This window comes from Dasypus novemcinctus, chromosome 11 (genome assembly GCF_030445035.2).
Source record: "Dasypus novemcinctus isolate mDasNov1 chromosome 11, mDasNov1.1.hap2, whole genome shotgun sequence".
In the NCBI taxonomy this organism is placed as follows: domain Eukaryota; kingdom Metazoa; phylum Chordata; class Mammalia; order Cingulata; family Dasypodidae; genus Dasypus; species Dasypus novemcinctus.
Genome location: NC_080683.1, coordinates 115,475,282 through 115,937,025, shown reverse-complemented (window position 1 = coordinate 115,937,025; position 461,744 = coordinate 115,475,282). Strand labels below are relative to the sequence as shown.

At 42.0% G+C, this 461,744-nt stretch overlaps 3 protein-coding genes, 1 non-coding gene and 1 pseudogene across 34 annotated transcripts; 4 read left to right on the top strand and 1 right to left on the bottom strand.

Annotated features, from left to right (window-relative positions):
- Positions 1-19,950: 19,950 nt before the first annotated feature.
- On the top strand, positions 19,951-49,503 carry BCLAF1 (BCL2 associated transcription factor 1). 29 transcript variants are annotated; one of them, XR_011650152.1, is made up of 14 exons: positions 20,475-20,606; positions 24,821-24,881; positions 27,992-28,105; positions 29,047-29,949; positions 31,246-31,908; positions 32,042-32,211; positions 34,610-34,715; positions 36,193-36,277; positions 38,682-38,857; positions 38,991-39,153; positions 39,963-40,143; positions 41,162-41,308; positions 46,539-46,751; positions 46,906-49,503. XR_011650152.1 is itself a non-coding variant. In XM_058307532.2 (13 exons), the coding sequence occupies exons 3-13, from the start codon at positions 28,002-28,004 to the stop codon at positions 46,909-46,911; spliced, it is 2,244 nt and encodes a 747-aa protein (XP_058163515.1). In that variant the 5' UTR covers positions 19,951-20,606; positions 24,821-24,881; positions 27,992-28,001; the 3' UTR covers positions 46,912-49,503. The 29 variants fall into 29 exon arrangements, 21 of the variants coding, with proteins under 21 accessions (XP_058163515.1, XP_058163509.1, XP_071074773.1 ...); XR_011650153.1 differs by having other exon boundaries at positions 29,047-29,961; XR_011650154.1 differs by having other exon boundaries at positions 29,041-29,949; positions 31,762-31,908.
- An 8,098-nt stretch (positions 49,504-57,601) lies between these two features.
- Positions 57,602-85,786, top strand: MTFR2 (mitochondrial fission regulator 2). Of its 2 annotated transcripts, XM_004468535.4 has the most exons (8): positions 57,602-57,887; positions 58,171-58,287; positions 61,535-61,639; positions 62,090-62,202; positions 65,793-66,025; positions 68,053-68,413; positions 80,332-80,506; positions 84,508-85,786. In XM_004468535.4, the coding sequence occupies exons 2-8, from the start codon at positions 58,225-58,227 to the stop codon at positions 84,604-84,606; spliced, it is 1,149 nt and encodes a 382-aa protein (XP_004468592.2). In that variant the 5' UTR covers positions 57,602-57,887; positions 58,171-58,224; the 3' UTR covers positions 84,607-85,786. The 2 variants fall into 2 exon arrangements, with proteins under 2 accessions (XP_004468592.2, XP_058163505.1); XM_058307522.2 differs by lacking the exon at positions 57,602-57,887 and having other exon boundaries at positions 58,076-58,287.
- LOC101445109 (serine/threonine-protein kinase Sgk1 pseudogene) lies at positions 70,630-72,023 on the top strand (annotated as a pseudogene).
- Positions 85,787-115,913: 30,127 nt separating the features above from the next.
- Positions 115,914-428,157, bottom strand: PDE7B (phosphodiesterase 7B). Of its 2 annotated transcripts, XM_004468533.5 has the most exons (13): positions 427,687-428,157; positions 331,390-331,450; positions 203,452-203,535; positions 167,992-168,143; positions 166,044-166,107; positions 164,159-164,254; positions 160,710-160,810; positions 158,411-158,542; positions 143,702-143,793; positions 138,210-138,354; positions 136,394-136,490; positions 123,200-123,280; positions 115,914-119,526 (listed from the first exon to the last, which is right to left on the bottom strand). In XM_004468533.5, the coding sequence occupies exons 1-13, from the start codon at positions 427,705-427,707 to the stop codon at positions 119,303-119,305; spliced, it is 1,350 nt and encodes a 449-aa protein (XP_004468590.2). In that variant the 5' UTR covers positions 427,708-428,157; the 3' UTR covers positions 115,914-119,302. The 2 variants fall into 2 exon arrangements, with proteins under 2 accessions (XP_004468590.2, XP_004468591.2); XM_004468534.5 differs by lacking the exons at positions 331,390-331,450; positions 427,687-428,157 and adding an exon at positions 261,984-263,326.
- LOC111766571 (U6 spliceosomal RNA) lies at positions 162,817-162,923 on the top strand. Its single transcript, XR_002798593.2, has one exon. It is a non-coding gene; the product is annotated as a U6 spliceosomal RNA (small nuclear RNA).
- Positions 428,158-461,744: the final 33,587 nt, after the last annotated feature.

The following is a 461,744-nucleotide window of genomic DNA, read 5'->3' as shown; positions in this document are numbered from 1 at the left end:
GATAGAAAATAAGCCAAATGTGGCAAAGTGTTAAAATTGATAGATCTGGGTATCTGGAGAATAAGAGTATATTGGAATTCTCTGTATGGGGCTTGTGTTATTTCTCTAACTGTCCTATAAATATGAAAGCAGTTAAAAATAAAAATTTAAAAAATAAATGGTTAAGACCATGTAAGAACATTCATATCCAAAGGTAAAGCCTATTGATAAGGATAAAAAGAATCAAACTCAATGCCTTGAAAAAAAGAAAGGAAAAAAAAATTAGGACAACCTCATTCCTGCCTCCATTTTTCTTTTTCTAAAATTTGTCCTCATGAGCCTACAAAGACGTTTATGAATTTTCCATTGAGGTTCCTGCTCCTTCTTTGCCTTGCCAATATAATTCTTTGCCCTTAAAATTGGAGAGGAAAAGAAAGTCAAAGTTTAGTCCTCACCTCGAATGGAAATGTCTCATTGAATGGAAAATACGGCATCATCGAGCTTCCCATGCTGAGTGTTTCTGGGCCCACACAAGCCAAGCCCCTCGCCTGCGTTTCTCGTTGATTTCTCACAACATTCTTGTAAGACAGGCATTCGTGTAGTCATTGACCATCACACAGAGGAAGACATCCAGGCTCAGAAAAAATGAAAGAACGTACACTAGTCACAGGGTCGGTAAGAGCCGGAGCTGGGATTGGAGGCCGGGCGTGCCTCCCTCTAAGGGTTACTTTTTCCGTACTACCCCATGCTGCCACTCATCATTCTACTTAGGCACCCAAAATATAAGAAAGATGGTGATTAAAGGTGTTTCTTCTAAACCCTAAAGCCAGGTGTGTTTATAGGGAATACGGGGAACAGATGCGGCTCAAGAAGTTAGGTGCCAAACTCTCACATGGGAGGTCCCAGGTTCGGTTTCCAATGCCTCCTAAAGAAGATGAGCAGATACAATGGGCTGATGTAATGAGCTAACACAATAAGCTGACGAACAAGCAGACACAATGAGCAGACACAACAAGCAGGAAGCAGATGTGGCTCAAATGGTTGGGCACCCGCCTTCTACATGGGAGGTCCCAGGTTCTGTTCCTGGTGCCTCCTAAAAAAGATGAGTGGACACAACGAGCAGACACAACAAAAAGAGACAATGAGCAGACAGAGCGAGCAGACGAGGGAGCCATCTCGGGTGGGGGAGAGAGCTTTAAAAATAAATAAATAAATACATAAACAAATAAATAAATAAATAAATGGAATAGGTTTAGAAGATTTTCTAATATCATGAAGTGCCTGGCACAAAATCAGAAAGAAACAGAATTTATCTTCCTTTTCCTTGGGGAAGGTAACTTTAATTGTACTAGAAAGTTCCATTGACATAATGCCATTTTAACATTGCAGCTCCATGGGCGTGAAGTTCTCCTCACTAGACTGACAGAATGATTCTGTGGAAAATTTCGTCACACACGCTCCCCTGGCTGGCTTTCCCCTCCGTCTGATTGCACCTTCTGCCCCTCCGCTCAAGCTCTGATCCTATTCAAGGCCACAGAAAATGGGATTAGAGGAAACACAGCCGCAAAGTAATCCTTTCTAACCTTCATTTTCACACTGGGCATTTTCTGAACACAGCGTCTAATCATAGCTAAGTACTGGATGCCCTTGTCAGGGCTCCTTCTATGCTGGGATTTATCCTCTCAGGAAATGGATGACAAAGGGCAGAGTGGGAAAGAGAGAAAATAAGTGGACCAAATGAGTTATCCAAGCTCTCAGCCTAAGTGAGAAACAGCCAGGCCTTCACAATTGCATCAGGTAATACGGGCTCTTTCAGATCACGTGCCATGCAAATGCATGTGGTTTTCAGAGGCCCCATAAGACTTTTCATTAAGCGCAGTTCTGGCCTGGTCACAGGACACAAGCCTGCTGGCCCAACACGGGTGCCGGGCGGTGAGGCAGCCCCAGCTCGAGTGCGTTGCTCTCTGACGGTTATTTCAAATGGAAAGTCTGTGTCCTTCCTTAATTCCCACAACCAATTCTTCTCCTTCTCCCTCTCTCTCCTTCTCTTCATCTTCCTTCTCCTCTTTCATCTTCTTCCTCAGATGTTATTTAGCTCTTTTACCCCATGCAGTTCATATTTCTCCATTGCAGCCGGTGGTTTTGAGCCATGTACACACTCTTTAGTCCTCCATTTTTATAACTCTCCACAAATGAACAACTTAAAACTTCCTGCGGATTAACTAGAAACATCATTTTTAATTAATGTAAATGGTCGATTGTATTTCAGACAGCAAAAGGTCAGCTCCAGGCCACCCGGCTCCCCTCTCAACACATTCAAAATTCAGATAGTACCTTGCTGCAAAAGCAAATTCAAAAAGAAAGCGAGCACCCTTACAGAGTGATTAGCATATACTACTTTCCCCTCAAAAGACAATCCAAAAAATAAATAAATAGTAAAGCCAAGATTAAAAAAAAAAAAGCCAATCCAAACTGTTGTTCACGAAGGACCCAAACTCTGAGGTTTAAAGTTTTCTTCTCTGCTCGTCAGGGAAGGAGCGTGTGAGGACATGAGAAGCCTTTTGCTTTTGGTCCTCACTGGCGGCTGTCACTGTCTCGGGCCAGAGAGACCAGGTGCCCACGTCCGAATGGGCGAAGGAAGCGGCCCAGCCCCACAGCCTCGCCTCACGGCCTTCTCCCTCCTTAGCCCAGGCTCACACGGGCAGGGATGTGCCTCCCGTAGGATGTCAGGGGCCCTGGGAGGAGGGCGAATGGTACAAGGTCATGTTTAAGAGAGTAACAGCTGGAGTTCCGACCTTGAGTTTGAATTCTGGCTGCACTGCCTACTAGCTGAGTGCCAGCCTCTGTCCCTGTATGCCCCTTTGTAAAACAGATATAATAATAAAACCTCCTTCCTAGGTTAACAAGGATGAAATAAGATGCAGAAAGCAATAGCGTCTGGCACTTGGGAAATGCCCGATGGTGCCATATACATTAGGTACACTTATTCTTGCTGTTACTGTCACTATTAAAACAGCAAGAGCAGAGTGAAGGTGTTGGAACAGAACTGGAGTCTGAATCTCCAGTTTGTTTGTTTTTGTTTGCTTGTTTGTTTCTGGAAGCTGGGAGAAAGTGCACATGCCCTGATTGTTTTGCCTAGGACTTTAAAATATATTTTGAGCCTTGGTCGTTGTGAAATACAACACACATGCAGAAAGATAGGCAAAATATAAATTATTTTAAAGAACCAACACCCATGTAAATATCAGAGAGGACATGACCCGAGCCCCAGAAAACCCCTTTCTGCCGTTTCCCGTCACAAACTTCATCTTCCCCCAAAGTAGCCAGTATCCTTACTTTAATATCATCACTCTTTTGTTCTCTTTATGCTTTTAACCTAAGTATGCATCCCTTAAACACTATACTGTGGTTTGCTGTCTTTGTAATTTACATAAATGGAATTGCATAGTTGTGTGTTCTTTGTTCCAGGTGTTTTTTGATTGACATTAAATTTTTAAGATTCCACATCTTATTGCATGTAACTGCAGTTCTTTTATTTTTGGTGCTATATATATATATATATATATTTGGTGCTATATATATATATTCCACTGTATGAATCTGCAACAATTTGCATGCCACTTCTTAATGGGCATTGGGTTGCTTGGTGACAGGAATGCAAATATTCCAAGTTAGTTGGCCATGCCAAGATATTTCCTAAAGTGAACGCACCAGTTTACATTCCAGCTAACAGTGATGAGCGCTCCTGCGGCTGCACATTCTCACCCCAGGTTAGTCTTGCTAACCTTTTTTATTTTCTCCATTCCTGCGGATGTAAAGTGGTATCTCATTGCATTTCCTTGGTTCCTAACGAGGCTGAACACTTTTTCCAAACTTTTATTGACCACTTGGATATTCAGGTCTCTTGCCCATTTTTCTTTTGGGCTTTGTCATTTTCTCACTGACGGATAAGTGTTCTTAATCTGGGCTGGCATGGGCCTTTGTTGGTTATGTGTGTTGTAAGTGTCTTCTCCCAATCTGGAGTTGACGATTTCACTCTCTTAATGACGTTTTTTAATAAACAAAATTTCTTAACTTTAATGTAGTGCAAGTTATCAATTTATTCCTTTATGGTTGGTAAGTTTTGTGTCCTACATAAGAAATCTTTCTCAGCCATGGGGTCATAAAGATATTCTCCTATATTGTTGTTGTTTATTTAATCTTTATTGTTTTGTCTTTCTTACATAGGTCTTAGAACCCACTGGAGATTTTATTTTTGGCAGCCATCTAATTTAATATCTTTCCTTCTGGATAACCAGTTGCCCAGCACCATATGTTGAAAAGCTGTCCTTTCCCAACACCTCTGTAATGCTAACTTTTGTCATAAATCTAATGTCCATTTATCCCTTGTCTGTTTCTTAGTTTTCTTTGTGTCTCATAGTCTCATTGTCTATCCTTGAGTCAAAACTCATGGTTTTGACATTCAGGTAGGGTAATCCTGGCTTATTCTTCATCAAGTGGATTTTGACCCTTTGTATTTCTAAAGAATCTTGAGAATTTGTTTCATTTAAAAAAAAATCTATGGGAATTTTACTTGGATTTGCATTGAACCCAGAGATAAATATGGGGAGAGTATTCTTCATATATATTTATATACATTTTTATATTTATAAAATATTTTAATTTTATTCTTTATATTTATTTATTCTATATGTGTATATATGTATTTGATACCTCTTAATGTTATAAATGTTATCTTTAAGATTTCATTTTCTAATCATTAGTTGCTGGTAAATAGAAATACAATTGATTTTTTAAAAATTTACTTTGAACCAGCCATCTTGCTAAGTTCTCTTACTAGTTCTAATAATTAAGTTGTAACTTAAAAAAAAAGTGTTCCATGTTTACAATCTCTGGAAAAGACAGTTTTATTTATTCCTTCCCAATACTTATACCCTTTGTCCTTTTTCTCACCATGTGCTTTGGCTGGGGCCTCCATGCAATGCAACATACCAGATATGTTCCTGGCCTCAGAGAAAGTTTTCAACGTTTCACAATTAAGAATGATGTTGCTGTAGGTTTCTGGGAACATCCTTTATCAGATAAAGGAAGTTGCCTTCTAGGACCAATCTACTTCGAGTGTTTATCATGATCTTCATGAATGTACGATGGGCTATTTAAAAGGTGTCCGGAATACAAGGGCTCATACCCATCAAACTATAAAAGCTCAACAGAGTCTCATGTAAGTAGGAGAAAGAAGGCACCTTTTGACTTGGTACTTAATTAAAAATGGATTAGATTCCTGATTACAAGAATGCCCCTTCTAACCTGGATAAATTGTGTGAGCTAACAGTTCAGGCAGCCTGGTATCTCTTTGCCTGGATATAAGAAAAAATTATGGCATGAGAAAGAATGTGGTACTTTTAAAGCCTTCAAGCTAAAGAGCTTTACATAATAGGATTTTGGTGGTTTTTATCCTGATATCTATTTTCAGTAATGAGAGTGGTGGTAAGGAATTAATGAGGGAAAAAAAAAACCTAACCAACAGCACCCATTAAGTATTCTCCAAAACTTCCAGGAGGTGGCGGCAGCGAGCCGTCTTTGGCACTAAGAGGCCTTCAGGCTGAAGAATTCTCTGCCTGTCTCGGGCCTTGTACCAATTTGTGTTGCGTAGAGAGGTTGGCCTGCCTAGCTATTCTATCCTCACGGAATTCTTTACCTTGTAGTACCCCCTGGCTCAGGCAGAAATACTCCTCATGAGAGCAGCATTACGTAAGGTGTGCAGCCTCCCAGCTTTTGATCTCCTAGAGCTCCAGAATCTGGGCTACGAGCCTTAGGACGGGGTTCTCTCAATCCCAGTGGATATAAAACTACGTGCAGGAGCGCTTTAGCTCTGGGCTCAGTGACAAGAGGATTCCTTTGAAATGACTGAACTCAAATCCTAGAGTGAGTAAACAGACGTAAAGGTATTGCTGTACAATTAGCCACGTAGGATGTATAGGAAAGAGCTGGTAAAAGTTCTTTGTCCTAATGAAGAGAATTGGCACGGTTCTGACCAAGTCTTCTCTCTTCTCTTCACTGAGCCTCTTCTGAGCCTGTTTCTACCCTATGGCAATTGCCCCTACACGGGGGGTCTCCGATACCAGACTCAGTGCTCAGAGCAGAAACTTTTCTTCCTTTCATCCACTATCAGGTGTCACTTTAAAATTGCTAATCATACTGAGGCTAAGTGGGTTTACTTATTCCTCCAAACTCTGCAAAAATCAAAGCCACTGCCTTTTCTTAATGTTGGGATTAGAAGCTGGCTGCTGCTTTCGCTATGATTTATCTTGGGTGTTTTGGTTTGTTTGTTTTTTCCTTTAAGTCTTTCATTGGACCTCAAAGGCCACATAAGCATAACCCTTGGTCAGGACTCAGTCTTACCATCGGCCCACAGTCCAATGCTTGGTCCATCAATGGATCACTTCACCAGCCAACCCGCCATCTGCGTGAGATAAAGTTCCACGAACCTGGCACTCATTACAACAGCTAGGACTTTGACAATAACCTTCACTTACCTGTGTGCTCTTTCCTTATCCTTTTTCCTCCCTCCCTCCACCTCTGGTACCACCATCCAGGATCAGTGGTTCATCATTCAGTTGCTTTCTTTTAATATAATTTTATCTCCCACCTATATGTATTCTGAAAAGTGTATTTTTAATTTAGTTGTTTTTACTTTTATAAAGAGGACAGTATGTTATAGGCAGTATGTTAAGACATTTTTCCACTTTCCATGGGAAGCTGAGAGTGGCTTTCAATTCAGTTTTGAGTTACTTAAGGGCACACAGAACTGCCATACTTGGTATTAATATTTTTCCATTGTCCAGATTCACCATACTCCTCCTAGTAACTTGACTTGGATCTGTTCTGTGAAATAATAGCCCAGCCTATTGTGATCAGGGGCATTAAGAGTCATCTGACCGATGGGAAGTAGTTCTCTCACTTGAGTGCACAGTGGAATCCCTGGACAGTTTGTTAAACCATGAACCGCTGGGCCCCACCCCTGCGATCAGAGATCACCTTCTGATTTCGTAGGTCTGGGTCAGAACCCAGGATTCACCTGGGATGAATTAGAAGCCACACTGGTAATGAGTTGTGCTTAAAATACTGCACATCTGAATGCCATCCCCAGTGTGTTGTTTCTAACTGTTGGCTGAAGGGAGGGCGTGGATCCCCTGGCACAGAGGCCAGCATTAGCATCTCCCCCAAGGGTTAATCAGATCCTTTCCAAGGTGCGCTCTTGGAAAGTGGATGTTTCTTTAGTAGACCAGGGGTGATCATTTACTCATTCCCTGATTTTTTCTGATATACGAGTTGACAAAGAGTGATGTTTCAATGAAATATAGATTTTACAAGCTACTCGAGGTGCCCCTTTCTTGGTTTCAAGGAAACAATTCACTTCCCATTATTAACCTGTCATAAATGTTCAATATTCATTTCTTCCAAGGCATCCAAGGAACAAACAATCAGTAAGTATGTGTTGAATGAGGAATGATTATTCATCATTACAAAATGGAACATGGTCTTTGTGTAAGCCTGTTGAACAGGCATGGTGCTGGAACCCCGGAGTCGCTGAGGGCCAGGCAACAAAGTGACAGGTGTTCAGGATGGCGGCAGGGGGGACGGGTGCTTTTTGCCCAGGAGCTTCTGGAAGGGACTCTGCTGACCATGGACGGCTATGTGGATTATTGTCTGCACAAGAATGTGCAGCGCCAGGGGCAATCGGGGCTGTGAGCAAGCTGTGCTCCTGGGCCTGGGGCACCAAGGCGGGGAAACGTGAGTTTCCCCAGTTTTCTTGAAATGGCGTAAGAAAAATTCTACTGGGTGCCTTGTCATCTTGCCTGGTCTAGTCACAAGTTTCTCTTTTGAGCAACCGGCCCAGGGAATCCTGCCCTAGGCATAATTGCAACTCGCAAGGCAGGCACATCCTACGGTCCGGCTGGTCAGAGCTGCCCCGCACCCTCCAAAGGCCCCTGCCTCTTCCGCGCTCCCCACCGCATAGCTGAAAGCTGCCAGACCCCAGTATCCACTCTACCCTTTGGGTCACAATGAGGTCAAGAGCCCAGGATCCAACCCTGTACTGACACCTCCCCCTCCCCCACCCCTCTCCCGGCGACACCTGACTTTCGGGAGTATTCACCCGTCAACAATTTTTTCATGCATGTCACCAAAATAGCAGCCATCAGCTACAAGGAAACATCAAAGCAATTGCCGGTGCTCCTGTGTCCACCTCCTTTTTGTGTAATTAGATCGGGTGGGGAATGGGAGCTCTGGTGGCTGGACTTCTGCTTTAAGGCTGCTGTAACTGACGGGCAGTCACCCTTCACGGTGGCGGCTTTAAGAACCAGCTAACTGGGTCAGGGAGGAAGCGGGTGGAAAAGAGTTTGGGCCCCAGACTCTCACCTTGACCCAGAGGGGAGGAAAGGGGCGACGTGGCATCATTTTTCGAGACGGCTGTGGCCTTAGTAGTTGAGCTAAAGGTCCCGGCCACGCTGGAAGGTAGTGAGGCTCCGGGAGGAAGTCTACACAGTATCAGCGGTGTCGCAGATGTTATTAATAATGTGCATCTGCGTTGCATCTTTCCTAAGTTGGGTTGGACTTTCTCTGAGTTGTTGATGTCCATGCAGCAGGTCATGCAGGTCATAGCACAGACCCCTGCGCCCCCCTCCCTAGCCAGCAGGTGCTCCAGGGCTAGTCTACGGCCAAAGACCATTTGAGCTGAGGCGCTCTGCTCTTGTTGCCTGAAGCCCAGTGTATGAGTCAGCCAAAGGGGTGCTGAGGCAAAACACCAGAAATGGGTTGGTTTTTATAAAGGGTATTTATCTGGGGTAGGAGCTTACGGATACCAGGCCACAAAGCATAAGTTACTTCCTTCACCAAAGTCTATTTTCATGTGTTGGAACGAGATGGCTCCCGACGTCTGCCAGGGTTCAGGCCTCCTGGTTCCTCTGGGCTCAGCTCCTCTGTTTTCTCCACAGGGTCAGCTGTAGACTATCAGGTGATATAACAACGTGCAGCAGAAGATGCACGTTATTAATAACGTCTGCGACACCGCTGATACTGTGTAGACTTCCTCCCGGAGCCTCGCTACCTTCCAGCGCGGCCGGGACCCTTTCTCATGGCTGAGCCCCTGTCTGGGGAGAACGGCTCCACCAGGCCTTCCGATCACTAGTCGTAAGACCAGTTCTATTTATGACTATGGTGCCCTTATTTAGCCTGACCATTCCGGCCCTAAGGAACAGCTTATTAATGTCCTTAAACAGATAAGCAGACACAGAAGAACACGCAGCGGATGGACACAGAGAGCAGAAAGCAAGCAAGCAGCAAGGGTGGGGGGACATAAATAAATAAATAAAATCTTTAAAAATATATATATTGCCAATTAAAAAAAAAAAATTAATGTCCTTAAATATCTCAACCACACAGGCCTTCTTGAAAAATGATGCCACCTCACCCCATTCCTCCCCTCTGGGTGAGAGCCTGGGGCCCAAACGCTTTTCCACCCCTTCCTCCACTGCCCTCACGGGACGAGGTCAGGTAAGCCCTGGCCTGCCCAGCACGCCCCTCCCCACTCTCCCTGCAGGTCCTTCGATTGCATAAAGTTGTCCTTTTACGCATTCTCGGCTGTCTGTCTGTCTGTCTGTATCTCATCACCTGAAGAACTGCCCCATAACATCCCCAGTGCTTCTGAGAGGCAGCTGAGGGGCTGTTAGCGGCCTGGTTTCCTTGTGTCCTGACTTCTCTCTCAGTCGTTTCTCCCTATTATTCATCAGCTAGTTTGAGAACTTTGGAGGGAGCGTGGATAACGGGTTTCCCACAGGACTCTGCATCGATGGGGCACCTGGTACCCGTCAGCAGAGGACCACAGTCTTTTCTGGAAGCTTTCTGTGAATACTGAGGGACAGCTTGACCTTGTGAATTCAGAGATCCTGGGAAGGCCCAACGAATGTGCCTCATAGGAATCCTACCCTACTTAACACCAGAGCCTGACATTCTAATTTAATTTCATCTTTTTAGCCCAAGGCTTGTTGAAATTAAAAAACAAGAAAAGGAATTGTGAGGGAGTAGCTGTAGCTCAAGTGGTTGAGCACCTGCTTCCCATGTACAAGGTTGCAGGTTTGATCCCTGGTACCTCCTAAAAACAAACAAACAAAAAACCCAGCTCTCATTGGGGAGTGGATGTAGCTCAGTGGTTGAGCACTTGCTTCCCATATACTAGGTCCTGGATTCAATCCCTGGTGCCTCCTAAAAAAAAAAAGCAATTGTGAATTTATTATTATTATTTTTTTGCTATTAGCGTGCTACTTTTTTCGTCCTGGGTTATGTGTGTCACAGTATCTAGCAGAAAACATTGTACGGTTTTACCCAGCTGAGTTGTTTCCCTCATCATAAGTTCTTTGGGAATCGGGGTCATGTTTTATTTTTGGTAGTCTCATTTGCCCTGGTATTTACTGGAGTCCCTATTACATTATAGGTCCTCAGAAAATGTTTTCTGACTGACTAGATAGACATCAGTGATCCTCTCCCATTCTTCATTCAGTTACTTTAGAAAACTTGAGAGTCCGCGTGGGCAACCTCACAAGATTAGTCTTAAGGAAGGCTAAAGAAGAATTGGATGTCCAATCCAGGTGCTGGAACCAAATTAGTTCTCCACATTTTCAGTTCTACAGATGTCTTATCACTAAGAACGAAAATCACTTCATAGAACTGTTTACATCATTACCATCTGCTTCTTTCATTTTTTGTTTTGCCAGCTTTACTACCCAGGAATCTCTTTCTTAAAGACCTGGGAGCGTCTCTGAAATGTAAACATCAAGAAGGTTTAGCAATGTTACCTTCCTGTCTCCATGGGAGTTTATTTATTTTTATTTTTTATTTTTTAAAGATTTATTTTATTTATTCCTCTCCTCTTCCCCCCCTGTTGTCTCCTGTATCCATTTGCTGTGTATTCTTCTGCATCCACTTGCACTATCCTGCAGCACTAGGAAAGCGTGTCTCTTTTTGTTGCATCATCTTGCTGCATAAGCTCTCTGTGTGTGCGGCGCCACTCCTGGGTGGGCTGTGCTTTTTTCACACAGGGCAGCTCTCCTTGTGGGGCGCACTCCTTGCATGTGGGGCACCCCTATGAGGGGGACACCCCTGTGTGGCACGGCACTCCTTGCACGCAGCCACACTGCACATGGGCCAGCTCATCACATGGGTCAGGAGGCCCTGGGGATCGAACCCTGGACTCTCCATATTGTAGATGGGTGCTCTATCAGTTGAGCCACATCTGCTTCCCAGGAGTTTAGTTTAGATGCTGTCTCCAAGTTGAAATTATCTACCTGTCATAGAGATCTGAGAAGTTTTATTATTCCTTTGGAGAAAGGCAATTAGCAAACACAAAGACCACCCCAATTCCCTGGTGAATTTAAAATGGATTATCTTTGACAAATGGTGCTAGCAAGTCCTTTTACTCGAGGACTGGTTACTACTTATCTCAAATAACATCTATGGCATGGCTTATATCTGCTTTGCCCTGTATGGGTGAGATTTCTTTCTTTGCAATTTCATTAGTGGGCGGCTATGATGCATCACACTCTGGTTTATTGCTTATTCCATAATTAAATTGTGTTTCTTACTCTTCTACATTTGTGGAGAAGTTTTCTGGTTTGAGAGAAGACTTTGCTTTCCATTGTATTTCCCCAACAATATCCACTGAAATATATCCCCCTTCTGTAGACCACTGGTCAGGAGATGGCTCTTCATGTAGGATCTGCATTTCCCAGCCTCCATTGCAAGAAATGTGGCCATGTGACTGCCAATAGAATGTGAGCAGGGGATGTGTGCTACTTTGGGGCATGGATTGGAGAAGCAGATATGCCTCTCCAATGTTCTTTTCCCCTTTTACCAGCTAGCACAGGGCAACAGTGAGGCTGTAGTAGGGTTAATCTTTTTTATACTATGTATTCCTTTTTTATTTTTTTAAAGATTTATTTATTTATTTATTTATTTATTTATTTATTTATTTATTTATTTCTCCCCCTCCCTCCATTTTCTACTCTCTGGGTCCATTTGCTGTGTGTTCTTCTGTGTCTGCTTCTATTCTCATTAGGTGGCTCTGGGAACTGACCATGGGATCTTCCGGCATGGGAGAGAGGCAATCATTCTCTTGCGCCACCTCACTCCCTAGTCTATTGTGGCGCTTATTGTCTCTCCTCTGTGTCTCTTTTTGTTGCATCTCCTTGCTGTGTCGACTCTCTGCATGGGCCAGAACTCCTGTGCAGGACAGCACTCCTACATGGGGCAGTGCTCCGCGTGGGCCAGCTCGCCACACAGGCCAGTCTGCCTTCACCAGGAGGCCCTGGGTATTGCACCCTGGACCTTCTATATGGTAGATGGGAGCCCAATTGCCTGAGCCACATTCATTTTCCCTGTATTCCTTTTTAACCTCGAAGATGTCTCTGGATTCCTTCTCAGAATGATGTTTTAAATGTGAAATAAAGTACTAGAATTATAAAGGAAGCCCATTATATTGAATACTGTGATTAAAATATTTGGAAAATTAGTGACATAATACATCTCTGTGTCAGTTATCCATTGCTATACAACAAATTGCCCCCAAAACTTAACAGCTTAAAGCCACAGTTTCTCACCATTTCTGTGGGACAGGAGCCTGGGAGCAGCTTCACTGGGTGGTTCTGGCTCAGAGTTGCTCTCAAGGCCCCAGCCAAGATGTCAGACAGGACTGCAATCCTGGCCAACGTGATTGGGGAAGACTCGCTCTGGGAAGGTTCTGCTTCCAAGCTTTCTCAAATGTTTCTTGGAAGATCTTAATTTCTTGGCATATGGGTCTTCTCCACAGAGCTGCCTCATGACTTGGTAGCTGACTTGTCCCAGAGCAAGTAGACCGAGAGAGAGCACAGAATCCACCGAATTCCTGCACTCTAACTTCAGAAGCGACAGCCCGTTATTTCAGACACATTCTATTAAGAGAAGTGGATCAGCACGTCCAGCCCATTCTCAAGAGAAGAGGATTTTAAGAGAATAAAAACTGGGATTACTGGGGGCAACCCTAAAGTAATTTTCCCTGTTATTTTTAAAGGATATTAAACATCAATATCTAGAGGCAGGTCTAAAAACTACCGTAATTCTGAAAGCAGATGGTATAGAAATGATTCTTCAAGAGACCTGCATCAACATTAATCTGATTTAAAAAATCTACAATTTCTATTTGTTACCAAGTTGGGAATATTGCTAAATACTTCTGTGGCTTTGCCTAAATTCATAATTAAAGGAAATCGTAAGTTTTGGTTTGAAGTTAACAGTGATGTAATTTTTCCCATGTAAGATACTGAGAGGCTTGAATTCTGTCCATGGACCTTAGGCCATGAGGGAGACACAAGCTGAAAGTAGCTTGGGCCTTTGAATCAGGGCATGAAGCAAATATTCATCAACCTAATATAATTGCCTTGGACTGCAGAGAGAGAAAAAAACTTCCATTAATGTGAGCCATACTTAATTTTGGAGTCTGTTACCATAGTTCAGCCTCTACTACCCAGTACATTTGCCAATTGCTCATAACACTTCTACTATCTTCACTTTGTCCTTCAACACTCTTGAATAAATTTTCAGCTTGCCTTTCTCTTTTTTAACAACCATCCCCTCTATTTATTTTCAATTTTTTTATTACCCTAAACAGAAACTCTGCACCCATTAAGCAATAACTCCCCCTCCCTCTAGCCCCTGCTAATCTATTTTCTGTCTCTAAGAATTTGCCTATTCTAGGTATTTCATGTAGGTGAAATCATACAATATTTGTTCTTTTGGGTCTGGTTTATTTTACTTAGCATAATGTTTTTAAAGTTTATTCCTTATTATAACCTGTATCAGAATTTATCCCTTGTTATGGCTGAATAATATTTCAATATATGGATATATTGCATTTTGTTTATCTTTTCTATCTATTGATGGACGCTTGGATTATTTCCACCTTTTGGCCATTGTGGTTAATGCTTGGTATACAAGAATCTATTTGAATCTCTGTTTTCAATTCTTTGGGGCACTCAACTTTGTCTTAAATTCCATATATAAACATTAATGTGTCTCAAAGATGTATGGAGAATAAATTAAAATTTTCTAGTGCCATTTTAATCTTTTTTTTTTAAACCAGTTTTATGTACCAGATGGTTGCCAGCTAGATCCCTAGGAATAAAAATGACCAATAATGATAAATATTTGCATGATTCCTACTCCTAAAGGATTTTTAAGCTTGCATCTCTTTGGAAATGAAAGAGCTCATGTGAGCATTTCATTGTGTGGCCAACAGATCATCTCATATGCCTTTGCTGGAACTGTCTCCCTAGAAATGTACAGAGAATGAATGCTTCTAGGCAAAGCAAATGCATGCGTTTGTGCTGGTAGATAGGAACCTAGCTACAGGACAAAGTTTAGTTTTTTTTCAATCACAATAAAAAGAATAGTGGAACAACACTGTATAAACAAAGGCAGGCCCATCATTTTACAACCCTTTCTAAAGTTGAGTCAAAAAATGAGCCAGCGATGCTCTTTTAACCTAACTAGCCAGACCCCAATAAGAAAAATTGAGTTTTGAAAATGACTGTCTTGCAAATGATGAAGCCATTTTTAGGCAAGTCCATCATGCTCAGTCGGAACTCATTATACTGGTCCTTTCAACTGCAAGTAAATAATTTAACACATTGTTCTCTCTGTGAACTAGAGTGTTCTCCTTCATTGCTCAAGAGAAGGTGGATGCAGCAAAAAGAATGATAGGGCACACTAGGAAAAAAGAAAACTAACAAACCAGAACATTCTCTCTGGAAGCTAATATTCCCCTAGCAGAAATTTACAATTAGGCTTTTCAAGAATATGATTTAGTAATGGAAATTTTATTCTTTGTCAAGTGGACAGTTTTGACCCTATTTTTAAGAAATACATACCAAAAAATTTAAGGTCATCTCTTCTTAATTATTAGCTCTTCATTATTGTATTAGTCTCCTATAGCTGCAGTAACAAATTACCGTAGACTTGGTGGCTTAAAACAACAGAAATGTATTTCTTCACTGTTCTGGAGACCAGAGGTCTGAAATCAGTGCAGAGCCACGCTCCCTCTGAAACCTGCAGTGGAGGAGCCTTCCTTGCGCCCTCCAGCTTCTGGAGGTTGGTGGCAATCTTTGCCATTCCATGGCTTGGAGACATCATACTAGTCTCTGCCTTCCGCCTACCAGGCCTTCTCTCCTGTGGGTTTCTGTGTCTGCGACTCTTCCCTCTGCTCCCAAGGACACCTGTCAGATTGGATTAAGTGTCCACCCTCCTCTAGAGTGACCTCATCTTAACTAATTCCATCTGCAATGATCTTGTTTTCAAGTGAGGTCACATTCTGAGTTCCTGTGGGGTAGGACTTCAGCATGTTTTTGCAGGACACAATTCAATCCAGGATAATTTTCTTTCAAAGTTCCAATAAAATTAAAATGGTCTCAATTCTCATTTTCTATTATAGAAGTTATGGTTACTATAGAAATTGTAGAAAATACAGAAAAGCAACGGAGTAAATTTTAAAAATTCACCTCTAATATGACCACCCAAATATGAACATGGTAATGTTTGGGAGATTATTCTTCTTGTCTTGCTTCTATGCATATATACAGATTTCGTTTTTAAATGAGATAAATGTCCTTAATTTTAGTAACCTTTTTTTGGATTAAATGATAAACTAAAAGAGACAACCTTGCCTTCATAAATTTTTCAAAAAATATTTGTTACTATTGCATTTTCTTTCTTTTATTTTTTAAAAAGATTTATTTTTTATTTATTTCTCTCCCCTCCCCCCTAACCCCCCCATCTTGTTCTCTGCTCTCTGTGTCCATTTGCTGTGTGTTCTTCTGTGTCCGCTTGTATTCTTGTCAGTGGCACGGGAATCTGTGTTTCTTTTTGTTGCGTCATCTTGTTGTGTCAGCTCTCCGTGTGTGCAGCGCCATTCCTGGGCAGGCTGCACTTTCTTTTGCGCGGGGTGGCTCTCCTTACAGGGCATACTCTTTGTGCGTGGGGCTCCCCTACGCGGGGGACACCCCTGCGTGGCAGGGCACTGCTTGCACGAATCAGCACTGCGCATGGGCCAGCTCCATATGGGTCAAGGAGGCCCAGGGTTTGAACCGCAGACCTCCCATGTGGTAGGTCGACGCCCTAACCACTGGGCCAAGTCCGCTTCCCTGCATTTTATTTCTTTGAGGTTTTCATGGGGACTATATTATTTTTACTCTAAAGATGTTTGTTTTTTGAAAAGTTAGTGACTAAACAGCCATAAATCTTTGTCTTCTGAGGACCAGGCTCATACTTTTCTTTAGTCTTTTACATCATTCACACAGGATGTTGACGAGGACAAGGAGTGAAATAAACATGATGAAAACCCCAATCCACAACCCACGAATACAATGCTGGCCTTCAAATATGGACCATTTTCAAACATACCCCTAAGTGAACCAATGTTCTTCAGCTCCAAGGGGAAAATCCAGGCCTTTTGGGCTCAACCACCATCCTTCAAAACTACTCAGCTAGCTCTTTCCATGCCGACGTTGTGGAGGTAGAGGCTGGGTGCTTTCAAGATTCAGCTCCACCTGTGACCCACTGCCCTGGGCAAGGAAGGTGTAGTTGCTGAAGGTGCCTGGACATTAACACTGCTTTACAAGAGGTGCTGAAGACCGCGGGGTCCACGATGGCCTAGGCCTAGCACGGAGAACCCGTGGAGCTGCCAGCGTCTTAGCAAGTGCAAGCCAACTGCGATGAACCCATATATGTCGAGCTGGTGGAGGTCCTTTGTGCTGAGCACCAAATCAAGCTAACTAAGGTTGAAGACAACAAGAAACTAGGGGAGGGAAGTGGATTTGGCCCAACGGATAGGGCGTCCACTGTCCACCTACTACATGGAGGTGAGAGTTCAAACTCATGGCCTACTGACCCGTGTGATGAGCTGGCCTACGTGCAGTGCTGATGCATGCAGGGAGTGCTGTGCCATGCAGGGGTGTCCCCCAAGTAGAGGAGCCCCATGTGCAGGCATAAGGAGAGCCGCCCTGCACGAAAAAAGTGCAGTCCCCCCGGGAGTGGTACTGCACACAGGGAAAGCTGATGCAGCAAGATGACGCAACAAAAAGAAGACACAGATTCCTGTTGCCGCTGACAAGAATACAAGTGGACACAGTGAATGGACACAGAGAGCAGACAACTGGGGGGGGGGTGAGGTGGGGAAGGGAAGAGAAAGAAATAAAAGATGGAAAACAAATGACCAGTGACACACAGGAACCCCCCCCCCCCCACCTTTGCTTCTCTGGACATTTGGCCACAAGCTGCCTATGATAAAGGCCCAAATATTCTCTCATGAAATTAAAGGGGCATAAGGAGCAAAAGTGGGGAAGGGGAGTAATTTTTACTTTAGTTTTAAAGTTAGTGGGAATCTTGACATAAATCCAGGTTGCGATCAATATTCTAGCCATCTTTGCAAACAGCTTGTTCTTTCCAGTGTAAGTTATATGAACTTATATATAGGGTCAAATTAATTTTACCTTGAACTGCTCATTAGATGTGTACAATTATTATTAGAGACCCACAGTTTGATTCTGCATCCTGCAACCCTCTTAGAGAACTTTCATTCATTCAAACTTCAACCATCATTTAGGGAGCACCTCAAAGTGCCAAGGTACTATTTTAGGCACTGGGGAATGCAATGAATAACAACAACGAAAAATCCTTGCCTTCATGAAGCTTATGTTTTAGTCAGGGAAGCAGACAAATCAAGAAAGATTTCTGTTAACTACTCTCAGTTCTCCATAATTGGTTAACCATCATGTCTATAGATGTTGTGCTGTTGTTTTTCTTGTCCTTATATGAGATTAGAAGTTTATCCTGTTAACTGAATCTCTGGAGAAAGCGGGTATGACTTAATGGGTTCAAACTGCCATCCTTAGTCAGCTGTATGCTCAGGGTCTTGTTTGCAAGCAACAGAAACCAACTCTGGTGAACACACCCAGAAAAGAAACTTATTGGAAGGATATTATCTAACTCAAGATTCAATGCAAAGTTTGGGTAAGGTTAGGAAGAGTGGAAGGCTTGGCAGTTGCAGGCCAGCGGCCACAGCATCCTATTCCGACGAGCACAACTGTGAGCTCTCAGACCCTGAGCAGGAGGCCTGGACCATCATGCTCCTGGAGCTCGTGAGGTCACTTTTCAACAGGATGGACTTCAAGGACTGGGGGTTATTGGTGGATTGGGACCACCACCTGCCCTGCCAGCTGCCAAGACTGTGGTGGAGGCTGCAGTCAACATCCTGCCTGAGCAAGTCTAGTTGGGGAAGCCCTGAAGGCCCCATTTCCTCAGTTGCTTCCCCTCACTACCACTGTAGGGCTCTCAGTGCCACTATTACCGAGGGCTGGGAAGGAAGAGACCCCAAAACTCCTCAATTTGTTTCCCCAAAAAAGGAAAATAGTTTTGATGTTGCCTAAAACAAACAAAACCAAACCAATTGAATAGTGGTCCAGCCTCCCAGCTCCATCGTCATTCCCATGTCCTTGTCCTTTTCAGGTATCCAGTCTTCTGTTTCCTTTCAATTATCTTGAACAAACAAAACAAACAAAAACCAAACCATCTCTCAGCAAAGTTTTATAAACATATTCTCAGAAAATTGTCAATGACCCTAAAAATTAAAATTAGTTTACTAATTTCTTGGGTGGAAAATACTATCTCAGCATTGCTTTGTGTGTACTTATCTTTTTAGAAGGTTGATCATTTGTCCACCATTTCTATTTCTTTTGGGAGATAATTTTCTATTTTCATCCATTGCCTGTTTGTTAAGTAGGCTCTTGATTTTTTTTTCCTATGCTGTTTTCAATATTATTTGCATTTTAATAGGAAACAAGAGTTTCCTTATAAGGAATGAAGCTATAATGGTGGTTGTGAAAACAAAACAACAATGCATTGAATGTAAAAATGTAAAATGATATAAACCTAATGACCTCTGATTTTGGAGTCAGTCAAGGCACATATTATATACTGAATGGGCCTAGTTCAAGAAAAGTTTGGATGGTTGTTCCATAAAGAATCATTAAAGGGCTTGATTTAACATGTTTCCCTTGTTAAGGAGCTCAGGCTATTTCATATCACAATCAGCTACGCATCGTCAGATGACTTCATTTTCAGTACATTTGCAATAGAATTGCACAGGAATACTTAAGATGATCTCCTAGCCTGAAAAGCATCCGGTCAGACTTTGACATATTTTGAATAAATGGATAAGGGCTGTTAGCAATGAGGGTCCCTCTTCCTTATACATGTGGAATTAGCGGCATTGCATTGTGCTGTCAATGATTAGTGTTTATTTTAAAAAAAATAAATACATTCATTCAACTAATATTTACTGAGCACCCACTTAAGTTGCTTAAGGACACATCTGTGAACAAAACAGAAAAAGATTCCCGTTTCTAAATTCTGAAGGTACTGGTGGGATGAGGGAGAAGACTGTACAGTAAAAGAAAAGCGAGGGTTCATGCCATGAAAATACAATGAGGTACTTCTAGCTGAGATGTTAAATTGGATTGAGAGAAAGCACTAAGCAGCTTGTTAAATACACAACCGGGGCCCAAGAGTGGATTTAACTGATTGACAAAGGACTGGTTGCTAATTACAACTTTGAAATCCTTTGAAAGCTTTAAAGGTCGTTCACGTCCCTAAACATCAAAGTAATAACGGTATCAGGTCCTAAGGAAGAAAAGTACATGTCAGAGAAGTAGTAACAGGAAATGTGCCACTGGTACTTGAAGTTCTATGCCTATCCAAGGTGGTTTGCTTTTTTTATAATCTGATTTATAATTCTGGCAATACAAATTGCACATCGGCCGGCACAAATGGTCATTACTGGCGGAAAGCTCGACGGCTTGGCGCTCTTTAATGCCTGAGCCCACGCCCTACAATCACTAAGGGAACGCTTTAACAAGGTCGCAGGGAAAAAAGCATCCTACGACGCCAAACACCGAGCCAGCCTGAATTGCTTTGACTCCCCCAGGAGAGGGACTGATATCGTGGCCATTTTTCCTGTATCGAAGAACGGATGGCGCATTATACATTAAAGCAAAGGCTGCACTTCCTCATCTCCAGTGAGCGCCTCCGGCCTTTCCACGAGGGGCTGCGTTGGGCCTGGCTTGAGCGGGTCCCACAAAAGTGTGAGACACGACCCGATCAACGCAGCAGAAACTAAGACCACAGCGAGGCCCGGAAGGTGTCTCTAAAGGGAAGGCGGGACCGCCTACCAACCGCCGACCCCCATCTCCCAGCCTCCGCCGTTGGGTGGTGCCTTCGGGTCTTCGCGCGAGACTAGTCGCGTGATTTCCCAGAAAGCCTCCGGCAACATCATCCCAGCAGCTGGGGTGCCGATCAGGGGCGGGCCGGTGGGCGGGGCCCGCCAGACATTTAGCCGCATCGGAGGCCACGCCCCCAAGCGGAAGTGACGGACCGAGCTAGAGCGTCGAAGGTTCCTCTATGGTTTTTCTCCCGTTCTTGAGTCGGGAAATGGCCGCTGTGTAGTTACAACGGCGCTAAGGCCCCGGAACCGCCCCTCGGCGTATCAGGTAGGCCTTGTGCGGTATCCAGATCACTCAAGTTGCAGTGAATAACGAGGACGGGTGAATATTGTTGACTCTTGTGTGGATGGTGACGGGCTGGCGGCGATACGCCAAGTCGGGAGACGTCGCGCCCTTGTTTATGTGTTTTTCTGTCGGTTTCCCTCAGGTTTTCGAGGCGCAATGCGAGAGGGGGGTGTTTGGGGGGTGAGCCGTGCGAAGGGTGCGTACGGTCGCGAACCTGGCCCGAGACCCCGAGCCCGCGCGGCCTGACCGTGCGCGTGCGCAAGTCTCCCCCTTTCGGCCCTTCCCCCATTGCCTCGGTCTGGATCCCCGCGCACGCGCGCCCGCCCTTCTCGCGCGCTCGCCTCAACGCCGCCCGCTGCGCACGCGCGCCCACCTCCCCCTTCCCCCCCCGCGCACGCGCGCTCGTCTGCCCCGCCCGCCCCCGTGTATGCGCGCCCTTGTGCCCCGCACGTTTCGTTTGTGGCTCCTGCGCCCGCTAGAGGTGCAACTTGTGTCGGTCTCTCATTGGCTGCGTTCAGGACCGTTTTTCGGGTCCTACGCCTTGGATGGGGCCTGCCTCGGTCTTTGGAGTAGCAAAAGCCAGCCATTTTTCGGGTTTCAGGCCGCCGTTTGTTTACGCTGCTTTTTTGTCATTCTCCTTGGTTTTAGGATCCGGTCCTTCTGTTCCCCCTCACTGACGCCCTGATCTGCCTCGGGCCGTCGGTGCTGCGGGAAAGTTTTCTCCGATGTTGATCGTCTTGGGTCCCTCTGGCAACCCACTCGCTGTTTTGAAGCGAACGTGCCCTCTAGACTCCAGGGGTTGGTGCCTAGTTATTGTTTCTTAGCGTCAGACTGGGTCTTAGCTGATGGTTCCAGGGGTGGCCTGCCACGCCCCGACCGAAAGGCAGCCCTAGTACAACTAGGCACGTCCTCTCGGCGAGCGATTCAGACAATTACGTGGTGTCAGATGTGTTGCATCCAATACATCTGTAATAATATTCTTAGTAGGGTAAATGGGAGTTGAGGTTAGGAACTTTACCCTCATTTTAAATATATAAATTGACTTCATTTACTTTTAAGATTATTTTTTCAGAATCAAGCAGCAATATCGGCCACTATTTTCAACCCGAAACTTTTATTTTAGAGTTCTAGAATTGAAAAATTTAGACTAAAGTTGAAAGCAGATGTGACTAAACCTCTTGGGGGCAGGTATTGAAAAAGAGAAAAAGTTCCATGTCTCTTATGCTAATTCTCATTCTAACTGGACTCTAATTGTAACGATTGGGGTACTGTTTGGACAATAAAGAACCTTTTATATAGGACAAACAGCTACAAGATTGTTTTCATTTTTGTATGATCCTAGCCAATTAAGGATAAATATGTTGGAAGAGATCAAAATGGCCTAAAGCCTGCCTACTGATGGCTTGTAGCATTTTGTTTTGAGGATATTCCACTTTCACCCTTACATTGTGGTAGACACTGGAATCTGATGATTAAGAAAATCGTGGCAAAGGAGAGGATTAGCTAGATCCCTTTCTTGACTTGGAAGAACAGTTATTCCCTATCTTTGTTTACAAATAGAATCTGTTAGTAAGTGATCTTGGTAGTACTAAAGGGAAGATTATTTGGCATTTTGAATTCAGTATTTGAGTTGTGGCATTATCAGGCACCTGTTAAGGTGTTGTAGTGAGTACAGGAGTTGAAGTGAGAACACAGTCAAATTCTGGTTTAAACATTTTTCCCCTGTGACCACGAATGGCTCAAACATTCATATTCTTCCCCAAATTCTCCCTTTCCCCAGACTTCACCAACTCTGTCGCGTTGATCATTATGCAGCCAAATGCCCGAACTCAAAACTTAGAAGCCACCCTTAATTTTTCCTTTTATCCTCACTCCTGTTCACATCTCCCAACGATATATGAGCAAGTCCTGTTAAATGTACTACCAAATCAGATCCTGAATTTGCCCCTTTTTTCTACTTTTGTTGCTACCATCTTCTCCAGGCAACCGTTTCACCCTTCTAATTTGATTCCCTGCTTTCCTCTGTTTTGCATGTTGTCCATCCTCAACATAGCATTCTTCTTAAAATGTAAACTAAACCCTATAGGGGCTTCCCATTTATATTTACAGTGAAGTTCAGACTCTGGCCTACTAGATGTTATCTGATTGGGTCCATTCCTGCCCTTCCACCTTGCCTCCTACCATCAACTCTTTGGTCACAATACCTCTACTTTACTGGTCTTTTGGCCCTGAATTTGTATCCTCTGCCTAGAATGCCCCCCCCCCCCCAATCCCCGGCCGTTGCAAGGATCCTTGTGGTGAGCTTAAATGTAAACCACCTTTAAAAAGTCCCATCATGGTACTTGTCACTATTTGATGTTTTGTTTTTCCTCCCCATTAGTAGAATATAAACTCCATGATAGTGAGGAGCTTATATAAATGCTGTAGTCCCAACACTAGAATTATAGTGTAATAGGCACTTAGTAAACGAATATGTATTCTGAACATTTTATTTGAAGATGGGTTAATAGGTAAATCATGAGAAGACTCTGAACCGGTTTTTGGCATATGATTGATCTTTAGATGTTTATATGACTTGTTGCTGATCTTTGTTCCCCTATAATTTGTTTCTGAAGAGCAGGAACGTTTTCCATAGTCTTGCCTCCCAAAACACATGACCCAGTACTTTTTGTACATAGACTTTCAATTTTTCTTTTTTAATTAGCTGAGCTGATCACAGTCTTTGATAATGAAAGTTGCATGTCACTTCACATATGATCATTTGCAGTTCTTGGTGAGGACACCTGAATATATTTATAAGTTGTGAACAAGAATGTATATTCACTAGTCTAACAATTTAAATCCCCTCCTCTGTCAGTTAGCTATCTCTAGTAAATATTTTCTTGGAACTTCAAAAATAATCTTGAATTTTGGAACAAATGGGAACTTGGTAATTGGTTCTTTTCTGGATATACAGAAATTTAAATGCTCTTTTTGAAATAGGGGAAATGTTAGCCAAAGTGAGCCTGTATGTACCTATCCCTTCAGCAGTAAGTCAGTTGTAGGTCAGAGAGGAGTTTATAACACAGCAGTTAGAGTGCTTCTCTGCCCATTTGGGGATTTTCGATATTTTTAAAAACAGGTATGTGCTTTAGAATTCGTTTGGTTTTTGTACTCAAATCTATCTTGCCCTTTTGTGTTTTTTTCCCTAATTTTTGTTATAGTATGCTTACCTTAATTACAAGGTCCTATTCCTCTTCTCTGTCCTGAATCTCAAATCTCTTACTTAAATCGCCCAATGTTTACAGGCTTACTGCATCTTTTTTTATTGGATTGATTATAAGAGTCAGAGATTTTCATATTAATATATATTTTTCATTTAAGTGGCTTATAAATTCCTTGAGTACATGTATATATCAATCTTGAATTTTAGTTTCTGCTTCCTTATTTTGACCCTGCTTTACCTGTAATTGATAATTACTGAATCTTATTCATAATGTTAACCTTTCAGTATTGATAACTTTTTAATATTGTGCAAAATTGAAATTTTCTCAATAATGGTAAATTAGTTTTGGTTGAGTATTGACTTCTCATAAATCTTTCATTTGCTATTTTATTTGAATGCATGTGTAGCAGAGTGGTTTAGATACAGTTTATAGAGTTACTGTGATGGCTGTTTTCTGAATTTAAAAAATGGGTTTCGGATGAAATGAAACTTATGAAGGAGAATGCCAAAAGTATAAGGAGCAGAGTGTTAAACTCATTTTTGATATTATAAATTATAGCATTATGAGCACTAACTGCAAATTGTATGGTTACGTTTTGATATATTGAGTTGGCATGTTAGCCATTTCAGATTTTTCTGATAAGGCGACAGCATATTTTTTGGTTTTCTAAAGTCCAAGTTGTTAAAATTAAATTCAGCTTTTAAATAAAAGTTAAGGTGCCCTCAGTTTCATGGTGGCACAGTAGCAGTGATTTAAAAAACAAAACAAACACAAAGACTGAGTTCCTTAGGGTTTTTGGTTAAAAGTTTACTCTTTGCTCATTCATCTTCCCCTTCCTGTAAATTGTAAGTGCCTTTATAAGAGTTTATTGCAGTGCCTGATACGCTGCTTTGTAAACAGTGGATATTTAAATTACCATAAATCAAACTTATACAAATCTTTGCTAGGAATTTGAATTTAGAGTTTAATTTTTCTGAACATTGTCTCCAGGAAGAATTTTGCAGTATCTCAAAGACTTCACTTGATTGCTTGATTCTGCATAAAGCCCAAGGTAAATAGCATTCATTTTTCTTGTTTTCATTTTTTGCCAGTTTGAGAATATGTGATTACTGAAGTGGTGATTCAAATTGAATGACTAAAAATGATGTGGTCTGAATGCTGTTTGGTTTTGTTTTGGTGGTCTGTGAAGTAAGCCAGGTTTTTTTTTTTTTTTTTAAATTTATTGAAATATATCACTCATACTAAACAATAAGTGTATAATAGTTGTGAACTTACAAAACAAACATATATAACATCAAGCATATATAACATCTCACCCTACCACCAATAACTTGCATTTTTTAAACTAAAGATTAAAGAGCATTGTGAAAATATTACTACTAAACAAAGTAGTTTTCCCCTAACCAATCTGATTATCTTTATATCATTTATATATGAACATATATAAACAAGTGTATAATAGAAGTTGTGAATTTACAAAGCAAACATGCGTAACATCATACAGGGGTCCCATACATCAACCCTCCACCAACACTTTGCATTGTCATGAGAGGTTTGAGTAAGCCAGATATTAAAAGTTAGTTGTAGGAGTCTCTTCATTTCTCTTGCTTCTTGGTTTTGTGTCTCCTGTTTCTGCTTTTAAGAATACATCTATTAAAAGACTTACAATATACTTGCTGCTGATAAAAAAGAAATCCAGTTTCTGGGGAAATGAATTTTTTTTTTTCATTAACAAGGAGATTTTGGTCATGTCGTTTAACCAATCTCATTTATCTTTGAGAATACTGGAGAAACAACTGCTTGTGTTTAGGATTAAATAAGATAAATGTGCCTGTGCAGGTTTTTTTATTTTTGTTTTTTTTAGGAGATACTAGGGATCAAACCCGGGACCTGGTACATGGGAAGCAGGGGCTCATCCACTTCAGATACATCTCCTGCCCTGTACAGGATTTTTTAAAAAAGTGATGCCTTTGTGTGTTATTTTATTTCTTGAAATTGAAGTAAAGTTTTTTTAAAATAAGGAGGCACTGTCCTTATCTTTACCAAGTTTTCAGTCAGATGAATGGTTTGTAGTTCCTAAAACCCTGTGAAACTTCTCTGGCAATGTCAAGTACCTGATTGGGTGGCATGCAATCTTTAAGAGGGAAGTTTGTTATCCTACCCCCAAATCTTAAAATCTTTATTTTTTATTCCTTCCTGCCCAAGCTACTGTGGCCTAGAAAAACCTAGAAAATTCCCAAATTGCTTACCAAGAATTACCATTAAAAAAAAAAAAATCAAGACCTAAGATAACAGATTTTAGCCATACAGATATATGTATAGCCTAGCCTCTCTTGACTCTTCACTTGCAAGTGTTACTTTTACTTGTTAATTAACAGTGAAAATGAGTTTTGCCGTTGTTCTGGATCTCCAAAATCGTTTGCTGCCCTGGTTTTTATTTCTTACAGTGTATATCTCAGAGTTGGAAAAAATCACGTTCTTGAAATAAATTGAATTATAGTGAGTGGAAAGTACATGTGTATGTTTTATAAAGAGTGTGGGAGGGACAGTATTTTGAAATCAAGAAGTACTTAAAGTATCACAATTCCCTGTGGTCCAGATTTCCTGTTTTACAGACTGGAAATGTGATGTTTACCAATTTCATTGTGTTGTCAAAATAAAACTGTGGAGTTTGCTAAGCCAAGTTTGTCTGTGTTCTGCAAGATACCACATCTCCCTGTATTGCTGCTAAATTCCTATGTTCTGTGGAATTCTTATTCTACAGTTTTTTTTTTTTTAACTTTGAACCTATATTTTACTTCTGTCTTTATGTATTTCTTGCTTGGGATTGAGAAGGGGAGTAGAAAACAAAGGTAACAGTCTATTAGAGGATATATTTTTTTGAAATAAAACATCTGCAACCTCTTGAATTGCTCATTTATGTTTTTGAGGAGGAAGTATGTAGACATTTTCATTACTTTTCCTATAACTTAGTACCTCGCAAGTACTATTTCATAATATTGAGCAAAGTCTAGGTGTGTAAAATAAGTGCCTTCAAAAATACTTGATAATAGGGGAAATGGTTTAAATACATGAGACTTGCAGGCTGTTAGAAATTTAGTAAGATGATTTTTAGGGAAACTAATTTTGAGTAGTAAAGTTAGTGGAAACTTGGAAATAGTTAACATGTAGCAAAAATAAATTTGGAAGGTTAAGACTGTATAGTCTAGTGAATCATTGAAAAGTTCTGAGAATATATTTGGAATATTTTTTAACTGTGTAAAAAGTGGTTCTTATAAATAAATTAGTCCTAATTTACTGATTTCTGTACCCAGTAAGGTCTAATTACGGATGACATTAGATACAAGGGAGTGCTTAACAGAGTTAAGATACTGGTGCCCAGGTTTTCTTTTTCTTATAGTTTTTATGTCTCTTGCAGTAATCTCTTCAACTTCTTTACCTTTTATCCCTTCCATCTTCTAACCAGACAGCTACAGGCTGAACCAGGCACTGTCACATGAGTCCGTTTTTATTCTGCAAGTCACTTCTACTAAGGGCAGAGCCACGTTCCTATATAAGAGCATTGGGCTCCAACTCTTCAGAGTAGTTAACTTTTATTCTCCCAGGAGATTATCTAGCACACTCCAGGCAGAATTGTATCCATGGAATGGTCACTTTAGTACCATTTCAAGGCCATAAAGCACTTATCATAGCAGTCTGGTAGGTTTATTTTTCTTTAGCATTATGCCACTTGTGTTTTCTTTGTTTCGGGTTCCTTATTTAATACTCTGATATTATTTATCTTTTTACAGGAGAGGTAGGCATTTGTATTGGGCATGGAATAACATCTACGGTATTACTGCAGTCTGTTATCAGTTGCTCTCTCTGGCTTCTGCAGCTGCTGCCTTTTTGGATTGAGGCACTTAGGTGGGGCAGTCCATAGAAAGAAACCTTTTGTGCATTCAATTTAAATACCTGTTATGCAGGTGAAAATACAGTTTTAGTCAGGGATAATTGGCTGTCTTCTAAATAATCCGTTTGAAAAGAATGATAACGATGAGTAACATCCTTTGAGAAAGAAACTTTTGTAAAATTCAGTTTTTATCTGAAAGTCTGTTAAATCATATGAAACTACTTTGGTTGTACTGTGATTAACCATTTTTTACTCCTCCATTTGACCAGGAATAAAGAAATGGGTCGCTCCAATTCTAGATCACATTCTTCAAGATCAAAGTCGAGATCACAGTCTAGTTCTCGATCAAGATCAAGATCACACTCAAGAAAGAAGAGATACAGGTGACTTAATGTCCTTTTAATTCTTTTAAAATTGAGTGCCTATTATATATATAGACACAGTGTTCAAACCATTAATGTATTATTATTTTATTCTCAAAGAACCCTATGAATGGATCATTTCTTCTCCTTATTCTAGAATTGAAGAAATTGAGAATTGTCCAGGTAGCAAGCTAGTAAATGGCAGAGCTTAGATTTGAATCCATTTAGTCTAATTCCAGCTATCACATTATTATATACATTATTATTAAGGATGAATTGGATGACCTAAGAATTTTTGGGCAGTAAATAGTACCTGCATTTTGTTTCATAGTGTTTCATTCTTGATTTCTGACTTGGGGGCTCAAAAATTTTATTCTTTTTTTGGTGTATGTGTAAAAATGATTAATTTGAGTTGTTTTACTTGAAGTAGTTATATACATAGCATAGAAAATAAAATGACATGATTCCATTAAAAATTAACAGTGGTTTATGCTTTTTCTGTATTCCTTTTCTAGGCCTACTTCACATTATATGTGTATTTAACTTAATGGTATTTTCCTGTACATAGTGTTTTGTAATCTTGTTTCCCCATTTGATAAAACATGATGAATATTCCTTCATGCCGTTAAATGCTCTTTTACACTATCACTTTAAGTGCCTGCATAAAGATGTACTATAATTTATAAATGTATCCTTTTATTGGATATGTTCATTTATTTTCCTGTTCTCTCTGCCTTCATTTCGAAGGTCTTTAATTTATATTCTTTATGTTTACCTTAGAAATTAAGTTTTTTTAATTGGAAACTATAATCTTGCCTTTCATTTAAGTGAGGGGTTTTTAAATGTATGTTTTTAGCTTTGACAGTTTGTTTATACATTTTATTCAGCCAGGAGTGTTTAGTATAGTAAAATTGAATAGCTTATTTTTCTTGCATTGATATTTATTTCATTTTTAGTTCTAGGTCTCGTTCCAGGACATATTCAAGATCTCGTAGTAGAGATCGTATTTATTCTAGAGATTATCGTCGAGATTACAGAAATAATAGAGGAATGAGACGCCCTTATGGGTACAGAGGAAGGGGCAGAGGGTATTATCAAGGAGGAGGAGGTAGATATCATCGAGGTGGTTATAGACCTGTCTGGAATAGAAGACACTCTAGGAGTCCTAGACGAGGTCGTTCACGCTCCAGGAGTCCAAAAAGAAGATCTGTTTCTTCTCAGAGATCCCGAAGCAGATCTCGGCGCTCATATAGATCTTCTAGGTCTCCAAGATCCTCCTCTTCTCGTTCGTCGTCCCCATATAGCAAATCACCTGTCTCTAAAAGACGTGGGTCTCAGGAAAAACAGACCAAAAAAGCTGAAGGGGAACCCCAAGAAGAGAGTCCTTTGAAAAATAAATCACAGGAGGAACCAAAAGATACATTTGAACATGACCCATCTGAATCTATTGATGAGTTTAATAAGTCGGCCACATCTGGCGATATTTGGCCTGGCCTTTCAGCTTATGATAATAGTCCCCGGTCACCCCATAGTCCTTCACCTATTGCTACACCACCTAGTCAGAGCTCATCTTGTTCTGATGCCCCCATGCTTAGTACAGTCCACTCTGCAAAAAACACCCCCTCCCAGCATTCACATTCCATTCAACATAGTCCCGAGAGGTCTGGGTCTGGTTCTGTAGGAAATGGGTCTAGTCGATATAGTCCTTCTCAGAATAGTCCAATTCATCACATCCCATCGCGAAGAAGTCCTGCAAAGACAATCACCCCACAGAATGCTCCAAGAGATGAGACTAGGGGGCGTTCCTCATTTTATCCTGATGGTGGAGATCAGGAAACTGCAAAGACTGGAAAGTTTTTAAAAAGGTAAGAACTGAAGTAGAGAATTTAGATTAAAACATCAACTTTAGAATTTAGAATCTTTAAATTCTCTTTGGATTTATAAAACTTTAAATTGTATTGTGTGATATATTTTAGTAGTGGTTTTTACTCATGATTTCCTTTTTAATAAGATAATTCCAATTTGTTTTTTATTTACATCTGGCAGACTTTGGAAGTAAGTGTTTTAAAATTCATATTCCTCCTTTTAATTTTAACTGTTTTTAGTCTAGAATTAAAAGCATAAATGAGAAATTGAGACATACAGTTTAGCACAACCAATGGTTAATGTGTTAAAAACTATAAATACTCTTTGAGATTTTGTGCTGAGCATTAAAATCTTATTCTCTCTTCACCACTAGATGTGAATTACCTAAATAATGACAGCTATATATTACACGATCTTATTTATGTGGAGTTACAAACCATCTAGCTGTCAATTTGTAAATTCTGCCTGATTGAAAAGATAATGGGTATTTCTCATGTGACTTTCATCATGGCATTTTAAACATACTTCATTTGAATTCTGATTTCAAGCATTGCTGCTTAATGAGAATTGATTCCTAATATAAGGGAGTGTAGAGAAAGCATGTTATTTATGGTATAATATTGAACAACCTGAAATTAATTGTGTTATGAACCAGTATTTAGCTTTTACTTAATATTGCCAGAAATTATCATTTTCCAGAGTGAAGTGTAAGTCCTAAACTGTTGTGTGAGACAGAGTATTAAATACCTAATATTATTACCTGCACTGAAGTCTACTTTTGTCATCTTTTGTATGTATATATTAATATATAAGTGGAATAGTCTGAAATTTTGAGTATAATTATAAGAAAAATTCTGATAGATATGTATATTTCCTGTTAGTGGTTTTAGCCTCAAAAATGAAACTAGGCTGTGCTTTGACTTGTAGGACTTCGTAAAAATTTGGATTTGTTGGTGCAGACTTTTGGACTGTGACTAAATAGGAAAGGTTTTTTTTTCACTTATTTAAAAAAAAATTCTTTGTTTTTCATCTTGATTAGGAAAGGTTTTTGAGGATAGTTTTTCTTTATAAATTTCAGGAAGCTTTCATAGGTAAATTTATTTTTAATGTCAGTACATAAATGTGCTACATGTGTGCTTTTAATGATTTTAAAAGTAGAGTCTTAGAAAGCTCTTTTCAGTAGGAGTTTTTCTTTTATTGCTGGCCCTGTGGTATTGAGCTACACATTTAAGTATACAAGTGATCTACAATGAATGCAATCCAGAGTTACCGTCCTCTTCTTTGCTTATTCACAGGTTCACAGATGAAGAGTCTAGAGTATTCCTGCTTGATAGGGGTAATACCAGGGATAAAGAGGCCCCAAAGGAGAAAGGATCAGAAAAAGGGAGGACAGAGGGTGAATGGGAAGATCAGGAAGTTCTAGATTACTTCAGTGATAAAGAGTCTGGAAAACAAAAGTTTGATTCAGAAGGGGATGACACAGAGGAGACAGAGGATTATAGACAGTTCAGGAAGTCAGTGCTTGCAGATCAGGGTAAAAATTTTGCTACTACATCTCACCGGAATGCTGAGGAGGAAGGACCCAAGTACAAGTCTAAAGTTTCATTGAAAGGCAATAGAGAAAGTGATGGATTTAGAGAAGAAAAAAATTATAAACTTAAAGAGACTGGATACGTAGTAGAAAGGCCTAGCACTACAAAAGATAAGCACAAGGAAGACGACAAAAGTTCTGAGAGAATAACAGTAAAGAAAGAAACTCAGTCACCTGAGCAGGTAAAGTCTGAAAAGCTCAAAGACCTCTTTGATTACAGTCCCCCTCTACACAAGAATCTGGAGGCACGAGAAAAGTCTACCTTCAGAGAGGAGAGCCCACTTAGGATCAAAATGATAGCCAGTGATTCTCATCGTCCTGAAGTCAAACTCAAAATGGCACCTGTTCCTCTTGATGATTCCAACAGGTAATTCTGCCTTGTTGCTTGGTAGATAATTTAGTGGGTAGTTAGTAAATTATCTTCTTTTCTGAACATACTTAAACCATTTTGGTATTCAAACCTTTGGTATATTTTGTTTGTTTTTATCAATGTCTTCCAGACCTGCTTCCTTGACTAAAGACAGGCTACTAGCTAGTACACTAGTCCATTCTGTCAAGAAGGAGCAAGAATTCCGATCCATCTTTGACCACATTAAGTTGCCACAGGCCAGCAAAAGCACTTCAGAGTCATTTATTCAACACATTGTGTCCTTGGTTCATCATGTTAAAGGTATGTTTAGTGTGTATAGTATTGTCCATTAAATTTCTCCTGCAAATAAAAAAAATACTGGCTTGATAAAAACTAATAGCTGTGCTTCATAATTCATGTGTCCCAGGACTATTATGTATACATTAATACCATTAAAATTTTAGAAAAATAGTTTCATGACAGAGAAATCAGCCTTTCTTAGCATTGAGACTCCTGAAGGTATTTAATAAAAAGTGATTGAAATGTTAGAACATACTCTAAAAATTTGTACCGTGATTAAATGTGATGTAGATTAGTTCAGTGCTGAAGATATTTTTGTAGTGTTCTTGTCAGCTATATCCAACCTATTCTGCATCTGAAGTACAGAATATTGTAGATTACCTTTACTGCATGCTTATGACCTGTGATAATGTACTTTTTGCATAGATTAATAACAAAGCGAGGCAGTATTATTACTCTTATTTTCAAGAATTTTTCAACTTTTAAAGAAACCCGAAGCCAGTGGAAAACAGAATTAATCTTCCATTTTATTTCTGTGCTACTTAATTTATTATAATACTTAGCTTTTTAAAATGAAGATAGAAGAACCAGGATTTTCATACTTATATCTGTATAAATTTACCAGGACTATAAAAAGAGGAAAAATTGCAAGACATATAATTAGTGATTAGGTGATAGTGAGTAATTAGTTTACTTAATTATGTTTACTAATGATGAAATTCTTAGATCCTTAAAGATAAGGATAGTCATTTCAATTAAAGTAATGATTTTCTATTGTCATGAATATATAATTCTAGTTTTAAAGTTACAAATTATTTTCAAAGGTTTTAGGGTATGACTTTTTGGGCAATTAGTTCAAGTTTTGTTTTTTGTTACTTTGCTTTTGTGTTTGAAAGGCAGTTTACTGTGAAATAGGTTCTTTGCCTGGAACCTCCGTGGCTGTTGGTTTTAAGAACGATTTTTTTTTTCAAGTTTGTCTTAACATGTGAATAACTTATTTATGATAGCTGAACCTTGTCACTAGCAATTTTTTATGCACTTGATATTTCCAAGACAGTGTGCAGTTAATGAATTTCTCTTTGTAATTATTTAAACATGGTAATGTAAGAGAGTTTTGCTATTTGGCTAATAACTAGATATGAGAACCAGTTTATGACCATCCTATTACTGTGGTACATAAAACATGAAACATTAACATTTTTTCTTTTTTCACCTTTTTTTGACCTGTCTCCATATTTTACAATTTATTGCTGAATTTTGAGATCAGGTTTTGATGAAATTTTTCCTTTTTCCTTTTCTTTTTTCCTTTTTTTAAAAAGAACTGTAGTTATGTTTCATTATTGGTATTGTGCAACCGATCTGAACAGCTCTTACTTTATATAGAGCTGAAAATGCCCAGTGATGTTTTCTTTTTCATTGTAACTAGGTCCTGGAATATGTTTTGAAATGGCAAAATCCATGTTTCAAAGTAAAATAGCTGTTGAAAGATACAGGCAAAGTTGAATCTTCTGTCTTCCTGGCAAAAATGGCATAAAAACTGAGTTGCTAGCTCAAATTCCTGGGTTTCATGGAATTATGATTGAGGCACTACCCTTGTAGTGGCCGTTTCAAGTTTTAATGATTGGTTATGAGACATGTGCTGGATATTGGGCGGTAAGTTGACACAGATGTATGTTGACCTGTTAAGCAGATAGCTTCCTTCATGATGTAACATTTCATAGCTCATGACTTTACACGTCTTTCTTTACATTTACAGCGTATCTCTTAAACTGGTTTAAAAACTAATCAGTAGTAAAATTACTAATTTTTAAATTGTTTAAAGAAAGGCAAGACGACAATATAAAATGTGCTGTCAGGTTTGCCAAGATGCCAGATGTTTTGTAATTAATGTTACTTGATTTTAATATAATATTTTCCCAATTGAAATGGCAGTATTCAATTTTTTCTTAAATCCATTATCTGTTGATTGTCACCATAATTCTTGATGAAATAATTGTGTTTACTCAAAGCAGCTTCATAATTCAGTATTTTTTTGTTTTCTGCAAATGATGAAGTACCCTCATTAAACAAGGTTTAAGGACATCCACATATTCTGTTTTTTTTTCTGTTTGAGGAGGTGTAGTGCATTAGTGAAATGGGATTAGAGACTCTTGATTGAATCTATTTGTTGTACTTGGATTATATATAGTATCACAGGAACTTGTAAGGAACTTTGTTGTGTTCTGTTAGTACTACCTGATGAGGTACAAGAAGTTAAAAGGGAATGGGTAAGGGTTCTTCATAACACTTGATTCTCTTCTGCTAGGTTTCTTGAGTATTTTTGTTTTCTTTTTACCTGCTACATGCCCTTCTATCACAAGTGAAAATCCATTTTAAAATAGAGATAGCTAATTGGGCAGTATTTCTCCTAAATCAACAGAGCAATACTTCAAATCGGCTGGAATGACCCTAAACGAGAGGTTCACTTCGTATCAGAAAGCCACCGAGGAGCACAGTGCCCGGCAAAAGAGCCCTGAGATCCACAGGTAATGTGCGCCTTTGCTGCCTCGGCAGGTCAGTGTTGTACTGGGAGGATGCTGCCAAATCATGATGCACTGGAACTTGGTTTCTGTTCCTGGTTTAGACCTTGAATAATACATACCCAGTTCGCAGATTTGTAACACGCTGTTTCTTAATTTTCAGTTAACTTCATTTAAAATGTTTGTTAGAACTGAACTCACCACTCTACAGTGTACAATTAAAATAGTTATCTGTTCATTTTGGGGTAAAGGAACCCTTGAATTTTCTTCCAGAAAGTTTATTTATACGATAATGCTTAAAAACAGGAGGTACTGTTTTTTTATGAAAAGAGCATGAATTTTGAAATTGGATAATTGTGTTCATATGTTGGCTCTGCCACTTCATTGTGGTGTGAAGAGCAAGTTATTTAATCTCTGCACATCAGTTTTTTTAAATCTGCAAAATCAGGCTAATGCCCACTTTGCATGGTGGTTTTGATGATTCGTAATGTTGTTTATAAAGCATCTAACCCAAAGCTTGGTACATAATGGGTGCTTTGTAAATTGTAGCTATTTCTTTTTTTTTTTTTAAAGATTTATTTATTTATTTAATTCCCCCCCCCCTCCCCTGGTTGTCTGTTCTTGGTGTCTATTTGCTGCGTCTTGTTTCTTTGTCCGCTTCTGTTGTCATCAGCGGCACGGGAAGTGTGGGCGGCGCCATTCCTGGGCAGGCTGCTCTTTCTTTTCACGCTGGGCGGCTTTCCTCACGGGCGCACTCCTTGCGCGTGGGGCTCCCCTACGTGGGGGACAACCCTGCGTGGCGTGGCACTCCTTGCGCGCATCAGCGCTGCGCATGGCCAGCTCTACACGGTCAAGGAGGCCCGGGGTTTGAACCCCGGACCTCCCATGTGGTAGACGGACGCCCTAACCACTGGGCCAAAGTCCGTTCCCCAATTGTAGCTATTTCTGACCTCACACACAGCAGGTGAAAATATTGGACACAGTGAGAGGTGGTTTTGGTGGTGAAACCCTGGGAAATTACAACTGGTAATGGCTTAAAGAGGCAAGGGAAGGAACAGGAAAAAGAACAAAGATCCACTGAATATAAAATGTTTGAAGTCTACTGAGGCGTGGATAGTTCTGTGCATTTGTGCTCATTGAGATTGTGGGTGTATTATGATTGCATGATGATTGGTACTTAAAAATCATAGTGTTCAATTTCATCAAAACATATTCTATTTTAGATGAAAAGTTACATATTTTAAAAGGTCAGGCTTTGTTTATGCATGCAAATCATCTGGTTGAAGCGTTTTAATTCGTTCTTAATGTATATACTTTTGTTTTCCTAATTGTCTGTTAGGAATTAGGTTAGTAGTCTGTGCTACATTATTAGTCTATTGGGAGAGAAATACTTGCTTAGTATAGGTACAAAATTGGCAGTACTATGAATTTTTTGGAACCACGAAGTTACTGTGATCACAGGTATATTTTATTTTACATTTAGGAGAATTGACATCTCTCCCAGTACCCTGAGGAAGCACACCCGTTTAGCAGGAGAAGAGAGAGTTTTTAAAGAAGAGAACCAAAAGGTATGTTTTTGAAAGGACTTTTTTTTCCACTTTTTTAAGTTCAGCTTAATGATGTGATAAATAAAATTTGTCAAGTTGAAGTGTTACATCTTCTATTTTTGACTTGTAAATTCAGTGCATATATATGTGGCAGTGTACAATTAGAATTACTTCTTAGAAGAGCTCAAACACTCTACTAAGATAAACTAAGAGTACTTTTAGAAAATGTTAGTGAAAGGAAGAAATGAGTATTAAGAAAAGGTTAAAGATTCAGTGGATAGATACAAGAAAGTGGCATGGTAATAGCAAAGATATAATTATACTGGGGTTTCTAAAAAGTTTTGAGATGACATAGAATGAGCCTGAGAAAATGTTACTTGATTTATGTGTGCCTAGTATATCTATATTTTTCACAGAGAACATATAGTAATCCTGACGATACTGGGCATGTTAGGTCTGGACTGAGAAGAAAGCATTCTGAGTTCTAAGAACTGATTTATAAATGAACATCGGAACAGAAGCTATTTGTCACTACTGGAATACATGTGGCTTTGGGGGTGGGGCAAGAAGGCCCTTAAGCTTGAAGGATTAGGGGAGGGAATGATTGGAGAGAATGGAATTCAGGGGTTTAAGGGGGACTCTGATAACACTCTTTTAAGTAGATGTTTTCTAGGTGGACTAGTTAGTCATTTAGAATAGGAAATAAAGAGACTATAAATGTAGAAATGTGGGGGAAAGGTAGAAAGAGAGCAACTGTCTGTCGTATTTAAAAAAACTAGAGGACCTGGAAGTATTGCTGGCTTCCGGTTGCCGCTGTCACCAAGTACTGTCTAAATGATATTTGGAAGATAATAGGCTTCTTGAACCGTGGCTTTCTAATCAGAAGAATGAGAACAGAAATAATCTGTTACGTAGTTGTTGAATATGGGCTATTATGTAAAACACTTGGCATTTTTATTACTAAAATCCGTTATTAACAGTAATAGTGTATGTTATTTAATAAGGCATTTTATTAACCTATTTGGTATGGAATCAAGCTTACAAAGATCCTGAGAAGTGAACACATGTTTTGGCTATTACTTTAAATACCTTGGGTCAAATGTTGGTTACTTTTGTTTTTCCAAAAATTTCTTCTGTCCCTTTGCTCTGACAGTGAGTGTCTTGTACCTCTCCTCATTATTCTGACCAGATTTTGATCTGGAAGGAGAGGGGGGAGTGTTAACTGTTGGGAGGATGGACAGGAGAATTAACCAACTCCTTTTTATCCTTCATCTTTCTATCTGAATGAAAAATTAACGTTCATTTGTTAATATTTAATTAACGTCTATAATAGTTTGCAGTTTACAAAGTACTTTCCCTTGTATTGCATTGCTTGTGGGCTTGGTGATACCTGTTTGAATGGGAAGCTTTTTGCTCATGATTAGCTTTTTTCTTTGTTACCTTGGGAGCAAATAGATGAGTAGTTGGTATCATTTGGAGATAAATACAGTTTTATGGACGCTTATGAATATTATAGAGCTCCCAAAGTAAATACTTCTTATTGTTGAATACTAGCAAGGATGTCCACATTGCTTAGCATCTTACTGATGTATGATTTTTCTTCATTCCTAGATGCCTCTTTCCATCTTCCTAAATTATATAGTATTTGAAAAAGCAATGGAACAAGAAGGAGGTGAATTGTGACCCAGTTAAACTAATGTCCGTTGCAATACCTGAATTGAAAAAGGGCAGTATATAGCCCAAATACTGAGTACAGGATTGGGAATAATATCTTTCTGGCTTTGTTTCTACCCCTGTTCAACCTCAGTTGGTTTCATTAATTATATATTCCACTTGCATGTTATGGAAATTGCAGAATACTTTGGAAGTGTGTTTTATTGGGTTGATCTATTTATTTGGGAAGTGCTTGTTGATAATGAGGCTTAAGTAATGAGAGGCATTACTTTAGGGCTTCTTAACTTTGTGAGTAGAAAGGCTGTACCACAACTATAGACTATATATAGTCTCTATCATTGTCCAGCTGTTTAAAGTTTTAAAGAAAATAAAATAAGCCAATTGTGGAAGGACTAGGGATCCTAATTAGTGAGAACATACTGAGTGGTAAAATAATTTTATTATATGACTGTACAGAAGTTTATTATGCATTGTTGTGAACAGAAACTTACATGATTCTCAAGATAGTTAGCTTTTGATAATTTCTCCAGGCTCACCGCACTTGAATACACAAATGTTTAGTAAAAACACATCAAGTACATTTTTTAACAAAGGTGGAGCTATAGAAGTAGTATATTATGCTCTATTTTCTGATACTAAAATGCCAATTTTGAAACTGGCGTAAAATTTGACTATATATATATACACATATATATATTTTCCCCCTTTATTTCTCCCCTGAAATCTGTATTTTACATCTGTCTTTTTATAGGGAGATAAAAAACTAAGGTGTGATTCTGCTGATCTTCGACATGACATTGATCGCCGTAGGAAAGAAAGAAGTAAAGAACGGGGGGATTCCAAGGGCTCCAGGGAATCCAGTGGATCAAGAAAGCAGGAAAAAACTCCAAAAGATTACAAGGAATACAAATCTTACAAAGATGACAGGTAATTGTTAAAACTGTCTGACTTAGGTTTTAGCTTCTAATTAGCCTTTAATAATTGTCAGCTTAATTGCTTTCAATTTTGACTATGTAATCGAATGTTTAAATTTAAACAATTAAAATTATTTGTTTTACAGCAAAAATGTATTTGTCTTTTACACGGCTTATGGTGGATGAGGACAAAAACTTTGGAATAGCAAGCTAACACTGAAAAAAAAAATGACAAATTAATGTGTCCTATTATCCAGGCTACATCAGGAGGTTGGACTTCAATGCAGTGCATTTCTAGAAACAGTTTGTGTAAGAACTTTGGTTCGTTATGCTTGATTCCGCACTTTTTCAACTCATAACACCCAGAGTACAAGAATTTAAAAACTGATATCTAGTGGTTTAACATGGGAGAGATGGGGGGGAGGAAGGACTAATTTTTATGAAATGTGCATTAGACTTTCAAAGTAATGTTTCCATGGATACTGTTAGCAGTGGTAAGAGTTACCGCAGGTATGGCCTTTTCGGGTGTTGTGTTAGAATCATCATAGAGCCAAATAAAAAAATAGGAATATAAAGTATTATTATAGATAATTGTTCTTCTTGCTGTTCATTAGGTAAATGGTGAATTTTACTTGTGTTTCTTTATGACTGGTATTTGTAATGTCAAATGCTTTTTATTTTTATAATGGTGTTATGGCCCAGACCATACCATCTGTTCTCACCCAGGGTGTACAGACTGCAGTCATTTTGAAACTTGGCCTTGAGCACGTTCTTTCTTTTTCTGACTCTTCTTTTTCTTTCCTTTAAATAACAAAAAATTAAATGAAAAGTTTTATTTTAAATCTATTGAAGAACTGCACCTTTTTCTTGAAGTTTACAGACTGCTAGTTCTAACTGGCTGGCCATAACATGTTTTTCAGTAGCAATGTAAATCATATATTGAAGGAGAATGGAAACAGATTGTGTCAAAGTTTAATACCCAATTATTTTACTTATGTAACAGTTTTAATAGGGGTAGTTTTTTTTATGTGGAAAATGTTCTTTTTATTATAAGATTCAACAGGGTCTTCATCTTTTAAAAAATAGCACATAGTTTTTTTGTTTTCTTTATTTTTCAGTAAACATAAAAGTAGAGAGCAGGATCATTCTCGATCTTCATCCTCTTCAGCATCACCTTCTTCTCCGAGTTCTCGAGAAGAAAAGGAAAGTAAGAAGGAGAGAGAAGAAGAATTTAAAACTCACCATGAACTGAAAGAATATTCAGGCTTTGCAGGTGTTAGCCGACCGCGAGGAACCTTTGTAAGTTATAAAATTGTCTTTGGTCAACTTGCTAGTACTTTAGAGTGCTGTACATAAGGAAAGGAGCTAGTCAAATCTATGAATAAGTTGAGGTTGTCTGTTACGTGAGTCATCACTCCCAAAGTCAGAACCAATTTTGAAAAAGGAAATGGTGTTTGAAGTATCATCTTCATTAAAAATGCCATTTTGAGACTGAGAAGCATTTTGTAAACTAGGTATTACTGTTCTTGACTTTGGAATTAATAACTATGCATTGTCCTTAAAACCCTCTGTTGAAGAGTTGAGGAAGTTATTTTCAACTGATTGGGAACCATTTCTTTAATCAGTTTTTGAAAAGAGATCTTAAAACATTTTTTAAAAAGTACTTGTCTTTGTATTACAACTGTTTTCATTTTTGCTTTTCAAGTTCTTGTTTGTATATGTGTGTGTGTATATATATATATCATAGAATTCATATATTTCTTCTCCTAGAACACACACACTATTTTTATGTTTCCATAAAGTTGTTACATTTATTAATTTAATGCCTTCATAATTTTGCATCTTCTTGCCTCTTTAATTTCTAGATTCAGATTCCTACCTAAAGTGAGGAACCAGTTGGGGATCAATAGGGTTCTTTAGATCATTGGGGAAAGAGAAGGTCTTTGCTAATATAGTGACAGGTGTGCAGAACACTTGGGTCTCCTATTACAATTTGAAGGAATTAGGCAACTCTTTAGGCTAGTAAAAGAAGACAAAACATCGTTGTTATTATTCTTTAAAATATTAGCCCAGGGCATGAAAGTGCGGTATTCTAACAGGTTGAGCGCATTTCTTCTTAACTTATTGAGCCTTTAGTAGGCAGAATTTTTTTTTCCTGTCATGTAAAATAGCTATTGTTTTCCATCCTTGGTCACTATGAAATGAGGCTTAGGAAGAATTGGGATATGTTTTTTGTTACTGCAGTAAGAGTATAGTTTGCATGTAACTGAGTATACTTTTGATTGCATTACTAAACAACTTTGTTAATGTTAATCAGTTTCGAATTAGAGGCAGAGGAAGAGCCAGAGGAGTTTTTGCTGGGACAAATACTGGTCCAAACAACTCAAATACTACTTTTCAAAAGAGACCGAAGGAAGAGGAATGGGATCCAGAATATACCCCAAAGAGCAAGAAGTACTTCTTGGTGGGTGTTAGAAATCTGTGTTTATTTGGTTTGCATTAATTTTGAAAGCATACTGGGTAAATACATTTGAGTACAGATATATCCACCACTATGCAAAGATTTCACTAGAATGTGGGGAACCTTTTTCAAAATTAATTACCCATATGATGTGAAGTTTTGAAAATGTGTGTCCCTTTAGCCCTGTTTATATTCTAACATTACATCACATGTAGACTGACCAGGGTATGTTAAAAGTCACATTTAGGGAACAACATTATATTGTGTTTTATTTATGTTTCATATCTGTCTATAAGACCAGTAACAGGAGTAGAAACTTCTGATAAACATTTATCTTCCATAATCACAGTTATTTTTTTGAATGAATGACAATGAGGAGAAAATTCTTTCACAGTAATTGTAATTAAGGATCTCAGGGAAGCTGCCAAACTGATTGGAGTAAAAAGTACATAAAAATTTAGTTGCTAGATGTGCTGATTTGATGCTTCCTTTCGGTGGAGGTGCTTTACCCTGTAAAGTAGTTTTTCCAAGGGATAGAGCTAGAGGTGGTAGGTTCTGAAGGATTCTCTATGTAAGGATTGAAATTTTCTGCAGTTTGACTTGGGGAAAAGAGTCCTGCATTCTAGAAACTGACTTAAGGAAATACCACACTATTATCAGAAGCATTCATTTTTGTCATAGCTTTTCAAGAAAGTCATATTTCAGGCACAGTTTTCTGATTAAATGGAAACAGGGAGGAAAATAATACTGGTTTTACAGAACTGTGTCTTTCAGCTTTTTATGAATATGATTGAATAAACTGAATGCCCATGGTATAACTGCTAAGGTAAATAGAAGGTAGAGCTGTTTCTGAAGTAGGTCTCTCTCGTTTGGAAAATGGGCAGTATACTTGTTTCAAAAATTAATTTTGAGTCCCCTCTTTTTTTATACATTAATGACCAAGAAGTCTGAAAAAATTAGGATGTCTTACGCATAATGTTTATTTACTCAGTATATGCTTCTTTGAGGAGAAATTAATACTTGTTTGAGTCACTTGAGTTGGCATCCTGGAGAGTGAAAGGTTGGTACGTTTGACGCTGTGATAGAAAAGGTTTAAAAGATTGACCTACCTTTGATGTAAGAATTTATGTATTGAGAGACTACTATTTATGTGAGGTACTAACAATGAAAAAATAAAAATGACATGATTACAGTTCTTGGCTTACAGACTAGTAATGTCTTAAAGAAACATTTCTGAATACAAATGGTGGATTCCCAAAGGAGGAAATGGTGCTTTGTTGCAAAGAAGAGAGTGATTAGGAGAGACTTCATAAAGATAATTAGTTTGAATCTTGAGCTTGAAAGATGGACTTCTACAGGTAGCAGAAGGAGTGAAATAGCCTGGGATAGAGAACTATGTTCTCTGAGATGGCTAGATGTTGGTATAAGTTTGGGAAGATTTAGAAAAGGCTTTAAAAAGGTGGGGAGGGACTGGCTTGTGGAAGGCCTTAATCTTTATTAGTTAAATGGGTTTTAAGCAGGGTTTAGAACAATAATGGTTTTGAGAATACCTGGAAGGTTAGAGGTTATTGATTGCCTGAAATAAATAAAGGGCTGGGTTTGAGAGAAGTAAAGAAAGTAATATTTGTTAGCCATTTATTCAGGTTCTAACTAGTTGGGTGTCGGGAATGTGAAGGAGGAGTCTCTAAGATACGGAAGCTGGTTGGAGGGAAAAGATTAAAGTTCTGTTTTGGACAGGCTGAATTTGAAGTGTCTGGGGGAAATTAGGTAAAGATGACCAATGGATAGTTGCTAATGCAAGTCTAGAGACAGAAAGAATCTAGAGGGTGGCATCTTAGAGGTCACACACTTTTAAAGCTATAATAGGACACCTAGTCGGATGAGTAGTGATTGAACAGCCAACATTTTAAAGGTGCGTTGAAAAGGCAAGGATAGTAAAAAATGCCAGACAAGTAGACCAAGTGCGAAACGTCACAAAGTTGAGAGGCATGAGAGGTGAAAAAGTAGACAGTAATCAGTTGTTCACCACTTTTAAGATTCTACAAATATTTAATTCAGGCCAGACCTTCATTTTTCTATGGCATTCTTTTAAGAATCTGGAGTTGTAGCTTTTAACATTAGTGCTCCTTTTATGTTAGCTTTTAATTTGGACAGTGGTTTTATTAATCAAGAACAGTGTTATTTTAGGAATTTTGTTGCTTCGCAGTTAGCAGTACCATTTTTCAATGTTGCTTTTATAGCCTGTATTTTAAAAATCTTGCTTTAAAACATAAACATGCATGTCAAAGACTGATGTTGACTAGAAGTAAAATAAATGTTAATTATTTTATTCTCAAAATTAATGATTGTGTTCTTAATCTTGAATGATCAAAATTGCAATCATTTTGTTTTTTGCTATTTGAATTTAAAAGATTTTGTATTTTTGCAAAGAATCCTTTACAAAAATAGTGATGAGACTAGAAATATAAACAAAAATATGTTTCAGAGTAAATGGGTTCAAAACTATACATTCCTTAGGTTCTTTTAGAACAATAGACCAAGGAAAATTTGCCTATGTCAAAGAACGGTTAATACTTAGTAATAATTAACATTTATTAAACAATTTCTATGCAAGGCACGATTTTAAGTGTTTTATATTTATTCACTTATTTAATACTTATAAAATCTTTTGAGTAGGACTAGTCTGCTTTTACAATGGAAAACTGAGGTACAGAGAATTGAGTAGGTTGGTCAAAGTTAATACGACTAGTGGGAGTGTGTCCAGGAATTGAGCCCACGTGTTAGGCTTCCAGGACCACTATTCTTAAGCCAGTGTACTGTTCTTTCTCCTGTACTGAAGAGCAGTAATATTTACTGCATTCATTACTTAAATTTTTCATCTCTAAAGTTATATTTATGCAAAGGTGTCATAATGCTTTCAGTACTACCAGGAACATACTAGTGTTCTTTAAAACCTGACATTTTATGATGTGGGGTGAGTATGAAGAGTCTGGAATAAATGGGACAGTACTGAAGTTGGCATGTTCTCAGTTCTGAGTTGATACATTGTCCTCTGAAGAAGAGAAAAATCTGTGCTAGGTAAAAGGGTTCAGGATTGCAGTTTCAAACTGATTCTTTGAAACCTGATCGTTATATAGAGAAGGAGATAAGATTCAGAAGCTTGTTCCAATGTGGACTCCTTTATTAATATATTCTTGGCTGTGTATAAGTACTTCCATCTGTGAAATTAAAACTTTAAAAAATTGTAATGAGACTCAAATCTTGTGTAAGAACTTGAGAATTAAGAGTTGGCATATTTAACGTACAGAATCTCACTGTTGCCAGAATACATGCTGACAAACATTGCTTAATCGCCTGGCTGCTGTTTCCTTTACCCAGTAGTTTAACTCTAGTCTCAGTAGGTGCCACTGCTTTTCTGTTTCTGCTCTCAGCTGCCTGGTGTGGTGGTAGTTTTCTTCCTCCAAGATATCTGGAAAACATTCTTGGGTGATGGTCAGAGTGTACTTGGAAGGATGCTTTGTGGTCTTGGGCAAGTTACTGAATTTCTCTGTACCTGAATTTCTTTATGAAATGGGAATTTCGTAGGATTAAATATATTAAGTGCATGTAAAGCATTCAGAATGATGCTTTACCCATAGTGAATATGCAATTTAAGTTTCGTTACTACTCTTATCACTACCAGCATTTATTGAGTGGTTGCTTGGCGGATACTGATTGGACCGGACACTTAACTGATTTTTTTTTTTTAATGTTCCTACATGGCGCTCTCCCTTTTTAAAAATGAGGAACTAAATTCTCAGTGAGGTGGTCCAGTATCATACAGTTGCTATAAGAGGTAGCGTTAAGATTTAAAAACTCATGCCTCTGACTCTAGAACCTGTTTGCCTCTTCCCACAAATCTGTGGCATACAGTATAAATTCCAGAAACAAAAAACCACAAATTTTAAATAGAGTTGGGTTTGCTAATGCCATAAGGGAGCCTAAAATTATCATATAATTGCATGGGTATCATTTTGAGTAGCAGGCTATTTTAAAATAGCTTATTTAGGGTTTACATTTAAACTCTGATATATTGAAGTTTATACTTTAGATAGTTCATAAATTCTTTCTTCGACCTATTATGGAGTCAGATGTACTTAGTGATCTTTAATTTGTTTGGTAAAAATAGATTTTTAGAAATTTGTAAGTGCTTTTTCATGTAGTCTGGTGTAGTCTATAATTGAGGTCTTTGAATTAAGGCAGGAGGCCATCTGTATGAAATGAATGTTCATAAGGGCATATTCTGTGTATTGAAAACAATACTTAGAAAGTTTTAGTAACTCTTGTGCAGATGGTGAATAGGCTATGCAACACTTCTGCATTATGCATTATGCCAGTTGTCTTGTAGTGGTGTATCATTTTGCCTTATTTTCCATTTTTTGAGTGATAAACTTAAGAGATTAAGTTTGAAATGGGCAGCAATTATTAGAAACAGAAAACCTTTGGCTTTTAGTTTAGTATTTTGGAATATAATGCTCTTCTTCCCTACTCATCCATCAAGTCAAGTACTTTTCAGTTTTGCAGATTGTTTTCTTTGCTGGAACAGTTTGTAATGTGGGAAACATCTGTATTTGGATAAGTTAATGAAAAATTAAGGTTGGATTGTAATAGTGCAGTACCTCAGGTTGGTGAAGAAGAAAGTTAAGGTGTTACCCTAGGGACTAGTCATCGTGATTTGGCGTGTGAGAATCTCTCACCCAGAAGATTGATGTGTAATACGTATTGATAATAGAGATGTAGATTTAAATCTCTCCAGTAATGTTTTTCAAATCTCTACATGTAAAGTATAATTCAGGTACCACTAGTTTATTTTAGCACGTTATTGGTAATATTGTAATAATATTTTTGAAGACTTGTTGTCACATCTTTATGATTAAGGTAATTTTGTAGGGAAAAACAATCGGTCCTTTTATCTCATTGCAAATAGCATACCAGGTAGACTTATATAAGAACAAAAAGGCCAGAACTCTGAAAACCGGTAATCTAGCAGTCGAGGTTCAATGAAGCCTCTTTTCATTGAAATACTGTTTTGTTGGAAAGTCTAGTTTTTATTGATTTTGTCTTATTGTATTGAAAGATTATCAGTCTTACAGTACCCAATCTTTAGATTAATAGATAATTTAGAGTTGGGAAAATAATCATCTTCTATCCAGGAAAGCCATTTCATTGAAACTTATTTTTTACCTTTCTGTAGCATGATGACAGAGATGATGGTGTGGATTATTGGGCCAAAAGAGGAAGAGGTCGTGGTACTTTTCAACGTGGCAGAGGGCGCTTTAACTTCAAAAAATCAGGTAGCAGTCCAAAATGGACTCATGACAAATACCAAGGGGATGGGATTGTTGAAGATGAAGAAGAGCCCATGGAAAATAATGAAGAAAAGAAGGACAGACGCAAAGAAGAAAAGGTAGAAACTTTCAACTTGTTAGTGACTTGAAGAACAGATTTCCTTCAGTATGGGTTTGGAGGGTGAATTAGTGATTGAGTTTTTAAGAGTAGTCATTATCATGGTTCATTCCATGTTTATTAATCTTTCTGTATTTTCTTTGTTTTTTTTTTAGGAATAGTAAATCTGAAGTAAGGTTGCAACAGAGAGCAGAACTTGCACCCACCGTTTTTTTTTTTGGTTTGTTTTTTTACCTGATTTTTGTTTTCAGATAAGAATGTAAGCATTTTACTTAAATTTTACTGTTTGCAAGTAGTCTGTAGAAATTTTGTTTTAAGTCGTTAAATACCTTGAAAAATAGTAGACTGTATGTTGAAAATTGTACTGAAATAAAGTAGAAAATTGTTGCGTACCATATTTGTAACTATCAATTAAAAAAAAAACTTTTCCTCTTTTTTGTTATACACCATTGTAATTCTGCTTTGTCTCTAAGATATGGTCAGCTAAGCTCTGTGAAAGTTCTGATTCTCTTCCCTCCCTGTTTGTCAATGTTTTATTCTGAAGTAAACTTTAGCTCTACAAATATCTGAACAGAAATTGTTTATAGAGACCACACTAATTATTTTAACTGTATACAGCTGTTTAACATTTTCTTAATTCAAACACACTACACCACAGGGTGACTAATTTTTGAGGTACCACAGAACAAGTTGTTACTTTGTTAAACCAGTTCAACACTTCAACAAGTGTTTCAGAATTAAAAAAACAAACACCAACGCTTTGCCAATAGTGAAGAAGTACAAGCTATTAAAAGTTAGATTGGAAAGTTTAAGACTTCTTAAAAAAATATAATGAAAGCAAGAAGTGAAGTGACCTATAAACATTTGTTGGGGGCTTTCCTATTTGGATTAAAAAAAAATCCATTATTTTCTCTCCATTCTTATTTGAAAGTTTGGGTCATGGTCTAGACATAGCTGTTTTTTGAGGGAGAAAACTGGTATGTTTTGCAAATAAAACCCCATCCCTACCAAACATCTTAGTATTAAAAAACCAAAACAGAACAAAACCTGTAAATGTTGTGGGTGTGGAGTTGGAATAGCCTGCAGAATAATTTGATACATTAAAAAGATATCAGATTTCATAACTTGTTCGGGCTTTTTGACAGTTAAAACATTTAATTTGTAGTCCAACCATGAGAAAAATTAGGCTTCTGTTCATTAGTAGTATTTTAAATAATTCGTTTTTTGAATGTCATTAAAAACTTTTGGCAGGAAGTTTGTTGGAAGTGTTGCAGCATTGATCTAACTTGGCTTTTTATTTTTCCCCCATTTCAGTTGCAGTTTGTAAAATGGTTTTTCTTTTCACAAGGGTTCTATTAGGTAGATAATCTTTCAAATGTCAGTTTGTGCTTTGACAATTTTTTGTGCTTATGTTGATAGGTTTTAAAGAAATGAAAGTCTGATATAGTAAATTTCAGTGTTAAATCTTTGTGCTTTATGAGCATATATAAAACTATTTAAATTTCATGTTAATCCAGCAACTGAATTAGTTGCATGTTTACATTAAAAGGAGATATTTATTCTTTTAATGTAAACTTTGAAAGATCTTCAATGTATAACTCTTTCATCCTGCTTTTCTACATTTACAGTGCTTCTAACACCGTGATTTCAGCAGGAGCATATGCTAACAGCTATTGAACAAAAACCAAAACTCAGTATATGTGATAGTTAGCCCCCTAAGTTCCTTATAGTGTTGTTGCATGATCGCCCCTATTTTGTCATTCTTAAATTGTTAAAGCAGAGGAAATAACCTGTCAAAGAAGGAGGAGTTGCATTATTTAGAACATAACAGTCTCCGATTCAGAACAATACTTAAACACGCTAAAGCAACCTTTTATGGCTTCGATAAATACCCACTAAAGAGGAAGCTTCTCATGAACATTTTTATTTTATTCGAATAAATTTAGCTTTTATTTTGACAGTATTTGGTTAGATACTAAATCTTTGTGCACAACTGTAAATTTACAGTTTGATGTTTCCACTTAAGACAATAAGAAAAATAAATTTGATGAAACATTATTTTGTAGGGAGTGGGAACAAAGCTTCTAAAGTCCTACAGGCAGGTCATATTTTAAATGCAAAAGTATTGTTTTAACCTAAATGTATACATGATTTGCTCACTTTCATTCTCTTAAACAAAATTAAGGAGTATCGTACCAAAATGTAGTAGTAGGACAGAGTGATTGTAAGAACTCTGCAACTGAATGCCATTGTAGGTGTAGCTTTTTCAGAGGTAAGGTTATATTTTCAAATCAGTTTAACTCCACACCTAATAACATGCTAGAAAAGCTGAATGGATCCTCTTGTTGAGGATATACCTGTTTACAAGTGCCAGAAATACTAACTCTTTGATACCTGCATTGACAGACTTCCTTTTGCCTAGATAAGGGAAATAAAAATGAACCAAAGGATATTTCCAGAAAGGATTAAGAAAGCTGTTGAAGGCCATGGCTCAGTTCTTAGGTGTGTATACCATCCAACGTCTTAGAATTTTAATATAAAAAGCAGAATGTTTTTCCAATTGCTGTCTACTTCAAGAATTGCTATTCCCTTTGGTCACAGTTAAAATCAACGTTGGGAATGAAATTATAAATTGAGAAAAATATTACCCAGTAAAAATGAATGTAGATGGTAAAACAACTCTTAGTGTGATGTATAATGCAACAGGGACCCTTGTAAATTGTCATATGCCAATAAAATGTCATAAGTGGTAATAGCTGTTTGTTTGTTTACATAATTTTGAGACTATTCCTGTGTCCTATACAACTAATTTCTGTGTCCTATTTTTAATTTTACATCATCACCCTATTTGTTGAGAAACTTACTGGTGTGGTGTGGCTTTTTGGGGTTAATAAATGCTTTATAAAATTCCTCAATCCCCTATATTTACTCTTGTTTCCCCTGGGAAACTCCTTTTACTTTGGTGAGTTAATGCCATTATTAAGGATTACAGGAATTCCAGATTTCTACACTAACTTGTGTTCCTTGTTAGCCATTTGTAGTGATGGAGAATCTACATTATTCCTGTCCTTTCCTTTTGAAAAATGTAATAGCCAGTTAATAATTAAAAAGAGTCTTTTTCAGTTTGTGTAAGATTTGGCGTAATTCTTACCATGCCCCTCTTATCAATTGTTTCAGATATAAAGTGGGCCATTACCTTAAACAAAACACTTCCACAGAAATTTCTGTGCTGACAAATTGAAACATTTTTTCATGCAAATGACATATCCCTTTAGTTAAAATTAACTTCATTAGAGAAATCAAAACTCAGAGTATATAAACTATCATATAAAATCATTGGTACCTTAAATATAGTGGGTCATTTTAATATGCAAATTTTCTACATAAAAGTATGCCACTTATTTCTTACTAGGGACATTTATTTAACTTTTTTTGGGTGGGGGAGTGGTTTATATAGTTGCCTTTCTTCCCCCGTCCCCCACTTCAGGTTTACCTTTGAAAGGTTGCCATTGGAATCCCTTTCAAATATACCCTAAAGTTTTCAGTATAGAATGGTATCCCTTCACATTCAGAAAGAGAAATAGAGAATTTGTGAAGCTGCTAAATGGGGAGGCAAATTGTCATGGGTTTGTATTTGGCAAGACTCACTCTAGTAGATTTGATTCATGCTTAAGTAAATTATAGGATAGCTGTTAAAAATGTTGAGTACTCTCAAACATTTGAAACAGCTATTATAAAATGTATATGTGAGGGATCTAAGATTTCATTTTATTGAGGTCGACATTAAGGAAGTTCATTTTATGAACTTTTAAATGAACGTCATTAAAAAATTGCTCATTTCTTAGGATCCAGGAATATATGGAAAACTGTCTTATTGCATTATCTGATGCAAAATTTAAGGATTGTGTTGATTTATGAGCTGGACTCCTTTTGTCTCAAACATTCATACTGATTATTTAGCACGCATCCGTGAAGCAGTGAGGCCCATACTTGTCCATTTTAATTAAGGGTGCCAGGTCTCTGTATTATGAAGTTAACCACATTGAGCCTTAGCCCGTAAAAATAGTACTTGTTGGTTGAAAAAAGAAAAAATAACAGGATGACACTTCACCACCTTACCCAAATAATGTGTTTTAATTAGTAATGATTTAGGAAAAATGACATACTATGAACATTTTAAGTCTTTACTTTTTACAATAGTGAACTGATTTGCAGCACTTTTAAAATGCAGAAGATAATCCTTATTCGTGCAAGTAGAAAAAGTTTGGGCAGGTGGGCTTCAATGTTATTTGTACCCAAGAATTGGAGTCAGATTTTTCATAGTAATTATCTGGGGTTGCCCAATTTCTTGGCTCACTAAAAACGAGCATTCCCTTTAAGAAAAGTAGATGATAATAAGTGTACTTCACGGTGAGAAGACTTGAAAGGACTTAACATTCCTATTCCACAGGTGCTACTGTGAAGTTTGGATTCATCAGCCTCCTTGGGAACTCTAATTGACAATACAAACTTGGTACTGTCCTAGTAATTGGTTAATTTTATGGGATGCAGAAAGCCACAGTAAATAATATGGCTTTCACCCTCTAGGACGTTGACTTAACCAGTTTATCTGGGCCTTGACATTGGAAGATAAGTTTTTCCCCCATTTTATTTGTAGTAGAAAGGAAAAACTAAACCTTTTGTTAAAACTTGCAGAGTACCTGTAAAGCTCCCATTAAAGGAATGTTAAATGCACTTTGAATTTTTTTTTTATTTGAAAGAAATTGAATAGCATTAAACTTACCCATAACTAACTGGTTAATGCCAGTGTTGAGTTAACAAAATGAACTACAGAAATAGGCTTGTGGAATAATAATACTGCTTTACACTTAGGTGCTAAGTTTTTAAGTACTCTTAAGGAAATTCAAATACTGCAGTGAGGGAATTTCCCAGCTGTTAGGAAATGACCATTTATCTTCTAAAATTTAATTGGAACATAGGATAAAGGGGTCATGAAAGTGTTGTTTTAATAGGACTTGGAATGAAAGAATGATGGCTTTTGATTAAAGGGAAAAAATTCAAGCCATGAGTCACTGGAAAACTCAAGTACAAAGAAAACTTGCTAGTTGTAAAAGTATACTTTTTCTTGATATACTTATAGTCTTCCACATTTATAAATGTGAAACGGTATTTGTTCTTTACAAAGGGTGAGGCTTCAGTTAACAGAATAACTAAATTCTGTGACTAAAATGGTTCTGGAATCTAGGTTTAGCTGTAAACCTCCAGTAGGAGTGTCGGGTTGTCAGGTACTAAGAAAAAGGCTTGTGCCTTTTAGTGTAATTACAGATTGAGCTTTCTGTTCCACTCAGGAGCAGTGTCACATTTCTTGACTCTTTGCTGTATTTTTGACTCAGACAACGGTCGGTTTATAAAGTATATATGTGGCTAAATAGTCCAACTCAACAAGAAAAAAATAGAGCTTGAAATGAATTACAGCCAAATCCAGGGAAATACATGATTCTCTTTGTCTTAAATGAAAAGAAACCTTTTGTTATGGGAAGCATAACTTCTGTTACCAAAACTCAAAAGATACTTTGTCCATGGGTTTTCATGAGGGTGTCTTGATTCATTGATTCCTGGAATTAGAGGGAATGTTTCATATGGCTGTTTTTTGTAACTTTTTTTTTTTTAATGTATAGTCTGCAAGCAAACCCCTCATAAATAGAATTTTAAGTTGTATGCCTTGTTACATTAGACTGGTGTGTCAGCCACAAGCTAGGCACCTGGGCAGTGTACAAGACTATTTTTCTCACTGATTTTTATTCTTTATAAATGTATATATATCTGTAGGTCTCATCCTTTTTTGAATGAATTATGCTAGAAATTATCAGGGGTTACTATTACTCAAAACAGGACTTCTTTAGTAACTGACACTTTTAAAGAGCTCTCTTTCCTTTGCCTAACCTCTGGTTGGGATGAACTATTGGAATTCTTACGAGATGTTTTTTTTTCTCCATTTTGTCTTGTGTCGCTTCTTGTTCACTTGGCTATTTAAAAAATCTGACACTGAGACATTACAAATCACTCTTTTGGCCTCCCGGCCCCACTGCGGGCCTGGTGGACCCCTCCTTGGCGGAGGGGAGCTCTGCCTATGTGCAACTGCAGTCGACACACTCGGTGGGCTATGCGCAGAGGGGCAGCGACTGGGGGGGTCCGGTACCCCAAGGCACCCTTGAGGATCGCTAGAGAAGGCCTTCCTACCGAGGGCAGGCCACCCCCGCCAAGCGCCCCCACGGGGCTCCACCGCAAGGTGCTCGGAGACACCTGCCAAGGAAAAGGAGGGGTCTGTGCCAGTAGCATGCTCTTCTAGGCTAGCCACTCATTCCATTTATGTGTCATTTTCTTTGCCAGAATGTAATTTTAGCACCTAGCTTTATGCAGGCATAAAGACTATACGTAAGCACTTGAATGTGTAAATGAAAGTGATAGCTGCTTACCTATAAACGTTTGATTTGGCATATGCCAGTTTATGGCTGCTAAACCTTAATGCAGCCTAGGCTTAATGGGACAAGAGTTCAGATTATGATGAACAGACAATTCAGATTGTCAAGTGTATTTATACATTGCTCATGTCACCCTTTGTGTGTTGCTTTGAGGTACCATGTTTTCAGAATGAACCTTTTAATATATTTAAAGGAAGGGGAAAACAGAAGTTTGATGTTTGAAATAGTGTCATGTGAATATTGGAAAAGGTATGTTTACTGTAGGAAAATGGGACTTACATGAGTCCTTGATAGTGGTCTTCAAATACTTAAGGGCTTTTCCAGAGAAGGGGAAATTGAGCCAAATTCTAATCGTATGGGACAGTGCATTTGATAAAAACTCATCCAACTGTATCATTTTTAAAAAATGTTCCATAAAGGACAGACCAGAAAAGTAGATAAAAATGATAACAAAGATTTTTATTAGCTCAATATAATCAGGTAATATTTGACAGCTAGGTATTTAAAAATTAAGTTCCTGTATCATTTTTAAACTAGCAATATAGCATTTAAAAAAATATATTTAAAAAAAAATTTATTCCCCCCCCCATTGTTTGTGGTCACTGTCTGCTCATCTTCTCTTTAGGAGGCACTGGGAACCGAACCATGTGGGAGAGAGGAATGCTTAAATCACTTGAGTTACCTCCATTTCCCTATTTGTTGTCCCCCTCATTGTTTCCTTGTGGCATCATCTTGTTGTGTCATTAGCTTGTGCCAGTCCGCCAAGCCAGCTTGCTGTTTTGCTCGTCTTCTCCAGGAGGCACTGGGAACCAAACCTGGGACTTCCCATGTGGTAGGCAGGAGCTCAATCGCTTGAGCTGCATCCACTTGCCACAGCATTTATTTTTAAGGCTTTTAAGGCCTTATGCATTTCCTTTGTACTATACGCTTGGAAAACAAAAATTTGCTATTAGCTGTAAGGGAATTAAAATAAGTTATTTAGAACTTTTTAAAAAAATTATTTTTGCTAGTTAATGACTTAAAAATTACTTGGATTCATTATTGCTAAAAATATGAAGAATTAAACGGGAACATGAAGAGTTTATACGTAACTGGACTGTCTGGATGATCCAGAAGCAGAATAAGACTCAGTGGGAGACCCTTTATCTCTGTTCTTTAGATTTGAACCAATTCTTTCAAGTGTGTCACAAGAGTCAAGACATCCTTACTTGTGAATGTATGAATGTGTCAGGAAACATAGACTTTGTCAGTCATAGGGAATCTTATAAAAGTGAGTATATGCTAAGCAAAGGAATCAGAATGATCAAGCAGAAATTGATCTTTATGCTTTTATGTAGATTTTGCTATAGCAGAGAATTTTTGTTCAAAATAAGTGTGACTAATTGGAAAACATGTAAACACTATTATTTTTGAAGCAGAACATTTAAGCATAACCTAGTCTTTTATATAAATTCATCTTTTAAGGGTCAAAGTCCTGCTTTCAGAATGCTATAAACATTAACTTTGATTTTGTAATTTTAAGATAGCACTACCATGTAAATAACAATTTATAAATATACTGGTGGTAGGTCTCTCAACTCTGGTTTTTATTATATAATCTTTTTATTGTCAATACAAAAAAAATTTTTTTCAGGAAAATTTAATTTGAAGCATGATTTTAGAATCAAGCTATAAAGCACCTGTAATGTTTTAAATAGCACTGGTGGCTTAAGTACTCCAAAACTGGTGCCCCAGAGAGGCCTCCAGCATTAGGCAACACAGAAAGGATAAAGGAGTCATTGTTCTTAAAAAATGTAAACCCTAAGAAAATGAGCTTTACGGGCACCTGCTCTCCAGTCTGGAGAGCACCCTTTGCTAGTGTTACGGTTATCTAAGGTTGGAGCAGCTATTGCCTACTTTCTTTGGTGCAAGTGGAATGTTATAGTGAATTCTGACACATTCCTTAAGGTAATTATAGCCATTCGAGTTCTCCTATAACATAGTCCTGGGCCACAAGGTTAAAGGGTTCCACTGGGCGCTTGGCAAGATTGCATAGACATCTTTGTAGTCTGTCCGTACCAGCTATCAGTCTCTCCATTCATTCATTCATTCATGGAAAACCATGTAGTAAGCCTTTATACTGGGCATAGGGTATGCAAAGATGAATAAAGTAGAATTCTTGGTCTTGGGTAACTCAGAACATAGTATAATTTGCCATAATAAGGTTGACTGTGGAAAGATGTCAGTAAGCATGGCATTTGCAGTGAAACGGTGACAGGCTAATTCTATGAACCCCAAAATATTGGGTAGGGACATGCCACCAACTTACCTGCTGTTGGTTTTTGTGCAAGTATGAATTAAAATTGAGGCAGCATCTGACAGACTGAAAAATGGGAGAATCCCAAATTAGTCATAATTTGGCATTTGCGGAAAACTGCTGGATTCCGGAAGGGGTTTGTCCTCTCCAAAGGTGAGTGCAAAGTACCCACGGTAGGATCTGACTAGGCTGGAACAGTTCACCTGTGCGAACGCTCAGAATTGATGTGCAATTTTCCTTTCTAGGGAGAGGTTTCCACAATGAAAAATGCTGGCAGTGGAATCAGAGCAGTATAGAAGTAAGGAGAGGGCCATCAAGCTGGAGAGGACAACACTGTCAGGAAACAGGAGAAGCCACCATACTTGTGAACATTTCAAAAAAACAGAAAAAGTAGCTCTGTGAAGTCAGAAGCTTTCCTGAACTCTGCCTCGTTCTAAAAGTTCAGGAAGTAATTTCACATAAAATTGAGCAATGGAAAACGATCAGTGTGAAATTGTATAAAGGGTTATAGTCAAAATGTGAATGCTTTAGTCACCATATCAACGGGAGGAAGATCTCTGAAGGAGTAATCTCTGAAGGAGTAGTTTCAAGGCACTTGGGGAGGGTGTACCATTTCACCTGGGCTTACTTTGCTACCTGTCTACATCACTAGGAATGTTAAACTCTGCCAATCGTGCTTCCTGAGAGAAGCTTCACTCTCAGGTGAAGTAGCTGCTTCATGTTCTCATGTTCTCAAGGGTTGTTTCCTTCTGGCCCTGTTAATTTTGTGCTGCGCTTGATGCAAAGGCAGTAGTCTATAAAGTCATTTATTCTCTTAATAGGGCCAGAGAAGAACAAGAAGCTTGAGAGTATTGTGATTAATGTGAATGGATTACTGATCCATTGCCCTCTACTTTGCATTGTCCAGCACCTTCTCTTCTCCACTTTCATGCTTATCCCTCATTGGACAGGGCCAATCACTATAATCACCACTGTTCTGCCCAGTTGCCTAGTCCCCAAACCAAGGAGTCATTCTTTATTATCTGTTTTCTCTCATTCTGTATTCAGTTATTTAATTTGACAACCCTCAGTGAATACCTGGTCTATACCAGGCACTCTTAAGCACCCTGGGTACAGCTTGGAGCTTTGAAAAGAAAGTTCTAGTTTGGCAGTGTAGGAGCATAAACGTTTATACAATATGGTGACAGGTGCTAGAAAGAAAAAAAATCAGGGAAAATGGGGAGGTTTGCTGTTTATACATGTGATCAGAGGATGCCTGAGATCTACACTAGAAGGTAAGCCTGCAGGCCAGGAACCTTACCTGTCTTGCCCCTTACTGCATTTCCCGGGCTTAGAAAGGTGCCTATATATCGACCTTTAGTATTGGTTGAATGAATGGATAAATGATGTGAACGGTAGAGAAATTTTCAAAACCCAACATTGTTAATACGGACGTCAGCAGCAGGCACATTTGATCTTGTCACCCCCACGCATCTCGCTTAAAGACCGGAAGAGAAGCCATTGTCTCTCAGGAAGCCAGGAAGTGACCTCATACCAGCATTGCACCTTAGGACATCAGCAGGCATGACTTCCCAGGGCAGGGTCCGGCCCACATTTGGTAGCTCGGGTACGGGGGGCACTTGGTGTGCGAATACTCTCAAGTGCTCAGCGGCAGCCCCAAGCGGGCGGTTTCAGCCTCTGCTTGACCCAGGCGGTTGAAGATGTTCGCTGAGCGATCGGACGAATGGTTTTTGTGGTGCGGCAAGATTGGGAAGTGGCCCGCTTTGGCCGCCGGTGAAGGGGCCGCGTGCGTGGCTCGGCGAACTCTGACCACACGCCCGCTGGCCAAGTCGGTGTCGCCGGCCGCCCCGCCCCTCGGCCAGCCAACTCCACCCTCTGCCGGCCTCACGCCCCGCCCCCCTCCACGTACCGCCGGCCTCACTAGCCTCGCCTACCACCGGTTGCTTGCTGGCTTCTATTGGCTGTCTCGTGGAGAACCCGCCCCCGCGCGGGAAAAGGACAAATCAGCAACTTCGCAGGTCTGTCAACCGTAATAGCGTGCCGACATCTCGGGACCAATCCTAAGCGGCGGCCTTGAGCCTTGTCCAATGAGGCTGGTTCCGGTTCCCGGCCCGCGGAGTTTGATTTTCGCCCCGGCGGGCTCAGAATTCCGACTGCCGAGCAGCGGGCGTGTCCCGGGGGCTAGCTGCCGAGTGAGGGACCCCGCGGAGTCCCCGCCGACCGAGCGCCGGGGCGGTGCCGCTCCCGCCGGTGGCTGGAGGCCGAAGCCCGGCGCCCACGGGGTGGACGAGCAGGACTAGCGCTCCGGCCGCGATGGGACCCCGGCTATAGCCCGTGAGGCTGTGAGCACCAGAGGCAGGTGAGCCCCGGGCACCCTCCCTCCCCCCTCCCCCCTCCCCCTTCCCTCGCTTCCCTACCTTCCCTGCCACCCGTCCTCCGCCTCCCTTCCCCCTCTCCCCGCCTCCGCGCATCTCTCCCCTCCCTCTCCCCTTCCGACTTCCTTCCTACTAACTCTGGCCTGGAGAGATAGTCGATGGTGTGATGTGCCCTGAAAGGACCCTTCCAGGATATTTAATACAATTTATGTGACAGTTTATTAACTTGTCTTCCCGAATAATATTTTCCAAAATTTTTTCCCGAAGGCATCAAGAAACCGATAATGCTTCCTTGAATTTGCTTCTGGATTTGCTTCATCAATGTCTCTCATAGTGAAAATCCTAAGAGAATTGCTGGAATATTTTGGTGTGCCCATAGACCAGGTTAGTGTCTTTTCATGGACTTGAATGAACCTGTTATTTGTTCTTGGGTCTAATTTGAATATGATTTAAGGCAAAAGTGTTACTAATCTTTAGGTGATGTACGGGCATGTTTGCAATAGTATAGCTTTGATAATTTGAATTAAAGAAGATAATTGGAAATAAAGATATTGTTAAGTAACTATTTGCCTAACACTATAGGTAAAAATTGCCAAGAAGATTCAAAAGAAGGAAAATAAATACCTGGTCTTCATAGAATTACATTTATCACATAGATAAAATATATTCATGATTGTTAGTTTTCTCTAAGGTAATTTAAAAACAGTTTGATATTTGGGTGCACAATAGCAATGTAAAGCTCAACAAATTCAGAAAAACACTGAAGGAGAGAGGATAAAGCCTGAAAATTGTAAGCAAATCTAACTTGTCTCCTTCTTGAACATCTACTGTATCTAAGACAACAATGGTTCTGCAGGCAACACAGGAGTAATACATGGTTCTTTTCCTCACTTAAAACATAAGTATATATGAGGACTAAAAAGCATAAAAATAACTATAATGCAAGACCAAATATAAGAGACTAATAAAGTAGTACGAGGGATTACAGTGTGTGCCATTCATTTCCATTTGGGAGGAATCAGAAGAGAGTTGTCAAGGATGATGCCAAGAATTTGATCACAGAAAGTTCAAGAATGAGTGTGTGGTTTATGTAACACGTAAATTAGTGCAAGGAACTGGGTTGAGTAGAGAGATAAGAGGAGCCACAGGTGCAGCTGGAATATCGTGCAGATAGTTGGACATATGTAGAAATTCTGATGGTTGACATTGCTTTGCTAAGTGAAGCCATAGAAATTGGTGGTATCATGGATGATAAAACCTTGAATGTCATTGCAGCATTTTGAATATCAGGCTAGTAAGACTGAAGACAACGAGACTGAGTGGCATTGGAAGATTTGCTTCTCATTGTTTAGGTTCCTGGTGCCCTTTAATAGTTTCTAGAGGTGGAGGTGGGGCCCAGATTGTAGTAGTTTGAAGAATGACTGGGAGGAAAGCAAGTGGCACCTGCAACCCTCTTTGAGAAAGTTTCCTAATGAAAAGAAATTGGGGGACACCATTGCCTTGAAGGAGCAGCAGGACTGAAATATTTTCTTTTCAAAGATAGAGATAATTTAAGCATGTTTCTAAGCATCAGGGAAGATGTTCATAGACAGGAAGAAATTTAAGGTAAAATGAGAGCAAGCGAGAGAGAGTGAGCAGTGCCCTGGAGGATGCAGTTAGGCAGGTCTCTAAGTAAGTCTTTGAGCTGTACTACCTTAGAGATGGGAGCCAAGTCCAGTGAGAGGTGGGAGAGGGGTCACCAGGGACGAGAAGTGGTCAGAAGAGGGACAGTCCTACCTTAGAGATGGGAGCCTAGCGAGAAGCTGGGGAATGGGGTCTCAAGGGGTGAGTGGTGAAGCTGAGGTATGTCAAATTGAGTTCTTGATTTTCTCAATAAAGGCAGAGCCAAGGCCACTTGCAGGTAATGGAAGAGGTAGCATTGGGCTTTAGGAGAATGGAGGGTGCATTGGGGGATATAGTGGAAAACACAAGCTGATAAAGGGATTGCTGCATCTGTTATGGCCCAGCTGAAGTCAGCATGGATTTACTGAATTTCTAAATATTGCTGATTTAGGATTTTTTCCTCTCTAGCTAAGAGTAGTTAATCTGTTAGTGATAAGGGAATGCTAATGTCGAAAGGAGGAACCATTTCTGAGTGGCAGTGAGGGTATCTCTGAGGTCATGAACTGAAGAACCTCTGCTTGGCAGGGAAGTCAGTAAAGGCAGAAGCAGGGTGCTGGACCAGGAATAGAGGAGGGGCAGTGAAACGAAAGGGCAGTGAAGATGGGCAGTGGGATGATTGGTGAGAGGATTTTAAGGATCTCTAAGTGGAGAGTCAGGTGTGGCAAGGAGGTGACCTCGGAGATGTATGAAAGCAAAGGTGATTAGTCCTCTTAGGTCCTAGAACAGAGAGGGGCAGCTGACCTCGCAGCGTTGCACAGGAAGAATGTCAGGAGTGTCCACTCAGCCAAGCAGGTGGCCCTGGGGGCTGTGCCTTCGTGGTGTTCTAGAGGTGGGCACGGAGCGGTTGGTAAAGCAAGAGTGGGGATTGGTGGGTTTGCATTTGGCTTTTGCAGGGGGCGGGACCAGGTAGGATGCAGGAGGGGACGGAGAACCTGGTTTTCTCGGGTAAGCTGGGGTCAGGAAAGGTCACTGAGGGACCGAACTGTAGTGTCGGGTATGCTGAGGCAGCATGACAGTGCAAAGCCTTTGTTACTAAGGCCGAGATCAGGTCGGGGACGCCAAGGCAGCGTGACAGTGCAAAGCCCCCATCTGATTTTTTGTTGTTGTTGCTCGTTGTCTGCCCTCTGTGCGTTCGCTGCGTGTTCTCCTGTGTCTGTATTTATTTTTATTTATTTCCCGCCCCCCCGCCTTGCGGCTTGCTTGTTGTCTGCTCTGTCTGTCCATTTGCTGCCTGCTCTTCTGCGTTTTTGCTTGTCTCCCTTTTTGTTGTGTCACCTTGCTGGGCTGGCTCTCCGTGGTGCTTGTGGGCCAGCGGCACTCCATAGCATGCGGGCGAGCCCGCCTTCACAAGGAGGCCCCGGGACGGGAACTCAGGGCCTCCCATGTGGTGGACGGGAGCCCAACTGCTTGAGCCACAGCTGCGTCTCCCCTCTCTGATTTTAATTCCCTGCAACGTTACAAGGACAGGCCGCTTGTCAGGAAGGAGACTGCAGAGCAAGACACAGGTACCTCTCACGATAACCAGCGCTGTGTGACTACGGCCTGCTGAGCAGGGCAGCAGCCTCTCTGTGCTTCTCTGCAGGCCACATTTGCATGGTCTGTGGAGATTGTCACATCCAGGTGCTGGGGGTCAAGAAGTCTGGGCCCCTGACTCCAGGGCCCCACTGTCCATGTGGTAACCTCTGGCCACATGTGGCTTTGAGCACTTGAGATGTCTGATGTGAGTGATGTGGTAGGTATGAAATACACACTGAATTTCAAAGATTTTGTGAGAAAAAAATGTCAAATAATCTCATTAACTCAAAAAAATACCGGTTTGTTGAAATGATATTGTATACATACTGAGTTAAATGAAATATATTAACATTTCATCTGTCTCTTTCTACTTTTCCGCAATGTGACTTTTCTCATATGAAATATAAACATGCTTAATCAGAGTACATTTTAAACGATGTTTATGTTTAAGTAGATTTTGCCAATTTGGGAAAATAAAGAATATGGATCAACTCGAAGTATTGTTCGATTTATTGGGAAAATTCTTCCTTTAGAACCTTGTCCGAGGCCTAATTTTGAGGTAAGCCTGCCAGCATGCGTTGTGCAAGTGCCGTGCTCACCGTGGTCCTTGGGGTGCAGGGTGGAACCCATGGAGAAAAATCTTTTAGTTTACTCCTGAAAACAAGTACTTCCCTTATGTTTTTGTACTCTTTTATTTCTTTAAATATGCATATTAATTCATTTAAATAATTGCATTAGAAGATAGGCAGGGTACTTTTCTAGTTTGTGTTTTGTGATAGATGAGGTAAAGAAAACTGGAGAAGAGAATATTGCTATGTATTTGGACTCTGGAATAACATTTCCCCCCATAGTATTTCTTGCTAATTGGTGAATGTTTTTCTATTGACTGTCCTTTTTCCTTTTCACTTTTGGATGTTAACATTTCTTTTCCACCAGGCATGTGTCCCTGCCTCCCACCCCTCTCCTCCATTGTCTGCAAAAGTATGACTTTTTTTCCTTTTTCCTTTAGTTGATCCCAATCTTGAACTCTGTAGACTCTGAGAACTGTGGATCTGCAGTTCCCTCTTTTGCTGATATTTTATGCGTGGCAAATGATGAAGAAGCCCGTTATCTCAGATTTCGGTAATTTGGGAAATTGGGGTGGAGGCTGTAAGCTGAATTCTTGCTTGTGTGTAAATTTGTTCTTGCTGGTTTAGCTCCTGCATTTTATCTCTCCCTGTGCAGTATCCTATTAATATCTTTGGTTTTTTAGCCATTTTAGCCACATTTCAACCTAAGTAGGAATATCAAACCTAGAAAGGCAGGGTATTAAAGGGGTTTTAGAATAATTATGTTTATTTTTGGGAGAAAGCGGTTTCATATACTAGATACTTGTTTTATTTTATTTTGTTTGTTCTGTTTTTAGGAGGTGCTGGAGTTTGAACCAGGTACCTCTACATGGGAAGCAGTTGCTCAATCACTTGAGCTACATTTGCTCTCTATATTTTATTTGATATATTTAGCCAAAGCTTATGTTGCACTTACTGTGTGTAGCAGTTTGATATAGTTATGAATTCCAAAAATAGATATTGGATTATGTTTGTAAACTGGTCTGTACCTGGGCATGATTAAGTTATGATTAGGGCTTTCCTTGGGCCACGTCAGTAGGGTGTTGAGTCCCCGCCACTTGGTGGGTGGGGACTCACAGAAAAAAGGCATGGCAGAGAACAGAGTTGGAGCTTTTTTGATGCTGAAAGGTTTTTAATGTTGAAGTTTTGATGCTGGAATTTGATGCTGAAGTCTTAAGCTGGAGCCCCAGGATAAGCACACAGAGGAAAGAGAAGCAAGCTCCAGGAAGAGAGGAACCCTGAGCCCAGAGAAAAGCAAGCCCTGGGAAGAGAGGAACCCTCAGCCCAGAGAGAAGCAAGACCCAGGAAGAGAGGAACCCAGGAAGCCTGAACCCTGGCAGACATCGGCAGCCATCTTGCTCCAACACGTGGCAATAGACTTTGGTGAGGGAAGTAACTTATGTTTTATGGCTTGGTATCTGTAAGCTCCTTTTATAAAAGGGTATTTTATAAATACTCTTTATAAAAGCCAGCAGAGTTCTGGTATTTTGCATCAGCATCCTTTGGCTGAGTAATACAGAATTTGGTACCAGGAGTGGGGTGGTGCTTTTGCAATTACCAAGATGCTAGAATGGTTTTATAAATAGGTAAGAGGTATTTTTTGGAAGAATTGTGAGATGCTTGATGGAAAAGGCCTAGATTGCTTTGAAGAGACTGTTGATAACAATATGAATGTTAAAGAGACTCTTTATGATTCCTTAGAAGTAAATGATGAAAATATTATTGGAAACTGGAGGAAAGGCGATCTGTGTTTTAAAGTTGCAGAGACCTTAGCAAGATTAACTCCTGGTGTTTTATGGAAGGCAGAATTTGAATATGGTGAGCCTGGGCATTTAGCTGGAGAAATTTCCAAAGTAAACCTGGAGAAAGCAGCTTAGCTTCTGCTTGCAGCTTATAGCAAAATGCTAGATGAGAGAGATATACTGAGAACTGAACCATCAGACACAAAGAAAACAAACTGATTCTAGAAATTCCAAGCCCCTGGAAATCAAGCTCCCAGATGAAAATGCCCCATTGGAGGACTTAACTAAACTTGGAACTTATAAATCAGGATTGAAGATGCAGTTATGTCGGAAGACTTGTGGAAATTCTCACTGTCTGATGGCTTGAACCCCTGCTTTCTGCACACTAAACCAACAAAGTTTTTGAGAGAGTTGTATGAACAAAACCACTGTCAGTTTGGACTAAAAGGGACATGGAAAGGAGAAATTAAAGGAGAAACAGCTTTAAGAGCAAAACCATTGAAATTGAGATCTGGAATTAAGACATTGCCTTGGGCCAAGAGAGGGACCCCACCCATATGTAGAGAAGGGGTGAGTTTGCCCCAGCAGTTGAAGAGGGTGGATGTTCCCATCCCATGTCCCGGGAGAGTTTGCCACCCTAGGGTACAGAGAGGGTGGAGCACATTCCTCAAGTGGGAGGTTAAGGTCAGAACCCCATAGGTCTGAGAGGGGTAGACCTGCCCGCCATGGATTAGGGAAGGCCTTGCTCTGAGAGGGTTGAGCTTGATACGCCAAAGGTTAGGGGGAATGTTTTCTTCACGTCACTGTACTAGGGAGGTTAAGACTCCAACCCAAAGATTGGGTAAGGTGTGGCAATCACTGCAACACTCTTTGAAGGTGACGTCTGGAAAGGGTGGGTTTCTATAAGGCACCAAGAAGAAACTGTGGTCTTAAGAATGACTCTCAGACTTTGACATCTAATGAAGCATGTCCTGCAGGTTTCCTGAAATGTAGAGGACCCGCGACTCATATTTTTCTCCCAATTACTCCTCACTGTAATGAATTTTTATTTATCCTTTTTCTGTCCATTTGTGTATTAGAAGCAGATAAATTGTTTTGTACTTTTAGAAGTCTACATCCAGGAGGGACTTTGCCCAAAGACAAACTGTATTTCTTTAATTTGATTGTGATGTGTACTTGGATTATCACTGATTTAAGGTTTGTTTTAATATTGTAATGTGTTTTTGGAATTCTGAAGGTGGAGTGTAACAGTTTGATATAAATAGTTATGAGTTCTAAAAATAGATATTGGGTTATGTTTGTAAACTTGTCTGTACCTGGGCATGGTTAAATTATGGTTAGGGCTTTGATTGGGCCAAGTCAGTAGGGTATTGAGTCCTTGCCCCTGGATGGGTGGGTGTCCATGGCACAACTGATGCTGAAGGGTTTTTGATGTTGGAGTTTGATGCTGAAGGCTTAAGCTGGAGCCCCAGGAAGTAAGGGGAAAGAGAAGCAAGCCCCGGGAAGAAAGGAAAACTAAACCTGGAGTGAAGGAAGCCCTGGGAAGAGAGGAACCCTGAGTCTGAAGAGAAGCAAGACTCGGGAAGAGAGGAACGCAGGAAGCCTGAACCCTGGCAGGCATTGGCAGCCATCTTGCTCCAACATGTGGCAGGAGACTTTGGTGAGGGAAGTAACGTATGCTTTATGGCCTAGTATCTGTAAGCTCCTAACCAAATAAATACACTCTATAAAAGCCAGCAGATTTCTGGTATTTTGCATCAGCACCCCTGTGGCTGACTAATACACTGTGTAAACAGGCAATGATGTTCAATATGTTTCACAATTTGAATTTGTTACTCCTAGGGGTAATAACATGTGATTGTACATACAGATATAGGCTGCAAGCATAGTAAGTATTATTATCTGGCATGGCCAGAAAATGAACTGTGCCAATTATTCAAATAGTCTGCCCAAATTAATAAACATGGTTTATCAATTTTCAAAAACTTTGATACTGAATGTAAGGCCTTTCAGCACCTTTGGTGGAGTTTCTAAATAAATCAACTTGAACTGTGCTTAAGATGAATAGGGTAAAATTATTTTTGTTTAGCCACCTATAAACAAGGTTGGCTTGTTCCCACCCCAGTGATTGGCCACCTGCTAGGGCTACATTCTATTCCAGACCTGGGGACTTTAAAGGTATATGAGATGTGCTGGTCCCTAGGGGTTGCAGAGGCAACATGGGGGACGAGAGCTGCTCAGGTTTTGCTTTGGTGTCTTTTGCTTTCCATGAGAGAATTTACTTCTCTTTTGACTGAAAATTTCTTTTCTTTCCTCCTTCCTTTCTTCCCTTTCTCTGTTTCTTTTTTCCTTCCACCCACAGAAAAAATATATGGAAAAATGAAGATGAGGAGGAAGATGACTTTTTCCATCCTTTGCACCTAGTTTGGGGTTCCCCCCCTGCTCTAAGACACGACAAAGGATTGAAAAATGATCCTCCTGTAAGTGAAGCCGCAATCAAAAAAATTGCTGCCCTTGAAGATGAGCTCACTTTTCTTCGTTCCCAGATTGCTGCGATTGTGGAAAAGCAGGAACTGAGAAGCAGTACAAATGCTGGCAAGTGACCTGTGGGGGTTTTGTTGCAATTAGATGCTACTCTTCTAGTATTTAAATCAGTAAAGCTCTTAATAAGAACACTTGATAGTAATATATCTTGTGAACTACAATAAATTTATCACAAAAGAAGGTTAATATATAAAGTTATGAGGGATGGCTTTGGTTTAAAGAAGAGCTAGCTATACTGCTGAAGATTGTAATTTTGTGTTGAAAAACCTTGTCTTCTATACACTTTTCTAACTCTTCAAAAAAGCATTGGAAATTAAAGAGGAAGGATACATTTGTTTCAAAGAAGAGTACAGGGTTCATATATCTGTAGTTTAAAGTTATGAAGTTCAGGTGAACGAGGATGTCCAGATGATCTTTTTGTAAATTTTTGGAGATGTAAGTTGCTTTAAATATATATATATATATATGTATGTAAGTGTATGCATACATATATGTGTATGTATAAAATATAAAGTGAGATAGGTTCTGAGCACTTTTCACAATCGAATTGCTCCTGAAAGGACCGTGTGTAAATGCAATTACTTAAAAACTAAATTACATAATGTGTGTGTGTGGAGTGTGTGTGAGGGTAATAGATATACACATACATATATATTCATATCTATGCAGGCAAACCTGTAAGTTATATAGTATGTACAATACTTATATACAATTTACAATTTTTATATATTTTTAATATGTAATTTATATATCAGTATATTATGTAATATAAATACAGTGATATACATATATACACATATATACATGAACATACAGATACTTAATTTTTCAATCATATTTGCACGCAATGCTTTTGGAGCATATCTATTATGAATACTCATCTCGGTACTCATCTTAGGCTTTTCCCTAGAAAATAAATGCTTGGGTGTTATACAATGTCACTATCAAGTGGATATACCGGTTTGAGTGTATCTAACTATAAGTTGTTGGTTGTATTTTACCTTTTTTTAAATAGAGTATGAAATTCAGATTTTATGTATATTACTGAAAACACATCCCCCCCCCTTTTTCTTTTAATTTTAATAGTATTTATTTAAATATGTAGGCATAAAATCTTGTCAAATAGGGTAAAACAAGTGAGCTGATTTGAAGAAAACCACTTGAAAATAATAGAAATGATATGTGGCTGCAATTCATTGATGTTCCAGAAGCACTGGTACAGTGGCTAAGAGTAGGGCTCTGGAGTCAGAGAAACAGGACTTGTCCTTGTTAAAAGAAAAAAAACAATGTACAATATAGATTGAGAGAGAGACTGTTTGCGAGCCCGGGGATCTCAAGCTGAGTGGAGTGAGTCTTGGGAACCATCCGGTCACAGCTGCTTATAAAAGCATTTAGAGGATTTGCAAATGGGAATTACAATATTTGGCTGACAGTTAAGTTCTTCATTACCTACCTACGAGGGTCTTACAAAGCAGGGAACAGATATGCATTAGTTAGTTGGTATACTCGTCCGTTTCTAATATTCTATCCTTATGGGACTGAGACCGGTTTATCACTACATGTCACTCAAATTGCACCTTTATAGGGAATGTTCTGCTCTCTCTGAAAGTCCCATCCTTGTGGTCAGTTTTAATTGTCTGTAAAGTCCCTGCCATTTCTCGGAAAGGGCTGCCTCTAGCAATACCAGTGAAGCAACAATCTTATTTTATTTAATCCACTTAACTTTGGGCAAGACTTTTTAACTTCTGAGGTGGGTTGTGGTGAAGATTAAATAATAACATGCATACAGCTGCTGAACATAGTGCTCGGTACTTTTTCCCTCTTTAAAATGCACACACACACCCCTTGTTTTAAGGTCCCATGTTGAACTTTCCTAAAGGAATTAAAAGTCAGTTTACTATTTGGCTTGACTTAACAGAAATTATTAAACAGAAGGGAATTTGCTTTTCCTTCTTGGTCACCCATTTCATTATTTTAATAGTAGTGTAGAAGTTGTTCCTGTTTTGATTCTAGTCCTATATATGTGTTATGTTGGAGAGAATTTTACATGATTTTTCAGCAAACTGCTTTGTTTTTAGGCTCCTTTGACTTCAACGACAGGCCTAGTGGTTTGGGCCAAATACCGTCCTCGGGGACTACTCAACTGAAAGATGAACCAGATCAGTTTCCACGTTCAATATGTTCTGCCCCTCCTCCTCCTCCTCCTCCACTACTTCATCTTCAGCTCCCTTTCCAGCCTCCATGTGCTCCTTCCTCCATACAAGAGGGAGCTAATATTTATGACTCAGATAATTCAGCAACTGAAATGAAAAAACAGCACCCGGCTGCCAGGAACACTAGTTATATCCATCATTCAAAAAACCAGAGAAACAAAGATGTACCAAACATGTTGGATGTTCTAAAGGATATGAATAAGGTGAAGCTTCGTGCTATTGAACGGTATGTTGTCATAATTTGAGATATGAACTGAAATTTTATCAATGATGCTTTAAAAGAAAATTAATGTATTTATCAAAGTTATATATATATATATATATATATGTCTTTTAGGAAAAAAATCATATAGTAATACATGACTTCTCTCTTATTTCTCATCATCCCAGAGATAATCCCTTCTAACTTCTGGTGTCTCACCTACATATTTTTAGAATGACACACTTCTGCTGCTATTTCTTGATGTTTTAATTATATTTACTTCCCATAGTAGAAGATTAGGAATATGTTCTCTGAGACACTCCAGCCCCCTAATACACATATGTTCCCAATGGAGTTAAATCATAATCTTGAGTTAAGTCAGTATTCAGAATTTCCATCCTTATTATAATGGTAAGCCATTTTGTATGCTATGATTTCCTTTTGCTTCTTGAATAATTTTATTTTTCACTGGAGTTAATAATTGCTTCTACAAGTTCTACTTTTTTTCCTTCTTGGGAATTGCCCCCCAGTAACCTTCTGTCCTCCTCCGACCTCACTTGCTGCTCTTGAGGCTGCTGCATTGCTGACATCCTAAGTTTCCCTTCAGTGTTGCCAGGCGCATTCTCTTCCTCTTTCTCCTGTTTTGTGTGTCACCTGCTTTCTGGATGTCTTCTTCCTGTAGCTTCTTGAGAAATGGTGCCTATCATGTAGATTGCTTTGAAGACCTTGCATGTCTCAAATGTTACTATTTTATTCTCACACTTGATTGCTAGTTTGGCTGGGTATATAATAGGCAGAAAATAATTTTTCTTCAGAAGGAAGACATTGTTTCATTGATCTCTAGCCTCTAGGTCCATGTTGAAAAGTTGATGTCATTCTGTTTCTGGTTCTTTGTATGAAAACTTTCTTTATTTTTGAAACATTTAAGATCTTTCCTTTAGTTCCAGTGTTCTAAAATTGAAGTGCCATGGAGAGTGCTTTTTTGTTTCTCATGCCAAACTCTTGTGGGCTTAATCAATCTAGAGTTTCATGTCCTTTATTTTTGGAAATCTTTAAAAAAAGTTTCATAATTTTCTCCCTTCTTTTCCCTTTGTTCTCTCTTTCTGGAACTCTGATTAGACGTTTGAATGCCAGAATTATTCCTCTGATTTTCATATCTTTCCTTTACACTTTCTTTCTCTTTGCCTTTTTATTGTACTTTTTGAGAAAATTTTTTTATCTACCTTCCAGCTGTTCTATTGCATTTTTTCCCTGCCATTGTATTTTTAATTTTTAGGAGCCATTTCTTTTTTCTCTGAATGCTCCTTTTTCATAACTTCTTGCTTTTTTTTTTTTTTTTTTGAGGATAGTATCTATAGTTCCATTTTCAGTTTTTTCTGCTCCTGAGCTATCTCTTTCCGCCACATTTCTTTTTTCTTCTTGTTGATTTTAGTCACTGTCTTTCATCTTGGGAGACTTTACTTACGTAATTGTTAATTGGCTGCACATTCTATTCAGAAGGAAGGCAAGCAACAGTAAGTTCTTTGAGGTGGGCTTTATCCTGCTTACCTCCCTTCCAACATTTTGTTGCATTTCTTATCTTCTGTTCCTCTTGGAATCTCTCTATCCTTCTGCGTATACATCTTTTTCTTTTCTTTACTCTTATTTTAATAAGGTTTCACAAGGGATCTGTGTGTTTATATGGAAAACCCTCACTGAAGTTTTTGGTGAGTCTAAATATATTTCCTATATGATAGTGTTAAGGTAGATGAGTCATTTCATTATTTATTATTATTATTAAAATAAGAGACAAAAGACAGCCTAACAAATTTTGGAAGTGTTACTCTAATATATTCTGTCCAGGCACATTTATTTTATTTAATCCTAAACACAAACCTAATTTTTGTTTCTCCAGTGTTCAGAAAGATAAATAAATGAACACAGTTAAATGATATGACCAAGGTCTCCTTGTTAATGAAGAAAATAAAGGAAAAAAAGTTTAATCATAGTCATATCTCATAAACTAGACCCTAAATTCTCTTTTTTTTTTTAACTTTAGCATGGATATAGTACTTTCTTTTGTCTTTGTTACAAAATTTAACAATATTACAATTTAACGTGGGACCTCCCATGTGGTAGGTGAGCGCCCAATTGCTTGAGCCACCTCTGCTTCCCAGAAATTACAAATTTTAAAATAGAGTGCAAGAGTGTTCCCCCAGCCGCTCCTGTTGCCAACGACTCCCTGTGCAACTTCTGTGGTGATGACGGTGAAAACCGAGGCTGCCAAGGGCACTCTTACTTACTCCTGGATGAGGGGGATGGTAGCCATCTTCACCACTTTCATGAAACAGAGAAGAGTGGGCCTGAATGACTTCATTCAGAAGATCGCCAATAACTCCTATGCATGCAAACACCCTGAAGTTCAATCAGTTTTGAAGATCTCCCAACCTCAGGAGCTGGAGCTTATGAAGGCCAACCCTTCTCTTCCACCTAGTTCTTCTCAGCAAATCAACGTTGGTCCATCATCCAGTCCTCATGCTAAACCACCAGACTTTGACTTTTTGAAAGTGATTGGGAAAGGTAGTTTTGGAAAGGTTCTTCTAGCAAGACACAAGGTGGAAGAAGCTTTCTGTGCTGTCAAAGTGTTACAGAAGAAAGCGATCCTGAAAAAGGAGGAGGAGAAGCATACTATGTCCAAACGGAATGTCCTGAAGAATGTGAAGCACCCTTTCTTGGTGGGCCTTCACTTCTCTTTCCAGACCGCTGACAAATTGCACTTTGTCCTAGACTTTGTAGTGGGGGCGAGTTGTTCTACGACCTCCAGCGGGAATGGTGCTTCCTGGACCGTGGGCTTGTTCCTATGCTGCTGAGATAGCCAGCGCCTTGGGGTACCCGCACTCTCTGAATATTGTTTACAAGGACTTAAAACCAGAGAACATTTTGCTAGATTCACAGGGACATATTGTCCTCACCGACTTGGGACTCTACAAAGAGAACATCGAGCACAATGGCACAACGTCCACCGGTGGCACCCTGGAGTACCTGGCCCCGGAGGTGCTTCATAAGCAGCCTTATGACAGGACTGTGACTGGTGGTGCCTGGGCGCCAGCTTGTATGAGATGCTCTATGGCTTGCCTCCGTTCTACAGCCGAAACACCGCCGAGATGTACGACAACATCCTGAACAAGCCCCTCCAGCTGAAGCCAAACATCACCAATTCTGCCCGACACCTCCTGGAGAACCTCCTGCAGAAGGACAGGACCAGGAGGCTCGGCGCCAAGGATGACTTCATGGAGATTAAGAGTCACATCTTCTTCTCCCTCATCAGCTGGGATGACCTCATTCATAAGAGGATTACGCCCCCTTTCAACCCAAATGTGAGTGGCCCGAGTGACCTGCAGCAGTTCGACCTCGAGTTCACCAAAGAGCTGGTCCCCAACTCCATCGGCAGGTCCCCGGACAGCATCCTCATCACGGCCAGTGTCAAGGAGGCCGCCGAGGCCTTCCTGGGCTTCTCCTACGCACCCCCCATGGACTCGTTCCTCTGAGCAGACCGAGGGCCGGGTTGGAAGGATTTCGCGTGTTTCCCGAGGTTTCTGTTAGCCTTTCGGCAGAGATGCCTGCCGACGGGACATCTTTAAAGAGAATTTGCACATCTCTGGGAGCTGGGCAGTCCTCATTGCACAGTTTGCTGGAAGCTTCTTGAAGAACACAGCCTCCTTTCCGGGAGCTCTTCCTTCCACCGTGGTGCTATCCCTGAAATGAGCATCTGAGCGCTGCCTTAGACAGGTGCAATCTTTCTGTCAAGAAGGAAGACACTGTTCTAGGGAAGATCTGGTGAAGGTCTGCCTGGGCTCTGATGTGGCTGTTGTGAAATGTGCCTTTCCCATAAGGTGTTCGCTCCAAAGGTTTTCCTCTTGCAGAGTGTTCTCGTCCTTTCTTTTTCCTCGTGGGTTTACTGTGCAAGCAGTGGTGTGAGTGTGGTGTGTGTGATCACAGGTGGGTTTAGCGATGAGCATCAGTGTGACACTCGCAGTTGTGGCACATTGTTCACTTCTTCCATATTAGGAAGATAAATTTATGTGTAGACATTTTGTTTTGTAAGATATAGTTAACTAAAATTTATTGAAATGGTCTTGCAATGATGTCGGAGTCGCAGACCTGAAGGGTATCAGGAATGAAAGATAAAGAGAGATTGGGATGAGGGGATCTGAGAGCATTGAAGCCTCAAGCTCATCAGACAAATTTATTAGTTTCAGGGTCTTGCTTATATACCCCAATAGGTTGTGAGAAGCAGAAACTATTCTAGATAACTATTACCATTACCTCATTCTTACTAACACAGTGAATTAGATAGTTACCAAAGCTCATAATGTTCTATTATATTATTGAAACAAATATACTCATTAATCTTGTTGCTCAGGTCGTTCCGTTCTAGCAAGTCCTTGTTCCACCAAAATGTTATATTTCCCTGATAGATTTATGACCTGCACCTATATCTCCAAGGACAGCATGACTCTGGTTAAGGAGGTAACTTGCTATTATGGAAACAACATGCCTTTGTTTTCCACACAATGACATAGCCAGATGCTTAATGAAAGCATTGCTGCTACAAATACTTCTGTTTTTAAAAAGGGTTTTTATGGACCAATGCCCCAGTTATCAGTCAAAGCCATTGGTGTTTTCATTGTTTAAAATGTCACCTATAAAACGTGCATTATTTATGTTTGTTTTTTTATTTCATTCCTGATAATTATATGTATTATATAAAGAAAAGCCTGTACATTGGTTTATATTGTTAGCATATTTAAACTTATAGGCTTAGTTGTAATGTAAACCACCATTTTAATGTACTGTAATTAACCTGGTTATAATTCGTACAACTCTTCTCTCCTCCTCACCACACAACTTTTTTTGTGTGTGATAAACCACAATAGGTTTGCTATAAAACCTTGAAAAAAATAAAATAGAGCACAAGGCTAGGTTAGATTTAATATAAAATCAACTATAAAAAATAGATAGTATAGCCCATTTATAAATGTAGATAATAATTCAAGGATAATAGAAATTAATTATAATTCTAATTTTTATATTACAACTCTAACTATTGGACATAATCTCTAAGAATGAAATAAGTTATTTGTTTAGTTATTTGATTTCCATTTAGGCCATAGTTCTTTCTAGATAATCAAATTCCTATTTAGGAATTCTTCACATCTTATTGGAATGAATTACAGCAGATAACAATTTGCCAATTCATAATTTTATTAGTCAGAAAAACTCAAAATACTGTTCAAAATTAGTCATGCTAAATCACTGATCTGAATAGATTATTTAATTTAAGAGTATGAATAAGAAAGGGTTAAAGAAAAATGAGGGGAAGCGGATTTGGCCCAATGGATAGGGCATCCCCCTGCCACATGGGAGGTCCACGGTTCAAACCCTGGGCCTCCTTGACCCATGTGCAGCTGGCCCATGCGCAGTGCTAATGTGTGCAAGGAGTGCCATGCCATGCAGGGGTGTCCCCCGTGTAGGGGAGCTCCACGTGCAAGAAGTGCACCTTGTAAGGAAAGCCACCCAGTCCGAAAGAAAGTATAGCCTGCCCAAGAATGGCACCGCACACACGGAGAGCTGACACAACAAGATGATGCAACAAAAAGAAACACAGATTCCTGGTGCCGCTGATAAGAATAGAAGTGGTCACAGAAGAACACACAGCAAGTGGACACAGAGAGCAGACAACTGGGGGCAGGGAGAAATAAATAAAAAGAATAAATAAATAAATAAAGGAAAATGAAGTATCCAAAAATATACTCTTGTCCAGCCCTCTGCAATTAAAAGCAAGTGTTTATTTTGTATGAAAAAAATTACAGAATACCGTTCACAGGAACAATTTGCCAGTTGCACTGATTATTGTTCATATACTTTATCTGGTCTACTCCAGCTCTTTTTTGGTTATTATTTGTATGGAATACTTTTTTCTAACCTTTCACTCCTAACCTGGTTGTATCCTTACATCTGAGGTCTGTCTCTTGTAGATAACATATTGAGGGCTCATATTTTTTTTATCCATTCTATCAGTCTGTGTCTTTTGATTGGAGAATTCAGTCCATTAACATTCAATGTTATTACTGTAAGGGCATTACTTCATCCATTTTGCTCTTCTGCTCTCTGTTGTCATATTCTATTGTCTGTTTTCTTATCCTATAGTTTACCCTTCCTAGTAATCTTCATTTCTACACTCTTCTCCAACTCTCTTGCCCTTGTTTTTTCCTTTCATGCTGTAGCACCTCCTTTAGTATCTCTTGCAAAGCTGGTCTTTTGGTAACATATTCTGTCAGTTTTTGTTTGTCTGTAAAGACTTCGAACTCACCCTCATTTTTGAAGGACAGTTTTACTGGATACAGAATTCTTGCCTGGCAGTTTTTCTCTCTCAATACCTTAAATACATCATAGCACTTTCTTCTCTCTCCCATGGTTTCTGATGAGAGGTTGGCTCTTAATCTTAGCAAGTTGCCCTTGTTTGTGATACTTTGTTTTTCTCTTGCTGCTTTCAGAATCCTCTCTTTATCTCTGATATTTGTCATTCTGAATCGTAGGTGTCTTGGGGTAGGTCTATTCAGATTTATTCTGTTTGGGTTGCATCGTCCTTCTTGGATATTACTATTTATGTCTTTTATAAGGGTTGGGAAGTTTTCAGTCATTATTTCCTCAAATATTCTTTCTGCCCCTTTTCCATTCTCTTCTTCTGGGGCACCAATAATGCAAATGTTTGTGTGTTTAGTGTTGTCATTCAATTCTCTGAGACTCCTTTCCATTTTTTTCCATTCTTTTCTCTTTATGTTCTGTCTTTTCCAATTCAGATGTTCTGTCTTTGAAATCACTAATTTTGTCTTCAAGCAGTTCAGAGTTGCTCTTATGTGCCTCTAATGCATTTTTAATTTCATCCATCATGTCTTTCATTCCCATAAGGTCTGTTACTTTTCTTTGCAGGCTTTCAAATTTTTCTTTATTCACTCCCAGTGTCTTCTGAATATCTTTTATCTCTTTAGTAATATTTTCTTTAAATTTTTGAAGTGATTTAGGAGAGTTGTGTGATTATCACTGATTTATTATATTAAATTCTTTATGTCTTCAGGATATTTGGTTTGTTCTTTTGGCTCTTCCTATTTCCTAGTATGGCTTATAATTTTTTGATGATATCTAGTTATCTGAATATGTTGGTGAATTTACTCTGATGGCTAATTTCTCTCTCTTGCCTATTGCTTTATTTTCCCACAAATCTTTGATTTTTGGTTCAACTTATTCTCAGTTTTTAATTTAAAAATTTTTAAAACTGGGCCAGGGACTCACTAGGTGGGCACAGATTTTCTCCCAGGAATTGAATACAGAGGGTGTAGTTTTTGTCCATGCATTTTCCAGACTGGTCAGCAGATGGCGCTAGTCACCACACCTTTCCATGGAGGTGTTTCACTCTTGGCTTTCCTGTGTTCCTGTAGTGAATCTCCAGATCAGAGATTCAGAGCTGGCTCTGCTGACTGAATTCACCGAAGAAAAGTACCCCAGCCTTCCCTCTCATTTCCCTTGAAACAGCTGACAGGAAGGAAGATGTCTGTTCCCCCTCAGTAGGCTACAGGGAGCCAGGGGTTTTACCTCAGCTTAGTATCTTGGGTGTGGGGGCGGGGAGCCCTTTCTGGCCCCACAGGGCTTGGTAACTCGTGTTTGTCATTTGGCTTCTTCGTCTCTGTCGATCACCCTCCTGGGAATTGTGTACATTGTTCTGGTCTGGTGACCCCCCAAACAGGACCCTCAGACAGCTTTTGGCTCTTTTCCATTTTTTAAAAAAGATTTATTTATTTCTCCTCCCCCCACTCTGTTGTCTGCTCTCTGTGTCCATTCGCTGTGTGATCTGTGTCCGCCTGTGTTCTCATAAGCCGGCACTGGGATCTGTGTCTCTTTATGTTGCGTTATCTTATCTTGCTGCGTCAGCTCCCTGTGTGTGTGGCACCACTCCTGGGTGGGCTGTGGTTTTTGTGCGGGGCGGCTCTCCTACTGCAGGGGCCAATCCTTGCTCAGGGGGCACCCTTACTTGGGGACATCCCCGTGGGGCCTGGCACTCCTTGCGTGCAGCAGCACTGTGCATGGGCCAGCTCACCACACGAGCCAGGAGGCCCTGGATATCGAACCCTTGGACCTGTATGGTAGGTGGATGCTCTGTCTGTTGAGCTACATTTGCTTCCCTTTCCACTGTTTTTGAGAGAGCACTGCACTCTGCCTGTTAGTCTGTCGCCATCTTCCCGCAGTCCTCTCTCTTTGAAGTTTTGATCTACATTTCCCTAATAGCTAGTGATGCTGAGCATCTTTACATGTGCTTTTTGGCCATTTGTATTTCCTCTTTGGAAAAACGTCTATTCAGTTCTTTTGCCCAATTTTTAAATTGGGTTGCTTGTCTTTCTTGTTGAGTTGTGTGATCCGTTTATATAACTTGGAAACTAAACCCTTCTTGGGGTTTAGTGGTTTCTGAAGATTTTCTCCCATTGAGTAGGCTGCCTTTTCACCTTCTCAAAACTAATCACTTAAAATGTTCCCTTCTCTAGTCTGCATAATAAAGTAAAAAAGCAATTTTTGCTTTTCAACTTTATTACTCTTCTCACACCTGAGCATTTCCCATCTTCAAAACATATATACTCTCAGAGATTGCTGTTTCTCCTCCCCTGCCTGATGTAAATTCTCACAGCTGGTCAGAGCATGTTTCCATTTCTCACTGCCTTCTTCCCACTGTATCTTGATTTCTGTCCCTATCACTCCATTAAAACTATTCTTGTCAAGGTTGTCGGGGACCTCTGTGTTGCTAAATTCAATGCTAATTCTTTTTTTTTTTTTTTAAGATTTATTTATTTATTTAATTTCCCCCCCTCCCCTGGTTGTCTGTTCTTGGTGTCTATTTGCTGCGTCTTGTTTCTTTGTCCGCTTCTGTTGTCGTCAGCGGCACAGGAAGTGTGGGCGGCGCCATTCCTGGGCAGGCTGCACTTTCTTTTCATGCTGGGCGGCTTTCCTCACGGGCGCACTCCCTGCGCGTGGGGCTCCCGCACGCGGGGGACACCCTTGCATGGCACGGCACTCCTTGCGCGCATCAGCACTGCGCATGGGCCAGCTCCACACGGGTCAAGGAGGCCCGGGGTTTGAACCGCAGACCTCCCATATGGTAGACGGACGCCCTAACCACTGGGCCAAAGTCCGTTTCCCTCAATGCTAATTCTTATCTCTCATTTTACTCAACCTTTCAGCAGCCTCTAGGCAGCCTGTGATATGGTTTGTGACTCCTGTTCAGAACACTTCTCCACTTGCCTTCTGGGAACCACACTCTGGGGTAATCATCTCACCTCACTGGCCACTCCTTAGGCCTCTGCTGGCTCCTTCTCCTGGGTCTGCTCACTCAGTCCTGGTGATCCTGGGCTCAGGCCTCAGTGCTGTGGCTCTCCTTTGTCCACAGTATTTCCTGTGATGAGCTTGTATTAGCCAAAAGGATGCTGATGCAAAATACCAGAAATACGTTGGTTTTTATAAACGTATTTATTTATAAGTTACTTCCCTTACCCAAGTCTGTTGCCACATGTTGGAGCAAGATGGCTGCTGACATCTGCTAGGGTTCAGCCTCCCTCTTCCTCTTAAGGCTGTATGGTCCCAGCTTCTTCCAGTCTCAGCCACAGGCTGGGACAAGTCTTGTCTCTCTCCTGGGACTCAACTGCTCTGCTCTCTCTACAAGGGCAGCTGTGAGCTATCAGGCGAACAACTTGCCTCTCTTCCTGGGGCCTCTGCCGTGTCTAATGGAGCCTTCTCTCTTTGCTCACATATTTGCTTCTCTGTGCGCTTACTTCCCGGGCTTCAGGATCAAAACTCTGAACTCTCTTCTCTGCAGTTTTCTCTGTGAGTCCTGCCCACAAAGGGGGTCAGAGCTCAAGGTCCTTCTGACATGGCCCAATCAAAACCTTAATCATTATTATTATTTTTTAACGACTTATTTATTTACTCCCCCCCTTGCAGCTTGTTCCTTTTCTTTTGCTGTCTCTTCTGTGTCCATTCACTGCGTATTTTTTCTGTATCTGCTTGTCTCCCTTTCGTTGCATCATCTAGCTGTGCCAGCTCTCCGTGGTGCATGGGCCTTCAGCTCTCCACAGCACACGGGCCAGCTTTTGCCTTCACAAGGAGGCCCTGGGATGCGAACCCAGGGCCTCCCATATGGTAGATGGGAGCCCAACTGATGGGGCCACAGTCGCTTCCCCTTAATCATTATTTAATCAAGTAAAAGTGAAACCTCTGAATCCAATATAATCTAATGTATGCAGAGACCAGTTTACAAACATAATCCAGTATCTATTTTTGGAATTCATAAATAATATCGAACTGCTACAGAGCTTATCTAGTCCTGTGGCTTTCAGTTCCGGCCATACCCTAATGACTCCCACCTTGATTTCCGAGGCCCGGCCTCTTCTCTGAACCCAGGCACATGTATCTGCTGGCATCTTCACTTCCCTCCTCCTGGGCCCTCAGGTTCACACACCCACCAGGAACTCTTCCTTCCCACAGTGGCTTTCCTCCACCTTGGAAAAATTGTTCTTCCCCAAACCTTTCTTATCACAGCAAATGGCAGTGCAGGTGACCCTACACGCCTAGGAACCTTCCTTGGTTTTTCTCTTCCTTCACCCCACATCCTTTCCGTCAGCAGGTGACTCAAACCTGCCTGCCCTCGCGATCGCCACCTCCCTGTCCAGGTTGGATTTCTGCAGGAGCCTCCTGATGGCTGTTGCTTTATTCATTCCTGCCTCTTATCTGTTCCCCATAGAGTAGCCAGGGGGATCCTTTGAGAGCTCAAGGCAGCTCGCTCCTTGCGGTCCCCTGCTTAAGGTCCGTCATTGTTTCCCTCTGCCCTTAAAGTAAAGCCCTAAGTCCCTCCACGAGGCAGCCTTCGCTTCTTGCTCTGACCACCTGTCATTCTGCTTATCATTTTGCTGTCTGCACTCCAGCTGTACTTTGTTTTTCTTTTTTCTTTTCTCACACATGCCACCTCCTTCCTGGGGCATCCATCAGCTGTTTGCTGTAAACTGAGTCCTTGTCATTCAGGTTCCATTCAGGTGCCATCTTAAAGAGACTTTTCCCATCATCTCACCAAAAGTGCTTTTGTCCATAGTCCCTGTCACGTCTCCTGATTTTATTCTATTTTTATTGTTTTAGGAGAGATGAGGGATTGAATTTAGGACCTTATACATGGAAAGCAGGTGCTCAACCACTGAGCTACATGTGCTCCCCAAGGAGAGTTGTTTTTTTCGTTTTTTTTAGTAGGTACCGGGGATCTAACCCTGGACCTCATATATGGGAAGTAGGCTCAACTACTTGAGCTACATCTGCATCCCTCCCACCCCTGATTTTATTTTATTTCCAGTACTTATCACTATACAAAATTATTTTGCTTACTTGTCTGTTAATGATCTGCCACCAGAATGCTCTACAGGAGCAGGACACTGCTATGTCCCCAGTAGGTAGAATGGAGCCTGATACATTAGTAGGCACTCACCGAAGGTTGAGTAAATGAATGACCAAATGAGGAAACAGTTTTTCCCAATGGTTTTCTTTTCACGAATTCTGTAGTCTTTGAAAGCTCTTAAATATTTCTGTAAATTATACTGCCCACTGTAAAATTAGAAAATTAAAAATAAAAATCTTCAGCCCTTGACAGTTGACCAATCCCAGATTATCACAAGGTTGTGGGGTAACCGCCTCCCCCCCCCCAGGATTTCTTGGTTTTCTGATCATAATTTGTGTCCTCCAGATTTCTTACTCCATGGAAAAATTGCAACCTTTTTGCAGACTAATTAGTTTGTAATATGCTTGTTTCCCTGCTATATTTATCACCAAGGAGCTATTTATATCAATGTTTTAATTTATTCAACTTAAAAAAACAACAGGTCACCTGGAGGCAGACCCATTCATAAGAAGAGAAGGCACAGCTCACACTGGGATCCTGTGTCTTTAATATCCCATGCCCTGAAACAGAAATTTGCCTTCCAAGAAGATGATTCCTTTGAGAAAGAAAATAGGTCTTGGGAGTCTTCCCCGTTTTCTAGTCCAGAAACTTCAAAGGTGAGCTATTATAAAGTAAAATTTACCTTTCACTTTTCCCTGAGTGTATTGTTCATGATAGGTCTTGCCTTCAGGTTCTCTTGAAGTAATTATGCTGAATGGGTTATACATCTGCTTCTTGATACTACTAGTGTTTGTGTTGTTTTGTTAACTTGCATCCCCATTTTAGCTTTTAGCTTATTGTGAGGTCTTTTGAAATTTAACACTTGATCTGAAAAAGAATTGTGCATAAGTTCATAACCATTTGTTCTAGACGGGTGCTGTTTTAGTTTCCTAGGATGCTAAAAGCAGATATCAAGAAATGGGTTGGCTTAAACAATGAGACTTTATTAGCTTACAGCTTGATGCTGAGAAAATGTCTAAATTAAGGCATCATTGAGGTGATGCTTTCTTCCCAAAGACCAGATGCTGGTGAGCCTTGGCTGCTCGGCCACATGGCAAGGCACATGGCAGCATCTGCTGCTCTTTCCCTTCTCTTCTGGCTTTCAGTGATTTCAGCTTCTTGCTTCCCTGACTTTCTTTTTTTTTTAAAGATTTAGTTTTTGTTTATTTCTCTCCCCTTCCCTGCCCCACCCACAGCTGTCTGCTCTCTGTGTCCATTCACTGTGTGTTCTTCTGTGTCCGCTGGTATTCTTGTCAGCAGCACCCGGAATCTGTGTATCGTTTTGTTGTGTCATCTTGCTGTGTCAGCTCTCCGTGTGGGTGGCGCCATTCCTGGGCAGGCTGCACTTTCTTTCGCGCTGGGTGACTCTCCTTACAGGGTGCACTCCTTGCGTGTGGGGCTCCCCTACACGGGGGACACCCCTGCGTGGCACGGCACTCCTTGTGCGCATCAGCACTGTGCATGGGCCAGCTGTACACGGGTCAAGGAGGCCCAGGGTTTGAACCTTGGACCTCCGATGTGGTAGACGGATGCCTATCTGTTGGGCCAAATCAGCTTCCCTTGCCTGAGTTTCTTGTTCTCTCTCTGTATTCATTCCATTTATAAAGAACTCCAGTAATGGGATTAAACCCATCCTGAATGAGGAGGGTCAACCGTAACTGAAGTAGCCTCATCAAAAGGTCCTACTTGCGATGGGCTTACACCTACAGGAATAGATTAAAGCACATGTTTACATACCACCTCAAACCACCACAGTTAAACCTCTGGACCCCAAAAAGACATGCTCTTTCTACATGCCCACCACAATATCCCAAAAGCCGTAAGTCATTTCAGAACCAATGCTTAGTACAAGGTGTCATCAAAATCATTTATGGGTGTGGTCTGTCCTGGGGACATGTGAAACCTAGAGAACAAGTTCTCTGCTTCCAGTGCACAAAGGAGGGGCAGGCATAGGCTAAGCATTCCCATTCCCATAAGGAGAAATTGGAAGGGAAACAGGGGTCATGAGTCCCAGACAGTTCTGAAACCCTGCAGGGCCTCCTCCATTAGATTTCAAAGTCTGAGAGACATCCTTGGAAGGTGTTTTGTCCTCCAAACATCTTCCATAGAAGATGGGCTGATGGAGTGGCAACCTCACCTCTTCCAAGTGCTTGCCTGTGGCGTGCTTTCTCCCAACAATGAGGTGAAGGTGCCACCCCTGCAACAATGCTGAAGGCCCACCCTCTCCCAACTCTGGGGCAGACACATCCTTTTCACACACATGGGTGGGCTCTCTTCTGGGTTTTAAAGACCTGAGAAGATGTCTTTGTCCCAAACATCAGCTTCCATGGTTTTGTCTTTTTTTTTTTTTTTTAAGACTTACTTAATTCTCCCTACCCCCTTGCCGTTTGCACTGACTACTCATCTGCTCTCTGTGTCTGCTCATCTTTCTTTCAGGAGGCACTGGAACTGAACCTGGGACCTCCCATGTAGGAGGGAGGCACCCAGTCACTTGAGCCACTTCTGCTTCCTGCTTGTTGTGTCTCTTCATTGCATCACTTCTTTGCGTCATCTTATTGCATCAGCTTGCTGTCTTGCTCATCTTCTTTAGGGGGCACCTGGAACTGAATCCGGGACCTCCCATGTGGTAGATGGACATCCAACTGCTTGAGCCACATCCACTTCTCCCATGGTTTGTTCTTTGAGGTGATTTTTCCTTCAACCTATTCCTTTTCTGTCCCTTTTAGTCCAGGCTGGCAGTGGTTCCATTCATACAGATCTTGCAGGAGACTTGTCCATTTTGCACATAGCACACAGGGGTCCAGACCACCAGACAGGAGGACTTTCCGCAGTTCCCTCCTGGATAACAGCCCTCCCATCCCGACTTACACTAAACTGACTGGTTCCATGTTCAGTTAAACCCTCACATGGGGCACTATTCTCTAGGGACTCACTTTCTGGAAGCTCAGGATTTTCCAAACCACCAATTTCTGATTTCCTTGTGCCCAGGAGTTCAGTTCTCGGCTTATCCCTTTCCTCTCACATTTCATGATAAGCTGCAAGGAGAAACCAGGCCACACTTTCCACGTTTAGTTTGGAAATCTCCTCAGGTAAATAGCCAAGCTTATGACTTTCAAATTCTGCCTTCCATCTGACATCAGAACTCAATTTTGCCAAGTTCTCTGCCACTTTAAAACAAGGATCACCTTTCCTTCAGTTTGCATAACATGTTTGTCGTTTTCTTCTAAGGCCTCATGAGAAGTACTTCCAGCATCCACATTTCTATTAGGTCTGTTCAAAGCAGTCTAGCCTTTTTAAGCACCACACAGTTCTTCAGTCAATCCCAAAGCCATTCCCACATTTTTGGTATTTGCAATAGCAGCAGCCCCCTCTCCTGGTACCAAAATCTGTTTTAGTTTTCTAGGCAGCTGAAAGCAGATACCATAAAATGGGTTAGCTTAAACAATGGGAACTTTTTAGCCTACAAGTTTACAGTTTGAGGCTGAGAAAATATTCAAATCAAGGTGTCATCAAGGAAGTGCTTTCTTCCTAAAGACTGGCTGCTGGCAATCTGGCTCCTCTGCTGTATGGCAAGGCACGTGGCAGCACCTGCTGGCCTCTCCCTTTTCTTCTGGGTTTCGTTGCTTTCAGCTTCTGGCTTCCATGTCTTTCTCGCTCGCTCGCTCTTCATTCTATTTACAAAGGACTCCAGTATTATGATTAAGACCCATCCTGAATGAGGTGGGCCATACCTTAACGGAAGAAGCCTCATCAAAAGGTCCTACGTACAGTGGAAGGGGTGGTTTAGATTTAAGAACAGATTTTTCTGGAGGTGCATACAGGTTCCAACTGCCACAGGCGCTTACTTGGTGTTGCCACCTGTATATGGACTGAGTGTCCGAAGCGGTGGTGAACCAGGGGAGAACGGCACAGTAGCTAACCCCATCTGTGTTAAATGCAAATCCTCCAGTATTTTTCTCAGGCAGATGTAAAGACGTTGAATTATTTTATTAATTGCAATGTTAACTGTGCTTTTAAAAAAGCAAATGAGATCATGCTTGTCTTCAATAACAATCCTTATTGCTTTCAAGAGCATTCCTATTTCAACACTTGATCATTAAGATCGTCCCCTTCCTTGAAGGCTGTTTAACTTAGACGTAATTCTAATTTGGGGGAAGGGTGTGGTTTTCCCATTCTCAGAACAGCTGCGGTAATGAGTGAGCACAGCCTCAGGAGAGGAGCGTGGAAGGGGGCCAGGGAGCAGGCGGGAGGGCATCTGCAGTCAGACAGCTGCGGCAGGACAGACGTCAGCAAGCGAGGAGGGGGGAGGCTGGCCTGCAGGTCCCCGCGGAGCTTCCCGGGGGAAGTGGCCTTAGCAGCCGCGGAGGCTCCCGCGGTGTGTGTGCACCACGTGTGTGTGGGAGTCTACAGACCCTCGTAGAGGGCAAACCTGGTGTTTATGGTGTTGACTCAGAAAATGTTCTTTTTATTCTACTTTTAAAAAGGCAAAAAAGTGTGTAGTTTATTTTAGAACTATTCCTATAAAAATTGCAGATATATCTAAAAGAAATGTTTAGCATAAGTAAAAAAAATTTTAACTCACAGTGTATGTTTTACTCATCTCCTTTGATCTTCACAGCAATATCCTAAAGAAAAACAAGCAAATATCACCTGTTTCACCCATGAGGAAAGCGAGCCTCACGGTGCAGGGGTCATCTGCCCACAGCCCCACAGCTAAGCAGAGAGCAGAGAGCCAGCGTGGCTTCCTGGGGCTCTAGGTGTTTGAAAGCGTTCCCTTACCCAGACGTCACTCAGACGTCAGACCTTCCAGCGGTGGGCTTGGGCTGATCACCGTCAGTGCCACTTAGCGTCTTCTCTGCAGCCTACGTGAGCGAACCCCTGGGAGAAAGGGACGTTTCCTGGGCATCTGCTGCGGCACCTCGCTCGGGCTGCACGCCTGGGGCCGCAGGCTCAGCCCTCGCAGGGAGCAGACGCAGATAACCTGGCTAGGGTCATCTGGTGCTTGTCCTGCAACGCTCTCTTCCACTAGGCTGACTTCTGTGTGGAGCATCTGCTTTATTTTAAGTCTGGACATCACGTTTCACCGTCAGGACAGTGAACTAAAGAACTGACAGACCCCCAAGGCGCCGCGTCCACACTGTGCGAGCATGCGGTCGTGCCGGCCTGGAGGCACCACCTTTCAAGGGCCAGCCCTGAACACTCAGGCGAACTCTACACCTGGGATCTGTCGTGCCGCGGTCCAAGAGTCTTTTAATGAATTTTAAGAATTGTCGCCTCAGGTTTGGGAAGCCCCAACAGCTGACAGGCTACTGGATTCCCCCTTGTATGTTAACGTTATTGAAAGCTGAATGCACAGTTCGAATGATTTTCCCAACAGCTCAATGTTAAACGACTTAACGTTTCTCATTAGGGAATGGTAGGGTCTCACCACGAAGTAATGGAAACCGCTTCAGTGGAGGAAGGAACTAACGTCAGCTGCGTCTGTATTGCTCGCTTCAGCAAGTGGTGTGATGTGTGGCTCTTTAATACTTTTTAAAGCAGTTATGATTTCTGAAGAGGCTTTCCATCTTTTCAAAATCCGTTGAGATCTGGTTCACTTGGCTCCCAGCAACTTTTCAAATAACATAAAATTATAGTTTCTTCATTAAAATAGACCTAGTTTGAAGCATATAGGTTGAGCCACCTAAAAATTCCTTCTGAGATAAATGCTCTTATTCTTAGAAACTGATTTTGACTGTTAAATTCTACAAGTAGAAGGATTGAAAGGATCTTCCTGACCAGTTTTTCCTCCACTTGCCATGTAAATATGTAGGCCTATCATCATTTTGTGTCCTTTGTTTCTTACTACATCTATCCTCTCCTTTGTAAATGGAGTATGAAATAAATGAGCATTTTGAGCTTTGTTGTGTTTTTTGCAATTGAAATTCAAGTTTGCTCCCTACTACTTGTTTCATAAAGTCTGCACTTTTTTTGTTTTAGAGAAAGTTCTGTAGATAGAGTTTCTTGGGACCTGCAAATGAAACCCACAGAAGTTTGAGTAGGTATTTTGCTCTCCTGGTCCATTTCCTAAAATCAGGAAATCGGCACATCCCCTTAAGCCCTTGGCCTTGGCAGAGGCCTGGGAAGCTCAGGACATTTCAGTGGACTCAGCACCCACCCTCTTAGTCGAGCCCGTCCCTGTCCCGCTTGCGCAGCTTTGTTGCTGTGGCAGAGGGTTGGTTGTTTGACCCCACCTGCCAGTTAGGGGGGCCGAACAGGAGCCGTCCTGTGACCGGGAGGGGAAGGCCTCAAGTCACCCCAAGAGTGAGCCCTGACGTCGCAGGGCTGCAGGACCAGTGGGGGCTTCTACCCATCCCAGGCCTGTCTGAGGGAAATCCCTTCTGGCTTCTCTTTTCTTGCAGCCCCCAAATATAATGCAAATTATATTCGTAGTGGTAGTGACCTATGGCAGCCAGCCACCCTCCTGCAGTGGTGGTTTTCTGATACTTCTCGTGTTCTTGGTAGTTTGTTAGTTTTTGTGGTTTTGATTTATTGTTCCTGCCCCCGTATATGCCCCTTACTGGGCCCTTCCCTGTCTCTTGTCTTGTAATAAGAGTTCTTTTCCCCCAAAATAACTGCTTTTTCATCCCCAAGGTGGTCTTGCATTTTCGTTTTATAATTTCCTTATTCAAAAGCATGTCCTGGGAAGCAGATGTTGTTCAAGCAGTTGGGTGCCTGCCTACCACATGGGAGGTCCTGGGTTCTGGTGCCTCCTAAAGAAGATGAGCAGATGCCACAAGCCAGCAGACGCCGTAACCCGTGGGGTGCAGATGTGGCGGGGGCTGTTGGGCACTCTCCTTCCATGTGGGAGGCCCTGGGTTCGGATCTTGATGCCTCCTGGAGAAGGCAAGCAAACAATGAGCAGAGGGAGCAGAGAACCACCTGGGGGAGGGGGGATAAAGAAAAAAAAGCGTGTGCTGGAGCTGGGAGGCCTGAAGCCTTCGAGGAGACCCCCCTGTGGCCCGGGTGGGCCCTGCGGGCGTCTCGCTGCTGCCCCCTGTGGGGTGGCCTCGGCTTGGGCTTTCAGCACCAGCCTGAGTATGAAGGCCCCGAGGTTTGATTGCTGATGTCATGAATGCCAATCACTTCCCTTTCTTGCAAGTTAAAAAAAAAGGTTACTTATTTTTCTGATTGTAAAACACGAATTCTCTCCCTGACCTTAGGAAGATCCCTTCCCTCTTCTCCCTCTTTCTTAGTTGCAGAAACCAGGTTGCCTTCTGCTGAACTGGCTGCTAGTCAGTCCCCACAAGCTAATCACTGTGTGAGCAACAGCATTTGCCTGTTTGTAAGCATTCGAATACTGCTTTATATTTGGAAAATGCAAAAAGTAGTTTTGCTCTTCAGACTGCGAGAGTCAGTGCTGCTGAGCGTGTGGCTTGGTGGAGACGAGCCGATGGAACCAGGGGTTTGCAGGCAGGCGTGGCTTTCTTGAGTGTGTCCCCTTGGAGGGGCCCCCAAGTGGAGAGCAGGGGTCTCTTCCGGTGGCATGGGACTGCTACGGGGTGGTGGTATCGGACCATGAGAATGTGTTTGTACTTAAATTGTGAAATTTAAATAAAAAATTAGGTTGGGGGAGAAGCTGCTATCTGCATGGAGGATCATTTAGATGGTAGTAATGGCGAAAGAGGATTTCAAGTGGGCTTGGCTGGCTATTAACGTGGACTTTCCTCTGACTGGAGAGGTGAGTATACTATTGGATTTGTCTTTGGTTATTGAAAAATCAAGCGGGTTGGGGGTGGGGAGTGAGGCGTGAGGTTTTTATACCAGGAAGCGGCTGTTGCTGGGGGCTTCCCTGGGCAGGGGGCAGAGATGGCAGTAGGGGCAGGGAAGGGCCGGCTGAGAGGACTCGCCAGGGGCCTCGGCACACCCCTGAGGGGGCCGGGGGCCGCCTTCCCACTCCCTCGTTGCCGGCATCGGGGAGGCTGCCCTCTTCAGTCGAGGCCCTTCCCAGGAGGCGGCGGGCCTAAGCAGGGCCCTGGCCAGGGACCCGGCGCCCTCAGGTACCAAGGCTGCCTTTCACTGCGCTTAGCTCGAGCGGTTCCCGTTGTCCTGAATTCCCAGCACCCTCTGCTGCTTTTCATCCTTCATCCAGACTGGCTGCTGTACTTACCTTCTTGAAAATGTTTGCACTTTTAAACTCTGGGTGGGCGAGCAGTAGGAAATGTCACCGTCTCCCTGGGTCTGTTCACTTTAGGTTCTGTGCCTGGAGCTGGCTTGGGGTCCCCAACCCAGGAGCTCCTGCAGCAGCCGGAAATGGGCTGGGAACCTCTGGTTGGCGGGTCACAGCTCTATCCATTTATCTTCATAGACATGTCTTGTTTACGAAGACTGAGCATTACGCGTACATTGTGCGGCTGTGGGGACAGGCAGTGCAAGAAGAGCTGGAAACGTGCTAGGAGGATGGAGCCTTCACTCGCACGGCTCGCCTGGGCCTCCAGCTTCCCACTGGTGAAACGAGGGGCCAAACCACTGCGGGGTCCAGCCTGCGAAGTGGACCTTCCTCCCACGGCTGACCCTGGGAAAGGAGACACAATCATAGCTTGACTCTCGCTGACAATTCCAGTTTCTGTACTTAGTGCTAAAATTCTTACCGGGGTGACGAGGTCTTGGGCTGGACCCAGTGGAAAAGTGTCTGTGGGTCCCTGAGGACTTGGAGTGGCGGCAACTCTTCAGGGCTAGTGGTAGGTGACAGCAAGGCCAGTTTTAGTAGCTCTTGTCAGGTGCCTGCTGCTCTTAGTGCTTGCCATATATCGGCTCATTTACTTCTCTTAACAGAAGCAGGTGCTATTGCTATCCCATTTTACAGATGAGGAATGAGGCATGGAGCGTTTCCTGAGCTAACCCTTGTCCTCACAACTGGCAATTGGCAGAGCTGGGGTTTGACCCCAGGCAGATGGGTTTTTAACCTTTAGCCCTTCTTATAAATCTGTATACCTTTTTTTGGATGTTACCTTATTCCAGAAAGTATTTAAGGCAACTTACACAGCAAAATAACCAGAAATTGAAAGCGAAGAAAACCTTCAGGCTGCAGTTTTCCAACCCACCACAGGAGGGCGGTGTGATACAGGCGAGCTCCTAGGCTGACCGTGATGCCACCCTGGGATCACGCCTGGCTGTCAAAATTTAAGTCGTGTTGCAAGTAGTATTGCGCCTTTTATGCTGGATTTCAGATCGGGTTCATGAAGGATAGCCATGCTTTTGATAGATCTGAGGCAACTTGTCATCAGGCTAATTTAACTCTGCTTTGAACAGGCCCACCGGGTCTGTCTTGAACTGGGTTTCCGCCTGGTGCCCTCCCTGTCCCCTCCGGGTGTCAGCGTCGCCGAGCAGCAGGTGGCCGGGGGCCTGTGCCCTCCTGCCCTGGAGAGCAGATCACGCGCCTGCCCGGGGCGCTGCCTGCAGCCTGGGCCGGCCCCTCAGGGTTGACCCCACCCAAGTGGGTGCGGGCACACAGGCCCTGCAGACGCCTCGCGGGGGAGCCTCTGTTAAATCCCCACTTCCGCCGCCAGGTGGCCGAGCCCATCCCTCCTCACAGACGAGGAAACTGAGGAAGAGAGGCGTTAAAGACCCTGCCCCCGGTCCTACCCCTGGTGGCACAGTCCTGGGGCTGCTGTAACCACGTGCCACCAGCTGGGGGCCTTAGACCACAGAAAGGTATTAGCCCCAGGGCCCCGAAGTCCAAATAAGGTGTCTGCAGGCCCTTCCCCCTTGGAAGGCCCCGGGGGGCTCCTTCCCGGCCTCCCCCAGCTTCCGGGAGCACCCCTCCAATCTCTGCCCCTTCTTCCCCCTTTTCTTCTAAGGACACCAGGCCGACTGGACTAGGCCCCACCCTGCTCCAGTAGCCCCTCAGCCCCCCTGGATGACCTTGGCAAAGGCCCTCTTTCCACCAAGGTCCCACTTGCAGCACAGGGGGAGGATTGGCTGTGGCTTTTGGGGTGCCCAGTTTAACCTTGACTGCGGGTGACCTGCTAAGCCAGGACTCCAGCCGGGACAGGCCGGTTCTAGAGTGTGGGTTCTCTACTGATACCTCCCCCCCAGAGCCCCCCACCACCTCCCCCGGTTTCACAAGTCGACTCCCACGCTCCACACCACGTGCGTCCTCTGGCTCCCGAAGACGCGCTGCAGGCCTAGCTGCTTTCTGGTGGGACTCGCGCCTCCTACCACACGGGCTTCGGGACACGGTTTCAGGAGCAGAAGCCTTTCCAGACCCTCCCTCTCTGCCCCAGCGAACCTGGTTTTTCTGCACTTGGTTTCCCTGGACCCCGGCCCTTCTCTGCGCTGTTGAACTTGTTACAACTATTCCTCCTTCCGGTCTGTCTCTTCCCAAGTTCACTGAGCTCTTTTGAGCACTTGAGGGTGGAGACTGTCTTTTCACCTCATTTCCTCCAAATGAGATGAAAAAATTCAGTGTGTCGGGAAGGGTGCTAAGTATATAGGTTATTTCACTTGATCATGACAATTCAGAGAAGGTCTTATTCCCGCTTTACAGATGAGGGAACTGGAGAGGAGAGAGCTCAAGGTACTTGAGTGAGCCAGGTGCTGCCACGTGCAAGGAAGAGCAGAGACTTGAACCCAGGGCTGTCTAACCTTGCCAATAAACGTGGTGGAAAATAGACTTATAAATGCATTTAGTTGAAACTGCCTCTATTAGGAACAGACTCCGAGCACATAAAGAATAATGCAAGTTAATTGCTCATATGCACACAGCTGGAAGGTTCCAGAGCTGGATTTGAGCCCAGAACTGCCTGAGGCCAGGACACCTGCGCTCGGTCCTTCACTGACTCCAAACTCTTGTTTGGAGCGAATGACCCCCGAAGGCCCTGCCTCTTCTGCCATATCTGTCAGCCCCCAGCCGCAGAGCACCGGGAGCCTCTGCAGCATGGGCCGCCTTCCTCCCCGACCAGACCACCTGGAGAGCCTGGGGAGGGGGCTCTGCCTGGCTCAGGCCCCCCCACCTTCAGCAGTGTCACAGCACGAGCCTGCCCTGGACGGGCTCCAAGTCTGGAAAAGGACTTCTGGGAGAATAAACATTGCCCCTTGGAGAATGAGTGTGGGTTTTGGAAATAGACAAATGCCAGACCTGAGGAAGGCGTGGGTGCGCAGGCGGGCAAGCTCACGAGCCTTCAGGTCGTTGAGGGAGTCTCTCGCGAGGGCTGTAATCTGGCTCGAAGGCATTTCCTAAAGACTAGTTACCCAAGTATTTTGAGCAGCGGCTACATCGAATGTGTTACCCAGGACAACTTTTGGGAGGTCAGTGCTCATTTTAAATACAGGGCTCCTGGCAGAAGTGTCTGAAAATCAGCCACAGGGCTTTAAGATCATCAGTATGTTTCGCGATGGATGTTGCCTAAGTGTTTTCATCCTTATTTCTCCTGTATCGTCGACTCACAAATGACTAAGCAGATGGACTCTTGTGGCTAAGATCATCCAAGTGTTAAAATGATAGATTTTAGCAGATGCCAGAGTTAAGATTTTGGATGGAGATGAAAACATACTTTGACTATTGAGGTCTAAGCAGGCTGGTTTTGACTGCATCATTGCATCATAAATACCTCTGTTTTCCTGTATTCCTGAAAGTGTACCCAGGACTTTTATACCCATCTGTTATTTTCTACTCGAACTGACCATTATGACCAAATTTAGTCACTAAAAGAAGAGATGGGAGGTAAAGCCGCACGTTGATTTCCCTTACTTGAACCAGATACGTTTGCTGCCAGGAACCCCTAATCTCATAAATGACTGACATTGTGATATCCATTGGAAGTGAAGGAAAACATTGTTTTGTTGAATTCCACCAGTTCTGGAACATTTAATCTACTCTATGCTGTGCCACGTGTTAGTTTCGTAGTTTTTAGTGTGAGTCTTCTTTTTTAAATATTTCAGATTTCGCCCCTTTCAACCTGGTTTCAGATACCGAGTTTTAGGAAGTCATGATAAAGGTTTTCATCTCTTTTTGCTCTTTCCAGAAGTCACAGGGAAAGGTGGTGGTGAATAGAAAAAGACATTGGGCAGCTGGAGCCTCTAATTTAGTATTTAATATTAGCCAAGTTTTTGAATGTCTTTTGGCTGCAATTTCCTGACTTCCTTTTTGTGTGTGTGTGTGAAATGGAACTCTGGGAAAAATCCTATAACTAAATCTTTAGAGACTACAAAATGTGTGTATGTTTTAAGGCCATAATTACGCAACTTTTCTCCCTTATTGTAGATGCACAAGTGACTAAGCAGCTTGACTCTTGTTGCCAAGATGACATTTCCATTCTACAATTTATTTTATCTGATGGCCTGAAATGTTTCCTCTTGCCCACTTAACTCCTAGAACATCAACGAGGCACTGCACCACGAAAAATTTCTATTTCATAGTTATGGCTTTAAGATCAGATTTACAATGGATTGTTCTTTTTGATGGAAAATGAGGGGGGATTTCTGAATTCTTGCTTTTATTAATTCAACGGTAGACAAATACCACCAGCATATACACATGCTCAGGGTGTGCGCACAGATGGACTCACGCTGTGCCGTCTGTCAAATGCCTCCCAGGGGCCAGCCTGCCTGCTTCCTCCGGGAGATTCCCCAGGGCACTGTCAAATTCACTCCAAACTCGATTTCCTGTTAGCCTGGTTTATGATTATCAGAAATTTAGCTAAACAGTTTTCTCAATTAAGATAAATCCTGTTGGAACAGAACCCAGTCAATCTATTGCCCCATGAGGTTCCCATCCCAGACACTTAGCCAAAGTATTTTATTTTATTCATTTATTTATTTTTTCTTTCTTTCTTTCTTTTTTAATGATACATTAAAAAAATATGAGGTCCCCATATACCCCCCACCCCCCTCACCCCACTCCTCCCACAACAACAATCTCCTCCAACATCATGGGACCCTCATTGTACTCGGTGAATACATCTCTGAGCACTGCTGCACCACGTGGTCAATGGTCCACATTATAGTTTACACTCTCCCCCAGTCTACCCAGTGGGCCATGGGAGGACACACAATGTCCAGTAACTGTCCCCACAGTATCCCCAGGACAACTCCAAGTCCTGAAAATGCTCCCGCATCACATCTCTTCTTCCCGCTCCCCACCCCCAGCAGCCATCATGGCCACTTTCTCCTCCTCAACGCCACATTTACTTCCATCACTAATCACACCAATTCCAGAATAGAGCATCAGCAAGTCCACTCCAATCCATACTCCACTGCTCCATCCTGTGGACCCTGGGATGGCTATGTCCACTCCACCTCTGTATCAAGAGGGGGCTTAGATTCCACTTGGATGATGGATGCAGTTCTCTTGTTTGCAGTTGCAGGCACTCTTGGCTGCCTGGTGTGGTGGTTGACCTTCTTCACCTCCCTGTTAGCTTAGCCAAAGTATTTTAAATCATCTTGGCTTGCCTGTATAGATAGTTTTTAGACGTCTCCTGGTCTTGGTAAAGATTTGTCGTTTACTCCTCGGAAATCCTTTCTAGTAAGACGCATGGAAGGCCCAGGCTCGTGGGTGGGGGAGAAAGGAAACCGAGGGAGCCCAGCAGCAGGAGGGGTGCGGCGGAGGGCAGGGTGCTCCCCGCCCCTGGGTCCTCGCGGGTCCCGCTCAGCAGGGACATGCCAGACCTGCGCTTGGGGGTCAGAGCGACGGGGAGCATGGTCCTCGGAGGCAGGTGGCGCCCTGGCTGCGGCCTGATGGCACATTCCCTTGGAACTGGTTGACAGGTTTATTCACGGGAACAGTAAGGACACGGCAGTTTGTCACTTGATATCATGAATGCACTATATTCCACATAATGAGCAAGAAAGGTAAATGGAGAAAGAGCGATTTTACCTAGAACTACCAGTTAGGGCACAAGGGGATAATGAGCTCATTCACCTGCACGGAGTGTCTAATTTTCAGTGCAGTCTGCAGCCTGTAGCGTCGCCACATTTTGAAAAGTGCCTTCGAGCACGTGACATCACCCTCCCCTTTGACCACCCTCTCTTCCCAAAGCCTTTTATTTTGTTTTTTTACTTTTTAAGGAGCCTTAAAATAACAGAGGGTTGAAGTTAGCCTGCCTTCCGTTAAGCTAGATTCTCTTAATAAGGACATAGAGGAGGAAGATAAAGATCGGAAGACAATTTCTAATTATTTTTGTTTATTTACAACACTCAACTTGCTCAAGCAATAAAATTACGTGCTATCCAAAATTGTGTCTTTCGGTCACCTACGTTTTATCCAGGTGGATTGTTCTGTGTTTTCTGATACTGCATAAGCATTACAAACTGGACACAACAGCAATATACAATACTTTAAAATCACCAGGGTCCTTTCGCATCCATTAGCTCATTAAATGCTCAAAAATCACACGGAAGGGTAGGTACCGTTACCGCTCCCATTTTATAGATGGGGACTCAGGCTCAGAGGGTGGAAGCAGTGAGGGGGTCACGAAATGCTCTTTAGCAGGTTTGGATCTCCACTGTCGATGGTGAATCCCATGGGCTCGAGGCTGAGTGAATACCTGATGTCAAAGAATGAAAAGTAGGGTTTGTAAAATACCATCAGCTCCTAGTTATCCATCTACTTCAATCTAAGCCGTGACCATAGAATAACGAGCCCAATAACCCGGTCCTCCTCCGTCCTTCCTCCCTCTCTCCCTTCCTCTCCCTTCCCCCCCAATAATCCGGTCTTCCTTCCTCTCTTTCTCCCTTCCTCTTTCCCCCCCACGCCCCCCTCCCCTGCCAGTTGTCTGCTCTCTGTGTCCATTCGCTGTGTGTTCTTCTGTGTCTGCTTTTATTCTTGTCAGCGGCACGGGAATCTGTGTCTCCTTTTGTTGCATCATCTTGCTGCGTCAGCTCTCTGTGTGTGTCGCCACTCCTGGGCAGGCTGCACTTTTTTCACAGGGGTGACTCTCCTTATGGGGCGCGCTCCTTGTGCGTGAGGCTCCCCTACGCAGGGGGCACCCCTGTGTGGCACGGCACTCCTTGTGTGCATCAGCACTGCGCGTGGGCCGCTCACCACACAGGTCAGGAGGCTCTGGGTTTGAACCCTGGACCTCCCATGTGGTAGGCGGATACTCTAGCCGCTGAGCCAAATCCACTTCCCAATAATCTGGTCTTACAGGTGTCTTCGGGACAACTAGAACCTGGAAAGAGCTGTTGTTTGCACCATATCAAGCCTTATTTTCTCTATCGGCACCTGTTACCTATTGGAGATGCATTCCTAGGCGAAGGTGTCTTCCGAAGATGAGTGACCCTAACAGCTGTTTCTGCTTCTTAGTTGCTCTATTCTCCTCCTGCTCTCTAACCTCCTATGACCCCACCTCACAGGCCCTTACCCCTTTAACCTGACCTGGGGAGTCAGTGACTTGAACCTAATGCCCTTTGGCTGGGGCAGAATTGTCTCACTGAGTCTTCATGCTACCTCTAAATGTTGATTTAAAAACCAATTATAATGGTAATAAAATCACATCACCAAAATTAGAAAAGAGGGAAAATTATGGGAACCTCTTGTCAATGTGACTAGCAATTTACCAAGTTGATTTCAGCCCATGTTCCCTTTTGTACATCATGGGATAACCCTACCTTCCTAGGCAGACTTTGTGGAAAGAATCCACTGCTCTGGGAATTGCAGCCCATTTTCCTGGGGATTTGGGGCTTACCAAAAAGTATTTGCAGCTAGAGCAGGCCCCCTCCCCTGCCCCAACTTTAGCAGAAACTCTCCCCCAGCTGCTCTGAAAAGTGGATTCTCTTCTTGTCCTGTGGTGCACTTGCATTGCTCAGGGAGTTTGGTGTTTTGCTCTTTCAGTAACATTATGGCCTAAATAGCTCCCATCTCCCACTTTTAATTTTGATACAACATTTTACTGAAGATACATAGGATCCTCCTGTATACTTACCCATTCCCCAAATTTTTGGACATTTAGTTGTTTTTTTTTCTCCAAAAACCATTTTCTAATCTTTTGTGACTGATTGATAAACCAATATTTTATTTTCATTCATTTATTTAAAACATTTAACTTTAAATTTAAAAAAGTTTAAGGCATGCTGGGATCACAGGTAAATGGTAACAGATGCAGACGCAACAAAAGACTTACAAGAAAACAGCACTGCCCCCAGTTTCCTGTTCCCCTTCTCAGAGGCAACTAAGAACACCAGGCCCCCCGGGGGCCCTGCTTTAGTTTCCTAGGTTGCCGAAAGCAAGTACCATGAAATGGTTTGGCTTAAACGGTGGGAATTTATTCGCTCATGGTTAGGCTCCAGAAAAATGTCCAAAGCAAGGCATCATCAGGTGATGCTTTCTTCCTCAAGACCTGCTGCCGGGGGTCCTTGGCTCCCCTGCCACATGGCCAGGCACCCGAGGCGTCTGCTGGTCTCTCCCTTCTCTTCCGGGTTTTGTTGATTTCGTCTTCTCGCTTCTGTGGCTTCTTTTCTCTGTCTGAATTGCATTCTCTTATAAAGGACTCCAGTAAAAGGGTTAATTCCCATCCTGACTGGAAGGGAGCCACACCTTAACTGAAGGAGCCTCCTTCAAACATCCTATTGACAATGGGTTCCCACCCACAGGAATAGGCTAAGTTTACGGACATGGTTTCCTGGGGTACACACAGGCCCTCTGAGTGGTCTGGACAGGTCCACATGGGTCCCTCTGAGATGCTCAGACAGGCCGTGTGGAGGTCTGTGCACCTCACTCTTTTTCGCCTCTACTTGGTGCTTCCCTGTGAGGCTACTGAGCCTCTGCGTACAGCGTTTGGTTTGTGTAAGTACCTGCCCCAGGACTGCTCCCACTTGGAGGAAAGGGTGCGGCTGCCTTCCTACCCACTGTGCTCTCCATCTGCTAAGCTGCGTGCCTGTGGGTGCACCTGCCCAGGGAGGCACTGCCCAGGGGAGCCAGCTCTGCAGACCAGGCCCTTGTGGACCTGCTGTCATTTATTAACCAGTTATCTATGATGGGAATTTGGGTTCTTTCTTGTACAATGAATACCTGTCTACATGTGAGCTTGTGTAATAAATTCCTGGAAGTGGGCTCATTAATTCAAAGGGTGTCTTAGCTTCCCAGGGCTTTCAAAACATGACCACAAACTGGGTGGCTCCAAACAACAGAAATGTACTTTCTTCCAGCCTGGAGGCCAGACGTCTGAATTCAAGATGGCGGCAGGACCCCGCTCCCTCTGAACCTGCAGGGGAGGAGACTTCCTGCCTCTTCCGGCCCCAGTGTTGCCATCTTGGGCGTCCCTGGGCTCGTAGTGGCAGCATTCTAATCCCTGCCTCTGCTGTCCACGGCCTCCTTCTCTCAATGTCCAAACTCCCTTCCTCTCATAAGGACACCGGTCATGTTGGATTTAGGGCCCATCCTACTCCGGTGTGCCCTCACCGATCCTGTCTGCAACAAGCAGATCGTAAGTGCCCATCCGTCCTTGGCGGAACCTGCTCGGTAGGGTCATGGCCAGGCAGCACAGGTGACTCAGTGGCGGGCATGTGCTGTACAGACAAGCGGGGGAGCTGTTTGGGGGGCCCTGGAGTCCTTTAGCCTGGTTTCATGGATCCCGACAATGATTTAACCCTTCGGTCTTTAGTTTTCTAATCTGGACATAGAGAACAATAATAGTATTCACTTGATGGGTCATTGTGAGTTCCTACACAAAGAGACTTTAAAACAATGCCTTGGTGAGTTCTTGATAAATGCCAGCTGCTGTTATCGACAACATCATCATCATCATCATTGTCATCGTCGTCACCACGATCGCATTACAGGACCTAGGGCAGGCTGTCCCGGAACCTCAGTGAGGCCTGGGAAACAGCCACATTTCTGGCCCTTTTGATTCAGGTGGCATCTCAGGCCCAGGATCCAAACGGGGTGGGTAGTTCTGGTTTCAGGTCTGTGTGCCTACACGTGTGCGTGCGTGCACATGCAACTTGTGCGTGTGTTTATATGCATGTGTATTTGCACATGAGCGTGCGTGCCTGCATGTGTGAGCACATGTGTACATGTGCGTGTGCCTGCCTCTGTGTGTACATGTATGCGTGTGCGGGCATGTGTGCATGCACGTGTATGCATGCACCTGGGGGGACAGAGGTCAGGAGTGACTGCTGTCATCACTGTTCTCTGGACAGCCCGTACCCCAGGCCCTGGCGCTGCCGCTGGCGGGCAAGAGGAGCCCCACTGCGTGCTGCCTGACCTGGCCCTACAGCCATATCCTTCTGGAAGGTTTTGGTAGCTGCGTGAACTTCAAAGTCAGTTGAGTGCTAAATGTGAATGGAATGGGTTGCTGGTCTTTTAGGGCTTGAGAAAACAATTTACTTTTCCTTAGAGGTGATGACAACTTTCAGTGCTATCAAGGGAACATAGATATTATTTGCAAGTTATCGAATCAGTACCAAGTCAAGTCAATAGAATTCACAAAGCAGAAACGAGGGGTCTTTTCCACGTGGCGATGGTGCGTGTGGAAAGGTTCTCGCAGATGGCCAAAGGGGGCCGTTTCAACAGCTCCAGCCTGCTCTCCTGCCCGGGCTCACGTCTGGCTCGGAGGACGGATTGTGCCCTTTCTGGGCGCTCTCTCCTCTCCACCTTTGTCTTGCTTTTCCTATCGAGGACTGCAAGGCTAGGTGCTCTGGGACGTGGCTGAGACGGGAGCCACAGCGCCACATCTCCCACGCGAGCAGGTCCACCAATCCTTGTGGTGGCAGAGTCAACAGGCCTCCAGCTGCCAGGGGCCGCTTTCTGGCACTTTCCCTGAGTAGGGTCATCTTTGCAATTAGCTTCTACGTAAAATGCAATTTTAGAAACGCGTGCTGTTTTCATAGCAAGTCAGATGCCAGAGGCTTTGGTTTGTTGGCTCACGTCCTCATTAAATGCAAGGCATCAGGATAACCTTGACTCTTGGGCAGGATAAAATTTTACATGAGAAAATGTAAGAGAGTAGTGCTGATTTTACCAGAAGTTTTAGTTTAAAGTAACAAAACAAGACTTCCCCACCAAGTGAGGAGCCCCGCGTCCACCTTGCTATGAACAACAAAGGGTTTGAAAAAAAAATAATGCTTCATATTTGTAAGCACCCTACTGCTTACCAAGATCGCCGACGACCCTATTTCTTTTGTCCTCCTAACCACACTAGGAAGTATTAGGTTGAACTAGAATATTGAAATTGCCCCTTATTTGACCCGGAAGAGAAAAGGTAATTTCACAGGGCTCATCTAAACTGCTGAGGCAGGCCGCACTGGCCAACTGCATTTTCATGCTGCGATGCGGGGTTAAACGAGGTGCCCCCAGCTAAGGGTGGCAGCTCAGCCTAGGACCCACTGACGCTGGAGCTTCCGCCCTGCCCGGGGCTCCCAGCCTCCCAGACCGACGGCCGGGGCTCTGGGACATGCGACTTTCCGCTTCTAATCAGGACAGTCCTGTGCAGGCAGGGACATCTGCTCCCTGCCACTCTCCTGCCCCCGAGGGACCCCTGGTGACAGTTTGCTCCTCCTCCCCAGGGCACTTTGCTTACTGATACTGACTCCACCTCCACGCTGCAGCCCTGCTCTGCGGCTCTCAGGCCTGCAAGGCCCGCCTCCATCCCCCCAGACCCGACCCCGTCCCCCCAGGCCCGCCCCCAACCCCCTCCAAGGCCTGCCCCCATCCCCGCCTCCACCCCTTCTGCAGCCCGTTTTCCCTTTTCAAGCGCGGGGCGTCAACCACAGGGGCCTCCTGCTGAGGGAAAGGAGAGCTGAGCAGGAAGTCGGAAGCTCCGCCCAGCCCCGTAGCCTCCTCCCTGCAGTTCTCTAAGGCTGGGTTCTGGGTTCCTTGGCTGTAAAACGGGAATAGTAAATTCCTACCCCACTTGCTGGAAAAGTCGGTTGGAGCCTCCAGTGAAAAAATGTGCAAAACTGCTGAACAAGCCTAGGGAAATAGGGGCCTGCCGCGCGCCTAGACGGAGGCCGGCCCGGACTGTGCCTCCGCGGGCGGGTCTCGGTGTCTTCCAGGCCTTTCAGGCTGCCAGATGCCGACGGGCAGCTTTCTGTTGTTCCCGGGTGTTATGGGTTCGTTTTGTCCCCCAAAGAGATAGGTCCAATCCCCAGTCTCATGAGTGTGGACTTGCTTGGAAATAGAGTCTTTATGGATGGAAATGGTTAGGTTGAGAAGACATCACACTAGATTAAGGCACCCCTAATCCGATTTGAGTGGTGTCCTCACGAGAGAAGAAAGGGAGAGACACCCAGACACAGAGGAAGATGCCCTGTGGAGACGGAGGCAGAGGCTGGAGCCAGGCTGCCACTGGCCAAGGAATGCCTCCAAGAGGCAAGGAGGCTCTAAGAGCCATCGGAGAGCGCATGTCCCTGTCAACCCCTTGATTTCAGACTTCCTGATTCCAGAACAGTGAGAGGATACATTTCTGTTGTTTTCAGCCGCTCAGTTTGTGGGGCTTTGCTCTAGCAGCCACGGAAACGGCTCTCTCTCTCCAACCAGGTGCCGAGCTCCTGGAAGGAGCTTATTCCTTGTCTGCTGAACATTTCCAGTGTGCACTATTTCCTCAGCTGACAAGAGGGTCAAAGGCACTCATGCACTCATGCTTCACTCAGTCAACTAACAGCTGAATGCATTTTTGTAAAAATCCTTTCCACCACACATTTACGAAAGTATGCATATTTGTACCTGAGTTCTCTGAATGCCTTTTTCACTCTCTATTCTGGAAACTTCCATAGCTTCTAAAATGCTCAGAAAAGGTGGAAACATTAACTTGAAGGAATAAAGCTCATGAAACCACTTACAGCCAATCCATCTTGTTCCCAGGTGTAATATCTTTGGCCCTTAGGTTGTTTCTTTATTCAGTCTTCCATGCAGCAGGCATGTATTGAGCACTGCTGTTTTAGGAGCTGAATTTCCAACAGGAAATAGCACATGGATTATATCCTTGAGTGGCTTAGAGTTCAGGAGTGAATATAGAGGTGTGCTACGATAGAGGGGGCTGTAGTTGTCTGGAGGGGCCCCCAAACCTGGCTGAAGATACCTGTTGTAGCTTGCCAAAGGGCTGCTGATGCAAAGTACCAGGTGCGGGTTGGGTTTTATAAAGGGGATTTATTTGTGGTAAAAACTTACAGTTCCAAGGCCATGAAAAGTCCAAATCAAGGCCCTGTAAGAGGTATTTTCTCACCAAAGTCAGCTACCATGTGTTGAAGCAAGATGGCCTCTGACCTCTGCCAAGGTTCTAGCTTAGCGGAGGACAACCAGGCGTAAGGCTTGTCTCGTCAGTCTTGAGCTACTCCATGGGTGCAGCCTCTTGGGGGCTTCATATTTAAGCAATTCTTGAGTCCTCTCTCCTGGAGCTCAGCTGTGGGCAAAACTGTGGTTTTTCCTCTCGCAGGCCAGGATCAAATATGGCAGCTTCCTTTGTCTGTTTCTCTCCGTGTCTTTGTTTTTATCAGACCCAGCAAAAGGACGGAGACTCAACCTGAGTCCCACCTCACTAATGTAGTCCCATTGAAAAGGTCTCATGCCCACAGGAGTGGATTAGTTCAAATGCGTAATGTTTCTCTTTTTGGGATTCATAAAGTAATCTCAACCGGCCACAGTATCATTGAATTGGAAAGATCCAGAAAGGGTGAGCTGGGGATGAACATTCCCAGGGGAGGGCCCTGCGTGGGAGAGGCTTAGCGGTGGGAAGTAGCGTGTGCGCTGCAGAGACCTGCAAGGGTTGACCAAAGATGGTGCAGGTGGGTGGGGAAGACAATGGATGGACAGAAGGCTGCAGAGACAGGCAAGGTTCAGACGAGGACCTTGGTGTGCTAAACCAAGGAGTTGAGTTTTGACCTGCAAAGTCACCAGGAGAACCATTAAATGATGGTGAAAAGGTTAATTAGGTTAATCTTTTAGAAAGGCCGTCGGGGCAGCAGAGAGGTTCGGGACATTTCAGCTGGGGAATTACGAAGCCTGAGCAAAGGCTGTATGTGAGAAGCAGAGAAGAGGGGATGGGCACCTGGAGGGGAGTATCAGAGGGGAGGAAGAGGGAGGGATTAAGGATGGCATCTGGGTTTGTTTTGGTTTGGGTGGCTAGGTGGATGGTTGTGATGGCATTTGCCAAGATAGAAAATAGACGATAATAGTAAGTAGATTTTGCGGAGAAGATGTGTTTGATTTGATACCCTAAGACACTGGCTTGGATTTGGACAAGATATGGACTTGGGAACCATCATACTAATGTATCGATGGTTACTGAAGTCTTGAGTTGGATTAGGTTGCCAAGGAGACTGTATAGACTGATAAGGACAGATAGCCAAGGACGGAGCCCGTATGACACTGAGGTTTTATGCTGAGTGGAAGGTGGGAAGCCTGCCAAGGTGACCGACCCCAGGACGGGGAGGTTTCCGAGGCATGGCAGTTTTCAGTGCTGAAAGCAGGACTGTCCCAGACAAACCGGGATGATTGGTCAATCTACAAAGGATTGCCCAGAAGAGTGAGGAGGAAAAAATAGGAGAATACAATGTCCCAAAGAAGAAGAAAGTTCAATAGAAGATAACGTGGCCAAATGATGACAAAAATTTCAGGAATCATGTCAGGTAAGCCTACAAAATGTCTTCTGAATTTGGGAGGATGAGACATTTCAGGAGCAATTTAAAGACAGAAGTCAGATTACAGTGAATTCTGGAGTTCATGAGGGTGCAGACATGTGTAGAGACTTTTGGGGAGGTCTTTATACGATACCTTTTTTTTTTTAAGATTTATTTATTTATTTACTGCCCGCCCCCTCCCCCCATTGTCTGCTCTCTGTGTCCATTTGCTGTGCATTCTTCTGTGTCTATTTGTCTTCTCTTTAGGTAGCACCAGGAACCAATCCTGGGACCTTCTAGAGTGAAAGAGAGGCTCTCAATCTCTTGCGCCACCTCAGCTCCCTGGTCTGCTGTATCTCTTATTGTCTCTTCTCTGTGTCTCTTTTTATTGCGCCATCTTGCTGTGCCAGCTGGCCACTCGGGCCAGCACTCTGCTTGGGCCATCACTCTGCGTGGGCCAGCTCTCCACTCAGGCCAGCTCGCTGCATGGACCAGGTCACCACATGGGCCAGCTTGCCTTCACCAGGAAACTCCGGGAATCAAACCCTGGACCTCCTATATGGTAGACAGGAACCCAATTGCTTGAGCCACATCTGCTTCCTACAGTAAGGATTTGGTTAGTTTGCAGTTTTGATTCCTCTGTGGCCACTATGCTAAAATGTACATAAGTAGAGAAAATAACCTCGTTTTCTTGGGTGGGGGAAGGGTAAGTTTTCTATTGGTTTTGTGCCCACATTATTTCGGGTTATGTTTTAATAAGATATTATGATTCCCCATGTGTTCTTATTTTCATTATTTGACCCAACTATAGACTCCCTAGCACTTGAATCCTGTTGTGTCTAGTTTAGGAAGTGACCTTTTTCATTCTCCCATTTATAAATTGTATACATTTCTGGTGGTTATTCTTCTACCTGTTGTTTACATGAAAGGAAATGAAAAATTGCAGTATTAAGGGGCCAGAGTTCTTGAGAATAATATTTTTAGGCATCTAAACATCTTAGGAAATGGAGAAAAAATTGGAGACCAGAGTGAGATGCGAACTGGAGAAGAGATGAAATAATTATGCTTGGAGCGTCTTACAAAGAGTCAGCCACTGGAAGCAGAATTCTTTTCTTTTTTTTTTTAATTAAAAATTTTTAAAGGAAGCTTTACATTATGTAAATGTTGTATAAAAATATAAGGCATTCCCATATTCCCCAAACCCTCCTCCTCCCACATTTTCTCACATTAACAACATCTTTCATTATTGTGATACATGTGTTACAATTGATGAGTCCATATTGAAGCATTGCTACTAACCATGGACTAGAGCTTACATTATGGTTTACACTGCCCCACACAATTTTGTAAGTTATGACAAAATACACAATGACCTGTACCCGTGACTGCAATGCCATGCAGGACAACTTCAATGTCCTGAAAATGCCCCCATTTTAAACCTGTTCTTCCCTCTCCTTCCCCTCAGCACATCTGGTGGCCACTGCCTTTGCATCAATGGTCAGCGTTCTTCCATTGCTAGGATAATACCAAGTCTATAGGAGAATAAAAATAAGTCTACTTTAATCCATTGTTCATTCCCCAATCTTGAGGATTTTTGGATGGTGATGCCCACTCTGCTTTTAATTGAGAGGCGGCTTAGATCCCATGGGGCGGATGGATGGAGCTATTTTGCTTGCAGTGGCAGATACTCTCTGTTCCTTGGGATGGGCATTGTCCAACATCATCTCCTTGTTAGTTTTCCTGGGTGAGTCCAATGAACTTGGGAGTAGGTGTTGTAACTCTGCTGAAATTCAGGGCTCAACTGGCACATGGACGGACCAAAGATTTAAGTCCCTGAACATATATTTATCAAGTATAGTGCTATTTATGGGTTCAAGTAAAAGGGGCAGAAGAGCCATGTGTAGAGAACTTATTAATTAGTCTGCCTCTGTTGCACTGGGAAGCATAAATTCCAAAGTATGGCCCACTGGATAGAGTCCTGAATTCCTGAGCTATCTGTCCTGTTTATGGTTTCTGGATGTTTTTAGAGCCCTCAGGAGCGCCACTATTTGAGGTACTGTTTGCTGTGGCAGTCAATGAGATCCTGCTGAGACTTGCATAAGTGTAACCTTAGTTAGGGATGACCTCCTGACTCACTTTGAAGTCTCTTAGCCATAAAAACTCATTTGTATTTATCATTTTCCCCTTTTGGTCAAGGTGTTTTTCCAGATGCATTGCTTCTTGGTTGGAAGCAGAATTCTGAGTCTTCAGGATGACTGAGAAGGCTGCATTTTCACAGTTGCTGTGTCCTATTTGGCAATCTTTCTAAGTGTATTCGTTGCTTTTGCTCCCACCTCACCAAGACTTTTGGAAGTCTGCCTTATTTATTCCTAGTAAATTTTGTGGCTCTGTTCTAAGCACCTTTGTTAGCAGCATCATTTGTCAGTGCAATTAAATTATAAGCGAGAGAGCTGGATAAGGCAGAAGATTCTAGAAAGAAGTACATTGAATCATATGCCTGCTCCCTGGGTTGGTTTATACCTTTGTTGGCCATGCCTGGATTTCCCACTCTTTGCACTCTGTCTCCTTTTTGATGCCCTTAACTTAAGGCTGCTATAACTATTTCATCTGAGGTTCCGTTTCACTGAGCAAGCTTTTGTGGAGGACCTATTATTTGCTGTTATTATAATATATCTGGGCTTGAAGAGATGAATCAGACAGTCCCAGAGAAGGCTTGGCTGGAGGCACCAACTCCAAAGTTATGACAGCATTTTTGTAAAACATACCACAGGAGCAAAAACATCTCTAAGCACAAGTGGGTCCCAACCCCTTCTGGAAATGTGCCTGCTCTGACCTGCCTTCCTTGAGCTCTGAGCAAGCTGAGGAGATCAAGGAGGCATCTTTTCATGTTTTCTGCTCATGTGACCTTATACAAATTTAAAACCTTATAAAACAATTGGGACATGACCAGAGCTGTTCTGTTTCCATCCTTCTAACACCCCTTGGAAGGGACACTGTTACTAATCCTTGGGTGTGACTGAGGCCCAAGGAGATTAAAAAAACAGCCCATGATAAACATTTGTAACTGGCTGAGCCAGAATTCATGTCCAGGTGATCTGCAGGCAGCCCCTCCTCTGTTTCCATCAATTCCAGGTGGCAGTCCCTGGGTAGGTGGATGTCCACCCCTTAGGTGCAACTGCTAATCTGCATTAGAGAGAGGAGAACTAAGTAACCTCCTAGAATGTTTAATTCTTTTGGTGAAAAGTCTGAGGAGTTTTAGCAACCAAACCAGCCTCAGTTTTTCTTCCAAGCCTTTCATGGACTAACCCAATGGACTAGGGGTGACTTCAGTATACTGGTATGTTTAAGCACAATGACTAATGGCTTGGGTCTCAATTTGGAAATCAAACTCTGGTTAAAATTGGGGCTTATGGTTGGTGGTAGAATTACCACATGTCATTTTGTTTCTAGAGAAGATTAGATTATCTGCCCTGTGATTTCAAGAGAATGAAGGCCTCTGCATATAAAGTTAGCAGATATAGTTGCATTTGAAAATATTTATTGAACTTGCTGGAACTCTAGCTAAAATTTCCAGGAAGCCTTGGAAGCTTCTGGACAGAAAAACCAACTTCAGGGAAAAATACTTGCTTTATTTTCTAGCAAATCCTCAAATTCTGAGAATGATCTCTTGCTTGCATGAAGTCTTAATAAGAAGTCACGATACATGAACTGCTGTCAAAATGACCTCTTTCCCTTCAAGTTCTCCATTGCTTCCTGGGGGCCACTCCAAGCAGATGGCAGAGAGCCTGATTGGGGCCTGGAACTGGATACAGGATCCTGAACTTGGATTAAAGTCTGGGTGTGTCTTGATTCATGCCTTACAAAGGAAGTGCCTGCATTTCCAGTGTGTATCTAGAGGTATTTATCTAAAGTTCTTGACCTATAGATATCCACTTGAGGTATTTGCTTCTACCTTGCTCATGCCATTGTTAAGGAATAGCTTGTCCGGTTAGTCAAGTATATTTCTTCCAGTTTTCAGACTTATCTTGCCTTTCAGATTCTCCCTGAAAACAAAAGGGTCTGTAACAGTAAACCACCTGGGCTCGCAGCTGCGCTCTAGGGACACAGGGAGCAGGACAGTGTGAAGCGTTCACGGCAGACCCTTCCTGCTGCCTCTGGCATCACGCCACCTATCTGGTGGTAGCACCACCGGGTTCCGATTGAGCTACCTCAGCCATCTCTCCTGCCAACGTCCCACCAGGCTCTCTAAGGCAGAGCTTCTGGCCACTCTCTCTGGGTATCTGTGTGCAAGTTGCCTTACATCCAGAAACGCTCCAGGACCATCACTGCCAATCCAGACCAAGGGTCACTTCTATGAGTTCAGCATCTCCCCTTCCTCTGGAGGCTTGGATTTCTCTCCCTGCCATCCACAGGGTGATGCTGGGACTCACTCTCTGGGCAATCTCGTGGTCCACATAATAGGCTGCCTCACACCTAGTCACCCCGTTTACCCTTGAGAAGGAGACTTCCTCCATTCAAGTATCCTCACCCATATCCATAACCCATGTTGGTCTGATCCAAACTTCTCCTCCCACAGCCCTCCTTCCTGACCCTTCTAGCATGTTCTCTGGAGCATCCAAATCAGGTAGTCATGTCCTTGATATCCCATATCTCTGCAGGACGTTCTTTTATCTTCCATGCTTTAACAGAAAACTGTCTTCCAAGGATTTCGCTTTACAGAAGCCTTTCAAGTGGAGGTTGCTTGTGACCAGTTGTCCTTTACATCAGTGTTGGGAGATGGGAGCAGTGTCTTCCTCACATCTTACTGCCCCTTCTAGACCATTAGTTCTCTACCCTCATTGAGGGATCTAAAAAAAAACCCTAAAACTCTTCATCTCGAGGTCTGCCATGAAGCACCCCCACCTTCTCCTTGGCCATCACTGGATATTCTCTTCTTACTTCACTTACTGGAGCCGCTCCAGGTTTCTCAATCCAAGACCTGCCTGGGTGACATCAGAGTGAAGTGGGTAATCATCAGCCAACTTGTCTCATTTGTCCCTTGTCTACAATAACCTTCTCCACACTCCTGACGCTATCCACTCCAATGGCCATGCCTCCTGCCCCTTGTCTTCACATCAAACTGCTTTGCCTCTAAAGTAATACAGTCACATTTTTCACACCCTTACACCACAGACTCCTAACCTTCCAGCTCTCTTTGCTTTTATTCCTTCTCTCCAAGAGAAGGAGGTTCTCTGGAAGTTTATTTATCTCTCTTCTTTCCTCTAACTCCAAAGTGTCTTGTCTTCACTGCCTTTTCCACTTCACTTAAATTACAACTCTAATCAACTCTCCTGTCTTGTTGCCTTGCACCATACACTCTTGGTAAGACCCAACTCTTGAAAGAATCTGATTCCATCTTCTCTGCACCTTCATCTGGGGGATGAGAGATGCTGGTGACATCTCATAATGTTTCGATTGATGCTGCCATAAATTCATGATTTCGAACATTGCCCCTGCCCTGTAATCACTGATGTTCCCTTAGTCAACTCTCTGTGCTCCATAGCAACTTTGCTGATTTCCTCTTTTTCACCCTTTTGCCTCTACCACCTCCCCCTTCACTCCAGCTGATGCCATTGCACTATACTTCAACCTGACAGAAGAGGCGCCAGATGAGAATTCTTACAATTTTCTATCAACAATGAACAAACAAGGCTGTGTTCCAAATGTCCACCCTCCTTCCTCCTGTAACAAAGTGGATGAGCCCACCCTCCTTCCTTGAATAACAAAGCTGATGAGCCCACCCTTCTCTCCAAGGCCTCCTGCTCGCTGAATCCCATCCCTCCACTGGGCCCTCATGCATCTGTCTTTCCATCTCTCTTTAACTACTCATTACCATAGGCACAAATACTTAAGAGCTCCTTTGAGTACTGCTTGGTTTCCCAGGGCTGTTATAACAGAGTACTGCAAACTGGGTAACTTAAAACATAGAACTTTATTCTTTCACTGTTCTGGAGGCTGGAAGTCTGAAATCAAGGTGTCAGTAGGTCCATGCTCCCTCCCAAGTCTCTAGGGAAGGACCCTTCCTGGCCTCTTCCAGCTTCTGGTGGCCCCAGGGATCCCTTGGCTGTGGTAGTGCCACTCCAGTTCCTGTTTCCATAAGCGCTTCCTCCCTGTGCCCAAATTTTCCTCTTCTTGTAAGGACACCAGTCAGATTGGATTTAGGGCCACCCTAATCCAGTATGAGCTTATCTTAACTTGACCATGTCAGCAAAGACCTGATTTCTACATGAGGTTACAGCCTCCTGGACCAGGGCTTAGGACTTGAACATATCTTTTTGGGGGTGCTATCCAACCCACAACAAATACTAAGAAGTGTATTTCTGTGTCTCCAATGTGCCTTAATGATCTTCACACCCAGACAGTCTCAGGTGCTATCCCTGCTCTGGCACATTCTTCCTTCCTGCCTCTCCTCTCCCAGCTGCAGTAGCTCTCACTCATCCCTTAGATCTCAACATAGATGTTGCTGCCTGCAGGAGGGCTTCCCTGACCAGCCTCCCCACCCCCAGGCACTAGCTTTCCATGTGTCTCTATTTTCCTACTATGCCTCCTTCCGGGTACTCATCTTCATTGAAAGCACAGTGAGGGCAGTCACCACTGTGTCACTTAACAAAACTTGGTGCTTGTATTAGTCAGCCAAAGGGGTGCTAATGCAAAGGACCAGAACTCAGTTGGCTTTTATAATAGGTATTTATTTGAGGTAGAAACTTACAGTTGCCAGACTTTGAAGAGTCCAAAACAAGGTACCGTAAGAGGTACTTTCTCACCCAAAGTCTGTTGCCACATGTTGATGCAAGATGGCAGATGATGTCTGCAAGGGTTCAGCCTTCCTCCTTCCTCTTAAGGCTCCATGGTCCCAGCTTCTTCTGATCTCAGCTGTGGGCTGGCATAAGGCTCATCTCTATCCTGGGGCTCGTTTCTTTCTGGGCTCAGCTGCTCTGTTCTCTCCATAAGGTCAGCTGTAGACCATCAGGCTCAGCTCTCTTCCCAGGGCTGTGTCTATGGAACATGCTCTCTCCCTGCATATCTGCATGTCCACTTCCATGTGAGAGTCCGTTTTATCAGTTTTATCTGTTTTATGGCATGGTTGGATAAAAGCCCTTATCTTAGTATAATTTAATCAAGTGTCTCAGCTGAATCTAATGCAATCAAAGGGTTATCATGCCAGAGGAACAGACCAGTTTACAAACATAATCTCTATTTCTTTCTGGAATTCATAAATAATATCAAACTGCCACAGTGCTTAACATGTAATTGTCAAATGAACGAATGGATTGAAGTACCTGGAGCATCAATGATGAGAAGAGTAAAATGGTTGAAAGGTGAATTCAGACACTGTCGTCAGATGGGTTGCCCTTTCCTGTGAGAGTCTCCAGATTTCCCCAGACTTTATCTCAGAAAATGTGAAAACAACATCTCTATCTCAAGCCTGAAGCCATCTCTAAGCCTCACTGGGCACATCTGGGGATGTGTGTGCCTGGGTGTGCGTGGCTGTGGGGGGCGGGGTGGACGGGAAGGAATGGGGGGAGCGGTGAGGAGCGGCCAGGGCGGGGATTATCTGGTTTCGGCTTGGCTCTTCTGCATATATTTATTTTCCCTCACATGCTGAAGAGCCGTCCCCTTGTCATTTCTTGTCCTTCTTCCCCCAGTCTTCATTGACAGACTCATTTGAGTTAGAAGAAGAATGGAATCTTCCATCGTCCCAAAGAAACAGAGACGGCTCCATCAATTTTTTTTTAATGATTTTTTAAATCCACCCGCTTGCAGCTTTTTTTGCATGCTGTCTGCTCTCTGTGTCCATTCACTGTGCATTCTTCTGTGTCTGTATTTATTTTTTATTTATTCCCCCCGCCATGTGGCTTGCTTGCTGTCTGCTCTCTGTGTCCGTTCGCTGCACGCTCTTCTGCGTTTTCGCTTGTCTCCCTTTTTTTTGTTGCGTCGCCTTGCTGAGTTGGCACTGGCGGGTTGGGCAGCACTTGGCAGCAGCGGGCCGGAGGCTCTCCGCAGTGCACGGGCTGGCCCGCCTTCACAGAGTCACAGGGCCTCCCCTACGCAAGACGGGAGCCCAGCTGATGGGCCACAGCCGCTTCCCGGCTCCATCGATTTTGGTTAATCATACCTATGACATAACATGCCAGGAACTTCATACACATAGCCTTAATGACAAACTACAGATTTGCAAAGTGGATTGTATTTTCACTGATTCAGAAACAAAATTAAGCCTTAGAGAGTTTAGGTAACTCGCCCAAATTTACATATTCACCAACACAGTGGAACCAGGATTCAAATCATGGACCAAAATTGTGTTCCCTGAGATTTAAAAAAAAAAAAAAAAATTAACATTCTGTAAGATTATGAATACGTACAGAAACATATTTTGAAAAGGCACAACTAAAACTTTCTGTTTACTTTTTAGACGTCACAATGTTTTCACACAACTCTCGCATCCCTTCAGTCGGCATGTGATCGATGTGTATGCATATATAATATGCTTCACCACGAACATGAGGCTTCTTACAAGTGAGCTGGTTTATATGGACAAGGCTTAATGATATAATTGGCAGCAGGCCTGAGCCTTTAATAACTATGTTTAAAAATTTGTCTAAGTATGCCTAAAGCATAGCACTGATGATTATGAAGTATCAACAATCACACCCAGGAATTGCTTGTCCCATGGTTTGCTTGTTAGCCCAAATGAAACATCATTAACATGCAGGAGACATTTTAGATATTCAAGGTAATCTTTTCCCCATACAATTCCAAGGTCCCTTTCCTTGACCTTCATACATGCCCCTAAATTCTCAGCAGGTTGAGGCTCTGGGATGTGCCATTGGCCTGGGGCCTGCCTGTCCCACAAAGGCCCTTGTCATACCGCCCTGCTTGGAGGCTGGCACTGGTGCCCCCAGGCCTCCACTGCCTGAGTCAAGTGCCTGTCATGTCCCCATGGAAATATGGCCTGCACTTTGCTGCTTGCCACTTAGGTAGACAGTTGTTGGGACTGGACGTTCACTAAATCAGGCTAAGACCTGGAGACTTTTATTTTAAGGACAGAATTATTCTTCTTTTAAATTTTTAAAATTTAATTGACACTTTTTTCTTACCTTCCCCCTCCCCTGCCCTGCAGTTTTTACTGTCTGTGTCCATTTGCTGTGTGATCTTCTGTATCTATTTCTCTTTTTGTCTTCTCTTCTCGTCTTTCTCCTCTAGGATTCACTGGGATTCCACCCTGGGGACCTCTGATGTGGAGAGAGGTTCCCTGTCAATTGCACCACCTCAATTCCTGGTTTCTACTGCTCTTCACCTTGACTCTGCCTTTCGTCTCTCTTTTGTTGCGTCATCATCTTGCTACGTGACTCACTTGCGTGGGCACTGGCTCACTGCACAGTGGCTTGCCACGCGGCACTTGTGTGGGCACTTGGCTTACTGTGTGGGCACTGGTTCGCTGCACAGGCACTGTTGCTCACCACGTGGGCACTCACGTGGGTCTTCGGCTTGCTACGTGGGCACTCGCATGGGCACTTGGCTCACCACACGGGCGTTCGGCTCACCATGCAGGCAGTTGCATGGGTACGTGGCGCACCACGTAGGAACTCAGCTTGCTGCGCAGGCACCCACAAGGGCACTCGGCTTGCTATGTGGGCACTGGATCGCCATGCAGGCATGCTTTCTCTTCTTCTTTTTCACCAAGAGGCCCCAGGGATCGAACCTGGGTCCTCCCATATGGTAGGTGGAAGCTCTATCGCCTGAGCCACATCTACTCTCCCCCATTAGCATTTAAGATAAGAAAAAAAATGCCTATTGCAGAGAGATAAATTTGATAAGCTACTTATGGGATGATTAATATATTTTTTAATAACTAAAGTTGGTGGCAGCATCTAGGAAATATTTCCTAGCATGTCACATAACCGACATTTTGAAAGACCTATCACAACTTTTTGTTGTTTCTCATGCCAACCAGGCCAACACTTTAGTTTGCCTATAATTATAGAAAATAATTCTCATGGTATTTTATCACATGATGTGCATTTTGCTTTTATTTCCAAGTTATTTTTCATCAAATGTGGGTTGAGCCAAACATTTCTGAGAAAATGAAAGTCTACTGAAAAATAAAGTCTGATTCTCCAAAAATGGTCCCTAAATTTTGGCCCATTAGGCTCACTTTGCTGACAACATGAAAAATGCACATATATTGGGAGCAGATGTGGCTCAAGCAGTTGGGCACCCACCTCCCACATGGGAGGTCACCATTTTGGTTCTGGGTGCCTTCTAAAGAAGACGAGCAGACCCAACGAGCAGAGACAATGAGTAGACACAGCAAGCAGACAATGAGCAGACAGACAAGGGCACCATCTCAGGGTGAGGGGGATTGAAATTAAAGATCAGTCAACTTAAATACATATCTAGGACAGCAGATGTGGCTCAAGCAGTTGAGCACCTGATCCCACATGGGAGGGTCCTGGGTTTGTTTCTGATGCCTCCTAAAAACAGAATCAAACAACAAGCAAACAAATGAAAAAACAAACTTAGTAGAGCTGATGTGGCTCAGTGGTTGAGTGCCGGCCTCCTATATATGAAGTCCTGGGTTCAATCTCCAGCCCCAGTACCTCAAAAAAAAAAAAAAAAATCCCATGTTCTTTTTGAAAAATAAGATAGGGATTTCTCTTTCTTTTCTTGGATGTGTGTGCCATAGAGGACCTCTAGTAATTCTGACAAGGAAGATGAATTTCCATACACATCTTTTTCAGTTGAATGGGAATCACCAAGGGGTCTTTGGAAATCTAGTCCCTCCGGGGAATTCTCTTTACCATTCCACTTGGAAGGGTATCCTCATAAACTGTGATGAGAAAGGCTATTGCCTTTGCTAGGTCTCCTAAACCATGTCCCTGGAAACACGAAGTCTACTGGGTAGCATTTGGGTACCAGAAAACAGAATCTGCAACTAATGGTTGGGAAATGTTTAGGGCTGTGTCGCCTTGTTGATGTCTGTCAGTGTACTAGAGGCTCTGAGAAGCATGCAGGGCAGATCCTGCTTGTTTAACCCGTTGTTTCTCACACTTCTTTGACTGTGAAGCCATCTTTTCCCCCCAAGGAATACTTAATGGACATCTTGGGCACATGAGTTTTCAAACAATTTGGAAAACATTAGAGACAGGAACTGACTTTGGACAGAGCCAGTAGCTGTGGGGAATCAAAGCTCATGTGACACTGATGCAGAGATAAAGCTGCCTCTCATCTGTTCTCTTTTTTTAAAAAGATTTATTTTATTTCTTTCTTTCTAGCCCCCAACATTGTTGGCGCTCACTGTCTACTCTCTGTGTTCATTGTGTGCTCGTCTTTTAGGAGGCACCAGGAACCAAACCAGGGACCTCCCATGTGGGAGGGAGGTACTCAATGGCTCAAGCCACCTCCATTCCCTCTTTTGTATCTCTGATTGTGTTTCCTCGTTGTGTCTCTTCAGTGCATTATCATTACATCAGCTTACTGTGCCAACCTGTCGCACCAGCTTGCTGTCTTGCTCATCTTCTTTAGGAGCACTGGGAACTGAACACGGGACCTCCTACGTGGTAGGCGGGCCTCCAACTGCTTGAGCCACATCTGCTTCCTTCATTTGTTCTTATGGGCTGTTTCCTTCACAGAAAAGATGGAGTGTCAACAAAAGACACACTGTCCCTTACTCTAAAATGTAGAAGACTGGGAAACGGACTTTGGCCCAGTGGTTAGGGCGTCCGTCTACCATATGGGAGGTCCGTGGTTCAAACCCCGGGCCTCCTTGACCCGTGTGGAGCTGGCCATGCGCAGCGCTGATGCGCGCAAGGAGTGCCGTGCCACGTAGGGGTGTCCCCCGCGTGGGGGAGCCCCACGGGCAAGGAGTGCGCCCGTGAGGAAAAGCCGCCCAACGTGAAAAGAAAGAGCAGCCTGCCCAGGAATGGCGCCGCCCACACTTCCGTGCCGCTGACGACAACAGAAGCGGACAAAGAAACAAGACGCAGCAAAACAGACACCAAGAACAGACAACCGGGGGAGGGGGGGAAATTAAATAAATAAATAAATAAATCTTTAAAAAAAAAAATAAAATAAAATAAAATGTAGAAGACCAAGCTAGTAAGTAGGTCAAAATTTAGAGAGCTTTCTGTGGAGGTACAGTTTGAAGGGGTAATCTTTTTATTTATTTAATTTAATTTTATTATCTTTTTTGTTTGTCTTTTAAAGATACATGGATCACATAAAAGATGGGGTGGTAATCTTTTTATTCAGCTTTATAAATAAGTCTACCTGTTAAACTGCTCTGTTAAAACTATATCACAGTACATTTGACTTCCTAATATGATAATTACGAGCATTTCTAGTAATTGTCCCTAGAATCTCACCATTTCTTACCCATGTAGGCATGGCTATTTGCTGAGCTGTTTGTAATCTAAGAGCAGAAAACTTCCATTGCTTTAATGCCCTCCATGTCCCACACAGCGAGCTTGATGCTTTTCATATGCAATCTCTTTTAATTGTCACAACAATCTTATGCAAAGTATTATTGTCTGGAAATAATTTTGCAAAGGTTCAGGAACTTCCCTCAAGTCTTGGATTTTGGAGAAAGTTCTGTCTCCAAAGCTTATGCGTCCTGCATTATGTTGTGTTCCGGGAGAGAGGGCGGCTGCTGTGGACGGGTGGTAGAGATTCTCACTCCTTCCCTGAGAAGGGCTCCATGGGAATGCCAGTCTCTGACCTGGAAGGACTGGGTCTCTCATAACCCAAGTACCCATACAACATTGGGCACACAGCAGGCCCACAGTAAATGTCTGTTGAATTGAAATTGAACTTCTCATGTAGGTGTGGCCTATTTAACAATGTTTCAGAAAGGCTCCTCCTGTACCTTTGAGAGTCGTGGATGACCTTTACTTTGGGATAACCCTGGGGTCTTACCTTTGCTTTTTATTTTATGATACAGAATTGCCACAAATGAAAGGATGGCCTTGCACTCGGAAATCATAAGACAGTTTCATAAAGTGGATACGGGAGAATTTATGAAGATTTCTATGTCTGTCTGGGAAACATGGGCTGGACGCTTTCCCCCTCTATTTCCAGAAAGAACTGTTCCAGGTGGCCTTCAGTCCTGAGGGTAAGACTGTGTTTTTTCATGAATAATTCTTGAACCGAGTCTGCTATGCCGTCACAACCAAAAATATTGTGCCTCATTCTCATTCCTACATGGGTTTGACAGGGCCCTGGGACTCTGGGAGATGTAGGGTGGAATGGTGGCCTGTTCCCAGAACCTGCGGCTGACTGTGGAGCGCTGCCTTCAGGGACAAGAGCTGTTCCTGCAGCTCCAAAAGCGGAGTGAGACCCGTGGCTCACGTCTGCCTTTTGCCCTTTCTCTCGAAGGTGTCCTTTGTTTTTGGTGAAACCAATTGGTTGGCTGGTAACATGTTACTTGGAGAGAATTAGGATCTTTTCATATTGTGAGATTTTTGAAAAATTATCTTTATTTTTAATTGTTCATCTAGACATGCCAATGAATATTTAGGCCACATTTTGAGCAAAACTCACAAGGTGTTTTTTTTTTCAAACCTCATGTTTGTACACAAAACAACACAATCTTAAGGGTTTGCTTAAAAGAACAAAGCATGAGAAATAGTGAGATACAAACTCATAACCAAATCCAAATCAGTGAGCAGATGTGTTTCAACGCGAGAAGAGGTTACTAAACCAAATCGGGTTTGAACACAGTGTCACAGGGTGCTCTCCAAGTCCTTTGGAGGAAAGCCTTACGCAGGGAGGAAAAAAGCCTGAGTTTTGCTGAGCCTGGAAGGGGGTCACTGGGAGGCCACAGATGCATGAATAAGCTTCTTACTGGTCTCTACTGCTCTAAACGAAGAAGTGGCCTTTGTTATCAGGCTGGGCAGTGGTATATATTCTCTCGTTTAATTTGATCTTAACTTTACCATTAGCTTACCAAAATCATAGCCCTTTGATTCCTTTCTTCTCAAGCAATGAAAATCCAACTTGGTAAGTCAACTATTGGTCCATGGATTAGGAGAAGAATTGTAAAGCTAGAGTCCATGGGTAATCCAATGGTTGTATTGTAACTAAAAATTAGACCCCCTCTATCTAAGCATTGCAAGAGAGCCACTAACTAGTAGGGCAAAAAAAATTAAGAAAAATGTTTTCACATCCTTTCTCTTCTTTTGCCAAAGCAGGAGGAACTTAAGAGGTCTCCAGATGATGGAGTGAAGGAGACAGGTGAATCTAGTTCATGCAGCCTGTCTCTTTGGCTTCAGACTTTCACTGTCCTCATAGCTAATTCATAAGCCACTGGATAGTTGACAGTTTGTGAGTTCTTTAAGACCTCATGGTAACATAGACACTTGCCCTATAGACCTGGAAGCACTAATACCTGACCCCCCCAGTCTTATTTATTTAAATTATGTCATTATAATTTATAATGAGGCCCACTTCCTAAACTCACTGCCCCATTAAACTAAGAGAGTATCTTTTATCTCTGTATTATTATCCCTAGTGATTTCTTTCCCTGATTTGATCTCCTAGACATTAAAAATAGACCTCTCGAGCCCTCTCGGCATCACCAGGCAAGGCAGGGGAGGTTTGGAAGCAAAATTCCATCCATCCTATTCTCTTTTGGGGCCTCACCAAGCCGAGAGCTTCAAAGTATTAAGCTGATAAAGAAATGTCTATTGATTTACAGTTATTACAGAAAAAAAAAACCAAACAAACCAGTTAAGTTTTCACAACGTCCTCTCTTACCCATATCAATAATTTCAACTTATCATCCCCCCATTTCATAAGGTTTCCACACATTTCTTTAGCCCCATCTGACCACCTCCCCTACTTTAATAAATATAACTGACTCTCCAAAATTTCCCTCCGAACCTTAACTCGGCGAACTTCAGTCTCTCTGCAGGAACTTATCACAATCCAGTCAAGTTTCTAACATTCCATTTTGAGTGTTTAGGAGAAAAAAATAACCCAGTTGCTCTTAGGAAATGAGATTTAGCTGTCATTTTGTCAGGCTTGAGAAACAGCTTGATGGTGGCAGAAATTATCATCCTCCCACCACCAAGTTGTTTAAGGGAAAGAGAAAGGGGATCACCCATTTTCATCTAACGTTAGTTTTGCTAGAACTTCTGAAGACAAAGTGCAATGCACTGAGTTTTTACAGCCTAGGGAAGAACACTGTAACATATTGATTTCACGGGCAAGCATATGCAAAAAAAGAGAAAGGCAACTCATCCCAAGGGGACTGGATTGGCTAGAGCCATAATTACCCAGATGACCTGCCAGAGAAGGTCAGGTCTTTCACAAAACCAAAATATTTTCTTTACTTAAATAATGCTAACTTCAGCTAAACACTTGGGTAGTTGTGCACACAAAATTAAGGAAAAAGAAAAATCCAGTCACTATTAACACCAAAGAAACGGACGCCAACCGTAAACCAAAGGTACTTTGGTTCTGTAGCCATAACAGACAAATGTGTGTTGTGGGCGCAGGGAATTCCCGGGTGGTCGGATGGCAGGGTCAGAGAAGGTTTGCGAGGCCCGCTCTGTCTCCTGCGGGGCTGACCCACCGGCTCGTTCCAGAAACACACGCTCATCGGCTGTCCCTTAAAAGAGAGCATGCAGCACGGCTGCGTTGACAAGCAGCTGCAGGCTTGCCGAAGCGTCTTGTTGAGCTGAGGAAGCCCTGGTTGGGGCCAGAGATTAAACACCAGGGTCTCAAGTGGACGGCACATGCAGTTTCCAGAATATCTCCTCAAAGACTTTATTCCATTTTGGTTTGTGACCGTAGCCGCAAAGCATAAAGAGGGATGTGGGGAGGCAGTTCAGAAAGACACCTGTGGGGACTTAGGAGGGGCAGCTTTCAGAAAAGTTAAGGCCTTTATCAGCAAACAATAGTATATTAATAAACTCTATACCGTATTTACAAGTGCATTCTCTTGCATCAAAACTAACAGGGATCTGTTCACAGTGCCGTTGTTTATGCAGGTAGCAATCTCATATAATACTCATGTATTTTGGCGTGGGAATCAGTAGCGCCTGGTATTTACAGACAATGTACATGTGAGAATATAAACATGTCACTGAATCTGAGTTATCGATAAAAGACAGACTGGCTAAACGTTGCAAAGGAATGAGCTCTACAGCACCTTCTGGGATGGAACGGGAAACGCAGTTTCTTAAATCGAGAAGATGCCCAATCTCTGGCCCAAAGTGGCTGAAAGCCAACAAAACAATGATCTCTTGTTCAGTTTGGGCACTTGGCGTAATCCTAGTCCAAAATTTTAGATCCATTGTCTAGTGCATGAAATATAAAAGTTAAAAAGACGTATTATTATTTTTATAATAATATTATTAAAATAAAAGGTACTTTCTCCACGCAAGACCCATATCCTCGTTGATCCGAATATGCTGGTGTTTTGTCTCGCAGCTCAGCGACAGCTGGCGGACGCCAAATGCTCTGGCCTCAGGCACTGGGCCTGTCACGGCGGGACTCGGGGCCCGGGGGCAGGGCAGAGCACCTCTTTCTGGCTCCCCAGTCTTCTCCTGGGGAGGCGAGCCTGCCCCTGAAATCAGCTCCCACTTTGCTGACTGGAGCTGCTCATTCAGCAGCTGGCGCTGAGGTGACCAATGGCTTCTGGACACGGGGAGACAGGAGGGAGGCAGGTCAGCGGGAGGACGGCGCCTGTGAAGGAGCCCAAGAACAGAACTCAGAGTGTGGCTGGGGGCGTCGGCCGGCCCCCTCAGGGCTGGCCCCTCTGGAACCCTCTCCGCAGGCCTCTGCCCAAGGCGGGTCGCGTCCTCTGGCGTCTCAGAGCAGGGCCGGGCTGGGTGGCACTACGGGGCCTCGGGCTCCGTTACCGGCTGCTCCCCGGTCTCAGTCCCTGGGCCTGCGGGGTCGGGGCCGCCACCGATGCTGCCTCTGGGCTGCTTGTGTGACAGGCTCGTCCACTGGGCCTTGTTGTGGGCTAGGTGGCTTAGCATGCTCTCAGACAGGGCGCTGTTCCCCGTGAAGTGGGCCCATTCGTGGAAGAGCGGCTCCACGATGTAGGTCATGAAACCTAGGAGACAGGCAAGGCAACCGGTCACCCTGAGGACAGCAACGCACCCACCGGGCCCTCCCACCCAGCCACCCAGCCACCCATCCACCGGGGACACGAAGGCGAGCGGGCCGGGGGCACGCCCACAGTCAGGAGCACGGCTGTCTCCTGGGGCCTGTCGCTTAGCCTCTTTGTGCTTCAAACTTCCTCATTTGTAAAGAAGAGCTAAGAAAAGTACCAAACCCATAGGGTTGTTACATCAATTAAATGACTTAGTACAAGTCAAACACTTAGAGAACTCCCGGCATGCAGCAGACACTCAATAAATATTGGCTGATATTGCTTGCCGAGGCAGAAAGATCTATAAACCAAAAAAGTATATAAAAAAGTCTGTGCTGGAACTAAGGGTGGGTGGAGGTGGGCAGATGACATCTGGATGGGACATCTCACTGATTTAGACTATCTGAAGAATTCGCAAATCACCCTAAAGGATGTTTTAGCAAGATCATAGTGTTATGTTTTGCCTTACTTATGTACGTTTTAAACAACTAAGTTTGGGTAAATGAAAGTTCATTCATTTTCAATACAGATTTTTAGCTGCACGAAATTCCTGCATCAATGGCTGGATAAGATTGCTTGATATGGGACTTCTTTGTTTGCATGTCTGCTCTGTGAGTTATTTTAGGCTTGTTGCTTTCTCTTCATGTTTCACTGTTGATGTGATTTCCATATTAAACATGGTTTGTTAAGAAAAAGTAACTTTCTGTCTAGGTCACTGGAATCATCTCAAACGTGGACTGACTTACGCTTTATCGTATTTCCTTGAAATGCAGGTGTGGGGAGAAAAGGCAAATGTTTTTCAGCATAACAAAATCTGCCAACTGTGAATTCTGTATGTTTACAGGCATGTGAACTGAAGTTTGATTTGATCATGCTTTTATTGGATAAACAGCAGATGCTTGGCTTTTGAGGACAATACAGAAATGGGAAAAGGATGTAGCAGGTGAAATGTTATTGTTCATTCTGTGTTATTTCATCTGATGTGAAATATGATTTAAATATTATCAGAGCATTTTAGATAACCTGAATGTGAGGAGGAAAGTGAAGCTGTGACTCCATGTCACTATTTCTCATGTTGATAAGGCTATGTATGGAGCTAGCTATTCTTGAATTTTATTCATCTCCTTCACAATCACCATATTTAATCTCTAATATCTCATCTTAAAAGATATTTAAAAAGATAGTTTGCAAAATTATACTTTCTAATGTTTGAGGTGTGAATTTTCATGAGGTTTACCTTAAATGTTAAAAAGTTTCAACATTGGAAAAAAAAAACACAACTCACCCTCTTCTGAAATTACCCTGGAGTTATACATCTATATTTACGTGTGTCAGTTAGAAAGACTACTTATCCTAGATAGAAAGCTATTTTAAAATCAGAATAGATATGGGAGGCAGTTTTTCAAATAAAGGAGCGCTTCTCCATTATCAGATTTGGGAAGCTGTTCTAGTTGGTTCCCAGTTGGTTAGGCCAACCCCCTCTTCTCCTCAAGCCATGAGCTGACTTCACCTGGTGTTTTCCTCCTAGAGGTTTGGGGGTGGGGGGAGAAGCAAGGGATGGAGACCTCAGAGTAGACAAAGATTGAAGGGAAACTTCTTTCTCCTCATCTTTTTATAGAGCTCACCAGTTAGATATTCCCTTGATTTAACACCTTTCTTTTTAAAATGCAGAATTTGGTAGAAAGAGTGGGGGAAGCTCCACTTGGAGCAGCATCCAGGGGATTTCCCACCCACTCAATGCCCATCCCATTTTTAAAATGGGTATCTATGGCAACCACATTTTCCTGAGCTGAAGATCAGGACATATGATCTGACAAAATAAGTGTGTTCTCATGACAACAATAGGACAGAATATCTGAAATCAGGCTGCGTCTTGCAAATCCGGGTCATCTGATTTAACAATGTGCTGCTTTTGTTTGGGGTTCAAAATGTCTTTAACAGTGGCTTGGCAAATTTAGTTCTAGGCAGATCACAATAAAGTGGGCCCCAGGATTAGGACTTTGTCCAGGGTCTATTCCTTTCAAATCACATCTATAGGACCTCCATAGCTAAAGCCATCTGCTATGAGATGCTGGATTGAAGGGATGACTCATCAGCAATTCTGTAGCTTCATTTGCCCAGGTTTTTATTTTTTATTCACCCCTCCCCCTCCCTTTTATTGTTGGTGGAGGAATTGGTTTAATTGTAAAACCAACATAACAATATTCAGGGCAATTTGGGAAAAAATGAATTGCTAAATAAACTCATAATTCCAACATAATAATTATGATTATTTTTCGGAGATACCCGGGATTGAACCTAGGACTTCATACATGGGAAGCAGGCACTCACTCAGTGAGCTACATCTGCTCTCCAATGAGAGTTGGTTTTTTCGTTTGCTTGTTTTTGTTTTTAGGAGGTACCAGAGTATTGAATCTGGGACCTAGTACACGGGAAGCAGGCACTCAACCGCCTGAGCTATATCTACTCCCCCATAATTATTTTAATATTTGCATATTTTATGCAAATCTCTGTAACTAGATTTATTTTGCCCATTTTTCTTGAGGGTGGCTTTATGACTCTTTTGTGGGACTGTGGATTAATTTTGGCTCTCAGGGATTACAAGCTCTGGTTTCTTAAATTCCAGAGTCTCTTTTAGGATGCTCCCTTCCTTCCCAGTGTCAAGCTAGTAACCTGAGTCTTGCAGAAGTCTCAGCACAGTGAATGCATAATGCTGTCTAAGGTCTGTCTGTGGGAAAAGGCTAAAAACACAACGTGCTACATGTCAGGGCTGTAGTTCATAAGGAAAAGAGTTAAACTTCAGAGTTTGGTTTCAATTGAAGGGAAATGCAGGGAAAAGAACGGCTTACCTTAAATATACATGGAATTGGTAGAGTGTTTTAAGGAATGCTTGAAATTCTAATTTGATAAAAAAAATATTTCCTCCACTTAAGGGCCTAAAATTTCCACAGTTTGATTTGCTTAATGATTGTAGGCATAACTGAATTAGATAAATTAGTCATTACTTTGGATGCATCAACATCACACTTCAACAATTTGCCACAATTAAAGAGAGTATGGTCCAAAGAGAGTGTGATGGGAAGTAAGGTTTTCCAATTTTTTCCTTTTTATTTGTTGGTTTTTATTGGAATTTGGAAGTAAGTTCTGAAGTGGAGGGGAAGGAAGCGTGGGACCCCAGGCCCCAGTGGAGTAGCATGGCTGTGGGCCTTAGGCCTGGGCTGCCTGGCCCTTGGAAGTGAGTGCTGGAGATGGAGAAGGAAGGCGGTGTCCACTGACTTCCCACCCGGCAAACCCTGAAAAGAGTGTGCGCTAATCTGCTCTTCACCAGCAGATAGTTGCTTCCCATCACTCTACTCTGTTTGGTTTCGATTCCATCCTAAGCTACAGAGTTGACAGAGATTAGTTAAACTTCTATAACAAAGCCTTTATGCTCTTTTCCATAATTTCTTAATTGGCAATTACCTAGTAGATAAGTCATGAACTAGATAGTTTATTTGGACACAGCCATTCAAAGGGACATTGATTAAACCTCTAGTTCGGATCTTTTAAAACTGTGTGAAGATCTTTGTTTCTCTGTGATTCCTGGAATAGGAGCCAAAACTCTTCCATTAAACCAAAATTGAATTCAACTCACCTATTTGTATACTAGGGATTGAATCTTTCTGTTGATTGCAAAGAGGACTGATTTCCAGTTCAAATTTCTGTTCAAGGTCACCTAGGAAGAAAGAAGAAACGTATTGGTAATCTAGCACTTAGAACAATAAGTGCTGATAGCTTTAAATGACCTAGTTGGGAGTTAGTTGAGGAGACTTCCGGCAAGATGGTGGCTGAGTGAGCTTGCCTTGCCGTCTCTCCTGGGAAGAGGCAGCTGGGCACCACTGGAGGTTCTCCGGGACCAGGCTTTTTCAGGATTTTTTCAGGGCAGGAAGTGTCTGGACATTGATTTGGTGGGAAGGTAACGGAAAGGACTGGTCTATAAGATATAATTTGGGACTTTTCAGGAGGGGGAGGCAAGATGGCGGCTGAGTGAACTTCCCGGTTACTAGCTCCTGGGGGGAATCGGCTGGGAGGCGTCGGAGACTCTTTGGGACCAGCTGTTTCGGGATTTTTCCTGGTCCGGAGGTGTCTGGACATCGATTTGGAGGGAAGGTAACAGAGAGGATCCATCTGTGAAATATACACGGAGATCCCAGCTACGTGTGGAGGACTCCCTCCTTGGGTAGGCGGAGCCGAGGCAGCTAGCACCGCAGTGGGTGGCGGGCGGGAGAGCCGAGCCGCGCTGTGCCGCGGTGGGCGGCGGGCGAAGGAGCCGAGCCCAGCCGAGCTGCGCTGTGCCGCGGCGGGCGGGAGAGCCGAGCCGCGCTGCGCCGCGGCAGCGGGCGGTGGGCGGGAAAGCCGAGTCCGGCCGAGCCCGGCTGAGCCGCGGTGGGCGGGGGGGCCGAGCCCAGCTGAGCTCGGCCGAGCCCAGCCGCGCCACGCCGGGCGGCGAGCGGGATAGCCGAGCCGCGCTGCGCCGCGCGGGGCGGCGGGCGGGAAAGCCGAGCCCAGCCGAGCCCAGCCTAGCCGCGGCGGGAGGGGAAGCCGAGCCCAGCCGAGCCGCGGCGGGCGGCGGGCAGGGGACCGGAGCCCAGCTGAGCCCAGCCGAGCCTGGCAGCGGGGTTTCTGTTCTTTGGTTTTTTTTTTTTTTTTTTTTTTTGTTGTTGTTGTTGTTGTTGTTCTTTTTTTTTTTTTTTCAATCCTCTCTTTCTTGTCCCCAATATTCTTCTTATACTATTTTACCTTAACAATATAATAGGTCCTACAGGAAATACCTCACATTTGCTGGGTTTCCTCACCCTCCACTGCCTCATTTCTCTGTGAATAGATTTAGCCTATCTACACTATCCCCTTTCCCCTACAACTTGATATCCTCCACCATCTGCTATCTCTCCTATATTCCATCTCCCTTTCTCTGATCCACAAAGTGTCTAACTCTTAATTTCTAATACCTTTGTTTAGTTTTCCATCTGGTATTCATCCCTGAAACTATTACCTTTCTTTTCTCTTTCCCTCTCTCACGAAAACAATAGCCTCTTAGTACGTACCACATTCCTCCCATATTCAGTCGTCTACCTCATTATAGGTACTTTCGTACTACTATAACTCTACACAATTTACATGATCTAACCTCCATCCTCCCAGAACTCATACTGTTGCTTTGTAAACATATATCACCAATACTACTTCACACTTTTTCCTTCCTTACACAATTGACTTTCCCCAGCACTAATACTTTCCTTTAAAGTGAGCTTAACTAGCAATAAGAAGAACAAAGTGACAAAGAGAAGATATAACACTTACGCAAAAACAACAGCTAATTAATCTCCAAGACTAGACAAAGAAGCTAAGGAACTGATTAAACCCGTCAAGAAAAAATGTTGACAAGACAGCAACAAAAATCTACAAACCAAACCAGTAATCAGGAAAACATGGCTGAATCCAATCAACAAACTGAAAATCAGGAAGGGGGGCAGGACTTTGCACAAGCAATGAAAGATCTCAGAACATTTATCACTGACAAATTTGATGAAGTAATGAAAGAGGTTAACAGCGTGAAGACAACACTTGGAGGGGAAATTGCAGACATGTGCAAAAAAATAACAGATATGATGGAAATGAACACCACAATTCAAGAAATCAAAAATACACTTGCAGCAAATATCAGCAGACTAGAAGAGGCAGAGCAGAGAATTAGTGATGTGGAAGACAGTGCATTGGAAATCAAACAGATAGTAGAAGTGGTCAATAAAAAGGTAGAAAAAATCCAGATAGGGCTTAGGGACCTGAATGATAACGCAAAACGCTCAAACATATGTATTATAGGCATTCCAGAAGGAGAAGAGAAGGGAAAGGGGTCAGAAGGAGTGTTGCAGGAAATAATGAATGAAAACTTCCCAAATCTACTGAAAGAGACAGATGTACATATCCAAGAAGCACAGCGCACTCCACTGGTCATAAACCCCAACAGGCCCACCCCAAGACATATAATTGTCAAATTATCCAATGCTCAAGACAAAGAAAAAATTCTAAAAGCAGCAAGAGAAAAGAAAACCATCACATACAAGGGAAACTCCATAAGATTAAGTGCTGATTTCTCATCTGAAACGATGGAGGCAAGAAGGCAGTGGTATGATATAGTCAAGGTACTAAAGGAAAAAAATCTCCAACCAAGAATACTCTATCCAGCTAAACTAGCATTCAAAAATGATGGAGAGTTCAAAATATTCACAGATAAACAGAAACTGAAAGAGTATATCAACAAGAAACCTCCCCTTCAAGAAATTCTTAAGGGAATTCTGCAGGAAGAAAGGAAAAAACAGGACAGTCAGAGATGGAGGAGAGTGTAAAAGCAACAAGAAAGACAAAAATAGAAGGGGAAAATAAAATAATACAAACAAAATATAACAAACACAAATCCAACCAAAATATGGCTACCATAAATAACTCTCTAAACGTAATAACACTGAATGTCAACGGATTAAACTCACCTATCAAAAGATTCAGACTGGGACACTGGATAAGGAAATACGACCCATCTATATGCTGCCTACAAGAGACACATCTTAGACCCAGAGACTCATGGAGGTTGAAAGTGAATGGCTGGAAAACAATCATACAAGCAAACAACAACCAAAAAAAGGCAGGAGTAGCTATATTAATATCAGACAAAATAGACTTTAAATGCGAAACAATTGTGAGAGACAAAGAAGGATACTATATTTTAGTGAAAGGGACAATTTGTCAAGAAGATCGAACAATCATAAATATTTATGCTCCTAACAAGGGCGCCTCTAAATATGTGAGGCAAACGCTGGAAAAACTAAGTGAAAGAATAGATGCATCTACAATTATAGTGGGGGATTTTAATACACCACTATCAACTCTGGACAGAACATCTCAAAAGAGAATCACTAAAGAAACAAAACATTTGAACAGTATATTAGAAGAGCTGGATCTAATAGACATATATAGATCATTACACCCAAACACAGCAGGATATACATTTTTCTCAAGCGCACATGGAACATTCTCCAAGATTGACCATATGCTAGGCCACAAAGAAAGGCTTAATGAATTCAGAAAGATCGAAATCATACAAAACAATATCTCTGACCACAGTGGAGTCAAGCTGGAAATTTGCAAGGGACAGAGACCCAGACTTCACACGACAATTTGGAAATTAAACAGCACACTCTTAGAAAAACAGTGGGTCAAAGAGGAAATCTCAAAAGAAATCAATGACTACCTTGAAACAAATGATAATGATAACACAACATACCAAAATTTATGGGATGCAGCAAAAGCGGTACTGAGAGGGAAATTTATAGCCATAAATTCATATATCAAAAAAGAAGAAAGAGCAGAAATTGAAGAAGTAACTGCACATTTGAAGGAATTAGAAAAACAACAACAAAGTAACCCAACAGGAAGAAGAAGGAAGGAAATAACAAAGATAAGAGCAGAACTAAATGAAATAGAAAATAAGAAAGCACTTGAAAAAATAAACAAGACCAAGAGCTGGTTTTTTGAGAAGATCAACAAAATTGACAAACCTTTAGCGAGACTAACAAAGAAAAATAGAGAAAAGATGCAAATACACAAAATAAGAAATGAGAAAGGTGATATCACCACTGACCCCACAGAAATAAAGACTATCATAAGAAGATACTTTGAAAAACTATATTCCAACAAAAATGACAATTTAGAGGAAATGGACAAATTCCTAGAAATACATAAGCAGCCCATACTGATGAAAGAAGAAATTGATGATCTTAACAAACCAATCACAAGCAAAGAGATAGAATCAGTCATTAAAAATCTCGCAACTAAGAAGAGCCCAGGGCCAGACGGCTTCACAGGTGAATTCTACAAAACATTCCGGAAAGAACTAACACCAATCCTGTTGAAACTATTCCAAAAAATCGAAACAGAAGGAACACTGCCTAATTCCTTCTATGATGCCAACATTACCCTAGTACCAAAGCCAAACAAAGACACCACAAGAAAGGAAAATTACAGACCAATTTCTCTAATGAACCTAGACGCAAAAATACTTAACAAAATACTTGCTAATCGTATTCAACAACACATTAAACGAATTATACACCATGACCAAGTGGGATTTATCCCAGGTATGCAAGGATGGTTCAACATAAGAAAATCAATCAATGTAATACACCATATAAACAGATTGAGAGAAAAAAAACACATGATTATATCTATAGATGCAGAAAAGGCATTTGACAAAATACAGCACCCCTTCCTGATAAAAACACTCCAAAAGATCGGAATACAAGGAAACTTTTTGAACATGATAAAGAGTATATATGAAAAACCTAAAGCCAACATTGTTTACAATGGCGAAGTCCTGAAATCCTTCCCTCTAAAATCAGGAACAAGACAAGGATGCCCATTGTCTCCGCTCCTATTTAACATTGTCTTGGAAGTACTGGCTCGAGCACTGAGACAAGAACCAGATATAAAAGGCATTCAAATTGGAAGGGAAGAAGTCAAAATTTCATTATTTGCAGATGACATGATCCTATATATAGAAAACCCTGAGAGATCTTCAACAAAGCTCCTAGAACTCATAAATGAGTTTAGCAAAGTCGCAGGTTATAAGATCAATGCGCAAAAATCAGTAGCATTTCTATACACCAATAATGAGCAAGATCAGGAGGAAATCAAGAAACAAATACCATTCACAATAGTAAATAAAAAAATCAAATACTTAGGAATAAATTTAACTAAAGAGGTAAAAAACTTATACATCGAGAACTATACAAGATTGTTCAAGGAAATCAAAGAAGACCTAAATAAATGGAAGAATATTCCCTGTTCATGGATAGGAAGACTGAATATTATTAAGATGTCTATCCTACCAAAACTGATCTACACATTCAATGCAATCCCAATAAAAATCAACACAGCCTTCTTTAAGGAACTAGAAAAACTAACTATGAAATTTATTTGGAATAAAAAGAGGCCCCGAATAGCCAAAGACATATTGAAAAAGAAAAACAAAATAGGAGGAATCACACTTCCTGACTTCAAAACATACTACAAAGCTACAGTAGTGAAAACAGCATGGTACTGGCATAAGGAGAGACACACAGACCAATGGAATCGAATTGAAAGTTCAGATATAGAACCTCATGTATATAGCCATATAATATTCGATAAAGCCACCAAACCCTCTCAACTGGGAGAAAATGGCCTATTCAACAAATGGTGCCTGGAGAACTGGATAGCCATATGTAGAAGAATGAAAGAGGATTACCATCTCACACCTTATACAAAGATCAACTCAAGATGGATCAAAGACCTAAATATAAGAGCCAAGACCATAAAGACCTTAGAAAGCAGTGTAGGGAAACATCTACAGGACCTTGTAATAGGAAATGGCTTCATGAATATCACACCAAAAGCACGAGCAGCAAAAGAACAAATAGATAAATGGGACTACCTCAAAATTAAAGCCTTCTGCACCTCAAAGGAGTTTGTCAAGAAAGTAAAAAGGGAACCCACACAATGGGAGAAAATATTTGGCAACCATATATCTGATAAGAGACTTATAACTTGCATATATAAAGAACTCATATATCTCGAAAACAAAAAGATAAACAACCCATTTAAAAAATGGGAAAAAGATTTAAACAGACACTTCTCCAAAGAAGAAATACAAATGGCTAAAAAGCACATGAAAAAATGCTCCAAATCCCTAGCTATCAGGGAAATGCAAATCAAAACTACAATGAGATACCATCTTACTCCCATAAGATTGGCAGCCATGAAAAAAACAGTAGAATACAAATGCTGGAGAGGATGTGAAGAAAGGGGAACACTCATCCATTGCTGGTGGGAATGCAGAAGGATCCAACCATTCTGGAGGACAGTTTGGCAGTTTCTCAAAAAATTATCCATAGATTTGCCATATGACCCAGCAATACCACTGCTGGGTATATACCCATCAGATCTGAAAACAAGGACACAAACCGATATATGTACACCAATGTTCATAGCAGCATTGTTCACCATCGCCAAAAGTTGGAATCAATCCAAAAGTCCATCAACAGATGAGTGGATCAATAAAATGTGGTATATACACACAATGGAATACTACTCAGCTGTAAGAACCAATACACTACAATCGCACGTGATAACATGGATGAACCTTGAGAATCTTATGTTAAGTGAAGCAACCCAGGCATTGAAGGACAAATACTATATGACCTCAATGATATGAAATAAGTTAACTGCCTCAGAGAGCTAGAGTCTGGAAAAGTGGCTTACTGAAAATCGGGGGGTGGAGGAAGGATGTGAGTTAATGTCTGTAGGGGTGGAATCTGTGATGAGCTGGGGGTAAGTATGAGCACAAAGAAGGGACAAAATGGGGGCAAGGGGTTACCTTCGGGTGGGGTTTTCTGGGTTTGAGGGGGGCTGGGGATGGGAAGAGGGGTAATATGGTCCAAGAAATAGGTGGGAGGGAGGGGCAACATACAAACATGGGAGAGTGCCAGAAGTTCGTTGAGAACTAAATGTTGAGTAAAACTATCAAAGTATAAGTAGGAGGGTCACCTGGTTAGGACGCTCAGGGGGTATGGTCTGATGCGGGACGGACTCCGGAGGGAATAGCTGAAGGCTCATTTTGCCAAGGTGGGATTCTACCATTGGATGGGGTGGACCCATATCCTGGGGAAGACTAATGCCGTCGAATAGAGAGAACTGTATCTCTCGTGAGAAAGGATGGCTCCCAGGGCATTAGATTGGCAGGCGTTGTGGGCCCTAAGGGGAGGGGAAAATGGACGTGCAATGGATAGAACAAAGGTAAATAAGGGGGCAAAAGAGGAGTTATGTGAGAGTACACGAGGATGAATATAAAACAGCTAATATTACACCAAAAACATATAGGGGACGACAGACTAATAATGAAAACCATAAGACAAAACATAGGATAACTAAAAAATTTAGAAAACTGTACAACCTAAAGTATGGACCACATAGTAAGCACAAATGTTACCTTGCTTGAAAACTATAGTTTCGGAATCTGTACATCAGTTTCAGGAAATATGATATGAATAAGTTAAAAGATTATTGCTGTGGAAGGGAAAAGGTTTTATGGTGGATCTGGGGAAATACTGTATATTGTATATATGAATTTCGGTGATCTAAGACTCTTCTGAAGCTGACATTATGTTGGGATTCACTTTACGGGAAGTTTTGGATCACAGAGTGGTTCAACAATGGCAGCGGAGGAATACTGATATGGGATGTTATTGACAGGATATATATGGTTGACAGGGAGTTATACAGGGCATATGCCCAGGGTATATGGTAATGTCTATATATACTCATAGTGGAAACAATTAAAAACAACAGCTGGAGGGGTACTGGGCTCCTGGCCAGGGGGTCACTGTTGTGGGCCCTGGGAGAGCAGCGGCAATCCTCCAGGTGCAACGGCAAGAACCAGGAAGGAAGGAGGGCCCAACAGTGGGCTCTTGATACTAATGGCTACACTTTTGAGCCTATGCACCTGCAATAAGAACAAGGCCTAGAGTAGCATTGTGCCTGGGGGTTTCCTCCTGACAGCCTTCATGTTACTCAAATGTGGCCACTCTCACAGCCAAACTCAGCGTGTAGATGTGATGCATTCCCCCCAGCGTGGGACACGACACCCGGGGATGAGCCTCCCTGGCACCGAGGGATCACTACCACATACCAGCTGAAGAAGCAACTAGAAAATGACCTTGAATTAAAGATTCAATGCGGAACAGCAGAATATACCTGTCTACATATAATAACATGACTTCGGGAAGCGGTTTGACCTAATGTAAGGGGGAAATGGAAAGGAGAAATGAGATTATAAGGCTGTGAGTCTCTAAAAAAGAGTCTGGAGGTTGTCAGAAGGAATACCCCTATGTATAACTGAACAGAGTCTAAGAGACAGATAAGGTAGATACAACCCCAGGTATTGGTTCTTTTGAGGGATAAAGAGACCCACGGGTTCTATGGTCATGGCAGAAGGGGTTCACTGCCATGACAGATGGCCCTTCTTTGGAGCTGGTGTTTCTGCGTGATGGAAATGGACTCAGAGGGGATCTCTTTTCACAAGACTTGCATGCTACTTTATTGGAATTGTAGTTGGTGCTGAGTTTAAGATATATGTAGGGGATTTGAATCTCTGGACTGATAATATGACACCCAGGCCCAGAGCCTCAACTGACTTCAGCTCCTACACTTTGACTTATTGGACTTACTCCACTCAGCTAACATGGAGTTGAAGAAGGTCAACCACCACAACATGGAGCCTAGAGTGTCTACAACTAGAAGCGGGAAGAGTGCATCCAGTACCCATGTGGAATCTAAGCCCTCACTTGACATAGGTGTGCAATGGACACAACCAATCCAATGTCCACAGAGAAAATGTGGAATGGGTGTGGGAACGGTAGCCATGGGGGCTGCTGGGTGTGGGGAACGGGAGGAAGAGATGAGATGTGGAGGCGTTTTCGGGACGTGGAGTTGTCCTGGATAGTGCTTCACGGACAATTACGGGACACTGTAGATCCCAGGGCCCACTGGATGGAACGTGAGAGAGTCTGGGCTATGATGTGGACCATTGACTATGGGGTGCAGTGATGCTCAGAGATGAACTTACCAGGTGTAATGGATGTATCATGATGATGGGAGAGAGTGTTGCTGTGGGGGGAGTGGGGGGCGGGGGCGGTGGGGTTGAATGGGACCTCATATATATTTTTTAATGTAATTAAAAAATAATAATAATAAATAAATATTAAAAAAAAAAATGACCTAGTTGGAAAAAGGTATTCTGGGAATTACCATTCCCTGTCTTGTTATCTATCATTAGAAACCTCTTAGCAGCTACTTGCTGTGCCTGTTCTGGAGGCTTCCGTGGAAATATAAAATAGAGTGTCGATGGTCACTTACAATTACCTCACTGCAAATGAGTAAGCTCTGGGACTACAATACATTCTTGAATAATATCTACAAAAACAAGAACTAACTAACGGGCAATTCTCTAGTATGAAATGGAAGTTCTGGCTTTAAGTTCCAGGTTAAGAAAACAGATTTTATTCAATTTTCTCCTGCAGACAACCAGCAATAATAAATAGACAGAAAGAGGGGAGAGGGACTAGAAAGATCCCGTTTGAGCAGTATCTCAGTCTATAGCTATGAAACAATCAGACATACGGGTCCGGGATCTTTCGTTCTTATTCTTTATAGTTTTACCTAATGTAACTGCAGGTTAACCACAGGATAAAGGTCAGAATGTTCCTTTTTAATTTTTTTGTCAATTAGAAGATGGAAGGAGAAATGCCTCACGAAGAGGAGAACTTCCTTTGTTCAAAATATTTTTATTAGTCTTTCCTGGTGTGAAAAATTGTGAGTATCCTTGGTGTTGGAACAATAGTTCAGTTAATCAGCAGAGAAGCTGGTCCAAGGAAACATTAGCTCGATTCATGGATGTAAATGTGCTCCCCCAAACCAGAAAAGAGAGAAACATAACACTTATATAGTACCTACTGTGTCCCAGACAGTTTTCTAAGTACTTTCTATAAGGTAATTATTTAATTCTCAAAACCACCTCATTCTTACCCCACTTTACAGATGGGGAATTTGAGATCCAGAAGTCCCTCCCCAACTGTGTGTACTTAACCACTGCCCTAGGAGCCTAGAGACACCATCTTTCCCTCCAAACTGTTGCCCTGCTTCCCAGCTCTCTCATGCCCCAGGGGTTCTCAAGACTGATGTGAGGAAAGCACCAGGGCTTCCGTCAGAGGAGTTGAAGGAAGACCCCACACTAGCTCCTCAGTCCCTGCTGGTTGCAGCCTTCTGAGGTGAGTTCTAAAGCCAGTTCTCCTCACCGGCCTATTTCTATTAATGGCAATTTCTCAGTCAGTCTTGACACTTTGTCTGAGTTGCCTTTCATTTCTCCTTTTCTTCACCTTCCATATCAAGGCATTAAATCCTGTTTTCTGCCTCTATGGGAATAACTCCTCCACCTCCATTTCATCTTGCCTGACCCAAGTTTGGTTTCTTAATAACTCATTCTTAGTATGTACTTCACAGCTCATCTTCTTCCTCCAGTTTTTCTTCCACTTCAATTACATATATTGTCCTAAACCTACTGTCTAAGATGACTCCCACTGTCACATTCTTTGCTTTAGCCTGGCGTACAGGGTCCCCACAAACCTTTCTCATTTTTATTTTCTATGGGATGGAGCTGGTCTAAGAGACAGGAGATATTTCCATTTCCACTGTCCTATAACCAGCACTGTTCAATAGAACTTTCTGGAACAATGAAAACGTTTTCTGCACTGTCCAACATGGTAGTCTCTTGAAATATGATTGATATTCAGTAAAAATGAGGAATAAATAATTATTAAAAATTTAAAATAAGCCTCTGTGCCTTATGGCTACCATGCTGGAAAATGAGAACACTCCATGTCCTTCAATATCCAGCTCACTGACCTTCCTCAGCCACTGCGTCTTCTCCTGTGACCTCTGCCATTTGCTTGACACTTTGTTGTATCCCTCCATGTCTGCCATATAGCTGTTTTGAATTGTTGCTTAAGTATTCTACTGTTAGTTCATTTTTCATGTGTGTATTGGACTTCCAATTAGATCATTTATTGCACAGATATTTATAATGCACTTGCTATGTTTCAAACACTTTGCTAATTAATGTAGAGAATACAAAGAGGACAATTTATAGTTTCTTCCCTTCAAGAGTTTTCCTGATTAGTATTTTGAGGACATGAAACAAGAGTTAATTATGCTTCTTTGAGTCTTTTATTACTTCCCCAATGGGGCTTTGTATTGTGTAGGAAAAACAGGTTTGCTAAGGATTAACCAAGGTTGGAAGCAGATTTTAATAAAAAATTTTCTGGAGCACTTGACTGACTGAAGAGACACACCAGTCCATAGTCCTGATAGAGCAGAAATTGTACTTCCTGAAGGGCTTGGGAGGTGAGTGGTATGTGGAATCCAAATCTCTATTCTGAGAATTTAACAGTGTTTTTCAAATTCATGGGATCTCATCTTCCTTTCCCTCTCTACCCTCAACCTTGATTTTAGAAGAGATACATTGGCCAAGGACGTAAGCAATCTCTGGAAGCTTGCCCTAAGTGAGCTGGGATTTGAGCCTAAGTCTTAAATCTGAAAGCCAGAATCATATTAATAAAAATTTTTATAAGTCATCCTAGCGAATTAAAAAACAAAAACAAATTGAGTATGGAAGACAGGCAGTTTGGGTGACCTGAATCTGCTCTTCCTATGCTAAAGCATAAGACTATTTAAATAGAAAGGGCCTGATACCCACAAGGCATCTGATCTTTTTAGTGGTCTGAGTTATGGATGTTCCAGGTTTTTCCATCTTATGCTGCCCGTGCATATATTACTAGGAAAGCAGCCAGTTTTAGTGAAAACAGCCATTTCCTCCACTTAGTTAACAACTTTGATTCACCAACTCTATGGGAGTTACTGTGTCCCCAAATGACTGGTCCCTGCCCCACATTGCTTGTAATCCCAATAGAGTGTAAGATAAGGAAATGAAAGGTTAAGCTGCAATCGATGGCAACACTTCCCACAGAGTGGGAACGAGTGGATTTCCCGGGATGGAGGTCCCGGCTCCTCTCTCACTGGGTGAGTTTAGTATTTGATATACCTCACAGGAAAGAATGTGCTCTTGTGAAAGCCCCTGGCTGCAATTTCATCATATTACCTTTTGCTTGGCCCTCAGTGGAGATTATCATAGGCAACCAGAACTGATCTTTTGAGTTCCTCACACTCAATTCAAGTGAATTAAACAGAGTTTAGGAGCTGCATGAGCCCCTTTCCTCTGAGCTAAAGGGAGGGCGAGTGGAGGCTTCTGGCCCCACATCAACTCAGTCAGTTCTTCTTTGTCTTCTGTCTTTGGGGCATCACGATGCCATTGGCTCATTTTTCGGTGTAGTCTTCTCCAAAAGCCTCTCTGTTGCCGCTGGCCTCCCCACGGAGCTGGGATGTGGGACACTTCAAGCCTTATTTGTTCTCTGCCTCTCAAACCTGATCCTGTCACTTGCCGTCAGAGCCCGGCTGTGCCTGAACAAACATCCTGAACACGGAAACCGGCCCAAAGAAACATGGCTGTGTTTAAAGGCCGGATCCCACCCGAGGCTGGGATCCTTCTTGCCAACTCGTTGCTTTATTTCTGAATGAGGAGAATCTTTTAAACATTATACCCTACTTTTGGGGGCCATTTGTCTTTTCATAGGAAACTTCTGCCTCACTGTTGAAACTGTATTTGGTGAACTGGATATTTGGCCAGCTGGGTTCTACTTCATGATGAACCTTACTTGAGAAAGGGAGGAGGAAGGAATGCAGAAGCAGCCCAGGGCCTCCTGTCAGAGTTGGAGTACTGGCCCCAAGCAGCTGCTAGCCTTTGGGCTGCACACAGCTCATTAAAATGGTCAGGTTAAAAGCCAAGCAGTCCCTCACTTTCTTATATCCACAGAGGAAAGTCATTAAAAAATAAAATAGATATATACATATATCCCCCTTTCAGTCATGTTTATTGCGCCTCATTACTACCTGTTTTTGTAGTAAGTCAGCATTAGGTAGTAACATTTTTTCCCCCCAAAGGGCACGATGGGTTAAAGACAAAGATTCGGGAAATCAGAGTAGACAAAAGAACAAATGTGAGGGTAGATGAGCCATTTCCGGTTTTATTAGGGAAAATGCCAGAAAGGGCAAGGGGTGGTGGGAACCCAGCTGCGGGAGCACTACTGACCTTGCCTGTAGAATTCTTCACAGACCCTTTCACTCCACTGCTTGCTCATCTCCCAGATTCGACAAGGATTACATATGTCCGCGCACTTCAGGGCGATCTGAGAAACGACAGGGCAGGCGGGGACCGTCAGAGACAGGTGGTTCCAGAGCCGCCCCGAGCTGCCTCTTCAGGAGACGGCCCAGGACTCCTCACGCCACGAAACCTTCCTTCAGATCTCCCACTCCACAGCAGCGGAAGGGGAGGGAGAGCCCCAGTTCAAGGACACGGAGCTGCCCGGGGCCAAGGCAGAGCCCAGCTGGGCTCACCTGGACCTCAGGCTCACCGCACCTTGACCTTGACCGAGGTCACAGCGCTGACCTCGTGTGCGTCTGCATTCCTTCGCTGTGTGTCTGCATTCCTTTGCTGTGTGTCTCTGTGTTAGGGAGCTCAGACGGCCCAGATGGGAGCAGGCGCAGAGCAAACCTGGGCTTTATTAGCAAAGCTAAATCAGGGCCTTCTCGGCTTGCCCTCTGCTGGTCTGCATCTCGGATGCCAGTGATACTGGGTTACCTTGAATTCCCAGAATAGTGGCTTCTCCCCCTGACCCACCAACTGCCCAGACACCCAGCAGGGCTCGTGGCAAGCACTGCCCCTTGGTTTTGGCCTCGTTCCTTGTGGAGTGCAGAACCAGTAGCAGTGATGAGGTCTTGGTGAGATTTGGATGATATTAAGTTGCAAATTTGGCTGTTTATCTCTTTCCTAGTTAATGGGGGGCGGGGGACCGGTGTGCCTTGGTGTAAGGAAGGGGCAGAAAGTTCCCCCTGGGTCCTACCCTTTGGGGGTGCATTTGAGTCAGCAGGCTCTCCTTTTGAAATGCCAAATCTTCTGCTACTCATGCATTGGTTTGAGTCACTAAATTCAGACCCTTGGTAGATATTTGCAGCACTCAGCAAATAAATTCTTTTGGGAAGAAAGAAGGATGGAAGCATAGAGTTGGGGGTAAGGTATTTTCTGGGAAGGTTGGAGCTCTTTGGACAGCTCCTCGGCCAGCAGGAGGGCAGGGAACAAAAGGCTACAATTCAGTCTGGCAGGAAGTTAGAGCTGGTCGATCTACACCAGTCCAGCCTGCTTCCATTCAGTCTTTTGCATCAAATGGAAGGAAAAGAAGACAAGAGAAGAGGGAAGATCAAGAAGACTCTGGTTTCAGGTCAGACTTCCCCTTGGAAGATCCACTCCTCTTGTTTGCTTGAATGGAAAAAAAGGGGGAGGCTTGATCCAATTAAATTAAATTTAAGATTATTTATTGGTACCCCAAATTGATAAAGGTAGGCAAACATGTTTGAGCCTCAGAAGAAAATAAGAGTTTAGGGAGTAAAGCAGGGTTTGATTAACTAGGATCTGGGCAAAAGAAGAGCTATTTGATTTTGTTTTTCTTGGACTATCGTTAATGCAATGTATTTTTGTGTTATTGAAATAGCCTTTTAGAATTGCACAGGCATCACAGCAATCAGTTCTACATCAAGCCACCAAATGTAGTAGACACCTACTGCCTGCAACACCCTATGTGCCTAACTTGTGGAGAAGCAGTTACCAAACAAAGGAAAATGAGATATTATCAACTCAGTGACATGAAACCCAGACTTTGCTTGCTTGCAAACCGCTTAAAAATCTCATGTATCTCAAAGCTTTTCATAAAGTAGTCACAGCTCTAACATATACCATGGGGAAATTCCTTATCAAATATACGGAAATGATCAACCATGCTCTAAAGGGTTTCATCCCAAGGACAATGACTTCTTCTTCTTCCCTCCTTTTTTTAATTTTCTAAATTTTTTACCTGAAGCATGAAGTGCCTGTCGTGGGCATCCTCCAGTTGTAAATCTTTATTGTGGAGATGAGCTTTCAATCTGGTCAAAAATTCATTCTGCCTGTTGATGTCTGTTGCCAAGATCAAGGAGCCCAACTGCTGTTCAATGTCCTGTCTGCAGTCACAAGAATGAAAGAGGAAAACACACTCAAAGCAAATCCCATTGAGCAGGGTGGTTGATTCTCCCGCCGCCAGGTGGCTTGCATTCTCATTTCTGTCTAGACCCTCTTACCACCCAACAGTGACTCCTTTCAACACTGTCAGTCTGTCCTCAGACAGGAGGCAGGCCAAGAGCTGTAGAGAGTGATACAAGTCTGGGATGAAGAAAGTGGTGGCAATTTGTGCGTTCCCCTGGCTCCCTGGCTGGATGGGGGTGGAAAGACTGAAAAGCCAAATAGAAACGTGTGCCTTAGGGAGGAGACAAGAGACTCGTGGTATCATAGGAGTTCGGGTTGTGCTTTCAGAGCCCAAAGCAACTCAAATGTTAGGATTGGCGTGGGGGAGAAAAATGCGAACTAGCCATCAGGAAATGAAGGCTGTAATGGTGACTGGTATGGAAATGGAAAGAAACGTGACTGGAACAAAATAGAAAGGCTGGAAGGAGACACTTGGAACTGAAAAAAATAATGGCTACCAAGGCACTGATACCAACAAGTGGGCAAGAGATAGACTAGTCAACCAGCAGTGTAAGGAAAATGGGATGTTTTGGAAAAATAAAGCAAGTTGGAGCACCACCTCACATATAGAAAATACCCATTGGAAGAAAAGAGCCATAAAGATCCATTTATTAAATTTACCTTTAAAGGAAACATTTAAGTGGCATACGTAAAGCATGCATATGCAGCTTAATGAATAAACTGAGCATCTTGCACCATCAAGTTCAAGGACCTTGCCTGCCAGTGCCCTAGAAAGCCCCCGCACCTCCTTCCATCACATCTCTCATCTCCCAACACCTGAAACAAGCATTCTCTTAACCTTTCTTTTTTTTTTAAAAAAAGATTTAGTTTTTAAATTTATTTCTCTCCCCTGGCCGCCCCCCGCTCCCCACCGCCTTCCCAGTTGTCTGCTCTCTGTGTCCACTAGCTGTGTGTTCTTTTGTGACCACCTCTTTCCTTATCAGCAGCATGGGAATCTGTTTCTTTTTGTTGCATCATCTTGTTGTGTCAGCTCTCCGTGTGTGCGGCACCATTCCTGGGCAGGCTGCACTTTCTTATGCCCTGGGCGGCTCTCCTTACGGGGCACACTCCTTGTGCATGGGGCTCCCCTACACGGGGAACACCCCTGCGTGGCAGGGCACTCCTTGCACGTATCAGCACTACGCATGGGCCAGCTGCACATGGGTCAAGGAGGCCCGGGGTTCGAACCGTGGACGTCCCATGTGGTAGGCGGACGCCCTATCCATTGGGCCAAATCCGCTTCCCCTCTTAACCTTTCTTATAGCAATTTTCTTGCTATTGTCAATAGCTTTAGCACCTATGTGTGCTTGAACAAACAATGTGGTTTAATTCCAAGTGCCTTTGAACTTTATCTAAGTTATGCGCTTTGTATTAGTTTGACCTGCTACTTAAGCATAACCTGTTTTTGAAATCCATCCATGTTGAAGTTTAAGTTCTACTTCATTTGTTTTCATTATTAGATCATATTCCATTGTAGGACTTTCCCACAATATATTTATCCATTGTTCTCTTGCTGGTCATTTGAGTTATTTCTAGTTTTTGGCAACTATCAACAAGGCCACAATAAAACCCTTATAGGCCTCTACCTACCCACGTGCAAAAGTTTCTCTAGGGTCCATACTCAAGAATGAAGTTATTGGATCATAGGGTGTATGATGCTTCTCTGTACTGATGTTACCAATTATTTCCCAAACAGTTGCACGAACTTACACTCCCACCAGGAAAGAAGAAATTCTCGTGGCTCTACATTCTCACCCTTCACAAGGTTTGTCAGTCTGATGGGTATGTCCTGACATCAGATTGGTTATAATATGAATTCCCCAATTATTAGTGAGGTTGGCACAATTTTATGTGTTTATTAGACATTCATATTTCCTATGTGAAATGTCTATTCTAGTCTATGCCTATCACGGAGTTGGGTTGTATCCATTTTTCTTACTGGTTCTAGTTCTATTTCTAAGTAATGGTTCTTTGCTATGTGTTGCAAATATCTTCTGCCAGTTTGTGGCTTGTCATTCCACTCTCTTTGGGATGTCTTTTGATGAAAGGAAGCCTCAATTTTTAATGTAATTTAATCTGTCTATCTTTTATGTATAGTTTTTTTTCTCCTGTTAAGAACTTCTCACCACTGATGAAAATATTCCTCTACATTATATTCTCAAAGTTCGATAGTCTCTGCAATCCATTTATATTTTCTAAGCCATATATATACTTCTGTGTTAAAAATGGTCATGAACAGGCAATTCATAAAAGAAATATAAAATGTCCCCCCGAATAAGGTGATATTAAATATTCTTAGTTTAATAAAAAGCTAATTAAAAACAGCTATGTGATATAGCATTTCCTCTATTTTTATTTTATTGTTGAGGATTAGAAGTGAGTACTAAATGATTTGCTGAATTAATGAATAATTATAATACCTAATGCTATTGATGGTAATGGGAAAATGTTTCCCTTATTCCCTATTAGTAAGGGTATAAATTAATCCAATGTTTCTGAAGGGTAATTTAACAACTACTGTTAAAAGCCTTTGATAAATATTTGACCAGCAGTGTTCATCTATGAAAATATGTTAACCTGTCAGTAAAGTCGTGATTAATAAAGTTATGTGTTACCAGGTAATCATATTGTTGTTTATAATAATGAAACATTTGGGGGAGAAAAATATCACAAAAATTCATAAGTAGGAGGTTGGTTTTATCAACTATGGACTACACATGCTATGCAATTTTTAAATATGATGATATGTTATTTATTGACATGAGATAATGTCATGTTTTATTTTGTTAGAAAATAGATTATGAAATATATAAGGCATGATTTCTATGATTATAAAAAATATTTGAAAAGATTTACAGAGGGATTATGGATGATTTTCACTTTCTTTTTTATACTTCTCAATATTGTATAAATTATGAATATATTACATTTATAATCAGAGAATGGAACTATTTTATTGAGGTGAAATATTTCATAAGTCAAAGTAAAAGGCAAACTATGAACTCCAAATAATATTTACAACATATGAAAAGGACAGTCTAGTTAATAAACAAACAGTTCTTGCAAATGAATAATAAGCAACACTGTATAGGAAAATAGGGAACAAAATTTGTTCACTAAAGAAATAAGGATGGCTAGTATAGATATGAAAAAATTTCAATTTCATCTGTAACTAAAAGATGCAGTTTAAATCAATGAATCTCTCTCTCTCCTTCTATATGAAAATATTTTAAAAATATAAATATAAAACCCAATTTTGGTGTAGATTTTCTCTTAACCCACCAGTGGGAAAACAGGTAGATGCAGCTATTTGCAAAAGCAACTGGTTAATATACTACAAGAGCCTTAAAAATCCATACTTTCTGACCAAAAATTTCTATACATATCCAGATATTTTCTGAGATAACAGATAAAAATAAATGTTTAAGAATATCTGTCGAGCAGTATTTATAATAGCAAAAACTTGGAAAACCATCTCAATTCCAAACAATAGACATGGCTAAATATATTTTGTTGCCTGTATGTCAGGTAGCCATTAGAATAATTTTATTTTAGTAACTGGCTGAATGATATGGCAAAAGGCCCTTTGAAGTAAGTGAAAAGCATCAGGATATAAACTGTACAAGATAAGTCCCACATTTTGTTAAAAGACAACTGTATTAAAAAAAAAGACTAAAAGGAAATACACCAGCCAGGTTAACACAAACTATAACTGGATGGCAGGATTACCAATGATTTTGGTCTTCTTCTTTATATCGGGTTGAACCATAAGAAACTGCCAGATTTCTACTGTTTCTGAGCCACTCCAGGTGGCTCAAACTTATATAATACTCTTCTGAATATTCCTTAGTCTGTACAGTAAACCTGTCACTTTTAAAATTCGAAAAATGCTTTTAAAGCATTGAAATGAAGATAGGAAGACTAACAATGATGATTACAATGACATCTTTCACCATAAAGTGCTTTAAGTTATTTCACAAGTTATTCTTCAAGCAAAAGCAATTTACAATGGTTTGTCCCACAAAGACACCTGAGAAATACAGTATTTTTATTTGGAATCCATGGGGGGTCAGTGGGAGTAGCATCTTAGGCCGTAGGTGTTGGAGCAGCCAGAGAGGGGTGGTGGGGATGGCATGGTGGGGGTGGCGGGGGTGGCGGTGTGGGGGAGGGGTGCCGGGCAAAGTGGGCCTCCCCGCCCCCCTCCCTTTCATTTGGTTCCTCCCTGTCTCACCCTCTGTCCTTCCCTTCCTCCCACTTTCTTTCTTTCCCACTTGCCTCCTCTTCCCTCTTCTTGATTTCTTGCACTGATTTTTCATTTTCTTTGCATTTTAATTCTTTCAGTCTTTGCTGTTTACAGCTCTACTGCACAAGTTTTTATTCCATGCAAGAGGACTGGCTGTATTTAGCTCTGGGAATAAAAAATTACCAGAATGGAAGTTCCTCCTGCAAATTCCACATGGCCCTGGGTGCTAGGAAACAGCCTGAGGTAGTCAGACGGAGGAGAGCCCTTGACCTTGAGTTACGGATCTGTCAGTAAGAAGGGCAAAACCATCTGTTGACTCCTGCCTAGCTCCCTAAATTAATTAAACAGATAAGACTTAGTGGTGGCTTTGGATAGAGCGGTTAACTGGGGCCCTGTGGAAGAGGAGGTTTGGATTTAGTAGGACTTGGCCCTTTAGGTATTTAACCTGAGCTAACCAACAGTGGATTAGGAAGCTAGTGTTTCCCCTTCTATTTAAAATGAAAGAAACATAGGTGAATCCAAGCTGAAAAAAATTGCTGGGGCCCATTCAATTGCATAACAAAAAGAGATGTTTTAGAAAAGGATTTCTGATTTTTAGTTTTGCTAAGACTGGCTATTACAAAAACATACTTTATCTAATTTGTCTGAAATCTAGCTTGAGAGCTACTGTGTTCCTTTTTGACAAATATTTATTATTTGGTTCGACATGGGAGGACACTTTTGTTAACATAAAGGACAGGATTTTGGCAAAGCAGAGTGTTGATGTTGAAGAGTGTGAAAACTGAGAGCTGTTTATTATCCCCTTTTCCTGCCTCCAGGTCATAGACTATCCAAGGCCTTTTCAAACCTCCCAGACCGAGTCTGATTTCTGGGCTGGTATAAACTGACGCTCCCAACGCCCCCGGAGAGAAGACACTGAAGTGCAGGCAGGAAGCAGAGCTGCTGGCTCCCTGCCTTGAACTCTGGGGTCTTAGAAGGCCCCAGAGAAAGCGGCTCATCTTTCATGTGTGGCCATCAGTTGGTGTCATCTCCGCAGCACTTACGTCATTTCCTTTGGCAAGTGAGCCAGAAGCCTTGATTCTCGAAGCATGCCGATTGTAGATCGCCAGTGGTGATTCTCCAGCACAGACATATTCTAGAAAGAAAGAAAGGAAAAGCTGTAAAGGAGGGGGAGTCAGAAACTGATCTTTCACACTGGATGTAGTTCTGCAGAGGCCAGCATCTCCCCTCTAGCCACTGCCAGTTGGAAACCAATGACACAGAGAGAGACAAGAAAAGAGATAAAACAAAGCAGGCGTCAGGCCTCTGCCCAAGGCGGTGACGCTAGTGGGGCAGGGGCAGGACCCCTGCTGGCCCCCCACTGTGCGGCTGGATGAGCGTCTATTTCCAGCGTCACTCCTGCCTTTGCCTCTTTGACTCCATCTGGCAATACCCGATGTGGAAGAACGAAAGCCAAGAGGGTAGGGATAGGAAGTAATGAAGAGTGTGGGGCTGTATCCATAATACAATCCAAGATGACACCCTCAGGATGGACAGGGCAGGACTGACCCCTCTGAACTCATCTACCCCGTCACTGTGCTCAACACTAAAAAGATCCTCTGGCATCCCAGTCATCTGGATGGCTGCGACGTTCCGAGCCTCGAGTCTCTGTCATGCGTCTTGACCTGGTAGGTCTGCGCTCATCAATTCTTAAGTCCTTTAAAATTTGAGAACCATGGCTATGAAAGCCAGCATTAGCCCATGAGGTCTAGGGTTTGAATCTAGAGTCGCTACCTTGTTCAATTGCCTTGATTTTTCTTCCTTTGTGGGAACTCCACTCAATGTCTTCTTTGATCTAAATATTCTTGTTATGGAAACATTTAACCATTGAAATCATGAATATTTTTTACAATCCGTGCCTTTTGTTCTAATCAGCAAGCATTCCTGTCTTACAACTGACTTCGTAAATAAAGAATCCCTCTAACCCCCAAGAAATCTTTTTTGCTTTATTTTCTCATTTGTTTATTCACTGTACATCTTTCTTTAAGAGGACTTACAAGCTCACAGAGAAATACAAGGAGATAGTATTCACAAAAAGTGAGGGGAAAGAAGCAAAGGAAATAATACGGAGTGGGGCTGAGACCAGAAACCATCCCATCGTTATTCCCCCCTTACCCCCATCTGAGCCACCCATACAATGCTCAACTTTCGCAGCAAATGAGAAGAGAGAGCCCCATGTTTGCCACAACCCAATGTCCATCAGGAAAACACAGACTCAGGAATGCTCAACTCTTCTTGGTTTTAAAACCAGACAATGGTTTCTTTCCAGGACTTTATCTGATGACCTCCATGGGGCTGAGTCTTCCATCCAACCTCTGTATAGGCCAATATATTGCTACCCAGTTCTCTCACTGCCCAGGAGTCATTGTTCTTTATTCATCACTGGGCCCTGTTTGAATTGGTGATGAGATTTTGTTACCTTCAACAACTGTTATCTCCTTTTGGGTATGAGCCACACATGACAAAAGAGAATGTTTATTAGAAATACCATGCTAGACTAATTTGTTTTGACTGTGAAGATGTATTTGAGTTGAGAATGATTGGTCAGTGTGAGGGAGCAGCTGTTTGGGCCTGCGGTGACATTAAATGCAGTCACACAGGGGTTTGCTTGCGAGACTAATTCAAATAGACAAATAGACGTGGAACCGCGTGCCCTCATGGGGGCTTTTAAAGGATCTGGAAAGCTGTAACCAGACCTAATGACAGAGGACGCCATAGCCCTGGTCAGTGGAACAGAAGTGTCTGGCGGATTTCCCCGAGCATCGCAGATTCTGCTGACCTGACTTACAACTTCAGTAATAATCTCCCTGAGGGCAGAATAAAAGAATCCTTGGGAGAGTGGCTGGTGAAACCATATTTAGAGATGAGCAACAGGATCAGGGGAGGAAGTTGAGTGGGCTTGGAAGCTGGCACAGAATAATCAGCATTCTCAAACCCACCCTTTTTGAAAAGTACTCTTTGGCCAGAACTGCTTTGGAAGTCGGGGCATCTGAGAAGGGCAGCAGAGGGAGGGTCCTGATTTGACTACTCTGTGCAGACACTTTCTGCCATCTTGTTTAACCTCACATAACCCTCCACTATTTTGACCATTAATTCAGAGATGATGAGCACTCAGGTTTCTAAGAGGCCATGCAGCTCTGGAGCTAGTGGCTGAGAAGGCCTCAAGCCCAGATACCAAGACCTAAGCTCTGCCCTCCACCCCATGCCACCTCCCAACCAAGTCCTCTGCATGGAGCATTCCGAAGTCTGAAAGGTGGACGCTTGTCAAAGCCTGTGATTATATTTGCCATCTACTGTTGATTGTTAGTTGACTAACCAACACTTGAACCTTGGCATTTACCTCCAAATTTGGCTTCACTGCTAAAAATTCTATGATTTGAATGTTAGAAATTGTGTGGGTTCAGATTATCTTGGGAGAGAAGTCACCTTTAACCCACTCTCAGCCCTTCTGTCCAGTCTGCCACTAAATTCTGTTGGTTCTTCTCGCATGGTGTTTGTACCATCTTTTCTTCTTATGGAAGCAACACTTGTCTTTCTAAACTTCCCTTCCTTCCAGCCATCTAGCACACAGCTGCCTCCACACAGAACATGACTTGTTTATTGACCAAATTTCTACCATCTCCCTAATCACCGGTTGAAACATGAACAACTATTTATTGAGCACCTGAAAATAAGCCAAGTGGTATTATTTTCACTGGTGGGTGCTGGGAATCCAAAGACGAATAAGAAAAAGTTGCTGCCCTCGGGATGCTCACCTAACTTTGGGGTAGTCCTGTATTCTGCCTCTTCCCCTGTGCCCTGCCCCAAAGCCCACGAGAGCTCCACCTCATATAAACGAAGCCAACTCCTCTGCTCTCTGAAAACTGTCCCAACTATCATTCCAGGCCTGCATATTAGGAATAACTGAATACCTTGACTTCTCTTTCTTTGTGAAATTTATGCCAAATAAATGATAATATATTAAGACTATAATTTACTATTAGCAGAATTATCAAATCATTAATCGATGACAATGTCCTTCTCTTTTTCCAGTTCTACCTTGTTTCTCGAAGTTCACTTCAAATATTGCATCCACAGAGCCCTCTGGAATCATTCCAGGCAGAAGCAAACAGCCCTTGGCTCTTTCTCTATGCATTCCTCAGGCACTGATGTGTGCTGGAGTTATTTATGCACTTCCTTTTCTTCTTACTGGATTATAAACTACATTTGAGGAAACCTACCTCCTTCCTTTTGTAGCCACTCAACTCTATGCGCAGAATAAATGCTTTCCAAAACTTCACTAAATAACAAATATCAAACAAATTACTGAAGTCATTCGACAAATATATTGTGCACTTGCTACTGGAACATCTGCTTGGGCACATCAGCAAACAAAACAGATGGGCGCTGGCGGCGGTCGGGCTGGGCGGAGGCAGAGAGCAATGCATATAATATATTCCAGAATTCCTGAGATCGTAGAGCATGCTAGAAGGTGATAAGTCCATGGAGAGAGGGAAAGTCGAGCTGGATAATGGGGGTTTGAGCATGTCTGGTTCGGGGCTGCTGAGCTTGTCAGGGAGTTTCACTGGGAGATGTGCTTTGAACAAAGGCTTGCAGGTAAGAAGGAGTCAGCCACACTGATGGTGGGGAGAGGGCTCCAGACGGGGGCAGGAGCTGGGGAAAGGGCTGTGGGAGCAAACAGCTGGGAGGTCGGTGTGCAGAGAGGGCAGGGAGAGGATCGGGAGAGAAGGCAGAGGGACAGCATGACCCTGATCCTGTGCCGGGATGTGCCGGGGAGTATGGCTTTCACTCTGATTGAAATTAGAAGCCACTGCAAAGGTTAGAGAGGAATGGCATTATAGGACTGCCATGGAAAAAAAGATCACTTTGACTGTTGTGGTGATTTGAAGCTGGATGGACCCCAGAGAAGTATGTTCTTAACATCTGTCCATTCTTGAGGGTGTGGACCCATTGTAAATAGGACCTTTTGGTGAGTAGGAAGTTAAGATGTGACCCTCCTCATTCAGAATGGGTTTTAATCCTCTTACTGGAGTCCTTTATAAGAGAATTAATTTCAGACAAAGAGAGAGAAAACCATGGAAGGAAGAAGCTGAAAGCCATGAAAACTGGAAGAGAAGGGAGAGAACAGCAGGTGCTACCGTGTGCCTGGCCATGTGGCAGAGGAGCCAAGGATCACTGGCAGCTGGTCTTCAGGAAGAAAGCATCACCTTGATGATGCTGGATTTGGACATTTTCACAACTTCAAAACCTTAAGCTTACAAGCTAAATAAATTCCCACCATTAAAACCATCACCTTTATAGAATCTGCTTTCAACAGCCAAGCAAGGCAGCTATCCAGGCAAGAGATGATGGCAGCTAGAGGCAGCAGTGGAGGAGGGGAGACGTGGTTGGTTTCTGGATCCGCAGGGATGACTCTAGTGTTTCTGGACAGGGCAATTGGAGTGATGGAATGTTCATTAACTGGGATGGGAAAGCTGCAGGTGAACTCCAAAGAGGAGCTCAGTACTGGGCATGTTGAGTTTGAGATGTCAACAGACAAATGGGCATCACAGTGGAGATTTCAAGTGACCAAGGCAGCAACAACAATGGCACAAGGAAAACAGAATAGTTGCACAAGTGGTGCAGTAATTCAGGGGACAGAAGGAGAATGCTACCTAATGGGAAGGACCAAATGGAATAAATCATTTTCATGGTCTCTGATTTAAGATGAAGCATCAGGTTCTGCTCCAAATCTGTTTTTCTTTCCTCCTTACTCATAGAGCCTCAGTTTCTAGATGGTTCCATTAGTTGATCAGGATAGGGACACCTTTTCCCAGCCTCTTTTGCAACTTGGTGGGATTATTTGACTAAATTGACTAATTAAATGTAAGCAGAAATGTTATATGGGGTTCCTAGGGAGGTTGTTTAGAGGTAACTGACTTATTTGGGAAAGTCTTCTTCTATTTCCCCATTCTTCCTTCTCGTTGTCTGGAATGCAGCAGGAATGGCTAAAGCTCCAGCAGCTGTCTTCGGTGAAGAGGACAAATGTCACACTCTAGAGATGGCAGTTGTAGAACGGGAGGATGCTGTATTTCTGTGACTTTGGGAACCCCTGTGTCTGCCCTGAACTTGCATCCTTCAGACTTCTTTTATGAAGGCTAGAAATAAACTTCTGTCATGTCACTAATACACCAGGTTTAAGGTTAGTTTATTGCCTTCCCAATCACCTTGAAAGAGCTAATGAAGAGGTGTTTTCAACACCTTGGTTTATAAGGTGTTGGTTTCTGCCTAAGATATGATAATATAGAATTTTATAACTACAAAAAGAGTGAGGGGAAGTCATTGTAATAGTCACACACACACACACGTAGACAAAGCATTGCTATCTGCTAGGAGAGGCTTTCCTGGTTCCTTCTCCAGTGACGCACCTCCTGTGTTTGGTATTTTTACCCTCCAGGGCATGGTGCAGTGCCATTCAGGATGGCTAGGAAGTGTGCCTTCCGTAAAGTGGACTTAGGGTGATTGCGGAAGGGGCACTGCAGCAACTCAAAGGCAGATCACTAGGAAAGATGAGTAGTGGAAGATGAGAATGGGAAAATATATTCTTTTAACCAGTGGTTACAAGAAGAGAGTCCTGTTTGAGCTTCTGGTTCATATCTGTTAGAAGCCTGACTTGGAACTTTTGTCATGAAATCTTTAGGTAAAATCCAAAGTTTTAAATTATCAAAGCAATTTAAAGTCTGGATTCCTCCCATCACTCATTCACAGATATACAGGACCAGGTAAATGACTCCAGAAATAGCACATATCAGATTGCGCTGGTCCATTCCCAGATATGAATAAGATCATTAGAAAGAATTTTTCATCCAGTGCCTCCCATTCTCCAAGTTACACTCTCTGAAGAGCATAGTAGCAATATAACTATCTGTCGGAGAGACTATTAAGTGGACAGTGGGGCTGTGCTTTGGCTTGGGGGTTCCCTTCTCCTGGATGGGCTGCTGTCCCTGTGTGATCAGATCTCCACATGGTCGGTGTCTCCACTGTCCCCTGGTCCCTGCTGCTGCCAATATTCCCCATCTCTCAGGAGTGCTCACCTGGTCCATCATCCATCCATCCGTCCATCTGTCCATCCACCTGCCCATCCATCCATCTGTCCTTCCTTCCTTCCGTCCATCCATCCATCCATCCATCCATCCATCCATCCATCCATCCATCCATCCATCCAACAAGTGCTCTCTGGACACCAGGACTATGCTGGATACTGAGATCCAAAGTGAACAAGTTGGGTGCCAGAATTTACAATCGATGGGGGTCTGGGCATCTAACAGGCAAGGGCAACTGGGAGTGATAAGCACCGTGATGGGGAAAGTCTAGAGGGTGTGGAATTGCAGGGGAGGGGACAGCAGGGTGGAAGTTTGGAGAAAAAGGCCTTCAAGAAGACCTATCCAAGTTGAGATCAAGAGGAGTGAATCAGAGAGGAGGCAGGGAACACAGGGAAAAGCTGTGCCCGCAGGAAGGGAGAGCCTGTGTGTGAAGATCTTTAAGGAGGAGGCACAGGCTGTCGCCTCCTTCCTTATTCAACGTTCTCTCTTTAGCAATAATCACTTTCTAACATACTACGTAGATGACTTATTTTCTGTTACCCCTGGTAGAAAGCAGGTGTAAAATTTTTTTGTTCATCTCTATTCCTGGCACCTGGCACCTACTGAGCACCCAGTAAAGCTTTGCTGAATGAATAAAGGAGTGAGTGACATGCTTGGTTAGCCTAAAGTGGCTCAGACGGTGGAGTGCTAGGAGAGTATGGGTGAGAAGTGACGCTGGACAGGATAGCCAGGCCGGCAGGTTAGGACTTCGTGACCGAACCCTGAGGCCAAAGGGGTTTTAAGCAGGGGTCTGCATGGACACATTTGAGTTTCAGAAAATTCATTCTGGCTTCACAGCAGAGAAAGGATCGGAGACAGGCAGGGCCGAGCGAGGGGAGGAGGGGAGGAGGTGGCTGCCCTGGCCAGCCGGCCTGAAGCGTCCAGTGCTGCCGGGTGAACCGCTAGAGATCTTGACGGGGAAGCGGCTCGCCTCCAGCAGACCTCTCGGGTTTTCACAGATGTCAGCCGAAAGGAGATGGAAGAAGCGAATGCTGTGCCCGAAAGGGTCGTGGCGACCTGAACAGGGGTGAGATGACGCCCTGTTCAGAGAGGTTGAAACCCCTGCACCGCTTTGGAAAACTGCATTAGGTACCACACCTGCCTGCCTTTAAGAAGCACGAGCAATTTCATGTCCCACGGCAACATGTTCTAGCGTCCCAAGTCTTCACACTTGTATTTTTAGGAATCATCTTCATCTTAAAAGTTGAAAGAATAAACATCCACCTAGCAAACATATTGGAATTTTAACCTGAAAAAAATATATATCCTTTAAACCCTCTAAGGCAAAACCTCTATTTCCTTTTTTTTGGAATGATCAAGTGTTCGCCATCCTAAGAACAAAACAACCTCTTTTGTTCCCGAATCACAACACATCTGGCATTTAATAAACCACCAACACAGGTGCTGAAATGAAATCAAGAGCCTATTTGTCAAAGAGAATCTGGCAGAGCAGAGATGCTGTCATACAAAGCTGCTTTAAGGTGTTTTTTCCTATTTATTGGACACTCTCTTTAATTAAAATATTCAGAAGGATGTTGATAAACTGAGTCTGGTGTACAGCAGGAATCAGAGTTAATTACACCTTTTAAACAGGGAGGATATAGTTAGAAAAACAATGGGAGCAGTCCGTGTTTCATTTTTAATTGCTGGTGACACAGGGAAGTAAGGCTCTAGGAGATAATGAAGTCTGCTGGGCTCTTCCCTAATCAGCCCTGTGGTCTCCCTGGTAACGGGACAACAGCCCAGCCCAGCCCAGAGGCCTCCCAGGACCGGGAGCCCCTGCGTCCCCGAGCGAGACCTTGGTCCTTCAGGAAGGGGGCTCCGCCACACTTACAGGCCCTGCCTGAAAACACCTTCTCTTGCCTGGTGGGCACCGGCCACCCGAGGCTGATCTTGGGCGAGGGGTGTGGCATCTGCTGGTGTCCGCGGGGCAGTCCTGGGCACGGGCCCTGGGCCAGCCACCTCCCGGGGAGCAGCAGAAACTTCGGGAAACGGAACTTCAGATTTGAGTCTCCCTTTTGTAATTCTAACACTTCTTGCCTCAGACACCTTTCATGCTGAGGTTCTGGGTGATCTTCGCAGGTGCCTCTGGCGGAGCAGCCTGAGGAGTGGGGAAGGACCGTTTCTCCTGGCCCTGGCAACTTCCGCGTGTGGGTCAACGTCAAGGATAAAAAGTGGCTCCTTGGGAAGCGGATGAGGCTCAGCGCTTGCTTCCCATGTACGAGGTCCCAGGTTCGATCCCCAGTACCTCCTAAAAAATCACAGCGCGCATGAAGCGTGACTCTGAAAAAGGACGCAAAGCCTCTGCAAGGCATCGTTAGAATGTAATAAAGAGAATATGTTTCCCGGGGTCCTTTACTGTTAGCTATTTTATTCACAGAGGTTGCCTTGTGACCAGTTACTATGTCGTTGGCCTTTAGCCAAGGAATTTGCTTTTAAATTGTACCCAGCGATCCCTTCCCACCTGAGATAACCAGGATGGTAGTAAATGGAGAGCTCCCTGTGCCTCACTGCTGAGTCCACTTTTCAGTTTGCGTGTGGGCGACTGGGGCGTGGAGGGAAAGGGGCAGCCTTCTCGGGCCTCTCTCTCGCAGCGTCCTTCCTCTCTCAGTCCACCCCGGCCACCTGGACTGCTTCCAGTGGGACGAGAGAAGCGCCAGGGGGAGCGTGACTGGCTCCTTGAAGCTGAACTTGGGGGGCAGACCAGGTGGTGAGCAGGATGGCAGGAGCGGGCCCCCAACCTGGCCCTGGCTCCTCTGCCCCGGCTCCCCCCCCATCTCAGGGCAGGGGCACAGGTGGGGTGTTGCACAACCGCCTTACTGAGCATTAGACCCAGAAGAGGCAGGCACCACCGGCAGGGAGGCAAGCCCTCTTCCCTCTCATCGCACTTAGCCAAGTCAGGTTTGCAGAGCCACGCACAAAGCCGCGTGATCGGGGGGCACATCTTCTCTGCTGTGTTCTTCTTGTCCGTGTGTGTGCAGTTTTTTGGTGTTTGCGTAGATATACATTTTTTTCACACGACACCAAGGTTCTTAACATTTTCTGAATCTATAGAACCCATCTTTTTTTTTTTTTTTTACAAAAACATGTTTGTTTTGCTTTATGCTAAATGATGATGTTGACGACTGGTAAGAGTGCTTCTGAGAGTACAAACTTGGTTCAACCCTTTTGGAAAGCAATTTCTATCTTAGGAAGTTCATGCCCTTTGAAACAGTTATTCTACTTTGGGAATTTACCCTAAGAAAATAATCCAAATGTAGACAATCCCTTGGCACAGAGATGCTCGTTTCAGAGTTATTTATAACGCCGAAGCATAGAACCCATTTTAAAATCTGAGGAAAGCACATTATGGATCCTTTCACCGCCTCTGAAAATCTGCATCGAGTTTCCCGAAATCCCACTTGTGTCTCAACTGCCAGGCTGGGAGTGAGCTCAGAGGCGACATTTCCAATGATTTAAAAATACCACGTGTTGCCAATGGTCTGGCTCAGCTTTTATGTTATGTAACATGTTATTTTTTCCTTGACATTGAAGAGCTGTGCCAGTTCCTCATCGGCAAGCAGAGGGAGAGTGGAGATGTTCTGACCCAGGTCGCAGACTGTGTCACTAATCTGTGGTGTCTACGGAAGAAAGAATGTCCGCGTCCCCTGCCCTGGACGCTCTCTGTGAGCAGGGGCCGCTGAGGTCAGGAGTTTGCTCATCACGAGGCCATAGAGATAGTCTGTTTCCAGTTATTCTGGAGTTGTGGGTTCTAATCCTCTAGCACCACCAGCTCGGGCTGCCTCGAATGCTCTCCTTCCATAACTTCTACTCGAAATGCTCCTCACACTTCAGGTTCAGTTTTCAGCCCTCCTCCTCCAGGAGGTTTTTTTTCAGGACCCATCAGTGGAATCAAGTACTCTTTTTTAAAAAAGATTTATTTATTTATTTATTTATCTCCCCTCCCCCCCCACCCTGCTTTATACACGTTGTTGCCGTATACTTCAGGGGACTTATCAAAGTCTCTCCCATTTATAGAAAGCCTTTTGCAGGTTTTGATCCTCTCGCCTCCCTCGTCGGGAGGGCCTGGAAGGAGATTCTTAGTTTCTAGCACACAGCAAGTGATCAATATGAGTTTTAGAGTTTGTCTGCTTCTGTTGTTGTCAGTAGCACGGGAATCTGTGTCTCTTTTTGTTGCGTCATCTTGTGTGTCAGCTCTCCGTGTGGGCGGCACCATTCCTGGGCAGGCTGCACTTTCTTTCGCGCTGGGCGGCTCTCCTTACGGGGTGCACTCCTTGCATGTGGGGCTCCCCTATGTGAGGGCACTCCTTGCGCGCATTAGCACTGCGCATGGGCCAGCTCCACACGGGTCAAGGAGGCCCGGGGCTTGAACCGCGGACCTCCCATGTGGTAGACGGACGCCCTAACCACTGGGCCAAGTCCGCTTCCCGGAATCAAGTACCCTTGCTCCTCCGTCTCCCTCGCACACGTTGTTGTTGCTGTATACTTCAGGGGACTTGTCAAAGTCTCTCCCATTTATAGAAAGCCTTTCGCAAGTTTTGATCCTCTCGCCTCCCTCGCTGGGAGGGCCTGGAGGGAAATTCTTAGTTGCTAGTACACAGCAGGCGATCAATATGAGTTTTGGAGGCAGCTTGTCTGTGCTTCCGTACTTCTGCTCTGGAGACAAACGGCTTGAGCTGTAATCCTAGCGCTGCCATCAACCAGCCGCTTGTCTTCAGGACAAATACTTGAACTTCCCAAGTATCAGTCTTCCTTCCCCCGGGGTTTAGGATCACGACAGTGCCCACCTCCCTGGGATATTGTGAAGATTAAATGATAGACTCGATTCAAAGCATGTGGGGCCCAGTGCTTGGGTCATAGCAAGCACTGAATAAATGCGAGTTGTGTAATTTGTTGAAGAGACTTGTACAAGGACTTTTCTTTATCTTTTTAGAGGTTTTTTTTTTTAAAAAGATGTATTTATTTATTTCTCCCCCCTCCCTCCATTGCCTGCTCTCTGTGTCCACTCCCTGTGCATTCTTCTGTGTCTGCTTGTATTCTCATTAGGCGGCTCCGGGAACCGATCCTGGGACCTTCCGGGGTGGGGGAAAGGCGATTATTCTCTTGTGCCACCTCAGCTCCCTGGTCTGCTGCGTCTCTTATTGTCTCTCCTCTGTGTCTTTTTTTGTTGTGTCATCTTGCTGCACCAGCTCTCTGCGCAGGGCGGTGCTCCTGTGTGGGGCGGCACACTGCGTGGGCCAGCTCGCCTCACAGGCCAGCCTGCCTTCATCAGGAGGCCCCGAGCATCGAAAACTGGACCTCCTTTATGGTAGACGGGAGCCCAACTGCTTGAGCCACATCCGCTTCCCTAGAGTTTTTTTTTTAATATAGTGACTAAATGAAGGTCTAGAACCACATATAAAGGAGTCATATATTTTGAGGGGCAAAATTGAAATGTCATATAAGTTTCGGGTCTTTGTGAACATTTTTCACTTTTAATATATAAAGTCCCATTTGGCTGATAAAAGTTCCATCTTTTGTACTAGATGGCTCTAGGACTCTGAAAGTCTTTCTGATCCTATGGGTTATTGGTTTGCCTTCAATGCTGTCCCTCAAACTTAAAGACATGGATCTCTATCCTCCAAGAGATCCTAAACCAGTTGAACAGGGGACTGGAAAAGATAGCATCTTGAATGTGGTTTTTGAGCCCTGGATCTCAAATTCTCCTTATTATTATCAAAAGGCTCCCTTCTCTTTCCTACCAGATGTCAGGTCAGCAGGTTCAGTTGCGTAAGTTCACTGCTAGAAAAACAATAGCTCGCTTTTTTCTGGTAACTAATCTTTGGATACAAAGAAACAGCACCCTTAAAGATTATATAGATATACATACATATAGTTTATTGTAACATATGTATTTTTAGCTTGACTCCTCAAATGTCTTTCAAACTGGGAATAAATTTGCTTGGCTTTTGTTCATTTTGAGCATCTGGGTTTGAATCAATATTTGAAGGCAAAGATTGTGTTTTCTTCATCTTCGTACCTCAGGATTCCAATCTATCCTCTGGTATATGCAATAAATGATTGTTAATTTAAATATACCAGCACGTTACATGGAAAAAGTTGTAGAATTTGGTTTCATTGGAATATTTATTTACTTCCAAAAAAATTTATTTTATTTATTTATTTATCCCCACCCTCTAGTTGTTTGCACTTGCTGTGTCTATTTGGCTTCCTTGATTCTTTAGGAGACACTGGGAAGTGAACCCAGGACCTCTGATATAGGAGGGAGGTGCTGAATCATTTGAGCCACCTTTGTTCCCTGCTTTGTTGTGTCTCTCACTGTGTTTTTCTTTTTGTGTCTCTTGTTGCATCAGCTTGTTGCATCAGCCTGCAGTCTTGCTTGTGCTCTTTTAGGAGACACTGGGAACCTCTGCTTCCTGCTTTGTTGTGTCTCTCATTATGTTTTTCTTCTTGTGTCTCTTGTGTCAGCTTGTTGTACTTGACTATCATGCCGGCTCATTGTCTTCTTTAGGAGACATAGGGGACTGAACCAGGGACCTCTCATGTGGTAGGCAGAAGCTCAATCACTTGAGCCACACCCACTTCCCAGAATATTTGTTGTAATAAAGATGTTAAAATAAAAATTATTTAAAAACCATCTGCATTTCAAAAGTTTGAGTAAGGGATCCATTTTTCTGAGAAAATCTAGTATCTGGCCAAACTAGATTAGAGTATCTTTCTTTTTTTTAGGAGGTACTGAGGATTGAACCCAGGACTGATACATGGGGAGCAGGCACTCAACCACTGAGCTACATCTAATCCTTAGTGTCTTTCTTTTGATAATCGATTTTTGTTAATAAGCAGTGAGTATGTAATCCTTTTTTTTTTTTAAGATTTATTTTTATTTCTTTCCCCTTCCTCTCCCCCTCCCCCCATTGTCTGCTCTCTGTATCCATTCGCTGTGTTCTTCTGTGTCTGCCTGCATTCTTGTCAGGTGGTACCAGGATTTTATGTCTCTTTTCATTGCATCATCTTGCTGCATCAGCTCTCTGTGTGTGCAGCGCCACTCCTGGGTGGGCTGCGCTTTTTTCCCATGCAGGGTGGCTCTCCTTGCAGGGTGCACTCTTAGCGCGTGGGCACCCCTATGCTGGGGGCACCTCTGTGTGGCACGGCACTCCTTGCGTGGCAGCACTGCATGTGGGCCAGCTCGCCACACGGGCCAGGAGGCCCAGGGTTTGAACCCTGGACCTCCTGTGTGGTAGGCGGACGCTCTATCAGTTGAGCCACATCTGCTTCCCTTAATTCTTTATTGTTAACTAAATTCTATAATCCTCACTTTAACATCTGGTGTATTTCTTTCTGACTTCCTGTCTAAATGAGAATTCATTACATGTTGCTTATACACTACATGTTCAAGTACAGTTTTATGACCCTCATTTTCATGTACAGTTAGTAGCAATAGATATGCTCTTACAGTCCACTGATATTATTTACTTGATAATGAGAACTTAGAACTATGTAAGCTTTTCCATTATGAGGGAATAGATCAAATAGGTGACTTTGTGGAATGATTGCTTTGTTTAATAAAAAATTGTTGAAAGATTCAGAATTGACAGGAAAAGAAAAACCTACTTGAGGGGTCTCAAGACAATGGTTTATTTTTGCCCCATTCAAATGCCCATGCTTTTTTCAAGCAATGATTTACATTCTGAGATGATTTAGAAAATTGTTTTAGTTTTAGTTTTGCCCTAAGTTTAGCTCGTCATTGAAAGGCTTTCTTAGTTCTGACACTGCCCCCTCTACATGCAGCTGGCTGACATTCTTGATTTCTCACCTGTGCCCAAAGCTAATTGACTGAATGGAGAAAGGCTTTTCTTGGTGTTCCAGTTGTACTTTATGGGAGATAAGTGCATCCTTAAACAGCAAAATCTTGCATAATGCATCTGTTTTATGGGGCTCTGCCAGGAAATGTTTCAGTACTGAATTTCTTCTAAAGATCTACCAAAGCTGAGATCAATGACTTCCTTGTTGAATATAATTTTATTAATGACACCTGAAGGTCTCCAGAGAACCACACTGAAAATTCTGGGAGTAATTCATTTATGACATAGGTAGGTGTTCTTCAGGCCAAGCTACTCACGCTATTGGACTATTTTATAACAACCACATATGTCTATTGTCTTTGGTAACATACCTCTGACTGAGAGGCCAATAAAATTCAGAAATGGCCCCAGAGCCATGTCTGGTTTAGGACTGTACCTGGGAAACCTCACCTATAGAAGTCCTGCAAAGACTGGCTTCTACTGGCCATTAAATACATAGTAGTCTCCATGGAACCTGGGCCAGAAGAGAGTATGGTCAAGGATCCTGTTTGGCTTGGGATAATTTCAAACCTGTTTCATGGCAAATGGAATTCCTAGGCGTTCCCTATAAACCAACTTGCTCCTCCTTGGGGGATACTCATACCTATTTCACCCCTTTACTCTTTGGATGTGGCCCCCATCATTGAGGCTGAAACTGAATGAAGCCTGTCTCCAAGTGCAAGAGTGGGGCTTGGGCACTGGGCCCAAGGCACTGACCTACTGTGTCTGCCTCCATGTTGGTCTCCCTTACCTGATAGAGGTTGGCAAGATGGTGGTTGGTTTTGATTAAAAATGGCTGGTTCACCCCTGGGTGGTCAACGTCATGCGCTGCTGCAGCCAGCAGTCCAAGCATGATGTCCAGAGGCGTGAGGAAGCTGGCGAGCTGTTGAAAAGCAAAATGGGTGTCTGATGGGTATGTTTCCACAAATGGCTTGGCATTCATTTGTTTTCACCAAATCGAGCGAAATGAATCAGCATGGCAGTGTTCATGCTCATCAGCCAGACTTGAACACTCTGAAGCATTTTATGTGGTGATATTCACTTGGAATTATAAGGAAATAAAAGGACTGTGTGGAAAGTAATTAAGTTCAAATTGTGTAGATTGTTCAGGTATCCTCCACTTCCTACTGCCATTCTGTTTTGTCTTGTTGTAATGACCTTGCTTGTTGCCAACACTGCTATACGGTGGACAGGGAGAAGGCAGAACCTGAAATCAGCCTTGTTCCCAGAGAAAGCTGTAAATGAAGGAAAAAGGGGGACTCAAAATGATAGACATATATATGTATTACATATATATATGTTTTTTAATCCTTTGTGTATTTGTATATTTTTGTTATCCAATATATCTTTGCCACTTCTTTGAGTAGGAAATCAAGAGGGGCTGAATTGTAAAATTTGCCCATTTCCTCAATGTGTATTAAATAGCAGGGGATGCATGAGAATCTGTGCTGTTTTGCTTAGCTGGGGGGAAAAGAGCTGGAAAATGGGAATCCAGTACTGATTTTAAAAACATGACTGTGTGATATAGTCCAGCTTTCAGACTACTTAGGGATTAAAAAACAAGACTTCTAATTTTATTGGGATATTTTAGAGGGGTGAGCCATCTATGCGGCTCTGTCCTGAAAATGCCTTTCTAGCACCTGTACATTTAGTGACTGATACTAGAACCAACTGAACTAAACAGCTTCAGACTGGGAAAACATTTTTCAAAAAACCTTTCATAATGATTGAAGTGATGAATGCACAACTATGTGATTATACCAAATATCACTGATTGTACACTTTGTGTGAAAGGTATGCTTATTAATATGTATCAATAAAATTGATTTGTTTAATGAAAAACCTTTCAAAAACCATAACATATCCTGTATGTTATACAAACCAGGTTTTGTACAGCTAAGAATTGCCTAGATTTTGGTTAATGAGCATTATTATTCTGTTCTTAATTTTTAACTTGGGATTGGTTTATTGCATTACAGCATGCTTGTTAAGAGGTCTTTGACCTTCACAAGTTTTTCTGAGGCCTGAATGAAGATATCCAGTTGGTCAAGTAGTAAATGGAGATTGAGTCTTGAGACACTTAGATTTCTTTTGGTGATCAAAAACCATGAGGTGAAGGACTCTTCCCAATATGGTTCAGTGTTTTTGGTGAAGGCCCAAGGCAAAACAGCTAGTTCTTGGGGCTGTTGAAAATGTCTGAGATAGAGTTTGTCATTGAGAGATTGTTTCTGTCCTAAGGCAGCCTTGAAAATGTATACAGTCTGAAAGGATATCTTTCTAGAAAATTTATATAATCTGTTGTGAGAATTCTAAGATTTCTAGAACTGATACTAGGGTTTTCATCTAAATAACTTGTATTCATATTGTGAATGATGCATTACACCATTACACTGATATGATGAGTGAATTGGGTGCCTAGTGGAATGGTGACGAGAGCACTGAGACTTTGGAAGAATAAAGAACCCCACTGAATGGTGTGTTTGGGAGTGACTGAGATGGGAAAGTATACATTGTATCTTTGTCTCCACAACTAAAAAAAAAAAAGAAATACTAAAGATATAAATGACAATTAAATGTAATACACGATCCTGGTTGGGTCTAATGATGGAACACTAAAAGACTCAAAAGGACATTATTGGGACGTATGAAAAAATTCGACTATAGACTGTACATTTTATGTAAATCTTATATTTCTTGAACTTGATAAGCTGCATTTAAGGTGATTACGTGAGTGAATATCCTTGTTAGGAAACAGACATGAAAAAATTGTGTGTTTAAGGAGCATGATGTATACAACCAACTCTCAAACATTTAAAAATATAAACGGATAGAGAGATGACGGATGGATAGATAGTTGGACATACACAATGAATGATACTGCACAAGGGGCAAAATGTTAAAATTGGTGGATCTGGGTGTCTGGGGCAGGGTATGTTGGAGTTCTCTGTGTGGGTTTTATATTATTCTTGAAATCGTCCTTTAAGTTTGAAATTATTTTAATTTAAAAAGTTTAAGAAGAGAAAAAGCAAGGCAGCTGGGTGTTGCCTTACCTTGGGCTCCTTCAGGTAGCAGTGCATGGCCTGGGTGACATCGGCCGCGTGAACAGCATTGTGATATGGGTTGTGGCTGTGGTAATCCTCTTGAACCATGACTGAGAGGTAAACAGAGAGCTCAGTCAGCTACAACCGGAACATGAAGGGCAGACTAGCTCAGGCTTTTTTTTTTTTTTTGGAAGTGCTTTTGCTTAAAAATATCAGTGCCTCTAAAATGTGTAGTCTGGGGCTCCTTAAAAAATGAACGTGGTTTGCAAGTGTGGCAGGCTTACCGGGCTGTTTTTAGAAGAACGGAGGGAGAGAGCAGAGGGGAGAAAGACTAAAAGAATTTGCCAGGCCCTTGGGATGCCTTACCTCCTTCATAAATCACCCCATTCTGGCATTCATGAAGGCTCTCATTCAGAAGGAAAATAAATATGTAGAAAAAGGACAACTTTATTTTACACTATAGTTTAGTTATTGAAGTCTGCTGCCATTTCTGAATAAGCACGCCATAAATGAGATCTCCTTTCAAAGAGGCCCAGTGGCATCCAGCTACTGATATCCAAAGACTGGTTTATCATTTGATTAACAAACACTGACCAGAGCTAATCTGGGGCTTCTTTAGGCAGAAATTCAAAATACTGCATAAATGCAACTGAGGACACCTTGGATTTATTTCTCCCTTCCTCAGGTCATCATCCTTCATGCCCTTCAATCTCTTGCAAGGTTCAGAGTGCTCTTAGAACCAAGTGGAGACATAGGGAAGACACTTTGGTTTGCTTTTTACAGAAACCACTAGTCTGATGCAGCCGCTAACTGAGGCAGGGCCTAGGATGCAGTATAAGCAGCGTGTATCCAGAAAGCCCAGAGAGGAACTTGTGGCATCATTCCAGCAGCAATATTATGTGAGCACTTGCTTCTGGATTCTCCTGTTAATTCTGTTTGTCAAAGCTTGGCATTCCTTATGTGTTCTCTGAGTACACACATGTGTCCAAAGTATCTGCCTTCTCCGTCTTCAGTTAAAGCAAAACCAGCCCATTCATGGCTGTGGTACTTTGAATTAGGTACAGTTCTACCATACCCGAGACGGATTTTGAGGAGACTTTGTACTTAGAGTTGTTACCTAAATGGCTTAAGGCTTTTGAGATGTCTTGATGGCATGAATGTATTTTGCACATGGAAAGAACATGTCATTTTGGGATCCAGAGGGCAGACTGTGGTAAGTTGAATTATGTCTTAAATCTTAATCTGTGTCCCTGTGGGTGAAAACCTATTGTGGAGAGGACCTTTTGGAGATGTTAGTTTTAGTTAAGGTGTGGCCAGTTGAAGCAGGGTGGGCCTTGATAGGAATGACTGGAGGTTTTGTAAAGAAAATCCTACAGGTCACAGAAACCAGGAAGGGAAAGAGCATCACCATGTGATGGGAGGTGGAAATACAAGCCAAGGACCCCAAGGCTTGTGGCGAGCCATCGCTAGAATGGCACGCGCTACAGGAGATGGTGTAGCCTTGACACCATCTTCATTTTGGACTCTGTGAGCAAACACATTCCTGTTGCTTAAACCAACCCATTGTGTGGCATGTGTGACAGCATCTCTGGCAACCTGGGACAATGGCTATCACTTTGCTCAATGGAAATATAATCAGCTTGAGGATATTTATGCTTCTGGAAATGAGTTATGTTGTCACTGGTTTTAAATATTTCTGTTGTGCATCACAGACCTTTTATTTAGCAGGTTTAGTTGCCAATTATATTATATTATAACCCTAACTCTATCACTTATTATCTGTATGGGACAAGTTAATCTAACCACAAATTTCCTCAGTTTCTTTCTCTATAAAATCAGGATAATAGTAGCCCTGAACTCACAGGGTTGCTGTAAGGACTGACTGTGTTAATATAGGAACATCATGAGAATATTTCCCAGCATATCTAAGTGACATGGAAGGATGGAAGGCTGGTTAGTATTGCTGTCATTGTTTCTATCATTATCATCATCATTTTACTCTTGATGACATTAAGTGAGCTTTCAGATTCAAAGCAGAGTCATGTGGCAAGTTAAAGAAACCAGAAACCCTCTAAGTGGCAGAGGGGAACCATTCAGTGATTAGAAATGTGCTTTGGTGCTTGCTTTGGCAGCACATATACTAAAATTGGAACAATACAGAGAAGATAAACATAGCCCCTGCCCAAGGATGACACACCAATTCATGAAGCGGTCCATATTTTTTAAGAATATGGTGATCATGGGAAAAATACAATTGACGTAACTTATGGCCTATTGTTAACAGCAATGTTGTAATATTTTTGCATCAATGTCAAAGAAGGTACTACATCAATGCTAAGGGTCAATAATGGGGGTATGGGATTTTTTTCTTTTGGACTAAGGAAAATGTTGAAAAATTTACTGAAGTGATGACTGTACAACTCTGGGTTGAAAGTGAGATCCAGTGAGTGTACACTTTGGATGGATTGTACAAGACAAGGGACTGTATAACACAGTAAACCATGTGCTAGAAAGATGGACTGTGGTTAACAGTACAAATATGAGAGTGTTCTCTCATGAACTATAACAAATGTGCAGTACTAATAGGTGGTGTTAAAAATAGGGGGTATATGGAAAAAATATACCAAATGTAAGCTATGGACCACAATTAGTGGTAATAGTTTGATGACGTTCTTTCATAATAAGTAATAAATATTTCACACCAATGTAAGGTGTTGGTGGAGGGGTGATATATGGGAAATTAGCACGTTATGCACGATTTTTTGTAAGCTCACAACTTCTCTAACAAAAATATATATATTAAAGATGTGTGCTTCAGATAATTCATTGGCAGAAGAATAAGAATACACACAAAGCCAAATAAGAGTTGGAGCTGCTTTTTGCTAGTGGTGGGGGAAAGATGGTGGGCTTTCAAGTCAAACAGAGCTGGGTGTGCGGCTCTGTCATTCACTGGCCGTGTGAGCTTGGGCATGTTGTGAAACCTCTTTGCACCTCTCCTTAACTGTGTGCCAAATGGAGATTACACCCAACTTGCAGGGTTGTTGAAGGGTTAGAAATGACAGTGAAAGTATTCCACATGGACTGGATGGTACATAAATGGTAGTTATTATTATTAAAAAGCCTGCTGAAGATGTTCAACAACTGATATTCAGATCAGAACTATTTGAGGCAGATGTTGTGGAGTTTGGTTAATATTGGATCCAATCAGTATCTTTATTGACAGCTTTATGATCTTGATGCTTTCCTTTTATAGACCGCCAGAGGCTCTTATAAACATTTTCTAACATTTTGTTATTGATTTAAGATGGTAAGCCAGATTTAAATTTAAAATGATATCCTTTAAGATTAAATTGGACCTTCACTCACCATGCCATGGTTCCTGTCCCTTTATTTTAATGAGGATTATGGACTGCTATTACTCATGGGAGGGAGATAGGAATACGGAAGAACAGACTTACCTAAAAACCTGTGTAGAGTCACCATGTCTAACTTGAAATGGTGAATGAGCCCATGGGTGTTGAAGAGGTGGCACAGCAGTGTTACCAGGCTGTTTCCTATAGGAAAACAGACACCTGTGTTAGCTTGTTTTTAGCACCATTTAAATATCAAGATTGACAATAAGATCCAAAGTTTCCTAATAAAGCTACTCTGATAGAAGTATTTTTCTCCAATTTGTTTTTGACATTATTCAAGTATAGTTGATATTACTACGATATGGTACTAATAGATTTTCTCTTACTGTACAAGTAAAATGAACTCAGGTATTCGCTCTACAACAAGGACAATAAAACATTAAGAGTTAGAAGGAGTCTGCCGACTGAGGTGTCAGGAACGTGTATGTGTGTTTTGTGCGTGTATTTCAAAAAATATATATAAAGCTTGACAGTCAACTGAAATGCACCTTAAGTCCCTTTCTTACATCTACAGAGGTATTTAAGTCATGCATTGCTTAATAAGCATAGGCTATTCTTCCTATGGAAAAATCACACAAATTGAGATTTGACCTGAGATATTTTATAACTCAAGTCAGCACAGATGTAAAATTAAAGCTATCATAACTTGTGAGCATTCAGAAAAGTTTACTTAAGAATAATAATTCAGAATTTTGAGAGGATCATAGGGTTTATGGAAGACTTGAAATGGAATGAAAAGATGCCTGGGTGTCTTTGGTGGAAAACTAGTTGTTGTGTAAGCACATTCCTCCCGGCACTTGTGATTTTCATGTCTTTGAGTTGTTTCACAATTCTCTAAGTTATTTCAGAGTTCTCTAAGTTGTAGATAATCGGTAAGACTGCAAATGATTTTTGTCCATAGATGTACACATGCATTCAGTCAGGTGGAATACGATTGCATCCCCTACCCCCAAATTTGTATCTATTTATAAATTCATTTCAGCATTTCTTACTGCTTATATATGTGTGGCTCTTTGAATTGTCCTTTGAACTTGTTGTAGCAGCTAATTGGATCTCTAATTAATTGAGTTAAATAAAATCTTTGATATGTGCTCATTTTATATTTGTATGGGAGTCATGATTATACTCTCATTTAACAAAATATCATTTAACAAGTTCTTTCATGCACAATTAATTTCCTTTACAGGTACTACTTCTCAGCTGATTTGAGCAAATTGAAACGTAAGAGTATCGGGTGCATCACCATATGGCCTAGTTAGTTTTCTGCTATGTCAAGCTCTGGCTCATGGTTGTAGGATGTGTCGCTCCCAAATGTACGCTGTTTGTCAAATAATAGGATGGTGGGAAAACCACCTGTAATGATGTAAAGCACAAATCTGGTAGATTGTGGGGCAGAGAGAAGTCAGCATTTAATGCGATGACTTTCTTTGGTTCCCTAAACACATCAGCATTACTTAGCCTCTCTCCTCAGCGACCGTTTTCTTCCGATGATGCCAAACATATCTGAATGCCACCGGCAAGGCGGCAGCCACAGCCCGCTCAGGGAAACCGCCCAAACCCGCCTTGTACGAGTCAGGACTGATCAGATGAGCTTTTGGTTTTCCAGTTTTTTCACTGACTAACTCACGACCCTCCTACTTTTGGATGTGGCCAAAATATTCTGCAAGGAAATACTCTCATCTTGTGGTTTCCAAATCCCTTTGGAATCCTCAAGGTCAGAAGAAAACGGCTTTAAGATTCTAAGGCCAAATTCAGTCCTTATTCTTTATCCGCATCCCTTGCCCTGGTCCTTCTCGAGTGGCTTTAGGTTCATGAGAGTGGGGCAAGAAGGAAGAGGGAACGACAGCGTGCTTAAAAATAAGCTTTGTTTTTCATGAAACAAATCCCACTTCATGGTGTCTTTTAGTGAGAGCTCTTTGGGATGACTTACCATTTGTCAAGCGATCAAACAAGAAAATGTCAAAATCCCACATTCCCACTTTGGAGAGCATATGCTGGAAAGGCAAACAGGAAATGAATCATGTCAGAGATGCAAACATTTACTCGGAGACACAGTGAATTAAACAATTGGAAGTTGAAAATAGTAGCATGCTCCTTTCTGCAAACAACTGCTCTCTGCTGGCTCGGAGGGGCTGTATTCAAGGGCAAGGGGCCGGGAGTCAGGCTGCTGGGTCACAGGCCAGCCTCGCTTCTCACCAGCTGGGGAGGGCGGGCGTGCGCCGCAACCTCTCTGTACCTCAGTTTCCCTGTTTGGAAGATGAAGCTGATAATATTATCGGCCTCCAAGGGTTGTTGTGAGGATTCAGCAAGGTAATAGCGGGAAAATACTTAGAACAGTGCCGGGTCGTGTCTGTGAAGCTGGAGTTCAGTAAAGTCTACACCACACACTACCATACACCCAAGGGAAATGGTTTTCTCCAAATTAAAAAAAAAAAAGTCATAATGACTTCTGAGCACATTACTGTGCTCACTGTGGCCTGGACTCACAATTAACCACTGTAAGAGACAGGAAACCGAAGAGTGGCCAATTGAAAATATTGGATAATTTCCAGACCGCCTGTCCAATGCAGCGCTATTGGCCACCTGTTTTTTTTTTTTGACCCCACGCTTGGAATCAGATGGTATTAGTTCTGGGCCATCGAGTCTAGCCTCACGCTAGTTTCTGCCACTGTACCTTCTCCTCTTCCCATAGCCCCTGACTCAGTGGGACCAGCTCACTCCTCCTTCCCACCCTTGAACGGTTTCCCTGTGTCTTACGATAAAACCAATCTGCATGGCCCACAAACACCTGTACAACGATGTCATAAAAATGAAGGGACGAGAGGTGATCTATGAGGTCTGGGTTGAGGGAGCGGTGACCCAGGGCAGGCAACGCTAAAGACTGAGGCTGCAGGTGGCTGCAGGCATCCTGAGCTCTGGGCTGCTGTTCTTTCTACGTGTGGCATCGCCTTTCTGGAGAGCCTTAGCCCTCACAGGAGAGGCATTTGGAGGGTGTGCTGTCATTGACACGCCAGTGGTGGGAGCTCGGCTTAGCCTCACGCCAATCCCATATTCACAGGCTCAGGCCTTGGGGTTGTTAGGAGTGACATTTTTGTTTTGACTTTTGTATAGACCCAATGTTGGGGATGAGTGATTCTGACATGAACTGCTGCTCATTTTTAAATAATGTATTTAATAGAAGGCATCACATTTCTTGAGAGTATATAGATAGTAGACTATTTCTTAACATGTAAACTATAAGATACTAAATTTGACTTCTGTTTAAACAGAGGCAGCTTTTTCCTGAAATTTAAATTTCTTGGCAGTTTGGGCTAGAAATAACATGAGAACTTATTTTAGATAGTCATGTATTCATTTCCATTCTCAGCCAAATTGATTGTAGAAATGATTGCAAAATAAGTAAAAAGTTATCGAAACTCTTAAAAAAGGACAACACACCATATTGATAGCCTACAATGAAACTGGGATGATTATTATCGGGTTAATTTTAGTGTAGCAAGTCCCGTGAGATAATTCAATGGATTAAAACAAATTTAATTGTATCCTTTTTGGTGATCTCCCCATCCAAAATTCTACTTTACTTGGTGTTGGGCAATTATGTTTTGTACATTTTACACAAAAAGTGAAAACAGCTAGCATGTGCCAGCCATGAGAAAATTAAGCATGTGAACATGCTTTACCTCATTTAATCCTTGTGACAACCCTATGAGGTGGATATTTCTATTAGAGTCGTTTTATATTTGAGGAAAAAGTCTAGATGTGTTGAGTAACTAGCCCACCGCCTCAGAGCAGCTATGTGGCAGAAGTAGGATTCGAACCCCGCTGCTAGAGGTTGCAGCCCAGGCTTGGTGGGAGAAGACAAGGTAGAGCCAGCTTACCCTTGCTTGCCCAAGGTAGTCTTCATCCAGCAGGTGGAGAGGAGCTTGGGGTATAATTCCACGAAGCAGCCGTGAAGCATGGAAGTATCTTTGAAAGCTTAACAGTCTTTTCACTTTTTTCTTGGTGCCAATTTCCCCTGAGTGTGTTGTATCTGTGGAAAATGATCAAATTCAGAAGTTTATATATTTAAAAAAAGAGCCCATTTTCTCCACTATGTGAAAATATAATGCACTAAAAATGGAGAGAAATTTGAGCAACACTCGTCATGCTTTCTTAAATGCAGTCCATTTAATGCCACATTTGAAATTTCTCTAGCACAAAAGTGACATTTCTTACACATTACATTTATTAAAATGTCAAGGTATCTCTGAACGTAATTTTGGAGGACACGAAAGGCATGAATTAAAGTTTCTTTTTCTTATTAGTGATACTAGTACATTGGTAAGTGAGATTCTCACACTTCTGCATGCATTTGAAATGAACAATTATGCCTATTTTCTACTATATAGGAACCGAGGCTCAGAAATATTCATCGGGTTCTCATCCTACACCCTCCAGTCTGAATAAATCCTTGTTATGAATTATAAGAGTGGAGGATATGCCAACTTAGACATGAAGAAAACGTTTCCTCCATCCCCCAGAAAAATCAGAGGCAAAGAAATCAATAACCTTGGCACGAAAATGACCTAGATTCCTCTAAGAAGCAGCAGAGAGGGTTTTTACTTTTTAACAGAGTGTGTTCTTCCTAACTGCTGGCCATATTTTTAGTATACCTGCCACATGTAAGTTTCAAAACTTGACATCGTGGCTACTGTCCAGAAATACCCCAAGCCCATTATTTGGGTGTCTGTCAAGCTATGTTCCATTTCAGCTGAAATTCTGTGAATCACTCCAGGGCTGTAACAGTGACACTTGTTGCCAATTTTGGATCTGCAGTCAATTTAATAATCTTGTAAGAAAATGTAGAGCTCACAGATAAAGAAATTTCAGTTCTTTCATGCCATGTGCCATATCCCCTTTTCCTCTTTGGAACTCAAAATCCCAGTTGATGTCAGAAGCTGAGGAAACAATGGGCAGAGACTTCCTTCACAGTGTGGCACTCCCAGAGGCAGTGAGTTACCAAGATGGGTTAGTTACTGAGGTTGTGCTATTCATGCAAAGGCATAATTTGGGGCAAATATTTCTCTGGAAGCATTTTTATTTAAAAAACGGATCTAGATCTCCTGTGTAGAAAGAGGTAAACAAGTGCATGCTGAGGTAAGTGGCACTTACGCTACTAAAACCATGCCAGGCACCCAACAGTGTGAAGAATAATGTAAGAGGGCTCCATTCTACCGGCAGGTTCATTGAATCAACGTAGAGAAGAATGAAGTGTTTAATTCATTTAGCCAAATTAAAAAAACTGAGTGTCTAGTATGGGACAGGCACTGTTGTAGATGCTTGGGATACTTCAGCAAAGCAGTGATCCCTGCTCTCAGGGAACTTGCATTCTAGCAGAGTGAGAAGACAATAAGCAATGAACATAAACCAATAATTAAATTATCAAGTGTGTTAGAAGGTGGTAAGTGCAATGGAAAGTAAAAAGGAAAGAAAAGAATGGGGAGTGGCGGGTTCTGTGTTGGGTTCGTCAGGATTGGTCTCATTAGAGGACATACTCTAATCAAAAAACTTGAAGGAAACGAGTGAGTTAGTCAAGAAGATAACAGCGAAACACTTTCCGCACAGAAGAAAGACCCTAACAGGAATCTGCCTGGGGTTCTGGTGTGTGGAGGAGGAGTGGGAATTCTTTGTGCAGGGAGAGGAGGGGAAAAGGGAGAAGGGGCAAGAGATGAGATCGAAGGGGGAAGGCAGGCATGCAATTCCATGAGCCCTGTAAGTCATCACGAGGGTTGACACTTGACTGAGGGACCTGTGGAGCTGATGCAAGGTTCTGAGCAGAAGAGTGATATGATCACACTTCACATTTTAAAAGGGCACCCTGGCTGCTGTATTGGGAACAGATTATAGGAGCAAGGCTCCACACAGCAACACCTGTTGAGAGGCTATTGAAATAATCCAGACAAGAGATGGCTCAGACAGGGAGGCAGCAGTGGAGGGGTGGATGCTGTGGGAATCTACTTTGGACGCCTCCACTTCCTCTGACCCCAATACTGTAACTGGAGAATGGAGCTGCCATCACCTGAGAGGCACAAGGCTACAGAGGTGGATCTGGTTTAGAGTGGATTCAACTTTAGATATTTCCACATGTCTATTAGAAATGCAGGGAAAGATGTCCAGTAAAAGGGTGGATGTAAAATCCAGAGCTTGGGGAAGAAGATTGGACTGTAGATGTAAATTTGGGCATTGTCAGATGAGATTACCTAGGGTATAAATGTAGAGAGAAACTGAGTTCTAGAGTACTTCACCAGTGAAAGCATGTGGAGGAGAGTCGTTGAAAGAGCAAAGGGGTCAGAAGGAATGTTCCATGAAAAAGGAGGAAATCCAAGAGAATATGGTTTCCTAGAAGCCTAGTGAAGATCGTTTTGCAAGGGGAAGGTGTGCTCACCAGCATCAAAAGCACCCAAGGGTCAAGTACAATGAAGACTGAGAAGTGACCATGGATTTTTTGTTTTTGTTTTTAATCCATGAAACTGCACTAGAGTGAGTCCTAAATTAATAATACAATAACAATAGTAAATAGTGCTTTCATCATTGTAACAATTATACCACACCACTGAAAGGTGTTAATAATAGGGAGGTGTGTTAGTCAGCCAAAGGGGTGCTGATGCAAATACCAGAAATCAGTTGACTTTTGTAATGTGTATTTATTTGGGGTAGGAGCTTACAGATACCAGGCTGTAGAGCACAAGTTACCTCCCTCACCAAAGTCTATTTTCATGTGTTGGAGCAAGATGGTCTGCTGATGTCTGTGAGGGTTCGGTCTTCCTGGGTTCCTCTCTTCCCGGGGCTTGCCTCTCTCCAGGTTCAGCTGCTCTGCTCTCTCCACAAGGCCAGCTTGTTTCTACTTCTGGGGCTTTTTCTCTTTCCTCACAACCAAGTTTCTCTGTGTGCTTACTTCCCGGGGCTCCAACTCAAGACTCCAACCTCCCTTCTCTGTGGTGTAGTTTCTACTGGGCCTATTAACATGGCCCAATCAAAGCCTTAATCATGATTTAATCAAGTAAAAGTAAAACCTCTGGATCCAATACACTCTAATATGTCCAGAGGAAAAGACCAGTTTACAAACATAATCCACTGTCTATTTTTGGAATTCATGAACCATATCAGACTGCTACAGGAGGTATATAGGAATTCTGAATTTTATGCATGATTGTTCTGTAAACTCACAACTTTTCTAATAAAAAATAAAATAAAATTCATTGAACTATACCCTTAAGAGAAGTGCATCTTGTTGAATGCATAGAAGCAACAACACCCTAGTAGCAATGAGCACATCTTGTACCCTGATTCTGGTTTCTGAAGACGATTTCTGGCTAAAAAGAATCAGATCAATTTGAAGAAATGACTGATTCTAGGGCTGTGGCAGGGCAAGCATTGTAATATCTTCCTATGGTAGAAAATAAAGGGGAGCTCAAAAAACAATGGGACCGTTTAAAATATGAGAGAAGAGGCAACTTGAAGGGGGTTCCTCTGGCCAGATATGGGAAAACTTGAGCATCAACTGAGTAATGTAAGAATGGGTTATAAACCACGGACCGAAATAAGAATCCAAGGGTCCATACCGATAGTAAGCAATATAGTAAAAGAATATGAAGGGAAAGCTCCTTCTTGCAGACATACTAATCAATAAATGCTGGATAAATAATACAGTTAGAAAAACACCATTTTCCAACCATCATGGCAATAATTGATTCACTCTAAAATCATCAACGGAAACCAAATTATTAAGTGAAATTTTATAAAGCAACAGGAAAATTACCTACTATTGAAGTTATCTTTCCCGAAAAGGGGAAAATGATAGCTTCCTAGGGGATAAGCATAGATGGGGCACTATTTACTAAATAATCAAACTTAATGTTGCCAGTAACGGGAGGAACTGACATCACAGCACTTCCCGATGTGACAAGCTGAGGACACAACCACGTGTGTGTAGTGTTCCTGCCTCAAATACACATCTGAACCTAATAAAGAGGAAACAGCAGAACAACTCGAACTGAAGCATAGTCTATAAAACATTTTGCCTGCACTCTTAAAAAATGTCAATATCATGAAAGACAAAGATAATCTGGGGGGTGTTGTTTCATAATAATCGATTCCAAAGAGCTAGTGCAACTAAGTGCAATCCTGAATTGGATACTGTGTCAGCGCAGAAATTTCCATAAATAACATTATTAGGACAGTTCGTGAACTTTGATATGAGGCAGTAGAATTTTATGTATAAATTTCCTGAATTTGGTTATTGAACTGTGGTTATGCAAAAGAATGCCTTGTTCTTAGGAAATACATACTGAAATATTTAGGGGTAAAAGGGTATGACGTGTACAATGCATTCTCAAGTGGTCAAGAAAAACAGTGGTAATGCAAATATGGTAAAATAAAATGATTGGGTGAAGGGTATATGAGCATTCTTTGATTCTCACAAATTTTGTATAAATTTGAAATTATTTTGTAATGTAGAGTTTAAGAGGAGAGAATGGGAAACGACCATATCAAGCATTGACAACCCTTTTTTTCTCAATTGTTGGCTAAATTTTCTTTTAGTTTTATTTTTTATTAGCGAAGTTGTAGATTTACAGAAAAATCATGCAGAAAATACAGAGCTCCCAGATCCCCTCACACACAGTTTTCCGTATTATTAGTGATTTATATATATGAGGTACTTTGTTACAAGTGATGAAACAATGTAAGTATACTATTAACTATACTACATAGTCATATTAGCATTCACTGTTTATGTTGTACTGTACTATGACTTTAAAAAAATTATTATATATACAAACTAAATTTCCCCTTTTGTCACATTCAACTATAATTCAATGGTGGTAGTTACTTTCACAATGTTGTGCTGCCATCACCACCACCCATTACCAAAGCCTTTCATCACCCAGAGAAACTCTTTATAATTTAACTATTAACTTCCCATTCCCCACCCCTTCTTGGCCACTGGTAACATGTATTCTAGTTTCTGACTCTAAGAGTTTTCTTATTCTAATTATTTCATATCAGTGAGATCATACAATATTTGTCCTTTTGGTTCTGGCCTATTTCACTCAACATGATGTCTTGAATTTTGATGAAAATGAATTTATCTATTTCTTCTTTTGTTGCTTGTGCTTTTGGAGTAAAGTCTAAGAAACTGTTATCTTACACAAAGTCCTGAAGATGCTTACCTATGTTTCCTTCTAGGAGTTTTATAGTTTTGGTTCTCATATTTAGGCCTTTGATGCATTTTGACTTGTTTTTCTCTTGCAGCTTTCAGAACTCTCTCCTTGACCCTGGCATTTGACATTTTGACTGCTGTGTACCTGGGTATGTTTCTCTTCAAGTTTATCCTATTTGGGGTTTGTTAGGCTTCTTGAATGTGCATACTCATGCCTTGTGTTAAAGTTGGGGCATTTTCTGACATTATTTCTTTGAATATTCCTGCTGCCCCTTTCTTTCCTTCTGGGACTTCTTTATGCACATATTGATATGCTTGATGTGTCTTACGTTATCATTAGCTCTGCTCACTTTTTCTCAGGCTTTCTCTTTTTGTTCTTTAGCCCAAATCATTCAATTGTCATGTCTTTGATTTTATTGGTTATTCTGTCTTCTGCCAGTTCCAATCTTCTCTTGAAATCCTCCAAGAAATTTTTCATTTCAGTTATTGCAGTCTTCAATTTCAGTGTTTCTCTTTGGTTCCTTTTTAAAATTTCTCACTCTTTATTGAGATTCTCATATTGTTAATTTATTGTTTTCCTGATATCCTTTAGTTCTTTTCTGTGTTTTCTTTGATCTCCTTAAGTACATTGAGGCTCATTTTTCAGAATTCTTTGTCTGTTATGTCCAAAGTCTAGTCTTCTTCATTGACTGTTTCTGGATTTTTATATTGTTCCTTTCAATGGGCCATTATTTCCTGTTTGTTTGTCCTATAATCTTGCTTTGCACATTGTACCCTTTAATACTTTAAATTGTTAACTCTGGGATTTAGTCTCTGTGTTGCCTGTTCCTTAAGGCTGCATCCAACTAGTGATATGACAGAGATTTCCCTAAGTATCAGGAGCTAAGAAAAACAAACAAGTCAATGCAAAACTTTCTTACATTGCTTTTGCTGATTGTAAGTTTCTTCTTCCCGCAGGGCAAGTTCTGGGAGGGTGAGCCAGAGATGAGTTTCCTTGGTATGTATTTAAGGCTGCTCTTCAATTGATTGGCACCAAATTTAGATACCGCAGTATGCGCATAGAGTTTACTCTTCTCCCTCCAGAACAGGGCCTGGGCCCCACAATGGCAGTGCAGGGTGGCTCCACTCTGCATTAGGGTAATATTGGGAGAGGGACAGCTGCATATTCTTGTATTGGCACTCTCTCAATTACTGCAACCCTTTAACTCTTTTCTAGAGTTCTGAGAAAAATGGTTCTGCCAGTTTTTGGCAGTTGTTCAAAGATTTTGTGGGGGAATGATACCCTGGAGCTTTGTATGCTGCCATCTTGGTTTACCAGAACTCAAGACATCTTTTTATAGGAATTTTGATATATAGGGTAGCAAAGAAATGTGGTAATAGTTTTATATGTAATGAAATCAATTATTTCAAGAAATCGATGTAAACAATTTCTCCTGTCAGATATAAAACAAATCTAAAAGGAAATGTCCATTCAATGCTGTATTCCTTTTCGGTATTCTATGAAAATCCCCCATTACAAAACACCAAGAGACAATCTCCTTTGTATTTGAGTATGCCTGTGTTTACATAATAGAATCAGAAGCAAACAAGATAATTCTAAATAATGGAAACACATGCTACAAACACAGCAATTGAAATTAGGTATTATTTATTTTTTAAAACTTCATTTACCTTTCCAAGTGGTGTAATAATTTAAACATAAACCACAGTTAAGGTAATGGTATTTAAATTAAGTTATATATGCTAAATGTAGACAACAGGGACTAATGGTTTCTATTTACTAAAATTACCATGATGACTAAAATGTTACTAATCTAATGATAAAATGATCTGGAGATACTAAATTTAGATCCATAAACCCAAATAAAAAAATATAAGATTCTCTCCTTTCTACCTATTTTGTTCATTTGATTTGTAATCAAACAGATAGTAATCTGACCACATGGCTGAATATAGATTGCTTCTGTGATTGTCATTATTTAAAATTTTGATATTTCATTTCTCATGGACTTTTTTAGTATGGAGTATGTTCTCTATTTGTGCACTTTCAAATTTAGTATCTGAGATGGGCAAGTAGATATCTGCCAAGTTGCAGTATTAACTGTTGACCAATATTTTCTAAAATGCCAAGACAAGCCATAACTATGCCACCTAGCACTTCTTTCTGGGTACTCTGTAATTAACTAGAAAATGATTTAGAAATGATGTTGGATATCATTTATGAAAACAATAGGGCTTACTTTTATTAAGGACATACATGAAGCTAAATTAAAAAACCCTCAAGGTAGCTTTCAATGGGGGAGGAACATGCAATAATGCAAGAAAAATAAATTTTAAAAATAATAATGTATCAAACAACTCTCATATAGGGAGCGCCTACTTTGTGCCATGGGAGATAATAAAAAACTAGGATGTAAGGAACTGAAGGTAAAAAACATCCATATAGGAAACAATCTGTAAATAAAGCACCATTCTGTATGATAGCATCAGATACTGCTATTTGAAGTATTAAAATATATGATACAATTATTGAATAAGATCAGGTACATTTGTTTCTGAAAGGACTTTCAGCAAATGGCTAGCATATTTACTTTGGTCATTAGAGGTGTATTGCTATGTGTTTCTGGATAGAAGTTTTTAAACAAGTAACTTAGCTCAATCTTTCAGATAGCTCAGATAAATGTAGCATGGGAAAATCAAGAGTGCCTTAACAATGTGCCTAGTAATGCTAGGTTTATCAATACATTTATATAATTAAAAATCACATTTGAAAGGCATTCACAGCAGTCCTAATGGTGTTTTGGCTTGGATTTAATTGTTTTATGGGCTACAGATCTCCTGATTCTCATTTGGAGTAGTCATAAAAAGATGCTCCAGAATGTCTCAATGTTTAAGTCCCCTTATCTATGTAATAATTGGTTCAAATTACGGAATTCATTTTCTGCTCATTTTGTTCTGAACACTTTCATGGATATCTTGGATATGTATAGATTAACACATTTTGCACTATTTAGATACGAATTTTAGGGTTCTGAAGTTTAATACTGGCACTGGCCAGTATGGTAAATTTTAAGTTTCACAAGTTGTGATTGGCTTTAATGCAAGATTGTTAATAAAAATTATTTTCATTTTGAGTGCCTTCTCTGTGGAATATTCTTTTTATAGAGGCTGATAAATTTTGGTCCTGGGAGAAAGCTTTTGCTTAGAGTAAATATCTGGGATAAAAAAGCCATAAGTACACCCATAGGATGAGGCTATTTCTGCCGATCGTGTACCTGGTTTCTTGAGCACAGTCTGTAGTAACTGTTTCCAGACTGCTAATAATTGGTGAAGGAGTAGCTCAAGTGATACTGAGGACAAAGAAAGCTTTCTGTTTAAGTGAGCAGAACTGGCCTTAAGCAAATCTGGAGACCAAACTCCACAAACCTAGTATCAATATTTCCTGAGAAAGTCCAACTGAACTTTTTAAATAATGCTGTTATGGTTGAATTGTGCACTCCAAAAAGATATGGACAAGTCCCAATCCCCAGTACCTGTGAGCGTGATCTTATAGGGTCGTTGCAGATGGAATGAAATCATTTACAGAGGTCACACCCGAGTAGAGTGGCCCTTAACCTAATGTGACTATGTCCTTATAAGAAGCGGGAGATGACACAGACAGGCACAGAGAAGAAGGCATGTGAAGATGGAGGCAGAAACTGGAGGGAGGCATCTACTGCAAGTCAAGGAACGCCAAGGATTGCTGGCAAAGACCAGAAGCTGGATGAGGCCAAGAAACCTCCTCTCCTACAGTTTTCAGATGGAGCATGGCCTCCCAATACCTTGATTTTGGATATCTAGCCTCCAGAACTGTGAAAGGATAAATTTCTGTTGTTGTTAGCCACCTAGTTTGTGGTGCTACTTTGTTGTGGCAGCCTGAGAAAACTAAGATAAATGTGTTATTCAGCAGTGTCCTACTCTGACACTTAATGTACGAATAATTGTAAGGAAATTTCTTGCAGGATTAATGGCTATTCATATGATTTGTTCATTCTTCCCTTACAGGGCTTTTAATACATCTTATAGCACAAAGTCTTTGGTATAAATAAGCTATTACTCCCTGAGGTTAGAAACCAGCTTATCAAAACTCCTTGTTTCCAGGGCATAATCTCACACATATTGGAAACTCAGTAAAAAATTTGATGGTTTAATTGGAATAAATTCAATTAGTTTACAGAAACATTACCACAAGATGGGATTTTGGAACAACCAGCCAACTTATAAAGGACAAGATGCTACAATTTATATGTTAATTTTGGAAATAACTTTCTAAAACCCCAAAATGGTAGTCCACGGCCCAGGGCCCCTCTTCTACCTTCCGTTGCTTTGACCGACCACTCCTGTAGCAAACAATTGGTGCTTGTGTGATTGCAGAGGTGGCTCTTGTTTGCACATTTGACTGTCTTACTGGGCTGTAAGGCCAAGCTGCTGTTTGTTTTCTCTGAATGTCCACAACATTCCTCAAGTTCTAGGTGTTTAATGCATGTTGATGAGATTACGTTACTTTCCTGATATGTGTGCTTCCAATTCTAAGATTAGGCATGCTGAACCCTGGAGGAATCAGGTTGAAACTCTAGTTTTAAATACACTGCTTTAAAACGGATAAGACGAGGTTAATTAGTTTGAGTTTAGATATCCTGAAGCACAAATAGAAGATGTACAGCATAGCTCTTTCTCTCTTAGTGAGAATTTACTAGTTCAAGGTTTGGGATCCCTGCAAAGTGGAAGATTATTGGAGTTGTCCCTGATGAAAATTTTCTTGAAAGCATGCACAAGGATTTTATGATTGAAACAGCATATTTTAAGATATAGTTGTCTTGCAGAAATAATTTTGTTACAGCAGAATACTTTAAAAAATGAAAGGGGGAATGGCTGTAGCTCAAGTGGTTGAGCACTGGCTTCCCACGTACGAGGTCCTGGGTTCAATCCCTGGTACCTCCTAAAAAAATAAAATAAAAAATGGAAAAATAAACTTAAAGAAGTTGTATGCAAAACTTATAAGGTGGATATCTAGTCTCTTTGATGAAGTACTAAAGAGATCAGTCTCTGAATGAGACTAATGTTCATTTCAGAGTATGAAATATTTTGATTAATTTTTATACCCTTTTAGAAAATTTCGTATTTCATGCTTGGCTTTAGTGACTTTGATAGTCAATTACTCCTTCATGGTTTAGCCTCTCTAGGTATTAAAAGTCTCGTTTACTCATAAAAAGAACCAGTTGCCAAAAAACCTTTTAAAAGAAAATGCTGTGTATACCCCAGCTTTTCAGAAATCATCAGTAGTCATTAAATGGCCATATTTGTTTATTTCTTCCTTTATATATTCCCAGCAGTCAGAAAACGGTGGGGAGAAACTTGATGACAACCAAAGATTTTATTTGGTGTAACATATTCAGATAAGTTTAATGTTCTCACATGGGTGGATGGTTTTTAAGACAGTCATTATAAACGACTTTTGAAGTCGTGAGCAATTCCATTGAGATAAAGTTCATGTTTAATCTCTTAACATCTAGGAAATTTTTGCAAGGTTCAGTCTTTCATAGAAAAATAAGTTGTGACCAGAAATAAAAAGCTCACCAACAAATACCCACAACATTATAGCAACAACAACAAAAACAAAAACATCTCCCTTCCCCAGAAAGAGAGAAAAGAAGATAAACTCAAATTAAACTAACTACACCACCACCTTAAAATTTACCTTGAAGTTGGGAAATCAATGTGAATTTAAAGGAGCTCAGAAGTTATTTTAAGTTCTCCCAACTTATGCCTTGAAAGGAGCTGTATCAAAGCCCCATGTCATTAGCTCTTCTCTGCATGAAAAATCCTCACGACTCTTCGGTGGCTGTCAGAGGCGCTCTGTTTAACGCCACAGAGTGGGAGGAGAGGAGAAGGAGCGTCTTCTTCAAGGCAGGTTGAAACCGCTCTCTAGTTCTACTTTTTAACATGTTTATTTTTTTCCAATTGCTATTTTTCTTTTGTGTTCTTGACAGTGAAGAGCAAACCAACATGGCTGATTTGAGTCATAGACTAGGCTGGTCTCCTTCCCCGGCTCTGGGTACCTCACCTGCTGCCTGCACGCTGTGGAATGAGCTGGAGAGAGTTAACGACGGTCAGATGTTTGTCCTCTGGAACTGCCCGACCCACTGTTTCCTGGCACAATGCGCTGTTGTCAGTCTATTGTTTGTCTACCATCAAACCCGTTCCCATTCAATTGATGATGAATCTATAGCTTCCAGGGTTAAGGGATAGTTGGAAAAATATTCTTTCCTTTTTGAAAAGAGGTAAAAGGCTTTAGAAGTCAGTCTTAAGGCTTCTCTGGGCAATAGAAATGTTTTTCAAAATACCATTTTGAATGAAATTTAAACAAATTAGTAAGAAGCCGATCAAATTTCCCCAGTCCTAAAGAAGTACGTGCCAGGCACAACGTGGTCTTATTGAACCCCCAGCTTCTCAGAGTTTGAAATGTTTAGCAAATCCCCAGATTCGAGGGCAATGGTTTGTGGTGAGCAAATTGAGGTGACCAAACTTTCAGTTGCTTCTAGGTCTCCAGAGGGTAAAAGCTGCTGCTTTAACTCCCTAGTTCTCAGCAGTTATTTGAAAGAAGCATGGTCTTTTATCTGGGAATATGTGTTTGGACTGTTAGAGTTCACCTAAAAAATTCCAGAGGTGGGTGGTAACGTCCATCTGCTCCTCTCCTTCGAGGCTGCCCTCCAGGATACTGGACTAACCCTCTGGCTGCCTCGAGGCATCCCCAGCCAATCTGTCTCACCTCCCACTGACAGATTTCCTCAAGCCCAGCTCAGGCCATGTCAGTTCTCTCCTCCAAATTCTTCAATGGCTCTCCGATGTCTACTTAATCATGTATACGGTGTTTACTCTGGCATTCATGGCCCTCTGCAATATGATGCCAACTTATTTCTCCACTTTTATTTTCACAAGTTCCCTGCAGATAGGTAGCTCTCTGCTTTTAGCGTTTGCTTTTTCCCCCCATCATGGTTTTCTGATTCTGTACCTATTCCCACATTCCTCTTCAACTGAATATTATCTTCTCCCACTGAGATTCCAGCCAACTTTCAACAGCCCCCCTCAAAGCTTTCCTCCTGACCTCTGATCCTTCTGTGAGGTCTCTGAAAGCTTTGTGGGTTGGCATTGTGGGAACTGGTCTTCTTAGCTCCCCACCTAAGCAGCAGATGCGGCACACGTTATTGGAAGCCCTGTTAGGGAGGACAAGGTCTTATGGTGCCTGATTTAAAAGACATTTATTGAGTGAAGGAATGAAGGAATGAGGCAATTATTGACTGAGCTGTAAGCTTTTCATTTGTCCTATTGTAGCTCTTGGCACTTGGCCTAAGTTATGAAAAGTTCTACCACATAATTGTTGAGTTGAATGAACTGTTCAGAGCAATGAAGATTCATTCATCAAACACAACAAATCAGGGGATTATCCCCTGCGTAGGAGAAATTGAGCTTCTCTTTCTTTTCTGAATTTCTTGACTTTTCTTAAATGATGATGGCAGGTGGCATTGTTCGAATGGTGGTGGATTAGAACTAACTTCATCCATTAATCGAGGCCTGAATATGAACTTGTTATCTCCAAAACTTCCAGAACCTTTATGCTTTGTTCTTTGGTAAAGGAGTGCATTGTAACCTAATTCCTTTTTCATTATATGCTACAAAGGCTGCTTGAATTATATTTCACCAGAGGGAATCTTCTGATGTACTAGGTTGAATCAAGTGTGTATTACATGTAGTTGGAGTATAACTTGTTAAATTTAAATATCCACCCCTAGTTTAGCAGAGAACTTGGGCTGTTCAGCTGGATGTCGAGGTCCTCTTTTTCTGAGTGGCACCTTACGAACAATCACATCTACTACTCTTGGTGCAGGTAACTTTTAAGGGACAAGCTCCAGTTGAGACTCATACCATTAACAGGCCATGGAAAGCTACACATTCCACCTTGAGCTAGATAAGAGAGAAGAAAGAATAGTTTTAGGTGAGTAGTGCAGTGTCCACCTGCGTGGGTATGTGAACCTCTCCCAAGTCGTAAGTGATGCCTGTACTCCAGAGCAAACACAACTGGCTTCCCATTCCATCTATCCAGCCCATAAGAGAAACAGGGCTTGGGGTAGCGAGGAGGGAACTAAGAATGATTGGGGACCTACCTGGTACTTTACATTGGTCATTGTGTTTAATTTTCATAAAAGTGGGTGTTGTGATGTTGGTATCAGTAGGTACAGAGTGCAGATGAAGAAATGGGTTGAGAAGGGTATAGTAACAATCAAAGTCATACAACTGGGAAATAGAGTGCGGACTAGAAACCAGGAGTGTCCACTCCTGCTTGTTACAGGAAAGAGCAGAGGTGGCGCATGCGAAACACTGTCCTATTTTTCCTGGACATAATGAGCTTTCAATAATTAAAGGGTCTCAGATCCCCTCCTTTAAAAAAGTGTAGTTAAAAAAAGACAACAATGAAAGGAAGCTTTAGTCTAATTAATGAATATAAGTGTTCTAAAATCAATAAAGTAAAGTTTTAAAAGTTGAAATTGGTACTGTTGAATGGGAATGTGAGAGTGAGAAACACTCTAAGGCTAGTATTGAAAAACGAGCCCAATAACTAGAAAAAAAGCAGAGAAAGAACTTCACAGTGTAATTTGGAAGTGATTCTATGTACGGAACATCCCTGCTTCTCTTACCAAATGTACAAAGGGATTATTAGGAAGTGAGTGATCAATCACTTGTGGGCTGTAAAATTGAAAACACGTGTATTGCTGACAATGACTAAACGTGATTTGGCTATTATGCTATTACACAAGGAAATCTGCAGATATTGGTTGGTGCCTCAAGCTTTGAAAAGGACAAATATTTTTGTTGTGGATGTGGAGCATGGTGGCAGCTCCTGGGGAAGAGAAAGTGGGAGGTACTTGGACAAAGAGACTGTTCAAAATAAACCTGTGACAGGATGCACAGACCTCAAATTAACCACTTCTGAGCCAAGGCGCTAAGATTTTGCCTGAAGAGAGATCTGTTGATTGAGATGTGGTCTCAAGGCATAATCTTACTTGAGGACATAGGCCTTCTCTTTCTTTTTTCCTCTCTCTTTACTTCCCTCTAGAAAACACATGTCTTTTTGGTGTTTTCTAAATATTTCTGATTACTTTTATTAACACAAAGTTAAAGAATATTCTAAGTGGGAACGGTTATATAATTTAAAAAAATGTAATGTTCTTTGGCAGTTGTCAATGAATGAAACCAAAGTACTTCGGGAGTGAGTCAGGCAGCTCTTTGTTCTTTCTGAGTTTCACTCTGCACTTAGATCTAAGCAGTGTGGTAAAATTGGGAAGGCTCCACCCGCAAATGTTCATTGAGCATCTACTCTATGCAAGACAGTGTGGTCCTTGGGTACACAGAATATTCACATCATTGCTTCTGCATTCAACTACTCAGAGGAAGTCCATGGGGCTTAGTGATGTGCTCTCTGTCCTTGTCACTACTTTTGTTTCTACTTTAGCTGTGATGGGTCAGGAATGTTTTAGTGTGAATATTCTTAGGAATTATGCCGTAAGATGAAAAGAATCATCAAGAGAAATGGTATTTGTGGCTTTACTCTCAAGAAAGTGATGACCTGTGTGTTAGTCAGCCAAAGGGGTGCTGATGCACCAGAAATCTGTTGGCTTTTATAAAGGGTATTTATTTGGGGTAAATGCTTATGTTACAGGGCCCTAAGGAGTCCACCTCAAGGTTAATTTCTCACCAAAGTCAGTTGTCACGTGTTGAAGCAAGATGGCGGGTGATCTCTCGTGGTCTCTCCTTCCTTATTCCTCTTAAGGCCCCATGGGTCCAGCTTCTTCTGATCTCAGCTGTAGGCTGGCCCAAGGCTTGTCTCTCTTCCCAAGGCTTTAGCAGTTTGAACCTTCTCCTTTTTGTCACACGGCAGGACCAAATGAGCAAGTTCTCTCCTCTTCCATGTATCTTCTCATTCTATGTGTTTTTCAGTGAGTGCCCATTTCTATCATCCCACCGAGGAGGAGGGGACTCAACCCTGAGTCATGTCCTATTGACAGGGTTGAATTAAAGCCCTAATCCTGATTTAATCAAGTAAATGTAAAATCTTTGAATTTAATACAATCAAAGGGTATCATACCCAGAGGAAGAGACAAGTTTACAAAGATAATCAATATATTTTATGTGAATTCATAAATAATATCAAACTGCTACAGTCCCCTTGCCCTCACTTTTGATGGAGTCAGAAGCCAGTCTTTCTACCAAACAGAGGCAAGATGGTGCCTGGTGTAAGGGATGCAGCAGGTGAAGATGGCGAGATGATGGAGCTGTGGAAAAAGAATGAGGAAGGGAGATCCAAAGAGAAGGGATATTCCAACGCCCATGTAAGGTAGGTGGATCATTAGAAGCCAAGCTGAGAACGGTAAGGAACATTTTCACCACTCTCTGAATCCCATTAGGTTTGAGATTTGCAGTGTGTGAGATTGTGTTCTTTCTGACAAAGGACAGGACTTTCACGTCCTTCCTGATGATGTGAGGCAGAACAGCAGGGATACCACAGTCAGAAACATCCTCCTATTCTTAGGACTATAGAGACCATAGAGTTCTAAAAGCAAGTTAATATAAACCTATATTGAGAAACAAATATGAAACATACACATAACTTGCTGGAGCTGTAGACAGATCTGCTCAAAGAGATGTGGAGAGTCAAATGGCAAGGACTGAAAGTACAAAAGGAAGTTACAGGGAGAACCTGCCCTGTGGTTCCTTCTCTCATCCTGTCTCATTAGCACTAGGTTACTTGGAATGAAGAGTTTAATTGCTGTGACTGAAAGAGGGGGTAGAGAGGAGGGGAAGGGAGAGACATGATGGCTATAGAATAACTCAGCAAACGATCTTTGGAATGGCCAAAGAGAAGAATAGTCCTCGATTATCTTGGTCACTCATTTTTCCCTCCCCTCCCCTCCCCTCCCTTCTGTGTTAAATACTATACCCCCTAGATACATATCCACCCAGAACCTGTAAATGTAATCTTATTTGGAAATAGGGTCTTTGCAGATGTAATCAAAGTGAGATGGGGCCATATTGAACTAGGGTGGGCCCCAATCCAATGGTTGGTGTCCTTATAAGAAGAGGGGAATTTGGATTCACAGACACCCAGGGAGAAGGTCATGTGAAAACAGAGGCAGAGGTTGGAGTGATGTGTCTACAAACCAAGGAATGCCAAGGATTGCTCACAAATACCGAAGCCAGAAGAGGCAAGGAAGGATCCTCACGTACAGGTTTCAGACGGAGCATGGTTTTGCCAACACCTTGATTTCAGACTTCTAGTCCACAGAAGTGGGTGAAAATTATTTCTGTAGCTTTAAGTCACCTAGGTTCTGGTGATTCGTTATGGCAACCCAAGGAAACTAATCACCACTGGCCTCACCTGGCTTTGCCTTTCCTTCCTTCCATTTGCCCTCTCTTCCTTCCTTTCTCTCCCTTCTTTCCTTCTCTAAACATTAACTGAGGGCTGACTTTGGCCCAACACTGGGCTGGGTGCTGGGATGCAAAGATGAGGAAGATACAGCCACTGACCTCAGAGATTCCCATCAAGAGAAGAAGCTTGCTTCTCTTCCCCAGGGCAGGAATAGCTGAAGACAGTGGTTGCTCTGGGGAATAGCTGCCCTCTCCTGGAACCTCCACTGGCTTTCTTGCAGACAGGTCATGGGGCTGGCTAACCAAGCAGCTCATGGTGTTCGGATCTCTAGGAACAGCTATGGTGTCACGATTGTGCTGCCACTGTCCCTGGTGTTTTTCCATCTCCACATAGATGACCCATGCTTAGCACTGTCCTGCTGCTCTACTTAGAGCCTTTGCCAAGGGGAACTGTCCAGCTAGGCAGAGACTGTGACAGTTTGAGATTATTTTTGTGAGGCCTCAAAAAAGAAAGATTATGTTGGTAAACTACTCTATTCCTCTGGGTGTGATACCCTCTGACTGTGTTAGATTCAGCTGAGATGACTTTGATTAAATTACCCATTAAGATTAGGGCTTTGATTCAATTGCATCAGTAAGACAGGACTGAGGTTGAGTCCCCGCTCCTGTGGTGGGCCCATATAAATGGACACTCACTTAGAAAGACACACAGAAAGATAAAGAACTCTGATGTTTTTGATCTTGGGGCCCCAGAGAGAGATGAGCCATTTGCCTGATAGTTTGCAGCTGATATAGAAAGCAAGGGAAGACACAGGCCCTATGCCAAGAGAGAGGAAGCCCTGAGAGACAAGCCCTGTGCCAGCCTACAGCTGAGATGGGGAAGAAACTGGGCCCAAGGAGCCTTAAGAGGAAGAGGAAGCCCAGGAAGGAAAGACCAGGCAGAGATCAGTGGCCATCTTGCTTCAACACGTGGCAACTGACTTTGGTGAGAAGGCAACCTTGAGTTGGACTCCTTAGGGCCTTATAACTGTAAGCTTTTACCCCAAATAAATACCCTTTATAAAAACCAACAAATTTCTGGTACTTCGCATTGGCACCCCTTTGGCAGACTAATACATCTATTGACCGTAAGTAGCGTGATCCCAAAGAAAGAGTGCTTGGCATAGAGTGAGATCACCCAGGTTCAAGTCTTAATTCTTCCACTACCCAGTCTTTTGGGTAGAAGAATTGAGATTAGCACACACAATGCATGCTCCATGAAGACTGGTTAAATGTTTAAAGGCAGCCCCAGTCAGAATGCAAATGCCAACTGTGTGGAGTTACTTAAAAGATCGAAGAGTACCTAAGCTTGAATTCATTTGCCGTTAGGAAGGCAATGCCAGATGGAGAGGTTCGGACAGAAGGGGTGGAAGGAATAGTCTAAAATGTGGAGTTCTGCTTCAGAAAGGGAGTCATGGGAAGGCTCAACTTTGGGGAGAGCTGGAGAGAGTGATGGAGAGGCAGAGAGAGGAGGTGGCTGGATGGAAAGCCTTGTTGGTCCTTCCACATGGTAGCTGGTGTTCTGCTCAGGGTTCCCATAGCAACCCTAACCCCCAGCTGGGATTCAGCAGAGCGGTTCGTGATGTCTAGAGAGTCATCAGATTTACTGGTTCCTCCCATCCTCTACAGTGCTCTCCCCAGGCAGGGGCTGGCCCTTCTTGCCTTTCTCCCCAACGCTAAGCATGATGGAATGAGTGAAAGGCAAGTGCTGAGAGAAGGTGTGAAAGTCAAAGTAAAACTTCACCCACTTGATCCTTGTGCCCAGAGCTCCCAGATCTCATGAGAAAAAACCTGAGTTAATAATTTCTCTCATTATTCCAGATATAGAGCAGTGACACAGAGTTCCAAAAGGTTAAGAAACTCAGTAAAGACAAGTGAGAGCACTGGCAGTGAAACTTCTCACACCTCTCATTACCTGGTATTGTTTCTTTAAGAGCTAGAGTTAATTAAAAAAATCAAGTTCTATCTTGAGCTGAAGCAAGTGCTTTGCATTTTCATCTTTGTAAACAAAGCCCTGTTGATTATTTCCAATTATTAGCTTTCTGATAAGAATGAAGGGGATGGATGGCAAATCATATAGGGCACTTTTGATTCACATGTGAAAAGCCAACTTTCCAAATGAATGGAAATCAGTCTCTTTCTCAAAATGCCAGGCCACAGTGAAAAACAGGACCTGCCCAGCTTCTCATGTCCTGGAGAACTTCCCTCTTAGTAATGACAAGTGGCTCTCTGCCCTCCCAATGACCTGATTTTGGGAGGACACATTTCACTCTGTTTAAGAATGAAGAGAGGGCTGTGCTCTTTGGAGACCATCCAGAACGATTCTTCAAAGTGTCAGGAGAATCACAACAGGGTGAGAAGTTCAGAAGTTCAGTAAAGTTGAAGGTCCTTCACCCTGGGAATGTTTGTTAAATTTTTTCTCTTACTTGTACAACCCAATAAGTGCTTGCAGTTGCAAGTTTCTCAGTGTGACTTAGTCAAAACTAACTCAAATTATGCCAAGAATTTATTTTTAAAATTTGTTGTCAAAATGTGCAGGTCTAGGGGGCTTAGATAATTTAACAATTATCTGATATTTCAGTAACCATACTTTTAACTACATTGAATTTTAGATTCTCTCAGGATCCCTAAGTCTGAAATGATTTTCTTGAAAGCAAACAAAATTTCTGAAATTTACTTGAAACATAGTGGTTCTTTACCAGCTTTAAGCCAAAAGAGAAATGTTACAGTTAGGAACAAGGCAAAAATAATAAAACAGTTCAGTAACAACAATAAAATAGAATATTATTATAATAGCTTTAGAAGGCTTAGAACTTGGTTTAAGACAGTTTAGAACCAAAGCTATTGCTGCAAAATAAAAAAGCCCAAAGCATGAGTTAGTAACGAGGACCTTAAAGAGCAAACAAACCCAAGAGAGCTATTGGGATGGATGAGGCTGGTGTGAAAGGCATTATTTCTTGGGGAGCCTTGGGAAGTATTGGGGGGGCATTTTGAGTTGTTGAAATGATTGACAGGGCTGGAACCAAATTTAGTGGAAAGGAGCCAGGGATGTTAGATGTCTTAAAATGCATAGGCCAGTTCCGTGCAACAGAATTGTCCTGTAACCTACCTGTTGAACTTCTCAATGGCTCATCAGGTGTTAATACAGCTGAAAAGCCTGTTTATAATGATGTGGATCTGGAGCCTAACTTTGTTTCCCCATTTTACATTTAAGCATGGGGAATTCTTTTGCACAGATTTAATATTCCTTTTTTAAATCAAGGAGAATGTAATTTTGGGGTGGGGGTTAGGGAAGGCAAGACTTTGCAGGCAGTAATTCTCTGTGTTGGAGAATCACTGGTGGCAAGACTGCCTGTAGTATTTGTCTGGGCTAGCAACACCTCACGCCTGCGGAGCTACTCACTGTGTCAGTCTGCGCCGACAGCTGCCAGGTTACAGAGATTCCACGTGGAGGGGCAAGTATCTGTATTTGCCTGCGCAGTTATGGCCCTGGGGATTAGTATGTATCTGTGCCAGGACACACTAAATGTGTAGCTGGTAGGGGTTGAATTGTGTTCCCCAAAATGACACGTTCAAGTCTGAGCCCCTGCCTGGGAATGTGACCTTACTTGGAAACAGGATCCTAGTTAAGGTGAGGCGGAACTGGATGACGGGGGCCCCTTAATCCAGTATGGCTGGTGTCCTTAGAAGAAGAGGGACCCTTGGGCACTGACAGACAGACAGACACAGAGAGGAGAAGGCGATGCGAGAGGGAGGCTGAGATAGGAGTGATGTGTCGACAAGCCAAGGAAGGGAAGTTGGAAGCGGCGGGGAAGGGTTCTCTCTGCAGGTTGCAGAGGGAATCCGGAATTTCAGATTCTCTCAGGATCCGTAAGTCTGCAGTAGCTGACACCTTGATTTAAGACTGAGACTACATTTCTGTGGTTTTAAGTCACCCATTTGTGGCACTTCGCTATGGCAGCCCTGGGAAACTAAGGCCATTCTTATTAAATAAAAGACAAAAAGGCATTTTGTGACCATAAGAGCCTCTTGTGCCCCTTGTTCACCACCTGTTGGGAAGTGGTGCTAAAGAGGGTTACTGGTGGGGCTAGCCATGTACTTTGAGTTTCTTGGTTTCTTTGAAAGAACATGTATCTCCTTTTACTAAAACATCTTCTCAATATTGCATTATAAATGTTTGTTTTTTATCACAAAGCCAAATCATTTAAAAGTCAAACAGAATATGTGTGGGATACTAACAATACTGCATAACAGCGATGATTTTCATGGAGATACTCTTTGCCGAACTCTTCTTTGAAAAACTTTTTGTCATATGGCAAACTCTGCATCCACAGTGGTTAGCGTATCATGTACAATTTGACTTTGGTAAAAATATAATAAGCAATCCGCTGCCATGAGACTTTTTGAATAAAGACCTTAAATAATTTGTTTGTTGATTCAGCAAACATGCATCAAGCTTTACTAAGTACAAAACACTGTTAGGGGCACTAGGATATAGCAGGGAACAAAACAAAGTCCCTCTCCTTGGGGCATTTACATCTCACTAATATAACATGAAAATAAAAGCAAAATGGATTTACATTAGCCTCAAGTCATGGTCATGTCAGGTCATGTCAATTAGATGGTCCAAGCCTGGCAAGGGTGGATGTGCACACAATATTGTTTTTGGCATTTAACTTTATATTAAAAAATGGTTGCAATACTGTCTTGTCTGTATAGCTTTTCTGAAAATATAGTTTTTGTTGCTGTTTGACACGTATTTCTTAGCTCAATTTAAAATTCCCCTCCGTGATAAGAATTTCCTAATTCTTCAGCCTGCGTTTTCTTTTTTCATATGTAATTTAAATTGTCCTTGAATTACCTCCAGCCCTCCTTTCCTATTATTTATACGATTAATATAAATGGTAAATGGTTACCAGAGCCTCTTAATTATCATTTAAAGGAGTGTAAGTATTCATTTTCTTATCTTCTCTATTTAAGGCATTTAAAAGCTACGGAAGGGTGATTTAAGGTGGAGCAATTAAATAGAGAGTTCACAATACTCTCAGGGAATCATTCCTGCCTTGAGAACACTGTGACATGTCTTACAGTTAATTTCCATACCGTGGGTGTTTCTTACTTATCCACCTATTAAGGTAAGATGAAATTCATCCATTGTATTACTCTATTACTCATTTCGAAACATCTGAAATAAAAACCTACGCCTTCAGATTGTTTTCAAAATTTCAGGTAGCACCGCTGGCTTTTATAGGATCAGTAAGTGAAAATTTAAATGATAAGAAAGCTCAATCTCCACAAAGATTGTTTTGAAGTTCCAGTTAGTAATTGTTCTTTAAAATAACTGCCTCTGAAGCATTCTGAGATTCTGAGAAGTCGTGAGTCACTGAAGAAATATTAAGTTATGCCCCAAACAGCTCTTGTGTTCGGAGTTTTGGGTTATGTTCTAATTCTGTCGACACAGGTTGTCCATGCTAGGCGATTCTCAAGAGAATATTTAACTGAGAACATACTTGTCAATATATTAACCAACTTTTATCTTTTAAGACATTTCCTTCTGGGGGTTATAATCCGTTTACCTTTGGAAATAATATTTATGTGACTAGTAAGATACTTTGGTAGTGGTATCAAGAATAATGTTGCTATTTTGGAGACCTAATACTGCCTTGTAAGAACAATTATTGCTTTAGCCATGAAGGACAAGTGTCGAAGAGAAAATACTCTATGAGGCTGTAAGCTAAGGGAAGAAGTCCTGTAAAAGCAGGGAACTTGGATTCCTCTCCACAACTGGAGCTAAGCGAGGAGACCAGTGCCTGGCAAATAAGAGGAACTCAACAAACACTAGTTGAGGGAAGACATGAATGAAAAAGAGTATCCTAGCACCTTAGTGCTTAGGCCTGCCCGGGGGGCACACACCCTCAGCAGAGGATGCTGGGAGATGTTCCGGCAAGGTCCAGAGGATGGAATCTGGCGTCAACTGCCTGGTTTTGCAACCCAACTGTGTCCCAGGCAGCTATGTGGGCTCTGCATCTTCTCCCTGCCTCTTGTGTCAAATGAGGATATTAATAAGTAACGGGGGCCTACAGCACAGTGTTGTCAAGAGGATTAAGTAAGGTTATGCATAGAGATTACTTAGTACATAGAACACTTTCAACAATTAACAGCTAGTTTTAGAGTTAGAATATACAATTGGGTGTTGGCGTTAGATCGAGATCCTCGACTGTCCAAGCGACACACTGGGAATATAACTGAAAACCGAGAGGACTCTGCAGTTTTCATAAAGTGAAGGAAGTCTCCATCTTAGATAAAGAAAGTTGGGCTAGGGGTGTTGAAGGGATGGAGCAACTACTTGCTATGCAAGACAAAGGAGGAGAAAAATGCTTTCCCTTACTCAACAAAACAAAAGAAAACTAAAGATAAGAGACAATCCTTCACTGAGCCTTCATTTTATTTTAATTACCAGTAGGCATTCAAGACCATCCCTGGTCCGATAGTAACCAATCCTTATTGTTTAGTAAAAATTTCAGCCCAATTTTATGGGAGGTACGTGTATCTCCCGCCCCAGCACGTAACCTCCTCCCCTCCAACACCACACATTCGCACTAGCATCGGAGGCTCTGACTCCTTGGATGAACTCTGTGTTCACCCACCCCGGGTCTTGTTTTGAATGCACTTAAAAAAAAAATCTCCAGAAATCTGACCACTGCCCAACTGCAAACACCAGAGTCCTCCTGGGGTCCTTCCTGGGATGCCCAGTGTTCCTTCCTTTGGAGCCTCCAGGCATGTGTCAGTTTATCTATCTCATGTCTCGGTGAGCTGTAAAAGCCTTTTCCCCAAAGACTTTCATCATTGCTTATCTCCTGTAGCACATAGAAGGGCACTCAGCAGTTGTTCAATAAATGTGTTGAATTGTTTATCGTCGTGCCTTTTTCTCCTTTATAAAATGATTTACTCCAGGTTTGCCAAAAAGAAGAGTTCTTGAATAGAGTTTTAGCTCTTTGGTCTTTACCAAGAATTCGTTTCCAAAATGGAAAATAACCCTGATATGCACCAAATGCAAGACTGAGAGGAGAGGACGTGGAGGATTTTCCTTCTCACATAGCAAGGATGGTCAGAAAGTGGTGGATGGGAGAGGGAAGGAGGACCCTGGAGTTTGTAATCTGTGCAAAGTGTATTCTACTTGACTCATTTCTTGTGCCTCCCCGGAGAGAAGACACTTGAAATCTCTGCATTGCCTTAGGGCCCAGACCCACCGGGGAAAGGAGAGAAAATGGGAGCTCCCCTGGCCTTGCCTGGGAAGTCACTGGCTGCAGCCACAGCTGTCTTCAGGCCGTGGATGACCGCTTGTGGGATGGAGGAGAAAGGAGGGGTGCCAGGGCCGGGACACAGGGAAACAGGGGTAAAAGTTGCTCTCGTTGCTGGACATTCCTCCTGGTATGGGCCACAGAGCACAAGGAAGTGCGAGACAGGGCATCTCAGACATGAGGTTCGCCCTTGCCTGGCTTTGTAGTTTTGTGTTGCTGGGGAGGCTGGGGTTGCCAGGGGGGCACAGATGGGCTTCTCTCCAACCACCAGCCCCCAGGCTGCTGCTGCTGGAGTTGCCCATTGCTTGGTGCCACTGCTGTGATGGTACCGACAGCCGAGTCCTGGTGGCCAGGTGGAGCCCAGGACTGTCCTTCTGGGCCATACAGGTATAGAGTACCTCCCTGACCCCGCAGCTCTCCACTTTGCTTCTTGCTTCAGAGAGAAATGAGAACCCCGAGCTGGGAAACTTCTTACCTTTCTGCTGCAAAACCAACCCAGCTCCCTCCCCTGCATCCAGTGTTTCTTCTTCCATGGGAAGAGCTTCCTCCTTTCTGAGGCCTGGGCCATCCCTTCTGCCTTCTCAGGACGCCTCACTCACATTATAACTTGTTCTCTAGTATATTCCACTGTTCTTTCTCAACTAGATCCTTCTCCTCATAATTTAAGCATCCTTAAATGTCTTACAAGTAAAACCAAACCAAAAAAAAAACCCCAAAACCTTCCTTAACCCCACATTTCCAGCTCTCACCCCATCTCTCTCTACTGCTTTATTTACAACCTTTCTCTGGAAGGGGATGTGCCTGGCATGGAAGGGGGAGCTCGATGAACCTTTGTTGAAAGGATGAATAAGTGAAAGAAGGGAAGACTGAGAAGGGTCAATTGGCCTGTCTCGTATTCAACGGCAAGTCAAGTGCGTCACATTGTTTTGTGTTACGTGTACTGCTGAGCCCTCCTACGGGTGATAATACAGAAACGGGAATGCCAATAGCAGTCAGCAGAATAGCGCACGCTTAGGGTGACTGGCTCCCGTGCCGTGGCCTGGGCCGAGCATGTGCACACGTTCACTGGGGCACCTTCCAGAGCAATCCTCGAGAAATGTCCTTTTTTAATCTTGTGGAGCCCAGGAGGCCAAGGCACAGAAAGGCTGTGTGGCCACCACAGTCAGCCCCAAAGCCAGGCAGCTCTGACCACCCACCTTCTTGAGGAAGTCTTGTCTTATCTTCGCCCTCATCGCATATGGCAAAATTAATGTTCTATTTTTTTCTGGGAAGGACAGATGGCCAGCAGATCTGAATCCTGCATTTTAACTCTTTCATGACCTTGCGATGAGTTACTTGGCTTTTTTTTTTTTTTTCGGAAGGTACTGGGGATTGAACCCAGGACCTCGTACTTGAAAAGCAGGTGCTCAGTCCCTGAGCTACATCCAGGTCTTTTTTTCCCCCAAGCTTGTAAAATGAAAGGCTGAGCCCAGGGAACTCTTAAGTATCTTCATGTAAAGGTGTAATTAAGTGCACAGTGCTGCTTAAATGTGAATTACAACTTTGATTTTATCCTTTTTGGAATAAATTCCAGCTTTAGAGGAAAAGACATCATTGGGAGGAACTATTCATGGATTTGAGAAAGAACTAACTTCACTATTTCCAATCAGTTTTCCAAGGTGGCTTATTAAATAATGTTATCTGGCCAATGGCTACAACTTCCTTTTCTGCACCTTTTTTTTTTTTACTTTATTTAGAAAAAAATAACTTCATTTCTGGTGGACACTGAGGGTTTTTCCCCCTCAATAACACTTTTTTTTTTCTTTTCCTGATTATAAAAGAATACATGCTTATGGGACAAAATAATTAGAAATATAGAAAGAAGGAATAATAATCATCTGGAAATAATCCCTGTTAAAATTTAGTGTATTTACTACCAGTATTTTTAGAACATAATTGAAATCTTCTTGAGAGATGTACAGTTTTGTATTCTGCTTCTCTTTTCTTCTTAACATACTATAAACATCTTTCACCAAATCACAGTTTGCATGACAGGAAATAGCCAACGCCCCCTGGAGAAAAATTAAAGAAACCAGTGGCAGCTGCAAAGCTGACTTTAATTTGTCACAATAGCGATTTCATTTCCTCTCCTTCAGGGATCACTGACAATTGTCCTCAATTTCACCACCACTCCCTTCTCTTTCTTATCAAAGCTCCCAAGATCAGGCGATGAAATGAGCAATCTGTCATTCGGCACCTCTGCCATAGAGTAGGAATAGTGAAAAATATAGATGAAACGTTGCAAAATTGAATGTGTTCTTAGTTTAACTTTCACATATTTTCTCATTAAATTATTGAAATATTTGTTCAGTAATATTGAAGCACAAATATTCCTTTTGTGCAAAAAAGGAAATTGTCTAAAGGTGCTATAAAAACTATAACAACGTAGGAAAATTTTTAAACATGCGTAGTTGTTATAGGGATATGGCACATAAAAGGAGTATATGGCATTCATGAATTGTCTTTAAACATTAAAATTCATATTATATTCTATTGTGGCTAAGGGCTTCTGATCTGGAATTATATTTTTGGAGCTGGAATTCTGGTTTACTAGCTGGCTAACTTTGGGTGCATGAATTCTCTATTTTTGGCCTCGGTTTCCTCATCTTAACAAATATTAATAGTTGCACCTATTTCATAGGGAGCTTATGGAGGATTAAATGAGTCAATCCATGTAAAACATATAAGACAGTATCTGGCATGGAAGGATCTCACAGGCATTGGCCATTGTCATTATTACTGTATGATGTAATATCTGCATGCCGTGATTGACGTCTATCAGTGGTTTCTAAACACCTGTTGAAGGCCAGAGCCGTCTTGTTGCATCAGATCACCTCGGAACCTTCTGAAAATAACTGGCATCTGGATCCAAAGAGCTGGTGCTGTGGTTTGATGAGTGTGGGGGATGTTTTCCTGGGATGGGAGGGGTGGGTAGAGAGGGAATGGTCAGTCTGTTCTGGCAGAGCTGAAGTAGGCTGCACAAAGCCATGATGCCTGGAGCAGAGCTCGTGGTGAATAGATGTTACCTAGAAGAGGTGGCCGGGAAGGGGTGTCCTCTACAGAGGGCACAGGTGCAGCCGAAGTGCAACTATGCATATGAAGGACCTGCTCTGAGCCAGGCGGGCTGCTGGATGGACATGTTTGTCTCCTGTATGGCTCACCATAACCCATCGAGGGTGGCATTAAAATCTCCTTCCATACACATGGACATTTAGGAGAAGCAGGTCACACACAGGGCCCGAAGGAAGCAGGCTTCTAACCCAGGTCTGATTTCAGGGTTCCCTCTTTCCATGAGCTCCCTCTGTTGACAGTGGTTGAGAGTACGCGTGGAGCCCCACGTCCTCCAGGAGAGGCAGCCTGTCTCTTTGGTAGTCCCAGTGCCTGTGGGCCTCTCCCCAGCTGATCTCCTGCATCCTGCCCCTGGGATGATGCTTCTCTCATCTCCATGCTGCTGCCTGGCGGGTGTCAGGTGCAATGGCCAATGGCATCTGCCCCTTCCCCTGGGGACTCTTCCTTGGTAATTGCTGCCACCTTCCCTTGGAAGGGCTCTAGTGCCCTCCCTCCTAATGTTACTGTAAGTAATAAACCCCCCAGGTGCCCCAAGGCAATTTGGTTTGCCTGGTTACAAAGAAAACAAGATCTTGTGGAGCTGGATGTTAACCCTGAGAACTCAGTTTGGAAATACACGAAACACATTGAGACTTTGAAGATCTTCTGAAACTTGGAGGGTGGAGCAGCAAGGAGAGGAACTAACTCCTCATCTTATTTATTAATAAAGTTACGAGAGAGAGTGACCCCGTTCCAGATAGGGGTTAAATTTAGTTTGATTTAACAAACAAGCCAATCTAGCTCAATGTCTCCGAGTAACTCCAGTCAGAAGGAACTCAATTTACTCCTGTTTCCCTCTACATTTTAATATCCCCAGAAATCCAAAGAACCTAGTATGCCAGAAATACTCAGAGGAGTTAGGAGTTTGCTCCAGGAAGTGCTGCAGGAGAAATTGCCATTTGTTTGTGCTGCGCGCAGGCGAGTTGGCTAACCCACTAGTGTTCCACCCAGCAGCCATGTTAAAGAGCATCCAGGATGGGGGGTGGCTGTCTGAACTGTGATGGCTAGAGAATATCTTAGAGGGGAAGAACTTGTTGGGGAAACCCACCTTTCTGTGGGCTTTATCATCGACAGTCCTGTAGTTATTTGCTAACTCAACTTTATGATCAACTAAAATTATGGCGGCCCTTGAATACAGTAGCAGCCAACTTCGTGATACCTGATTCCCAGCCCTGGCTGAAGAGCTCCTGGGTGATGATGATTCTCAAGCAGGATTTCCACAACAGGCCTCTCTCATGCCTGCACTCCTTATTTCCAGCTCTTTCCAGGACATTTCTACTTGACGCTCCTGCACACTTATCCTGACCCGACTGAGCTCACCTTCTCTCTCCCAACACCCCCCACCCTCTCAGCTCTCCTCACCGTTGGCCTCATCTCCAACTTTTCAGATGGCCAACCCAACCCCCAGAGCTGCCGATAATCAGCAGCATCAAGCTTGTCTCCTCTTTTCTGCACCAGTTCTGGATTTATTCCTTTATTTCCATGGCCATCACAGTCTGCCTCCTGCTTACACTTCTCTTGATTCATTGCATCTGTCGCTCCTGCATAAGATCTCAGTTAATTGTCTTATATACGATTTTATTCTGTCCATCCTTTTTCCAAAATTGTCTAGTGATCCTATTTGCTTCATAAACCAAACTCAAATACTTTACCCTGGCATTCCAAGGCTTTTGCTCTCTCTCTGGAAATACACTTTATTTACTACTTTTTGGACCATCTTCCCACTGTATGACTTCCTATCCCCCATGTCAGCTCAGTCCCACTTTTAGGAAATCCCTTAGCCAGTCCACACTTGGCCTTATCTTCCAGGGCTCAGCCCAAGACCTTAGAGCCCCCTTCTCCTGCTCAGGGAACTTCGGTAATCTCTGCCTCCTCTTGTCTCTGAGTTACTGTGTATGTTGATGACTCTCTTGTCGGGTCCTTGGCTTGATGTGTGCTGGCCTTGACCATGTAACGAGATCATTAGCCTTTCGAGGGTTGAGGAATATCTCAAAGTTCCCTTTCTAGCACTCTGACTCTTCAGCCCCCAGCTGTGATATAAGAGGTGCCTCTGAATCCTTACTGACTGGAAAGAAACCATTCACACGTTGGAAGCTGGTGTCTCCGGCCAACTGCAGTCCCACAGCTAAAACAAGCTGGCTACCGGGGAAAGGGCTCTCAGCGTGGCAGCGGCTTGTGTGGCTGCGGTGCAGGTTGGCGTCATGGCCTGCCTGGCATTAAGTGGGTGTTCTATTTGTCGAAGGAATGGATGGTGACCCAGAGGAAATATTGACCTTCCTGATTCAAGTTTCTATTTTTCATCACTCGGATCAAAAGCAAATCCATTACACGACGTCTGCCAGGTTACCAGAAGGCCGGGGCTGTTTTCAGGTCTAGCTGTTGAAGGTGAAAGCTGCTCTGCTTTGAATTCTGTTTTTCTCAGAAAGTCAGGCGTCTTAGGGTGGTCTCTTCTGACTTCCCTTCCTTGAATGACTTGCCTTTCAAGGAAACTTGAAGCTGGTCCAGTAGCACTGCTGCCCCTCTTTGCCACTTCTTTAGGTCTCCGAGCACATTTTAGAATGGCCCCAGAAGGTGGCCTTAGCAGGTAGCCTGGTTTCACTTCATTATTGCTGCAATAACTGCTCATGCGAAGCCTTCCCTAATTTCCCCAAAAGTTAACGGTTCCTTTCTCTCACCCCTCCTTTGACTCCTGTGCATGTGTATTTATTTCTCAGGGAAGCCTGGAATCTTACTATAGATGCTTGCATTATTAGAAGCATCACACTGGATCAGATTTGATCCACTTCCGTCTCTGCAACCTCCTGGCGATGCCGAGCTCATCTTCGTGTCTCTAGCACCTGTCTCCTTGCCCGGCGCACAGGCGGGGCGATGCGATCCTGGACTGTACAAGGACCGTGAGTGGGGGAAGCAGTGAGCGCCCCTCCCCTCTGCCTTCTGCAGTGTGGTGGCATTTCGGGGCTGGCGCTCCTGCATCTGAAGCACTCGGAGCTCGGCCCAGGGGAGTCACCGCGTCGTCCCCAGAGGAAGGCAAATATCGAATCTGGAATTGCGGGGTGTCCCCGTGGCACCCCTAAGCCCGGCCAGCCCCTCCCCTCCCTGCTTGTGTGGTGCCACCCTCTTAGCACTTCTTCAAATCGTCCCTTTTTTAGGCACTTTGCAGGTCGTGTGGCTCTCATGGTGACGCTGAAGGAGCTCTTTAAGAAGATAACGGAAATTCCTCCTAGGAATTCTCTTGGTGAAAACTGAGTGTGCAAGCAAACTGCCCCCCATCTTTGAGGCGGGGCTGTCCCTTAGCACCTGGCGGTTGGTAACATGCTGGTGGCTTTGGGCTGACAGTCTTTCTGTGCATGCATTTAATATGCCAAAGAAAGAAGGGCTGTGGGCTGTAACATGCTGTAGTAGGCAGATTCGAAGAGAGCTGGCTCTTCAGGTTTAAGTCTCCAGGTCACTTCTCCGTCACAAAAGGTTGTGCTATATAGACACGTGTAGCTCTTAGTTCTATTTCAGAAATAATAAGTGGAAGAAAACATTTTTGCGGCTCTACTAAAATTCCTCTCCTGCCTGTGTAGCTAAAATGGCCCTTCCTGGAGAGGCAAGTCTGAAGGAAAAGAGCTTGAAGAGTCAAGATAAGCAAATGAACAGACAGGAAAAGCCATCCAGTCAATTAACCTACGGCTGCCGTGCCCGGGCTGGCCTGGGCCTCCAGGCTGGCCGTGCAGCTGATATCTGGTCCCTTGAACCTCAAGCAGAAGCTGCACACTTCCCTCCAGCGCCGCAGTCCCCGGGAATGTTTTCTTTGCCTGTCACTTCCTTTGTTGAGTGAGTGTGGAAATCATGTTGTGTTGCTCTGAAATGGTTTCCACGGGAACATCTCAACCTAGTCATTATCTACTCAGGCTCCTGATTATATTAAACCAGGAGACCAAGAGGCAGAAGGGGCTGCTGTGGCAGCCCGCGCGGCAGAAAATTTACTTCTGCTGCTCACCCCTCTGTGCTGACCTGTCTCTGAACACACCTCTTGACAGTCTCTCCTTTCTTGTCCCCCGCCCCCCCATTCCCCAGAATTAGTCAATGAAATAAATCTACAGGACACAGGTGGTGGGATAATATTCTCCATCCCTCGCCTCATCCAGTTCTCTGTTTCAGGACCTCATCTGGAGTAAAAATAATTGCCACCTTCTTCTCTCTGTTCTGGCCCTTCATGCTTAGGTGTAAAGATAACTGTCTTTAAAGGTCTCTGATTGCTGTGCCCTACACAACAGGGCTAAAGCCCCAGTTTCCTGCTACTACTGGTCTAGAGAGGCTTCTAGAAATTCAGGTTGATGCCTCTCTTTGAATTTGTATAAAATGTAAATGGGAAATGAAGCTGTGTTTTAGCAGGTAACTTTGTCCTACATATTTCTATTGATCGGGATGGATTTCTTACGGGATTATCTGATCTCTATTTCTGCAATGCCTGTAACCTTTGAAAGGTGCTGTCTCAAGTAGTCTTTTGTGGGAGCAACTACCCAAGCAGTTGAACATGTAATTTGTTATCCAAACCACAGTACTTTGGAAATGAAAGATGGCACAATTAATCAGTATTTATGAGCACAGGTGCAAACTGGGACTGGGCCAGGCAAACTAGGAATTAGGGTTCCTTTAAATATAGGCAATAGGTACAGAGGCATGGTAGTGCGATGGCTCTCCCTCCCAAAATGGGGGCGAGGGACACCTCTTCCAGATACATGTTCATATGATTAGAAATTGAAATTGTGGAGTTTAGAATCTGGATTGCAAGAGAAGTTCCTTTTCTGTTTATCCTCCTGTCACATGCAAATTTGGTCAATGTGAGTTCATTCTTAAAAGTAAAGGGATAGCACTGGAAATTGAAAAGAAGAAAAATGACATTGAGAAAGGAAAACAGACTGGCCTGTAGCAAGCATTTTGGGCTTTGTGGGCTACATGACCTCTGTCCAACTACTGAGTGCTGCCATGGACGCTGCTTTTGTAGCAAAAGCCGTAGACACTACATAAACAAGTGGGCGTGGCTGTGTGCCAATAAAACTTCACTTACAAAAGTAGGTGGGGGGCAATTTGGCCCATGCACTGTCATTTCTGACCCCTGTTTTAAGTCATCTGCTTTAATATCAAGAAATGTTGTTCTGATAGAAGACAAGTTATTTTAGACATTAATCCCGAGGTCTCCCAGCCTGCTGTGACAGCTTGGGGCTGTGACTAATGGGGCTGGTGGGGAAATGCAGTGGGCCCAACTATTTTATAGGCATTTTTGTTATTGTACATCCCAGCTATTCAAGGCAGGTATTAAGGTGGGTGGAAGAGAGTGAACAGCCAGGGTTATCTCCTAGAGGGAAGGGCAGTGGTGCGTGTTCTGCTAGCATTGTGGAGGGAGGGCTGCAGGCAGGCGGACGCAGGGATTGGAGGCTCTGGTGACTTGACATTTCAAATAGTGTGGAAAAAAAGCCCTAGACTAGATTTCTCCATGGAAGAGAGAACAACACTGCCAGCACTGAAGACAAATGAAGGCTTGGACCTGAGCACGTATTTGGAAAACGATCCACTCAAAATCAAGGTGAGTGCTATGAAGAATCGTTTGAAACAAGTTTGGCACTTCTCATGTAGAAATGGGATCGGCGGGCACAAATAAGTTTTGGGAAAAGTCCCAAATTGTTCCTTTGGGGGTTCTTTTTAAATGGTCACAAATTATCCTTCAAATGTTTCCTTTTAAGCAGAAAGCACACATTAATGGCCGTGAACCAGAGAAAAGAGGACCAAGGAGACTATTTGGAAAGGAGCAGGAGCTAAGTCATGTATGTGATGTGTGACTGCTGCTCCCAGGTGACAAGCTGCCCTAGTGCAGACGAAGGTAGGAAACTGGAAAGCAACCACAATAAAGGTATTGGCTCCTGTTCCAAGTCCCTAACAAGGCGTAAGGGGGTATGCGACAAAGGGGTGGATGGTGCCCAAGGGATGGGCAATCTCAGGGGTCTCCAGTCCTCTTTGTGTGTTTGGTTAAGCGTGGGGGATGACTGACGTTGCTGGTTCTAGGATCAGATTGTTCTGAGGGGACTCTTTAGTCTCACTGCTAAGTTAACAAGTTACTTAGTAGTAACCACAGGTAACTATAAGCGATCTTGTAGTTTATTTAGGGAGGTACTGGATACATCAAGGGAAAAAACGTTGTAACCACTTATATAGCAAAAATGCAATGAAGGCTACTTAATACTCCTTAGCACGGACAACTGATAGAGATGTGAAAGAGAGAGACCCTGGGTCGAGCACGGAGAAGAGGGAGAAAGTCGTTTCAGGATGGATGGCCAACGCTGTCACTCAACTAGTGGAGGGGCACGAGCAACAGGTGGGGTGAGGCGGGGGAGGGGAAGAGAGCATCCAGGCCCAGGGAAAGGAGCCTGGGTGGAGCCAGGGTGCCCTCAGCAGTCCCTGGAGATTCTACGGCAGAGGGATGACCAGGATGGCCTCTGCTTGTAGCTGATCTGTTTTACAGGGAACAGTAATATCATCTGTATTGAGTGTCTTTTTAAACATTTTATGTTTCTGAAGCTTTTTGTCTGATTGCAAAGGTAAAACAAGCTGATCGTAAAAAACAAACCAAGTGTTACAGAAACCTATCACAGATAATTAAATATGCCAAAATCCTACCTGCAAAGCTAATCACCATTAGCAGTTGACATTACTTATTAACATTGGGATAAAACAGAAAATAAGACTTTACTGTTCAGAGCCTTGGAATTACAAAGAGAAAGGTCTCCTGCTTCCCTAATCATTCATGCTTGGTGTTAGGAACTATGCTCTAAGATCTCATCTACAGTTGAAAAGAGGCTTTTTGGTCATTTGCGCCCCCCGACTTCCGGTGGGCGGCACTATTGGAGAGGCATGGTCTACAACCGATGGAGCTGTGCCTCGGCTCAGCCTGTCCTGCTGGGGGCCACATGCCTGAGGCCTGGAAAGCCATTTGTGGCCTCATGCAGTAGAGAGACTGACCAGGGGTAGGGGTGGCTGCCATAGCCCATTTGGGATCATGAGGAGAGGTCAGGAGACTCGGGCTCTCATTGCCTCTCACTGGCTATGGTGGTGATTGCTCAAGGTCGAGCGATGCAATTCCCTTTTCTGCAAAGCATTTGGTGGTGGCGGGGACAGGGGCCTGGGGGAGGTAGTGTGTTCTATGGAAAGACTTACTGCAAACCTCTGTGCCTCAGAAAGAGCTGTTAAACCTAGATATCGTACAGCACGGGAGGTAACCAGCAGGAGAGATACGAAAATGTCTATCTCCTATTGGCCTTTCAAGCAACTCATGATCAGAAATAGCAAGTTCTGATGTTGCCTAGAAATTTTCAGAGGTCCAGGTAAATCAAATGAATCTCTTCCACTGTGCTTGTTTATGTCAAAAGAAAGTAATATTCAGTGGGTGCCGCCCAGCTCTTTGAACTTTATAGACAGGAAGGGATATGAGTTCTAAACTCTGAGCACTAGGGAGCAAATCGTGAAATGTGCCCACTTTCTCTCTCTCCCTGACCCAAGTGAAAAGCACTGACTGGAATTCTGAGGGCTCAGAGACACGAAACCTGTAGGGGTGACCAGTCACTGCACTTGATCTCCAAAGGCACCTGAGGTTAAGAGACTTGTGAGCCCAAGTCTGAGCAAAGCTGCCACTGAGGAGGGGTCTATGGAGGGAAAGGCAGAGGAGGACCCTCCTGTGAGGCGCCCCCGCTGGAGGAGGCAGCCGGCGCAGGCTGAGAGGAGGTGCCTCAGAGCTCCAGATGAGACCGAGGCCAGGGGCAGACAGTGGAGGGCGTACCAAGGGCAGCTGCGCACTAGCTTTTCCTGAGGGCTTTACAAGTCCAATCGCATCTCATCGGGTCTAGTGCTGGCTGCAGGCAGAGAGCGCGTGTTGGGTAACGGACACCGTATCTTCCCTGCAGGGGCTTAACGATTTTTAAGGTTCACCTTTGTAAAGCTGCCGTGATCTCAGCTGACCCTCACCCAAGCTCTGAGAGGGGGCCAGAATCACGTCACTGATGAGGAAATTGAGAGACAAAGGGTTATGTTCCAGTTGGGAGGAGAGAGATGGAGGAAGGAAGGCAGACCTCCGAAGGTTTTGAAGTTCAGAAGGAAATGAGGACTTTTATTTGAAGAAAACGTCTGTTCCTTTCCAGGTACACTTGATTACTCACTGTTAAGTAGGCGGAAGTCGATGAATGGGAAGGAGCCTCGGCGTTCAGCAGGCACCCCCGTCTGACCCCTTAGACGCACATCTCCTAGAAAACAGAAAATCCAAACAAAGGTTGGAAAACCTTGCCAAGTGTATTCACATTTCCTCTGCAAATCCTTTTAACCTGTTATGTCAAGGCAAGCAGCACCAGATATCAGGGGGGAAAACGGTTTCCCTTCCCGTTTGAAAGAGCACTCCATGGGAAGGGATAATTAATTAATGCTAAGAGCAATGAACTTGGTGATATTTTAACAAATGAACAGAACTCTCTCTTACCTTTGCCCGGAAGATGGGTCTGTGAAAATGCTAGCCATGTGCAAAGGTTTCATAGCCTTATCATACATCCCAGGGTCAAAAAGACAGAGCAACTGAATCTAGGAAGGCAAACGGTCTTTCAGGATTGTAGCTCTTCTTCTTGGGAGAAATTGTAAGCACCCACAGGGGCATTTCTCTGGCTTCCAGCACGATTGTTTTCTGATTGGTGTTTACCTTTCCAGGTTACATCTTTGACCTGCTTTAGACTCTATACAGAAAGTGCTTCTCTCCTTCACCCCGAGAGGAAGGAGCCGGGCTCCAGGTTCTTCAGACGTTTACCACCCCCTGGGGGGGCAGTGCCGTGTAGAGTTCCTGTGACTTAGTGATTGGTCGGCTTCCGGTGCTGTCTGTGCCCTTTCCGTTTTGGAACAGGGCTGTCTTCCCAATCAAGAGAGTTATTGCCTGGGGTGAAAAGAGCTAGGACTTGGAATCAGGCAGAGCTTGCCTAAACCTGACTCAGACACTTGCAACCTCCCTGTGTGATCTTGGGACATTTATCTCTCTCGGACTCAGTTGCTTCGGCTATAAAATGAAGGTCAGAGCAACTCCGAAGCGTCATTTCTGGAGTATCTAAAATAACACTCGCTGCCTGGTTTCACTTCCTTCTAAATCCTGCAATGCAGGGATTGTGCCTACCACAGAGCAGTGTGTGGGCTCTGTGACTCTCAGGGGACTCCCTCTGAAGGTCCTCTGTCCACAAAGGTCCATACAAAGACCAAGTGGTGCATATGGTACAGAAACAGAAGAGAGGAAGAAATGCAGTAGATTCTGTCTATGTCTGGAAGAACTGAATGAAGGGAAGGTTTCGATCAAGGAGGAAGGGGAGCAGTCCCATCAACCACTTTTCCCCACACCTGAGGTGAGACTGGGCCCCGGCCCAGGAGTGGAGGGGAGGGACCTAACTCCTGGAGCTCACCTGGTTGAGGTCTCTGCCAACTAGAACCCTTGATTTTGACAGTGTCTAAAATGTCCATTTCAAATAGGCCTTGAGAGTGCTTGGGTCTATGAAGGGCAAAATGTGGGCCCTTAGGCTATTCTCTCCTTAGAATTTCATATGGGTTCCTGTTTAATTAATTTAGTTTATTTTTATTATCATTATTTTTTTAGGCAGTACTGGAGATTGAACCCAGGACCTCGCACATGGGAAGCAGGAACTCAACCACTGAGCCACATCAGCTCACCGTCTTATTTAATCTGATGCTCTGTGTAGTTGAGTATTGTACTGTCACATTGATATTAAAGGGTGTTACAGTTTATGGAATAAAAGACAAAGCAAAGTGGGCGGAGGAAGAAAGAGATGGAAAAGTACATTTAAAAAGATTCATGAATAGCATCTGACATCAAAGAAGGGAATGCTGTTAGCGCATGATTTTATTGGGGTGGATGGTCAACAGTAAAAGGAAATCACTGGAAAGATCTGAACAGTTTTCCTCCCTTAGTTGTCTTGAGCACCCTATGTGTATAGTGCTCTAAAGTGTCTAAATAGCACTCTCACAAACATCAAGTTTGTTTCTCACATTGGATCCACACAACAGCTCAGAGAATGGCCACAAAGGACTTCCTGTTACTCCCCACCAATAGCGCCAGCTAAGGGGTCAGGCGTTTCAAAGGCACGAAGTGCCTGTTGACTTTAACTCAGCTGCCTGAGTTTATGGTGCTTTAAGCTGTTCATGAGCTGGGCTAGCTCTTAAGGCTTAGGTTTTGGACTTCAGAGGTAGAGTTCTCTTATTATCACTGCAGTGGAGAGTGTGGCCCTGATTTCAAAATGAGAAATGAAAACAATAATAGACCTCACATGATAGAAGTTGTGCTTGTAGACTCTATGGAGGAAATAAAACATGTCAGAATGAAATAGCTTCAGGACTGCTTTTCAAGATTGACTACACTTGAACAGCTGTGCAGAGGTGAGCCCAGGTGACCAGAAGAGAGTCTTCACTCAGTGGTGGACAAAGCTGGATGGGTTTGTGGGATTGCTGGCCTGGTGAAAAAATCCCTGGGGCTTCTCCCCAAGGTTTCTGGCTCACCATGAGGAAACACTTCTCCACTAGGGTTGTCTTCTAATTAGTACCAAAGGGTTCCTCCTGACTTTGAAGTTCTGAGGTACTGTTTCTCTAGAAACCTTCTGTATAATATGAGTATAGGTTTTAAAGCCTCTTAAAGGATCGATTTCTTCGGCCCACCCGAGAATCTAAGTTCAGGCTGGAAATGTCATGTGAGACAAGCTTTAGGGAAGCTGTGAAGTGGCAGCCCACGTGGAATAAGGGGTGGAGGAGAAAGCCACACGACCCAGAGGCTCAGGGTTGCGCCATCTTGTGTGACTTTGAGCAAATCAGTGATTACTTTGAGGGCCAGTCTTCTGGCATGTAAAGTAGCATAACTCTAGTAGTTTGGTTTACCTCACAGGGTTGTTGTGAGGAAATCATAAGGTGTATGGAAATAATATGGTAGCCAACACGTACTGAATATTTATTGTGCCGAGCATTTAACACACACATTCTCTCATATTGTCCACTCAACAACTGAATGGAGTAGGTGCAGATGAGGAAAGCAGAACCAGTGGAAAGTAGGTGAGTTGTCCAAGTTCACAGAGCTAGTAAGAGCCGAATGGGGTTCAAATTCAGATCTGGTTCCAAACCCCAGTCTCTTAGCCATTCTCCTATAATAGCAGGGCAAAAAAATGGTATGAACAGCTCTGCATTAACTCTTTCTTATCCTAAACATTTTTTGATTGCAATTTGCCAAGCAACCAAATATATTCATCATGATCCTGGAAACCAAAAGCCCAGGGGAGTTCATCCCTGGATGAATCTGAGGCTCTGTCAGGTAGATGTTGCTTATTCAAACAGCAGCTAGTAGAAAAGAGGTGCAGGAGGAACGGAAGGAAACAAACTTGACATTTATCAATTTCAAGTAAGAAATGGAACACAATTAATATAAAATTATTTAGCAGGATGGCAATTACAGTTACTCAAACTCTCAATCAAACTGAATTTTAATGGCACACCCCACGTTTGGGGAAAAGAGACAAATCACAATGAAGCGAAGAGACCTAAACGATCAAAGAGAAACAAACAAATCAACAGCAACCCCAAAAAACTACAAAGCTCGATCTGTAAAATTCCACTTAAGGTGTATTCTGTCTAAACCTACGATTACTGACTGAGAAGCTGATTTCTCATAACCAGAATGATGGCCCGTAGGGGTAACAGATTATTGTTTTTAAAAGGATTAAGTCATATTAAAAAGACTATATTTAGCAACACAGAACGATTATACGTGGGTTAATAACGTATGTTTGAAAATTTCAACACGAAATGTTAAATATGAAAGCTGGCCATTCCATAGCTTAGCATTCTAGTTAATTGAGTCTTCACTGTAGTAAAATTTATTTTGTTTTCTCTATATATTTCTAATATAAAATGTCCCCATCTCCCTGCCTGGATGAGCGCCTTCTGATACTAAATTGCTGCAACAGACTAGAGACAAGATAGAAATAATTCGGTAACAACAGTTCCCAGAGGAGCAGAGCTTCCCGGACTGTGGTCCGGAGGGCAGAACACGTGGTGTCCGCCAACCTGCATTTCCTGGCCCGTGGTCTTAGGCCGTCGTCTATTCACCCTAGGCCTTATATCCAAGCTAAACGACGACTTTGACTAATCATGAAGGCCTTTTTCAATTTAAGCAAGCCTTTCTTCTGGCAAGGGGAAGGTTCCGTGGAAGCAGGGTAGCAAGCGTTGACAGCTGAGAGCGCGTCCTCAGCCTGTGCGCATTGTGCTCCAAAATGAAACAAACAGCAGGGGAATTCTTACTTTGAAAGGGCTGCTTCTCTTTCGCCCTGCAGGCTGCAGCACAACAGGTCATCAGTCCTCCTCGGGTGTTCAAGGCTGAAAACATGGTCAGAGAGCTGAGCCGCCCCAGGAGCCAAGGCCAGGGGACAGTCACTGCCCTCCCAGGGGACGCGGGTCCCGGATGGACCTCTTGCCCACTTGGCCTCCCGCGCTGTTGCTGGTTAATAAAAACTCCCGCTCGGGAGCAGGCACTTATAGGGCCTCTTATGTTACTGGCAAAGAGCAGGAGTCTCCGCCGGTGATGACAACCTACAGTGCCTGAAACGTGGGCCACGTGCTAGGAACCGGGGACTGGCCCCAAGTGGGGCCTCGAGGTCATTTCAGCACGGGGCAGAGGGGTAAGAAAGGGACAGAGCAGCAGCTACTGTGCTCCGGGTGCCTCTGAGATGAATGGAGAAGATAATGAAGTGCTTGAAAAAAAGCAGGTGCAGAGAACATGTGGTGGAGATTCATAGCAGGGGCAGAGCTTGGGAACAAGGAAGATGAGATGGGGAAGTAGCAGCAGGACGCTGACGAGCCCATCTGTGGTGGAGGAGAGTGTATTCCTTGAGCTTCCCTAGCGCATCACCTACTCAGAAATCAAGAGGACCCAAATAGCATTTACCCAAGTAGACAGCGGTTCTGAGGGTTCTAGTGAGCAAAGGGAACGCAGATCTCTGCCATCTTATCCCCGATGGGAAGCTTTTCATTTGCAGCTGGGTAAGCTTTTAAACCAGACTCTCCTAAGGACTGCTTTGGAGAAGGAAATCCAATTTCACGACAGGTTAGAAGAGCTTCAGGCCACTCCATTAAGCTCTCAGATGCGCAGTTCACACTTTGACTTAAAGGTAACACGTAAGAATGGAAAAAGTTTAAAACTCGGAGTTGAGGACCTGATGCCTGCATTTGCCATTCACTAGCTTTGTGACCTGCAACAAGTATCTATCTTTTCATGCCTTAGTTTCTTCATTTGTTAATAATAACACATTGGGTGACATTGGTATGCCTCTTAACTTCCCTGGGTCTCAGTATTTTTATCTGTAAAATGAGATCATTTTCAGAGGGAAAACAAGAGAAAAGTAAATTTCAATCTCCATCAATACCAAAGTCTAAGAAAAATGATACTGAATAAGAAGCAGTAGGTATGCCTAAGGAGAAGTCCAAGAAGCTGTACAAGAACTTGAAAGAACACAACAGTTGGGAAGAAGAGGAATGATTGAGCAGTCATGGTTGGGGATATGGGATTTGGATTTGTCTTAAGTCCTGAAAACACCAGTGGGAGCTTACAAATTATTCACTGAATTTCTAGGCTCATATTTTTTATGTTCAGAATCTCAAAGGGCAGTGTGCTGCACTTTTTAAGTGCGTGCATGGGTATTGTGCTTAGCATGATGCCTGGCTCGCAGAAGGTCCTCAAAACACAGTAGCTAGTGTTCTTGTTTTGTTACTGATCTCTGGCATTCCTGGATGCCTCCACCCATCCTGCCCCACCATGCCAGTAGCTTTTATATGTCACATGGGGGAGTCTTTTATTCCTGGAAACAGCCCCCTGAGATTGGCATGTGTAGCAACCCCATTGCACAGTGGAGAAGAGACCCTCTAAGGCATGAGTTGGGATGAGAACCTGGGTGGCCTCGGAAACCCTTGCTCTCTAAACCACTGCGGCACCTGGCCAGTGTCCCCATTCTCCAAGCCAGGTAAGATTATGCACGATGATTTTCTTTGACCTCCAGGCTGTGTTTCTCCTCTCTCTGCTGGGCATGCCAGGGTTGGTAAAAATGAGCACCAAAAACTATGTCCTGGGGAAAGCCCTGCACTTATCTGGGTGCTTCTTCACGGCGGTGTGATTAGCCCAGTACCGCAGGGCACTGCGGGCCATGGCTTGGGAACCCCTGAGCCTCTGGTGGTGCAGGGTAGACCCCATGGAGATGTGGGCTCCACTGGAGAGCAAGGTATCCTTCAGGTCGGTAGGACCCTCAGTCATGTGGGAAAGTTAGGGTCCAGTCCAGGGGTAGGCTCGGAGGTAGCCCCTCGACTAATTCAGTTCATTTTGACAAATACTCACATAAAACACTGTAGAAAGTGCTGGGCAGTAAGTGGAGAAAGGGATCTGCAAATGTGGGCGAGATGTAGTCGAGGCATTGCGATAATGAACAATTTAGGGGAGAGTCATGTGAAGGTTAAGCATGGTACAAGCCAGTCAGGGTTCAACGTCTAGTGACACTGGGGTATTTGGGTTTGGATCCCTCTCTTGAAACATTTCTCAGAATTTGTGGGGTTTTATGATTTCATATGGGTAAACAACTTGGAAATTCCTAACTCTAAAGTGGCTTTAGACTCTATAAAGTGTCTCACCTAGAAGGACTGAAAGAGAAATATTTAATGTTCACCTTTTAAGGCAAGCACTCTTTTTACATTTAGAAAGCTTCCATGCTTTAGAACAATGGTTGGAGGTGTGAGCCAGACTCCAACCCAGGTCTCCAGTAAGCAAGCTTCTGTGTGTACAGGCAAATGGTTTAAATGAACAGTGCTTTTTCCAGAAACCACTTGTTGTTAGTAGGAAGAGTAATGTCTTTTGTTTCTGATGAGCATGGAGCTCCTGAAAAAGAAATGATGCAGCAGGAGAGATGGGGAGGAGAAAGAGTGAGGAAGGAGGCAAAGCGAGAGGAGGAGGAGGAGGAGGAGGTGAAGGAGGAGGACAGAGAAGAGGCTGCAAAGAAAGTGGACATGGTGAGGAACTGTATGGGGGGTTAGGGCAAGGGTGGTGCCAAGGATGGTTCTTGGGTTTCTGCTTTGCTTAACTGGATGGTTGGCTGTACCAGTTGTAGAGAAGGGGGCTCTCCAAGGGGAGTTATTTCATGTCCTTCATTTGATAAGCTATATTTAAGAGAAATGACGGTTAGGGTACCTGATATTTTGTGGCAGGTGATACATGGAAGGGCACATGGGAACAGCCTTGGCTCTGTGGAGTTTACAGTCTAGGGAGGAATGGCTGCGACCTTGGTATGTAGAGGTGGACCAAAAGAGAGGTATGTTGTGTTAAGAAAATTTGAACAGGGACTTCGCGTTGTCTGGGAGGTGTTCTGACCTGCCCTTAAAAGGTGAAATTTGATCTGCCATCTGGTGATGAACAAGAATTAATTTGAGATGAACTCTGTCCCAATTTGCATGCATAAAATTGTTTTGATTTCTGTCTGTTGATCCACCTGGTGTGATTAGAAACAGTGCCCCTTTCCTCTTTGCAGTATTCTGATTTCAACCATCATAACAAGGCCACCCCGAGCACATCACCGCAGGAGAGGGGAGGGATTGTCCAAAGGTCCTTAGGGCAGGAGGGTGGCATATCTAAGGGACCATCACAAGGTCAAGGATGGCATCACAAAGAAAACAAAGAAGGTGTGGGGCATGGTGCAAAATGAGCTTGGCTGAGGGGTTTGGCTTAATTCTAAGAGAGTGAGGAAGCCAGGGAATGTTTTAGGGGAGAGGATCTGATCAGATTTGTGAACGGAAAAAACATCTTTGCAGGCAGTATGAAGAACGGATTGGAAGGGGCAAGGATGACTAGTTGGGAGATCATTGTAATAGTCCAACAGGCAAGAAAAGGTGGAGGCTTGGTCAAGGGCAGTGGTACTGGAAGAGAGAGGTGAACGGGTCGTGGAGATACTTAGCAGTTGAAATCGACCTGATGGTGGGGACTGCAAATGAGGCCCAAAGGAGAGGGGAGTATGGCAGACAATACCTAGATTTCTGGCTTGTGTATTTTTTTTTTTTTGTCTTTGTTTTTTTTAATGTTACATTAAAAAAAATATGAGGTCCCCATATACCTCCCACCCCGCTCACCCTACTCCTCCCCCTACTCCTCCCCGCATAACAACAATCTCCTCCATCATCATGAGACATTCATTGCATTTGGTGAATACATCTCTGAGCACTGCTGTACCTCATGGTCAATGGTCCACACCATAGCCTACACTGTCCCACATTCCACCCAGTGGGCCATGGGAGGACATACAATGTCCAGTAACTGTCCCTGCAGCACCACCCAGGACAACTCCAACCCCCGAAAACGCCCCCACATCACATCTCTTCCTCCCACTCCCTACCCCTAGCAGCCACCATGGCCACTTTCTCCACACCAATGCCACATTTTCTTCGATTGCTAATCACAATAGTACATGAATAGAATATCAGTAAGTCCACTCTAATCCATACTCTTTCCTCCATCCTGTGGACCTTGTTTTACTTGGCCAGCCCTTTAGAATGGTCCATACTGGGACATAGAGATTTTTATTTATTTATTTATTTTTCATTTTAAAGTTTTTAAGATTTACTTTTTTTTGGTCTTTATTTACTCCTTTAATATTACATTAAAAAAATATGAGGTCCCCACATATCCGCCCCCCCCCCCCCCACTGCAACAATCTCCTCTATCATCATGAGACATCCACTGCACCGGGTGAATACATCTCTGAGCACCGTTGCACCTCATGGTCAATGGTCCACATCATAGCCCACACTCTCCCACAGTCCATCCAGTGGGCCACGGGAGGACATACAATGTCTGGTAACTATCCCTGCAGCATCACCCAGGACAACTCCAAGTCCCAAAAACGCCCCCACATCTCATCTCTTCCTCCCATTCCCCACCCCCAGCAGCCACCATGGCCACTTTCTCCACACCAATGCCACATTTTCTTCGATTACTAATCACAATAGTTCATGAATAGAATATCAGTAAGTCCACTCTAATCCATACTCTATTCCTCCATCCTATGGTCCTCGGAATGGTTGTGTCCACTCCACATCTATATCAAGAGGGGGCTTAGATTCCACATGGATGCTGGATGCAAGTCTCCTGCTCTCAGTTGTAGGCACTCTTGGCTCCCTGGTGTGGTGGTTGACCTTCTTCACCTCCATGTTTGGCTTGTGTAATTGTATGGTTGATTGTGCTAATCACAGAAAAAGGGAGTTCTCACCAGGTTTCGGGGAGAAGCTCATGTGCTCAGCCTTGGGCATGCTGAGTGTACATGTTGTTCAGATTAGGCGAACGTGTCAAGCAGACAGTTGGACACAGGGTCTGGGCTCGGAGGGAGTGCCTGGCTTTGGAGATACAAATTTATGGATCAAATAAATCTATGGGCATCCAGGAAGTCGGCTAGGATGTGAGACCAAGAAGCAAATAGGGCCTAGACTACAGACTTGAGGAAGTATAGCATTTCCTGTCTTGCTGGAGGAGGAGGAGTCTATAAAAGAAACAGTGAAAGGGCAACTATACAGATAGGAGGGGAACTAGAAGCTTGTGTCATGGAAGAGAGTCCTTCCAGAGGGAGGGAATGCTTCCCAGGGAGATTGTGCCGACAGGACAAGTGAAATGATGCTTGAAGAAAGGTCACTGGATTTAGTAAAGTGACTGGAATGAGACATAGAAGTGGAGTTTTTTGGCCATCATTGGGAGTCAGAGAGTTGGGAGAGCTTTGCTAAGGAGTTTATACTTAGATGGATCTTGAAAGATGCGAAACATTTTTGAAAAGCAGCACTCTGTAGATTTGCAATTGGTCCAACTATGATCATTGAAATGATGGGAAGGATTGTCTAGGAAAAAAAAATCATGCTGATCTTAAGAACAACAGTAATCACTAAGACTGATATTACTAATAAAATGGAATTTGAAAACTGCCCTGAGAAAATACCTGTAAAATTTTTTGCAAACTATAGAGTCTTAACCTCTTAACTGCTTCCTTTCCTTGAATATACTTTGAGAAAAAAAAAAGTTTAATGGAAATCATTGCCAAGAAAAGTATTAGTTGGGAAGATCAAAGAGGGTAGCTATAATTAATAAGATAAGATAAAATACCAACCAGGTCCTAATATCACTGAATAATTTCTTGTTTTTTTGAACTCTGAATAATTGGAGAGACCCGTTTTTATGCATTGTTTGTTTTCATGTGCTTCTGAACTTCCCGATTCTGGCTGGGAACAAGGACAAACCTGCCAGATTACTGCAAGGAAAGATGTTGCTGCTCATGGGCAGGAAATACTCCAAGTCCCACGAGATGGCCTGCTCTTAGGAGACTTGCACAGCTAGGCTGCTGTCCTGAGAAGGGCCACCAGGCCCCACATTTGCTGCTGGGGCTGCTCAGACGGTGAAGGAGCCAGGAGTTTTTCCATCAGACACCTATGCCACCATGGCACCTGGGATTATTTTAAGCCCCAAGTGTTGTTCATTTTCTGTTTATTTTCCAGAAGGGAAACAGATGGCAAACACTGGACTTGGCAGAGAAATGGTTGAATGGATCGTATTATATCCATGTTATAGAATAGTACGTTGCTGTTAAAAACAGTAAATTTTATTTCTACAGGAATAGGTAACATTTATTGGGCGTTTGCATTGCGCTAGGCCATGTTGGCAGTACTTTCATGATCCTCTCAAGAGCGCCCTTCGAGAACCACTAGTATGGTCGCCACTTCCCGGTGAGGCTCTTGAGAGACGGAGGCATTTGCTAACATTTCCAAGGTGACGTGGTCAGTGAGGGGTGAAGCCAGGCTTGGAACCAAGGCAAACGGCCCCACAGCCTGTGCCCTCGGAGAATGTGCTGTAATCCCAGTTCCAATTCGTATTCACTGAAAGCGAGAACTCTGATACGTTGGTAAGGGAGGACGGCTATGATACAATATTTTAAAACTATATCACAAAGTGATGACATCAATAGCACAAGATGCTTTGTACTACGTGTAGGACCTTGGGAAGTCTTACCATTTTGGGCTTCACTGAAACTTTTTTGTTAAATAAGAGATAATAATATCTGCCCTGTATATGCCACAGAAGGTGAGAATCAAATGAAGTCCCATGAATAAAAGTGCTTTGTAAATCACTTTGCAGTGAGATTTTATTATCAGTAATAAAATTCTTACGGATATTGCTATAAACGTGATATGTAAATTTTATACTATTTATACTTTATGTATTATATAGGTAGTGATGTCGATAACGCTATAAATCTAGGTCAGTGTTAAACTGTGTTCTGTGGAATATGCTTCTTTCATATGCAATTAAGCATGTGAATTCAAAGGTGCTATAGTCAAAAGTGTTTTTGGAACATGAATGTTTAATAAAACTAAACTTTTTTTTTTTAACCATAGGATTTCTCAGATGCTTTAGTTTGCTGATGCACACCGAGACTATCCGATTAGGTGAGATCATACAGCATTTCTCAAACACGTTTGTTATTGAAACACGTTTTTCAAGTATCTTCTGAGGCACCCGTTTTGAGAAAAACAATAGCGAATCTACTGCTCTATACAAAGCTTGTGTGTGTGTGTGTGTGCGTGTGTGTGTGCAGTCAGTTCTTATTTGTGGTCATTGCTCTCTACAGAGTCACTGCCTAGCAAATCCTGAACCCCTGCTCCTGGGGGAAACACAGGGTTGGGTGCCGGCGTGCCTCGGGTCACAGCATTGTCCTCGACGGGGCCCTAGGAACCTCATTTTAAGGGTGCTTCAGTGTAAAGCACCTTATTTAATATCCAGTGCTGATTCATGAACAGGGAACGCTCGGCCAGCAGCACTGGGACTGCGGCCCCAGGAAGCTCTTCCAGCACACGGTTTTCTCCCCAGGGCACGCCCGGGCCTTCCTGTGCCCAGAACACTGGACGGCTCTCCAGCGCCGCTGGGGGCCGGGCACAGCCAGACACAGAGAGCGCAGAAACGCAGCAACACGGCACTAAATCGACCGTGACAAGGACACTTGTTTACTGGACGGGGGCTGAAACAGAAGAAAGAGCGTCGCCTTGCTTGACCTCGGCTGGGAACGCACGCGCGGGGGACTGGCATTTTCACTGCTCTGTGCATGTCTGCGAATGAGTATTACTTTTTAGTGAGCATGCGCATTTGCAAACAGACGCTCTATGAATGAGGCTCGGCTATATATATACACATACATTATATATATATATAAAGACAGATCCCCGTGGCCCTGGAAGGTGGCCCCTAGTCGCCCTGCCGGGTGCCCTGGCTCTGCTGCATCCTCGTTCTGTACCTCCCTAAACCTACACCTGTGGTTCTAATTTCTTTTCGAGGCTGCAGACCAGCTGGTATTTTTATTCCTTTATTCCACAGTATTTTTAAGTGCTGACTACCTGCCAGGCCTGTTCCAGACCCTGGGAATACAGCAGTGAACAAAACAGACGACCCCGCCTGCCCTCCTGGGGCTCACACTCTAGTGGGGGAACGAGAGAATAAGGATATGACCTGGTGGGGGAAAGCCACGTGAGTGGGGGGGCAGGTGGGGCAGGGGTGGGGCTGCAGCTTAAGTGGGGGAGGGTCTAGGAGGCCCCCTCGAAGGTGGCCTTGGAGAATGAAATTGAGGGGAGCGCTGGGGTCAACTGGGAGCAGCATTTCGGGAAGGGGAGCAACGAGCCCAAGACTAGGAGGAGCCTGCCCGGCTCTTTCTGGAAACAGCAAGGAGACCAGTGTGGCGGAGCAGAGAGAGCGAGGGCAGGAGGGGAGAGATGAGGGCAGAGAGATAACAAGGAGGGGGCGGTAGGGTGTGGCATGAAACCCAGCAAGAGTCGCAGGAGGACTTTGAACCAGAGAGCAAGGCGAGCTGACAAATGCTTCTACAGGATGCTTCGTGCTGCTTTGCTGAGAATGGACTCTCGGGGAGCATTTTGCATTTAATGTATTCCAAATGGATGTGTTGTCTTCCCCTAGAATCCAGGTCTGGTCCTGCAATGCCCCTCCCAGTTATGGCAGGCCCAGGCTCTAAGGCTGGTGCCTGCTGCCCGCTTCTCTCTGGGCCACCGAGATGGTTTAATCACCCAGCAGGGTAGCCCAGGGCTTTTCTGGAACAAGGGCTGAGACACAAGGACCGTTCGCCTGGCCTCACATGGAAGGTGGGCAATGGATCCCGGCATATGGCCATGGACCCACTCTCCTTCACTTGCATGATTTTATAATTGCCCGTTTTATAAGTACATGATGTGAAATAGGTGTTTAGGGAGATATGTATTTTGGAGTATTTATCTGTAAAACTAATTAAACTGGGACACTGCAGAGTACATCCTTGGAATAAAGGCCTTGAAGCATATTGGAATAGGGGATGTTTAGAAAGTAGATAAAATATAAAATTCAAGAGGCATAGTGGCCTGCACAAATGGTCCCTGATGGACCTGCCCTCTTGTGATGGGTCCTACGGAGTCGCTCTAGGATGGACTGGATCGTGCGTATGTTTGTCCAGTCAGGACTCGGCTGTGCTGGCACCACCCCCCGCCGCCCCCAGCAGAGCTGCTCGTCTCCACAGGCCTGCATATAGAGCTGCTTGTCTACACCGCCCTCAGATCCTGCTAACTGAACCGAAGTGGAGATACTGTATCCATACAACTCATTTGATGCCTTTTTATTTATTTTTTTAAACTGCACCTGCCATTTCCACTTCTTTGAAAATTCAAACCATCCTTCCCTTTTTCTGGTTTTCTGACGCGTTTCCCATTCTCTGTAACCCCTTCAGGATTATTAATAGGAGTTTAACAAACGCAACTGCAAACATTTTAGATTACAATTCACTAGACCCAGTTTTACAAAATGGCCCAGAGCTTTTTAAAAAATTTCCCCCCAATTTGGGGAAGTTCCAACCCTCCATACTAATCCTTAAAAAAATAGTTATGTCATTTCTAGTTTCCAGTTTGAAGTTATTGAAGGAAAACTAAAAAGGCCATTGAGCTATCGCTGCTTTCTCTTAGTCCTTTGTTTTTAACATTTTGCCACTGTCCTTAGGCCTTGCTGATCCATTTCCATCCTTGTTCTTTGCTCCAGACTTTGCTTTAAAGAGGATTTTAATAAATCTTTGGTTTTCTGCTGTTTCTTAAAACTCTTTCTTACATTTGTGATTTCTTTGGTTAGATGAAGCTTCTTTTATGCATGTTATTTATATATATATATATATTTAAATCTGAACTCATCAGAGACATTCTGTACACTTTCTTTGGCTTCTTTAGGTAAACCTCTCTTTTCTTGTTTACTGGGGTGTTTTATGATCTCAATATGATGCCATTTCTATATTTTTTTCATCTTTAAACTCCATGGTGAGAGAGTATGTCTTGACCACCATCCAGGAAACAATGTCCAAATAACTGAATTAATAGAGATGATAATATCTGTTTTGATGGGGTCATATATATCTCACATATAGAAATATTTCTTCTTAAAAAACAACAATGCCCAGGATTCCCTTTCCTGTGAATTGAACTTCTTTCTTTGTGATAATTAAACCCAGAGAAGTATTTCATGTCCAAACACAGTTGCATGACTGTAATGTGTTTGAATTCAAGAGATGGAACCGAAAACATCATCCAAATATACCGATATAATACTTTTGGAAATAATAAACAAGCAAATAACAATGTTCATTCTCCATCAGTGTTCTTTGGCAAGCTATTATAAGTCCATTAATTTATATATTATTCCATTAGGGATTACTATGGAACTGAACAATAAAATATGATGAAAATGAATTTTATGCTACCAGGTCATATCAAGGGGACAATTCCTTTTAGTACTAATGGCTTCATTTTTCATATCTGATATGCTGCTGGGGTGGTTTGATTCCTGTTTGTTTAATCATAACTGATGGATGGATTTATTTGCAATATGTGATTTCCTTCACACCGAAAACCCACTTGGTCCTCTATATCGTTTATCAGTTCAAATGCTCAATATTCTACCATCTGCATCTCTCCAGGACTTCTTGCCTTTTTCACTCCATAGCACACATAGAAAATAGCATTTGGGGTTGCACTCTGGGCTCACTGTACCTGGTTGTTTGTGTATCTTTGGATATCTGAGGCCTGTCTGGCCAAGTTGGGGGCTGGTAGGGTTCAATATCTTAGCACATTGGTTGGGAAATTCTGACCTATTCAATGAAGGCAACACTGCCTTGGAAACAACCTGCAAATACCGCTTACCCTATTTTTTATTTATTACCATATAAGCTGCTTGAGAGCAATACACTTCATAGGCTCAAAGAATCAGTCTTCAGAGACTCTTTCTCCTCACTGTCAGGGGCAGGGCACGGTGGGCACTGGACACAGAAACTTGTAATCAGAACAAATAGGTGTTCCTAACTTCTCTGAACTGACACGGTAGTATCCTGGGAAAAGAGAAGCTCTTTCTCACCTTCAACCTTCTAGTCATAGAATTCAGCAATTGGTAACTAGGAACCAAGCTGTTTTCTCTTAATTCTCTTTCCATAGTATTTTCAAACTAGAGGATTTTCCCTCTTTGCTCAGGGTGAGAGGAAAAAGAAACTAGGCAAACATCTCCTTTGTTCTACAACCATCAATCACCAGTTGTTTTCATTCAGTTATTCTGACTTCACAGATCTGGAGTGAATCTGGGCGTCGGTACTTTTTTAACATTTCCCCAGTGACTTCGATGGGGAGACATTGTTGAGAAGCACTGGGCTATCTCCCACTTTCTACATATGAGGACATGCCCCAAAGCACAACCATCCAGCAAAACAGAGATGAGACTTCAAGTTCAATGCAAATAGGAATGAAAAGCAAATATTTGTAATATGCATCACCCTTGGGCAGTTATGAATTTCGTCTGGTGTGGATTTGGGTGGCTCGGTTGAGTGAATGGACCATCACCATGCTGGTGACATAGGAAAAGCTTTGTGGAATATGTCGACTTGAATATAAGAAAGGAGTGAAAATTTAGAGTGAGAATGAACTGCTCACAGAATGGACAAGAGAAAGGTGAGAATAGCAAATGGGAAAATAGGTGAGGAATTGGCTCATTTGGGGCAAGAGAATTTAGGGAGCGGAGGAATGGGAGGCAGGGAGATTAGGTTGCCTGTGGGAAATATAAAGAAACTTGGTCTCTTTTTTGGAGTAGAAACCAGGACACTCTGCAGATGGCCCAGCTTAGAATCAGTGGGCCTGGCACCTTTTTTTCCCCTTGGATTGGCCGAAGCAGAGCTAGAGAAGGACTCTGACAACAACATTCTGTATTCAGAGTAAAACTGAAACTCTGACAAAAATAGTAAAATGTACTACCCTTGAAAAATGTTTACCATGAATTTACTGACAAGACCAAGAGTATGATAAGATACTGCTGCTTTTCTGATTATGCACTATAGTGGAGTCACAATTCAGGTTCTGAAGAAAAAAAAACAGGTAATGATACACAGCTCAACTTTATTATAATAGCATCTGTAAAGCCACATCCCTACAACCCTGTCATCTAAAAGCACAGTTCCTCCAAATTCCCAAATGAGGATCTGTAGGTTTGTGTACACCTTTAGCAATAGGTGATTCCCAACTTTATCGAGGATTTCTTTCTCGGCCTTTTCTAGAACTTTCTGCATAGGTCTTTTGCCCAAACGTTGATACTCCACACCAGTTCAGCCTTTCACATAGCATGAGAAGAGACCTGTACTTCTGGATGGAAGGAGGAAAGGGATAATTTAGATGGGTGGTTCCCAAGGGTTATGTCCCCAATGATAGGGGGTATCTTTGAATGTACAAAATAAATGGTCATTTCTGGGTCATTCAAGGTTAATATTAATATAGGACTCTGGATTAGTTAAAAAATCTCATTTGGTGTCTTATAGCATCTCAGAGGCCTCTACAATCACTAGCAATTACTGTGTATGTCACTAAGATAGACAATTTGGAAAGACAGATGGTTCTGTGGTTGGGCACAATATTTGTAGTTTCTACTGAATAGCTGAAAATGTGTTCCCTGGGTGCTAGGCATGGAAAATAAGAAGGGATAAAAAGACACACACAAAGAAGTAAATAAGGCCCTGAGGGGAAGGATTATGCCTAAATGTTACAAATATATGTCATAAATTAAAAATGTTCAATAAATACTGGGTTATTTTATTTTACCCAAGTGTATTTTTTTTTCCACTTGGGAATGTGCCCTATATAAAGATGCATAAAATGTTCACTTTGGCAAGCTCATTTCCATTCATTTCTTGTTTTTCGGCATTCGGAAAACGTACAATGGTGTCAATAGAACATTCTGATTATGTTTTTCAACTTCACCATTAATTTACTTGGCTTTATACAAAAATAATATTCAAAAGATGGCCCCAAAGAAAACATGGTGGGTACCAGGGTCATCAAATGAACAATTGCATCTTTCTTTGAGAAGGAGCAGGGGAAACGGACCAAATTGCAGGAGGCAGAAGCACTTATTTGTAGTCATTTCTTTTCTCCATTTTTAATAGCACGACACCATTTATTTATTGACTGGTTGAAATAAATTCAAATAGTAGAACTTTGTAAATGCTCTAGTCTCTGGTAAGACCTACCTGGTGCCAATCTATTTTGTTATTTATGAGAGGGCCTCACAGAGCTTGAATGCCTACTATATTTATCCAAAAGTTCGCGTTGTTGGGAGATAAAACCCTTTTGTCTGGAAAAGAAGCTGGGCAAGAATTCACAAGCTCATAATTCTCCTAAGACTGAGTTGGGAACCCATCGAGCCTCACATTTAAGTGGGCTTTGGATGTGGTAGGAAATGAGGAGCCTGTGTTCACTGAAGGGTTTTACTTGTATTTCACCGTTTCTGGGCAAGCAGGAACATTTCACAGCTCCCTCTGTTTTGTTTCCTGTGGGGATGGGTGAGAGAGAAGTATAGGCTGGAGGTGGGGCACCTGAGAAAGAAGATCCACTCCTGAAGTGTTTATTGCTCCTCCCGTTCACTTGATTTTTTATTTTTTCAAAAAATCCCCCCACCCCCCAATTTTTATTACCCTACCTTTTTAAAATCCAGTTTTGGGATATAATTCCCATAGTACATTTCTACCATTTAAAGTGTACAATCAAAAGTTTTTATAATAGTCACAGATATGGGCAACCATCACTACATTAAATTTTAGAATATTTTCATCACTTTGAAAAGAAACCACCTTCAGCTGCCACCGCTCTTTCCCCATCTCTCCAATACCTAGGCAACCCACTAATACAGGTTATAAATAGATTTCCCAATTTTGGCCATTCCATCTTAAATTGAATTATATAATCTGCTGTCTTTCGTTCACTTGGTCTTTAATCCCATTTTGTCTTATGACATTTGTGATCATGCCTTGCATTGGGCTTTGAAAACATTGACTGTGTCCTTGTCCCTTCTCCTGAGTCAGGAGAAAACACACAGGGGCTGTGTGTTTCATCTCCAGAAGAGGCGCCCAGTGTGCTGACCACATATAGCACACCCTCATTCATGTTTGTGAATTTTTAACTGATTTCTGTTTTTCCCCTTCCTGATATCAAGAGAAGTGCTGTGTCCTCTCTCTCCAAAGAAGGTCCCTCTGTGTTTTTCCCACATTAGGGGGCAGCTCACATCTCTCTCTCCCTCCCTGTGTCGTAACATGTTTCAGCCCACGTCCTCCTTTCCTGAATCTGGACTCCCTCAACCATCATCTGCACCTATCCTCATCGTGGCCAGTGTTCAGGAAAGCTCCTTAGCAGCTTCCTTGCTGAGCTTGAAGCTGCCCCTGGTCAGGGAACTACTCAGAGCAATATTGAACTTCAGGCCTCCCAGGCGTCAGCCCGCAGAATCACCACTGATTGTCCATCTGCCTGTGTGCCTTAGAAAAGAGACTTCCTTCCATCCACACTGACCTGCTGAAACCATGAAAAATATAATCACTTTGCATCTTTGTTATTTTTTTCTTAAATTTCTGGGATAGTCTTGAAAGCAAAAGAGTTACCTATCTCAATTGTAGTATATAACTCTGCTTTTTACACATCCACATTTTATTATAGCCACTAAACAAATACCTGAGAAACAATATTGTCCTCAAACTAGGACAATGTTGTCCTCAAACTAGGACAATAATGTCCTCAATATATGTGTATGTATATGTATGTATAGATATGTGTGTATGTATTTATTTTTATATATTAGAGAAGGAGCCTTTCTATTTCACCTGCCTTTTGGAGATCCTAGGCTATTTGGTAAGCTTTGCATGGCTTACACATATTGGAGTAGGAAGATGAAAATACTATTTTTTAATTGCTTTTCTAAGTTAAAGCTTTCAAGTCTCAAAAAACTGTTCACAAACTATGTAAACAGTTAAAGTGAAAGTTAACTAGGACTTATTTTTTTTCATGGAATTTACTTAAACTCCAAGTTAGAATTATATTTGGGGGCAAAATGTCTCTTGCTCTTCCTACTTTGTAGTAAACAAGTTTAGGGGAAAATATTCTTCTTCTCTCTGCCTTGAGGTAAACAAGTTTCTTAGGGAAGTTTTGAAGCACTGTTTTTTGTTAGTCAAAATGCCTGGCTCCCAGTTAGAGAGCTTGGGGAACTGCCTGATCCATATGGGATGGCAGATTAGTCACCCTATAATCTCACTTGTATTGGTTCAGGTCTGCAACATTGTTAACCTAACAGGCTTGCCCATGCCATAATCATTATGGAAACCATAAAATTATTTGTTATAACAGTATAAAATGAAGGAGAAGGATGTGTCCCTTTCTTTCTCATTCTGACCTATGATTCCAGAACGGGCAGTTTTAAGCGGGACCAGCACATAAGAAATCGCAGGCACAATTTTGACACATGGAAACAACAAATCTCTTTGCAAGCTGGCATGTGAAGGTACCCTTTTCCCCAGAGTCTGGCACAGACATCCTGCAGTTTGGGTGGTGATTGGCACCTCCCAGTGCCAATGGGAATAACAGTTGGCTGTCTCATATTCTTCCCCAGCAGCTGCCCCATCTCCCTTGGCTCTGTTTGTACACAGCTTTACTTGCTGACATTCTCAAGCTGTTGCTGAATGTCTCTAATCACAGTACTTTCTTTTTTATGATTTTTAAAAATTTTGAATAAAATACCTGCATCTTTAATCTTTGGTCAAAGGAGGTGCAGCTAAAATTCACCCAGGAATGAAATGTACATTCATGGGCAGACTGGCATCAAAGTTTTTGGAAATTATCAATGATGTGTTGGTGGGAACAAGAGAAACTAGACCTCCACATATTCCAAATATTGTAATGGGTGCCTTTTTGAAGAGTGTCACTATGGGGCCAGAATGGGATAAAATAAGGAGAGCAAAGGGAAAAAACAGACAGCCTGAGGGGATATTTAAAAGCCATTAAGCAAAGAACTAGAATACTGAAACCATTAGAATCTTCTTAGTAGAACTGGAGATGGAAACTAGCGTAGGAGCAGATACAAAAGAAAATTTGTCCCCAGGCCAGGAGTTACCCAGACAATCCAAAACTCAGAAGACAGAATAGTGGGAAGAGCTCTCTTCTGACAAACAGGTGTTTCAGTGGGGCCCGTTGGAGAGCGCTGCAGAATAGATACCTGTTGGATGACGGTTAAAAATATCTATGCAAGAAAGAAGAAACGGCAGTCACGCGGGAAGTTGCAAATCTTGTCCAATTAAACAAAACCATTAGAGTAGGCTGGGCAAACATTCTGAAAGTGAGTAACCCCAAAACACACAGCTCAGAGCTTACAGGCCACCAGGAGGGCGCGAATGATACAACAGGTGGACCCGGTGAGCTGCCATCGCCGTGTTGCAGGGCGCGTGGAGGTTTCCCAAACCCAGGGATGAAAGCAGGAAAGATGCGAGTAGACGTGACACCTAAGCTTCACTTCTCAGGCTGAGAAGTGGAGCTGTCCTTGGAAAAGGGTGAGTGCGTCCCTAAATTCTCCTCACAGTTCAACATTGACTTTTCTTTCCTCACCACTGCCTCCACTGTGCTTGTAGCACCATGTCCCAGGATAGGGAGCATCTGACTGGCAAAGCCAAGGTTTCCGTATCTGCCTGGGGTTGTTAACTAATTCCACCAACCCCCACGCCAGCCTGGCCAGGAGCTCTTTCTTTGAGCACCTCCCAGTGTATTACAAGAACAAGACAAACAGGACTACTGGGCTCAGGCATTTTTGTCTCTGCTACTCACCAATCCCCATAAATTCCAAAACAGATGAGTACCAGGACAGCACTTCTGGCATGCCTGCAACATCAAGACATCAAAAAGAATTTCCTGACTCACTCGCTGTGTGTAGTTTCCATGAAAAAAAAAAAGTATTTTTCTGCAGCTTCTGAGAAATGAGTGCTGCGGCAGGGAGGAGTAGTGGACCAATTTTTTTTTTTTTCATATTTCAGAACTGGGAAGCGAAGCCAGACTCTGGAATAAAATGCGAACCAACACAAAGGGCTGTGTCTTTGGAGCATCCATTATGGCTGCAGACCCTTTAAAAATGTAGCTAATACAAAAACACATTTTTTTTTTGGACAAGAGTTACTGTCAGGCACAACTGGGTGGGGAAAACTCTGGAACTTTCATCTCCAGGATGCGCCCTGCCCATTCCATCCGGGTCCCCCTGCAAGTGCCGGAACCAAACAGGAGCTGGGCCATCAGCTCGGAGCTCAGCCCAGAGGGAGAGCTGGGTGGAGAGGAGGAGGTGGGATGGGCAATTTGGAGGAAAAAGAAGAGGTTGCGGAGAATTTCTGGAGTGTTTTTTCTTTTTTTTCTACCCACATGAAATGACATTAAATGACTCCTCAAATTATCTGGAATCAGTTCCACTCTTGGGCTTTGATTTACTAAAGCACAATTAAAATTTCTCCCTAAAGGGAGAATGTGAAGACTTGCAAATTTTAGAGGGCTTGGCCTGCGGTGGGATCCCTTATCCAGTTGAAACACAGCAGGATTCCACAGTTGTGAGGCGGTGTTTAGCCATTTGCTTTTTACACATAGTATTATATTTATAGAATACTTTATACTGATAAAATGCTTCACGATCACCTTTATTAGCAAAGCTGTGATTAACTCTTCAGATAGAGACTGTAAGCATTTATCTTAAATCACAGAGACATGAAATTGCTCCCCACTGTATGATCTATTAATCATTGAGGCAATATTGTTGGTTGGCTTTTTAGGCTGTGTGAAGTTTCTCTTAATTACCCTTTCCTTCTTTCCCCTTCCTTGAAATCCTACTCCTTCGGTTCAAGCTGAAAATCCATTTCTGACACAGTTCTCTAGATGTTTTGGATGAAAGTAGATTTCAATCCACATTCACTAAGTCATTTCCCAACTCCTTAATGGCTTTTTTCCACTTGTTTTTTATTTGAGATCAAAATCACAGAACATAAAAACTAACCATTTTAAAGTGAACAATTCAATGGCATTTGGTACATTATAGTGTTGTACAACCACCACTTCTATTGAGTTGCAAAACTGTCTTCATCTGAATGGAAAAGAAAACCCGTTACCTATTAAGCTATATAATCGATTTTTGACAGCAAAGATTTGTCCAGTAAAAGCTTCTGAGCCAGAGGAAGTCATTTGATTTCATTAAGTTTCATCTAATTTTAATGAACTGGTATACTTGGGTTTAGACCCTTCTCTGCCGGCTTGAGAGGCTTCATGATTTTAGGTGGATAAATAACTTGGGTCAAAATGATTTCCTAGAGACCCTATAAAATGTCCCAGTTAGTAGTAGTGAAAGAGGAACATTTGTAGTTTCTTAAACTAATTGATTTTTAAATCAATAAAGTTGTTATATCTTCACATTTTAGATCTACTGTCAGACATGTGATTCAGACTCTTATGGTAGGTCTCCCGGAAGCAGAAGTCTGGGAGCACAGGCAAGCATTCTAAATTAACAATGCCACTCTCAGAAGCCATTTGCTGTTGAAATTAGGGGCTTATGTCTTCTGTATCTGATGAGCTTATAGTTCTCTCAAAAATAATGATGGCACAGGAGAGGGGAGGGTAAAGGAAAAAAGAGGGTGAGGAAGGAGAGAGAAGGAGGAGCTGAGAAGGGTCCAACAAAAATGGTTAGTGAAGGTGAGCCAGTCATAATTCTGGATGCTTCCAAGCCAACCGAAGCATCTGGTTTCTTTAATTTAGTACACTTCAGGCTAAAAGGCCAGCTTGTTTACACTGTTATTTGAAATATCTCTTCCAAACCATTGGGTTTGCAGCTTCAGGGAGGGCTTTTCAAATGTGGATGGAAAGATCCCCACCTCAATATCATCTGGCAGATATGGGGGAAAAAAGGAGAAAAGCTATAGAGATGTTAACAGTAGTTAATGGCCTAGCTATTTCAGACTATTTTATTACGCCTTTCTGAGAGAACTGAAAAGCCCCCAATCCAGCCTCTGAAATCTTCGATGGAGCCTGTTTTTCCATCTAGATGGTAAATGGACACGTGCACACCCTCAGGCACATGGCCTATTGTTCCATCTGCAGCCCTATGCAGTGTTCCAGAGATTCTATTTACATTTTAACTGAAACACCAAACTGATAGTAAGTAAGTAATGTTATGGAACCTTCTGGATGGAGTTTTAAGATCAGCCCTCTATACTCTGAGGTGTTCCTTCATGGACCCTCTCTCCAGAAGGACTTCATCGATGTCACTTCTTTGTAGAGGCCTCCCAATGCTATGCTTCCAAGCTGTGGTTATCACTGTCCCCCAGTCCTGGGTTTCCAACTATTTCAGGACATGGTCACTTGGCTGTCCTACTGTCACCTGGCTGTCTAAAACAGAGCTCAGCGTTTCACCTAAACCAAACCCTCTTCAATCTCCATATTTACAGACATGATGCCATCCTTCTTCTGGTTGAAAAAAGTTGAAAATTTGGGAGTTAATTTCAACCACCCCTTCCCAAATTAGAAGCTCCCATCAGAAATACCAAGACTTGTACTAGTTGCTTTGACAATATCATTGAAATCTGTCCCTTATTTCCACTCCCATTTCTTTCTCTTCACTAGATAGCGGAATTGCTCAATAATTTCTTGTTCGGTTTTCCTGTATGGGGGACCGAAAAATACCTGAAGGCAAAGACCAGGAAGACTTCTGAATGATAGAAGCAAACAGCAGAGACTTTGTCAGCCTAGAAGAGAGCTACAATGTACAACCCTTCACAAGAAAACTAATTCACAGCCGAAGCAATTGGCAAGTCACTTAATTCACAGTGCTACTGGGAGGCCAGTTCTTACCCATTTATGGTTTCTGTGGTCCAGGCTAACTGCATGACTGCCCCTGAGCTGACCATCACAAGCTCTCCGGAGTCTGTTAGTATTTGGCAAGTCTCGCCACCCTCTCAAGGTGATTAGGTGATCAGTTTATTAGTCTTTGACTTTTAAGGTCAGATAGAATAACAGAAGTCCAGGCAGGGGAAAGTCTGCTCTGCTTCTCCAAGCTCTCCAGCTGGGACTGTTTGAGCTCACCGAGAGGCGTAACTGCAGCAACTCCTGGGGCAATAGCAACTGCGATGTCCATCGGGAAATACAGCTGAAAAACACGAGCCCCGAGGTGGGGAGTGAGGGGCTGGCCATAAACACCCCAGGCCTCTGCTTGGCACCTGTGTGGCCTGGGTAATTCCCACTGACGTCAATTCCATGTTATGGATACTTTGGGACCACAGGGAAGAACCTTCCATTGCTTCACAGCTCAAACTTGTGCTTTCTTGATGCTGTGAAGCCACGGTTCTGAGTGTGGCCCTCAGACCAGCAAGCAGGGCAGCAGCTGTGAGCTTCTCAGAAATGCATGTTCATGGGCCCTACCCCTACCCATCTACCAAACCAGAACCTCTGGGGTTGGGCCCCAGGAAACTGCTTTAAGGAGCTCTTCGGGTCATTCTTATTGTTGCCACAGTTTGAGCATCATGGCTGTATTGTGTGAAGATAGTTAGACATAACTAAACAAACAAATAAGTACATGGGCATGCAAAATAAAAGCAGGATAATGAGCAATTTGAATATAGGATCTATCTTTTGTTCTCCATTCAATGCTTAGCATGGAATAATTCTCAGTGAATGCTGTTGACTAAATGTCTGAAAGGGTCTTGAAAATTAAAAATAAGCCACATGGTGAATGAGCCCCTAGATTTCTTTGCTTGTTGGTTTGTTTTCAGGAGAGTTATCAAAGTCTAGAAAATAGAACCCTGATCTGAGAGGCAAGGCTTTCTAGGATAATTAGAATCCATTGTTATGGGAATAGAGAAGTTCAAAGATGATCTTTGGTTTCTTCCTAAGAATGTTGGCTTGTATTTCAGAGGCCAAGGTAGATGCCTGATAATAACCATCCCTCCCCCTAAAACAAATCTTAAAAGACTGGTTTGCTTTTTAATCACTCATTTGTCCTTGGAAACCATTTCAGCCTCCCACCATTTATCCAACTCATCATTGAGTCCTCAAGTTTCTACCTCCTAATACTTATTAAATTTGTCTCAATTGGGTGCTTTCTAGATCTTTGACGATCCTTTAGTGTAAGCATTATTTTCTCCTCAGAGGCATACAGTCACCATCTATTGGTCTTTCCCTCTTGTCATGTGTCTCCCTTTAGTCCATCCCCTCCAATCATGCACATGATGTCTCTAATTGCATACCCACTCCTTCATTCGAATGCTTAAAGCCTTTCCATAGCTTTCTATCAGCTTTAGAATGAAAGAGAAGGCCTCCTACGACTGGGCCCTGCCCCATCCTCCAGCTTTGTTGTGTGCCACGTCATTGCTCTCCTTTCCCTCCCGTATGCGGGGATGTTCTTCCCAGCTTCACTTTGTGGCTATTTATAGCTCTCCTCTAAGATCTTCCCAGTAGCTCCTCCTGGAGGAAGCTTCCTGGGACCACATGCTGCTCTTCCCCTTTGCCGTGGGTGCCTCTCCTCTGCTCGGCGCTCCATCCTAGCCTTCATCACCACACACTGCTTCTCTTTCTCCTTTGGTGCTCTTTAAGGACAGGAGCCATATCTTATTCATATTTGTAAACAGGGCCTTTGGCTCTGTCCCAAGTACATAGCAGCTGCGCAGTAAACGTTCATTGATCAAAGGAATGAACAAATCAGTAAGTAAAGACAGTAGTCCTTCTGAAGGCTGTTCTTTAAGATAGAGTTGAGAAAGATGTCCAAGTCCAAGGGGTATCCACTGAACAAAAATGGCTTATTTTTCATGCCATTTTTCACGTCAGATGAGAAATAACCCCATGTATTCCTACAGACCTCGAACAGAACCATTTTGGGAACTCACAGTAATTAGAGCTGACTTTTCATGCTATTGCTTTCCTCTTCTCCTCATAGTCCCATGTGCCTACAAGGACTGGAGGAAGACATGCTGAAATGGAACCCCTCGAAGGCCATTTCTGAGGAAGTTGAAATTTAACTGGAAAAAAAAAAGTATATGAAATCTGCCAGAATGCTTGTTCTCACTGCCAGACTTGCAGCCTTCAGAGATTTAAGGGGGCTTGCGTGAGACTGGAGAGCATGTAACTTTAGGTGCTTATTCAAATGGAACATAAATTCTGAAATTTTGGAAATTCATTTTCTCAAATGATTAGAGGAAGCCTAGAGTCTAATTTTGCATTTTGGTCTCTAGAGACAGAGGGACGAAAAAAGAGGAGGGGTTATTTGCTCAGCTTGAGAACAGATCCCGAACACATGATTTTTTTCATTCCGGCCCCCCCCCCCCATCATTATAACAGAGCGTAAGATCTAGAGGAACTGCAGGTGGGTGGTTGGTTTAGATCCAGTTCTCAGACCCTGCTGCTCTCAATGGTCCTCATTTGATTTATATTCTGATATTTGGAGTGATTTTCCCACACTGAAGTAGAATGCATCCAAGCCTACCATGGAGGACCTACCCTCAAGCTCCCACACTCATTCTCAGAGGGAAGAGCAGGTCCCAGCGGAGGGCAGTGCTGGGAAGAGCGTAGCTCAGGTCTCTGGAACATCTGGAATCCATGTTCTTTGAGAAGTCACGGGAAACAGTGGGAAAGGCTTTCTCTTTGCCTTCTCCTTCCAAAGCTGGACACTGAGCCATGACTTCCGGTTGAAAAAGTTGGGAATTAACCCTCTATTATGTCAGCAAGAGTCAAAAAGTCAGCATGGTTGGAAAGCTCCAGGTGTATAAATACAACCCTTCAGCCATCTAGTTCCATCACAGCACTGTCCAAGGAAAGTTCTGCAGTGAGGAAATAGCTCTGTGCTGTTCAATAATGTAGCCACAGTATCTACTGAGCCCTTGAAATGTGGCTACTGCAACTGAGAAACTAAGCTTTACATTTTATTGCATTTTCATTTTAAAAAATTTAAATAGTCACTGTTGGTTAGTGGCAACTGTTTTGGACAGCAGGGCTCCAAGATCCAGTCTTAATATACAGAACAGATATATTGAAAAATGGGAGACCATAGCCATTTGGTGGAGTTTACTCATTTAAAGAGTATGTAGTTCTCCACTCCGTGGAACTGCACAACAATCAGTGAGCCATAAGTTAAACCATGGACTATAGTGAATAGCACAATTATGAAAATGTGCTTCCATCCATTGTAACAAATGTACCACCCCAATGCAAGGTATTAATAATAGAGTGCTATATAGGAACACTAATGAAACAGAACATGTAGTTCCTTAGGTTATACAACAGTGTGAAGGGTATGAACCCATTTATCTAAAATTGAATATCTCTGTGTGTGTTTGTGCATTCGTGTGTCTGTGAAGAGATGTCTGGAAAGGTATTAGCAAAATAAGGTTTTCTCTGTATAATGGGATTTGGGCTTCATTTCACTTTGGACTTTTTTGTTTAATTTCAAATATTTGTAAAAGTAGGTATAGATTCTCAAAATTATAAGAATGTTTTTATGAGCGCACATGATTCAACATTATTCAACCTAAACATGTATATATATTTTTTACATAAATTGAGCTACCCCTTATGATATAATCTATACCACACAAAAGAATATTTGGGAATTGGGGCAGGCTTTTGCAGACAAAAATGTATGTGTATTAAAAAATCTATCTCAAGAGATTCTTTTTCATTTGTCTCTACAAGACACTGGAAATAATTTAAAACTTGGCTCTTTTTTTCAGGATATTTCACTTTTTTTCATGACCGCTGGTGCTCTAAGATACAGCTATGGTATCATCACTTATCTGGAATCAGGATGCTCAGATATCCAGGCCTTGTAAAAAATGCCTGGTCTACTTTAACATTGAGATTTTCCAGGGAAGCAATTAGGTTGGACCTAGAATGTACCTAGGACTGGGAGGTCCTTGAAGTTGTCAGATGGGCAGTCTTGCCCATTTTCCTTAAAACAAATGTGAAGGATGAGTGGTCTTAGCTAAAGTTTGGAATGGCACTCCAAGAATTCAATGGTTCACCAAACACCTATCCAAAAATGAGTGTAGTTCACATTCAGCTTCACTGGCACAGGGATTTTTTTCTCAGCAAGTCAGTTCTTTGAATGCTGCTTTTTGCACTGCAAAACGATTTCCTCTTTGCCTCTGACCTACCACTCTTGGCTCCATATTCCTGCCAAAGAGGACCCTGCACCCGGGCTAGAACGTCAGCCTCCTGTGCTCTCTCTTTCCTTGATTTGTCACTGGCACCCTGAAACATTCAGGTCATGGAGCTTGGTACCAGTTCACAGTCAACCAAAGTGAATGTTCCATCCAGTAGCTAACCTCAGCTCACCCTGGGATGAGATTAGAATCCGAAAGCTGGTCAGATTTGCATTTGAGTGGATCATTCCAGAGGATTCCAAATAATCATGGAAGCCTGTGTACCTCTGTGTGAGCCAGACTGGACCTCCAAACACATTCAAGCTCATTATCAAGGGGCTCAGCTTTTCAATAAACAACAAAAGAAACCTATGCCACACATCTGAAAAACAAAAATCCAGGATTGGAGGAACTTCATTCATAAGCATGATTGCAGGAATGTTATACAATGACATAAATAATTTTAAAGAGTTGGATTTATAACATTCTGCCTTTTGGAAGACTTCAAATCCCTAAAGGTTAATATTCATTAAAATGCTTTTTCATTTAAAAATACGTATTGAAATATGCACTTAATATGAGCTAGTTAATATAATATTTAAAATTTTGTTTTACTTTTATCTAAGTAATGCAGTTCACAGATTAAAAAGTCAGCCGATATTGCAAGGCTTATAACAACCAAGAAGCAGTTCTCTGTCCCAACTACCCTGTCCCCAGTACTATACCCGTGGAGCAATTTCTTCCAACAGTTCCAGACTTTTATTATGGTATTTACCCCCATACTCCTAAATAATAAATTTATATTGATATATCTTGATTTTCAATTTTAAGATGTTATAGATTCGCCTCCTCTAGGCAGTATTAGGAATTAGGACTCTTCCCTGCCCCTGCTTTCTTCCTTCCCCTGCCCTGACACTTTTCCTTCCTTAATCATTCCTATTTGGTGTTGTCATATACATTATTATAGTCTCAGTATTTCCCAACCGAGCCACGTTGGGTACGAGGTTTATATGCTCTTCATTGTCCATCTTTTCACCTTTCCATTTGCTCAGTCTTCAACAGCAATGGTGAAATACACTGATATTGCCAGGCACGGCAAGTTTGGGGCTTTTCTCCTCAGGGTCATTTGCCTTGAGACTTCCTTCCTGTAGTTACTTGGCATTATCCTCAGGATCACTGTCTTTCCTTCTCACCTTCTTGGATTTTTCTCCATGTCCCCTCTCCCCCACCCTGCTTACTCCCTGATTTTGGTGGCATAACACATCCTCTAGAAGCTTTCTGACAAAGGGGACTTAAAGAGGAAACTTTGACATCTCACTTATCAGCATATTTGTTTATTCTACTCTCACTCATTGTGGGGGATAGTGAAGGGCTCGCCATTTCGTCCAGTGGTCCCCCAAAGAGAATATCCTGCGGGCTTTCTCCTGGCTGCTTTCCACAGGGCAGGGAGCGGGGCTGCTGTCCTCCATCCCTGGACTTCAAAAGGTGCTTCCTTCCCACTCGGGGCCCCCGTGACCCCTGTTCGGGATCCACTCTGGTTCAACCTCCTCAGCAGCAAACCCCAGTCTTCTGCGTTGTGGAAGAAGAGGACTTGGTCGGATGTGTGGGGTGTGGGAAGGGAGCGGGGGGTCTCAGTGGGGGTCATACAGACTTCCAGCCAACTCTCCTATTTTTAGCACTCATCCCACTTCCACCTGCCCCACGCTTCTTCCCAGTTCCCTGGTGCTTTCGGGGGCAAAAAGCAGTTTGCATCTTGGGGGCTTCACTCTTGTGCAGGCATTTAGTGGTGCAGAGAAGTAAACAGACTTCATCACCAACTGCCCTCCACTTTCCGTCCGCCAATGGGTCTCTTGCTTGTCGATGTCTCCTTTCCACTTTCTTTGTCCGTGTGGGTTCATTTATTTTTTTACTGCTTTCCTATCATGTTTTTTTGGGAGGGAGTGGAACTAAACGGTTATGTTCAACCTGCCAAAGTTATCTGCCCTAGTAAAAAAAGAGATGAACCATGTCCCCACTGCATTGAAGCAGAAATTGATACCCAGAGAATGAGATTCAAAAATCCCAGGTGGACCAGTGCTTGCCTCCGGCCAGCCAGAAACACAGGTGAGGCTTCTCCACAGCGAGTACCATTCCCACAAGTACCACTGCCAGGGGGAAAAGATGAAAAGGAGGGAGCCAGTAGGGAGGAAGCAGGGCGTCAAGGAGTACATACTGCAGGCACTCTGAATTGCACTCTGCAACCGCGGTCCACCCAGGACCCGGGCTTTGAAGGAGAAAGGAGCGCCGCTGCCCATGAGAACACACCAATCCCCAGGCACCCGAGGCGGGCGTAGTGCAGGGCTGAGTGCCGTCACCCTGGGCAGGACAGGGAGGAGCAGGGTGTTCTTGAACGCTCCACGGCTGGTGTGCCATCTCGAAAACATCCCAGCCCTTAGGTACGGAGGAGAAGGAGTCAAAGAAAATCGGCAGGGGGCGGGGCCTTTGCCTGTCACTTGGTAATCCTGGTACATTAGTAATAATCAACATGACATTATAGCTGTCAGAGAAAAAGTGGCTTTTCCTGTCCCCCTCCTTTGAATGCTTTGAACAATCCAAGTCAAAAAGCGTCTGAAACACGCTGCTGCTGTGGCTAAAGCAAAGCACTCGGACAGAAGGAAAAGAGAGACAGACAGACAGTGGTCTGGAAACCTTTTATTCATAAGCAAAAAGATGTCAATGAAAGTCTTCGATTTTGTGAAGCGCGTTCAGAACTTTTTCCACATGCGCTTTAACAACAGAAAGATCTCATGTAGAGGAAAGAATTCTAGTTGCCTCAAATTCTTTCTTGTCCCAGGAATGAGATTAGGAAGGAGTTCACGAAGGATTTAGGCCTGTGGTCTAGCAGATAGGATCCCAGAGTTTCATTTGATTTGGACATGGGACTTCTGAAATTTCATTGCTCTCCTATTTGCATTCGACTTTTACAGCAAGTTTTTATAGCGTAAGTCGAGATTCTCAGCTGAGAAGATACAAATTATAATTATCCCATGGCCACTGAGACACTGATACACTTGAGCGATACATTTCTAGATTTATACTGTATGTGGCTGTCAAATGCCCTTAATGCTGTGAGACATGAAAGAACATTCTCACCTTTAATTCATTAACCTGATCACTTTCTTTAAACGAAAAAGGGACTGTCTCTTGCTCCAGGACCTCTCACAATATCTGGTGTAGAGAGGCACTGGACAACACTCCCCAAACCGTTCAGAAGGTGGGTTCTAGCTGTGAGACAGAAGCAGGCACGAGTGCAGCCACATCTGCCAACACGGCCCCCTCAGGCGGTCCGTGCACACACTTTAACCGAAGACCCAAGAACCAACCAGGGTTTTCAGAGCAGACCAGCCACCAGCAGCTGTGTCCCCTGGGACCTCTCCAGAAAGAGCAGGACATGCTGAGTGGCCCTTAGCTACTCCCACAGAACGTACAGGTGAGCCAATAAAAAGCTGCTGACAGGCGAGAGACCCACGATGGACAGCTGACCCCTTACCGTTGTCACGACCTTATCCACCGTGGCAACCAGGCCCGTTTCCATCTCACATCCTGGCCTACCGCTCAGTCGAAAAGGATCAAGAAAGTCCCGGCTCTAAATACCAACAACCTCACTCTGTCAAAACCTCTCCTGTGACCTTTCTCAGAAAAGGAAATGGAATGAGAAGATGAAAGTTGACCTCGCATTCTACGTCTGGAAAAGCACTCCGTGATGCGGTGTTTGTCTGTCTGAACGAGAGGGTCATCATCTCTCCAAAGGGTAACGCAGAACTATGAAACTCATAGAAGTGATTAAAGTAAAATATAATTAGAACTTCATTTTTTCTTTAAGATCAACAGAAACGTAAAGAACATTAAAGGCACAGCTCGTGCTGGCAGCTACCTAACAGCTGCCCTCCCTCCCCCAGCTATTTCCTGTTCATTTCCTTTGGGGAATTAGGGCATCGTCCATCTCTCTCCCTCCCTCGGGCCCTCCCTCTCTCCTTGTTTATTTTCAGTTCTCTTCTTCAGATTGCAGTGTCCAGGAGTGCAGGGAGAATATTGCATACACCAATATATATATTCAGGACCAACGGCAGGGCCTGGCACATAATAGATAATAAATAGTTGTTGAATGACTGAATTAATGGAGACTAAGGAAAAAAACAAACATATTTAGTTCTCACTGAGCTGTGCTCTATGTAAGGCACTGTCGTGGGCTTATCTCACGTACTCCTAGAACATGAGAAGGATGTATTCACAGCTCCATTCTTTCAATGAGTAAACTGAAGTACAGAGAAATTATATAATTTCTTGGTATTTCTGTAATTATTGCGAATCAAACTATCTGTATCTTCCTCTAGCATTTTGAAAATTAAAGTCCCCATACTTTGGAATTAAAATTAAACTGTCTTACATGTGTCCCCCACCGCTTTTTCTTTCCTACTTTAGTTTTCCTCTTTTAGAAGCTTTTTGATGCTTTAGTGATTCTGAACTTCAAGAGACGACAAGGTGAAGGCTGGAGAGGTGAGCGGTAGCTGAGCTCCAAAGCAGTCTCTGTGACTTTGTCTTCACTGGTTATTTTCAATATATTAATATTTACTAGGCTGTTAAATGGAACCATCCCGACTGCCCCCTCCCCTGGTCCAGTTTCTTCCAGAGCAAATGGCACCGTAGCTGCAGCCCCAGTAAAAGGAGTTGACGCTTGCAGGTGAGCAGCTGAAACGGAAAAACTGAGGACAAATGTGGATGTTCAAGGTCACCTCTTCCAGACCTCTCTGGTTTGGAAATCTAGCTAGAAACCGCCTGGGGGCAGGGCTTCTGCGGAGATCCCTGGAGCTTCTGGTCCGGGTGTAGGTTTGGAATCCCTGGGAAGTGGCAGTCCCCAGGAGCCTCGAGGCTCCCAAGCTGGCTGGGCTGGGAGTTGCTGAGCCGCCTGAGGAGGGGAAGCTGGCGGGGTTTGTGGACAAGTGGCTAAACCTAAGCAGGAATTTCAGTTCTTCACTTGGGGCAAGAGTTTGGGTTTGCTTCCTAGGTAAGCTTGTTTCCAACTGACTTTAGGTTTTATTGGTTCGAATCTTAAGTGTTGAGTAATATGATAATGTAGGAAAACCAGTCCATCAGGGTGCTTTAGTTTGATGAGAATATACAAGTCGATATGTTGCAAATTTAAAAATAAAACTTGTCAAAGAGTGCCATGTGAGTGCATTTAAGTATACAAAAACCAGTGTGTTTTAATGAAATGAATTAAGGTATAAATGACTGTCTAAAAGGTGATCCTAACTGGATCAATTATTGACCTTTAAAATAAATAAGTAGATTAGACTACACTAATTTTTTTCATTGAAAAATATCATCATTCATGATACTTGATTGGGTTAATATTAATTATCTACCACATATTAATCTAATGACATAAAATATGAAAAATAAAAGTCTGAAAGCAAGAATAAGTCTAGCTGTATCCCATTGTGAAGCTTTAAATAATTTGCTTTAATACCATCTATCCATTCTAACCTGAAGGAATTGAATTGTGATGAACTTTCCTTCTGGTTCAATTGGAATTTAAGGTCTCAATCTACTTTTAAATAAACTCTTCCAAATGTTATATCAAAATGTTATGTTTACCAACTAGTTTTGAGTTGAAGTAGCTGTTTCTTCAAATTGGTTTTAAATCTTGCTTTTGCTTTTTTAGGCTTTGATTCTTTAAAATTCAGTGCAGTGTGTTCAACTGATAGCATAATCGCTTGCAACTTTCTATATATGCTCAGGAAGGTTGGTCTATGGGAGAATTTCTAATTTTTAACATTTATCAGTTTAAAGTTCCTTTGATTTTGGGATCTTTCTTGCTCATTTTAGCTCAGACTTTCTGCTTGGATAATACATTTTCTTTAATGACAAGGAAGATTTTTATAACTTCTTTCAGTACCTCAATGCTACTTCTTTAAACGAATCTTTAAGCATTATACTTACCAGTCTATATTTATCTTTTTAACTTTTATTTTGGTGATATTTTTCCCAAGGCAATTCATCTCTGAGTTATTTCTTGACGAAGATATCATAGGTTTTAAGATAATAATTTTTTAAAAAAGCAAACAAGAATGAAAGGGCATTTTTTATATTTTGTAATTGTGTATCATAGAACTAAGTTTTCAAAAATGCTAGAACTGACTCGTTGGAAGGCCCAGTTTATTTTAATTGGCTATATGTTAATTTAAAACATGTAAGATGAACAGCATGTTACTAACCGCCCTCTTGACGGCCTTCAAAACACGGCACGTTTATATATCAAATACTTTTCAAATCCCAGCCTTTCATTTCCAAGACAGTTCTAAACTGTACTATTTCCAGGACTCGAGTCTTGTGAATAACACATAACTTTAGTCAGAAGTCCCTCTCCCTGCTGATCTTTGTCGAATTCCTCTGTGGATCGGCTCTGATGTGGCCTCACGTGTCCGTGTTTACACACACGTGCACTCACGCGCAGTCCTGCCAGTGGTTAAGGGCGGACTCCGCTGTCAGCGAGCTCTTCCCTCTACTGATTTGTCGCTGCCTACTGTTCCCAGCCCTCAGCTTTCAAGGTTTCACCGAGCATGTCTTAAAGTTACTTCAAAATTGCTGTTCCTTTGCTATGTGAATGAATGTGATGTGTGCAGCTCACGACCTGCTTTTAAGATGAAATCTTTCATCACAAACACTGCTCTCAGGATGCATTTCCACTTTTTTCTTCTCCCAAAGAAAAGCAAGAACCAGAAATCCAGTTCCCTCTAAATTAATTAGGAGACCCTCGTACGCTGCTTTCCCCCTTCCCCGACCTTCTCTTTTCCTTGGCTCTGCAAGGGGAGTGTGTGCTCCGCTCATCTCAAAGGAATGCTTGCGATTTGGTGGCGGATTACACAAACTCCAATTAGCGGTCCACAAGGTGTTGAAAACACAGGGCGCCGTGTGTGGGAAAGGCTTGCTGCCCGGCCTCCAGCAACTCGGAAAGCACCTTCCTTGCTGGCTATGAAGCCACGTCTCTATCAACATGAAATGCTGGGCAAAATCCCATCCACAATAGCTGAAGTGGAAAACCGAATCAAACCAAGGAGAGGTAATACACCTTAATTCTAGGTTTGCTGGGGGCAGAGAAGCCTCTACGTGTTGCTCTTCAAGTCTTAATTAGGATGTCTGATACAGTAAAGGTTTTATCATCTAAACATCACTCTTTTCAGTTATTCATTTCAGTCAAAAATGTTGATGTGAGGTGTTGCTGGTTCAGCTCTCCTGGAACCTATAATACAGTGTGGGGTAGTAAAACTGAACTGTGGAAAATAACAAAGACCAATGGTCAGCATTGGGAAGTAGGAAGAAACCTGATTGGGGTCCCACTTAGAACTGGGGGTATTCACTGGGGAAAAGAGCCTAAAATGTTAGTAGGAAGATGTTTATCCCGAAAAATTTTATACTCAGACCGCATCTTCTTTTTCAGAATGGCCCTATGAATGAGGGAAAGAGTCCTGTGATTTCCATCATGTGGAGGTCTCTCTACAAAGATAACAAGGGGTTGTCCAAAGAGCTCTCAGGGGGTCACTGCTAAAGATCCAAGCAGAATTCCTATTTCTCTTGCTTCAGATTTGTGCTCTATCTCCCCATCTCTTCTGCTTCAGTTGCTAAGAGATGTTGTGCAACTTTTAAATTTTTTAAGAAGAATATTTATCCTGTTACTCTATGTAACAGAATATACTGCATACCTGAGAAGTTTTTAAAAATTCCCTTTTACTTTAGAGCTCGTGTCCACAGCTGGTTTACATCTGCACGGTGCAAGAGCTGGACGGCTCTTCTTGTTCTATTGCCCGGGCCATGCACGTTCTGTTAATTTATCCAGAGGATCACGTTCTCTAAGGGCTTTGCATTTCTAATACTTTACGGATGCTAGAATAAGAAAACGATGGCTTTGTAAATGAGCGTCCTACCTGGCTGGGCTGCATTTCTGCTCAGGACTTTGTTCCAAATCGCCCTGCCCCCCATACACCCAAGGCCTTCTGAAAGGACCAAGCCGATCCCAAGGGGCAAACAAGGAAGCCAGGGTGCAGGTTTCCTCTCCGCGCTTCCTGAGCCAGCCTTGGGGAGCCAAACCTCCCCCGCCTCAGGGTGAAATCCAGGGCGGAGCACTTGTGTGGCTGTGACCTGGGGGATGGCTGCTCGGGTCCAGGAGAGAATGGTACTAAGAAAGTACAGCAGCCCTTCCTTCTGGATTGCTTCTAGGTCAGACTGACTGAAAATAAGGAAAAGAACCACATATGGACACGCCTGAAGAAAGCTTTAAAAGAAAGAAAAAAAGCGACCTTTATGGAAATGACTGGAACGTGAGACGTTTTAAGGCAGCCCCAGGGCAGTGAAGTGTGAAATTGACCGTGGGATTGTAAACCAACCAGTGCCGGCTCTGAAAATTGTAGGGAGAAATACCATTTTCATATTTACTAAGGACAGATAAAAAAAATAAAGATCATATGTTAGTGCTGAGGATGGGGAATATTAACTGTTCAATGGCAGCTGCTATTCTAGAACACGGATTTTTCTCATATTTATGCCTAATTAGACTTGTTCTCCTTGATAGTTTTTATCTAGAATAAAATATTTAGATGAAAATGTCGCCTAGCCTCCAATCAAATGTATTAGAGAATGAATGACATAATGTGATACGCAGCTGTGCATCCTTTATTTCTTGCTTGCCATTTGGGTTTGGTTTGGTCCTTCGGAAGACAAAACTCCTGTGACCTCAGGATCCATGGAAGGGGCAGGATGATTCTGAATAGAATCCTCCCACGCTCTCAGACCACCAGAGTATCATTATTAAATTAGAGACACTACACTCATAAAATAGCCAAATCAAGCCCAACATCTCCTCTTGAAATAGCATGACATTCAAAAGCATTAAGGTGACATCTTGTACAAGAGAAAAAAGATGACAAGTTAGTTTTTTCATACGATTCTCCTCCTGTGATTTGGCCTCAAAAGTAGTTTTGTGAAGCAAAGGTTCAATTTGGTGTGCCTCTGTGTAAGTAAGTGTGTAAGAGAAATGGTTATTGACACAACTAGACCAACCGGCCGAGGCAGTGGAGAAGACCCCACAAGTCCAGGCATTTGCCACACTTCCAGGCTGCCGCCGCCAAATGCTCCCATCATCAGGTGAGTGCCACACTAGCCCTCGGGCACGTGAAAGTGTGGGCTCCGGGTGGGTTTTCATGACCAGGTAGAAATGTCACTGCACACACAAGACTCCTGCCCACACTCGTTAACTTACGGATCACTGGACTCTCTGTTACTTGCGTGTGCCTACTCATTCATTCCCAACAAATATTTACCATGTACCTACCATGTGCCAGGTAGAAGGCAGTAATACATACTGTTCATTTTTTAACAAATCAATTTTTTGATACATATTAATAAAGCATAACTCCATCCAAAGCATTTAATCAATGTATTGTTTCTTGTAGTGTTTTCAGGGAAAACAGATATTGAACATGTAATTACAAGTGTCATGAAGGAGAATGAGGGACACGATGGCAGCATGGAGAGGGGCTTCAGGAAGGGCCTCCAGAAAGTGTGATGATTAAGCTGAACACCTTGAAAACAGTACTTTCTGGGCTGTGCGATTGCAACTGATTGTTTTATGTGTAGCCCATTTATAGTTCTTGGTAAAGGTTTTGGATATGCAAGTGGAGACTACCTGATAAGACAGGTGACAAAGGGGTGAGGGCCAAATGAAGAGACCAAATAGGACTCAACCTAAGAAGAATGGTCTCCACTAAGGCCCAATATTTCAGGGAGATGGGCCCACCTGTCCTGTTGTTGACACCCCCTTTTGAGCAGCCTGTCCCCAGCCTGGCATTCAATGAACTGGACACCCAGAGGGAAGCAGGTGGACAGTCTTTGCATTTGTGATAGAGAAGGCTAATACATGTGTGTGCATGTGGGTGTGAGTGTGCCTACTGTTTGGTGACTTTTGATCCCTCCTGCATAGAGTGAAAATAACTATATGCAAATCGATTAAGTTTTCTTCCTTTTAAAGCATCTGTTTGGCCTGTTTGTGCATTTTCTCTATGCCTGCCATGTTAATACACTTGCAGTTTCAGAAAAACTTTAGCTCCGAATAGTCTTCTATTGTGACTAATACAAATTTCAGTGTAAAACGCTGTTCAGTTAAGAAGTTGTGAACATTTTGATGGTTGTATCACCATGTTAATAGCATCCTAAACCAGATGACATGCCAAACCTTGTATTAAAAAAGATTATATTCTTCATTCAACATTATTAGTTAATTAAGCAAACTTTAATGAGTATCCAACCCCAGACTGGGCAAAAGGGGGCTGGAGGTAAATTGATTATGTAGCCAAGAAGATATGAAATATACACTAATAACTATAGTTCAAGAGGGTAGGTACAATACTAAGATGCCGTGGGTTATGGAAGAGGCAAAAATCTTGATTTCTGGGAAATGAGGGAAAGCTTCATGAAAGTAGTGATTGGGCTGAGCCTTGAATGACAAGGAAATGTGGAAATTAGGGAGGTGGGAAGAGGCATGGATGTCCTGGGGAGACGAGGCAGGAGATAATGGCAAGTCAGTTTAATGTGGACTGCTTTGCTTGGCCAGCCCCTGGTTTGCGTCAAATACCAGGTTAGTGGAGAGCCGCGCAACGGTTTCGGTGGACTGCCCTCAGCAGAGGTTTATCTAGGAAGGAGCATCCTGTGCTTAGGATGGATTTATCTTTAGGACACGTTGGAAGGAAGGATTCCATATAAGGATGGTCCCAGTGGTTGAGGTTTAAACGAGATCCTGACTTTCCAGGGTGGTGGAAGAAATGGAGGGGAGGGGACCGATGGGAGACATATTAGTGAGTTTTGGTTTTGTGAGATATCTGTGGTTTAATTTCTGGTCTTATAACCTGCAATCCTGGTTTTAAAGTCCCCTCTATGAGCTCCATGGGCTCTGGGGCCAGGCCCTCCACTGTGCCGATGAATCATATGCTGGAAAATCACGCCAAGCTGTTGACTCTGCCAGCCAAGTAGCTACAGTTTTGCAAGTTCTTGGCTTATTATTTCCTACATTTACTTGAAATTCATTTTTATATCTATTGTTCTTTATAGAATCTTGTTTTTGTAGGCAGCATAATTAATATTAGTCCTATTTTACAGAAATCCTGCTCAAGATCATAACAAATAATAGATTACAAGTTCTTTCCACTCTTTCTTATTTTCTCTCAAGGTACCTCAATTCTGAGTGTTCAAACCCATACTGAGGTCTTGAGAATCTACAATGGCCACAGGAACTCTAATCTACACATCCAGCTCAGTTATCAGATGCTGTCACCCCTACCCCCCACATCCCATAAGAATCTGGGATGATCTAGAATCACTGGTAGATTCTAGGACATGCCAAGGGCAATCTCGGCGTTTAGTTCAACCCAGGGTCTTAGAAACTACTCTGGATCCATTCTAGAGAGGGATTTTGCTTTTAGGTGGGCCAGAGCCAGAATGATACTAAATTGGGCATTGGCGAGGGCAGGAGGAAAGGAAACTTCAGGTCCTCAGAGCTGTGACCTCTCTGCCTAAAATGGTATCTTCCCACCTCATTTACTTGAAAACCTTCTGATCCGCTGAAAAACCTCCATGACAAGAGGCCAGTTGTGTGGGTTCTGGAGAGAGCAGAGCAAGTTCAAATTCTGCCTCTGCCAGCTGTGTGGCCCTAGCAACTATCCTTACCTATCAGTGTCTTAGTCTTATCCATAGAATGAGGATAATAATAGTATTGGCCTGGTGAGGACTGACTGCAGAGCATTGGAACACAGTCCAGTTGATAACCACAGCACAGATAGAGTGAGGCACCCAGGCCTCCATGCTCCCACAGCCCCTTGCCCATTCCCCTCTCAGAGCAAGCATCATGCCATGTTTTAATTGTGTCCTTGCTTCTCTTTTCACTGTGAACTCACGGAGCACTGGTAGAGTCACAGTACTAGCCACCATGTTGGTGTTCTGGCAACGTACCAGGAACTGCGCTAACTTGCAAAGGACAAGACTGAGGTCCCAGAGGTTACATGGTTTGCCAGGAATTGCATATGCAAAAAGTGACTGACCAGCATGCAAAGTGTTCCCAGTCACGGCCCTGCAGCACCCTCGTCTTCATCTTTGTACCCCCAGGGCCTGGTGCTATGCTTGGCGTGGAGCCAATACCCACTGACGGTGAATGGTTGGTGGGTCTTAATCACTGGGTGGTTGAATGTGCACCCATATTGCGTGGCCCATGTGTGGTATTGCTCAGTAGCTGCAAGCACTTGAGAGGCACTCTTGTCTCAGTTACCATAACACCCCTTTGATTTTTATATTTGGCAGGCAATGAGCTCACTATTTCATATACAGTGGAGGGAGCGAGAGCAAGGTGAGTCATTAAGGGTTAAGTTAATGACCAAGGCCAGTGGAAGCAGAGTCTAGAGTTCCTGATCCTAGAGGAGCCCTCAGCCTCCTCTGCTATCTAATAGAGCAACTGTGCTCCGTTTATTGCATAATTTCTCGTCTCAGAGTAAACTCAAAGGACTTTTCTTTTTCTCAAGAAGGGGAATGTATCAAAGGATGTGTATGAAGTGAAAAGAAAGCCAGACTTGGAATGAGCAGCAACAGATTAAAATCTCACCCTGTCACAGGGTGGGAAAAATTGGAATTTACCGAGCACATTCTCAGCGCCAAGGCATCTCACTTACTCTTTGACTAGCTGTGTGATCGGCCACAAGCCACTTCCCCAGCCCCCCCAGCGGTAAAGTGGGGTTAACATCTATTCACTGGGCTGTTTTGTGGAAGTTTCTTGTTCACTCTAAACTGCTCTGTCATGGACGTTATTATAATGAATGTGTTGTTTATGTGACCACAATGTAGATTTCCCTGTAATTGCTACGTTTCCTCTAATCTATTGCATTTCTTATTCGGCTAATAAAATAATTTTAGGTTTCTGTCTGTTTTTTTTCTATAGAGTCGATATCTATCTTAATTTGGTTGTTTATTTATAAATACAAATTTTAGTAGGTTGAGTTTTCTGAAAGTGGGCCATGAAAAAGGGAGGGCAGAGGAGACAGAGCTGGAGAAGAAAAGTCCGAAAGAGGAAAAAGGGCACAAATCAATGGAAGCAAAAAATAAAATAGCCGTCCCTTCCCCCATCGAGGTCAGGGACAGGGGCGAAGAGCTGGGAATGTGGCACAGATTTAGAAAGAATCCTTATTATGGAAAAAAACTCTGTATTTCAGTGATTAGCTCAGGAAGAAGGTAGGATAAAGTAATCGTTTTTATCAACTAGGCTTAAAATAATGAGCAATTTTGACTCTGATGTAAGTTTTCTGACTAGTTTTTTCTGACTATTAGTCTATGGGTTTGAATTGCTCCTAAACGTTTTTGTGCCTGAGTCCTCAATTCCAAATGGGGCTGTAAATTCTCAAGGGGTGGGTTGGCCTTTGTATTTCTTTCTGTACATGTCCCATGCTGGCCAGAGGCCTGAATTCATGGCCGTCGACTGGTTGGATGGTGAACGAGCAATTTATGGCAAATACTTTCTGTAAAATGATAGCTGGTCTTCCTAATGTCATCGTCACTATTTAAGATGTGAGAATTAGTCACCTTTTATTTACGGAAGTAGTCCACTTATTTAAACTGTGAGGAGGTCAGAGTTAAAATCTTGCAATGGCTATGAAAATTGAACAATGTGATTTGGGGAAGATCAATTGAGCTGACTTTAGGACAGTATTCAAGCCACCATGTTCTTGCGTTTGCATAATGAAAACCCAGAAATTTATGCCAAGCTTCTAGGCTTTTCCTGCTCAAATACAGCAAAGCCACCCCCTCTCTGCCTTGCCAAAGTTGTCATTCTGAGCTTAAATCAAATGCCAGCTCTTTTTCAAGTGACTGCTCCTTCCTGGAGTGCTTCCACGTCGGCTCAGACCTCCGTGGTCCGTAGCTTGGCTGGCTGCTGGTGCCGCGAGAGAAGCAAAGTTTACATCTGCATAGCAAGTAGGAAGGTGCCTTTTGATTCCACGTCCAAGGATTTGATTAATTCTGTATAATTGCACCGAGGAACTGTTGAGGAACTGGAGCTGGGGATGGAGTTGCATTCATTCCTCCAGCTTCTCTCTGCCTCAGAAAGGAGGCAGTTTAACTCTTACCTGTCTAGGTGCCGCTAGACGCCCCCTCATGCCCCACGCCCCAAACACAGGTCACCCGTGACCTGCCAACACTGTTCATGCTGAACAGCTGCTCAGAGGGGCTCGTTCTTAGTTCAAGCCTCTAAAAGGTGGATTATGGCTATTTACGTTGCTGTCTTCCCAGGCTTATTTCTGATAGTTTCATAGTGGAACCTAAAAGGCTAATTTTTAAGCTATGCTTTATATGAATGACTTTTTTTCTAATCAGGTTCCTTTTCCATTCCTTTTGGTCTAATAGCCGGAGTACCTGGATATGGTCTAGTCTGTTTTTCCCTCAATTCTGTCTAAAACCACCCTAATAAAATCCTCTCTCCCTCTTCCTCTTCCTTTCATCTTTCCCAGCTCCACATGTTTTACACCATAGGAGGACACCACCCAACACCAATTTCCTGAATCTAGCATTGCTTCAAACTTGGGACTGCCATAAACCAGAGCTGCCAATGGGTAGTGCATTCTGAGTTGGAATAGCTTTCATGTCTCATTCCCTTAAAAACAATTAACTAGATATTCTTTTTCTTGATTCCCTTTAATTCTTATTTTTACCTTGCTGTTTTAACTTCCCAGGGACAGTCTTTATCCAACTAACATGCTAAGTTCTGAATATCTTCATGTTTCATTGGACATTATGGGCGACCAGATGTTGCAAGCTTTTGGGGTGTCCTTTGTCTCCATTTGAAGATCATCCAAGCTCTGAAATCTCATGAGGAAATCAAATGGTTGTTCTTAAACCTCAGTAGAAGACATTGACCCCTGCCAGTTTCATTAGGAAATGAGCTATTATGTTGATTTCCTTACAAATCCCCTGGTTTCTGAGAAGTCTCTCCCCGCTGTGGTGCTTTGGAAAGGTCTGCTATTTGTCAAGAGTGATCAATCTTGATTGCTAAAAAGCTGTACTGGAATTCTAATGGCAACATGCTATGAATTAGCTTTTTGAATAATAAGTCTTATTTTGTTTGTCCCAACAAAATGGTAGAGACTAGAGTCAAGTAAAAATTTGTTTTTGACTAATTAGATTTTTGACTTTTAAGTGGGCATTCATACCACAAACAATTGACCACTCAAAAATGAGAACAGAAGACTCTCATATTTTAACTCATTTTACACATTTAGTTGACAACAAAATACTGGCAAAGCCAACATGTTTTTAGAAAATTATTTTGCTTGTAATTTACCCAACCAAATCTTAAACTGAGAACATTTTGGTAATTGTATGATTAAACATATTAAGCTTCCATTGTGCATGCTGATGCAAAATGGGTGAAAGTTTTGACTAAAAATTATAAGTAAAGTACATTCTTGCAAGATTGTAGCACCAGAATTGCAAATAAAATTAAGCCAAAATTCTGTCCTTTGACTTTTCTTCCCACTTTTTTTATGACTCAAGGTAATGAACCTTGGATGAGGGAATGTGAATTGACTAAGTGCTCCCTGCTATTCACAGATAAACTCAAAATGCAGCTTAATATCTCTGGGTGATTATTAGAAATAATCAGCAACACTGATGGAGGGCGCTGGCTGTATTGCTAGCCGTGTGTAGGGCCTGTAGATGGATTATTTGTGAGAACCCACACAGCAGCACATATCCAGTTACTGCTGTTATTCCCATTTTGCAGATGAGAAAGCAGAGGTCCAAAGAATTTAGTAAAGATGCAAGGTGTTCTGGCTCCACAGCCAATCTTTAACTGTGATAATGAATTAAAGAGAAATATCTCCAGTGATAGGGCCCAGTGGGGAGGAAGTAGGAGGCTGTTAATTATCATAAGATTAAAAGAAGAAGAACATAAACCAGAATCCCCAGATCCTATAGATATGGAGTCTCTTACCAAAGAAGTTTAGAATTTATGGCTTTCTGAAAAGTGCAAAAGCTTTTTATTTCTTCTAATATTTCAGCGTAGGAGCGCAACAACAACAAAGTATTCTGATCGTAGTAAGGAGGCAGCACATCCTGTCTTCATGAGTCTTGGTTGGCCCTTAACTCAAGGTTGGTTTCCAACTACAGGCCAAGGTTGTTCAGCTTGGTTAGGGTGGGAAAGCCCAATGACATAAATTACAGCAACCGTTGGTGGTTAGTGGCACACCCTGACCTTGGTGAGCTGTCGGGGAGCAGAGCAGCTTTCTTCTAAGAAGCTAAGAGATACACATGCTTCAGAGCTACGCTTCTGCTCTTTCTGTCCTTCCCATCAGCATCTGTACCACCTTTGACATTCTCTGGCTCTCGCCTCCTTCACCCTTTTTGACCTCCACTGTTCTCTCTTTGGCCTTGTTGGAAAGTAGGCGTCATTCTGCCCAAGTGTATTTCTTCTCATCTTTTTGCCTTCCCTCTCTCCTTTCTTACCCTGCAAGATAAGGATCTGGTATATTTTACATGGGCCAACAGGAACCTTGTTCTCTTTCTGCCATGAACGTCCTCCTTCAGGAAAAAACCCATCGAGGCCAACCTAGCAAGCCTCCTCTGTAAGATGCAACCGTGAAAACTGCCTGGACTGCAATTCTGGGTACATGACCTGTCACATCCAGCCGCTTGTCACTTTCAGCTGAATAGGAATAAATCTACTGTCATCATACATATTCTTTCCCTGAATATAACACTTCTCTTAATCCAGTTACATGTATTCTTTCCAATTTTTATAAATCCTTGCAAAATATTAAAAGGGGCTTCACTGAGCAGAACGCTAGTGGAATCTGAGAAATGGGTTCAAAAAAACAGAAAAATAGATTCAAATGCTCGCTTTGCATTTCTAATAAGCATGTATCTTTCGCCTGTGTCCATCCACTGAGTGATGCCCATGAAGGAAAGGGCTTGGTCTGGTACTCAAGGTCAAGAGTAGCAGGTAGAATGGCAGGGAGTGTCAAGACTCACCTAGGAGTTAATTAGAATGCTCTGCCCATGTGCATGTAATTAGAGCAGACGGCAACGGCCCAGCACAGACCAAAGGCAAATATAAAAGCATTTCCACCATCTTAAAGATTTCAATGGGATCAGTATCAGAACAGTGTGAATTAGGCATTCCAGGGGCCCGCAGCCTCACTTGTTGCTTTCACAAGAGCCGATCTCTGCTCCGGCTCTGCCTTTCCCTCCTGAGCTGATAGACTCGGGCGCTGCGATTGTCCACCTGATCCTGACCCCGTATAATGACAGATTGCCTGGAAGTTCACGTGGCCTGGGCGACATCTAGGTGGCTCTCCATGAAATGGTCTCTGGGGAACCATCTTCCACGGAGCATGGCTGTAGAACTCTAACCGAGTGGCCCCCTCTGTGTGTTTGCTCAAAGTCCTCCGCGGTGTCCTCTGCGACCCCACCCAGTGCTGCCCAGGCCACCGTCCTCATCAGAAGTGGTGCCCGTGTACCCGGGGCCAGGAAGCCTCTTCTTCCTGGCGAATCTTCCTGAGGTCTGTGTGGGCTGTCGCCCGCTCTGCTTCCCCTTTGCCTTGTCTGCTAGGAAGCTCGGCTCTCAGTTTGACTCGATTGCGTCTCAGAACCATTTCCTTCCCTCCGTCACTGTGTGGTTTTGGTCTTTCATCCCAAAAGAATGGCTCTGTGACCTTTTGTACTTATATTTTATTGTCAGCATCTCATAAGCTTGCAAATCTTTTTCGGAAGTAGGTAGGTGGTGTTGAAATCAGTTCTGATCCTTTTACTTTTAATTTACAAGTGACGTGGTATCTATTTAAATCTCAATTTAAGCTCTTGCCTCAGCCGCCCAAAAGTCCCTACCCCAACCTCTGCTTATTGCATAGCAGTCAAGTTCCATAGTACTTGTTGGTTCTGAAGTTCTGAAACCTCTAAGAGAGGGGGTACCCCCTTGGCATTCATATCTAACAAGCCATAAACAATTCACCTTGGTGGCCACTGGAGGTGGAGAGAAGAGTGACGACAACGATGACGGAGTGACTGAATACTTCAGGCAAACGAATGCATCTTTTAGTCAATTATCAAAGACATTCCATAGCCCCGGCTTCGTTGCCAGGATTGGAAACGTAAAGCTCAAGGGAGCAAACTCCTTTTGAGATGAACCAGACTTGGTCTTTCTCTGCCTCTGGAACGGCCAGCGTCATCCAAGTTTCCTAATGCACCAAGCACTGAATTGGCTGGAGGGCCCATTTAGAAGCTCTGTGCAATGTCTTTGAGTACCTTAATGTTGACACTAAATCCATAATTCAAAATTTCAGGCTATGTTTCTTGGGAGGAAGGGAGGAGAGCAACACAGCAGCGAGGGACTTCAGAGGACCGAAGGTGCCCGTTAGGCATTGGGATTGTCACTGGGGAGCTTGTGGATGCCTGTGATTGCTTATCTGACTTATCTCAACTGTTGACGTCAAAAGAATTAGGCTAGAAATCTTATGATTACAGCTTTTCTTGTGATCTTTTCTGGTATTTCCTGTTTCCTGTGAGGCCAAATATACTTTGAGAGAGGGTTATTTTATGGCATGTCACCGTTTCTGCCTCAGCTAGAGGCAGAGGTAGAGCAAGCTCGAAGAAAAAAAGTAATGAAAAACAACATCGGAAAGCTCAGCCTGCCCCCGACTTCTTGCAGCCCCCGATGTTTCTTTTTAAACATCAGAAAAAGTTTCTGCAATGGTGCAGTGTAGGGTCTTGTTTTGAATGGAACAAAGTCTATTGCTCATTAAAGAGAAAAGAATTCACCTCGATTGTATTTCTATCACCTTATTTGGGTGGTACTAAGCAGGCAAGCTGTGAAGGCAAAATGCAGGGAGGAGAGGAGATCCTTGAGAAGAAATAGAGATTGCTGGGGACAAAAATGGCCACCAAAGGCTGCCCTTTTCCTTTGGGGCTGTGGGCTCCTGAAAGAAGCAGGACTGGGGATGGGCTTGCCCAGTTTACTAAATCTTGCCCCATTGCTGCTAATTCTTCAACTTGCTTTCTGAACTTAACTCAGCATCCCGTTTGCAGCAAGGGCCTGGGGAATCAAGAGGCTTCTGGGTACCCGTGATGCAGGCCCAGCTTCCAATAGCCAGCCCTGCCTGGCCCCCCCGCCCCGAACTCTCCCTCCAGGCAACGATGCAGCCAAAGGGAGACCCCTCAAACAGAAGCGCAAAAACACTTCATTGATGATGGGTAGGGCAACCAGAGCTGCTACCTCTACCCACTTATCTCATGTGCAGCTTCCCTTCACCTCGCCATCGTGGTCAAAATTCATCCCTTTGGATGAATCCTTTTTCTGATGAATGACTACCTTTTAGGATGCTGCAGGTGCTCTAGGTAGGGAAATTCACAGAGAGAGAGCTTGCCCAGGACAATTTATAACCCAAGTTTGAAAACAGAAACATGCATGTGTACAGACACACATAACTTTTGCTCATGTAGCAATGAACACCACATGCTTTGCTAAGGCAATGAGGTTTTGTTAGTGCTTGGCGGTGAAAAGGATAGAGGATTGGACTGAGAGGGAATATCGTGTGGAGGGGCCTTTTGGAGTGGAGAGCCTGAGATCTGGCCACCACAGGCAGTGTGGCCGCGCCTATGGCTCGGCTGGACACCAAGTCCTGTTGAGGTGTCCCCTGTGTGGTCACTCACCAGCTCCGTTGAGTCCACATTGCTGTGTGACCTCTGTGGGTCTCTGTTGCCTCCTCTAAACACATGAAGTGGTTTAACGAGATGCTCTCAAAGGCCCTTTCTATTAGAAAGTGCAAAGATCTACTTTTCCTCTTAAAAAACTTTCACTGGTTCCACAAAAGTCACGGTACCACTGCTCTCTCTGTTTCTCATTGTTCTCCACTCCAAACATTGTATCTGGCTAACCTGACTAATTCCCAGTTCCCAACCATTTCTTGTGCTTTTCTGCCTCTGTACCTAGGTTCTTGTTCATTCTATCACCAATAAAGTCACCTGCTGACATCGAGTTGAGATCTTACCCATCCTAAAGACAGTCCACAGCAAGCCTTCCCCGGTTACCTAAAGAGGGTCAGTTAAGTCCAGTCCTCATGGACATCCTATCCCTCTTGGTTTGTATTTGAGTACTTGGTTTTATCTTATGCTTTATGTAAGAAGTCACATAAAACTGTTTCTTATAAATTTTCCCATCCATCTTGTGGCACCTCGCACATGGTCAGGAAAGAATCGTTTACTTAGAAAACGTGGCAATCTGAAGAGAGGAAGAAACATGACTTGGCAAAGTCGAGGGGACAGACTGTTCTGAGACTGTGAGGCTAGAGTGTGTCAGGTCTTGATTTTGGGGTAGAGATGAGCATGGCTGGAATGAGAGGTCTGCATGGAAGAACATCAAGACTATAAATCCTTCAGGGTAGAGCAATGTCAAGGGGTAAAGGGTTCTGGCTTGATGATTTGTATGTTGTGTCTTGTGGTTTTGAGTAAAATACTACAGTACTTGGCCAAGTTCATTTGTAAGTTAAAGGGGAAATATTCTTCATCTCAAAATTCTCAACATCTATCAACTATGGTCAATGACCCTCAAACTGATGGTTATAAATCCATTAGCATCCTAACCTCAACTCCCCCTCTCTGCCAGCCACTGCTGCTAGAGTTAGCTTTCTAATATGTAAAATTTATCATGTCACTCACCACGAAAATCACTCATTGCCTGTGGAGACGCTCCTTAGAAAGGCAGATGAGACCCTTGGTGACCTGGCCGCTAGCCTCCCTTTCCAGTCTCTTCTCTAGCTCTCCCCACAAACCACTCCACACCCCAAGACTTGGCATTCCCAAACATTCCTTGTATTTGGTTGTACTGTTTCTTCCTCTTGCAGTATCCTCCTTTCCTTCTTCATTTGGGGAAATGTAACTTACCTTGAATGGTTCCTCAAAAATCCCCTCCTCTTTGAAAATTCCTTTACCACTCATCGTAAAGATGGAACTAATCACTCCCTCATGTGTTGGCACAGACTTGCTCTCTCTCTCTCTCATCTCTCTCTATCATTTATCTAACTACTTCCTCCCTCCCTCCCTTCCTTCCTTTTTACCAGCTATCATCTATCTATTTATTTATACCATCTACTTAGTCATCTATCTAGACTTTCTTGGCTCATGGATTTCTGTTTTCTAAATACCGAGGAGGACGTCTGGTACATGGTAGCCACTCAATAAACTTACTTGAATAAACACTATTGGTATTCCCTCCATGTTCCAACAAAGCATTATTTCTACTGTATCATATAACACATGCCTTCTGTCTTGACATATTTTTTAAAAAGATTTATTTATTTATCCCCCCTCCCCCATGTTGTCTGCTCTCTGTGTTCATTAGCTGTGCTCTCCTCCGTGTCTGCCCGCACCCCCATCAGGCGGCCCCGGGAACCGATCCCGGGACCCTCCGGAGTGGGAGAGAGGCAACTACTCTCCTGCACCACCTCAGCCCCCTGGTCTGCCGCGCCCTCCCATTTTCTTCCCTCTGTGTCTCTTGCTGCATCATCTCACTCCACCAGCCCTCCATGTCAGTTGGCACTCCCGCCTGGGGTGGCTTTCCTGCTCTTCCTCCCCAGGAGGCCCTGGGCATCGAACCCTGGACCTCCCACATGGGAGACAGGAGCTCAACTGGTTGAGCCACATCCTTTTCCCTGCCTTGGTATTAGTGTGTTGCTTATGTATCTGTCTCATATAACAGGCCATAACCTCCCTTCCTTTTCTCTCCCCCAGATATGTAGCACAATGCTAAGCACCGAGTAGATACCCAAAAGATAACTATTCTAATTGAATTGCTTTGGAAGGGCATTCTAGAAATTTGAGTTCTTTGTCTTCCTTTCTGAATATCTTTAACAAATAACCAGCAAATATCAGCCCTAATTTCTCCTCTTTTTCATTTGCAAATAAATCCCTATTCAACTGATACTTAGTATGTATTATAAGAAGCTAAATATTTGTTTGCAGCATATTAAAATGCATTTCCCATTTCTGATTCTGGAACCTCCTAAGATATTTTTAATTGTTTTTGAAAGGTTTGAGATATTTTCAAAATTTTTTTCAAAACAAAATTTGTTTTAATCCAATTTTGTCTATTCACATCCTCCAATGCATACATCACCAAATCAAAGAAAATGGCATTATAGAATTAACAAGTGTAGTAATAATCTGCTTTAGAGTTTATAAATCTGGTGAACTCACATTTCTTGATTTATACATCAATGAAATTGACAAGGAAATCCTCCTTCTATTCCTTTGAGGAATTAGGGACTGATCCAGGAAAATCTGTGCGTGTGGGACCCCACTAACAGTCAAAGAAGGAAACGAAAATGGCAGAAAAAAAATCAAAAGGCAGAAAGATGAAAATGCCTAAACCAACAGTGAGTTTTAGAAAGAAGGAAAGGTAGGGAGGCAGATTTTTAAAATATATCCAAGTGCCTTTCTCTTTTGCAGTCCCTTGTGTATATCCTCCCTTTCTAGCCTCACTAGAAACATCTGTTTGGGGATGATTAGGAACATTAGAGCAAGAATAAGAAGAGAAAGAGGGAGTCAATATTCCTCTTTTGGCCTTTAGAGTAAGAATTTTATTTGAGTTTGTAGCGGAACAGTAAGTTTGAGAACTAGTCTTAGTGGAAGATTTTCCACGGTCTTTTATTAGTTGAGAGAGAGACCTGTGAATATGATTTCTTGCCCCTTCCACATTACTGGGAGTTGAGCTGTGTTCCTCCAGAGACATGGTGAAGTCCTAACACCTGGCACAGGGGCAGGTGCCTTTATTTGGAAATAGGGCCTTTGCAGATGTAATCAAATTAAGATGAATTCAGATGGAATGAGAAGGGGCTCTGTCCCAATCTGCCTGGTGGCTTCATGAGAAGAGACACAGACAAGGAGAGGAGAATGCTTTGTGGCAACGGAGGCACGCAGAGAGAAGATGACTGTGTTACGAATGAGGCCGAGGCCAGAGGATGCCACCACCAGCCAAGGAACGCCAAGGGCCATCCGAGGCTGAGAGAGGCAAGGAAGGGTTCTTCCTTATTTGTGTCTCATTCCCCTGGGCTATTTAATTTTCCTTTCAATACCTTGACTGAAGATATCCATTCTTTCCCCTTGTGTTGTCTGGATTTTATTTTACAATTTTCTGGCTCTTTTACCTTTCCATTTTTGTCTGCTGAGCTTAAGCAACTGCTATGCAGTCTCTCTTGAAATTTGTTCTTCTTTTCTCTCTAGGGATTTTACTTTTCTGCAGTAAGTGTAGCCCCCCTGGATTCATGTCTAAGGCCGTGGTCGGCCAGGCCCTGCTCTGTTCTGGCCAATGCTAACTTCCAGTTGTACGCAAAGCCTGCTCCTACATGTGCGCTTGTTACTGACGGTCTCGGCTCTTCTTCAGTTCTTCCTTACCATCTGTCTGAGAGCTGAGGAAGCAGCAAAATATTCAGGAGAAGGGCTTGGTTTATAGTACACCCAAACCCAGGCCACATGGCTTTTTTAAGTGAGAAATAGGCCTTTGAACGAAAAATCTCTGACAATTCTGTAGTTTGAAAATATTTAAGACAAGTGCAAAGATATAAACATGATCTCTTGGGGTTATTTCTTAGCATTTTAGAGATGGAAGTAAATTCTAAAGTGGAATGGCAGAAAAGGATATTTCATGCTGTGTAAATCCCTAGACTAGGGCATTGTATTAAATCACAGGAATTTGAGCTTTGCTTACAATTTTTGATGTGGTTAGATGTATCTTCTATGTACTATGAAGTATATTTATAAAGATAGAGTGGAAAAAAGTCAGTAGAAAGGACATACATTTTCAGTTGCTTCCAAGAATTAAAAAAATCACTTGGAGCTTTTTTTAAGAGAGAGAGAGAAAGGGAGAGAGGGAGGGAGAGGGGGAGGGAGAGAGAAGAGAGAAGAGAGAAGAGAAGAGAAGAGAGAGAAAGAGAGAAAAGAGAAAACAGTTTCTAGGCAAAGAGCAGAGGACGTGGGAATAACATCTTCCATTCACCTCCATCCCCTCAATAGCTCATTTATAGGTCCGAGTAAACACACACCTTCCACACTCTATTTTTGAAATTATGCTAAGGAGCATACAAAGTGTTATCTGTGAAAGAAGCAGCTTCTGAACTTTTAGTTTATGTAAAATATTCCAAGATGCATGAACAGAGTAATTATTTTAAAAAGTAGATAAATGCATGCATAATATATATGCTGCATTTTCTCTAAAATTTTGTAAATTGCAACTTCCCTATAAAACAAGAGAACTGTCTCATATTCGTTTTGTACTTATTTTATACCTTTTTAACAATTCTGATATTCACTCTTGGACATTCTTTCCTTTTTCTTTTTAAGATGTAATGACTAATCCTCATCTTCTGCCAGAAAATAAGTTTTAAAATGATTCCATAAAAAAGAACTGGAATTCATCTTTCTTGAATAATCTGTGGCTAGAAAAAAATATTCATTCATGCATTTAATGGTAACTTTTAAGTTATTTTGTTCCTTCTGATAATTTCTTTTTTTTCACCTATCAAAGTGTATTGAGTGTCTGACATGTGAAAGATACTGGGGAGAACATGAAGAAAATAGGATGTTTTCTGGACTCTCAAAGAGCTGAAAATCTAGGCAGGAGGATGAAAATGTATCTAATTATAATAAAGTGAATTGCCTGTGAAATAAACACAAAAAATTTCAAAATGTGAAATTTCAGAGCAGAAAGATATACTTTTCATTGGTAATCTCAGGGAAAGCTTTGGGCAGGGAATAGCAAACGAGTGGGGTCTTCAGGAATGGCAGAAATTGGGGCCAGGCAGAGGGGTCATTACAAGCATTGGGAACAACGAGCAGAAAGCAAGTAGGAAGTTGGGAGATGCTTGTGCTGTCTGAGCGCAATGTGGGTACCTAAAGGGCAACGATGAGAGATAAACCTGGAAAAGTGAGTTCGTTCTAGACAGGGGAGGGCTAGGGACGTAGGATTAAAGGGTTTGGAATTTCTCTGCAGACAATGGAGAACAACTGAAAGATTTTGAAGAGGGGCAAAACACCATCTGAGCTTTTCTTTTTAATGTTATTGATCTAAATATCCAATAGAAAGAACAGAGGTAGAGAGTACTGCAGCTGGAGGGAGTTGTGAGATTATAGGCAAAAGCATATGAAGTTGGACCAAGGACCATACAACTGAGAGGAAGGGAGAGAATGAGAGGGGGAGAAGCTGAGAATTACGGTAGCTAACGTTGACCGAGGAGGTGGCGGGGCTTGGGCTCTTTTCCAGGCGCTTTGTTTTGGTATGATTGCCTTTAATCCTCACAACAGCCTTCTGCAAATGTGCTGTCAGCCTTCTCTTTATACAGAAGAAGAAATTGCCTCTCAGAGAGGTCAAGGAGCTTGCCCAGGGTTACCCAGCTCTGTAATGGAGAGGCAGGATCTCAACCCAACTCTACAACTGCACCTGGGGCCTCAATGTCCCTTGTGAGCTTGGAACAGATTGGAATGGGGGAACTGGAGAACGCGGTTTTGAACCTGGCTTCTGCGGAGGTGATGTCATTTATGAACACAAGGAAGTCAGGTGGAGGAGCAGGCTTATTTCAAGGGGAGATGATGTTTCCCGGTTGTGATTCCATTTTACATCCACATTTAAAGGCAGGATGAAATTGTCAATGATTAGTATTCAGCATAGCTACAGATGGAATGCAGGTTAATTTCTCTAGCAGTAGGTTGAGAAAAATGCTATGGATTAGTGTCAGGTTATCTGCTAAGACCAATTGATTCGTCTCTCAATGTAATCTGTCCTGCGTTGAATAAAATCATTAGTACTGATGAGCAGTTGAAAGTGTGTGTGAATTTTTACAAGTGTTTCTGACTTTTACCAGTTTTACAGCCAATATCTTAGGCTGACATGGAAGTTTAAACTAACAAACGCTTGTTTTCACATGGAAATTGTAGGCAACTCTTATTCATAAATTCATAATTGTTCTTTTCTCAATAGGCTTTTGACTCATCTCTGAGTCCCTGTTGTCTAGCCTGGTCCCTGGTATTCAGTAAGCATTCCATAAGTGTTCCTTGAATAATAATGACCGAAGTGTTCAGTCTTCCATATATTCAGTTTATATCATGCTTGACAGTTGAGATCTCATAATACTATATTAAATGTCAATTTACAATTTGAATTGTAGAGTTCTGGAAGCAGAGAATTCTTTTGGAGATTATTTTTGTCTAAAGTTGTTTGGTATTCAGGACTGAGTATAAAGCAAATTTCTGATATTTGATTTCTTCTTGAAAGGCAGAACAAGTACAGTGGCCATGGGGGAAAATGAGTATTTTTTCGAGGGAGTTGTGTGTTTTTATATTTTCCTGGAACCAAAGGCTATTGAAATGGGAACAAGCTTAATAAATAAGTAAAATGTAATGTAAAATTTAGACTGGAGACACCAAAATGAATGATAAGCTCTATAACTGCAGAGTTTGCAGAATTTCAAAATCAAATTATTTCTTCAACTAAGAACAAGTCCTGCTGGGCTTTGTCTAGTCATAGTCGGAATAATAGTTTTATCCACAGCATCTGAGTATTTCTTTCCCATCTTCCTTTCCTCTGTCCCCTCCCCACTTCTCTCTACACTTCTTCCACCATATTTAAACTTACTTTCTAGCCATAATAGACTGGTCTCTTTGCCTTGATCTTCTCGACCACTTGAAGTTCAGATCTAAAATTAAACCCACAAAAGATGCAGAGAAATGTGAAAGGAGGCCCACTCATTTGAGATATTTTGCAGGATAATATTTCTCTTGTTTGACTGAGGATTACCTCTGCCATGAGTTCCACGTTATCTAAACATGATACACAAATGCCATATCTTGGTTTAACTTTAAATTACCCAGCGCAGTGCCCTGATCACATGAGCTTTGTGGCCCACAGTCCTGGCTTCTTCTGACATGGTTTTCATATATGACCCTGGAAAACTTGTTCAATCTATTGGCCTCATCTCTGAAATACAGGGGCTCATTGGTAATTAGACCACCCTTCATTTGCTTCGTAAAAGGAAAAAGCTGCAGTGTTGAAACAATTGAGAACTGGGTACAAGTCAACAAACTGAGTTGATGCTTGGAGCTCCCGCTTGCCAGTAACTTCCAGGGACCCCTCCAGGGTGAGCAGTGCATTGGCCAATGCCCAGCTTGGGGACCCTCCCCAGGTGCAAGTGCCCTGGCAGGTGACGGTGACAAGCCTCTCTTCCCCACCCCCTCCCTTACCTTCCTCCAGCCTCTTGCTTTGAATAGTCACCCAACAGTCTCCAGCAAACACCCACCGATGATGCAGGAGGGTGTTCAGTGCACACCCTCTGTCCTTGCACTGCTGTTCTCTCTTCCCCTCGGCCTTCCACCACTCACACTCCGGGGTATTTCATCCTAGCATTTCTCCTAAGCACACTGACAGTCCTACAGATCTTTCCACTCCTTCTTACCTAAGCACAATCTCAGAACATTTTTCTATTTCACTGCTGAAAAAAAAAGTTCCAGCCTTGTCTAAGATGCATGAGTAAAAATAATGACGTATTTCCACCAAGGAAAAGAAACACCGGAACTTCTAAGGTTAAATTAAACATATTACAAGCTAGAGAGATCATTGCTAAAGTCCTCTAAAGTGAATGCTGGTTCCATTCGGAAGCTCCGCGATTTCATGGTTTTCAAAAATATAAACCTATTTATCTGTTATCACAAACAGTCAAAATATACACAGAATACTATTGTTTTTAATTTTCCTGTTTTTAGTTATTAACTGAAGCAACAATATTGTCTGCTCTAAATGTTATCTCTTGAATACCTACAGGTAAAGATAGCAAAGAGGAGGAGACCAATAACTGATGGGTGGGTCAGGAAAGTCATCGCAAAGAAGGATGCTCGAACCAGACTTTGCTTAAAGTTTAAAGAGGGAGTTTTCAGTTGATTGAGTCGAAGAAGGACACTTCAGATGAAAAGAACAGCATGTGCAAAGACTCAGGGCAGGACTCCCCTTGAGGCATTTGAGAAGCAGCAAGTTATTCAGGCTTGTCGGAGCCACTTTCTACCATAAACCCCACACGTGGACTGAGACCAGCTCAAACCACCACTTTCCAAAACTGGGAAGATGCCAGATTTTTTACAAGTCTACGAGCCCGCCAGAGCCCCCCTGACGTGCTGCCCTGTGAAAATGGCCCCGCGGAGGGACGGCTGGGGCTTGCAGGAAATGCAGCAGCAGCAGCAGCAAGACAAGGGAGGAAAGGAACGCACGGCAACTCTTTTTTTGGGGGGGTTTCATCATATGGTGCCTCTTACAGGGGCCGTAATGTATCGTCCCTCTCAGCATCTGTGAGCCCTCTTCTCTTGGAGGATGGAAAGGCAGGGAGGAAGAAGAGGCTGACATCCCTCGTGCATGTGTGTGCGTGTGTGGAGGGGTTGTGCCGCTGTGCCTGCCTCCTGGTCGTGAACACAGCAGATCAGGGTGCAGCCCCCCCCGGGCTCCAGGCTGCTGTTGAGACCCCAGAGTCAGGGCCAACCGGTTCTGCTTTATCACGTCCATTGCCTACTGAAAAGTTACGGGAGCTCTGGTTTTCTCTGACGATTGCTTTGGGGTTCGACCCGCACTAACACACAGTGTAAGTAAGAACGCACACGCATTGCCACGGACCTGCGGACATCTGTTGAATCGGGTCGCCTGATCAAAGGCACAATTGGAACTATGAAATTTGATCACTTAATTTACAGAGAAACCATGAGTGGTAACTGTTAAAGTGCCATAAAGTTTTCCGCCCAGGTAGCTTTTTCCATTTTTCTGGCACAGCGCGCTTTAAATATGTAAAGACTTTGGCAGTAGTGCATTTCTCCTGACGGCCACCCATTTCCCCGGGCATCCCTTTTCCTGCTGGCACATAAACCTCACCATCTCTTTGGTGACCTTCTCTTCTCTAAATACTTACTGTTTGCTAGAGACCCCTATTGCCTCTTCCCCCCCACCCCCCATTTCAAATCTTTTCTTTGCTCAGAGCATTACTTTTTAATAAAATTCTTTTCAGGTTCTTAACTAATTAAAAATAGTTTGGGACTAAATTAATACAATTATTTATTTCCTAGTCTCTTTCCAGGAGAAAGAGAGGTCCTTTTTGCTATACCTTCGGGGTCTAGTCCCCCATCTCTTACCACCAGTGGCATGTTGGGATTCCACTGCATAGGAATAGGCAAGCTTCAAACGCATGAGCACACACTTGTAATTGTTTTCTTCCAGAGTGATCCCACCCCTTTCCGAATATCCCCCAACTTATTCCCCAAGGCAGGAGAGCCCGCGGGGGGCTTCACAGGACCCCAGGAGCTGCACAGGGCAGTGCCCGCTGTTCACAGCAGCTCCCACTGTCCCAAAGGCAGCACTTTCTTCCATCGTGCAGGACTCCCTACGAATCATCCTTGGGCTGGTCGGCGTTTCCTCATCTCAGCTGGGGGAGTTTATATGATTGTCATTTACACAAGGGGAAACTGAGGCGAGGAAGCAGACCAACCTTCCCAGGACCTAAAAAGGTCTCCCTGGCCAAGCTCAGCCCTGGGAACATGACACATGCTGGAGTCCCAGAGTTAATGATTAGAAACTGCATTTCACTTTTTACCAGGCATTATAAAAAGCAATCCACGAAGAATATTCTCCCGGAGACATCTCTAACTGGCCCACAAGAAATTTTCGAGGTAGGACGGACATTCAAGAACATCCAATATGACCCTCCCCTCTTGGGGCCTGAAATCAGGAAATAGGGCCAGCCAGTGGCAAGCTGAGCCCCAAACTCAAGTCTCTCGAGCCCCGGTCTAATGGTCCTTCTGTCACACCAATCTTCATTTTACAAGGCATTTTAATAATAGGGCAACACATTCGTTGGTCCCCTGGACTAACACAGCTCATTCGCCTTTTCCCATTTTTACAGCTCTCTGCGGAAGAGGCTGAGAAGTGACCAGACCTGGCCCTGTGGCCGTGCGCAGCCCCCTGGCCAACTTACCTGCAAAGGCGTGGAGAGCATCTTCGTTTTCTAGAAGGCCCCTGGGTCGGGTCGCCTGCAGCTCACTTTTGGATTTCCAGACCAGCTTTACCATCCGGATCATCTCTGGCCAGTCCCAGGGCAGTGGCCCCTGCTGGCACCCCGGCCGGCCGCCCGGGGAGGACGGCAGCAGCCCGTCCCGGGCCGGCCACCGCCTGCCTCGCTCGGCCGAGTGGAAGTAGCGCTCCAGCACAGGCATTCTGCCCTGGTCCCCAGAAGAGGAGCTGGGGCTGCTGCGGCGGCTGCGGCTGCAGCTGCCGGCGGGAAAATGCTTCCCGGGCAGGGGAAGACGAGCCCCTGGAAAATCCTCTCCAGCCTCCGAGAGGCAAGGCTCCTCCAGCCTGGCCCGGCCCCCCTGTCCCTCCAGCCCCTCCACCCGCGCCGACGCCCCGGGCGACTCACTTCCCAAGGCTTCTCGCAGGAGAGAAGCGGTTACTCGACTCCTTCCTAGGAGAGAGCGCGCCTGGTGCCCCTCCTGGCTCAGGCGCTGAGTTCACAGCACTTAATTAATCCCAGGCTACAGCTGGAACGGCAGCAGGGGGGAGAAAAAGCCATCGAGGTTTGCGCGCTGCCTGTTCCTCTTCCTCCTGATTTATTTGTTCCCGGTTGTCGTGGTGCTGCTTGAAGTTCGTCAAGTGGCATGTGTAGCCCTTAAGGACTTCAGGCAAGAAGCGGTGGTGTGTGTGTGGGTGGGGGGGGGGTGTCTCCCCGTCCGCCTGCTCCCAGAGGGGTCCCCCCAGAGGCCAGGTATCTGGAGAGGAGTCGCCCGGTGGTGCAGGGAGCCCAGAAGTTTCCCCAGCCCTAAAGAGCTTTCGGGAAACAGGGGAAGCAGCCGAACCAGTTCCCAGCTGCTGCTCTCTGGAAGGCCTGGCCAGGGGCCACCTTGCCACCCCCTGCGGGTGTGCACGGGGACAGGGTTACCGGAGGCTCTGGGGTTAGCCCCAGCACCCCAGTTCACACCTCCTTCCTCCTCCCCCCACCCCCCCACCGCTGTCATTTGGTTCTCAACAGACCTAACTGGGTTTTGGCCCCATAGTTACATCCCTCTGTAACCTCAGCTGCCCTTCAGCAGGAAGGGAAGTAACACCAAATGACATTTCAAAGCTGACTCCGAAAGAAGTGCATCAGGGAAGCATCGAGATCCTCCTGCGTGCGTGCCATCCAGATGCACGGCTGGGACCCGTGGAAGCCCATTTTCAAAGAGAAGCAAGAGCAGAGAGGTTCGGGCACGCGCAGGGGCACGCGTGGCAAGGAAGGGAGAGGAGGTGTGGAGGCTTCACTTTCTGGACCGAGACGCTGTGGACTTAGCATCTGGGCCCCCAGTGATTGTGGCCCCCAGCTGTGGAAGGCCGTGGGAACTGTCCAAGAAAATGGGGCACCCCCTGCAGCAAATGTGAAGGCTGTGGGCACAAATCACAGTGGGGCGGTATTGTCCTTGGCACTTCTGCCAGCAAAGTGGGCTTGCAGGAACAGTTTGAACCCGCGCCTTCACGGGGATTGCCCGTTTTTCCTGGAGGATGTGCTAACAGTCCCGGTCTCCTCTCCTCTTCACGTCTTTGTGGAGCAAAATGCTCTCTTTCGCTGGGCGTTTTATTTTGCGGATGTCCACTCTGTTACTCCTGCTCTACATTCTTTTGGCGGCTGGGTTATCGCACAATCATTTGACTTTTCTTTTGGGGGAGGGAGGAAGGCAGTTGTAGCAGGGCTTTATTTTCACTGCTGTCACTCCATTTTGTAAAAAGGCTACTGTACTTTTGTTGTTCCTATTCCTCTAAAATCTGTGTCTAATCTGCTTACTTTTCCACACTGAATTAAGTGACTTTTCTTTTCCTCAGGATGGAAAGTACACTGGCAAATCTACTCTATTGCCTAGTAGATGACAAAGAGCCAACATTCTTTGGGACTATAAAACAATTAAAGACTCCACTTCTTGTGAATTTTGTTATTAAAATATTGACCAAAAGCTCTTTCTATAACAACCAGATAGTCAGACAACCCAATTAGGGAACGCTCGGTGATCCAGGGGAGAGAAAGATGGGCCTTTCTTCCCTCCCCTCTTTGTTAAGAGACGAAGGGATGGAAGCATTAAATTGATGCTTGCACCTCTTTGGACAACCCTTCTGATTCTTATCTTACCCTTCCACCAGGCTGGGGACATTAAAGCTCTCTACAACTGGGATGATTTTATTTAATAGGTACACATAGCCTGTGGCACTCGATTAGCATGTTTCCTGAATAGGGTCTTAAACTCTCTCCACAGTCACAAACTTCCTTGACATAACAACTGTAGCGTTTCCTAAGTGTTTGACTATTTTTATATTTGTTCAGTTATTTTGCAATAGCACTTAGCATCAGGATATCCTGACCCTTGGAACAAAGGGGTTAAGAACAAAGAAAACAAATGTATGACACAATGTCACACACTCTTGTAGTGAGAATACAACTCTTGGTTGCACATTTGCCCAAGAATGACATTGTGCTTAATCATGGATATGAATTTTCCACTGAATTCTTTACACTATTTTTACATAATTCTTCAGAAAAATATCTTAGAGAATTTACCATAAGTTGAACCACTGAGCACCAATACTTCCTAGAGGAGATGAGCAAATGGTTAGGGCCAAGCAAATGCTATGTCAAATTTTCATTTTCAAGGAGGAATCAGATTCAGGTGAAGGCTTAAAAATTGAAAAAACGTTTGCCCAGATTAAAAAGTTTTCCCGCAGTGTGTGAATATCTTCATCCCAGAGTAGATGCAAAAATACCACAAGAAAGTTTGTTCTCATGGTATTTCTGGCTCCCATAGAAACAGGAAGTCCAGGAAATCTTGCGAGAAAGCTTGGCTCAGGAGGTTTTTGGCTCAACTGCAGACCCCAGGGACCGGGACAAACTGACAAGATGCTAGCACTTGGAATAAAATCTCTCCACCACAAGAATTCTCTCAGAGCTGGTTTTGTTGCATTTCTAGCTAGCATCCCCTGGGCTGTGAAGAGCGAGTCTCCGTGATGTTAGTTTTACGTGCCCACTTGGCAAGGCTCTTGTGTCCAGGTGTGTGGTAAACACAGGCCTAGCATCTACAGTGAGGTGACCTTAAGTAGAGAAGACGATCCTCAGTAATGTGGGTGGGCCTCATCCAGTCAGATGGGAGCCTTAGAGAAAAAAACCTGAGGGTTCCAGAGAAAGAAGACATTCTGCTTCAAGACTACACCATTCTCTAACTCTGAGTTTCCCACGTGCTTATGGATCTCAGACTTTCCAGCCCCCACAGTTGCGTGAGACAATCCTTAAAACAAACCTCTGTGTACATACATCTGTCCTGTTGGTTCTCTTTCTCTGGAGAACCCTGACTGATTCAGCTTCTGATTTTTCCCTTACTCAGTGCACATCATTCACCTTGAGGCAGTATCTGCAGTTGGAAGTTTGGATTGCTTGGGATGGGTAGAAGGGACCAGCCATGGCGGTTCTGAGCCCAGAAGTCATTGATCAATGAGGTCTCCTCACCTGTCTGACTTCTAAGGGTTCTTACAAGTGTTAATTAACATGGGACAGATCGGAAGTTTTTAGAAAGTCTTTCAAAATAATCTCATTCTTTTTCTCAGACATTGCGAGTCAGTCTAACATTCCGTTAAGAGAAAAAATGAGTAGTTCTCTTCTTGTGTGAAATAAAAGAGGTGAGAACTCATGCATTCTATCAAAACTACTTTGCTCTGTGGTTGCCCTATAAAGAAAATAATTGGTAATCCCCTAAAAATGTGTATGGTTGAAAAGAAAGAGTTAAGGACATGGTGGATTTGAGGGCCTGGATTATTTTGAGATGTTTGGGGATTATGCAAAATTTTGTAGGATTATATGTGCAGATGTCACTGAGCTGATAAGCACTCATTATGTATGATTTATACAATAACATGTGAACAATATTAAGTACTTCTTATCATTCCAGAGTATGTACCTTTTGTTGTGGATATTTAGTGTGGCGGTATTGAATCATGTACCCCAAGGCAAGGCATGTTTTTAATCTTAATCCATGTGTCTGTAGGTGTGAGCTCATTTGTAAGCAGGAGCCTTTGAAGATTAAGGTGTGGACTCATTTTGAAGAGGATCCTTTAGGATTTTATTTAGGTGTGACTGAACTGAATCAGTCTGGGCCTTAATCCATAGTACTGGAGGCCTTATAAAGAGATCCAGAAGTAAGAGAAAGACCCAGAAGGAAACCATGAGACCAAGGAAGAGCTGCAAGCCAAGGAATGCCAAGGATTACAGCAAGCCAGCACCAGAATAATAGATCTGGGAGAAAACATGGCCTGTCGAGAACTTGACATTGCACCTCCAGCCTCCAAAACCTTGAGTCAATGAATATTTGTTGTTTAAGCCAATCCATGGCATGGTGTTTGTCATAGCAGCCCTGGCCAACCAAGACACTTGGAAGCATGGTCATTGCAATTTTCTTTTATATTGAGTCTATCATTAGATTCTCACAAAACTTAATCCTAGTGAAAGTCTTCCCAGAGATACTTTGGAAAGACTTCACATATTCATTAACCTCCACCTTTCTTTTGAAGGAAATTTTTGAACTGTTGAAGGAATTTATTCATTTTGCGCTGGCCTTTCTTCCCCATCAGTTCAAATATAGATATGTAAATACACATGCACACAGACACACACGACTGCCTTGGTTTCACAAACGCAATTCAAATGAACTTTTAAAGAAAGCAGTGGAAGGAAAACACGTCTTTCAACTTTGTTTAATACAGTTGAAGTAGAAGAAGCTCAAACAATTTACAGTGTCCTTCAGAGCAATAGAAATGTAATAGCTTTGGCCTTAACTAATCTCAAGGAACAATGCCAGCAAGTAGGGAAAAGGACTTGGTCCACAGACCACCATACAAGGCAGCACTTATTTCCACAGTCACGTGGAAACGGGGAAAGTGGGCAGGGCCGAGACGAGGAAAGACCAGGTCCGGGCGTCCAGGGGTAGAGCTGACAGATTCATAGCTCATTTTACAACAGGTGTCTCAAACACAGCCAGGCAAATACGTGTTGGCAGTGTGAGCAAGAGCAGAAGGAACACCCTGTGTGCTAAGCCCCTGGCTGGACAGGAGTCAGGGACGTCTTTTCAGGCCCTGAGGATCTGCCCAGGATCTGATTTGCAGTGCAAGTTACCTCTTATTTCCATTGCTTTTTTTTTTTTTACATTTAAAGAGAGAAACCAGGGTTTTAGCTGGTGTCAAACTTCTTTACTGGCTCTCAGATGTCTTCAATGAGGCTAAATGTACTGTCTCTGATGGTTTTCCCACAACAAAGGAGCCCAGTAGCCCAAGGATTGAGAGCAAAGTGGAAGATGGAAAGGAGCTCAGTAGTCCAAGGATTGACAGCAAAATGGCAGGCGGACTTGATTTTCTCCACCTTGCTCCTCCCCCTGCTGAAAAACATGGCCTCCTCCACTGTTGCATCACTGAACACTTGAAGCTTCCAGGTATGGCACCAGCATCTTCTGGCCATGACCTTTCTAGGATTTCAGGATTTATTTTTGATCATGAAAGACTGTAAGTGGTGGTAGAGTATAGGTCTCAAAATTTCATAAGCATGTGTGTTTACTTCTTAAAGGCAGCTCCAACAATGTAATCTTCAAAGGCACCCTCTCAAATTCTGCTTGTTACAGAAACTGGTTTCGATGCATACTCACCACTGGGGGTTGCCTTGGACTTAGCACCATATTTGTAAGTGGGTGTGATAACAGTGGCTGCCTTACCCACCACACTGGGATCTTATAAGAATATAATAAAACTAAAAGGCAATAGTTATTTGTAAATCATAATGTCTTGTGAATATTTAAAATAATTATTTCCAAGCTAAAAGAAAGGATAATTGGCATATTACCAGAACGCAAATGTTGGCTATACTTTCCTGGGATCTATTCGGAGAGCTGAAAGCCCACCTGCTTTGAAGCAGATTCTGCTTTGGAACTGTATATTAAAATGGGGATGCAGAGGTGGAGGGAATCAAAGATAGTGGCACTGGAGAGAGAGTATGGGAGAGTCCATTGGGAGAGCTGGAAACATTTAATGGCAGAAAGGGGGGCTATGAAAGGCAAAATGATTGAGGTGTGAGTAAGAGTAGATAAAGGACAAAGCATGTCATAATAGGAGGAGCTCAACAGGATAAACATTCCCTATAAATGAGTTTTTGAGAGAAAACAGCCCACAAATCAAGACTCCAGTTGAAGCCTGTATGACCTTTACTGTGGGTTATTAAATGCTCTCACTAATGCCTTGTACGTTTCCTTGATTGGGACTTTCCTTATTGGCCCCAGTGACTGACAGGCAGCTGACTGCACCGCACAGCCCTGCGTCCCAGGCTTGGGAGGAGCTCATGTCCTCAGGCTGCTCTCTGCCCTCCTGTGGGTAAGGGGGCCTCGACTTTTTTGCCCAAGTTCTTCGTTTCTCCCGCATCTTTACAATTTTGATTGCTTCTACCTGATTTCCACCTAGGTGATAAGTGCTTTTTAAAAGAAGTACAGGGAAGCAGATTTGGCTCAATGGATAGAGTGTCCACCTACCACATGGGAGGTGCAGAGTTCAAACCCAGGGCTTCCTGACCCGTGTGGTGAGCTGGCCGATGTGCAGTGCCAACGCGAGCAAGGAGTGCCGTGCACGCAGGGGTGTCACCTGCCTAGGGGAGCCCCAGACGCAAGGAGTGCACCCCATGAGAGCCACCCCAAGCAAAAAAAAAAACTGCAGCCTGTCCAAGGGTGGAGCCGCACACATGGAAAGCTGATGCAGCGAGATGATGCAACAAAGACAAACACAGATTCCTGGTGCCGCTGACGAGAATACAAGCAGACACAGAAGAACACACAGTGAATGGACGCAGAGAGCAGACAACTGGGGAGAGAAATAAATAAATCTAAAAAAAAAAGAGAAAGAAGTACAGTGTGAAAAAACAAATATGAAGCTTAGACCGTGGCTTAAACAAAGTCCGAAATAGGTTTCCACCTTTCCGTGAGTGTGATGCCTGAATTCTGGAAGATCTCAAGAATGAGGTCAGGTGGAGAGAGGAATCAGGGAGGTTGGAGGGGATAGTGGGGATCCAGACATCCTCCAAGCACTTCTGGGAAAGGCCGGAGGGAGGCTTTGCCCTCCTAATAGAATAAAAATAAATCAGACTGCTAATAAGATATAGAGAGCTTGTCAGTATAAATAACATAATGACAGACAAGTGAGAGAATGGTGAGGCATAGAACCTTCCACCAGGCATTCATTTTTTTGTCCCTGGCATTCATTTATGTTTGTGTTTATGGGGCTCAAAGTCAATTTGGAAGAAGAACTGCTGTAAGTGGAGTGTCATCCTGCAGTCTCTTCAAATTATTCTTTAGTGTTCCCTCATCTTCTCTTCCACTTAGTACTTCTTGGTGATGATGGATTACACAGGATATCTGTGCCAAAATGCATGTCTCAGGTGCTATTCTAGAGCACTGCTTCTCAAAGGTCAATGCACATTCAAACCACTGGGGAACCCTATTAATGCAGATTCTGATTTTGCCAGTCTGGGTGGGGCCCTGGGGCTCTGCATTCCTAACAAGTTCTGTGGACCATGTTCTGAGTAGTGGGACTAGAGAACATCAATTGGCAGATATTTGCTGCTTCTTACGTATTAATTATTTAGGAAAGAAATTGCAGCAAAAGGCCTAATCTTTACTGCTACATATATTAGGACTTTTTGAGAACAATCATACTGGCTCTGGCAAAATACTCTCAACTGGAAATAATCAACCAGAACCACAATGTAATGGCGAGGGCTGTGTCCAATGGCGTTTGTGACACTGAGCCACTCTTGGCTTTTAAATTTTGTTTCACTCATTTTTTTTCCCCTTATGGGTTAATTTTAAAGATAAAGTTGAATGTTCATAGTAAGCCACTGTGATGAGTAATACATATAATGGAAACTTAAAAGAATTTCAAAACTAGATGGTCATTTCTGAAAATCAACAAAATTTCACTAAAGCCTTCCTTCTTTCCGACATTTTGTTGTGCTCTGAGTGCTATTTTCAGGATTGTTGGAAGACAGGAAAGGTTCTGAGTCTCTAATTGCCATTACAGGGATCCTCTCACCAAGACCTGCTCCTTCATTTGATTTATTAAAGATATGGGCAAAGTGGACTTTGGATGAAGCTTGATAATTTTTCCCGCTACAGTATTCCAGACACAAATGAATGGTGACCAGATGATTCCACGAAGAAGTAAAGATGGAAAAATGAAGGCAGGCCTTCATGGTGCTCTAGCCAGGGCCAAGGGTGCTGCAAATTCTGAGAAAAGTATTGCAATGCCACAGCCTCAGTGAAACATGAAACAAAACACAAACGGTAAGTAAAATAAACTCTCCAACAAGCTTCTTTGTCAGGTATGGTCTTAGAATTCGTGGGAAAGCGGTGCCAGAAGCAAGAGTCATCAGAAATAAGCTGGATGGCAATGATAATCAAGAGCAGGAGGCTGGAACGCTACCACATTTGTATGATTAAAAATTTGTACAGTTAACTAAACAAGAACGCTTGGAATAAACGAAAGCAGCTGCTGGTAATTGGAAACACCATTTTCTGTATTTTTTTCCATTGTCTTTCCTGGTTCTTTCTAAGAGTATGTACTTTGCTATAGTTATGGCTGCTTTTATGCCTTTATTTCCTATCATGGGGCGGGGGGAGGGGGGGTGGATTAATGGACTCAGAAACAAGAAAAAGAAAGCAGGGAAACAGTGGGTTAAAAACTACTATTATTTCATTTTATTAGTTTAGATCGTTTTAGAAGCTGTTTTCCTCCGTAATGACAGGAGAATCAAGGGTGAAAGGTAAAGATGAGACATTTACTATGTGGTATAAGCATATTCTCTGTACAGTACAAGGCTTCCCACTGAAGTCTTTTGTGTTTGATATGAATGTTCTAGAAGCATAATAGCACCATCACCAAGGGAAGAAAATGTAGCACCCTAGAATATTTGGCAAAAAGATGCAAATATAAGATCTTCATTGTCGAAAAATTGTCTAAGATTTTCTCTTTGGTAACTTTCTTTTGCATCCCACATTCATATTCTTACTCAAAATTTGCTCCTTTTCTCCCCCCATAAAGTGTTTACAATGATTGTGCATCTTTCTGTCGATGGGCTATGGATACAAACTGGTACTCTATCTTCTGGTCTGAAAGTCTGTGGCCTCCTGTTTTCTGCCCTCCACGACTTCCCTCCTGAATCCCTTCTGAAGTTTGCAGCTGCGTTCCCTGTCCTCTGATAGATACCTGCTTTTGACATTAATGTTCTGTTGCCTCTTTAGGTGCAGGTTAAACTAAATCCCCCTTTGCCCAGCACGTGTTCATGTACCTCATTGCTCTTAAGTGTGCGTCTCAGTCAGAAGGGCAGGGGTCACCCCAGAACCCCGTAAGACTAGCTCTTAATAAACGCCCTTTTGATGCTGCTTTTAGTTTCTCTCTTGCTTTCAAACTTCGCAGAGGCCGTTTTTGATTGAACTGTGTGGGTTTAAAGGGAACTCTTAATTTATGTTTTCAAGTCTTTCATTAATCATTTAAAAAGTTCGGTTAAGTCTTTAATTTGTCATTAAAAGTTGTGGTACTGTGGATGCCTTATAAGCATGTAATTTCCAAATATGTAACAAATGGAAAAGTGACAGGTAATTTGGCATGAAGAAAATTATTACTTACAAAAATAGTTCAAATCCCTTTCTTGGACGTTCAGTGCTTTCAGATACAGGCTCCTACTCACCTAGTCCTGTAAACTCACTCAAATTTATGTTTAACAGGCAAAATTTCTATAGAAATCATATTATTGCCCAAACAGGCCAGATGCTTTCTGATTTTATATGTGGGAGGCAGAACAATGGTCTCCCGAGAATCCATGCCCTAATCCCTGGCATTGGCAAAGAGGAGCTAAAGAAGCAGGTAGAATTAAGGAGGCTATGGTTGATTATGGACCCCAGGGGGAAAAAAACCCATTATTCCCATTCCTATGGGGATGACCCCATTGTAAATGGGCCTCTTTGAAGATGTTATTTTTAAATAAGGTGTGGCCAACTGCATCCAAATGGGTCTTAATTCTATTACTGGAGACCTTATAAAGAAAAAGTCACAGGGAGGAACAGGCAGCTGGAAGTCAATGGAGCTTGTGATGGGAAAGCCAAGGAACCCCATGGGTTGCCAGCCTTCCAGAACACTTCTGACCCTGGAAGAAAGCAAGTCTTCCAGCCTCTGATACTGTGAGACAATATATTCCTGTTGTGAAAGCCAACCTATTGTGTGATATTTGTCATAACGACCACAAAATAAAGAAACTTGCTAATCTACCAACCTTAAAATAGAGAGATTATCTTGGATTATCTGGGTGGGCACAGTATAATCACAAGGGTCCTTAAGTGTTTAAGAGTGGAGCAGAAGAGTCAGTGTCAGGGTGATGCAATGTGAGAAAGACTTGACCGGCCATTGCTGACTCTGGAGATGAAAAAGGGGCCACAAGCCAAGGAATGCAGGCACTCTAGAAGAGGGAAAAGGCAAGAAAATGGATTCTCCCTTAGAGCTTCCTGGGAGGAATGCAGTCCTGCCAATTCATCAATTTCATACAGTGAGACGCATATCGATTTCCAACCTCCAGAATAGTAAGATAATAAATTTGTGCTGTCCCTAAATTTCAGGTAGTTTGTTATAGCAGGATGGGAACTAATACATTATGCTACTGCTCATATTGTCCCTTTTTTGGGAAAATATTTTTCCATTTTTCTGATCTATAAAGCCTTTGTCTCATCTCAAAGTTGTCTCTTTTTTGATTAAGGCAGTACCTCTTCTCAGTTTTATTTATCTGTAACTTCACTTGCAGCATTATAAAGCAGAGTGAATTGTAATGTTATCTAAATGTAGACATGATAGGTCTCAATTAGCCTTTATTATTAATCATGATAACCAATTTTTAAAATTAAATCTTTTCTCATGTCCTGACAATTTAGACAACTTGGAAATTTTCATTTAAAACTTAAAAAAATTATGAACTATATTATAGAGTTTTTACACAACCCGAAAAACAGGGGATTAACTCTGCTTCTGTTAATTATTTATTTTATAAACGTTTTTAAAGATTAGCTGATGATGATTTTACAATTTCAAGAACATTCTCCCTGCCTTTCTCAGGTGAGTCAATTCTGTGTTCCTAGCAAACTGGCAGCTTAGGAAATTTTCTTTTAATTATTTATTTTTTTAAAAAAGATTTATTTATTTTATTTCTCTCCCCTCCCCTTCCACCCCCCATCCCCCACCCTAGTTGTCTGTTCTCTGTGTCTATTTGCTGTGTGTTCTTTTTATCCGCTTCTGTTGTTGTCAGCAGCACAGGAATCTGTTTCTTTTTGTTGCATCATCTTGTTGTGTCAGCTCTTCATGTGGGTGTCACCATTCCTGGGCAGGCTGCACTTTCTTTTGCACTGGACAGCTCTCCTTACGGGGCACAGTCCTTGTGCGTGGGGCTCTCCTATGTGGGGACACCCCTGAGTGGCAGGGCACTCCTTGTGCGCATCAGCACTGCACATAGGTCAGCTCCCATGGGTCAAGGGTCAAGGAGGCCCAGGGTTTGAACCGTGGACCTCCCATGTGGTAGACGGATGCCCTAACCACTGGGCCAAGTCCGTTTCCAAGGAAACATTCTTATTCCAAGAGCACAAAGAGAAAGCGGAAAGCGGTATGACCATGTTAGTGTTTCAAGGGCACTTAGGGATAAATTAACCATTTCAGTTAGATGCATTTCTGGTTTTGTAGATAGTAAAGCATTGTGTAGAGAGCAAAAGTTTTGGTTTCCACAGATCTGAGTGCCAGCTATGCCTTTGAGATTATACGTGTCTGATGAGGTCCTGAGCATGCTACATGCAGTAACTTATTTAGTCCTTACTAGAGCCCTATGAAGGAGGGACAATCCTGACAGTCAAGAAAACAGCTTGCCCAAGATTCACATTTCTCAAGCTTCAGAGAGCTGTGTGAAACCCAGCGCATAATGCCTGCATGGTTAGGACGCTGTGTAAAACAGTAGGATTGTGGCTAGATTGAGGGTCTCACAATATCTGGCTTGTATTATTAACATTTAAGTGAAGAGAAGAAAGAAGATGTTTGACACCCAGCAGCTCTTTCTATAGCTGGTCTTCACAAGAGGATTACACCAGCGTTCCTTGAGCCAAAGTCATATCATCACTGGCACTGTGGTCGGGGCGGTCACCACCAACAGGCCTTTACTTCTCCTCCACTGCCATCATCAAGAAAGTGCTGAAGAATGCTGGCCTCTCTCAGCATTACCAGAGCAAAAGGACACGGTACACAGGGAAATTCCTGTCAAGCTAGTTGAACATCTGGTCTCCCTCGAGGAAAAGGGAGCTTTCTTCAAATCACACTCTGAACTCTTAAAATAACTCTATTCTTTCTTAAAAGTGACTTGATTGACCCATACCACTGTTTGTGATTCCTGCTGTCATACCCTGGACCTATTGGGGGAATCGATGGCAGGTCTTGAGAGGGATTTTTATGTTATTTAAACATAATCGCAGCAGCAGCTCTGCTGCCTCTGACCTTGCTTCTTGGGTATGAAGAACCAAAGAAAGATGATATGGGACTGGCAAGGGGATTCACTGGATTTACCTGAGACTTTGCACTGATATTCTCCTCTGGGAGCCATTCAGGAAGAAGACTTACAATATCACAGAGCCAGGTGCATCTGTGCTGTCTAAGCAGCTTGACCAGAAATGGCAAAGAAAACCAAAAACCAAAAAACAACGGAATGAGCCCTAAGCATTTCTGAGTGTTAAGGACTGACTGACTTGGGTCACCTTTTCGTGGATAACAGTACATGAGGGAAATTCAGAACTGGCCTCCAGCTGATTTCTGTCCTTGGGTAGTCGATGTAGAGATGAAGCTGAAGCAATAACGTTTCCAGTTGACCAAGCATCTTCTGGGTTTCTTTTGTTTGTTCGTTTTGTTTTTTGTATCAGTTACTTTGACTTTACTTCCACCTGGTAAACTGGTTACTCAGTCTTTTATGTGTACAGTCTTTTCACTTGGGAAATATAAACCTATGGATTCTTTATTCCATGTTGATATGGCACCTTCTTTTAAAAGGTGGTGCAAAGTGATAGAAGGGACCAGCTCTCAGCTAATGTCCCAAAGGGAAGGAGAAAGGACAAACTCTGGGGAAATCATTTTGAAACTCAGGATCCTTAATGACTTTTCATATTTCCTTGTTCCTGTCCTCAATATGAATTTATTAATAAATTCACATACTTTGAATTAACAGTAAATACTCAAAATCCTTGCCTGACTAAACCCAATTAAGTCTAATTATTCCATTTGTCCCTTTATACCTATTAAACACATTATAGTGGATGCCTTTTTTAAAAAATCCATCACTTGTTTCTGGGTCCAGCTTGCATGGAAATTCTGCAAATTCTGTATTTAATTTTTTTTTTTTTTAAAGATTTATTTTTATTTACTTAATTCCCCTCCCCTCCCCCGGTTGTCTGTTTTCTGTGTCTTTTTGCTGCGTCTTGTTTCTTTGTCCACTTCTGTTGTCGTCAGCAGCACGGGAAGTGTGGGCCATTCCTGGGCAGGCTGCACTTTCTTTCACGCTGGGCGGCTCTCCTTACGGGGTGCACTCCTTGTGCGTGGGGCTCCCCTACACGGGGGACACCCCTGGGTGGCGCGGCACTCCTTGTGCGCATCAGCACTGCGCATGGGCCAGCTCCACACGGGTCAAGGAGGCCCGGGGTTTGAACCGCGGACCTCCCATGTGGTAGACGGACGCCCTAACCACTGGGCCAAAGTCCGTTTCCTGTATTTAATTTTTATGATATTAAATTATGAGTGCAGGTATTAGTTGCTTTGATATCTTCCTTAGAACATCTCCTAAAGCGGTCTAGATTACAATGTATGCTGAATTAGCACTATTGTTTCTGTGGTAAAAAATATGGAGGGAGTTCTGTGTGGGATAACCACAGCATTTTTGGGAAACCTCAGAAGGGATACTTGATGTTGCAAAATCAAGTACTCCTTTTGACCTAAACCATATTCTGGTTTTCTTGAAATTATTGAAGGGTTAGAACTTTCCCCTCATTAACATGGTTGGTAAAGTCACGTTTTCCCCCAAGAGAACAAACGTGCAAATAAGAGATTGGTTCTAGAAATTGACTTGAGGCTTCACTCAGGATTTTTACCCAGTAGCTGCATTTTTCTTATCTCTCACCTAGTGGTCAAAGGCACTATTTATAATTTTCTTCAAGTTGACATTCTTTCAGTGGTTCTCTACAATCTTTGGAGACAGAGTTTGAAGAAACAAACACTGCCCTTATTCTCCAAGAGAGCCTTGGATAAAATTAGACTTATTTCTTGAAAGAATTGAGAGTATTAAATGGGAGCATACGTGGAGAGTAGGCATTTGGTTAAAGCCAGCTATTGTTATCACCTCCAAATTATCTGCTCACTTCTCCACGGAGCTGGTGCCCACCACCTCCCTCACCCTGGGTGCTAGTAGTAGAACCAGCAGGCATGAGACAAAGGCAGATACACAAGAGGAAAAAGATAGGAAAGTGACGGTAAGGAAAAATGAAGGGTGTGCATTTGATAGGTAGCGCTCAAGGGGATGGGAGGAAAAGTAGACAAAGATAAAAAGAAACTGGAGAGAAAAGGGGAAAAAAAAGTCCAGATTACCACTATCAATGACCTTAAAACTGACCCAAAGACCCTGGAGGCCATAACCTGCTGAGCCCTCTACTTCAGTATTGGTCTGCTACCATCTCTTTCCTAGTTTTCATCGACTACTCATGCTCTACCTTCTAACATGTATCTTAGATGATCTGCAAATTTCTCCAGAGCCCATTTTGTAAAGCATTGGTAAAATTATTTTTTCTAAAGTGTGATGACCTAAATAGACATACACAGACATTGACTATTGAGTGAATTTCTTCTTAAATCTCCACCTGAGAAATCCTTTGTAACATCATTATTCCTAGTGAATTCTTGTTGAAAGGGTTTTTCTTTCCAAGCTCTCCATCAAAAGAGGTAGTTACTGAATTACCAAAGGTTTTCTTGGCAAGTCATTGACACCTGTCAGTCAATCCCTTCAGGATATCACAAGGGATTGCTCCTGCCTGATAAATACGGCTGTCTGGGGAAATCCTACCTCTCTCAGGCCTTGAGAACTTCACTTAGGATATTTAGGAACAATTTTCTAAATGATGTTCTCGTGACTTGAAAACAAGTAGAGTCACTCCAAAAGGTCTTCTGTTTATTTTTTTCCCCATGGGATGGCTCCTGTAATGAGAGAGTTCAAAAGTATCTTAAGAGAGTGCTAGCTGATTTTTGGACTGGGAGGAATTTGTAAAAGCAACTGTGTCAAAAGAAAGCGAGAGGGTGGCTTCCTCCATGTTGAAAGCATGCCGCCTTCCCATTAGTGGATTGGGATGGTGGAGGAAGGGTGCTGGATATTGTGGAGTTACCCTGAGCCAGCTGTTCATTCCCCAGTACCTCTGTGGAGAAGGACAAATGGCAGCCTTGAGAGGTTACCGTGGGGCATGACAGTGGGACAACTCAGAGGCTTAGCGGCCTCTGTCCTTCATCCAGGGTTTAGACAGAATGGTCCTGAGCACCAGCTTCTCTTGGGGGTTACCCAGTTCATACAGGGGGTTGTGGAACGCCTCTGAGCTTGGCAAAGCCCAGCTTGCCCAGGGATCTTTCTCCTGAGATAAAGCAGCCTGGAAGAGTGGTATCACTTCTCCCCCACCCCACCACCACTACAGCAGGTGCTCAGCAGGTGTGGCAGGTGCCAGTGTGGCACATGAAGGACCACGCACCTGAGGGGCTTCAAGGGCTCTATGACAGCCCCATATTAGGCAAGTGAGTAGGCACCTCACAGTGGCCTGATGGAGACTCAGCCTGGGGGCCTCGCACCAGGAAGTGGCCAGCTGGGAAGAAAGGTGGTTCTCCCACTCACTTACCCTGTACTTTTGGGGGAATAAATCCCAGAAGGAGCATAATCATTACCTTCCTAAGGCCTTTGGGCAACTCTACGTGAAGGGCACCATTTTGTGCACAGATGGCATGTGAAGCTCCCACTGCTCGGGGCAGGGCAGGCAGACTGTCCTCTGTTCCCTGAAGAGTGGTGGCTTCCACCTCCTGCACATGGGCAGGCCAAGGCAAAGGGCGTCCCTCTGGCTCTTCAGGTGCCAAGACGAGGAAAATCAATGTCAGGGCCCAAAGGATGGAACTGGTGGGGATAAACACTCCACATTGACCATTGGTTTCCCTTCCTTTAGAAGGGAAAAGAGATGAGGTGTCTTGACCCCAGATCAATCTCTATCGCGTTGACTTGGAGGCACAAGAATTCATTCTCTTTGCACTTGTCTATATTCAAGGCAGGGGAAATGAACTTAACAGTATAAAGCAACACATATTTACTAAACCCTTTCCATGGGCCAGACACTCCTCTAGGCATGAAGCAAAGTTTTGAATGAGTCAGATTTTACATTCCAGTGAGGAGAACCCTAAAGTGAACACATCCACCAGTAAATAAATGCACCAGTTAGAAAATGCTCAATGCTATAATATGTGAGCTATAATAAACAAAAGATATTAATTAGTTAATAAAATAGTGGCCATAGGCCTACATTAGTTGTGTGACCAGGAGAGGTCTCTCAAAGTAAGTTGCTTGAGCTGAAAAGTAATGACAAGAAGCAGCCAGCCAGGCAGAGATCTAGAAGAAGGGGATTTTAGGCGGAGAGCACAACTGTGGGGAAAGGCCCTTTTAAAGCAAGAACAAGCTTGTTATGTCTGAGATACAAAGAAGGGCAGAGTAACAGGGGCTCTGTGAGCAAGGGAGAGAGGGGTCTGAGATGAGATCGGGTTGCACGCACTGGAGAATGGTTTCAGATGTCATTCCCAGAGTGAGGATAAGTCGTTCCAAGGTTTCCAGGGAGGAGCCACATATTCTAATGTAGTCTTCCTAAGACTCTACTAGCACCTTGTGGAGAAGGGATTGGAATGCAGCAAGGGTGGAAGTGGGGATTAACTGGGAGGCAAATAAAATACGAGAAAGAATGGTTGATGGCATGGCTGGGAAGGAAAAGTATCTGATTTCAGGAACTTTTTCTGAGGTAGGGGCTCTAGTACATACCCATATATTAGCACATGAGCAATGAGAGTCACTAGGTATGTAGTGCCATTTGCTGGGAATGGGGAGAAATGTATTTGGATGTTGGAGCTAATCAAGCCTCCTGGTGGATATTTTAAGTTAGCGACATCCTTAAGCTATCCAAGGAGTATTTCCAACTGTAAGTAAAACAGTTCCTTCCATCTGCCCCATAATATCTAAGGCCTCTCTCAGCCTGAAGCAGTCAGGGCAGACATCACCCCAAATCCTCAAGCCCGAGGAATGAATAAAAATAAAAGGGGAGTGTAACCATGAAACAAAACAGATTTATTGTTATTGTAGTTATTATCTTGTGCTAACGGAAGAACTTCTAACATAGATATAAAGATGGTGTTTGCCAGGGGTCCAGAGGGGAAGACGAGGGATGAGTAGGCAGAACACAGAGCATTCTTAGGGCAGTGAAATCGTTCTGTGTGATACCTCAATGACAGACACATGGCGTTATACATTTGTCAAAGCCTGTAAAACTGTGCAGCACAAAGAGTAAACCACAATGTAAACTATAGACTTGGGTCAGTAGCAATACTTCAATATTGGCTCATCAATTGTAACAAACGTCCCACACTCATGTAAAATGTTAATAATAGGGGAAACTCCGTGTGTGTGTGGGGATTATACAGGGATTTCCTATACTTCAGTGTAGTTTTTCTGTACATGAAAATCTGAAACTTCTCTAAAAATAAAGCTTATTATTACAAAAAAAAAAAAAAAAAAAAAAAGATACCCAAACAGATGTCAAGTAGGCAGCCTAAGTCTGGAGTACAGGGGAAAAAATGGGGCCTTAGATATTAGTTTGGAAAATGTTAGCATACAGAAGGTATTTTAACAAAACCTTGTGTCCAGTTCAAGTCAATCCCATCAACCCTAAGTCAACACCCAGGGGGAACATAGGTGCTAAGGATAAACAGATCAGAAAGACACACAGCTCCTGTCCTCTTAGGCGCTATTGCTAGAGAAGGGGCAGGCCAAAATACCACGCAAATTGTAAAATGGAAGTAGGTGTTAAAACAAAGGAACCTGCTATGGAATGAGTAATGGGGCATGTATAGATCAGAGATGGCAAGAGGTGACCTGGGAGATAATCATTGGATAGGAACAATTTTCTGGTGAGTCCTTTGCTCTAAATATGGCCACTTCCTTGGAGACCAGAGCAAGCAGAAGGGATCAGTTGCAGAAGAGTTACATGGACAAAGGAGAATTCCATTTTCAATAGCTGTGTGATCTTGGGGAACTCCATAATCACTCTACGACTCAACATGCTCCTCTAAGAAAAGAGAAGCTCAAATTTGACCTGCAGTCTCCTACCTCAGTGAGATGGTAAGATAAGGAATCAAGGTCCTTAAGTTATATTTTCAGTATGTCAAAAAGCTACAATATATTATTATATATTTTCAATATATTGACAATACAAACATATAAAGTATATATATTAAGTATATATACATACATATAAAAGGTTAGTAGAAACAAAATATTTAGCCTGGATAAATTATGAAAATTGCCAAAAAAAGTCAAATGTGTTTATTTTAACTTGAATTATATCACCTCATAACTAAACCTTAATATGGTTATTATGCCTTATTGAGCAGAAACTCTAAATGATTATGCTTAATAAAGAAGAAAAAGGAAAAGCAATAACTATTGCTAAATTAATGCAGTTTCATAGACAAAATATTTTAAACCATTGAGTACAAAATGATGAGAAGCATAAGTGGGTAGTATAAGTTTTGTATTTCTGTGTTCTGGATGATCTACAGGGTCACTGTCAGCCCATATGGATATACTTCTACATTCAATGGCTTTTTTCTTTTTTCTTCTTCTTTACTTGAATTAGAGGCTCAACTTATTTATTATTAGTTTGCTCTTTTTAAAATTTTTAAAAAATTGTTTTTTGGGAGTTAATTTCTTTATCAGATGAAATAATGCAATTCTTGCAAGGCACCCTGTAGTTTACCAGAAGAAAATTGGTTAAATAGTTCTGTCCTTTATTAGTCCTTTAATATTCCTTAAATTTATTCATTCTACTTGATTGAACCAGTGCATACACTGCTTGGTCACAGAAATCAGTCAAGATAAAGATGAAGCCTGTCTTCAGAGGAAAAACTCAGTAAGGCCATCAAAATTTTTAAAATAAGGATTTATTTTTGATATATAAAGTATGAAATTAAGTATTGTAAGAAATACCAAAACATTGTTGGCTTCTTTATCATTATTTGAAGTTGAGTTTTGTTTTTGCTTTGAATTGGTAATGGCGATTTTCATTGCTTGGACTCAGAATGGCACGATGGTCCCCACACAGCCCCATGCCAGCCTCCTCTTTCTTGAGGGTGTGGGGCTCAGAGTGGTTTGAGAGGCTGAGGATGTGGTGTCCTACTTTGGTCAGCTTGGTTCAATGCACAGCATTTCCACGTTCATCCAAGATGCCTCCGGAGAAGCGCCAAGTCTTTAGGTGAAGAAGAATGTAACCCCAGAACCATCACGTCTTGGTTGGATCTGCACAGAGCTTCCATGCAAAACGGGACTGAAACCCAAATGGGAATGTGTTGGAGTAATGCTCCAAACGAAGAAACAGGAAGAAGGGAAATCAGTTCATTCCCCAGGCACCATTTTGTCCAGCCCTTATTTTACAGGTTGCGGGGCTGTGTCTTCTCTGATTTAGGGCAGATCCAGTAATCTGCATTCAGGGACTGAATTTGCTCGGCTTCATCATTCAGTTCCTCTAAACATGCTGCAGTCAGAAGCTATGATATTCCTTTGGGAAACAAATGATTTGTCCCAAGATGCATGAAAATTTGAGAGATGAAAATCAGAAGACAACTATGTTTTTTAAAATTCCGGGTCATTGTTTAATACTGTCCAAGTTTTTCCTGACCTCTCATTTTTCCTAACTTCCTAGATCTATGAAACTAAGTTTGTAAAGATATATTGAAGTATAACATGACCAATCGAAAATGCATAAAGTAAGAGTGCTCAGGGGCATGTGTGTGTTTCCATAAGATGCATTAATTTTCTTCTTGACCATATTTTGGGTCCTAATTTTAGGGTTGAAATTAAAGTTGCCAAATCCTTCTGAAGCCATTGAGAACACATTGCCCATACTAATTGGTGATGTTTGAATTCTGTCTAACGTAAGATTTGCCTTTGGTACAACTTTGATTATCCAATTAAAAAACTTACATATGACAGAAAAAAATCCAGCAAAGCCAAAGGTTAAAGTTTATGTGGTTAAGTTTTCAGGGTTATTGAGGAAATTAATTTTATTATAACCATTTGATAAGTACTGTCCACACAGTAGGTGTTTTATCTGAGTGGTTTTTTTTTGTCATTCATACGTCCTATTTACTTGGATGAAATTTTTTTATATGAAATTTGTAATACATTTTTATTCTCTTTTAATAATTTAACAATTTAAATGACTTTATGATGACTGATGAATATCTATTTAGGCTATTTCAGGCTTTTTAGGCTTTTCAGCTGTTTGTTTCTAGTCTAAATGACCTCAGGCTACTCTGGTTTTTAAACTTTTGTGTCACCATTTGATAGGTTGACAGAAGTTACTTTTTTTGGTTTCAAGACAATTGGCTTTAGCAACCAGTCCCTACATTCAGTTCTACTGTTTAGAATCTTCTAGTGGCTGTGCAACCAGACAACCAAGATGATTAACAGTGTCCTTGATGTGCATCACCTATGTGTGATGGTTGCTTTTATTTATCAGCTTGGCTAGGTTATGGCTCCAGTCCTTTGGTCAAACACTGTCCTAGCTTTTCGCAGATGGGACTAGTTTCTCTAATCAGTTGACTTTAAGTAGAGGAGATTAGTGGAGATTACTCTTAGCAATTTAGGTGGGCTTCACCCAAGAGGCTGGAGGTCTTAAAAAAGGAGAACTGGGGTTTTCAAGAGGAGAAGGAGTTCTGCCTGGGGACAGCATCCTTCACTCCTCTGGAGACTCCCCTAAAGGCAAAGCAAAAAGACTTCAGCCTCACCCCCAGAGTTTCCAGCCTCTGACCTGCCCTGTGGAATGTAGACTAGCCAGCCCTGCAATCATGTGAGCTGATTCCTTATCATACATTTCTTTTTATTGGTTGTGTTTCTCTGGAGGACCCTGACTGATACAGTAGATGTAGAGTCAGTCACTGAGACCTTCTCTTATAACGCACAGATGAGAATGCCAGCAACTCCACCTTGTTTTTGAAGCCCCTTTAGCTTACTTCTGATGTCCCCATTTTGCTCCAGATGATGGAACTCGCCAGAAGCCTGCCTGCCTGGTCCTTAGGAGGAGGTATTACAGGGTGCAGTGGGGAGGCCAGGAGCTTTGGGGCAGATCTCAGATTGGATTCTGACTCTGCCATGGTGTGGCCAGGTGACATGGGGTGAGTTTTTTACCTGACGTTCCATGTCTTCATTTCATCAACTGGAAAATGAGAGTGAGAGGAAACCCCTCCAAAGTTATTGCGAGGATAGAATGAGGTATGTGGTATGATAATAGCTAATGTTTACGGAGCATTTATTATGTGCCAGGTACATAGTTAGCACTCATAAATGCTAGCTCCTTGGGACATGCCTGGCTTCGAGCCATTCCTACTTGGACTTGACACAATGAGTCTACTGAGATCCTCACACATCTTTTTCCAAATGGCATAAAAAATGAAAGAAGGCAGAAGGGATCGAGCCAGAAATAATCTGTCATGTAAAGGCACTGCGTCTGATGGAGTTTACCTGTATCATCTAGTCATCTCAACCACCCTTTGAAATAAGAAATTTTGTCTCTATTATACAGATGAAAAAATAAGGGTCCAGCAAGGTTAGTTTATACTCTTCTGTGTGATACCAGAGAAAACAGCAAGACAACTAGCACAGATGCAGTACATTGAGAACTTAATTTTGTAAGGGTAAATCGTAACATTGCCATTAATAACCTACAGTGACCCCCATCTTTTTATTGGCAAATCATCAATTAAATTTTTTTAATGTAATTAAAATAATAAAGTGAAAAACATCTTTTTCTACATGGATGCTGAACACAAATGCTCTCATAGATCCTTGCATGAGTAAAAGGCTAAATTACTTTGTTTCAGTCATAATACATACTGAGGCTTGTTATTGCTGCCAAAACTGTTCTTTGGTTTAGAAAATTTCCCCTAGGTCATTTAGAAGTATTCCCAGAAAAGATGAAAATGCCAAAAACCTGGTCAAAAAATTTTTTTTACGTGTTGCGCCAAGAATGGAAGGAATCCGGGAATCAAGAATGTATATTTATCTGGTCACAAGGAGAACAGGGGTTATAGGAGTGCCACCGCTTCAGCAGTTGCCATTTTTCTTTCATCACTGACAATTCCCAGCTCATTCTCTTGCTAACTTTATGAATTGTGTAGTTGGTCTTCCTTTCTTTTATTTTCGAGGAGAAAAAGGCACCTGGGAAACATTTCTTTGGGGGCTTCACCTTTTCAAAGGAAGGTGCAAATTAGCTGTAGCAAATTTGAATTCTATTTCCATCTTTTAAAGGAAATATCATTCAGGCACTGGCCTGCTCTATCCCCTTGAGTCAGAAAACGGCTTCATCTGGTTTATTTAGTTTTTGATAACTCGCACTTCAAAGAAAGGCAAGGGTTATATCCGCCTCCAATTGTGCAAACCTACGCAAGCTAGAAAAAACATCTTCCCCGACCCGGCAGTGACCAGTGCATCTATCCTGAAGCTGGAGAGACCCGCTGACGTCTGCTGTGGTTTGCTGACTCCCAGCAGACTTGAGCCTGCAGACTTGACTCAAAAAAAAAAGAATCCCACCAGCTTCAAGGGCAATCGTGCCCGAGTAAGGATTGCTAATGAAAATAGCGTGGCATTGGGTCTGGTGTTACTTTGGGTCTTAAAATTCTGTGTGAGTGTGTGCGTGAGTGTGCACATATGTATGTTTCAACTTCAACATTTGTCTTCAACTTGGTCTTTTAGAATTCCTTGCAGCTCTAACACGGCATCGTTTAAGCTATCAGGCAAAATTCTGGCAGCAACTGCTTCCCGTGCAACTGGCTTCACTTGCCATGGAAATCCATGTGGACTCTCCAAGGTCAGATTTGGTTTTAATTCATGGAAAAATAACAGAAGGCCAATATGTTTTATGCATTAGTATTTCAAAGAGATGAGGCTTTTGAATAGAGATACATATCACCAATATTTAATTTCACCTAGTTTCAAAATAACTGCAGTACTATTTCTAGCCCTGCTTCAGTTATGCAACCGCTTTCCGGGCCCCTTGTACAAATCAGGGTTAATAATACTTGCCATCTACATCATTTCACTGTGGTATTTTCAAGTTAATGAAGAGAGGACTGTGCCGTAAAGAGTACTGTAAACAGGATTATAGTTTACAAATTATTTTTTAACAGAGGTGAAATTTATGCACTAGGTATGGTTCTATAAATACTTACAGAATAAGGCTGAATTTGCAGTTATGTAATTAAAATTGACTTTAAAATGAATGGAACATATATCATGTATATATATGTACACAAAAGAAGGAATATGCCCAGAGATTTAAGCATTTATTATGAAATGTTTTCATAGAAAAGCTCAGAAAATAATGTAATGAATACTCAATACATGTTAATGTTGACCATGGCTTCCAGTTTTGGTAAGATTATGGGTGATTTTATTTTCTTCTACACTGCTTTCTTATATAGTCCATATTTCCCAAAATGTGTGTATAGTCATTCCCAAATCAGGAAAATAATTTCAATAAATGTCTTTGGGAAAAAAAAAAAAAAAAGCCTGGACAAGGGGGATCTTACTCAGATAGAAAGCAAGTGCAGTTTTTAAGAAAAAAATATTCCTTTGAATGCTAATGGAGGGAGTTTATGGTCAGTGATGAATGAAATAAATGAGTTGGTCAAGTTTAGTGCCAGTCCTCTGATACCTGTACACTGGTTTGAACCCAGTTTACAATGGGAAGAACAAATCAGAGTAAACCTATCATTCAAGGAAACCAGCCAGAGACTTTGCCCATCTGCACAGGCTTCTGTTTATCCTCAAGTTTGTACAGTGTGGCAGCAGTGAGACCTAATCTTACTTATTTAACCTAGTGGGATAGTTAGTATACTCAAAAAAGTGCAAAAGGAAGATTCCAGTGGGTCAGTGGCTCCCTGCTCTTCACCCTGGACGTCTTTGAGTTCCTCTAACTTGCAGAGCACCTGCTCACCTCCAGGCCTTCTCCTGTTCTGGTCCCCTTTCCTGGAAATTAGCCACATTCCTTCACAGGGCTAATTCCTACCCATTTTTCAGGGATCATATCCTGGCCCCAAGACCAAGCTTGACTCCCTTCCACCTTCTCCAGTGGCTGTCTAGTTCACCCCTTTGGTCTGGAAGTCACTTGAGGGTGGAGACCTTTTTGCCTAGCACCCACGAAGAGTGACTCAGTATAGGTCAGCTGTTAGTCTTCCCAGCTCAACAGCTATTCTGGTCCACTGAGTTTAGGAAGAAAGAGGAAGATTTTGGTCATTGTCATCATGCCTACGCTAATATTTTTCTCCCCTACAAGAGCTGGTGAAAAGAGGAAGAAGCTTTTAAGATTTATTATAAGGCAATTTAAATTTAGCTCATTGCATAATTTCTTTAGTCGAATTTGTTATTCATCAAAAAAAAAAAATTACCTTGGCCTGGTCTTAGAGAAGTGACTGCATACACGTAGGAATTTTAAAATAAAAAAAGATGAAAAAGAGTTCTTTCCCTCTGACTATTGTAAGTCTCAGAGGCAAACATTTGTGTTAGCGCTACACATGTTACATCAAAGATAACATGGTCTGTGCTTCTTCTTTGAAAAATAGCCTACATCTGCAGGCCATTAGCATTTGTCTGGCTTTTTTCTTACCCTGGATGAGATCCTTGACTGTTGGTGCCTCTGTTTTTCTAACTGTAGAATGGGACTACACCTTCTTTTCATGGTGAAAAATAATCTGGGGAAAAAATCCAAGCTAGAATATAAATGTTCACTTGCTATTGATCAAAGTGGGACAAATTACTTTCATAATTAGCTTATCATCAGAGTATAATATGAATTGAAACAACCTTCACTTAACCAAAGGAAGCGTATCCTTCTTTATCTTTGTGTGCTTACCTACTTCTAGTGACATGTAGACTGTAACATTTCCCATCTTACATTCCCAGCTAAAACTGCTGAAACTCCTGGTACTGTTGAAAGGCGACCCCTTAAATACGAGAAAGTGGAAAAAGGACGTTAAGCACACAACTCTCATTCCCTAACTTGGCATGTCGCACCCCTGAAATGCCGGGCGACTAGATGTAGGAATGAAATGAGTCATGTTGGTAACGGAAGCAGTTTCTCAAGCTGGTGGGCCCATCGCTCCAGGGTGAGGGGCGGGCCTGCGTCTCTGAACCCATCTTCATTTCTTCCTATTTCTAGAACGGGGGGGTCTTGAGTCCAGAGCGCGGGGCGCCAGGAGCAGATGGAGAGAGCTTGGAACAAGCAGGGGTCCCTCGGCGAACAAGCAGGGGCCCCCTAGGAAAGAGTCAGCAGGGAGGCCTCCCTTTGTTGGCAAGAGGACAGGTCATCTGGAGGCGGGACACACACACACACACACACACACACACACACACACACCCTGTGGGGGGTAAAGGAGAGAGCCGGGGTGGGGGTTGGGGAGGTGGAAGTGGCTTTTTTAAGTCAAGGCTGATAAAACGGCGAAGTCCGGGGGTGGGGCCTGCTCACGGGCTCTTTCGTAAATTTTCCTCGTATTAAATTGTCACACCCGCAGTCCTTGCCTTGTAATCGGAGCCTCTGCCTCAGGAGGTCTGCACCTCCAAAGCAAAGGTCCTCGAGGTTGCATCCCGGGGAGACACATAAACCGTGGAATCGTCATCACGGCCCGTGAACTGCAGCCCCCCAACTCTGTTAAGCCCACACGCCTTTTTCCCCCTCACAATGCTGTGGGTCAGGAATTCGGCTAGTCCTTCTGCTCGTGGCGTCAAGCTTGACCTACACACAAACTACTTTTTAAAAGCTGACAGGAGATGCCGGAACCTTCTGTGATCCCGAGCCCCACCACTCTGGAAAAGTCAGAGATGAGGACGTAACTGAGGCGGCTGCAGCGAGTTCGCCGCGCTCGTAGTGCCAGCCGTGTGCTAGCTCAGGCACTTAGAAGTGCACGCACACACTTCAGTGCTTCCCTCCTCCCGGCCCCTGCAAGCCCCTGCTTAGCCAAGACAGACAAGTTAGAGCAAAGGAGAGCAGTGTTCAGAAGGCCAAGGCCCACACTGGGACACAGGGATCCTGCAATCGGGCAAAGGAGAGATTCCCGAGGCCAGGCAGCACTAGCGACTCCTCAAGATCAAAGATCTATTATGAAACGGAAATTATATTTCCTGTGTCTTGGGCTGTAGCATTTACTAGATCCTGGCATATTTCTTTTTTTCTCCCTGGAGGTCCTGGGGATTGAACCTGAGACCTCAGACATGTGAAGCAGGAGCTGGATCCCTGAACTGTAATTGCCCCGTTGAGATCCTGCAGTGTTTTAAAGAAATAGTGATCCATGGGCCCATGGTGACCCCCAGACAGCTTTACTCTGAGAAGAAAGTTGCTCCGTGTTTAATGCTCCCTTGAGAAGGGAGGTGTCTAAGCACTGGGCCACCGAGTATTGCCATTTGTAAACAGAGCAACCTGGTACCCCAGGGCAAATTCTAGACATATTTCTGCTGTAAAGGAAAAGAAGAGGGAAAGGAAAATCTTGAGGGCTTTTTGGAGCTATTGGACCATGAGAACGGGTCTCTTCCATCAACCATTGGAGAAACGAGACAAACAAACGGATCCCAGTTCGCGATTAGGTCTGAGGTATGAGGAAAGCATACAGCTTCAAGGGTGAGGGATTTGGCAGTGTCGGCATTTGACTGGCCAGCAGGCTGGCCAGCACGAGGCGTGGGCTAGAAAGAACGCCGGAGGAGCAGGGAGGGTGAAGGTCTAGCAGGGTGCACCCCTCGGACTTGTTTCTCTGGCCCGACCTTGAGCTAGCCCTGGAACCAGGACGGCGACTGCTTTCCCCTGATCTCCTGACCCTGACCTTCTGTTTCCGTTGGCCCCATTAGGAGGCCTGATCTTCACCCCCACACTGCTGACCTGACTTGCCATGGAGAGCTTCGCGCTCTCTTTGCTCCAGTTCACAAACGGGAAACTGACCTCAAGTCTCATAATGTCCAAGCACCTGCCGAGCCTAAACTGCTTTCAAGAGATAAGAACACAACCTAAAATGTGCATTAAAAGATGGACAGAGTCTCTAGGAATGGAAATTAGGCCCACTGGCTAGCTACATACCTGCTGTATAAAAGTCCCAACGTCTCAGTACAGACTGTTCTAAAGGGCTGGCCGAGTAAAACAACGTTGCTCTGTAGAGAATTTAGCACTAACTCTTCATATAACAAATTAAACTAAATACATTATTTCAGTGAAAAACTGCTGAAGTGATTTTTCAGACAAGAGGTCTATTATTAAAAAAAAAATACTTGAAATTAGTGGAAATGGATAGTGATTTTCAAAATAATACTAACTCTTATCTGACATTCAGAAGAAACCAAATAATGAACAACAATAACAACAACAATAAAGGGTTGACCTTAAAACGCAAACAAAGATTCTCTAGATTGTGAACCCTAGGATATTTTATATCATCTGATGTTAGAGTTTCTAGAAATATATCTCAGGATACACAATAACTCTGCGCTTCTCAATTTGGGCAACTTATTGGACACTCTTCTGATAGCTCGAGTTCTGATGAGTCATGACTTCCTTCTTATTTTTTTATTTTTTCAGAAGTATTGGGTATTGAACGTGGGACCCTGTATAGGGGAAGCAGGTGCTCAACCACTGAGCTACACCCACTTCCCTCGTTACTTCCTTCTTGAGGGGGGAATCTGTGGCAGCGACAAGGTGATGTGTTCACCATCCTGTTTCCTCTTTCTCAGGGTGATGGCTGAGTTCACACGTCATCTTGGCTGGGTTCTGGTATCCAGTTGTTTGGTCAAGCAAGCACTGTGAGGCTATTTTGAGGATTTAAATCATTAGTCAGGAGATGGCATCTATGCCTGATAACATCGACAGTCAACCAAGGAGAGGAGTCCCATCCACTAAGTTGAAGGCCTTACAGGGAGAACTGAGGATTTCAGCAGTCAGAAAGAATTTCTCTCTCTACTTCAGCCAGCCAGCTTCTCCTGGGGAATTCATCAAAACCTTTATCCAAGTTCCCTGGTGTGGCCTGTCCCCCAGAATCAGACATGCCCATCCCCAGGGGCGCATGAGCCAATTCCTGTAGTAAATTTTATAATATTTACACGCAGACACACACACACACATCTCCTGTCAGTTGTGTTTCTCTGGAAAACCCTGACTAGTGCACTCAGCATATGGGAACATTATTTCCCAGCCTCCCTCGTAGTAAGTTTGGGAGCCATGTCTCCAGGTTCTGCCGGGTGGAAAGTGGTACAGCTGCTTCAGAGCCTGGGCTTTCCAAACACCCGGCCGTTCTCCAGCCCTCCCCCTGCATTCCCTAAGTTAACCATGGAACCGACCTGTCCAAAACTGAAGGAACCTGGATTCCCTTGGCAGGGCTTCCAGGAGAGCTGCACCAGGCTGTGACGTGAGAAGGAAATACACTTACGTTGTGTGAAGCTACTGAGATTTCAGGCCTTATTAATTATTATTATTATTTTTTTAAGATTTATTTTTATTTTTTTCTCTCCCCTTCCCCTTGTTGTCTGCTCTGTGTCCATTTGCTGTGTGTTCTTCTGCATCTGCTTGCATTGTCAGGTGGCACTGGGAAACTGTGTCTCTTTTTGTTGCATCATCTTGCTGCATCAGCTCTCCGTGTGTGCAGTGCCACTCTTGGGCAGGCTGTGTTTTTTTTTTCACGCGCGGTGGCTCTCCTTGCGGGGTGCACTCCTTGTGCGTGGAGTACCCCTAATATGGGGGCGCCCATACATGGCACAGCACTCCTTGTGTGCGGCAGCACTGCACGTGGCCCAGCACACCACACAGGTCAGGAGGCCCTGGGTATCGAACCCTGGACCCTCCATACGGTAGGCAGACGCTCTATCAGTTGAGCCAGGTCTGCTTCCCAGGGCTTATTAACCATTGAAGCAGAACTTAACTCATTCTGACAGAATCCCTTACTAAGAACAATGGCATTTATTGAGCTCTTTGTGGTCAGGTGTGTTAAACACTTTACACAGGTGATCTCATTTAACCTTCACATCAACCCTCTTGAAGTCAGTGCTAAAATTGAAATACTTGTTCTTAGATGAGGAAACAGACTTCCGGGGGGATAATAACCCATGTGCGTGAATTCAGATGGGCAGTGGTGGATCCAGACAGGCTGGCGTCAGAACCCAAACGCATTTGACCTTCCTCCTCTCCTTTAATTGGTGCATTTGTCCCTGAGCCTATCAGCCTGAGTGCAGGTATGAAGAAGGTTATTTATGCTTCTGGAATGAAGCTGTATGTGAGGCATCCTGAAGTTTCTTTTGGGTTCCTTTTTTGGGAGACCGTTGATGGAGTAAATTGGGTCAAATTTCACTTCTGCGTGGGTCTTGCCATGTGCAAATGCAGTTGCTCCCACTCTCTCTGTCTCTCTGTCTTTCTCTCACCATTTGGGTCAGTGGTGGAAAAGGAGTGAGAACTGTCATGGGCTGGTATCCCTTTATGGAGTTTGAAAATTCTGACTGTCGATTTTTAAAAAATAGATGGAAAAATATCGCAGAAGACATTTTAACGTTATTTCGATAAACCAACACATACTGTCTATTAAGAGAGCGAATTTGCATGATCCATTTGTTTTCTTAGTCTATCGGAAGCAGGAAGAGCAGTGTGCTCGTTGCGACCCGGTGGCTTCCTCTCTGGTGGGGAGAATTTCGGTCGCTTGCGAGGCCCGTGGGCACAGCTCTGTCGTCACTGTGGAGGCTGCCTGGAGAAACCATGAGTTTCTCCCCCAGTAATGCTGCCCAGTAATTATACTGGGCATATCCTATTAAAAAGTGATTTCAAGTACTTTTTATTAGTTAATTCTAACACTGTGTGGATAGACTTGTCATGTAAATGAATGCACTTTGGATTAAAGACTTGCCTAAATCATAAAATTTACAGTGGTCAAATGAATTGGAAAATAAATCTGTCTTTGCTCCCAGTGTGGTTTGTTCTTTTTTTTTCTTTTTTTAAAATGTAATATGTTTCTTTGTAGTAAGTGGAGAAGAAAAAAACCAAAACAGTGTTAAGAAGAAAATAATCACACATAATCCCCTACCCACTGACAATTGCTGTTAACATTTCCTATTTTCCTTCCAGTCTTATGCCTGCATAGATTACATATTTGATGTCATATCATTTATACAATTTTGTGTTCTTCTTTTATTCATTTAATATTGTAAGGGAAATGGTTCTTCTTGCCATTAAAATTCTCTGTAAACTAGTGTTTAATGGTTGCTTGATGTGGCAACATATGCTTCTATGATAATTAAATTAATCTCTTCCCCATTCTTAGGCATGGAGATTGTTTCTCATTTTCAGTTCTTATAAATAATGCTGCAGAAACATCTCTATACAAAAAGATTTTTTTCCTATATTTTAGATGATTTTCTTAGGTTAGATTCTTAATAGTTGGATTACAGAAAAAGGAAACGGTGTACACATTCTCTTTATCACAAGAACAGCTTCTGGGAAGCAGATGTGCCCTCAACTGATAGAGCATCCGCCTACCATATAGAAGGTCCAAGGTTCAAATCCAGGGCCTCCTTGCCTAAGTGGTGAGCCGGTCCATACATAGCACTGCTGCACGCAAGGAGTGCCGTGCCACGTAGGGATGGCCCCCACATAGGGATGCCCCACGTGCAAGGAGCGCACCTGTAAGGAGAGACGCCCCATATAAAAAGCACAGCCCGCCCAGAAGTGGTGCCGCGCGCATGGAGAACTGGCACAGCAAAATGATGTAACAAAAAAGAGACACAAATTCCTGGCGCTGCTGACAAGAATGCAAGAGGACACAGAAGGACACACAGCGAACGGACACAAGAGAGCAGACAACTGGGGTGGGGGTGGTGGGAAGGGGAATCTTAAAAAAAAGGTAGAAAAAAAACTCATTAAAAAAAAAAAGAACTGCTTCTATGGCTACTTAGCTAAAAAAAAATACCACCTTGGATATAAAGTCCCACACTTGTGAACCATGGCTTCCAGCTTCTTTCGGGACCAACCCTCCCCAGGCCCCTGAGCTTGGGATGGTTATTTCTCAGCGAGGGCCACAGCAAGGCTTTTACTGGATGCCCCTCTGATGCGCTCACATGGATTCACCAAAAGTCTGCGCCCACTCGAAAGGAATCAGAGTGATGGGGTGGACTTTTCTCTTCAGTCCTGGTTTGGAACAACCGGGTGGAGATAGAAGACTATCCTTCGGGCCAAAGGGGCATATTTCTACTGTTGCACGTTCCACTGCCAGGACAGAGAACGCGTTACACAGAGGGAGGATGCATCTCCTCTTGGCGCAAAGCCGGACTGTTTAAAATCGACAGAGAACAGAGGGCGAAACAGTCCTGCTTGGCCTATTTTGACAGGGAGCTGCACTTCTGACTTTGACATTTTCCTGCCCTTTGTAGTGGTAGCAAACTAATAGGATAGTATTGTTTTTGAGAGTCTATGTAACATGTTAGTTAAAGGAAACCTAAACGCATTGTATGAAAGAGCTGGTTATTGAATCGTTTGGTAAATCAGTGGGTTTCTGAATGACTTTAATTATTTGCTCAAAATCTTTATGTCCTAAATAAAGGCAAGCCTCATTTATTGATTTATTTGAATCTAGGTGATATTGTTCCCCTAGAAAAGTTACTTTGAAAGACACGTTTATTTACAAGTGGATAAGTAATTGTGCCAATAGGTAAAGTCATGATTTTGAAATTAGAAAATTTTTATGTTGTTATTCTCAATTAATTTAACTAGGTTTGCATATTCGGTACTCAGGAATCTAAGTTCTCTTGATAAGATTCCTGCAAATCTCACCATCAGGTAGAGGGTTTTTTTTTTTCTAGTTTTCATTCAAGGGTAAACTTTAAATGAGGTTTTATTTAACTCAGAGGACTATATTTTTACTTCTCTCTTTCTCTCCCTTTACATGTGTTGCATATCCTTTCATTTGTCTTACTGAAAGATCAAATTTTTCAAAAGTTCTTATACAGAAGATTCTTAATAGAAAACAAACTTTTCTATTTATTTTCCTTTCCTTTTCATTAATTTTCACTTTAATGTATTCCAAATTATTCCCCAGACAAATATGTGAACAAAGATACTTTTAAAAACCTCACTCAGCTCGCCTTATACTAAAGGCCTTTAAAGGCGAGGGGTGTGGCCAAGGTTTTGAACTAGCAGCCATGGGCAGGTAAGATAGACTTTCTCAGACTAATGAGCTAAGGAGGAGGAAACCTTCTCCCTGCAGGGCTAAAACAGAGACCTTAGTCATGTGACTCTCATCTTTAAGAGCGCCACTTTTTCTAACAGTGGGGAGGAATTTTCTCTCTTTAGAGAACAGCCTCCACACGTACACAAAGGGTTTCCCTGACTGATGTCACAAGCGGCACCCCACACGGGCAGCTTAAGCAAGAGTTAGAGTTGAGCTGTGATCGAAACCTTTTGTATCTCTTGCAGAAGTGAACCTTGGAAAAAGATATTCTTAGAATCTTTAAAGTTTTCAAGCTAGCGGGATCCAGACAACTTTGTGTTGGTACAAAATGAACTTCTTTTCCCTGGATTTATCAGAGAAAGCTTCCTATCTTCGAATTTTTTCTTTTTAAAGATTTATTTATTTATTTCCCCCACCCCATTGTTTTGTGCTCTCTGTCTGCTCTCTGTGTCCATTCACTGTGTGTTCTTCTGTGTCTGCTTGTTTTCTCTTTAGGTGGCACTGGGAACCGATCCTGGGACCACCTGGAGTGAGAGAGAGGGGCTCAATTCTTGTGCCACCTCAGCTGCCTGGTCTGCTACATCTTTTATTGTCTCTCCTCTGTGTCTCTTTTTGCTGCGTCATCTTGCCGCGCCAGCTCTTGGCATGGGCCAGCACTCCTGCACAGGTCAGTACTCCATGCAGGCCAGCACGCTGAGTGGGTTAGCACACCATGCAGGCCAGCACTCCTGCATGGGCCAGCACTTCGTGTGGGCCAGCTCTCCACGTGGGCCAGCTTGCCTTCACAAGGAGGTCCCGGGAAGCGAACCCTAAACCTCCTGTATGGTAGACAGGAGCCCAATCGCTTGAGCTACATCCGCTTCCCTCTTTCACTGGATTTTGATGGACAAGTAGGAGCTGGGTCAGTGTGATTTGTGTTGTGTGTGCACGTGTGATTGTGTAGTATGTGTGTGTATGGGATAAAGTTTGGGAAGCTGAGCATGGGGGCCAGGCCAGAGAGCCTTGGGCCATGAAGGATCAGGGTGGTAGAAGACAGGAGAGTGAGAAAACAGAGGGACAAGACTTGACCTGGCTGACCACAAAACCCAGAGCTGGGGGGCGGGGGCGGGGCATGAAAACTCGGGTTGGATAGGTAGAATTCTGAATAATCTTTGATTCTGGGCGAGGAAGCTAGACTTGCCTTGGTGGCAATGGGGGGCTGATATTACCTCCTGATGAAAGTGCCATTTCAGGAAGATTTGCTAGAGTGAAGAAACATGGAACCTGAGCTCTGATGACTTTGCTGTATAGCCTTCCAACTGCTGATATATATATATTTTGGTGATAGCATATATTTAAATGAGAGTTTTAATATCTGCTGTTTTATGTAATAATTCTTAGCCTTCTCTACTCATTTAATATGTTTATTGTAGGAGATACTATATTAGGTTTTACTTTCTCCAATGCCAAACCCATGATAGATCTGCTGTAAAGGCTTATTGAATGTAACCAAATAAATGAGAGTTTTCTAATAAAATAAAAACAAGTTCTTGAGTTTAAAAAGTATCCAAAGCGGGGAGCAGAAGTAGCTCAAGTGGTTGAGTGCCTGCTTCCCATGCCGGAAGTCCTGGGTTCAATCCCTGGTACCTCCTAAAAAAAAATTATTTAGTTGTATATATATATACATAAAGTATCTTCCAGTTGGTGTTTTTTTTTTTTTTTTTAAATCTATCATGTACTCATTTGTCCCTGTGACTTCCATAAATTGTGGAAATATTTCAGTTGGTTTTGAATGACTTAGTGGCTTTCTGATTATCCTTCCATTTACACATGTGCTTAGCTGCAAACTGCCAAATAATGGATAATTAGATATTTCCTTATATCATGTAGTAGGGGTCAAATTTATCTATTTAGTGAAAGAGAAACTTCAGATAAACTGTGTGTAACTCTGCCCTGTTAAGGAGCACTGTGATATAGCCATCTTCTCATTTTTTATATGAAAGGTATTATTTCTTCCTAAGCCATCCACCTTAAGAAATTTATTTATTAAGTGTTTCCACAACAGGACTCACAGGACAGTTAGGCCAATGGCCTCTCTTCTTTTATCCTCCCTTCCCATCACACAAACACACATACAATTGGATACAATACAAAGAAAGGCAACTTTAGGTATGGGTGCAATTTCTCAGGTTTTCCACGTGCTGGTTTCCTATTAAAGGAAGGGGTAGTTTAAGGACAGGCCCCGGATTCCTCTTAGATTGCTAGAAGTTGTTTTTCAGGCTGCTGTTTATTACTTTGCTTACCCAAGTTAATTATACCTCTCCTCCTATGTCTATCTGGGTAGATCCAAGTTTTTACAACAGTTGGTCAATGCACAATTAGCCAGTAAAGGAAAGAAAGCACCCTTTTTTTTTTATTACCACCAGTACTTGTCTCTTGTCAGAGATAGGCAACTCAGAGTTAAACTTGAAATCTATACCTCTCCATTGGTCGCTTTGTTAATCTGCCTGAATTTTGAGGTTCAGCCTGCCTTGATGCTGACCATTAATTCAGCCCATCAGTTAATCATAAACCCTTTAATAATATCCCACAGGAATTCCCTGGTAGACACAACTTTCTGGTTTGTTTGGAAATTATACAAGGCCTCCACATAGAAATGGTTCAGGGTGTCGACAAACATGCTCTTTTTACCTAGTTTGAGGAGGAAAAAAGGCTGTTTCTGTGCCAGTCTGCAGCAGTCTTGCTTCCATTTCAGCTTTATCGGGGGATCTCAACCCTGACTGCACATGAGTCAGCTGGAGCGTTCAAAAGCACCAGGGCTCGAGCCCCGCTCCACATTCTCTGAGGGTGAGGCTGCAGCGTCTGAGTTTTTAAAAAGTTTCCCAGGTGATTCTTATGGTTAGCCAGGCTTGAATATCACTGAATTTAGGACCAAAAAGATACACTCTTCTGAGTGATGACATAGGTGATACATTCACCTCTCCTGTGGCATGCTAAGCTGGTGACGAAGATTTGACTTCTTTTGCCCACCTTTAGACAGCCTTCTCTTCCCTCCAGCCAAAAGACCACCTATCAGCAAGTTCCCTCCTTCCCTTTTATGTAACCTACTGAACTGTGGCTGGCCCAACATGGTGAGGTTGACCAGACTCCAGAAGGAGGGGAAGCTTTTCTCATTACAAGGAACATCTGGGTCAGGAATTGGGTTCACGACTCACTATGTGAGAAGCCATCTGAGCCCCCCAGACCTTTTATCCACTTAATAACTTAGAGCTAATAACCCCGTGCCTACTTCATGGTATTGTTGGGAGAGTGACATGGGATTGTATATTTGAAAGAACCTTGTAAATTGCAAAGCTTTGCGCTTCATAGAGTTTACTACCCATACTCTTGTAACAGTTATTCTGAAAGTTTCTTGGGTGTGTTTTTTCCATGAACCAAACAGTGGAAAATAATACTTTAATATCTGTAGATGAAACATGAATATAGACAAATAGCTCATATTTTGAGTCATATTTTCTTTCGTTTGTTATCATTTATCCTGATTGTAAACCAGTCACAAACTCTAGCTACAGGGAACAATTAAGCATAAAGGAAAGCTGATCCGTTTATTCTATCACTTCAAAGATAGAACAGAGAAACCTGAAGTATCATCACAAATATTGGATGTGTTTATTGTCTGTGATTATACGTTACATATTGTGTACTACAGGCTTAGTCTGAATTTAAGGAGATTACAAGCTAAAAATAATACAAATGCAAATAAATGACATATACTTGAAACTTAAAATGAACCAGAATTTATTATCACCCCAGATAGTGTACTTAAGTGAAATTGTTCTAGGATATTGCTATGGTGAAAGTTTCTGGGCTCACTTTTTTGGAAAGAATAGAGAGGCAGCTACCTTCAACCATCACTTTGATTTATCACAGTGATGATGAAGATAGATAAACTACAGATTACAGTGGCACTTTGATGAACTCTTTCTTTCGCAAAAGCTCTTTGGAACTTCTTTGGAAGCTCTTCTGTGGATTAAACAACAACCACCACAACAAACTAAAAATATTTTTAAAAAACCACATGAGGCTGAGCATTTTGATTTTGCAGCCACAGGAAAAAAGCAATCTATCTTCATGAATGTCTTCTTGATGAATATGCAGGGTGAAGGTAACTCGAGGAATAGTCATAAGTGTTGAAAGTGCACAGATCCTTTTGCTTTTTATAACTCTCTGATCACCCCCATCACTGGGACCCCTTTCTTTCTGCCTTGAGGTAGCTAGTATTCTAAACCATTCACATAAAAATGTTACCTCAACCAAACCAGGCATAGTAATCTCACTGTGGATGGATGGGCCTTTCTCCACTAAAGCCAGCAGGTTGTGAATAGCCACCTGAGGCCGGTTTGCTGGCATTGGTGGGTGGGAGCATGGGAAATGGAGAGTAGGGACTGGAAGCAGAGAAGAGTGAAAGCGTGGCCCTCAGTTTCCTCATGTCCCACCTCAACCCCTGGCCAGCAGGATGCCACTGCCCAGGTTGCCGGAGCTGCTGGGACTAGAGGCGATGGGAGACTCTGTCGTCCTTACCCGCACTGGTTTCCAAGAGGACCCATCGGATTCGGGAGGAGGCCTTGTCAGAACGGGTGGCTGCTCCCCGCCCCCAGAGTTCCTGACTCAGGAGGTCTTGAGTCAGGCCAGAGAACTGCGTTTCCAACACATTCTAGTGAAGGCAAAGGAACATACTTAGAGAACCTCAGACACACCTTCCATGACTAAGTTTTACTTTACATCTCACTGCTACGTTAACTGGGATCCAGGCTGTTTCATGACACTGAACTGAAGACCTAAATGAAAATCAAGACTTTCTGACTCTCGGACAGTGCTTTTTCTGACTGAATCTTTTAAATAATGAAACCGTGCATTCCATTCTCTCACCTTAAGAGCCCCAAATACAGTTTTTCTATCGATTAATTTTCACACTGTGTCTACCTTCTGCCATTGCGCTCCCTGTGGAACCCGTATGATCCACATCTTTGCTTTAGATGGTCTTTGTTTCTGATCCTCAAGCTTTTCAGTGAAATAAACTTTTTATTAATGGAGTCTATGACTCAGTTTCCCCCCAAATCCAAAGCCTTATTCAATGAAGGCTTTAGAAAATGCATAACCAACATTCAAGTTTTCTAATTTGAGTTTCACATCTTCTTATTGTTGCCCCTAATATATATATATAAAAGGAAACCAGGGAGGAAAACAGTAAGGAACCAGGGACCCTGGAGGATGCACAGACTGAATAGCCAGCTCCTGAAAAACTGACACAGGCCATTGTAATCTCCAGCATAAATGTGACAGAAATATTTTCATATATCACCCTGCAAATCATTCATTCATTCAAAATAGTTTACCGAGAGCCATATGGTGCCGGGTGCCATGAAGGTCAAGAAGGAACACAGTGATGGATAAAATAGATCCTGCCCTGCCCTTACGAGCCCAGATTCTCGTAAGTTTAGTCAATTGTTGGATCTGTAAGCATTTTCCCAAGTCCTTTTAATTGATTTCCATTAGGTTGGTTGGATTTTCAGTTGGTTGAAACAGGATTTAATTTTCCAGGAGAGAGAGCAAATTAATTTGGAACATGTATCTTTGTTAGAAGAAAGTGACTTCTTATGTATTTCCACCACAGAAAATAAGAGACAGTGGTATATATTCAGAAACTCTGATTAAATAAAAGTAGGTGAGATTATATAAGGGTTACATTTTATTAGAAATAGCAGACAACTGACAAGAAAGACCAATCTTAATTTAGATTTACTAGGTTAATTTTTTTGCAACAATGCCAAATATTTATTAGATCTTAAGCATCCATTGGTCTGTCCTTTCCATAGGAAATATAGATGATGCAATAAAGGAAATGTATACCTGCAAATAAAGCAAGCAAGCAAACAAACAAACAAAAAACAATGACAGTAAGGTGAGATTTTCCTGATTATCAGCTAACTTAGGTTTATAATTTTTTTTTCTTACTAGATCAGAATGATTATATATCCTTTGAATGTCACCCTAAGTGCTTCGCTAAGGAAGAAAACTATATTTTGGATTATTCTGGTCCTTATCTTCTTTCTTCTACTCATATAGGAACCATGCAAAGATTCAGCATCATAAGAGAGGCAAGATCTTAAAACAGCATTGTGGAGTGATGTGGTCCCACTTTCTGTCTCATTCAAACATTCCCATTTAACATTTCAGAAGGAGGGTTGCTTGCCTGAATGAGTAAAGTGCTGAAGAGACTGCAACTTTACAATTTTGGAGGGAACTCTCTTTATTCAGGGATTCTGTCTGATATATTTTCAAAATCTATCTCCTTTTAAATTCCACTTTTAGGGGAACGGACTTTGGCCCAGTGGTTAGGGCGTCCATCTACCACATGGGAGGTCCGCGGTTCAAACCCCGGGCCTCCTTGACCCGTGTGGAGCTGGCCCATGCGCAGTGCTGATGCACGCAAGGAGTGCCCTGCCACACAGGGGTGTCCCCCGCGTAGAGGAGCCCCACGCGCAAGGAGTGCACCCCGTAAGGAGAGCCACCCAGCGTGAAAGAAAGTGCAGCCTGCCCAGGAATGGCGCCGCCCACACTTCCCTTGCCGCTGACGACAACAGAAGCGGACAAAGAAACAAGACGCAGCAAAAGGACACAGAAAACAGACAACCGGGGGAAGGGAGGGGAATTAAATAAATAAAAATAAATAATATTAAAAAAAAAAATTCCACTTTTAGTTCTTCTTTCCACTGTTGGAACGTCAAAGAAGAAGTCAAATCCTTCTTCAAAATACAATTCTTCAAATATCTGCAGGTGACATTCGTGGGTTGTGTTCCTTCTTGGGTTTTCTTTCTCAAGGATAAAGAGCTCTTCAACTTCAATTCCTCTCTGATATGGGAGATGTGGTTTCTAGACTTTGGCCAGTCAATTGCTTTCCTCTGGATACAGATTTGCTTTTCATTTTCCCATATGCTGTATGTGTAGTGCTCCCACTGGACAGCAAGCTATAGAGAAGAGCAGCCCTTGAGGTTTTGTGACATTCACAAATGTGCTAGATATGCATTTTGTGACATTTTGTGACATGCCCATGATTTATTTCACATATTTGGATTTTGAGGATATACAAATACTTTAAATATCTACTTGCCTTATGATTTATAATTTTCATATTTTTAAATTACATGAATGAACTTGGAACTTTATGCAAAAAATCAATGAATGTTTTATGAACCCAGAAATTATATGACTGAAGAAGCAGCTTTGAGTGCGTACCTTCCTTTTATCATTGATATATGTGAATAGATATTCAAATGCATATAAAATTAGGGACACTTGCTTCCTGCTCAGCAAATGCTCACCTTCTAATGTACTTATTAGTGAGTCAAAGCAAAAAGATGTGCCACGCTGTTTGCAAAAAGGTAAAGCCCTCCTTAGTGAAAGTGTCTCATTCCTTCTTCTCTGGAAGAAAGTTGCTGGGGTGGTTTCTGCAGCCAGAGAACTTGTTTTCACCTGTGTGGTCAGGAACACTCTGTTTCTGGACCAGAGAAATATCTCCAGCAATAGGTAGGATCTGTTTTACGTAAATTAACTCAACTACTACTAACTAAGGGGATGTCAAGGACCGGGGCTCTGGCCTGGGGTCCTCTGTTTTATACTCTGCAATCACTATCAGAACTGCAGGGATGCACTGCTTCCTGCTTCTGTGCATGGAAAACCCAGTGGCCACAGCACTGCTCCAACCAGTAGACTGAAGGCCTTGCAGGGGAGCTCCCAGACGCCAGAGGGCCCCGGGCCCTGACTTCCCATGAACAGCATCATCTTATTCCTGCCCTCAACTCCAAGGCACTCCTTGCAATTCTGACCAGCTTCCATCGGAGCCAAAACTGTGGTTCTGCCCATTAAGAAAGGGCTGAATTCTGTCCATGACCTTCTGCTTCTCAAGAGTTGTGATCCATTAGAGGAAGATCTGTTACCAGGCCAAGGATCATGAAGGATCACTTTGTTATTTTGCCAAGATTATTTATTCTGTGTAGAGATGCTACTTGGAAGACATTGGTGCCATGTGCCTCCTCCTTAATCATACAGAGCAGAAAGTTCACAGGATAGTCATAACTCTCTCCCTCGGAGAGGTTTCAAGAGTATTGGGTCACTGTTCAAACAAGGATCCCTCCTCTTGCTTCATTCATAATGAGGCTACACCTGTGACGGGCTGGTCCCATAATAGAAATATTTTAATCTTTTCTCCCCAAACAGTGGGATCAACCTTACCAGGTTCTTGGTCTGGGGTAGACTGGAACCTTGGGAGGAGGAAACTATCAACTCTTCTGATGGTTAAAACTTTTGGCCTTCACACATCATACTTTACTGGAACCTCAACAGGCAAAACTTGTTTCTTTTATAATACACTTTCTGAAAGAAACTTCTTGAAGAAAGTGACACTAAGGCTCACCACATGAAGGAGACCATGAAGGATTGTGGGAGCTTCTTTCTCTTCCCCCCCCGTTGGGTTTTTTGCATCTGGCCATGGAGCTATCCAGGAGAAAGTTACTATCAACCCGTGGAGAGTCTTGCCCCGTTTCCTATGAGGATGCCTAAACTGAAAACATAGCTGCATTTTAACTTCCTAATCACTCTCCTGTTCTAGTTCTGAAAGCAAAGGTGAATTGAGTTTCCTTAGTGTTCAGTTTAAAAAAAGCTTGCTTAACTGGGTAGCTGTTAGACACTTAAATAACCCACATTAACATGTTGTTCTAAAGTCCACTATTGTGCAATGTCCAGGAAGAACATTCTTGTTTATTTAGACATTTTCACCCAGAGCACTTGGAGGAGAGGGCTACAGGGAAGTGCCATCATGTCAGTTACTGAAATTACTCTCATTTCCAAGCTACCTTGATAAACAGGTGAAGGCAGCTGGCGCCGACAGCCACCAGCCACACTGGTACGCGCTCAAAAAAGGCCGGGCCAGTGTTCTCCGCAGGTTCAGGCCTGTGACAGCCCCAGCGACTAGGAGCGGGCACACACAGACCTTGATTCCAGGGCCTCCCGCGAGCAGGACAGGCAGCAGCAGGGCTGCCATCTCTGCTAGAGAAGTAGCTGCAGGGTAATTGGGTCCCAGGAGTCGTGTTAGCCGTGGAACTGAGGGGAGCAGAGGCCAGCGGAGAGCATCGCCTCCCGCCGTGGCAACCAGTCTCGCAAACACCCCCGCTCGAAGGGTTCTGGAGGGAAAGAACATTCTCAAGGGCCTGGTGGCCCCAGCAAGCTGCCACCCAGGCAGGACCATCACAGCCAGTGCTTCCCTGAGTTGCACCTGCGTCAAGGAAGGCTCCAGTTGCTCTGAATACTTAATTCCTCGGAAGTAAGCCAGGCTTGAGAAGGTAAAAGACAACTTCCCCTTGCTTGTCCTACAGTCCACATCTTTCCAAGAGAGAAATACTTTTGGTTATTCCAAGCTATCAGTGCCTTATCTTTTGTGTGTGTGCAAGAAATGTGACTAGCTGAATTACAGGTGTCCACAGGGTAGGATTTTGATGCAGCAACACTGCCAAAGGGGCATCTACATTCAAAGAAATCCTTCCCTTTAAAGATGAGAAGGCTCACCTGCGGATTTTGTTTCCTGCTCCTTCCCAGCCCCTTTGACCTCCATTTTCATTTCTCTGTGGGAGTAGAAAAAAATGGTAGAAAATCTTGGGCCTTGAGGGAAGCAACATTTCTGGGAGGGCCCAGAGAGCTCCAGTCACCTCACCAATCTAACCTCAGAAAGCTGCAGCCACAGGCTCTTTGGGGCTCCTAATGGCTCAGCTCAGCTCAGAGACCAGATGGCAATACAAGATGGTTGTGTCTGAATAGGGGCGGGGGGATGGAGTTATGTAGAAGGTTTTGTTCTTTTCCCAGTAGTGTTTTCCTCTGAAGTTGTGGGAAATACAGCAACGTGATATGACTTCTCCTTTTGAGGACGGTTGCAGAGAGAGAAGAGAAAATAAAATCCAATGTCAAGGTTGGTGCTAAAATAAGATTAGCCTAGTAGCCAAAGGATAGGTGAAGGGGAGTGGTGTCCCGTTCCCTCATGGGAAGCTTTAATTTCATCCCATTACTTTGAAGGGGATGGCAATGGTTCCAGAAAGTTCTTCAAAGCTCCTCCCGTCCTCCCTCCCACATAGCCTTGGCTTCATTTTTGCTCATTTCTGTTCTCTCCTCTTTAGGGCTGGTGGATTTCAGGTGGAGCTGGGCAGCGGGGATTGGAGAGAAGTGTGAGGACAGCCTGTGAGGTTCTGTGCGCGCCCCACTGCCCACGTGCACTCAGCACCCCTCGCACATGAGCTCCTTACAGCAGGCAAGGAGCCCGGCCCAGCTCGAGCAAGGAAGTTTTCTCATCAGGGTTCAAGGTCAGCTTTGAGCCAGAATCATCTATATTCTCATTTTTGTCACATTAAACCCAGTATGTTCTTTGCCTGGAATAGCCCGGGAGTGGGACTGTCTGAGCGATGCCACTGGGGTATCACTGGTCATCCAATGGTCCCTTTAATTGGCAAATGAACATAAGTATCAGCCAACCACTTTCTGTAACTAAAGGGGTTAAATGCTCGAACCGAAGATGTCTGTTTCTCAGATTAGATGAAATACTTTGAAAAGTTATTAGAAGTATGGGTTGGGATGTTTCCAGTTAGCAGTAGCCAAGAATTATCATCCCTGGCAGAGTGCTATCTTCTGAATGATTTTAACCTTTTTTAAAAATTGGGAGGCTGCAGTTGACTTCCAGGTCCTCCAAGGAACAGCCCTGATATCTTAAAGAGGGTCCCCAATAGGCACCGTCCCTTTCCTCAAGCTGTTTTACTAAGAGCCTTGGCTGTGGAAAAGTCTCCCTGCAACCACTATTTTGTGATGCAAAGCTTGTCTCTTTCCCGCAGTCCTGCTGGGTGGGTGAGAGAATCACCAAATCTACACTCCAGAAGCACCTGGTTCTGAAGAAAGCTATACCCTGCCTGCTTGCTTCATTCCTTATTCCTTGGGCATTTGCAGCGTCTTGAGGAAGGCTGCTTTGCAGGAGGTTGCTAATGATGGGAATGAATGCTCTGCCTTGGCGCTCACACCCACACAGGGGAAATGAAGAGACCTGCAGAAACTCCGAGCCTTGCTGGCAGCCACCAACATGTTCCAAGGTTCTCAGGCTGCTGGGTGCAGGAGGCAACAAAATCCTGCAGCGTTTTCAAGTGGGTTCTGGGTGCTTATACAGGAGATCAATACATTATTATCTTTAGGAATCAATGCAAGTCTGTTTAGTCTGCAGAGAGTCCCTCACTTGGGATGGTTGAGAGAAATGCCTACAGGATATTTGGGAAGTATTTTCATTAAAATGCTCGCCCTGAGACAGAGAAAATCAGTTCCTACCTAGAAATCTTTACAGCCACGACCAACTTGACTTAAACAGGATTTGTAAATTTTATTTTTTTGACAAGCCTTAACGACAAATTCAGTAATTATTTAGGGTGGATCCTAAAGTCAATATCAATGATGAGTTCAAGAGCTTATACTGTTCTCCCCCCTCTTTTGCTGTCTGAGTGTTTGTGTTGTGTAGATAGTTTTCCTTATGAGATGCTCAACCGATATTATGTTTGCCGAAAGGTAATTTTGAATGTAGGGAATTGATTTTGCATAAATGAGCTGGATATTTCTAGCTGGGACATAGCCAGGTCTCTTTGGCTATCACCTTTGCTTCTTTTTCTAAAATATTTTTTAAAGATTTATTTTTTATTTATTTCTCTCCCCTTCCCCCCATTGTCTGCTCTCTATGTCCATTCGCTGTGTGTTCTTCTGCGTCCGCTTGCATTATCCGGGGGCACTGGGAAACTGTCTCTTGTTGTGTCATCTTGCTACATCAGCTCTGTGTGTGTGTGGCGCCACTCCTGGGCAGGCTGCGCTTTTTTCACAAGGGGCAGCACTCCTTGTGTGTGGGGCACCCCTATGCGGGGACGCCCCTGCGTGGCACGGCATTCCTTGCATGCTGTAGCACTGCGTGTGGGCCAGCTCACCACATGAGTCAGGAGGCCCTGGGGATCAAACCCAGGACCCTCCATATGGTAGATGGATGCTCTATCAGTTAAGCCACGTCCGCTTCCCTCACCTTTGTTTCTGAAGCAGTTCAGCCCACTGTAAATCTTGCTAAGCCAACAAGATGCCAGCATGGCAACCAGAATCCACAGCTTCTCCAGACCCCAACTGAAATCTGTGCACTTTTAAGTATAATGGTTCTAGACAATGGATAAGACTGTTTCTATCTAGGGATTTTTTTTTTTAATCTACCTACTACAAAGATTGAAGTTCTGCCATTAGATATTCATATGTTGGAGATACAACATACTTTCTTAAAGAAAAAGTCAAATGCCCAGATAGCCCCCAAATTTTTTGATTGGGTTAATACTTGTAGATTGAACTACTAATGGTGCAGTTTTGCTCACTGGATCAATTTTCTCCAAGAAAACCAAATAGAAACAGAACACTTAGGGATAGGGAGTTTCGATGAGTACTGGTGAGAAGAGTGTGAGGAATCTATGTTCAGAGGCCCCGAGGGACTGCTCAGAAGGACAAGCACATCCGAACTAACCTTACTCTACAGCACAGGGCCATGCACATCCAGGGGTCAGCCAGAGGGCCTGAAAAGGTCTTCACTGAATGTTCTAGAAAAAAATGTCCTCCCCCTGGCTGGGAATTGCTACTACCTGTCGTTTATAACTTTGCTATGGGCTGTGTTGAAATTGTTAGAGATGCAGAATCTTCGGCCCATCCCAGACTTAGTCAGAATGTACTATTTAACAAGATGACCAGATGGTGATTCACACGCATGTTAAAGTTTGAGGTCTAAGATTGGATCCCTCCAGCCATTCCTGGTTGGACAAGGGATGCACACCAGACCCAAGTTGGTTCAATCAGAGACTTTCCCAGTGTTGGTAAATTGTGACCTGTGACTGAGAGGGAAATGAAAAGAAGGGGGGGAGGGAGGGGGGAGGGGGAGGGAGAAGGCAAAATGCTAACATGTAACCTATTTTTCCTTGTGGATCTTAAGTCAGAGGACTTCTCTCTGCTGCGAGTGGTAAAAATGAAGCCAATGTTCAAAGCAGCAGAGACAAGGCTCTCTGCTCTCTACTCGCAGTTCCTCCTGCATCTGGGTGAGAGGTTTCTGAAAGCCAAGTTCCATAAAGCACTGCTGGGTCCTGGTAAGAAATCCCTCCTTGTGCTTTTTGCCAGTTTGGAACCAAGATCTTAGCAGATACAGAAGGTGAGGGTCTGAGTCAGGTCTAGAACGGGGAGGTCGGTAAGGCCATGCTGTAACCACGAGGGATTATGTGTGAATGCTCAACACACCTTCCTAGCTAATGAATCAAGGGGTTGTTCTCTATCTCCTGGAGCTATCTGGTCCTCTTCCCACACAACCCCACCTCAGATCAGGGGCAATATGCAGATGCTCATCTGACGTGCCGATGCTTTTGACACCAGCCACCTCCTCCTTTTCTCCTACCCTCCTTTCCCGCATCGTGCTCTTCACTGCTTCTGTTCTTGGCTCTACAGCTGGAGGTGATAATAATTTGGTCTCGGTCCCCACATTGCCCCTGTTAGAGCCAGGCCTGTCCCCTTCTTTGACCAGGGTCTGGAATCTACTTTGCTGACACCCTCTCTTTGGTGGGCCAGGGAGATCACCTGGATGGGTGGGAGGTGGTGTTCTCCATGCCAGGAAGAGCTAGCCTGTTTGACTGGTTTGCCACCTGGGTCTTTGGGCCCCTGAGTCTGTTGAAATATTCTGGGTGGAGCTGGACCTATGCTGAATCCCAGCAGATGGCAAAGGGTTCCTACCAAATTCCTCCAAGCTCCTTCTCTGGAGCTGGACCACGCAGCCACCCATCTTCACGTGGTTTAAACTGGATGTCCAAATTCCTCCAAGCTCCTTCTCTGGAGCTGGACCACGCAGCCACCCATCTTCACGTGGTTTAAACTGGATGTCCAGTTCCAAGATCCCATAGACATCCTTCTCCCATACTCTGGCCTGAGCCTCAGTTCCAGCATGTTGGCTGGTGCTGCTGGCTCCCCCAGATCCAGGATGGCTCTGCCTGGTTGGACCAGGTGTCATAGACCATTGGTTTCTTGCTAGAAGGGACCAGTCCTGTCTCAGCTGGTCTCAGTTCACATTTTTTTATGTGTAGATTATAATATTGGTAGTTGTGACAAGGTGACCTTGGGCCCTCTCAGAATATAAAGGACCCAGAAGCTTGGCTTTCCTTCCCCTATCTCTGAACTTATAATCATGGAAGTCCAGTGCTAGGCAGAGGCACCATGTCCATTCTGTTTATGTGGGGAACTCTAGGTAATGGATAGAAAGTGTGTGATTTAAATAGGGCATGAAATAGCCTGGGCAAACCTGCCATAAGCCCAGGCCAATGGAAACCTGGACACCCCCCATGTCATTGCTGTACTATTAGGAGATCACAGACTTCTGAGGGGAGCAAAAGAAATTTGACTGCCAATGGGAGAAAAGAAGTGAAGGAAGATAGTCAGGGAAAGGGATCACATGGGTGCTCTGAGATGTTTTTTGTTGGCATTTGCTTCTTTTGAAATGTAGGTTACAAGATCTTCCCCATTGCATTATTTAAGCTCTCTAGATACCTTTTCACAGAATGATCTAGAAAAGATATAACAACTGAGTTCCAGAGACCAGAAAAAAGGAATGGGAAGCTGCCTTCTATCTTCCTTGGTTCTGTTTTACTTGCCTCCTCTCTGCCCTGTTAACAGGCATCTTATCATGGCAGCATTTCCCCAGTCAGAGGTGTGGAACCAAGCTCCCAGGTGGGGTCATCAGGGAAACAGTACAATTGGCCCCTAAGGACCTTCATGAGAGCTGAGAGGCTCCTGTGACGACCAGAGGACCCTCACGCTCCCTCTGCTTCCCCCTGCTCCCCCAAGGGGCCGGGGAGAGCAGAATTTGAACTGTAGAAAATACTACTTGAAAAACAAAGAGGAAAAGTTCAGAAGGAATTCATTTTAAATGTTTACTTATTCTTGATAAAGATCATTCTAAGGGATTACATAGTTCCCTGCCTTCTATGAGTATGCGAAACTCATAGAAGTTTTTAACTCGTTTGATTATCTGGGATCTAGATAATGGATCTGCTTTTAGGGGTCACTATAAATAGATTTCTCTGATGCCTGTTGCAAGTCCAAATATTGAAAAACAGTCATTTCCGGGTTCCCTGAGGCTAGGCTCTGGTTTCCTGTAGGGAACTGTCACAGTGGGTTCCCAAGGATACCAAATCCTGCTCTCTGTGGACATTCACTCTTCCACCTGGTTGGAGACATGCCCTCTAGTTCACTCTAATTTCCTACCACCAAGGTTGGTCTAGTTCAAGTCCATTTCTTAATGTTTCCAGTCCTGGCCATGACACCAAATATAGCACCCAAGCTATCCCCACTGGGGATTGTATCAGTTCTCATGAATTCAGCTGTTTCTTCTCTTCTCATAACTCCCAAATCTATAATTTTTAGTCTTGCATCTCATTTAATATCTGGCCTAAATCTCTCAAGCTGTTTTAATTTGGGTGAATAGAGAGACCCCCATCTTGCATCCCTGCCTGTCAGAGGCCCCACATTGTGTGTAAGGATGTGCACACACTGTCTTAATTTGCCAGGGCTGCAGTAACAAAATACCACAGACTGGCTGGCGTCAGCAAAAGGAATTAATTGGCTCACAGTTTGGAGGCTACAAGTCCAAAAGCAAGGTCTTGGCAGGCCATGCCTGCTCTGAAGTAGCATTCTGGAGGTGGCAAGCTGACAAGCCATCTCTGCCTCCATCACATGGCCATCTGTATCATTCTGTCTCCACTCGTGGCTTGCATTTTGTCCCCAAATTTCCTTTTCTTATAAGGAGTCCACTCATATAGGATTAAGGTCCAGATTCAGTGTGGCCTTATCTCCATAGAGTCTTTGAAGATCCTGATTAGATACAAATTCTCAGCCCCAGGACTGGGGGTGAGGACTAACATTTCTTTGTGGAGGCCATGAATCAATCTACTCCATACACTGGAAGGCTTGCTTTCCCAGTTGCATGTGCTTTATGTACCATGTGGGTACATGTGGCTCTGTCCAAAGGCAGGAGGGAAGGGGCAGGAGTTGCCAGTCCAAGCTCTCCTCTGAAGGGGCCCTCTCCCTATCACTTTCCTGATAGCATCCCAGTGGGCAGAGGTGTTGCTGTGATGTCCCCTGGGTCTGAGGGGGCTGTGGGAGTGGGGAAAGACATCCTGCTACATCTCTCCTCCCCACTGAGAACCTCGAAAGCAGAGGTTGCAAAACGGTGGCCTGATGGACTTGGCTGCATTGTATTTAAATGAAAGAAAAACTATTTTAGCTGCCAACATTTATAAATCGGTGCATTTTACACAAATATCTGAATTTCCACATCTTATTGAAAAAACATCAGTGGAGTTGGCTCTCTGGGGCCCACATTCCCTGTGGTCCGTGTGGCCTGAGCTAAGCAGCAGTCCCAGGTGCATTGTCTCCTGTGCAGTCACCCACCAGTCTTGCTCCTGGAGGGTTTGAGAGTGACCTCCCAGAGAAGCCTGAGAGGGACATTCGGAGGTTTGGAAGTCCCCTCAAAGAACCATATCTTGGAAGCCACAAGCACTTGGCACATGCCTGGTGAATTGATAGGATTTATTATTTATGGACATGAAAAGATCAGGAAGTCTAGGCTTCCATAATCGTGGTTATTGTGTAGCTGTAAAGAGCAGTCAACCTTGACCTAGTTCTCACACCAGAAGCGTCTGTCACATGTTCTTGATGCATTGAGAATAATACCCTTTCTGGGATCGAAAGATTTCAATATTTGAATGCATATTTAACAATCACCTAGTCTGTAAACAAGAGCTGGAGAAGTAGATATACCGCCATTGCTATTGCCAAGTTTGCTCAGTTTCAGCCATTTGGGGAGAAATGGTTTACTTCCTTTTCTTTCATCTTAACTTGCTACTTGTCAATCTTTGAAGAGAAATAAAAGCATTTTCACCTATAATTGCCTGGTGTCTCAGGAACAGGAAGAATAAAATGAAAATAAGCAAAGTCTTGATGTTGAAGATAAAGAGGATGAAGTGAAACATATATGTATTTGCTTAATTGGAATGAGAGGATATTGAGAGCATAGAAAATTTCCCAGAGTTATTTTGAGGATTCCATGAAATAATGCGTGTAAAGTGCCATAGCACAGTCTGATAACCAAAAATGCCCAATAAATGCTAGGTCTCGTTATAGATAATCAATTAAGAGTTAATGTGTAACAGGTGATTAGTCTTGCCTGAGGCATCTGAAAAGAACATGTTTTGGACACAAGTGCAGATGTTAGGAATGATTTAGTCTTGTTTACTGGTGAAAGTCACTATCAGACATATTTCTGAGTCTTGGCAGAGGGGTCAAGGACATGTGGACATGGAGGCAGAATTGTTTTCCTGCTCCCAGCAGGGTGGCACCAAGATGCAGGGTAGCAGGTATAACTGGTGGCCCCTCACTTTTGTAATTGCTCTCCACTAGGCAATGAATACTGCCACCCTTCTAATAGACATCTTCCAGTAAAACATGGTTTCTTTAAGAAAATAAAGGACAATATTAATTGGATTAAAATAAGTCCCATAGTCTTTTGGGGGCTGGAGGGTTTAAAGACAATTTCTGTACCTTCTTCTGCTGATTCCCACCCATCCCATTTTAGCTGTGTCAAGAGCTTTGTAGCATCACCTATCAGCCTTGGATTTTCTTTCTACCTAGTCCATCTCCAATGACCAGGAACCTCTTGGTTTATTTCAGGGAGCCACGTAATTTGATGCCACAGTGCTATCTAGGCCTGTTCTCTTTAGACCAACTGAGTGATGATTTATAACATAGGGATGGAACTTACTATTATTTTAAATGAAAATCCTATGAATAATATTTTCCTTCCAAACAGTTCTGAGAAATGTAATGTGATTTTTTTTTGGGGGGGGAGGAGGGTTAGCAAATAAACACACTAACTTCAAAGGTTTCCATCTTGTTTTCATATAATCTAAATGAGATTAGGATGACTTGTGATTTATGTTCCCACAATCTTCCGTTGCTTCCCACTTTAAATAATAATATGGTTATAATTAAAATCACATGAATGTGGATTTTTTTTTTAGTTTCTAAAAAACAAGATGGATGACGTGATGCTTGCCAAATGACTCTAGCATCCTTAAAACATCCAGGCACGTGGCGCCTGAGTTGTGTGTCTGGGTTGTATTTGTGTCCACTTGCTGCAGTGTTACAGAGCATTATTTATTTTGGTTGAAACAACAACTGCAGCAGCAACAACAGAACAACCACCCCAGCTGACATCTACAGAGCCTGTCATGCCTTGTGAAGAACTTCTAGTTGCATTTTGTTTTATTTGGACCTCCTAGCAGCCTAGTAGTGTAGCTGCCATGGTCCCTGGTGTTTCCATTTACCACGAGAAAACAAGGTTCAGGGAGTTTAAGTGACTTGCCCTACATCATGTTGCTCTAAGTGCCAGATCCAGAACTCAGACAAATGCATTTTGAATTCTTGACCAATGATCTTTTTGCTCAAATGCTCTGAGGCCATAATGTCACTATTTCTGAGGTTCAAGATAAACTTTGATTTCTATAACATCTGCTCCCATCTCGGGGCTCCCCCGCAATGTGGTTCTCTCCTCCCAGAATACCTCTTCCCTAGATGGTTAAAATCACCTTCTCAGAGAGGGCCCCCCCTGACCACCTGCCTAAGAGAGCACCCCAAATCCTCCCCTGCCCCAACACATTGCCCCTCTCTGCCCTTATCCTTCCTGCCCTACATCTCAGAGGCATCACCATTCATCCATCGCTTAAACCAAACAGCCGTGATTCTATCTTTTCTGTGTTTACTGCATCCATTTCATGAGCAAGTTTTCATCAGCTCCATCTTCAAAATATTTCCCGAACTTCTTACTACCCCCATTTACAGCCATCCCAATCCAAACCACAAACCTCATGCTCAGGCTAAAGTCATGGCTCTTTTTCAGTGCCCTTGTGGAATCTATTTTCCAAAGAGAATCAAGTGTGCTCCCTTTGGATATATATGGTGCCATGCCCATCCCTGTTCAAGGCACTGCATGTAGAATAAAATCTGAACTAGGGCCTGGAGCTTCCTGGATACCCAGAATCTTGAACCCTTCCTCAGATGCCTGAGTCAAGCTCTGCATCTTAACAAAATCCCCAGCTGATTTGGGTACACTTTAAAGTTCGAGAAGTAGTGACCTAGGGGACCCTGGGTGCTTTCGCCCCACCTGCCCCTTTGCAGGCTTCTCCTTCCTGCCCCAGGCTCTGCATTCCTTGCAGTTGGCTTGCCTTGTTCTCCGTGCTGGAAAGCCTTCTTAGACACCCCCAGCTGAAAAATCAACTCCCCCTGCCCACCAGCAGGTCACTTTCTGCCCCCTTCTCCTGCTTTGCTTTGCTGCATGGTCATTATTACTATGTAAGTATGTGTAGGCCTGGTTTTTATTTATATCCACCATTAAATATAAACCCCATGGCATCGGAGGTCCTGCCGATTGTATTCACTCCTATTTCTCCTCAGGTGGAAAGAATGGCTGGCATAAGAGGGGCTCGATAAATATTTGCTGAAACAAGAAATATCTGGACTTTTGGCACAAGAGAGGTCATTTTTTTAATGCTGATTCACTTAATGATTTTCTCTAGAAAAAATCCTTTTGGGCTGCTGTTGAGTTTAGCATTGCATTTTACCAATTCATCACCGTCCTCATCATTTTCCCACTTGGGATATTTTTCCTTCCTCTCTCACCCCATCTCCCTCCTGCTTCCACCGGAACAGCTGTGGAGTTCTTTTCCGTTGCACAGCACATTCAGAATGACTGGGAGCGAGATGGAGCTGGCAGTCCCGACTAAATTTTCCAAAGCAACATGAAATAATACAGACCTAATAATGATTTTATTGTATGGAAGGTACAGGCTGGAGCCTCTGGACTTAAAGTTGTTGAAATCAAAGGGGAAAAGCACACAACAGCCTTACTCTGAAATCCTGGCAGGAAAGCCAGTACAAATGGGGGTGACATTTGCAGCTCTGCTTACAAGCTGTATCCATCTGGGAGACCCCTTTGTTCTCCAAGGGGCCAAGGAAGACCCTGAAATGTGATTAATGTGTTGATGAGCTCTGATTTAAAATTCATTCCAGAGAAGTCTCTGTCTCTGATATATTCCTAGAAGAATGCATATTTTAATATATGCATGATATCTATTTAAAAAGCTATTTTCAATTGAGGTCATTGAGTCATTTGCTTCAATATGAATTGAAAGCAGGCTCAGTGTTGCCCCAAAGCAAGCCTTTCTTCAAAAGCAAGAGCGTTCTTGCTAAGTCTTCTGAAGACGACAGTACTTCCTTAGGAGTCGTTGCGTTTCTCTGCTCTCAGCACGTTGACTGGGATCGCACCTTCTGGTTGGGCGTTCAAGGCTGGCCAAGTGGCATAGGCTTCCTTTGAGATATAGTTCCTTTCTTTTCTCCCTCGAGCACTTGTAGTGTGCTCCTTATCCCTGATTTCATTCTGCCCCAAGCTTTCCTCCAGGATCAGAGTGTGTACCGTGGCGACACCGGATAAGCCAAACCGTTTGATAGAATATAAAATTAAAACACTGATTTTAGAAAAGGTAATTTTGGGAAATAGAGTCTTGATAGCAAGCAAGTGGTTACATCTGACCGTGGGCCACCGCTTTAGAGCCTGTCTCCTTCACAGAAATATTAGAGCTCTTTGAAAACTGGAATTCTCGTGACATCCATTCTGTGGAATTAGCTGTCTTTCACTGAAGGCAAACCCAAGCACAGCCAACTCACTCAAGTGTCGTGGTATCTAGACAGAAAACGACCACACTCTTCAACCCCTTTCCAGTGGTCTGGACAACCGTTCTCCCCCTACCCCAAGTGCTTATTCACCCGACCTGCTCGTGTGTTCCAAGCCATAGCAACTTGAAGGAGGAAGTAAGTAGTTAGGGAGTTGTTGGGCTCATTTGGAGCATGAGGCTCTGCCTGTGAACTGAATCCCACCACCTCCCAGCTTTTTCTCCTCACTGCTGGATCCAGCCACGCCTGCCTCCTTCTGTTCTTGAGGTTCTCAAGGCTCCCAGCTGTGGGAGGACTTTCTCCTGAGCTCTTCCTTCTACCCATGGCTCTCCGGCGGCAGAGGCTGGCCCTCGCTCACCTTCTCAGGGGAAACTTCTTTGGCTCTTCTATTTGTGCTACCACCTCCCTCCCCTCCACCACCGTGGTCCTCCCCTCATAGGCAGCCTTGTTTTTGCTGGAGCACTCAGCACCTTCTTAAATAATTAGTGTATGATTCACTTGTTTATGTTGTTTACTGTCCAGCCTCCCATCTCCCCTCCCCCTGGAATCTAAGCTCCACAAGGGCAGGGATTTTTGTCTACTTTGTTCACTGCTGTTTTCCTGGTTAACTGGTATTCAACCACTATTTTTGTTGGATGAATCCAGCATTATCAGATTATGTAGCTTTAGAACATTACAGGATAAGAGCTCTGGAGTAACCAGGCTGAGGTTATAAGCAAAATGTGACACAAAGCAATATTTTATAGTTAATTTATAATTTGACATCTAATTAGAGATCTAATCAATCCTAATGAGAGCTCTTGGTGTATGGCTGTTATTTAGCATAGCTCTTTGTAACCACAATGGTTATGGGTGCAATTTAGAAGATCTGTATTTTTGGGAAGACTTCAGTGTGATGGTTTACTTTACAAATGGACTCAGAGAAACTTTTTATTTGAAAAACAGATGGATGGCTAAAGGGGTCAAAGCCCGTTTTAATTTTCCTGTGAGAAAATCATAAGAGAGAAGACAGAGGCTGAACAAAGACTTGCCGGCTGCGTAGTTCTCAGAAAAGTTGCACGTCAGGGTCCTGTTGTGAACAACCTCTCAACCTCTCAGAGCCTCTCCACAACCACATGCTGCTTTCAGCTTGTTTCCCCATTTTTTTTTTCAATCCCCTTTTTATGTTTTGTTTTTAGGTTACCAGCAGTTCCTTTCTTTTTATGTTTATCTCATTTTTTCTATTACTAAAGGAGTATAGCCTGACGGTAAAAAGCTGTCAAATGTAAAGAATTTATGAAAAATAATTTTTGTGCCTACCGCCCAAAATTATACACAGATAAGCAAATATGCAACCATATATTTGGGGAAACAGAGTATGTATGTAGTTTTGTGTAGTTTTAGTTCAGCAAGATCTGCCTTTATTTGAGGCAGACTTGATGACATGTAGAGCCATTAAATATTTCTCCATTTCTTCTCTGAATTTGAAAGCAGACTAACTGGCTGTGTAAAATAACTACACAAACACCTTGATTTCTTTAGACAAAGACTCTGTGCCATTTGGATCCCAACTGAGAAGAATGGAACAAATTAGAGATCTTGTCCTTGGAAATGTGCAATTGTCTTTTGTCTGATTTCTGGTCTAACGAAAGCTGTAAACTCTACTAGCACAACTGAAACACCTGTGGTCACGTCTGGAGAGAGTGCCTGGAGGCAGAGGTAGGTTTTGTGTGTGTATGTGACAGGGCGTGAATGTATGTGTATATGAATCTGCATATGAATGTGTGTATGTGAGTGTGCAAGTGTGTGGATATGTGTGTGAAGGCAGTGTGTGTGAACGTGTATATATGTGTGTGTGTCTGTGTGAATGTGAGTGTGTGTGTGTGAGGGAGTGTATAAGTATGTGAGAGCATATGAGAGAATATCAGTGTGAGTGTATGACATGATAAAATCTTGAGAACTAAAAAGTTCTGCAGTGTTCTATTCCATATTGTTAGGTGCCATTTGTGCAATGAGTCCTCACTGGTCCCTGGGGCAGCTTCTGGAAGGCTTCCATTTGCCAGGGAACCACAAACTTCAGTTCCTTGACTTTCATGTTGTTTTGAAACTTCTTTGCCATTTCAAGGCCTTTGTCAGTGGGCACACTTCTTTCAGTCTTTGACCCAAGACGCAGGATTGTTGGGATCAAATGCACTCCACAAAGAGGATGTTCTATCTCAGGAAGTCCATTCACTGGGGGATGATGATTTCATGAGAGAAGGTTCAAACCAAGTTCCCACTCATGTCCAAGATACAGCAACAGGCATAGCAGGTACCCCAAAGCACAGCTGTCTGGGATCACTTCTCTGTTTGTGTCTTTTTTGTGTTGGACTAAGTTTCAAAGCTTTGACACTGTCAGGTGCAGGTTTTAGTAAAACAAGTGAACAATAATGACAATCTTTGTACCCCTAAAATCAGAAAAACACATAAAAAGCCTAAAATATTTTTTATTACAAAACTAATAATTACTCCTTGTAGAACTCTTGGAAAATAAAGAGAGAGAAAAGAAGGAAGTAGAAATCATGCATGATCCTACCAACCAGAAAACCCAAAATCTTGTGTGGCAGAAAATTATAATTCTCTCATTCAGCTCCTTTTGATACTGACTAAAGGTGACCTGCTTATCCCCACCCACACATGCCAATTACTGAGAGAAACTGGTAAAAAGGCAAAATGAAAACCCTCTGCTATTTCATTTTTAGGGTAAATATATTGGGATTAAATTTAGAATTACTGTGCCAAGTGATTTCATAGGAAGGGACAAGCCTGTTAAATTTTCAGAGTTAGATGCCTTAACTGTAATTTACATATCATAACTTCAGATAATTAATTGTATATTTTGTAGTAAAAAAGGAGGAAATTAATTCGCTAAACAGAAGAGCTTCCTTTATGAACCAGGGTTTTGTTTATAGTTCCACGGTTGGATGGGTAAGCACTTATTAGGATCATTTATGGGACATTTCTTTCCACATATTCAACAAAGAGTAATTTTTATTTTGGCTTATGTAAAACTCCACCAACCATTTAATGTCCACTGATAATCAACAAATAAAATATACCTGTTTTATTATCACCATTATCAACCTGATGATTTGTTTACACAAATGATAATCATGATCCTCATTAGAGGTGATTATGTATTATAACATTGTGTGTATTGAGTTGGATGATGAATTATATATTCTAACTTTTATTCAAAGATAATTATTGAGTGTTAAATTATTTATGGAACATTCATTCACAGCTGGTGGGAGGGTGAGTTGGTATAGATACTTTGGAAAACCATCTGGCAGAATAGGGTGAAGCCAAGCATACACATACCCTATGACCCCACAGTTGAGAAATGAATAATTTTGTGCACCGGAAGATGTGTACAAAAATATTCATAGCAGTATTATTTGTAGCAGTCCAAAACTAGAGACAGCTAAATGTTCATTACCACTAGAATTAACAAGCATATTGACACAAACACACTTACACACCAGGAATACTGTATAGAAGGGATCAGCCATCTTTCCCTGCGAAGGTCTGCACAGTAAATGTTTTAGGTTCTGTGAGCCATGTGGGCTCTGCCATGCCTACTTAACTCTGTTGAGGTAGTCTGAAGTTTGTAGGCAATCTGTAAATGGGTATGACTCTGTTTAAAAAAAAACAAAAACTTTATTTACAAAAACAGATGATGAGCTAGATTTGACCCATGGGCTACAATTTGCTGATGCTTGCTCTATATGAAAATACACACACACACACAACTATAGGTATATGCCACAGCATGGATGAATTGCATAGACGATGTTAAGTAAAAGAAGGCAGACAAGAAAAAGAATCTATACCCTTTGATTCCATTTATGTAGATTTCAAAATTATGGAATGGTGAAAGAAGTCAGCAGAATCAGTGGACTCTTTAGGAGTAACGTCTGGCAGGAGGTCCACGGAAGTTGTACACACACATCTGGGTGGTGTTTGCATAGGCAGAACAACTTTGTAAAGATTTATTGAGCTGCACACTTAAACAGTGGGTATTTCTCAGTAACTGAGTTATATTTCAATAAAGAAGTAAAACATTTTTTTTTCAATATAATAAACCGATAGCCAACAGCAGGAGAATTATAAGTGTTAATAAATATAGAAGTTACAAATTAAATTCTTAAGGGACATTAGGCTATTGATAAACATAGACTAGGACACATGTACTCATTAGCTCATATTTACTAATGTTAAATACCCTAATTGAAAACTTAGTCTCTTAAAGATGTTAACATTTAAAACTGATCTTTCAAGAATCTTTCCCAACCGGAAAGTAAAATTAAATATAGAGAGAAGATTGTGGTAAGATGGCAACAGACTAACAGGCAGAGCTGAATGCTCTCTCTCTCACATACACACACACACACAAATTGGAGAAAGAGTTAAAAGCTGTCTGAGGGACCTGCTTCGGGGGTCAGCAGACCAGAACAGTGTTATACAACTCCAAGGAGGGCGAGGAACAGAGAGATGAAGAAGCTGAACCACAAATGTGAGTTACCAAGCCTCCATGCCTGCAAGGGTTCACTCCCCTACCCCCAAGATATGAAGCTGGAGTAAAACACCTGGCTTACTGCAGCAGACTGAGAGGGGAGCAGACATCTTCCTCCCTGTCAACTATTTCAAGGGAAGGGGAGGGGAGGTCAGGGTGCTTTTCTTCAGTGAATTTGGCCAGCAGAGCCTGCTTTGAATCTCTGACCTGGAGATTCAACATGGGAACATAGGAAAGCTGAAACTTAAACAACTCTGTAGAAGTGTGCACTGACTAGTGCCGTATGCTGGCTGGTCTGGAAATTGCATGGACAAAAACTGTGTTCTCTCTATCCAACCACTGGTAGAAATGTACCCTGCTAGTGAGTCCCTGGTCTAATTTTGAAAACTTAAACCTAGGCAATTTTAAAGACCGAGAATAAGTTGAACCAAATATCAAAGAAGAGCTGTAGAAAAAAAAATAGGCAAGAGAGAAATTAGCCATCAGAGTAAAATCAAATATATTCAGATGCCTAGACATAAACAAAAAATTTACAAGTCATACACAGAAACAGGAAGAGATGGCCCAGCCAAAAGAACAAATCAAACATCCTGAAGAGGTACAGGATGTAATACAATCAATCAGTGATAATAACACAACTTTCCTAAGTCACTTCAAAGAATTTAAAGAAAATATAGCTAAAGAAATAAAAGATATTAAGAAAACACTGGGAGAGCATAAAGAATAATTTGAAAGTCTGCAAAGAAAAATAACAAACCTTATGAGAATGAATGACACAATGGATGAGATTAAAAATACATTAGAGGTTTATAAGAGCAGATTTGAATTGCTCAAAGACAGAATTAGTGATTTCAAAGATAGACCATCTGAACTGGAAAAGATGGGAGAATGGAACGAGAAGAAAATGAAAAAAAAAGGATTGGCATCTCAGGGAATTCAATGATAATGCAAAACACAAAAATATTCGCAGTATTGATATTCCAGGAGAAGAGAATGGAAAAGGAGCAGAAAGAATATTTGAGGAAATAATGGGAAAGAATATTTGACGGTTGGGAAAATAAAACTTTCCAACCCTTGTGAAGAACATAAATATCAATATCCAAGGACAATGCACCCCAAACAGAATAAATAAGAACAGACCTACCCCAAGACTCTTACTATTCAGAATGACAAATATCAGAGATAAAGGATTGTGAAAGCAGCAAGAGAAAAACAAAGTATCACATACAAAGGAAACTCAATAAGATTAAGTGCCAACCTCTCATCAGAAACCACGGAGGAGAGAAGAAAGTGGTATGATGTACTTAAATTACTAAAAGAGAAAAACTGCCAGCCAAGAATTCTATATCCAGCAAAGCTGTCCTTCAAAAATGAGGATGAGTTCAAAGTCTTCACAGACAAACAAAAACTGATAGAATATGTTACCAAAAGACCAGTATTGCAAGAGATACTAAAGGGGATGCTGCAGCCTGAAAGGAAGAAACAAGGGTGAGAGATTTAGAGAAGAGTTTAGAAATGAAGTTTATTAGGAAGGGTAAACTAAAGGATAAGAAGACAGACAATAGAATGATATAACAACAAAAAACCAAAGGACAAAGTGGATGGAGTAAGTAATGCCTTTACAGTAATAACACTGAATGTTAATGGTTTGAACTCACCAATCAAAAGACATAGACTGATAAAATGGATAAAAAAATATGAACCATCGATAGTTGTCTACAAGAAACCCACCTCAGATGTAAGAACACAGCCAGGTTAAGAGTGAAAGGTTGGAATAAGGTATTCCATGAAAATGGTACCAAAAAAGAGCTGGGGTAGACCAGATAAATGTAAAATAACAACAGTATAGTATATGAACAATAATTACTCAGTGAAATTGGCAACTTGTTCCTGTGATCAATATTCTGTAATTTTTTCATACAAAATAAACACTTACTTTTAATTGAGGAGGGCTGGAGAAGAGATATATTTTTGGGTGCTTCATTTTTCTTTAATCCTTTCTTATTCATACTCTTTAATTAAAATAATCTATTTAGATAAATAATGATTTTAGCATGACTACTGTTGAAAATTTTTTTGAGTTTTTCTGCCTCATAAAATTGTGAGTTAGCAAATTGTTATCTGCTGTAATTCATTCCAATAAGATGTGAAGAATTCCCAAATGGGAATTTGATGATCTAGAAAGAATTATGGCCTAAATGGAAATGAAATAACTAAACCAATAATTAATTTCATTCTTAGAGATTATTATGTCCTATAGTTAGAGTTGTAATATAAAAATTAGAATTATCCTATAATTAATTTCTATTATATTTGAATTATTATTTACATTTATAAAGGTTTGTTGCTATGCTATTTTTTATAGTTGATTACATTAAATCTAAACTGGCCTTGCAAAAAAAAAAGTAAATAGAGAATTACAGAGTCTTTTTCTTTTTTTAAACAGCATTTGCTACAGAGCTATATGGGTTTCTAGGCTATTAAAATAAAAAAGAAATTTCTTTCTTTGAGTGAAATTTGTAAGGGAGAAAATGAATTGGAGGCAGCAGGGTTGGCTGAGGAGGAAGAGGCAGTTGCGATGTGGACTGTCTGGGTTCAGCCCTGGAGACACAGACCCTCCCAGATTTCCATGGATCAGCATCTTTGGTCTCCTTGACAGATGGAAGGTGAAAGTGAAGACATTTCCATGGGGGCTATGATGGGCAAGGTAGGAGCCTCTTTAAGGCACCATGGAGTGGGGGAGAGGGAAAGGTACACCTCCACAACTTCATTCATTTCTTATATCCTCATTAGGAATTACTTGCTGTGTTCTTTGAGGTTCTAGGCCCACGTTGGGTGCTGGGAATACAAAGATAAACACGGCAGAGATCCATTCCCTTGGAATGTGCAGACTGGATGAAAAAATAGAGAAGGAATTCCATAGTTACAGTGTGGGGACAGGGCTTGTCAATTAGGGCCCAGGAAGGCATCTTACCCCAGCAGGTTCCTTTGGCTGATGATTGGAGGATGAGGAGGAGACAGCTAAAGTCTTGACAGGAGGGGTGTATTTCATGAAAATGGAGCTGTGACTTCTCTGAAATGAGTCTTTGGAAAATGTTTTTGTGTTTTATTTTATTTTTTAAGAAGGAGCTTAGATTTTTGGATTCACAGTTTCTAATCTCAGCTGTTCCCTCAGAAGTGCTTCATGATATTTTTTACATTTCTCTAGTCAGTTCTTTCTTACACCCTACAACAGTAGTTTCAAATATTTCCCTGCTCCTTCATGCTTGCACCATCCTTTCCTTACTCTTGTCAGAATATCATGCTGTCTTCTCATAGACAAGAGAAGTAGTCAGCTGGAGGTTCTGTCTTCCCCTGGCTGTCCCCACCTGACAGAGATGTCTCCATCCTCAGCCTTCCTTGTCCACGGAGACCACCTTCTCTCCCACACAGAGGGAGTTTAAGGTTCACACTTGCTCTCCTCTTCTCTTCATCAATTACCCCCTTCTTTCTAGCAAGCTATAGCCAGTTCTTCTACTTATTCTTTCCCCTCAGCATCAAGACAGTCTAGAGTCTTTCCCACCCTAAGAAACCATTCCTGACCCCAACCTTAAAGGTGTGGTTGTGTCACCTGCCTTCCTTTCTCAGACTAGTTACTTGACAGACTGGTACCCCTTCAGTTCTTTTCTCCTTGGCTCCACCTGTCCCCCATGACTTCGAATGACGCTCTTGCTGATGTTACCTTCAGTTTACTAAATCCAAACCTTGTTGGCTTGTTCTCATTTGACCCCTGCAGTACTTCACTTTTTTTTAATGGTCCCTTCCTTTTGAAACTCTCCCCTCTCATCTACAGTGATACCATCTCTCCTTGTCTTCTTCTGTCTCTCTCTCCACCTGCTCTTCATCTACCAATTCAGGGTTCCTTAGACTCCTTTGCCTCTTCCCAACCCTTCAGTCAGATGTTTTGAAGCCTTCTACCCTGCATACCCATCTCACTCCTCACCTTCCTCTGGGTGAGCCCATCCACTGACGTTTGTCACCAGCACCTTGTAGATGCCTCTCCTGAGCTCCCGACTCCTGACTATACCTCAGAGTTCCTTGGGGCCCTCAAACTTACTGTGTCTAAAATTTAACTCTTCATTTCCCCCTAGTTGCAAATCTGGATTCTCTTATACTCTTCCTTGGGGTAAGAGAGACAGCACCTCTATGTGTTTAACTTTTCCTGTGCTCAGTCCATTGGGATGCTCTGTCACTTCTCTCTGAATCTTTTGCCTTCTTTCCTCCCTGAAACTCTCAGTGCAGGCAGGACTCATGGTTTCTCCCTTGATAATAGCTGCAGTTTCCTGGACAGGTGTCTTTTTCTCCTCCAGGGCATTCTCTCCTCTGTGACCAGGCCATGTGTCTAAAGTGCTCTTATGTGGTAGCTCCTCTGCTCAAGTGAACTTAGGAGATTCTTCATCTACCCTTCATAACCTGTCCTTTCTTCACCCTACACTGATAATCTTATTCTTTCTTTCCTCTCATCCTATTCTTGTCTTGGACACTCAGCTGTTTATGACCTCTTGCATGAGCCCCCTCTTCACACTTCCCCTCCCCAGTAGACCTGCCCCCATTCTTTGTATGCTCTGCTGTGCGAAATCATCATTGTCTTTGTGGTTGTCCATGGGAGCTTCTTGAGGGCAGAAGCCAGGACTTCAGTGTCTTTGCATCCCTAACCAAGCACATGATAGGCATCCATAAATATTTTATTAAAAAGTCCAATGAAGTGTAGCCTTGAATGAAAGTTGATGGGTCTCATCAAAAGACCTTTTATCCACCTTCAGACAGAAGGCAAAACAAATGCAACACAGGACTGGGACTTCTATTTCTTTGGGGTTTGACATCTTCAGTCCTGCTATTTGGTCTTGATGTGTAGTTATTCTGCATCTAGCTCTAGCCTGAGCCCTGGCTATCAGCTGGATTCAAAAATGTGGTATTTAGTTGCTGCAACATTCCACTGAAAGCAACCACGAAACTGGGAAACTTGTTTTCCCAAGGTGAGATTGACTTTCCAGTATAACATTTTAAAACGCAGTAGGAAAAAGTAGAAAGCTTTTGAACCGTAAACCTGAAGGTGGAACGATTTTCTATACATTCTTATCAACATACATAAGACAAAATAATGGGCCTCTTGCTGTTTCCTCAACATGCTCTTCCATCTGCAGGAAGATAAGCTCTGTGAGAAGGCGTCCCATCTTGCTGGTTATTATATGTATGGTATATTTATAAATACTTCATAATTTATAAATAATTATATTATATTTGACAGTACCCCTAGCAAAGGATTGGGCATATAGTGGTGTTCAACAAATATTTTATAATTGCTCAATTCCAAGGATAGCTTCGAATTGTTTGTAGAGAATGGCATATTTCTCATCCTATAACCTAGGATAATATGTTTGGGAAACTGCCAAGTAGCTCAAGTAGATAGGGGCCCTTGGCTTTGACCGTGTGAGCAGATGGTTTTAAACAATGTTCCAACCACAAACGCATCAGCAAGCCTGCATCCAGCAAATGGTGAGCTCCTATTAGAATCCAAGCAGCTGGAAGCTGTTCCCGGGGCTGGACACTCAGCAGTGAACAAAACAAAGTCCCTGCTTTCATGATCTTCACATTCCGTGTGTCTGATACACGGTGGGGGAGGCTGGGGTCAGGGATGGGCAAATGCAAAATACGTCATTGGGTGATAAATGCAATGAACATCAAAATAAGCAGGGTCCTGGGGCAGAGAGTGATGGCGAAAATGCTGCACTCCCCTCCCTCGGCATATCCAGGGCTCAATTTCTAATCTTTAAGCAGAGTTAGAAAATACCATCCAGAGATTTTATTTGGTCACACATATGAAAAGAATGCGTTGTTGTGTCCATGTGGGATGAATGCAGTGCTTTGTAAGTGTGAGTGAAAATTAATCAAACTCAAGCATTTTAACTTGGAGAAATCAAAGGTAAGCCACTTTAAAACTTTTGTCTTTAAAATAGACCTTCACTTTTACAGTCAAGTGCATGTGCAATTGTTCTGTCTTTAACAACCTGTGAGGACAAATATGTTTAGTTCTAGATTGCAGACATGCACTTGACAGTATCTACACTGGAACCAAACTGAGCTAGTTTCATATTAAAAATATATCACAGCTGTCAGTTTAAAAATACTATGGGGGGAAGCGGATTTGGCCCAGTGGTTAGGGCGTCCGTCTACCACATGGGAGGTCCCCAGTTCAAACCCCGGGCCTCCTTGACCCGTGTGGAGCTGGCCCATGTGCAGTGCTAATGTGTGCAAGGATTGCCCTGCCACGCAGGGGTGTCCCCCGCGTAGGGAAGCCCCACGTGCAAGGAGTGCGCCCCGTAAGGAGAGCCGCCCAGCGCGAAAAAACACGCAGCCTGCCCAGGAATGGAGCCACACACACTGAGAGCTGACACAGCAAGATGACGCAACAAGATGACACAACAAAAAGAAACACAGATTCCCATGCCGCTGACAACAACAGAAGCGGACAAAAAAGAAGACGCAGCAAATAGACAGAGAACAGAAAACTGGGGCGGGGGCGGGGGGGGTGGGGGGGTGGGGGAAGGGGAGAGAAATAAATAAATAAATAAATAAATCTTTAAAAAAGTACTATGGGTATGAAGAAAATGCAAGGATTTAGAATAAATTGGTTTTTAATGTTAGTAAAAATAATACATATATTTCCAGAGTTTGTAAAAGCCCAATAAGATTGGTATTAATTTTGTTACCACTACTGGTTATTCCACTGTAGAGAAGAGTAGAATAAAGCCTAAAACCCTGGGGTGCTTTGCGATGGTCACGTAGTTCATAAGCCGAGACCAAGTCTTTAAATGTCCTGTTCTTCCTTTACCTCCCATTAGCCTTACTGACAGCAGATTTTATTTTGCTCTAAGAAAGATTCTGAAGAAACAATTTACAGACTTTCACCCACATGCAAAAATCACAGACTAATGCTAACGACAAAAACAAAACTATTGATTTTTTAAAATCTCCCAATTTTCATAAATATCTAAGTTCCACAAAGGGAAAAAAAATGATCAATTTGCTCTGCTATAAAGAGACAATACTATCTTATGCCTTCAATAAAATACTATGATCGCTGATATCGAAGTGGGGGGAGATAAAATTAACATGTATTTTTAAGAAATCAAATCCAGAATTCCTATCATAGGTCCAAATCCACGCAGCGTTAAATGATCTCATTTCACAAGTGTCTGGTGAAAGGCTGTCTTTAATATTGCCCTGTAGTGTAGAGAGTGCTCTGTGGACCCGAGCTCTTTTTTCAGTCTGTCCTTTGGGAGCCAACGAGCAGAGTAAAGCCCTTCACAAGGCTGCATATTCCTTTCTGGTTTACGCTTCCGTCCTTCTCGTGGCCCCAGATGCTGCTGCCCCGCCCCTCCCCAGCTTTCTGGTGCTGGGTTTTTGAGCGTGATGGGCGCAGCCACAGAGTGCTCTCACTTCAGTCTTTCCCTACGTAAATCCACACGTCTTCACAACCCGCTGCCTCTGCTTCCTGTGGCTGCTCTAACAAAGTACTCACAGGGGCGCTTAAAGCAACTGTGCTTTGTTGTCTCTCCGTTTCAGAGGCTGGACGTCTGAAATCGGGGTGTCGCGGGGCCGGGTTCCCTCTGAAACCGGGGGGAAGACTCCTTCCTCCCTTGCTTCTTCTGGGGGTGGCCGCAAGCCCGGGGTCCCTGGGCTGGCGCGGCAGTGCTTGGGTCTCGCCTGGGTCCTCACGCGGCCTTCGCTGTGCGGGCGCGTCTCTGTGTCCTTTCCCCCTTCTTAAAAGGAAACCAGCCAGATTGGAAGAGGGTCCACCCTACTCCAGGATGACCTCATTTAACCAATTCCATCTGGCCCTGTTTCCAAATAAGCTGGCATTGTGAGGCCCTGGGGGCCAGAACATCAGACTGTCCTTTTTGAGGAGGCACTTCCACCTGTAGCACCTGCCCGGTGTTCTCTCTGTCAAGTTCTACCACACTTCAGCTTGGCCTCTTCTGCTTCACTCGATGATGCAGATTCAAGGCTTGCCTTTCTTCTGGACAGGTAACTCCCTGAGGGCAGGGTCTATGCCTGGTTGGTCCCGGAGTCCCAGTGCCTAACAAAGTACCTTGCACACAGTAAGTGCTCAATGCAGAGCTATTGAATGAGCATTGGCTGAGTGCCTTGAGGCACTGCACAACCTTGAGGAACCTATTTAGTCATTTTTCAAAGCTGCCCTCATAGCTGTATCATGTTTCAGCTTTTCAATTGCTTTCCTAACCGCTATCAATGTCATTAATAAGAAATTTATTAGTTATTTATGAGTTTGTATATTAGCAATTTATTTTCAATTGCTTATTATGGATTTTTCAATTCATTGATCCATAAACAACTTTTAGGGCATCACAGCAGGCTACTTCTCTTCACAGACCATCTTTTCCTGTCACCTGAACAACTCTGGTGACAGATGTTTTATTTCTACTTTGCAGAAAAACTAAAAATGGAAGCGTAGGGAGACCAAGCAACTTCAGCGTGTTCACTGTTAACTTTTGAAAGCTAGAGGTAGAAAGCAATTTCCTTTATGCTTATGTTGAATGCTAATAAATTATTGATTCTGTCGCTTAGAAAACTGGCAATTTGTCTAAATAATTTATACCAAACTTTAACCAGAAAACTAATATGAACAGTCGTTCTAAGCCATGATAGGTGAGGAAGTGCTTATTGTACATTCAAATGTGAATGACACCAATCAGCATGAAAAGAATCATGTGAGCAATGAAACCGGAGCCACGGAAATGTTCAAATTGGACAAAAAATATAAAAGCTTGATAAGGAAAACTGCCTCCACAATAAGGTGAGAAAGGGGGTAGAAAGAGGCACAACATTTGATCCAGGATTCTTTTCTGAAAGTTTCTTTTCCCATGATTCATCATTTCCTAATGCTAGCACGTATAGTTACCAAATTAACTTATAAGGGAATCAACATTTGGGAGTGGATGTGGCTCAAGTGGCTGAGCACTGGCTTCCCACACATGAGGTCCTGGGTTCAATCCCAAGCCCTGGTACCTCAGGAAAAAAAAAGGGAGTCGACGTTCATTTTAGGTAATGTATTTAAACATTCTTTTTACTGAACACTTTTCATTTCATTGTGTTTGTAAAGTAAAACCCTTTAATAACTCACCATAATCATATATTTGTGCAATGAGAGATCATTTCTCTTGCACTCCTTTTTTCCTTCAGTCTCAGTTCATTCCACTTAATTAAGGCACAAGTCTTGCCCTACAGTTGAATACCCTCTGATGTAGTTATCTAAACTTCTGAGGCTAATATTACCTTGAGAGAAATCTTGACGCTAAATTTTGGAAAAGGGGGAGGAAATAAAGTTCTGAACACATGCCCGACACTTGAGGAAGGAAGGAAGCAGCATTCACCGCAGTCTGGTGCTTAACTTGGTTGCCCATATTTGCCCTTTCTGAACAACTTGGGGAATAACAATCTACTGCTTGGTGAGACCAGCTTAGCAGAACACGGCATTGCCATCCACATACAACACCACCGAGTCTCCTGAACCCAGAAATGATTTCCCAAGACACCCATGTCCACACCATTAGTTTGAGTCCACTTAAAACTGCATTGAATTCAGGGCATCTGAGTAAGTCAGGTGAATTTTACACTGGTGTTAGACTTAATGGAATAAGCCGGAAGCAGCCTCACTTCTAGTGAGGATGGAGGCAGGGAGGGCGATGACTCGAAGCATACGATCTGGATTTTTCAGAATGATCTGAGGACTCCCGAGTGGGCGAGACGAGCACTATAAATGGTGTCCCTGACTAGTGACCCTGGTCCAGATGCCATCTCAACTGGGCTGAAATCAAAAGCTTACCAGGAAGCCACCCCAAACCCCAAGTGTGGAGATCTCACTGGAGCACGCCAGGAAAGCTGTGTGCTGTCTCAGCATGTCCTCATGAGGGGTGGAGGGATCTCAACTGTATCTTGTTATTGTGAAAGTAACACGGGCTAAAGGATGGATGCATCTTAGGACACCACTGGCATGTGCTAAGTGCTCAGTAAGTGATGATGTGGTGGTGAGATGGTGTCCCAAATCCAGAGCATATGGTCAGAAAAAGGAGTATCTTCCTGCTTCTAACTTTATCTAACCTATATCGTATCTATATCTATATCAATATTGATATCTATCTGTCATCTTTCTCTGGATCTATGCTCTATCATCATCATCACTAACATCATTTTTATCATCAGCATCATCATCAGCATTTACCTAGTTTGTACCCTGAAATATTGGCATTTCCAAGACATTTCCATGGCTAAAGGAAAGGAGAAAGGAATTCTGAGTATTTGAAATGCGTTTATGGGTGCTATATTTGCAGTTCAGGTACTTCCAGTAAAATGTTCATTTTCCAATAGATGTGTTTCTCTATAGCCACCACTAAAATGATAATAAGCATGATCTGAAAACTATAAGAAATGTGAAACAATAATACAAGAACGTAAAGAGGAAAGCTAAGAAAATATGGTGCCTTTTTGTCTGTTTAAGTCATGAGAAACTTGATTATTTTTCACATGATTATCTTGAATTATGAATGATAAAGATCTGCCTTTATTTACCTTGCTGTTTGCTTTTGGGTCATCTCATGAATAAGACACAAACACTAGACCTAAAATATTGTCGTTTAGAAACCTTCACTTTGTGATTAAATGCATCGATTATTTTCTGTACTAGTTTTCTAACCTATAAGAGAAGGAAAATAATACCAACTCATGTCCTAAAAGTATATTATATAATAAAGAGTTTGTAAAAGGGATTGATGATATAACATTGCACAAGAACAAATAATTACTCATTATAATGTTAATATTTGGTCATAAATTCCGTGTGGGTGATTGTGCCAACTTCAGATATTAACAGATTAACTCAAGTATGTATTTCTCCCAGGCATTGCAAGTAAGGGCTTTGTGCTGTGATAGAAATACCTAATAGTTTGCTTCCCTCTTCTATTAGATCTGCTTTAGGAATTACCATGTGAGCCTTACCTTTCCCCCTAATCAAGAAGCACCCTTAATAATCCATGTTATACTGATGACCTAAGAAAAACTTCGAAAGACTCAGAAATCAAAACCTTTTTTTCATCGTGTTCCATATGTAAAAGTGTTGTAGACAGTTTTCCTTTAGAGCAGCCTAAAAACTCGGCAAATGACACGAGAGGCCTCCAGGAAGGCAACCACAGCAGGATGACATCAGCATGCTCAATACATTTAAGGTGAGAAGCCTCCTTACCTAGCATGCAAACGCATTTGGCATTCTGCTCAGCGTTCTCAAACAAGATTTCGCCACACCTCTGCAAGAGAAAGAGAGCCACAGTTACGTGACGATTTCATATCAGGCCCCAGTGCAATATGTGGAGGCAATCTGATGACCGTAACATTATTTTGCTCTTTGTGTTTTTTTTGGTTCCCTGAATCTAGGGACTTGTATCGTGAGCAGAGGCTTTCCTGGTGAGTAAATTACCTGAGAGGAAAGCTGGGATAGATTGTTCTGCAGGCCTTAACCCTTGCCTAGGACTGATTCTTGTGCTTCTCTGAGGAGGCTGGTGACGCCCTGTTTCCAACATTTCTGCTTCAGCCTATTAGATCCAGCAATCTGGGGCCAATACTCTCAAAATTGGTCCTTACTGAGCACCTAAATTATTCTAATCTACTTATTCTGCATTTAAGCTCAGAGGATATCACAAAGCCAGGTAACCTATACTTAACTCTTGAACTTAGGAGTAAAAGAGAAAGAAATGATAGAAAAGTGATGCTCATCAGGTTTTTCCTGAACCCACACATTCATGGAAGTATCAGCTCTCTTATCTTATCTAAATTTTAACTTCCTTGTTAAGTTTTATGCAAAGCAGATTGCAGGGATCCAATCATTTATTTAAGAATAGGCCATACTTATGTGATATATAACTGACCAAATGATTAGTACTTGAATATATTTATGTGTAGAGGCGTATATCTTCCAAGTCAATAGCAAAAAAATACAATAGAAAAGTGGATAAAGAACATGAACACTCAATTCATGGAAGAGGTAATCCAAATGGCCGGTCAACGAGGAAATACGTTCAACCTCACTAATCAGCAGGACCCAGCAAAGTAAAACGAAAATGAGGTCTAATTTGCATTCATGGGTTTGGCAGAATTTAGAAGTTTGGCAATACCAGGTGCTATCAGGAATGTCAAGGATTGGATGTTCTTGCACACTGTGGTTTAGAGTGTAAAATGACACAACTATTTTGGAGAGAAACTGGCACAATTTAGTGGAGTTGAAATGAGCATACCCTATGACATCGCAAGCCATTGTGTAGATTCATAATTAGAGAAATTCTTACATACAACTTTGATGTCAGGCTACAAAACTGATAGAATGCTTTCATATGTTGGATCACGACACAGCAATTACAATGAATGAATTAGAGCTACATATATTGTATAAACATTATAATATATGTAATATACATATATAAAATATATATTATTCAATTTATATATATCAATACAGTTCAAGTCATATAAATAATTAGAATGTTTAAATCATATAAAAAAGTACATGTTTAAACACATAAAAACGTAATGTGAAGGAACAAAAAACCCAAGTATCCAATTTGCTACTATTTTTTTATGAAGTTGAAAATAACAAAAAGCAGAACATATCGTTTAGAGATATATTAATTTATAGAAAAAGCATAGAAACCTGCAATGGAATAATGAGCATCAAATTCAGAATAGGGACAAGAGACAGAGTAAGAGAATATTGGAGAGTACACAGGGAGTAAAACTTGTTTCTATGATGGCTTTTTCCTTAATTTAGTATTAACAGACTTTCTATGCTTGGAATAGTTCAAAATACACAATAAAAACTCACATATGGAACACTCTGAACTTGAAAAGTCTGCTTGCCCTTTTGTGCTTCTCCCTACCCATCTCAGTGGGCTTGTGGGGGCTCACTGCCCCCACGACTTGTTCCCACACTTACTTTCTTTGCCCCCCGGGAGACTGAGGATGTGGGAGTTTCACTCAGTTTTTTTTTCCCCTGCTCCCAACTTGGTTAATCCCACCCTAGCCAATCTTTTGTTTTTAAATATTTTGTTTTATTGCAAATCAAATGAGAGACAGGGTTTCCCCCATTATACTATATCTCATGCTCCTAGCTCTCCAGTATGCTTTCCTGTGGTAGCCATATAGCAGCAACCATATCTCATATGGCAGTGGCAAAAAGGAACTACTGCCTTGGCCTTTTCAACAGAACCTGAAGGCCTTCATTATTTTAACTAAATTTAATACATGTTGCAGTGTAAAAGAATCTTTGCAGAATGATACTAAATAAGCTTCCAAAAGTAACACTTAAAACTGTTAAAATAAATGAAGTGGACCCATAATTTTCAACATGGATCATTGCCAAAAAATATCAGACAAAAACTGCAAATCTTAAGGAAGTGTAATTCCTTTTTAATAATTTTAAAACATGCAAAATGATTCTTCAAATACACCTGTAGTGTTTAATTTCTTAAAAGAGCTAAGAGAAAAAAGCTCTAAAAAGCAAATGAGTCACAATGTTGAGCTCTTATAGAACTGGGTTATGGGTACAGAGGAATTAATTTTATTTTTCTCTAGTTTTATCTAAATGTTTGAAATATTTTACAAATACACCAAAAAAGTTTCCAAAGCTCTCTTCAAATCTATGAATCCAGACTCCTTTAGATGACAAGTAACTTTTTAGAAGTCTGATTTACCAAATATCAACAGGTAGTCTGTCTCATGATCAACAGGTAACATGATAGGCAGTCTCATGACAAAACAGTTTTTTTTTAAAGCCCAGACAATCTTGATTGCAACTACACAATGCATGATAAAGCATAGTAATTTCCAGGGGAAAATAATTCCTGGATGTGAAGATTCACGTTCTTTACACCTAATTATAAAACCTCTGGAATGAAGAGGGACAGGTTGAGGGGGGAAAGGATGACTCTGTTACAGTCAAATCAACTCCCCCCCTTTTTCAATAACCTTCATTGTGCACAAGGATATGGGCAAGTGGCCCTGGGGCATAGAAGGAAGCATATTGGTTTGGCAAGCCCAGGCAATGTACCAGAGAGCAGGCAGGGTGGGGGCACATGAAGGCGGGCAAGAGAGTATTGAAGACGTATCATAATTTTTGGTCTCCAGCTAGTCTGCTGACCTCGTTTGATATTTCATCATGCTATTTATCTCTCCATGCTCTGTTTCTTCATGACTAACATGAGCAGGCTAACGTATGCCATCAAATCAAATGGGAGGGTTAATGACCCATGGCGTCTGATCCTACTGTCTGTTCTTGTTTTAACTTGTTTTTTTTTTTTTTTTTTTTTTTTTACAGAGGTGAAGCCTTGTCCAATTGCTAGGATTCATTTGCTGCATCACCTACTTTTCAAAGTAACCCAAAAGAGTTCATTCTTATTTTTAAGTGAAAGATCGGAGATTTCTAAGATGCTTTTAATGCCTTGGCAAAACAAAGATCTAGGAGGCTCTATCAATCCATATTCTGGGTCCTACTGGATCTGCCCAATACCCATAAATTTCAAAATATTGGGTGTTCTTGGCCTTCTCATTGCCTTGGCCTAGTAGAATGTCTCATCTTATACCTGGTTATCCCACTGCTCTACCTGCAACATGCTCCTTTATCTTTTATTACAGATGAAGCCCACAGATGTTCCAGGAAGAGCTTTCCTTCTTTTGCAGGAGGAGCTTCCAGGGCTGGAGGGTAGAGGGTGCATGATCCTCCACGGCTGCCCAAGCCCAGGGACAGTCTTTATGTGCCAGAAGTGTGGGGACAGGAGCTGTTGTGGGCTCACATTCTTGTTCCTGAACCCAGGGGCAGTTTCCGAGTCCCCTGTGAAGCATGTCTTCCTTACTTTTGGGCTCGCTGACCAATCACTCATGTTCTTTGTAAAGTGACCTGGTGATGGCAACAGATTGGAAAGCAATAACCAGAAGGGAATCTGATCATTCTTCAGATTTGAAAGAACCAGACTCTCTTCAGTGCTTTCCCCCCTGGATGCCAGTGTTCTTGGGTCCCTTCCTGCCAGGCTTCTGCTTGCTGGGCAGTCCAGGGTGATGGCATAGATGAGGAGGGTCATTGTCCTAAGTCGTGGAGTCCAAGTCTCAGGAAGTGGCAGGTTCTGCTATGGGGGGCATCTGGGGCCCTGGTAGGGCCTCATACAAACCTCAATAAATATCTGTAGAGTAGATAATGATGGTGTAGCAGTTTGATATTGTTTATGAATTCCAAAAATAGACATTGGATTATGTTTGTAAACTGGTCTTTTCCTCTGGACATATTATATTGTATTGGATTCAGAGATTTCACTTTTACTCGATTATATTATGATTAAGGCTTTGCTTGGACTAAGGCAATACGATGTTGAGTCCCTGCTCACCAAGAGAAAGCAACATGGCAGTGGAGGAGTTTGGAGTTTTAATGCTGGAACCCTGGGAAGTAAATACACAGAGAAGTAGACATGTGAGGAAGGAGAGAAGGTTCCAGAAGACACAGCAGAGGCCCTGGGAATAGAGACGAGCTGTTCACCTGATGGTTTACACCTGGTCTTGTGGAGAGAGCAGAGCTACTGAGCCCAGAGAGAAATGAGCTCCAGGAGAGAGATGAGCCTTATCCCAGCCTATGGCTGATATTGGTAGAAGATGGAACTACGGAGCCTTAAGAGGAAGAGGAAAGCTCAACCCTTGCAGACGTCGGCAGCCATCTTGCTCCAATACATGGCAACAGACTTTGGTGAGGGAAGTAACTTACACTTTATTGCCTGGAAACTGTAAGCTTCTCCCCCAAATAAATACCCTTTATAAATGCCAACAGATTTCTGGTATTTTGCATCAGCACTCCTTTGGCTGACTAATACAGATGGTAACATTTATTGAGCCCCCAACATGTGCTAAGCATTGTTCCAAGTGCTGTACATCTATCATCTCAAATCCTCATTATGCCCCTTTCACAGAGGAGAATATTGAGGAACAGAGAGTTCCACTCACTGTGGCACACTCCTATCCAAATGAGTGAGAAAATCAATGCTGTCAGCTTACCTGATACTTGACTGGTACCCACAGAGTCCCAAATATTGACTACTCTTGACCTCTGCATTGCACTCGTCAGGTAGAGTTTCTTATATATTTCATTACACCCTTCTCTTACCCATTAACCTCTGGTTCTTTGCAAGAGTTGCTATTAGGAATCAGACTGAACCAACTTTAAATCCTATTGTTGCTTCCACTTACTTACAGTGCCTTTATGGGCAACTTATTTAGTTTTGTCAACTCTGCTTTCTCACCTATAAAACAGGTAATGATATTTACCTCAAAGTATCATTGCAAATTTAATTTTTAATTCATTATGGACAAGAATGAATTTATTTAAATTAGTGTTCACTAGACAGTAATATAAAAATAAGAATTAATAAACCTAACTCATAATCTAAACTCTATTAGAATTTCCAAATTATTATTTTGGACAAAAAACAAAAGACTACTCTAATTTTAAAAGTATATTTCACAAATTGGTAGCTAATTTAAAAAAAAATGAATTATAGTGACTTTTTTTTTAAGATTTATTTTTATTTATTTATTTCTCCCCACCTCCTCATTATTTTCATTTGCTGTGTCTGTCTGTTGTGTGTTGGTCTTCTTTTTAGGAGGCACCAGGAACTGAACCCAGGACCTCCCATGTAGTAGGCTGGAGCTCAATCACTTGAACCACATCACCTTCATGGTTGTAAATTTTTATTTATTAGAAACTTTAAATATTAAATCCAAAGTTTTTCTTTTAATTCAGGTGTTATTAAATACTGTATCTCTCCTAGTAATTAAAATAAAAAAAATAATATTTTACTTTCATTAGATAAATCATATATTCCAGCAATAAGATGTATTTTTCTCCTGTAAACTGTATTTTATCATTACTTTCATCAAAAATTAGTTAGGAAAAATATGTGTAATTTAAAAAATGGCATTTAAGTATTCAGCAAACCTCTTTTCCTTAAAGGAAAATTATATCTTATATGACAATAATATTTAAATATTAATAAGAGCACCAGTTATACTAAAAAAAGTCACTAAAGATAGTCAAGAGCTCATATGTTGTTCCCATTTTTCAACTGGCCACACCTATAGCTTTCTAAACCACTTAATGTTTTATCCTCTTTCAAATAAGTTTTCACAGATCTTTTAATTTTTCTGCATACTTGCTATTACTTGAATTTATTAGCCTCTCAGCAGGCCTCTAGCAGCTAATTTTTGGGCAGCTGTCTTGATATCTTTGAATGGGAGGAAACATCAGCAAATAAGCGAAGCCCAAGACAGAAATCCTTATTGCTTCAAGGTTTGCCCCAAGTATGTAAGGTTAAGTGTTTTTAGAAAATAATCAATAGGCTGTGATCTTTAAATTATTTCCTTCCCACCTTTAGAGAACTTTCTCTTTTTTAAACAGAAGAGAATCTAATAAGGGGAATTATAAAACCATTATAGTTGCAAGCCCTAGATTGGGATTCCAAGAATGACTCTCAGAACAACACTGCTCACCAGGTAAGCTGCTGGTGGGCCATAATTAGGAGGGTGGAGGACCAGGAGCCAATGGAATTGTGACTTCAAAAACACATTACCATGACAGTAATGCAAGGAGTAGAAAGGTATTGGTCTTACAGTATCATGACCCCAAGAAGCTTCTGACTGGACACTGGAATGCTGTTACAGAAACACAGAAAAACCCAACATCTTCATGACTGTTCTTGACAGCTCATTAAAGAATGAAAACTGACATATGATTGGATTCACTTTTGGAAGAAAACACCAACCCTGAGTTTCCTTAGCTTGAAAAAGTACAAACCATGGTCAGATGTTGGAGCAGTTGCTCGAGTTTGGTCAAAGTTAACATGCACCTAATCTGTGCCAGGAGAAACAAAGGCAACCTGGAGTGGGCAAAGCTTTAGCACAGGCTGCCTTGATGCCCACCCTCAACCCATTTCTGCTTTGTAAGTTTGCAATACAATACATGAATTGCTCAAGTGAGATCTCTAGACATCAAGGCAAATGACTGTATGCCAATATGCTAGTTGGAATTACATCAGTTTTATTTGCTCACCCCTGGATATCTAAGTGTCTAGCACAATGGTTAGTACATAATAGGTACTCAAAAATGTTAATTAAATGAATGAATGGATGAATAATTATTTACTGTAATTCTGTGGATATGCTAGAAGTCACATGACTTCTGGGTAGCATGAAAAAAGTTTTTTTTTTCTTTCTGGGCATTCATGTATACACACCAATTCCAAGTGAAGCAGAGATCCCTGGGGTTGCTTGGGAAGAGATTGTATTTCTGGACATTTATGTATACACACAAGTGAATGCTGACTCAAATGTGGCCCCATGACTTGGAACTGCAATGGGGTGATGAAGGGGGAAACTTTATACTGAGAAGACATTTAGAAACATCTGGGTTACTTCCCATCTTACATTTTCCCCCCAAGAGAGAATTGTCTATTACGAGTCAAAGCCAGACTAGAGAAAACTCTAGGTGTTATGCCTGAATAGGAAATGCTTTAGGCCTGTAGGTAATAAACAGATAGCTTCTGTTAAGAGACTGAACCCCTTAAAGTGCATCAGGGCCAAGAAGTTTAGATCTCCATTTATGTCCACTGAAAGAATAAATGAATGAATGAACATTCAAGAAGAAGTTATTATTGAGCGTCTATTCTCTGTAGACACTGTACTGTGAGTATAGATTCAAAATCAAAGGAAATTCAGGCTAGGTCCTGTCCTCGGGAAGTTGACAGCCAGGTCTAGACTCAGAAATTCAAGACCCTATGGAGCACTCTCAGTGATGGATCCTGATAGTCTAGGGCTAACAGAGAAGGCTTCTGCAGCAGTTTGATATTATTGATGAATTCCAAAAAGAAATATTGGATTATGTTTGTAAACTGGTCTTTTCCTCTGGGCATATTAGAGTGTATTGGATTCAGACGTTTTTACTTGATTAAACAATGATTAAGGCTTTGATTGGGTCATGTCAGTAGGATGTTGTATCCACCTTCCCCTTGGTGGGTGGGGATTCACAGAGAAACCTCACCACAGAAAAGGGAGGTTGGAGTTTTGCTGTTGGAGTTTTGATGCTGGAGTCTTGAGCTGAAACCCCAAGAAGTAAGCACACAGAGGAGCTTGGTTGTGAGGAAAGAGAAGCAAGCCCCAGGAAAAAAGGAACCCTAAACCTGGAGAAAAGCAAGCCCTGGAAAGAAAGGAACCCAGGAAGCCTGAACACTGGCAGACATCTACAGCCATCTTGCTCCAACACATGGCAATAGACTTTGGTGAGGGATGTAACTTATGCTTTATGGCCTGGTAACTGTAAGCTCCTACCCCAAATAAACACGCTTTACAAAAACCAACTGATTTCTGTTATTTTGCATCAGCACCCTTTTGGCTGACTAATACAGCTTCTAAAGAGAAATGACCAGCCTTGCGTTTGGCTATCAAAAAAGAAGGTCCTTACTAGGCAGGGGCAGCTACCCATGCAAATTCCTTTTTAGGATCTTATAAGTAGTCACTTCTGATGGGAGCAAAGCTGGCTGCTAGAGTGGGTCAGGGTCAAGAACTTAATCAAAGGTGAGACACAAGCTTAATTACAGATGAGCCTGGAGGAAAGTAGGGGCCAAGGAGAAATTAAAAAAATTCTTCCTGGCCTGTACCAAAAGGCTGGGTTTGGTTTTGAAGAGCTGAGCTGCTTAATGAATCCTTTTAGCATTGTAACCCATAATTATAAGGCAGTGACACCAGATATCTCTTACCAGCAGTATTGACCACCATTTTTTGCCCGTTTCTATCCAAAGAAGGTACCACACCTGAGATGTTGCTTATCCCTTTTTCTTAGATTATTTCCATGGAATGGCTATGGCCACAAGAATTCCTGCGGACCTAACCTCTGCTGCTGTTCAAACCATTAGCACCTCAGGCTGAGCACATCACAGTTTCCGTAGCTCCTGAAGGACGCGCTTCAGGGTCTCCTACTTTGCAGTGGCCCATGGCCATGTTATTTTCTGCAGTCCTGTCTGCTCTGTGTGTGGCATAGCCAGCCCTTAATCTCTGAACACTGTGGCAGCCCTTGGCACGCTGTCACCAGAGGACGGCAGATTTGGAAAGGGGACTGATTTCAGCTCAGGCTCATGTTTTCCTTCTTGAGCTTTTCCAGTGAAAGAGCATATTTCCCTCCCATTGCAGACTGTTAAAACGTCAAGCTAATAAGTTTTCAACAATCTGTCAGTGTAGGTCTCCAGCAACAACCTGGCAATGCCTTTTAATCGGGGCCTCCTCATCCAACCCAGCCTCAGCCAGTCAAAATAAGAGACACACCAGCAAAAGAAAAAAAATGATAATCATCTGAGCTGAGCAGAAATTCTTAACAAATCCTTTGTTGCCATCAGTCAACAGCCAATCTGTGGGCTACATAACCTGAGGTGACCCTTCTGGAAGGGCCATCCTTCATAAACCTCTAATTAGCTATGGTTAGCAGTGATTTGAAAGCTATTAATGCTATTGCTATTGGAAAGTGAGTCTACCAGCTTTTAACAGCTTTGTTTTCTTCTTTAGTCAAAGAACAAAATGTTAGTTCAATGGCGTATGCTTTCTATTAGAGAGGTGCCAGCAGCGGCAGCAATCTCCAGAGAGTCTCTCAGCATTTTATTACATAGCCCTATTTTTAAATGTTTGAAAACTACTTATTAAGAATCAAAACTTGGAAAACCTGGTTTCAGTGCAAGGATAATTTTTTTTTTTTAGGTTATTGAGCAAACATCCGGAATGAAGAATTGTGTTTTCTGTCCTTTTGATTCTCGCCAGCAGGGGGCACCAAGAAGGCTATGACTCCAAACCCCCCTTGGTGCCCTGGGGGAGGTCTGGCATCAGATGGCATCCAAGTCTAGCCACTGGTCTGTTTTGCTCTTCAGCTCGTGCAACTTTTCTCCATGAACCACCTTTAGTTTTCCATTGTCCACATTGAAAAGCACATTGAAAACCACTTTTTTCGTTGTGCAAAACAATGGCCATAGCCTTTGAGCAAGGACAATTTTAGCAAAATCAGTACCCAGGGAGGCTGGTGGCCTGTGGAATACAACGGGGTATCTTTCCAATGCACCCAGTTATAGGAACTGAGTAGGCGTCTCAGGACATGGCACTTTGGGAATAATTCTGACGTAGACTCAGGGTATCTCTATATATCAGATACTAATACATATGCCACAAATATTAATAAACAGAGCAAAAATTAGAAATTTGCAATACAATTTTATCTTTTATTACTCTCAGATTCCTAAACATTAACAACAAGCCCCAGCTTGCTTTTCAGAGACAAAGATACTTCTCTGAAAGCAAATACCTAAAACTACATACATTGAACTGGCATAAAGTTAGTTCTTAAAGGTTAGGTCCATGGACACTTTGTAGTAGAGAAAGCAGGAAGCAGCACAGAAAAAGGAAGATTGGGGCACATAATGGAAAGAACTTAGAATATCTGGGTTCAAACCCCAAATCTATCCCTTACTAGCTTTGTGACTTTGGGGGGACACATTGACTATTTTTGACTATTATCATGGAAAAGAGGGAGCAACGATGCTCACCCTTCTACTGAACTAACGTAACACATGTGAAAGCAGCTCGTCTACCCTAAGCCCGTCATCAAGCCTGTGGTGGGAGGTGGAAGTAGGAGAGGGCTGTTTGGTGGCACAGCGTGTGAGTCACAAAACCCGTATATCATGGGGTTTTAGGAGGGTAGAGAGTTAGCTCCTTCCAGGATGGAGAGCCCTGGTCTTTAAAGGGTAACCTGCAAGGCCAAAGGTCTAGGGCACAGGGCTTGGCAGGGGAAGCTGGAGGGGTTGCGCTTAGGGCTGGGTAGAGTAGCAGCTGAGAGGTGGGAAAAGGCAGCAGTGTGTAGAGCAAGGCACAGGTCAGAGAGAATGCAGGGGAGGGAAGAGGGAGCGGGTAGGGAATCACAGCAGGGAGGGGCAGCTTCAGGGCCAGAAACGCACGCGGGCCATCTGGGAGGGGCTTAGAGGCCATTGCGGCCAGCGGAGTCGTTTTCTTGATGAAGTAAACAAACATGGTCTCAAGAGCTGGTGACTTTCCATACCAGGGCCTTAGGATGAGCAGAGCGTGGGCTCCTGAGGCAGCCTGCCTGGGTCCAAAGCTACCCTGCAATATTTGCCAATGCGTCACCTGGACAAGTTCCTCCAGCATTCCTTGCCGCAATTTCCCCTGATGTAAAATGGAGATGATCCTTTTACCTACATCATGGGTTCCCTTGGGAATTTAAAGTGTTAATATGTGTAGAGCACCAGAACAGGAGTGAGCACCAATACATTTTGCCTGTTATTTCCGAGAATACACATTTATTTGGTAGCACAGAAGCCAGGAAAACCGGGGCTTTTCAACTGCCACCCTGTATTATTTCACATTGGCTCTTGAAGCTGGATGCTTTGCCATTGCCCTGGGCAGCCACACACCCCTGAAGCTATCAAAAGGGAAGGAGAGAGGCCTGCGGTACCTGCTGCCACGAGCGCCCAACCCAGAGCTGTGTCATGAATGAATGGGAAATCAGAGGGCAAAGGACAGCTTTGAAATGGGACAATCCTGACTCCACAACTACTCTCAATTCCTGAAAGAGAAGGGGTTGATGGTCTACAGGAAGGTCTCATTTGTACAGAATATTTTAGTCAAAACATTCATTCATCAGAATGAAGACTCTCCATGTGTTAGATCCTGACAGACCTGTAATTAGCCTTATAGGCTAAATTATTATATTGAGTAGAGCTTATCTCCTATTTTGATTACATGATTCTCAAATAATTCTGATCTGCCTAATGCCTCACTTAAGAAGGATTAAGCAAACTTTGCATGTCACGGAAACAGTGACCCTGGGAGGCTCCCATAGACTACCAGGGTGCTACACTGATGCTTGGGGGTGCCTAGCCCTGCCTGGCTTTTGATACACTCTTATCCTGAGCATTTGATTCTGGGGAAGAGGAGCTTCCTATTGGGTGATTGGAACACTGACCACAGCCTGATGGATGTGGAAGAGCTTATGAATCATGCATTCTGATTGGGTAGGGAAGAGAGGAACTAGTAATTGAAGTAGAAGGCACAAGATAAGCTGAAGGTGTTTGCTCCAAATACCACAAACCGTAGGTGAAATGCCTGAAAGGGATTGAGAAAATGGCACAAATTAAGAATGGGGAGGTAGATTTGGCCCAATGGATAGGGTGTCTGCCTACCACATGGGAGGTCCAGGGTTCAAATCCAGGACTTCCTGACCTGTGTGGTGAGCTCGCCCACACGCAGTGCTGATGCACGCAAGGAGTGCCATGCCACACAGGGGTGTCCCCCGTGTAGGGGAACCCCACATGCAAGGAGAGCTGCACTGCGTGAAAAAAGTGCAGTCTGCCCAGGAGTGGCACCGCACACACTGAGAACTGACGCAGCAAGATGACACAACAAAAAAGAGATGCAATTTCCCAGTGTCACTGACAAGAATACAAGCGGACACAGAAGAACACACAGCAAAAGGACATGGAGGGCAGACAACTGGGGGGAGGGGGCGGAAATAAATAAAAACTAAATCTTTAAAACAACAACAACAACAAAAAGAATGGCTTGAGGCTGGTGGGTTCTAATAATCAGGGCAGCTGGGGAGCTGGAGACAGGAGACTGGGGAATTCTGTAGGAACCAACCACCAGGCCCTACAGTCCTGGCCACAGGCTTGGATTCTGTGGACCATGGATCTGAATGAAGTTACTACAGGTCAATGGCCGTATGCCCAAGGGAGTAGAGAGATCCTAAACATTTGCAAACATTTATATAAGGAAAATACAGTACAGCAGCCATGTTTACTGGCCAGTGCTGCTCCTCACTGGACTTAGGAGTATCCTTTGTTGGGAAACGGTTCTGCTAAGTGAAACACTAACATCATTGCATGATTAACGAAATTATCACTATTACCCCCAACACTCATCATTTTGGTCATTAGGAAAGATGGGGAATACCAACAGAACTGTTCACCCCTCTGCTTCTCACCACTATTATTTCACACAGGGTGAAATAATCACAATTAGATAGATGTCCCATGATTTAGGTAATCCAACTGACTATTATGAAGAATAGACCCTAGAAATGAAGATGTGATTTGTCAAAATTCTAAACCTAACACAAATGCATTATGAAGACCATGACCTTCCAAGCAAAGAGTGCACATGGTGAAGGCTGAGTGTGCCCTGAAAGGGGTAATTAGCAGTCAAGTCCCTCAATCTCTGAAAATGGAAGAACTAGGGGCCTGGAACAAGAGTCCTTCCCTACTCCTTGGAAACTACTGGGATGGCTGTTTGTCAAGATAATCATTCTTCATTCAACTGTTACTTTCATAGGGAAATTTGAGCCAGAATGGGACTCCATGCTCCTGCTCTTCAGCCCTACGTAATGTGCATCAGCTTCCCAGTCTCTGCTGCTGCCCCTGGAAGGCTGACACCCTGGGAGCGCTAGAAACAACTGTCTTTTTGTCTAACCTGGGTGTTGCCAACAAATACATACTCACAATCACTAAACTCTAGCCAACTGGTCAAAGTATCCAAGCTTCAGACATTGGGTTTCTTGGTCAACTCTGAAATTTGTAGGCTACTATATAAGATCCTGTAAACAGCAACAACTTAATAGATCATATCAGGAATATCTCCAAATCTTTGCACAGACGTCATGATTCAGATTCATGGGCCCTCATCCAGCCTGTAACTGAATGAGCATTTAATTAGTACAAAGGAGTACTTATACTGTGCTTCTTGTGTCTCACTGCAGTAATGCTCCTGTACTTAAACCAACAATTAAATGTAATCCTATACACTTACAGTTTTAAAAGAAATTCAAACCAGGTCTTGGAATGAAATAACTCTAGTGCTAGAGAAAATGACTTCCAGAACATGAAGCCTAGCATGCAAACACAGGGCCTCTGCACCACAAAGGAGCAAACACTTTTCCACAGGGATGAGAGCTTGTTGTATAACCAGCCGTGAGGTCAAGGATCCAGATGTTCCCATTAGACAACCAAGAAACTATTACTGGTCAAAGAGTATTGAACATCTCCATGTGGACAGCTCTGAGACATGGCAGTCAAGGTGAAAAATTTGTGAGACTTTGAAAAATTACATTAAGAGGGGAATAAAATCATACTTAAAAATCAAATGAGCTCAAATTAGCAAGTTTTAATGCCATTACTTCATTAAGATATTGGCTCATGGAGTTGTGCAGTGAATTTATCATGAATACTCAACTCTAAGGCAAAGGTTTCTCTAATTATTTTACTTTTGAAAGATAATTTTCACTGAAAGGCAAGAATAATAAATATCTTTTCAACCATCAGCTCTTTCCACTAACAGATTTTACCAAAATCCAACAAAATTGGTTTTAAATCTTCTTGGTTTGACTCTACACCAAAGAAATAAGAGGGGATGATTACATTTTATCTCATTAATATAGGCATCAAAGGATAAACCAGCAAACTGTTTGAAGTGTCTGAGAAAAACTGTAGAAAGGAAACTCAGAGACTACTTCTGCTAGTAGGCGCTGCATCGTTGATGGCTCATTCTAATCAGTTCATTGTCTCACCACCCTCCATAGACTTCTTAAAAGTAGATATGATCACGGGTTTGAGTTTTAATTCTTACTCACGCTCTAGTATTAGCACCTAACGAAGCAATTAAAATGTAAATCCCAAAAGAGGGTGTACCAAGAAAGATCAGAGAAAGACAGTTCTTTATTTTTCATGGACTGTGTTATCAACTTCCAAATTGTTGAATTGTCTTTAAATTGTTAATACTGATCAGGGACAGATTTGTTTCTTTTCAAGCAAATTTAGAGGAAGGCTTTTTTGTTTGTTTGATTGATTTTTGTTTCTTAAAGAAAATGAATACAAATTGATGGACATAAGACAAAGAACAGATCTTTGAGAAGTGTCAGTGCAATTGAGGAATCCTGAAGATCATGCTTAATTAGATTCCCAGTAAGACTGCCTGTGAAAATGACATTGCAATATGACATATTCATCAACTTATAATGCTCACTACTTAACTAATGCTTAGCAAGCTAGCAGAAGTTTGCTTGTATTGAATCTATCAAACGTAGTGATTTAAAACTATTTTCTCTACATATTCTTAGCAAAGTAAGAAAGAAATTGAAAACAGTGATAGCAAACACCTCAGAAATAAAGCATTGTATATAGGCTCACTTTATTGGTTTGACAGTCTTGAATTTTCAAGGGCAGGGATTATATCTCAGCTTTCAGTACTGGTATCTAGCCGAATGTTTGGCATAAAGCAGGTTTGAATAAATTCTCCTTACTAAATGAATGAAGAAAAGATCACATACTGAGGAAAAGTAACCATCAGATAAACATATTCCGTTAAACTCAGAAATGTCAGCATAAGCATCTCTGGAGATCACTGATAGATATGAAGTGTATTAGTGTGTATATATTTGCAAATATACAAATATATATGTACATAGACATGCCTATCCATTTTATCCACCCATACATACACACACACACATTATATATATACCATAATTGTGTTTTCTTGTACACTGTAGTTTGCTGGTGTTTATATCTTCCGAGGCTTTTTTCTGGATTCTAGTAACAGTGACTTTGAGCCCCATCTCCACCATTTAGCTCTTTGACCTCGGAAACTTACTTACTCTTTCTCTCTAAGCCTCTGTTTCTTCAAGCCTACAGAACTGAGACAACGAGCTGTTGTGATGAGATTAAAAGAGGTTCTCAGCACAGGGCCGGGCACATAGGAAGTACACAATAAACGCCATCACTGGCTGTTATACCCTTCCACTCGGACCTTAATCAAGTCAAACAAACAAGGAAAAACTTTACTCTTCACTCGTGATGATGTACCAATTCACCTCCAACCAAAGGGAATCTTTGCCACTCCCTCCGTTTGAGGAGGGGAACAGAGGTGAAGACGGAGAGCTTGGGCTTGGGTGACCAGCAGGGCAAGTCTGGCATTTACCAGTCATGTGGCTTCAGGAAACCTTCCCGACTAGATTCCTCAACTCTAAAATGTGGATGAAACCTGTCTACTTCACTGGGTTGTTCTGAGGATTAGATATTATCAGCCAAGTACCTGGCTCAGTGGTATTATTGTTTGTATATCTATGCATTCATCTCTCTCTCTCTCACTATTGCTTTCACTGTCTAACTTCTCTTTTACATGTGTTCAAATTATCCCTATCAGCCAATGGCCATCCTTTAAGAAAATTTTTTATTTTTTAAGCCTAAATTAACCCTTTCCTTGAGCTTAAATTAATCTTTTTCTTCTCTGAATTTCCTGTAATTCTTATAGTCACTTTTTACTTCTTACTTCACCTTCGTTAGCTTTTCTATTAGGTCATAAGTTCCTTATGGCTTGAATCCAGATATAACTTCATTTATACTTCCCACTCAACCTCAAAAAAACATAAACCCTACTGTGTGTATACATGTGTATGCAAATGAGTGTGTATTTATGTGTATGGTTATGAAAAATATTTGACAAGCATCTGCTTTTTAAAATCTTATTTGTACCATGTCTTATTCTACAAATATTTTGAGGTAGGTACACATTTATTGATGATCTTATGTATGTGTTTATACACAGGTCACCCTTCCATCCCAAATAAATACAACAACATACAAATATATCCTAAAGGGTGTTAAACCTAGTCTGAAGCTTTAAATTAAAACCTCAAAATGGTACAAAAAATAATGTGTAAGACTAAAATAATGTGTAGTGCTAAAATCATTGTGGAATTATGTTCTTCATGTTGAAAATCATCTATTAATTTTAAAATTATGAAGGGAGGAGACATTCCCTTTTAACAACACTTCCTGTCATCTATTTTATCATTATTATTCCAGGAAAAAATTGTGATCACTGTTACTCATTTATTACAAATGAAAATATTAAACTTTTGGCATCAAGGAAATAGTACTCAGTTGTTTTCTTGGCTGGCCGCCATTCAGCCCTTTCACTTTTATTGATGCCAACATTCTTTCAGAGCCATTTGCTAGTGAGACATTTCTTCATCTAAATCCCAAAAGTAATTCTTTTTATGTTTTCAAAACTAATGATCCTGATATTGGATAATATTTTCAATATCATCTGTACAAACATGTCATCAGATGCTACCATACACCATAAGCCACATCATATAATCCAAGGATATTATTTTCAAGAGAAGACTTAATTAAAGTTAATGAATAAGGGAGCAAAATTATGGAATTTGATTCAAAATAAAGTTTTTGTGTTGGGTATATCTTTCTTCATGTTAACCACTCATTGGGCATATGTGTTAATTATGGGAAATAATTACTGGTCTTTATTTCCAAACTTTAGACATGCATGTGGCTTGTACTTCCTAAAAAAGAAAATGAATATCTTTTCTGACCTTTAAGGTGCAAAACCTTTAATGCAAGGCTAATTTTAACAAGATAAAAATATCGGCCAGCCTATTAACAACCAATGTTTCAAATATGTGGTTAGGTGAATTGGCAAGAATGGTTCCTCATAAGGAAACTATTTTGACCATCAGAATAATAAAATCAAAGAGTTCTGGCAAATGATACTTTAACAAATGAAATATAATACGTACTTTCACTTACCAATTAACTCCAAGTGGCCTCAGATATTTTATTATGGTGAATAATAAATGTATATGGCCATCTTGGTCATGCATGCACCATTTAGTATCTGGAAGCTTGAAAATAAGTTTTAGAACATTCTTTTTTTTTTTTTTAAAGATTTATTTATTTTTTATTTATCTCTCCCTCCTCCCCCCCATTGTCTGCTCTCTGTGTCCATTCGCGGTGTGCTCTTCTGTGACTGCTCCTATCCTTATCCGCGGCATGGGAAATCTGTGTTTCTTTTCGTTGCGTCATCTTGTTGTGTCAGCTCTCTGTGTGGGCGGCGCCATTCTTGGGCAGGCTGCACTTTCTTTCGCACTGGGCGGCTCTCCTTACGGGGTGCACTCCTTGCGCGTGGGGCTTCCCTACGTGGGGGACACCCCTGCGTGGCAGGGCACTCCTTGCGCGCATCAGCTCTGCGCATGGCCCAGCTCCACACAAAGAGGCCTGGGGTTTGAACCGTGGACCTCCCATGTGGTAGATGGACACCCTATCCACTGGGCCAAGTCCGCTAAAATATTCTTAATTTCTCTATTTTCTAGCTCAGTTGCACAAGTCAGAATTCTAGGTGTCTTATTTGATTTCTCTTTTTTTCTCCCTATGTGGCATCCCTATCTCCCTGTGGCTTCAAAGCAACTTGATAAATACTGGAGTCCTTTTGCTTCTACTTCTCCAGTCCATCTACCTGTCCCTGTTCTGCTGCCAGCAGCTGGGTTCCCACAGTACTCTCATCCTGCACTTGGATTTCTGCCCAGCTGCTTAATGGATCATTTGCTCCTGATCTTGCCACCCTCCATTCTAAGTGCCAAACAGTGGCCAGAGTGATTTGTACCATCTGAGTTGGTCATGTCCCTGCTCAGAGCCTTCAGTGGTTCCCCTTTCTCCTTTAAACAACCCTAAATTTTTTGCCTGGCACGTGAGGCCCTTCTGGTTCTTGCTTCCCCAGGCTTCCACTGCCCCAGGCTTGCAGAGCTGTCTTTCCAAGGTCCCACTTCTCCCACTCCTAGGTCCCTAAGCCTCCAGCAAGGAGCTCCTGCGTATCCTTCAATTTACAGCTTTGCCTCCTGAGCTCTTCTCGAACCTCCAAGTTTCTCTTCTGAACGCTTTGGAAGCACCCTGAACTGACATCTATTGAAGTACTAGCCACACTGGTGAAATTTCCTAGTGAAAGGTGAGGCAAGCCTCTGGCTTCTTTTCATTTACTTTTCTGATGCCTTACACAGTGCCTCATACTTAATACTGTCCCCTGTACCCCCCACCCCCCTCACCCCACTCCTCCTACATCAACAACCGCTTTCATCATCATGGCACATCCATTGCATTTGGTGAATACATTTTGGAGCACTGCTGTACCGCAGGGATAGTGGTTTACATTGTAGTTTACACTCTCCCCCAGTCCACCCAGTGGGCCATGGCAGGACACACAATGTCCAGCATCTGTCTCTGCAGTATCCATTCCCCAGGACAACTCCAAATCCTGAAAATGCCCCCACATCATATCTTTTCGTCCCTCTCTCTACTTCAGCAGCTACTGTGGCCACTTTCTCCACATCAATGCTACATTTTCTTCCATTACTAATCATAATAGTTCCATAGTAGAAAATCAGTAAGTCTACTTTAATCGATACTCTCTTCCTCCATCCTGTGGTCCCTGGGATGATGATGTCCACTCCCCCTCTGTATCAAGAGGGGCCTTAGGTTCCACATGGATGATGGATGCAATTCTCCTGTTGGCAGTTGTAGGCACTCTTGGCTCCCTGGTGTGGTGTAAACCTAATCATTTTTAAGCTAATAATTATCGCATTCATTTTATGGTTTTACCACTTAAATTTTTTAAACTAAATGATTTTTTAATGAACGTGGTGTGAACTCTTCCTTCCCAAATCTTCATGTCAATTTGCATCTTTCTTTTGGTATGTATACTTGTCTTTGTAAGCAGTCTTTTTATGTTAGGTTTCATTACCCCCATTCAGATTTTCAGGTCTTTAAGGGTTGGAAGTATTCCCACCCTTAGTTCTCTTTGGATTCCCCAACATGACTTAGACAGCACAAGAAATTGGTGAATTGAATCCTTGACAAAAAGATACAACAATCACACACTTGATTGGCTATTGCGTTTTTCGTTTCATTAAAATTCCAAAGCTTCTGGTAGTATGTAAACTTAGCAGTTACATAGCAATGATTGTCTCATGAGAATCCCTTTCCATGCAATCTCATTTTTTCCTCACTTCCCAGAATGATCCCTGGGTATATATATATCTCGTTCATTTCCACTTCCATGCTGTCATCCAGAAGGAACTCATTTAACCTCACTAATGTATGACAACCTCACACTTCATTGGTTCCTCTGCTTTCTCCAGAAGTTTCTCCTAATTCATCTCCCTGAATTTGGATCAGTTTTCCAATATTTCCCACCTTTACATATATTTTACTTTATATGTTTATTTTATATAATGGTTTGCATTTTTTCATCCTTGGGGAATGCTGGGAAAGGCAAAACGTATTTACAAAGAAGGTGGAGACGGGTTCTAGCATCAGCTCTGTGAATAATGACTTTGGGCAAATTTCTTAACCTTTGTAAGCCTCAGCTTCCTCTTTGGCTAAATGAGAGAGTTGGACTAGTTATTTCTCAACTCCCTCGGGTCCTAAAATCTCTTCTTCAATTTTGTGCTTTTCTTTGGAACACGATCGAGTACTGTGTAAATAGTCGGTCTTTGTGCTGTGCCAGGGGTTAGGAAACCTGAGTCCAGGTCCAGGTCTATGATCTCAGCCCCATTTCTTAACCCTCACAGTCCTGCAATCTCAAAAGTGATTTGATTTTCTTCTGATAGTTCTTGTTTGCCTCATTTTATAGACTTCATATTCTGACTCTTCAAGAAAAAGGATTAAAGTAGTTAGGAAAATGAATTTGAATATTGCTTTGGGATGACCAGTTTTATAATGTGCAGAGTTGCTGTAAATTTAACAAGAAGGGGGTTTCTCAACAATTTTGTGAGGTATTACTCATCTTCCCAGGCTTTACACTTCAGAAAAATGGTCAAAATATACTATCAACTAGATTTCCTTCTCTCTGATCAATAAAAACAAACACGTCTAATCCCGTGGACCGTAAGACATACTGCATTTTTATAAATGTACTGAAAAGAGTGGTTTAAAAATAAAATATGGCTCACAATAGCCTTCTGTATTATAGGTTGTGGCTTAGAGAAATAGTCTAGAACTGAAACCTCATTCTACCTTAGCAAGATAAGAACTTTTCAAAAGTATAGTCTATTTAAAATTGACAGACACATGCAAACCACTGAAGTCAAGAGAAGTTTAAGTAAAGCCAGACTTTCCATCTGGATGTAATATAATCCAGTGAAATGATAACAAAATATTGGGTTTGGTTTATATTTTTTGCGTGTTTCATGTGGCATTTCATTGCCCTGTGGGGACTTTTCTGTCCGCCTGTTAAGAAAACCCAGTGTTGACACTCAATTCGCTATTTCAAAAACATCTTACTAGTAGTTGTTTCTTGTAAATAGAAATGTGCTCTTTTTGACACCTTGGCTTTTCGTCATTGACACAAGTTATAGCAAGGAGCATATGCCCAAGAAAGACAAAGGATGATTTTGGTTTTCATATTTAAATAGTTACAACCTACCTGCCTGATTAAACAACTGCCTAGTTTCTCTCCATAGCCGGTAGAACAGCACTATTGACAAAGAATCCCCTTTCTGAACACTCACATGCACATGTAGCCACACACACACGCCCAAACACACACAGGCACACACATGCAGGGAACAAGAGAGAATGCAGTCCATTCCCCCTGCCAGGCACAGTCCAGGAGCTCTTCGTGCATCAGTTCACAATGAATTTCCTGATGGTGCTTATCCCCAGCACTAGGATTTATGATTTGTGTACTCAGTTCATAAAGTCACAAGTAAATTTCACAACCTAAGGACTTTACTCTGAGCAGCAGCAAATGAAATGTCGGTTGCTCTTCTCCACGTTTTGGTAAGAGCCCCTGGGATGCTTTCTGGAGCCTGCAGTCCATCCCAGGGTCCAGCCCAATACCTCAAAGGTGACACTTAACCAGATTTTTAAGATGAACAAGCTGTGACCTCGATAATGGCTGGCAGTGCTGCCTTTCCCAGGGGCCCTCAAAGGGTGGGTGGAGGAGGCCCAGCTGTCAGGGGGGAGCTCACTGAACATCCAGCTCCCAGGCTCCCCCATACATCTGCTGAAGCCCCATTTCCGGTGGTGCGCCAGCAATGGGCATTGGTTATAAGTGGCCCAGGTTGCTCTCCTGCATAGGAAAGTCTGAGAATTACTGATTTAAATCAAAGAGAGAAGGGACAAAGCCAAAGTCAGGCCAATCAGTATAGTCTGACTAATCAACCAAGTCACAGCATGTGTGAAGATTCTCCTAAAAGCAGGAATTTTCAGACAGGTCTTATGAAACCATGTGGATTTTCAAGGAGGGTTCCAAGCATTTGATAAAAATTTTAGTTAAGATATTTTTAAGTAGTGAAAGAATGTATAATAAAACAATAAAAGTACCATATACAATTAAATCGTTCTCTAATAATTTCTAACTGAATATAAACCCCTTGACAGCTACTTCCGAGGTCATAAATAGACTATCGCCTTCCATCTCTGGCTTTGCATTTGAACTTCTTGTAACATGTTGCTGACTGCAACATTTATAGTTCTGCAGGCCTGTGCTTGTCCGTACATATGAAACTCACCCAGCAGGTCCCTTACATGAAAATCTGTGCACCTGACTCAATTAAATTCCAGGTATATTCAAGCCCATTTGCTAAGCACATGTTCTGGGCATGGCAAACACAAGTTTCTGAATATTGATAATATGGTATCCTAGACCAGTGCTTTCCTTCAAAAATGTCATGCAAGCCACATAGATAATTGAAAACTTTCTAGCCACCACTCAGAAAAGGAAAAGGAAACAGGAAAAACAAAAATAAACAAGGAAAAGGAAAGAGCTGAAGTTAATTTAATAATATATTTCAATTAATCCAATGTACCTAAAATAGTCTCATTTCAACATTAAAAAGAGAGATGAGATTTTTTTCTTTTTCTTTTTTGGTACTAAGTCTTTGAAATCTGGTGTAGATTTTAGCCTTGCAGCAAATCTCACTTTGGACTAGCTACATTTAAAAATTTATTTATTTATTTCTCCCCCCACCCCCCCACCCTGGTTGTCTGTTCCCTGTGTCTATTTGCTGCGTCTTGTTTCTTTGCCCGCTTCTGTTGTTGTCAGCGGCATGGGTATCTGTGTTTCTTTTTTGTTGCGTCATCTTGCTGCATCAGCTCTCCATGTGTGTGGTGCCACTCCTGGGCAGGCTGCGTTTTTTTCACGTGGGGCAGCTCTCCTTACGGGGTGCACTCCTTGCGCATGGGGCTCCCCTATGGCACGGCATTCCTTGTGCGCATCAGCACTGAGCATGGGCCAGGTCCACACGGGTCAAGGAGGCCCGGGGTTTGAACCGCAGACCTCCCATGTGGTAGGCAGATGCCCTAACCACTGGGCCAAGTCCACCACCCCAGACAAGCTACATTTTAAGTGCTCAGTGGCCACATGTGAACAGGGCAGTTAAAGACACTACTCTTACATGAAATATTAGGTGCTTCTTTGTCTTTTTATATTTACCATAAGCTTATTGTAAGTTTAAGTATACTGGAATTAATTTTTATATTTATAGTGAAAAACATATGATGTTACAAACTTCTTGCATTAGAAATAGGTCACCTTTTGAAACTAGAAGTTTGGAAAGCAAACTTGGTGATGGATTGGATAAGAGAATACAGATAAAACAATTATTTGATATACTAGCACCAGTGGTTTCTTCCACCTGGACAATGACACTACCATGAGCAAAATGAAAGCAATGTGCAGTAGGATCTCCTGAGACATGGTTGAAAATTTCCCTAAGTGTAACCAGCTAACATTTTACGGTGATAAATATCACCCAAGTCCTCACAGTACATTTTGTGAAGTAGCTCAATACTTTCTGCCAACTTACAAAGTCATTTTAAAATATACATCATGAGCATAAGTATGATGTTCTCTGATAAATTTAATATAAATGTTACAGAAAAAATGGGTCAACAAAATGTATTACATTGTATGTGAGAATAACACATTTTCCTCAAGAAAATGTTCATTAAACTATGTGTTAACAAGTATATCAGATGATTAAGCAGCTTCTGAGAAAAATTAGAGGGATGGTATAACATAATTCAGAGAATAATGTAAGAGCATGAATTCAACAGAATTAATAAATTAGGTCAAAGACTCTTATAAAATGTTCAAAGACTGAGATAAAATGTTTATAATTTCAACACTTTGAAAGCAACACTACTGCTGCTTTTCCTTGTCCTTTTTAAGTTGATTTATGCAAGAAAATATGAAGAACATTTATTAAATACTGTCACACAGTAGAAGTGGTTAAGTTGAGTGGTTAGATTGGTTTTTATTATACCAACAAACAAATGACAAAAAGGTAAAAGAAAAAGCTGTTTAAGTGGTACAAAATGAGTATCAGAATTAAAATCAGTAAGGCTAGAGTGACATAACATGGTGGCCTCAGACAGGCCCTGAGAAAACTTCTCCAGAGAATCACTGAATAAAAGAATGAATCCTACTATACTTGCTTAGAAATCTGGAGGACAGTAGAGACTAGAGAAGGATTTGATGAATGCTGAATCAAAGAAAAAGTAAAATATCAGGTAGGAAACTTCTGTCCTAGATCTGCTGGTCCACTGTTCTCCTTGACTTGGTCCCTTGCAACTTGGGTAGCTACTCAGAGACCGTGGCCTGGATACCTCCCATCTCCCACTGGGGACAGAAGCAATAGAACTCCATGCAAATCCAAGTCCACAGAGAACTAGGGTGGAACCCAAGCCACTGAGGAGTGATACATATAAAAGGACACCCAGGCTTAGAAAAGGTAAGTCTTATGTTGGCCTACAGCTGAGAATGGGAGGAGCTGGGACCATGGAGATTTAAGAGGAAGAGGAAGGCTGAACCCTTACAGACATCACCTGCCATCTTGCATGGCAACAGTCTTTGGATGAGAAAGTATCTCTTTTTTTTTAAAGAATTATTTTACTTATTTCTTCCCACCCCCTTTTGTTTGCATTTACTGTGTCTGTTCATCTTTCCCGTTTCTTTAGGAGGCACTGGGAACTGAATCCGGGTTCTCTGATGTAGAAGGGAGGCACCTAATTCCTTGAGCCATCTCTGCTCCCTGCTTTGCTATCACTCATGTTTTTCTTCTGGTGTCTCTTGTGTCATCCTGTTGAATCAGCTCACTGCACCTGCCCATTGTGCCATCTTGCTGTCTTTTCCAGGAGGCACCAGGACCTGAACGAGGGGCTTCCTTTGTGATAGGCAGGAGCCCAGTCACTTGAGTCACATCCGCTTCCTGAGAAAGAACCTCTTATGGTACCTTGAGATAGATTCTTTAGGGCCTATTAACCATAAGCTTCTACCCCAAATAAATATCCTTTGTAAAAGTCAACAGTATTCTGGTACTTTGCATCAGCACCACTTCTGGCTGACTAATACAGAATTTGGTGCCAGGAGTGGGGTGGTGCTTTTGCAATTACCAAAATGCTGGAAAACTTTTATAAATGGGAAAAGGGTATTTTTCGGAGGAATTGTGAGATGCTTGATAGAAAAGGCCTAGCTTGCTTTGAAGAGGCTGTTGGTAGGAATACGTATGCTAAAGAGACTTTTTATAATGCCTTAGAAGTAAATGATGAAAATATTATTGGAAGCTGGAGGAAAGGCAATCCATATTTTAAAGGTGCAGAGAACTTAGCAAGATTGAGTCCTGATAATACATGGAAGGCAGAATTTGAAAATGGCAAGCCTGGGCATATAGCTGAAGGACTTTCCAAAGTAAACTCAGAGAATGCAGCTTGGTTTCTTGCAGTTTATAGCAAAATGCTAGATGAGAGAGATAAGCTGAGAACTGAATTGTTGGGCACAACAAAACCAGAAACTGATTCTGGAAATTCCAAGCCTCTGGAAATCAAGCCCCCAGATGACAGTGCTCCATTGGAGGACTTAACTAAACCTGGAGATTGTAAATCAGGATCGAAAGTGCAGTTACCTAGGAAAGACTTGTGGAAAGTCTTATTTTGTGATGGCTTTTCCTGCATGCTAACCCAACAAGCTTTTTGCTAGAGCTGTTTGAACAAAATTACTGCCAGCCTGGACTAAAATGGACATGTAGGGGAAAGGTGGAAGGGAAAACAGCTTTAAGAGGAAAACCATGGAAGCTGAGATCCAGAATTAAGACATCTCCTTGGACCAAGAAAGAAATTCCACCCATGTGTATAGAGAGGGTGAGGTTGCCCCAGAAGTTGAAGAGGGTGGTTGTTTCAGCACAATGTTCAAGGACAGTTTTGCCATCCCAGGCTAAGGAGAGGGTGAAGTGCATTACCAAAGGTTGGGGAGTGTAAGGTTGACACCCCATAGGTCTGAGAGGGGTGAACTTGCCCCCATAGATTAGGGAAGGCCAGGTTGCCAACCTACTGCTCTGAAAGGGTTGGGCCTGTAGGCAAGAGATTAGGGAGAATGTTGCCTCCCCTTCCTTGTACTAAGGGAATTGAGACACTATCCTAAAGATTGGGTGAAGTGTGGCCATCATCCCACTGCTCTTGGAGGATGAGGTCTGGAGCTTGGTCACCACCCAGATGCTTGATGAGGGTGGATCCAAGAAAATGGCCCCAGGGAGAGACTCATTTCCCTCCCAATTTCTCTTTACGGTAATGCAACTGTTTATTCTTTGTCTGTCCCCTTGTATATTGGAAGCAGATAAACTGTTTTGTAAGTTTCAGAGGTCTACAGCCAGACAGGATTTTGCCCTAAGACCAACTGTATTTCTAAAAACTGATTGTGACGTGATTTTTGTACTTAGCATTGCTACTGAAATAAGGTTTTTGAACATTGTAATGTCTTTTTGGAATTCAGAGGGTGGAATGTAGCAGTATGATATTGTTTATGAATTCCAAAAATAGATATTGAATTGTGTTTATAAACTGGTCTGTTCCTGTTGGCATATTAGATTGTATTAAGTTCAGAGGTTTTGCTTTTACTTGATTAAATTATGATTAGGGCTTTGATTCAATCACATCAGCAGGACGTTGTGTCCCCACCCCTTTGGTGGGGAGGGACTCACAGAGAAAATGACATGGCAGAGGAGAGAATTTTAGTTTTGATGCTGGAACCCTGGGGAGAGAACTGAGCTGTTCACCTGATAGCTTGCAGCTGGCCTTGTGGAGAGACCAGAGCAGATGAGCCTAGAAAGAAAGGAGTCCCTGGGAGAGACATAAGCCTTATGTTATCCTACAACTGAGAACAGAAGGAGCCGGGACCATGGAGCCCTAGGAGGAACAGGAAGGCTGAACTCTCGCAGACTTTGCCTGCCATCTTGTATCAACATGTGGCAACAGACTTTAGGTGAGAAAGTACCTCTTACAGTACCTTGAGCTGGACTCTTCAGGGCCTGGTAACTGTAAGCTTCTACCCCAAATGAATACGATTTATAAAAGCCAACAGAGTTCTGGTACTCTGCATCAGTACCCCTTCTGGTGGAGTAATACATAAGGCTAGTATCCTGCATAAAAGCTCATTCTGGACAGCTATTTATGTGGCATAGAAGAATATAAGCTGCTGAGAAGATTTTTCAATGCTTTAAGATCATTCTAATTGTAAATGTTGTTTAAACATTGTCTTAAAATTACAGATTTTGAAATGGTGCTACTTTAACAATATGTGTGGCTTTAGTTGCAGAATTAATTTTTTCATACTTAAGTTACTTGGCTGTTTTGTGGAAGGATACTGATAAGAATTCATTAGTTTTCAGTTTCCTCCTGTGCAATAGCTCTCAAAGCATTGGTTTCACTCTTTTGCATATCTTGCTCTTTTTTTTTATAGTAAACTTGCTCTATTTGCAAAGCAAGAATACAATAATTTAGACATGCTGAAAACTGCAAAGAGTCAGCAATAAAATAAATTTGATTGAAAAGCCATGAATATATATAACTGAATCAGAAAGTGAGGTGTTTGCTAACTGGATAATCTGAGAGCTTTTAAATGACATAATAATGGTATGATATAAATTTGCAAAATATTTCCTTCCAGAAATAAAGACCTAAACTGTCCGAGAAACCTGTCATTGACTCTCTCCAAGTTAACTCTTGGCAATTAAGGAATATAATTTTGTTAGATATTTTTAATGATTTATTTATAAAACAGAAAACTTTCTCCTTTTCTTTCAGCATCTGGTTCAATTTAATTGAATAATATCCTGAAAGTGCCATACAAACTATTAAATTGGTTGCTATTTGAAGATACTTCTCCATGTGAAATAGGATTGCCTCCATACTACAGAAAAAAAAACCAAAATACAGAAATACATCGTATGCTGGGCTTAATATAAGATTGCACGTATCATCCATTACCCAACCTTCAAATTTTTTTTCTTAAAACAACTTCATTTTTTCTCACTGATTAACATTATAAGTAAGAGCTATACTTTTGGAACTAAAAAACTGTATTTACGTTACTAAAATACTTTTATTTCTTTCATTTACTGGAGATTTTGGATAAGATTCTGCCACTCAAAAAGTTTGAAAACTACTTTTGCTAAACAAAAGTAATGTGGAGGGAAACGTCCTACTGCTGCTAGCAGAAGACCTGAGCTTGATTTTAGATTGTCACCAATAGATGGAGTGACTTTTCCATGTTTGTGAAGTTTTATTTTATATTAAACTATTCCATACATAGTAAAAGAATTTAGCTTCAATTTTTATACTTTTAAATTTTCTACCAAATGTGACATTATGCAAATATCCTCACACATATCATGTATTAATTTTGATTATTGGTTTGGTTTGGTAAAAAGTCAATTATATTGCAGCTGTGTAACTCCTTCTGGGCAGGGAATGCAACTTTTGGTGTCTGCATGTCCAGTGCAGGGTTTGGCCCCTGGTAACCTTGAACTTTTTTCACAGGAAATACTACAGTTTTGTGTAAGAAAAAAAGGGACGGAAAACAGAATTTTATTTTTTTAAAATAAGTGATAATAAAGCAGGATTGATATCTCTTGCAAGTTCTAGTAAAGCAAGGAGGTTTTTCCAGAAGGTAGTTGCATCCTTTATTGAAAGCATCTGTGCCAGGACTGCTGGCAGAGACCCAAATGCCCTGAAGTGGTTGGTGCTGGGAAATCACCAAGAGATAAAACAGCCCAATTCTGAGCTGGAACGAAGTGTAAAATCATACTGCATCTTAATTTGATGACCAACAGGCAAAGTCTTTCTGCCTCATCAAATCTTATAAAACAAGGTGATTTATAATGTCCTCATGAGCTTAATATATAACAAGAGAGATGTAAAATAATACTATTGCATAACTTGACATGGGACTCTGTTCATTAAGATAATTTTGTAATTAATTTTTCTACTTTCATTTTTTCCTATTTGTCAGCTATGGTAAACAATTACTGAGTGTCAACTCTGGATTATCTGCACAGTGGCAGTGGTAGAGGGCATTTAAAGTCAGTCTCATTTTTGGTTTGGACTGGTCCCTGGACTTACATGGGAATAAGAGAGTGAGTCATGCTCTTGGGAATTCACAGTACATCAAACCAAACTAGGAAGCCAGGCAGCTGTGACCTGGTTTCATAAGGGCCAAGAAAGATATAGAGTTTCTCTGTTGAACCTTGTAACTCAAAATTATTCCCTGGTCCCAGGTCATGTGGGACTCAGGAGCACCTAGTGACTTACAGAGCATCCCACTGGGTTTTCTACATTATTCTGAGTCATGTATGAGGAATAAAGGCTCTTGGTTTGAGAAGTCTTGTGGGAGTAAAAGAACTAGGAGTTCGAGTGACAGGGGTTAGCCAGTCAAACCGTGATGGATGGTTTACCTTGTATAAATACAGTGAAGGAAGCCTCGTGTGGCTCTTGAGTTGAGTTCTAATACCAAAGTTCATTTCATGTTCACAGAAGTGTAGGAGGGAGAAAGCTGTAAACTGGATATTCCCAATTTGACTCAGTGAATTTTATTTTCTGTTGTTTGGGGGATATTTTGGGGAAGGCTAGGAGGGGGTGAATATTGAAATTAGGGACTGGACTGAGGGTGTAAGGGGGATTTGGAGCTTATTTTGTAGTAGGAAGGGATAGGGAGAACAGATTAGAAAGAGCTTATGGTAGTTGTTTGGGGTTCAATAATCTTCCTCCAAGTTCTGAAACCCACACAACCTAAAGTGGCTTTTGGAAACAGCTTTGACTTTCTCTGAAAGCATTAGGATAAAATTGTGAGCGACGTTTTATTGGTTCTTTCTCTTGGCCTGTTCCCCTTGTTTCTTGAGGAAAATGTAAATCTCTTTCAATGCAACAATACCTGAGGCGGTGTTCCTTGGGTGATGGGATGCATTCTGCTATGAAAGTTTTCACCTAGGGGAACATATCCCAATAGAAACAGCTTAACCAGCAAGCCGTTTGCAGGTATCCAGGTCTGTAAATGGGACAGGATTGTTTCGACTCCTAGCCCGGTGACCAGCAGCGTGCTTTCCTGGCTTCCATGCAGGGGTCAAGCCTGCAAAGCCACCTGCCGGGCTCTCCCTGTGGCTGTGCGGGAGGGGCTACCCTACCAGCCTCCCGCCTGGGGCGTTCACGTGAGAGAAGCACCCATCCTTGCCATCTGGATTCGACCACGGTGTTTTTTTGTTGAATTCTCTAGTAGGATGGAGATTGAAACAGGAGACAACTGTTGGTGAGCAGGAAATAGCTTATTTTCCAAGAAACTACATTTATTTCCACATGAGATGCTCAAAGGCGTGTTGAATAAAACCCAAACCGGCTTCCCAGCCCTTGCCGATGTTAATAGGTGGCCATCTGCCCACTCCCAAGCTCTTTCTGTCTTATACTCTCTTGCTCTTGCAACAAAGCTTGAAAATGAGTAAGGAACTTTGCTGGCACCTCCCAGGAGTAAAAGAATTCACCAGTGGCAGCCACCAACACCACATTGTTTATCAGAACATAAAGTTCGGGAGAAATCCCACAGTGACGTCATCTCCCAGCACTTGCTGATGGAGCTTGAGACATTTCCAAGATGTTTCAACTAGGGTGGGTACTCTGCTCACGGAATGGTCTCACTTCAAAGCCCTTTCTTTGCTAGGTTGTGTTTGACTCTTTTTTTTTTTTTTTAAGATTTATCTATTTATTTTATTTCTCTCCCTTCTCCCCCCACCCCAGTTGTTTGTTCTCTGTGTGATCTTTGTCCGCTTCTGTTGTTGTCAGCAGCACGGGAATCTGTGTTTCTTTTCTTTTTGTTGCATCAACACCTGTACATGGCAGGGCACTCCTTGTGCGCATCAGCACTGCGCATGGGCCAGCTCCACACGGGTCAAGGAGACCCGGGGTTTGAACCACGGATCTCCCGTGTGGTAGACGGACGCCCTAACCACTGGGCCAAGTCCGCTTCCAGTGTTTGGCTCTTAAAAGAAGTGGAAAATATCCTACATCACAGACTCAGGCCAGATCGATACTTAAAGGGGTACCAGAACTTCAAGTGCTTTGGTGATTTTTCTTTGTGTTGCTAATTGACTACAATTACTGTTATTGGCATGTAACTCCTCTTGAAACATCATTTGACTAGAAGAGCCTTGCTATGGGAATGTAAACAATTTCAAGTGGTCTATTATATGGATAATTATTTCCTAGAGATAGAATGGTTTTTCAGGAGGTCAAGCTGCCAATTATTTGAAAAGCATATTGGCCACCATGGTAGAGGGGATTATGGGTACTTCGGAGTTGAGAAGCAATAACTTCTCAAAAGATTAGGAGATCAAAAATAAGATTGGTTAGGGGAAAAATACTTTGTTTAGTAGTAATATTTTGACAATGCTCTTTAATTATTAGTTGTAAAGGTTTAAAAACAATGCAGGTTATTGGTGGTAGGGTGAGATGTTATATATGTTTGTTTGATGTTATATGTTTGTTTTGTAAGTTCACATTTATATATGAGTGATATATTTTAATAAATTTAAAAAAATTTAAGACACACTTATTTGGAGAGAAAAAAGGAAGGGTGGAGAATTGATAGGTTATGTACCAGTACCGGCACTAAAAGTTTAACATTTTTCTCATCTATGTAGTAAACAGCTCTGTATTCTAACTGGAAAGGCTATCATAAGGACTAAACAGATATCAGCACATGTTTCTATTAGTAGAAATGCATTGTAAAATTGAACAGTCATTTGCCAAGAAAAGTTTTGGCTGACATTAAAAAGTATCTTTTAATTTAAAAAGATGAGGAAGCCAAGGTTAGCAAAGACGCATAATCAACATTAAACTCATGGCATATTTCAGTGTTACCCATGAAAATTGAGACAAGAAGGCAGTCTTTTGGAGTTAAAAGCTCTAGATTTAAGTCTGGCTTCCTTATTTATAAAATGGGGATAACAATATTTACATAGAAGATTTTTCGTGAAGACTTAATGAGCTAACTAATCTTAAAGAGCTTTGTAAACAAAACTAGTAATAACAAGAACAGGTAATGTTTACTGAGTACTTACACCAAGCCAGGCACTATTCTATCCTGCATTAACTCCTTAATTTTCGCAACTGCCCTTAGGTAGGGAAGGACAATACTGTCCTAAAAAGCATTTATAAACCATTGTATAAAGTGAGGCATTGCAAGATTAAGGGATTTGCTTGGGGCCATTTAGCTTATAAGTGGTGGAAACAGAATTAAAACTCAGGTCTTCTGTTTCTAGAGTTATTTCCTACTGTAGAGTGTATGTAGAAATATTAGGGAAAACAAAATCCAGCCTGTTTTGTCTAATTACTTCCTATGTAATAAACACAACTTTACTAATCTAGTGGGGCTTATTAAGTAATCACAACAGGGATATGCTACTGTCACACTGAGAAAAATAAATCCCATATGTGGTTGTAGGGAGAGAGAGAAATTCACAGCAAGGAAATGAAGTTGACTTGGGTGTATAAATTACATAATTCTTCATGGCACCTTATGAGGTGGCTGTCTCTTAAATATTTTTTTTCCCTTAGCTAAGTTCAGAAAGTCATAATGAGTCACCAAGTTACAGATGTAACAACTGAAAGACTAGATGTGTAGGTGAACTCCCTAAAAGGCTCCTTGTTAGATTAAAATGAACAAAGCTTTCATTATCTGCAGCCTTTAATTTTCAATGGCAACTAAAGTAAGAAACTTTCAAAAAAGGAGGCATTCTGTAACACAAGAGGAAAGCCTGGCTCAGGTTGGCATCCTCTCATATTATAGCCAGAGGAGTGCTCTTATTTTGAGAAGACATTTGTGATTCTTTCCATGAGGTGCACACACACTTACCCTGGAGAATAACTCTCATATGCAGCTGACCTGAAAAAGTGATATTATATCTTGATGCTTTCATATTTCCCCCATTAGGAATAATAATTTGGGGAGTGTTTTAAATTAATACACCAGGTAGTTAGCTGAAAAAATTTCCCCAGAACATGACAGAGAAAAGAAATACAACACAATACAATCCCCATGTTAAAGCATACCAGCAGACTGATAGAAACAATCTGATTGTGAACATTTTGTTCATTAGAAAATGGACATGCTGATATTTCAAGTGTGATAGGCATCTGTACTTTCCCTTGCCCAGGCAGAAATGGAATGCCTTAAAATGCCATAGATATTGTATTTCCACCTTAAACAAACACATTTGTGGCATCTCTGTATGTTACACAGACATAGTCAGTTCGTGATAAAAAGTAAACTTACTTTAAAGAAAAGTGAAATTCCAAGTAGTTTTCTAAGCTCCCCCATAAAATGTATCCTAAAATGGAATTGTATCTTTCTGGAATATAACACTTCCGCAGGACATATTTGTTTTTTCGTGAATACTTTTAGCTGGCTTAACAGTTGCACATATTTCCATGGGTGAAAAGAAACAAAATTGGAATTCTGGTTTTAAGGATGACACCGAATGTGAAAGATGAGGAAAATATCTGAGGCATAATATACTTTTTTTTTCAAGTTCCTAAATTGTGATATGGGTTACTTCCGTGTCTAGCTATGATGGGGTAACTGCTCCTGTGGAGCCCAGCCAACCATAAACAATTGACAAAATATTTGAAGAAACGTTTTCAGATGTTGAAAAACACTCAGCCCAGAACTGTGGTCCCCAGAAGAAGGAAATGAGGTGATAATTGCTCTCACCTGTCCTATCTCTGCTTGAGTGCATGGTCTAGAGACAGCCAGACTCCCGCACAGCGGTCCTGAGCCGGGAAGACAGATGTGAGGTGTAGGGGTGCTGCAGTGGCTAGCACTTTGGAGCAGCTCCCAGAGAGGAAAGATCTGGGGACTGCACGGAGAAGAAACTCCAGAAGCTGCATAAGGGTCCTTTTAAGATTTTGGCCAAATACCAACCTGCACACGCTCAGGGCAAGACTCCATAGGTAGAGTGAGCACAGAGCTGTGAGCTGAACCAAGATGCCAGGGGCTCATGGAGCTGGGAGACATAGACGTTCTGACGAGCAGAGCTCGGGAGGCTCACTACACTCTGAGTATGCAACTAAAAATGAAAACGGGGTCTCAAACAGGTGCTTGTGCACCAATGCTTAGAGCACCAGTATTAACAATAAACAAAAGGTGGAAAGACCCAATTGTCTATCAACAAATGAATGGATAAACAAAATGTAGTACATATACACAATAGAATATTATTTGGCCATAAGAATCACTGAAGTTCTGAGACATGTTGAGACATGGAAGGACGTCGAAAACATTATGCTGAGTGAAATTAGCAAGGCGCGCAAGAAAAAACACTCTATAATGTCACTGAGATTACCAGAAACAGCAAATTTGCAGACATAGAAAGTACATTAAAGGTTACTAGGGAATGGGGTGGGAAGGAGGACTGTAAATGAAACAACAACGACAACAAAAAACTCACATTAGAAGGATCACCACTCTAGCCCTAGAATGAGGCTACACCAAACCTGAACTCTCAAAGCTTAATAACAAGCCTTGAAGAGATTAATTGATTTATAAAACTATAACTTTGGGCCAGAACAAAATTCAATAACAGTTAAAGGAAGACAACAAAATTCAGACTCTCAATATCCAGCACAGGATCACACTTCACTAGATACTTAAAGGACCAAAAATCATGTACCCATAACCCAAAAAAAAAGTCTTTAGAAGCAGACCCTAGATGGCACAGATATTGGAATTAGCAGACAAGGTCTTTAAAATAACTATTATAATCATATGTAAGGATTCAAAGGAAAAAAGATCAATATGAATAAACAGATGTTAAATCTCAGTGGAAAACTGGAAACTATAAAAGGCAACTGGGTGAAACCTTTAGAATGGAAAAATACAATATCCAAATTAAAAACTCATTAGATGGGGCTTAATATCAGTTTGGACACTGCAGAATGAAATAAGTGACATTGAAAACTGGAAAATAAAAACTATAAGAACTAAAACACAAAAAGTGGCTGAAAAAATCTCTGCTGTCTTTTCGTGAAAATTCACAAGTTAATTCTAAAAAAAACATGGAAATGCAAACTAACTAGAATAGCCAAAGCAATCTTAGGAGGAAAAAAACAAACATAAAAACAATGTTGGAGAACTACTTGATTTTAAGACTTGCTGTAAAGTTACAATAATTGTGATAATGTAGTATTACCATGTCATACACATGAAAATAATTTGATATAGGTTTTAGACCTAAATGTAAAGTAAAAACTATAAGGTTTTTGAAGCAAAGATTTCTTTTATAGAAGCATCAACTATAAAAAATTGATAAATTAAACTCCAACAAATTAAAAAATTGCCCACCAAAATTTATGTTTTACATAATATGCATTACATTAAATATTTTATTTATTTTATTCTTATCTATTTTATTCTATTCTAGTCTAATTCTCCCAAGTCACTCACAGGGAGAATATTCATGATATATATCTGACAAAAAATAGTATGCAGGATATTTTTAAAAACTATAAGTCAATCAGTTGACTACCAACTCAAAAAAGATAACCCAATAAAAAATGGGCAAACACTTAAATAGGCACTTCATGAAGGATGATATACAAATGAGCAATAAGCACACAATTAGTCATCAGGGAAATGCAAATTAAAACCACATTGAGATGTTATAGCATACCCATTAGAATGACTAAGATTTAAAAAACTGAACACACTTTGTTGCGCAAGTATGTGGTACAAGTGAAATTCTTATACATTGCAGGTAGAATTGCAAAATGGGAAAGCCACTTTGGAAAGTGGTTTAGCAACTTCTTACAAAGTTAACATAGACCTACCCCATGACCTAGCTATTCCACTCTTAGCTGTTTGCTCAAGAGAAATAAAAACATGTCTCTACAAACAATACATGTACAAAAATGTTTATAGGAGCTTTATTCATAACAGACAAAAACCTGAGAACAACTGAAATGTCTGTCAACAGGGGAATGGATAAACAAACTGTGCTTTCTCCATACAATGCAATGCTCCTCAGCAATAAAAAGGAATGCACAATACATACATACTGCAACTTGGACAGCTTTCCAAATACATCAAGCTGGGCAAAAAGGAGCCAAGCACAAAACGTACTTTCTATATAGTTCCATCTGAATGAAGTTTCTACAATAGGCAAAACTAATCTATGGTGGAAAAAATCAGAGCAGTGACCGTTTGGAGCAGGGATAGATTGACTGGACAGTGGTAGGGGGAATTTCTGGGGGATGAGAAATGGTCTATATTTTGGTGTGATGAGGTTATATAAGGGGTGTGCATTTGTCAAAACTCCCCAACTCTAACAAAGATCGGTGCATTGTACATAAATATATACAATATATACCTGCAGGGATATGCAAATGAAAACCACAAGGATATACTCCTGCCAGAAATACCTACAAGAACAGCTAAAATTTAACAGACTGACGATACCAAGTATTGGCAAGGATGTGTTGCATCTGGAACTCTCATATATTGCTGGAGAGGATGTAAAATGTAATAACCACTTTGGAAAACAGTTTGGCAGCCGCTTATAAAGGTAAACATATATCCACCATATAACTTGGCAGTTCTACTCCTAGGTATTTATCCAAGGGAAATGAAAACATATATCCACACAAAGACCCGTATGCTGTTTATAGCAGCTTTATTCTTAACCCCAAATCTCTGTCAGCTGGGGATGAATAATCAAATTTTGGTATATCCCTACATTGGAATAATAATCACCAAAAAAGGACTGAGTGGGGAGATGGACCAATATAGAAAAATCTTAAAAGCATTTTACGAAGTGAAAGAAGCCAGTCCAAAGGGCCCGGGCTGGACGATTCCATTTCTTGAAAAGCCAACACTGTGGGAACAGAAAGCAGACCACTGGCGCTGGGCTAGGGGTGGCAGAGGGTTTTCCCGATACTTTGATTGTGTTCTATATGCAGTTGTATATATTTGTCAAAACTCACTGAACTTAAAAATGGTGCATGTTACTGTAAATTAGACCTCAATAAAAAGGTAACTAATTCAAATACCCAACACCTATCTTCCTTTGGCAGTGGTAGCTATATACCAAGACCGCTTAGAAGTGCATCTGCCGAAGCCTGAGGCATGAGGAGGAGGAAGTGACAAGACTTAAAAATCAGACACAATAAGAAAACAAGTAAAAAATCTTTCGCTCTTCACCCTGGGCCAGGGAGAGCTCCGAGTAACACTAAATCCTCTCAATTCTACATTTCTGGAGAATTTTCTTTGGGTCAATCTTTGAGAGTGACACTCATCATCCGGGAATTTACAGTTTTATGACACAAACGAGCTCATCCTTAAAGTATGAGAACAGTAATCTGAAGTCACCTTGCATATTTGTTCTTATAGTTGTCAAAGGTTGAGAAAATCCCATGCTTGTTGATAGAAAAAGAGACTTTACTTCCCCTCTGGGGAAAGGAAATAAGCTTCCCCTCTGAGCTTGATGTACATGACCTTTGGAGGACAAGGTTCATCCAACTGACCCCTGGAGAAAATTCACCACCCTTCAGAAATCAGGAAAAAACCCTCACTTTCCTTACATTTTCCCCCACACAAATGTGAGTGTGGAGATTTAAAGGCCCACCATTAATTTTTCTCCCACACTTAATTATTCATAGGGTCTGCTTATGATTTAGAGTTCTCCAGCCTTCTTGCAAATAAAGATTTTGCTAAATGAGATGTCACAGTAGTTACCGCAGCCTTTTTCAGAGTCAAACGTTTTCACTTTTTCCTTGCATTGTAACGTTTCAAATATTTTCCCTCTAGCAAAAGATTTACACCTAAGGGTAGAGCTTTGTGCTGCCAACTAAGTAATTACTGCTACCTATGACCTATTTTTCAACTCCTTCTTAGTCATGCTCCTGACACCAGAAGATGGTCTGATAAATTTCTAGGAGTGTGGAGTCACTCTTAGTGAATTTTTCTTCATGTAATGAAATAATGTCCCTGCCTGTAAGAAGGTAATGTAATCAAAGAAAGTTTTAAAAGCCAGTGTGCCCAGAGGCATTGCCTGTGTTTCTAAGTGGGGAGTGTGAACTTGGTTTGTTCCTGAATTTTCTCAACAGCCACCCCAGCACAAGGTGTTGGCAAAAGAGAAGCTGGAGCCCCAGTGGATGTAATGGTGGATCCTCTTTGGTGCCTGTGAATTCCTCCGCAGTCAGAGTTTCAGCTGTCCGTTGGTAACATCTGGAGCTCACGCCGAGATCTCATTCCTAAATTTCAAACTCCTATTTCTCATGGTATTATTGAACAGCCTCATCTGTTCCCACAGAAACCCCAAAAGCAATTGGCCAATTTGGGATTTGAGTTGCAAGCAACAGAAATCTGCTCTGGCTTATTGGATCAGTACAGGACCTGATGACAAGAATTTTGGGTAGCTGATGGATTTGTTGTGAGAAAGAAGAACTAGATTTGAGCTCTTTAGACTGGAGCCATGCCCAAGACCACCTCTGCAAGCTCGCTGGGGACCCCGATGCTGTCGTATGCCTTTGGACATACGTCACAGGGACAACTTGCAATTCTGTCCCTACCAGCTGTGGGCCCTGGACCTCCTGTCACCAGCACCTGCTGCCCAGATACTTCATCTCTCCATAGCAGCTCCAGAGAGCAGTTAAAAATCTCTCTATATAAAATAAAAAATAGCATAAATATTATTGTGAAAAATCATATGCAGAAAAGAGTGGATAAGACATTTATGTACAGTTTAAAGAAGGATAAGTAAAGCTCCAGCATAAGGAATAGAACTCCAACCTACATCTTAGAGGTACCTTCTGTTTCCTTCTGCACTTGCTGCCCTCCATTGCCCCAGAGGAAATGACCATTTTGAACTTCAAGTCCTCATTCCCTTCCTTTTCTTCATCACTGATCCCACCTCTGTAAGGTATTCCAAAACAATGTATTATTTCTTGTTGCCTAGTTTTGAGTTTTATGTAAATTGAAGCAAACTCTTTGGATACTTGTGCTTCCTTTTTTCAAACTTTTATTCTCAAGATTCCCCCATGTGGATGGATATAGCTGAATTTTATTCATTTTTTCTGTGGTGTACTATTCTAATGTATGATGATATTACAATGTATTCATCCTTTCCTGGGTTGATAGACATTTGAGTTGCTTCCAGATTTTTTTACCACTACTAACAATACTTTTATGAGTGCTTTTGTATGAATATGTGTCAGAGTTTTTCTAGGTAAATATCTAGGAGTAAAATTGCTGGATGTAAAATAGATGATGAATTAATATTTTTCTAATGACACTGGACCAATTTACACTCCTCCCAGCAGTGGGTGAGCCATCCTGTTTCTCCATAGTACCTGATTTTATAAGATTTTAAACTTTTGCAAAGTTAGTAAGTGTTAAATAATAATATTCCCTTGGAATCTAATTTTGCATTTATCATATTTCCAGTGAGATTGAGCATCTTTTCAAATGTTTGGGGGCTTTTTAAAATTTCCTTTGCTGTGACATGCCTTTTCAATCTTTTCCCCATTTTCTTCCATTTTTCATATTGCATCTTTTTATCCAAGAACATGATATATCTCTATTTATTAGAATATTCTTTAAAATATTTCAAAACTCTTTCAAAGTCTCATAATTTTCTCCAATAAGGTCTTGCACATCTTTTCAAAGATTATTAAGGGCTTCATATTTTTGTTTAAATTGTAAATGATGTCTTGGTTTAAAATTATATTTCCTAACTGCTTTTTCCATGCAGATAGAAATGTTGTTGTTTTTGTATATTGTATATACAGCCAGTTTACTGCTAAATCTATTCTTTTTTTTTAATCCCCTCCCCCCCGTTGTCTGCTCTCTGTGTCCATGCACTGTGTGTTCTTTTGTGTCTGTTATGTTCTCATTTGCATCTCATATTGTCGCTTCTCAGTGTCTCTTTTTTGTTGCGTCGTCTTGCTGCATCAGCTCTCCATGTGGGTGGCACAACTCCTGGGCGGGCTGCGCTCCTGTGCAGGGCAGCACTCCTTGCATGGGGGACACTCCTTCATGGGGGGCACCATGGCAGTGCTCCCTCCACGTGGGCCAGCTCGCGACATGGGCCAGGAGGCCCTGGGTATTGAACCCTGGATCTCCTATATGGTAGGCAGAAGCTCTACCAGTTGAGCCACATCTACTTCCCTAATCTATTTTTATTAATTGTAACACTTTGAGAATTTCAGGTCTGAGAATGGCAGAGTAGTTTGTATTGGACTAGAAACCTTCTGATAACAAATGTAGCTGCTGGATAAACTATAAACAAGCAATTGAACACAAAGACACTGCAGAGCAGAGCACACAGGCAGAAACTGGAGAGAGAATTATGTTTGAAAGAAAGGTGAGTTACAGATTTCTCTGGAGATGCCAGGGAAAAGAGTCACAATTTTACTGGCTTAGACAGAGGCTAAAACTTGGGTCTACCAGAACTGGAAATAGAGGGTAAAACTCCCTGACAAGACAGCATCGTATGGGAGAAGTCCTAAAATCTCCATATAAGTTCTCCTCAAATATAAATTGATTCCCAAATCGAGCATGTGCCAGGAGCGTCTCCAAGAACCCTGTGGAGAGCAGCAACCAGGAGGCTAGAGGAGAGCTGAGCAGAGACTTCCCAGTGCTGTGGAGACAGAGCACACAGTTCACTAACTAGGAGGCTTCACCAGTTGCTTTCCTCTGATTTTACCAAGTCCTTCCAGAGCTTTTCATGACCTGGGGAGAATAGGTGTGGCGAACGGTTCAGAATCAATTCATTTGGTTCAGTGCAGTTACCCTGCCAACTATCCTGTGGAAAGCCCAATGCATGCAGACACAAGTGGGGCTCTCACTAACCACATTTCCACAATGACATCCTGGGAAGAGCCATGAGGGTTTACAAAAACAGCCTCGTTAATATCTGAGTCAAAAAAAGAAATCTAAACATTCATGCTATTAAAAATATTTGTGTGACTCACAATGTAAGTATATGCGTGTCATTTGTTCCAACATATCCTCATTGAAAGAAAAGCACACATAATCCCAAACTCTATCTCTACTTTTAAGCTGAAGAATAAAATCCCACAAAGGTATCAAAATTGGGAAGACATTTGAAACCTCTTTCTCTTGTAAGGTTTCATCCAGAATGTCTAAGCACCATAGACGAGATTGGGTGGGTAGGGGCTGTAAAAGTTTGTTGCTTGTGGGGGGCATTGTAGCTCAGTGAATGTTCAGTGGGACTGGGTGACAGAGGGACAAAGGCAGAGCTTGGGGATGCTCCAATTTTATAAAATTGTAGCCAATAGACTGGTAAACAGCTCAATGGGTAAAGATTTGGGTGATGGTTTTGTAAAGAATTTTGAAGATCTTTTGGATAAAACTTCAGCTATCACAACAAAGTCATTCTGGCTTTTCCTGGTATCATTTTCCACGAGAAGTTCTCTGAAGTGTCGTTTGCAAGTACCCCCCCCCCCCCCAGGCCTGGTCTGCTGGGTTCCCTAACTCAGGTGCCTTCGGGGCACACTTACGGAACAGTCTACTTTTGAGGCAGATGGAAAGGGAGGGTGCCTTTTTGGTGAAACAACAGAATGCAATTGAGAAAACAAAGTTGAAGAATTCTGAATGTACAGGATTCTTCTTGATAATTCGAACAAATAGGAGGGGGGAAATTACAAGGCCACAGAAGCGCAGGGCAGGAGACTTCCCTTCTGCCCCTGTTGTGCTTCTCCTTGAACAATCCAGCAGAAGGAGGCCTGCAAACACCGCTCCCAACAGGGACGGGCCTGCATTCCAGCGGCCTGCCACACAATCAGGCCTTTCTGTCCCCACGGTGCCCTTAACGTCATGCTGGCCCACTCTCCACGCCCTTGCGCCCACACGGGGAAAGAAAGAGAAACACGGCCAGGCCGTCGGGTCGTGCTCACTGCCTGTTGTAAAGGCATCCAGAGCCCAGGCTTCCAAGCTGCTTGGCCATGTTCAATCTCAACTTGGGTGACATTTTGCACATCTGTGATATTTTTATAAACTACAATAAGCCAAAAGTAAATAAGAGAGGATTATGAACTCACTGAACGAGAAGAAGGCAATTTAATAAGTACAGTGAAAGGAGACAGAGTTGAATGTGTTACGTATTTAGCCACAGCTATAATCGCAGATGTCGGGATCTGCTTGGCCTTTCTCTTTTCTTAACTTCCTTCCAGCTCCATTACTTACCAACTATTAAAAAAAGAGTATTTATTGCCCAAACCCTGTATATGTGTGTACATGTACAAGTACACATGTATCACACAATTTATGAGAGAATTGGATCGATTTAAAAGCTAGGATTATTTTACCAAAATTCAGGTTTATCTTCTAAATGAACATCTTATTTGGAAAAAATTCTCAAATGTGTTAGTGGTACTTTGGTTGATTTTTCATTTAGTTCTTTAAATGGACATCATATTTGCTCCATGCACATTACAATGTGACCAGGACTGGCTATGGAATTTGCAGATCCCAATACAAAATGAATATGCAGATCCCCCTGTTCAACAGTTATAGAGGATTTCAAGATGGGGACCGCAGAGAATTAAAGTAACGATTGGCCCTTCTGATCGTGAGTTGTACTCCCATGAGTCAGCCCTGAATGTTATTTCCAGAAGCCTAAAAGTTCTGGCACCCACATTTACAAAGAGCAAGCAAATTTTGCATCCACAGAAGGTAAATTAACTCCTTGAGGTTAGTGAACAGCAGTGCGTTGTGTTTGTGCTCCTCATGCAGGATGGGTAGTAGCAGCCGCCAGTCTCTGACATTAGGTGGGCACCGATCTCCCCAGAGCTCCCTGCATATCCCACGAATGAAGGAGAAGTTAAAACAATCCATGAAAGTTGCACTAGTGCTGGGATTATAAGTAAGATTATGTCCCTACACCTCAGTCACTTTACCTCCTGGTATTTGATGTGGTTAGAAGACCAAGGCATGGTTGGGAAGAAAGTTTGAGACCCTTTTCCATGAAAGCTGGTTAGAAATGGTCTCTCTTATCGGAATTTCCATTCATACACGGGGAAAAGCGTGGACTGAGGTAATCTGTTTTCTATAAGCATTTCTGGATTTTCAAGGGCTTGTGGGTGGACTGGGAGGTGATGACATTGGTAAGAACAAAGATATAAGTGATGGGAGGGAGAGAGAATCACAGGGTGATTCCCCCTCTCCAGACAGGTAACCAGGCAAGCCCCCAAGGAGTCAACAGCTGTCACCAGGCTAATAAATGGTCTCCAGGGTCTTAGGAGTGTTTGTTCCATTTCCAGGTGGAGATATTTACTTATTCTGACTCACCACAAGATCAGGTGCTTGCTCCACTTTGCAATAATTTAATCTTTGGCAAAGCAAAGATATTGGCCTTAAAAGTCTTGAAAAAGTCCAGTTTAAACACACAATTTCTTGCCCATTCCCTGTGGTATTTGAATATAAATAAGACATTTGGTGTGATGGGGGAAAATTCTAAAAGAAGGACAATTTAAACCCAAACTACCTCTTATTCATTTGGTCATATTTTTGAGGAAAAGTGTTCTTTTAAAATAAAAAGAGGAATAATAAAATACTTTTTAATTTATTTTACACCTTGATTTTGAAAAATGGAAAGTGTCTTCTTACAAATTTCTCAATGTTTCCCCATTTATTATTCATAGAGTTGTCCTTCTAGGACATCATATAAAGGGTGCTAGTCTTTATTTCTGCACAAACTCACGTAATACTTTGCAATTTCACTCATATTTTATTAATTCCTCTAAAAATACCAGTGTTTATGCATAAAACACTGAATTCACTAATAATTGCCTAAAAGGAATCTGACATTTTGATGCTGCTTTAGTTCAAATATGTACTATTAATTAAAATTATATTCCAATTTGTTCAGGTACCAATTGAGCTACGCTGAACACAGTGGAATATAAGAGCAGAACTTCTCAAATCCCAAAATCCTCCCTTGGTCATCATCAACCCCCCAAATACTCTAGCAGCTTCCCAATGATTGGGGGTATCTCTAACACCTTCTTACAGGTCCTTCAGTGCTGTCCCCCTCCTTTGATTGCTTGTCTGAGATGTTTAATGGAAATGAACAACAGTAGTCTATAAATCAGTTGTCCATCTGTTGTGATTTTCTCTGGACTGAAATTTGCTCAGTTTCAAGTTTTAGACAATAAAAAAATCATCATTTGTTATTTCTGCAAGGATTTGTTTTCATTTGCATGGTAGAACTTATTAACAGCAAAGGAGATTTTCTTGAATTAACTAATGGATGTTACTGGTATGTGGTCCACTTGAAGGAAATAGCAATCTTGTATGAGACAACAGGGCCAGTCTTCATGAGCCCAGCACTCACCGGGCACTTACCACGTGCTACGTACCATTGGTCAACCCCTCTGTGAAGCCTTCTGGACTCTTTGAGACAGTGCAGGTCCCTCCCGGCTCCACCCTCTAACAGCACTTTGTACATTGCAATACTCTGTGGGTCCCTGTTCTAGCAACGACCCTGCACCCCAAGCATTTTCCTTATACATACTCCTTGCAGGTAGCATGGTGAAACAGACCAGCAGGTGTGCAGGCACACAGACCTGGGTTAGAATTCTGGCCTGACCACTTTACCAGATGTGCGATTTTTGGCAACAGAAAACCTCCCTAAAACTCAGTTTCTCCATTGGTCAGCTCTCCCAGAGAGCCCCATCTCCTACAGCTTCTGCAAGGATTAAATAGATGTGAGTTGTCTCGTTCGTGTCTGGCCACAAAAAGGGCATGATAAATCTTAATTCCCTCCCCTGTCTAGTCACTTCTTCACTTCGTTTTACGTCATCATCCCATATTCCATAGACTCATTCAGAGCCTGGGAGGGTAGGCATCAACAAGTGCTTCTGAATGCATAAACTGTCATCTAGGGGTCTGGAATACAGATTTTTATGCCAGACTGTTTGGGTTGGAATCCAAAGGCCACTTGCTCAGCTGGGTGACTCTGGACAAATTCTTTAACCTCTCTGAGACTCGGTTTCCTAATTAATAACCCTGCTGGTTATTTACATGCCACGAGCACGGAGCCAGCATGTGAAGTGTGGCCTGAAGATAAACAACTCTTCTCCTTCTAGCTACCTTTATACGAGGTAGGATACAGCTAGTAGACTGTGTCGTGGAAAGCTGCCAGGTAAGAGCTTTTAGGATACTTCGGAGGGTTAGGCCACAAGTCCAAGATGTGCAGCTTCAGAGCAGGATTGGGGATCAAGTCTAGGCTCCATCCAAAGAAGAATAATTGTGTGTTTCCAGTTGTCCATCTCATGATCATTTATCCATCTTCTCCTTTGAAATTAGGAGGAGGCCTTGCCAAGAGGAATACTGCCTAGTGAGTGCGCAAGAATTTCAAATGTTCAGTGTTTCACAGAACTATGTCCTGTTTTACTTGATGTGTAAAAAGAGATCTTGCTTTATTTTCCACATTTGGTCTAATGCTGACTCAGGGCACAAAGAAGAATAAATTGTGTAATTTGAGTTGAGAGGAATCATTCTTGCAGTTGTTCTTCAAAAACAAAAAGAAAAAAAAATAAACCTTCCCATAATGAGCCCCAACTTGCCGAGCGAGCTGTGAGCTGCGCTTGCATTGACGTCACTTGGAAGCTGTGTGGGCAGAAATTGGCTGACTTCCTCCGGCAAGCCTTTTGAAAGCTGAACATATTGGGAAAAATGCAGTCTTTTCATCTCAAACTACTGTAAGGACAGGAGACCTGTGAGGAATTTTCCTGGGTGCAGCTAAACAGATACCTGCAGAGCGCGGAGAGAATTTGCAGAACGCACCTTCCCAGTGTGCGGTGAGGCATGGGGGCCTCTTGGCCTGCGAGGAGACCCCATCATGGGTGTTACTGCCCCAGGGAGGGCATCTGGCTCGATTCCTCCATTTCTCGGCTGTGGGACCTGAGACCCAGAGAGGTTCAGAAACATTCCCCAGGTCATACCGCGCCAAGCCTGGATTTAGTTCCTGGACCTTCTGCTTTCGCTTCCTTGCTCAGTTCAGGACAGGAGGATGTGTCATAATGCCCACATGCTGCCCCACTTGGCTCTTGCCATATAAACCCCAAGCACCAAAGTCAGTGTCCCTGAAACCTAGGGACCTTCTGTACCTCGAGATGCCACCAGATGCTGTAGATGCAATAAGCTGAGCGTTGCCTGCCAAAGCGGAAGAGCTTTCAGATTTCTGCTGGGCCCAGCTGCTCCTGGAGTGTGCAGCTGGGGGTCGACTTGGAGCATGACCCCTCCACCTGAACACTTTTAGTTCCAGGTGCCCTGATTCCCACAGCTCGGAGAGGCTACCTCTTGGGGACAAGAAGAAGGGGACAACCCCACTACCACCTCAGTTTCCCATAGCTTTTGGGTTTATTCTTGCAAAGATATGATCTTTACTCATTCATTCATTAAAAAATATTTATTGAACACTGACTTGAGTCAAGCTGTGAACTACTAGCTATTGAAAATATTTTCAAAGGAATCACCATTTACGTTCCTCCTAATAAAAGATCCTAATTAGACGATAGTCAATTTCAGCAAATATTTGTTTCACATAAATAGGAGAATGTACAGATTTCTTATGTGGCCCAGTGTGAATTATTCCCTATTATTTAGTGAATTCTGTAAATCCACAGGAGAAGGTCTGTATGAACATGAGTTTTCCCATTTCTGCTTTGTTTCACTCTGCTTCTTCCCAAAGAGAAGCATTCCTCACTGCAGGACCCATGCCCATGCCCCTGCGGTCAGCTTGAAGACACTGGACGTGGCTTCTACTTTAAGTTCCTTGATAAATGTCTGTGATGCCCAATTCCCAGCAGTTCTATACGTGGAGGCCCCAGGTTTGATTTCCCTTGCTCCAGTCATTGGTGATGCATGGACTCCAGTATTCAAAAATCTTTGGGAAAAAAGCTTAGCACGGCTTTTAGAAGAGCTGATGGCATTTAGAATCATTGGGTCAAAGAGCCAGATACTGAAAAAGAAGATACTGCATCCACGTAACATAAATATTGCAGATGAATGCTACCGAGACCCTGGAAAGGGGACTGGGAGAATCTACCACTATCAACACAAAAACGGTGAGAAGGTCAACCAAATGCCTATCAATTGGTAACACTGAGTACTGCAGGATATCCTAGATATGAGAACTTTGAAACAAAAAATTACAGGATGAGGAAATCTCTAATTTGGTGCACTCACTTTGGTGCTTGGGGTTTATATGGGACAGCACTCATTATGACACTTCCTACTGTCCTGGACTGAGCAAGGAAGCAGAAAGGAGAAGGTCCAGGAACTAAACCTGGGCTTGGCATGGTGTGACCTGGGGAACGCTTCTGATCCTCTCTGGGTCTCAGGTCCCACAGCTGAGAAATGGAGGAATTGAACCAGATGCCCTCCCTGGGGCAGTAACACCCCATGATGGGGTCTCTTCACAGCTCAAGAGGACCCATGCCTCTCACTGACACTGAGAAGGTATGTTCTGAAGATACATAAGAAATAAAATATTTGAGAATTTGGCTCCTGACATAGGCAGCAAGCTGACATTACAGAAAAGGAGAAGACAGAAAAGGTAAAAAAGCAAGAAGAAAAAACAAGAACAACAAGCTGAATTAAAAGAGAACTGAATAAAATAAGGTAACATTGAAAGGAAACTGTAGATGTAATAGAAATAGCCAAATTTTCATTAGAAAGATTAAAGACAATGAATCAGAGAGAGAGAGAAAATTTAGGAAACTCCTTAAGAATGTAGATCAAGGACAAAATAGAGTTGAAAACAAAGACAGCAGGTATGATAGCTATAAAACAGTGTTTTAAAAATCCAAGCTAAACGGAAGTGGATGTGGCTCAAGAGATTGAACTCCTGCCTACCACAAGGGAAGTCCATGGTTCAGTTCCCAGTGCCTCCTAAAGAAGATAGTGAGCTGGTGCAATGGGCAGGCATGGCAAGCTGCCACAACAAGATGACGCAACAAGAGACACAAGAAGAAAAACACATAATGAGAGATACAACAAAGCAGGAAGCAGAGACTCCCAGTGCCTCCTGAAGAAGATTAGTGAGACAGTAAGCTGACATGATGGGCAGGTGCTGCAAGCTGATGCAACAAGCTGATGCAACAAGAGACACCAGAAGAAAAACATAATGAGAGAACAACAAAAGCAGGGCATGGAGGTGGCTTAAGTGATTAGTTGTCTCCCTCCCATATAGGAGGTTCAATTCCTGGTGCCTCCTAAAGAAACTAAAGAAGACAAACAGACACAGCAAGTGTAAACAGTGGGGAATGGGGAGAAATAAGAAAATAAAAAATAAATCTAAAAAAAACAAACAAACCAAGCTTAGGCCCACTTGTGTTCCTAAACAAGAAATGCTATGGTGCACAATTAGGATGTAGTGAAAGGAATACTTTGTGCTAAAAAGATCCATATATTTGGGTTGAATGTGCTCACCATGTCCTAAAAATCACAACAATTTTAAAAATAAGAAAGAGAAGCATTCAAGTTAACAAACTACTTGGCAGGTATTTTCTCTTATTAAAAGACAGAGAAAATGTTTTTATAAAAAATAGGAGATGTGCGGGAAAAGTTATTTACAAAGGAACAATTTCAGACTAACTTTAGACAGTTTGTCTACAACATTAACTTTTCAAAGTCAAATAGGGAAATAGCTTAAAGGGAGTTAACAAAGTTGAATAGAACATAAAATTCCAGAAGTTGCATCAGGAAATAACTAAAGTTTTGAGGTTAAAAGGACATTAAAAAAATCATATACCAAGATATCTGTCACCCACAGGCACAAGTAAAAACAACAGAAAGAATTTGTCATATGCATAATAGGTTCAAAAATAAATCATCCATGGATAATTCTTTTAAAATGTCCATAAAGGCTTATATTTAAAATGAAAGAGGGAAGAAACAAAGACCCCTGTAAACAAAATGAAAAGTCTAAAAATGAATAATGAACACATTTCATAAACAAGAACTACTATTTGTAATATGTATGTAGAGAAATTTTATAGATTAATGAGAGAAATTTAAGTATCCCAATAGGAATTGGGCAAGGAATATAAACAGGTGATACGGAAAACAAGCACACATGTGTAATTAGCGTTTTTAGAAATGTTTAATCATAAGAAATCAAAGCAAAACTAATAAAAGGAAAAATTTAAAAGTATTTTTAAATTTTGTAATTGCAAAACAAAAATAGGGGTAGATATAGATATGTATATATAAAATATTGACAGAGGTGCAGGGGGAAGGGCATTCATATTTACTACTGGTGAGACGTAAATTGCATCACCCTTCTTAAGCATAATCTGGCAGGATGTATGTAAAATCTTGAAAATGTTTATAACGTTTGTCATGGAGTTTTACTTGGAGGATTTTATTCCTGGAAATAATAATAATCTTTCTCCACATTTATCTATAATAATGCTAATCCTAAGATTACATGCAATGGAAAGAATTTATCTCCTAAAAGATAAGAGATTAAACACATTTCTATACACAAATGTTTGGACATGACCAATGATATTTTATAGAAATTTTTAGATTGTATTACTTTACAATCTAAAAAAAGGAGCTATAGCATGATTTCAATTATCTGAAAAATTTACACATACACACACGCTCATCAAAATGGCCACAATTAATCTACGCTCCGTGGATGCTAGAGCTGTGGGAGATGTTAGATATTTGCTACATGCTAACTAATCTCTCGATATTTTACAATAATGTATATAACTGCATTTTTATGATCAGGTAAATATCATTTTAAATAAAGTCCTCTATCACCATGGGGCATGATTATAGGTCACTGTTATCTTACATTTTATAAACTTTATATATTTTCTAAGTTTTCCAGAATTCTTTCAAAAGTCGAAAAGTAAAATTTGTGTTTTTTCCCCCAGGAGTTCAGTTAGAAGACTAACTAGGTGTTTACTAATTCCTTAGATGAGTTTGGAAGTGAGTGATGACTTTCTTCTGGGATATACATGCCATTTATTGGCAGACAATGAAGACTACAATCTGTAACCACTGTGAGTTGCCTGTCCAATACACATTCCTTTGTTTCTAACAAATGCCAATTTTTATCTGGAAAGTAATGTGCTCTGCCACAAGAAAAATATATGTTTGTGAAATTCTTCCAGCTAGGGTGACCATTTGGCATAATTCTGATCAATGAAGCATAAGCAGAGTGTGTCAAAGCTTTTACTCTTCTTGATAAAACAATAGACATGGCTGCCTCAGCCTCCTCCCTTACACAAGCCTTAAACCTGGATGTGATGCCTGGAGCAGCAGCAACAATCTAGCAACCAATAGGTGAGAAGCTTGAGGGAAAGAGCAAAAGATTTGCAGAGACACTGACCTTGACATAAGTCAGGTCTTCCACTGGCAGTCACCTACTTTAGACTTCCATGACAAGAATAAACCCTTAAATGTTTAAACCACTGGAAATCATATTTTCTATTGATTGCAGCCTAATGAATACTGACAAACCAGGGTATTGCATGATTTCTGATTTTGTTTCAGTCACCAGGAAGCACTGCTAAATTTAGTGTCCAGCTGAAATAAGTGGTTTGTATCAAGTATCTATTACTACTCATTTTTGTCATTGCTTTATGTTGTCTCAGTTCAATATTTATTCTTATTTGCCTTGCTTTATATTGCTTAATTTTTTAAAGTCTTAAATCTTTTAGCAAACTGGTGAGATGCACATACTAAGTAAACACACATTGTTCTCTGTTGCCAACTGCCCCCTGCCAACTCCCTTTCTTTTCTGCATAGTTCCCCTTAATAGGTGAATTCAGCACTGGCCATTGACTGCGTTGTTTTCAAGAGGCAAGGGGTGTTGAGAGAAAACTCCAACACAGGTCAAAGGCACTGCTGGGCCTGAGGAACGTGGCATCTGGTTGGGAAGACTGTAACTTTCTTTCCTCTCTCTCTCTTACTCTCTCCCTCTCTCTTTCTCTCTCTCACACATCCACACATGCACCAATCACACCAATGGGAAAACACTTGCCATGAGTCCCACTCAGAGTCCCTGCCTGTTCCAAGTGCAGGTCTGGGCACTGGAGTTGAGCCGGTGACAACACGGTGCTCACCGGGCGAGGCTCCCTGTGCAGGCGGGGACACACCAAGTGTCCCATTCTGCCAGCATAGCGTGGAAAGTGCTCTGACAGGGCTGTGCTCTGGAGTCCTTCCTGAGCGGACCTGCATCTCAAAAGAAGAGTCAGTGCTAAGCCAGACTGGAGAGCAGTGCTTCAGGCAGAGGAAGGAGTGGGAAGAGACACCACAGAGGATGGAGGATGGACCACAGGAGCTTGACTCTTGCCTTGGCAGTGAGCAGAAGGCCAGGAGGCCAGCCCTGGAGCTGGAGCACAGGCAGCTGTGGAATCATGGAGGGCTCTGGGAGGCATGTGGGGGAGGTGTTGGGTAGTAAGAGGTTTGCAGAGGACAGCCTTGGAGCCAGGCTGATTTGGGGTGATTCTCAGCAATAAGAATTCACCTTTCCCCATATCTTTTCTCACCACTGGGCAAGTAGATGTGACTGCTGAAGTTACCAGGTCTAAAACAGGACTTGCAATGGCACTGGTTGAGGCAGTCCTGGGAACTAGGGAATTGGGGTGATTATTTCGAGACCCAAAGCCCCAACTTACCCCTGCACTCGTGTTCTGTACCATCCTGTGAGCTCATGGGTGCAGGAGAGTGGGCCGTCCGCCCCTACTCTCTCACATTCTGGGTGCTGCCTCTCTATTTGTTGAGCAGTTAACCTTCTGGTCCATGGCAATGAGCTTTGGAGCTCGTCACAAAGAAATGGACCAGAAACAGAGAAGGGCAACTGGATAGGGGGAGAAGTTCTCAAGATGTCTGCTGAATAAAAAGATGGGTCCTACCAAAGCAGGGGCACAGGGAGTCAACTCCAGGGACCCTGGGGGAGATTTGGGAGGTGATGGGCAAGCTCCATGGAAGGAGAGAAGTTGAAGGAGAAATACTAAAGACAAGGCTGTGTCTTCCCTCCCCCACCCCAATCCCTCTCTATTCTTTCCCCTTTCTGCCTTTTTCCCTCATCCCTTCCAAGAACACTAAAGTAATGGCTTAGCAGGCCAGGTCAGTACCCAACAGAAGCCTTGATTTATAAGTAGAGAGCTCTGCCTGGTTCTAATGTTTAAAGTGATTTCATGAGAGCTTATTTCCATTCCCCAGGCTACAATGAGTCTACTTTTTAGCCAGTATTTCCAAACTACTCCTGCCCATAAGTGTCCCTGGAGGAGTGTGCAAACACATTGAATTCTGACCTTTGTTAAACCCTCAGAGGCAGACCAGCACTGAACTGGACGCACACTGGATAAAGGACTATTTTCTGGGTCAAGACTAGGCATCTTGTTTACCGAGTTACCCACGGCCAGGTGGAGCTGGCAGCCCTTGGAGAGAGGTCAGAGGGTACTGGGTCTCTTTCTAATTTACTAGGGCAGCCTTTCTCTCCCTGTCCTGGGCATTCTGGCACCTCATGTCTGGCAATGACTTCATCTGGTGTGTCAGATGTTAAGAGTTTGTTTTCTAGGACTCGATTAAACAGCATGGCTTTACACATGAGGTCCTTAGCTTTGCCTGTTTGCCCTTCTTATTAATGGATTTCTAATAATTTATGGGTTTCTTTCTGGATGATCTCAAGGTCTTTTCTTGCAGGTGTGCCTTCTGAAGGCTGATGGGCAACCATTAGCTTATCAATTCAGAGCCTACATCTCAAAAAAGGTACATCTAATTTTTATCTTATCATATGATTGCCTTTATTGGACAAAAAAGATTTGTCTGCCTTTTATAATTTGACTGCACATAATTTTAATGATAATTCATTAATAAATTTTTGTTGAAATCCCATCTCAAATCCCTTCTAGCACTTTAAATATAAAGGAACTCATGAGATTATCCAATATTTAAATTTGAACTACAATTCTTTTTGAGAGAAAAATTCTCCTTACAGAAAACACTGAAACCATGTTTTAGTTGCAAGCTAGATGGAAATTTGAATTCACAGGGTAGAAGTTGGGACTGAACCCACCTGGATAAACACGTTCCCATATTTACCAAGAGCCACCTTGTACTGATGTGTGCAAGTGTTTCATTGTCAATTTAAATGAGATGTTCAGGATGTACTGTACATTTCAGCAGAGCTGGGTGGAAAGTCAAGTGCCTGCCACGCAGGGCCTTGGACAGGTTAATTGTACAGAGCTAAGTGGATTCATGAAATTTGGTAAAGTGCACTCTTGATGGAAGGAATGTGGGAGGGTTTTGTCCCCGGGGTCTCCTCTCCCCTTTTGTCTCCATTTGCCTCCTGTTTCTCTCCCAGAACAGAACTCTCTTTTTTCATTGGAGTCCTCACCCCAAATCACCTTTTAAGGAAATGGGAACAGGTTATAACTCTTGTTATTGTGGTTTTGCTGAGACCTTAAAGTGTTTGGCTGATTTCCCAACTCGTTGGAATTCTCCATTTTTAAACTAATTTGAAACTGATCTTTAAGGTACTTTTTACTTCTGAGTTTATATAAGGTTACTACATCTCCAAATGCACTCTATAGTGTTCAAAACATCTAAATTATTAGTTTAAATTAATGTTGTAAATAAAAATAAAAATAATACAAAATGCTATGTTTGAAATAGAACCTCCTGATATGTAATGACTAGTTAACAACCTTTAACAAATAAACATCTCAAAATTCTATTTAGTGTGGAGATAAGTATGCTCGATATTTTGAACTATAAACTTTTAAAAATACTGAGATGAGTTTGGAAATAAGACTTTTTGTGACTGGTTTTATTACTTATATTTTCGTAGTTACCATAATTGGTATCATCCTAATGGCTTCTTCAATTAATTCTTGGAAGTAGGTGGGATATAAATTATACATGAACATATAAATGGATCAGGTTTTTAACTAGAATAAATGCCTTTGGTGACAGCCTAAAATCCATTTTAAATCGGCTTCTAAAATCTATTTTTAAAGGATTTCAAGTTTTGAAGTTAAATATTCTCTTTTTACTTCAGTGACAATGGTGTAATTATTCTTGAGATTTAAAATATATTGTCATTATTAATTTCTGGATAAAAACGATCAGTTCAACGAGTCTGTAATTGTGTACCTGCCATGTGTCTGTCATAGCTGGAGACCTCGTGAGGAAGACAGGCTCCAGCCTTACAGTAGTTTAGAACTGGGGAGAGAGTTTACAGGAGGCAGAATGAGATCAGTGCATGAACTGGCTACAAAATCAATGTCACGTGGGTTCAAAGGGAGACCAGAGCACAGGTAGAGGAAAATTAAGAAAGACTTTATGGAACTTCACTACTTCAATAGTGAAGGTGAGGGTCAAGCACAATACCAGTCTGTACAGCTGCACCTTGGTCCACTGCAAATAGTCTGTTCCAAAAGCACAGGTGTCTTTAGTAAAGATATCAGGAAGTGTCAAGCTTACTATAGTTCAGACGAGGAGAGCAGGCTGAATATTTCAAATCATATCTTCTATCTGTGAGCTTGGGTGATGGCCTATGAGCAGTAACAACCCACATTTGATACCAAACAATTCTAACATTCTTGGTTATTTCCACTTATCAGTGCCTGGTATTCTAATAACATGGATATATATCTATAATAGCATGCTATTATGTATTTTGCTATTATACATATCCCCTTACCTAATATTATGCCAGCACTGATTGCAGTAATTATTTAATGACTGGGAATCCTTTTATTTCCTTCCATATACTTCACTAGAAAATATAAGTGTCTCCTCATAATGGGAATAGAGTTATGGGACCTTAGGAACCATATGTTTCAAATAGTTTTTCAATACATCAGTTATGAAAATGGAAAAAAAAAATCTCACATGAGGTGAGATCCATTATCGATGTCATTTGAGAAGGTATTTGAAGGCAAATTATCAACTCTCCCTGCTGGTTTTATTGATTCAGATCAGTTATTTGGTTCCCAAATTTCCGAAAACAGGTACAACTGAGCTGTTCTCACCAAGTCCAGTATAAACCAAAAATATATTTTACAGATACCCCAACATAAGGTACAAATATAGAAACTGCTTCTTACAAATACCACTCAAAAGCCACTTAAAATAATTCCTGTTTATCCTTCAAGGCTCCATGTGCTCATTCACCAAACATTTGAGGACACACTTGGTGGATAATAAACAATAACAACCAAAAAGAGGAAAAACACAGGTATATGATTAACTTCCTAGTATTCATTTAGTTATCCAATTTCTTGAATCATAACCATAGACCCGGAACTCTTCTAGCTGGGGGGCAGGAGAGGTTACATTTATGAAGCAAATGGGCACATCCTCTTCCCTCTTGGAGCTTACAGTCTAGGTGTGCTAAGCATTTGGCAGGCACAGGTAACTATGACAGACCCCTTCGGAAGGCGTTTGCAGCCTACTGGGGTGGTAGCAATATGTAACTACAAGGTAGAAAGTGCTTTCTCCTTTTAACCAGGTTGTCATCAAAACCACTTGGTGAGATTTTTCAAAATCCATATGCCTGGGTTCCATCCCAGGCCCAAGTGAATGAAAATGAAAATGAAAATGAAAATGAAAAAGACTGGGAGTGGAGTTCTGAAGGGACATATTGATAAACTCTCTCTGGGTGATTTTGGCTTGAACCTCTGTTTGAGAACTCCTGGTCTAGAAGGCCTTTGAATTGCTTGCCCCAACGTTGCTCTGATGGCATTACTATGCTGCCATAATTTCCTTAAGGCACCCAAAAGTTGCCTCACTTTTCCTAGTAGGTCCCATATTTAATGGGATGGAATTCTTAACAAAAGGATAAGGTAGAACTACCTGGCCATTTCACTGCCTGGTGTATCCTTCAGCTGCTGACCTCGGCTGCCTAGGATGCTGGATGCAGACCCCGCAGAGCTCCTCATTGTAACGAGGCTCACTGGTCCAGGTTCTCTTCACTGATTTTTATTATCCTTTGGGGCTCAATTTGAAATTAAAACGAGTGCTTCTGCTTTGAAATCTGATTTTCCACGTACTGCACAACAGTACTGAGAAGTTCTTGTCAGAGAGATGCAGGAAGGCCTCCGTTGTCTAGCTGGCACTGGCAGAAAATGTGTCCCACCTGCAGACGCCACAGCACGGTGGAACCAGTGCCTGTGGGACATGTCTTAGCTCAGCCACGTGGGGCTCCAGCCTGCTCACAGTGGAAACCCTCTGAGTCCTGAGAGCTTGGTTGGCACATGGTTTATGGTCACAGGAAAGGAAAGCATGCTTTTCTTTTATACTATTGTTTATTATTACGTTTTAATACGAGGTGATTCACCGTTTCAGCTTTCAGGAATTGCTCAGAGCATAGGTTGCTCATGGGTAGAACAGATATACCCACCTATCCCAGCACTAAGTTCACCACAGCCATTTTTCCTTAACATTTTCTCTGTCTTCCTCCTTGGAAGGCATACTTTTGCTCTCCTGGTGTTAGTGCCACTTGTCTCATGCCCCCAGCAAAAGAGGTGAGCTGGTAGTTGCAGCTCTTAGGATCCTTGTCCCCACTCTCCTCCTTCTACTCATTTTTGTAGGTCTATAAGGATCGCAGGGAAGATGGTGCTGACTCCTTGAGAGTTTTTTTTTTAAGATTTATTTATTTCTCTCCCCTTTCCTCCCCCCACTTGTCTGATCTCTGTGTCCATTCGCTGTGTGTTCTGTGACTGCTTCTATCCTTATCAGTGGCACCGGGAATCTGTGTTTCTTTTTGTTGGGTCATCTTGTTGTGTCAGCTCTCCATGTGGGCGGCAGCATTCCTGGGCAGGCTGCACTTTCTTTCGCGCTGGGCGGCTCTCCTTATGGGGCACACTCCTTGTGCGTGGGGCTCCCCTGCACGGGGGACACCCCTGCGTGGCAGGGCACTCCTTGCGCGCATCAGCACTGCGGGTGGGCCAGCTCCACACGGGTCAAGGAGGCCCCGGGTTTGAACCGTGGACCTCCCATGTGGTAGGTGAACTTGATGCATACTTAAAAACGCCAATGATACTTACTGACATGGGGAGTTCCCAGTGGAGGCCAGCTGCAACTTTGAAGCTGCGCATGTTTTAGTCTATGTCCTTTATTTCTAGCCGGGCAAGTATCATTCACACTCACTGAAATGAAATGAATCTCTAGCAGCTACTTTGACCTGTTTGAATGCACAAAGGATCTGCAGCTCAGATCATGGCAGGAAAGGCCTAGAACCCGCCCAAGGGACCTCGCTATGTTAATAAGCCAGAGAATAAAGACCAGGATGCTAAGGAAGTGCTTGACTTGTCCACTGTTTCCCAACATTATATTTTCTTCAAAAATCTCTGAGGATGATGGAACTTCTTTTATGAAAATGTCACTGTTTTATCAGAGCTAGTTTGTAAATTATGGTGAACCATGTATCATATGAAAGTAACAAAAGGATTATATAAGCCAGATGACTGGTACCCTCCTGTCCCTGTCCCGCTTACACACTGAGGTAGGTATGAAATAAAAGCAAGATCTCCCAGATGGAGTAAGCTGGACAGGGTGGGCTCAGATCCAGGGGCCTCCCAGGTCAGGTGGACAATGGTTTGGCCAGGGCCCGAATCAATTTGGACCTGCTAGGAGCATCTGTAGGGAGACCACAGTCTCCAAGCCAAGGGCCTCCTCTAGCGTGAGCCTGTTTCCTGAAGAGACTTTAAAGACATCCTTGAGCATCTACAGACGGGGCCCGACCATGGAAGGTCAAACCGCACCATGAAGTGACTCCTCTACATGCTCAGGCAAGCTCCAGGATGGCATTTCTGCTCAACACTGAAGTTAGGACCAAGAACGAGCAGCACTGATTCCTCCAAGAGATAAACGCAGAGTTTTTCTATGGCCCAGTAATTCCACCCCTAAGAATATACACAGAAGAATATACAACAGGGCCTCAGGTGCTGCACACCCTCCACCGCTCTACCCCCAACACATGTGCAAATAAAAACACTTTAATTGCCTCCCATTTTTTTTCTGACTAAAATATAAAATCCAGAACAAGGCCTATAAGGCTATCACTCAAGCCTTATCTAGAACCACTCTAGAACCTTCTCCATCCTCTTTTCTGGAGTTCGGCCACACAGCCTTCTCTTTCTCCTCTGAGGCGGAGTGTGGCTCAGCAGTGCCTCCGTCACATCTGCTCCAGCTGACCAACTTCTGTGCAGGCTTTGGATCCTGCTGAAGTGTTCCTTTATGAGGAAAGCTGTTTTTGATTTTCTCGGCCTATGTCCCCCAACTAGGCACTCCAATATCAGCATGTACTTCTTCTTCAAGCCCTTTACCTCAGTTGTAATCACATAGCTATTCATGTAACTGTTTACTATATAAAGCTTCTTCCTCAGATTCTAAGCTCCATGAAAACAAGATCCTTGCCTGTCATTTTACCACCGTCTCTCCAGCACCTAGCAAAGGAGGTAGCTCAAAATAAGTGCTCACTCACGTATGTGTCTTTTGCCTAGATGAAGTAATACGTGGCTTAATGCTTTTGGGTTCTCTTCAAGAATATCAAGACTATTGCCAGACATATTTTCTCTAACCAACAGTGATTAATAACTAGAAAAAGCATCTGGACAAGATATTTACTAAAATTCACTTCTCATTTTCTGAAATTACACAACTTTAGCTATATTTATAGTATTTGTTTGTTATCTGTAATAAGTGTATGCACTTTGGGGTAGATCATATTAACCATGTTTTTCTTCTGAATAGTCAGGAGTACATAGTTGGAAAATATATTTACAAACACTGGAAAACAAAACTCTCATGCTTCATTGTTGACAGTAGTTTTTCTTCTTGGTCTGTGGTTCTAAATAATGCAGGCGAGTGGCATTAATTTTCTACCTGTAATAACCATAAATGAAATAATAACAAGAAACTATTCTAAGGCGGTGTATATATCCTCTCAGCTTTACTGGGGTTCAGAGATGTTGGAAAGTTTATCTATGGTCACGAAGAGAATGACTCAGAGGTAAAGCTGTAAATCCTTGGAAGCAGCAGAATATAATGGTTAGAGGTTAGATGTTTAGACTCTGCATTTAGACAGATCTGGGTTCAAGTCTGGCCTGGTCACTTACTAATTACATGACCTTGGCTGCTTACTTAGTGTCTCAAAGCCTCAGTATTTAGTTCCTCACAATGGGGCATTCGTCCTTTTCGATGGAGTTATCCTACAACAATTACATGAGATAACAGGAATAAAGCACTTGATGCAGTAGTTGACCCAAAGTAAGAATTCAGTAAATGTCAAGAGTCCTATAGGCAAAGAGAATTGAGAGATGACATTTTAGGAGAAGAACTGATATGAATTGACAAAAAGATCTGTGCTAGACAATAGTGATCATAGTGAACTAAAGAGATCGAGAAGCAAGAGGTTAATTGCCAAACAGGCTGAACTGTGTCTTCCAGAAAGATGTGTGGAGGTGAGAGCCTGCAGTCCCATGCAGGTGACCTTATTTGGAAATAGTCTTTGAAGATGGGATGAGTTAAGATGAGTCCAACTGATGACTGCTGTTCTTACAAGGATATTTGGACACAGAGATAGGCACAGAGAAGGGATCTGTGTGACGATGGAGACAGAGATTGCAGCCCTGCAGCTGCAAGCCAAGGAAGGCCAAGGCTGCAGGTAAATGCCAGAAGATGCAAGAGGTGAGGGTGGGCTTTTCCCTAGGGGTTTCCGAGGGACCACGGCCCTGACTTTGACTCAGAAGTCACGGCGAGCTCAGACTTCTGGCTTCAAAACTGAGACAGTCCTTTTCTGTGTTTGAAGGAGCCTTGAAAAACTAACACAGGCAGACTGTGACCTGATCATGGAGGAATCTAAACATCAGGCTGAAAAACTATGAGGACCCACTGAGAAAAGGGGATGTGAATTTTTTTTGTTTACAGGTCTGGATTTGGCTGCACCAAGGAGGGATGGCATAAGGTACACTTATTTAGACCAACTGACTATACTTTCCTCAAATGTGAACAATGAAGAGGGCATCAATTAGTAAAGCCAATTAAGCCTTTGCAATAAAATAAAGTCCTTAACTAACCAAAATATTTTCTATCAATATTGGCTACTCACTAAGTTCCAGCCTTTGCTTAACAATTTTTAAAAGCCAAATACAGAACCCCAGATTAATTAAATACCAACTGCTATGTGTGTATTTATTATCTTTTTTGTGTAATTAATCTGCTAGCCATCATGGCTTAATCTACTCGGAAAATTCTCTTTTCTGACCCATGTTTCCTTACTTTTTCTGGTGAAGTCTCAATTTGGGAAGAACTATTTTCTCTTAAGTCCTGCAGAGAAATTATGAAGGCCCTGAAGGCAAGACCTGCTGTTATCTCTTGAGCACTTAGCATGGGGTCTTGCACACAGTTAATGTCCAGCAAGTTTTGCAAATGTTTTTTAAAGGAAATAACGTAGGAATGAAGGAAAGGAAAAAACAAGGATGGCAATATCTCTCAAAAATATGACTTGTTGCTTCTTGTTATCGTCCTCTAGAGCTACTCAAGCTCCTGTCCCCTGTGCAGAAAAGATACTGTTGGGCATAACAATGCTACACTCACGAAAGCTTACAACTACAAGTGCATTTGAGGGATGCCTCAAATGTCCTTGAAAGCCATTTCCCATTGTGATTTACTCAGTCACTCTTTGGTACAGAGTCACCCTCTGGCAGGAGTTGTTGACCGCCTTGATTGAAACCAAGCTTTTGCATATTCCATGAGATATAGCAGGGGTTGCTGTAAGGCTCCGCTGCAAACTAGCAGCAAACACAATTGAGACAATAAGGAAGATGTGCAGTGACTGTGACCTCAGTGTTCAGTAAGGATCTGTTGACAAATCAAAAAGATTAGAGATGTAGAGTGACTCCAAAACAAGGGAAGAGAAGACTCCAGATGTACTGCTGGGTGTCAGTAGTGTTAAATGCTACAATAAGAGAGAATGAAGCCTGAAAAGGGCGTCCGGACTTGGTGTGTAGGATGCTGATGCCCTTTAGAAAGTACAGGGAGTAGAGTACATATACGGAGGACAAAGAAGCTAAGAGGCAGGGCTTAGCAAGGGCACAACAGGGGTCCAATTTGGGTGTGGAGGGCCCAGGAAATGTAGGGAGCATTTCTGTGAGACAGAAACAGGAAAATTCAGAAAATTCTGAAATGTCAATACATACTAAATGGTTACTAGAAAGATCTGATTCCTCCAGTGAATTTGGAATACATAAATCACATCTCTTGTTTAAGCCAAACATTAGGCTTGTGTGGCTCCATGAAATACATAAAGGTATTTGTGTCATTATTCCATATTGACATTTAAACTGGACAATTGTGTAGGATGAGAGGAGCTAAGATTTGAAATGAATAAGATTTATACAAAGTGAGGTTCAGAGATTATTTTACATAAAACATTTACAAAAATAAAAAGTAGTATTTTTGAGAAGCAGATGTGGCTCAAATGATAGAGTATCCGCCTTCCATATGGAGGGTCCAGGGTTTGATACCCAGGGCCTCCTGTCCCATGTGGTAAAATGGCCCATGCGCAGTGCTGATGTGCGCAAGGAGTGCCGTGCCACGCAGGGGCACCCCCACGTAGGGGAGCCTCATGTGCAAGGAGTGCGCCCTGCAAGGAGAACTGTCCCGTGTGAAAAAAAGCACAGCCAGCCCAAAAGTGGCGCCACACAGATGGAGAGCTGACCCAGCAAGATGATGGAACAAAAAAGAGAGGTGGTTTCCTGGTGCCACCCTGGCAATGCAAGTGGATGTAGAAGAACACACAACGAATGGACACAGAAAGCAGACAACAGGGGGGATGGGGAGAGAGATAAATAAAATAAATCTTAAAAAAAAAAAAAAAAAGTAGTAGTTTGTGTATTAAATAGGTTCTTCCTACCAAAAATAAAACAAAGCCGCAAACCAAATGACTTTGCTGACATTTTGTCATGGCCATTCAACTTAGTGGGGCTGCACAGAGCCTGTTGAGAAACCAGCTTCCTTCCTTGATGACCTGAGCAAGTTAGCCTGTAGGACCCCAATGGGAGATGGCCTCAGCATTGAGCACGGCCTCAAAACAAATGCTCTGGGTCTCAGTGGAGGACATTTGGTGGCCCAGAGCCATATGGCCTGGGGTTATGATGACCCAGACTGAAAACCCAGAATGAGTCTGGACCAAGGTCTGGGAACACAGCCGAGTGCAGTGCCTGGCACTCGTGAGCCCTTAATGGAAGTCCCTTGAGTAAAAGCAGATTTCCTGCTGATCTCATTGATAAAACCCCTTGGACTACTGTCTATTGCAGGCTCATATTTCCAGCAATAAACAGCATCAGATTTTTGCAGACCCAATCCGAAATCCCCTTTCAGGGAAGTTTATTTTGCTTTCCTGGGATTTGATGATCTAGGAGCACTCATATAGCTGAGTAAAGATTAGACATAGGGAGAGACTCTGTTTCACTTAATTTGGCCAAATGATTTTAATTTGAGCAGTGGGAAACAAAAGCAAGCGTGGGCTGGGCAGGCCCTATGGCCCCCATGTGAGGGCTCAGAGTCACCTGGCAGAGCTGTCAGGATGCTGCGTGGGTGGCCAAACAGTACAGCAGCTTTCTCAGCTAACAGTGACCCATGACCTTGAGCCACATGTTTAACAGGCCTTGGGGAGTTCCGCATGTGTGGGAATCCTAATAGTATTTTAGCAGTGCTCATAAATTGTGAACGGCCCTTCCATTCCCCAAGATCAATGACAAGATTTAAAGAGGAAACTTGACAAATTGGAGTGTATCAGCAAAAGGAAACATGAGCATTTGACGAATGCCCTGAGTAGTTGAGGGTGCTTAGTCTGAAGAAAAGATTTGTCTTTTCAATGTTTCCATGGCTGCCTGTGAAAAGGAGAGTACGTGTGCTCTCTGTTGTGCTAAGGGTGAAAGACCTGGATTTCAGCTCAGGATGCTGGAAAATTTGATAATGACTGTGAATGTCAAACTACCAGCTACCTAGTGAAATATTGCATTCTCCATCGGTCATTGGAAGTGCTGAAGCAGAGCTAGATGATAATCTGTCACTATCACCATAGAAAGATATAGCTAACAAAATACATGAAAGAGGTTGCCCTCTGAGGTAGAATGGCTTGTGCAGTGCAAAAGCTGCTTTTGAGAAATGGCATAGATACTCTACCAGGATTGAACACTTTCATCATCATCATCATCATCATCATCATCATCGTTGTTTTGTTTGGGCAGTGAAAAGCGCTCTCCAGGGAAGTCTCAAGGAGAAATATCCTGTAATCCATCTGTTCAGTCTGGGAGGTGTATTTATTTATCGAACAAGGTATTGAGGAAGTACTTCAGGGAAGGGTGGCAGGATTGATGCATGGAAAGGGAGAAATTAAAAGTGTTCCAACAGAAAGAAGCAGAGTGGAATATCATTTGATATTGTAGGGAAGCGAAAAATAAACAAACCAATGGCCAGGAAACAGGAGAAATGTGGAGGGCAAAAAAGTTGAAAACAATATTTTCTCAGTTGAAGGCATTTTTTTGCTTAAAGTACATAGAGTATTTCAGTCAGCACGAAATAATTGAACAGAAGGTTTCATTCCCAGGTAGCCATCCTGCCTGCTCATCAAGCCCTGGGCAGGGTGGATGGCCAGGGGCCCCGAATCCTGCACTGCAGAGGCTGCGAGGGCTTCCCCGAGCTCACCGGGCCACTGCTCCTGCCCGCCTTTCTGCTCATCCCAAATCTAATCATGTCATGCAAAGTCAAGTCCAACCTGAGGAATGGCTCCAAAGCATGTCATTAAAAACTGAGCAAAAGAACTCTACCTCTCTTTATAAAGAGGACACACTCTCTACATCTCTTCCACAAGTTAAGAATACATGGGGGGAAGCAGATTTGGCTCAACTGATAGAGCATCTGCCTACCGTATGGGAGGTCCAGGGTTCAAACCCCGGGCCTCCTGACCCGTGTGGTGAGCTGGCCCATGCGCAGTGCTGATGCACACAAGGAGTGCCGTGCTACGCAGGGGTGCCCCCACGTAGGGGAGCCCCATGCGCAAAGAGGCGCCCTGCATGGAGAGCCGCCCTGTGTGAAGAAAGTGCAGCCTGCCCAGGAGTGGAGCCACACACACAGAGAGCTGATGCAGCAAGATGATGCAATGAGAAAAGGGACACAGATTCCCAGTGCCACTGACAAGAATGCAAGTGAACACATAGTGAATGGACACAGAGAGCAGACAACGGGGGGCGGGGGGAAGGGGAAGAAGGGGAAAGAAAGAAATAAAAAATAAATCTTTTGAAAAAAAAAGAATACATAGGAGGATGGGATGGATTTAGGTAGACAAGACTTCCTCAAGTTTATTTTCAACAAAAGGTTAACATTTTTTTTTAACAATAGAATTATTTACAATCAGTAACCAATAGAATCGTGTGATCATTTCATATCCAATGTAATGATTGCAAAAGCCTTCTTCTAGAGCATTTTGACTTCCTCTAAAGTAAAATCTCATATAATATGGAGGAGGCGAGGAAAAAGGTCTAGGGAGATAGTAGTGACTTGCTGATGGATTCGATGCTGGTGTGTGCACAAGTTGCCGTATTTATTGTATTTGCTTTATTAACTTACAGCCCCGTGAGGACCTAAAGACTGAGGGGCTGCTCTAGATGAACAGGCCATCACAGTTGGTGTTTGTGCTTAAAAACCTATCGCAAGACCTGGCTGTTAGCGTGCGGGTCCAGCACCCACCCCCCACTTCTTTCATACCACCTTGAAATTCCAGTGCAGACTCTCTGGGAGACATGTCTCGCGCACCCCCAATACTGCGACACAGACCATTTGCACACCCCAGAACATCAAATGATGCAGATGCTCCCCGCGGTACCCCCGACCAGCCCAGGCTCTGAAACACACTAAAGGCAAAATGGGCAAACCTTTACCCTGAGATGACGCTTGCCCAGAGAAGAAATAAAAAATCCCTCTTCAGAATATGTGGGCTTGGAACAATTAGCAAGCTGATGATCTTGTTTATTCATTTGCTGAACTCTGGTAACATCTAGATTGCAAAAAGCATCCACAGAACTGCGTTTTCCTTCCTACTTCCTCTTCTGAAGGTAGCAACCTCTCGCCATCAGCCCCAAGTGAAAATTATTCAGCTAGGCCCTTCAACGTCTCCTTGCTGAAGGGTTTCTTTTACGTAGACATCTTGGGTTTAACTTCCTCTGCCTCCCACAGCTTTGGGGCCCAAAGGAAGATCAGCTTTGAGTCTCTTTTTTTGAGTCCCGAGACAGGGGAACAAAGACAAATCAGTTCTTCATACTCACCATGTTGTTCCCAAGCACTGCTTTCCACCCTGTTTTCACTTTCAGTTCAGCCACTTTTAAGCTGAACCATCGGTCTACTCATCAGACTATGTCTGAGTTGCTCCTTTGAGATCCAGCCTAGCATTTCAACTTCTCAGGCTCCTTGTCTGAGGTTTCCCTCCTCTAACTTGCTAAAAAGTGACTCTTTACTCCATCTGGCTAAACATGCAGTGTTCGGCTCACAGTAGGTGTTTGGGTTTGTTGGGTGAAGCTCAGGAGACCTTACATTACACACCAGCAGTTGTGCTTCCAAAGTCTGTAGCCAAGAGCAGTGTGTCCCACAGGTTGGTTGTCAGTTTCAGTTGCCCTGTTTTCTCCCTTTGATCTACCCTCTAAAGCCAATTTACAGGGAGGCAGATGTGGCTCCACTGGTAGAGCATCCGTCTACCATATGAAGGGTCCAGGGTTCAATCCCCAGGGCCTCCTGACCCATGTGGTGAGCTGGCCCACAGGCAGCGCTGCCGTGCACAAGGAGTGCCGTGCCATCCTGGGGCGATCCTGCGTAGGGGTGCCCCATGCACAAGGAGTGCACCCCACAAGGAGAGCCACCCTGTGTGAAAAAAGCTCAACCCACCCAGGAGGGGCCCCGCACACATGGAGAGCTGACACAGTGAGATGACGCAACAAAAAGAGATGGAGTTTCCTGCTGCTGCCTGATAATGCAAGCGGATGCAGAAGAACACATGGTGAGTGGACACAGAGAGCGGAAAATGGGGGGGGGGAAGGGGAGAGAAATAAATAAAATAAAATCTTTAAAAAAATAATAAATAAAATAAAGCCAATTTGTGGATTGCTAGCCAAAGAGGGTCAGGCCAGACCTGTGGGGGTGGGGAGGGGACATCAGCAGGGTCCATATGTAATTTGTGGGGTGATGTTTCCCAATGTGTATGAAAACAAAGATAAGTGATTTTTCTACAGCATTTGCATGTGTGGTTTGTTTATTATTCTGTTCCACTACATGAATATAGAAAATCAACACTTATGGATTGTCGGGAAGTGGCTATGGCTCAACCATATAGGAGGTGCAGGGTTGGATATCCAGGGCCTCCTGACCCGTGTGGTGAGCTGGACTGGCCCGTGGAGTGCTGCTGTGTGCAAGGAGTGTCGCCCCGCACTGGGGAGCCCCCTGCACAAGGAGTGCAGCCCGCACCAGGAGAGCAGATGGGCCAGGAGTGGTGCCGCCCACATGGAGAGCTGATGCAGCGAGATGACGCAACAAAAAGAGACACAGAAAAGAGACAATATGAGAGGCAGCGAACTAGGGAGCTGAGGTAGAGCAAGAGAATGATCACCTCTCTCCTACTCCGGAAGGTCCCAGGATGTGTTCCTGGAGCCACCTAATGAGAATACAACAGACACAGAAGAACACACAGCAAATGGACACAGAGAGCAGACAACAGGGGGTGGAGGGGGGGCGAGGAGAGGGAATAAGAAAAACAAAACACTTATGGATTGTCTTTGCATTAAGCTATTGGTGGATATTTATATTTTTACATACTTTCATACACATAAAATTTTTATTTATATCTAACCCACTGTCGACGATTCCTCATGTCAGCAAATGTCAACATGACCTAACCTATACAATTATAATGTAAGAAATGTCTACACTGAGTTGGCATGAATGCTTGTTGACTGCCCCAGAGATGTTGAGCACTCTTTCTGTAAGCTCTGTTGGTATGCAGACATACACAGTGTCTTTCCCACACCATTTCGCCTCCAAATTCTCCTCTCGTTGTATCATTTATGCACTATGTTGCCTCTCCAACTATGTTCCTTTAGGGGAAGAGATTTTGTCTCCAACAGTATTTCTCTTTAACCACATTTAGCAAAATCTGGTCATAAGTGTAAGTGTATAAAAATGCTACTGAGATGAGTCTTGGTCAAACATAAAAGGACATTTTAAAAAAACCTCTTTTTGTAACTTGCAGGATTTGCTTCAGCTCATAAAGAAGCGGCACTGCTTGGCAGTCCGACAGTATCAGTATGTCAACAGACCTTGAGCTCTAGGCCTGGCTTTCTTGCTGATCAGGTCTAAATATTATTATTTATTATGCTTGTTGATGTTTTGACTGGTTTAAGTTTTTCTTTTAAAAAAGATACACACATTTGGAGAATTGTTATCTGTTCCCTTGTTTGTTTGTGGAGGGGAAAAGGTCTATTTACTTCATTCCTTCTACAGAACAAAATATTTTATATTTAATATGATACTCTTTGAAGCACTAGAAGCCTTCTTATTCATCTTTGTCCCTCTTCCTCATGCCATAGTATAGCCAGTTCATAGTAAGCATTCAATAACTGCTTAAATGGTTTTTAGAACTAAAGATTATAGAAGGCTTTTTTCAAGCATGATATAAAAATGAGGAACCACAAAGTCAAAAATGGATGAAATTGGTTACAAAAAATTTTACATGGGTAAGAAAACAGTAAACAAGTTCAAAAGAGGAAATAAAAACTTCAAAAAATATATTTGAGATGTACAACAAAGGGCTAGTGTTCACAATATTCAAATGCTCTTATGATTAATAAAATGAGCAGGTCAGTAAAAATATGAGCAAATGTCACACAAGTTGCTCACAGGGTAAGAGTGCCTATATTGAGAATTGTAGAAAACTATTTATTTTCACTAATAATTAGAAAATAATCAAATGTTTACTATTATGCGTTTTTGGTAAGAGTAAGGGAAAAAGTGTGACTTGCTGTAAGTAAGAGCAAAAAATGGTAAAAGTAATTTAGGTGGATTTGGCAATGTCTTTAAAATTTAAATGTGCTAAAAAAAACACACACAAAAAATGCTGACCTATAAATTCTAGTACTAGAAATTTATTCCATAGAAAAACTGGCATAAATATGCAAGAATTTGGTGAATAATATTTGTTACATTCTTTGTAATTGCGACAGCCTGGAAACAAATATCTATCTATGGATATTTGGAAAAGTAAATGAAAAAATAAAGAAGTACATATGGTTATGGAAGTACAAAGTCAAGCTGTGGATGGCCTATTTAGTGTGATCTCATTTTATAAAATTGAAATATGCATGAAAACATCTTGGAATTTCTGTTCCAGCTACCTGAAGGACTGACCTGGGCAGACCTCTTTCCAACCATAAACACACAAAGACAGATTGATAAACTATTAACAAAAAAGTACATATCTTGTTTAACCTAAAACAAATTAAAGAAAAGTCCTTGAAAACTAGAAGTAAAAGAGGAGCATAAATCCAGCCCCTGGATCATGAGAGAACTGTGGCAGCTGGTGGGAAATTGTAGCAGAGGCACTGGGCCTTTTAGGTGCTACTGCTGAGTCCTAAGTGCCTGCATTTGCACCTCTGAAACTTAGGGTTTTCTTACCCCAGAACGCTGGGAGTCTGTTCTGACTTCACCTGGAAGGTTGGAAATGCCGTGAATACATCCTATCCTCCCTTTGCTTCGGCAACCATCAAGCAGTGACTCCGCAGAAGCCGTGCATAAATATTCCAGGTTCTTCATCCCTCTGGTAAGGCATGTATTTTGCAGTATACCCAGGGCTGCACTCTAATCGTCCAGTGGGGTCATTGGTTTAAAATACCCCCACTCTTGGTGTCCTTCGCTTTCCTGCATCCCTTCCCCACTACCTTACGGGGTTCCGTACACCTCCCAGAGTCTCAGCCCTTGAGTCATTTCCTTGGGGTCTGCTCGGGGGATAGGGCTCCAGATTTCATGCACAGTCAGAAGCAAAACTGAAGACACAGCCTTGCGCCCATGCCAAACAGAAAGCTGGAGTCAAAGCCTCACATTGGAGTGAGTCTGGGTTGCCTCCTTGGGAAAGGGTAAGTAAAAGGAATCCACTCATCATCCCAGGGAAGTGAGAGGGAAATCTCTGTTTTGTCCAGGGTAGAAAAAGACTCATCTGAGAAACTGAAAATCAAGACCTGAGCCTGTCGTCTACCTGGTACAGGAATCCCAAGTCTATGAATGAAAGTGAAAACAAGTTCTAGAATGGCAGAAAATCTGAGACACTGCTTGGAAGCAATCATGTAAGTTATATAAGAAAGCCTTACATATGTAAGATAGGAAGAAAGTGAATGTCCTTTGAGTATAAGCTAAAAATTTTTTTTTTGCAAAAAGCAATATGAAAAAGAAAGCAATTCATCAAAAAGGAGTATGCAGACAGGAGAAAAAGAACACAGGTTAACAAAAATATGGAAGGAATCCACAAAACAAGAGGGTTAAAAATTAGTTAAGGGAAATGGACTTTGGCCCAGTGGTTAGGGCGTCGTCTACCACATGGGAGGTCTGTGGTTCAAGCCCCAGGCCTCCTTGACCAGTGTGGAGCTGGCCCATGCGCAGTGCTCATGCGCGCAAGGAGTGCCCTGCCATGCAGGGGTGTCCCGCGCGTAGGGGAGCCCCACGCGCAAGGAGTGCACCCATAAGGAGAGCCGCCCAGCGCGAAGGAGGGAGCAGCCTGCCGAGGAATGGCGCCGCCCACACTTCCCGTGCCGCTGACGACAACAGAAGTGGACAAAGAAACAAGACGCAGCAAAAAGACACAGAAAACAGACAACCAGGGGAGGGGAGGGAAATTAAATAAATAAAAATAAATCTTTAAAAAAAAAAATTAGTTAAGATAAATGTTCGATATCGACCAGCTATTAGAGAAATGCAAAGCAAAATGAAAATGAGATATCCTCTCACACCACACAGAATGGTCATTATTTTAAAAAAACAGAAAACAATAAGTGCTGGAGAAGATGTGGTGGTGGGAATGTAAAATGGTGCAGCCTCTGTGGAAGACAGTATGGCGGTTCCTCAGGAAGCAAAATATAGAACTGCCGTATGATCCAGCAATTCAATTCCTCTACTAGAAATATATCCAGAAGAACTGGTAATTGTGACATGAACAGACATTTGCACACCGATGTTCATAGAGGCATTATTCACAATTGCCAAAAGATGGAAATAACCCGAGTGTCCATCGATTAATGAATGGATAAACAAAATGTGGTATATACATACGATGGAATACTATGCTACAGTAAGTAGAAATGAAATTGGGACACATATGGATGAATCTTGAAAATATTATGCTAAGTGAAATAAGCCAGACACAAAAGGACAAATATTGCATGGTCTCACTATCATGAATTAAATACAAAGAATAAATGCATGGAATTAAAAACTAGAGTATAGGTTATTAGGAGATAAGAGGGGGACTGCGAAAGAGTACTGAAGCTTAATGTATGTAGAAGTTTTAATTTGTCTGTAAAAGTGTGGAAATGGATAGAGATGATAGAAAAACTTTATAGTGAGTAGCAGCTGGTTTATAGATAGGCTGAAAAAGTTAGTCTAAGGTTATAAATGTCAATTGAAGAAAGAGAGAATAATTTAGGGACTGAATAACAGAGTGAACCCAGCGGTGGATGAGAATTGTGGTTTATAGTACAAATGCAAGAACGTCCTTCAGTGAACTAGAATGGATGTATGCCACTATTGCAGGTGGGAATGTGGAGAAGCATGGGAAAAATATAACTAACGTAACCTATGGACTATAGTTAACAACAATTCTGTAATATTCTTGCATTAATGCCAAAGATGTACTATGTTAATATAAGGAAGGTATGGAAAAAATATAATAAATGTATGCTATGGACCGTAGCTACTGGGGATAGTCTGATGATATTATCTCATAATCTGTAACAAATGTTCCACAAGGATGTGGTGTGTTGGTGAAAGGGTTTTTTATGGAAATTGTATACATGTGAATGATTGTTTTGCTAAGTTCACAACTTCTGTAATAAAAATATATTAAAATATAAAAAATTTAAAAATTAATGAAGATAAATGAAAGGATAAAAACTCTAGGGAAAGAGCAGGGCACTGAAATAGAGATGGGCAGAGTTTTTAAAGAGCAAAAGTATATTTCTAGAAATGAAAAATAGGGCAATTGAAGGTGAAAACTCAATTATGGCTTACAAGCATTTTAGACATGGTTCCAAAGAAGATTAATGAACTGGAATTGAATTCTCAGGAAATTTTTTATTATGAAATACAGAGAAAAAAAGATATATTCAACATGAAAGCATGGTTCAGACAAGTGGAAGTTAGAATGAGAATGACCATGTATCTACTAGAAGTTCAAGAAAGGGGAAGATGTAGGAGACACAACTTTCCATGAAAGAGAGGCTGAAACTTTACCACATTTGATGAAATGCATGACATATAAGATAGAAGAACTATGAGATTACAAAGCAGGAGAAATAAAAGTAAATCTATTTTGTCTTGGCAAGAATTGGCAGAGGACCAGTACCTACACTGAGAGAAACCGTAAAAGTCACCAGAAAAGACATGACCACAAACCAATAGAGGGAAAGAGGAGAATTAAATCCTCAGTCCATCAAGTAGAAAGCAGAAAGAGTAAATAAATATGGAAGGCATGATGAATAGAAAACCAAAATTAAGCTTGAGTAAATAAACAAATCTTAATATATATATGGATTTAGCTTGGCAGTTGGAAGACAGTCTGTAATTGCAAAAAGTAAAAGAAAAAGAAAATTTAGTTTTGTTGTTTAAAAAAGACACATCAAAGAGGTTCACTCCCAGAAATGTTGAACATAACATGAGAAAAGAAGATATGCCAGGAAAACTATAACTTAAGACAACTGGAATAGTAATTTTTAATGGAATAGATCTGTTAGAAATAATTTGGGGGATAATGACAAAAGAAATGACTACCAAGAAGAGATAATCATTACAAATCTGTATTCACTTACCAGGCAAGCCTTGAAGAGTATAAAGCAAAAATTGACAGAATCAAAAGAAGAAATTCACAAATCTATACTTAGAGCAGGATATTTTATACCAATCTCTGTCATTGGTCAAGCAATCAAAAATCTAGTAATAGAATAAATAATTTTGACAATGCAGTTAACTAGCTTGATCTGAAAACTATCCATAAACACTGTTTCCAACAATTAGAGAAAATATATACTTTTCTTTCTCAAAAAATCTCAAAAAAATCTCAAAAGATTTTTTTCTTTTTACAAAATTAGTGACTTTCTAAGCTACAAATCAAGTCTCAAAAACACCTAATCATTTTACATAAGCCACATACATGAATGCTATGAATTAATTTTAGAAATCAATAATAGAACAGAGCAACCTCTTTTCACCTCCCACACTTAGAAATTTAAAATAACCACTTCCAAATAATTACTGAATTAAAAAGTCACGGAGATGACAATGTATTTAGCGGTGAACTCTGATGAGCACACCATAATTCAAAGATTACACTATTCAACTGAAAAGTTACTTGGAGGGAAATTTACAGCTTGAAATGTATGCATTCGGAAGGAAGAGAGATTAAAACTCAGCAACGGAGTGAACAAAAAGTTTGCAGAAGAAAGAACAAAAAATCAAAGATTACCCAGAAAAAGGTGGCTCTGCCTTCTGCCCAGACCACTCTTTCTATAGGTAGCTGCGCGGTTCCTCCCTCAACTGCTTTAGGTCTTTCCTCAAATGTTACTTGCTGGGCAAGGCCTCCCAAGCACCCTCTTCAAAACTTCACACCACCCAGTGCGCCCTGCTTACGCGCTTCACCCCAAACCATCTTCCCTGTTTTACTTTTTCCTGTAACAATTATCACCATCATCTTTTACATGTGCATTTGCTTTATTTTCTTGTCCCTCCATCATCTATTTTTGATCTCCTCTTTCTCCAGACTCTGGAAATAATGTCTGGCTCTTAGTAGTTCCCAATAAATATTTGTTGAATAAATGAATGAATGAATGAATGAATGAATATGCTGCTATAACTAGCTAGGTGGTGGGTACAGGATGTTTGCCATACAATTTTCTACACATTTGCAGTATTTTGTAAGTAAAAATTTTAACCTTTAAAAACAAAAGTATCTATGTCTGTGACTATAAAACCAAGTTTATCGATGATTATCAACATTTAAATTTTCATTTTTGTTCAATTATTTACCACAAGTTTATATTGCTTTTGCAATCATGTCAAAGATAAAAAGAATGCCGAACAAAATAAATCATAAATCCTAGTTCTTATATTCAGCTAATTCTATTATCATTTTTAAGCATCCATTCTTTTGAAGAATGAGTAAAGTTAACAGAACTATGTCAAACTATATTAAAGGTCTACATAAAAGATCTTTGAGAATCTTTCAAAAAAATGTAGACAAAAAACTCAATAATAAAAATACTCATGTGACCCTGTTATTTAAGTGAAAAAGAATTCTGAGACTCTTCTTGAACTCAAATATCAAATTTGTAAAACCTGGCGACAGAGGGACACTGGAAGACATTGGAAAGCCATTTTTCCTCCCACTTACAGATATTTTAATCTATTGTGTAATTTTGCTTTTGTGGATGGTTTAAGAATAGATGTATTTTCTGACAGAGAAAATTTAGAAGTCTGTGGTAGAGAGGAGTGAGGGAAGTTAAACAATAATTGTCACTTATCACTGGATCACTGCATCGGTACTGCTCACAGCTCTTTCCCCATCTTCAGTGCAAGTGTAATAATCAGGTCTCTTCATTTTAGGGAATGATTGTTGCCTGGACTGTAGCTGGAGTAAAATTTTTCACACTTGTAAAATGAATTCATTTATCAAAGAGTAATTATGGAGAATTGAAATCAGATGATTGAAACACTAATGTATCAAGACACAAAATTTGCTCTGCTATTTAGAATCCTTTCTATAGCAGAACTTTATATATATGCTGGTTTATAGAATAAAATATCAGATGAGAAACCGTCACTAACTCCAAGAAAAATTTAACCTGACAATAATGAAATTTTAAAAAATAGAAGTTATGTGAAAGTTTTGGGTATGGAGAAATGGGAAATACTGCACATTTACTCAGTAGTAATGTGTAAATGTGTAGTATCAGCTCAGGTTACACTTTCCAAAGTTCACATGCACACCGAGTAGATTTTATTATGTGTGAGCCTGTGATTTGCTCCCCTTACAGTTGATTAAACAGGCAGAGAAATGAGGTTTCAACAGAAACTGCTGCAGTAGCTTCCATTACTGAGTCAGGTAGAGAAGTGCCACAAGGCTGGGTTTTCACTCCTGTGCTATCTTGAAGCAAAGAGCATTTATTTTGAAAATATACTATCAACACTTGCAATTAGCATATTGCTTTGCTCAGAGAAGCTATACAAATTGTGTGGTATAAATACTTTTTGCATGATTTTTATTTTGCACTTTCTTAATGGAAATCGAAGCTATTCTTAAATGGACAATGGCAGTGGTAGTGTGACGTGGATGGTACTGCATGAGAAAATTTAAGCAATGTTGTTCTTGGGAAGTCTTTGATGAAATTATGAAATCTCAAACAGGAATATTTTCTAATTTAGCACATGGAACCCCAGTAAAATAGTAAATAACGATTTGTAAGGAATCCTGGATTGCTCTGGGGAGGCAAATTAGAAGAATGCTGCTGATTATATTTGCATAAGATAAGAACTTGCTAAGGCATCTGAACTATTCTCTGCAAGCACTCAATTCCTTAAGAAAGCTGGAATTAGATCACTTTTGACAACTCACTAAGGCATATGTTAGGGAAAATTCAAAGAGCTAATGAGAAACTAGGTGACCTAATCACAATGTTATTAAGAATAAATCTTCCTCTAAATTGCTTGACTGGGTTGTTTTCTTTTAAATTTAATTGCTGTTATTATTTCTCCATTATTAAAATCTTGCCATTCATATTTTCCTAAAGATCATTAATTTAAATAAGAAACAAAGAGATGGCAAGGGCTACAAGATAATAATAATAATGAACAGTAGTTTAATAGTTCAATAGATCTTTCCGCCATCCACACTGCCACCCTAGAATATATTTTAAATATGTATGTATATATGAATTTATCCTTACAACATGTGAGGGATTATTAGAGTCAATATGATGTGAGGGATTATTATAGCCAATATTAAATGAAAGGAAATTGAGCTGCAGAGCAGTTAAGTGACCCCCCCACTTTTTTTTCCTAAAGGAATTTATTTCCTGAAATGCCAAAAGGACTCTTTTTATGAGGGTGGGGGAGATACCAGGGCTGGGAATTAAACGCGTGACCTCGTAAGTGGGAAGCTGGCACTCAAACACTGAGCCACATCGGCGCCCCTGAGTTGGGTTTTTCATTTGCTTTGCTTGTTTTTGTTTTTTGTGTTTTTTTCAGGAGGCACTGGGAACCAAATCTGGGAACTCCCATGTGGGAGGGAGGAGCTCAACTGCTCGAACCACTTCCCCTCCCTAAGTGACCTCTTGAGATCACAGAATAGGTGACAGTCAAAGTCAAGACTTGATTTTGAGTTTCTGATCTTTTCCCCAGAATTCTTTCTTCAATTCATACACCTTCATTTTCTATAACCACCAACTACCCTAAAAGTAAGTGACTGTACCTCTTGCTCACTCCCTCCCAACAGGCAGCTCTTTGCCCTGGCTTTGCTTGCCAGGCCCGAATAGACCCAAGTAAGAGAAGAAAAGTGTCTTCCTGGCATCTTAAAAACTCTCAGCAAACATTTCCATAAACCCTGCGGCTTGTGCTTAGGGTCTGTGTGTTGTTTGTGCTTTGAGTGCATGCCCCAGTGGGTTACGTAGGATTTTGTGGGCTGACTGTAACCCAGCTGTCACGATGAATATAGAATCTATGGAATGAGTCTTTCTCAGAGCTAGACTTAGTAGCTAAACCTCTTTGTAAATTGGAGAGGCCTATACTTGCGTGTAAAGAAAAATATATAAAAATGACACAATTTCAAAGAATTGAGCTATCATTAGGGACCACATATAACGATGATTGCACTAAAAAAAAAATCGAGGAGTAAACACGGGGGCACAGATCACCACCACAGTCTCTTTGTGCTTTTCTTAGATCTAAATGGAAAATTCCCGCTGTTTGGGGTCCAAGCCGGAAGCCTCAGCCCCTCACCACCAGGAATGTACAAAGAAGCTTTCACGGCCACGATCTCTGAAGCTTAGCTCCGGCCTGGCTGCCCCACATGGGCAGTGCCATGTGCAGAGCAGATGAGTATCCACTGGACCCATTTCCTGCTCCTCCTCTCCTGACCTCCCTGTGCTGGAGAAAGCCTCTGTCCTCTGCCCTCTTCCTACTGGCATTGTCTTCCTAGGTGATCTCATCCCATTCCAAGGCTTTAAATAGCTCGGGTGTGGATAACGCCAAGGTCAGTTTTGGGCTTTCCCTGAACCCTAGACTTCTTCAAGTCTGATTCACAAATAGGCATCTCAAACGTAACGTGTCTAAAGCAGGACTCCTAATTCTTTCCTGCTTCCCTCCTCCTCCAGCTGGACCTTCCCTCCATCTTCCCCATTTTAATAAATGGTCCTACCCAGTGATGTTAGCCAAAAATCTAGGACTCGTCGATTGCTCTCAAATTTAGTTTAACAGACCTGTATACCACACACACAGTACTCACTGCTAAATCCAGTCCTAGGTGTAGATATGCACATTTAATCCTTATAGCCATCCTATAGGACAGGCACAATTAGCATCATCCTATGGTTTTATGGGTGAGGAAACTGAGGACAGAGTGGCTGGATTACTTGTCCAAAGTTTCAAAGCTGGGAAGTGGCAGGGCCAAGAAATGAAGCTGGGGAGCCTGGCTCCAGCGCCTGGGCTCCTAACCATTGTGTACTGCTCTCTCTCCTTCCCATCCAAGGCATCGGATCTGGTCCACTGTCCCAAACGCAAGATCCACCCCTGGCCTACCACCGCACGGCCTCAGCCTTACCCCAGCATCCTCACCTCTCAACTGGCCTGCATTCTCTGCCAGCTGCTGCCCACAGCTTCCACAGCCTCGGTCAAACCATCCATTCTCCACCCAGGAACCAGAGTGGTCACTCAAAGCATCGGTCAGCTGCTGTCTCCTCCCTGTGTACAAAGTTTCAGGGGCATCTAGGAAACATGCCAAATATACACAAAGACCATGGAAGGTATTGGGCCTACAACGCCGTTTCAGTAAAGCTTGTGTCAGAATTCACCGGAGGCAGTCCCCATGCTGCCCTGCATGATGGGGAGTGCCAGGGAACCCACCAGATTACAATGGAGGGAGCCCAGGGCGGTCCCTACGCCCATTATTCTTTTAAAATGGCCTCTACATATTGATTTGTCTGACCATTCTCTTGATTTTTTAAAATGTGGGAACTGGAAGGGATGAAAACCAAAATACTTAACCAGTAGCGTGGCCAGAGGCCCAAGATTGGCAAGGCCATCCTGCCATCTACCAGGATGAGGCCAAAGGACACAGAGATGCTCCTGCTGTGTGGATTGCCAAAGTCATCAGCCACACTGAAACGCTTCTCCTAGCCTGAAACCTTAATGAACAACAAAAAGCTGGGATCTCAGCCCTCCTTGAAGTTAAATGCCGTAATTTTAGGCCAGCATCACCTTCAGAGAATAATCGAAGTCATCCTGTTTACTCAAGGCTGCATGAATGAATAAGCTAAATGTAGGTCAAAATCACCAGCTTTATAAATAGTTTTTAAAAAAAACTAAAATTCATCACATAAAATTAGATACAAAAAGTTCATTTATGAATTCCTTATGTTACCTTTTTTGTATTTCCTTAAGGAAGGAAGACCATAAATGTTCGTTTTATTAGAAACAACATACAACTTGTGTGCACTTTCATAAGAATCTGAGAAATGGAATTAAAAACTGGACCTTATTATTTAGTTGCTAAATAGTTTATAATAACTTTTGGTTATTTCTCTAGTCTATAATGTGTTAAAGTTAAAAGTGTCTTTTAAATTTAAGAATTCATGGCATAACATGTTAGCTTTTTTTTAACCAATTTTCCTTAGTTTGTAGTATTACCCATAATATTTGATATTATAAATTGAAAACAGTAACATTTCATAAAACTTACTATTATTATAGGTTTTAATTTATTTTAAATACACTTATTTGTTTCAAAAGTATTGAACACTGATTCCTTTCAAAATTCCGATTTTTTAATGTTGTTTTAACAAGAAGACAAACTAAATAATCTATGAAAACTAGAAAGATACATCTTTTAAAAAAGAAAATCAATAGGTTATATCAAGGATAATTTTCATAACTGTTTAATATTTCTCCTTCAAACACATATGTTTTCAAGCTATTTGTAAATTGTTCATAAATAATTAATGACTGGATTCTAGGTTAAGAATTTAGCATATTTTACAATTTTTAGTTGTTACCTCAAGTTCACCTCTGCTCCAAAGATATCCCAGTACTGAAAAAACCTTTATGAAGTACTAGGAAAACACAAATACCCAAGAAAAGTCAGCAAACTGCCAAACACAATAGACAAAGAACACTAAAGATCTGGTTTTCCACAATTAGGCCAAAATTTGACTGTGAGGTAATTAAGCTTACTGCAGGGCTTATTTTGTTTTAAAATCCTTAAATAATTAATTTGCTAATTCAACAGGGCATGGTGAGTGTACTGGCACTATATTAATATATCTTTTTGCATGTTTACAACACATGGGCTATCATTTTATTCACAGACTTTAGACTTGTTTGTATGGAACATGCAAACTGTGAAATAATTTGGATAATAAAGAAAAGTTGCTTATAACATATTGTGGCTAATTCAAATCAGTTACTCTATAAGACAACATTAACTCCCATGTTCAAAACAATAAATCAGGAAATAAATGATAAGTTTAGATAAGTAGTTCTTTGACCAAAGATGCCTCTAGGATATTAGCAATTTCAAAAGTGATAATACTCTTTAAAAATACTTCTGACAATATAAAATAACTACCTTGTTGTGACTGTGATCTTTTATTATTTTTTTAATTTTTACGTAATGGCTATAATGGCCATAGTGAAATACAGGAGGCGAACACTATTAATTTGTATCTACTTTGTTCATGATTTTGATGAATACAACTTTCCATTTTTAAATTTATTTCAGATATAAGAGAAAAGACAAAAAAAGGAAAAGGCATTTAAGAATCTAATTGTGAAATATACTAGAATCTTTTAATGCCATATAGGATATTCTTAAAACTTTCTCCCTTTCTCTTTTCATATCCTTTAGAGAAAATAAAAGGAAAAACAGAGTTCAATTGTGCTTTTATGTGCCAGCCACTGTTTTAAGCATCATAATATAGGTTAATTCATTTAACCTGCAATCAGATGAAGGTAATTGGGATTGTTGGTGCTGCTGGTAACTTTCCAGAACCAAATGTAAATCCTATCTGGAGAAAGATAATATCTCATTAGGCCTCACATTAGCTCTAAAAAATTGTATATACAGTATTCAGCTCTCTATCAAAATTACTGGATATATGAGAAACAAGATAATTTGATCTAAACAGGACCACCAGCAAGCACCAGAAATAGACATTCAAGAAGGCCAAATAATACAGTTACAGAGACTTTAAAATAAATGCATAATATGTTCAAGGATATGAGAAATGAGATGGAGCATTTTAACAGAGACCAGAAACTACAAAAACAAATTCTTATTAATTCTAGAACTGAATATACCATGACTGACATTAAGGTATCAGTTAATACATTAAGTGATAGATTAGGTACAGCAGGGAGAGAATTAGGAAAATAAAATAGTCATCAAAAGAAATGATCTAAAATGAAGATCCAAAAGACCAAGGGACAGAAAACAATGAATGTCAACAGATATAGGAACAGTAAATGCTTCCATACATAAAATTGTTATCTTATTAAGGAAGATAAAAGAATGGGGCAGAAACATTATTAAAAAAGAAACTTAATAGGAATTTTTCAAAAATTTTTGGAAAACATCAAGACACACACAGAAGAAGTCATACAAATCCCAAACATGATAAACGCAAAGAAACCACACCTACCCAATCATGGCAAAACTCCTGGAAAGCAAAAATGGAAAGGAAATATTACACTCAGAGAAAAGGGACAGTTTGCCTTAAAAAGACTCTTAGATGGTATCTCAACAGAAACAATGGAAGTTACAGGACAGTAGAATACATTAAATTGGAAGGGAGATTACTAAATCAAGAATTTATTCCCAGATAAAGTACACTTAGGAAATAAAGGTATATGTAATGCGTGTGTATAAATAGCCTGAATAAAACAAATGGTATTGAGCTGACTTCATCAGTCTGGTTATATGTCCCAGTATTCCAGCTTTTCCCTAGAAACACCATCAACAAATGCTGTTATGAAGCTGTTAAAAGTATCAAATTCTAGATAAACTAGGATTTGTGGTCCCATCACTAATTTTCTTTCAATAGTGGGAATATATTATAGCTGCAATATGAAAAATGTAAGGCCTTAAAAAATTTGGGCAAAAAAAAGGAAATAAAGGTGAAAAAAAGACATTTCAGACAAATGAATAAAATGGAACCATATCATCACTGCATTAAAGGAAAATCTATATATAATAATCTCAGAGATACAGGAAGGAATAAAAAGTATATGTGACTGTAAAAAGCAAAAATAATAATGCTTGTGGAATTTAAACACCATAAGATTAAAAACCTAGCCATAGTGTATAACTGAGGAGAGGTATACAAGCAGTTAATGGAAATCTAAGGTCTTTAGATTTCCCACAAAGAAATAAAAGCTCTAATTTGTACTATATTTTGATTAGGTCAAAATGCATACTGTAATCCCAATAGTAATCAACAAAATAATGTAAAGGAATGGAAAATTAACAAGTTAAAGGGGCTGGGACAATGCAGTGAAAAAAAAAAAAACTCAATCAAAAAGAAGCAATCAACAAGAAAAAGAAATATAGAACCAGCAGGGCAAATAGGAGCTACATAGTAAAATGGCACATTTAAACCCAAATACATCACTAATTCATGAAATACAAAAAGGAATAAATATTCCACTGAAATGACAAAGATAATCAGACTGAATGATAAAACAAAATTTACTTATCTTCTGCTTGTAAAGAGAAATATTTAAATTATATTTAATAAACATAGATAATTAAAATGAGGAAAAAGGATGATCCATGCAAACACTAACCAATGGAAAGCTGGTTGTATACAGATTTTAGTATCAGTCAAAGCAGAATTGAAGGCAAAAAAAGCATTAACGAAAAAATGTTGTATATTGTGATTAAAGTTTTAATGTACTGTTAAGATATAATAGCTTTAAATTTGTATTTAACTCAGTAATTCTCAACCTTTATTTATTATTGCCCTGTCCCCTAGATTTTTAAAGACATTTTCCCCCTAATGATCCCCCAATGAAATTTTAATACCATAGATACACTGTATATGTTTATGTACTGGGACTCTTTGAAGGATCACAAACCATTGAATATATAACTTCCTAAGAACAAATTATTGTCACCACTGTGAATACATGTTCTAATATCATAGCATCAAATATATTAGGTTGAACTATATGAAATTGCTGATTCAGACACTTATAAAAATAGCAATTATACATTGTTCAACACAACAATAAAGCAAAAAATGTGAGAACTCAAAAGACAAACAGGCAAATCCACAGTTGTGATGGTTAGGCTAATGTGTCAACTTGGCCAGGTAATGGTGCCCACTTGTTTGGTCAAGCAAGCCCTGGGCTAATTGTAATACAAGGGCATCTCATGGACTTTATCAGTGAGTTGAATGCATAGATGGCTGATTATATCTACAATCACCTGAGGAGATTGCCATCAACAATGAGTGATATCTCATCCCATCAGTTAAAGGCCCTGAAAGAAGTGTTTTCAGCATTCAGAGAGAGTTCCCATCTCTAGGGCAAACAGCTAGCTATTATCTTCTGGAGAACTCATTGAGCTTCATCAGAGACCCTGGCTTGCAGCCTTCCCTATGGAATTTGGGCTTGTGCATCCCATGGCCACGTGAGAAAAATTCATGAAATCTCATGCTATTTACAGATATCTCCTGTTCTGTTTCCTAGATAACCCTGACCAATACAACAATCCTGGAAGTGTTAATATCTCTCTTTCAGTAAGTGATAGAAACAGAAAAAAAAATCACAAAAGATACAGATTTGAACAAGATTAATGAATTTTCTAATTGACATATATAGGACACTGTAGCTAACGACTACAGAATGCATATTCATTTCAAGTGCATGTGGACTATTTCTAAAAGTTGACCGTGTCTTTGGTCATAAACAAACTTCAACAAATTTCAAAGATCTAAATCATATAGACTATGATTTATGACCACAGTGGAATTCATTTGGAAACAATGAAAAAAGATAACTAGAAAATTGCCCATAGTTTGAAAATTAAGAACACATTTCTAAATAATCTCAGTGCAAAAATAAATTGCAATTAAAATTATTTTTAACTAAGTGATAGTGGAAACATTAAAATTTAAAACATAAATTTATATTTGAAACTGTATTAGAGGAAAATTTATAGATTTAAGTGTTTACGTATTCAGAAGAAATAAAAGGCTGAAAATTAATTAGCCAAACAAATATTTTTTTTCCTATCGCCCACCACCCCTTGTGGCTTTTTATATGCTGTCTGCTCCCTGTGTCCATTTGCTGTGCACTCTTTTGTGTTTTTTGCTCGTCTCCCTTCTTTTTTTTTGCTGAGTTGGCTCTCTATGGCGCTTGTGGGCCAGGTGGCGCTGCTCGGCGAGGAGGTGAGCCTTCCTTCACAAGGAGAACCCTGGACGTAAACCCAGGGCTTCCCATGGCAGATGGGGGCCCAACTGTTTGAGCCACAGCCACTTACCCCAAACAAATCTTTTAAGAAACTAATAAAATACAATGTCAGTAAAAAAAAGCCTAAAGAAAGAAGAGAGAAATAAACACTAAAGGACTGAATTCAATAAAAATACATAAGGGATATGCTTACATAATAAAAGGTTTCAAAAAGGCAAAAGTTATTTACTTAAAAGCTCTAATAAAATTGGTAGCTCCAGTGGCAAAACTGGTGGAGAAAAAGAAGAAGAAAAGAAAAAGAAATGACACAATAACTAATATCAAGAATAAAAAATAATGAAAATATGTAAAGTAGTATAAAAAGATATTATGAACAATTTCACTCTAACAAATTCTAAAAACCTAGAAAAACACAACTTACCAAAACTGGCCCTCAAAAGTGGAATATCTAAATAGTCCCTAACTGTAATGGATTAAAACTGCAATTAAAAACTTACTCCGGGAAGGAGACGTGGCTCAACTGATAGAGCATCCATCTACCATATGGAGGGTCCAGGATTTGATCCCCAGGGCCTCCTGACCTGTGTGGTAAGCTAGCCCATGCGCAGTGCTCCGCATGCAAGGAGTGCCGTGCCATGCAGAGGCACCCTTGTGTAGGGGCACCCCATGCACAAGGAGTGTGCCCTACAAGGAGAGCCGCCCTGATTGAGAAAAAGAGTAGCCCACCCAGAAGTGGCACCGCTCACATGGAGAGCTGACTCAGTAAGATGACACAACAAAAAAGAGACATAGTTTCCCAGTGCCACCAGATAATGCAAGGGGACCCAGAAGAACACACAGCAAATGGACACAGAGAGCAGATAATGGTGGGGGGGTGGGGCAAAGGGGAGAGAAATAAATAAAATAAATCTTTAAAAAAAAAAAACTTGCTCAGAAAATATTCCAGGCCCAGATGGATTTATTTAAAAATTCAAATACACTCTTAAGGAAGAAATAACATGAATTATGTAAATATTTCCACAAAAATGTAGAAGGGGTAATACTTCCTAATTAATTTTATGGGGTCAGCAGAACCTTTATAAAGACATTACCAGAAAAGGCAATTTTAGGCCAACCTTTTTTTAATGAATATAATTTCAAAATCCTAAAAAATATTAGCAATCCAAAAATGGGATAATATAGGCTCTGAAAGAAAGCATAAGATATCACAAACAAGTTGAGTCTATTCTAGGATTCAAGTTTGATTTGACACTCCAAAATCTAACACCAGGGAAACGGACTTTGGCCCAGTGGTTAGGGCGTCCGTCTACCACATGGGAGGTCCCCGGTTCAAGCCCCGGGCCTCCTTGACCTGTGCGGAGCTGGCCCATGCGCAGTGCTGATGCGCGCAATGAGTGCCGTGCCACACAGGGGTGTCCCCTGCGTAGGGGAGCCCCATGCGCAAGGAGTGCACCCCATAAGGAGAGCCGCCCAGCGCGAAGGAGGGAGCAGCCTGCCCAGGAATGGCGCTGCCCACACTTCCCTTGCCGCTGACGACAACAGAAGTGGACAAAGAAACAAGACGCAGCAAAAAGACACAGAAAACAGACAACCGGGGGAGTGGAGGGGAATTAAATAAATTAAAAAAAAAAAAATCTAACACCAAATTAATATACTAGCATAGACTATCATATGACATATATCAGAAAGAGCATTTGATAAATTGAATATTTATTCAAGATAGAAACTCTTAGCAAACTAGGAATACAAAGAAACTTCCAAATGACACAGAGAATATCTTACTGAATGGTAGAATGTTGATAACTTTTCCTCAGAGACTGGAAACTAGACAATTTTGCCTACTCTTTCCCCTACCCAGTATAATAGAACCAAAAGTTATCAGTATTGAAATGGAAGATATATAACTGCCAATATTCTTGAATGATATGAGTATGCACCTAGAAAATCAAAAGAATCTAGTAAATAAATTAGAATTCATAATTGAGTTTTGCAAGACTGCTAACAAATTGATATAGAAAAATTATTTTTCTATGCATCAATAGCAAAAAGTTAAAATTGAAATGGGAGAGATACCATTTAGAATAGCATCAAAATACATATAATATTATGCCTAGTAATAAACCTAGTAAGGAATATGAAAAACCACCACACAGCAAGCTAGAAGATATTGTTGAGTGAAATTAATGAATAAATGAAGGGATGCACTATGTTCATGGATTGGAAGTCTCAGGAAATGGTATCAATTTTCCCAAATTGACCTTTATCTCAGCAGTTTTTGTGTTTTTAGTGGGAAATCTTAATTTGATTGTAAAATTTATATGGAAATACAGATAATAAAAAATGGCCAAAACAATCTTGAAGAAGAAAACAACAGGAGATCTTATCAGTGGTTGACAATATTTGTCACATATAGGACAATCAATATTATTAAAAATAAATAAATTCCAGTTTAACATCCAGAATACATAGAGAACCTCTAAAATTAAAGAACAAAAAGGCAAAGAATGCAATTAAAAATTGGCAAAGGACTTAAAAGACATTTCTCCAAAGAAGATATACAATAAACACATGAAAAGATTTTCAACATCATTATTCATTAGGGAAATGAAAATCAAAACCCCAATAAAACACCATTTCACACCCTTTATTTTAAAAAACAAAAACAAATGGAAAGGAAATATTGTACTCTCATGCATTACTGTTGGAATGTAAAGTGGTGTAGCTGCTGTGGAAAGCCATTTGGCAGTTCCTCAATGTTAAACATAGAACTACCATATGACTCAGCAATTCCACTCCTTTGTATATACCCTGAAGAGTTGAAAACATGGACTCTAATAGATACTTGTACACAAGTGTTCATAGCAGCATTATTCAAAATAGCCAAAGGTCAGATCTACCTAAGTGTTCAACAGCTAAACAAAGTGTGGTATGTACATACATTGGAATGTTATTAAGTCATAAAAAGGAATAAAGTTCTACAATGGATAGACCTTGAAACATTATGTTAGTGAAATAGGCCAGACACCAAAAACCAAACACTGTATAATTCCATGGACAAGAAATATCTATAACAGACTAATTCAAAGAGACTAAAAGTAGATTAGAGGGGCTGGGTAGAGGAGGAATGGGAAGATACTGCTTAATGGGTGCAGTTTCTGCTTGGCGTGATGAAAAAGTTTTGGAACTAGATAGTGGTGATGGTTGTTCAACATTTTGAATTAATTAATGCCACTGAATTATACTTTTAAAAGAGTTAAAATGAAAAATTTTATATATACATTACCACGATAAAACTTTTCATGAGTGGAAAAAATCAAATTTACCAATCAGTATACAAATAAACTTGATTAGACACTTCCCAAAGAGGATATTTACATGCAAAGAAAGACTCAAACTCATTAGTAATCAGGGAACTGCAAATCAAAACCACAATAAGCTATCTCTACTCACCTACAGGAATTGCTAAAATGCAAGTTAGTGAGGAAGTAGAGCAACTGACCATTGAACTAAAATACATTATTTGTCAGAATGTAAATTATTTCAACCACTCTTAGCAATTTTGAATTTTCTACTAAAGTGGAATGGGAACACTTCATGTGGCCCACCAGCTTTATTCTTAGATTTATACCCACATAAATACACATAATGTACAACAAAAGATGGTTATGAGAATACTCAGGCTAGCATTTATCTTATTACTAAAAACTAGAAACAACCCAAATGTTTTTCCAGAGTAGAATGTATAAGTAAGTTGTGTATCCAGGTAATTTGAAACACTATGGAACAAATGAAAATGAACAAAACACAACTAGATGCAACAACCTAATGAATCTCAATGTATAATGGTGAGTGACAGAATGGAGGGGGGAGGTGGGATTTCCCAGGGGATGACATGTGACAATGTCCTATTTCTTGACTTGTGTAATGGTTACACAGAAGCTTACTCATGTACATTTATCCATCAGGTAATTTTCTCTAAGTGTGCTATATAGTTCAAATCACAAAGTTAAAAGCACAATAAAAAATTATATTTCTCCTAAATGTTTAAAGTAGCCAATAGTGCTGTACATGGAATAGGTATAACTTCATGACATAATTTTTGCAAGAGCTATTTTTTAATTTTTAAAGCTTCTAAATTTGTGTGAGGCCGAATATCTTCCATACACTTTAGAAATAAAACTCATTCAATCTCAACAATCTTATGAGGCAGATGCTATAAACACTCCCATCTTGTAAACAGAGTAGAAGGAGATGCAGAGATTAAGTGAGATACCCAGGGTCACAGAGCTAATACATGGACTATAGAGAAAGCCACAAGATTCTATGTTTTGGACCATTAGTTTATACCATCTCTCAGAGCAAAACTTCACAAGTGGGAAGTGTCATAGCCACCCATTTTGAATGCATTTAAAATGAAATAATATTGTACCTCCTAATACTTTGAATTTCCTAAAGACAAATATACTGAGTAGACTGCTTTAACATTTTTAATATATTATTTTGTTTTGTACCGATATTTTTAAAAATTTCTTTAACTCTGGGAAATGGATGTGGCTCAACCAATTGGGTTCCCATCTACTATGTAGGAAGTCTAGGGTTCAATGCCCAGGGCCTCCTGGTGAGGGCAAGCTTGCCCATGTGGCAAGCTGGCCACGCAGAGTGCCAGCCCACGTGGGAATGCCGCCCTGCGCAGGAGTGCTACTCTGCATGGGAAAGCTGCCCTGTGCAGGAGTGTAGGCACAGCAAGATGATGCAACAAAAGAGACAAAGAGGAAAGAAAATAAGAAGACTTAGCAGAACGGGCAGTTGAGGTGGCACAAGAGAGTAATCGCCCTCTCTCACTCCAGATCAGTTCCCAGAGCCACCTAATGAGAATACAAGCAGACACAGAAGAATATACAGAGAACAGACAACAGGGAGAATGTTGGGGGCAGGGTGGAGGGTGGAGTTCAGACAACGGGATGGCGGGGGGCAGAAATAAATAAAATAAACCACCTTTAAAAAAATTTCTTTAACTTATGCTTAGAATGATTGATGATGGATTTTAAACATAATGCATTTTAACATAAGAACAATTAATAATTGTTATTAGAAAAGCTGGCATTGAATCCCAGCGTTATTAGCTGTAATTTCTCCTAACCTTAATGCCCTTGTTTTTAAAATGGGTATAACCGGTTCTTACCTAGCAGGAATGTTCTGAGGAAGAAGTGACAGGACGTTTGTGTTAGGAAATAACTAAGCTACATAATTAGAAATAAAAGCCAAATTATTTTATTAAGTAAATCCTAGAAATTTTAGAATCTAAAGGTGCCTCATTTTAAAGTTACATTTTAGAGATTTGAAAGGTAAAACATGTTAACTAACTTGCTTAGAGTATTGCTTAGTAAGACTAGCATCTCAAATTGAAATTGGAGCTTTAGTTTGCTTTAGTTTACATGTTCAGTGCTCCTTGAAGAAAGTTTGCTCCTCATTTTGTTTCTTTCTGCCTTCCATTCTCTCCTTTCACTTAAAATACAAAAACTGAGCTTTAAAAAATTACGTATTAATGCCATTTAATTCAATAAATGCATTCGATTTATTTCATTTTTAATGACTTGCAATTCATAGAGACAATCTATTTTATAATAGGCTATGCTCTCCAACTCAATGGTTGTGTTTTTGACACAAATATTACATTAAAAACTTTTATATATCTGCAAGTCTGAGAAGAATTTTGCTACCATTCTCACTCACTTACGCATGGACACTTGAAAGCAACACATTCAATGAAAAAAGAAGGCAATATTTCTCAATTATTTTATTTATAAGCCATTGGATTATTTTGACAATCTTTAACGAATCTTAAATCATTACAAGAGATTTCTAGAGGGAATTTTAGAATGCAGGTTCTGGCCAATTCAAAACCCCAATCAGACAAATTCCCTTTTTATGTTTATCTCTTTTGTTTTAACTTTAACTTAAAGAGTATCCTTTCCTCCAAACACAGTCATATAGGACTAGAAAAATGGAAAGTAAAAGTGACTAAATAATTAAAATGACTAAGACTTTGCATTTTCCAAGTAAATTAAAAGCAAAATTAAAATGCAAGTTTTGTTTAATTGAAAAAGCAAGAACACTAGTCTTAAAGACGTGGAAATATACTATATCTCTATCACACAGTGAACAACTCCTTTCAGAGCTTTCATGAACTCTTCTAAATCAAGGCATTCTTTAGGCTCCATCCCGCGGCAGCATCTCCTTGGAGAACACCCGCCACACTTTTGTGAATGACTGAGGTCTTTCATCTGACTGAACACAGCTGGCAAGTGGCATAATGAGAAAAGGAAATGAAGGTTTTTTTTTTTTTTTTCCTTCCCTCCTGGAAAATCCAGAAATGTTTCAATCATATTCAAATGGAAGAAACACGAGTTTCTGGCATTACTCTCTGAACTTGCGTTGCGTCTTGTGACTAAATGGCCTGATGGTGTGCTTTTACTTCAAAACTCCCCCTGTCCTGTGTGGTTTCCCTAAACACTGTTGGGCTACATATAGGTTTTGCCTATTCAATTAATTTGAAAAACTTAGACCATATTGAAAATTGAGTGAAAATGTTCAAAGTAGTAAAACATGTGCGTTTAGTTTGTGGAGAAAGTTCACAAATGGTTGGCAGGCAACAAGGTAGTCAACTTACTTAGACACATATCCCAGCAGGAAGGAACTTGGCGCTCAACTCCTTCTAATGCGTGAGAATGCCGGTGCCCAGAGGGCTGGCTGGCCCAAAGTGACTGCGGCCCGCGTGACGATGGCGCGTCATCTACCTGCTCCCTCTGGGCCTCTTACCACCACGTTGACTGTGCGTGTGACGTGTGAACGGCACATGGGAGGAATTCCGTAAGGACAGAAGGAACAAGAAATGATGCAGGAACTAAAAACAGAAAATGAGAACTCTTTCTTCTTTTACCTTCTCATTTCCCCCCTCAACTTAAAATTTCACAAGGTAATAAATCAATGTCAGTGTTTTTTCCATTGTAACGTCATGAATGCATACCAGGAAAATGCCAAAAATCCTGAAGTATATTCATGCAAAGGGAGTCTTATTCTGAGCTACCACTTCCACTGAGTCCTCTTGCCTGGGGCATCTGATATTAAGTTTTTTGTGTGTGAACTTCCAGAGATTTCCTATAAGTAGGTATAAAGTGTATGTGCATTTACACAAGCGGTAATATAGCATAATTTTTTTTAACTTAGTCTACCTTGAAACTCATTCCAGGTTTGTATGTAGATCTACCTCATTCTTTTAAATGACTATATGGTATTGCATTGTATGGATTTAAAAATGTGCTCAACAATTCACCTACAGATTTAGGTAGCTTCTGATTTTTAATATATCAGAAACAATGCCAAAATAAACATAATTACATATGTTATTACCCCAGAATTTCTAGGGTCAAAGAGTATGTCAAACTTTGAATATTTACTAACTTCAGATATCAGGTTTTGACCAATTCAGGCACACAGGAGCCTCCTCAGGTCTACACCTGACCCAGGGAAGTATACTTCTCTCACCAGGCTCACTCTGGACCCCATCTCCTAAGCCAGCAGAAAAGAATCTGGTTCTCAGAAATCTCAAAACCCTGACATATCCTTAGGTATATTTAACTCATGTATAAATGTATTTCTTGAACAGAATCCTTTCTGCATGTAGATGGAGCATGGGGCTGGTAATGATGATCATGTAGAAAGGATAATTCTATATTTATTCCTTACATGCTAATTTTGACCAAGTAAAACATAGAGAGCATTAATAAGAAAACATCTGAGCAGGAATTTTAATGAAAAATTTCATGTGAATTCACCAACCACTAGAAAACGAAAACTAAAACAAATCTTGAAGTATTTTGAACACAGCAGAACTCATCAAAACCTCATTACCAATCCCTTTATAGTTTTTCATTTTCCCTTTACAAATATCAAAAAGAAAGGGAGGGAGGGAGGAAGGAGGGAAAGCAGGAAGGAGAAGAGGAAGAAAGAAAAACTTGCAATGTATGACATATAAACTTTCTGTACAGGTGTATTGCCTTAAGGCTACTATTTTTCAAGCTTTGTATGGTACGTAAATAAATGCATAGGGTATCCAAGAAAGGCTTTAAAAATTTGAAATATTGTGGTATTATATAGTAATGTTAGGAATTTTCTATCGCTTAATAGATTTTTGTATGCTTTGTGTCGCCTTATTTTTTATTTGAAACTCCAAACCCTGTTCCTTTCTCTCCGTAGTGAGTGGCCTCACCAGAGCAGATGACAGCAGAATGCCCTCCAGTCACATGGGACCACCCACATGTGACCGAATAAGAGAACTGCAATAACCCCACCTCCAGGGGAGACAGGCACCCTGTGCTCTCCTGGCAAAATCTCAGCACAGGCATTCCGTGGATAACCAACTTCCTTAAAACAGTTTCTTCTAAGGACCCCTCCCCCTCAACTTAGTTATCAACACATTTTCATGTGTTCTCTTAAAGAAACGAGAATTGGAGCAGAAGACATATTAAGTGACATAGCATAGAAAATCTGGGACAGTGAATGAGCACCTGTCCAGTAACTCAGAGGTCCCAGCTACAATGGACACAAAACACTTCAGTTACTGTCTCAGAAATGGCACAGCCAGGGGCAGCCCATCAAAGGACTGAGAAATGGGACAAGGGTCAGTGGGCATCCCAGGGGATGTTAGTTCTCTGAGGAGAAATTCTCCAAAATCATCCTCCTTTTTGGTTTTGTGTCTTTTTGCCCACCCAAGAGGGGTGAAGTTACGTGAATTTGGGCAGCCCAGTAAAAGCAAGCTATAAAGGGAAGGGCTGGAAATAAGGATGGGAGGGGTGGAAGAATACAAATAAATGCATGCTAGGGATTCAGTATTAATCTCAGAGTAAATCACAGATGGTGGAAAAGGAAAAGGGCCTCCTAGAAGTATTCCAACAGGCTTACTTTAAAGATTAGGATCCTGACAGCTCCAGCATTTAAGAAATTTGCCTGAAGACATACAAGTACTCTCTAGACGTCTGAGCTGCTATTGGGGGTTTCCTGACCACCAGGCATTTCCCAGGACCCTACACTGAACCGGGGTTGCAGCCCTTCACAGCTTGTGAACAATGGCAGCTGGGACTGGGGGCTGCTGTGGGACCTCCCTTAGGACTCAGCTTTCCATAATTCCTCCAGGTTCTGGGCTCAGGAGATGGTGAAGATGCCAATGCACAGGTTCAAGTCCCCATCTCAGGCATGTCCCAGTAATCGACCCGTGAGAGAACTTTGGTTCTCTTTGCATTTTTTAAGAACCCCATTACAAATATAGTATTTGAAAAGGATAACCACATCTTGAACTGATCATATTTAAGAGAACAATAATAAAAAGTAATATCTACAAAGGCATAAAATAGACTTTATTTTCCCTTGAATTCCAAATTGTGTAGGTCGCCTCTTCAAGGCTGTGTTCCCTCATCACCACCTCCTGCCCAAATCTCTCCTTCTTTCATTCTTCCATTTCTCCACAGACTCCACTTGTTTATTTTATGTTCAACCAGAATATAAACAGGAGTGGAATCATAGCTTACCTATTTGTATCCACCACTTCACCTCAACAACACAGCGCTTGACATGGAGAAAGCACGCAGTAATGTTTTATGACTAAAGGTTTGACATATTCACGTTTACGTCCACAGGGAATTAAAAAGCAAACACACCCTGTGGCGGACTGAGTTGTGTTGCCCAGCCTGGACATGCTCTTGGTCGAGGCCCTCATTCTGGTGGGTGTGGACTCATTGTAAAGAAGATCTCTTCAAGATGCTACTTCAGCCGAATCAGGCGGGCTTTACTCCTGATTCCTGGAGTCCATTGTAAGCAGGGTGAAAGGCAGAGGGAGGGAGAAGCCACAGGGCACAGCCAGGAGCCAGAAGTCAACGGAACTTGGGGGAGACAGCCTCGCTGTGCATTGCCATGTGAAGGAAAAGCCAGGGAACCCCCAAAATCAGAAGATAGCAATCCCAGGAGGAAGCGAGCCTTCTAGATTCTAAAACCATAAGCCAATAAATTCCTATTGTTTAAGCCAACCTATTGTATGGTATTTGTTTTAGCAGCCAGGAAACGAAAACACACCCCGATTGAGAAAATAATACTATAAAAAAGTTTGATCTAAAAAGGATGTTAGAAATAACCCGGTAGCACCAGTTCCTTTTACAGAGGAAGAAACTGAGGTCAGGAGTGAGAGAGTGGATCAGAGTCTCCCAGCCAGGGACAGTCAGAGTGAGGCTGTCTGCCTCAGTCCCTGTGTCTGTCTGCTCCCCTGCCTAACACACGCTCCACGATCGATCTATAAATACAAATGATATCGCTTGAATACCTGAATGATTCTTGGGTAAGTAGGAAATTCCTTGACAATACACCAGAATTTTGACACATTTTCACTGTCTGGATTCAAATCTCTAACAATGCCAGATACACGGAAGGGATTGGATCCATTTCGGTTTCTACATCTTGTTTCCCTTCCCCCCTCCCCCCAAATTTCTACATCAACCAGCTTAAATACTGCCGATTTACCAAGCAGGTATCATCTCACAAATCAAAGCGAGGATGCTGACAGACCCACCTAGGATGCTTGGAAAATCCAATGGAACAGACCTCAAGGCCACTCCCGCACTGGCCAGGGGCCTGCCCAGAGGTGCATCCTGGGGCAGCCAGAGGGCCAGCAAGAGGAGGTGCGGATGGAGGGTGTCTCAGGGCTTTGAAAGGGACTTGGGAAACTGCCAAGTGCCAAAGCCCTTTTCTAGTGAGGGGTGCCTCATAGATAGGAGTCTCCCGCTTGTCTTTAGACTTCTCTTGTGATACATCATTTGAATCCATAGAATGGTGGACTCTAGAGGGGCTCCCATGAAGTATCCTAGCTCAGCAAGGCAAGCTGAACCACTCAGAAAACCTTTTAGAGCCACATTTAGTTCTGAATACTATTCTGATGCTTAATCTGGACAGTTCTTTTTAACATAACGGATCCCTTTTAGTCTTGCTTGGATTAGTTTACCACTTAATAAATTCCTTCCAACACTATGTTCTGTGAGTCAACAAGCAGCTTCCCCTGTGATTTGAGCCTGACTAACAACAAATTAGACTTTGGAAGATGAATTACTAGGCAGAGGTATTTTCCAGGAGCTATGTTCCCACTTGGAGGACACGTGGCCATTTTCCTTTTGCATCGTTTGGGATAAGACATCCTTTGACTGAAATAACACAAGTGAATGTTTGGAATGTCCTCCTCTGTACATTAATGTATTGATTTCTTGATTATATTTTAGGCTGGACTACCACCAAAAATATTTTTCAAGCACAGTTGAACACGATGTGTATGAAAATTATTTAACATTTACAATACAGGGTGCTAGCAAATTCTCATCAAACATTTTAACTAGGTATTTCTAGAGAATGGACAATGGGTAACTTGGCACTGCATGCTGTGTGGGGCATTAAAATACACAGTTGGTGTAATAATTTTCCTGAAGTTGTAGTCTGCTTCTGATATATCTTGGATTTTTTCACCCTCGTCCTCAGTTACTTGATTTAAAGAAATGTTTCTCCCAGGTAATTTGCTGACATAATCACAAATAATTTTGTCTCCTGTTTGTCAAAGGAGTAAGTACATTCTGAAGTTATTCAGCCTGCCGTATCATGTTAACATCTTCTTAGAAGGGGACACGGGTTTGGAGTTGCAACTAGAAAATCTTACACGTTGGGCTTCTACTTGAGAAAAAAGTGACTTCATTTTATTACAGAAGATGTCAATCAAGACAGACTACTGACACCCGTCTTTGTTTCACCAGCCAGGAAAAAAAAAAGATAAAACAGAGGAAATGGAGGAGCTGCAGTTATGCATTTGCAAGACACAAAGTCCTTGTTTTCCCACTAGGCGCTGCAGAAAAGCGATTGTCCATGCACAGCACATCCTCTGCATTTCAGAGCTAATATTTTTGCAATTCTTAACTTAGTACATCGATCTCATGCAGTTGATTTTGTGAGCTCTTTGAAATGCACTCTGTATTTGAAAGCTTGCTTAGTATCACTGCTAACATGACCCAGATTTAAAGATTTCTGGTTCTCAATGTTGAGAATAAAAACTTTAAAAAAATCAAGTAAGAAATTTTGGAAACAGAGTAATCTTTCAAATCTGTCTTGTTTGCTATTGCATAACTTTGAGAAGGGTAATAAGAAAATGCATGGTTATCATCTATTACTGCAACTGACTCTTTGGATAGTAATGATTTTTAACAGGGGTTCCCCTCAACACATAATAATAATGAGCCACTCAAGATCTTAGCTCTGTGTCGAACTTTCCTGATTCCAATAGCATTTAGCGTGTTTACTGTACATGAATGCATCATCTTTCCTTCCTGAGCAGAGAGATTTATTCTGACATTGCAATCGTTGCTCTGGCTAGAACACACAAAGAACAGAATCTAAAGATCATTAATTAGCCCCCAGGATTGCTCCTTTCACTCTCTAATTAAATATCTTACTCTATATTCAACTCTTGTAGGAAAAGATAATTAGCAAATTCACAGCAGTAAGACAGAAGTTTTTATTTTGCTTTATAAAAAATAAGATAGAAATTGCCAGTTATCCACCTCAGTACCTGCATCCCCCTGTTGATTTTGAATTCCAAAACCTTTTTCTAAAGTGCAACAAGATGATAAAGTGAATTTTCCTCCAGAATTCATTTTTTTTTTGCTGACACGCCTTTTATAGGCTTGTCTACCTTCAATCTCATTACAAGTTTTTTTCCCCTCTTGCTACTTTCTTGTAGTCTGATATCAACCAACATGACAAATTCAAGAAAATACCTTATTTTCTTCTTTATTCTTCTGCAACCCCCACCAATTCCTTTACCAACATTTTCCTATTCTGTCCCACCAAAAATAAAAATGACCCAACTGTAAGATTTACATTGGAGAAGAAATATTGCATTCATTAAACAACAACAAAAAAGACTTGCTCATTGGGGACTCAAAGTACAGTGAGAATGGCTGGAGTTGCTCATTAACGGATTGGAATGAAACCCTGTTGCCTTCCAACGCTTAATTCAAGGTAAGTGACAACGTTCAGTCAATTCAAAAACTGGTTGCTATAGTAACGATCACAGACCTGTGTGTGTGTGTGTATGTACAGGTTCATTTCAAATAAAAACCCTGCCCTCTCTCTGTGGGTTTCTGTTGTCTCAAGAGAAATTAGCCGGCCACTTAACATTTGTTGTACATACCTCAACCATTAAACAAGACATTTAACCATAGCGGCAGTTCTGTGACCTTTGAATGCCGTGAAATCTCTGAGCCGCGCTGCTGGTTCATGAAGACTTGTGCTGCAGAATCCAGCAACTTCATCCAGGATTAGGAGTATAATTAAGTGAAAAAAAAAAAAAGAAGAAAGAAAGAAAAGAAAAAGCAGAAATGAAAGAAAGAAGGAAATCAAAGTGCGCCCCGACAGCCGGACCAGGAAGGAAGGGAGAGGAGCGATCCCCGCCGGGCGAGGCCAGCACTTTCCCCGGACGGGTGCAGGGTCCCAGCCGAGCTGCTGCAGCGCCCGGCCGGCCGGCGGGGGGAGCGGCCGCGCGCTGGGAGGTGCTGTCAGTGGCCACAGGCAAGGAAGAGCAGAGACCAATCGGCTTCCACGGTGGCCGCTTACTGGAGCGGAGCCTTTTCTGTTTATGTTTCCTCATTTCCAGAGTGACGTCAAAGGGTTTAGTTTTTCCTCTGCATGTGCTATTAATTTTAAAATCCTGGACCATGGGAAAAATGTGCGCCTGTGCTTAGCCTGGGCACCCCACTCTCCCGAGAGCCCCAGAACCATTTCTATCTCCAGCCAGACCTTTGACAATGGTGACCTTAGCTTGCGGCTAGGTGTATCCAACGAACAAATAAACATCAAGGAGCTGAAATGAGAGCAGCAAGCTACAGAGCCTTTCCATATGGGAATGGATGTGCAGATGCCTACTTCACAGCTGTGGCTTATTTTTTTTTTTTAATTGAATTCGTTTTACCCGTACCTAAAATGAGTTGTTAATGGATCTTCACAGCCACGGAGGCAGAACGGTGCGAATGAGCTGCTGAACCACATTACAGTGCGGTGAAAAATAGAAAGCATGTGCCACTTTAGGCAGCTGGGCTCTGCTCTCCTGTCCTGCCTCCTGCTCAACGGTGCAGCCCCAGGCCACTTCGTGCTAGGGAGGGCCCTCCTGCAGCTGCCCACAGGGCTTCGTTCTAGAATATGGGGTCTGCGGTAGCCTGGTGTCCTCTCCCGCCGCGCAGGGAGGTTATTTAGGGGTACTCCTCCACCAGGGGCCAGCTCATCCCTGGCTTTCTCCTCCCACTCTGGAAAATCTCGCGGGTGGCCATCTGCTGTTTCTCCTACCCCATCCCCTCCCAACCCAGTATTCTGCTAACAAAAAAATCCTTTTTTTTTTCCTTCCCCTTTGGGAACTTTCCTTCTTCTATGTATGGATTGTGTTGCCTTCTCCTCCTCTCCAGCTAGAAAGGGGCATGTGACCCACCTGGCCAATCAGATCTCTCCCTTGCTCTGGCTCCAGAAAAGTTCAGGGGTAGACACAACACTCAGCAAAGGCCAGAGTCTTTTCTCAAGGATTAATGTTGATTCTTTGAGAAAGAAAGTATTTATGTCTCTCCAGGATTCTAGGTGTTAGGGATTAGGGAGCTCAGAGTTGTTGGGGTTCATCTTTGGTATGGGCCATGTAGCAGTGAACAAAACGTAGTGTCTCTTCATGGAATTTATATTCTGGGCCGGGGACAAGACAGCAAAAAGAAGTGAATACATAATGCCAGGTGGTAGTCAAAGCTTAGAAATAAAGAAAGTTAAGGGGGCAAAGTGACGTGTGTGTGCATGCACATATGTGTTTGAGAGTGTGTGCCTATGTGTTTGAGTGTGTTTAAGTGTGCATTTGAGAGTGTGTGTGTGCATTTGTGTGTTCAGTGTGTACATATGTTTGAGTGTGTACTATGTGAGTGTGTATAAGCATGTGTCTATGCTTGGGTGTGTTTAAGTGTATAGATTGAGAGTGTGTTTATATGTGTGCATGTGTGTATTCTGTGTGTGCATATGTGTTTGAGTGTGAGTTCACTTTGTGAGTGTAAATGTGCCTATATGATTGTGTGTTTGAGAGCAAGTGTGTATATGTGTGCATGTGTGTGTTCCGTGTGTGCTTATGTTTGAGTGTGTGTGTTTGAGAGTGTTTAAGTAGGTGTGTGTGTGCTATTTTAGGTGGGATAGCCACGGAGGCATATGGATAAAGCATCTTTTAGCATGACCTGGATGAAGCCAAAAAGTAGGTCACGTGACTGGCTGCATTCTAGGCCCAGGAAACAGAATAAAGGTCCCAAGCTAGCTGAGCACTTGGCACGTTCAAGGAGCGAAAGGGTAAAGGGTGGCTGGGAGAGAGTGTGTGGAGGGAAGAAATGGGTTCAGGCAAGTGTGTGGGACAAGATCAGGAAGGATTTTCTGGGTCATGCAAAGGTTTTGGACTCGATACCAGGTGGGAAACCTATTGAGGGGAGGGGCGATTCAAGCTGAGAATGCCCATGATCCGAGCCAAATTTTAAAGGGATTTTTCTGGCTTTTGAGTGGTAAATCCTTTCCAGGGAAGGCAAGGGTAGAAGCAGGGAAACCAGCAAGGGGCAGGTGCAGTATTGTAGAGAAAGCCCATAATGCCTTGGAGGCCAGAGCAGGGAGAAAGAGGAAAGGCCAGCAGCTGGAGGTATGCGTGTGAGTTTGAAGGTAGAGCTAGCAAGGTCTGAAGATGGAGGACGACGAGAGAAAGAGGAATCCAGAATAGTTCCAAGGTCCTGGCTGGAGCGAACTAGAACAGAGTTGCCAGTTCTTGAGATGGGAAAGACCAGGACAAGAACCTGGTTTGGGGGTGAAATAAAGAGTGGTTCTGGACATTTATTCAACAACAACAAGTTCATTGATTGCTCATTCTGCACCAGGAACTTCTGGAGATAAAGCACCAAAATTCCCTGCCCTCGTGAAACTTACATTCTTCTGAGCAGACACAAACCATAAGAATAAATTTAAAAATTATGCAGAGTGTTGGAGAAAAAATTTGGCAGGGAAGGGTTATGGGTCATACATAAAAATGTATGAAACTTACATTTTTAAATGGAGTATCCAGGGAAGGTCTTGCTGCATATATTTATTTCCTAGAGCAGTCATTGACAAAGTACCACAAGCTGAGTGGCTAAAAGCAAAGACATTTATTCTCTCACAGTTCCGGTGGCTGGAAGTCTGAAATCAAGTGTAGGTAGGACCACGTTCCCTCTGAAACCTCTGTTGTAGTGAGGGATCCTTTCTTGCCTGTTCCAGCTTCTGGTGGCCCCTGCTGTCCTTTGGGTTGTGGAAGCATCACTCTAGTCTCGGCCTCTGCCTTCGCTTGGCTTCTTCTCCACATGTTTCTGTCTTCTCTTGGTCTTTGTGCCTCACTGTGTTCATGTGTCTCTATCCAAATTTCCTTCCTCTTATAAGGATACACCCTAATCCCACCTGACTCCATCTTAACTAATTACTTGTGCAAAGACCCTGTTGCTGAGTAAGGTCACATTCCGACATTCCAGGGGAACAAGAATTTGGGGGAGCAGGCATTATTCAATGCAGTACAGAGCACAAATCTGAGTGAAATAGGACAAGGTGGGGAAAATGGATTACAGGGCGAGAGAACACCTGCACAGGCTCTCCCGTGGAAGTGTGGCAGTGGGTTGAGAGAGGGAGCAGATTGTGTCGGGCCTTCTAGATAATGGGCTTTGGCTGTTGCTCTTAATAAAATGGGGGTTTTAAGCAGAGGAAATCTGGCTTACACTTTAGCAGGATCACTCAGACAGCTGTGTGGAAGTCAGGTAGGAGAATGGGGACTAATTCAGGGTACGATGCAATAAAACAAGCAAGGTCTTGATCAGTATGGCATTGGTGGAGGTGGAGAGAAGTGGTTAGCTTCTTATATATTTTTTAAACAAATCAATTTTATTAATACATATTAATAAAGCATGCAATCCATCCAAAGTGTACAATCAGTGGTATTTGGTATAATCACACGGTTGTGCATTCATTACTCCAATCATTATTAGAACACTTTCATTATTTCAATAATAATAGTAATAAAAAAACAGAATAACAAAAAATCTCAAAAAATTTTCATCACAGCATTGTGATTATACTAAAAGCCATTGATTATACAATTTGGAGAGATTATATGATATGTGACTATATCCCAATAAAATTGCTTTAAAAATAAGTAAATGTGCTAGAGTGGCCAGAAATAGCAGCAATGTACAGCAGAGGAAGCATAGAGAGATTGAGCAGTGATGAATTCTGATTACATTTTGACATTGAAGACAGTAAGTTTAGTAGATGGATTAGATGCTGGGTACAGGTATGGGAGAGGAGTAAGGGAAATCAATAAAGTCTCCAAAGTTTTTGGCCCTGTCAAATGAAGAAAGGAGTTGGCCAAGAGACAGTGGGAGGAGCAGGCCTTATAGGGATGATGGAGAGTTTAATATTGAATATGTTAACTTCACCTATAAGACACCTACCTGGAGATGTTGAGTAGGTAGTTGAATATACAAACTCAGAGTTCAGGGCACAGTTCCAGGCTCTAGTTATAAATTGGAAGTCATTGTATATGAATGGCATTTAAAGCCATGAAACCATATGGAATTACCAAGGGAATAAGTTTATATGGAAACAAACCAGGGCAGTCCAATGTTAAGCAGTCAGGAAGATAAGGAAGAACCAGCAAAGGAGACTGAGAAGGAGCATCTAGGAAACAGGAGAAAGACCAAGAGAGTGTGGTATCTTGGAAGTCAAATGAATAAGTCAGTGATCATCTATGTAAAGAACAAGTTAGACAAAGACTGAGAATTGACACTTGAATTTAGAATGTGTGACCATTTGTGCCCTTGAGAAAGCCAGGTTCAGTCCAGTAGACAGGGTGAGACTCAAGAGAGAAAGGAAGGATTAGCATTGGAAACAGAGCGTACAGGCAATTCTTTCAAGGTGTTTTTTTCTAAAGAGAACAGAGAAGTGGGGCAGTCACTGGAAGGGAGAATGGAATCAATGGAGGATTTTTTTTTTCAACATAGGCAAAACATCAGCATTTTGTATGCTGAAGGCAAATATCCAGTTGAGAGGGATAATTGTGATTCAGAGGAGAGAGGGGAAATTGCTGGAGCACCACTGGAGTGTATGGTAGTCAGAATGGATCCCTAAAGATGCCCAAGTCCTCATCCCTAGAAACTGTGAATATGTTACATTCATGGCAAAGGGACTTTGCAGATGTAATTGAGGTAATGGACCTTAAAATAGGAAGGTCATCCTGGATTATCCAGGTGAGCCCAATGTAATCATATAAGCCTTTAAAGCAAAGACACTCTTCTGGCTGGAAGCAGAATAGAAATGTGGCAGACGGAGAAGTCTGAGAGATTCCAAGTATGAGAAGGATTCAATGCATGACTGCTGGCTCTGAGACATAAGGGCCCATATGCAAGAGCAGAGAGAGGCCTCCGTCTGGGAGCTAAGAGGGCCCAGGGAACAGGCACGTCAGTCCTACCACTGCAAGGAACTGGGTTCTGAAAACAATCTGAATGAGCCTGGAAGAAGATCCTTTCCCAGATCCTCCAGGTTAGAGTCCAGCCCTACCAGAACCTCAACTGCAATCTGGCGAGACTCTAAGGTTAGTGTCCAGCTGGGCTGGCTAGAGACTTGTGAACTAGTAATTTTGGGTAATTTGTTATCACTGTGGTACAAACCTAATATAGAGTGGTTGGCTTTAGAGCAGGGGTTCTTAACTTTTTTGGTTCCATGGTCCACTTTGCCGGTCAGGTGACAATCACCGACCCCTTACTGAGTCCACACTGTACTGTGTATTATTTAATAAATATATCACACCCACACCAACATGTCCCCACAAGAATTTTTTTTTCATATTTCAATTCAAGTTCATGTTAAGAATCCCTACTTTAGAGAAACTCATGGTTCTTGGGTCATCCATAGAAGAGAAGCCAGAGTATAGGGTACAGATGTGGATAGGTACTTGGCTTTGAAGATGCATGCTGGTGAAAGTCCTCTTCTGACTGTTTCTGATTTCTCAGCAAAATAAGAATCAGGATTATTGGCAAAGGGAGAAGATAGGTGCTTTAGTTTCCTAGGCTGCTTATGTGAATAGCATGAAATGGGTTGGCTTAGTCCATGAGAATTTATTTGCTCATGGTTTTTAGGCTGGGGTAGTATCCAAATCAAGGCATCATCAAGGTGAGGCTTTCTCCACAAAGACTGTGGCATTCTGGGGTTGGCTGCCGGTGATCCTTGGTTCCTTTATCACATAGCAAGGCACATGGCAGCATCTCCTGGTCTCTCCTTTCTCTTCTGGGTTCAGAAGCTTCCTGCGGCTTTCTCTCTCTCTGTCTGAATTTCATTCTACATATAAAGGACTCCAGTAATAGGATTAAGATCCATTCTGAATGAATTAGGCCTCATCTTAACTGAAGCAACCTGATCAAGAGGTCCTATTTATAATGGAGTCACACCCACAGGAATGGGTTAAATTTAAGAACATATTTTTCTGGGGTACATATAACTTCAAACCACCACAATAGGGAAGTGATGGAGGTTTAAGGAGAGAGAAGGCATAGAATAGCCATCTAGGAAAGTAGAGAGCAGGAATTGCCAAGAAGTATAAGTGACTGCCCAGTTGAGTTCAATTTTCATGAATTTAAGAGATACAAGACAGAATGTGAGCTTTACAGCATCCATGAGACATCCAAAGAGAAATGTCCTGTAGGCAGCTTGGATAATATTCTTGAGCACCATGGGCAGAAAAATTAGTACTGTAAGCCATGGGAGATCACATCAAGCATGAGAACAGATTCAAGGACTAAACTCTGGGGCCCTCCAATGTTTAGAATCTGGGAAACTGAGGAAGATACAGAAAAGGAGTTCACAGAGGCGTAGCCACTGAGGGAGATGCACAACCATGGTTGTGGTCTGTCTGGGGTCAGTTATGTGAGTCAATGAATTATTTTTTTGACCTGAGTCCATTTCAGTTGGTTCCTGTTACTTGTACAAGGAAGAGTCGTAACAAATCCCATACAAAGTGCCCTTCACGCCTAGAGATGACTGTCAACTCTTTTCTCCCTGATATACATACTTTACCACCTGCAACTTGATGAGAAGACTTTAAGGATATATCTATGAATATAAATATATATGTGTCTCTGTGTATTCCACCAAATGCAGGGGAATCAACCTAAAACCACTGAGTTTAAAAATGTTTTATTGCTAACTGGTCTTCAGTGTGGAGACACCATTACTTCACACATATTTTGGAGTGTTATTTGAAGTACAGCATTTGAAATGATCATACTTTCTACAATTTATTAGTCGTAAAAATAATCTAAAAGGAGGATCCTTACTTCAGCCTCTTCATTTCTTTCCCTGACTCTTTTCACAAATAGCCCATGATTCATAGAAATGGCCACCCTTAGTCATTTTATTTCCTTTACAATTCAACTGTTTATTTTATCTATTAATGGAATAGAAAAGAAAACTCTTTTTTTGCTGCATCTCTAGAATGAAAAATTTCTCAAAGACTTTACTGAAATTAAATTTACTCAAGAAATAGTTGTTGAGTATATATCACTGGAAGAACTCGGTGGTATCTGCTCGACATGCTGTTTGGACTGACGCCGGTTAATAGGATGTGGTTTCCACCTCTGAAAGTTGCATACTCTACAGTAAGTATAAGGTGGAAAAACTGCAATGGAAATTCAGAGGAAGAGGTGATTACTTCTACCTGGGAGAATTTGAGATTTTGTGTAAAGTAGGAAATTTCATTTGTCCTGGTCAACCAGGAAAACACATGGCATGTTGAGGACATGACTAGTAGGTTCAGTATGGTGGAAGCATAGGATATGGGAAAAGAACAGTATTTTATGATGGCAACATGGAAGGTTAGTACAAAATAACAGAAAATTAACTTTAGAATTTGAACTTTAGTCTTTAGGGAATGAGGGGTTATTCAAGTTTGCAAGGAGGGATGTGAAGTAGCAGTAGTTTATTCCTATTAGCAAAATGAACTCGTGCTGGAAAGAGACAATTAAACATGTGATTGCAATACAGTGGAATAGGTGATGTGATACAGAAAGTTCAGGGTGATTTGGAAGATCTAAGCCAAATTCTGAGCTCCACAGAGGAAAGTCCCTGCAGAAAGTGAGATGAGGCCTAAGGAATCCCCTTTACTCTGGTAAAAAAAAAGAGATGCTTGAGATGAGTAGGAGGTACCCCAGTAAAAACAGGGGATGGAAAAGTGTTGCAAGGTGTGATGATGGCACTGACAAAGGCAGGGATGGAGATGGGCATGGTTCCTTCCAGCATTTCAGGGACCAAAGTAAACTCAGTTTGGTTGAAGTGGCAAGAGGTGAAGTCTTTTAATCATATGCAACATGATAAAATTAGTATTTTGGAATATTCTATTGGTGGTGGTGTGGGGGCAGAGGAGGGCAGGGTTGGAGACGGGAATACCAGTTAACAAAGCTGTTGGAGTTATCCAGGAGAGAAAGATGGTGGCTTGGACAGTGTGGTAGCTGTGTAGAAGACAGATATTATAACTTGAATTTCCCATAATTTTCACTTTACATTTTGGTTTTTCTTATCAGTTAAAATTTTATATTGCTAGAAGGTTTACTTTCTGCAACATACAAATTTTAATTTAAAAGTTAACATTTATTGAAAACAAGTTAATGGTTAATCTCCATCTTCACAAAGAATTATAACAGGATTCCTTTTAAATATTAACAGCAATTTTCCTAAGTGCCTTTAAAATAGAGATTCCATTTAAAAGTTTTACTTTCTATGCATTTTTGAAGTACTTGAATTTTTGAGCTATTATAAAATTGATCAACAGTAAGAAGGTTATCAGTGCAAAAGTTCAAATTTATATTAAAAATTAGAGTTCGGTTATTAACTTTACAGTCCTCCCTAAAATAGCAAGCTACATGGTAGCATTTAAAATCCCATTCCATTTAATAGAAGTTCAACTCACAAGTTATTATTTTAAGAGTCTTCTAGTGAGGAGGAAAACATTTTACCAATATTTCAGTAAAGCACGCACATGGCTGTCTTCAGGGGTCAATAATATACCAACATTAGACAGTAAGTTCTTTTGTGGTCCCAGGACCAAAACTAACTAGATGTGTGATGTGTTCCCAGCACCTGTGACAGTACCTAGCATTTAGTAAACTTTCAATACATGGCTGTCTATTGACAGACTTTATGAAGAAATAGGGATGGGTGCAGAAGCAATGTGAAAATCAAATGATGCCCCTCAAAGAGACTAACAGGAAGCCCTTACTATAGCATACCCTGTAACCCAGAAGCATGCAGATTATATGAGCCCAGGGTAAAGAAATTCAACACTTTACTAGTGTTCAAAATAACAGGCTCCTATTTTGCACCAGTGATTTTGGTTGGGCAGGGGTAGTAGAACAGAGAGCCAGTGGCAAGGAAGGAGGCACACAGACCAATGAGGGGTCCACTGGGCCTGCCTTGAGGAAGGACAGTGTCCTCCACGAGAGCAAGGTGGTGGAGATGGGGAGGAATGCATTTTCAAAACATAAATTTTTCAGATAGAATCAGTAAGAAGAATTGATAGGTTGTTTGGGGATGAGGAATCAATGAAAATGTCTAGGTTTTTTATTTGAACAACTAGATGGCTGATGGCATCACTTGCCAAAATTTGGAGGATTATGGGCAAGAACCATGTTTTGTTTTGTTTTGTTTCTTTTATTATTTTTCGTTGGAGGGAGAAACAAGAGGAGAATATTCCATACGTCAACCTTGAGAGATTTCTGAGACATGCAAACAAATAAATCAACCAAGTGTGATATAACAGTTTGGGTTGAAGTTCAGAGAAAGGCCAAAGTCTGGAAACATACATTAGGTTCCAGAATTCACTTGGTAGAAATGGTTTTCATCGGAGAGACATTTTCTTGTTTAACAGGAGGCAAGAAGGAGAAGACAGACGTCAAAGTTGGTCTATTTTTAGGTTGCTCCTATCTTCTGGCTTCTGAATTAAAGTGTGTGGGACGGGGCCAAAAGCTAGGTGGGAGGAGGAGTTGCTAGAATATAATGGAAAAGAGATTCAACCAGAAATATACAGTGGGATTTCTAGAAAATATTTAGCATGCACTTAATTTTTGTGGTCATAAGTTTTTAGTGAAATCAGCCAACTCAATTGTGTGATTCCTTTCCCCAGCAATACTCGACTGCTTGAGTTCAGGAACAGAGATGTCAGACAGTAAGAATCAAAGAGGATGGGGTTTGTTGAGGTAATGTTTTAAAGATTTTCTTTGCAAAAGACTCATAATTATTAAGCTTAAGAGTGGGATCAAACATTATTAAGGACATGTGACTTATTCATAAAGCTAGATTCAGTTGGCAAAACACATAGGCAAAGACTCAACAGTCTTCCAAGCCCTTGTCATGGCATAGAGCCACAGCTGAGATGGCACAGCTGGACACATTGTGAACAGTACTCCCAGAAGGAAACCCACCCTCAGGCTGCTTTACATAGTCATGAAAACATTATGAAAAAATCAGAAACATCCAACAGAACAGATAAAAATGGGAATTTTCTGGTTGGAGAAATGAGCTTGTTGGCAAAAGGATCCTGCAGAGCTTGGACATCAGTTGCTTAGAAGAGTTTGCTCATCAGAATTGATATGAACTTGTAATCTTGAAGCCCTTCAAGCTAATCCAAGAGTAGGTCAGATCAATCTTGCTGAAATTAGCTAAGGGAGAAAGAGAGAGGTATTGGGGAATTACAGCAGAAAATGGTGTTGCCTCCCCTCTATAATCATAATAAATTCCAATACCGGGAAGTGGATTTGGCTCAACGGATAGAGCGTCTGCCTGCCACATGGGAGGTCCAGGGTTCAAATCCCGGGTCTCCTGACCTGTGTGATGAGCTGGCCCATGCACAGCGCTGATGCGTGCAAGGATTGCTATGCCATGCAGGGGTGTCCCCCGTGTAGGGGAGCCCCCACACAAAGAGTGCGCCCCATAAGGAGAGCCACCCAGGGTGAAAGAAAGTGCAGCCTGCCCAGGAATGGCACTGCACACACGGAGAGCTGACACAGCAAGATGATGCAACAAAAAGAGACACAGATTCCTGGTGCCACTGACTAGAATATAAGCGGACACAGAAGAACACACAGCAAATGGATACAGAGAGCAGACAACTGGGGGGGAGGGGGGAGGGGGAAAGGGGAGAGAAATAAATTTTAAAAAAACTTTAAAAAAATCCGCCAATACCAATACCAATACTAATAATCAGAATAAAGAGGAGTAAAAAGGATTGCAATGCCACGAAGAGGTTGTTGGAAAGTGAAAACATGATGGTCTAATGGAATGGAGGTCTCAGTGACCCGTAAAAACTGTAGCATGAGGAAATTTTAACAAGAACTACTTGTGGGTGCCTTGGCAAAGAGAGGGGATCATACAATAACAATAATGCCAAAGACCCTGGAGCATCCTGAACTGAAATTCCACTTAGCATTGAAGGAGAGTTGTAAGAAGATTGTTTCTCAGGGAGGATTGCAAGCAGTAGGAAACTCCATCTTTTCATTTATTTGGGGGGGCCACAGAAGAATAATGGAAATACATATGGAAGTAGGATAGTGTGGGCATTGACAGTAAAATAAGAAATAGATGCATTTAGTGATTGCAAATCAAATATTGACTCACCAGTATTCCCTGAAAACAGAGCTTTGTGTTAAATAGCTTTGTGTTAAACAAAGTCTCATCACTTTTGAAGCACAAGTGTTAGACTCTAGCAGCTTCATGGTCAGAGAATGGCCAACCTTGACTATGACCAGATCCACCTAGAAATGGCTGATCACATTTGTTAGAGAAGCCACCTGTAAAAGACCCCTGGGCTGTACATTCAATTCCTGGTTGGATTTACTTTGGATGTTTGATGATAGGTGTAAGTACATGGAAACCATATGGGTTTGCCCTGTTGGCTACAACTGAAATATTTTGAAAGAATTTTTCTTTTAAAGTTTAAGTTAAATTGTGTTAAATGAGACACATGTAAAATTAATTTTGTATTATGAAAACTATCTCAAATGTTTAGTGCGTGAACATGCACAAATATACGTACAACATTTAAAATGCTTAGAATGGCACTTCTACCTTATTTATTGAGGTAGGTATTTGCCAACAGGAAAATGCTCTTGATTCTCAGACTAAGTATAACTAAGGACATGTTTCAGCAAAAGATTGAAAGCAGAGGTGCATTTTTCTCTGAGAGCTTTCAAATTTCTCCCCTCCTTACCTCCCCTGCCTGCTGTTGCCAACCCCATATTTTCTATGCTGCACCATGTCAAATCAACAGTGATTGGGCCACCCTTCCCCATATTTGCAAGAAAAAACAAAATCACGTACTTGGGCTAATCAATGAAGAAGCAGTTCTAGTTCTTAAGAAGATAAAGATTGATCCAAATATATCATTCTTGAAGCCCAATTTGATATTAAGCTTTTTAATGAAAAGAATTAATACATTTTATTTTCTAGGGCAGTTTTAAATGTGTAGTTTTAGATTGAGCAGAAAGTACAGACAATTTCTATATTATGCCTGCCACTCCTCCCCACCCCACCCCCAGCTCCCCAATTGTTAACATCTTGTATTTGCCTGGTACATTTGTTAAAATTGATGAACTAATATTGATATATTATTAGTAACTCAAGTCCATAGCTTACACTAGAGTTCACTCCATGTGTACACAGTTCTGAGGATTTTGACAAATGCATAATGCTACATAGTCCTCATTGCAGTATCATAAGGAATAGTACAAGGCCCAATGCCTGAAAGTGCCCTGGGCTCCACCTTTTCAAGTCCTCCTGCATAGGTCTGGCAACGCTTAACCTTTTTCAGTCCCTCTGATTTGCCTTTTCCAGGTCATATAGTCAAATCATAGAGTAGAGAGCCTTTTCAGACTCGCTTCTGCATTTAAGTTTAATGATAAGCTTTTAATTCTTTCATTTTTAATTCATTTTCTTGACAGCACACCTTATTCTCCAAGACTCTGCAGAATTTTGTCACCCATTAATTCCACTGGTTATTAAGAAAGCGAAGTTCCTTGTAGCTGGCCTCACTATGATTTACCCTGGAATTCAGGCAGAACTGCAGCCCAGGAAATCCCTGTCATCCCAAGGGCGGTCTCCCCTGCCTCTCACAGACATTGCCACAAACTTCCCTGTCCTGGTCAGACCCTGCGTCCACGTCCTTGAATGGGTCCTTGTGTCCCCGCTGCTCCTCGTTCATCCTTCACTTTGAAAGCACTCTTCTCTTTTTAAAAAAAAGTTTTAGAAATTTTTAAATTTTTTATGAGCATTTATTTTTTTATTGTATTTTTTAAAGATACGTAGATCACAAAAAATGTTACATTAAAAAATATAAGAGGTTCCCACATATCCCACACCCCACCCTACCCACTCCTCCCACATCTTCGGTGCCGGGGGCAGTTCGTTCACCTCGGAGAACATCATGGTGCTGTCACACATGCGCTGTGGGTTATTTCTCCCCGGCGTTGTTCCATTTCTGCTAGGCTGTGATGATCTTCTTGTTCAATTTCTGGGAAGCCTGCTCTCTTGTTTGTCACTTAATTATAAAATAAGCCTCAGAAAAATGCCATTTTATATTCAGTGACATTCTGTTTTCTACCAAACAAACAAACAAACAAAAACAAAACAATAAATTTAGGGCAGGGATGTTTCTTCATATTTTCTACGGTAATAATAATACAGATTCAACAAGAGCCAGAATGCTATGACAATGGCCAAGTTTCCACACGAAACCACATGCTCCCATAGTCATCGTCATTTGTATGTTTTGTATCCTTCATTGTGCAAATCTTATTTCCACGATAGGTACTCAATTAATTATTCAATACATTTCTCAAACACCTTCCCTCTGCTACTCCTAGAGGTAGTGTCAGATTGGAGAGATAGCTTTTATATCTGCAGAGAGTATGTAACCTTAGCATGTACTGCGCTCGTCTCCATGGATACCACATTTCTGTGAATGGCACTCAGAGTGAAACAATCTATAGAGGGAAGCGGATTTTCCTCATTCTTTCATTTCAGGCCTTTTTCATCCTGACCCTTTTCCTCCTACATTTTCCGTCCCAGGATCTGAATGGCAGGAACCTTAGCACACTTGATGGAATAGTAAACCCCTATATTTGAATCACAAGACCTCAAGCCTGTATCTTTTTGAGTATCGAACTATGGAAATTGAAGTTTAGACAGAAAATGGCAAGATAAAAGCCAGACCTTTTTTTTTTTTTTTGGACAGGCTTTGAGTAAGGATCTCAAGTGTGAGCAGCTCAGAAATCTAGGGTTCAGTATGAACAGTAATTGGGGTCCTGGAGCAGTTTTTCCGCCTTTGAAAAGCTAAATTGAAATGACAAGTGTTCACAGGCCAATGAAATTGTCAAAGTCACCCAGTTCGGGTTGGGACTTTATTGAATGAGTTGGCAACTCCTGTTTACCTTCACACGCTGTTTTAGAAGGTAGACAGTTACTTATGTCATTAAATAATAAAAGCAGAACATGTTTATTGCTATTGCAAAGGAGGATATATTTGTGTGATACGAAGAGAAACCTGAGTATGAAGTAAAACTTCTGTTTTGCAGATGAGACTTGCAGTCTGTTTTGCAAATGAAATCTTTCAAAACCGGAGTATTCATTCATGAAAAGGAAAAGTCAAGGATTCTTGATGATTAAAAAAAAAAAAAACTGAGCACATCTGTCCTACTTGATGCTTTGCTTAGTCGTTTGTTGGTTTGTATGTTTTATTTTAATGCCTAAACTTGCTCTAAGAGCAAATAACACACTAAAGTTAATTTCTGATATTCTGATATATTTCCCTCCGGCTATTTGTTCTAAAGAAGAAGAAGCAGTCAGACCATTAGGGGAAGGATCAGATGGGACTGGGGCATCCCTTGCTCAAAATTCCCTTGTCAAACCATTTGGGGGGCGGGCAGGCAGGCTTATGGAAACCCAAGAGTCTGAAACTAAACATGGCCCGGAGGTGCATGCTCCCCAGGGCTGCTGGCAGCCGTGAGCCATGAGTGAGAGCTACTCCTGGGCCTCTGGCTCTCAGAGTGAGATCAGCTGAGACTTCCTGGCAGGACTCTAGGTCTTTCCAGAAAGGAAGGGCATCCTGCTGGGGACTGAGTGCTCTTTAGGGCCAGTTTGGATCATGCCAGAGCCGAGGACAGTGCCCACTGCCAGCCACAGCCTACTTTCCAGAATCTCCTCTTTACTCCCACTAAAATAAAATACATGCTAAATGTGGGATAAAAATTTTTTCTCCTCATTAAAAAGAACCTGTCTCCATATAAAAAATGCTGCTAATAGTGACAGAACTACAGGGGACATAGCTAAAAATTCCTCCCTGCAGACAGCTGTCAGAATCCAGCTCCCTCAGGAGGGTGGCAGAGGGACAGAGAGCCGATGCCAGCCTCTCCATCCTGAAGCAAAGCTAGGGACTGTCTCCCTCCCCTTCTTTTCCAGTCAGGCAAAAACGAAGATCCAGATAGTTCTTGCTCAGTATTAGGTCAATATCGGATACACGTGAGAGAGAGACTGGAATCCTGACCCGAATCTAATACTAGGCAAAGAGACGGTCTCAAAAGACAGCCAACACGCGTGAAGGGCCTGCAGGACCCAGCGCCCTGAGCACATCCTGGCTTAAAATTCACACCTCCGACTGGCGCGAAGGAACACAGCGCTTCTCGCCAAAATGATGTTGGACAGGAAAAGTTTACCAACTGGATGATTTTAAGTAATGATATTCTGGGAAATATCTGTCGATTCAGACAAGCACAATTCAAAGAAACACTCAGAAAAAAATAAACTGGGACAAAATATAAAAGATTACTGACTTCAGTGAGCACATCACAGCACCCTCCACTAACCGAAGGATAACTTAAATTTACCTTGTGGCCTACAAACAGATTTGTCCCTGTTTATTTTTATATTTATCATATGATTTTTCCACAATTGCCCCTGGTACACTGGACAAAGTGTAATTTGCTCTATTACTATTTTTTCATGAGCTCCTCACTTTTCTACTATTCAACTTTCAAGAATATAATAGACCCAGGCATGAGCGTCTCTGGCGCCAACGGATTATTTCCACGTGTTAATCAGCAATGCATTTGGAGAAAGACCTTGACCAAAAGGGAGAAATATTAAATAACATAGGGTTTTATAGCTAAGAGATTTTCAAGTGAGTCAGGAGGTGACACTTAGGCAGGTCTCAGCTGTACTTCACCAACTGCCACAGTAAACAAAGCCTCAAACAAAAATGCACTTGAGGGGCCTAGGGATGTCCCAACACCACAGACAAGCCACATGGCTCCACGAAATCAGTATCCCTGCAGTGGGCCCTATCTGGGAATATATGAAAATCTAATTCCCCAATATTACCTAAAAATACTTGTAATTCCCTGAATCATGTTTCTTCTATTTCTTTTATTTGAACCTATAATTTTCAATTTACCTGTTAAATATATCTCTCAGATACTGAAATCTTTGGATTGTTCATCTCTGAGCCCAGCTCTTTGGGCCTGCCCTGGATAACTAACAAAATGATGATAATGGACCAGCCCCATTCCAAAAGCAAGCAGTATCTTCAACAGCAAGCAAAGCAATTCCATTCCCCCAGCCCATAATATCTGCATCCCTTCTCAGCCTGAAGCAGAGTGGACATCGTCCCAAATCCCTCAAGACTGAGGAACGGACAAAAATAAGGGGGCAGTGTAACCCCTTGTGTTACCTGAGCAACTTGTAACAATCGTAAGAAAATAAAATTTTAAATTAAAAAAACAAATCATATCATATTAATCCCCCCCAAAGAAATATGATAGTAATGAATGTGCTTATTTGTTTTGACATTTCCCCCCAACTGTCCCCTTTCTGCCCACATTGGAAATGCAGATGGAGAACTGATACAGAGAAAAGAACTGATATGTTCTTTGAAGGGGGGATCGTGCCTTGCATTTCCTCGTAAACCCCATTGCTTCACAGATTTGGGTACTCAGAAAGTGTTTGTTACGAGGCAGAATGGACAGGCCGAGGAAGGCAGCGATGAGTGGATATAGATGTTATCCTTGTAGCATCATGTACAAGGAAAGAACATATTGTACCGATGTTTATTGTAATTCTTTTGTTAACCCTGCAGAGGCCAGCTCAGCCGGACCATGTAAGGGTGCAAGGAAGACAATGGCACTCGTTCCGCCCCCAACATGATCTTATTCTGCAGTTCTCACGGATGTTATCACAGTCAATCTTCATTATAACCCTGTGCGGTAGCACCACTATCTGCTTTTAGAGATGAACAGATAGAGTCGCAAAGAGATTACTAACCTGTCTCATATCACATGGGTAGGAACTAGGATTGAAAGTCCTGCTACTTCCACCAAACAGTGTGCCCTTTTCTCTCTTTCCTTTCCAGACATAAAAGCAAAGTAAAAGGTTAAATCATGAACAAATCAAGTTCTAGGATTATTTAAACCCCTTGGAATCTTTCGTGGCCCTTCTTGACTTATTATTTATTGAGCACTTCACTTCACTCTTGACTTAATATTTATTGAGCACTTCACTGTATGCAGAACACTGTGATGGACACTTGGAATACAAAGGCTCAAATGTATCAGAATAAAGATACATGTATCAAAATAAAGATACATTTCTACCACCTTTTGCTATCAGCAGCTTAGACCTAATATTAATTATCTGGATAATATAAAATTTTTAGTGTAAGAGAAACTATGAAGATAATTAAATAACCCCAACCATCTTTTTTTTTTTTTCTCTCCTGATTTGGTTCCCTCATCTGTTTGCTCATTGTTTTGCTCGTTGTTTGCTCATTTTTGTTTTTGCTCGTTGTCCGCTTGTTTTTTGCTCATAATTTGCATTTGCTTTTGGCTCATTGCTTGCACATTGCTTTTGCTCATTGTCTGCTTGTTGTTTTTGTTCACTGTCTGTTTGTTTTTCTTAGGAGACACTGGGAACCAAACCCAGGACCTCCCATGTGGGAGGCGGGCACTCGACTGCTTGAGCCACATCCACTCCATACTTGTCTGCTGGTTGTTTGCTCATTGTTTTTGTTTGTTGTCTTGCTCATTGTCTACTTATTGTTTTTGCTCATTGTCTATTTTCTTTAGGAGGTACCAGGAACCAAACCTGAGACCTCCCATGTGGGAGGCAGGCTCTCAACTGCTTAAGCCACACCCACTCCCTTCAACCATCTTTTAAAGTAATCAAAAACAATCTATCCTGAGACTAATAATATATTTTTCTCAGTATAAATTACTTCTAGTGCTAAAATAATATATTTATAAATGTAACAATCGTTAAGCTAATATTACATCCAAAAAACTTCTGAAGCTAAAAATGTCATTAAAATGAACTTTTTTGAGAAGAGTAGAAGCTTAGCAGATGTCTGAAAGTCTTGCTGGATCACCTGAGGTACGGGGATACTGATTTACCAGTTTCCTTCCTACTAGTTCAGATCCTTACTTGGGTGTAGAGGTTACTGAGTAGCCTGCTGAAACAATTGGGCATACTGGATTTGGGGAAGTGGTGCCCTCTTAGCCATTTGTTGCATTTCTGCTACAGACTAGCAATGGAAATGTGGAAAATCACAGATGAGAATGATTACTTAGAGCACAATCTCCAAGCATATTTTGACAGTGTATGAAGGAGGGGGTATTTGTCAGTGTCTTACTTTCTTAAAGGCTGCCAATGCAAAATACCAGAAATGGGGTGGCTATTATAATCAATTAGGGAATTGACCCAGGGTAAAATCTTACAGTGCCGAGGCTAGGCCACAGGAATGGATTAACTCCAAGAACATGGCCTTTGCTGGAATTCACAAAAAGTTTTAAACTGGCACAATCAGGGCTCCTCCCCTTCCTCAGCCTGACCGGTCGTTCTGAGAGTTACAGTGCCCAGCTAAGCTCACACTGCTTCTGGGAAGAACGTTACCTTCTTTCCTCCTCTTTGCCCCTGCGCCTCCCCAAAGACCCACTTTCTCTACCTGGATGGGAACGAGCTTAATTAAGGCTGATTGGCCACTGAGCCCGTGCACCAGGTGCCAGCCAGACCAGGCGCTTGGATGACCCTCACGACTCTGGGGGCAGCACAGGCCGCTAGACGTGAGTCTGGGAGAGCGCGGGTGGGGCTAGACCGGTGGGTGCCTCCTTCCCCAGGGTGGAGGGGATGGCCCTTCTCGAAGCTCACCACAAAGACAACGGACGCCCCAGCCTGGTTCCACTGGGCCTCTAGACGGTGGGCACTCAGCATGGGCCACGGGGCAGGGAGGCACTTCCGGGGGCAAAGGCCCTTCCTCAGCTCCAGTTCCTCTGGGCAGGAGTCCAGGCCAGGCCAGAGAGTAGAGGGGGAGGGAGAAGCAGCCCCAAGGGCGGGCCCTGAGCTCCTTGTCTGTCAGGGTCCAGCCACCCCTTCCTGTCGGGGCGACACAAGGCGGACATTGTTCTAAGTCAGACCTGGCGTCAAAAGGAAAAGCTCGGTGTCACCAGTGTTTGTGCCTTGTCTGCGATGCTCGGCTGCTGGGTCTGCATCCTCCCCTGGGTTTGGGGAGGCTTCTATCCGTTTCAGTCCTTTCCAGAAAACGTCCCAGTGGGACATTAAATACACAGTTCCTGGGGATGTGTGAGGGCGTCTTCTTGTCTACCTTCCTAAAACGGTTTAGGGAAGAGTGTAAGCAAGGGACAAGGGGGCTGGCATTCGCCTGTCACAGTTTATTCTTCTGAACTGTTGGTTTTTCTCGAGAGGCACGCATTACTTTGCCATAATAATGAAAAGAAAGTCTGGAAAGAATCCGCCACCGTCACCGTTTCGCACAAAACCATTATTATGGATGTGTTTCAAGATGTTAAATGTACGGCATGTGTTTTATTGTGTGCTGAGGGAAGCAGTACAATTTAATTGAGGATTTCCTGTGCAGTCTGAAGCTGAGAATAAGGGCTTGCATTGTGGTCCCTTTCTCCTTGCTTCGCTTTCCTCCCAGAGCCTAATATATCAATCAAATTAGCTAGTGTACTTAGGAAGCTGACGAAAGACACAGGGGCTCTTCCTCTAGATTTTTCAAATGAAAATCCAAGGGCCGTGATAAAGCAAACACATTGATCGATTCGTCTAGATTAAATGAACATGATCATGTTGACATCAAGGAAGTTTGAGATCCCGGCCATTCAAAATCCAAATGAACTCTGAGAATGAGCGCAGGCTTTGCTTACGATGATCCGCGTTCCTTTCCGGGAGTTGTAAAATAAAATTATGAGTCGTTTGTCTTCCCGATGATAGCCACCGCCCCGCCCCCACCCGCCCTTCAGGCCCGCTCATCCTGCTTCACCTCAGTGTGGCCACCGGCCCGGCGTGCAGAGGGGTGCCCCTTCAGGAAGGGTGGAGGAGAAGGGCACCCCGAGCGGGGCGGTGAGAAGTGTTGCTCCCCTGCTGTGGGCTTTCCTTGTCCAGCTGGGCAGAGAGCAATTTTCAGGGAGCGGCAGGAAGGGCAGAAGGTTGAGCGGTGAATGGAAGTGGAGGAAATGGCTAGAGCCAGTGGGGTCTACTCCTTACGCACGCTGGGCTGAGGGCAGCAGCGGCCTGAGGAATTTGCCAAGGGGCGATCTGGCAGCCTCAGGCCGGGGAGTTTAGTTTGCTGATGTCCTGTGGGGAAAAAAACACCGGGGAGGATGTGGTTCTATAGTTTGGGGTTCATCCTGATTTCTATCATATTATTTTTGATTGCAAGACGTTTTAATCTGTTCTTTATATAAATTCATTTTTTTAAAAACACCAGATCTTTTAAAAATGGTAGAATGGCAGGGAGAGGGAAGAAGAGATGTGACGTGGGAGCATTTTCGGGACTTGGAGTTGTCCTAAATGATATGGCAGAGACAGATGCTGGACATTATATATCCTGCCATAACCCACTGAATGTGCTGGGGAAGAGTGTAAACTACAATGTCAACTATAATCCATGCAGAGCAGCAATGCTCCAAAATGTGTTCACCAAACGCAATGAATGTGCCACGATGATGAAAGAGGTGGTTGATGTGGGAGGAGTGGGGTGAGGGGGGTGGGTGGGTACATGGGAACCTCTTATTTTTTTTGAATGTAACATTTTTTGTGATCTGTGTATCTTAAAAAAAATACAATTTAAAAAAGTGATGGGGTGGAGGTGGGGAAATGAAATGAAATAAAAGTCATGTAAAAAAAAAGGTAAGAGTGAGAAAAAATAAATGAATCAAACAAAATGATAGAATGGATGCAACAGAGGAGCGTCCCTTAACTTTGATACTTGGCGGGTGGGTGCTGGGGTCTCTAGGGCAGAAACTCTGGCCACTTCTCAGCAGTGAAAACACAATGAAACCTAACTTTTAAAAATGATTTAAAACCATTTGAAAAACAAAGGACTTTTTCGTGCGTTTTTTTCCCTTTCACTAGTCAGTTCCCATAGGGGGCCTTAAAAGATGCTTCCGTTTCTCTGAAACACCACTCAGCTATGGTTTTTCTCTGGGTTTCTTTCGTTTTTCAATTACTGCTCTAAATACACCATCCCTGTGCAGGGTTTCATTGTGGGGGGATTAGAGGAGTCACCGCCTAACCCTATACTGATGACGCCAATTTTCCGAGAGTTTATATTTGGTGGGCTAACCTGTTGCTGCAGGATTTCCAGCCTGTGATAACAGGTGGCTCAGTCCGATGGAAAAGACGCTGTCTTGGTGGCCCTGCGGGGATGTTAGCTGCTTGGCGTCTGCCGGCCTCTGTGGTCAGGGCTTCCTGATGCCTCCGCATCGCCTTGTCCATCTAAGGAGGCAGAGGCTCCTGGACAGGCTACGCCACCCGTTCAAGTCAACGCTGTTGAGCCGCAGACCCGGGCCTGGCTGGCGCTAGAGCCCTTTCCCATTCTGCTCTAGCTCAGACCTTCTAAAGGAGGGACAGGAAGGGTAAAGCACAGGAGGTCAGACTGCACAGCAGCAGGTGGGCTTGCTCTAGCAGGCGCCCTTTGGGATAACAACGGTGTCCCAGTAATGCCTCCAAGGGCATTACCTAAGGGCGTGCTGGCCCCGACTGGCTGGGACTGCTTAGATCTGCTGCCGCCTGCTCTTCAAGCAACCTGACTGCCGAATTCTTTCCCTGTTTTCTTTCCCTCTACAGTTTCACCTCATTGAAATGCAGCTAATCCGGAAAGATGAGATCTACGCTTTTTCTCCCCATCTGATTGTTTCAGTCTATTCAAAATCTTTGTAATCGTCTTGAGATCCAATTTCATATCCCAAGTTGCTGTTATGCTAAAGTTCCTATACCTAACTGATATACTAAAGTGTATCCAGCTTATTCTCCCAGATGCAAAGTAATGGTGGAATTAGAGTTGGAGAAGCTTTGTTATGCTTGTGCACTATGGTCGCGTGACAACTTTTAAAATCTGTCTCTTTATTAAATTGGCCCTGGTATCATCTTTAAGCCTGTATGCCCAGCAGGAGATCGGTGCCTGGCACATCTTGAGGTTTCAGTCCAGATTTGTGAATGGGTGGATAAATATATGTCAGGTAAGTTTTGAGCCAACAGCATAGTTCAACCAAAATGATAACCTGCCAAATGTCATATGCTGATAGATGCCACAATTTCGCACAACCTGTTGTTTTCCTTGGAGGAAATGAAAGTTTCAATTTTCTTAGATTATCTTTAATTCTATAAAATAGATAAGGACAAGCCATTTTTTTTTTTCATATCCTGACAGAGCTGTGAAATTTCAGTTTTTAGACTTTTGCTACCAGATTAGCTACAGCTGAACCTATTTTCACAGTCTCTAGTGGTCACATGCTTATCAGAGACTGTTCCCCTTTTCCATGAAAAGCGAAACTCTTCCCAAGGAGTGTTCTCAGAAATTCTAAAGAACTTTAATGGAGCATCCTAAATCCTAATGTCCTGATAGTTTCATAACTCTTACACTGCTTCCAAGTTCTCCTGACCCTAATTTGTTCTGGTGGGTTTCTGTTTGTTTTCACTCAGAGGACTTTCTCAACTGGGCTCTGTAGCTCATGTCAGCAAAGAGAGAGTCAAAAATATCTTTACAGTGTGCCAAGAGAGCAGTAACCACACGAGTACAAAATAGAGCATTTCTGCTGGCTTTGAACTCCATTGACATCAAGGTCGATTACTTGTAAGCTAGCTAAAGAATTTGGACAAAAATTCTATTCTAAGGAGGAAAAGTACTAGTTCAGTTATCTTACATCTTATATACATTAGCAAAGAGAGGGCAAAAACAAAACAGGACTTGGTGGACTTTGCATCTCACTGCTCTGGGTCATTTATGCAGAACGTGTCTTATGAAATGAGCCTTGGCAAAAATGCACCCACAAAAATGTTTTGAGAAATAAGTTATAGAGTATGTACACAATGTGACCCATAATTACTATGTTGGAAAGTCAAACTCCACTGAGAAGCCTGCATTTACAACAGAAGTCATTGGCCTGTACCTCTCCTCTTCTACATCCCACCCACATCTATCCCCCCACAGGTCCACCCCTGGCTTAACCCCTTCACTTTGGCAATGTCCTTATGGCACGTGCACCCCTAACCATTCAGATCAGTAAAAATTAGCCAAGTGTGTCATTCATTTACTAATTCAACACCTGGTTATTGAACCCTTACCTCTTGAGGATACTGCCTACTGCCCTGTCCACTAAGAATGAGAGTCTCCATGAAGGTGCCATGTCAGTCCACGTGGAAAAGGACCAAGTCCAGTGCAGTGCAGGAACAGAGAGGCTCACTCAACTGCAGCGGGCTCCTTCTCAATAACAAATCAGACAACCAAATCACTGGGGCCAGGATCCTAAGAACTATCTAAGATAGCTTGGCCTTCGTAGTTCACTGTTTGTGTGTCTATTCCTTCCTTTATATTTTTCCTTGGTAATTAACATCAAAGTTTTTTTTTTCATGTAAAAAGGGAGCTGTTGACTTACCTTCTGTGCAGCAGGGTGGGGGGAGCTGAACAAGACAAGGCCTACTCTGCAGCCAGCTGTGAAGATGATCTACTAAGAAGAAAACGTTAAGGGAGCTCTGAGAAGTCCTGGAGCACTGAAGGGGAAGAGATGATGGGGAGCTGGTCTGGGCCAAGAAATGGTCCCATGGACATTTGGTGGAAAGGTCTATTTACTTTACTTCTGGACATTTGAAATTACTCTGTATAATGAAATTTTCATTGTAAAGGACAGTCCTACCATGGTCTGCTGCCTTGCCCTGGACCCACAAATACATCCTGTACTCAGGGCCAGGTGTGCTAGCCTGGCAGAATAAAACACAATCCCCTGGTAGCAGGGACTGGCCGGGACATTCCTTCCCCTGCTGTCCAAGCACATGTAAGCATTCCCTGGAGATAGCCTGACTGGTGGGCATGCTTCACGATGGCCAGCTCACACCCCAGTGGGATGTCCGTCCCTGGTGGGCAGGCAGTGAGGTTGGTCCAGTGCAGCAGCACAGGAATGTGAGAGAGGCTGCTGCACGTATCTCCCTGCATCACCCTCCACTGAGGCCCCCTGGCTATGAGGAACCAGCCCCCAGCAGTGAAACTGACCTTGCTCTGACTCTTCTCTAGGTGAGGAAAGTGTCTTGCCATCAGAGCCCATATGAGTCATGCTTTGTTGGCGCCCCCAACCCCTGTTTTGGATAGGTTGACATCTCTTTAGGTGTCTGACCCACATTTACCTAGATGTCTTAGAAAACATATATTCACCTTTTGGATCAATTATTGAAAAGTGCAATATTTAACAGGAAAACCTCCCTATCATACTCAAGTCAATCAACATGCCTTTTGCTCATTCTCAGTACTAGAGACTGCTAGACACAGAGGACACAGACCCGGATAATAGGTAGCCCTGCCCAGGTGAACGACCTGCCTGTACTTGTGGCTGTCACTGCCTGGGGCTTAACTCTGGATCATTCATTTTTCTGGTCTGAGGGTTTTTCCATCCAAGTTTTGAAAAAAATAAAATCCTTTATGTCATGAAGCAAAGGAAGGTATGTAGTTTTTTTTCTTTAAAAGAGATATTTTGCTGGTTTGTTCTATTTTGCACATTTTTTGAATTACCATTTTTTGAGAAATTCATGATCAATTTCTTAAGTTTTCTTCATATGGGGTAGTGGTGGAGAAGGATCATTCACTGATTGCTGTAAGATTGAAAACTAAAATTGAGAAACTTCACACACTGACTTTTTAGTACAGGACTGCCTCTTCTGGAGAGAGAAATGAGGTTGGCTCCAGGAATTTGCAATGGCTCAGAACAGTCTGACTCAGCAGGGTGAAAAGGACATCCTAGGTGTAATGGAAAAAGTAAGACAAAGAAAAAGAGGAAAAGGCAACAGGAGAAAGCAATATGAGTATACTTTTTATAAACGTAAATTGAGATTCCAGTCATTCATGGGAAAAATTACTCATGGATTTGGTATTTGCTATTGTTTTTTTGTATGGTTTTACTTTGTTTTGTTTTGTTTTTTTCTTATGCAAGATGTTAACATTTGGGAAGCTGGGTGAAGGGTACAATGGGAACTCTTTCAGTGACTTTGTCAACATTGTAAGCCAGAAAGTATCCCAGAATAAATCCCCCCAAAATGACAAGGAATAGATTCAAATGGCAAGTAGTGGAGCAAAATGTGTTTGACTTCAACACACTGAGTCTCCACCACTATATTTTTCTAGCTCCCCTTTATAATACTGGTGATTCTATTCCTACCTATTCTATTCTCAGGCCCTTAGTCACTGTGTTTTCTAGCTGGAACCCTAGTTCAAGGGCACCTAACTTTAAAGCGTTAATGCCAGTTATTTCTAGAATTGGGTTACTTAGCTTGGGATCTCCAGCCATACTTTCTACCGAAGATGAATGAGTAACCTCTTCAGAATGGTTTCCTTCAATTTTGGACATAGAGAGATGCATTAGTTTTCTATTTTGGCATAACAAATTTTCCAAAAATGCAGTGGCTTAAAACACCAATAAACATTTCATTGTATCTGTGGGTCAGGAGTTCAGGACTGACCTGACTGGGTGGTTGTGGCGCAGGGTCTCTCAGGAGGTTACCGTCCAGTTGTTGCCCTGGGCTGCCATCATCTGAAGGCTTAATTAACAGGGACCTGAGGATGGGCTTTCTAGTGGCTCACTCACATGGCTGGTGTGTTGGTGCTGGTTGTTGGCAGTAGGCCTCTGAGCTCCTATCCACATGGGCCTCTCTAGGGTTGCTTGAGAGTCTGTATTGCATGGAGTCTGGTTTCCAAGTGATCCATGAGAGAAAGCCAGGTAGAAGCTACCTGCTTTAGGACCTAGTCTTTGAAATCACATATCATCCTTTTTGCCATACTATAAATTTTAGCAGTAAGTCATTAACTTAGGTCTGCATTAAAGGGGAGGGAGAATTAGATTCCACCTTTTGAGGAGGAGGAATGCCAAAGAATTTCCAACCTGTGTGTAAACCACCATATGTAGGTTGTGGTCAGTGGTATATGTCCTATTTATCCCTCATGCTGTGGACAGATGTGACTTTGGATTAATATTTCTAATTATTGCTCCTTGAAATAACCTGTTCCAGGATCTCCTTCCCAGTTGCCAACTCCTTTCAATAGGAGTCTTGGTTTTGAATAACCAAAAACCCAAGTAATACCAGTTTTGGACAAGGGAATATTTGTTGGCTCATGAAACATAAGGAAGTATTGAATGATCACATCTCAAGGTAGGCCGCAATCCACAGACATAAATGGTGCCAGGAACTGGAGCACTACTAGTTAGTGGTGGTGATGCAAAATACCAAAAATCTGTTGGCTTTTACAAAGGGTATCTATTTGGGGTAGAAGCTTACAGTTAACAGGCCATAAAGCTTAGGTTACTTCCCTCACCAAAGTCTGTTGCCACATTTTGGAGTAATGCAGGTGATGTCTGTGAGAATTCAGCCTTCCTTCTTCCTCTTAAGGCTTCATAGTCCCAACTTTTTCTAATCTCAGCTGTAGGCTGGGATAAGTCTCGTCTCTCTCCTGGGGCTCATTCTTCTCTGGGCTCAGCTGCTCTGTCCTCTCTACAAGGTCAGCTGTAGACTCTTCCTGGGGCCTCTGCTATGTCTATGGAGCTGCTTGTATTCCTCTCCTGTGTGTTTACTTCCAAGGGTTCCAGGAACCAAAAGTCCAACTAACTCCTTGGCTATATAACACCTTGGCCAACTAACAACAAGGGGGCAGGGACTCAACATCCTGCTGACATGGCCCAATCAAAGCCTTAATCAGTATTTAATCAAGTAAAAGTGAAACTTCTGAATCCAGTACAATCTAATAGGCCTAGTGAAAGAGACGAGTTTACAAATACAAGCCAATATCTATTTCTGGAATTCCTAAACAATGCCAAACTGCTACAGACACTTATGAGACTGTCCTTCCTCTTCTCTGTGTCACCCTCATTCTTTCTCACTTAAGGTCCATTTCCCATAGATGGTAGGAACTAAGGCTACTACTGGCTGCTTCCAAATTCAAACCTTATAGCTTCTGCCATGGGAGAGGGTCTTCCTTATATTTTGGTCTCAAGTTCAAAATACCAGCGAAGGGCCTGGTGTCCCACACTGGGGGGTGAAAGGAGGGCAGGTTTGTGTATTAAGGTAGCTCCTGCAGTCACCCCAAAGTTGTGTGGGAGAATGCTGTCAGTTTTCAGAAGAAAAGGGGGTCCTGAAGGAATGGGGAGGGTGATGATGAAAAGACAGACACAGGATTTCTAGAAAATTCCAAATATTGACAAATGGTAATACTGAAGGTAGACCTTTTATTTTTCACACATATTTCTGCATATCCCAGTTAAAATTAAAATGGTGATGGACACACCTGTGTGGATAGCCACAGTCATTAATGTCAATATATTTTAATTAGAACAATATGGTCAGTGGATATGTTCTAAATTTTAATTTGAAACCTCAAGCAAGTATTTAAGCCTTTTACCAGTTATAAAATATATTTTCCCCCTTGGGCCTTTCATTAATGTAGGAGACACTTGGAAAATATTTTCATCTATGACAGGTGGACCACATTACCCAAAAGAGCAATGAGCAAACTGGAAACACCCAACTTTCAAGGACTGAAAACCATCAAACTTTTATAAAACAAAAATTTTGTTATCAGTCATGAGTATGTGTGTGTGTGAGAGAGAGAGAGAGAAAAGAGAGAGAGACACGGAGAGAAAGAGAATACTTAGGTAGTTGTACATATACCAATAAACACATTTCTTTTTGAATTTTAATAATCAAATATGATCACCAAAGTCAGACATTTTGAGAAAAAATGTGCTAGTATAAATAAAAGTTCTTAAAGAAATACACACATACATATATTTTATACTTATGTTGTAAAATGCACTTTATAAAATACACCAGCACTATGTACTTCTTTAATGAAATCCTATTTACTTCTATTTATTCTATTTATTTCAGGTCTTGTTAGGACCTAGTTGACAGCATCATTCCCTCTGAGATAGTTACTGATCACTCTTGAAAGAGATAGCAGCACCTCTTTAAACCCTATTTTTTGTCATTTCACCATAGTAATCCACTTCTCTCAGCTCTCAAACAAGCTTCCCAACATCTCCTCCTCTGCCCTGCCCTCTCTGCAGTCTCTAAAGATTCCATTCACATGCAAATGTTGCCCTGGATTACTTCAATTTTGCCCTGGTATTCCATCATCCCCTTCTGGTCAATGCTTCCGGTAAAGCAATAGTTCTCACTTAAACCTGGCTTTGGACCTGGCTACTCTGACATCCCACACACCCAGCTTCTGGCTTTCTGGCTCCCTTCTCAGAGGAATGGGTGGATATAAGAGAGAGGTTCACTCTGCCCTTCCCATTCCATACTGTGGTCTGACTCATGCCAACCCCCGGGAGCCAACCCCTGTGGGACCCTATAGCTGCTGATTGCTCTTCCCTCCCCAGCCCAAATTTACATTCCTGCCTTCCGCAGCTCAGCCAGAATCTTAGATTGTCAAGCCATTCATTGATCTATAAGTCTAGAAATAATAGACTAGAAGGGGAGTTTTAAGGGTTGAGTTGTGTCCACCCAGAAGATATATAGAAGTCCTAATCCCAAGCATCACATAATGTGACTTTATTTGGGAATAGGGTTCTTGCAAATGGAACTAGTTAAGATAGGGTCGTACTGGAACAGGGTGGCCCTTAATCCAATATGACTGCTATCCCTATAAGGGAGAAGGGACACAGACAGACAGAGGGAAGGAAGCCATGTGAAGATGGAGGCGGAGATTGGAGTGACGCCACTGCAGGGCAAGGACAGCCAAGGATTGCTGGCTCTATCAGGGTTCTCCAGGGAAACAGAACTGACAAGAGATATATCGGTACAGATTTAAATGTAGATATAGATGCTATATAGACATAGGTGATATCGATATAGACATAGATGATTAGATCTAGATGATATAGATATAGAGATGTGTCTTAGTTTGCCAACGGGCTACCAATGCAATATATCAGAAATGTGCTGGCTTTTATAAAGGGAATTTATTTAGGGTAAAGCTTACAGTTCTGAGGCCATGAAATGTCCAAACCAAGGCATCATCAGAGATGCTTTCTCACCAAAGTTTGGCTGCCGGTCCCTGCCTTCCCCTTCTGGCTCACCTTCTCCTTGAGCTCAGCTGTGGGTGAACAGGCATATGGCTCATCCCTTTCCAGGCCTCCTCTCTTTTAGCTTTGGCTGCTCCACTTTCTCCCTAAGCTCATCTGTGGGCGATTAGGCATAAGGCTCATCTCTTCTTGGACCGGTCTCTTTCAGCTTCTCTGCCGATTCTAGACTCTGGCATCTCTCTCAGCCTCTCAGGTCTTCTCAGTCTCATCCTTAGCTGTAGGTGATCCTGGAGAACTTTCTCATATTTCAGGGTAAAAATGACAACTGTCTTTCTCTCTGTGTTTCTGCTTCCAGTTCTCAGTTTATATGAGACCCCAGCAAGAGGGCAGAGATACAACCTGGGTCATCCCTCACTGAAATAACCCAATCAAAGAGCTTTTAATTGAATCTAATCAAAATGTCTCATACCCACAGGAATGGATTAGTTCTAGGAACATGATCTTTTTTGAGATTCACAAAAAACTTCAAACTTTCACACTATGGATATATAATTTAAATATTATGAGATTTATTATAGGAATTGACCTATGTGACTGTGGGGATGGGCAAATCTGAATTCTGTGGGGCAGTTCTCAAGCTGGAAACTTTGATGAAGGTTTTGATGAATGCCCTAGGAAGCTGGCTGGCTAAAGTAGAGATGGAAATTCTTCCTTCTGAAACCATCCATTCTCCCCCTAAGATCTCAACTGGTTGGATGAGATTTCTCTCATGCTGAAGGCAATCTCCTTAGTTGATTGTAGATGTAATCAACCGTAGATGCAATTAAAATAAATCCACAAAATATCCTCATAACAATTGGGCCAGTAATTGCTTGACCAAACTACTGGGCACAATAATCTGGCCAAGTTGACACACGAGCTAAACCATTTTGCTGGTACCAGAAACTGAAAGAGGCAAGGAAGGATTCTCTCCTACAGACCCCAGAATAATTATGGACCTGCCAACACCTTGATTTTAGACTTCTATCCTCCAGAACTATGAGGCATCCATTTCTGCCTTTTTCAGCCACTAAGTTTAAGGTAATTTGTTATGAAAGCTCTAAGAAGCTATGAAGGGATGATCACTAACACAAAGCAAAGTACCCTGAATGCACCAACCTTCTCAGAAAAGAGACATTTCACTACTGGACTATGTCATGACTTTGTTTCATGCCTTGCCATGGGAGGTGCAAGGTCACTCAGAATAGAGTCAGAGTCTGTAAGTCAAGTTTCCCAAGTTCCCTCATCTTGTCCTCAGCTCACTCAGACCACTGCTAAGACCAGTCTTTCCTTTTTAGCTCCTCCAGGCAAATCTGCAGCAATCATGCAGTAAGGACAGTGTATTGAGGAGGCTGGCTTATCAGCCAGCGGGGAAGACCACAACTCTCAAGACATGGGCACTTTGTCTCACCAAAGAAAAAGCTCCATCCAGCCTGGGAATGAAGCCCTCCCCCTGGTGATGGCATGCCTAACCAAGTTGTCTCTTGAATACATTTTCAAGGATGAGGCAGATAAGGCCTTCCCTAGTATCTTAGCTCAAATTCAGTTGCACCAAGGGCTTTAGCTATAGGCTTCTCTACAGATTGCCTGGGATTGGAGGTTGTGATCAACTGCTTACCAAAACAGGCCTGAAAGTGGTTAATGGAGCAGGAAGGGGCTTTGCTTGTCGTGGGATCTTTGATTGAATTCAAGGTGGTATGGAAGTCCCTGAATAGTATTAGGTTGCTAACGACCAAACCTAAAGCTTCCTTTTCAGGTCTGGATCAGGAATAAAGCCCCATGTCCTGGTCAAATATTTATTAATAACATAAATGAAATCTATTCACTCATTTGGTTGAATAATACTGTGTTCTTTGCCATGCTATATTCTTGATCCTTGTACTCAGACCAGCCCTTCTGGGTAGAGGTTGCCCTTCTTGACTCTCTGAATTCTTCTACCAGTTCTTCAGGTCAAGGACCAGTTGAATCCCTAGAGGCCCTCTGCCCAGCAGTCTGCTCAAGAGCTGGCAGCCTACCTTGAAGTCAACAAATGATAGACCTGTTCCTTTGTTCCATTCAGCGGACAGACCTAAGATACAAGTCTATTCCTTTGGGAAATCTTGAGACTTTATTGACTTGGAAGTGGAAATATAAACCTATGGTATTACAAAAGCTAGCACTGGGTGGTGAAAGCCTTTTTGATGGCTCTAACAAATAGAAGACTTTCCACACAACCTTGCCTCAGTAAGCCCATTCAAAGTCAACCTCATCCATTAGTCCTTAAAGCTTTAATACTTCATACTAATATGCAAAACCTCTTTTTCTGAAGCTACAAAATATGTTTCCGAAAGATAGTTCAAAAGAAAATATGTTCATAACTATTACCAACAAATTCATATATGGAGTTGCCCAAGACACTTAGATGAAATGAATCAAACACAAGTTGTATTTTTCATAATCTGAAGGACATTACAATGCTAGAGTGAAAATACCCACAAGGACACAATATATTTGGTGCTTGCTCTCAAGGGCCCCCAGAGTTTGAGTTAAGGGGCAGGAACAAAATCAAAGGATCCTCCTAAAGCTGTGAAGACTGAGAAGATATAGAAAGCTGAGCTTGAAACAGAATCCTCAGAGTTCCAGAAAAGGGGGCCAGGAAAACTGAAATTAACTGTTCAGTTCATGGAGAAGAAGTGGTGCTGAAAATGTGGGTCAGCTCCAAAGGGCAGGAGCCAGGACAAAGTGGGACAGAGTGAAATCAGAGTACAGTGGGGAGGGTTCCGGTGCCATGAATGGTGGGACCTGCCTTTGCAGGCATGGGCTGCATTCACTTACTGATCAGGCTATTGATCTATATTCCAGGTCTTGACTTGGTTGGGAAGTTATTGTATGAAACAATCTATGCGTATGGGCTTCCAAAGGAGGGAGACAAATAGAACTGTAATATAGAGTCATAAATGCTCTCTGGGGTAGGGTAAGAGCAGAATGTGGTGGGAGCATTACGAGAATCAAGGAAGATTTCTCAAAGGAGACCTGAAGGGAAAATACAAGCTAGTCGGATAGGAAGTGGATCAGGCTGGATCAGAGTTAGAGGTGCGTGGACATAAATTGTCCAGCATCAAAGGAAGGGTCTAATAGTAAGATATGTAGTTTGAAATTTTTTCCATTAAATGCTAGAGACACAAAATACCAAACTTTAAAATTTATACTAACTTTTATAATCTGGTTATGCACCAAAGTAGGACAAAGTCTTACGAGTTGAAATTACACCAGAATAGGAAGAACTAAGTTGATGACAATTTTGTTAATTATTTGAGTTAATAATAACAAAAAACATATACTTTAATATGAAGTAACCCCCACCCTCCCAATTCTCTCTAAATACCTACCGGCATTTTGGTAAATCAATTAAGTAGACTTAAAACTTTCACAATTCCTCTTTATTACCCAAGATGCAACTTCAGTGTTGTTTTAAGGGATGTTAATAATGGTAATAGCTAAGATTTGTGGATTATAAATAACTTGTGTGTGAGACATCATTTTAAGTGTTTCCCACAGCTTAAATATTACAATGAGAATGCTAATAACAACAATAATGTATTTAAGTGCTTATTATGTTCTAGAAGCACTGCTGTAGGAAAATTAATGCCAGTGTTAAGCAAAGGAGGAGTTAGTGAGCTCCAGTGGGAAGGCAGTATATCACTGAAACTAGGGAACTTGGAAGACAGAACTTTTCGTAAGAGATGCAAAAAGGAATAACTCGACAAGTATGGCTTTGTTCTTCTTGTTGCTGTTATTATTTTATGTATATTCAACTAAGTTGCACAACGTGATTTTGACTTTGCTGAAGCCGAGGGATGATACTACACACGAGTGTGATACTAACCATGCGATCATGGCTGGCTCCTGCTCTGTAAGCCTGTGTTGCATGACTAAGGACAGTGTCTGGGGTTTAGGGCTGTGGAGCAGGTCTGGATCTTTCCGTCGGGTGATTCCTGATATTGGTAATATCAGGTTGGATGGAGATTCAGTGGGCGGGGTCAAGCAATATGGTTTCCCTCTTAAAAATGGAGGAACTGGTACTTGAAAAAGGAGAAAGTGCAAAAAAGAGACATAATGCAGAGCTATGTGTTAGGTGATGGTAATAGGTCTAGTTTCCATAATGGCTTGCTAACTTTCACATGCTTCAGAACCAATGTGGGGGGTGGCAGTGGAGGTGTCCCCATTCAAAATGCCTCTCCCTAGGGTCGGCTTCCAGAGGAAATGATTCTGTGGGGATGTGGGTGAGGGTGGGGGAAAAGGGAGTGAGGAATTTGAGGGGCCAGGAACATTTTGAAAAAGCACACAAGTGACTCTGATGCAGACATTTTGATATAGACTGAATTTTGAGAAACATTTCAAAAGTCCCAGAAAAAAGATAATGGAAAGAAGAAATAGTTAAATCAAGCCTAAAAGGAAGAAGAGGGACAGGAGAAACACAGGATCCAAAGTCAACAGGAGTCCCAGGAGGAACTGCATTGCAAAATTACACAAGCAATTATGATTTCTTGCT

Bases quoted from the DNA above. Each gene is read 5' to 3' on its own strand.
- BCLAF1 (XM_058307526.2), top strand. From the start codon at position 28,002: ATGGGTCGCTCCAATTCTAGATCACATTCTTCAAGATCAAAGTCGAGA. The intron at 31,909-32,041 runs GTAATTCTGCCT...AATGTCTTCCAG, and splicing joins CCTCTTGATGATTCCAACAG to ACCTGCTTCCTTGACTAAAG. The intron at 36,278-38,681 runs GTATGTTTTTGA...GTCTTTTTATAG, and splicing joins TTAAAGAAGAGAACCAAAAG to GGAGATAAAAAACTAAGGTG.
- PDE7B (XM_004468534.5), bottom strand. From the start codon at position 262,221: ATGCCTGTGCTGGAGCGCTACTTCCACTCGGCCGAGCGAGGCAGGCGG. The intron at 160,811-164,158 runs GTAAGTCTGTTC...TTTACCTCTCAG, and splicing joins GACTCTACACAGGTTTTTAG to TCATGGTTCAAGAGGATTAC. The intron at 123,281-136,393 runs GTCAGTAGTGCT...CTTTCTTCCTAG, and splicing joins TGAAGAATTCTACAGGCAAG to GTGACCTTGAACAGAAATTT.
- MTFR2 (XM_004468535.4), top strand. From the start codon at position 58,225: ATGTCTCTCATAGTGAAAATCCTAAGAGAATTGCTGGAATATTTTGGT. The intron at 61,640-62,089 runs GTAAGCCTGCCA...TTTTTCCTTTAG, and splicing joins GTCCGAGGCCTAATTTTGAG to TTGATCCCAATCTTGAACTC. The intron at 66,026-68,052 runs GCAAGTGACCTG...CTTTGTTTTTAG, and splicing joins GAGAAGCAGTACAAATGCTG to GCTCCTTTGACTTCAACGAC.